At 39.3% G+C, this 520,617-nt stretch overlaps 1 protein-coding gene and 2 long non-coding RNA genes across 6 annotated transcripts; 1 reads left to right on the top strand and 2 right to left on the bottom strand.

The window, feature by feature from the left end:
- The first annotated feature begins 70,244 nt into the window (after positions 1-70,244).
- Positions 70,245-364,294, top strand: nbs (nibrin). Of its 4 annotated transcripts, none has more exons than XM_067159644.2 (10): positions 70,245-70,400; positions 137,324-137,457; positions 152,857-153,020; positions 161,945-162,104; positions 179,306-179,561; positions 195,021-195,158; positions 243,909-244,326; positions 292,725-293,172; positions 334,370-334,525; positions 362,301-364,294. In XM_067159644.2, exons 1-10 carry the CDS (start codon positions 70,376-70,378, stop codon positions 362,502-362,504), a joined length of 2,103 nt encoding a protein of 700 aa, XP_067015745.2. In that variant the 5' UTR covers positions 70,245-70,375; the 3' UTR covers positions 362,505-364,294. The 4 variants fall into 4 exon arrangements, with proteins under 4 accessions (XP_067015745.2, XP_067015753.2, XP_067015762.2 ...); XM_068231053.1 differs by lacking the exon at positions 70,245-70,400 and adding an exon at positions 89,727-90,232; XM_067159652.2 differs by lacking the exon at positions 137,324-137,457 and having other exon boundaries at positions 70,268-70,400.
- Positions 76,140-192,242, bottom strand: LOC136886829 (uncharacterized). The gene is made up of 3 exons (XR_010861827.2): positions 192,061-192,242; positions 136,198-136,295; positions 76,140-76,483 (listed from the first exon to the last, which is right to left on the bottom strand). It is a non-coding gene; the product is annotated as an uncharacterized lncRNA (long non-coding RNA).
- Positions 211,140-403,442, bottom strand: LOC136886835 (uncharacterized). The gene is made up of 4 exons (XR_010861829.2): positions 402,649-403,442; positions 213,501-213,632; positions 211,557-211,651; positions 211,140-211,468 (listed from the first exon to the last, which is right to left on the bottom strand). It is a non-coding gene; the product is annotated as an uncharacterized lncRNA (long non-coding RNA).
- Between the last annotated feature and the right edge of the window lie 117,175 nt (positions 403,443-520,617).

Here is a 520,617-nt window from a genome sequence, read left to right as displayed (position 1 = left end):
CTGCAGCGGTCAACAATAAGGTAATGGCCGATTAATAAATTCTTTCTTTTCTTGCTCAGCAGTTTAACTCTCGGGGCGGGTGCGAAGCGTTCTGCCATGTAACCTTTTCCTAAAATGTAACTACTCTTTTCTTCGATTCTCTTGTAAAGCTACATTCCGGGATAGAGAGTGCTAACCCTCTCGAGCTCCCACTCATATTGTTTTGAGGTGAACTTATTTTTCTCAACCTATTCTTCGATTATGTAAAACAAATTGTTCTTTTCTAAGTCACCTCCGTAGTATGGGATTAGCCCTTGCATCAGTGGCCTAAGAGCCAAAGTAGGTCTTAAAATCAAAGTGTATTAGGAGTGCAAGTTCGCCTCCTCCCAAATTGTTTTAGAGGTCATTTAATTAACCTGCTTTTCATTTAATAGACCTCAGTAGGTTGGGTATTTTACCCCTGTGTATATGTCCTTTGAGGACAGCTTAAAGGTGGAGTTTTGGTGTGGCCTGGGAGAGGCTTAAAATTGAGAGCGAGTGGCTCTTTTGAAAATGGTATATTGTATGCCTCGAGGAGGCTTTTCAGTGTAATTTGGAGCAAGGGCTCCTAGGTATGAATGGGGTTTTCTGCCCCTCTGTTAAAATTGTGTTTGGGGTAAAACTGAGCTGATTGCCCAAGAATTATGTTTCTGAAGCCCCAAATGGGGTACCTATGTAAATGTATTTTTCAATTGTGTTTCGGCTACTAAGTACCTGTTCTATTTGTTGTTACCTAATTTTGCAAAGAAAATATAACCTTGTTAAATTTTAAAATTAATTTCACTTTAGTAGCTTGAGACCTATTCACCACCCAGCACCTTCTTTCATGCATAACTACCACAAAAACGCGGTAACAGCTTTAAAATCTGCAGTAGTTGTTGACATCTTATGCTGCTATCAAGATCAGCAGATAAACTGTCCCAGTTAGCTTTGACAACATTCCACCGTGGAAGAGGAGAAGACCAAATAATGAAGATATGAGTGCATATTTCCAAAAGAACAGGACGGTGTAGACTGTATAATTCAGAAGCACATATATACCGTATTTACGCGAATAATCCCCGCATATATATTTTTTAAATTTGAGGCACGAAATTGGTGTGGGGGTTGTATTTGCGTCAAGGTTGGCAACACGCTCACCCGGTGTTTGATGTTGTGTGTACAGTTATCTTTGTGTAACCGCAGATGGAAGAAAACTGCCCCATTTGTCATATTTAAACGGAAAACATTTCATACTTTTAATTTAAAACTGCCTTTACATGTTAAATATAGCATTTTATAGAGTAATTTTAATTCAAAATTTCTCCGTGTCACGATACAATGCGTCTTCCGGAATGTGCAGGAGTATCTTTCCGCACTTTCACTTCGGTGTGTCGACAGTGTGTTTCATAGTTGCTAAGTTCAAGAGAAATCGTAATTATTTTATAGTCAACGTTTTAAGGAACGCTACAATATCACGTAATAGGCAGTGTCCGGAGAACTAGAATCCGTGAACACTCGCGATGCCGACAGTTGGCGAAAAAGCGTGGCTCATAAGTATAAACAATTCGTACGCACCGACAATATTGTCAATGTCAATGTAACTGCATTATTTTCCATGCCTAGCCCTAACGGACTTTTTTTTAAAGGAGATGGGGTCACTGTACTGTGTAGCAATGCAGACGGAAGAGAAAGACTTCCTCCACTCGTCATAGGAAAATTCGATAAGCCACGAAGTTTTAAGGGCGTCGGGTTCTTTCCGTGCAAATACAAGACACCTAAAAATGCACACAGTACAGTAATCCAAAAATAAGGCACTTGCACAGGGGAGCCAGTATAATTTTTCCTCGTCTTTGAATCGTGTTTTTTTCTTTCGTCGCGTGTGGTTATGTTTGTCAGTGATTTATCCAAGTTCATTATTTGAATAATATAAATCCGCATTGCTAGATACATTTCGGAAATAGTTCTTTCCATGACATTTGAAAGGTTAAAACTGTGTAACAATGTTAATTGAATTCAGTAATGGGTCTTAGAATATTTTTATCCATCATCGTTTGTGTTAATATCCGAGCAAAAAGAGACCGCGTGTGAAAAGCGTTTTAGACCTGGAGTGTTACGGATTTGTAAGTAATTTAAGAGAGTGATGCAAGAGACAATGAACCTTCCGATCTACAGGGAATCGAGCCTATTGCAAGTTCAGTTTATTGAAATACCTAGGCCTACTTGCTAATCATCTCAAATATGTCCAAGCAAAGCTGCCATATCAGTAAAGTTACACGTTCATATTTGCGTAAAGACCGAGTGGACCTCGTGGAGTGATATGAAATATTTGTTTATGCCTACTTTACTCTTTAAAGAATTGTACTTAATTTCATTTTTTCCAAAATGAGCCTTCCTAAAATTAGGTTGCGGGGATTATTCGACGGCAGGGATAATTCGAGTAAATACGGTATTTAGTAGCTATCCGTAAAACATCGCTCTACGTTGTTTGCAGTATCTCGTTCGGCAGGTAGATATACTCATTCTCTTCTCCTGTGTTAACAAAGTCTGCTGTGGTACTCCGAGTATACTATTTCTATTTAGTCTTGCAAGAGTTCATTTACGTACTCCCCTGTCGTATTTTTGTACTACCTTTCTGAGCTAGGAGTAAACCTGGATCCAGCGCCTCAACCGTTTGAGCTTGGCTGGAAGCAAAATGCCTGTAAATGTCACCAAGACAGCGGGTAAACTGCTCAATTAAACCCATGCATGTTAGTCAGTATTTCAGTTAGTCGCATATATCATCCCTCTTGACTAGTTTATCCTGACTGCCTTTTTAAAAATACAGAACGCGTGGTTAGCGTGAGGTTAAGCCTGCAAACCAGGGTGTGATCTCGCACTTTTGCGCAAGGTGTGAGCCCACACTCCTAGCTAGGGTGTAATATTAAGGCTACACTCTTAGCCAGAGTGTGATCCCCCGAACTTAGCTAGGTGTGAGACAGTGGCGTATACTGAGGGCTACCAAGGCTATCAGTGAAGCCCAAGCCTCAAATGAGAACGATGGAAATCTAAATCTTATTATAATATAAGCATCTGACACATTATTCCATTTACAAAACTAGAAAGCATTGAGAATAAACGTCGCTCGTATTTCTGAGAGCAAGGCATCGGAGACTAACATCGCAGCCCAGGCCTTCGGCGCACTCCCCTCGACCCGCCGCGCGAGGCTTGCTAGTGAATGTCTGAATGGTGCGGGGAATGAGGGGATACTAACCTTGAGCTGTGCTGGGCTTCGGTCCGTCAAACGTGAGAGATAGCGGTGGAAAGAGAAGGTCCAAAGATTCGAAGTTCTCCGGAAGTGTACGAATTGATGGGATTCACCCATGTGCTACAGTATCACGAGTTTGTTTTTGCATGTGCAGGACATCTTATGGGTTGCTTATAGTTGGAAATTATTGGTATATTTCAGTTGATCACAGAATAATTTTAGTTTATCTGAAGTTACAGTGTTTAACGTGACTATGACCTTGTGATGTTACTTTTGTGGAATGGCTGAACCGTGTGTAAGTTCTTGGATAAACCATTCTCGCAACTGAAATATGAAGATAAATTGCCGATAATTAAAAATGGTAAGCCTACCCCAACTCTTATTCAGTTACAGTGTGAACAGGAGGAGAAAAATAAAAATCCATACAAAGGGTATTTCAGCTTAAGTAAATATGAAAAGTGTTTGTGGTTATGTGGCTCATGCGAACTTCACAAAATTTATTGTTGGCCATGCTCATTGTTTGCAACTGAGAAAATAATAATAATAATAATAACACCGGGCGAGTTGGCCGTGCGGTTAGGAGCGCGCAGCTGTGACCTCGCATGCGGGAGATAGTGGGTTCGAACCCCAATGTCGGCAGCCCTGAAGATGGTTTTCCGTAGTTACCCATTTTCATACCAGGCAAATGCTGGTGTTGTACCTTAATTAAGGCCACGGCCGCTTCCTTCCCATTCCTAGCCTTTTCCTGTCCCATCGTCGCCATAAGACATATCTGTGTCGGTGCGACGTTTAGCAGCTAGCAAAATAATAATAATAATAATAATAATAATAATAATAATAATAATGATGATGATGATGTCCGCCTCTGCGGTGTAGTGGTTAGTGTGTTTACCTGCCACACCCGGAGACCCGGGTTCGAATCCCGACTCTGCAACGAAATTTGAAAAGTGGTACGAGGGCTGGAACGGCGTCCACTCAGCCTCGGGAGGTCAACTAAGTAGAGGAGGATTCGATTCCTACGTCAGCCATCCTCGAAGTGGTTTTCCGTTGTTTCCACTTCTCCTCCAGGTAAACGCCGGGTTGGTAACTAACTTAAGGCCACGGCCGCTTCCTTCCCTATTCCTTGTCTATCCCTTCCGATCTACCCACCCCCCACAAGGCCCCTGTTTAGCATAGCAGGTAAGGCCGCCTAGACGAGGTACTGGTCCTCCTGCCCAGTTGTACCCACCGACCCAAAGTTTCACATTCCAGGACACTGGCCTTGAGTATAGAGGTGGGATCTCTCGCTGAGTCCGAGGGAAAAGCTAACCCTGGAGGGCAAACGGATTAAGAAATAATAATAATAATAATAATAATAATAATAATAATGACAATAATAATGCATGGCCTCTGGAAAGGCTTGATGCTGACCTGATGAAATGAATGGTGAGGACGTCATAGGTACACAGTCCCCGAGCTAGGGGAATTAAGAGTACGAGGAGGCTGATTCGTTGGCTAGCATCTACATTGATCAGGTATTGAGTATTGGCAGTAGCAGAGGATAGGGCTTGTGAACCATCCTTAACACAGCAGGCTACTCCGATGGCTATTACCTGCAACTCAAAACCCTTCAGGCTTGACGTTCACTAAACCAACTATCGAAACTGGGTAACCTGAGTCTAGTGATAGCCCATGTCTTGATTGCAGCATACGGCACTGGTGTGAGACCCCAAACTTACCAGGATGTAAGCCCCACACTTAGGCGGCGTGCGAGCCCCCAAATTTAGCCAGGGTATGAGCCCAACCTTAGCCAGGGTGTGAGCTCACAAACTTAGCCAGGGTGTGAGTCCCACCCCAGCCTAAACAAACTGTTAGCCCCAAATTTAGGCAAAGTATGAGGCCCTAAAATCGCACACGTAGTGAATCGAGTCAGAAGCAGGTGATCCTCATAAGATCGGGTTTCCAGGCGCAGAGGGAAGAGCATGCCGGTGAAGCCTTCAAATACGCGTATAACTACTAACTTGTTTCAAAGTTTGTAACTAATCTCTACTAGGATCAGGCTTTTGCTCAGCGAGTGGTGATTAATTTCAATTCTTCGTACAAACTTATTGAAGATGAATATGAAGTTGAAATATATTTTATGAGGCATTTGGACATCCTCGCAAAACATTTTGAACTCTCAACTTCAGTACTAACTTCGTGTAGTGCACCTAGTTCCCCTTATAATCTGAAAAGAGTATCGTAATTCAGATGATACAGTTACTTTTTTTTTCAGGACATACCATATTTTTCCAACCATATTTTTGTTTCCTGTTTGATTGTTCCCTGTTGACTAACTTCTATATGGTATCGATCTAGGTAATCTGAAATTCTATGTATGTATCGATATTCACTTTTCTAGTTATCGTAAATAAGCACGTAAATGGTTTGGAAGTATTTCTTGATGATAGTTTCGGAAAGGACTGTACTTTTTCAGAAAGGGCATTGATCGTCCCGTATTTTTATTTACTCTGGAAATATTTATGCGTCTTTGATATTGGCATTTGCGATGACCTTCGATGTTAGGCCCCTTAAAACAACAAGCAAGCAGATATTGGCATTTCTTGTTTAACTACATTGTACTTATATTGCTTTGTATCGGGTAAAGCATCTTAATTTTATTATCGAAACAAAATATATTCGTACCTGAGTTATTGTTAAAATTATGAGGCTATTTCCTGATTTTTTCACACTTGTCTGGACCCCAGTTGGATAGGTATTATGCCATCAAGTTTTATTTAATTATCGGGGAAAACGAACTTGGTATTCTTAGATGGGATCCTGACTATTCTTCCTGATATTTTGCGTACGTATCCCCCTTTCTGTACCATTCAGTTTGGACCTCTACTACCCAGCAGTCCCTGCTCAAGGTTCCACTGCCTTTTTTCTTTGACCAGTTTTGGTTTTTACTTGGACGATTCGAGGTTTATACTCCCGAAATCAAACCTCATACCTTCTCACTTCGTCTCCATTACTTTCTATCGAAATAACATTTTAAATTCATGAGTATGAGAATAAGTTTCATGATAGCTTGCTGAAAAAGTTGGTACAAATACGAAGTTTTGGAAGTCGAACTCTCCGTATGACGTTCTTTATTCACCTACTACCAACGTTACAAGGGCAAACGGATTAAATAATAATAATAATAATAATAATAATAATAATAATAATAATAATAATAATAATAATATCTTTCAATGCAGATTTCCTTGTCCACAGACTCAGATTCGTCTAGCAGACATTTTTAAGCCATCACGTCATCAGCTAACTATCCGCTCTGAACTGTGATGCTAATATTGATCCTAGTACCCTGTGGGTGAAGATAGACACCATTTTACCTTGTTTAGGCTTAATTAACTGCCCTGAAGCGCAACCGATTGAAACAAAGCAAGAAACTCGCAGTGAAGTGTAGCGGTCGTTTTCGCTGAATTTGCAATTGAATAAATTTACTCATTCCGTGCTATATTTTCTTGCTGTGATGTTTATGTTATATTTTCTGTTCTACTCTTTGTATAAATCAAACAACATATTAATCTGACTAGTCATCCTCTTCCCATTTTATAATAAAAGGTGCTGAATTATATAGTCATATAGTATCATTTATAATTGTTGACTCCGTTGTGATCCGGTAGTGACTGGAATGGCATTAAAATTAACTGAAATGAAAGAAATTCACCGTCAGATAACTACGTCAAAAAACCAAGACTAGACAACCAAAGAAGGAGAAATCGCAAGAATAGCAGTGAAGGTTCCACCAGGTTGGCGTTAAAATTTTAGGTATGTCTTTTCCACAAATAGAAGCACATATTGTAACTGTGGTAAGAACACGCGAAACAAAAAAAAATTACCACGTTGTATGTTGATTATTTCCTGAAGTTGCAGAATTAATTTCCGACCTTTTAGTCCAGCCTGCCTACTCCTCACCGTTCACAGACCTAAAATTGCGATTGTTTCAGGAGTTCTAAGAGCCAGAAGGGAAAATTGTAACAAAATTTGTGCCTGAACTGGAATTCGATTATAAAATGCTGTCACGGTTATTACGGAAAATGCGTACACAAGCGGGTTCAAAGGTTAAGGATGACTTCCTTTATAAAATCCATTTAAAAACTTCCGGTGAATACACGTTCTATTTTAGCAAGTAGCAGGGATGATCCCGGAATATTGGCGGTTAAGGCCGGTAAAATTGCATAATTTTCATCTGCAGTACCTGGCATTTGAACACAAAGTGTTCAACCAAGACAGACTCCAATCCTCAGAACGTAATATGAAAAAAACATGGCTGCCGAAGTAGCCGGATTTCTGGTATTCCTAACACGAAAATATCACGTACCTATTATATAAACGGCGGTATTTAATATGATAAATATACCACCGTTGGGAAAATCATTTTTACACGTATGAAAACGCTTCGCCAACAAGTACGCACCACATATAACCAACTAGAATCACATATATTCTACTAGAAAAGAGACCAACAAGCTGATTATTTAGACATTTCAATTCGTCAAATAACGGTCTCTCTTAGATTTCACTTCGCTGGATAGATGAAAATACATGACAAAACTGTTAAAATGATATTTCTAACATCATTTTGAATGTTTCAAAATAACTAAAGGTGCGAAATTCCTCGATTTATTCGCTCTCATGAGAACTGTGAAACATCACTTGTTGCCTTAGTTTTGAAGTGGTGGATAATTTCTTAAATTTACCACCCAATGAATGGGAAATACACCCGAAATAATAATATTATTGGCTTTACGTCCCACTAACTACATTTTTACGGGTTTCGGAAACGTCGAAATGCCGAAATTTAGTCCTGCAGTAGTTCCTTTACGTGCCAGTAAATCTACCGACACGAGGCTGTCGTATTTGAGCACCTTCAAATACCACCGGACTGAGTCAGGATCGAATCTACCAACTTGGGATCAGAAGGTAAGCGTCTTAGCCGTCTAAGTCACTCAGATCAAGTACACCCGAAATGATTGTGTTAACGCAATGAACAGCCCTGGTAATATTAATACGGTACAGTATAATATTGACATATGGTATAACAGCACTTCACATAATGATAGTAACCTTAGTAATGAAACGTTCAGATACTAAAGATATAATAGGATTTTACCCATTAAAGAACATGAATGCAAAAACTCTATTGACTAAACATTGATATTTAACCACATGGACGAGGTTCAGTTCGGCGCAGTCTGCCTGATAACAGATAGCCACAGCATGAATCGGAAGGTGTTGGTAGTGTAAAACCCTAAGTTACAAACCCAGCTAATCCCTCTTAGTCACTATTTCTTTTGTGTAACAGTATACAGATTGCTCCATCTATCACACTTACAAGTTCTCTTACACTCCAAGATCCAGCCAAACATTTCCGCAGGTAAAGCACAGATTATTGCAAAATACACATGCATCTAAATCACTAGACACTTTGAAGCACATAGACACTGACGGAATAACACAATATCAATTACATTCTATTTAAGTTAATATTTTTCGAGGAACACGAATAGTTTGGAAATAGAGAGCTGGCTTCCCTAACCTCAGACTTACAGTATTCACAAAATGATGTATGCACGCTACAGTTTTGTCATGGACTTGAAAATAATCACGATGTATATTCCTAATCGATTTCTCTTCTAATGTTCTATTCCGTAGGAGAATTAAGAATAGTTGTATAAAAGGCATTGCCATAGTTAGACCAAAAACTGGTCCACCTAGTGCACTCATGTTCTTTAATGTGTAGAAACACGGTCAAAACAAGCACAGTCACACATTACTGCGTATAATTACAGATCCTATGTATCCACTGAGTCATATAAATACTCTCGCACACTTATATTCTACAAAGAAACTAACATTTATCGTCAATTTTCAAAAAATTACACCGACTACATACGATAACAACAAACCAAAACAAACCCACATTTCCAACAATTCCGGCTACTCGATTCGCCATCTTTGAACGATCGAGAGTAGCATTAAGGTCTGAGGATTGGAGTCGGTCTTGGCTCAACCTCCAATACCCGGAAAGCACAAAATCCATGAAGACCTAGTATCGATCGCCTTTCTTGATTATAAGCCCAGATTCTTCTCGTTCTTTGCGGAACGTGTCAATCACCCAAAGAGTTAAATATTGTGCAAGAATCGCTCGGCGTTTCAATTTTAACCATAGCGGATCTCTTTGCTTGTACCATATAAAACACCGTCAGTGGGAAAATAAATGTACAAGCCCATACTCACATCGGACACCTAAGCTCAAGTCCATAATTCTGTTTAAAACTAAAATATCCCACGATCTCTGCGCCACGTGATGGGAACTTTATTGCATGCCGTCCGTGTTTCTATGATAATTCCAGTGGTTACAATTTTCTAGTTGATCCAGTCGCTGACATTTTTGTAATACCATATAAAAATAAATGATATCGAAGGCCTACAGAATATAGTCGTAAACTTTATGCTGCAAATGGAACAACCATTAATGCTTACGCCGAGCAAATTCTTCAACCTAACATAGGAATACACCATAACTTTCCGCGGAATTTCATTAATGTCGAGGTGCAGACGTCCATTATTGTTGCAGATTCCATCCATCACTATAACGTACTAATAGATTTGAAGCACAAACATCCCATTGAGACTTCCAACCCTCTAACATCATCAGGTACATTAATTCAAACTAAGTAAATAGAATCAGTACACAATATATAACAGGCCAAAAGTATGCAGAGATACTGAACTAATATCATAACTTGCTGCAGGAAGGTAACACATTTTTAATTAATGACAACGACCCAATCCCATAGTCATCGCCTATGGACACCCAGTAACAGCGAAAGTAAGGAGATTAACTCCTGATAAACTGCAAGCTGCCAAACGAGAATTTCAGCAAATGATTACCATAGGACTTCGTAGACAATCTAAAAAGAGTTGGGCCAGTCCTCTCCATTTTGTCCCTAAAAAGGATGGATCCTGGCCCCCTTGTGGTGTTGCAGGGCTCTCAAATATGTTACGACACCGAACAGGTATCCGGTTCCCGTCAAACAGGACTTCAACACCCAACTGACGGGAAGATCATTTTCTCATAAATAGATCTAGTGCGATCTTATCATCATATCCCAATACATCCATCTGACATTCCCAAAACTATCGTCATCACGCCATTGGGATTATTTGTGTTTTTACGCCTCCGATTTGGTCTGCGCAATGCGGCGCAGACATTTTCAGCGGTTCACTGATAAAATAACAATAGATTTCAACTTTGCTTTCTGTTACTTCGATGATATCTTGGTGGTATCAGAGTATGAACAAAAACACTATACACATATTCGTTTACCCTTTCAACGCCTGAATGAACACAACATCAACATTAAGTAAATGCATTTTCGGTGTGATTCAAGTAAATGAGCAAGGCATAAGGCATCTCCCAGAAAGTGTCCAGACGATAACCAACTACCTTATATCCACAATGGTCAAGGATCATCGCTGTTCTGTAGGGCTCATCAATTTTTATCGTCATACACTCAGGATTCAGCTTGCAAATAAGCTGTTCTCTTGAACATGATAACTGGTACAGAGGAGAATGGCACTACAAAGCTAGATTGGACAAAAGACGCGAAAATTGCCTTCAATCTCCAAAAAATCCACTTCGCAGGAGCAACACGTCTAGCTCATCCGTTCTCACACCTACTTCTGTTGTTAATGGTTGATACCTCTGACTCAGCAGTTAACTCAGGGTTAACACCCCACAACAATAAGCATTTCTCTTCAAAAAGTTAAGTTGTCCCCAGAAAAATTACTCCACGTATGACGAAGAACTTCTCGCCGCTTACTCTGCTGTCAAGTATTTTCGTTACGTGTTGGAAGGACGACACTTTCCTATTTACACTGATCATAAATCTTTATTATTCATGTTCCAAAAAATTCATGTTAAGGCCTCACCACAACATATCTGGCACATCAAAATAATGATAGACTGCGAAACACTTATTTGGACTGTGCATTCGTTGTAGACAATGAGCTGTGTGTTAATGACAGACCATGGATATTAATTTAGGCCGTGCATTCACGGTATACATTGAACTGTGTTAAGGGTTGAAACACGTAATTGAACCGTGCACTCGTGGTAGACATTGAACTGTGCTTAGAAGTGAATTATGTATTCGAACTTTGCATTAATGGTAGACATCAGACTGTGTTTAAGGTGTACGTTTACCGTGAAATTAAACTGTTTATTCATAACTAGCAATGAACTGTGCATTTAAACTGTGGGTTTTCAATAGACTGTATTTTTTCGTGTGATCAAACCACGGACGGTGGAAGAGTGAAACCCATTTCATTTAATTTCAAATTAATGAACCAAATCGGTTTACAAATAAAACATTCTCTTTTTCAAGAGATTGAGTTAAAATTGCACGTAATCCTAAACAAATATTTCATGTGTGATAATTTCAAATTGTTTCAGGTATCACATTTTCTTCAGTCAATTTTATTGACATTTGATTCCGTTACACTACGAGTGATTCTTTGTTCAACATTCAGATCTGTTATTCAAGAAACTCTTTCCGTGTCCCAGGTGATAATGTGCACAGTCATAAGTCATTCTCCCTTGCAACCAAGTCTCAATACTCACATTACTACTTTATCCCGATCTTCTGGACATCGTATGGATATTCCAGAACTTCTAGAATTTCCATCGTGGGAGGAATCGTGGTTCCATGGTGCCGAAAGGAGACTGATGGCAGTACGAGGAGAGCAGCCGGATTTCGTGTACATCACCAGCCTGGATGAGAAAAGAACCATTTCCAGCATATCTGCTGTATGAAAGATATAATTTTGAACTGTTTTAATAAATACAGAATTTTAGAAAATAACTTAAGAATCATTTCAAGAAACCCGTCTTCCTCTGTAAGCACTTCAATCAGAAACGGTACACGCCTGCGTCTAACGCATGCTCGTCAAAGTACTGTATTCACTGTTACAGTAAAGCTAATGCAGTGAGCGCGCAGTTGCGATCAACAGTATTCTGTAAAAAGGAAATCAGCTCCCAGACGAAACTATCTTTACATCGGTCTGTTTTCAGACCAACTTTACTTTACGGGAGTGAAAGCTGGGTGGACTCAGGATATCTTATTCATAAGTTAGAAGTAACAGACATGAAGGTAGCGAGAATGAGTGTTGGTACAAACACGTGGGAACAATGGCAGGAGTGTACTCAGAATGAGGAGATAAAGGGTAATTTAGGAATGAACTCAATGGATGAAGCTGTACCCATAAACTGGCTTCAGTGGTGTGTTCATGTGAGGCGAATGGATGAGGATAGCTTACCTAGGAGAATAATGGACTCTGTTATGGAGGGTAAGAGAAGTAGAGGTAGACCAAGACGACGATGGTTAACCTCGTCAATATCTCCTTCCTTGGTGTGTTCCAATACCTTTGGTTCATCCTCCATCTTTTCTCTCACTTTATGTTTATTATTGTTTGTATTGTTAGTTGCTGTTGCTGGAATATCGTCCTTAGCATCACCATCTATTTCAAAGCTAACTGGGATATGTTTGCGGATATCAGTTCATTCTCACAGTATAGAATTGCCACTCCTTTTTCCAGGCATTCCTCTGGCGCATATGAGGTCTATTTGACTAGCTCCGTTGTGACGTATGTATGTCCAGTCTTGGCTTCGATTACGGATTTTAAAACCTTCCATTCTTAGGTAATCGATTACTTCATTACTCTTTTAATTTTTTATCCATTCTACAATTTGGATCACCAGCTCGAACAGCCTTTCTTGTCCCTTGTAAATTATTCGAAGCTGCTCCAAGACAGTATATTATGTCCATAGCGGGTTGTTCAGGATTAAAGTAAGCCACCACTATCACAGTTTTGTTTCTACAACTAATATATCCTCCTCTTCTTTATTGGGCCAGATGTGGATTGACTATACAGGCAACGCCACCGGACGGTCTTCCTCTACTTGTGTATTGTCTTGCGTATGCATGAAAATTGTAGAGAATCGGGACGTCAAATCTCGATTCCGCTCTAAACATTGTTTACGTGAGAATGCAAATATCATAGCTGATTTGGATTTCTCGTAATAGAAGGTTCAGTAGACTTCGTAACCCTTCCACATTCCATGTTAGTATCCTTGTTGCCCTGCTAGTATGGGCCTTTGTATTTCCTTGTATTTCCATGGTTGTCGAATGGGACGACAATATACGTCAGATGGCTAAAACTGCAGTTGTAAAATAATTCACATTTCTAAATGGGTATGCCTACTTTGAAGGCCCGACTTCCAATTCTTTCATTCACCATGTCGCAGTGGATCCTTCCTTCCACTCCATTTTCCTCTAAGCATTTAACTACGTCCTCTATAGTAGTGTCTTGGCTTTGTTTTCCAGCATAAAGCCATGCACTCTTTTCTGCAGGTTTCAGTCCCATTTCTCCCTGTTTGGAAGCATTCACATATTCCTTTCTAGGCGGCGTTTCTACTTGCGCTTCGTTAAGACGGCAGCTTTGCGTATTACTCCTTTGTGGAGATGTAAGTCTAGGTTGCCGTGTCATCTGAGTAGTATTATACCCTACAGGGCACATTAATACTGCAGGATGATACCTACCTGCTCTCCTGTTCTTGCATACGGGCTCCAGCTCAGCTGCAGTCGGCAGAAATGGTCGATAATTTGGGTTCTTATGACGAGAGGATCATGGGGAACTCATATACTACATTAAACTACGAAATGAGGAACACTTTCGCTGTGATCAGAATTTTGAGCATAAGTTTGTATTCACAACACAAGTTAATTACAAGGATTGCACCTGTAGTGCCAAAATAAGTGCGCCAAAGGCTCACATCTACAAATTAAAAGGAAAACAAAAAAACACAATCTGGATGATAACGTTATGCTGAGGTTTGTCGATCTGTGAACCAAAAGAAAAAAGAAAACCGGATGTGTTCTCCCACATGGAAACTGCATCCCTGTCTGCGACATAAAATGATATAATGGTAGAATTAAGGATACCCGCAGAGATTACCGCTATTATGAAAGTTTCCTTCCACACCGGGATATTTATATACACAAAAATTAGCAGCACAATAAGTAAATAAAAATAAACTCAGATAACCTACTCTAGCGCCCTCACTTACATATTTACAGGGACGTGAACCCACGTCCACCAAGCATACCTTTGTGTCAACAGATGGACACTTACAATAATTACATCGTGCAGGATAACTTAAGGGTAAATATGCAACCATAAGAAATGCAGAAACAACAACAAAATAAAGGAAAGGAGATAAACGTTCGAATGAATGAGGTAACAGTGTCCCCAGAAAACACCTCTGTTTCAAAGGAAAGATGACCTTCCCGCGGGCTACACTAAGATGGCTGTGCTACCCCCAGAGTGTGGGCCGAGCATTGACCTGCTTCGTCTAGCCATGACGGACTCGCCCTAAGCAAAAATTTTGTAAACACACCGACCGGCTGTGATCCAGTATCAATGGTTCTCGAGCTCCCAGAGCTAACTTCACAAAGAGGCTTTTATTTATCTACGCTTGACAAAGCAAAATAGCCACAAAAATAAGTGAGGAAATACATCTTACACTATGTATCCGATTTCACAGACAAACAAGCACGGGCCCCAATTATAACAACAAAGTCTACGATCGTACTACACCCCAATAAATCAAATATCGTCAAATTTACGACGAGGTCACAGTCACCTAAGGTCTGTGGTTCAAGCCCTGTCTGGCAGAGTCGCACAGAGACCAATAATGCTAATGTCTCCACCAGCGTTACAGATCACGTTCATCTTAGTAGCATAAATAGAGCCATGCCTATAATCGAAATACGATTAGCATGCACCCCTAACATCACGCAGATATGTCTGCCCTTCCCTTGGAATATAATGGGAATTACACATAGTGGTCCTAATCCTACAAGTAAAATGTATTTAACGACCGACCCAAAGGAAAATATCCGGTCTATCGTACTCAAACAAATACGTATCACTAGGCACACTACCTCTTGCCGCGATAACAAATATTACCTCATTGTCTGCTTTACATAAAGATGAAAAAAAAACAAATCTAACTACTCTTACCCTTAGATATTACAAAACAATCTTACTATGCAGCCTGATGGGCCACAATCAAATCCTATATTAATATTTACACGTTTAATTCTACTATCTCTTCGTGACACCTTAACCCTACCATATGTCTAGTAATTCTTGGTCCACTTATCTCATTTTGATCGATCTCCTCCTCTCTCCCTCCGGGTAGGCTAGCATGATTTAGCCCATCACGATAGAGGTCTCAGCCAGGTTCGATTCTTGGAGTCCGGTCTTCCTGCCCCGCTGGTTCATGGTGCTGTCTTCTTCTTGAGGGATGCCTCGTTCAAGGTGGCGTCTACGAAGCCACGTTCTGAAGTTCTTGCCGCTCACTCCCCTCGGAATATCTCGACTTCTTACTACAATGAAATATTCACTTTAAACACTACGCCACATTCTGGACATTTACTTAGGTTGAGCTAGCACACATCGCTAACACTTTGTAATACACACTCCTCGTCCTCCCTTCTCGTATCACTGCATACTCGCTAACTTGTGTACTGTGCCACAAACTATTTTCTGCTCTAGAGACTATCCACTCGGTTACTTTGTTTTTATGCCCACTTAACTTGGATTCAACAGTCTATCAGAGGATAAACATAGACCTCCTTAGCCTATTGTCCACACTTCCTCGGCACCTCGGGAGCTTCGCCCCTACCGCTATTTATTCGAGTCTGCAAGTACGGCTTTCTATTGTTACTGATAGCATTAAGCACACGCGATCTCATTGATAGGTATCTGAATATAGCGCCACTTACAAATCCACCACCTGTAACTCCGTAAGTCTCCTATCCACTGGATCAAAGTTATCGCACTGTAATAATTACACACTGTCTTTGTTCTGAACAAAGGGTTTCTGGCGCAATCTAAGCAGACGTGCGACGCGGGCCGGCAGCAATATGATAGTCAACTGGATGATCTCCCCCCATATCACTCAGCTTTTATATGAGACAACACACCAAAGGACGCCAGGGAAAGCCCCGAGAAACAACTTGAGTCTGGAATGTGGCCACTACAGAGCTTCCCACGGTGGTTCTGCTTGGTACATATTTATTGATCTAATCATATGTTAATAAACCTAGAGGTATCTACAGCTTCGTAAAATTCTAGCAATCATTTCCATCTTTTTATTTACCTGAAAAGCCTTCAATTACGGGAATTACGACTCAATTTCCGTAATGTGGTGGGCCTGTCTGCTCCCGCTAAAAATCTCTGTTAAGATGGCAGGTCTCTCCCCCAGACAAACTCCCATCTCTCTTTCTCTCTTCCTCACATATTCTTTCTTCGTCACACATGACCACGCCTTGCCTCGAGAAATCACCTTCTCGATTCCCGCGCTCTGTATAGCATCACGCCCTCACAAGCGGCGTCCTACTGCAAAATTTTTACTGCGTTAAATATCCATACTTTCGGTCAGATATAATGGTACAGTATTCTTGTCTATTCCGTTGTTGGCTGAGGTTTTGGTATGTAATAAGAAAAGCTTTAATGTATCAGAATAATATGAATTGCAATAAATGAATACGCTCTCCTGATTTCCAGGCGATCTGGAAGTAGGGGATGGGAGTATTCTATTCTATTCTATTAGCTTGTAGAAAAAACGTTTCAACGAGTCGCTCCCCTGGAAGAAGACTGCCACAAATCGAAAACAATCATTTTTCAGAAGCTCTCAATACTTGGAATTAATGGGAAAATAGTAAATAATGTTTTAGTAAAATGTTACTTGAATATGATTACACCGGTACAATGCGTTATGAACATATTATAATAGAAGTTCATATATTTAAATCATCCATGGAAGATTCTACTTACGGCAGTTTTATTTTCAATCAAGTGGTCGTGGCAATGTCAACAATTACGCCCAAATTATCTTCCAGTTGCTGCCTGTCACCACTAGTTCCTGTCCTTTGATCGCTACTCTCATCCCCTGCTTTATAGCTAGTATCCTGTATTTTCTCAGTATTTTTTCATTCCTAATCGCCTCCATTCCCACGTCTCTCTTGATCCATATTTTTTCCCTCTACACATTACCCGCATTGCCTAACACAGCATCCGTCATCAGCGTAGAAAACAGTTGAACTTTGATAGGCCTGTTGCCTCTAATTCTCCCCACTCTCTGCACATCATCTATGTCCACTTCACTAAAATTTACTTTCAATTTCCCCTGTATTAAGTCCACTACTTTGTAGGTTGTAGGTTGTAAGCACTTTATCTTCTCTCAACTCCTCCGGCACACCATATATAAATAGGCACTTCTTCCTGCGATTTAATGTGTTGGCTTCTACTTCTGCTTTCTGTTTCAACGTCTCCTCCTCTAGTCGTCCTATTTTTCCCTTAATGGTGCAACTTCTTCAGCGCTTTTCCTCACTTGTGCTGTTGTATCGTCAGCCCTTTCTCGTAACCATACCTTCATTTTTTCAAACTCCCTGTTTTGTTCTTGAATCATATTTTTAAGTTGCTCAAAGGGGCAGACTTCCTCAACCACCTCTTTTATAATTTTTCTGAATTCTTCCATATCTTCCCAGGTCTCATATCCACTAGATGTCGGACCTGGGTCGGAAATGGATTGGGGGAATCCATAACAATATTATAACCACTGCCGCTGATAGCAATAATTCTCCTTTAATCTCCATTTCAATTTTACACCCGCCTGATATCACTTCTTTCTTCTGTCTCCCCTGCCATTTTCCTGTAGTTGCTCTGTATTGTTCCACACCAATCATTGTCAATAAATTCCACACAAACTTCCAGCACTCAGCACTCTCTCTCCCTACTCCCACTCCCGGGACCCTCCACGCAATACGTCCGCGCTCAACCGTGGCTTAAGCTGAACTGACATAGGTACTTAAAAATTACATTTTAGGCGCCTTCCCCTAAACTGCAATTCCATCCAGGGTGAATAAATTATTCTATAGCTTAGACTATTGTTTCTCATTCCCAGACTCTATATAACGATTTTCATTAAATTCTGTTAACCCATTTTCTCGTGGCTCGGCGTTGATATGGACTTAGCAACAAAATTACAATTTCATGAATATCTGTTTTATCACATTCGGTACGGTAAAAATATATACGACATAAATGGTCGGAAATTTTATTCTATAAAACTTTGGTTATGTAGTATTTATCGATACGACCACTAATAATTTAAATATTTGAGAATTAAATTTTAGGGTGTAACAATTTGATGACTACCAAATAAATAATACTAATAAAATAAACTATAAATAAATAACATTACTCAAAAACTTCATAGAATACTTTAAATGAGTTCCTTTATAAAAATAGTTAACCGAACTGTCCGTAGTATGGGCGCCAGAGTTCACCAGAATGGATCCCTCGAATTTCGATAGAGCATGATAAACTTTATATGCCAGGGCGTGTACATAATGCTGCGTACTGGTACATCTGCTGCAGACCTTACCTAACCTCCTGAAAGCGACTAAATATGTAGGAACTGCACCTAGGTTCGTCAATAACTCCACTTATTCTAAAATAGCTAACTATATTCTTAACAACATCCGTGCATGAGCACCTCATCAACATACAACATTATACATATAATACACACATAAAATATTGCTGGAAGACTCCATACTTACAACACCAACAATAATGAAAACAGTGGGAAAATGAAAGCGAGAACTAAACTACCATTTGTAGATAGTCCGATGAACAATGTACATACATGTAGATAAATTCCCTTCACTGTCTCTGTATCAACACTGCTTGCCAATTCTCATAATCAGCACTTCTAACATCACACAGATACTGTACCTCGTAATACTGTGTTCACAGACTTTAACACTTGTTTCAAAGATACATACATTTAAGTAACACACGCTTATCGATCCTGAACATAAATTATGGAAAGTCTGAGATAGTTTTCACCAACATATAATGCCAGGCCGCCTCAAGTACTACAATACTTAATGCGTACGCTCTCCACAATGTGTTGATCAGCCACTTTCCACGAACAGAACAAGACTACCTTCACGTACGTTTGAAGTTCAGTCCCTTGTAGCCGTGTCTCTCAAATACCGTATATCCAGCACTACTTCCTCATCGTACAGTGTGTCAGTTGTAGTTCTCTTATACAGTATCACTGGTTGTAGTTGTCTTCCTTCTCGTTCCTTAACAATTTCCCCGGTTGCCGCCGTATGATCAACCTTTATAGACATCAACATCCCCCTCCTCTCAGATGATACGTCTGGATTGCTGCTTGCCAGCCAATCATGAGCGAACCTCTTGTCAAGACCATGCCCTGAATTTCTCCTATCTCCCAAGAGATAAACAAACTCTGGGGTTTATTTCATGAGTCAACGAACTTCCCTAATACAACCACAAGGTCACCTCATCAGGCTGGGATATATACATGACTCATGGAATTTCCTGACACAAGTACTTCACAACAAACGCTGGGGTCACCACATGACTCATCCAAATTACCAGAGTTATTAAAGCAATGTTTTCCCACTCGTGCAAAACAAATTACACATACCTACATATGTGGATATCTTCCAGCTTACAAATATAAATGGCAAAATATACAAATGCAATACTGATAATAATAATAATCATAATAATAATAATAAATCGAATACTGACAATAATATCTCTAACTTCTACATATAATTCGGGGGTGTGATGTATGTACTATCACATAACGCCCCCTTGGTGAATCGATGATATCACATATTATGATTCACCATAAAACAGAACTTCATACGTAACCTTATAAGGACATAACTGAACACTTAATTTACTGTAATAATGATATATACATTGCGTCTACTGCATTGTATTCGCACACACGAAATACAATTTGTCCAAACAATAATAATATGGCTATATACACACAACTCTGATTGTTTCATATATCATTGAACACAATCCCTTCTTGCTACTGTACAAATAACTCATAACTGATAATATATACATCCAAGGTGCAGATCCTATCTCTTATATCTGCGAAGGCTATAGATATTAAATGTCCCAAGGACCTTGTTGTCAATGGTTAGGAGCCTATAAGCACACTTGCCTATTCTACTGTCCACAGTATATGGACCCTGATACAATTGATAAAACTTATGCATAGTTTTCTGATCGCCATTCGACAAATGAGAAACTCTGAGAAGCACCTCGTCACCCACCTCAAACTCGTCCTGTACTTTCCCCTTTTGCTGGCCAATTCTCCTATTACCTGCCTTAATAAAATTATCTCTAGCCAGCTGGATGCAGATATCCCTATTTCCGAAATATTCGGGAATCTTACTACATTTACTCTTCCAAAAACCATAATTAATGCAAGCAAACATATCACATAATTTTTCATATATTCCACATCGATATCACTCAGCACGTCATTCAAATCATTCACACAACTCTCATCCTTACGCACACTTCCAATCTCAAATACGCTCACTCTATCACAGAAATTCTTACCATAATACACATCGAAATTGCTGCCATTACTACTTAATGACCCAACAATTCATCCATCTTCACCACCTTCCATATCAGCTCCTACTTTCACCACATTCATGCCTACAACACTGCTACTCTCGACTCTCTTACCAGAAGTTTCATTAGTCTAAAAGTCACCATTTGCACACATAATGGACCTATCTTTACTCTCCTCACATACACTTAAATCGACAAAAACATCCTCATGATGTATACTCCGTGAACACCCTTCACTCACAAAACAACCTTCATCAACTTCACAAAAAACTTCACTTTCAATTTCAGAAATTTCCATAAGATTATCGATCGCAACACCGCTATTACCATCACCACTAGCACAAAGTAAGACATCCGACACATCTTTCTTACTTTCATCCTGCCCCCTATTCACAAAGTCTCCCTGAACACAAAACACATGGTCATACAATAATTCCTCTTTCACGTCTACCTCGTAACTTACCTGTTTCATCGCGTGAATAGGAATTTCGATATCGGACTGCCTATCTGACCCAACTAAGAAGTCAGATTCCGGTTTAAATTACTTGACGTGGACTGTTCACTATTATCATGTCTCTGCACTTGATCTGGAGGTCTTTGATCCGTACGCCCCCTACTTTCTGATTCCCCTTGATTAGCTCTTCTGCCAAAATATTCCTGGTGATTAACTCCCTGGTTAGACTGTCTGTTTCCCCTTTCGGAATTACCACCCTGATTCCCTTGCCTAGAATGACTGAAATTCTGATTATTCCTATCTCCCCCTAGCTGATTACCTTGTCTCCCATTATCCCCGTAATTTCTACCTTCACTTTGCCTAGTCATCCCCTGCCCTCCCAAAGCATCAAACCTCTCTAAAAGCTGCTTTAACAACCTCTCTACTTCTCAGTCTTATAATACTCGACTCGCTACAACATTTCTTCATACTCCAACATACATATCACGTACATATAAAACACTTCACTCACATAGTTTGCAGAATTCCAACCACACCTGACAAGTGCACCTACGCTTATAAGCCTAACAGATGTACCAATCATTCAGCCACACGTTGGGAAGTCAATTGAAACTTTTTGATGATAATAATAAATAAAATCATGAATAAGAATATAATTAATAAAATTACTCAAAAATTTAATAAAATTACTAAGCATAATTAACCGAAATGTCCGTAGTATAGGCGCCAGAGTTCACCAGATTGGATCCCTCGAATTTAGATAAGAGCATGATAAACTGTATATCCCAGGGCGTGTACATAATGCTGCGTACTGGTACATCTGCTGCAGGCCTTACCTAACCTCCTGAAAACGACTAAATAGGTAGGAATTGCACCTAGGTTCATCAATAACTCCACTGATTCTAAAATAGCTAACTATATTCTTAACAACATCCGTGCATGAGCACCTCATCAACATACAACATTATACATATAATACACACATAAAATATTGCTGGAAGACTCCATATTTACAACACATGACTCATCCAAATTACCAGAGTTATTAATAATAATAATAATAATAATAATCGTATGGCCTCAGCTACCGTGTGCAGACATTTCAATTTGACGCCATCTGGCTGTCTGCTCGTCAATTTCGACGTCCCGTTTTACTCTAGGCCCCCACTAGATGGCAGGCCGAGTAAACCGAAACTCTCTTGGGCGTCTAAGGCTGAGATTTAATTAATTTTGTCGGGTAAACACCAAATGTGTCACCAGAGATCTTTTACATGCCGACATCGTACGACATGGAGTGTCGAATGGACTTTTTTCTGCCCTTAAAAAATCCGACTACCTCTGCCGGGTTTGAACCCGCTATCTTGGGATCCGGAGGCCGACACTCTACCGCTGATCCACAGAGGCAGCTACCAGAGTTATTAAAGCAATGTTTTCCCACTCGTGCAAAACAAATTACTCGTACCTACATATGTGGATATCTTCCAGCTTACAAATATAAATGGCAAAATATACAAATGAAATACTGATAATAATAATAATAATAATAATAATAATAATAATAATAATAATAATAATAATAATAGGTGACGTGAACGCTACTGATCCACGAAATATCACTGTAATATTTGTCACAATGTGAAAGGTTATCATTGATTTACTCAAATAAAGTCTCAAATCCCAGGTAGATTAAGAAATACCGTCGTTACTAGCAAGAAATATGAATACGTACTTACGAGCTGTAAACAGGAGTCCATCATGTTGCATATCGCTGCTCGCGCCGTCTTTTGTTTGTTTCTTGAGGTCCAGGGCTGGCACCGATGAATGGAAGTGCCATGTCTGTGAATTCTTATTATCTTTGTGCATTTGTCTAGCGCGGACAGTTCAAAAAGCAAAATGGAGGTGAACAACATTAAGAATGTTGTCGCTTTTTTTGACGACGAAAATCACCATGTAATAAGGAAATTACAAGACCTAAATCTCGTGCCGAAGCAACCGGAAAATAGCATGATCCCTGGACCAACAGATATATTACTTTATTAAAGGAACAGCACTATTAGACAATTGACAGTTGAAGTGACACGACACCAAAGCATTACCGTGAGCAAAGACATGACACACGAGTGTTGTGTTACACATAAACAAAACACGGAAGCCCTGCGACGCAGAAAAAATTGTATATAGCTGTAAGGCAGTAAAGTATGTATTCTGTAAAATTAAATATTTCCATAATTTCTTAATCCACCTGGGATTTTAGACTTTATTTGAGTAAATCAATGATTACCTTTCATATGTGACAAATATTACAGTGATATTTCGTGGATCAGTAGCGTTCACGTCACCTAATAATAATAATAATAATTCGAATACTGACAATAATGTCTCTAACTTCTACATATAATTCGGGGGTGCGATATATGTACTATCACAAGGGCTTCCCCTAAACTACCATCTCACTCAGTGTGAAAGAATGATTCATAACCTAGATTATAATGGCTCATTCTCCGACTACGCATGCCAATTTTCATTGAGATAGGACCACTCGTGACGTAAATATTCAAGAATTAATTTTTTTACCTTCCCCTAAATATTGTTTATAGTCCAGGTTGTAACAACTCATTCCTCGGCTTTGAATACCAATTTTCATTACGATAGGACCACTAATAATATAAATATTTGAAAATTAAATTTTAGTCCTTCCCCTAAACTACCATTTCTGTCAGCGTAAATAAAATTATTTATGGCCTAGATTGTAGCGACTTATTCCCCGACTTCGCATACCGATTTTCATTAAGTTCTGTTTAGCCGTTTTCTAGTTATGCGTGTACAGACAGACAGACAGACAGACAGACAGACAGACAGACAGACATTACGAAAAAGTAAAAAACACATTTCCATATTACTGTGGACATGACCGATTCAGAAATACCATTCTTTGCAAATTCTGTGCAATGTACAGACAAAACTCTTATTTTATATATATAGATGAAACGTGTAAAATAAAACTTCATTTTAAGTTATCTCTTCAGGAACAAAATAGCTCTTTCTTTAAAATCCGAGGTCTAGCATCCGTCCGTAAAATAGGTCCAAATAAGCATGTGCGACAAACCTCGTACCCGCGGCCCGAAAGATGAGGGAAAAGTGGTAGAAGATGAAGAACAAGAAGATTTTTGTTTTATGTATTTTGTTTTCATTTTCTTCATAAAATAATTACATTAACATAAACTTCTTAATATTCACAAACAATAGGACAATAATAATAATAATAACAAAACAATCTTAAAGTCATGTCAACTTCTCTGAGAAAATCTCCACGGAAACAGAAGACCTGGAGGTCTCCCGTTCCAGGGATCGGTGAATTTCAAATCGATCACATTGCCATCTCTCATCCCATGCAGAGAGAGGTACACGATGTACAGGTACGCCGAGGAGCAAACGTCGATTCCGATCACTACCTAGTGAGAATAAAAGTAAAATTCACCCCGAAGAAAATTCATCATAAGAGGTCACAAATACCGAAGTTTGATACGACACAGATTGGAAATACTAATCTGCAAGAAGTGTGGGAAAGGGAACATGCAGGCACCTGGGAGAAATTCCGCAACAAAATCATCCAGAAAGCTCGAGAGCAAATTCCCCTGAAAAAGAATACTAAACACCCTTGGTGGAATTCTGAATGTGAACGTGCCTTGAAGGAACGAAAAGAAGCATTCCAGAAATACAACAGCAAGAAATCACCAGAAAACCAAACATATTTCAATGAAACTAGAAAACGAGTAGCCAAAATCATCAGGCAGGTCAAGAGAAAACACTTGAAGCAACAACTGGACTCGATTGAAGACAACTTTCGTAACTACAATGTACGATTTTTCTACAGGGAATTCGGAGGACAAGTCCGTGGGTATGCTCCTCAAAACCTGGCTTTCAAAAGATCAGATGGAAAACTTGCATTCAGTAATCAGAATAATTGTCAGGAATTAGCACTTTACTTCGCTGATCTCCTCAACTGTCCAGAGCCCCTCACAAGATTCCCTCAAGAACCCCCAAGGTACACTTTCCCAGAATCTCCACCACCGACAGAGGAAGAAATCCGCGGCCACATCCTCAAACTTAAAAACAATAGGACCTCCGGAGAAGATGGCATCATTGCGGAACTTCTGAAAAATCTTGGACCTAACTCCCTCAAGGAGCTCACTCAAATCATCACAGATATCTGGCAATCGGAAGAATTACCTCAGGACTGGAAGTGCACCCTCATCCACCCATTACACAAAAAGGGAGATAAGACCGACGTAAACAATTACAGGGGCATTTCTCTTCTCCAAGTGACTTACAAAATTCTTTCAGCTTGCCTTTTGAAGAGAACGCAAGAACAACTTGAACAAAGTATTGGCGAATATCAAGCAGGCTTCCGCCCTGGTCGCTCGTGTGCAGAACAAATATTCAACTTGAAGGCAACACTTAAATACAAAGCATTGAGGAACAAACCGGTCATCTGCATTTTTGTTGACTTCAGGAAAGCGTACGACTCGGTTGATCGACAGTCTCTCTTCGTTATTCTTGAGGAACTCACTGACACTATCTCCAAAGTTAAATTCATGGGGGAGATCTCTGAACCATTCCCGATTAAAACTGGCGTCCGACAAGGTGACGGCTTATCTCCGCTTCTTTTCAACCTCGTCCTAGACAAAGTCATCCGTGAGTGGGAAAAGGTATTGAAAGACATGGGATACTGGCGCCCCATACGACTAGGACGACCCAAAGACGGTATTGAGATATCATGCCTCGCTTTTGCAGATGGCCTGGCCATACTTACAGATGATGTATTTACAGCCGTTAAACAAATTGAAACCCTTAGCGAATGTGAAAGGTTGGCCTACAAATTTCCTTTGAAAAGACCAAGTTCTTCTGCTCAAAACTTGACATCCAAACTTTGAACACGACACATGGGCAAATCAACCGAGTACCACACTTCAAGTACTTGGGAGAAATACTTGAACCAACGGGAAGCGAGAAGGTTGCCCAGAAAATTCGCCTACAAAAATTTCGGAAAGCCTACGGTAGGGTTCACAACATATACAATAAAAAGTGCTTGTCCCGCCATGCAAAGATCAGACACTATAATACAGTAATAAAGCCCGAAGTCTTATATGCCAGTGAGACCTTACACTAAACGGGAAAGGTGACCTAGAAAATATTTTAAAAGAAGAAAGGAGAATCCTGAGGAAAATTCTCGGCCCCCGAAAAACAGAAGATGGATATAGACTGAGGTTACGCAGAGAGACAGAAGAGCATTCCAACATTGCAGCAGACATCCGTAAAAGACGTCTGAAATTCTATGGGCACGTCCACAGATTGCCGGCAAGTAGACTGACACACAAGATTCTCACCTACATAGAACATCTAAAAAATATTCCATGGGTACTGGAAGTGAAGAAAGATCTGGAAAAAGCCCAGATAAACCCAAATGACACCGCGGACAGAAACCTTTATAGGAAAAAAATTAATGGATGGAAAGTGCAACCAGAGAACGAAGTGAAAAAGAAGACTGGAGCAAAGTGGACAGAAGAACGAAAAAGTATCCACGGAGAAAGGATGAGAGCTGTTTGGCAACTCAGAAAACAGAATCGTTAGAGCTTTGCGTGATCCATTGGGTCCATACGCACATAATAATAATAATAATAATAATAATAATAATAATAATAATAATAATAATAATAATAATAATAATAATAACCCAGTAGCTAAGAAACAATTTAACAGCCTAAAACAGAAAATCAGGGATAACAAATTAATGTTCACCAAAGGAGGTAAATGCAATACTGTTGTACAGTATTCATGGATGAAACTGAATACGTGAACAAGACAGAGCATGAAGAAGACAGAGCATGATTAGTAGAATTCTGGTGTATTTATTTCTTGAGTAGTTATTTCCTTAGTAGTACCCAATATTTCTTTCCTCAGTCATATACATTTTTCTGTGAATATTTATTCAAAGAATACATTATTTATGTGGAGAAGAGAAAAGAACGCCTGAGGGAGGCCGGTGTACGGCCTCCTTCCTATCCTGTCTCTGCGATAAAAACCCAGCTCTATAAGAAAACTTCCGCACCCATAATATCACTTTTCAGCCATGATTCAACACCTGCTACAACGCATGTACTGTATGTTCAACCCTTGTTCCGTTTCTGTTTCTCTAGGGGGTCGGATGTGAAGTAAGATGACATGATCAGATGCCCTTCCTGGCGTCAATCTCACCAGAGGAGTTAAAATGAATGACGTGATATATGATAGTGAGAAGGGAGGGTGTGAAACCCGGTGCTGGCACATTACCTACTCCTGTCCAATAACACTAAGGAATCTCCTCAAGTCTTTACGTCCCCATCCAACGGATGAATCACCATCAAAAGCGTCATATACCCTCACTCCATATGAGCACTGAGGAGAGGTTTGGAATTTAATCCCTTCTTTTGGCACGTAATCTAGTGATTAGATATTGTATGCCACCACCTCCTCTACTCTGCCGGCGACATTCTCAAGGTAAATTTTTCGACCAACGAGACTTGAAACGGTTAACCATGGCATGAGCCCACGTACTTCACGCGTTAACGATCATGGTCACCAGGTGAAATATTCAACACCTATTACAATATCTGGTAAATATATACAGAGGGTGCCAATAAAATGTGTACACACTTTGACAGGAGATATCTATTTAACATATTAAATAGCTTGACCGCAAACGGTAATGTGTAGTATATAGTACTGTAAACAGATATACTGCATTTTAAAGTAGGTACCGGTATATTATAAAATTAGGCATTTATTTAATGTCAAGTAAATGAATATGAAATTCAACTCGCGCGTGTGTGGTGGTGGTGGTTATGATTATTGTTTGAATATGATGTACACACAGGCAACCATCCTCTATATAACACTAATCAGAGGGAAAAAATGAAAGGGGTACGACACTTCGAAAAATGAACATATCGGTCAAAGGAAGACAAGGGCCACGAAGGGCGTGAAAATGAAAGACTCCCTAGGCATCCATACGTAATACCGTCGGGGTCGAAAAGAACAAGAGTCGACCAAGGGAGGTCGGATAGGACATATGAAAGAGAGCAGCATGGCACAAGTAAGTGGGAACAATGCCAGGGCTCAGCTGAAGGCCCCGTTGTCGCCAACCTACGCTCCAAAGTTCAGAGCCCCTGGGGCCCCTTTTAGTTGCCTCTTACGGCAGGCAGGGAATGCCGTGGGTGTTATTCTACCGCCCCCACCCACAGAGGGATCACGCGTGTGTACTTCCTCTGATAAAAATAAACTCGTGTCCTCATTCCGAGGTGATGCATCTCTTTTCAGGCACACCCCAATTGGAGATGAGCTGCATGTACCATTTCAATCACATACCTGCCCTCCTGCCATTCTTAAATTTCTGGCAGTACCGGGAATCGAACGCGCGCCCCCGAAGACGGCAGCTAATGACACTAACCGTTACGCTACAGAGGCGGACACTTTCTCTGATGAATGCCGTCCACCTCACCAGTTCAAGCTACTCTTTTTCATTGCAATGCTGTGTATTGCATTCAGACAGAAGATTGTGTTGTGTTGTTATGTAGGTAGTTAACAATTTACAATAGTACCCGTGAGGCGCGTCAGTGGTAGAATATTAAGCAAAAGTACGGGTACGATATGGTAGTGTTGTTCGCGACGACCGGCAACAATGAACAACTGAAGCCAAGATTATCGTATGTTGTTCTATAAAGAAATGTGCCTTACATCACCTTATGCTAGAGCTTCTACAATGAAATGGAGCGAAGAGTATGGTTTGAACCGTGGAAAGTAATTTTGAAGTGGTATTGGACATCCGAGAATATTGTTGGAGTTCAGCGGCAATGAAGACATGTGTACAGAACAGAACCGTTGACGAGAGTGACAATTGCACGTATTCGAGACAAATTTGAGACTCTTAGTACGTATGCGATGTTCACAAGGGCAGATCTGGGAGACATCGAACACCACCAACCCCCACCTCCTGGGCTATGGTTTTGGAACGCTTTGAACCAGTGACGGGACTATCGAATGAAAACTACCGAATTATTCAATAGTTGTCAACTAGCGTTATTACCGATTGTTTCCGTTTGCATTCGGTTTTTCATTCGAATCGCAGTTCCAGTTATTTCCACTAGTCAGCGCTGAAACCGGACTCCTCTTTCGTTATGGAATGAAGTCAGTCATTTGCTATAAATGAATAGATAGCCTATCGGTCTCAAAATTGTATAATGATAAAAACAATTTTATTATTGTGCACTTTAACAATAGATAATCATGTTATAATTTTTATAAATACTCTTGAACCTCTAATGATTGAATATTAACCTTAAATGAATTGTATTATTTTTAATGCATATATGCACTATTACTTGGTCCTAGGAAAATATGTTGTATTTTCTTAGTTTGCTGTACTCGCATTACTTTAATATTGTGCCCGTTCGCATCTCGTAGACCAACAACAAAATGGCGGCGTAGGAAGGTATGGCCCATGCGATCTACTAAGGCAATGAACTTCGTATCAATGCAACGTATAGGAGGCTATGTACGTCACGGAAAGGATAGGTTTCGAAGACACTGGAGAACAGTAGAGGCTCATTTGAATTGTTTTAAAAAAAATATAGCAGCGGGTGAATTGTTTAACGAGACTCTAAAAAATTACTTTCATGTAGACAAGACGCAGATGCGAGCAGATCTACATATTCCAAGAATAGATTTGCCTACTGAAGAAGAATATTAATTATATATATTCGCGACAGCATATAATTAAAGTATTCATCGCTGTATGCCAGTAGATGAGCCGAGAAAAAAAATAAATATATAAATTTTGGTGATATACGACGGATTTGGAATATCAAGTAGCAACGTAACGATCGAAAGAATCGGAATTCACCATTGTGAAATATTTAATATCTACACACGAGAAGAGTATAACTACCGTAGCAGTAAAAAATAATAATTATTTACGGAGAAAACTTTTTACAGAAAGAAAAACTTTAACGATTATTTTAAATAACAGAAAATGCAGAATATCATGACTAATTACTGCGCACAGGGAATTCTTTTCATTGTCAACAGATACATGATGATGACTGTCTGCTAATTCATCAAGATGGACCGAACTGGGGATATGTACCGTCGAATCAGATGACCAGGCGGAGATTATTGGACAGACCAACCAGTGGAGATGATGACGTTGGATGAGCATCGGCCAGCCGAAAGACCGGATGATACGAAGTGGTCTGACGAGCTATGTAACCAGCAGATGACCGTGAATGTCCAGTTCAGACAGAGATCCAGTTCCAATCTGAGGGTCTAGCAGCGAGTGAAGGACGGAGCATCCACCAGACCAGATGTAGCAACTGACGAGCTAAGTCCATACTTTTCTATAGTAGAGTAGTTTCTTGCAATCTGCACCCTCAATCTATTTTGGCATGTGCTGAGAGTTTGGTGATTTATGAAGTAATTAAGAACGCGCGTGTAATATAAGTAATGTGTGAAATACTTAAGATTTTAAAATTAGATGGAAGTGATGAATTAGAATGACAATATGACATATACTGGATACTGCACTAGCACATCGACAGTGGAAATAATATCCGATAAGAGAAAGGTATGTTACTTGAGTAGAGCTAGAATCAATGAGTCTAAGTTACTAGTAAAGGTTCGATTAATCTCGTTTTACCTGAGTATAGTTTACGTCACGAATTACCTGCGCAATACGATGATCATTGACAAATTAAGTATTCCTTTCGTCAGAGAAAGAGGGCATATGAATTCATATTACTGTTATTAAAAATAGAGGTTATTGACTGCGTATTTTGCTAAGCAATTCTTGAATATTTAGCATATGGTTTCGGAGTTATGGCTATATGCATGCGGCTAAATGGAAGCCGATAGGATGTTAAAGTATCGACGGTAGTGTATTGAAATGTGATTATATATTGATGAATGGTTTAAGTGAAGAGATTTAGTTATGTTCTACGGGAAGTGTAAGAATTGCTATTTGACGTGTTAATGATTTATTAGTAATATAAGGTGAGTTTCTATGCCATGTTTGAAAATATACGTCAAGAAGAGAATTCCGCGCAGATGACCATTTCAAGGTAAGGTAAACATGAATTATGTAGAATTGTGTATCGTGACAGTGATATTGTGTTTGACTTGGGTGAATAACAGGTACTGCGTAAGAGAGAGTGTTCTTATATATATGATGCAATAGACTCATGATTGATTATATATCTAGTATTTCATGGAGCGGTGATCTTACAGGTTGATATGAAATACCTGCATTCTATACTATCCATACACGTTCAGTAGCACGTATATAAATGAAATATTGAGACAGTGCAGATCATAAGAGTACATTGAGCCACTAATAGATGAGTGTGTAGATTAGAAACTATTCGAAGAGTTAGTTAGATTTTTTTTATTTCTACTCAGATAAATATGATTTTAACTCAGTATATAAAAATGAAGAATATTACAATGGTTAGTTAGGAGCCAGATATCGTAGGCATGAGGGTGGTATTGCTTTAGCTCGTAAGTCGTTACTTGTTCACACTAGAAAGATATTACCTAACACTCGGAGTTCAAACCTATGAAAGACTTTAACTTATGAATGGAAGGTCGGTGAACACTGCCACAATTTAATACACGCGAAAGTGTATACTTGGGAAACATGTCTCATATGTTGTGAGGATAACTTTAATAATTAACAGAGCAGTATTTACAATATGAAAATTTTATTTGATTCCTTGAATGCTCAATGATCGCAAATATTATTTTAAAAAAATGTAATACTTTCGGAACATGGCTACGAAGGTTCACATGTGTATTTATTGGAATTTGAACTTATAAATGAGAGAATGTTAGCATTTTTTTTTTAAGTTTCACTATTTTATCTTAAATGAGCCAGCGCTGACTCAAACTTATTTTCAAATGATGAGATAACACGGAATTAATACTACCCAGATTTCACTATATCTCGAACATTAATTTTTGTCAATAAATAATCTTATATATTTTCTTTAGTATGTGACTGAGTTATGATTTCTGTTCTGGTAACGTTTAGAGTTAAGTTAGTTGTTAAGTTTTCTAGATGTAAGCAATCGACAAGTTTTTACAAACGAAATGCGAGATGATTTCTAGATATCGGTCGTCATTCTCGTGGATATCGATACTCCCATCACGAGTACCCCAGCGGCCAATTTCTCTTCCGAAACCACGTTAAATAATTACATATAAAATCTCAGATTTTATGGGCGGAAAAAGGATACCCTGAGAAGAATTAATGAGCTACCGGGATAATCTTGCACTGACCGTTGCAAGAGCGGGTGCAATATGTGGTGTCATTACAATGAGGTGTAAACCTAACCTTCTTCTGAAATTACCTAACATTTGTAATTTTATGAACAGACAATCTTATATTCCTTAACTTGTGGTTAGGGACGTGTTAGGGACACAAACATGCATTTTATTTAAAATGAAACGTAAGGACCAAAATTAGTTTAATCGGGACATTAATTTTTTCTTACTTTTATAGACCAACGTATTTCAATTTCCAATCACTTCATTCGAACATTGTAAAACATTTATTACCAGACTCAATATTTCCGCTTATATCACTACCAACAAAAGTAACACGCTATAAAAATCGCTAGTACAATACAACAACCCACATTTCGGTAGTTACTAGCAAATGACTTATTACTATAGTGTAGTTACTAGTATTACCGCAGTACAAAACCTATATTGCTAGGTTACAACCGATTTCAAACCGAATGAAAACTATCGAATGTGTTCATTCGATAGTCACGCTTCACAATCAGTAGTCTACCGATAGTTTAAAACATTAGATATTCCCATCACTACTTTGAGCACTCACCGCAGAAATATACAAAGCAATGTGCTCGTGAGGCTAGAATTAGCAGAACCAGAGTGCGCTATATTATTAAAAAAGCAAAGTTGAAAATTTTCAACCCAAGATTTTTGCATGCATTATATGAAGATGACCCTGATCGGAGAATGCAATAGCCTACTGTGAGTTGTTTCGGAACATGCAAAAAAATGATGAGGACTTCCTAGGGAAAGTTGTTTGGTCCGGTCAGAGACAATTTAAGTTAAACGGGACCGTTAACAGGCATAACAGTATCTACTGGTGTGCGAACAACCCGCATGTTTTGTGGAAAAGGCTGTTTATTTACCTGGAATTAATGTTTGGTGTTGGTTGTCATCGGGCGGTCTAATTGGATACTTCTGCTTTGAAGGAACAGTGACTAGTCAAGTGTACCTGAACATGATACGAACATCCGTCTTAGCTGCCATTCGCAGACTTTATGGAAATGAGGAATTTTACTTCCAACAGGATGGTGCACCACCACATTACCACCTAGATGCCCCTGCATGCTTTAATGACAATATTCCAGGGCACTGGACTGGATGCCGAGGTCCGATTGAGTTTTCACCACGTTCTCTGGATCTAACTTCGTTGGACTTCTATCTATTGGGAACTCTTCAGGATGTTGTATACCGTAGAAAAAACAGTTACACTGGCAGCACTTCGGGATGAAATTGAATTGAAATTGCTGCAATCGCTGACGGCACTTTAGCAAACGTTGCTCGATCAGAAGTTAAACGTGCTCAGAAGTGGACCGACGCCGATGGTAGGTACTTTGTGCAATTGTTGTAACTGGGAAACTGGAAAAGTCGAAGATGATTATTTTTATTTAATTTGCTATTTATTCCGTGCGTCGACCTAGAAAGATTTTTGTCCCTACTTGCACCATATGTTAGGAACCTGCGTGTATTTGGAAATTGCGGAAATGTAAAGTGTTGAATGTTGAATGTGAGGAAAGAAACGTTAAGGACGACACAAACACCAGTATCCAGGCCACGGCTATTAATAATTTACAATTGAAAACCCCTGGCCCGGCCGGAAATCGAACCCGGGACCGCCGGATGACAGGAGGACGCGGGGCCGGAGAAGACGATTCGTTGTTCACCATTTACTGTTTGTATGAACTCAGCTTCGTTATGATAACACAGTTTTTCTTTGCTTGATATGTTATTGGCATTCCCTTTTATTACTCTCTACGTTACCGGTACTTAAGTATATTCCTTTCTTTACAATTTTTCTACTGTTTAACACTGACATGTTAATGTCATCCGTCCTTGACTTCCAGATCTGTACTGTACTATCGATATGAAGGAGATTGATGTGTGTGTTGTAAGATCAGGGAGAAGAGAATTGTTGTTTATACTTTGGATGTAATGGCGACTGTCAATAAAGAGATTGCTTTTTACGTTTAAAACGCTATTTATTCAGTACAAGATCCCTATACTTCACCGCTCTCTAGTCCACACTGTTTCTCTGAATGTACCTCTCTATTTTCCTTATAAGCAAACCTCCTAGTTTATATTTATTATTGTGGTTCAATTAAGGCCATCTGAGCGTACGTCCTTATCTCATACCCACCAATTAGTATCTACAAATCCCCTATCCACCACTGACCACTTGGTACGCCTGGAGAATTCTAACCAGGACGCGTTTCTCCGAAAACAGCATGTGGTTTTTTCTAATTTGGAAAAGGCCTATGACACCACATGGCGAGATGAGCTCCATTCAGCCATGCATTGGTGGAAATTCCGAGGTAAATTTCCGGTTTTTATTACGAATTTTTGTCGCTCCGTCTAATTCGTGCCCGAGTAGGGAGGACATATTCGCAAAATTACCTTCAGGAATATGTAGTCTCACAGGGACTTCTTTTCACGGTTACTATGTCCGCGATTGCCATAAACCGTATTATCGCATCTGCTGGTTCAGCAGCAGTACCGTTGCTGTATATAGACGATTTTGCTCTGCATTATAACTGACAACTTATGGCAGTCGCAGAGCGAAAATTACAGAATGATTTTAGGAGAATATAACGGTGGACCTTAGAACATGACTTTCGGTTTTCAGCTGATAAGGCCTCTGCTGAGCACTTCTACCGGAAGCGCACTCTTCATCTCTATTCTGAGCAGAGCTTTATTTAGGGTGGAGAGTTTCGCTCTTCCTATAGTTGTCACTTACCTATTTCTTGGGGTACTTTTCGATAGAAAATTATCGCTTGGGTCGTATGTGCGTCAATTAAAAGCCAAATATTTAGTTTCTTTGCGGCATGGCGTTTGGGGATAACACCACGCTTTTATATTATTTTATTTTTTAAATTAATTACTGTGCAGCTTAAATTAGGCATACTGTTAAGGGACCCATAGACGGTCCGTCTTAGCGTCCGTCTTACCTGCGCAGTTCTAAGACGACAGGTAAGACGGACCGTGTGTGGTAGAATTTTCATCCCTGTACCGTCTTAGGCTTGGCTCGAAGTGAATCTGGCAGCGCCTGATTTTTCTGTGCGTGTACAGGTAAGTCGGCGAGCAAGTTGGAGCGTGTGTGGGGTCTTCAGACTTAGCGTCAGTTTTAACCAATTGCTTCTACAGTGCAGTTCGCTCGTAGGACATAATGTCAGATTTAAGAATCATGCCTCGAGCGTTTCTAATGGAATTCATACAGCTATACCGTTGTAATCCGTGCTTGTGGAAAATCAAAAGTAAAGAGTACACGACACAGGGTTATTTTTACATGTTTTCCATCAACCGCACCCAGTCAATTTGGAAAATTCCATTTTCTTTCAAACTGCTGTCCAATACATATCCATTCATCTTCTTTTGTTGGAAACTGATACAAAATAAAATTATTATTGTTATTATTATTAAATCATGCAACTAAAATATAATTTTAACCCAATGTAATTAATTATATTTTTGTTTTTAGGTTGGTTGGACGGAGACTGTTAATTTTCACACTCCGTTATATAATTCTTTCTTATTGTACTATAAGCATACATTATACCTTGTCTTATATTAACATGAAATACATTTCCTTTTACCTTGTACAAGAAACTTATAAATAAATTTGATTTACTTTGAGATACTGATTCTTGCGCACCTTATATATTGCAGAGCAAGTCTCAGGAATTATTACTCCCAAAGACTGGACTGAAATTGTAGCGGAAAATTTCAGATCTTCGTAACTTCTTCCGGTTGCTAAGAAACGAAGTGTGACGTTGAGTCCTTCATGCGGTGTTATTGCCCGTCTCATGCACTGTCATTCTTTCTGATATGGGGCGCTACCAAATGAAGAAGGTATAAATAAGTTTCACTGTCCATCCTCAAATAATTGTACCAGTCACCTGGTTCAAGAGTTAAATCTTTCATTAAATTTATATGCGACAGTGTATCTCGTTTAAGTAACCAAGCTTTTGCCCGTTTTGATCAACCCCTGCGGGTGGGGGACGCACATGTGGAATACACCCGCGGTATCCCCTGCCTGTCGTAAGAGGCTACTACAAGGGGCGACCAAGGAATGATTGAATTAGAACCATGAAACTAGTTTTGATTCGTACCATCACGCGGGGAACACCATGGGTTGCCTGAACTTGCGAGTAGTACCACCATCTTAGGAACGAAATAGGTTTGTGATTAGTAGCAGCAGAGAGCGATTCCCCTGTGGGTTTTCAGTACCCGTGCGTCGTACCCATGTGAACAACACCGCGGGTCTGGGCGTTGCCTGTGAGTTGTACCACTATATGAGCGACACCGTGGGTCTGCGTTTCCTGTGATTAGTATCCACTATGTGAGGAACACCACGGGGCCCGTGGGACAGGCAGCACCCGTGCCTAGTACACCTAGGTGAGGAAACTCTCGGTTTGCGTTGGCTCTGAGTGGCGCCATTGTGTGAGTAACACCATAGGTCTGCGTTACCTGTACGAAGTACAATACTTGTGAGTAGTACCATCTTGTGTGGAACACCGTGAGTCTTCGCTACATTTGATTAGTACCCCAACATGACAAATACCATGGTTCTACTTTACTCGCGACATGTACCATTCTGTGGGGCCTTAGGCATAGATATTGCACCCCATTAGACTTCAAGCATCATTGTGCTTTATGAGTGATCCCTTGGTCAGTACTACTATTACTCCGACCTCTTTTGAGTCTGATCCACTGTATTTTGTTTGTTTGTTCGTTTTTTGTTTTTTGTTGCGTTCATGTCCATTCATTCATTCTTCATGACGTTTTTTAAAATTTGATTTTGGTCAGTGGATGAATTTGAAATTTTTGTTATTTCATTTCATACCATTAGGTGCCAATGACCTCGATGTTAGGCCCGTTTAAACCACAAGCATCATCATCATCATCATCATCATTTTGATCAAGCCCTTTTCTTTTTAGCGTTTGATCTCAAATTTAATGCTAGAGCGGTGTAAATTAGAAGTTCCTCAAGCATGTTATCCGTGTACGACTAGCGAAAACTGATCGCAAGTCTGACAGCAAAACGGAGCGTCTGTGTCCTCTTCCGTGTTCCGTCTTACCTCTCATCTTAGAACTGCGCAGGCAAGACGGACAGTAAGACGGACCGTCTATGGGGCCCTTTACAGATAAACATTATACAAAAGTCAACAAACAAACAAATCTTCAGAGATACACGTCCATTAAGATATCTCGGTTTTTTTAATAATTAACATACGTGATCCATCACTTTAAAATGAAGAACAGAAAGGCGATTCACTTTCGTCTGTGACCGATAACTACTATACAATTACATCGTTAACTTAAATTATTAAATAGAGGAACAAATAAATGCATACAGAAACAAAGTATGATTTTCACAAGCTGTATCATCACAAGGTAAATACATAAAGTTCATTGAATTTCTCCAGCCTTCCAGAACCACTATACACTCTCAGTTTTTGTGTTGTTGTCTTGAGAAACTGCCTAAAACATTCTACAGAGCATCTCTCGTTGGTCTGCGCATAATGAATAAAGCCCATTGCTAGCCAAACTAGTTCAAATTTGTTGTGTCTGTTGGGTATGTCCAAAGCTAACAAGATACGATATATATCGTTAGGGTTATTGGAAGATGTTAACTGCTGCACCAGATTTAATGTCCATCGCCAAACGTCCATCATACCATCACATCGTGTTAGTCTGTGGAGCTGTGTGTCAACAGTTGGAATATCACATTTTTTTACACAAGGGTGACTGGACCAAGTTGCGGCTAATATTTTTCTCCTCGGTTGGTGTGGCATCTTGGATGGCTATGTATGTTGAACTTTTCCAGTCAGTTGGGATCTCTTGAATTGTGAACTGCTTCCAGATATTTCTCCAATTTCTGTTGTTGAATTTTTCCATGATCTGTGGGGTAACAAGATGACGGTTTAAAAGAGTACTGCAGATGATTTTTGTGGGTGAAATTCACTGTTGATTCACATAAGGATAGAAGGATTAAATAGTATGCAGTACTCGTTTAAAGCTTGCAGTCTGAGGTGATGTCCAGAAGTGCATATCATTTATATCTCCGAGTCCGTTCTTTGCCATTTGAATTGATCTCAGAAGCAGAGCCTGACATTTAGCGGAAACGGCGTTGAGGTCTAGGCCCCCTTGGGCAACTGGACTTCTGAGCTGATTTCTTGATATGCGATAGATGTATCCTCGCCATAGATAATAACTCATTCCAAGTTCCAATCTTTACGCATGTTTCTCTGAAATGGAAAGGAGCTGAGCTGCGTGCCATATCTTAGACAGAGCGAATGAGTTAATGTGCCATACTTTCTGTCTTAGATTTAGATTCCTGCTGAGATGCGTCGTCATTGTGTTCCGGACAGTGTTGATGACTGCAGTACAATTCTTTTCGACTGTCTCCTGAAAATTGCCTGTAAATTTCAAACCGAGAAAGTTTATTTCCTCTTTGACAGTGATTCCAGCAATTGTTATGTTGTTTGGTCAGGTACCTAGAGGTAACAAGGGAGATTTCTGATAATTCACTTTCGCGTTGGCGGCTCTTTCGTGTACAGATATTATTCCAATCAGCTGATTCCCTTGGGCTCGGTTCCGTAATAAATGTGTTACGTCGTCAGCATACGCTCGGACGGTAAATATCTTGTGCGGATTTGGCACATCCTTTAGGAGGTGATGGACTGCTCGAATGAAGGGTTCTACACTTAAGGCGAAGAGGATCATAGGTAGAGGACATCCTTGCCGTACTGACCATCGTATTGGAATAGGTTTGGAGAAATGACCATTAAGGAGTATTCTGGAATGAGCATGAGTGTATATAGTTCTAATGATACTACATGTTGACTGTGGAATACAAAACTTATTGAGAATCGTGAACAAATAACCATGGTGAACTCTATCAAAAAGCCTTTTCAAAGACAAGATTAAGTATTGCTGCGTCTTTGTGGGGGTAGTGTTCACATAATAATATGGCATCTCTAATAGCTTGGAGATTAAAAATGATTTTCTTGTTCGGAATTCCACACGTCTGCCCTAGCTGAATAGTGGTTTCCAGAAACGGCCGTAACCTGTTGGTGATAACTTACATAAATAATTTGTAGTATGCATTTAGTAAGGTTACAGGACGATAGTTGATAAATTTCGGGGCGTTGGCACTTTTGGAATAAGAATGGTTATGCTTTCGTTGAATCCAGTTGATTCTTGAGAGTTGTTTAATAGAATGTTCATTAATTCTATGAGCGTATCTTTAATGACAGGCCAGTATATTTTGTAGAAGATGTAGGTGAGGCCGTCTGGGCCAGGAGCTGATCTGTTACTTGCAGTGCGCAGGGCCTTTAGAACTTTCTCGTCAGTGATCGCACGGGTCAGTTGCTGTTTACGTTCCTCAGGCAAACGTTGATCTAAGTAGGATAGTATTTCTTTTTGGTAGGGTATAGATACCACACCTTCACTACATGTTCTCTGGAAGTATTTTTCGGCTTCAGTAATGAAGTCTCTTGTAGTGGTAAGAATCCTATTGCCGTCTGTAATTAACGAGTGAATGTATTTATTTTTCGCGTTATTATTTGGGAGGCAAGGTAGTACAATTGTGCTTTCTCTTCGTGTTTGACTGATGTTGCACGGGAGCGAATGAATGTTCCTCGTAGAATAGTTTTCTGAATTGAGTTGATTCGGCGTTTTACTGCGATCAAATGATTGCATACATCATTTCCGGTTTGCTGACGGATGACAAGATCGTAAAGAATCACGTAATAATAATTCAACGTACGGCGTCTTTTGATGGCCTTTTTTACGCCCTTTTGTTTGAAAAAGCTCTGAATAGCTTGCTTAAACTTGTATAGCCAAGATTTTACAGAAAGTTGTCCACCTCTTCGCACTATAGTTTCCAGATCATTCCACACGAGTGAAAATTCATTTTGTATATCGTCGTCAGACAGTAAGGAGCTGTTTTATTTTCCAGTAACCCCTTCCCATCCGTGCCGCCGGTCTATGCCCCGCAGTATTCATCACTACTGCATGATGATCGCTGAATGGCGCAACATTAACATTTACTGCTCGGATATTATTCTCTGATTCTTTATTTACATAAAATCGGTCGATACGTGAAGCAGCCGTACCTCGGAAGAAAATATATTCGACTCTGTTACCAGGAATAACTTTCCACACATCACAAAGTCTAAGTTCTCGATATACTCTCCCTTATGCCAGGGAGGAATGGAATTCACCTGTCTGATCTTTTGCATTTAATGCACAGTTGAAATCACCTCCGTGAATAATGTTATCATAATCGTGACGCAGAAAATAAAGCAATTCCTTCGGAATGAAATCTTCCTGTTCTTGGCGTCTGTGTGTTCCTGAGTGTAGATATATATTAATCATCAGCGTGTTATCTTCGGTAAGTATGGATGAGATTCTTCCACTCGGGTGACATTCACTGAGTTTGATAATTATCTCTACTCTATAGACTATGGCAGTTCCTCTTAAATTTTCTCCTGCATAGATTGCATAACTGTACTGAGATTCAAGGAAAACTAAGTTCGTGACATTAACCTCTTGCAAGAAAACTACGTCTAAATCATAATCTTTAATAAATTCTTTTAGCAAGACCTGCTTGCTCTGACTTCGTAGGCAGTTCACATTCAGAGTACCGTAGCAGCTAACTACTGACGTCACAGCTAAGGCTACCAAGAAAAATGCATTATAAGCTTCCATACTCGTTTGGCGTTATCCGACAGCACGTAAATATACTTCAGATTAAGTTTGCGGAACTCATTTATGAATTTTATTACTTTCTTCTCCTCACCCGGTTTTTTAATCTTGGATCCATGTGACTAACTGCTTGGTGGAAGTTTGAATTGGTGGTTTCCGTTTCCATTAAACTGCCTTCGTCACCGCTTACTTTATTTGTGTACTTCGCGCAATGCGTCTGCAATGACGTGTCATTTTTTAAGCCAGTCACGTCACTGTTATGTGTCGGGAACTGTTCGCTGACAGGTTCACGAAGTTGCATTTGTTTATTTGAGGGTGGCTCTGATAGTACCGGTACATATTTTAACTGGGTATTATTATGGTAGGTCGATTAGCTTAGCGACTGTTCCACTGGGAAATTTCTATCGCAAACAGGTTCTGTTGTCTCCTCAAGGTGGTTGTGTGCTGGCTTGGCTACTTGTGTCTCTTCCTCTTCTGTGGTAATTTCTGCCTGTTGTGAGAACAGTGTGTTTAAATGTGAGTCTGTTGTATCAGCTGATCGTGTGTCCACCTCTGTAAAATTCGGGGTGAGTTGTGTTGGTGTGAGAGGTATGCGTTGCGTAGGTAACTTCCCCTAGGTTGAAGTCAAGGTTGCCCAGGTTGGCTTGTCGGGTGTAGCAGGGGTTTGTTCTGGTAAATATTGCGTTGGGCACTCACTACGGTAATGGCCTATCTTACTGCAGCTGGCACAATTTGGTGGTTAGTTATCATAATTTACTAAACCCTTATTTCCTGCTATGTCTACGTAGGAAGGGATATGTTTTTAAGCATGATACGTACTGCACGTATACCATTGTGCACCTTATATCGAAAATTTCATCACTTACTGAAAGTACAGTCCCGTATTGACGCAAAACGTCTGAAATGTGTCCATGATATGCTTCGGTGGGGAGATTAAAAATTCTCACAAGTTTAATCCATAGGCCGGCCGAATCAACAGTTATTTTGCTATGATAGCCATTGCTATGAACAAAATATTGCCCACCTGCATGGAGAAGATGAACAACTGTCTCTTGCCTCCTGCAATTAATGAAGACTTTCCGGGAAATTCCGTTGAACTGTAATGTTTCGATGTCGGCTTAACCAGTTTCAAAATTTCAAAACTCCACTCGTGTATTTCGTAGGGGGCTGGTCTTGGAATATCTCGTTCTGTGAATGTGATGGCGATTATATTTTTCCTTTCAACTATCATCGTTTCGTAATATCTTTAGTTACCTAACCGTATAATACGCAAAACACTTAAACCAAACAGGCTTTCCCCACATCACTGTATGGTTCCACACTTGTACACACTTGCTCGAGATACGTGTTGCTTGTGCGAAGGCTAAAGCGGCACATATTTTATCCAGATTAGACTACAACAGTGCAGTACATGGATCAACAGGGGAAAATGTTTTGGTAAATCTGTATGGTACCCACCACAGCGGAATTAGAATGGCAAAGGGTGCTTTCCGTACAAGCCAAATTGCTAGCCTGCTTGCTAAGTCTGGTGTTCCGCCTTTACACCTGAGGTGCCAGAAAATCGTTGGTCCTATGCTGCAAATGTGTGGCAGATACCACTTCACCCAATTTTGTACCTGGGTATTCCACATTGAAAACCGTCGTCTGAATGGTGCTTATCCACGAGCAACGCAGAAAATGAGTGTACGCTTCGATAGCAGTTACAACTTGTTTGATGGCGCTTCGGTTCGTTGTCTTGTTAGACGATCAAGTAAGGTACCTCTGACTGGGCTGAGTGGCACAGACGGTTGAGGCGCTGGCCTTCTGACCCCAACTTGGTAGGTTCGATCCTGGCTCAAATTCGTCAGACTCCTGTCGGTAGATTTCTGACACGTAAATGTACTGCGCGGCAACATTCCGGCACCTCGGTGTCTTCGAAGACAGTCAAAATGTAGCTAGTGGCACGTAAAAGAACAATAACGTTATTATTATAATAAGATACGTTGGTGGTTAATACAACGACCTGAAATCGTCCTGGAATCACACCGCCCCAAAATTGAGCACGGACCCCTCCATTTATCGGAAGCATTTTCTGTCCGTTGTTAGCCGGTATCGTGGGTCAGTACATATTTATACGGACTTTTCGAAGGCAGAAGACTTCCCTTCAAGTTTCTCGGAGAAAAGCCGTGGTATTATGTCGTCTTCGTATCGGCCATGGTATAGGAACGTACTCCTACTTACTGAAGGAAGAAAACCTCAGGTATATTATTGCGGCGATCATCTGACTGTAATACATATCCTTACGCAGTGGGCGGACTAGGCCAATCTGCACTTAGTTTAAAATTTCCGAGGAGCCTCTCCCTCATTATACGATATACGAGAAGTAGTAGTCTTATTTATATCGACTTTAAAATGTTTTTTATTTTTTATTCATTCGATTGTTTTTTATCTTCTATTTCGTGTGGCTATTTCTAGCCGAGTGCAGCCCTTGTAAGGCAGACCCTCCGATGAGGGTGGGCGGCATCTGCCGTGTGTAGGTAACTGCGTGTTATTGTGGTGGAGGATAGTGTCATGTGTGGTGTGTGAGTTGCAGGAATGTTGGGGACAGCACAAACACCCAGCCCCCAGGCCATTGGAATTAACCAATGAATGTTAAAATCCCCGACCCGGCCGGGAATCGAACCCGGGACCCTCTGAACCGAAGGCCAGTACGCTGACCATTCAGCCAACGAGTCGGACAATTCTGTTGTTAACCATACTTTTATTCTTTTGTCTATGTCTTTTATCGTTTTGTATATTTTAATACTGTTTGAACTTTTACGCTGGATAAAATAAATGATATGTCTTAATAGGCAAAGTCTTCTTAAATGTTATTACATTTTTATGTGTTTTAAAACATGTTATAGGCAAATAAGGCATTGGAAATTTCATCCACTGATTAATTTAAATGCATAATCATTTTCTTCATCATCAGTTTTTAAACCCTAGTTAATGGTCAATTTTTTATAATTTCATTTTGTTTCACCTCGTTCCATTAGGGGACGATGACCTAGATGTTAGGCCACCTTAAACAATAATCATCATCTTCACGCTGAACACTTATATCATTGTGATTAGACGAGCACGTTCTTTAGCCGACCATTCACAAGCGCCTTTGCGCCCTTCCATAGATCCACTGGCTCTCATATCATACAGCAGTTTTCCCTTGGTCGAGTACTAAAATCCTTGGACAAGCCAGGTATCAAATTTGAGGCCTCTAGGTAATGGAGAAGGCTGGCAGGCTGTGAAAGCACAAGTCGAAATATGATGTATTTTCTTAACAACTCTCTTCTGTTTTTAATGAAATGTGCGCGTACAGTAATATATTAGGTTTTGGATCATACATTATATTGGTTTCCAACCAACGAGCTACAAAGTGAAACTATTGAGTGGGTATTGCACCGTCATATTTGAATTTACATTAACGCCGCGTACGCCATATTTTAAGCTATGAAGAAAAGAGGGCATGTTGATGAAGAAGTACAGAAGCTGCGGGAATAAGGACCATTTCACAGTTTTCTGAATTAGGAAAGTAGGCTACTCAATTTTACATAATATCTTTTAATGGGGTGTACCGTTTAAATATCAGTAAACAATTACGGGAAAGATAAATAAAAACGCTTAACAAGGATAACTAATACGAATAGATGGACAATAGGGTGTATGTAAGATGCTGGACAACTCTGCTGGGATCGTAAACTGGTGACACTTAAATTCTTGAAAACATGCAAGCTTGTGCCTTTAAATGGCGTTTATTAAATATAACCAACTTTATCTTCAACACAGATTAAATAGGAGGTAGCCCAAAGAAATAAACGGACAGTTGATGCGGGAAATTATATTTACTGTTGAAATACACACATACTGTATGTCATTCACCACCAGTGGCAATAGCTCCCCGCATTAAATGTGTGCGAATCGCTCCCAGTACATTAGCTGTTTACATTTGCGCGTGACTCAATGTCCGGCTCCATCCCCTGACGAAATGACCGCCGAAATAACCACTGGAAATTCCCCAGGACTATCCCTTTCACTCCAAGGATTTCACTTGCCTGTTAGCCCCAATTTTGATTGAATCAATCCAGCGCTGCACTAGGTCTGTTTTACGTTCTTGAGTGGGAGGTACTGATCGGCAAAGTTCGGTTAAATTTGGTGGGGCTAGGTCTTGAGAGGAAATTACTCTAGGGATGAGATAAACTGCTTTTTTCTTCTTGCTTCTGCTTCGTCCGCGAAGCAGCTTAAAGAAACTATGTCGTTCCTTCGTTAGTACCAGAACAGTTTAAACTCTTTGTTTGAGGTAGTGTCTACTTCTACTTTCTATTTGTGAACTGATAGTAGCAGAGTATTGAGACTGCTTCGCAATTACGAGGTTCGTGATGCATGCATTAGGTATGTATTTAGGATATTATTTTCAATGTTTGGCGTAAAATCTTAACCGTGATGACCGCAACGACGTTCATGAAAGATGTACAAGGTGTTCTTAATAGAATTGTGCAAAGAATTAAAGCAAAGATTACCAGAAAATATAGCAACTTTAGAGACAATGACAGTGTCACATTCTTCTATAGCAGCATCTCAGAAGAACTCTGAAATACTTCAACTTGTCTCCAGTGTCAGTGCTCCTAAATTTGCTGGGAAAAGAAATGGCATTTCTTCAGAGTGGAACAGTCTCCAAAATAAACAATGGCATAAAGCATCAAGTACTACGGCTTTTTGGACTGCAGTTCTTCAGAACAAAGGTGCAGCTAGAAATTATATTTCTTGTAATATTGGTAAATTTGCTGTCAGTCTGTTAAAGTTAATAGTATCAAATGCTCAGTGGAGTGCGCGTTTTCAGTCGTTTCGATTATAAAATACAAATTAGGGAACAGGTTATCATTGGAACTAATAGATGCTTTAGCAGCAAGTAGATATTTTTTAATTATGGGAAACATATGTTGTGCTCGTTTCCAACCATGCCCCCTAATGATGAAAACGTTCAATATGTCGATGTATCATCACAAAAACTTTGAACTAAGCGAAGAAGATGTGGAGGTACTGGAGGTTCTCAGCAAATTTTAAGTCTTCTGCAGAATAATTCACCAGGATTACAGGAAATACAATCTCGTGAGTATTTTTTCTGAAACAGTAGTTGGCATGGTTCCTAAAATTTACCTTCATCTTTCCTCATCCAGTGGTGTATGCTGGGGTCAAGACGTGGGCAACTACTAGATTTGGGTTACACCTTTTCGATGGTTGGTTCAGTGAACGTCAAGCCTTAAGCGTTTTTAGCTGCAGCCAATAGCCCCCGGAGTAGCCTGCTGTGTTGTCAAGGCTGCTTCACAAGCTACTGCCCTGTCCTCTGCTACTGTCAATACGCCCAACGCCTGATCAGTGGTGATGGTATCCTAAAGTCCTTAGCAAATTAAACCCCGGCTTTTTGGCTAAATGTGTAGAAAGTTTGCCTTTGGTCCGATGGACTCACTTCGATTTTCAGAATCAACGCCTCGTACCGTTAATTCACCTGGCTGGGAGACTGGTTGTTTATGACATCTTTGCCATTCATTTTATTGTCATTACGTCACCATCAACCCTATACATATGCCATGCACAATTATTATTATTATTATTATTATTATTATTATTATTATTATTATTATTATTATTATTATTATTATTATTATTATTACTATATCAGGGTACACTTTCCCCGGCTGGTTAAACTGGGCGCCTTTTCTAAGGCAATCTCTGCAAACAAACTTGAACTTGCGAACTAATTGAATCTTTGGTCTTCAACAGTTAGATGTCTCTACCATCGGTTTATTGCTCTCTTTAGCGGGCTAAACACTAATTATTTCATAAATAAATATTTATTTTCGATATTAATAAACCTGATTCTGAGGATTGTTTATTTTAATGTTCTAAAGTTGTCAACTCGATTGTAATCAACCTATTAAAAGCTTGGAAATATTTTCTCTAAACAATTAAGACCGGGGGTGTGTATTGAGATCCAGCCTATCAGTAAGGAGTTCTGGAAGCTTCCCCTTAAAGTACTATAAAAGCAGGGTGCTATAGGGCTGTATTGTCTGAATTGCTCCAGTGATTATGGGTGCGGCGTGTCCGAAAGAAGGTAGAGGCGTGGCCTGCGTGAGAAAGCCCCAGGTACTCAAGGTAATGGCAGAATTTTCTTAGATATGTGGAAGCTCATGCGGATAGTTTGAGAAGAAGGTTTTAACCACTATTATTTAATGTAAAGCTCTAAATCTGATGGTTTATTTGTAGAATTTCGGCAAGTCTGAGGGCACTGTTCTATTCCCTGCTGAGGAAAAATTGATTTCAAAGGGCATGAGGTCGTTCTGAGGTGTGCCTAGACCTTAGGAGAGGGTACAGAGAGGGAGGATAGCAAGGTGAAATAATAGGTTAAACTGTTGAAACAAAGCCCATTTAGTCACCCTCTCATTGGTTAAATCCGACGACATGATAAAAGTCAAAGCTTTATGGTTCCTAATAAGGTTATCGGGAAACCATAAACGACTTTCTTCCAGTACTGAAGCTAGAAAACTATTGCCAGAGCCTCTAATTCTGTGATGGTGTATGACCACTCATGCGAGTGCAGCTTCCGTCTTATAAAAGAGATGAAAAGTTTATGTTCTGGCTGTTCCGGATCAATTTGATATAGCACCGCTCCAATCCCAACGGTCCTGGCATCACACTCGATGTAAAACGGCCATGAGAAGTTAGGGTAGACCAGTTTAACGTAGTTTCTTAATAGGTCTTTTGTTTGATTAAAGGCCACCTCGCATTCATCCGTCCATTTCCAACGGTTATTTTTACTTAACAGTTGTTGCAGAGGTGACACTGTCTCTGTGTATCTTGAACAATGTTGGGGGAAACACTGGAAAAAGACCCAACATTTTTGTACCTGTTTGATCCGCAATGGCCTCGGGAATTCAGTGATACACTGAATTTTAACGGGGTTGGTTGAATTCCGCTACCGCTAATTATATATCCTAAGAAAAGGACATAAGTCTTAAAAAGCTGGCTCTTGTTGGCGTTAATCTTAATTTTTTTAATTTTCTTATTCCTGCAACTCCAAATGCACATCCCTGACATGTTGTTCGAAAGTGTCGGAGGCTATTAAGATATCGTCCACATAAATGGTAGTTATAGCTTTGTCCTAGTCGGAAAGCTTGGTCTCCAATGCTCTAATGAGCACAGCTCCCGAGCTCTTAACGATTAAAGGATTAGGTGACATTATCGAGCAGGAATCCAGTAAACAATCGGCTCTCAGCATCTAAATTAATGTGGTAATAGGAAGAAGTACCGTCTAAACAACTGCAGAAGTCTTTTCCATTGAAGCGCCGTATAATATCCTTTAGAAGAGGAGGATGGTCATACTCCAATACGTTCCATTCATTAAGGACGCGACCGTCTAGGCACAACTTTATGGAATCATTGGGCTTTCGGGCTATCGCCAATGGGTTGATATACGGGGTGATACGTGGCGAAATTATGCCATCGTTCTTCATCTGGCTAATCAATGTTCTTGCCTCGTCTGGATATGCTTTCCGTTTGTAAGGAGAACTATCATTAACGTTGATGTGATACTTGAAACATTGAATTTCCCCTGGTTTCTCGTCAGAGACATTGGGATATAATTTAAAACGTATTGTCTAGCCGAATCAAGCTTTGCTTCGAGTTCTGGTTCTTCAATTGCGCTGGTTACGGATCCTAATAACGAAGCACCGACAACGGAACATTCATCAAATACGGACATTTCCTCGTCCATTTCAGGGTTTCCCATTTTCCCATTTTCAATAGCTTTACCACGGCTAGCGCATTCTCCCATTCATCGGGCTTATCCATGCCGCTATCGGGTTCTTCAGCAGGGGTTCCCTCTTCACGAATTTCCGCATCATAACGATCCACCAGCTGCAATTCTACAGTCTCAGCGTTGCTTAAACTGACAAGATTCTAATTCGTAATTTATAGTTCCCTGATACTTGATCATGAAGTCTGATTCCAATATAACATTGAAATTGAGACCTGCAATGACAAGAAAAATATGTTCGAAAAGTCTTCCACTTATATAAAATTCTATAAATGCTTAATTTCTATAAGCGCTTATAGTTTACATTTAATTTTGAGATCAGATACCACACCTCGAACCTTTAGTTGCGCTACAGGCATTAATAAGACAGTGTCTTTCCCCAAGGAATCTATGAATTTGTCCGAAATAAGCGGAGCTTGTGCACCAGAGTCAACCAAATTCATCACATTGAGGTTTCCGTCTCGTATACATATGGCAGGGACTGATTTCTTAATTATGGGCATATCCTGATGTTCATCCTCAAATAATAATTCAGAATCATCAACGTGCCAGTACTGTACTTCTGTAAAACAAATAACTGATGATCATCCCCTTCTTCGTTTTCAGGCAATCTCCAATTTAGTTGGTCTGAGTTTTTTTAATAGCGCCAGTCGATCTGAAGACTTAGTCAGTCTCTTCTTGAATTCTTACATGCTTTTGGTGTTCTAATGATGTGGCTCCTAGGTCCTCATTAGTTCTGTTCCTGTGTCTAATATATTCTCTAGTTTCTTTCCATCTATTTTCAAGATCTTCCCTTCGAGTATTACTGGCTTTTTCGGAAGTTATTCCCAGTTTTCTCCTCGGCTGTCTCGTTCTGTAGGTAGGCTGTCGCTGGTCCGGTTGTCTTTGGAATATACTAAACCTTGGAGGAGTACGTGAATTATTCACAATATTTTCCCTCGGTGTTGTTGTTTCTTGATCCGTAGTCTTCACCTCGGCTGAATTATTGGATACCCCTTTAGGTTTTGTGCTCTTTGGAGTTGACTGCGTATTAGCCGTGCCTAGTCGTCTTAATATGGCAATCCAAATATTCAAGAGTTTGGATGTTCGCTGCCACTAATGTTTCCTGTACATGGGAGTAAATTGATGTGTTATTATTTGGATAAGTTCTGGGACCTGTAATGCAGGATCCAGATATTGCATCTTCTTCAATTGCATCAAACAATAATCTGAGTATCTAGATGTATTCACTGACGTATTTTACTTCCATGAATACAATTGCATTGTCACGAGATGCTGTGTCTCTGTGCCCCAAAAGCGATTTATTAATACCTTTTTAAGATCATCATAGGTCTTGAAATTGTTCTTAAAGGCTATGGACCAAGATAATGCCCTACCTTCCAGCAATTCGGATACTGTGCGTAATTGCCTATCTTGTCCTGTGCGACTTTCTTGGAAGAAATCCTCAACATTTTGAAGAAATTCCCTAGCGGTATACTCATCTCTACCCGAGAATTTTTTATTTGGCATCTTGGATTTTAATGAGTGTCGTGGTATTGACTAAATCTATAGATGGACTGGAGATAAATAATGAGATTTCTCTTAACTTAATCGAAGAGACTTCTTCAGCAAGGGTTTCTATTTTTATCAGAAATGTGTTATCAAGTGTTTTAATTTCAGATTTTAAATCAGTTTTCAAAGCATGAACATACTTACAGAAGGCAGCGAGTTGTGTGCGTGTGTGCTATCCATTTGATTCGTGAAACGCTTGTCCATTTTAGCTTGTGTGGAATTCATAAGTCCCACCTCAGTATTAAGTCTGCTTATGTTCCGATTTGAACGAGTCCCTATGCCTCTCCTGGATTTGTGCCATTTTTATTTGAGCCTGCAAAATGTGTCCATGAGACTCTTGGAATTCGGTTCGAAGTTCTTTTAATTCCGTAGAGATGGATTGAACATTCTTGAGATCCTGGCTAAATGATTGAATAACTTTACCTTTCATTTCTTCCTTCAATGTTTCAAGATTCTCTACGAATTGAGTTTTTATTTCTCCTAACTTGAATTCGGCTTTGTCAATGGAATCCTTAAGCCTATTTTCTATATTAGCGTTAGCCTCACGAAATCTTTGTTCGAGATTAGCAGTTGATTCAGCAGATCTGTTATTAAGGGATTTATCTGCCCCGGCAAATGTTTTCTCTAAAGAAGCTTGCGCTACATCGAACCTTGAGTTAAGGTTTTCAGCTAACTCTTGCATTTTATTATGAGTCGTTTTTATTTTGTTAGCCTGATCAACCCTCGTATTTGACTGATCTATTTTTTATTCAATTGAGTATTCAATTCCTGGATTTGAGTGTCCATACTAGTGCGAAGAGCTTCAAATTTTGCTATATGTTTTCCATAGTGACAAATGTTCATAATGGACCTGAAAATTAATTATATAGTCTAAGGATCAAAAATGCAATTGACTGTGTGTAATCTGACAATGCCTGCGTCTCCTAGCGTTGTCTAAACACATTCGCATGTTATTTCGAATATAGACTTTAAAATATGCTATTATGTTTGGTATCTTGTAAAGCTTAAGTATAACTTTATTCAATATTCTGTTAGTTTTCGTGCTATAATATCCAGCACAGATCCTTTCGAAATCTCTAAGTTGGCCTTCTTTTATTATTACACATGAGGTGTCGCTACGCATTTGTTGCTAGCATGGTATATCTCCTTTCGAGGCCCCTTAAGTTGGCCGCCATTTATAACTACTCTCCTCTCTGTACCAGGAAAAATTGGTTTCAAAGAGCATGAGGTCGTTCTGAGGGGTGCCTAGTTCTGAAATGAAATGGCGTATGGCTTTTAGTGCCGGGAGTGTCCGAGGACATGTTCGGCTCGCCAGATGCAGGTCTTTTGATTTGACACCCGTAGGTGACCTGCACGTCGTGATGTGGATGAAATAATGATGAAGACGACACATACACCCAGCCCCCGTGCCAGCGAAATTAACCAATTAAGGTTAAATTTTCCGACCCTGCCGGGAATCGAACCCGGGACCCCTGTGACCAAAGGCCAGCACGCTAACCATTTAGCCATGGAGCCGGACGGTGCCTAGTTCTTAGGAGCGGGTACAGAGAGGGAGGATTGCAAGGTGAAATAATAGATATAACTTTCTCCCATTTATTGAATCTATGAAAAGTTTCCCTATAATATCGCTGAATTGTAGTGTTCATAGATATTTGTTGGAAAATATATCCCAATTCCAACAACAAAATATCGAAAAATGATGTTGATCGTGTAAAAATCCAACTGAATAATGTTCTTTTCAACCAGTTATGACCATCATGACTTGCTTGGTGCAGTGGCGGCTCGTTTGGGAGGCGCTAAGGCGCGCGCCCCCCCACGGGGTTACATTAAATTCGGGAATTTTAATCTTAAATGTTAACAAGGGAAATATTTTACTATAAGATTATTATCAAAGGCGCGAGTGGCACTGTACTGCGGCCCGATGCGCTGCTGGCCCCGCGCAGGAGGGCGCTCTCTCATAGCGGACCAAATACTCTGAATCTGGCTTGACTGGCCTTGAGGGAGCCAATCAGAGGCGTAGTAGAGATGTGCTGTTCTACGGAGATTCCGGCGCGTTTCTGCCGCGGCCTATTTTTGCAGCCAACCTACCCGAAACATTGGTGATCTGATTTCTATTTAATAGAGGTCAGTTTATGCCATTTCTCTCCTAAAACTAGGAACTATTTTACTGAGGCACTTACCTGAGTTAAATGTGCCGGTATATATTTAAAATAATCTTGTAATTTTTAGGATTATTAACTAACGAAACGAGTAACGACTGGAACTACTGTCTCCTCGCACTTGACTCATGTTGGCCATACTCACCGGAGAGCGCGATGTTTAACTTTGTGTTGATGAATGATCTCGTGAGGTGACTGTGACAAGGTGAAATTAGGAGAAAGGTTGTGATTTATATGTAGGCGTAGTGTTATGTTTGCACTTCGTACGGTATGATTACCGTCGAACATATTAAAGTACTAACGTTTTCTTCTCTTTCTATCGAGAAGAAAGTCGAACTGAAGGAGTGTTTTAGGCCGACACCAGACTTCTTGTTGAAAAAACCGGAGACCAAGAAAAATGAAAATAGGGCTTTCCAAAGACAAATTAATTCTCCTGACGTAGGCCTATATAACAAGAACTCGCGGATATGTGGAAGTGATATCTCAGAAACCTTTTACTGCTTTCCTTGCCTGCTACTCTCCCGTTCTAGGAAAGGAGATAAATGGGTCACCACAGGGGTGATATCAATAGTACCATGGACTTTGAAATGCTTGGTGAAGTCAATGTCGTGTCTTGTTTAAGTGATCACTACAGTGAAACTATTCGTAAACATAACTCGATTGTGGACAAGAACAGGCAAATATTATTATTATTATTATTATTATTATTATTATTATTATTATTATTATTATTATTAGCGTATTCTCCCAACAATGGAAGACGTTAAGCAAACAACTCAATCAAGCTTTCTTTGGGTTCTTCTTGTTCTTCCAATAGGCTTTCATTCTCTCTGAGAAGGCTTGTTTACGTTCTTCCGACCATTTCGGTCTGCACTGTTTTTGCTTTGGTTGCTCTGATGTAACTTCCCACTTGTTGACTTTGTGTCTGAAGGTGTCTCTTTCTAAAATGTCTGTTGCACATATGTTTGCGTTTTTGAGGTCCTTTCGAAGTTCGTCCAGCCAAGGTGTTGAATTCTTAAGTGAGCTAACATAATTTAATATTCTTTTTGACAGTCGATTTTCTGGTAATCTTGTGAGGTGTCCAAAGAATTTCATTCGTCTTTTCTTAATGTCAATTTCAATGTTTGAAACTTTTTCAGTTGTTTTGATTGATTGTAGCCTGTAACCATCTTGGGTATATCTTGCTCCTAGGATTTTCCTGATGATCTTCCTCTCTTGCTTTTTATTTCTTATTTTATTATTATTATTATTGTTATTATTATTATTATTCAATAATAATAATAATGTATGTGTATGTATGTTCAGTGGTGGTTGTGGTGGTGGTGGTGGTGATTATTGTTTTAAGAGGAAGTACGACTAGGCAACCATCCTCTATATAACACTAAGCAGAGGGAAAAATGGAAGGGATCCGACACTTCGAAAAATGAAGATATCGGTCAAAGAAAGACAAGGGCCACGAAGGGCGTGAAAATGAAAGACTCCCTAGCCCTCGCAAAACCTAATAGCCTCGGGGTCGGAAAAGAACAAGAGTTGACCAAGAGAGTTCAGACGGATAGATGAAAGTGAGGAGCCTGGCACAAGTGGAAGCAATGCCAGGACTGGACCCCTTGGTCACCAACCCATGCTCCAAAGTTCAGAGCACTTGGGGCCCCTTTTAGTCGCCTCTTACGACAGGCAGGGGATACCGTGGGTGTTATTCTACCGCCCCCACCCACAAGGGGATGTATGTTCAGTCTTGTAACGATCACTCACCTATTTTCGGCTACCGTCATCTGCAACTTCATCTATGTTCATATACTCGCCGATACTTCATCCATCTAACCGGCCTTGGACTTTCTCTGCTGACGCGCCGTGCATCCGGCCTGGTGAACTGCTGACTACACACTGAGTCTCCTCTGCGTTACGTCATCTGCTACGTCAGTGTCCGATATTTCTCGACGTTTTGTGTACTTTTTTCCGGAACTTTCTGCAGCGGTATAAAGGCTTCCCCCACATACTCGGTCTTCAGTCCAGCACTGATTCCGAGTGTGGTTGGAGGGTCGTCTGAGGACTTCCCAGTATTTGCTGGGAAGCTCCACTTCTTTTATTTGCTGCATTGGGTGAGCAACAGAGTATTTATTTTATAATTACCACTATTATTCTCCTCCTATGGATTTTGGAGTTATCTTCATTGCTGTGGCCGGTTTTCTTTTAAGTCTAATATGAGTGACACTTTTTTCTTAACAAATGAACATTGAGTAATATCCAATTTCAAGAGTTGGTGAGTGATTGAACTGGTGGCCTGGACGGTACAACTTATCACATAAAACTGTTCCTGCATTTGGCAATGTTTATACTCAGGCGACTCCCATTATTGTGATCCCCGTCCTTGGTCCTTCCCGTGCCTTTCTTCTCTCTTTGTTTACCCTTTTGGAAATTTGTGTCCATATTCTCCGAGGCTTATAGGTTACCACGTTCATTTGATTAGTCAAATATTATAACTTGTAAATGGTCTAGGGATTCTATCCTATGTACGTCATTCACGATGAGTGTTTTCTTTTGTGTGTGTCCGGTTACAAAAGTTTGAGTTGTAAAATTTAAAATTGATTTCCTTTGTAGAAACAATATACTGTTTTGATTAACTTTTTTTTCTTCTTCTTATTACATCCACTAACCTCCAATTGGTCCCAGCTCTTTTCTCCTTGAACGTCTTGTCAAAGAATCTTAATCAACCTATACGTTGTTGCAATAAATCGTCACAAAATGGTAGCAGAGTAACCCACCCGATTTATTTACTGTTGTCTTTTTTTTCAATTTTTCTCTTTTTTTACTCTTTGTTACTGTGCTCTCTTTTTCAACATGGCAACTTTTTCCGATAATTTTCCATTAAACTCTTCTGATAATTCTTTATATTTACCCCCGATTTCCCGGTCTCTACCTAATCCACCTTATACGGATTTAATTACTTTTGATGACACTTCGTCCTCAGAACCTTCATCCACCATTTGTTCGTCTTCGCATTCTGACACTTCAGACTTATCTGATCAAGACCTAAAACCAAAACTTCCAAGTAACACTTATCATTTACATCCTGAATCTTCTAGGCCACTCACCTCATCGCCTATTTCCCCAAATCCACTCATTTCTACATTGAATTTAGAGATTATTAAACAGTCATTAACACAAGTGCCTCATTTAACTGATACAAATCCTCGAAATTTAACTATATGGCTATTTTTTGTCCGTAAATTTCTTAAAATTAACCTTGCCCCATTTTCCCAACTCATTAGTTTATTAACGTCTAAAACTACTGGACATTTAACGAATTTTTGGCTTGAAAATATGGCACATTTTCAGGATTGGGCTCAATTTCGCACATGTCTCCATAATTACTTTCTACCTTATGAGGTACGTCATACATTGAGTTTCGAATTTGTCCGCCGTCATCAACGTTCTGACGAACCTGTACACGATTATTTAGACTCACTTCTTACTTTTAGTGATGTTCTTAATATCGCTAATAATCCATCGGAATTAATTTCAATTGTTACATTTTATGCTGTACCTTCTTTCCGACAACTTCTTCAGATACATTCCCCCCCTACCTCTTTGTTACAATTGTATACCGCAGCACAAGCTCATACGACTTACTCGTATGCAGATATTTCCTATTATGCTCGTGTCCCACCACCACCACCAGTCTTACCTTCTGCTACTACCTCTCCCCCGGTGTCATTATCATTACCAACATCTCGTTCTGTTACAGTCAGTAAACCTATTATCTGTTACCGCTGTAGAGGTACAGGACATATAGCTAAATTTTGTGCCTCCCCCATCTCGGGAAACGCCCCCAACCCTCGTCCGTAGGCAGTGGACGCGTTCACGGGGCAAATCTGCCTGATCAAATACCTGCTTTTCATCACACCTTTACCACTCGGCAACCTTTTCGATCTTCTTACACTAAACCGAGCGTCAAATATGATTCTCGCATTTTTTGCTCATTACCCAAAACTTCACAGATTGTAGTCTTGCTCCACAATATTCCTACTATTGCACTTTTAGATTCTGGTTCAACGACTTCGTTAATTAGTTTAGAACTTTTCCAATCTCTTCAGACTATTTTTTCTCGTCTTCAACTTTCTCAGTCTTCCCTTCGTTGTACTTCTGCATCAAATAATCTACTTCAGACCCTTGGTCAGGTCAAGCTCAACTTAAAAATTCAACATTTTTCGTGGACCTATTCTTTTAATGTTGTAGAAAATTTATCATATCCATTAATTCTAGGATATGATTTTTTTCGTCATACTGGTTTGGTACTTGATTCATTTTCTTCCTCTATTCATTTCACCTTTTCGGATATTAGGATTCCATTAGTGAATTGTTCTGATTTCCCTCTTTCACATCTTCCTTCGGTTCGTAAGGATTATGTGTATTGTAATCGTTCTCAATCTGCCCAACTTGATAATTTGTTAGTTGAATTTTCTGATGTTGTGACCTCTAAACTTGGAACAGTTTCCAATTTTCAAGCTCATATTGATCTCACTGATACCACACCTGTTCGATCTCCCCCGTATCATTTGAGTCCGCCCAGAATGAAAATTCTTAATCAACTTGTAGAGAAAATGCTGGTTGATAATACCATCGTACCTTCCACTTCGGACTACGCCTCTCCCGCGTTCGTTGTTGATAAACCTGATGGGTCCTTTCGTTTTGTAGTTGATTATCGTAAAATTAATTCTAAGATCCTCTACGATGCTTACCCCATGCCTAAAGTTCAAACTGCGTTTCAACATTTTTCCAATGCACAGTATTTTTCCCTTTTAGATTTCAATTCAGCCTATAATCAGATACCCTTAGATGATAGTAGCTCTAAGTATACTGCCTTTATTACTCCTACTGGGCTGTATCAATTCACGAAAGTACCTTTTGGATTAAACCTTGGCTCACAAATCATGCAAAGATTTGTTGACAATCTTTTTTCTGATATAAAATATCAGTATCTATTTCCATATGTGGATGATCTTTTGATTTATAGTCCTGATTTTGACACTCATATCAAACATCTTCGTGAAGTACTCTCTAGATTACGTTCTGTTAATCTTACCGTCAATCCTTCTAAAATTATTTTAGCACAGACTTCCATTAAATTTTTGGGCCATATTCTGTCCAATAATGGCATTTCTGTTGATCCGGATCGGGTTTCTGCAGTTGATCGTATTCCTCCACCGAAAAATTTGAAGCACTTGCGAACATTCTTAGGTATGGTTGGTTTTTATAGTAAATTTATCCCTCACTATTCTCACATATCTGAGCCACTTAATTTACTTAAACGAAAAGGCATGAAATTTCACTGGGGAGAACAGCAACAAACTGCATTTATTTCTCTCAAATCTGCCTTAACCAAAGCCCCTGTTCTTCAAATGCCTGACTTTGATTTACCCTTTGAAGTTTTTACGGACGCCTCTGACGTTGCTGTTGGAGGAGTCTTACATCAAAACCGAGACGGTAAACTTCTTCCTATTGCTTATTTTAGTCGCTTGCTCTCGCCTACTGAACGTAAGTATTCTGTTTATGAAAGTGAAGCATTAGCGTTAATCCTCACTATTGAGCATTTTTCGGAATACCTTGACCATCGGCAATTTCTTGTTCAAACTGATAATCAGGCCTTATCCTGGCTACTCAACAATGCCCCTAAAATAGGCAGGACCGGTCGATGGCTGAACCGCCTTTCTCGTTTTAAGTTTTCTGTAAAATTCGTTTCAGGTTATCAAAATTCAGTCGCTGATGCTCTTTCTCGCCTTTTTGACCAATCTCCCTCTTCAACTTTAGATCAACTTCCTTCTTATGAAATCAATGCGATTTCTTCTCTTATTGATTTTCCATTATCTTTTGACTCGTGTCATCAGCATCAATCTACCGATTCTTACTGTAAAGATATTAAGATTTCTCTTTCTGCTACTAACTATGACGGACCTTTCCGGATCCATAATGAATTGCTGGTTTTTAAACCAACTCCTAAATCAACCCCTAGAGTAGTCATTCCTTCCCCTTTACGTTCGATGCTGTTTCAGTATTATCATGGATCTCCTACAGGGGGACACTTTGGGCGCGCTAAAACTTATTCTCGGTTGGCATCTCAATTCTTTTGGCCCAATATGCGTAAGGATGTCATCACTTGGGTTAAATCTTGTACTTTATGCCAAAAACACAAACCCCGGAACGCATTGTCCTTTGGTGCTCATTCCGCCACACCTTCTACTTATCCTGCTGAGAGGTATTATATTGATGTTGTCGGACCTATCACTAAATCCTCCCACGGCAATGCATATATTTTTACTCTGCTTGATGGTTTCTCTAAATTTTTGATTTTGCGTCCGTTGCGTACGCTTTCTTCTCAAACTATTATTCGGCTTTTGAATGACCAAATTTTCCCCATTATTGGTCTACCAAAATACCTAGTTTCGGATAACGCTACCATTTTTACCTCACAATCCTTTTATAACTTTTGCTTTATGAATGGTATTAACAAGGTCTTTACCTCCCCCTACCATCCTCAAGCCAATCTCGTCGAACGATATCATAGAAATTTGAAAGTTCTATTGTCCATTTTTCATTCCGAAGATCAACGCCATTGGGATTTTGAATTGCCTGCCTTTGCCCTAGCACTTAATTCTGCCATCAATAACTCCACCTCTTTTTCCCCGGCGAAATTGTTTTTGGGTAGAGATTTGCAAACTCCTTTGGATTTAACATGGGATCTACCTTCTTTGCTCCTTTGCCCCCCTAATCAAGTCACTCAAGCGGAGTGGAAAAGGGCCTTAACTAAATTGCACCAGGCACGGGAGGTCCATCGACGGGTTCACGACCGTGGGCACCGTCCATCAAAATTTAAACTTTTAGATAAAGTACTGTTAAAGAATCATCCTCAAAGTTCCGCGAATGATCATATATCTGCTAAACTTTGCCCTCGTTGGACAGGCCCTTTTTCAATCATTCACTTCTCTACTCCGGTTTCTGTTTTATTACAGGATGCATATGATCCTTCCATTATTAAAAAGGCCCATGTTTCGCAGTTGAAACAGTATTTTCAGTAATTTCTTTTTTTTCTTTTCTCTTTTGCTCTACCCAGTGACCCTTCAACCCCACCCGGGTCAACTGGACTCTCCCATCTTGGTGAACATTAGGGAATGTTCCCCTTCTTTTGTTTTATTTTTTTATATATTATGTATGTTAAAAAAAATATACCCTAGACCATATTGTGTTCGTTTATTGTAAATTTTTAATACCCCCCCCCTTCCCTTCCTTGTGCCTTTATTATGTTTATTTAAACTTTGTTTCTTGCCGAGTCTGTTTTTGTTCCAGCTCCTCTTGTTCTTCCTTCCTCTTCGCCTGTCGCCATTCGTCGGGTCCTTCTTGACTTCCTGAATCCTTCGGATTCCTGGCCGGCGGGGGAATATGTAACGATCACTCACCTATTTTCGGCTACCGTCATCTGCAACTTCATCTATGTTCATATACTCGCCGATACTTCATCCATCTAACCGGCCTTGGACTTTCTCTGCTGACGCGCCGTGCATCCGGCCTGGTGAACTGCTGACTACACACTGAGTCTCCTCTGCGTTACGTCATCTGCTACGTCAGTGTCCGATATTTCTCGACGTTTTGTGTACTTTTTTCCGGAACTTTCTGCAGCGGTATAAAGGCTTCCCCCACATACTCGGTCTTCAGTCCAGCACTGATTCCGAGTGTGGTTGGAGGGTCGTCTGAGGACTTCCCAGTATTTGCTGGGAAGCTCCACTTCTTTTATTTGCTGCATTGGGTGAGCAACAGAGTATTTATTTTATAATTACCACTATTATTCTCCTCCTATGGATTTTGGAGTTATCTTCATTGCTGTGGCCGGTTTTCTTTTAAGTCTAATATGAGTGACACTTTTTTCTTAACAAATGAACATTGAGTAATATCCAATTTCAAGAGTTGGTGAGTGATTGAACTGGTGGCCTGGACGGTACAACTTATCACATAAAACTGTTCCTGCATTTGGCAATGTTTATACTCAGGCGACTCCCATTATTGTGATCCCCGTCCTTGGTCCTTCCCGTGCCTTTCTTCTCTCTTTGTTTACCCTTTTGGAAATTTGTGTCCATATTCTCCGAGGCTTATAGGTTACCACGTTCATTTGATTAGTCAAATATTATAACTTGTAAATGGTCTAGGGATTCTATCCTATGTACGTCATTCACGATGAGTGTTTTCTTTTGTGTGTGTCCGGTTACAAAAGTTTGAGTTGTAAAATTTAAAATTGATTTCCTTTGTAGAAACAATATACTGTTTTGATTAACTTTTTTTTCTTCTTCTTATTACATCCACTAACCTCCAATTGGTCCCAGCTCTTTTCTCCTTGAACGTCTTGTCAAAGAATCTTAATCAACCTATACGTTGTTGCAATAAATCGTCACAGTCTTCAGCCCTAAGGCTGGTTGGATCCTCAACAGCTCTGCCATCAGCTGTCATAGATGGCCTAGGCATCAATGAAGAGGCATACTAGGGAAATCAGGAGTGAGGTACTTTCCCGTTGCTTTCCTCACTGACCCAGAAGTTGCTGTTACATATCAGTCTGCTAAGCCCACTAAAATGCACGCACCAACCGACCCTATGAGCAACATTTTCACACCATTCATAGCAGGGACTGGCTGCAGAAGGAATGGCATTACTAGCATCGCTCATACCTCAGTCACTTTCATATTGTCAAAGCCAAGGATAAGACAGAGACAGATCAATGAAAGTAACAAAATTGCTGTAGCCAATACCAGAAGACATAGTGCACTGTAAACACTAGGTCCCGCCAGTAAAGGCATATAATAATAATAATAATAATAATAATAATAATAATAATAATAATAATAATAATAATAATAATAATAATGATTGCATATGCACTGCACCGTATAGTGTTCGAAGTGTGTATCTTGATAACACGGTTTGAAGAACTTGAGATATTTGTGGAATTATGAAACTAAGGTGCGTCCCCCACTGCTGATATCCACGAGTCGCCACTGGCTTGGTGTAAAATAATAAAGCTTGTTGAAAGTAAGTTAATATTCCACTTCAACGAAATCCTAAAGTCCTTTCTATTATCACTTGTGATTTCAGAGTATGTTTTCTACGTAAATTAAACAAAGTAAATTTTGTAATTCCTTCTCGTGAACATCTCATACTATTTATATTCAAATATAAAACACTTGAAATTAAATTCTATCTTTTGGTAAAAAGTTCTAAGTATTGTCCTATTTTACGTAATTTATTTTACTCTGTATAAGAATATAGCTAATTGAGAGTTTATTGTTCGCCTTCACTATAAATAAAGCACTGAATTGAAATTCTAAAGTTCCAACAAGTGAGAGCATATGATATTACGAGAGCACACTGCCAAACAAAAGTCTGTCTGCATTTTAAGTATTGTTGAACGTTAATGTTTAAAGTTTATAATCTACTAATAATTGTTCGTCAAGATATTAGGTAAGTGAGCTTTTGAATTGAATTAAAGTCCTTTGTCAGCAATGGCATTGTCTATAAGAGCTCTGTTGAAAACAGAATTATGTTTCTGAATGAAAGGACACCTATATCACTTGAATTATGTCTTCATGTTAAGTTCGAATTGTTGAATACTGCTCTGCAAGCAGCAATCTAGAACTCAGCTAACGGCAAGCACCACGATGTTCCGTAGTACCACGTGTCTGGAACCGTCCCTTGTAGTACCAAGTCCACGTTCCGCGTTGATCTGCCTCAATCTCCGTCGATCTGCGTCGTCTTGAGTCAGGATTTGTCATGTTAATAAAAGAGTGGCTTTAACACGAGAAAGTCCATCTGACTAGGCCACTGATAGGGTGTCATATGTTGAAACGAGCACAATTTGATTTGTGGTGTTAGAACTGATTATAACTGCTTCAGAAATAATCACCATTCAGTAGATGAGAAATGTGTGGAAGCACTGTTTCTTTTCGCAAGTTGAAATAATTGGAAATCGTTACACTCACTGCACACCATTCGTGTTGTCAGAAATTACTCTTATTCGAAGCTCAGTTTATCATGTCTCATTTTCACAGTAAAAAAAAATGAATAGCACTCTCTCGTAATATATCGTAATGTTCCTCCTCACTTTCACAGTTTCTGTATTATGGCGTATTTACAGTTCATTAAATAGTCTATTCACATGAATTTGTTTCAAATATTACAAGGATCTCGAAGGCTGTATGGTCCTGGGAAAGGTAGATGCTGCATACAGGAAAATCAAGGAAACCTTTGGAGAAAGGAAATCTAGGTGCATGAATATTAAGAGCTCAGATGAAAAGCCACTTTTAGGGAAAGAAGACAAAGCAGAAAGATGGCAGGAGCATATCCAACAGTTGTATCAAGGTAAAGGTGTAGATAATTTGGTTCTGGAACATAAAGAGGCTGTTGATGCTGATGAAATGGGAGACCCAATTTTGAGGTCAGAGTTTGACAGAGCTGTGAGGGACTTAAATAGGAACAAGGCACCTGCAATTGATGACATTCCCTCTGAATTACTGACCGCCTTAGGAGAAACCAGCATGGTAAGGTTATTTCATTTAGTGTGCAAGATGTACGAGACAGGAGAAGTCCCATCCGATTTTCGGGAGAATGTTGTTATACCTATTCCCAAGAAAGCCGGTGCTGACAGGTGTGAAAACTACCGCACTATTAGTTTAGTATCTCATGCCTGCAAAATTTTAACACGTATTATTTACAGAAGAATGGAAAAACAAGTTGAAGCTGAGTTGGGGGAAGATCAATTTGGCTTCAGAAGAAATGTAGGAACACGTGAAGCAATCCTGACTTTACGTCTGATCTTAGAGGATCGAATCAAGAAGGACAAGCCCACGTACATGGCATTCGTAGATCTAGAAAAGGCATTCGATAATGTTGTTTGGACCAGGCTATTTATGATTCTGAAGATGATAGGGATCAGATACCGAGAACGAAGGATTATCTACAACCTGTATAAAAATCAGTCTGCAGTGATAAGAATCGAGGGCTTTGAAAAAGAAGCAACAATCCAGAAAGGAGTGAGGCAAGGCTGCAGTTTTTCCCCTCTCCTTTTCAATGTTTACATAGAACAGGCAGTAAGGGAAATCAAAGAGAAATTTGGAAAGGGAATCACAGTCCAAGGAGAGGAAACTTAAAACCTTGAGATTTGCGGATGATATTGTTATTTTATCTGAGACTGCTGAAGATCTCGAGAAGTTGCTGAATGGTATGGATGAAGTCTTAGGTAAGGAGTACAAGATGAAAATAAATAAGTCCAAAACAAAAGTAATGGAGTGCAGTCGAACGAAGGCAGGTGATGTAGGAAATATTAGATTAGGAAACGAAGGCTTAAAGGAAGTAGATGAATATTGTTACTTGGGTAGTAAAATAACCAACGATGGCAGAAGTAAGGAGGACATAAAATGCAGACTAGCACAAGCAAGGAAGAGCTTTCTTAAGAAAAGAAATTTGCTCACTTCAAACATTGATATCGGAATTAGAAAGATGTTTTTGAAGACTTTTGTGTGGAGCGTGGCATTGTATGGAAGTGAAACATGGACGATAACTAGCTCAGAAAGAAAGAGAATAGAAGCTTTTGAAATGTGGTGTTACAGAAGAATGCTGAAGGTGAGATGGATAGATCGAATCACGAATGAAGAGATACTGAATCGAATTGGTGAGAGGAGATCGATTTGGCTAAATTTGACGAGAAGAAGAGATAGAATGATAGGACACATCTTAAGACACCCAGGACTTGTTCAGTTGGTTTTTGAAGGAAGTGTAGGTGGCAAGAACGGCAGGGGTAGACCAAGGTATGAATATGACAAACAGATTAGAGCAGATGTAGGATGCAATAGTTACGTAGAAATGAAAAGGTTAGCACAGGATAGGGTGGCATGGAGGGCTGCATCAAACCAGTCTATGGACTGATGACTCAAACAACAACATTACAGTCTATTTCGAAATTTAGTAAACTGTCTCTATACTCAAGTTAAAGTGGTTTTAGACTATGCTAATATTTAAAATAGTTAATGTGTTGCAAACCTACACTCACGATTTCCTAAGTTGAAACAGTTCTTCAAGTTTGTCAAAGTTTATTCACACGGAATCGAGATATCTTATGAGGCGAAATATTTCAAGTCTTATAGCTTCGATGTTATAAACACATTCAATTCTGAAATTCAAATGTCCCTGAAGAATTGTAAGTCCAACAGGTTGTCAAGAAAATCCACTGGTTACTCACTGGTGTTCACATAAAATAAGTGTCAACTTGCTGTCGAAAATTATTCAAGTATCAGGACGTTCCCGCAGAATGAACACTGAGTTTGACTTCACTTGTCGCGAGTAGCATGACTGTCAAGCCAGCTGTGAGCGAAGAATTTGAACTGTTTTGTTTCGGCCCGGACCGCGGCTTACATTCCGTAAGGCTAAGGTCACTCGCCACGTCACGAGGAGAAATGTGGTTTCTTTCTCGCTTGATAACTCTTGAACGCCTTGATGGAATTTGTTGAGATTGACATATGTTTGCCTTCAGAACACTACCTACACGACGAGGTATGTCTCATCTCTGTATCTTAATCGCTTTAAAAAAGATTAGTATATTTTCATTCTAGTACATTCGTGAGTAAGGCATACAACATGTCACTGACGTCACCCACAGGTTCATCGCTCGTGACGTGTCCTGCTTGCCACGAGGAACTTTGTGTCGAGCTCACATACGATGTCGGGCACATGAACACATATTACTTCCGCCCTTCTCCAAATATTCCGGCAACTTTAAAATAATATACCTGGCTAAAACGATAACTAGCTCAGAAAAGGGATGAAATATTAGGGATAAAATTAGTTTGTGATAATATGAAGGAGGTGGGAATTATAGGAACATATAGGCCTGGAAGAGAGGAAAGAGACATGGAAATATTTGAGAAAATAGTAGATTATACTCATAAAAACAATAATGATATGGTAATAATTGGGGGAGATCTAAACTTGCCTGAAGTTGAATGGAATGGAGCTGCAAGTGAAGCCCATGAACAGAAACTGGCAAATAAGTTAATTTGGGAGGGAGGATTTACACAAGTAGTACAAGAACCAACTCGTCTCAATAACTTGCTAGATGTATTCTTGGTTAAACCATGGGAAATTGTTGATAAAACTGAGGTAGTTGAAGGAATAGGTGACCATAAGGCTGTAATAATGGATGTAGGACTCGTACCAAAAATGCTTAATAAGAGGGTCACAAAAGACAAGAAATTATACAGAAAAACTAAAGTTGATGAATTTGGGACTTACCTTAAATCACAATTCAGTTGTTGGATAAGTGAAGGGAATAATGTGGATACACTTTGGGCTAAATTTAAAGGAATCATTTGGGAAAGAGAGAAGAGATTTGTACCTGTTAAGAAGGGTAAAATGACCTCATACCCTGTTTATTACACAAGGGAAATAAGAAAATTAAAATGAAAATGTAGAATAGTAAACAGGAAAATCAAAGAAGGTAGGGAGAATAGAGAAACTAGGAAACAGCTAATGAGGGAACTGAATAGAGTGAAAAAGGAAGCAAAAGAGAATTATATGAATGGCATTCTTCAAGAGGGTAATGACCACAAAGCTTCTCATTCACAAATGAAGATATTTTCAGAGAAATCCAACTGCTTCAGCAAGGAAAAGCAGCAGGAAGTGATCAAATTACTGGGGAGGTATTAAAGACAATGGGGTGGTATATAGTGCCTTATTTAAAATTTCTCTTTGACTATGTCATAAATAATAGTGTGATACCAAAGGAATGGAAGGAATCTATAATAATACCAATTTATAAAGGAAGGGGTGATAAAAGGAAACCAGAGAACTACAGACCAATCAGCCTGACCAGTATAGTTTGTAAAATACTGGAGAGTTTAATAGCAAAGTACATCAGAGGGATATGTGATGATAAAAAATGGTTCATGAGGAGCCAGTATGGATTTAGAAAGAAATTTTCTTGCGAGACACAACTGGTGGGATTTCAGCAGGTCATATCAGATCAGTTAGATTCAGGAGGCCAGTTAGATTGCATAGCCATAGATCTTTCCAAAGCCTTTGATAGAGTGGAACATGGAATATTATTAAAGAAATTGGAGGGAATAGGATTGGACGTAAGGGTTATACGTTGGATAAGAACATTTCTAAATTCAAGGGTTCAGAAAGTCAAAGTAGGAAATAATATATCACAGGAAGAGAAAGTTTGGAAGGGAATTGCACAGGGTAGTATAATCGGTCCGTTACTTTTCTTAATATACGCAAATGATTTAGGGAACAATATAACATCGAAAATAAGATTGTATGCAGATGGCATAATTGTTTATAGGGAAATAAATAACATTGAGGATTGTTCAGAATTACAAAGGGACCTTGAGAGTATCCAAGAATGGGTTGAAGAAAATAATATGAAGATTAATGGAGGCAAATCAACTGTTACAACATTTACAAACAGGAGCTTTAAAACTGAACTTGAATATACTTTGGATGAGGTAGTTATCCCAAAAGATGGCAAGTGCAAATACTTAGGCGTAAGATTTGAAAGTAATTTGCACTGGAAGGGTCATGTTGATGACATTGTTGGGAAAGCATACAGATCGTTACATGTCATAATGAGGCTACTTAAAGGATGCAACAAAGAATTAAAAGAGAAAAGTTACCTAAGTATGGTTCGTCCATTATTGGAATATGCAAACAGTGTTTGGGATCCTCACCAAGAATACCTAATAAAAGAACTAGATGGTGTGCAGAGGAAAGCAGCAAGGTTTGTAACAGGGGATTTCAGGAGAAAGAGTAGTGTATCAGAAATGTTAAAGGAACTTGGGTGGGAAACTTTAAGTAAGAGAAGGGAGAAAACTAGACTTAGAGGATTATATAGAGCCTATACAGGAGAAGAAGCATGGGGAGATATCCGTGAGAGGCTTCGGTTGGAAAATAATTATATTGGTAGAACTGACCACAAGTACAAAATTAGAAGGAATTTTAGCAGAAGCGATTGGGGTAAATTTTCTTTCATTGGGAAGGGCGTGAAGGAGTGGAACAGTTTACCAGGGGTAGTGTTTGATCCTTTTCCAAAATCTGTACAGATATTCAAGAAGAGAATAAACAACAACAGAGATAATAAATGAAATGTTAGAGGGCATTCGACCAGTGCAGGATATTGTAAATAATAAATGTGTGTGATTAAATTAATTCCATCCCCTGGTCTAAGGAGTTTGGACAGCCCAAGTAGGGGACTGCCTGTAGGGGTGAAGTACAGTGGGGACTTCGAGGGCCCTGGGACCGCTACGGTAGCTGCGAAGGCCCTTCAGGAACTCTGAAAAGTGGTGGCAAAAAGGGCTCTGGTTAAGACGCAGCAGGTCGTTATGCTACTTAGGTTCCAAAATGGGTAAAATATAAATATGTAAATAAATTCAATGTTAATTTTAATCTTATACCAGTTGTATAGTATTATTGGAAGTAATTTCACATACCGTACTGTATATGAGTTGACTATGTTTGTAAGATATTATAAGTAGAATTTTGTAAACAATATAAATTTATTAAGGATGATGTGTGTGTTTAATAGAAAAAATATTAGCGTAAATTGTATAATCTTGTATTCTAGGAAAATTTTCTTCGTCTCCTGTTAATTTAAAATTTAATGCTTGACAATAATGCATTTTAGTGTACCATTTGCCACCGAGGTAGACACCTCATTTGCAAATAAAGAGATTTTGATTTGATTTGAGAACGAAGAGTGGTGGCCCCGATGGCCCTCTGTCGGTTTCCACTCAACTTTGCATGGGGTGACTAAAGTTTTCAAAACCTCTAAATTTATTAAACCTTGTTTGGCATTAATGTTTCTCATTTAGTCACCCCGGTGTAGAATAGGGTTAGCCTCTGTATCTTTGGGCCATACGCCTACTTAGGGTTTTAACTATTTCTATAACGAGGGCAAGTTGTTCGCTTCCTAGCCTGTTGTTAATCGCCAGTCATATGCAACCTTTTCTTTTTTACACTAAGGTCACTTTGTATGGGCAATTAAGCCCCTGTATAATTATTTCTGTTCGTATTGATTTTCTGGTGTTAGTTCCCTTAGGTAATAGTGAACCCTATAATTGTTGAGCAATAGATAAGCCCACGTCGGGGCAATTTTGTGTAAATACTTTAATTGAGGGCAACCGATAGTTTGTCAGGTGGGACTTAAGTGCGCCACAAGAAATTGCTGCCTCTGCGTGTAAATTAACTATTTGTATTTCTCTCAAGTTTTTGTACCTGATATTCGGAATTCTTAAATTGTTAATGCTGATGAGCTCATTACTATTGTTGTTATTCAATCAGATGTTCTATTTCTCGAATTTTGAACTAGAAAAAAGGAAAGAAATAAAATTTCAAAATTTGTTGTGTTTGTTCTGCTACAGATTTTTCCTTGTCCAGCCATTCAACCTATACGTTTTTTTATCCCTCTGGGAGCTGCGGAAGCTAGGAAAAATTATTATTATTATTATTATTATCATTATTATTATTATTATTATTATTATTATTATTATTAAATAAAATATCGAATTTTACTGTATTACCAGCGGCCATACCCATCGTTCACTGGTTTTATTAGCTTCTTTGGGACATCATTGGTGGTGTCCGACCCTTGATCGCGGGTTTGATCACAACCAACACAAGAGAACACTAAACCTGAAAGATTGCATTTAATTTTTGCAGATCTACCTATAAAAAGGAAACTATGTGTTGGGTATTCAGCCCGAAGGCTGGTTTGATCCTCCACAGTTCCGCCAACAGCTGTCATAGATAGCCTAGGCGTCACTGAAGAGGCATGCTAGGGAAATGAGGAGTGAGGTAGTTTCCCGTTGCTTTCCTCATTGAGCCAGAAGTTGCTATTACATATCAGTCTGTCAAGCCCACTGAAATGCATGCACCAACCAACCCTAGAATTGACATTTTCACACCATTCATAACAGGGACTGCTGCATAAGGAATTTTATCACTAGCATCACACATACCTCGGTCATTTTCATCTTGTCAAAACCAAGGATGAGACTGAGACAGGTCGATGAAAGAAACTAATTTAATATAGCCCAAACCAGAAGACTGTAAACACTACATCTTTCCAGCAAAGGCTTAAGGAAGCTATGAGACCCTTATAAGAGCAGCCCTGCAGTTTCTATCATTTATTATTATTATTATTATTATTATTTAATGATGTGTTGTGTTGTCTTGGCGGGGGGATAATTTGGACTTGGGCGTTGGCGACCCTGATACGAAATAGTAAATTGAGAAGAAGAAGAAGATTACTTTGAAGCAACCGGATTTTGATTTTGCTGTTCGTGTTTTTGGGAAGTTATACGCGGTTGACAATCAGTTAACACCGAATTTAATAGTCCCGTTCAATAATTTTCCAAGGATTTGTCAAGATGTGGATTTTAAAAGGACCCAAAGGTATGATTGTTAGAATGTCATGTGCTGTTTACTTATTTCTTTAATGTTTCTCCGTAATTGATTTGGGGGGTAAAACGCTCCGTAACATTTCTAGTCTTTTTTAAAAATTGATTGAGATCGCTGATAAAGCACACTGTGTATGTAAATATTACAAATGATTCAAGATTTCTTTCATTATGCGTAGGTGGGTAAATAGTCAGTTGTAGCTTGACAAGACAATTAGTACGTTTACATGGGGATTGAGATCGATTTGAGTACACTTACCGTATTGAATACGATCCCCGTTTACATGTGGTATTTGAGTATCGTATTGAATCCGCCAGGCAACATCGACGTATACAGACGATGCAGAATTGTTGTAAAATCGATATCACCTCTTAGAATTTAAAAACGCTAAATGAAGTAGAAGCCTATTGGAGATAACTTTCAGTTTTGAAAGTATGTGTGGTATTCCAAATGTAATTGGTGCAATAGATAGAACGCACATTCCAATTTTACCCCCAACAGAAGGTTATCGTGATTTTCTTAATCGCCAGGGCTGGCCGTCTTATAATATGATTGCAGTTGCTGATCATTTATACAGGTAATATATTTACGGTACTGGCTTATATTTGTCATTTTGACAGAACTTTAATGATGATGATTTTGTCAGAACAAACATGGAGTGTGTGCGCAGTCGTTTTCAATACGATCTCAGTACGATCCGCGTTTACATGGAACTCAATTCGAACTGAGTACGATACGATCCCAGATTTTACCGTATCGACCTTGAGACTCAATCCGAACTGAGTCCCCGTTTACATGGCGTTTTCAATACGGGAAGTGTACTCAGATCGATCTGAATCCTGCATGTAAACGCAGTACATGAGTTGATGGCGGGTAAATTCCTCTTTGGATACAGAACCTATGGTGGAAATCATGACTAGCCACTCTGCTGTGTACGTGTGGGAGAGCAAAGTCTGATTGTTTCCCTTCCGTATTCATGCTTTGTTGGAAAAAAAAAAAAAAAAAAAAAAAGTGTGGTTCCACCATGAAATTTTGTTTCCTGTCCTGAATGTGTACATCATATGCTGAGATTTTTGCATACTAGCAAATCCACTAGCCTGGTTTGGGTAGTTTTGGATAACCGGAGTGCTCTGTTAATGCAGGGTAGCTTTCAGTGATTCCAGTCTTTTCAAATTTGCAGGACACCGAGCTTGATAGCTGCAGTCGCTTAAGTGCGGCCAGTATCCAATGTTCGGGAGATAGTGGGTTCGAACCCCACTGTCGGCAGCCCTGAAGATGGTTTTCCGTGGTTTCCCCATTTTCACACCAGACAAATGCTGGGGCTGTACCTTAATTAAGGCCACGGCCGCTTCCTTCCCATTCCTAGTCCTTTCCTCTCCCATCGTCACCATGAGACCTATCTGTGTTGGTGCGACGTAAAGCAACTGTCAAAAAAATGTGCAGGGGTGAGATATGCCCATATTTATCTTAGAGCATAGCAGGATATTGGAGCAGTGTATATGTGATGAGCCACAATTCTTTTCCAAGAGACAGTCTCTCCAATTTCATTTGTTATTTGCAGCGATTCTTTTAACAATTCATTAGTTAAAGTGTTTGGTCCTGGGGCTTTCAGCTGCTTAGACCTTTGAAACGTGTAACTTCCTCGGCTGTTATGGAAGCTATGGCATCCAGAGTTGTGACTAAATTCTGTTGTACATTCATCTGGATCTTTCGAAGAATGTTGGAAAAATATTTGTCTAATTTTTCCATAGGTATCTAAGATTTGACTTATAACTCTGTTATAACTTGTCATATCATAAATAAAGACATAGGAGCAAATGGGGAAACCATCAGTCAATCAATCAGACTGTCGCCAAGTTGCAGATTCACTACCACTTTCATACCTAGTCTTTTTTAAACGTTTTCAAAGAAGTTGGAAACCTATCAAATATCTCCCTTGCTAAATTATTCCAATCCCTAATTCCTCTTACTATAAACGCATATTTGCCCTTATTTGACGTCTTGATTTCCAACTTTATCATCATACTTTGATCCTTCCTACTTTTAAAAACTCCTTTGAAGGTTATTCATTAACTTGTGTTGTTCTATGCCATTTCTCCACCAACAGCTTGAAACGTACGTACTGAATAGCCGGGCTGAGTGGCTCAGACGGTTAAGGCGCTGGCCTTCTAACCCCAACTTGGCAAGTTCGATCCTGGCTCAGTCCGGTGGTATTTGTAGGTGCTCAAATACGTCAGCTTCGTATTGGTAGATTTACTGCACATAAAAGAACTACTGTGGGAAAAAATTCCAGTACCTCAGCGTCTCCGAAAACCATAAAAGTAGTTAGTGGGACATAAAGCAAATAGCATTATTATTATTATTATTATTATTATTATTATTATTATTATTATTATTATTATTATTATTATAACCTACTGTATAGTTGAGCAAGTTGTCTCCTTACTCCCAAATCTTCTTACCCCAAAGTTTACAGCATTTTTGTAACACTACTCTTTTGATGGATCTACATCAGTTCTCGAATCAAGTAACTTAATCCTGGTTAGGATCCCATACACTGGAAGCATACTATACATGGCGGTCTTACCAGGTACTTACATTCTATGCCCTCTCCTTTAAATCTACACTACAACCCATAAATACCATCATAAATATGTGAAGAGATTAGTACACTTAATTAATAACAATAATAATAATGATGTTATTTGCTTTATGTCCCAGGAAACTTTATTAACAACCTCTTTAATGTGATCATTAATGAAGATGATTTATTATATTAATACCTAGGTAGTTACTGATCTCTATGAGGTACTGATAATTACCTGCTACCTATATCTTCCTGGAATCCTGTAAGTAGAGTCTTTCTGGAATAACCTTTCCTAAGCCTGAACTGCCTTCTTATTTTATTATTATTGCTAGTGGTTTACTGTCGCACTAACACAACCAAGGTTTTCAGTGACCTGTGACACAGTAAGTAAAGCTGAGAGTATCCTTATGGTATAACTTCCAACCTGACTTTTCACAACATTTAATATAATACAATTGTTTACTGTCCATCTCTCAACATTGAGGTCTTTCTGCAGTTTCTCACAATATGTTTTTATATTAAATAGTTATTCACTTGTAAAGTGATGTGTATTTATTGGGTGGACCAAAACCTAACATTGTTTCTTAGTGTTTTCCAGTTCTGTATTCAAATCGTTTAGATATAGCCTATATATAAGAAAAAAAAAATCCAATAATACTACCTTGCCGAACCCCCTAGTAATCACTTCAGGATCAGATAATGCTTCACCTACTCCTTTTCTAGGAGTTCTTTTTCTCGTTTGTTTAGGCCATAAGTCCTCATTTTCACCTGTATTCTCATATGATCTGCCCTATCAAAAGCCTTGGGTAGCTTGATACTAAAGTGATACAGTCCATATGAACTTCTGAATCTGACTTTTGAACCTGACTTCTGAATCTACTGTAAATTATCTGCTACCTATATCTTGCTGGAATCATGTAAGTTGAGCCTCTATGGGTATAACTTTCCTAAGCCTGAATTGCTTTCTGTTGCACTAATATTGACTAAGGTTTTCAGTGACCCAAGGAAAGGGCTAGGATTCAGAAAGCAGGAGCTGTGGCATTAATTAAGGTACAGCCTCTTCATTTGCCTGGTGTGAAAATAGAAAACCATAGAAAACCACCTTCAGGGCTGCCGATGGAAAAAACCCTTCTTTCAAACCAGTTAGTAATTTTGAAAACTTGTCTGATATAATCAGAAAGAATGCTTTCCCAGAGCTTAATGGAATGTGTGTCAAGCTGCCTGACCTGTAATAATCTGGTTTATATTCTTGTATAGTGGGGCTCCTGTAGCAATTCTCCATTCATTAGGTATAGCTCCTTCTGGCTAACAGTAATCAAATAAATATTTTACATGGTATGTACTAATCCCAGCCCATTGCCTTTAGTATATTCCCTGACATTTGATCAATTCAAGCTGCTTTTGTAGCTTTCAACTTTTGTACCTGTTTTAAAAGTACCTGTTATAATTTTTAATTACAGTGTTTGAGTGGAAGTACTTCATTAGACTGATCTCGATAGCTGCAGTTGCTTAAGTGCGGCCAGTAATCGGGAGATAGTGGGTTCGAACCCCACTGTCGGCAGCCCTGAAGATGGTTTTCCGTGGTTTCCCATTTTCACACCAGGCAAATGCTGGGGCTGTACCTTAATAAAGGCCACGGCCGCTTCCTTCCCATTCCTAGGCCTTTCCTATCCCATCATCTCCATAAGACCTATCTGCATCGGTGCAACGTAAAGCAAAAAAAAAAAAAAAAAATAGTACCTCATTAGGATACATATGTTTTAATATTAGGAAAGATTTTCATTGGGGTAGTCAGATTAATGCAGTTATAATTTAAAGGTTACAGATCTCTTCATATGGTTATGAAGGTATTTACGGGTTGTAATATCGATGTGAAGGAGAGAGAGCATGTTAATCACTGGTAAGACCCCAATTAAAGTGTAGTTCCAGTGCTTAGGCCCCTGACCAGGATTACTTTATTTTAGAACTAGTGAAGATCTATATTAAAGCAGCACGATTTGTTCTTGGTGATTTCCGACAAACAAGTAGTGTTCAGCCATTCCATGCCAAAAGTGGACAAATACATTTTAAAATATATCTACCGAGCTTGATAGCTGCAGTCGCTTAAGTGCAGCCAGTATCCAGTATTTGGGAGTGGGTTCGAACCCCACTGTCGGCAGCCCTGAAGATGGTTTTCCGTGGTTTCCCATTTTCATGCCAAGCAAATGCTGGGGCTGTACCTTAATTGAGGCCATGGGCGCTTCCTTCCCACTCGTAGCCCTTTCCTGTCCCATTGTCACCATAAGGCCTATCTGTGTCAGTGCGATGTAAAGAAACTTGTGAAAAAAAAAATATATCTTCAAAATATTAGTTTTTAAATATTTTTCTTTTTAGACTATAACTTATATTGGAGTGCATACTATAATAAACATTTTACAAAATTTCTATTTCTTTCAGTTCTGTGTTTGTTTAAATCTGGGTATATGTAACTCACCAGTTAGGAGTACAAAAAATCATAAATTGGCGGTACTTATACACTGACAATTGAAGATTTTTCTTCCAGCTGGCTAATGGACGGAAAGGTACAACTCTTTTATTGTCCAACATTATAGTTTCCTTAAGGGGCCCATAGGCATGCAATATTATTGTGGAAAATGTATTGTACAATATATTGTTAGCTGCCCATAGACGTACAATATACGTGGCAATATATAGTCAGTCCATGCCGGTATTTTGTTTGGTGAATATGCTGAGTGACACTGATCTTTGCTGCGTTTTGATCACCTTGGGCATAAGTGCCAAAAAGAAGCAGAAACGGAAAAGAAGGACATGGGCCAAACAGTGGTTTCTAGACAGAGAAAAGTATACTAATGAAAATGTGAGCCAAATTATTTTTGAACTTTCTGAATTGTGAATTGTTTGGTGAACTCCTCGCTTTGGTTACTCCTCAAATCAAGAAAAAGGGAATACCTTTGAAGACTTGAAGGTTTTAATGGCTGTTTCACCACAGTCAGTAGGTCACATTGTTATAGAAATGTGCACAGCTGTGATCAACAGCCTCAAGGAATTCATAAAGGTAAGCACATTTTGAGCTTCAGCTATTTATGTCAATTATATACTGTATATGACATATATATTAACATTTGGACATGTTATTGAAAAGTAGGAAAATAGGAGCTTGTGTTTTGCAGACAGGGTTCTACTGTGGAATCATAGTGCGCGCAGGGGAAGACTGAACACTGTATGGGGTGGAAGCACGGGAGGCGTTGATTTCCACAGAAGTATGTTGTAAGGTCCCCATTTGTCCCTCGATTATAATATCGTTAATTGCCTTCTTTGCAAACAACTGCTGTTGTGGATCCATTTTTTTAAAGTTCGACTGCCCAAGTTGCAGCTATTTTTTTCGTAGTCATCTGGTTGTCTCAAGGCGTTCGCAAGTCATTTTCACCGACTCCTAATTCGAATCTGCTATCTGGTTTTTCTTCTTAGTAGGTCCATGCTTGCTTTCAGCCTGAAAAGATAAAAATAATAAATACGTAAAAATAAAACATAAAAATAAATAATAAAAAATTAAAATTTCATTTTCCCTGGAATAGTTTCATTTTTTGTTGCAGGTACAAACTTCAGAAGAATGGAAATAAATTGTTCAAGAATTCAATGATCTGTGGAATTTTCCAAACTGCTTGGGAGCAATTGATGGAAAAAAAGTGGCAATAAAGGAAACCCCTAACTCAGGATCACTCTACTTCAACTACAAAAAATTCTTCAGTATTGTGATGATGGCAGCAGCGAATGCGAATTATGATTTCATCATGGTTGATGCAGGAATCAGTGGGCGAATATCGGACGGCGGTGTATTTAGTTACATGGAGTTCGGGAGAGCACTTTCAGATAATTCACTTGGAATTCTGGAACCTTCACAATTGCCGAATAGTCAGAGGCTAGAGCCATTTGTTTTGTTGGGGGATGAGGCTTTTGCACAGATAGACAATCTCCTGAAACCCTTCCCCCAAGCAGGATTAAATTTGGCGAAAAGAATTTTCAATTATCGATTAAGTCATGCACGTCATGTTATCGACAATACCTTTGGCATTTTAGTCAGGAGATTTGGTGTACTTCAGAATCCTAGAGCATTGTCTCTGGAAAAGGCTCAAAAGGTTGTCATGGCATGTTATTATTTACATAACTTTTTATGAAAATGCCAGCCACAAGCTTATATTACTAGGAATCATGTAGATAATGAGGATTTGTAGGCCAGTATTGTCACAAGCGGAACATGGAGAGATGTGGTTAATGAGGCAACACCTTTTCAGCCATGTAGGCCTACCTCCAGAAATGCATCAACAAGTGCTAAGATGGTCAGAGATACCTATTTCTTCAAAGTACCTCAGTGAAGATTCGACATTCTTTGCACTCGCACCACTCTTTTCTGCATCACGAAGTTGCTTCATTTCCTTCTGGAAGTTTGTACGCAGAGAATTGATTTTTAAAATAACTTCTTGCTTGTCGATGTTTGGGTATTTTTTGGGATATTTCTCAATAAGCACTTCGTACTGTTCACTTTTTATAACACGATTATTGTAATCTTTGCTCTTAACGTCTCAGAGAGACGGAAGGCCGTGGTACACTTCGATAAGCTCCAATATAAGCTTTTTCTCCTATTTGTTAAGCTATGTTCTCCCCCACTTATTGATACTGGCAGGAGGACGGGATATTGCACCCCACGGCACCGTATTTTGCATTTTGCGCAATATATTTAAAACTTTCAAACACTATATTGCACAATCCTTGAATATTAAAAACACAGTATCAATTATATTGCACAAACCCCGATATTGCGCAATAATATTGCACGTCTATGGGCCCCTTTAGTGTGCATAAGTAATAATCTTTTATGTATTGAGTCTGAATTAGATCTACTTCAGATTGACCCATCCGTAACAGTGAGAAATTACAGTAAGATAAGAAAGTTTTCTACCTCGAATTATAAACAAACGACTATTATTTTAGGTATACACATAGTTGGATCAATCTTAGTATAACCTCAGAAGATGAATATAACCCAAACCCCATGGCGCAACAGCCCCAAAGGGCTATGGCGTACCAAGCAACCGCTGCTTAGCTCGAAGGCCTGCAGATTGAGGTGTCGTGAGGTCAGCACAACGAATCCTCTCGGCCGTTACTCTTGGCTTTCTAGACCGGGGAAAGATGAATATGCTTGAACCAATTAAAAACTTTTTATTTAATTTTAAAATCTTGTCCCATCTGTAACACATTTTGTACAAAAAAAAATCAACATTGATTTGCATTTAGGGCAGTCGCCCAGGTGGCAGATGCCCTATCTGTTGTTTTTCTAACCTTTTCTTAAATTATTGTAAAGAGTTTGGTAATTTATTGAACATCTCCCTTGTTAAACTATCCCTAACTCCCTTACCTATAAACAAATATTTGCACTAATTTTGTTCTCTTGAATTCCAACTTTATCTTCATATTGTGATCTTTCTTGCTTTCAAAAACACCACTCAGACTTATTTGTTAACTAAAACATGTCATTCCTCGCCATTTACTCGTTCGGGACAAATATTTCAGGTTTCCTGTGGGATTCCACATCTATAACATAACATTTAGTCAAGCAGCTCATCTTCTTTCCTCCAAGTCTTCACAGCCCAAACTTTTCAATATTTTTGTAACACTACTCTTTTGTCCGAAATCACCAGGACAAATCAAGCTGCTTTTCTTTGGATTTTTTCCAGTTCTTTAATCAAGTAATCTTGGTGAGGTTCCCATACACTGAAACAATGCTCTAGTTGGGATCTTACCATAGACTTGTTTGCCCTCTCCTTTACATCCTTACTACAACCCCATAAACACCCTCATAACCATGTGCATAGATCTGTACCCTTTATTTACAATCCCATTTATGTGATTACCCCAATGAAGAACTTTCCTTATATTAACACTTAGGTACTTACAGTGATCCCCATAAAGAACTTTCGCCCCATCAATGCAGTAATTAAAACTGAGAGGACTTTTCCTATCAGTGAAACTCCCAACCTGACTTTTAACCCCGTTTTTCATCGTAACATTACGAATAAAACTCCGTCTGATTTATTACTCTTAATTTATTTCAGGATGTCCCAATAAATGCACACACGCGCGCACACAAGTCTATTCAGCTATGAATGGCCGCACTTACTAATTAGTATCTATTTACAAATCCCTCTTCCTTACGGCACAGCAGGCAGTCCGGTCTGTTGCTATACCTGTGGATGGTTTATCGTTACTTTCACTTCCCTTCTTCTGCCAATCACAAGTACACCATTCATCAATATCGTACTTTCTGCCAACGGCGTGATTTCCATATATTTCAGCTTCGCTTACAACTTCCAGTCACCTCATACAGCAGCTGTGTGTAGACCGCTGGATCTGAACACAGAGCTATGAGCCACTCAACACATAATGACTGTTTGTTGGTTTGTCTGCAGAGACAGTCCAGTAATTCACACAGTCACATGCAGTGAACAATTAAGCACCTCAACAGTATTCAACAGCAGATATTAACACAGGTCCATTTACTCTCACACTCATGATAGCAACTTCCATCGCTGACTCACGGTGATCCTCAGTCTACAGAAATACACAAATACACAGTATTCTTAGGTAGAACACAGTCTTCCGCTCCGTATGTTGTCTCCGGCTTGCCTACTCACTGGACTCCTGGACTCCAACACAACAACCACAGCTCCTGGTTCAGACCTCGGTGGGACACTAGCAACAGCCAACACCTCTGTCACCCTCAGCCCAGCCACCGAATCCTAACACACTGAGTCTCTCATCGAGTTCACCACGGAGTCCAACACTGACTCCACCACGGAGCCCCACTCTGTTTGACTGTCCATGGCTAGCCTCCCTTTTTATAGCTTGGGTTATGGGAACCAGAAAAATTGCGAGGTGGCTAGAGGTGGAACATTCTTGTTGAATCTCCAAGAAACTCGCAGGCAAGCCAGCCAACAAGAACGATACTTGGAAAGGCCGGCCCCATCCCACAAGCCGGCTGGGAGATACCCGGTTGTTTGAGTCACTAGCCCCTTCCTGGAAGTACCGAAAGGGGCTTCCACGGGGCTGGCACGTAACATTGCCCCTCCTTCGAGAGCTAATCGTCCCGGTCAGTTACCTTCTCATCTGTTCTTGGTATGGTGCCCGTTGATCTAGATGTACCACCTTCACCTTGTACCTTGGCCTGTATCATACTCGGTAGCTTACGTCATTTATTCCTCCCAGAACGTGGTAAGGGCTTTTCCATGTCTTCTGCAGCTTGGAAGACAAGCATTTCTTCCTTACAGGATTATATAGCCATCCTAGGTCATCCTCGTGATTTCCATTGGTGTCTGCTCATTGGTCATGCCGCACCTTCACCCGGTCGCTCTCTGTGCTTGAACTCTTCTGGATAGTGGTGCACACATCCCCCAGTCTCCCTGTCTGATCCAGGCAGTAGGATGCTCCTCAGGCTGGCCGAACTATAAATCTACCCGAAGGCGCAGCTCTCTTTCGGACGGCGTCCCCCTGGAGTAGATATCATCGCCTCGTGTACTGGGGACTAGTAAGCCAGTGAGATCAGGGGAAAGTGACGATCCCCATGCCTTTGCGTTTCCATCGAGGTGCCGCAGCTGCAGATTCCTTTGAACTCCATGGTGATTACTCAGCAGGAAACTTCGTTCTCGGCCTCCCTCCTGGAACAGAACTTGCCGACTTATGGGCAAGGTCTACGGGACAGAGCATCGACTTGCAGAGCATGCTTTATCTCGTGTAGACCCTCTTAGACATTTCTCTCTCTGTCACCCATCTTCTTCTGACCGTCCTCCATCTTCTTCTGGCTGTCCTCCATCTTATTCTGGTCGTTTTCAGTCTCCTTTTGGCCGTCTTCCATTTTCTTCTGGCCATCCTTCATCTCATTTATCCACCTCTCCCGGCTTTCTATCATCTTTTTCTGGCTTTCTTCCATCTTCCTATACCCTACATCCAAATCCTCCAACATCATTTTCTGGCTTTCTTTCATTTCCTTATGGTTTTCTTCCATCTTCTGCATCATTTTCTGGTCTTCTTTCTTCTCCCTTCGATTTTCTTCAATCTTCTCCTCCATCTTTGTCATCAGCGTATTTAGCTGTGTCCATTTTCGTGTGGCCTCTGGTCTCCACGGGCATGCAGTAACTAACACAAGATGAAAACTTTAAGATTTATATGTGTGTATTTGCTATACACCAATGTTCTGGAATGTTCCAGACGGTTGTCGAAACCTGCAGTGTCTGTTCCGCTGATTCACACTGATTAAAATGATGTATCGCAGATGGGGTTTATCCTACTTCTAACACCAATTTGTTACAAATAAAACTCAGTGCGCGCGCGCGCGCACACACACACACACAAGTCTATTCAGCTATGAATGGCTGCACTGACTAAGTGCTGTCTATTTACACGTCTCTCTCTGTACATATATCAGGGAGTCCTGGCTGGTTGGAATTACCTGGGTATGGTTAAAATCCTTACATTCACATCCCCAAGTCCAGTCACCTCATACAGTAGCAGTGTGTAGACTGCTGGATCTGAACGCAGGGTTACGGGCCACTCAACACACTATGACTGTTTGCTGGTTCGATTGCAGAGGCAGTCCAGTAATTCACATGCAGTGAACAACTAAGCAGCTCAACAGTATTCAACAGCAGGATGGTACAACGGCAGATTTTAACACAGGTCCATTTACCTTCACACTCACGATAGCGACTTCCCTCGCTGACTCATGGCAATCCTCAGTCCACAGAAATACACAAACACACTGTACTCTCGGGTAGAATACAGTCTATCACTCCGTACGTCGTCTCCAGCCCGCCTACTCACTGGACTCTCTGACACAACAGCCACAGCTCCTGGTTCAGACCTTGGTGGGACACTAGTGACAGCCAACATCTCTGATATAAGTGTTGATTCCCATAGGGAACCTGAAATATTTGTCCCGAATGAGCAAGTTCATAATACCAATATAGTTGGTCTGTTATTGTACATTATAAATTTTCCAGCTAACTCATTCCTGGTTGCCAGCATTTCGTCCATTGAGCTCATCAGTTGGTAAAAAGCACACCTACCAAGACACACGGCTAGTGCATACCATAGAGGCCACTGCGTAGGATAATTGTAACCGCTGGCAGTTATGAGAGACTTAGGGCCGGTTCTACCACCTACTGGTAAAGTAGCGCGTAACTTGCCCTCCGCGTAAAATGATGTTTGCGTTCGACCACATCCAGGTAGCACTATCGGCAGCATAAATCGTCGTTACCCAGCGCGTAATTTATCGGCCACTTTGAGAAGCCGATAAGACTTCACCTGCCCGGGCAAGTTTTGAGAGCTGAACATTATTAGGTGTATTTCTGGTGGCATACAACTCAAATTAGCTTACTATACTGAAAAAAGCATTATACTGTAACAATGATCGATATTGTATTGCAGGATTTTGAACATTAATGCTTCCTTAGAGTTGCAACGGTCACACCAGCCTCTCGCATTGATAGCGTAGGGAACACATTTCATACGTCAAGCTTTCGTAGAGAAGCTCTAAAAGGATATAAAATCAAATCCTATTTGAAAATAATTTCAAATGAGATTTAATATTCTACTTTTTCAGTTTTCAAACACCAGGTATAACTTATTTCTATGTATCCCTATTACCTCAAGGTACCTCGCTAGCGTAATGGCTAACGCGCACAGTTCATAATACGAGGTCTGCAGGTTCGAGTCTTCATTATGACGAATCTTTTTTCTTTTCATTATTAGCGTTGTATTAATCTGTATGCCTCTTTTCATACGTTCTTTTGTTAATAACATATTTCATTGAAATGTTTAATCACAATATTATGTCTACTAGGAAAATGCTTTTTATGTGTGCTACTTATAGAAAGTGAACACGTATTATTTACAGAAGAATGGAAAAACAAGTTGAAGCTGAGTTGGGGGAAGATCAATTTGGCTTCAGAAGAAATGTAGGAACACGTGAAGCAATCCTGACTTTACGTCTGATCTTAGAGGATCGAATCAAGAAGGACAAGCCCACGTACATGGCATTCGTAGATCTAGAAAAGGCATTCGATAATGTTGATTGGACCAGGCTATTTATGATTCTGAAGATGATAGGGATCAGATACCGAGAACGAAGAATTATCTACAACCTGTATAAAAATCAGTCTGCAGTGATAAGAATCGAGGGCTTTGAAAAAGAAGCAACAATCCAGAAAGGAGTGAGGCAAGGCTGCAGTTTGTCCCCTCTCCTTTTCAATGTTTACATAGAACAGGCAGTAAAGGAAATCAAAGAGAAATTTGGAAAGGGAATCACAGTCCAAGGAGAGGAAATCAAAACCTTGAGATTTGCGGATGATATTGTTATTTTATCTGAGACTGCTGAAGATCTCGAGAAGTTGCTGAATGGTATGGATGAAGTCTTAGGTAAGGAGTACAAGATGAAAATAAATAAGTCCAAAACAAAAGTAATGGAGTGCAGTCGAACGAAGGCAGGTGATGTAGGAAATATTAGATTAGGAAACAAAGTCTTAAAGGAAGTAGATGAATATTGTTACTTGGGTAGTAAAATAACCAACGATGGCAGAAGTAAGGAGGACATAAAATGCAGACTAGCACAAGCAAGGAAGAGCTTTCTTAAGAAAAGAAATTTGCTCGCTTCAAACATTGATATCGGAATTAGAAAGATGTTTTTGAAGACTTTTGTGTGGAGCGTGGCATTGTATGGAAGTGAAACATGGACGATAACTAGCTCAGAAAGAAAGAGAATAGAAGCTTTTGAAATGTGGTGTTACAGAAGAATGCTGAAGGTGAGATGGATAGATCGAATCACGAATGAAGAGATACTGAATCGAATTGGTGAGAGGAGATCGATTTGGCTAAATTTGACGAGAAGAAGAGATAGAATGATAGGACACATCTTAAGACACCCAGGACTTGTTCAGTTGGTTTTTGAAGGAAGTGTAGGTGGCAAGAACGGTAGGGGTAGACCAAGGTATGAATATGACAAACGGATTAGAGCAGATGTAGGCTGCAATAGTTACGTAGAAATGAAAAGGTTAGCACAGGATAGGGTAGCATGGAGAGCTGCATCAAACCAGTCTATGGACTGATGACTCAAACAACAACACAACCGTATAGGACTGTCACCCAGGTAGCAGATTCCCTATCAGTTGTTTACATAGTCTTCTTGTAAATGATTTCGAAGAAATTGGAATCTATTCCATTCCCGAATTCCTCTTCCTATGATGGATATTAGTTCTTTAACAGTACGGTACCTTCCAACTTTATCTTCATAAACATTAGAATGAAATGCATTATAAATAAATGGAAGCATGTGGAACTAAACGAGGTCACAGAGACATAGGGCCGGTTCTACCATCTGCTGGTAAAGTGGCTGGCAGTTGCCCGGGAGGTAAACTACTTGGGGGTGTAAAGCAGCTGGTACTTTGCCTTGCGTGCAACCACCTCCGCGCAAGCGCTGGGTAGCTACCAGGAGCTAGACACCGATATACGGAGCATCGTGGAGGTACTTAATCAATTCACAGAAGCCTGCAGGTAGAATGCTGAAAGGCAGTATGTCCGTAAGGAAGATGTTGAGTGTATATACGTATATGGAAGCGTGTGAAAAAGAGTTAAGAACAATGGCAGGGAACGAAAATATTTTTTAAAATGCAAATTAGAAAGACGATGAAAACCTGTGTGCCTTCTATTACGGAGCGAGCGACTTGACCAATCTACTACGAGAATACTTTCCAAAAACTCTGCCTTACATGAGAGGTTATAACTGGCATAAGAAAATGTAATCTCGAGATTTTAATCCCAATTAGGTATTGATTTTGAAGCTCATCGATTAAAATCACGAAAGCTTGACATAAGTCGTTGTCCATAACTCTTAAGACTACCCTTATTAGGCTTTCTGAAGATAATCAACAGATGCAAGCACAGGATCTGACGATAGATAGCACCACACTCGAGAGCGAGAAGTCGCTGAAAATCAGTCTAGCCAACTCCGTATATCTCATTTTCATAAATTGATGCCTGCCTGGCCAGCAGATCATACAGATGTTGATTCGCATAGGGAACCTGAAATATTTGTCCTGAATGAGTAAATTTATAATTCAAACATAGTTGGTCCATTATTGGACATTATAAATTTCCCACCTAACTCATTCCTGGTTGCCAGCATTTTGCCCCAGTTTGTTAAGTGGGGCTCATCAGTTGGTAAATAGCTTACCTACCAAGACGCATGGCTAGTGCATACCGTGGAGGCCATTATATTATAAATTTACTAATTCGGGACCAATATTGCAAGGTGTGTACACACTTGCGAGCATATTTTGAGCCGGGACAACTAAAATGTCCGAGCGGCTCGTGAGCACTTCTCGAGCCATTTGCGCATGAGCAGGATCAGTCTGAGTCTTGTTTCCATCAAAAGATGTTTTCTGAGCAAGAATTTCTGCTTTTCCATTAGTGCGACTACTTTTCTCTTTGCTCCTTTCCCTCCGGTGTGACCCCAAGAAAGAAATATGTTTTTCTTACATTTATCTGCGGGTCGTCCAATTGTTGAACCAATATCCCCACCATGCCTCCTCTTTCACATTATTTTAAAAGTGATCCCCATTTTTCGGGTCCCATAAAACAGAATGTGTTCGATATGTGTCTATTAGCGTAAGCACATCTTCATCCGACCGCGCCGCCATGCTCGCGGGATGCTCACTGTAGCCATACACATTTGTGAGCATGTTCCTTGGCTGTCCACACTGAGCGCGAGCATCCCTTTGTGCTTGCCTAGAAAACCGATCCAGTTGGCTTGCAGTGAGCGGCTTGCAACATGCTCGCAAGTGTGTACGCATCTTCAGATTCCCTATGGGAATCAGCATCTGATGGTCAAGCAGACCAAAATTTTTGAAAATGAGACATAGTGTCTCATAGTGCATTGGCACTGGCGGCAGCTCCAAGCAGCCGACGCAGTGGCCTCCACGGTATGCACTAACCATGCATCTTGGTAGGTGTGCTATTTACCAACTGAAGAGCCCAACTTAGCACACTGGGGGTAAACGCTGGCAACCAGGAATGAGTTGGCTAGTAAAATTTATAATGTCCAATAACAGACCAACTAAAGTAAAACCCCGTTAATTCGAAGTCGCTGGGGCTCAAAAATCGGACTTCGAATTACGTGATTGCGAATTAATCGCCAATTCGCAATTTAGAAGTACCAACCCTTGTCGCGTTACAAAATATTCTATGGCCCGTTACTGCATGCAGTTAACCTTGATTCACCCTTCAAATACCATGAAAAAATAGCTATTCCCAAAATGTATCCAGGAAGGTGCATTTACAGTATTCAAGTAATGCACTCGGATATCTCACTGGCAAACATAACCTCACGCAACAAAAGAAAGAAAGAAAAAAGAAAAGCACGATTCAAAGACGAGGAGAAACCTATGCTGGCTCCCATGTGCAAGTGCTTTATTAATTGGATGACTATACTTTATGCATTTTAGATGCCTTGTATTTAAAAAGGAAGTACCCGATGCCCTTAAAATCGAACTTTTCTGTGACTATCCTTGTACGATTTCCCGCCATGGTACTTCTCTCCTACTTCAGAAATGTAAACACTTGCCGCGTCACAAAGTATTCTAAGACCCATTAATACATGTAATTACCTCGATTCACAGTTTAAACCTTTCAAATGCCATGGAAAAAACTATTTCCGAAATGTATCCAACAAGGTGCATTTACAATGTTCAAATAATGCATTTGGATAAATCACTGACAAACATAACCTCACGCAACGAAAGAAAAAAATATCACACAATTCAAAGACGAGGATAAATTATGCTGGCCCCCCTGTGCAAATGCATTATTTTTTGGATTTCCGTACTGTTTGCATTTTTATATGCTTTGTACTGGCATGGAAAGTGCCTGACGCCCTTAAAATATTGTGGTTTATCGAACTTTCCTATGGCGAGGGGATAAAGTTTCTCGCTTCCATCCCATGTGCATTGCAACGTACTAGTATGACCCATTTAAAACCGTAATACCGTTTGGGCTTGCATTAAAATAAAGCAATGCAGTTTCACCGGCAATGACAATATTGTTTGGTGCCTACGAATTTATTATCTGAGCTACGCTTTTTCGTCAACTGTCGGCATTGCCAGTGTTTGCGAATTCTGTTTTTCCGCACACTGCCTGTTGCGTGATATTACGGCGTTCCTTAAAAGGTTGAATACAAAAGAATTCCGATTTCATTCAATTTAGCAATCATGAAGCGCACTGTAGCCCCACCGAAGTGAGTGTATGTGCGGAAAGCTACCCTTCCACATTCCGGCGCGTTCTATTATGACGCGGAGCGGATAAATTTAGAGTAGAAATTACTCTGTAACATACTATTGTTTTAAAATGTAAAGGCAGTTTCGAATTAAAAGTCTGAATTTCGGTAATGGGGCCGACATTGTACATCGAATTGCGAATTATCCGTATTTCGAATTAAACAATTTAAATAACATGCAAAACTATATCTCATGTTTCCGGGAACGAGAGCTTCTTCGAATTAGGCGGGATTTTAAATTAACCGATTTCAAATTATTGAGGTTCTACTGTATATTGGTATTATAGCCAACACTTCTGTCACCCTCAGCCCAGCCACCAAACCGTAACACACCGAGTCTCTCGCAGACTTCACCTCGGAGTCCAACACTGACCCTGAGTCCAGCACCAACACTGGCTCCACCACGGAGCCCAACTCTGACTGACTGTCCGTGGCTAGCCTCCCTTTTTATAGCTCGGCTAATGGGAACCAGAAAATTAGCGAGGTGGCTAGAGGTGGAACAGTCCCATTGAATCTGCAAGAAACTCACAGGCAAGCGAGCTGACGAAAACAATACATGGAAGGGCCGGCCCCACCCCACAAGCCAGCTGGGAGATCCCTGGTCGCCTGAGTCACTAGGCCCTTCCTGGCTCCACCACGGAACCCAACTCTGACTGACTGTCAGTGTTGGACTCCGAGGTGAAGTCGGCGAGAGACTCGGTGTGTTACGGTTTGGTGGCTGGGCTGAGGGTGACAGAAGTGTTGGCTATAATACCAATACTATGGGGCTGGCATGTAACAATACCATTGCCTGCTGCCATCTCAGAATATTGTCAAGGTCTTTTTGCAGTTGCTCACAATCTTGTAACTTATTTATTACTCTATACAGAATAACATCATCCGCAAAAAGCCTTATCGCTGATTCCAGTTCTTTGCTCATATTTTTGTGTGTAAGAAAACATAAAGATGCAATAATACTGTCTTGAGGAATTCCCCTCTTAATTATTACAGGGTCAGATAGAGTTTTGCCTACTCTAATTCTCTAGTTCTATTTGCTAGAAATAGCTATGCATTGTCACTCTTTTGTCTAGTCCAATTACACTCATTTTTGCAGTAGTCTCTCATGATCTACCCTATTAAATACCTTAAATAGGGCAATCGCGGTACAGGAAATTTGGCCTCCTGAATCCAAGACATCTGCTTTATCCTGCTGGAATCCTACAAGTTGAGCTTCAGTGGAATAACGTTTCCTACACCCGAACTGCCTTCCATAGAACGAGTTATTCATTTTGCGAGCATGTCTAATATAATCAGAAACAATGCTTTCCCAAAGCTTACATACGATGCATGTCAAACTCATTTGCCTGTGATTTTCAGTTTTATGTCACCCTTTCTTTTATACACAGGGGCCACTATAGCAACTCTCCATTCATTTGGTATAGCTTCTTCATGCAAACAACAGTCACATAAGTACTTGAGATATGGTGCTACATCCCAACCCGTCTTTAGTATACGGTATCCCCAGGAATCGTATCCAGAGGTGCCAACTATTACGGATTGTCCGAATTTCACTTCGCGATTACGGCATTACGGTCAAAGGGGAAATTATTACAGAAAAATGCAATATTATCAGGATAAATATATATTTCTGCCGAAAAAAAGGAAAGAGGTAAAAAATGATCAATCCTTAGAGCATTACTGGTCAACCCTCCTCGTTTCAATGTTCGTAAGTTGGCACTTAAATGTATTTGGCGGTTATTTTGTCATCACTTCCTGTTGTTTCCCGTGAGCATTGTGAAATCACGGCCAGCTACATAGTTATGCTCTGCTCTCTTAGCTGGAATGACACATCAAGTCGGCTCTACGCTCTGCTGTTCTCCAGCGCGCGCGTTCGGCTCCCTCTCTGTTGTGTGCGTAGACGTGAGTTGTATATTTAGTACGTTCCATTTCTAATTATCCTAGTTGTCAATTTGAAAAAGTGACTGGTTTCGTAAAATGAAACAGCAATTGCCAATTTGCATCATATTCTAAGAAGACAGCAGTGTTACAGAAATATCGAGATGGTTACACAAGCGAATGGCCATGCCTACTTGCTTCACGTGTTCGGCAGTGTGTGTTCGTGTGATTTCTCTGTGGCTCACGGTGGACGAGATGATTGCAGAAGACACATAGAATCCAAGACACATCACACATACGGTTAATCAAAATTACGGAATGTCTGTTTCATCGTTCTTCGTAAAATGTAATGAAACTGTGGTGACAAATGCCGAATTGCTGTTCACATCATTTCTTTTGGAGCATAATATACCGTTATCAGTTCAGATCACGCTGGAAATTTATTTAGATCAATGTTCCCTGACTCTAAAATATCTCAGAAATATGGTTTTACAAGAACAAAAACCTCTGCTTTAGTTCAGTACACGGCATCTGAATGCCGAAGTTGTAGACATCTCTCCCAGAATGAGGGTTGCTATTCATCTCTTGAATGTTTTGTTTGAAGATTCCCAAGTTTGGTCAAGGAAAGTGAACGTGACAAACTTGAAGAGGTATTTGCAGTCTACCAGTGTGATACTTTCCCTGAATATGTTGTACATGGACCTAACATTGCAGAGCTTAAAAATGAAAACCTTAAGTCATGTTTCTATTTGCAGTATTAAGTGTACCTCACAGTAACTCTCCCACAGAAAGAGTTTTCAGTGATTTTATGAAAAATCAGCCAGAAATTAGGCCTACATTAAATACACCTACACTGGAACCACTTATGGTTCTGAAGATGAAAATGTCATTTCCGGGGGAAGTACTGAATGTTTCAAGAAAACCTACACTGAACAGCAGCTGCTGGGTGCAAAACAAGCTACAAAGAACTTTTTATCACAGAACTACCAGGTAACGAGCAAATTTTATTGTGTAATATGATATACTTCAGAATAGATTGCTGTTGGAAAACGCAAATGGGGTGCTTTGGATTTGACTAGTGAACGTTTTGAGGGAGGGCTTAAAAATGAGATTACCGAGCTTGATAGCTGCAGTCGCTTAAGTGCGGCCAGTATCCAGTATTCGGGAGATCGTGGGTTCGAGCCCCACTATCAGCCCTGAAGATGGTTTTCCGTGGTTTCCCATTTTCACACCAGGCAAATGCTGGGGCTGTACCTTAATTAAGGCCACGGCCGCTTCCTTCCCATTCCTAGTCCTTTCCTGTCCCATCGTCGCCGTAAGACCTATCTATGTCGGTGTGACGTAAAACAACTAGCAATAAAATTTAAAAATGAGATTACTGATAACCCACTTCAAAGGTTGGCACCTCTGCGTATCAAATCCAGCTGCTTTTCTAGTTTTTAACTTTTGTATCTTATTGTAAATGTCATTGTTATCATTAGGGCTCGGATGTTTAAGACCTAAAAATTAGGGTTGGGCACTATGTCCCTGTTTCGGCACAAGGTGCCGGTGCACAGTTATGTTCCGTTGTTCCAGAACACCGAGTGTCAATTGTTCCAAAACATTCTCAAGCGAGCCGGAGACACTGACTTGCTGTCCCATCAGAAGCGCCACTATGCACTGCCCTTCGCCTACTAGCTGGAACTGTGCAGCGGGCGCACGGGACGCGTGACTGTAACATCGCAGTGTAGAGAGAAGTTCGAGAGGGAACTGGGAGTGTGCCTGTACGGAACGTGCTGTGTGGTGTGTGCCTGTGTGTAGTTATGGCCATGGTCCAGCATAAAGCTGCAGGGAACGTGAACGAACAGTCGGAACACTGAAATTCGCGCCCAATAATCACGTTAAAGGCTGCTTTTAGGTTAAGATTTTTCCGGTCAATATAAAATACACATAACACGGTTACAATGGCAGTGCAGGTGTTTAAAAGTAACCAATTCAAGAATATTTTCACCAGTTGAATGTATTGGCCTGTATTGTGAGTAATTAGTGAGTAATTAATATCTCGAAAATTTCCCTCAACACTTTCTCGGGGATTGACGTTAAACATTAATTTGGACTTTAAGGAAACTTTTAAGGCCAAGAAAAATATGGGTCGTCGCTTTGGAATTAAAAATATAACTGGATGAATACATTGTTGTACTTTCCTGCTGTTAGGCCGGGCGCACATTGAGAGGCAGTTGGCCGCAGAGCAGGGAAGAGCAGAGCAGAACAGCACGAAGCTTAAAACAAAATTGCGAAGTGGACGTGAGCGCACATTGCCACGCAGGGTCTCGTCGGTTTTCAGAAATAACATGTTTTCTTTAGACTCTGTGATACTGGGGCATCCAGTATAAAGAGGCTCTTTTTTCTTTTTCTTCAAGCATTCGCGATTTTTCTCATTTTGTTAGTCATCTTCACAATTTCCCTTGTGCTGATGGCAACGCGGTTATTCAGCTTAAGACAATCGCAATAAAAACAAACACCTTCGCCAGTTTACAAGACTGAACAATATTTCTATGTTACCGATGTTCGGCGTTCATATGGACTAAGCAAAGAATTTAATTCATGATTATTTTTTATATTTTTTACGTCGCACCGACACAGATAGGTCTCATGGCAATGATGGAATAGGAAAGGGCTAGGAATGGGAAGGAAGCGACCGAGGCCTTAATTAAGGTACAGCCCCCCCCAGCATTAGCCTGGTGTGAAAATGGGAAACCACGGAAAACTATCTTCACGGTTGCCGACAGTGGGGTTCGAACCCCCTATCTCCCGAATGCAAGCTCATAGCAAGGCGATCCTAACCGCACGACCAACTTGCATGGTAAATTCATTAATGGGATTACAGTGGGGGAGAGGGAAAAATATGTATTTACAAATGTACTGCTAGATTTTCATCTAGTTGTCACAAGACACAAGATACTAAAATCAATCAACATTGACAATCTGTTGTGAACGCGTTTGCATATATATTTGACAAGACATGATAAATGATTTTCCGTATTTCTCTCTTCACATAAATGTGATGATGGATGACGGCGACGGAGTCGGCGATGATGCTCTCCATAATCAGCATTAGATCTTTGTCTTAAATTCTATATGTTGCGAGAACTTGGGTCATGGATTGTTTCATAGATATATGAGGATTACATTCTTTTGTTTGCTGTTTGTTTAACGTCGCACTAACATATCGAAGGCTTTCGGCGACGGAAGAAGGTCGGAAGATTGGGAAGGTAGCTGGCGTGGCCTTAATTAAGGTACAGCCCCAGCATTTGCCTAGTGTGAAAATAGGAAACCACGGAAAACCATCTTCAGGGCTGCTGACAGTGGGGTTCGAGCCCACTATCTCCCGAATGCAAACTCACAGATGCGCGACCCTAACCGCACGGCCACTTGCTCGGTGGATTACATCTTAGGCCTTTCTCTAAACTACCTTGTCACGCAGCGTGAATAAAATGATTTATAGCCTAGACTGTAGTGCCTTATTCCCCGAATTTACATACCGATTTTCATTAAATTCTGTTCAGCCATTTACTCACGAACATACATACATACACACGTACATACTGCATTGCAGTCCACATGATTCACATAGTACCTACAAAACATGGTGAGACTGAATGGCTGTGGTAATTTTCTCCTCCATTTCTTAACTAACTGCGTGACACGTGCGCAGGAAACTGTGTTTCGAAGACATCGCGTGGTAGGCGGAAGTACGTACAGAACCGGCCTGCCCTGTCTGTTGCCTTATGCTCTCTGCACTTCGAATTCCTTCCCTCTCAACTTCCATTTACTTTCTTCAATATCTCAAAAATTTCCCTCAACACTTTCTCGGGGATTGATGTTAAAAATTAATTTGGACTTTAAGGAAACTTTTAAGTCCAAGAAAAATACGGGTCATCGCTTTAGAATTAAAGATATAACTGGATGAAAAAATGTTGACACTCCAGCACAGGGCGGCACACAGCCGGTATCGACAGGCAGACACAGCCAAGGCCAACTAATCTATCTAGTGCGGTCTTGGCATAGCACGTTCGGTTCAGGCACATCCAGCTGAAGCGGAGCATGTCCTGTTGCCTCTCGAAGTTCTCTCTAGGACGCAGTTACAGTCCTGTGTCCCGTGTCTCGGCACTCTGTACCGAAACACTCCGCCTCAAGTTCCTAATGTTGCGGAACAAGTGAATGTCCCACTCTGCCCAACCCTACTAAAAATAGCCCAAATAAGCAAGCAAATATGACCTCAAAAATGATGAAAAGTGAAAATGATTAATCAAAATATGGTCATTTAAAAATAAATTATAAATTGAAACGGCAATTCCTCTGATACATACACTGACTGACAGTGACAATGCAACACCAAGGAGGAGTGGTTCGAAAGGGATGAAAGTTGGGGAAAAAACAGAGACGGCACGGACGAATAATTGATGTTTATTTCAAACCGATATGCAGGTTACACAATGCGCACGGCATCGACTCAGTAGGATATAGGACCACCGCGAGCGGCAATGCAGGCAGAAATACGTCGAGGTACAGAGTCAATAAGAGTGCGGATGGTGTCCTGAGGGATGGTTCTCCATTCTCTGTCAACCATTTGCCACAGTTGGTCGTCCGTACGAGGCTGGGGCAGAGTTTGCAAACGGCGTCCAATGAGATTCCACACGTGTTCGATTGGTGAGAGATCCGGAGAGTACGCTGGCCACGGAAACATCTGTACACCTCGTAGAGCCTGTTGGGAGATGCGAGCAGTGTGTGGGCGGGCATTATCCTGCTGAAACAGAGCATTGGGCAGCCCCTGAAGGTACGGGAGTGCCACCGGCCGCAGCACATGCTGCACGTAGCGGTGGGCATTTAACGTGCCTTGAATACGCACTAGAGGTGACGTGGAATCATACGCAATAGCGCCCCAAACCATGGTGCCGCGTTGTCTAGCGGTAGGGCGCTCCACAGTTACTGCCGGATTTGACCTTTCTTCACGCCGACGCCACACTCGTCTGCGGTGACTATCACTGACAGAACAGAAGCGTGACTCATCGGAGAACACGACGTTCTGCCATTCCCTCATCCAAGTCGCTCTAGCCCGGCACCATGCCAGGCGTGCACGTCTATGCTGTGGAGTCAATGGTACTCTTCTGAGCGGACGCCGGGAGTGCAGGCCTCCTTCAACCAATCGACGGGAAATTGTTCTGGTCGATATTGGAACAGCCAGGGTGTCTTGCACATGCTGAAGAATGGCGGTTGACGTGGCGTGCGGGGCTGCCACTGCTTGGCGGCGGATGCGCCGATCCTCGCGTGCTGACGTCACTCGGGCTGCGCCTGGACCCCTCGTACGTGCCACATGTCCCTGCGCCAACTATCTTCGCCACAGGCGCTGCACCGTGGACACATCCCTATGGGTATCGGCTGCGATTTGACGAAGCGACCAACCTGCCCTTCTCAGCCCGATCACCATACCCCTTGTAAAGTCGTCTGTCTGCTGGAAATGCCTCCGTTGATGGCGGCCTGGCATTCTTAGCTATACACGTGTCCTGTGGCACACGACAACACGTTCTACAATGACTGTCGGCTGAGAAATCACGGTACGAAGTGGGCCATTCGCCAACGCCGTGTCCCATTTATCGTTCGCTACGTGCGCAGCACAGCGGCGCATTTCACATCATGAACATACCTCAGTGACGTCAGTCTACCCTGCAATTGGCATAAAGTTCTGACCACTCCTTCCTGGTGTTGCATTTGCTCTGTCAGTCAGTGTATTTGTTAACGAAATTCTTTGTTCTTACTTTAATATTAGTTCTGATTATACATGTGCAGCAGTTATTCACAGTCTATTATCCTTGATTCATTTATCAAACTTTTGTGAATACATACCTATAGAGTACTAATTTCGCTAAGAGTATCAGATCACACACCATTTTAAAAGTCAAAACCTGTTTGCACCCTGCATTGGTGGTTTGAAATACGAGAAAACTAGAAATCAATCTACTTAAAAATACATATTTTGAAACGTTTAAGCCCAGATTTCATTAACATTATTCAAATGCGTTAAAGTTTAAATTGAGCACCAAGAAACGAATTAAGTAGATGTCTCTCAATGCATTATGGTAGGGCGTCAGAGCCTATAGTGCAAACTCGTATACCTTTTTCATTCTTCTCCGCGGGTGGAATTGAAGTGTATGACAAGATTCATCTTCAAAGCATCAGGCGCGAAAGAGCTCCAATTATCACTTAACACATTCTTTTAAGAAGAGAAGCTCCTTTCTACGTTACAAGATGTTATTGGTGCATATTTAAATAATGTTAAATCACTGCTGTCGAGTATGCACTTATCTTGAAGTGTACTGGTACCTTCTCCTCTAAGACCATCATTTATCTTGCACACACAATGAAAACCATCATTTCGATTAAGCACATTTTGAAGTTTCCGTCGTCTCATCAATAGATATCCAAATCTTATTGTCCGCTACACTGTATCGTATTCGATTTAGAGTATCTTCAAAGTAAAGCGATAGTTTTTTCACAGTGTTGATTCTGTAGGAACAGATTTTTTAGTGTATCTCTCCAGGAATTCTTGAAATGGGGATTGTTACCTTGTTTAGAGGAATGTTTGCAGACACAGACACTAGACTCATCAGAGTGGGATGTGTCAGACCCTATCCACTGACGCTGGGGTGTATGCAGGTGAACTTATCAGAAACCTATTTAAGAGACACAGTCTGACAACTGCATACGGGAGATAATACTCCACAATGGAATTAATGCCCGCCTAGCAATTCCGAATGGAAATTCTAAGTTCCCATGGAGGGAATTAGATACTTTTCCACCAATAGAGCATATCAAAAATTAGATGTATGGCTTTTCAGGCGTTTGCTCTATTAACCAGTGTTTCATCTTAGGTATGACACTAGACTCATCAGAGTGGGATGTGTCAGACCCTACCCACTGACGCTGGGGTGTATGCAGGTGAACTTATTAGAAACCTATTTAAGAGGCACAGTCTGACAACTGCATACGGGAGATAAAATTCCACAATGGAATTAATGCCCACCTAGCAATTCCGAATGGAAATTCTAAGTTCCCATTGAGGGAACTAAATATTTTTCCACCAGTAGAGCATATCAAAAATCAGATAAAAAATTAGATGTATGGCTTTTCAGGCGTTTGCTCTATTAACCAGCGTTTCATCTTAGGTCTGACACTAGACTCATCAGAGTGGGATGTGTCAGACCCTACTAACTGACGCTGGGGTGTATGCAGGTGAACTTATCAGAAGCCTATTTAAGAGGCACAGTCTGATAACTGCATACGGGAGATAAAATTCCACAATGGAATTAATGCCCGCCTAGCAATTCCGAATGGAGATTCTAAGTTCCCATGGAGGGAACTAGATATTTTTTCACCAATAGAGCATATCAAAAATCAGATAAAAAATTAGATGTATGGCTTTTCATGCGTTTGCTCTATTAACCAGCGTTTCATCTTAGGTCTGACACTAGACTCATCAGAGTGGGTAGGGTCTGATACATCCCACTCTGATGAGTCTAGTGTCAGACCTAAGACGAAACGCTGGTTAGTAGAGCAAATGCCTGAAAAGCCATACATCTGATTTTTTATATGCTCTATTGGTGGAAAAATATCTAATTCCCTCGATGGGAACTTAGAATTTCCATTAAGAGGCAATGCTCCGACACTCAGGGACGCAACCTCGAGTAGCGCTATTAACGCTGGCCAGTGTTATACTGGCCAGCCGCAAGACGATGGCAACGGCATGGATGGAGGGACGCGCACAAGGTGACAGTGTGCTCATAGAAACCGGAACGACGACCACCTGGTAAGGACGCTCGTTCCAGCATGAAACTGTATGCCAGTACGAATATTGAACTCGGCGTCGCGGGAACAGAGTTTGCCCAGCGGGACCAAGGTGCATTGTGCTGGTAGACGATGAAGGCGCACAGACTCTGGAAGTGGGCAGAGGATCAGGTAAGCTCTGGAAGATTATATCTGACAACTGGAGGCCAGACAATTCAGGGAGCTTATGGAACTAATCCACGAGTTCTGGGACTTCTTCACTGCTACCAGAGGCGACTACGGAAAGACGGGTAGAGTGTACCATCACATAAACACCGGTGACGCCACCCCAATCCGGCAGCCATCTTGTAGGGTACCCCTGGCGAAGAAGGTACAAATCAGCCAGATGCTAAATGACATGAAGCATTGAGGAGTCGAACAACCCGTTGTTGTTGCTGGTTGTCCTGGTGAAGAAAAAGAATGGCGAGCTCTGTTTTTGCGTAGATTACCGCAAGTTGAGCTATGTCATGAAGAAGGACTGTTTCCTGTTACCTCGGATAGATGACATTCTGGATACTATATCTGGAGCTCAGTGTTTTTCCATTTTGGGTCTGAAGTCCGGATACTGGTTAAGTGATGCTGTATCCGGAAGACAAAGAAAAGGCGGCGTTCTTAACTGGCCAAGGGCTGTACGAGTTCACCGTGATCCCCTCTGGTCTCTGCAACATGCCAACGACCTTCGAGTGGCTGATGGAGTCTGTACTGAGGGGGGCTAACTCGCGACGCCTGCCTTGTATGGCTGGACGTCGTCATTATCGTGGGATGCATGTTGAGAACCTACAGAGAGTGTTCCAGAGACTAGGTAGTGCTCACCTAAAGTTAAATCCTGGAAAATGCCAGCTATTCCAGAAAGAGGTGCGCTACCTGTGCTACATCGTGTCATCGGAAGGGGTAGCCACAAATCCGGAAAAGTTAGGAGCCATCAGAGACTGGCCTGTACGGAAGGACAAGCGAGAGCTCAGGAGTTTCCTTGGCCTGTGCACGTACTACTGCAGATTTATAGCTGGCTATATGAATCTCTCAAATCCTCTTACATTACTTGCCAAGGAGAGAAGGCATTTCCAATGGTCAAGTGAGGCAGAGGCTGCCTTCCGGACGCTGAAGGAGTCGGTGTGTACAACACCCATCCTGGGATACCCCAAGCCTGGGGAGAAGTTCATCATAGACACAGACTTAGGGACATGATAATTGGTGGGGGTGCTGTTGCAAGTGCAAGATGGCCAGGAGAAGGTGATCGCCTACTTAAACAAGACATTGTTAAAAGTAGAGCAGAATTACTACTAACGCATTGGGAACTGCTGGCCATCGTGAAGACCTTGGAGCACTTCCAGGAAGGAAGCACTGCAACGCCGACGCTTTATCCAGGAGACCATGTCTGTAGAACTGTGCACACTGCCAGAAAGTGAAGAGACAAGTGTGTATCATGGACATCTGGGCCATGAGGGCCACCGCTGCTGAAGGATGAAGGATGGGATCGAGCTGCCCTGAGTAGGGAGCAGCTGAAGGATGACGACATTGGACAGCTTCTATGGGAAGTTGAGTCGGGGCAGAGTCCCAAATGGAAGGACATCGCCGAACGCAGTCCAACCTCAAGGCATACAGGGCCTAGTGGTCATCTTCAAGGTTAGCGACCGGGTGCTTATCCACGTGTGGGAATTGACCGATCGAAAGAAAAAGATTGCCCAGCAGGTAATTCCCAGGAGCATGAGAAAGGAAGTGCTGTTTGAGTTGCATGCGAGAACTACTGCCGGCCACTTGGGAGCAAATAAGACGCTACACCTTGCCCAACAGTGTTACTACTGGGTACACCTGAGGAACGATGTTGAGAGGATGTGCCAGTTGTGTGACACCTGCGCAGCAAGCCGAGGTCCTTGAACCAGGAGTAGTTGCCAGGTGATGCAGTATAGTGTTGGAGCACCTTTCCAAAGTATCGCCATTGATGTCGCTTGACCATTCTCCGAATCCGACACTGGGAACCGTTACTTACTCCTGGCCATGGACTACTTCACAAAGTGGCTGGAGGTCTATGCCATCCCAAACTAAGAAGCATCGATAGTGGCCGATATCTTGGTCAAGGACCTTTTCTGCTGATTCGGTGTACTTAGGGAACTGCATAACGATCAAGGCAGAAACTTTGAGTCGAGGCTGATGCAAGAGGTTCTGCAGCACTTAGGAGTGCCGAAGACTCATGCGACGCCCCTCCACCCTCAGTCAGATGGCATGGTAGAGCATTTTGTAAAAAGTCATCGAGGAACATCTCAGAAAGGTGGTTTCTGCATACCAGAAGGACTGAGATGAGAGGGTTCCATTCTTCTCGACAGCATATCAAGCGTCCACCCACGAGACGACGGGTATGACACCTGGCAACAAGGTCTTTGGAAGGGACCTCCACCTGCTATGCGATCTAATGTTCGGGTTGGCACCAGATCAGCAGCAGGCAGCAATGGACTTTATGTGGGAGTTGGTGGGTCAGCTCAACGACATACACAATTATGCCAGACAACATCTGAGGGTGGCTAGCGACTGGATGAAAGCCAGCTATGATTTGTTGGCGTACGCTGCGGGTTTCCAGGAAGGCGACCGAGTGTGGCTGTACCGCCTGGTGCAGGCAAAAGGGAAGTCATTGAAGCTTCAGGCACAATGGGAAGGCCCATATACAATCGTCACCAGGATCAACGACATTTCAGATTCCCTATGGGAATCAACATCTGTATCATCGTCTACAGGTTCCAGCGGTCTCTCCGAGAGAAGATGGTCATTCGCCTGGCGCTGTAACTTGGAACAGCTCAGGACGAGCAGCTTTAAGGATGGGGCGGTATAATGGTTATAGTGTCTGCCATGCCACTTTGAGAGGGACTGGTTACGTCACCATTTGGCCCGACCGCTTACTCTTAGACTCTGTGGAAGCCTCTGTGATCCGGAAAACAAAGAGGAAAATAACCAGTAGAAAGTGACATGAGCGTGGACGGTGTAATTGCATCAAGAAGTAGATTCACAGTAAGTGTGTGCTCGGAAATCCTGACTGTGTACCGAGGTGTAAATGATTATTGGAATTAATTAGTAAATCTTCAACGTAAAAATTCTACCAGATTCTTCTAATTTACTTATCCAGCCAACACGTGACAGTAGATTAGGAATCTCTGTTACCTAACTAATGACTTTGGTGTAACTAGAAGAAAAATGAAAAACTGTCATTCGAAACACCCAGTCAAGCCATTATCTCTTGGCTTATGTCTTTACCAAGGCAGTATTGTAACTGGATGAACTGTGACATTGGAACTTCATTTACACCAAATTTGGCAAGAAAGGTGTGATAGTGAATCAGAGAGTGATATAGACTCTTGGCCACCTCTCATGGAAAAGGAGCTGTGGATTGCATTGGAGGGACCATTAAGAGAATGGTGTGGAGAAAAAGATAAGCAAGACAAGCAATTGTTACGTTAGCCGAAGACTTTTACAAGATAGGCAGTGATGTTCTCAAGGGGATTCACTTAATTTTACTAAACAGTGAAAAAGTAAAGGAATATAGAGGCTTCTTAGAAGAAAGATGGAAAACTGTCATTCAAGTCATTGCCTATGGGCTTATGTCTTTACCAAGGCAGTATTGTAACTGGAAGAACTGTAACCTCGGAACTTCATTTACACCAAATTTGACAAGAAGAGGGTGATACTGAATCGAGTGATAGAGAATCTTGGGCAGTTCAAGCAGGATCTACAGTAAATTACAGTGGTGTATATACAGACACAGACTCCACTGGAAAACATGAACTTGACCTGCCCAAGATATCAAAAGAAAGATATTATAGGAGGGTAATACTTACTTATGGAACATGTGAGTCAAAACAAAAAGCAGACAAAACATAGATTTCTGGTTGTGAGTCAAGGTGGTGTTGAAAAAGATGGCAGTTTTGAAATTTACTGCATGAGTCAAGTTTGCAGTGACATTTCCAAAGACATTCTTTTCAAAATTGACACAACAAAGAAATATGTAGTTACATTTTCAGAAGTGTTAGGATTATTACCAGAACCTGATATAAAACCAATAGATAGGTTTTTCTATAACTTCACAAAGAAATTTCCAAGACTTCAAACTGTTGTTCTCAATTTTGAACAATATATCATATAAATAAGTTGTAAAGTGTTACTTTATAGAATTGATGTTAACAAAGAACTTAATATAGGCTTGTGTATAAATGAATTCCCATGATATTGAGCCTTTTCTCCCATCTGTAAATGGTAATTAAACTTTAAAACCTTTTGTGCCATCATAAAAATATGGTTTGAAATTTTATTTGCTGTAAAAAAAAAAAAAAAAAAAAATATATATATATATATATTTAGTTTTTCCTTCAGAGTTCACAGAAAAACTTCAAAGTTACACATACCGGTATTGTGTTGTCCAAATAGCTGTACCATCCATAACAACCATTAAAAGTGATATACAGTACAACACTATACAGTGGAAATCACCAGTTCCCGAAAATTACAGTGGATTTGTCAACATCATAAAAGCTAATGCTAGGAAGTTCATTCCCTGGGGATATCGTAAGACGTATATACCAGGATGGTCAGAAGAATGTAATCAGCTCTGCACCGAATATCAAAACTCTCCTAATAAAATGACAGCTAATGAGTTGCTAAGGGCTCTAAATAAATCTAGGAGAGAGAAGTGGCACAGAACTACAGCAGATATGGACTTTACACACACTAGTCATAAAGCCTGGAACCTCATAAGAAAACTTGGTAGTGACCCTACCATGAAACGCATAAGTTGGCCAATGAACACAAACTCCATTGCCTCCAGACTGACACACATCTCTGGAGTGAAGATGTATAAGATACATTCAAGGAGTGTTAAGAAGCAACTAAGAACGAGAAGATCACAGGTGACATCCCATCTGGAGTATTCCTGTGATTTCAGTACTGAAGAACTGGACAAGGCTCTGTCCAGGTCTGGATGAAATCTATCCTGAGTTTCTGAAGGCCATAGGCCCTGGTACAAAACATTGGCTAGTCAACTTCTTCAATGAAATTCTACGAACTGGTAAATTATCTAAGTTTTTAAAACAAACCAAAGTAATTGCAGTCTTGAAACAAGGAAAGGAAGGAACTGATACTTCACATTATCGACCAATTTCACTCCTTAGCGTAATCTAAAAGATGCTCGAAAGAAGGATACTTAACTGTATCCAGGAAGCAATAGAAAGAGTCATCCCAGTTGAACAAGGGGGTTTCAGAAAGAATCATTGTTGTTGTGATCAGGTGTTAACACCAACAACACAGATTGAAGCAGGATTCCAGAAAAGACTGAAGACTGCTGGAGCTTTTGTCGACCTTTTACATCAGCCTATGACACGGTCTGGAGAGAGGGACTGTTGCTCAAGTTTGTTCAAGTCATCCCTTGTCAGAAGCTAGCATGCTTACTAAACAACATGTTATCCAACCGTCGACTTGCTGTATTTCTGAACGCTGAAAGAAGCAGGTGGAGATGTCTAAATAATGGTTTACCCCCAAGGGTCAGTATTATCTCCCATTGTATTCAATCCATGACCTGCCAAGAACAACTTCAAAGAAGATACAGTTTGCAGATGATCTAGCTTTAATTAGTCAGAGTATGGATTTGGCACACTGTGAGGATGTACTTACAGAGGACCTAGCTACCATGTGTGACTATTTTCACAAATGGAGACTCCAGCCAAATTCTAATAAAACAGAAGTAACAGCATTCCACTTGCATAACATGGAAGCTAATCAGAAGCTCCATGTGATTTTTAACGGAACAGATGTCTCCCACAACTTCTTCCCAAAATATCTAGGTGTCACACTGGATCGATCCTTGTCGTTCAAACAGCATTGCTTGAATCTGTAAAAGAAGCTGAGTACAAGAGTAAATCTGCTGCATAAACTAGCGGGCAGTAACTGGGGTGCAGATGCAAACACTCTTCTCACTGCTTCACTTTCTCTAGCATACTCGGCTGGTGAGTACTGCGCTCCTGTGTGGGAAAACAGCATACATTCGAGCAAGATTGACATACAGCTCAATGAAACCATGATGCCCGGTTTCACCAACCTTCGTCAAGGGAGATGACGATCGTCAAATATTTGATGGTCCGTCAAATCCACTTTTTACGTTTCTCCAACATCCATTTTCACTGATGATCATCAAATCCTTCCTCAACTTTGAAGAATGGTTTTTCGTTCGTCAACTCACTTGACGATCCTCAAGTTAATTAAAATGGCTACCATGCTGTAAACATATGGTAATGTTCATTGCAATTTAGACATATCTACTCCTGTCAAACTGACGAACGGTCACAGACTTGATGTAAATTCAAGGAAGTGTGATCAGGCGAAATAAATAACTAACAACATTGCTGTCGTTAAGTCGAGGTGAGCTACCACAAGTGAAGTCAAGAAAAGGCCCGCTGCATATCGCATATCTCAACAGCAAACTTTATGACTATAGCTCCAACGGAGGATGATTATTACTTCGGTATTGCGCATCGGCAATACAAGCAGTGCTAGTGTACGATGAATTGAAGTGCAGTGCAATGGCTTCGTGATAACAGGTTTGCTCTACATATGAAGTGAGAATAGTCGTCATTTGGAGTGTTGTTAAATAGTGCCTTGTAAAGTGGAGGAATACGATAGTTTTATTCTGGACATTGATATTGTACTGTATCTACTCCTTAATTATTTGTCGTTCTATGTTTTTCCTCTCTTAATTTTACTTGAGAACGTGAGTGCACTAAGTGAAAAACCGGTTTTCTTTTCAATTATTATTGTGCTCATTTATATGTTAAAACTCGTAGTGCAAAATGGGAGAGAATTTCGACGCTGAGATTATGTATATAGAACTGTTGGAGAATCTTGGACCTGAAAGAGTAATTATGGAACGAAATGACCATTTCCACACGATGGACGATTCGAAATTTGTTATGAGGTACAGGCTTTCTAAACAAGTGACTTTGAAATTATTAGAACAAATTGAAGCAAGGCTTGAATATCCCACTAATAGGAATAGACCACTCACTCCTATCCAGCAACTGCTTCTGACACTCCGTTTTTATGCTACTGGCTCTTTTCAAATAGTAATTGGAGATACAAATGGAGTTTCGAAAGCTACAATAAGTAGATATATCAAGAATGTGTCTGAAGCAATCGCCTATTTAAGACATCACTATGTTTGTTTTCCTAGCGCAGATGAAGTACGTGCTGTTATTCAGGAATTTTATGGTATATGTAATTTTCCGGGTGTAATAGGGACAATTGACTGTACACATGTACCAATACAGTCTCCTGGCGGTCATAATGCGGAAATGTTTTGCAACAGAAAACAATATTTTTCCATTAACGTTCAGACCATTTCTGACGCGAATCTACTGATTAGAAATGTAGTAGCACGATGGCCCGGCTCGGTACACGATAGCTTCATTTTTGATAACTCAGAAATCAGAATGATGTTCGAAACAGGAAGAATACCAGAAGGGCATTTATTGGGTGATAATGGTTACCGTTTAGCCCCCTATCTTCTAACTCCCTTTTTGAATCCAAGGACTGAAGGTCAAGAAAACTACAACAAAGCTCATGTGGAGACAAGAAACACTGTGGAGAGACAGTATGGGGTGTGGAAAAGGAGGTTTCCTGTTCTATCTTTAGGATTAAGAACAAAAGTAAGAACTGCATTAACTATCATAGTAGCCACTGCTGTTCTTCACAATATTGCAATACAAACTAGAGAGGAGGATCCCCCCGATGATCAAGAGCTTCGTGAGTATTTGCAAGAGAAAAGAGCTCATGACAGAAATTATCTTATATTTGATGCGGTACCTGTCCCCGCCGTAGATGTTCTTCGTGACGGTGCGCCTGCTGCTGTTCGTGAAAGGATTGTCGAAACTCATTTCCTCTAAGAAAGTAGTCAAGTTAAACAAACAAATTCACGAGCATTTTAATGAAATGTTCTTACACAATGATATGAACTTATTTTTATTACATTTTAACTAATTTGCTTTCAATTTACTGGCAATTTAAATTGTGTCTACATCAATGTAATTTTTGTTAATTCACTTTCACCGATATGTATTTTGTCACATAATGCAGAGATGCAAATTATTGTTCTCTAGCACTCCCTTGTATTGGACGAGAGAAAAATAAAAAAAAAATAGTTTAAATACTACCGATACTACATTACTAATAAATAATTACTTGTTCAAATACTTGGCAAGTTTTGCTTGCAACACAGATGTTTTAAGCTTTTCATTTTCTTGTTTCATGTGTTCAGTTTCTTTCTGCATTTCAAGAAGCCGCATTTCTGAATCATGTTTTTCTTTTAAGTTCTTCAACTCTAGGTTGCACAGTTTTCGTCTTTCTTCAGACAGTTCGGAAAGTTTCTCACGGGCTCTGGCAGCTTCTGTCTTTTTCACTTTATTTAATTTGGGCCTATTCCTTGCACTCCACGGATTCTTCGAAGTAGTTGACACTGGTGTCAGCTGCGATATCAGTACTTGCTCGGTAGAAACAGGAATCGGAGAAACAGCTGACGTCACTGATTCTTCATGAGGTGTGATCTCCGACATAGCAGAGAGGTTATGTGTCGCACTTGTTTCATCTCCACAGCATCCTTCGCGACCGGTGTTATCTATTTTATCTATATAGAAAGCGTCGCAGTCAAACTCGTTAGGAATGGGCTCCACTTGCTCACAGATAATAGATAATAGTTGAGAAGAGGTTTCAGCTGCTCCACCTCCCGTTTTATGCATGTTGATCTTATCCTGGACCTTCTGTTGTTTCGACCTGCGCTTAAAATTGTCATAAAATGACTTCAGCTGCTTCGTAGATCTTTTTTTAACAAAATCTCTAGCATTAAACATGTCTGTTAATTGTTCCCAAGCTCTTTCCTTCTCTTTTACAGTCACACCATCAGTTCGCTTATTTTCTATTACATCCTTCTTTTCAGCAACTAACCTTACCATTAATGCCTTCTCTTCTTTGGAGAAATTCTCTCCCCTTTTCTTAAAAGTTTCTTTCTTGTCCATTTCTTCTTAGTAGTTATCAAAACAATATTAAATAACTAACTTTTAGATATGAGTTAATTCAATAGAGAAACATAACATAACTCGCGGGAACTGAATTATATTGCTTCCTAACCCTCTTTTGTTTTACGAGCGAATCAGAAAGGCCAACATACATTAATTTGTCATGGAAACCGAAATATTATTCTGACGAAGCGTCATATTTGACGAAGCCTCAAATAAAGCCAATCTGCGTTGGTGAAACGCTTCTCATTTTAACGAATCGTCAAACCTTGATCGACCGTCATATTTGATGATCATCAAGACATTTTGACGAAGGTTGGTGAAACCGGGCATCAGAGTTGTTACTGGTACAGTGAGGTCCACTCCTACTCAGTGGGTGCCTGTTTTAGCAAGCATTGCTCCTCCAGATCTGAGGAGAAAAGCAGTGAAAGTACAGTTGCTAAAGAAGACCTTTGCACACAGGAACTCACTCTTGTTCAATGCCTTAAGAGATCCACCTGTGATGAGGTTAAAATCCCAGAATCCACTCTGGACTGATCTACACTCCTATGAAATATTCAGTGTAACAAGAGAATGGAGACAGCGATGGGATCAATTTCCACCCACCAACGCCTTTCTGATTAAAGACCCAACAAAGAAAGTGCCAGGTTTCGATCTTCCTTGACATGAGTGGTCAAAACTCAACCGTTTCTGAACAGGCCACGGCAGGTGCCAATATATGATGAAAAAGTGGGGATATTGAGTGCTGCATGTGAGTATGGTGCTGAGAAGCAGACATTGCTTCATGTTGTTGAGAGCTGTCTACTGTCAGCATTTAAGGACGGTTTACAGGCTCTGCATGAATTGACACCAAGTGCAGTGGACTGGTTGTCGAAACTGGACATTCTAGTTTAATTACTTCTATGTTTTAATTTATATGTTCATTGTATATTTTTACACATTATGCTCTGCGAACCATGTGACCTTGCCGCGGTGGGGAGGCTTGCGTGTCCCAATGATGCAGATAGCCGAGCCGCAGATACAACCATATCGGATGGGTATCTGTTGAGAGACCAGACTAACGAATGGTTCATCGAAAGGGGGGTAACAGCCTTTCGATAGTTGCAAGGGCGGCAGTCTAGATGATTGACTGATACGGCCTTGTAATAATACTCAACATGGCTTAGCCGTGTTGATACTGCTACACAGCTGAAAGCAACGGGAAACTACAGCCGTAACTATCTCCCGAGTACATGCAGCTCTCTCTGTGTGAATGATGTACTGATGATGGCTTCCTCTCGGGTGAAGTATTCCGGAGGTAAACTAGTCCCCCATTCGGATCTCCGGGTGGGGACTACACGAGAGGGGACGATCATCAGAAAGATGGATACTGACATTCTGCGAGTCGGAGCGTGAAATGTTAAAAGTTTGAATTGTTGTGGTAGGTTAGAGAATCTGAAAAGGGAGATGGATAGGCTAAAGTTAGATGTAGTTAATAAGTGAAGTACATTGGCAGGAAGAACAAGATTTTTGGTCAGGCGACTACCGAATTATCAACACAAAATCAAACGGGGGAAATACAGGAGTTGGTTTAATAATGAATAAGAAAATAGGGCAGCGGGTAAGCTACTATGACCAGCATAGTGAAAGAATTATTGTCGTCGAGATAGACACCAAACCAATGCCCACCACAATAGTGCAGGTCTATATGCCTACTAAATCAGCGGACGATGAAGAAATCGAAAGAATATATGAGGAGATAGAAGATTTAATACAATATGTAAAAGGTGACGAGAATCTAATTGTGATGGGAGACTGGAATGCAGTGGTAAGCCAAAGAAGAGAAGGTAGTACAGTAGGAGAATTTGGATTGGGACAAAGGAACGAAAGAGGAAGTCGGCTGGTTGACTTCTGCACTGATCATAATTTAGTCCTTGTCAATACTTGGTTCAAACATCACAAACGACGGCTGTATACGTGGACGAGACCTGGAGACACTGGAAGGTATCAAATAGACTTCATTATGATTAGGCAGAGATTCAGAAGCCAGGTCTCGGATTGCAAAACTTTCCCAGGAACAGACATGTACTCCGACCACAACTTGTTGGTCATGAAATACCATCTGAAGTTGAAGAAATTGAAGAAAGGATAGAATGCAAAAATATGGGATCTAGACAAGTTAAAAGAAAAGAGTGTGAGGGATTGTTTCAAGGAACATGTTGCACAAGGACTAAATGAAAAGGCTGAAGGAAACACTATAGAGGAAGAGTGGAGAGTCATGAAAAATGAAGTCAGTAGGGCTGCTGAAGAAATATTAGGAAGGAAGAAAAGATCAACTAAGACTCAGTGGATAACTCGGGAGATACTAGACCTGATTGATGAATGGCGAAAATACAAGAATGCTAGAAATGAAGAGGGCAGAAAAGAATGCAGGCGATTAAAGAATCAAGTGGATAGAAAGTGCAAGGTAGCTGAGGAAGAATGGCTGAAGGAGAAGTGCAAGGATGTCAAAGGCTGTATGGTCCTGGGGAAGGTAGATGCTGCATACAGGAAAATCAAGGAAACCTTTGGAGAAAGGAAATCTAGGTGTATGAATATTAAGAGCTCAGATGGAAAGCCACTTTTAGGGAAAGAAGACAAAGCAGAAAGATGGCAGGAGCATATCCAACAGTTGTATCAAGGTAAAGGTGTAGATAATTTGGTTCTGGAACATAAAGAGGCTGTTGATGCTGATGAAATGGGAGACCCAATTTTGAGGTCAGAGTTTGACAGAGCTGTGAGTGACCTAAATAGGAACAAGGCACCTGGAATTGATGACATTCCCTCTGATTTACTGACTGCCTTAGGAGAAACCAGCATGGCAAGATTATTTCATTTGTGTGCAAGATGTATGAGACAGGAGAAGTCCCATCCGATTTTCGGCAGAATGTTGTTATACCTATTCCCAAGAAAGCCCGTGTTGACAGGTGTGAAAACTACCGCACCATTAGTTTAGTTTCTCATACCTGCAAAATTTTAACACGTATTATTTACAGAAGAATGGAAAAACAAGTTTAAGCTGAGTTGGGAGAAGGTCAATTTGGCTTCAGAAGAAATGTAGGAACACGTGAAGCAATCCTGACTTTACGTCTGATCTTAGAGGATCGAATCAAGAAGGACAAGCCCATGTACATGGCATTCATAGATCTAGAAAAGGCATTCAGTAATGTTGATTGGACCAAGCTATTTATGATTCTGAAGATGATAGGGATCAGATACCGAGAACGAAGAATTATCTACAATCTGTATAAAAATCAGTCTGCAGTGATAAGAATCGAGGGCTTTGAAAAAGAAGCAACAATCCAGAAAGGAGTGAGGCAAGGCTGTAGTTTGTCCCCTCTCCTTTTCAATGTTTACATAGAACAGGCAGTAAAGGAAATCAAAGAGAAATTTGGAAAGGGAATCACAGTCCAAGAAGAGGAAATCAAAACCTTGAGATTTGCTGATGATATTGTTATTTTATCTGAGACTGCAGAAGATCTCGAGAAGTTGCTGAATGGTATGGATGAAGTCTTGGGTAAGGAATACAATATGAAAATAAATAAGTCCATAACAAAAGTAATGGAGTGCAGTCGAACGAAGGCAGGTGATGTAGGAAGTATTAGATTAGGAAATGAAGTCCTAAAGGAAGTAGATGAATATTGTTACTTGGGTAGTAAAATAACTAACGATGGCAGAATTAAGGAGGACATAAAATGCAGATTAGCACAAGCAAGGAAGAGCTTCTTAAGAAAAGAAATTTGCTCACTTCAAACATTGATATCGGAATTAGAGAGATGTTTTTGAAGACTTTCGTGTGGAGCGTGGCATTGTATGGAAGTGAATCATGGACGATAACTAGCTCAGAAAGAAAGAGAATAGAAGCTTTTGAAATGTGGTGTTACAGAAGAATGCTGAAGGTGAGATGGATAGATCGAATCACGAATGAAGAGATACTGAATCGAATTGGTGAGAGGAGATCGATTTGGCTAAATTTGACGAGAAGAAGAGATAGAATGATAGGACACATCTTAAGACACCCAGGACTTGTTCAGTTGGTTTTTGAAGGAAGTGTAGGTGGTAAGAACGGTTGGGGTAGACCAAGGTATGAATATGTCAAGCAGATTAGAGCAGATGTAGGATGCGATAGTTACGTAGAAATGAAAAGGTTAGCACAGGATAGGTGGCATGGAGAGCTGCATCAAACCAGTCTATGGACTGATGACTCAAACAACAATATGCTTGTAAATGCCGTACGATGATAATAATAATAATAATAATAATAATAATAATAATAATATGTAATAAAAAAAAAACTCGTGTCCTCATCCTGAGGTTGTGCAGCTCTTTTCAGGCACACCCCCGTTGGAGGTGAGCTGCATGTACCATTTTAACTACATACCAGCCCTCCTGCCATTCTTAAATTCCTGGCAGTACCGGGAATCGAACCCGGGCCCACGAGGACGGCAGCTAATAACACTAACCGTTACGCTACGGAGGCGGACATATGTAATAACTTTAAATTAGGAAAAAGATTTTATAGAATCATAATTGCATAAGTAATATGAACATGTAAAATCAGGCACATCCATTTCACTATTATTTCACTTATATAGACGTACTTTAAAGTTCTGAATTAATCTCTAAATATCCCGCCCATAGCGAAGGAATGACTCTGTTACAAAAGTGTTGCAAACTTTGGGAAGATAGGGCTTGAAAGAAAGGAGACCAGCTGCTCAACTGCGGTATGTTCTAAGCTGTGAGCAGAGAGATGATAGGGAGTGACAAAGCAGAAATAAGCTTGAATGTAGTTTTGAAAAGTGGGAAAGACCATACATAGTGCTGTCAAATGTCAGTGCTGCAGTCTGTGAATTTTATTTGTTGTATTGAAATTTCATTCTGCTGAATTATACACTACAAATGAGCCATTCTAGACATGAAATTATACTAGTTACAATATACTTTTTATTTAGGCCTGTCTTGTCAGGAACCCTGAATTTTATATTGGCTGTAGTGTAACTCAACTATTTCATTTGGAGAAAAACTGGCAACTTTCTTTTGCATTGAATATTTTACAATGGACTCTTCCAGGTAGTCAACGATAAGACTTGCCCACTTAATGATGTTATCAGGAACGTTGTTATGTTTAACCAGAGAACACTATAATTCAATAGAAACACTTATTGCCTTCAGAAGAAGCAGGTATTTTCTTTCACTAGTATCACCACTTTCTTTACCATTTTCACTCATGTGCCCATCTTACTTGCATCGCACTGTGAATGAGCCCTTTTCTGTTATCTCGTTTTCCACTATCACTCCACTGTCAATGTCAATAAAATCACATGTGATTAAGGTAACCAGTAAGTACAAATTGCCGTAAAACTCAACCATTCACATTTTCTCTTATATCTCCTAAAGTTTTCAAGATAATTTCTTGATATGTTCTGGAGATGTTTAAGAATCCTTAATGTAAGTTTTCTTTCACTTTTGTTATCACAAGTTGAAGAGAAAAGTGTTTATGGACACTTTTATGGGGGAAAAAAGAAAATTGAAAACTTGACATATGTTTGTACCTTTTTCTCATTACCAACTGATGGAACTAAAATGAATTTCCTGTTATAAGTTCATCAGTTGTAGCTAATTTCCTGGGAACTACAGTAAATTGTCTACCTTATTCTGGTAATAAGATATGATTTTGTACAATTTTGTAAATTTTTTAAAAGCTTTTTGCAGCGTGTAATTTCAGCCAGTTCTGAAAATAATGATGGTACTTAAAAAAAAATTGTAGTTCCCAAGCATTATATTAGAAATTAAGATTTGTGCAACTAGTCTGGCAAAAATGGTACATTTACATTCAAAAAATTTTATTGTGGCAAATGGAGAAAAATAAAAATAGTAGTGAAATGACCTAACATTAATATATTCCAGGGCAATAATCCTCTTGACCATTCTCATCTCTCTCTTTTTCTCATCTTCTGCAATCTTCTTTCTGTACTGGATTACTTTGCCATGGCCTCAGTTGCACGATTGGCGTAGAATATCCGAGCATTGTCAATGGAGCAAAGAGCCTTTTTACAGTTTTTTTCAGGTGATATTCCCATTGTTTTTAAGGCTTCAATTCTTGATACTACACTATCACTAAATGTCATCGCAGGATCATATTTATGCGCCTATCCTAAGTGCCTGAATACCCAGATACAGTTGTTCAAACTTTCATTTACATTCTGCATTTTTCCATGAACACAATTTTTCAGAAGAGAGGGTTTGGTGAGGTCTCGATAAATTTGTTTTATACTTTCCATTGTTGGCACTGGTAAGGCATGCTGATGTCTGTAGGTTCCACCAACTGCTACAGATTTGAGTCGGCCTCCTTCAGACAAAGATAGTGGATTGGATTTTCATCCTTTATACAAAAACTGACAGTCGAGTTGAAAATGGGTGTGGCACTTTCTAGCTATACATTCAAAGCTTTTTTGAATAAGAAAAAACCCGTCATTTTGCTATATGTGACATATCAAATAGTTCGTAAAGGAATACAGATATTTTTAAGCAAAAAAAAAGAAAAAAACTGATGTTTTGGTCATTTTCGCACTTCCTGGTCACCTTAAATTGGCAGAGGTAGTATTTTTCTCTAAAAGTTCTGGGTCCAATTCCTGAACGACGTCAGCAGTTTCGTTGTTTTCCTTATCCTCGATCACAGATTAAATCCAGGACTTCACCTAGCAATTTATTATCACTGTTGAAGCAAGCTTCTCCACACTGTCATGAGCATTTACATGGCTTATAGAGTGGTTATGTTTCTATTCCCTCCAACAGTGTGTCTTGTGAGAATTTGCTGAATTATTCATGGCCGATAATGCACTTTGGTTGTACAGATTATCCCCTGATCAAGAAGCTGCAGTGTAGACGTACAGTTAGGTGGTAACATCATCACTTTAACCTTTTGCACTCGTACGTCGAGTGCGGTTCGACATTAAAATATTAGACTTGCGCTCCGATGTCGAGCTCCACTCGACATGACGATATCTCGTACTTTCAGTGCTCGTATGACGACTGTGCCATGTTCTGGTATTCTAGAGCTATCTAACGGTCTCTGAGAGAACACGTTTTCCTATTTACAATAGTTCACGGGAATTGTGGTAACTTTTTTAAGCTCTGTTATTCTCGAATGTTTATGTAAGTTCACAGATGTTGTTGTTTGAATGTAAACATGGCTTCTACTTCTCGGTCTCCAATCAGAAAACTGTTTTGAAAAGTACCACGCAGTGAAAACCTACAAGGATTAATGTATTTTGTGTGCCTAATTGTAAATATATTCATGTAACATACTTATATTTTGTGTTAGATTCTTTTGGATTGTTCACATCCTACAGCTGTTCATAGTGCAGAAATTAATTAGGAGTGGAGTAGGAAGCATACACTAAGGGTAATGGAGTTCAAAAGGTTAATGAATTCTATTTGCTTTGGAATATTTTTATGGAAAGAGCAGTTGTCTACAAGAAGTAGAATTTTTCATTAATTTTTCTTTCCAGTCCAAACTGTGACTAAAATATGTCACCAGTCATCCATGCTCATTGATTATGACTATACTCACACGGTAGGAAATTAACTCCTTTATAACACCTTGTCATTTTGTAAAATAAGGCTTTTTAAGAACGTTAAATAAATCATCTGGAGCACAATCTTTCACAGCTTCCCTTAACTGTCCCTAGCAACTTTGTCCGTGCATCTTTAGCTTTTCCACTCACAGTATGGCAGACAATTCCTTCTCTCTCTAAAATGGTGTAACCGTCCTCTGCTGCCTTTGAAGTTGGTGACATTTAAAGATGGAGCAAAAGATCTAGTTTGATCACACTGCGTTGGTCCATCAGCCTGCACACTTTTTTTTTTAAACGCTTATCCACAATGATGTATAAGCAGCTTTATTGATTTCTTCTGACTTCTGTTTCATTGTGGACCAACAGCATCAGATTCAGCATTTGCCTCTATTTTACTTTGGTCATTATTGAATGTTGAAAGTGTAGTGCTAATGGAATATTTCTTTGCAACGTTGGATTTCATGTGAACTTTTTCTACCTTCTAAAATTCTTAATTCTCTGAAAACCATAAAAGTAGTTAGTGGGACATAAAGCCAACCAAAATTCTTAATTTCTCTTTTTAAAGGGAACTGTATACGGTTTTTCTTCCCTGTTAACTTACATACTTGACTTATGATACAAATTCTACTGTATGTATGGAACATACTTTCTGGGCACTGAAATTAGCAATGAAGGGCTTACAATTTAGATGATCACGGTACACGAACACTCTGACGAGTGACTGTCAACAATCCAGTTTACATTATAGGATCGGTCATTGTAGTCCCTATGAATGTAACAACAAAACAGTTTTGCTAATTTTGCAAGACATTGAGAAATACCCACACCTGGAAATACAGTACTGAACGTGTACACTTTGTTAAGGTAATACCATGTTGCAACTCTCCCTGGACTAAAAGATTGACTGTAGGCTGTGTATGGTATCAGAGATAACAGGATGTATTTCCAAACTGGTGCAAGACCCGAGACATTCTATGCTTATCTATCGCCTGTCATATCTCCATATTTCTCATAAGACTACTGTAATGGTGCTTTCAGACAGTGGCTTTTGTCCCTATGCAGCTTATGTTTTACAGTAGACAGCAAGTGGAGGCATGTGTACAAAATAAATTCTTTCAGCTGGTCGTATGTTATAGAATGGGCATTTATTTTTTTACATTATGAAATTTTCATACTACCAATGTTTGTTCAAATGAAATGTTTTTACATTGCGCCTCATGAAACCATTGATGGGGATTATGAATTTTATTGTTTAATTGGTATTCATTATTAAAATTATGAATTATGTGATAAAGTTGCCCACTCTCAAAATAAATGACCAATCACATGCAGAATTCGACCAGAGGAGCCTTCGCATCTTCTTAGATGAGGATGGAACATTCTCACACCCTCAGACACTTGCCTGAACATTACAAACTACGGTTCTTTTTGCCATCATTCTCACACTCTGATATTGACCAGCGCTATTTTTACTAAATTAAATCACCGAAGGTGCAAGACTGCCCTGTAAATTCCTATACCAGTAAGTTAAGACATGTTAAAGAAAATACAACTTACAATATCCTGAAAAATCTGCCCAAACATCCCGTGGATCGAGAGCTCGAACAGTTGGCTTCCGATCTGACAGAGACCCAAGAGAGAATCGAGACACCGACTTCGCGTCTTAGGATATTAAACCTTCCCCCCCGCTGTTTTCACGCGTCACCCTTCCAGAGCATGGGAACCAAATGACCAATCACATGCAGAATTCAACCAGAGGAGCCGTCACATCTTAGATGAGGGTGGAACGTTCTTACACCCTCTGACACTTGCCAGAACACCACAAACTAGGGTTCTTTCTGGCATCATTCCTACACTCTCTGATACTGACCAGAACACACTAAACAAGTGTCCTTTCTGGTGTCAGTGAGTCATGAGTATTAAATAGCATGGCCTGCCATAGGGTGTTAAAGCCATTCCCATTTTACTGCATAAGTAACTACTTAAAGCCACACACACCTATCTAGATATTTTTAACGCTGCGTACATCATAAACTGGCACAAGCATTATGAGATCTACAAATAATGTGTGTGTTACTCCTTGTTCATACTTCCTCACCTTTCACTTCTGAATTAATTAGATGACATAGTGCTGTTATTTCACTCCCTTCTTCTACTTCCATTTAGGAAGACACTACAGAGCTGCTGTGTTAGGAGTAATATAATTTTCTTTAAAGTGTTGTGTGTTTCTGTGTCTTGGATTGTGTGTGTGGGTTTATTTTAAACAAGTCACTTAAAAAGCTTAGTACGTGCACTGGTAACACGATTGGAAAAGAGAAAGTGATGTTACAAAGTCAGTCTTGGAACCTAATATTTTGTGTGTACAATTTCTTTAAGGAATGCTCCAGTGAAGAATTCAGAGCAAAACTTGATTTTTTCAGGAGTCAACATTTTTGACACCCAGAAAAAATTAATTTTTCATAAAGAGTCGCACACTTACAGGACTTTGAAAAGTAAATTGTTTGTAGGACTGTCTTTGAATTTGATGGTAGGGGAGAATTTACAACTGCTCATAAAGTATCTGCAGCTCTGATGAAGAAAAATCTTATAATGGTTTCTTCTCCTCCTCCACATTAACAATATTGAGAGGTATGGGATTTCAGTACAGAAAGACTAATGACAATCAACAATTTTTAATGGAGAGAGGTGACATAGTTGCAACTAGAATAAAAGAAGGGTGGTTGACTTGTTATATGTCATGTAGGTTCAGCGAGGATAGGCTTTGTCCCTGGGACCAAGTGGGTGTTTAGGTCGAAATCAGTCTTCTTCCGACTATCTTGAGCTTGAGGTAATGACAGCAAATACATACAAAGACTGTTTTTTAAACTGATTTATTAATTATTATTATTATTATGATTATTACTATTATTATTAATGGACAGTGCGAGTTATTATTCAGTTGTCATCAATAATATTCCAAACTTTCTGTAAAAAGGCAGATATTCGAGACTGGTTAACCATGAAAGGCATATATTTTTTCCTCTTTAGAAAGTAAAGTAGAGCTTGTGCAACATATGCTACCTTTCAAAAAAATTGAAAAAAAAAGTATGAATTAGAAAAACTTACTGATGAGAGGGGACGTGAAACAAGTAGATTACCTCCCTACGATTGTTAGTACAACCACATTGAACTTATGTGGGAAGAAGTAAAGAGAGAAATTGGAAAACAAAACTCCACATTTAAAGTAACTGCTGTAGAGAATCTTGTCAATGCAGTGCTTGATGAAATCACTCAAAAGCAGTGGGATGCCTATATGAAACATTCCAAAAAGTTACAAGAGAATGATTTTAGAAGTGAAGTAGATTGTGAACAGATTTTAGAACTCCTTATTATGAACCTACAAGATAGTGACGAAGAAGTCACAGACAGGTCTTTCAGTGATGGAGAATTCCATTATAGCTTGCCAGAAGATGAGGAAGATATCCTGGTAGTCCCTCTGGATTAAATTGTGAAGGTATGTTTTGTTTAATAATTAATAATGATATTGGTTTTATGTCGCACTATCTACTTGTACGGTTTTCAGAAAGCCAAGGTGCTGGAGTTCTTTTATATGCCAGCAAATCTACTGACAAGAGACGGGACATTTTTGATCACCTTCAAGTACCACCGGACTGAGCCAGGATGGAACCTCCCAAGTTGGGCTCAGAATGCCAGTGGTCTACGGTCCGAGTTACTCAGCCTGGCTGTTTAATAATTCTTTCCGTTTATTTTTATAGGCAGATCTGTTAAAATGAAATGCAGTTTTGGTGTTTTCTTTTATTGTTTTTTGTTGCAAATTGAACCCTTGATCATGGGCCAATACACTACCACGGATCTATCAAGGAAGCTAATAAACCAGTGGATGTCTGGTACAACTGATGTTAATGCTGTAAAAATTCTGTGTATTTTCATTTCATTATTAGTATTATTATTATGATGGTGCATGGCCTCTGGAAGGGCTTGGTAGTGACCTAATAAGGATAAAATGAATGACAAAGATGTCGCTAACATCCATTCCCCAGTCTAGGGGAATTAAGAGGACAAGGAGCTTAAGATCCTGAGGACTCCCTGTGGGTGGGGGATGCAGACAAAGAATACACCCACAGTATCCCCTGCCTGTTGTAAGAGGTGACTAAAAGGGGCAACCAAGGGATGATTGTATTAGAACCATGAAACTATTTGTGATTAGTACCATAACGCGGCTAACGCCATGCGTTGCCTTTACTTGTGAGTAGTACCACTATGTTAGGTACACAATAGGTTTGTGATTAGTAGCAACAAAAGGTGAGTCTGTATGGGTTTTCCAGTAGCTGTGATTAGTACCATTGTGAGAAACACCATGGGTCTGGGCATTGCCTGTGATTAGTACCACTATATCAGCAACACCGTGTCTGCATTGCCTGTGATTAGTACCCACTGTATGAGGAACACCATGGATTTGCATTGCCTATGATTGGCGCCATAATGTGAGAAACACCATAGGTCTGCATTATCTGTGCGAAGTACAATACTTGTGAGTAGTACCATAATGTGTGGAACACCCTGAGTCTACGCTGCTTTTAATTAGTACCGCAACATGACAAATACCATGGTTCTACTTTACTAGCGATAAGTACCATTATGAGGGGCCATTTACCTAGATTTTGGACCCCTTTAGACAACAGCTTCCTCGATTCAGGATTGTGCTTTAGAAGCAGTCCCTTAGGTAATACTATTGTTTATGATAGTTTTTGGGTCAGATCCAGTGATTGTTTTAAATTCATATCCACCCATTCATTCTTCATCATCACGTTATTTTATTCTGGTCAGTAGATGATTTTGAACTTTTAAATTGTAATTACATTTCGTCCTATTTCGTACCATTAGGGGCCGATGACTTAGACGTTAGGCCCTTTTAAAAAACAAGCATCATCATCAAGATCCTGAGAATTGAACTGATGTCTGTGAAGCAAAGGCCATTGTTCTATTCCTTTAGCCACAAAGCTGGAATTTATATGCTAAACCCTAGATTAACATCTCCACTGATCAGGTGTTTAGTATTGGCAGAGGCCAGGCAAGTAACTTGCGAAACAGCCTTGACAACACAGCAGGCTTTTCGGGTGACTATTGGCTATGGCTCAAAACGCTTAAGGCTTTCCGTCTACTTTAGGCTACTGTGCTACTATTAGTCACCTTCTTTACCTGGACATTATCCTTATGTCCAAATATCTTTGTGTACCATTGAATAAATATTTCTGTCTTCTGTAAATCCTCACATATACAATACCCTTAGTCATTTTTCGATTCCTGAAGTGTCCTAACTGGAACCAATTTCTGCCTTAAAGTAGGTGTACCATTTTATTTTAATTTTATAACTGTTAGGTCCTGAATCACAAATTTTCAACTGATGGAATTTGATGGAGAGCTATCACTATTAATGGGTCTTTTGGAATGAAATAAGTAGAACTGGCCGAGTTAGCAAAGAGGATGCATTTGAATATGTTAGTAGTTAATGATGTTCAGGTAAGGGGAGATGACGGGGAAGAGATAGGAGATTATGGGATATTCTTAATAGGTGTTAAAAAGAGAAGGGCAGAGTGTGGGGTAGGACTTTTCATTAGCTTTGTTGTTTTCTTTTATTGTTTGTTGTTGAAAGTACTACTCTTGATCATGGGTATTAAATACGTAAATGAGCAAAGAGGTGGGTAAACTTGGCAGTTGGAAGAATTAGGACGAGAATTGTTTCAGTCTATTCACCATGTGAAGGTGCAGATGAGGATGAAGTTGGCAAGTTTTATGAAGCACGGAGTGTCATCATAGTCAGGGTCAACAGCATGGATAAGATAGTGCTAATGGGCAATTTCAATGTGAGAGTGGGAAATAGAACTATATGAGACTAGGATGGGTGCCAGGCTGAGTGGCTCAGATGGCTTTCTGGATCCAGGTTGACAGGTTTGATCCTGGCTCGTTGTGGTATTTGAAGGTGCTCAAATATGAAAGTCCTGTGCCAATTGATTGACTTGCATGTAAAAGAAATCCTGCAGGGCAAAATTCTGGTACTTTGGCATCTATGAGGACCATGAAAGTAATTAGTGAGACATAAAAGCAATAACATTTTAAAATAATAATAATAATAATAAAGCATGGGAAATAGAACTGCTAGACATGGGAGGGTAGGAAATCTCTTGGGAATGTGCAGGTATAGTTGGTCCGTTATTGGACGTTATAAATTTTCCAGCTAACTCATTCCTGGTTGCCAGCATTTCGCCCCAGTGTGCTAATTTGGGTTTGTCGGTTGATAAATAGCATAATTTTCAAGATTGATGGGTAGTGCATACAGAGCGCAAAGTATCTCTAGGCCTAGGATAGAGAAAGTGAAATCTGTCTTCAGATTAATAAGGGTAGAAGATCTCCAGGAAAAGGAAATTAGACAGAGTTACATGTTGTAAACAATAGACAGGAAGCAGTTTTTCAATATAGAAAGAGAGTGGGTGGCATACCATAGGGCAGGACAAATCCCAGGCACCCAGTCACCATGGCGACAGAATAAGGAAGTGTAGGTGCCTAAAATTTATGAATGAATGAAAAGATTTTGTTTCCCCAGGAAACTCATGAGATTGTTGCATTTCAATAAACATCAACAACTTCAGGTGAAAAGGGATTTAATACCATGAATCTATTTGAAAATAAATTGAGATTTTCACAGATTCTACTTTGAAATGGTTCATGTCAGTCCATTGTGCTGAGAGAATCAAAATAGTCTTTCTATATTTGTATTGTGCCCTGATATAGACAGACTATGAATCATATAATGGTGATCCGTATGAATAGCCCAGGTGTAGAAAATTTTGAACCTATTAAATCAGCAGAGGGTTATTAGACATGCTAGGAGGAGTGAATAAGAAGGAAGCAGTGATGAATGCTAAGGTGAGGTAGTAGGAAGGCAGGGATGAAGATACTTCATGGAGTAGTAAGATTATCATGGAATGCTAGTAAGGTACCTTCTGACTGAACGATAGCAATAATTCCACATACCTATAAATAAGGGATCAGGAAGGATTGCAACAACTGTCGAGGTTATACTACAGAGGTAAGCAAGTCAATTTAAGTTTGATACCTGGATCCTAAGAAATTTTGCTTGCTCCTAGATTTTCTTCTAATTAGTCCAGCACTGGCATACAGAGATGCTATAGTAGAAACAGCAAGGGAATGCCTAGGAACAGCTGCATGTAAAGATGAAAAAAAAAATGAACATCTTGGCAGTATGATATACAGTATGTGAAGGCAGCTTGTAACATAAAAAGAAGGCGTTTCATAATGGTCCCAAACAAGGACTGATGTGTACAGGGAATTGTACGTACGTTGATGATAGAAACGGAGCAAAACAAATAACTTGAATCCAAGAAGTAGTCATTGGAAGATTTCAGTAATGAGGCTTGGTTAAGTGGCAGGGAAACAGGGAAACCTTTCTGGACATTCCTAGAAAGGGAGGGAAGAAAGGAAATTAATACTGCTTTGGATAAATCAGGTGAACTCATAGTTGATCCCAGGGAATCACAGGACAGGTGGAAGGATTATTTTAAAAACCTATTTCTGTTGATGTGAACAGCTGAGCTCTTGGGGAGGAGGACAATGATGTTATTGAAATTACATTTTGAGATAGTGGAAAGGATGGGAAGTAACTCCATTGTTAAAAAGCAGCAGGAGTAGATGAAGTGGTGAAATATAGTAGGAAGACAGGGATGAAAATACTTCATGGAGTAATAAAATTATCATGGAATGCTAATAAGATACCTTCTGATTGAACAAAAGCAGTAATTGCACCTTTCTATAAACAAGGGAACAGGAAGGATTGCAACAATTATTGAAGTATTTCATTGATCAGTATACCAGGAAAGGTTTTCACTGGCATGTTTTGGATAGGAGGGTGCGATCATTGGTCGAGAGTAGTGATGTGATAATCGAATAACCTCCATCCAGTTTTTTTCCATCTTTACACACAGTTGTTCCTAGGCATTCCCTTGCTGTTTCTACTACAGCATCCCTGTATGCCACCCATTCACTTCCTATATCCTAAACCTACTTACTGTCCATTGTTTGGAACTTTTCACTAATCATATCCATGTACTTCTCTCTAATTTCATCGTCCTGGAGATTTTCTACCCTTATTCGTCTACAGACAGATTTCACTTTCTCTATCCTAGGCCTAGAGATACTTAGCTCGCTACAGATCAGATAGGGGTCTGTATCATCAAAAAATCCTCGGAAAACCGTCACATTCCTAACAGATATCCTGAATTCAAAGACTGTCATGGATCTGGTGTCCTTACCCTCCCATTTGTATGGTGAACAGCCTTATGCTTGAAGAATATATTTGTAACTGCTAATCCCATACTAGCACAGAAGTCCAGCAAATGCTTCTCATTCGTATTAGCCTCCATATCTTCCCCACATTTAAAAATCACTCTTTCGTATCCTGTAGTTCTATTTCTAACTCTCCCATTGAAATCGCCCATTAGCACTATCCTATACTTGTAGTTGACCCTGTCTACAATGTCACTCAATGCTTCATAAAACTTGTCAACTTCACCCTCGTCTGCACCCTCACATGGTGATTACACTGAGACATTTCTCATCCTAACTCCTCCAACTGCCAAATCTACCCATATCATTTGCTCATTTACATGCCTAACAGAACCTATGTTGCGTGAAATAGTATTCCTGATGAACAGTCCTACCCCACACTCTGCCCTTCCCTTTTTTAACACCCATCAAGTACATTTCTTTAATCTCGTATCTCTTCTTCGTTATCTCCCCTTACCCGAATATTGTTAACTCCTAATACATCCAGATTCATCCTGTTTGCTGACTCAACCAGTTTTACTTTTTTCCATAAGCCGCATTAATATTGATAGCTCCCCATCAAATTCCATTTTGTTCACCAAGTTGTTTTCAAGGAGTCCCTTGCCTGTCGAATGGGAGTGGGACTGTGTTACTCTTATAAGTCCGAGGCTTGCTTAAACATTCTGAGCCTGCTCAGTGAAAATTCTGTGAAGCAGGATCCTACCCTTACTTACACATAGTCCAAGTAAGGATCTCTCCTTTAACGGGTTAGGGACCAGCGATCGATTGTATAGTCCTAGCTGCCTGAGTACAAGGAGGGCCATGACTCAGAATATGCCTGAGGTGCCCACTCCTATTCCATAGTAACTGGTATTCTGGCTCTCAGGACCACTTATAGGTTACTCAGCTATTGCCCATGGTTTACAAATTGGGACATGACTACAGTAACCAACACCATGAACCACAACTGAAGAACAGTTTTTTAAAATTTTAATAAACCTTGTACATTTTCAGTAATCAACTGTTACAACAGGCAGTGAGAACTTTGAGTGAATTTTAAGCCATAAACACACAAGAGTGTAAAGAAATACTGTACTATATACATACATAGAGTGTAAAGAAATACTGTACTATATCCATACATAGTATTTCATGTTACTGAAAACTACTGTGTCATCTAAAGCCTGGTCTTAGCTTAAGTTTAGAGAAGCTGAAGAACAATTAGAAATTCAACGACTGGAAATTAGTTGGTTAGAAAGGAGGAGTTAGTTATATTGAAGGCATGGTACTAATCACATAGATGAAGAAATTGGAAAAAGTGAAGAATAGTAGGTAACAGGTTTGACCAAAAATACTGCTTCCGATTGAGATAGTTGATTAAAATTCTTGGAAAGCTGCGGTATGCAACTGATGAGCCCATGTCATACTGGGGAAAAACAGAGGTAATTTTTGATGATTGAGTTTTCTGAATTTTATGTAGGTAACAGGTTTGTTCTTGCTGAAGGCCTATTTCAAGAGATGGATACCTGACCTGACTCATGTTGTGCTTTCATCTAAATAACCTTGTGGTAGATGAAAAATAAAACATCAGTCTTACCAACAGAACACTTCAACCTGTCTGGTTCCCAAAGTATGTTATAGTGCCCCAAGATTGAATATTAGCAATCTGCCAACATTGATTAATTACTGGAACAATTAGGTCCATTGCAGTTCAGTTGATCCCATCACTGGGAGATGCCACCTGATTAGGGTAAACATACTATTCTCACTGAGCAGTTTGCTCTGTGGTTCAAGTCTCATGGCTGTGAACTTTCATTCAGAAGATGGTGAGTTTGAACCCCAGTCACCCCCCTGTGGGTGGGGGATGCAGATGAAGAATACACCCACGGTATCCCCTGTCTGTCGTAAGAGGTGACTAAAAGGGGCCCCAGGGGCTCTCAATTTGGTAGCGTGGTTTGGCGAAAACGGGGCCCTTAGCTGAGTCCTGGCATTGCTTCCATGTACTTGTGTCAGGCTTCTCACTTTTATCTATCCTGTTCGACCTCCTTTGGTCAACTCTTGTTCTCTTCTGACCCCTACGCTATTAGGTTTCCGAGGGCTAGGGAGTTGTTAATTTTTACGCTCTTTGTGGCCCTTGCCTTTCTTTGTCCGTTACTTCATTTTTTGAAGCAACAGCTCCCTTCTTTTTTTCTTTTTTTCTCTGTCTATCCCCTGTGGGTGGGGGACGCAGACAAAGAATACACCCACGGTATCCCCTGCCTGTTGTAAGATGCGACCAAAAGGGGCGACCAAGGGATGATCGAATTAGAACCATGAGACTACTTGTAATTAGTACCACCACACGGGGAACACCATGGGTCGCTTTTACTTGTGCGTAGTACCACTATGTTAGGTACAAAATAGGTTTGTGATTAGTAGCCACAGAGTGCGTTGCCGGCTTTTACAGTACCTGTGATTAGTACTTACAGTACCTGTGATTAGTACCACTATATGAGCAACACCATGGGTGAACAACACCATGGTTCTGGCTTGCCTATGATTAGTCACCACTCTATGAGGAACACCACGAGATAGTACGAGTCCCTGTGGTTAGTACACTTCTGTGATGAACACCATAGGTTTGCGTTGCCTGTAAATGGTGCCGCAATGTGTGAAACACCATAGGTCTGTATTACATGTGCAAATTTCATTACCTGTGAGTAGTACCATAATGTATGGAATACCGCAAGTCTACGCTTCTTTTGATTAGTACCGCAACATAACAAATACCATGGTTCTAATTTCCTAGCGATAAGTACCATTATGAGGGGCCGATGAGTTGGATTTTGGACCCCTTTAGACTGCAAGCATCATCATTCAGTAGTATGCTTTAGAAGCAGTCCCTTGGTCAGTAATACTCTTGTTTTACGTCAGTTTCTGTGAATGTGAGGCATTGCGAATTGGATCCACTGATTGTTTTAAATTCATTTCCATCCATTCATTCTTCGTTCTCACGTTTTGAGTTCTGGTCAGTGGAGGATTTTGGACTTTTAATTTTTCATTACAGTTCGTCTCATATCATACCATTAGGGGCTGATGACCTAGATGTCAGGCCCCTTTAAACACCAAGCATCATCATCATCATTTTGTAGCATTATGAGACGATGACCTAGATGTTAGGCCCCTTTAAACGACAAGCATCATCATCATCATCATGAATCCCAGTGTTGGCAGTCCTGAAAATGGTTTCCCTGGGTTTCCCATTTTCAAACCTGTTTTCATAAGATCTGGCAGACTCGGTGGAACATAAAACAACTAGCAAAGATGAAAAGTAAAAATACTATTCTCGTTATTACAAAGAGTGGAAATCTGCAGCTACCCTTACTAACATTGGATAGTTGGTTATAAAGTCAGTAGTATCTGAGGTTAGAGATTGGTTAATTCTGTCATTGTCAGCATTACTGGCAGTAATGATTAGGTTAGCATTTGTGACTCATGGTCACAGTATTTATAATACGTATTATCTCTGCATTTCTCATTATCTTTGACACTATGAGATTTGTCCCTTGTAAGGTCTTTGGAGGAGGTGGTTGGGTATTGCTGAGATGCTTGGGCAAGTTTCCTAATTGGTTATTTTCCTTTCTGTCACGTGAATGGCTGGATTTTGATTGTTAACTCTTATAATTATGTTGCGTGGTCATTTGTTACTTTATGGGCCTGTGAAGGAAAGGTGGAATTTTGAGTGTGATTTCTGCCACTTTTTTAGTCTTATTTCAAAAGTTTCTTGTGTAGTACTTCCTTTGGAACCTGTCCATCAAGTTCACTAAATTATATTTACAATTTTAAAAAGAACAAGGATGGAAGCTATCAGTTTCAGTGGGGATATTGAGTAATTGTGGAACTCTTTGAAAACCAACATAAAGAGGGGGACAGGATGGTGTTAAATGATGATTATTTATGTGTGTTTGAGTTGTTATATATTACTGGAACTTCCTATGGATCATGCTGGGAGAATCATTGTGTGTTGGCACCCTCAATAGCGCTCAGTGTCATAGGATGCCTGGATGGATGAGCGGGGCAGTGAGTGACGTCATGTTCGTTGCTACACCAATTACCCACACTGTATTTCTTTTGAAAAATGCTGTTTCCTAAGTTCATCAAAGATTAGTTGACTTCTTCAACAGTTTCATTACTAATGTGAAGGGACAGTTATATTCTTCTAATACCTTAATGGCTGATTAATGTGCACATGAAATTGCAACGAATTTGAGTCAGAGGCCATCTTTGCTGAACACTTCTTTTAATTTCCTAATAGAATACCTTCTTTAGGTTGAAGATCTTCAACTATTGGTTGTATTAACTCAAAATTGTCAGCATAGTCATCTGCAGCTTTGAGCCATGTTGCTCAATTTATGATTAGCGAAGGTGGGAGTTGCGCTCTCGTGCAAAATGTTTTTCCTTGTGTAACTGGATATACTCTCGTGACTGTAGAAGTCATTGACTTTCACTTTATGAGAAAAAAATCGTCCTGTTTTGGTGACTCAACATCTGTGTACTACACACGTGACTTGCATCATTTTAGGATATAATATCCCAGGGTGCAACATCTGTGCAAGACATGATTTTGTGCGGTGACAGATAGCCTCAAGAGTTTGACTGCAATATTGAAAAATGCAACAAATGCTTATCAGTGGTTGGTAAAGATGATTTGTGCCTCTGTTCTTGCTCTCCTAATATTCCAAACACAAAGTTAATTACAAATCTTTGTTCTTCATCTGTCGTTTCATCAAGCGAAACCCAAATGTATTTTCCACCAACCAATTTAACTTTTTCCCTAATGTCACTTTTACAACTCAGGAATATTATTTTTCCTAATTGTTGATTTTTCTGGGATTGATTTTTTCATATACTCCTAAGTTATAATTCTTTAACTTAGCCACTGTATGTTTACTGAGACAAATACTTTTTACAGATCTTCAATGAATTTTCTTTGCACTGGACCAGATATAGATACAAGAAGTTGATGCTTTTTTGTCAGATTGATCTCTTTCAGTTCATTGTGTTTCATCATTTGAAAATGTTTTTTGAACTTGATGTCTTCTAGTTGTGGTCCCCTTCGTGATACAATATTTGCAAAATAGAACACTTCCATCTGCTGGGAATTCTTGAAACTTCAAAACTTACCTTAAGCATTGTAAGTTAAGTTGAAGCAGCACAGCACTTTACAAAGAAGTATCATAAAGTTTTAACGATCACCTTTAAGAAAAAGAAAGATAGAAATTTGCTTTGATTTGTAGTTCTTAACTCTTCTCTGCATAGTCACCATCCAGATTTACACATTTTTCCAGTGTTTCTTGAACCTCTGAATACAGTTATTGTGGAAGTTTGCAGATTGTGCTTAAAACCACTCTTCCACTTCAAGAATGACATCATTTATGTTGTCAAATCATCCACCCCACTATGGATTTTTCATTTCTGGGAATAAGAAAAAGTCACGTGGTGCAAAATTGGGAAAATAAAGTGGATGCTGCAAAATCTCAAACCACATGCCCTTGCTTTGTCAATTGTAACTTGAGATGAGTGAACTGGTACATTGCCAGCTAGAAGACGAATGCCTCTGGAGAGCATACTATGTCTTTTTAAAATTTTATATTTTGCTTGTCCAGAAAATTGCTGTAGCATGCACCAGTGATGATTTGTCCCTTTGCAGGGTAATCTGTGAGAATGACTCCTTGATTGCCCCAGAAAACTGACAGCATGACCTTCCCAGCTGACTTTTGCATCTTTGTCTTTTTGGTGGGAGGGGAATTGATATGCTTCCAATGCATGTTCATGGTTTTGGTCTCTGGATCATACTGATAGATTCAGTCTGGTTACCAGACGACCAAAAAATCCTCTTCATCCTGTTCCAACAGTGTCATCATTTGTCTTGAAAGGTCATGCTGTATTTCTGGAAAGGGGTTAGAAAACCTGACACAGATATGCAGTTTGTTATGAATAATTTTCAACACACTACCATAACTGAGACCAGTGTCATTCATGATCATTTGGATGCATCTCATCATGAATTTGCCACGCATCATTACCCTTCAAATGGAGGAACTTTGTTACGCTGTAAGCCTCAATCGCCTCCACCTTACACTTCAGTCACTTCCGGCACAATTGAGGGGTGTAGATGCAAAATTCACATTCTCGAATGCTTTGAGGTATTGAGTTATGCATATAACCATGTTCGTCCTCTAAAGGCGCATCGAACTGTGATGGTAGTTAAAACCAAAATGCACATTATAAGACTTAAAAAAATACTGAATGGAGTTTTGAAACAAGTCACATTATCAAACAGATGTTTTGCAGCAAAATTCACTCTTTCTCCATTCCAACCAGTCTGAGAGCGTGTGGTGCGCCCAGGGCATCATGGGATTGTCTTCACTCTGTTGATGTTTTGTTCACCTCACTCCTAGCATTAACCTCTCAGTTTACGCAGCAGGTTTTTAATTAATTAATCTTTTATTATTATGGCTGGGGGCCTGCAGGAGGATTGTTCTGACAAAAACTAAAGCAAAGGACGTACTTGTTAGGGGAGAGAACACATACAAGTTAGACCTTGCAGCTTCCAAATCTCTAACCAAGCCAGGGAAACTGCTTTTTAACATGAGTCCTAATGTTATTCCTGCGTCAAACACAACAAAGGAAACCAAGAAGGTTGATGTCAACAACTTGTTGACGAAACATTATGAGGACCACTGGAGAGATAACGAGGAGTTGCTATTTTACAAAAACATTATTGATGGGGCTGATGACACTGAAGAAGAGGAACCAGTTTGTGAGTCGATTGAAGAAGTCATTGTCATTAATATGTAAAACCTGTAGTCTACTATAAAGTTTCTAACATTTTAGATATTAAAATTTGTTCTTTTCTTAATGCTTTTTGTTTCTTTTTTGCTAACCCAACCTATAACAGCATACCAACCGACGATATTTTCTTTGGTCCATTTTCAAAGTTAAAACGTTTTGCTTCATAACTTACATTATCCATGAGTTTGTTGCAAAACTCACAGGACCACAGTTTTGTTCATAACTCACATTGTCTGAATTTTACTTTAAAATTACAAAAGAGCCCTCTTTAAACAAAGCTTTGCAGTGTGGGCAAACAGTTCATATTGAAACAAACTTGTTAAAAAAGAAAAAAGTATGATACCATGGCCTTCAACAATAAACAGTTTTTTACCTTTTTCCAAAAGTTTGGAAAAGTGGAGAATGTGAGTTTTGCATCTATACCCCTCAATTTGTAAAATAAAAATAAAGGACACTGTACCGGAGGTACACCCACCCCGCACATTTAAATTAAGCGCCTTGGAGAGTGCCATCTAAAATATAAAACATGCAACAACTAGTGCAAGAAGTTTGAACATTTCTCAACAGATGTCGCTACTATAAACTCATGTTTACGAGTGAAGATGGGGTGAAGATGAGCTATTAAAATTCTAGAGTAAGTTTGTATGTAGCCTAAAGGTTTCCTAAACTGGAATGTTTAGCATTTGTTTTTGTTTTTTTGATTTTCAAAAGTTTTCAACACTTCTATCTCTTCCCGCCAATTCGAGGCGTTGACGTATCAAAAATTTTGTACATTTATTTATTCACCAATGAGAAAATTTTGGTATTTGATTATCCAGTGAGAATTGGGGGTGTGTCAGGGCCTTAGCCCGGAGTTTTCTGGAACTTTCCCCTATAAAAGCTGGCACATTTTTGGACTAGGTTGTCTTAGTGATCGCGCCTCGTCCATCTTTGAGAGGTCCACCAGCTCAAGGTAATGGCAGATCCTGATAAAAATATGATAGTCTTTCAAAGCTAGCTCGAAGGGAAGGTTTCATATATTTAGTATTGTAACTTTATTTTCTAAAATGTAAATTTCAAACTCTAAATGTAATTTCAAACTAGTCGAAAGAACTTATCTGAAATCAGGGAATAGAGAGTGATGTACCCTCTCGTATTCATTTTCAACTTGATTTTGAGGTGACTATGACTTTGTAATATTTTCTTTCTTGTAATTTCTGCAACTTAAATATTTTTCTCCATCTAGTCACCTCCGTAGTACAGGCTTAACCTCTGTAAGGTCAGACTACAAGACCAAATAGGGTTTTATGAATCTAATGTAAATTTTAAGGAGTGCAAGTGTCTGCCTCCTCATCATTTTAACTTTTGGGCCAGTAACTTTAACCTTTTGTTTTTACCAAAGGCCTTGAAGAATGGGTACTTGCTAACCCTGTTAAACTCTATTTCATTCTTTTCAGGGTAAAGATATGAGACAGTTGAGCATTTAAGACGGTGAATACTGTTTGATTTTGTAAAATGTAGGTTGTACCTTTGATAGGCCTGGACATTTTTGATGATAGAGTCCTAAGTGTAAATTGATAGAGCAATAACACTCTTCCAGTTGATGTAAAAGAAATTGGGAGACCCGTCTCCTTGACTGTTTGTTAATGGGAGCAGTTATGCTCATGTAAAATTGGTAATTAGGGATCTGCAAGCTTAAGCATGATAATTTCTTATTAGTTGATTGTTCTGATTTTCTAAAAGTTGTTACCTAGCTTGTGAGCTAAATTTTGGTACCTGAATTTGTAAAGTCTAACTTTTTAAAAGAAAAGAAAAAAAAAAAAGAGAAAGAAGTATAGCTATAATTTTAAAGTTTTAAATTAATCTTCTGACTGTTTTATATCCACTCATTCATGTCCACACCTTCTTTCACCTCTGCGTTCCATACACTCCTCGGAACGGACACAGTGAGCTGACTTTTTGAATATCATGCACTCAGGGACCAGTGTTGACACTGGCAAAATATCTTCAATGTGTCATAACAACTTCCATCCAAGCTGAAACTGAGAAAATCTAATGGTGCACGGAAGGAAATTGTATTCACAAAAGAGGAAAGAGTCAACTTCGTTGTGAGCAAAATTCTATGGCTTACAGTAAAGAAGCCTTTCACCCACACACTGACCTGGTTTTTAGCCATTACAAAGACAAAATACATTTCGGATGGGAAAGCTGTCTTTTCGTTTCCAGGGCACGTGTGGCTCATGAAAACCTTGTCTGCCAAGGCAACTTCTGCCAAGCTGTAGATGTACGAGTGGCATATGGTCAGTGTGGTGACTCTTCAGCTGTATTGCTTGTCTTTCATAGACTGGGTCCAATGTCCCATGTGAAAAAGAATCCATGGTTTATCTCACAAGGCTGATTGAACCCCATTCCTGCCCTCAGACCGAGATTGGAACTTGTAGATGAGCTGGGAATAGAACCTGGGGCCTCCAAGTGAGATACAGAGACATTACCTCTACCACCATGAGGCTGCCCCTGGTATAAAAGCACAGTTAAAACTAGTAAAAAGGAACTGAATTGCTGGATAAAGGTGCCATTGGATCCAATGCCTTTAGACTCTATATTAAGTTGGATGAGCAGGGCCAGGATTTTGTTGCCCTAAAAAGGATAAAGGAATTCTCAGATGTCCTAAAAACTAACAAAAATGACCTAAAACACCAACTGTTTGTTGTTAAAAACTAAACAACAGTAAAACATGCTCAAAATGGAACCGCAAGAGACCAATTTTATTTTTCTGAATTAGACAAGATTCCGCATTACACAAAACATCAGGATTTTTGCCTCAAAATAGTAAACAGGAAATTTAAATATTACTTAGAGCTTATCTTTATTTGCCTACACATGATGCCCGGCTATCCAGATTGATGTACGTAGTACACCGATTTGTTAATTATTAATATTCATCATCATCATTGTCCCACTCCAGTCGCTCGGGTGTAGTTAACAAGCCTCCACCACTCTTTTCTGACCTTCCACTTTTCCTGCTCCATTACTTCCACCACATCCAATCCAGTTTCTCTAATGTCCTTCCAAATCTGATTCATTCACCTTCTTCGTGGTCTTCCAACTTGTCTCTTTCCCTTAACTTCTCTTTCCAATTCCTATCTTGCTACGCGTTCCTTTCCCATTATTTTTACATGTCCAAACCATCTCAGTCTTGCTTTCTGTATGTTCTGTACTAATGGTTCTATATTTAGCTCTTCTCTGATTTTAATATTTTGAATTCTATCTCTTCTTGTCTTTTTTACTGATGTGCTTAAAATTTTCATTTCTACTGCTTGGGTCTTACTATCTTGTCTTTTATTAGTTACCAGCGTTTCTAGTCCGTGTGTTACAACTGGTTTGAAATACTGTTTATGTAATGTTAATTTTGTTCTCTTGGGTTCTTTGTCATCCCATAAAAGCTCTCTGACTTGATGATAAAATGTAGTACCTTTACTTATTCTGTTATTAATTTCAGGATTGATTTCATTACTTCCATTAATAATGCTACCCAGATATGTAAACTGTTCTACATTCTCTAACCGTTCTCCATTTATGTTCACTTGGCTTCTATTTTAATCTTTTCCACAGTGCATGACTACAGTTTTCTTTTTACTAATTACCATTCCAAACTCCTTCAGATTTTCATTCCAAATGTCCAGTCTCCTTTGTACTTCCTTAATTCCCTTTCCCCAAATCACCACGTCATCTGCAAATACCAAAGCATTCACTTCATCACTACTGATACTCTGTTTGACACGTTTTATGATTTCATCCATCAATATAATAATTAATAATGGCGAGAGTGCACTTCCTTGCTTGAGAGCTTTTTTGTATAAAATGTTACAGAGTCACCACTCCCCACTTGTACACTGCTTTTACTCTCATGATACAACATTTTTATCTTGTTAATTTATGATTTTGGTACATTCTTTTTCAGTAGGCATTCCCATATAGGTTTTCTCTTAACTGTACTCTGAGCTTTTTCCAAATCCAAAAAAATGAAGATGAATTCCGTGTTCCTTTCCAGATGTTTTTCCATTATCGTTTGCACTGTAAATATAAAGTCTATCGTTGATCTATTTGATCTAAAGCCATATTGTTCTTCCTCTGACTGTGTTTCTATTATATCCCTCAGTCTTTTTTGTCTGTGACTTTCTCCATTATTTTTACCCCTCTATACCTCTATAATTTTCACGTTTCTTCCTATTTCCTTTTTTGAACAGTGGTACAATGCTTCCTTGTTGCCAATCTTCAGGTATGCTTTCATTCTTCCATATCCTTCCATTACTGCACTTTATTATTACATACAGCGTGATGCACAGTATATCATTTTGGCACTATGACAACACTGTATTATACTATTTCGGAACACTGGATGTACGCTGCTTAAACTTATTTCCATCATAAAACTCTGTACAGTACTTCACAACACTAAGCTTTCTTCCACAGATCAAACAAAGAACCCCCTGTGGGTGGGGGACGCAGACGAAGAATACACCCACTGTATCCGCTGCCTGTTGTAAGAGGTGACTAAAAGGGGTGATGACATTAGAACTACGAGATTACTTGTGATTATGTGCGGAATACCATGGGTCAACTTTACTTGTGACTAGCACCATCTTGCAAGGAAAACCATGGGTCTATATTATATAGGAGCAGTACCATTATGTGAGGAACACTATGGGTCTGTGATAGAGGTCATCGTGTGTGTTCCACTGTTCGGTTCCACTCTGTGCAGAATGGGTCGGCATTATCTATGAGTAGTGCCACTTTATGAGAAATACATAGGTCTACGTTGCCTGTGGTCAGTATTACTATGTGAGAAACACTGCGGGTTTGGCTGTTGCCCATGATTTGTCCCACCATGTGAGGAAAATCATTTGTCTGCATTGCCTGAGAATTGTATTATTATGTGAGGAACACCATGGGTTTGTATTGCCTGTGGGTATTTCTGTAATGTGTGATACACCGTGGGTCTGCATTGCCTATGATTAGTACCACTATGTGAGTGACGCCAGGAGTATATGTGGTCTGTGATTAGTTCCACCAAGTAAGGAACACCATGGGAATACCGGCACCCGTGATTAGTCCCACTGTGTGAAGAGTACCATGGGTCTGCATTTCTTGTGAGCGGTGTCCTTATGTGCAAAACACCATGGGTTTGTTTTACCTGCGAGTGGTGCCATTGTGTGTGACATACCATGGGTCTACATTACCTGTGGTTAGTACACCGTGGTTCTGCTTTACTAGTGAATAGTACACTTGTGAAGGGCCAGTGACCTGGATTTTGGACCCCTTTGAATAACAAACATCATTCCAGTAAATAAGATATTGTGAATTGGATCCACTGATTGTTTTTGTTTCATGATCATTTTCTTGTCACCATTCGTTTTAGATTCTAGTCAGTTTGAAGTTTCAATTTGCATTTCGTTACGCCTCATACCATTAGGGGCCGATGACCTATTTAAACAAAAAAACATCATCACCGTCATCATCATCATCAAACAAAGAAACTCGTTTCCTCTTCTTCCTAATCATGTCTTTCTGAATGCAGTCCTGAGCTGAATACATTCGTTCAAGAAGAGTGCAAGAGTTAGTAATGGCAAATTGTGTTACGTCACAAAAGCTCTGTTGGCCTGTTCGTGAGTTCGGATCTTGTTTTGATCTTCATATTCTTGCTCGTCTCCTTCCATCTCCTCCTCTTGCTTGGCTTGGCCTTTCTCACTGCTAGAAAGACTGTAGCTGATTTGAAAATGTGATGTGTTGCAAGTTATTCATCACTTCAAATGTTCTCTACCTCAGGGAACGTTTCTTGCTTGATACAAGTTGGACATTGCCGATGCGTTTTCAGGCACTTCATTCATCCCCGCAATCCGTACCATCACTCTCTCCAAACATGTGCATCAGTTTGTCCAAACAATGACATTGATCATAGCAGCACCAGAAATGCACAAATATTGTATGTAGGACTACATCAGTTCCTACTATTTTTTGTATTGTACAAGTAGATTTTAAAGACTACTTTCATTTTTCGTTTCTGTTTCAGCGTTGAGATTCCGCATTGTACAAAAGTAAGAACATTATAATGCCGTAAGCTTTGCTGGGACCAAGAAAATATTCCGTAGTGGACAAGTTTCCGCTTCATTCAAGTTTCGCTTTGAGCACGTTTTACTATGCATACATTTCTAGGTATGCACAATGTATGTTTGTTGAGTAGTCAGCCCAAAGGCCAGTCGGATCCTCAACAGCTCCATCTATAGATGTCATAGATGGCCCCCTGAAATGTATGCACCAAACAACCCTATGAGCAACATTTTTGCACTGTGCATAACAGGGACTGGCTGCATAAGAAATGGCATTACTAGCATTGCACATACCTCGGTCACCGGGCGAGTTGGCCGTGCGCGTAGAGGCGCGCGGCTATGAGCTTGCATCCGGGAGATAGTAGGTTCGAATCCCACTATCGGCAGCCCTGAAGATGGTTTTCCGTGGTTTTCCAGTTTCACACCAGGCAAATGCTGGGGCTGTACCTTAATTAAGGCCACGGCCGCTTCCTTCCAACTCCTAGGCCTTTCCTATCCCATCGTCGCCATAAGACCTATCTGTGTCGGTGCGACGTAAAGCCCCTAGCAAAAAAAAAAACAAACATACCTCAGTCACTCACTTTCATATTGTCAAAGCCAAGGGTCCAGACTTAGACAGGTCATTGAAAGTAACAAATTTGTTCTAGCTAGAAGACACAGTGCACAGTGAACAGTAGGTCTCACCAGTAAAGGCTTGAATGCACAATATTCATGGCTTATACTTTTTGTAATTCTTGCATTACAGTCTTTGTTTTACTTAGAAACGAAGTGTGCAAAGATCTGTAGGTCGTAATTCATTTGACATGTAGTCCTGAAAAAAAGAAATGATCTGAGAATGAAAGAACTTTCCTGTAATATTTACCTCAGCTTGCATTGCAGTAGATTACTGTGACCATGAGTACTTTCCCTCCTGTTGACATTCTGAATACTGTGTACATGTTTGTCGTGACAGATTTATTGAACAGTGAATCTTTTTTCTGCTACCACTTTCACTGAAATTCAGCACATACTTTACAAAACAGTATTTCACCATCTGTAAAAAAAATCTTCAAATTCAGAGAAAATTTGTCTCAGGTGACCTGCCTAGAATGGTTTACCTGTGGCATTTTAACACACTCGAAATGGTTACATGCAATGGACACCCATGCTGTACAACCAAACTGATGTGAAGCAACAATGAAATGAACGCACACTGGCAGAAATACCTGACTGATGATGTCGCACTGTGAATGCCTCCCAGTGTTGAAATGATAAACGCTTAGTTCTTAGTCATCCTCTGAAGGTCATCCAAGAACAGCCTAACCTGTTAACAAACAGAAGTAAGGCATGTACAGAGTTATGTACACAGCTTAAGTAAGTGAAAAAATTGCATTCATTTCGAATTCATAGGTAGAGAAACTGGTTGGATGATGACATAAAAGATGGATGCATATTTAAAAATCACCAATAAGAAAAAACAAATATCTGATTAAAAATGGCAACAAAAAAAAAAAAAGACCTAAAATATAATACAAACACAGCAACAATTACTTAATAAATATTCATTGCTGTAAACTGGGAACCATGAATAGGATTAAGTTAGCAATATAACAGTGCACCATTTAAAAAATTATGCAGTATCAAAATCTGGGTCCTGGTGATGAAACATAACTTGCTTCACTCTGGGGAATGTTACAAGCAAATATCCAGCTACTACTACTACGGATCACCGAGCGAGTTGGCTGTGCGGTTAGGGGCGCGCACCTGTGAGCTTGCATTCAGGAGATAGTGGGTTCGAACCCCACTGTCGGCAGCCCTGAAGAGTGTTTTCCGTGGTTTCCTATTTTCACACCAGGCAAATGCTGGGGCTGTACCTTAATTACGGCCACGGCCGCTTCCTTCCGATTCCTAGCCCTTTCATATCCCTTCGTCGCCGTAAGACCTATGTTGGTGCGGCGTAAAGCCGGTTGTAAAAAAAATACTACTATGGACGATCCTTTCAGGTTGGAGAAATGGTGACGAATAATAGTTGCACTCGTAGAATTCCAGGCTCTATATGATAAGAGAGACAGAAAAGTTATTTTAAAGATGGTCTTGAGTGTACTATAGTACAGCCAAAAGATTGAGATGTGTAAAGCTTGTGGTTGTCAGTTCATTGTTGGAATTTTTGATTGGTGCTCTGGACTTCGAAGTGGTTCAAAGGGAATATTTTCATAAGACTTTGTTACAAGAAATTTTGAATTTTAAAAATAATTTTCTTTGTATGACTAGCTGTGTAGTGTCAATACGTGATGTGATTGAAGGTGCAAGCTGTTGTGATGGTGCGGTGGTTGATTGTTATTGTTTTTTCAGGTGAAACACATTACTTAGTTCCTGGAAAAGAACATATTATTGGTCGAAAAGATGGTGATGTTGTTCTTGCTGATGATCAATCCATTAGTAGGAAGCATGCCATTATCTCAGTGAATCATCCTAGTGAGAACTGGGTATGTATTAATGTATTTTTTTAAGTTGGGTTATTGATTGACCTTAATAAAAAATTTGGATATTGCGAGGATGCACTTTGGAGTCATTCCATGTCAAAGCATCCACAACGTTGTGACCATCAGTAGAGTGATCATGTTATATACAATGTGTGTTGAACTATACTTGGGGAAAATATTAGTTTATAGGAAGGGGAGTTAGGGATTGGAATAACTTACCAAGGGGGATGTTCAATAAATTTCTTTGCAATCATTTAAGAAAAGGCAAGGAAAACAATGACAGAATCTGCCACCTGTGCAACTCTCCTAAATGCAGATCAGTAGTGAGTGATTGATTGATTGATTGATTGATTGATTGATTGATTGATTGATTGAACTGGCCGAATACTTACTATTAGGTATAATTAAGTTATAGACGATAAATGATAAGTCCATGTTTCCTTAAGAAACTAAAAAGAATTTTTATTAACATTTACAGTTCAAAAAGTTAAGGGAACATGTTTTTGAACATATGCCATGCTCCACAAAACAATACCTCACATCCAGGTATTTTACCAACTAAACCTTTATTCTTTACCGTTGAAGTATATAAAATAACATTGATGGATTCGCGTTCATTTTCAGAACACAAATGGAAATGTCTAAATAGGGGTGAAAACAAAGTGAGAACAGTCCTCCAGGGTGGATTTTTATCACAGTTGGAGAGCTTCAGTATGGTGTATGACCTCCTCGAGCATTATCACAGCTTGGCACCTACGTGGCATGCTCCGTATAAGTCAGTGGAGGTCACGTTGCGGTAACAGGTCCCATTCTTCAATGAAAGCCGGTTCGAGGTCTTGGAGAGTCTGTGGTGAAACAGGACGCTCACAAACACTTCTGTCAAGCCTAAGATCAGGACTCGCTACTGGCCATTCCATCTCTTGAATGTCCAGTTCTCGCAAGGCAGCTCTTGTGATGTGCGCTACATGAGCCCTGGCATTGTCATGCACGAGTACGAATTCAGGGCCAAGACCATATGCAGCAACCAACACATGCTGTTGCAGTATCTGCTCGATGTACCCCACAACGGTAAGAGTACCATGGACGATGACAAGATTCGTACGGCCATCAATATTGATGCCACCCTACACCATCACAGAACCATATCCGAATCGGTCGCCTTTCTGAACAGCATTTGCCTTGTACTGCTCACCACAGCGTCTCCATACATGTTGACGTCCATCACGCTGTGTCAAGGGAAATCTGGATTCGTCTGTGAATAACACAGGTCTCCATTGGCGAAGTTGCCAGTTGACGTGGGTACGGGCAAACAGAAGGCGAGCTGCGCGATGTTGCGTTAAACGGGGCACTCAAACAGGACGTCTGGGTTGTAATGACACTTCTCTTAACCTGTTCCTTACTGTCTGGTCAGACACCATGACTCCAGTGACCCTCAGAAAGTCTTGATGGAGTTCTCAGGCAGTTGCAGAACGACTCCGCAATGCACAGATGATCAAATATTGGTCATCCTGTGGGGTTGTCATGCGTCCACGACCTCGTTGTGAACTGGCCTGTCTCATTGTAGCGATTCCACAATCGTTGAATAACTGATGGGGAGACATTGAGATCTACAGCAGCACGACGAAAAGTCCATCCTTCCTGGATCAAAGTGACGGTCCTTGCGACTTGAACCTCGTTAAGATGTCTCATGGGATGTGCTGGTTTACGTACAATGTGCTCAAATGACCGCAGTAGTCTGTGTACCTCACAACGACACATGGACGCACCGCTATTAACTTTGTTTTTAGGGGTCACCTGACAGTTTAATGCATGGCTACGCCTACAGATGGAGTATAACTTCGATTTGACATACCCTGAGTAGCTAAGGTCTCAAGGTATGCTGTACGACCATTGGAGCCCCATCTACCAAATTAACGTTCACATACCAGATGTTATAAAACTTGTTCCCCTAATTTTTTTGAACTGTGTATATCTAACATAGTTACAAGTAATTAGGATATATTGGATAGCCACGAAGATAAATTAAGTTTTGTAACATTATACGAAATCTTGATCTGATTGAAGGATAAATAACTTACTGTTGCATATCAAATTATGTATCTGGTCATAATACACGGTCTTTTCTAGTTTTGGTCGCAGCACCAACTTAGAGCACAGCATGGCTAGTGGAATGACACTCGGTTGCTAGCCGGTATAACACGCTCCTTTCCTCCTCACTACATCGTGGCAATTAACATTTATAGAAAGCTATTTCTAGTGAAACTGTTAATCTAAAACCTACCTGGCATTACATTGGATGTTCAAAATGTTGTCCCTTAGCTGTCAAACATGTCTGATACGTAGTAAATAGGTTTGCAGACACTCGGCGAATCTCAGCCTGTGTGGTGATCAAAATAACTTGTGCAATGTTCTCTTGTAGTTCTTCTCTGCAACATCCCCCACAGGTAATAATCACAGGGATTTAAATTGGGAGATGTAGCGGGATAATTAACCATGCAGTCTTTAAAGACTTCCTTATTATCTGTATTATCTCATTAATTTAATTTTATCTAATTTATTCAGGTTAACTTCATGGGCACCGTAATGAATTGCAAATTTTATACCAGACACAATGTATCTGTGTTAACCACATCTTCATGTGCCATCCTGACGATGTCCAACAACATTTCAGCATGATTTAACAAACACCACGAGAGCATCTCATTTTATAACCTTGATTGATGATGAAACAACATCTAACAGTTCTCCGTCAGCTAATGGTTATTTACAGCAGTGTCCAATGGCTTGCATATGACACCACTCAAATAGATTTGGTGATGAACTATGGGATCAACTTTTACCAGTTCCCATTTACTACTGAATTATTAATAATTAGATGTTCTGTGTATATAAATTAATAGTTGAAATATTCTCAGTGATGAGCATACTCAAGAAGTTAGAACTTAGTTTATTTTCAAATTTAATCATAATTTCATCCCAATTTTTTAATGTCAATTTATATATATTTGTTTCATTTGTTTTATGTCAATTGTGTGCATGTACATTTGTTTAGTTATTAGATGTTTTACATTAAGGCTGGAGATGGCCAGCCCCAGCCAAAACTAGTCCCTAGTTAATTAATGTAATTTAGAATATTACAGATTATAGTATTGAAAGGTGGACCATTACTACATTAATTTTGTTCCGAGAGGTACACCGCAACGCCGCGCATTTAAATCTAGCGCCTAAAAGAACTCCTCTACTGGTGAAACAGGGAAATTGAAACTATACCTACTTAGAACTTTAATCAGAAGATGTCACCACTAAAATCTGATGTAATTTTGTTATTGTGAAGTTTTCTGAACTGACTGTATTTCTACTTGTTTAGTTTGCCATTCATCGAGAAGTTTGGACATTCTTCCACAGATGTCACTACTAAAAACTATGATCATGCACCCTTGGTACGAAGTGAAAGAACTTTTGATTTAAAGAAGTTTTGTATTCATAATTTTTTTTTACTAATTGATGTTCATTTATTTTTGGGTTGGCAATATTTACTTTTATTTCCGCCAGTTTTGAATCTAGCCAATCCCTAATTATTGTAATTAATTTTCTACCAATCACAGTCTTCTTCTTCTTCTTCTTCTTCTTCTTCTTCGATTTGAGTGTAACTTTTAAATTAACCAATAAAATTGAGAGGGTGTGGCTAGTTTAATCTTGAATGGTCTCGAACTTTCCCCGAGGGTTTATAAACTGCGGATTTTCACGTCTCTGGGCCAATTGATCATCATCTTACTGAGTGTGTGTGTCAAGCAGGAGGCGGGAGGCCTCTTCGTCAGCTGTCAGAACTTCTACAAGGTAATGGCCACATAAGATCTTTCTTTCTTTCTTGCTAGCTCTGCAGTTTAACCCGAGGGAAAGGTCCGAAATCGTTAACCATGTAACCTTTTTTCTAAAAATGTAACTTTCTGCTGGCTAATGTAATAACTTCATAAAATCTTCTACTGTAAATTGGGGATAGAGAGTGATGTACCCTCTCGAGCTCCCCTTCATCTTGGTTTGAGGTGCCACGTTTTGTTTCTGCAATGTATTCAAGTTATCTCCATGTGTGCTACCTCAGTAGTTTCGGAATAGCCCCTGTTTTGTCGGCCAAGCGCCCTATAGGTTTTTAAAGTTTCTTTTTTGAACTCGGTCTTCGTCTCCATTCAAATTGTACTCGGGCCATTTATTTAACCTGTTCTTTTTCACTAAGGTGCTGTAGGTTGGGTACTAGATACCTCTGTGTAATAAGATTTCTATTTGTAAATAGAGCCCTGTAAGGCCAGAGATTATTAGAGTTTCATGCTATGTTACCTTGAGTAGGCTTGGAAAACTGAGAGCCTGTTCGCTCCTTTTCTAGGATTTATGAATGCCTCTTGAAGGCTAGACATTGTATTTTGGGAGCAAGTGCACAATGAATTAGGGGGATTTCTGCCCTTGAGTAAATTTGTGCTCTTTGTAAATTTGAGCTTGTAGCTCAGGAAATGTAAAGCTAGGGGCTTAAAGCCCAAAGAGTTAAGGTTCTGAATCTTGGATTTTTCCCAATCTTGTTTAATGTTTGCTACTTGTACCTGTAAAAAATGTGAAGTTGGAAATTGTTAAAAATATAACCTTCAGTTTAAGTTTTAAATTCATTCTTGACATTGTAGTTTGACCCATTCATCCCAGCACCTTCTTTCACCTCTGCAATCCACAATAAACCCTGAAACAAATTTAATAATTATATTGAACTTACAATTCAATACGGATCAGAACCATGAAGTTTATAACCTATGATTATCTCCGTGGACCGATCAGCAGTGTGTGTCGTCGCATTATTTTGCATGAAGTAACCATTACTCCTTTTTTCTTCCATCGACTCTTGAAAGAATGAGCTTGGTATGAGGTATATGTCGGTAAGCATTTACTGTTTCATAGAAAAATATAGGCCCTATAATTCTGGGAGCACTTATTGCACATCAAACTCCTATCTTTACATCATGAAGTGGATGGACATGCAGCTGGTGGAGATTTTCTATACTCCATTAGTGATTATTTTTACTATTTATCTAGCCACGTAGGTGCGACCATGCTTAATCACTAAAAAATAGAAGTCCTTGACCCATCGTGAATGGACTGAAGCAATCAGTTACAATACCGAACTCTAGCAAAACTGCCAGGTCCTCTTAACTTGGGAGGAGGCGCATCGCTTTCTTTTCGACACAACAGTATTTGTTTGTTTGCCAGATGTTAAGTGATTGTTGTAAGACTCCCTCACCCTAATCATATCCTACTAGGAAGTATTGGGTAACACATACAACATTGTCGATACCTCAGTCGTGATTGTGTTAATGCGGTTTCTGAAAGTGTATACAGTTGAACCTGCTTTATACGTAACTCTATTCTGCATAATTCGTACTTGTATGTAATTTCCTTTAGGTCCCGGCAAAATGTAATTTAAAGGCGTATTATTTAAACCTTATACGTAATCCGTTTATACGTAATTCGCTGTTATACGTATTAAGTGTCAGTGAAATTTCTCTGAGTTTTGCGTAATTGTAATGAGCACGTGCTTTTTTAAAAGAAACTATTGTATTTACGAAGTGTCCACTTTGTCGGCGAAGGCGGAAGTAGAGTGGTCTCGTTTCGGTGTTGAAACAGAACACAAAGAGTTTCGCCGAGTGACATGATTGACACTTACTTATTGGCGGCTTAACAAAGGCCAACCGATCGAGTCCTCTTCGCTCTCTATCTCGCTCCTCCTCTACCTTCGTCGTTTTTGACAGTCACAATGCCGCCAAAGATTAAGTTACATTACAAGGAAAGTGAGCGGTTTCGGTGCGGAAACAAAAGAAAATACAGTAAATTTGTTTGAATATGAGAATTTCTTTTGTGGGAACAACAGAGAAGTAAAATGTCCACGGTGCCGGTACGTGGTGTTTACTGTTGAACAGTAGTTTTGTCACTCACTTGCTTTTGATTAGCCAGGGAGAACAGAAAAAGGAAAAGTTATACCCTAGATGTAAAAGTAAAATTTATACGAGAAGTGGACGCAAATCCACACAAAACAAAAAATGAAATTGCTTCAGACTTAGGGATTGCTTATCGATGGCTTTCTTTTAAAACCTCGTATGTCCAAATGTTCTTCCTACCTATTATATCCATTAAGACTGGCCACACCTCCCGTTCATATATTTATATGCAGTCCATCAGAATAATTTTCGCTGTGTTCATTTTCCTTTGCTAAAGTCTAAAGGAAAATGGACCTTAACGTACCGAATTGTAGGGATGTTGATTGCATGGCAAATTTACACATTCCTACAGTATAATGTATTTAAGGTTCATTTTCCTTTACAAATTGGCAGAGGAAAATGACCATAACGAAAATTATTCTTTTGGACAGCATATAAATATGGGACTGGGAGGCGTGACCAGTCTTACGGAATATAATGGATAGGAAGAGTATTCAGACTTACGAGGTTTTTAAAGAAAGCCGTCGTTATACAACGCTATGTACAGTCATCAGTAAAAGAAACGCTATTTTGGATAAGTTCTTAAAACTGGGTTCAAAATCAGCAAAGCGCAGCCGTCAGCAAGAAGGAAGGTACGTAGATTTGGAGAAAGCACTTTTCACATGGTTCCAGCAAAAGCGGGCTGCAGCTCTACCAATTAGTGGCGACATGGTGAAGGCAAAGGCGATAGATTTAGCTAAAAAGATGAGTATCACTACTGATTTCAAGGCTTCATCAGGATGGTTGCAAGGATTTAAAGATCGTCATGGAATCACAGGGAGAACAATTTGTGGTGACTCAAAAGCTGTGGACGATATCGCGATGCAACACTGGAAAGAAGAGGTTCTGCTGGGTATCCTAAGCGATTATCAGCTGCCAAACAACTACAATTGTGATGAGACCGGCCTATTCTACAATTTCCTTCCCAGTAAAACATTAGCGGAAAGAGGTGACTCATGCCATGGAGGGAAGAAAAGTAAAATTCGTGTAACAGTACTTCTTGCCACCAATGCAGATTGATTTGATAAACTTCCTCCACTTGTGATAGGAAAATCGAAGAATCCGAGGTGTTTTAAGGGTCCAAAAACAAAACCTACGGAATATGAATCCAACAGAAATTCTTGGATGACTATGCTTCTAGTGGAACAGTGGTTGAAAAAACTGGACATTAAAATGAAAAAGAAACAGAAGAAAATCCTTCTTGTTATGGATCAATGTGCAGCACATCCACCTCAAATCGTTCTGGAGAATGTCCGAGTGGAATTTTTCCCTCCTAACTGTACCAGTGTTCTACAACCGCTTGATTTTGGCATCATTGCAAATTTCAAAGCGCGTTATAGAAAAATGCTGGTTCAACATTTGATGAACCTCTCTCCATTAATTTGCTACAAGCTATGGACTTTATTTCGACTGCCTGGAAGCAGGTGTCATCCTCCACAATCAGCAACTGTTTCCACAAAGCTGGTGTCTTACTAGAAGAGGCTGCCTCCAATGATGATTTTGGGGACGAAGTTTTGTCTGGCAATGAGCTAACGCTACCGGAGGGTGTAGAATTCGATACTTTTGTGCATTTCGATGATAATCTGGCTGTATGTGGAGAACTACCGGATGAAGACATTATTGCTGATGCATGTCAACAACGCGGTGGTGATCGACCAGCTACAAGCGATAGTGACAGTGATGGAGATGGAGATAATGACTTAAATCTTGAAACACCTCAACTGAGTGAAGTGTTAAATGCAATCGATGTGTGTAGGCGTTACATCAGTGCTAAAAGTTGTGGTGAAAATGTTTTGAATTCCTTACTAAGTTTGCAAAAGGAGGTTTATACTCTTAATGCAAGAAAAGTGAAACAAGCCAAACTATCTGATTTCTTTAAGGCTGGACCAAGTTCAAAATGATATTTTCTGTCTTAATGTATTTATTATTTGCAAGGATTTACCCATGCAGGTCTATTCCATTGGTTTTTCAGTAAATGTATTTATTATTTGCAAGGATTTACACATGTAGGTCTATTCCATTGGTTTAACAGTAAATATGTGGTGTATTGTGTAAGTCTGATTTCTAAGTAATTCTCAGTTACAAGTAGATGTTTCTCTTCCCTTTGATATACGTATAAGTCAGGTTCAACTGTATTAGCGGTTCTTTCGACTGCGCGCCCTGTGACGTACTGAGCTTCTGACATTTATTTTACGGCTTATTCCTGTATTTTTGTTGTTTTGTCCAGTTAGCGGATTGTATCTTTGACTTCATAATGGATCACAAAGAACACGAAAGAATAAATTAACTTCTTGAGAGCGTTGAAAACGAGAAGACACGGAACGAAGCACTAGCAGGAGAACCGAGCGCATTTCACTGGAGGCTATTTGAAGATGGTACGAGACAAAATTCCGCGGATGTTTCAGAAGAGGAAGCAGATGACAAAGATGTTTTTTGAGGCCAGTGATCATAATTCGGGAACTAAAATATCAGTTGAATTTGAGTATGACGGTGAAGTGCAGTGAGTTGTCAACCCTGTTATAGGTCCTCAGTACCCTGGAAGAGACTGTCAGACTAAGTGGGATGTACATAGCACTCTCTCACGTGATCGTACAAGGAGACACAACATCACAACATTGTAACTCATTTGCCAGGACCAAAAAGTGAAGGGCTACATGTTACTTTATCTATACAGTTGTGGCAGCTGTTTTTTGTAAAGTACCATACAAAAATTTATGCATGCAAAAAAATGAGAAAACTATGTAAAAGAAATAACCCCCTCCCAAACACCATAAATTAACAAGTAAATTTATAAATTATCAAATGTACAACAATAAACTCTGATTGCTATTAGTAAATATAAGTTGTGGTCTTATCAACCGTGCACGCCCTCTCCCGGGTTAAATTTTGGGCAGTGGTGGGTTTGTACTATTTGTCTTTTAACAGTTTTGTTCGTTTATGGGCAGAACGACAGGAAGCATGACCAACAAATGGCAAATAAGTTAATATGGGAAGGACAGCTGATTCAGAAAGTGATGGAACCAACTAGAGGGAAAAATATCTTGGATGTGGTGCTGGTAAAACCAGATGAGCTCTATAGAGAAAACAAAGTAATAGATGGTATTAGTGATCATGAAGCTGTTTTTGTTGTAGTTAAAAATAAATGTGATAGAAAGGAAAGTCTTAAAAGTAGGACTATTAGGCAGTACCATATGGCTGATAAAGCAGGCATGTGGCAGTTTTTAAAAAGTAACTATGATCGGTGGAAAACGGTAAATAAAAATGTAAACAGACTCTGGGATGAGTTTAAAGCAATTGTTGAGGAATGTGAAAATAGGTATATACCTTTAAAGGTGGCAAGGAATGCCCAAGATCTACTATATTAGAGAAGTAAAGAGACTAAGGAGGTGCAGGTCGAGTTAGAAATGGCTGTGGAAGTAAGGAGAAATTGAAGGAACTTACTAGGAAATTGAATATAGCAAAGAAGTCGGCTAAGGATAACATGATGGCAAGCATAGTTGGGGGCCATACAAATTTTAGTGAAAAATGGAAGTGTAAGTATAGGTACTTTCAGGCAGAAACAGGTTCCAAGAAGGATATTCCAGGAATCAGTAATGAACAAGGGAAGTGTGTATGCGAGGATCTTCAAAAGGCAGAAGCATTCAGTCAGCAGTATATAAAGATTGTTGGTTACAAGGATAATGTCCAGATAGATGAGGTGACTAATACTAAAGAAGTATTGAAATTTACCTATGACATCAGTGACATTTACAGTAAGATACAAAAGTTGAAAACTAGAAAAGCGGTTGGAATTGATAAGGTTTCGGGGGATATACTAAAGACAATGGGTTGGGATATAGTACCATATCTGAAGTACTTATTTGATTACTGTTTGCATGAAGGAGCTATACCAAATGAATGGAGAGTTGCTATAGTAGCCCCTGTGTATAAAGGAAAGGGTGATAGACATAAAGCTGAAAATTACAGGTCAGTAAGTTTGACATGCGTTGCATGTAAGCTTTGGGGAGGCATTCTTTCTGATTATATTAGACATGTTTGCGAAATTAATAACTGGTACGATAGAAGGCAGTTTAGGTTTAGGAAAGGTTATTCCATTGAAGTTCAACTTGTAGGATTCCAGCAAGATATAGCAGATATCTTGGATTCAGGAGGTCAAATGGACTGTATCGCGATTGACCTATCTAAAGCATTTGATAGGGTGGATCATGGGAGACTACTGGCAAAAATGAGTGCAATCGGACTAGACAAAAGAGTGACTGAATGGGTTACTATATTTCTAGAAAATAGATCTCAGAGAATTAGAGTAGGCGAAGCTTTATCTGACCCTGTAATAATTAAGAGGGGAATTTCTTAAGGCTGTATTATTGGACCTTTATGTTTTCTTATATGTATAAATGATATGAGTAAAGAAGTGGAATCAGAGGTAAGGCTTTGTGCGGATGATGTTATTCTGTATAGAATAATAAATAAGTTACAGGATTGTGAGCAACTGTAATGTTGATAATGTTGTGAGATGGACAGTAGGCAATGGTATGATGATAAACAGGGTTAAAAGTCAGGTTGTGAGTTTCACACAACAGGAAAAGTCCTCTCAGTTTTAATTACTGCGGTTGATGGGGTGAAAGTTCCTTGTGGGGATCATTGTAAGTATCTGGGTGTTAATATAAGGAAAGATCTTCATTGGCGTAATCACATAAATGTAGGGTTGCCATACATCCCAGGAAACCAGGATTGTCCCGGATTAGAGTGGTATAAATAATGACCCATCCAGCTGACTAAAAGTCCTGGATTTAAAAAAAGTAATCCCTATACTCCTAAAGGAAATACAATTTAAACACCCGTCCAATCTCTTAAAACTTCGAGTAAATTGAATGGTCGAGACTCAAGAAGTATCCATTAAATTTTACCTTATTGATCTTATCCATGAAGTAGTCAAACTAAACTATAGAATTATCGCTTCTTTCTACGTACTTCCGGTGTTACAGATTGTTTTCAATTAGAATACTGGAAAGAATCTTGTTCTATTCTATGTTCGAAGAACAAGAATCTGTAGGAATCGATTATATTCAGTGTGATATTCTGACTGAGTGAATATTTAACATTTTTAAGCATGGCATCAAAACGGAAAACGAAATTTAAAGATGAATACGCCAAAGATTTTCCTTCAATAAAACGAGGTAGAAGTGAATATGAGGCGGAATGTAAACTATGCAAGTAAGTTTATTTTATTTTTTTATAGAAGAATAGAACAAATGATTGATGAAAGAATTTCGTTTACCGTTTACCTGAAGTCAGACTTGGTAATTTAAAAATAATATTTTTCTTTACATTTGCTATTTTTCGATTGCACATGGGGGGGAAAAGTGACATCAAAGGTCACGTAGGTAGAGTGAAGCACAGGAATTCCATAAGCTCTGCGTCCTCCAGTAAGCAACTGACGAATTATTTCAGTAACAATAAGTCGGAAGAAAGAAAAGTAGCTGCTGCAGAGGCAACGTTTGCTTTTCATTCAGTACCGCACCATCACTCATACAACTCCACCACGTGTACGAGCAAGTTATTCCTAACTATGTTCAACGATTCGAAAATTGCAAAAACTTTTTCCAGTGCAAAGACAAAAACTGAAGCAGTAGTAAATAATGTAATTTCGCCTTTAATACAAGCGGAAGTGAAAGGAAATATTTCCAAGTGTGATTTTGTTAGCATTAGTACAGATGCTAGCAGTCAGAAGCATCATAAGATTTTTCCTGTAATTATGCAATATTTTGACAAAGAGGAAGGTATCCAGTCGAAACTATTAGATCTTGTTGAGTGTAGCAATGAAAATTCTGACACAATTTCTGAATTAATTCGTAATGTTATAGGACATAATAACATCAGTGAGAAAATTAGTGCATATGGGGGCGATAATACAAATACAAATTTTGGGGGTCTGGCTAGGAAAGGTGTAGGGGTTGGGTGTCCAGCCCATATTTTACATAATGCCCTACAAGTTGGTGCTGACAGTCTCTCTGTAGATGTTCAGGCTTTAATAGTAAAAGTGTACAATTACTTTTCTATTATATACTGTGTGAGTTGCATCACTCATGGAGTTTTGTGAATTTCTTAATGTTACATATCAAGACCTCCAAAGACATGTAAAAACAAGATGGTCAAGTTTATTTCTGGCAATTGAAAGATTTTTACGTATGTTTCACCCATTGAAATCTTATTTCATGTCACAAGACAGATGTCCAGTTCTCCTGAAATCTTTTTTCTCAGATGAAGTTGGTGAGGCTTATTTCTGATTTCTCATGGCACAGATGAATCTGTTTCAGAAGTCCATTGCCAGGATTGAAACGAAAGAGATTTCAATAAATGAGGTTAGGGTGGTACTACAGGAAGTAATTGACACTTTAACAGAAAGACAGAATGCAGGTTTTGTTAGTTCAAAAGTGAAGGATTTTCTACCTGACTTACCATAAAAGCACAATGTCAGACGTTACAAGATGAATGTATGTCATTTTATGAAACAACTGTTGAATATCTGTTGAAATGGATCAGTTGCTTCTACAGATGACAATTACATGGGATCAGGTAGAATATTCTTTCAAATGGCTACATGAGCATAGTAACTGTAAATTGGATGAGAGCATTTTGTTTGATCAGGTCATGAAATTAAAGTCTTTTCTGGAAGAAAATAAATCAAATGAAGAATTCAGTGGTTTCTTAGCTAGCAAGAAGTGGGTACTGTTCTTTAAAAGCTGTATGTCAGAAGAGCAATGCTCCGAATTGCTGAAAATAGTCCAGTTTTACTTCTCTCTTCCTGCGCACAATGCTAATGTAGAGAGAGTGTTCTCACTAATGACTGCTCACTGGCCTGAAGAAAGAAATAGGTTACATTTGGTATCAATTAGGGCCATTCTTGACATACAATATAATATGACAAATGTAAGTTGTTCTGAATTCTATACATTAATCACCAGTGTCAGAATGTTGAAATACCTTGACTCTGTACAGTCATAACAAAAGTACAACTGCCATAATAAAACATAACTTGTAATATATTGTAAAGTGTTTAACATTAAAAGTATGCCAAATACTAGCCTACATTTGAACTTATTTGCTAATATGTATTTGTCCCGGTTTTGTGGCAGACAGTTATGGCAACCCTACATAAATGGGATTGTAAATAAAGGATACAGATCTCTGCACATGATTATGAGGGTGTTTAGGGGTTGTAGTAAGGATGTAAGGGAGAGGGCATATAAGTCTCTGGTAAGACCCCAACTAGAGTATGGTTCCAGTGTATGGGACCCTCACCAGGATTACTTGATTCAAGAACTGGAAAAAATCCAAAGAAAAGCAGCTCAATTTGTTCTGGGTGATTTCCAACAAAAGAGTAGCGTTACAAAAATATTGCAAAGTTTGGGCTGGAGAGAACTGGGAGAAAGGAGACAAGCTACTCGACTGAGTGGTATGTTCTGAGCTGTCAGCGGAGAAATGGCGTGGAATGACATTAGTAGATGGATAAGTTTGAGTGGCATCTTTAAAAGTAGGAAAGATCACAATATGAAGATAAAGTTGGAATACAAGAGGACAAATTGAGGCAAATATTCATTTGTAGGAAGGGGAGTTAGGGATTGGAATAACTTACCAAGGGAGATGTTCAATAAATTTCCAATGTCATTGAAATCATTTAGGAAAAGGTTAGGAAAACAACAAATAGTGAATCTGCCACCTGGGTGACTGCCCTAAATGCAGATCAGTATTGATTGATTGATAACCTCACAAATAATATGATCGTGATTTATACCAAATAAAGTCCGGACATAACTATGTACATAGTAATAATAATAATAATAATAATAATAATAATAATAATAATAATAATAACTATCATCAATATTTGCATTATTTACCCAAGGGTTAAAGAGTATTTTTTCCAAGTTATAGCAGCCTATTACACTTGTGTCAATATCTACCCTATAACTCAAAACAATTTCAACAGTCTGTCACACTTGTCGACTTTGCCTTGGTCGTAGATTGTACCTTCTCTCTTCCTCGATGTCACTGGATGTGCTCTCCTCCTCTTCTTGACCTACAATATTATTACTGACATGTCTGTATCTTTTGCATTTATGATATCATTTCTTAAAACTACTTTATAGAGAAGTCAGGGCCAGGGTTGTGAAACTTTTTTACTGAGAAAAGGGTTATGTTTACAGATATTGTTTTTGTTGTTGTTTGTGTTATCAGTCTGTAGACTGGTTTTATGCAGCTTTCCATGCCACCCTATCCTGTGCTAACCTTTTCATGTCTACATAACTACTATATCTAATCTGTCATATTCATATCTTGGTCTACTTCTGCTGTTTTTAGTACCTAAACTTCTCTCAAAAACTGGGTGTCTTAAGATGTGTCCTATCATTCTGCCTCCTCTTCTGGTCAAATTTTGCCAAATCATTCTCATTCGATTAATTCTATTCAGTATTTCTTTGTGATTCGATCTACCCATCTCACCTTGCAACATTTTTCTGTAAGACCACATTTCAAAAGATTCTATTCTCTTTCTTTCTGAGCTATTTATTGTCCATGTTTAACTTTCATACAATGCCATGCTCTAAACGAAAGTCTTCAAAAAGTCTTTCTAATTTCTATATCAAATTTCGAAGTGAGCAAATTTCTTTTCTTAAGAAAGGCCTTCCTTGCTTGTTGCTAGTCTGCATTTTACTTCTGCCATCATTAGTTATTCTACTATCCAAGTGATAATATTCATCTACTTCCTTTAAGACTTCATTCCCCGAACTACCATATTTCCTGCATCGCCTGACTTTGTTTGACTGCACTCCATTACTTTTGTTTTGGACTTATTTATTTTCTCCTTGTACTCCTCCAAGACTGTGTCCACACCAATTATAAATAGGAAAGGAATTCCACCTTATCAATACTTGTTTATTATAGTTATAATAGTATATAATAGTATAATATAATATAATAAGATGTGTCCATACCATTCAGCAATTTCTTTAGATCTTCTGCAGACTCAGATAGAATAACAATATCATCGACAAATCTCCGAGTTTTGATTTCTTCTCCTTGGATTGCGATTCCTTTTCCAAATTCCTCTTTGATTTCCTTTAATGCCTGTTCAGTGTAAACATTGAAAAGGAGGGGGGACAAACTGCAGCCTTACGTCACTCCTTTCTGGACTGTTGCTTATTTTTCATAGCTTTAGATACTTACCACTGCAGACTGATTTTTGTACAGATTGTAGATAATTCTTATTATTAGAATATGAAGAATATGAAAATGTTTTGCATGAATTCAGTTCCATTTCCTGTAATTGTAGGGATTTGTAGTTACTATTGGAAATTTTAATCATTAACTCTGTACTTATACATTTCAACTTTAGGATGATCCAAACAAACTTCCATCTGTCATAATCACTGAAGCTGGTTCAAAGTATGGCACAGTTATCAACCCAGACAGTGGAGCAGTTAAAATGCCAAAAGGTTCCACACAAAGACTATGTGATGGGGACTCTATCCAGTTTGGTCTTCAGTGGAATATTTGGAGGTAAGGTATGTCATTTTATGTTAATATTCTGATACGATATCAGGATCCTTAAAACAAAGATTACTACAGAGAAATGCAGCATGTTTCACTATCCACTAAATGCATTAAATTATCAAGGGGGAAAAGTTAACTATACTGAGGTATTATGGGATTAAGGATAGATTATTACAAGCAATCAAATGTATTTATGAGAACTGATGGTAGAATTTCGTGGTTCAAGGTACTTTCAGAAGTTAGACAGGTTGTAATCCTTAACCTTTCATGTTCATAGTTTATATGGATTATTTACTGAAAGGTATAAAATGGCATGGAGGGATTTAGTTAGATGAAATATAGTCAGCAGTTTAGTCTATTCCAGTGACTTGGTCTTAATGGTAAGACAGTGCTGAAAGCCTCCAGTCTATTATCTTGGAACTTCAAAATAGGTGCAGTGAGTATGATATGATAATGAGCTGTCAAGTTACACTAATCTACCCAATATAGTGTATCAACCAAACTGATTAAAACTTGGAACAACTTGAAAACAGCTTCAGTTCAAAAAGAATATTCTTGAAGACCACACTACCATTTCCTCAGTGACAACATTGAATAAACGACTCTTCACAGAGGATACAAAGCAAAAGGGCACTTTGTCCATGAGTACACAGTAGTTCTACAACCTACTTACACATGTCCATGTGTCAGAGTCTCTCACCTTTTAATTTTCATTCTAGATTAAAATCAAAACCTTACAAGTAAAACACAATGTAATTATGAACAGAATGTTAGTCACGAAGAAAACAGGGACGAAATTTAACCTTTGTTCCACTTTTTGTAATTACACTATCAGGAACTCTAGAAGATGTTTTGGAAACAGGTATCTAGTCATCCTGTACCGCGTTGTCATCACTGTTCAGTGTAGAACCTGCTTTTAGACGGCACAGTCATTGATCTGGTCTGGTCAGATCTCCTGAAGCTGTATTCATCTTTACCACACAAGCATCACAGTCTTTCGTAGGATACATAGATGCCACTTGTTCCACAGGCCAGTCGATTCTTTGCTTGTTGTCATCTCTGATGAGTACTTCTCCTCCCAGGTGAATCTGGTTCTGACCAACTGTCTTATCCCACTGTTGCAAAAGTTGACCCAAATACTCTAGCCTGAACCTCTTCCTTAGTGCCTCTGTCAGGTCTTGTAGGTACTGATACCTCCTGGAGAAGATGGTTCTCTTGGTATAGTCGAGATCTGGCACTCCCGTCTTTTGAATGTCTTGCAGAAATGCTGCTGGTGTTAATGCCACTAAATCTTCTGAATCTTTTGATAAATAGCTTAGGGGTCAAGAGTTGACAACAGCCTCAGTCTGTAAGGACGGTCAACATTTTCACATAGTTCAGAGATGCACTGCCGAAGGCACGATGTAACAATCCCTTTGAGGGCATGCTCAAAATTCAGATATTGATTTGGACAAAACAAATTCAAAATTAACTGCTCTTTAACTGGTGCAGGTGAAGATAACTATTGGAACCTTCTTCGCACAGTTTAAATGTAAAGGCCTGCCAAGTTGACTCCAACCACCTTAGACACAGCGGCCTGTCTCACTTGATTTTCGGCAAAAGGTGCTGATTCAATTTATTTTCCTCACACTGATTCTTCTACATCTAACAATGTCAAAAGAACCTTGTGAAATAGTTCTCCTTCCCTTGAGAATCCAGAACCGAACACATAGAAGGGACAGAAGAATGTCTTATGTGCTCTTCCAGAATTAACATGGCAACCGGTTCATGATTTAAAGCAATGTGATAGGGGCTTTAGATGCTTTATCATCGCACCTCTGTGTTATCCTGGTCTTCGATTCAAATAAAACCTTCATCTTCAAATACACATAAAAGGCATTGAAATCGGATTTCCTTGATTCACTTTGTACCAATTTCAACAGTTTCCGTTAAGCTCTCTTTACTTCAGGAACAGATAGGTCAGCCAAAGAATGTATTATCTTCTTTAGGTTTGATGTTGTGCAGAAACCTCAGCATCCATGACACCATTCTCACTATTTTACAATGCTTAGAGAAGTTTTTATTTTGCTATTTGTTTTATGTTGCACCGACACAGATAACGGACCATTTATATTGGTATTACAGATAGGTCTTATGGCGACGAACTTGTAGAAGTAACAGAGATACCATCCCTCTCAGTCTTCTAAATTTACTATTGTACCGACAATTCCTTTTCTTCTTTCTTTACAGACTTCATTTTCATTATGAGACAGATTATGTGGGGCCACCAGTCTTTGCTAAGTTTCAGCTATGTTGGGCACTCCCACCATCTATTTTCCAACAACTATGTTTCAGTGTATCTTCTTTAAGGAAGGTGTGCAGGATTTTCTGTTTGCAACATGATTTCAACAAGTTGAATCAGAAAGCGTTCCTTATTTCCTTCACTTGATTTGCCACAAATGCCCTGCATGTATCACTCTTCTTCATCCATCAAAGTGCAGTTCATGAATCTGTCGAATGATATGTTGTTATACACTATTGAGATTCTTCCACCGTTTTGATACTTTAATTTTGCCTTTTGGCAAATTTTTTATTTATATGTCAACAGTACATGTTTCGTTCCTTATTTAGGAACATCCTCAGCTGTTATAGTGGCTTAGGTGAATGGTTAAGATTTTAAACACATAGATTTACAAATACATTGATTCACTTAAAAACTAAATATGAATTAAGATAGATTATATTAAAAACAATGTGGGGTTAGTGTGTTACTGGTATGAGAGCAGATGATTACATGGTTGATTGACTTAAAACTATTCATTAGAATAGTTGTTCAAAAAAATTTTTCACTTTGTTAAATAAAAAGTCTGTATGCAATTAAAATTAAAAAAAAATGTTTAACTTCATAACATTGTTCGAATTGTTGAAAGTTTTTCTTCCTTTCCTTCCAGGTAAGTTGTTGTATGTTGTGTGCTTGCTTATAGTGCTTTTGATTGAGTCTAATGTGGAAACTTTGGAGCTGATTGCTGATCTTTTAATTTGGAGGGAGCCTCGTTTCAAATTTCTGAAATGAAATAAAATACGGTAGTGGGAATTTGTTCGAAAGCATGTGTCTTTGCGTAATAATAGAATGTATAAAAAAGTTCCTTTACCTTGCTATAGCTGAATTCCGATTCTACTGTGACCCTGGAGGGACGTTTGATGCTACTTTGCGTCTGGTGAAGTAATGGTGTGTGTATTCCGTTGTATGCTCCTCCCTACGGGGAGGTGGGGCTGCGGAGAGGGGAGGGGGCATGTCGGTTACAGTCACGGCATCAACTTTGGGAGGGCTGGGTAGAGGGGATGTACAAAATGGCGGAGGCTCTGTCTTGTTTATCCTTCTACTATTTGTATTGTGTTTTTTGCCTAATGCTTCGAGACTTGATAATGTCCCTTCGAATAAAGGGTTTCTATTATCAATAGTTTCATTGAGGTTATTGTCTTGATTACTTTTTTGGTCTAAATAAATATATAGATTTTCTAAAGTATTAAGGAGAGCTCCTTTGTTTATTTTATGTAATATAGTTAAGTCCTGCTCTATGGTTGTAAATTGATGTCCCGTTAAACTCATGTGCTGGCCCATCGCAGAAATTTTTTAATGTCTTTCGGCATTGACATGTTCTTGGTATCTTACAGTAAAACTGCGCCCAGTTTGTCCGACATAACTTTTTTTACATTGATGGCACTTTTATTTATAAACCCCTTATTCAGAGTGTTTGTTTTTACCTAGGGAATTGACACTGTTGTGATTAAAAAATTTTTGCTTTGTGTTGTTGCTGGTTGAAAATGCGATCTTATAATTATGTTTTCTGAATAAATTGGTTACTGTGTATAGGTTGGGGTTGTAGAATGTGAACTTAGCGTATTTGTCTTTCTTTTTTGTTTCGGGTGTTAGATTGGTTTGTAATTTTTGTTTGAATTTGCCAATTATTTTGTTTATTATCTTTGGTTTGAAACCGTTATATTGGGCTTGTTTGCGAATAAAGAGCAGTTCTTCAACGCAGTATATAAGGCTGGGAGAATTCCATCTCCCTTAGGAGGCTTGGTGAAGCCTTTCTGTAGGAAATGACACACAAATTCACCACAGTGCTGCTACCTTGCTGGTGTGGCAGGGGACTGCCAAAACCTAAGGGAGATTACCCAAACAGAAAATCCTCTACAGTGTTAGGCCTTGGAACCTTCATTATCCTCACACTTAATGGTAAGTGCAAAAGAATTGTAGACTTTGTGGACAGACGCACACTCGGGAATTTAGAGTACAGTGAGACAAAATGAAAAGGTTCAGAAAAGAAAACCTTACAAAATATATATATTATACTGGAGTGGGAACCCTAATGAAGCCAGAAATGGACTTGCTTTCATTCTCCACAAAGATGATGTGTTAGAGTACTTTGGGGCGAAGTCTGAATTCGATAACAGACAACAGGTTTAAGATCAAGAATAATAAAACACTTATTGTAGCAGGGGTACGCAGTGGAAAACAAGCCCAGAGGGATCCGGCATGTAAAGAGTGGTAGCAATGTGTGAAATTAAAAGAAAGTTTCAATAGTAACAAAACCCTTACTTCAATATATATATTAAATAACGTCCTGACTGACTGACCAACCGACCATTGCCGAGCCAAAACTACTGGATATAAAGAAATGAAATTTTGAGGATACATTTATATTTCAATGTAGGTGCTCACTAAGAGAGGATTTTTGGATATTCCTTGGCTAAGGAAGAGGATTATTGAGCAAGGTAAGCTATGTGCCAAAGTGATTCACCTGGCGGTGAGTGTATTGGTAACTATAATGTACTTGGTCAGATTTCAGCATTGGCTTGACGTTGACGAAGGCATTATAGGGCACAATACTTGATGAAGATACTTCAGAAGGAACTGGAGATACTGACTGAATTATTTGCGTATCTTGTATCAGATATCTACAGACTGTTTGCATGAACAACAGAAATGAGAGGAATTTGTTTCTAGTGTTCTTTTGATGAAGCCTAAATGTATTGAAGAGGGCACATTGTAAAATAAAAAAATAAAACCTTTTTGGGCCACTTCACTGTTTTCCTCATGAATGGATACATTGCAAGGTACTGATCAGCACTATCCACTCCATGCATGTGTGGGTTATAATCAGCAATACATTCCGGCTTCATTGCAGGTTTTCCAAATCTACCTTTTGGTGCTTCCATCATTTCTACTGAATGCATTGTTGAAATCATTGTTATGACCCTCTTGTCTATCCATGAAAGAAGAAGAACCTCGCCATCTCTAATAAAAGTCATTTCTCCCCTCTTCAGACTTTTCTGTCATTCCCTGACTTCTTTAGGGACCCCCCCTGTTTTGCCGTATTGTTCCACAAACAGTAGTGTTGCGCTCAGGCAACTCCTTAGCCAAACCTACACTGTTATAAAAATTATCCATATATACTGCGTAACCCTGGTCAAGGTAGGGATTCAGTAATTCCAACACTGTGTCTCTGAGTGAAATTCCACTTCCTTCATAAATTTTGAGAGTGCAAATATATCCTGAACTAGACTCGCACACCATCCTGACTAAAATGCCGTACTTAGTAAGTTTTCCAGGATTGTAGACTTGAAATTTCAAACGCCCTCGCCAAGCTAGCTTCCCCTCATCCAATGCAATCTTTTTGCCTGGAGTGTATACGGTTGAAAATTTATTGCTCAATATTTCCAAAATAGGTCTAATTTTATACAGCCTATCTGTACTATCGGCATAATGATTACTGCCACTGAAGTGAAGAAATGAAAGAATATAAAGGAAGCGTGTTCGGAACATTGTTTTAGAAACTATCGGAGTCTGAAAAACAGGGTCGTCGGTCCAGTACATTTTTATATCAGGCTTTTGGACTATACCTGTGATGAACATCAACCCTAAAAACTTTTTCAACTCAGAGACATCAATTGGTTTCCAGGATTGCATAATCAAATTCTTTATGAAAGGCCAGGGCGCCGCACTTATCATGTGACTCGCGTATAGATTCGTCTGCTCACACCCGTACTGATAAAATTCGTCATTCATGAAAATACTCACATAACTCATAATATCCTGCTCATTTTCTATTTGAACGTTTAGCCCTGAATTCCCTGTAAATGGTGGAACAGGTGGACAGTAACTAGGATGATATGCATCAGGCACTTCACTTTCCTCTATAGGCCTATCGTATTCGGGAATCGGAATTTCCTCGTCACTCTCACTTTCACTATCTGAGTCTATTTCAGGAATAAGTTCATCACCAGAATCATCATTGTGAACAATATCTAACAGTTCTTCTTCCGTAAGAAACTTTGTTTTATAAGCCATTATACTACACTCAGTAAGAACGACACGCACTGCATTGGAATCTCAAGTACCGACTTGACGCGCGAGGAAGTGCTGAGACTTTCCAGCTAAAACTGCCGAGATAAACATGAGCCCACTCAACGCGAGGGTTATCTCAACAAGGTCTAACTTCCTGTTACAACCAGTAACGCTGACTAAGGTGTAAGAATGCATAGATGATGAATAAAAATAGCATTGCTTCGCCTGGAAAAAAAACATCTTACTCCATCCACGGCCCGCAGCATAGGAGCAAGCTTAAATGTCTTACGCCGTCCACGGTCCGCAGTGAGTTAATATACTCTTTAAGCACCCTGGGCACATACAGCTTAAGAAATGCTGCTGCACAACATACATTTAATGGGATGGAACAGAAATGAAGGATTATGATTATTATGTTAATGGTTCCAGGATGTGAAATGTGCATGTTTTAAGGCCCGGTTTGTAGGTTCATATCTAAGAAACAAGACTACCACACTTTGCTCACCTTTTAACATCAACTACGGCAAAATACATGCATAACATCAACTATTTGTTCCCTTTAGATTATCAACAGAGGTGCAAATTTCAACAAACCACATTTTAAAAATTGAAATTTCCATGTCAACGTTACGTACAATTTTCTCAGAAGATATTACTTTAAGAATAGTCACTCTTTTGGTTCACGTTAATAACACTAGTACAGCTGAAGTTCATTATGACAAGAATTCATAATTGCAATAAACTTACTTGGTATAGCAGATTGTCATTATATCCTATTTTCTGTAAAATTCAGAAAAAATACAAAATATACAAATGTAAAAAGAAAAATTAAAGCTAGTATGAGCCAACAATCAGTTTGTTCAAAACTGATCTTTTCCATTCAGTGGCTTATGAATTAGTTGCAGTATATAATTCCAATACTTTGTGAACACACATGTTAAGTTTCATTCTTAAAACTTTCAGAGGCTTTTATGGTGAACTTTTCAATTTTTTTACTTCCAACAGCATCACCTAACTTAATTTTCTGTGCATATGTTATGAAAGCATGTTTCAAGCCCCTGTGGAGTAATGATAACCTTTTCGCTATAAATTTACGTGGGAACAGCATTTCTGAAATTCAACCAGGTGTGAGAGTATATAACCTAACCTCTGAAATCATTGATGCACCTTGCTGTATCTTGAGAAGTATCACGTACTTATTAAATTTCACCAGGCTGAGTGGCTCAGGCTGTTGAGGCGCTGACCTTCTGACCCCAACCTGCAGATTAGATCCTGGCTCAGTCCGGCGGTATTTGAAGGTGCTCAAATACGTCGGCCTCATGTCGGTAGATTTACTGGCACGTAAAAGAACTCCTTCAGGACAAAATTCTGGCACCTTGGCATCTCCAAAAGCCGAAAAAGTAGTTAGAGGGACGTAAAGCCAATAACATTATTATTGTTTAATTGTTTAATTATTGTTTATTATTGTTTAATTTCAGTACCTGGTATTAAAATTAAGGGGTCATTTACTTCAGCCTTTATTTCTGTTGCTGTTGGACATATTATTTATACACTTAATGCACAAACAAGTTCTTCCCTTTCGCCTCGAACTTCATTGTTTGTTTTTACACCTGTCGAAGTCATCAATCAACAGGTGTTGTTAATTTATTCATTTTTTATTTATTGCAGCCAATTGCCATACAACAAAGAGAAGGATAATACTGTAAATAATGGTCATATGATATTTCCGTATTATTTTTTGTCAGTTCAGAACCTTTTGAGAGATGTAGTTCACATTTTACATTTTATAGTGTGGTATCTCGAGCATGTCTTTCTACATAGCGAGCACACACAATCTCTACATGGCTTGTGAGAAGTTTTGCGCAACAACACTTGAAGTAGAATCCATGTACTGTGAATCTGATTAAAAGGTGCCTTTGTTCATAATTTGGTCCTTTTTAGTCTTGACTGAGCATGTCGTCTGTGCTGTGTAAGTCTATTTGAATTTCATTTTTCTTTTCCTGGTGTTCACAGACATTTTCATAAGTCACTGTAGATGGTAGTGGCAGTTCTATTCTCATATCTTCCAGGAGTATCATCTTCCTGGTTAGTTTGTAAACAAATCTTGATGGGGTTAATTTTAAGAATGTCACACTTACTTTTTCAGTATCTTTCATATTGCTTTTGTTTAGGTATTGCCAAATGATGTGCAGTCTGTAGGTAAGCATAGGAATGATTTTGACTTGAAAATGTTTTAGTGCTGTCTGTAAAGATATTTCGGGAAGGTGCTTATTGTCATTCATCATAATAACATGAAACATAATAAGACAAGGATAGATTTAACATTTTCATACCCTGCCACCTTCATGTAGATTGACTTTTCCCTTCAGTTCTAGTTCTAAATCGGTTTCTTCTCGGCCTCCAAGAAGGTTGGCTCTGCATTCTTTGTGTATGCTCTAATCCTGTTCCTATCTTTCCATCTTTGATTTATTCTACACAACATATATGTGAAAGATAATATAATTCACACACAGTTTTAATTGACTTCAGTACAGTAACCTGCTTATCTTTCTAACTTTCTATTCTGTATTTTTGATAATATAAATTTTATTTATCCTAGATTAGTTCATGAGCCAATGGTAGTTGTCATGTCAACTTTAACTGGGACACAGAAGAAGGAGGTACGAGACATTGTTGGAAAATTAGGAGGCCATATTGTCAGTTGCTGGAAAACCAACTGTACTCATCTGACTATGAGCACGTTCACCATGACTGTAAAGGTATGGTTTGGAAAAACAAAATTCCTAGTATTCTTTTAGAATGTTAATCATTCCTAAAAGGTAATTTGATCATTCCATAGTAAATGTCATCGAGTAGGACATGTCAGTGACATTTTACTCACATTTAAAAATAACACTTTGATAATACTTGTGTTTATGTATTTCATAAGTGAATATATGACCCTCATTAACAAGGTGTGCTTCACAGGTGGAGTTGGCATGTGTACCTCATTAATATACCATTGTATCTCATAGTGAGTATCTTACTCCCATTGAGACCTTCCTTAACAGCAATTAATCCATCACCCTCCTTTGCACTTCTTTTCGTGTTTACCTAATCTAGATCGTCCTAACTCAAAAATATTTTTCTTCCCCTATTTTTGTCAGATCTGCAGCATTGGTATTAGCATCAGGATGCCCCCCTTCAAATGTTAAACATTTCATGAGAACACTCAAGAAATTTTGATATCTTTGTTGTTGATAAAGTTTATAGAATACCTTTTTTTTTTCCTAGTCACACTATACTCCAACCTAATAATCACCTTCATGAGCAGTTTTTAACTCCATTTATAGTGTGTATTTCATATGAAGTGTCTTCCTAACTTTTGCCACTTTCTTTGTTACCAGCTCTAGCTTACTTACCTCAATTTTTGTAGTTTCTGTCTGCCAAAATGATAATAACTAAACTTATGCCATAATGGTCCACCTTATCGATACAATATTATGCAATGTTTACATTACATTTTAAATCTAGGAACTAGTTTTGGCCTTAGCTGGCCATCATCAGTCATAATACAAAAATGTACAAACACACACAAATTATGTTAAAAGGTATTAAAAGCATCTGGAATGAACTATGTACACAACACACAAAATATAAGATGAAATGAAAATAACGCTCTAAAATCCTTAGATGTGTTGCACATGTTAAAATGTTTCATTAGTGCTTCCTGTTAAAATATCTTGAAAACGTACAGGATGGGTATAATAAATTCCCTAGAAAAAGTTCAAAGAATAGTGATGCGTTTCATAACCGGGAATATCATTAATTGGGAAAGTCTTGAATCTAGAAGAACTTAGTTCGCCTGTGTGGTCTTTATAAGAGTTATACGGGAAGGGCTGCCTGGAATAGAATTAGGAATATGTTGTAACTCTCCTCATACTTATCGATAAATGATCATAAGCATAAAATTAGGGCCAGAAACCAGCATACAGACATTGGCAAGTTTTCCTTCGTTAACAGGACCATAAGGGATTGGAAAAAATTACCTGCAGCAGTCTTTGATAGATTCCCTTCCGGTATCAAGTCATTTAAGAAGGCCATTAGTGCTAGTGTAAAGTGAAAAGTAAAAGTTATCAATTATGGACACTGATTTTGTGATTTTCTGCTTGGTTTAGATTGTGAAACTAGGAGTTTTTTCTTCTGGTATTCTCTTTCCAGGGAATTGTTTGTTGTACTCATCTTGTTGTTGTTGTTGGGTAATTACCTATGTTTTTAACTTTATTATCACTTGTAATGTTAAGCTAGTAGTAAGTTCAACCTATAGTATTGTACGCTGTAGTGTTAAGCACTGGGAAATAAGTTTTGTGCGCATTTGTATATGATGATGATGGATTTAGAATTTTAAACTTAAACTAGTAGTATTTCGTGTAATATTTTTTTTTTCAGGGATTTGCTTGTTGTACTGTTCTTGTATGGTAATTATGTTTTTAACATTACCATGTTAACATAGTAATGTTAAACTAGTAGTAAGCTGAACCTATAGTATTGTAATTCGTAGTGTTAAGTACTTGAAATACTTAAGTTGTGTGTGAATTTGTATATGATGATGCTGGATTTAGAATGTCAAACTATTAGTAACTCATGTAATATTTTCTTTCCATGGATTTGCTTGTTGTACTCTTGTTGTTTGCTTGTGTGTTTGTTTGTTTGTTGTTGTTGGGTAATTATGTTCACTTTACTTTATTATTACATTAGCTGTTACCCACAGCTTCGCTCGCGAGGATTTGGTAAGTTGATAAAAATTAATTGTTAGTACTGCACTAAGATATTATCTGAAAATCCCTAAAGTAAAAATTTCACCAAAAAATTGCATTTCATTTACCCCGGAACCTCTTTGTAAACCACGTTTGTGGCATTGCCTTTTGGGACTATGATGACCAGGTTACTGGCAGAGGTAAATCTGGAACATGCGACATGGAACTCTACATGTGAGAAACAGTCCTCTTTTAAGTAAAAAAAAAAAAGAAAAAAAAGAAAAGAAAAAAAAAAGGGTTTCTTTATTCCTAAAGGGGATTCTAAATGATTTTCATGTCTGTAATATCTTAGTTTATGAGATATAAGTGTCCTCATAAAGAGAATTCAGCTCCTTCTTCACTTATTTTCGATTTCCAGCTTAAGTTGATTTTCCAAAAACAAAAAGTACGTGTTTCTTTATTTTTAAAGGGGATTACAAATACCAATTTTCACATCTGTAACATGTTAAGTTTATGAGATATACTGTAGATATACTCATTTTAAAAACTGTTCCACTCCTTGGCTGAGTGGTCAGCGTTGAGACCTTTGGTTCACAGGGTTCCGGGTTCGATTCTGAGCTGGGTCGGAGATTTTAATCGCGTATGATTAATTCATCTGGCTTGGGGACAGGTTGTTTGTGCTTGTCCCAACACTCTCCTCTTCATATTCACTCAACACACCACATTACCAACCACAACAGGAACACGCAATAGTTATTACATCCCTACACACGGGGTTCGCATCAGGAAGGGCATCCTGCCGTAAAACAGGGTCAAATCCACATGTGCAATACAGTTTGCACCAGCGACCCCACAGGTGTGGGAAAAGCGGTAGGAGAAGAAGGTACTCATTTCAAAAATTCACCCGCTTTTTTTATTTCACCCCCTTAAGTGGATTTTCAAAAAAAGTGAGTTAATTTATTTTTTGAAAGAGATTCCAAGTAGCGGTTTTAACGTCTGTAACATCTTCAGTTTCTGATATATATTTATCCTCATATAAAGAATTCAACACCTTCTACACTTCTTTTCACACCCGCCCTCACCCCTTAAGTGGATTTTCTGGAAAAAAAATTATTTTATTTTTAAAGGAGATTCCAAATACCAATTTTCATGTCTGTAACATGTTAGGTTTTTGTGATATATTGTAGGTAATCTCGCTGCTGTAAGAATACTGGAGCTGACGTTGCCGGGGTTACAGCAGTTCATTTCTTTATCAAATTCCTAGAGCAGGGGTAGTGTGGTGCTAATATCTCAATAACAGTTGGTTTTAGGGCCTTAAAACATAGTTTTTGGGTCTGTAGGGCTTATCGAGTTTTGTTCTTTGCATCAAGGGGCTTAAAATGAGCTTTGTCTCGTCCTTGTACGACAAAATCGATATTTCGCCTATATTAGCCTAGTATTTTTATATCCTCCCCTCGAATTGTTTTGAAAATAAAATATAGCCTATAGAACTCAGGGATAATGTATCTTTCTATTAGTGAAAGAATTTTTAGAATCGGTCTAGTAGTTCCTGAGATTAGCCATTACATACAAACAAACTTTATCTCTTTATATATTAGTATAGATTACTGTAAGTGACCATTGTCACCGGGATATTTCCCATGTACAATGTATTTGTTAATGATAATAATAAAACCAAAACCATCCCCAAGATACACAAGACAGGCGTCCCCATTCGCCCAATCATTAACTATAGACAGAGTCCTTTATATGAAGTGTCATAATTCAATCAAAGGTTTTTAAGAAGAAACTATCGTTTTTGTCTAATAAATTCATTGAAACACTAAAAAATTGATCACTAAATCTAAAAAGTTTAATATTCAATCCAATCATTCTCTTCATTCCTTCGATTTTGTGAACATGTATCGTAGTATACACATTTGCAAGGTATACTACCCAATCATTCAAAAATATTTAAGTAAATACATCAGCCTAAGTATATCAGAAATACACAGGATTTCATGTCTATCCTTAGATTAGTTATGAACAACAATTATTTTACTTTTGATAACGTTATTTATCAACAAGAAGGATTGGCTATGGGATCTCCGGCCTCAGGTATCTTGACTGAGATTTACTTGGAGTTTTTGGAAAATACCAAAATTGATAATAATAATAAATTGGACAACTTCCTTTTCTGGCAAAGATATGTAGATTTATTTATTTATTGTATGATGAATGTATGTACATATATATATAGTTTCAGGATAAATGTGTATAGTCACAAGTCCGTACAATACTACAACTCTAGGTCTAGTATTTTGACCCAATCAACTGCTTCATCTGACGTGCGGTGAATGTGCATTAGCGTTTCTTTCAAAACTCGAATTGGGCATTCATCGACGATGTGTTAATTTTGAATGAGAGCATAACAGATGCTGCTACCACTCTCATTAATCTAAATAACATTAATATGAATATAAAATTCACACTTGAATCCAAAATTGGATAGAAAATTTTTTTAGACTTAACTATTATCAGGCACCCAGGCTCCTTTAAGATATAAGATTTTCAGAAAACCTACCCAAACAGTCACTACAATCCATCAAGATTCTTCACACCCTCAAATTCACAAACGAGCAGTATAAAACAGCATGGTGTACCGAGCCTTCAATGTTCCAATGTCAAAAAGAGACCTCAAAAATGAGTTGGACACTATTTTTAATATTTTTAAATCTAATGGGTACAGCAGTTTCTTTATTATTTATTATTATTATTTACATATTTTACGCCCACATTGGAGCACTGAAATCAATACATTTGAGTTAATTTCTTCTTCTTCTTCTCCCAGAACTTTTTCATCCTCTCCGACCTGGAAGCCCTTTGTGTGTCCGATATAGTATATTGTTTCCGTTCAACTGCTTTTAGTTTGAGACTTATGCTTTTGTTCTTCAAAATCCTCTTCTCTTTTCTGTCTTTGATTTGTTGCCGAGTTATACCCAATTCTTCCAAATCGTCCTGAACTTCTTTGAACCAATTATTATTGATTTTATTCTTCAAAAAGTAATCGAATAGTTGTTTCAATATCCTGGTGTCTGCTAATCTTGATATGTGACAGAAAAAGGAAATTCTTCTTTTACGCATTGTAGATATTATTGATTCACATTCACGATAGACAATGTTGTTAGGCAACAATCTCCACTGTCCATCAACTTGGTGTTTTTTATTAATAATTGTTCTAAGAATTCTTCTCTCAGTTTTCTGTAATTTGTCTGTTGTAGATTTTACATTTAATTTGAATAAAGTTTCACTAGCATAGGTTGCCTCTGGTTTAACTATGGAATTATAGTGTTTCAGCTTAGCGTTTATCGAAAGAGATTTTTTTTTATAGGTTGGCCAGGTAAGTCTTTGTGCTTGTTTAAATTTAGTTGTTCTGTGTTCTATTGCTTCTTTTTCATTTGTGTTCCATGTTATTATTTCCCCAAGATATTTGAATTTCTGAACAATTTTAATCTCTTTATTACTGTTCAGCTGAATAACTGGTAAATCAACTTTAAAAGTTGGCATCATTTCTGTTTTTTCAAATGAAATTTGTAATCCCATTTTTTTAGCTATAATTTCTAGTTGTTCAATTTGAAATTTAGCCTCTTCTATTGTATTTGCAAGTAATGCTAAATCGTCCGCAAAAGCAAGGCAGTTGAGTTTAATATTTCTACCGATCTTGATAGTTGGTTGGCATTTCTTGTTCCATTCACGCATAACCTTCTCCAATGCACAATTAAATAACAATGGTGAAAGTCCGTCTCCTTGTCGAAGTCCAGTTCTTATAGTGAATGATTCTGATAATTCACCTCTAAATTTAACTTTTGCCTTCGTATTTTTAAAAGTCATATTAATGAGGTTAACAAGTTTTTGATGTAAGCCAAATTCTTTAAGGCTTTTTAATAATGAGTCACGATGAATACTGTCGTATGCTTTTTTAAAATCTACAAACGTGATGACCAGACCCTTACTTCGAACTCTTTGGTGCTTCATTATCCATTTTAAACTAATGATTTGATCTGGACAGCTTCTACCTGGTCGAAATCCTCCCTGATATTCTCCAAGTTCTTGGTCGAGTTGTTCTTGGATTCTTGTGTATATAATCTTGGATAAAATCTTGTATGTAATATCAAGTAAGGATATCCCCCGATAATTATTTGGATCGGAGCGATCACCTTTCTTGTGCAGCGGGTGGATTATCGCTGTATTCCATTCCTCAGGAAGCTTCTCCGTGTTCCAAATATCAATGATGTATTTATGTAGGTTTTGAATAGTCTGATCATTAGCATTCTTCCATATTTCTGCTACTATTTGATTCTCTCCTGCTGCTTTGTAGTTTTTAAGTGCATTAATTGCCGTTTTCACTTCATTGTAAACTGGTGGTATAATCTTTTGTAATGGAGTTTTATTTTTTGGGTTAGGATCAAATTCTAAATGTTCCACAGGATCCTCACAATTAAGTAACTCTTTAAAGTATTCTGCAAGAATGTTAGCATTATCCTGATTATTGTGTGCCATTTTACCATTTTTATTTCTTAACATAAGTGTGGGAGGGGTAAATTTAGATTGATATTGCTTGAATGTTTTGTAATAGTCTCTTGTTTTATGCTGATTGAATGTTTCTTCTATAGTGCTAAGCATTTCCTTTTGATAATTCCTTTTAATTGTCCTAATTTCTTTAGCTGTTTGTCTTCTGGCATTAATTAGTTCTTCTCGAGATTTTTCCGTTTTCCTCTGTTGATCATTTATCCATGCCTTGTGTCTTGCTTGAATTGCTTTGTCACATTCCTCGTTCCACCACGCATGTTTCTTTCTCCTTTTGATTGGGGCAATTTCTTCAGCTATGGTTTTAAGTTTGTTGATCATTGTCTCTAATTTGTCATTTAAAGGTGTTTTGGATCTCTCTAAATATATTTTATTATTTATTAAGTAACTGGGATCATAATTTCTCCTTGCTTTGAGATGATTATGTTTGTGTTTCCTTTTTGGTGTTAACTTGATTTTTATTTTTGAGATATAATGATCCGAGTCAATGTCTACCCCACGGAGGACTCTGACATTATAAATTTCTTTATGATAATCTTTATCCATGGCAACATGATCAATCTGAAACTCTCCCAATTTTACGTTAGGGCATTTCCATGTCATAAGTTTATGTGGTCGCCTCATGAATCTGGTGGTTTCCAAAACGAGTCTATGATCTGCACAAAGTTCAATTAATCTTTGGCCATTTTTGTTCGTTAATTTATGAGCAGTTTCTTTATTGAAAGGATAATCAATAAACGTAAATATTGCCCCTCACCTAGGGTTACCAGATGACAACAGCTTGAAAGCAGGACTTTTGAGTTCAAAAAGCAGGACAAAACCAGGACAGCATTAAAATGGCTTAATTTTTTTTTAAAAAACCATTTATTTAGCGTACCTTATTCATATTGCTGGGCCAGAAGTGAAGTCTAAAAAGCAGAAATGTCACTGACACCTTATTCATGTTGATTGTACTTATCAGAGCTACTTATTTTATTCAGCAACTCCTTATTTTCTTTTAAATAGTCATAAAACTGGTTACAAGTGAAGTCTTTCATGTTAAATTTCAGTGACACCAATCATTTCACAGAGTCAGCACTTAACCTATTTCTTTCTTTGGCCCACTGTCATTTATTAAAGAAAAAGATTCATTCTTTGTTGGCATTATGTGCAGGAATTGCAAAATACACTTCTGCCAATTTCAGTAGCGCGGAAGAACATGTAATATTGACACTATTTAGAAAACCAGTCCATTTTTTATGGACTGGTTCCTTCAGGAAATTTTCATTCTGCTTTTGCACTTCAACATACTTTTGAAGATTTACAAATTGGTCAAATAATCTAACATCATCAATGTGTACACCTTTAGCACTAAGATATTTAACAGTATCTTCAAGGTCAGTCCAGTTGAAATCTGAAGTTAAGGTGGTTGTAACCATTTTCCAAGATACTCCAGGCATGCATTATACAGGGTGAAGCGTAATTCGCGCACTCGGACGTCGCAGCGCGACTCCTCACATGCCAGCAATAAAAAAATGTCTCTTACAAAATTTCGTCTTGCGAGTATATCCGGCAGAAAAACGACGTTGAAGAGTAACAATCTGGCAACACTGTAACCACATGTAGGGTAACTAACTCTGTCAGCGGACGTTAGTCGTACTGTACAGTTGGTGCAGTGGATAGAGTTTTGGGTTAGCATGCAGGAGGTCGAGTGGTCGATCCTGGGTTGAGGCGTGTGTTTTTTTTTATTTCGTAAATGTAGTCCAGGTGGTATGGTATCTGGCATCTTAATCGTCAACAGCGATTGCAGCGGGTCCTCTAGAAACCATTTGCACTTACATACTACGATCCTAGAAATGGACGAACAATCGTTTTCATTGGTCAGCTTTGAAAGGCGCCCTTTCCACGTCGTGGGCGTGAATTTATTCGCACCACTTCATCTACTAGATGTGTAACCTGTTTGTTTCAGCTGTCTATTTCTTATTAGTCTAACCAGGTATTTGTTGTTTCAGCGTTACAAAATGTTGTAAATGTAGGATACATGTGACCTCAGAAACGGTGTCTTACTGTATTACAGTAGCTAATGTCAGATGGAAATTAGCAAATAAAAAATGCTCCTCAACCCAGGATCGAACCATCGACCTCCTGCATGCCAACCAAAAACTCTACCCACTGCACCAACTGTACGGCACGACGAGAACATGCTGACAGTGGTAGTTACCCTACATATGGTTACAGTGTTGCCAGATTGCTGCTCTTCAACGTCCGTTTTCTACCTGATATACTCGCAAGACGAAATTTTGTAAGAGACATTTTTTTATTGCTAGCATGTGAGGAGTCGCGCTGCGACGCCCGAGTGCGCGAATTACGCTTCACCCTGTATACATCATGGACTTCATGAATCACTGTCTTCCTGCAACCCTTCCTCCTTCAAAGTTTTCATCATGTCTTTCACTTTCATAGGAACAAAATTATTTGATATTCGAAGATAGAACGTACTTTACATATACAGGGAGCAGTACTATAGACTTAATCTTTTACAAAGGTCAAAACATTAAGCTAATAAATTACTCCGTGTGTTTCACTATAGAACAGGCGATGATAAGGAAACACTGTCCTGTCTTGACGCATTTTAATGTCTCAAGAATAGAGAAGAGAGAGAACTATGCTGATGCCAAACCCTCAAGACAGATAAATAAAAATGTACTCAAACAACAAACCAAAGAACGGAAAGAACTTGAAAAGAACATAAAGAATAATGACATAGATGCAGCCACACTATCCCTGGAGAAGACAATCAAATCAGCACTTGTGTATAACCGTAAGAGAAGATCGCGCATATGGTTCGATAAAGATTGCTATAAGGAGAGAAAGAGCACTATTAAGGCCATGCATGCAGCAAAGAACAACAAGAGCATTGAGACAATAAGGCAGTATATCGTCATCAGGAAGGAATACAAGAAACTGCTGTCGGTAAAACGAAATGAACATATAGAAAAGGAAGCGATAAAAATCGTGAAGGATGCCATCAAGGACCCATTTGTAGCATTAAAGCCTAGGAAAATGCAAAGCAGTGGAATGATAGAAATGGATACATGGGAAGATCACTTTAGGAATATACTAAATGTAGATGAGGACGTCAATACTGAGGCTGCGATAACAGGATCATACCAAGAAGTAACTGACCCGTTCACAAAGGAAGAGGTGTACGAAGCTATTGTCACTTAAAAATAAGAAGGCCATAGGACCCGATGGCATATACGTCGAACACATAAAAGACTCATCAGAAACACTATTACCGGTGATTTCAAACCTAATGAACCTCTGTCTACAAGTATGCAACATCCCAACATCTTGGAGAACCTCGACTATGAAAATGTTGTACAAGGGAAAAGGCGACCAGTCAGACCCTAACTCATATAGAGGAATAGCTATAGAAAAATGCATGCTGAAAATAATGACAAAGCTTCTCACAAAAAGAGTTGCAGACGCAGTAGAACACAAACTCCCAGAGGAACAGTTTGGATTCCGTAAAGGAAGGAGCACCCTCCATGCCATTAACAACCTCATCAATGACATTGAAGAAGTCCTCAGACATCCAAGAGGCAAATTCCATGCAGTATTTGTTGATTATGCAAAAGCTTTCGACACATTAAGCAGACCACTAATAATTGCAAAGCTGGAAGCAATAATGGGGAAAGACAAGCTCACGACTCTGATAAGTACCATTTTGACGACAAATTACATACAAATTGATGACCAAGTCGCGACTTTGAAATTGATCATGCAGACCAACGGAGTACTCCAAGGAGACCCACTAAGCCCCTTGCTGTTTAACATTGCGATGTACGATGTGGTAAAGGTTACTCAGCAAGGAATAGAGGATTTGAAAATATACTTACATGCAGACGATATGGTCATTGGATCAAGTTACCTACATGATGTGCAAAAAGCTGTAGACAATCTAGACAGGTGCGCAAAAGATAACAAGATGAAAATTAACACAGAGAAAACAGTGAAAATGACATTTTGGAAAGGTGGCCGAGAGGCCGCAAGTGACAGGATATACCTAGGATCTACAATCCTTCTGTCAATACATTTAAGTATCTAGGACTGACCATGCAAACAACAGCAACAACCTATAGAATTCACATAAAGTCTAGAGCAACGGCGGCCTCTAAAGCAATATATATATTAAAACAATTACCAAGCTTTCACTAGAAACTGCTATGAAACTATTCAATGCGAAAATTGCGCCAGTTGCCACATATGGACTGGACATTATATGGGATAAATTGGGTCTGGCTGAGCTGAAGACAATTGAAGCAGTCAAGTCGCGCTTCCTGAAAGCTACACTGGGAATATCAAAATACACAAAATCAAGGCTTGCATATGAGCTTGCAAAGGAAACCTTCTTCATCGAGGACCTCCGAATGAAGCGAGAGTTTCCATCCACAGATGCTTGGGAAAAATTAATGCAGGACAGAGTGAAGAAGAGGGAAGAAATCTGGTTCGATTTCTACTCAACGGAGGCGATGATGAATAGAACATGGACAAAGACTAATCAAGTCATGCAACATTTCGTTAACTTGATGGCGGTCCATGGGTATCACCATAAACTGTGCAACACAGAGTACTTCCATGACCCCGACGAAACCTGTGCTTGCAAGCTGTGCAATGAGCATTGCAGTTGATATCACGTAATCACATGCGAAAACCGGGGATTATCTATTGTGAACTTTTGTGATAGTGAGAAGTGACATTACGTATGACAAACTTTGTTTATACAATGCACAATTTGTGTGCTGTATCTTTATTCATTATGATGATTAATAAAGTGTTTATTATTATTAAAATTATTTGAAAAACAAGCTTGTAAAATACCAACAGTTTCTTCATGTGCCTGTTTCACTTCAATTTTGGAATTATTCTCCTTTTCAACATGAAGAATGTTCTCTTGAAAGACTGACATTAAAGACTGGCAAAATATTAAATACATTTCACTTAACTCATTGGTGAAAAACTTGTTCAAAATTGTTGGCGGGTTACCCACAGATAGAAAATAATACCGAAGTGCTGGATACAGTTCAAGCATCCCTTCAACAGCTGGATAAAGTGACAACCAATGAGTCTTTGTATACTTCAATAGGGATTTGTAGTTGAAAACTTTTAACACAATGCTTTCTACGTCAATCGACAAGAAATCAACTCCATGTTGAACACAATTATGCAACGTGTGTGCTGGGCAGCCTACTCCAATCAAGGTTTCATTAAGCTGAGATTTGAGGTTAGAAAATACATTATTATCTCCTCTTCTTTTCAGGCCACCAAAATTCGTATTGCAGTTATCTCCTCCAACAGCAATACACTTCTCCGAAATTCCATTTTGTTGCAGGACATCTAACACTACTGAAGAGATTGTTGCAGCTTTTTTCATTACTATCACTGTACAGGTCAATTAACTTTGCTTGTAGCCCTCCTATAGTCGAAATACTGCATGAGCACAGGAAACAGTTTTATATTCTCATGATTGCTGCCATCCATACAAACACCAATGTATGATACGTCTTTGACTTATTTAATGACACTTTCTACACAGTGAGGACCAAGTACATTATTGGCAATGGCCTCAGACTTTGTACGAGCACAGTGAATATTTTTCCCTATTTCAGAATCAGGAAATAATTGAGGTGAAAGCTTAGACATACAGTCCATAGTTTTGTAGCTCCCATTATGAACAGCATTGTGGTGCACAAGACCTCCCTCTGCAGCAATTGCATTTTCGTTTAGTGATGTGTTCTTCTTGAAAAATGTCAACACATTATTTGAAGTTGAAGTTGATGCACTTTGAATATTAGCTTTATGTTTGCCCGTTGTAATGTGACTTTCTAAATCCATAGCTCCACGATTAGCCACAGAAACGTACGTTCGTGGTTTACATACTAGACACATGGCTTCTTCGTCAGTGCGGCCCTTTTTGAAGCATTTATATATTTATATCTTTTCTCCAATTCAGCAGTGAACTTATACTTTCTTTTCCCCATAATTCATTTAACGTACCAACAGATCACAACAGATATTGTAGAGTAGATCACAAGGATTGTGGCACAACTAAGCAGCAATATGGACGAAAATTATTTGTCTTTAGCTTCCGTTTCCATATGCTGTGACTAACTTCGACTATCGACTTCGACCAGCGATAATATACTAGTCAAAAACTACAGGAATTTAAAAAGTTCAAGCTGCAGCTGAAGTCAAAGGTTATGGAATAAGCGAGTCTAAGTTTACGAAAATGGGTTTCCAGTTGGAAAAAGTTCATTTTAACATTATTAGACAAAAATATGGACAATCAGCAAATAATTAAAAAATAAATACGGATGCCAGAACAGACGCTAAAAATAAGGACATGTCCTGGTAAATACGGACGTCTGGTAAGCCTACCCTCAACCACTTTGAAAAATAAACAAAACAACTCCTCTTTTTCTACCTTTACGTTCAACGAAGAAATTTACAAAGTCACTGACATCTTTAAAAGGCACAGTGTAAAAGTAGTTTTCAAAGCCAATAATAGAAATGCAGAAGTCTTACATAATGCCACACCCATAAAAAAGTTAAATAATTTTTCAAAATCGAGAGTGTATAGGATTAATTGCAACAGTTGTAATTCTTCTTAGATTGCACAGACTGGAAGAAGCTTTAATATAAGATACTTAAGACACGTCATTGCCCTGAAGTACAATATGTTTTCGGCTGTGGGATAGCATATGCATGACTATAATCACAAATTCACAGACATGAAACAAGATATGGAAATTCTCAAAATCATCAACAAAGGACCCCGTCTTAACATTATAGAAAGCTGCTTTATACCATACAGATCAATATTTTAACCCAAATTATAATCTTAATGACATTTCAGAAAAGCCAAATATCCTGTTTGATCTTCTAATTCCCATTTTTAGAAATATCAAACCAAAGAGTTTTAATTCCATTTTTCATACTATTCACAGCACCCTTCCTGAGCAGCTGTCAGTTTTCACAGATTCTTCGGCCCAGCCTTAATCCCCCTTCCCCTCTCTTCCCTTTCCTTTCCCACCCCCTCCTCTCTCCTTGCTCCGCCCTCTCCCTTTCATTCCCTTTGAATCTCGTGATCCAATCTCAACTCCTCCCCATCAGTATGAGGCACACAACAGTAGGCCACGCACCACATGTCGCAATGAAAGGTAAGTCTCATATAACCTATGCCATTTGATTAGCGTTCTCTCTCCTTTTAGTCAGTAATTTTGACTATCATTTATTTAGGTTAACTTCATGGACACTGCATTGAATTGCGAATCTCTACCAGCTGCAATCTAAGAACGTGCCAGCTATTTAATCATATCTTCGTGTGCCGTCCATGACTCAACCATTGACAATTTCCAACAGAGGAACTTTTTCAGTGTTTTCAAGATATTTTAACAGGAAGTACTAATGAAACATTTTAACATGATGCAACGCTTAATATTAAAAACATTGTTGGTCCATATTGAATGGAGATTAACATACAATAAAGAAGAGTGCAATAGATCCACCTTTTTCAATACAAAGTATGTTGCTAATTCAAAATCACAACATTATTTATTTGGTACCAGTTTAGATGTCTTGGACACCATCATCAGCCAAAATAGAACAAATGAACAAAGATATAACCATGTTGAAGTACAAACTATGGACCCTTAATAATGATATAACATTGGTTAAATAAAATACAAAATGTGATGGTGCTTAAAGAGAAAATCATTTCTAAAATATTTACAAGTTAAGAACTTGTTGGTCAAGTTGTAAATCAAAGGTGAAAAATATTAACAAATATTTGAATAAGTCTTGATCACTAATTAAAGTTTTTTGAGTCTTAAGTTTGGCGTTGTTAACCACGGAAATAGTTTTGAATGTTGTCATCTAAAACCTGACGTAAAATGTTGTTTCTCTGCGGAACGTTGACAATAAGATAAAATATGTAAACTTAGTAGTGACTTGTAGCATCAGTTTTCATAAAGTGAAACACTAAGCCATGATGTAATTAAGCCAGTGGATCTTGATACTGGCATGGATATTAAAGTCGCTATAAAACCAGAAAGTTCTCGATCCAATGTGGGACCTGAAGTGTGGAAAGGAAAAGCTTTTAGATTAGATTAAGACAATAGAAAAGGGAGTAAGAAATTAAAAGCTTTAGTAGGGGACTCACCTGGAGCGGCCTGTTGTGAATACGGAGTCTAGAGAGGAACTGAGTGCTGGGCATGCTGGTAGCACGGAGCAAGGTTAAAGGAGGGTTAAGGGGTGGGTCAGGAGTGAAGGGAAGAGGGGTGGTGGATGGAGCGGAGTCAGGTGGGCGTGGTAGAGAAGGATTAATGCGACAACATGTTACGTATAGTCTGTAAGAACAAACTGATTTTGGGAAGTTTAACACTATCGAAAACTGAAATAAGGACATCAAATAAGGTTCTGGGCTTTTCGGAAATGTCATTCAAGTTCAAATTCGGATTGAAATATTGGTCTAAATGTATGCAGCAGACTTCCGTGGTATCTATCAAGGGGCCTTTACCCAACGTGTCCAATATCGTTGAGTCCTGATCTATTCCATTAAATTTGGCCTTTGATGGATCTTTAGCATTTCCACCTTCCTTAGGTAGGAGGTATGTAATTACTGACTTAAGAAATTCAGGACACTCTTGAGGATGATGCACGAGGTAAGTGAATTGTTGGGCTATTTTCTTGTGCATGCAAGTGGAATGTTTGTACTAAAAATTTTGTATTTTGTCTATACCTGGTTTCCAACTTTGACTTCTCCTGGTAGTGTTACTCACATGGCTTTCTTCTATAATATCAAAACTCAATTCTGCATAAGCATTGTTGTTTTGCTCTTCCTTAGTCCATGTTTTCTTTGTATTGTGGACTGTGTTGGTACACCAAATACGTTTCCAAAAGCCTTCCGTGTCCTGCATACTTGGAGGTCCTTCTGCCGTAGTTTGCTGGTTTTGCTTGAGCGTTCAGGGTAGAATTGGCCCTCGTTCTTAGAGAAAAGTTGTTTTGCAAATTCCTAGCTTGAGACTCTTTGTACCTCTTGACCCTTGCTGCTTTTGCACACAACTTTTGTTTTTGGATGTCAGTGTATTCTTTGACCTTTTCTCTGTGCTCAGGTTCCTTTGTATGTGTGTTAATTTTCCTGAAGACATTCTTCAAGTTTCTGTTAGTTTTCGTTTTGTTACAGAGGTACACGGAAAGTTAACCTATGGTTATTCTTAGTCTTGGATATCACTTTGTAATCGATGTTGCCATGGTGGAATGTATTCTGAATCTGCGTTCTTACAAGAGCTTCTGGGGAGCGGTATTAGATTTTTGTTGTTCAGCCTAACCACAGCTACTGCTGCGCAATAAACGAGGGCATTTGTTTCCTCTGTGCTACTGGATGTTTCTATATACTGCTTTAGGATATCATTTACAGTACTTACAAGGGTTGTGCTCATTGGTGTTTCTCGAATTTTGGGCGGTTTCGGTCTATAGTTCACTTTGAGACTCATGAACTCCGCCATTGCCTTTTTAAACATGTCTTCAGCATGACGTGTTTCATCAGCACCTGACATATCACCAGTTTCTCTTATTTCCACAGATTTATCTTCCTGTGGTTCTTTTCTTCCGGTATCGTCTTCGCCAATTTGAGACATTGAGATAGAGTCAATACTGTTCGGCTTCATAGCTAGAATTTTAGCAGCTTCTTCTTTGAGATTTTGAATTATTATGGGAGGAAGTCTGTTGGTTACTATTGTACATCTTTGGTCTGCAGCTCTTTGTTCTGTGACAAAGGAGTACTGGGGGAATTTCTCCACAAACAACCTGTGCATATCTTTCCTGTATGTTGTAAGGTCTTTCTCTAAGTTTGTAGTTATAAAGTAGGAGCGCATTATGAATTTATTCATTTCATCCATCCATTTCAAGCGCTGCCTTGGTTTACCTGCTTTGATGGTCAGTTGAACTTCTGAAACACCTTCGGCAGCAGGAGTAGGTAGCTGTTGAGTTTTCATAGCTGAATTGTCGGCTGTAGAATTTTCGGGTGAACCGACATGTGCCCGCCTGATCAGCATCATGTTACTGGTGGCTTGCCTGCTGTCACGCTCAGCACCAGCTCCAAGCATGCCCCGATGAACCTCAGGTAGCGTCCTTTTCCGAAGCTCATTTCTATTATTCATTTCCTCCATCAATGATGGGTTGCATTTTATACCTACTGCCAGGATTTTAATGAGGCCGCCCCTAACATGAGGTACAGACGCCTTTCACAGCTGCCCCTAACATGGGGTACAGACGTTGCTAGATAGTTTGTGTTCAGAAGGTTCATCTGCCCTCTCCGCCATTGGGATATATCCTCTTCTGCCGTTGAGGCCGTTGACCATATTCTCATTCCCTCAGTTGATCTATAGGTGCTTATTTGGCTAGACCTTATTCACACCTGTCCTGCATATCTGCAGGAACTTCCCTATCAGCCATTGGGATGCGCCGTGTCAGGGTTGAGGGCCCCCACCCCAGTGTCTCACGTAGAGTTATGCCTAACCCCTACTCAGTTCAAGGGTCTCATTACTGTAAGTTCTGTTGATAGTAGAGGCAAATTATTAGTGTCCATTTTTTTGTTTTTGTTTTTTTGTTTTTAGGCAATCATTGCACTTGCACATGGCAAGGCTATTGTTGTACCAGAATTTTGGAAGAAATTCATGATGGCTGTTCACAATAAGACAGAGCTTCCAAAGTACGAAGATTTTCTTCCTCCCTTGGCTGAAACTATCATTAATAAAAGTGAAGTATCCTTTATCATTAAGCCTGAGAGAAGTCAGCTCTTTCAAGGGAAGGAGTTTCTGTTCTTTACAGAACAACAACATAATGAATATGCTTGTCTGGTTACTGCAGCAGGTAAGTTTTAGTGACAATGGTTCTCTGTCAGTATATTTTGTTAATTCTGGCTAAAATTGAGGCTTCTTTTTTTGTATTTTTTCTTTTTGTAATACAGTAAAACTTTGTTTAGACGTTTCTGCAGGGGACAAGGAAAATGAATGTGTTTAAGTGGGAAAAAAGTACTACTGAATACACAAATAAAAACTATCCTACAGGGACATGGAAGCACTAGATAGGATTTTTTCCGACTCGAGGGCATTTTACGTCATGTATCCGTGGGTACAGTGAAAAACATATCTACCATTTCTAAAGATGAGAGGCTATGAAAAGGTGTGAAAAACACAAGAGAGCAAATATGAAAACCTTTTCCGCTGAGACTTATAAAATAACAACAGTGCACTGAAAAGTATGAAAAACACAAGACAACAAATATGAAAACATTTGCATGGGGGTCCTTAAAAATATCAGCATACTGGTATTATTGCAGATCACATTCTTTCTAAAACCAATGTCAGTAGAAGCCTTATATTTTGGACCAGAGGACTATTAAAAAAACATTATTTTCTGGACATACTCCTAGACAATGAATTGGAGGTCACACTCGACCATGTTCGACTGCAAGAGAAGTTATAACTCAAAGGTGCAAGTTTCAACATTTTTGCAAGATGCGAATGTCAGTCCACTTTCTGAAAGATTTTAATTTTGTCTTCATTAGTAAGGAATTCCACAACATTTTTCGTATCCATAACCAAGCTATCTTAAGACTATGCACCATGCTAGTCAGCTTCACGCGATTATGTTCCCAATCCAAATGTAGGCTTATCATGCGACAAATATGCGGTACCCTTACCGTACCCCTCAACACAAACTAAATGTCTAACTTCTGAAAGGAATGCAAAATACAAGCACAAACAGGCTCACTGTATTATTCATCAAGCTCACCGCTAACTGGCAAGCAAAACTGAACATTCCTGAGACTAATAGCTTGCTCCTTGAAGGTACAACTTATCCTGTGAAGTTGAGGAATTGAAGGTCTTTTCTCATTATCACGCAACTGTGGTGAGGGCTCTTACCCGAGTTAATCACGTTCCTTTTACGAGGGATGATGGACATTTTCAGGGCTAAAAAAATGTGTAAGCAATAATTTTAATTTTTTGCCCATATTGATGGATGTTACTCACTTTTAACCATCTTAGTTTGTAACTTGATGTTTTATTCCACCTAATCAATACATATATTTTATACGAATAGGACTAGTTTTGACCATATGACTCGGTCATCTTCAGCTATTCTTCTTCTTCTTTTATGATCACATAGGATCACTTTAGTAAGTCCGTCGTTCAGGTCTCTTTGAAGGGATTGTTCGGGCTTTGCGGTCCTCCCAGTACTTCTTCAGATGTTCCAATCTTCGTGCCCTTTCCTCAGTTGAAGATGTGCGTGGTGTTGGTTTGTTTTGTGTAAGGGTGAAGCGGAGGTTTGTATTCTTGAGTTTTGTATTCAATTTGATCTTATTTGTGGTGTCTTCTGTTGTAAGGCTATTCATTTAAACAAGTTAAACTAAAATAAGGACACAATCATTAAATAAAATAGGATTTGTAAACCCTGAGAAGTATAAATACCTTGTAAAACATTTTAGTCCATATTAAAATTCTTGAATTTTTTCTTGACACTAGTCTTCTGAAATAATGAGAATAAGCTAATTTAAAAATTTGATAGGAATGTTCCAGTTGTGTACTGGTTGTGTCATACAAATTAACAGTATTTTAAAATATTCAAAAGATTATGTACAAATTACAGGCAAAACAACCTGATAATGGTTGTTAAGATATTCAAAACAAATAGTTTAAATTGGGCCCTGAAGAAATTATTTTATCTGTCCTGATGATCCATAGTATGAATCTGATGTATTGTATCAGTAAAATAGCCCGACTTTATCAATTAATATTAAAGTTAGCACAAAGTTGGTCTCAGGGCAGTTCTGGGTTGTTTCTAGCTAGGGCTTGGTACAGGAGGCAGGGTCCTATCTACAAGAAATTTTTTAAATGGATTGAATAATAGTTGTATTCAAGAAATGCATTTCAAAGTGCACATCACCTTACTGTTGATAATCGCTGTCTTCAACATCGCCTTTTGATGACCCGTGCTCCCAGTTCACCAGGCTGAACGGGACTGGAACACGTTCTGCAAGTTGCCAATATTACATTGAGTTAAGCCTGGAACACCCAGGTCAGTTTGATATGGGTTGAGTCTCGAACTTTTGATGGTTCTGGACGATCTCCAACGTTCTCCAACGATGTTGCGGGGTAATCACTCGTCACATAACTTACACGAGTGTCCAAATTTACACAGTCCCCCGACACTTTGGTTTAACAGCACTGTTTCTTTTAATATGGTTGGGATATGCCGTCGAATTCACTCTTAATCTTGTAGATAGAATTTAAAAGTTCACTAAAGATGTAGATGCGAGTAGCATCGAGATTGGAACAAAATAAAGCACAGTTCATGAATAGAAAGAATGAAACTGAAAATTGTTCACGCACTCAGCACAGTTCGTGGTGATTTTCCACTAAATAAAGTAGCACTTCACATTGTATGAAATGTATGACTGCTCTAGAATTTATCAAAGACACTGCTGTCAATCATGAAACAACACTAAACACTTTGACGAAGAAATAAGGTTGTAATGAAAAGTACAGTTCGTTGTTAGGCGCACTTGACATTAAATAAAATAGGCGACTGTTCGAGAGTTTGTCAAAGACACTGCTGTCGGTCACACACAGGTAATTTACCCACTGTTCAGAAGAAATAATACACAGTTCTGTTTGAATTGGATTAAAAAAAACACAGTTTGAATTCACAGTGAAACACTTGCGTCGCGGTACACTATTATACTTTTATCATGGTAATCATTTGCAGTAACATCCATGGGAAAGTTCGAACACTTCCATAAATACTCGTATCTATTAAAGAAATTATGCTGACTGAGATTTGAAGAAAAAATGTCACAGTTAATAGTATAATGTAATAGTGTCACACTGAAATTAATGATATGTTTGTTCAGAGATTAAGTTCTGCTGACTGATATTTAAAAAGAAATATCACAGTTCCTAGTATATCGCAGTAGTGCCACATTTAAATTAATATTGCTTCGGAGATTAAGTTTCACACAGGCAATGTGGTAATAAACTCAGTTCCACAAAACAAAAGTAAGTTATATCGAGAAGTTTCTACATGCGCACAGAATATAAGTATACTTTACTGTTGTCACTTAAGTCCAATACATGACTTGTCATAATCAGAGTTCCAACACACGCAAAATGTGCAAGTCCAACACGCCTGTCAGAGTTTAAGTCCCACATGAAGACTAAATATTCGAAGATAGCCTCTGTCAGCACTTTGACGAACACTGCAGCGTGGAGAGTCAGGCTGGACACTCAGCTATGACTGTGTCATCGGGTCTAGTGAGCTCAGCTTATATTCAGTTCGGGGCTCCTACGTCATCATATAACGTGATCTCTTGAGGCTGATTTTCTCGCGAATCCCTTGATGGATTTACTTGAGATTCACAATTTGAGACGTTTATGTTATCTTCATCAAAATGACGTACTGCTCAAGTCGCTGCAATTATTATTACAGAAGTTTTAATTATTTTTCAATCAAATGGTCGCGAAAGCGTGACGTTCATATCCAGAACATGCCAGGCCATGCAGGCTACACGTGGCATCAGGCGGGTAGTCTAACTTGTTCCTGCATCTACGTCACACACACACAGCTGTCGGCGGCTCACCTGTTCGCTCCTCTGAACGTAAACAAACCAAGTTCGCTCTGAACGTCTTGCGTAATGATGAAGTACAATTAATATTTAAAAAATACGGCATGGACAGGTTGTAACCGGTACAGTATGTAGTTCATAAAACAACCAAGTAGCCAAAATGATCATTATTCCAAGATGGAATATTTTAAGGATATCCGGATGTTCTTAAAGTGAGTTTGCATCCATCCTTAAGGGCGTTAAATGGGGATATCCTTCAAATATTCCATCTTTGATGATCGATCATTTTAGCTACTTATTTGTATTATGAACTATGTACATGGGCAGAGGAGTTTACCCATAGGGGCTTGTTGAAGCCATTGTGTAGGAAATGACACATAAATTCAACTGGAAGCTGCTGCCTTGCAGATGTGGCAGGGGACTGCTAAGGCCTAAGGGAGATAACCCTGACAGAAAATCTTCTCTAACATTAGGCCTGGCAAGTCAGTTGGAGAGAAACTGCAATCGCTTTCAACACTTATATGAGCCTCAGATGCCAACAAAGAACTCGTAGTAGACAACAGCACCCGCAGACCCACGCCACGTATGATGGCTTACAGCCTGTTGATAGGCCAAGCCTTGCGATTGTGCAACAACCCTGGAGAAGACAACACACTCGAATAGGAACAATCAGTGTACTGAGTTTGACTGGGAAATGTGAAGAGTTAGTGGACATCATGGAGAGAAGGAAAGTATCAGTCCTAGGACTGAGTGAAACTAAAAGGAAAGGTAAAGGGAAGAAAGAGTTGAGGAAAAGCTATACCCTCTACTGGAATGGTAACAACAGGGAGATGAGAAATGGAGTAGGATTGATGTTGTCTAAAGAGTTAGATGGTATTACAGAGATCCACTACATCAATGAGAGGATTATAAAGGCAACAGTTCACCTTAAGAAAGAGAAGCTGGCACTGGTGCAAGTGTATGCCCCTCAGACGATTTGCAGTTAAGATGAAAAGAACAAGTTTCTCGAAGACCTAGAGTACACCATCAGTGAAGGGAGGGCAATCATCATCGGGGACCTCAACGCACAGCTCGGAACAGACAGGAATGGCTATGAGAAGGTGATGGGACCACACGGCTATGGGAGAAGGAATTCAGAAGGGGAACATCTCCTAGACTTCTGCATAAGAAACTGTTTGGTAGTAAAAAACAGTTGGTTCAACAAAAGAGTCGGTCACAAGATTACCCGTTACAGCTGGGATGGAAAGAGCAAGATGGTCATTGACTGGACCCTCTACCACTGTGACAACAAGAAAGTGGAACGCTTTCACCAGCAAACGCCTCAGACCATTATGAATATTACTGTAGGTCGTAGGATTATGTGTCACTTCTTTAATGAGCACAGGTGAACAGAATAGAAGCCTCCATCATCTGTCACCTATTCAAATGAATGGTTTACATCCAATGTATGAACGAGAACAGACTCCCTCGACAAGTCTTGTACAGTGGACTTAGCACAGGTAAAAGTCCTCGTGGTGCTCCCCTGAAGTGCTACAAAGATCAGCTCAAGAAAACCATGATGAGCACAGGCATAAACATGAACACCGGCCATGCTCAAGTAAAAGTCCACACACTCTAATTTGCTTGTATCTCAGCTGATATTGTACAATTTAAAGAAACATATCAAAGAGAAGAAACAGAGGCTTCTGGCTTTTATTATGTGCAACATGTGTGACTGCATGTTCTATGCAAGAATTAGCCTTGTAAGTCATCAACGGTACCATCATCTGTGAACAAAATTAACAACACGTGCAAAACATACACTCAGATATGAGTATCAGCCGATGACGATGAAAGAAAGTGTAGTTCAAATCAAAATAAAAAAATCTCTTTATTTGCAAATGAGGTGTTTACCTCGGTGGCAAATGGTACACTAAAATACATTATTGTCAAGCACTAAATTTTAAATTAACAAGGGAATAAAATTTTCCTATAATACAATATTATATAATTTACGCTAACAATTTTTTCTATTAAACACACAGCTCATCCTTAATAAATTTACCTTGTTTACAAAATTATACTTATAATATCTCCTGTACTACTTACAAATATAGTCATCTGATATACAGTATGTGAATTACTTCAAATGATACTGTACAACTGGTATAAGATTAAAATTTACATTGTATTTATTTACTTTTTCTTTTCTTTACCCATTCTGGAACCTAGGTAGCATAACGACCTGTTGCGTCTTAACCAGAGCCCCTTTACCACCACTTTTCAGAGTTCCTGAAGGGCCTTCACAGCTACCGTAGCGGTCCCAGGGCCCTCGAAGTCCCCACTGTACTTCACCCCTACAGGCAGTCCCCTACTTTGGCTGTCCAAACTCCTTAGACCAGGGGATGGAATTAATTTATTCACACACATTCTTTATTTACATTAACCTGCACTGGTCGAATGCCCTCTAACATTTCATTTATTTTCTCTGTTGCTGTTTATTCTCTTCTTGAATATCTGTACAGATTTTGTAAAAGGATCAAACACTACCCCTGGTAAACTGTTCCACTCCTTTACACCCTTCCCAATGAATGAAAATTTACCCCAATCGCTTCTGCTAAAATTCCTTCTAATTTTATATTTGTGGTCAGTCCTGCCAATATAATTATTTTCCAACGGAAGCCTCTCACGGATATCTCCCCATGCTGCTTCTCCTGTATAGGCTCTATATAAACCTATAAGTCTAGTTTTCTCCCTTCTCTTAAAGTTTCCCACCCTAGTTTCTTTAACCTTTCTGACACACTACTCTTTCTCCTGAAATCCCCTGTTACAAATCTTGTTGCTTTCCTCTGCACACTATCTGTTTCTTTTATTAGGTATTCTTGGTGAGGATCCCAAACACTGTTTGCATATTCCAATAATGGACGAACCATACTTAAGTAACTTTTCTCTTTTAATTCTTTGTTGCATCCTTTAAGTAGCCTCATTATGACATGTAACAATCTGTTTGCTTTCCCAACAATGTCATCCACATGACCCTTCCAGTGCAAATTACTTTCAAATCTTACACCTAAGTATTTGCACTTGCCATCTTTTGGGATAACTACCCCATCCAAAGTACAGTAAAATACCAGTATAACAAAATTTTGGGGACCTCTGAAATTAATTTGTTGTACTGAAATTTTGTTATACTGAAATAAGTCAATTCGTAAGAACTCACCTAGTATTATATCCGTTAGTTATTGTTGTTTTTAGGGCCAGAACTACGAGGTCATCTGCCCTGTTATATCAGCTTCAGGATCTATATAACTTCAAAATACCATTATAATAATAAGAGTTACAGTACTGACAGATGTTTTCAGAAAATCTATTTTTACATTGTACCAGCAAGTCTACACACACTGTTCCAGAACATCATTTTTTTAAAAAGTCTGTGATTTTCTTCTGAACAGATCCAGACACAAAAGCTCGTTCCAAATAGTCACCAACCACTGCACATGAATTTAAAACAGATTCTGGCACATCACTTCGTGACACGAGAAAATCTTGAAGGCTACGTGCCATGTTCGTTGCCTGCTGAAGAGTCAAGCTCTGTCGATCACAATCATTTTGGGGGTTGTCTTCCTCTTCCTCCTCATCGCACGGATCTCTATCATTCATAATGTCCTCCACAATTTCCTCATTTGTGGTTTCTTTGTGGACTATTACATCACTATCTACATTGATGTAGTCGGTAAGACTTACCGTAGATGGCACATCCAATGTTGTACACAAACGCTTCCAATTCTCCTCGGTTTCTACATCATCGAACACTTCACTTTCTGTGATGTCTTCTGTAAAAACCACTCCAGCTTTTTTAAAGCAGTTTGTGATGATGTCTGCATTCAGGGATTTCCATGCAGCATTAAACATCTGCATTGCTTCCAATATATTGATGTTAATGGCTCTATTCGTGGCAACGTTGCACAGCATTCGACGGACTACACGAGCTCGGTAATGCCGCTTTACTGCATGAATTATACCCTGATCCGGCGGCTGCAGATTTGAAGTTGTATTTGGAGGCAAAAATAAAACTTTTATATGCTCCAAATGGTGAGGCACACAATTATGAGAAGAGCAATTGTCCAATAATAGAAGAATTCTCCTCTTTTCGGCCTTCATCCGACGTTCCAAGTCCAACAACCACTCTTTGAATAGCACAGATGTCATCCATGCCTTAGAATTGTGCCTGTATTCACAGGGCAGATGTTGCGCTCCCTTGAAGCACCTTAGCTTCCCAAATTTCCCAATTATGAGAGGCTTCAGTTTGTCCGTCCCTGTGGAATTGGTGCACAAAAGAGCCGTGATACGTTCTTTTGAACGTTTGCCCCCGAAACACTTATTTCCCTTAAAATCAAGGGTTTTGTTCGGCATTAGTTTATAAAATAAAGCAGTTTCGTCTACATTAAAAATGTCTGCCGGCGAATATTCTTTCAAGGCATCCTTTAGAGTCTCCAGCCACCATGAAGACGCAACTTCCTTCGGGGCATCGTTAGCTTCACCATTTATAATTTTGTGGGATATGCCATATCTCTCCCGGAACCTATGAAGCCAACCAGCACTACCCATAAACTCAGGTGACCCAAGCGAACGTGCGAAAGATCGCGCACGCTCACATAACAGTGGGCCATTTATTGGATTGTTTTTACTCCGCATTTCCACAAACCACGTATAGACGGCTTGGTCCACCTCCTTGTAGTCGGCTGTCCTGATCTTCTTACGCTGTGGACCTAGGGCATCAGCATCAATGTTTTCCTCTATCTTGCTTTTCTGTTTTAAAAACGTAGAAAGCGTTGACGGGCTAATGCCATACTTCTTCGCTACATCTCCTTTCTTTCCGCCTTTCTCTACTTCCGCAAGTATTTTACGTTTTTCACTCAACGAAAACTGCTGTCGCTTCTGCTTATCCATTTGCGATGATATGCACGGTACCGTACTTATTTATTTTACGAAATGCACACGAATTTTGCAAGTTTAATGATATAACCTTAACAGCAAGAAGAAGTAGTTCTCCAAGAGAGAAAGAGAAAACAAGCAGAAATCAGCCTGGATTTTTATTCATCTGATTGACCGCAGCTGGACCGGTCCAAATAATGACATGAGAAGTCAAAGAGAATGTGAGAAGTGCTTTGAATAGGCTTTGCAAATTAAATACGAGGAAGAAACATGCAATGCATCCGTCGTGTTCATTGGTGGATTACAAACATCGCGATCCTACCCAGCCAATAGTGTGACGTCTTACATTGGTTGATGGGCCAAGCCTATTGGTTGCGCAAAGCGTAGCGTTCATTGGTGGATTGCAAACTTGGCGCTCCTACTCAGCTAATAGAGTGACGTCTTACATTGGATGACAGGCGAAGCATATTTATTTATTTAATAGCGTACAAATGTGCATTAAAAAAAAATACATTAATCTTTCGCATATTCTAGTGAAGATTTTGTTCTCTTGTTGCACTTGCTGAAATGATAGCGATCGCAATGTTTATCACACAATGTAGGGACAGTTCATGAAAGTCTGATCGCCGGCATAGACTATGGTGAAACTCATGTACCACCAGCCTATTCAAAGCACTTCTCACGTCATTATTTGGACCGGTCCAGCTGCGGTCAATCATAGCATCAGCTGAATAAAAATCCAGGCTGATTTCTGCTTGTTTTCTCTTTCTCTCTTGGAGAACTACTACTCGCTGCGTATGTGAAAGCTGCATTCTTATTTTCAAATCTTCCCGTAAAAAAGTTTCTTTGGATAATTCATACGCAAATCGTGATGGTGACATCCTGGAGATGCCCAGTATTCGTTTCAAAAATCTGGCCTTTACATTTTCAATAGTTCGAAGGTCGGACACCGTTAGTCTTTCCCAAATAAGTTCCATACCATATGTGAGAACTGGGTGAAGCGTATTGGTTACACAAAATACGCCTTCTCGATCGCGTACGGTGCATGTATGGAAAATGGCGATCATATCGTCTGAATAACGAAATAATGTAACAAGAAAAATGTTGGTCATAAAACAGGATGAATTTTGGTTTTAATTTGAGAAAATATGGTCAAACTGGTAAAGAAAAGAGCTCAATTTTAATTCGTTAAACTGAAACTACGAAATTCGTTAAAATGAAATATTTTAACATACAACAAATAGGGAAAAAGGAAGGGACCAAAAAAATGATTCGTTATTCTGAAAATTTCGTTATACTGGTGTTCGTTACAGCGGAATTGTACTGTATATTCAAATTCAGTTTTAAAACTCCTGTTTGTAAATGTTGTAACAGTTGATTTGCCTCCATTAACCTTCATGTTATTCTCTTCAACCCATTGTTGGATACTCTCAAGGTCCCTTTGTAATTCTGAACAATCCTAAATGGTATTTATTTCCCTATAAACAATTGTCATCTGCATACAATCTTATTTTTGATGTTATATTGTTCCCTAAATCATTTACGTATATTAAGAAAAGTAACGGACCGATTATACTACCCTGTGCAATTCCCTTCCAAACTTTCTCTTCCTGCGATACGTTAATTCCTACTTTGACTTTCTGAACCCTTGAATTTAGAAATGTTTTTACCCAATGTGTAACCCTTACGTCCAATCCTATTCCCTCCAATTTCTTTAATAATATTCCATGTTCCACTCTATCAAAGGCTTTGGAAAGATCTATGGCTATGCAATCTAACTGGCCTCCTGAATCCAATTGATCTGATATGTCCTGCTGAAATCCCACCAGTTGTGCCTCACAAGAAAATTTCTTTCTAAATCCATACTGGCTCCTCATGAACCAATTTTTATCATCACATATTCCTCTGATGTACTCTCCAGTATTTTACAAACTATACTGGTCAGGCTGATTGGTCTGTAGTTCTCCGGTTTCCTGTTATCACCCTTTCCTTTATAAATTGGTATTATTATAGATTCCTTCCATTCCTTTGGTATTACACTATTATTTATGACATAGTCAAAGAGAAATCTTAAATAAGGCACTATGTACCACCCCATTGTCTTTATCACCTCCCCAGTAATTTGATCACTTCCTGCTGCTTTTCCTTGCTGAAGCAGTTGGATTTCTCTGAAAATATCTTCATTTGTGAACGAGAAGCTTCTTGTTTCCCTCTTTGTCTGTCCCTCTGTAACTTCTGTTTCGGTTTCCAACTCCTGACAATCATCTACTGAATCTCTAAATTCCCTACTAAAGAGGTTTGCTTTCTCAGTATCTGTTAAATAGTGTTCACCCCCTTCTCCCACCATTGTAGGAATTTGGATTCCTTTTTCTTTTTGATTCTTGGTATATGAATACAGCTTTTTCCATTTCCCTTTGTGGTCATTATGCTCTTGAAGAATGCCATTCATATAATTCTCGTTTGCTTCCTTTTTCACTCCATTCAGTTCCCTCATTAGCTGTTTTCTACTTTCTCTACTCTCCCTACCTTCTTTGATTTTCCTGTTTACTATTCTACATTTTCTTTTTAATTTTCTTATTTCCCTTGTATAATAAACAGGGTCTGAGGTCATTTTACCCTTCTTAACAGGTACAAATCTCTTCTCTCCTTCCCAAACGATTCCTTTGAATTTAGCCCAAAGTGTATCCACATTACTCCCTTCACTTATCCAACAACTGAATTGTGATTTAAGGTAAGTCCCAAATTCATCAACTTTAATTTTTCTGTACAATTTCTTGTCTTGTGTGACCCTCTTATTAAGCCTTTTTGGTACCAGTCCTACATCCATTACTACAGCCTTATGGTCACCTATTCCTTCAATTACCTCAGTTTTATCAACAATTTCCCATGGTTTAACCAAGAATACATCTAGTAAGTTATTGAGACAAGTCGTTCATGGGCTTCACTTGCAGCTCCATTCCATTCAACTTCAGGCAAGTTTAGATCTCCCCCAATTATTACCACATCATTATTACTGTTTTTATGAGTATAATCTATTATTTTCTCAAAGATTTCCATGTCTCTTTCCTCTCTTCCAGGCCTGTATGTTCCTATAATTCCCACCTCCTTCATATTATCACAAATTAATTTTATCCCTAATATTTCATCCCTTTCATCGGTAAACCATTCATGTGAACAATATGTTTCCTTCACCAGAATAAACACCCCCCCCCCTCCCTTTTTATCTCCTTGGTCTCTACGATAGACTGTGTACCCTTCTGGAAATACTTCTCTATTACCCACCCCTTCTCTCAACCATGATTCCACTCCTATCACCACATCAGTCTCATAAGATTCCATCAATGTACCGAATTATAATTGTTTATTTACTACACTCTGACAGTTTACCAAGAGCAATCTCAGAACCCCTTCCTCCCTAAAAATTGACTGTTGCAATTGGGTAACTTGAAATTCCTTAATTTCCTGAGTTTCATTTTCTAGTTGGCTGAGCCAGCTTGAAGTACAGCTGGCTCTTTCTACTAGTTTTCCTGGTCAGTATTATAACTCAATTGAGTTGCCTTTTTTGCAGTACATATCTTATGATTAATAAAATCTAGAACAATATTTGCTATCTTTCGTTTACCTGAATTGTTTAGATGAAGGCCATGCTTTGTGTAACAGTGTCTCTCGAAACTGCTGCTATCAATTACCTGTGTATTACGAAAATGTTTACAAATTTTAACCATATCTGTATTAACTTTGTCCACTTCAATGTTCACACACGAGTCTCTAATCAAATCATGCCTGTGGGGCACGTTCACTACAAAGATGTTAGTGTGTGAGTCAGCTTACCTAGTGTACATTTAAGTTCAGAAATAACATTCTTTGCGTCGTTGTGAGCTACGTCGTTCATCCCGCCGATGATCACTACTGCATCACGACTTCCGAGATTTCTTGCCGCCTGCTCCGTGTTTTCCAATACCTTCTTCATTGGGGCCCCAGGATAGATGACTGCCGATGCTGCAATATCTTCATTGACCATTTTCTCCACATTTATTCCCTATTATTTTGCAAGAGAACCGGGAGCTATCTTCACTTACATCCTTCGCTGACGCCATCTTGGTGGAATCGACTCTAGGGATGAAACAAGTGATTACTCTCCAGTATCATGTTCCAATGTATCCATTACACTGTAATATTGGGTTGGGCTATTGGGATATAAAAGTAACATAATACAAGCTGTAGATCAGCTTTTAGGAGGGACAATCACTTTTTTAATTATTATTTTTTATTTATTTATTTATTTATTTATTTATTTATTTATTTATTTATTTATTTATTTATTTATTTATTTATTTATTTATTTATTCATTCATTCATTCATTCATTCATTCATTCATTCTACAGTTAACAATCGACTATATACTACTTATTAACAGGCACAAAAGAATTGACTCTATATACATCAAATATATATACAAACTCCATATTAAAAAGGTCAATGTGGGGGGGTCTTTCAGTCTCTTATAGGCGAATGTCCAGCTCTTCCAGCCAAAAGAGTGCCTCATGGGTCACTCGATGAATGTCCTCGATGGAACCAGCAAAAGCTCGCAGAGGGCAGTCCTTCAGAATGTGCAGGATGGTTTGCACTTCAGCACCACATTCACAAGCTGGAGAGTCTTTCCAACCCCAATGATGCAGAGCAGAAGCACTTCTTCCGACTTCGCAGCTTATCCTATTGAGTGTGGTCCAGGTGGAGCGAGGAAGATTGAACCCAGGCAACTTTGTAGTTGGATCCCTGATGTTGACAATGCCATGAGGGTGTGATTGAGACCATTTATGTTTCCATACTTCATCATATTGAAATGTGAATTAACTAATTCCTTTGCCGTCTTCCAGGCAGGTTTCCTTGACTTGAGTCTCATTATGGCATTTTCATCTGTATCCTGATGTATTGGGGGGTAACTTGTTCTTCGCTATTCTGGTCCACAGTCTAACAAGGGTGCTTTGCCGCCTGATGTGAGGAGGCTGAATGTTGCTCAGTACTGGTAACCATTGAATAGGAGTAGAGCGCAATGTACCAGATATAATTTTCATTGTGTGGTGCAGTTGGACATCAACCAGACTAGTGTGGGAGCTATTGAGCCATACAGAGGAGCAATATTCAGCTGGTGAATATACTATTGCTAGAACAGTTTTTCATAGTGTACATGCATCTGTGCCCCATGAAGTACCAGCTAGTCTACCCAGCAATTTGTTGCGGCTTATAAGCTTAGCAGCCAGTTTCTCAAGATGGCGTAGATAGGTTAAGGACCTGTCTCAAGTTACACCCAGATATTTTGGGTTGGTATTACACTGCAATGTGTGGTTTCCAAACCTGATCTTAGGTTGATAGTTTGCCAGCCTGTTATTTAGGTGGAACATAGCTACCTCTGTCTTCAGTGGACTAGGTTTCAGGTGTCATTTTTTGAAATAATCCCCCATCTTGTCAAGGTCTTGGGATAGAATGTCTTCTGCCTCAATGAAGTCTGTTCTTTGTATGGTAAGGTTGATATCATCTGCATAAATGAACTTGCAAGATACGGTTTCTGGGAGATCGTGTATGTATACGTTGAAGAGAATGGGAGACAAGACATCCCTTTGGCAAGCCATTATTAAGTTTATGGAATCTGCTATGGGCGTGTTCTGTATGAATTGGAAAAATCTGTTACTGAGCATATTTTTTATCAGGGTGAAAAATTTAAGACATGGTATAGCCCTGATGAGTTTCAGGAAAAGGCCTTCTTTCCAAACGGTGTCATAAGCAGCCGTGAGCTCAAGGAACTCAGATAGATTTTTCTAATATCATATGATCTGAAATATCAGCATTAATTGGTAACTGTGGGTTGGACACATTTTTAAAAATATTCTCAGATTAAGCTGTTTTGTCATCTAAGATGTGGAGGAGCAATATCATAGAGAGTTGGTAACCAGCAATATCCATGTCTTCCCTAACTACAAACTTTAACTCATAATGGATTTTGCACACTACTGTTTTATTATTGACTTCAAAATAGTCACGTTGTATATTCCTAATCCATTTTGTCTTAATATTTTGTCTTAAGGAAACTTAAAAATAGTTGCACGGGGGCATTGCCGTCATTCAAGTTTCAACCCAGTAAAAAAAGAAAGTTTCAAGACAAGTATGCTCTCACATTACTGCATGTAATTGCAGATCCTAAATGTCCACTGACATATATATTCATATATATTCATACAATTACACAGGCTGCATACGAAATCAACGAACCCACATTTCCAGCCTGTTCAACCACTAAAATCGCCCATCTTGGAACAATCAATAGTTGCATTAAGGTCTCAGTATTACCCGTCCTTCTGCAACTAACAGTTATTATTGACATAGAGTGTGGTCCCTCTGAAGTTGGTGACAATATGTCATACACTGGAAATACCAGGTTTTTGTCCAATCATTGAAAGGTTCTTGTATTTTAGAAAGTTTGTCTTTCTTTTTTTTTTTTAACAAATTCGACTAATTTAATTTTCATTGTTGTTTTGGGTAATTTTAATTTAATTAGAATTACATTTTTAAGTCTTGTCTGCAGACCCTGTCTCATTTTTGAGACCAATGTTTCGGACAGTCTGGATTATAGTACCGACAGCTCTTTGTTATGTTGAAGCATTTTTATATTGTGGAAAAAGAAGAAAAGTTTAACAATGTAAACCTGTATTTTATTTAACTTTAATCTATAATTTGTATGTTTTTTTTAAAAGTTGGGTAATGTAGTATATCACTTGTTGGTGGTTTGTTGCAGGTGGAACTGCCAGTATTCTGGACTTGGAAAGAACACCAGAGGCAAAACTAATTGAACCACACATTATTGTAATGCAACGCATAAGTAATCCTAGTTGTCAAGTTTCACAAACCCCTCAAGCATTTACAGAAGTGATAAGTAAGTTTTTAAAGTAATTTGAAATGAAATCTGTGCAAAATATCATGATTATGCAGGTTAGTGCATTTCCAGACACCTGAGGAGTAGCATACTGTGCCAGATTAGGTCAACAGAAGAGTTAAAGATGTTCATAACTGAACTTTGCCCCTGGGTCTTGCTAACAGAGCAACATTGTCACTTGCTTCCTTTCAAGATGACTGTGGATGAAAAGAGACATCCTAATAGGTCAGATTCCATGCAAAACTTGAGTCCTTTGGTTAAGTTCACTGTATCAGCAGATCTGTAAAACTTTTACAGACCGAGGTCGATAGCTGCAGTCGCTTAAGTGCGGCCAGTATCCAGTATTCGGGAGATAGTAGGTTCGAACCCCACTGTCGGCAGCCCTGAAGATGGTTTTCCGTGGTTTCCCATTTTCACACCAAGAAAATGCTGGGGCTGTACCTTAAGGCCACGGCCGCTTCCTTCCCACTCCCAGCTATTTCCTCTCCCATCGTCGCCATAAGATCTATCTGTGTCAGTGCAACGTTAAGCAACTAGAAAAAAAAAAAAAAAGAAAAAAAAAAAACTTTTACAGAATTCACAGTAGGCAACCTGGTGATAACATCACACGATGTCTAGCACAAACCATGCAGTACCACTTATGTGAGGAAAATAAAGTGGTAAGGAGTCAATAACTGCATAATAATCACCTTGGGAAGTGATACGTGTATTACAATGGTCTCTTCCAAGGAACACTGTGTTCGAAGTAAATTCAAGGAGTCCTGTGGCGATCCATCCTTTTTATGTGACCATACCATTGCAATTTCTTCCCTTCGGCGATCTGCAGCAAGTTTCTTTCCACTCCAAGCTGCTGTTGAATATCCACATTCCTTATTTTATCCATTTTTGTTTCTTGTAGACAGGAATGTTGCATTTGTTGACCCAGTAAGTGTTGCTGCTTCCAGACCATATGTCAATACAGGTACCAGATATACTTTGTACAAGCTGATCTTGGAAACTTACGGAAATATTTCATCCTAAAGTATTTGACGTACAGCGTAAGAGAATGTGGAAGCTTTCTGTATTCTGTTGCTAATCTCCTGTTGTATGGTATTGTCTGAAGACAGAACACCACCCAAGTACTGGAAGTTGTCTACAAAATCCATCTCCTCACACCAAAGATCTAGTCTAGCTTGTACTTCCGCTTCCGTCTTACCCCTTTCTTTTAACTGCATTTAAAACCTCATCCATTATGGTTATGAAGAGGAATGGTAAAAGACAACTTCCTTGCTGGACTTCACTCTTCGTTTTGAACCAATCTGACCTTCCGTCCTGGATTTGGACACAACTCTTGGGTTCATCATATAATCATTGCACTCGTGCTATGATATCATCGGACACACTCTATGTCTCAAACATTCCCCATATATGCTTGCATGATACAGGGTCATGTGCTTTCTCGATGTCCAGAAAAACGGTTATAAGCCTTTTTCCCAGTACTTCCCATAGAGCATTTGGATGGAAAAAGTGAGGTCCATAGTTGACCTATGAGGTCTAAATGCATGTTGTTCCTCCTCAAGTGTGGGTTCAACATATTTTCTAATCCTGCTCTCCAGGATGGATTCGTAGATTTTGGGGGTGGCAGTAGAGTTACACCTCTGTTTAGTTTGTACATTTCTTCCTATCACCTTTTCTCAACAATTTTATGATGACTCCCTGCTTCCAGTCTTTGGGTATTACATTCTCTTTCCAAATTCTGTTCAGTATTCTGTACATCCACTGTTGTCCAACCTCTCCTAATGGAGTTCTTTTATGTACCGGTAGATCTAGACATGAGATCGGCGAATTTGAGCACTTTCAAATACCGCCAGACTCGAACCCACCTACCTGAGCAAGTCATACATTCTGTCCTTTGCTCGCTTAAATTAATTTTAAACATTTCCTGCCTTAATTCTGATGTACGCATTATTATACTTGTATTCTTCCAAGGAGGGAGAGAGAGAGAGAGAGAGAGAGAGAATCTGGATTTTATAATTTATTGCAATTTCTATAAGTTCAAGGACTTACCGCATAGGACATATCTGTCGTTCGTTTTAATAATAATGCTAATAGCTTTACATCCCACTAAGTACTTTTACAGTTTTCGGAGGTGCCGAGGTGCTGGAATTTTGTCCTGCAGGGTTTGTTTACGTGCCAGTAAATCTATGGACACAAGGCTGATGTATTTGTCTCTCTTCAAATACCACCGGACCGAGCCAGGATTGAACCTGCCAAGTTGAGGTCAGAAGGCCAGTGCCTCAGCCGTCTGAGCCACTCAGCCCAGTGTCCTTCCTTTTGCTTGGATTTCTTCTTCTTTCTTAATAAGCAGTAGGGGATGGAGGGCATTTTAAACATATTTTCAGCTTGCAAGTTGGTGTATCTCAAGCTTACAACATTAGGGAAACCCAGGAAATGTACAGGGGCTCTAATGAGTCAAACAGAATTACCATATTAAATCACATGAAGACAGGTTGTAAGGCAAGAATGGGATAGGAAAAAGGGGTAGGACTTGAAATGAAAATAAGCGGTCGTTGCCTTAATAAAAGTACAGCCACAGTATTAGCCTGAAATGAAAAAGAGGGAACCACACAAAAAAAAAAAAAAAACTTCAGATCTACCAACTGTGGGGATTGAATCCACCATCTTCTGAAAGCAAGCTGACAGCAATGTGATCGACCTGCACAGCCAGTTCACTCAGTTTCTTATGACGCATAATAGGCCTACCACATGGGCTTGCTCTCTCCCAAATTACACAGTTTGGACTTCTACCATATGGCGACCCACTTACCTGTATATGAATCTTCAGTTCTTCAATTATACATGTATGTAAGAACATTATGTACCTTTATAAAAGATACTTCCCTAGTCAGTTGTCTGTTAGGTGCAGGTATAATAAGTATATTTGGGAAGAAATACTTTTATTTTATATTTATTTACATCATAAAGAAGTCCTGTTGTCATAGCAATAACAATATGTAATGAAATAAATGAATCCAAAGAGATAAGCATAATTTACTATATTGAATATTAGTTTATTTACATTTTAAGGGATATGTAGTAATAATAATAACAATAAAAGTATGCAATAAGGAAAAAGGAAATAAATATAATTAAATATAAAGATAGTATCCAGTATTCGGGAGATAGTAGGTTCGAACCCCACTGCCGGCAGCCCTGAAAATCTTTTTCCTTGGTTTCCCATTTTCACACCAGGCAAATGCTGGGGCTGTACCTTAATTAAGGCCACGGCCGCTTCCTTCCAACTCCTAGCCCTTTCCTGTCCCATCGTCGCCGTAAGACCTATCTGTGTCGGTGCGACGTAAAGCAACTAGCAAAAAAAATATAAAGATAATTTACAACATCAAGAGCCATTCTATGGTCACTGAATTACAAAGCAGGGATATGAATAAACAAACACAGTAAACATGAGTACTAGTATTTAAAAAGCAAAAAGCAAAGTAATCTCTGTACAAACCATGAAGGCCATTGGAAGGGTGGAAGGTAAAGGCTTGCACTATCCATAACGTTGGCACTTGGTGGGGTAGAATGGTTAGCTCTACGCACGACTGCCTTTGCCCTCAGGAGTTAACCTGGTACTCATTTATCATACGCAAAACATTCCTTCCAAATTACGTTAAACCCGTGTCACTCATGTTAAGCCTACTAGAGTGAACACATAAATAAGAATGCCAATGAAAGTATTTTCCTTCTGGACCTACATGGTCACCCAGAATGCAGGACAGATGTTTTGTTCGAGAATAAATTTTTTCACTATAATATGATTTGTCTATAGAGCGAGACCGCTATGTAGTGTGCTTCTCGTATATCGAGTTGGAATTGGGAGACGGGTTCTATCCCCACTGTCATCATTCCTGAAGATGGTTTTCTGCACTTTCCCATTTTCACACATTGATTTAAGACTTGTCTGTATCAGTGCAACTAAAAACAAATAGTAATATATATATATAACTCTTTCATTTCGTTATCGATGGCTTGTAATTTGTTTAAACTGATGCCCAAGCCTCAATTTTTTTCTCTGGCTTCTTCCCTCATTGCTCCTCTGTTGTTGTTCTCGTGAAGCTCTGTCCAGAAAACCAGATTAAAATTGCCAGCCTGCATGGGAATTGAACCCAGATCCTCCTGATAAGAGCGAGACTTCACAAGAAATGAAATTCATTTTTAGCATGTATTGCTTACCTTAAGAAGTGTTATGGCACTTTTAAGAGAATTCCAGTTTTACAATACTAATTAAATTTATTCCTTTTAGAATAATATTAAATAATGGTACACGTACATGGTACATGTTTCGTTGAACACGCAGTTCAACTCAAGGTGGTACACGGGCTGACGAGGCTGATGCGAGACCAGCGAGGATACTTCTTCATTTTTAACGTCTTTATGAAGCCAAACCCAGCATTCAGCTTGCAAAACCTTTAAGAGAAGTTCCCCCTTCAAAATAGTCCAATCCAATAGGAACCACAGCATTCATCAAAAGTGTTCAGCATATTTTTTTAAGACTTGTTTTCAGATAATTGTATAAAAACACCTTAAAATTTTAACAAACACTAACCTATATTTTGTGTGTTACTGCATACAACATTAACATTTTTCAACTATAGTCCATTAATGACAGATTTCAACTTAACACCACAATGTATTTTCATGTTTGTTATGGTCGTCATATATTTTGATAATAGTGCTTTGTTTACTAGACTCTACTGTTTTAATTTCTAGATGCACCGAGTGGCTTTCCTTGGTTTTTCATTTTCATACCAGCCCTTCATTAAGGCTATGGTCACTTCCTTTCCACTCCTAGCCCTTTCCTGTCCCATCGTACCATAAGACCTATCTGTGTCAATGTGACGTAAAGCAACTTGTGCAAAAAAAAAAAAAAAAAAGATGCATGCATAATAGTGTGATAATATTTAATGTGATAAATTTTAATCAGGGCACATAGACAGGAAGAGATACCAAGAATATCCAGTGTCTTTCAAAGTTTATATATATATTCTTGTCCTCTTTTTCTTTTTATGAACTTTGATGGCTGAAGAACTTCTTCAGTGAGGACGAAACATGTACCATGATTTAATGTTATTCTGAAAGGAATAAAGTTAATTTATATTGTAACAGTGGAAATCTCCTAAACGTACCATAACACTTAATAACACTTAATAAGAACCAGACTTACAAGGGACCATCAATTAATGTTAAGAAAACTTGAAACCGATTTATACACCATCGGAAAGAGCACATTGAAATATGTAAAACCCTCGAATATTAGATCCTGTCATGCATGCATCTATGAGTTACAGGACGGTAAAGTTGTACGGGTGGGGATCATCAGTGTCCAATCGGAGTGAAGTTATTTTGATCTGCTGGCGCGATGTAAGGAGAAGCAAGTGAGAGAGAGTGGGGAGACAGCAATGAGAGTGCAGTGAGGCATCGTGAATTGTGTACGGGTTGTTCCAAAGTAAGCTTTTACCTACAAAAATCAACCCTCTTAACGTAGTGAATGCGTTATATAATCACTTCAAAGGAAATAGTTTGTGATTCCAATGCTGGTTCTTGTCAATGTGTGGTGTAAATGGCTCTAGTTTGATCAAAAGCACAGTTTTATATGTTACAATTTTGTGTACAGTGTAGTATATTATCATTAGGTGCCTTGTGCTTGAATAGGAAGAAAACACAGTTTTAACCGCATTCTTCTTCATTCGGTAGCACACGGTTGTGCCGAATGGGCGTGGCCCCAAGGGCTTCCCCATCCTGTGAAGTGGGCGCACTTTTTCCACAGGCTAGCAGTGGTGAAGGGCCACTCCATTACTCTTCTCACCTCCCTGAGTCTGATACAGATATAATATCCAGGCTTTAGATATTAATGAATACAAACCAGTATCTGAAACAGTGTTAGTGCCCGACAAATACGAATTTCCATCAGAAGAGTCTACTTCACCTTCATCAAAACAGGAATCAACATCAGAAGGTCCACAGAGCTCTGGAAAACGTAGAGTAGAATGGTCATTGGAAGAAAAAAGAAAGGTTATAAACATGTTGCCATTGATGCTTTCACGGCCCGTGCTTACAGACATGATACTGTATAGGCTTTTGGGCTTATGCCGTATCAAGAAAATAAGGTGAAATTCTTTACGTTTTGTAGAGAACTGTGCTCTGAGTCATCAGAAGAAGTCTTGACTGTCCACGAGAAAGGCTTCTTAAAGGAGAACACAACACAAAAATCAAGTTGCCTCAGAATCAAAGAGTGTATCGGACAGTGTTCAACTATATATTTGCTTTTGCTGTGCGTCACTGCGCTGTAAGCGCTGAGCGAGCCATCCAGTTGATTATGCAGTACGCGTTCAGCCGCTCTTCCCTTTACTTGAAGTGTTGTTTATTATAATAGTGCAGTGACTGTTTGTCGAAATGCCTTCCTGTAGTGTGTACGGGTGTAACAACACAACGAGTAGAAACCGAAATTGTAGAAAGAAAGAAATACATTTCCATAGGTTTCCAAATCGAAGTAAGTCGCCTCAAAGTTTTAGCAGTTGGGTACAATTTTGCAAGAGGAAACACTTTTCTCCCGGTAAGGGAGCTACTGTGTGCTCAGTACATTTTAAAAAGCTGCAAGGTCCGAAATTAAAGCCAGGGCGTGTTCCTTCAATAAGATGTCTGGCGTCGACAGATGGAGATACTTCTCAGGCAGGAATGCTAATTCATATGGAAACCGCTTCACAAAATACACTGTGGGAGTAGTCGTCCAAAACTAAAAAGAGCGGGACGGAAAAGTATGAGGCTAAAAGACGAAGGGAGTTTGTTGACACAGTATTAAACAAAAGTGATAACGATATTGATGTACATGACGTTCAGAATGATATGAGTGAAAATATTTCACCAGACAGACACGAATGTAGTGTAGAAATACAGTGTGAGTTAAGAAGTGAAATAGCTAGAAAATACTTTGACGTGCAACTTCCGGCACAGCCTTGAACAGTGATGTAATGGGAGAACAGTTGAATGACAGTTTCTATGAACCAGATGAAAGTGACAGTGAAAGTTATATTAGTGATACTGATAACGAACACACTCAGGACGATGTACATATTACAGGTTCATATTTCTTTGTTGCGGGGACAAGTTTGCTCACACTCTTTGAAATTTGTTACATTTGTAAAAGTAAAGTGAAAAACTTTACGTGCGTAAAATCACTTTGCGATTGTGGTAATAAAGTCCGATGGTATTCTCAACCTATGGAAGGAAAGAAACCGGAAGCAAATGTCCTAATATCATCAGCATTATTGTTGTCAGGCATTCTGTTTGAACCTTTTCGGTCATTCTGCAAGTCCATTAACTTACATATGATGTCACGAACTGTATATGATAGAATTATTCATAGAGTAACTGGTCCGATAGTGGAGGATACTTGGGATTAAGAAAGGACTGATGTTATTTATTGTTTGAAAAGCAGTGCCAAACCCATTTGGTTAGCCGGAGATGGCCAGTACGATTCTCCCGGCTTTTCAGCCAAATATTTAGTGTATTCACTAATGGATAGCTCATTTGGAACTTGTTCAGAGAGTGATAGTGAAAGGTGATCTTGAAAGGGCTGCGTGTGAAATCGCGATGAGGAAGATTGTACAGGAAGAAAATTGTGACATAAAACTCTTCCTTTCCGATAGACACAAAGGAGTAAGGTATTTACTGAGAACGCAATATTCTGATATTGAACATGAATTTGATGTTTGGCAAATATCAGAAAGTCTAATGAAAAAGATGAAAGCTCTCGATAAAAATCATCCAGAAGTTCAAGCGTGGAAGGCCAGTATAAATAATCATTTATGGTGGGCAGCACAAACGTGTAATGGAAACAGTTCTGTGTTAATATATAAATTTACGTCAATTTTGCACCACCTAAAAAAATGAGCATAAGTGGTTAGAAAACAGTGAATGGAAATCCTGTGAGCACGATACATTAGCGGAGGAGGAAGAGAGAAAGGAAATGTGAATTAAAGGAAATTCAAGTTCATATGAAGCCTTGAAGAAAATAGTTTTAGACAAATCTTTTTTTAAAAGATGTGGAACATATAATACACTACGTTCACACCGGAAGCCTAGAAAGTTATCACAACCTTCGTTTGAAATACGCTCCTAAAAGAGTTCATTTCTCATACAGAGGCTTAAAGCTCAGGTCAGTGATTGCTGCATTGGACTATAATTGGAACATCAATAAATTGAAAGCTGGTATCAAAACTCAGTACTCAAAATCAACAAGAGCCTTGGTGATAAAACAGAAATATGAGGCGTCAAGCGATGGATGTAAGAAGGCAATAATGAACAAAATAAATCTCTTGCAAACTGACTATAGTAGAGCTTCACCTGAATATCAAGCAATGGATCTGTCACTGTCTAAAAACACGCTCCAATACCTCGACCTTCCAATGACGACCTGATCAAGAAGCACTTCTCACGATTTCACTCGCAGCAATAAATGAGGTACCGTACTTCATGTCAGAATAATACATTATCTGTATTTATCATACAAACAAGCTTAGGAAACTCTTACATAATTCTACTGTTTTAATTTTTTCATTTACAGCTTGAAGCCCACATAGGTGCCATCGGGTTCCGGAAATGTGTTCCTTATGGTGTTGACAACACATGATGGTATGACAACTCTGTTCTTTTTACCAATCGCAGTCCATGAATTTACCCACAAAGTGAACTGTTTGTAACAAATAAAATGCCAAGTTCTATTTGATCGATTTAAAGCTGTCAGTAAACGCTTCCTTCCCATGTTCTTTGTTTTTAAGCTCATGTTAGGCCTTGTCATTGTCAATACTTCACGGTCTAAAATAAGCCTTGTAAACGGGGGATTTCTTGTTATACACATTAATTTCTCAGATTTCACTGCTTTTACATTGTCTAATTCACAACAGCATACACTTTCTTCATCCGTATTCATGATGGTACACTCATTACATTTACACCAAATTCGCGTGCCAGCACGGCCTTAGGTGTTTAGCATATCTATGTCAAGATCGCTATGTGAATGGACATCAGCAAACATCGTTCGTTTTGGCTCATACTGATATGGACGAATTATATATACATCCATTATTTAAAAAAAAAAAAAAAGAGCCCACTAACACTGGCAACAGAAGAACACGGCAGTAGCAGATGGAGTGCGGGAAAAGACTGCGTGAGTTAACTCCCAGTGTCAAGGCTGCCAGGTAGACTCTACAGCGCAGTGACGTCACGACCAGTTACTACTTCCGCACATAACTTGAGAATGGTTGGACATAGAGGCACCGGATTAATGGCATTGTTATTACATTCCCATAATACATATTTAGCAATGAATAACGAAATATGTGTTTTTGTGTTGTGTTCTCCTTTAAACAATTGGACAGTCGAGATTTCTTCTGATTACGCAGAGCACAGTTCTCTGCGAAATGTAAAGAATTTCACCTTATTTTCTTGACACAGCATAAGCCCAAAAGCGTATACAGTATCATGTCTGTTATAAACATATGGTTGACTGAAAAGAAGTGGAAACCAAAGCAAGCATTTCCTCACTTATCATAGAACTCTATGAAAAACAGATATCCTTGATTGAAGCACGAGACGCAGTTGTACTGTTTTAAGGAAGATATTGCAAAAGCTGATTCTATTGGTAGGTTGTCTTACAGTTTTACAGTCACAAACAAATATAAGCAGTTGTACGAGTTAGTGTTTACGAAATTTATGGAAGCTGGCGCAAAAAACTTGATAGTGCATGATATGAACTTTAAAAATGGGCCCGTGAAGAAACCAAATCACTCGATTTACCTTTGTTACCAAATGCAACATGGGTATGAAATTTCAAGCAGCATTTTCACATGGGATCACCAAAAATTATGCAGTTTGTTACACGAAAGGAAGAAAATGAAACTACTATTAACATACTGCATTCCTGGAGAGAAGAGACAATATTGCTTAAAGAGCAGTATGGTGCTGATAATGTGTATAATGCAGATCAATCTTGGCATCAATAAAGAATCGCATTCCGGGAGAACACTAGATCGCTGTGGTAAGAAGGTAGTATGTGGTATTAAACAATCACAAAGCGCACACACACATTCATTCACAATGATGCCAATTGTATCATGCATGGGATGTCTCCTTCCCTATCTGTTTATCGTACTGCAGGAATCAAAGCCACCAAGTCAAGCTGTCCAGCAGGGTCTACTTAAAGCCCCTAATTTCATTGTTCAGTGGTCAAAATCTGGAAAAATGACAAAAAGACCTTTTCCATATGTTCCTGGAGTTGACATTTTTACCTTACCCTGGTCCATCGAACTGTTTACTGTTGGATTCCTGGGCGCCTCACAAAGATAATTTAAAACATGAAGTAATTCATACTTTCATTAGATAACTATGAACCTGAAAAGTTAAAAGTGAAAAATCATTGTATCAAAACATCTTTTGAATTACAACCGTTAGACAGGCATCTTTTTCAAACGTTCAAAACAATGGACTGACATATCTGTGATTTTGTTGTGTTAAATAATGTCAATGTGAACTTGCAGCAGCGTAACAATATTATTGAACGCACGTCATTGATCTACAATCAAGAATGTTCACCGCGTTTCCGTTTGTCACATACGCTAGACATGGATGGAAATTAGCGGGCCTAATTAGCACGAATGAAACTTTTGAAAATAGCACAGACTACTGTATTAGGAAAGGAACTGGTACTTCCGAATTCCTTATGGATGACAATAATATTTGTGATCAGCTTTCGTTACTCAAATGTAGCTGGTGCAAGAAGCTGTTGTGTTTTGAACATTTTTTTCTTTATTTCCATTATAATTCAGAGGACATTGAATACGTTGAAGGGGATTAAACACGACTGCCACATCATTGGGGAGTATGTAATTGTTTAATCAATACACTCAGACGTACAGTGTTTAAATGTTACATACATACATTATCATTATAGACATGCCTTTCAGCATTTAGTCTGCAAGCCTCTGTGAATTTACTAAACGTCGCCACAATCCTCGATTTGCAACTAGTGTTGTGGTCTCATTTAGTTCTATACCTCTTATCTTTAAATCGTTAGAAGCTGAGTCTAACCATCGTTGTCTTGGTCTATCTCTACTTCTCTTACCCTCCATAACAGAGACCATTATTCTCCTAGGTAACCTATCCTCCTCCATTCGCCTCACATGATCCCACCACCGAAGCCGGTTTGTGCGTACAGTTTCATCCATCGAGTTCATTCCTAAATTAGCCTTTATCTCCTCATTCCGAGTACCCTCCTGCAATTGTTCCCACCTGTTTGTACCAGCAATCATTCTTGCTACTTTCATGTCTGTTACTTGTAACTTATGAATAAGATACCCTGAGTCCACCCAGCTTTTGCTCCCGTAAAGCAAAGTTGGTCTGAAAACAGACCGATGTAAAGATAGTTTCGTCTGGGAGCTGACTTCCTTCTTACAGAATACTGCTGATCACAACTGCGAGCTCACTGCATTAGCTTTACTACAACTTGATTCAATCTCACTTACTATATTACCATCCTGGGAGAGCACACAACCTAAATACTTGAAATTATCGACCTGTTCTAGCTTTGTTTCACCAAACTGAGCATTCATTTCTGTTGAATTTCTTACCTACTGACATCAATTTAGTCTTCGAGAGGCTAATTTTCATACCATACTCATTGCACCTATTTTCAAGTTCCAAGATATTAGACTGCAGGCTTTCGGCACAATCTGCCATTAAGACCAAGTCGTCGGCATAGGCCAGACTGTTTACTACATTTCCACCTAACTGAATCCCTCCCTACCATTTTATACCCTTCAGTAGATGGTCCATGTAAACTACAAACAACAAAGGGGAAAGATTACAGCCTTGTCTAACCCCATGTTTAAATATTTACCTTGAATATTTTTATTCCTCATGCGATTACAACACAACTGCAGGTTAGTATTTAATAGTGTATTTAAAACGTACAAATTAATTCCAAGTTTTGTGATTACTGCGTTATGATTTAAAACAAATGCATACGTACTTAAACAGGCGTACAATGTTTACATGGTGCATTGCCGTCACAGTGTTGTATTCCTCTCTCTCCCTCGCCCGCTTCTCCTTACATCGCACCTCAGCAGTTCAGAATAACTTCACTCCGATTGGACACTGACGACTCCCACACGCACATCTATACCGCCCTGTAACTCGTAGATACATGCAGGATAGGATGTAATATTCGAGGGTTTTACATATGGTTCAGGGTGTGGGTTACTGTAGTCACGTCCTAGTTCGTGAACCATGGGCAACGGCTGAGTGGCCTAGTAAGTGGTCCTGAGATTCAGGATACCAGTTGCTATGGAATGGGAGTGGGCATCTCGGACATATTCTGAGTCATGGCCCTCCTTATGCTCAGGCGGCTAGGACTACACAATTCACCGGTGGTCCATAACCCGTTAGAGGAGAGATCCTCACTTGGATTATGTGCAAGTAGGGTAGCATCCTGCTTCATGAATTTACCGAGCTCAGAACATTTTAAGCAAGCCTCGGACCTATGGGAGTAACAGAGTCCCACTCCCATTTGACAGGCGAGGGACTCCTTGGAAACAACTTGGCGAACTAAATGGAATTTGATGGGGAGCTATCAATATTAATGGGGCTTATGGAAGAAAGAAGGTAGAACTGGCTTAGTCAGCAAAGAGGATGCATCTGGATGTGCTAGGAGTAAGTGATATTCGGGTAAGGGGAGATAACGAGGAAGAGATAAGGAGATTACAAAGTGTACTTGACGGGTGTTAGAAAGGGAAGGGCAGATCTGGGGTAGGGTTCTTTATCAGGAACACCATTGCACACAACATACAGTAGTTTCTGTTAGGCACGTAAATGAACGAATGATGTGGGTAGGTTGATCAGTTGGAGGAATTAGGACTAGAACTGTCTCAGTGTGTTCACCATGTGAGGGTGCAGATGAGGATGAAGTTGACAAGTTTTATGAAGCATTGAGTGACATCGTGGTCAGGGTCAACAGCAAGGATAGAATAGTGCTAATGGGCGATTTCAATGCGAGAGTTGGGAATAGAACTGTAGGATATGAAAGAGTGTTTGGTAAATGTGGGGAAGATATGGAAGCTAATGGGAATGGGAAGCGTTTGCTGGACGTCTGTGCTAGTATGGGTTTAGCTGTTACGAATACATTCTTCAAGCATAAGGCTATTGACCGCTACACATGGGAGGCTAGAGGTACCAGATCTATAATAGACTATATCTTAACCGACTTCGAATTCAGGAAATCTGTTAGGAATGTACAAGTTTTCCGGGGATTTTTCGATGATACAGACCACTATCTGATCTGTAGTGAACTAAGTATCTCTAGGCCTAGGGTAGAGAAAGTGAAATCTGTGTGCAAACGAATAAGGGTAGAAAATCTCCAGGACAAGGAAATTAGACAGAAGTACATGGATATGATCAGTGAGAAGTTTCAAACAGTATATAGTAAGCAGATTGAGGATATAGAAAGTGAATGGGTGGCATACAGGGATGCTGTAGTAGAAACAGCAAGGGAATGCCTAGAACAACTGTGTGTAAAGATGGGAAAAGGCAAACATCTTGGTGGAGTGATGAAGTGAGAGCAGCTTGTAAACATAAAAAGAAGGCTTATCAAAAATGGCTCCAAACAAGGGCCGAGGCAGGCAGCGATTTGTACGTAGATGAAAGAAACAGAGCGAAGGAAATAGATGTTGAATCCAAAAAGAAGTTTTGGGAAGATTTTGGTAATAACCTGGAAAGGCTAGGTCAAGCAGCAAGGAAACTTTTCTGGACAGTAATAAAGAATCTTAGGAAGGGAGGGAAAAAGGAAATGAACAGTGTTTTGAGTAATTCAGGTGAACTCATATTAGAGCCCAGGGAATCACTGGAGAGGTGGAGGGAATATTTTGAACATCTTCTCAGTGTAAAAGGAAATCATCCTGGTGGTGTTGTGAACAGCCAAGCTCATGGGGAGGAGGAAAATGATGTTGGTGAAATTGCACTTGAGGAAGTGGAAAGGATAGTAAATAAACTCCATTGTCATAAAGCAGCAGGAATAGATGAAATTAGATCTGAAATGGTGAAGTATAGTGGGAAGGCAGGGATGAAATGGCTTCATAGAGTAGTAAAATTAGCATGGAGTGTTGGTAAGGTACATTCAGATTGGACAAAATCAGTAATTGTATCTATCTATAAGCAAGGGAACAGGCAGGATTGCAACAACTATCGAGGTATCTCATTGATTAGTATACCAGCAAAGTATTCACAGGCATCTTGGAAGGGAGGGTGCGATCAGTTGTTGAGAGGAAGTTGGATGAAAACCAGTGTGGTTTCAGACCACAGAGTCTGTCAGGATCAGATTTTTAGTATGCGCCAGGTAGTTGAAAAATGCTACGAGAGGAATAGACAGTTGTGTTTATGTTTCGTAGATCTAGAGATAGCATACGACAGGGTACCAAGAGAAAAGATGTTAACTATACTGGGGGACTATGGAATTAAAGGTAGATTATTAAAATCAATCAAAGGTATTTATGCTGACAATTGGGCTTCAGTGAGAATTGATGGTAGAATGAGTTCTTCGTTCAGGGTACTTATAGGGGTGAGACAAGGCTGCAATCTTTCACCTTTGCTGTTTGTAGTTTACCTGGATCATCTGCTGAAAGATATAAAATGGCAGGGAGGGATTCAGTTTGGTGGAAATGTAGTAAGCAAGCCGGCCTATGCTGACGACTTGGTCTTAAATGCAGATTGTGCCGAAAGCCTGCCGTCTAATATCTTGGAACTTGAAAAAAGGTGCAATTAGTATGGTATGAAAATTAGCCTCTCGAAGACTAAATTGATGCCAGAAGGTAAGAAATTCAACCGAATTGAATGTCAGATTGATGATACAAAGCTAGAATGGGTCGATAATTTCAAGTATTTAGGTTGTGTGTTCTCCCAGGATAGTAATATAGTAAGTGAGATTGAATCAAGGAGTAGTAAAGCCAATGCAGTGAGCTCGCAGTTGCGATCAACAGTATTCTGTAAGAAGGAAGTCAGCTCCCAGACGAAACTATCTTTACATTGGTCTGTTTTCAGACCAACTTTGCTTTACGGGAGCAAAAGCTGGGTGGACTCAGGATATCTTATTCATAAGTTACAAGTAACAGACATGAAAGTAGCAAGAATGATTGCTGGTACAAACATGTGGGAATAATTGCAGGAGGGTACTCAAAATGAGGAGATAAAGGCTAATTTAGGAAAATAACTCGATGGATGAAGCTGTATGCATAAACTGGCCTCGGTGGTGGGGTCATGTGAGGCAAATGGAAGATAGGTTACCTAGGAGAATAATGGACTTTGTTATGGAGGGGAAGAGAAGTAGAGGTAGACCAAGACGACGATGGTTAGACTCAGTTTCTAACGATTTAAAGATAAGAGGTGTAGACCTAAATGAGGCCACAACACTAGTTGCAAATCGAGGATTGTGGCGACGTTTAGTAAATTCACAGAGGCTTGCAGACTGAACGCTGAAAGGCATAAGAGTCTATAATGATGATGGATGGACGGACGGACGGACGGACGGATTTCAAGTTTTCTTAACATTGATTGATGGTCCCTTGTTAGTACACCTAGACTGCAGTACCAGCATAAATTAACTATATTTAGCAAAAAGGTCTCATTTCCCCACAATTTTCAAATGTAACTTTGTTATATGCGAAAGGACAAGTCAGTTAGAAATTTATTATTTCCCAGCAAAGTTATAAAAACCTTAATCTCATGGAATGGTTCTTACAGTGGTACAGCTAACTCCTCAGCTTATCTTCTTCTTCTTCTTCGTCTTCTTCTTCTTCTTCTTCTTCTTCTTCTTCTTCTTCTTCTTCTTCTTCTTCTTCTTCATATTCACTGCTTCCATGATGAATGGATGACTAGTTCCTCCACTTCAGGAACACCTCTCACCTCATTATTGTAGAACTCAACAATCTTCTCAGTGTGTTACACTTCCTTTCTCCACATCTCTGCTGTCACCTGTGGGATATATTGAAGTATCACAACCTGAAAACTCCTCTTGCCTATATCCAATAAAAAGACATTTCCACTTGGCCTACATGATCAAGAGATTCTTTCCACACAGCTCTCTCTCGGTCCAATTCATGACCATGTCTTGAAGTCACTGCTTAGCAACAGACCATACTAATTCGATGGCATTGAAAAATGAGTGGTATGGAGGAAGTCGTAGGACATTATGGCCTTCCTTGTGCAGCATCTCATCAACAATGTACCTGGGTTTTTTTTAAAACAGAGAAATATTATTGTGCATACATGAAAGTAAACAACATTACCTAAACTTATGTTTAAATGCTTCTGTACCTCTTTAAGTGACTTCGATTCATATGACACCACCTTTGCAGCTCATCTTTTGTTGCATTTTCTGGTGGTGACACCCCATTCTGCTTCAACCATGACTATAAATTAAAGGGAAAATAAAAATTAAATTCTCTAACATCATTAAATATCATTCAGTAGAAGAAAATATTCATTGTAGTATAATTACCACTAACTGATCCTTACTCCATTTTGTTGTTGGTTGTTGCTCTACAAGCTTACAGTGATATGCTACATTATCCATCGCAATACACAGGGTCCTAAATTTCGTAATCCTACGATTGTGTTTCCACCCACATCTGAAATTTCTCACTGTTCATATCACCATGATAATCTTGATTTCTGTTCAAGTTTGTGGCAAATATCAAATCAACACCTTTAAGAATTTTAAGTTTTATAACCAAGAGATCCCTAAACGGTGGAGAAGTCAAAATCAAGAACAACATATAGAACCCAGTGAGCATTAAGTTATAATGCCACTTACAGTATCGTGCCAGTCAATTGCAATCAGTCAGTCACCACTGATCTGTACTTAGAACAGTCGCCATGGTTGCAGATGTAATTTACCTAGTCTTTTCTTCAATAATTGCAAAGAATTTGGAAATTTATTTAACATCTCCCTCGGTAAATTATTCCAATCCCGGTATTAATTCAGCCTGGTCTACATCATATTTCTAATGTTATAAGTAAGTGAAAATAAATGAAATCTTACTTGGAGAGTGTCTCAGAGGAGAGATGTGTTCATTGTGATGTCCAGGAACCCACCATGCCACCCCAAGAAGCACATTTACTTTTATAACCTAATGAGGAGTATTACATGCCATTTTCATTTCTGAAGTAGCTACTTGCATTCCTATTGACCAATGTAAAATAGCACGTGATGTCGTGCTCATCAGTAATGTTAATCATAGTCCGTTACCAAAAGCGCAAAAAATGTAACATTCATGTTTCCAGAGGAAACTAGAGGCCTAGGGTCATTTCGCGGCTTCTAACTTGGGGGTTACGCCCCCATACCCCCTTTGCTTGTCCCTATATCACAGGTCTTGTCCAGATTCTACCCTAACCGTCCGCATGCAAGAACCACTCCAGACCAATGGTCTTGTCCAGGATTCTAACCATCCGCATGGCAAGAACCAGTCCAGACCAATCGTGTTTCCACACGAAACTAGAGGCCTAGGGCCGATTCGCAGCTTCTAACCTGGGGGGCCCCCGGACCCGCTTTGCTTGTCCCTGTATCACTGGTCTTGTCCAGGTCCTATTCTGATGTCTGCACGGCAAGAACAACTCCTCACCAATCACGTAACTAATCACCACCACCGATCACCACCACCAGCTATCGAAGCACCACTCACTTAGTTCCTAAGTACAGAGGTTGGCAGCTCGGAGCACCACTTCACAACATCCTTCCTGAGAAGGCCGCGAGCGTGGAAACAAACGACAGTCGTTACGCGTGTGTGAAAGTCGTATTGACCGGGCTGAATCTTGACCGGACTGAAGTAATGATCCAATCCCTAACTCCCTCCTTAAAAAACAAATATTTGTTCCTATTTGCACCCTAAACCCTTACCAATGTCATTCCACACCACCTCTCCACTGACAGCTCAGATTATACTACTTAGTCCAGCAACTCGTCTCCTTTCTCCCATGTCTTCCCAGCCCAAACTCGACAACATTTTTGTTACGCTACTCTTTTGTCAGAAATCACCCAGAACAAATCGTGCTTCTTTCTTTTGAACTTTATCAGTTCTCGAATCAAGTAATACAAGTGAGAGTCCAATACACTGGAACTATACGCTAGTTAGGGTCTTACCAGAGACTTATGTGCTCTCACCTTTACATCCATACTACAACCTCTAAATACCCTCATAACTATGTAAAGAGAGATCAGCTCACTATAATAAAATGAAGTAAACTTAAGTAAGAACATACCAGGTACAAAGCCATCTTTCATTCCAGCATGAACAATAACCAGTCTTCCTCCCTCAGACACAGGTCCACGAATTACTCCTTGAACATCATGTCCAGATTTGTGTGGTTTATTCCAGGAGTATGTGGGTGACCCTGAAAGAAAAATGCACATTTGAAACCAAAGACACTTGATGAAGACAAATTGAATGGATGAAAGCCATAAGTAGCATTTTGGTCATTCAGAGAAAAAGGCATTTAAACATCTTAACACTCATATAAAGCATGGTATTTGTAGTTATACCACCCATCACTAGAGCGCAGAATATTACCGCTATCGTTTGTATCTCCTTGTTGGTGAAAGGATACATCCTCCCGGAGTTACATCCTGCACTTAAGTCATTTTTTTTTAAAATGTCACTTATACTGATATGGTTTTCATCCATTCAATTATTCTATGATTTTTATATAAAATATAATATATAACATATATTCACCATTCATAAAAATCCAAGTCTCATTGAAGAAATCAACAGGTTTTGGTTTCTCACTGTCCTTGTTTCACATGTATTCCCTCAGGAAACAGGATCTTTTAATACAAATGTCATCATTTTCTGTAACAGCTGCCTCTGTGGATCCGTGGTAGAGTGTCGGCCTCCGGATCCCAAGATAGCGGGTTCAAACCCGGCAGAGGTAGTCGGATTTTTGAAGGGCGGAAAAAAGTCCAATCGACACTCCATGTCGTACGATGTCGGCATGTAAAAGATCTCTGGTGATACATTTGGTATTTACCCGACAAAATTAATTAAATCTCAGCCATAGACGCCCAAGAGAGATCCGGTTTACTCTAGGTCCGCTAGATGGCAGACAGAGTAAACCGGAACGTCGAAATTGACGAGCAGACAGCCAGATGGCGTCAAATCGAAATGTCTGCAAACGGTAGCTGAGGCCATTCGATTATTATTATTATTATTATTATTATTTTCTGTAACATATGCATAGGGATCCCCTTTACTCCACAAAAATCCCATGGCCTTCAAAATTATTTTTAATGATGATTCTGAGCCGTTGTACAAATAAGTGTCATGTCGTGCTTTCATATGGTCGAAAACCTTTCTTACAGTTACAACTTCTCCTGTGGGGAGAAAAAAGTGTGTTACTAGGGGCTCAAAAGAGCTGTATGTCGATACATGCACAAAACATATCTGGGAGGTTATCTCACCTGCATGCCACTTTCTATAAATAATGTTCCAGTAGATTCCTTGTGAAGTTACCTTACCTTTATATAATTTATCATAAGTAAACCTTGCTATCGCTTCCTTAGAAAAACTGTCTATGCCGGTCACTGGATGTTCACGCTTCCGGCGTTTACCAGGGGTAGAAAATTCAACTCCCTTCTTTAAATTTCCTATTACTGAAACTCCGCTGTAAGAATACACACAAGGAAATATATTACATACACACATGCCGTAAGTCAATATGGATACACGAAGGTCAAGTCTACAAACCGTATCAAAGTCGAGACAAGACAAGACATGGTATACATGATTAGGTTAGGTTCATAATGAAATACTCCTCCATTTCGATTGATTATATCAGAGACTTATCATAGAAACAAGATTAAAATAAACACTAACTCCAGTTAATTTTGAAACTCTCTTCATTAGGTCCGTATCAGTACGACTTTTACTTTTTTCTTCATCTTCGTGTTTCAGTTGCTCGTAGCAGTGTATAAGCATTTCTTGACCTGATATTTGTAAAGGATGTAACGTTGCTTTCCTATTTGGAGGAGTTCCTGCAGATTTTTCTTGCTTCTTAGACATCCCAATCGAATTCTGTATGTACATATTGGAAGAAATAGGACCGTAATTAATAAAATGATGTGCTCATCATTTCACACAAACTATGTTATTAAATGCATTATTCGAACATGCCACAATTCTACTTACCTGGTATTAGCCAAATAGATTTACAGTCCCACAGAAAAAGAAAATATGCTTTAAATATACTTGCAAATGTATCACTAGTGACTTTAAGTGTACTGCAGTGGCAATACATAATTCAGGCAACAACCATGACTGAACTTTGCCAACATGGCAGCTTAACGGTAACTGTAAGACGTCGTATCGGCAAGTAAGGTATGGTTAGCGACACTGAAAAAAATCCAACAGTAAGAAAAGTAACTATAAATCACTACCTTTACATTGCAGGGGAGAAAGAGTAAGGTTGCACCCTTAGTGTATGGGCTTGCGTGCTCAGGAGTATAATATTGAATATTTGTTTGATTTTTGATATTTCTAGTTTGTTGAGCACCATAAGTGCTGGGGACTTACTGTATTTAATGAATATTTGACCATCATCCTCAGTTAATTAAATCTTGTTTTGGCCATCAGCCTCAGTGACTTAAAACTTGTTTGGCCATCAGTCACAGTAATTTGGATCTGTAATGTAATGTTTGATAGTTATCAGTCTATGACACAGTCGTAGGTCACTACGACTCAATTAAGGGTCCATGCTGCGTAACCAAATATCCTGCATGGCAGGATTGGACGGCCTTAAATGCAACAAGAGTCCTAAACTTGTGTTACGAGAGCTGGACTACCATGAGTCAAGATGGTGTTACATGTGATCTTACATGAAAGCTGAACTTAAAGGAATGGTTTCCAATTAGGGTGGCTCTTCAGGCAGTTAGATGAATACCTACTGAAATCATGTGACTGCCCTCATTCATTTTCAGGTTTAACAATGAACATTTTAATTCACAAAGGTGTCCAAGTTTATTTTCATTGTCATGATGTGTTTATTACATTAATGCAACCCGACAAAGATAAAAACAGGAATGATAATTAAACCCCATAAATATAACCAAATGAGCACAAGCAGCAAAATACGTACCATCGAGCAGGAGCAGTATTAACAAAACCAGCGTGGAGGGCACAGAACATAAGGGAAAGGACAGGATCGAACTAACTACCTTGGGGTTGCCAGGTCAACATTGCTAAATGAAAGCAAGATTAATGTTTAAATAACTTGAACTTTACTTAAAATTAGGAAAAATTTAAACAGAATTTAGGAATGAAAACTGTAGAACAAATAATAAATTTGTAAATAATGTCTTTAAATTATAGATAAAAATCAATTTTTAAAGCAAAATATACTATGAGTGCGCACTCGGATAACAACGTAAAATAATTTTTATGTAGTAATAAATAAGTAAATAGAAGAAAGATAAACATTGTAATAATTCAACTCGTTAAATTAGGAGAGAAATGTCTATTTTTAGGATAATTAAAATCGTGAAAACACACTCAGATTACAAGCTACAGCTTGTCTTAGAATCAATGAATGACTAATGTTAAAACGGATCCGTGTATTAAATATTAATTACATAATTGGCCAGCTTTTCTTTGTAAGTAAGTTTACTACAATTAATCACAATAAACTGGAATTTGCTTCCGGAACCAGTACACAAGGATTTCATTCACTTGGAAACACGGAAACACACTCACTATTTAAGGCAACGATAGCAGACCCGGAAAAAAAAAAAAATTAAGTTCCACACGTAAATAATTGAAAGGACACAAGAGAAAATCGCACAAACCCGAATAAAAATATGTCTCAAATAAACTACAAATTATGAAGGGAAACACTTAAAATTCTACAGACAACAAAACAATGGCACACACGAAGCATACAGCTTCCCAAAACCGAAGCCAACATCCGACTTAAAGAGACAATAGGCAAAGCCCACACAAAATTAGCGTACCGGAGATAAGATAAAAACATGGCACGCAATAACGAAAGAAGAAGGAAAGAAAAACGGACGCGAATAATCAGAGGAGGGCAAGGTATCATCAAAAAATGGGGAACAAATTCCAGCTTATTATAACCAGAATATTACAATAATTATGTATAGTCTTTTAAATTTAACATTTCTTCCAACCAAAATATTAATAAAGGTTTTAAATGCCGGTTACACAATTTTAATTTTAGGAGGCCTTGGAAAACGGTAATGCCCGTATAAGACCGGAAATAAACCGTCCCATTAAGTAATTAAACAATGAGCCATTACGAAAACAATACTAGTACATAACGTTTTTCAAAACATTGTCAACAGTTCATCGGATGCCACAAATATGAACCAAGAAAAGTAGAAAGAAATCCACCGACAAAATTAATAATAATAATAATAATAATAACCTTAAGAAACAGAAAAAGGCAGCACAACGATAATCTCAGTTAAATTAATGGAATAATAGGCCTCTCACCCACGCATATACCATGTTCCAGAATTACTCCATTATAATAATTTGGGTATAGAACATTACCAAAATCACGTTAAGTTACATTTTAATATTTAGCAGATACAATTTATATCATTAAAATGTCTGATGAAGAAGAAATTCCAGCTTAATTTAATGAATAAACAGTAGTCCCCATGTCCATAAACTGTAGGCCTAATTTCAATTACATAGTGGAGTAGAGACGAAGTAATATTAACAGCGTTGCCAAAACATTTCTTCTAATATAATAGTTGTCGCAGATAGCTTGATACACACGTTCTTCTCCAAATAATCCGGCAGCAGAACAGTTTCGAAACAGTTAAGAAGATACTTGTACTTACATTTTGTTTGTCCAATTTAATATACTGTAATCCAGTACGGTAGCTTACGTTCTAGCCCATTTTGTAATGAAGAACCCTCCTTCAGATAGTTCGGTCACACTAATATTTAAAAACTGTAAATATGAAACACACAACATTATTGCACTATAATTAAGGCAATGCCTTAATTAACGAGGCAATTAGCCTGGTTTATCAAACTCCACTCCAACAACTTTCAATCGCATTTTGTACACAACTTCTCCAAACGCGTCCATCTTGGCGATCAGCCGGGAGCAGACTGGTGTTCAGTGCAGTCAAGCCGTGCGTCGCTCAGTTGAACATCGACACTGCGCACGCTCAAGTCAAAAATTTGCTTATTGAGCCAATCAGAATTTCGAAGCAACCGACGTAACAATGGCAAGAAGATGCATTTTAAATCGCCACAGTTTCAGGCACATAATTTAACAGCAATGCAACCAATGATCAGATCAAAAATTTAGATGTATGGCTTTTCAGGCGTTTGCTCTATTAACCAGCATTTCGTCTTAGGTCTGACACTAGACTCGTCAGAGTGGGATGTGTCAGACCCTACCCACTTATGCTGGGGTGTATGCAGGTGAACTTATCAGAAGCCTCTTATGTGGCACAGTCTGATAACTGCATACGGGAGATAAAACTCCACAATGGATTTAATGCCTGCCTAGCAATTCCAAATGGTAATTCTAAATTCCCATGGAGGGAATTAGATATTTTTCACCTGCATACACCCCAGCATAAGTGGGTAGGGTCTGACACATCCCACTCTGACGAGTCTAGTGTCAGACCTAAGACGAAATGCTGGTTTATAGAGCAAACGCCTGAAAAGCCATACATCTAAATTTTTGATCTGATTTTTGATATGCTCTGTTGGTGGAAAAATATCTAATTCCCTCCATGGGAATTTAGAATTACCAAATGCAACCAATGGCCGAGAATTGCAGATAAGGTCCCCACACACAAATATATATGTTCAACAAATGAGGGTATCGTAAATTATTGTCTCAATTAATTTTCAATTGTGATCAAATATTTAACTAGCCCATCTCAGCCTTTAATTCCAAGTAGTTAGGAAATCCTGAACACCTATAGGATATGTCAGCAAGTGATGAAGAGCCTGTAAGCACCCCCCGTAGAGAGGAATCTCATTATCATGATACTCATTGATGTAAAGTAATGTATATTTTATTGGTGCATATGCCCGTCAAAAGGTTCAATAAGGAGGCTTACACGCTGATAAATGATAGAGTAGCAAAAAGTGGGGGAGGCATAGGGATATATCTGCGCAACAATATTAAATTCAAAGAAATACGTAAAACACAAGCAAATTTCAAACAGGAAAGAATTCCTGGTTATTGAGTTGAAGATTTGCAGTACTAAGTGATTACTGGGTGTTGTGTATCATGCAGCAAAGACTAGATATGTTGAAGACCAAACCCAAGTATGAGCATGTGATAAAATGTGACTCTACCCAATCTGGAAGACTGAAAAGAGTACTTACCTCAGTCATTATGATGGCCTTTTCCCATAATCCTACACACCACACAACTATTTCCCATACACTACTGTATCTAGTCATTACAAGCAATACTGATTGAATGCAGACTCATGGACAACTGCCAGCCTGGACATTCCCAACTTGACTTTATTTATACAACAGCACCGAACTAGATAGCTGCAGTAGCTTAAGTGTGAGCAGTATCCAGTATTTGGGAGATAGTGGTTGGGACCCTACTGTCGGCAGCCCTGAAGATGGTTTTATATTTTTGACCAGGCAGATGCTGGGGCTGTATCTTAATTAAGGCCATGGCTGCTTCTTCCCACTCCTAGCCCTTTTCTGTTGCCATAAGACCTATCTGTGTTAATGTGACGTAAAGCAACTCATAAAAAAAATTTTAAAAAAGGATGATTTTTGAGCATACTCACTGAAATGTCCCAAATATGAGCTAAATTAATTGCCTACTGAAACTTCGAAAATATAAATAAAGAGGTATTCATTGAGGACACCCTCAGGATATCTAGGCATCATGTACAGCTTGTACATGACATTGACAACAAAATAACCCTGTTCAACAAACTACTTTTAGAGGTGTATGACAAACATTCCCCCATACAGACAGCACGAGTTAAACTAAAACCATCATTTGAGCATAAATGCAGAAAAGAAATGCAGCTTACAAATATATAAAAAATCCAACCGCAGACAGTTTCAAAAAATACATAAAATTGTGTAACACAACTCATACTATCAGGAATGCGAAGATACTCCATACCCATGACATCTTAAAAAATAACAATTCTGCCAATGTGTGGAAAATTCTTTCAAAACATTGGTTTGACAAAAAAAAACCTGACTAAAACAACTCTGACTTGCCATTAGCCTAATTAAATAAATATTTCTGCTCACAAACTTCACATACAGACAAATGTACTAGAAAGGAAACAATCGGAAGACTACATGCAAAAATAAAACACGATGGAGACAAACTTTATTTTTCACATGTAATGTTAATGATGCCAGAAATGCAATCCATGATATAAAGTTAGAGGCTACTGGATGTGATGTAATAAATTTGACATTAATTAAAAGATTACCGGGCGAGTTGGCCGTGCGCGTAGAGGCGCGCGGCTGTGAGCTTGCATCCGGGAGATAGTAGGTTCGAATCCCACTATTGGCAGCCCTGAAGATGGTTTTCCGTGGTTTCCCATTTTCACACCAGGCAAATGCTGGGGCTGTACCTTAATTAAGGCCACGGCCGCTTCCTTCCAACTCCTAGGCCTTTCCTATCCCATCGTCGCCATAAGATCTATCTGTGTCAGTGCGACGTAAAGCCCTTAGCAAAAAAAAAAAAAAAAAATTAAAAGATTCACTGAAATTGCTCTCTCAACAATTATGCATATAATAAATACTTCACTCTTGACAAAAATCTTTCCCAATATGTGGAAAAGTGCCATAATACAACCGATAATAAAAATTGATAATCCAACAAAACCTGAAGACTTTCAACCAATTTGCATACTTCCTTGCCTTAGTAAAATGTTAGAAAAGGTAGTTCACAACCAGATAACAAATTACCTTAACAAACACAAACTACTTAACAAATAGGCCTACCAATCAGGATTTAGACCTAACCACAGCATGCAAAATGATGGATGGGTTCTGCAGATAATGTCACCGCTTCTGTCTCAAAGCTGGTCACAGGTTGTATTCCAAAAATGAACAGTAATACTGCGCATTGACGGTCTGCTGTGGAGGAACATAATGCATTAGAATAACACCATCACAGCGTACATGAGAATAACCATAACTTTCACATTCCTGGGGTTCTGATCTTCATGGTGACCCGTAATGACTCTATTTGTTCAATTGGCATTTCAGTTGTAGCTCATACGATTTGGCGCATGTTACATCCAGCGTAATGGTATGGTGTAAGAAAGCCTCTCCTTTTTGCTCATAGTGCCCCAAGTAGTTACGAGCAGCATTGTATCATAACTATTTCTGCATTTTCGTCAAATCACGCGGAACTCATCGTGATACAATTTTTCTCATGTCCAGGCATTCCTTCAGAATGTGAAGGACAGTTGTATGTACTAATCCAGTGTCTGGGGCCAGCTTACGAACACTACCTTGGACTGCTGGCTAACACAATGCTCTGTTTCTCTCACCAGTTTGCGTGCGCATGATATGGGGAAGGGAGATTCCATGTACTCTGAGGTAAGGTGGGTATGTTACTAACGTGTGCTATCAGTGACATTATTAGGTTCCATTGCATGGCATTTCTACAGCAGTGTTGCCACTATTAAAGTTCCAACCTTTGTACATACAAACCCGAAAGACATCAAACTAAAATGTATGGCAATGCTAACCTCTCAATGAACTACTACTCTCAAAATTTTTAATTCTAATTAAATTTAAAATGTGTAGGAAGAAACAGTTCAACCAAAAATAGGCCTACTAACCTCAACTTTTTAGAAACATTTCATTTCCAATTTTCAGGGCAGCTGGGCCTCTTCCTAGCTTTCCTAGGTGACACAGGAAAAATTCCCTGTCATAACTCAGGTTCCATAATAATTTAAAATTCATTAAAATGAAAACTCTATAAAAATTCATTGAAATAGACAACACAGAGCAAAACACAACACCAAACTACTGTAACAAGAACAACAAGCACTAAGCTCAGGGACGGTGGCCATCCATGACAAGTCACGTGACTGAATAGAACGCTGTGATTGGTGAATTTGGATTTTGCTGCTTTTGCTTCTCAGATCTCTCGAAATAAACCTGGAGTTTGTAGGCTTTGATTCTAGGGCTACCTTTTAACTATTAAAATAATACATTTATGTGCTGCTTTTGCAACTAAGAGTCTAATATTAAAAAACTATATACTACAGAGCATACAGTGTTACCAATATCTCAATTTCCCCCAAAAAATGGAGATTGCAGCTTTTGCTTTTAGGTTCCACAATATTAATAGTGTGGCTACTTTACATTAAATTTGATTTTTACTACAGTATGTCAAACAATAGGTTGTGTATGTTTAGTCCTCAGCCCGAAGGCTGGTTGGATCTTCAACAGCTCCGCCATCAGCTGTCATAGATGGCCTAGGCATCACTGAAGAGGCGTACTAGGGAAATGAAGACTGAGGTAGTTTCCCGTTGCTTTCCTCACTGAGCCAGATGTTGGTATTACATATCAGTCTGCCAAGCCCACTGAAATGCATGCACCAACTGACCTTATGAGCAACATTTTCATACCATTCATAGCAGGGACTGGCTGCATAAGGAATGGCATTACTAGCATCGCTCATACCCCAGTCACTTTCATTTTGTCAAAGCCAAGGATAAAGCTGAGACAGATCAATGAAAGTAACCAAATTGCTCTGGCCCATACCAGAAGACACGGTGCACTGTAAACACTAGGTCCCGCCAGCAAAAGGTTAGGATGTTATATATCACCATATTAATTTTCAATGCCCTACTTGAAATAATGTAGGAAATAGTCATATTTACATCAAGTGGTAACTAAACATGGCATGACTAGTGTATGACTCTCCTTAAAAGAGTTAACTAAAAACAGATTTGACCAGTCGTTTTGTCCGTTCTACTGGACCGATTTGCTTCATTTTTATTTTATTCTCTCTGGAATTACCTGCCAATGAATCATTCGGGCATGATAGGTTTCTAGGTTTAGTCAACTTTGAGTGATCCTAAAATCAAGTCTAAATGCTCACTCAAATAATTGCAGGCAAACGCTTACCATAGCCCACAATACATTCTGTACCTAGCAGGATGCACACAGTTAAGGAGCAATGTTTTTACATAAAGATATCAGCGAAGCTAAATGATTAGAAATGGCGGAGCTTATAGACAAATCTGCAATTTCAACCAAACTTGATACACATATCGTCCCTTAAGAATGAATACCGCATAACTGACATTTTTGTTGAAAATTAGCTTATGGCACTGTTGGCATCCTTAATGATTCCCTCATCTGTTTTAGCAGCAGGAATTTCATAGTTACACATTGTTGTCCAAAAATTGGAGGTGAAACAATACCATGAAAGTACAGTGACTTATATTATATTTTTTAAATACTGCGTAACTGCTTTGTCTCGTTTGGCAAGGTTTTGTAAATCGAGAGGATTTCCCTCACACTTTTATAACTCCCACAATTTCATGCATACTGAATTGAAAGTAGCACGACATTGTTGCTGACAGCAAACTCTGTGACTGTCAATCAGTAGCCCAGGTCTATAATAATCATACTTCAGTGGGAGAAGTTTGTCTTGAGTTCCCTACATTGCTTGTGTTAAAGTAATAATAATACTTACGTTTAAATAATTGTGGTAGTTACTATCCAGAAAATTCAGAATTAAAGCCACTGCTTTACATGGCTTCAGAAGGAAAACAGAAAAATTACTGTTCCACGCTTTGCCATGAGATGTGTTACACTGATGAGGATATGCTACTTGAGAACTCCAACAATGTTGATGATGATACAGAACGTTCTCGAAACATGAAATAATAGCACAACTTGATTCTCGTATGCAAATACTTCAATTTCCAGAAGAAATGAAAAATCAAGTTTGTTTTCAGCACATTACATACCGGTAAATTAATCTCTGTATGTGTTATTATAACAGAGAGTGGTGGTGGTGATTATTGTTTTAAGAGGAAGTACAATTGGGCACCCATCCTCTTTATAACACTAATCAGAGGGAAAAATGAAAGGGATTCAACACATTGAAAAATGAAGGCATCAACCCAAGAAAGACAAGGACCACAAAGGGCTTGAAAATGAAAGACTCCCTAGAATTCTCAAACATAATATCGTCGGGGTTGGAAAAGAACAAGATTTGACCAAGGGAGGTCAGATAGGTAAGATGAAAGTGAGGAGCCTGGCACAAGCAATGCCAAGACTTGGCTAAGGGCCGCGTGGTCGCCAACCCACTCTCCCAAGTTAAGAGTCCCTTGGGCTATTATAACAGAGACTACTGTAAATATTTTTATTAACATTCCCGATCGCACTACTCTGCAGTTAGTATTTACCCCACCAACCATGGATGCAAATTCCATACTATATGATCAACGAAAGTTAGTATATTTGTTATTTCACAGACTATAAATTAAGTTCACAATCGTATACCATAAAATGTTCTAATTTCCTTATATTTCACTCTAATTGCTTATTTTGGTGAAAATCAAGCTGAGCTGGTGGTTTCAGTATTTGCTTCTTGCATAACTGATACAATAAGCACCGAGCTTGATAGCTGCAGTCACTTAATTGCGGCCAATATCCAGTATTCGGGAGATAGTGGGTTCGAACCCCACTGTCGGCAGCCCTGAAGATGGTTTTCCATGGTTTCCCATTTTCACACCAGACTGTACCTTAATTAAGGCCATGGCCGCTTCCTTCCCAGTCCTAGCCCTTTCCTGTCCCATCGTCACCATAAGACCTATCTGTGTCGGTGCGACATTAAGCAAAAAAAAAGAGACAATAAGCAAGCAGTTGGAAAAGTCACGGGTTCCAATCATCTTGTATTCCCATGGATACATCTGTCAAAATCGGAACATAGTTATGTCCAATGCTGTGTTGAAGCTAGCCAAGAAAACTGGGTTGCGATTTTCCAGAAATTTCTATAAAAGGGTCACACCTAAATGGAATGTGACTCAGTCCATAGAGCAATTGAAAATAAGTTAAAGAACTGCAAAATCACACCTCTCAGCCAGTAGGCATCAGTTTCGAAAGTAGCATGAGGAAAACCCCGACTATACAATGTTGTTTATCTGAACTACTCATTCTTTATCACTTATGCCGTAAAAGATTCATGGATATACGACTCCATTCATCCCAGACAAAACTGTTACGGACCTTAAAGTTATCAAACACGATCCAATAGAAGTCATTTTCTACAAATTGGATTTTGAGGATGATTTTGTGGAGATGCCTACGAGACCTAGATCAGTGCTTAAAGATCAAGAATACAAAATGGGATCATCGTCAGCAACTCAAAGGCGTAATTCCTAAAGACTGTCACTCTTATTACAACAACATTCCACACTTGTAAAAAAGAATTCAAGCTATTGTGTATCATAATCATAGTTGATTCATTTCATATGGCCCAATTTGGGTACTATAAAAAATCAAGGATGTTGGATTTTTGTTTTTTAAGGATATATTTTAATTTTAACTTAAAGGTAAATCTTCAGTATCAGTAAAAAATTTGAATAAATATAATTTAAACAATTAGGTTTTATCAATTTTATTATGGAATCCAATACTGTGTAACTCAAAGTTTTTTGAAAATTCAACTAATCCAATAATGTGTAACTGACGCTACAGATTTTTAAAAATAAGAAATCACTTAATAGCATAATCTAAGAATCCAGTGATACGTTTACATCACAGTATCAAAAATAACTCAGTTATTTCATATTATTTTGAAAATAAACAGTTTTTTGTCCCTCCTGTAAACTTTGAGTTTTGTTAGTTATGTGGTATTAATTCTTAAGGGATGATATGACTGAATACTAACTGGAGAGAAATACCGTGGAAGTAAGACACACCTAGCACTCCTAGGGGTGGAGTGGGAAGGGAGTGACATGTAAAAAATAAATAAACTTATAGTGTTAAATCCACAGTTCTCTGGGTCACTGAGATGAATTGTTACACTCCAGATAACATTTTAGTCCAATTTCAGCCACCATCAGCATATTTGTGAAAATAGGTGAGAAATAAAATGTCGTGTCACTGATCAGGCACTCCCGCATTTCATAATTTGTGAGCGAGCGGTTCGAAAATAAATTCAGACCGCGACCTCGCAATACAGGAGTAAAGTAGACATAAGAAATTTCGAGTCAGAAAATGAAATACAACTTCAAGGTGTCAAGGTAAAATAATTATATGTGTAAGAAAATGAAATTGAAATATACATTGGGAATTATTAAGGAGATGCAGTTCTGAGCAGAAGAAGCCGTTCAGGCATTGGTGAAATATTTGAACAAACACAGGATATTTGTCATTTCTTATCACAGTATGTACATGGTCAAAAGGATGACAGGGCATAGCTTGAAGCACACGTAGTCTAGGGAAATTTCTGATGTTCGTCCTACTAGAACAATTGAGAAGGTTTAGAATTTCCTCAGGGAAGGGATGCTGCTAGCCAATGAGAATAAGACAAATCAGAAGTACACAGGGTTCAAAGTTCGGTAGAGCATAGCAACAGCAAAATACGAAATTAACTTGAGGGAGAGCACAGAGAGGTGGTCAGTTAGTTCATAGCTCACAGTCAGAAGAGGTAGTTGGGAAGTTAGGCTGGAAGTCTGGTGGGACAATAAGCCGGTCAGGTCGCGAACAGAACTTGAGTAAAGTTCTAAGTCAGAATTACCAGCATCGGTAATAGGAATTCTAGGCATTGTGCCAGGAAGTCTAAACACTAAATTAATAGAGTGTTAGGGTAAAAGAGAACGCATCAGCAGACTTGTAATTCAACTAGAATAAACGGGAAGTCCCTGAGAACATTACGCGACCAGGGAAACGTACAGGTATCGTGATTATCAGTTGGAACATATAATCTCTACTGCTAGCAAGGACTTAAATTACAGGGAGAGCGGTAAAAGACTTAGACTGCTCAATATTACGAGTGAAGGACTCTGGAGGAGTCCATTTAATAGTCGCTCAACTACACGGAGGAACTCAAAGGAAGTCATCATTTAAAGGCTCCGAGGATCCTACTATAAAGTTGAGCAGGGATAAGAACTGTACGAGAATTGGACCGGATAGTTGGGAAGAGGTAACCACGGAGTGGCAGTTTCCAATATATACCGAGAGGTCAACACTAAGGGAGTGTCACGGTCAGTAACACAAAGAAATATCAGAACTGCATCTCTTAGGTATTTGTGAAGGGAACCAGTGAACCAGCGTGTGTTAACCTGTGATAGTGAAATTAGGCTTCAAGAAAGAAGACGTCGTGGAAGACTTCATCCTCTCGGAAGATAAGTATTATCTAGTAATAACTGGACTAACTAGGGAACCAAGGACTCAATAGCTAGACAAGATATTGTGTAGAAATCAAGATCAAATTAAGACTCTAGAGTTGTATATAGATGTATATACTTGTACAGTGAAAGAATTTGGGCAATTCAATATAGTGATTCTTGGCATCAAGCCACCTTAACTTGGTGTTTTTATTACAGAGTTTGAGTCCATTTTAGAACCCTTTCCAGTCCCCAGTGTCACAGGTGAACAATATTGTGGAAGTGGAAAGTGTTTTTGAAGACTTTATTTGTAAAGTATAATGTAATGTTTTATTTGTAATGACCTAACCTGTACTGTGTAATATTTGTAACATACGTAATTGTAAATGGTAGATTTCTATTCTGTACTTACTGGGAGTATCTAGAAAATTGTTGAACAGGGTGTGTGCCTTTTGTGGGTTATGTTTTCTAGAAGGAATTTTCTTACTATTCTGGAAATGGAAGATTCACGAACGTGTGTCTTCGATAATGTTAGTTAAAGTTCGTGACGGGAGTAGGAATTGTGATTGGTGAACCTAGGAGGGGATGGGCGGACTCATACATTCTGATTGGCTACTCCAAGCCAGAGTTTTCCTATATATAGTAAGCGAGGCAGCGATCGTGATTATTCGGCCTTGTCTTGGCCTGATCTGCCTTTAGTCTGTGTTGGTCTGCGTCATGTGCAACACCTCGCTTCCGAAATGGCGCATCCTTGGATAAGCACTCTTACTTTCCGTTCCGGTTAAAATTTCCGTAATGTTCGTTTGCAATTTCGTATAGGAGTCTGCCCTAGCCTAACCTAGATTCACCAAATTAATTATTTAGGATGCCCTAGCTTTTCAGCTGGGCTTGCCTGTTTGTTTTCGAGGCATTCCCTTTTCTTATTTCACAAAATGTGTAGATTGTAAATTAATACATGTACCTTGGAGTTTGCCTCTGGTAGTTCAGTGTCACTTGATGTATGAGTTTAGGAGAATACGTTCAATTCACCGTGAATTGTAATTGGGTTTAACCTACCAACTTGCATTGTACTACCGGATCTGTAACTAGTTGTATAGTTTGATTTGAAGTTTGAAACTCGTAGTGAAGCCCATTATCAAAGAACTGCTAAGATATGTGTATCACGGAGGTTATAGTTTCGTAAGTTGTAATTTGGTGGATTTTGTTTGGAATGTATTTGTAAAATTTCACTTGTAAATAATATTTTTCAAATTTAAGGATCACGGCGATTCATTTCAGAATATGCAATCCAAGCCATGTCCATGCCCTCGGTAGGTCCTGCCTGTTTCCACTTTCCTGGGTTATTATCCACTAGTTGGCCCTACTGATATTTCGTATTATGTTTTTTTTGGCTGAGATCCGCGTAGGCCAGCTGATGTTTCTCTGAGTGTATAGTGTTTTCTGATAGTGTGTAAGTGCTCTTACTTCCCTCCTTTATTGTGTTTATTACTTGTTTTGTGTAACCACCGTAGTAAAGGTTACACCCAGCTTGCCATATCCTTAGGATATGACAAGTGGACTTAAAAATTCTGGTGTCAGCTTGTCGGGGTAATGCACTAATTAAATTGTATTTAACTGCAAAGTGATTGCCCATAGGTTACTAAGTATTAAGCTGAAAATTGATTCTTGTGTTAACAGTTTCAGAGGTCTTACAAATTGTTCGAGTAACAAGTCTCATAGCTGGAAAGGAGAGGAAGAACGTTGTACTCGCACTGAGAGGTAGCTGGTGTATACGCACAAAGAGAGAGAGCCCAGTTCCAGAAGTCAACAATCAACAAGTTGAAGCCACATTTTATAAAATGGAAGGGTCAGCTAGATCAGCCAGTCCGGCTCCTAACCATATTAGTGATCATGATGAAGTAGTGCATGTTGAGCAATATATGTCAGTGACTGAGGCTTTACGTATAATAAATACAAAATTTGATGGTTCACAACCCCATAGATTGAAGGAATTTTGCGAAACAGTAGAGACAGCATGAGAGGTGTTCAGGCCGGATAAATGAGATTTGTTCTATAAATTAATTCTAACGAAAATTACCAAAGAAGTCCGAAGTAAATTGTTAGTACGGCTAGACGTACGAACATGGCCAGAAATTAAGACTGCATTAGAGGAATATTATTGTGAATGTAGAACGGTAGACTTTTACACATGTCAGCTATTTGCTGCCAGGCAGCAGCCCGGGGAATCTATAGCATAATGGTCTCATAGAATAGATAAGATTGGAACCAATCTCCGTGACGCAGCGATAAAGGACGAGTCCCCAATGGTAGGAGAAAATCAAGCCAAGTTTAATAGGCGATTAATCAAAGCTAGCTTTGTTCAAGGGCTGCGGGATGAGAGAATTCAGAATGTAATAAAAAGTAGGGATGCCCAGACCATGGAACAGGCTATCGATATAGCTAAAGAAGAAGAGACCGCAATAGTCTCTTAGAAAGCTAAACAGCAGATAATGGTGTCGAAAGGCTCCACAAGCGGGTGTAAGCCACCCCCAGGAAACACAAAACCCAACTACTGCTAATGCTGAATCTTCAGGACATAGGCCTTATAAGAAGGCTAATGTGAGAATGGTATGCTTTAATTGTAATCGCGAAGGACATGTAGCCCGGGACTGTAAGGCTACCAAACCGAAGGAAAAGGGCCCGCAAGTTTTTAAACATTGTAAGAAACTGGATCATGCGTCAGAAAAATGTAGGTCAAGGCATACGGAAAGTACGAGCAGTCCGCATGAAATAAAAGTGTGCAGAATAGTTAGATGCTATAACTGTAATAAAATGGGGCACGTGCAGTCAGAATGCTGGGAAGAGTTCCGCCAGCTAGATGCACGCAAATGTTTTATATGTGGGCGAAAAGGACATAGACAGCGTACCTGTTGGTTTCGTGACAAAGGAGAAAGGTCTCCTACAAACCAATGTGCGCAGAGCCGATCGCGAGCTAAAAGGAAGCTGCCGGCTCGAGTGGGAAACGGCTCCCAGTGGAGAGAAAGGGACCAGCCCTCCAGGGTTTTAAACGGGTTCGGGACCGTGACTCAGGGCAAGATCACGGGTCCTGCACAACGTCCATCCCACGTAATATAAGTGAAGTAAGCAAGGAAAATAGACGGCCTGACCGAACACAGCACTGTCAGGGACAGAGCCGTGTAGAACATGATCGCTTGGGTTCAATCCTGGTCTATGCCAAAGAAAGGAAAAGGCCCTTTCGATTTTTAATTGATACTGGAGCAAATGTAAGCCTTCTAAAAGAGCACACCGTACCTAAAAGAGAAATTTATCATAGGAAGCCAGAGTTAGAACTGGCCGGAATCACGGGGCGAAGTTCGCGCACAAGAGGGTGTGCTACCTTGCAGATAGGGGAATATTACCCCGAATTCTACATTGTAATGAGATGATTTCAGACTATCTGTTGATGGATTAATAGGTAGAGACCTATTACAGGACAGTATTATAAATTTCAAGGAAGGGTACGTTGAAATTTTCGAACAGAAATATCCTATGGGATTAAGCGTCCAGGAAGTCTGTCAGGTTCGTATAGTAAGTGAAAATTCACAGAATGAAACGGAAGGCACTGTAGAAATCGGGCTGAGAGACTCCAAAAGTCTACTACAATGCCTATTAGATACAGGAAGTCCAATATCTCTTTTAAAGGACCAGTTCGTGCCTCCTAAGACAGAAGTGTGAAGAGTAGGCACAAGAGTAAAAGACACGAGTGCCCGAGAAATCCGAACCAAGGGCACAGTTGACCTTTTGATAGGGGAAAGCTTAAATTAATTTCACGTGGTCCGCAAGGGAGTACCACTCCAATATGATGGAATTATAGGGCGAAATGTACTCCACAACAGTATATTAAATTATAAAACGGGTTGTGCTGAAATAAATGGAGTGCAATACTGTATAACTAAGAGGACCCCTCAGGGTCAAGTTATCAGCCTCCAACCAAGGACAGAAACAATAGTATCAGTAAATACTGATAAGGCGCTGGCAGAAGGAATAATAAATAAGGAAGAGATACTGTCAGGGGTGTATCTTGCTAGTTGTGTGACACGAGCACCCAATCGCAAAGCGATAGTAAGTATCTTAAATACTCGAGATATTGAAGTGACATTTGATAGCCCACTAATAAATATACACCGAATACAGAGGAATGAATCCCCTAACCAATCAGAAGTGCGCACGGTACAACAAGTATCGCAGCAAGCACAGCAATCTGAAAATAAGTCTCGTGAACAGAGGCTCATAGAGCAATTACAGGTAGACCACTTAACTCCCAGGGATAGAGACAAGCTATATGCGATTTGTGCAGAATATAATGACATATTTCATCTCGAAGGAGATAAATTGACATACACAACTATCTTAGAGCATAGGATAGATATAAAGTAGAATCAACCCCCATAAATGTTAGGCCCTATAGAATTACCGAAGCGCTGAAAGACGAAGTACAGAAGCAGGTGGATAAAATTTTGGAGGATGGAATAATCACTCCTAGCTCCAGTCCCTGGAATGCCCCACTTGTAATATTACCAAAGAAAATGGACACCTCAGGGAAGCAGAAGTATCGAATTTGCTTAGACTACAGGGGTCTCAATAGTGTAACGATAGGATCAGCCTACCCTATTCCGTTAATAACTGAACTATTGGACGCACTAGGGAAAGCATGCTAATTTTCCACCATGGATTTGGCGTCAGGATACCATCAAGTTCTAGTACGACCGGAAGACCGTGAGAAGACGGCATTCTCAGCCTTAGGGCGCCATTATCAGTATGTCAGAATGCCCATGAGATTACGCAATGCCCCAAGCACCTTCGTCAGAATGATGAATACCGCCATGGCAGGCTTATTAGGTGTTAAAGTTCTGGTTTGTCTGGACGATATCCTTTTGTACTCGAGTTCGATGGAAGAGCACCATCAAAGACTCAGAGAGGTTTTCCAGAGACTCAGGGAACACAACTTGAAGTTACAGCCAGACAAGTGCGAATTTTTACGCACGGAAGTAACTTTCTTAGAGCATGTAGTGACGAAGGATGGTGTTAAGCCAGATGAGCGAAAAGTGGAAGCGGTGCGGAATTTTCCTAGGCCCACCACCACTAAACAACTCAAGGGATTTTTGGGATTAAGCAGCTATTGCCGCAGATTTATATCAGAATATAGTAAAATCGCAAAACCGCTGTATGAGCTCTTGAAGAGTAACGTCCCTTATGTGTGGACCGATAAACAAGAGACTGCCTTCTGTATATTAAAGCAGAAGCTAACAGAGCAGCCACTGTTACAGTACCCCAATTTCACGAAACCGTTCATCCCAACTGCGGATGCAAGCGGAGAAGCACTCTGTGCTGTGCTCTCACAAGGAGAGTTAGGCAAAGACTTGCCAGTAGCTTATGCAAGTCGAACACTAAACAAGGCAGAGAAAAATTACTCCGTAACAGAGAAGGAGCTCCTAGCCATTGTATGGGCAGTTAAATATTTCAGACCTTATCTGTTAGGCAGACAATTTACAGTGGTTACGGACCACAAACCGCTGAAGTGGGTATTCAATGTACAGGACCCATCTTCACGATTGATCAGGTTCAGACTGAAATTAGCAGAATATGATTTTACAATCGTATATAAAATGGGAAAAACTAATAAGAACACACATACGTTAAGTAGAATCCCAGTAGAGTCTGAAGGAACAGAAAAGACGGAACCTGAGACAGCAGGAAGAGTAGTAAGCGCTGAAGGCCAAGAAGCCATAATAACAGGTGATCAGGAAGGAAATTCTAGTAGGAATGACCTCGAGGACGCGCAAGCAGAGAGGTTAGACGAGAATCGAAACCTAGATCCCAGCCCCGTAAATGCTAAGTCAGAAGGAGCTGAGGACAAGGAGCAAGAAAGTTCACCTGAAGTAGAAGTTCAGAATCTCACTGAGGAAGAGAAGCTGAACATTCTACGGGAAGTGCATTATTCACTTGTTGGTTGACATCAGGGCATGACTAGAACGTTAGCCCGAATTAAAGAGTTTATTCATTGGCCAGGTATGAAGAAGGACATAGAGAAATTTATACGTTCTTGTCCTTCCTGTTAGAAGAACAAAATCGTAGGCCCAGCAGTTAAAGCGCCTATGATGGTGACTGGTACTCCTAGCACTGTGTTTGAAAAAGTAGCAATGGACGTGGATGGCCCACTCCCAGTAACAGAATTCTAATCGCTTTATTGTCACCTGCCAGGATTTGGTATCTAAATATTTAATAGCTATTCCGATCCCTAATCAAGAGGCGGAAACTATAGCTAGAGCACTAGTAATGAACATAGTCAGTATTTTTGGAATTCCTAACATTATACTATCGGACATGGGTAGGAATTTTATGAGCCAAACATTCAAGAATGTTAAAAATAGAGAAAGTGCACACAACTGCTTTTCACCCACAATCTAATGGTAGTATAGAACGAGCACATCACACACTAATGGATATTTAAGGCATTATATATGCTCAGAGCAGAATGATTGGGATAAGTACCTCCCCACTGCTACATTTGTGTACAACACTACTTCTACACACGAACACAGGGTTCACACCCTATGAGTTAATTTTTGGTCGTAAGGCAAATATTCCTGGTATACTACAACGAAAGCCAGAAGCTACTTATAACGAGTACAGAACGTAATTGAAGAGCTAACGCATAGGTTACAAGAAAACCATGAATTAGCTAGGTAAACCCTTATCAGTAGTAAACAGAGAGAAAAGGAAAATTATGATAAAAAATGACATGAGGTAACTTTTCAGATAGGAGATAAAGTACTCCTTAGGGATGAGAGACTACGCCGAGGTCGTAGTTCTAAATTTTCACAGCCATATAAAGGCCCTTACACAGTGGAAAAAGTATATGGTGTAAATTGCTTGCTAAGAATTAACAATAGGGGCAAGCTAATAAAAGTCTACAAAAATCGACTTAAATTATTCGTTAGTTAGACTACATCTTGAAGAACCTTGGCCCTTATTTCGGCCACGGTAGACCACACCCCCTTCTACCCCAATGGCTTTTTGGATCTGTCAAAAGTTGCTGGTAGAGTTATATGAAATATTCAGCCAAATCTCGTGCTAAATTTCCAGGGGAGTATAGAAATTCATCCTACATCAAAAAAGGGCCTAGAATATCGGTGCATAGGACGCAGTGCGTGAAACTGGTCGGCATCTTTCAATAGTCATGAAAGGCGAGGACATGATTCATATGTGCTCTCGTAACTTAGGGTATATTCTACCCTACAATATATTATAGGTTCCCATCCTATGAATGAACAGCTAAAATTTCACACCTATTACTATATTAAAGCAACATAGCAGTGACCACTCTTCAGTGAACACCCTATACAAGGATACGTAACAAATCTGTAACACATACTACGTAATACTAGCGAAAGTACTACACTCTAATGAATGAGTGACCTTTACAGATAAGGACACACTACAGCTATGTTAGCAAATGAGTGGAATTGAGATAAGATGGCACACGGCCATCCCAGGACATCCCCACTTGAAGGAAACAAAGTGGAGTATTCCCCTATTTGGCAGAGCTCCAAGGAAAGAAAACCCCGTCATGATAACGCTCATCTGAGCGTAAACACCACAGAACATGTTAGTACTACTCTTGAAATTCAAATTTATGTTCTCTTGCAAACATCGCAGGCAATTCCTAGGTCGAAAGTCATCACCTTATAGGGCTAGCCACCCTAAGTTCTAATAATAATAATAATAATAATAATAATAATAATAATAATAGAGAGTAGGTTAACTATAGGAGGAAGTAGAATGAATGACTGTCAGTCAAGGCTAACATAACGGTACCTAAGGGATCCTGAAGCCCTCAGCATGAATCGCTGTTAGTAAACACAGCATGCCTTACCGCTGATAAGAGAATGTGTCAAACAGACTTGACCACAGCAAGTGTATGTACGGGAGCTAAATCACATAATAATCCAACAGGGGTGAACAAGTTAGAGCACATGTATGAATTATGGTGGTGTCTGCACTTAGTAAAACCACGTGCAGGATACGAACGTCGACATGGGAATCATTTATTAGGGCAATACCACATGCGTACCACATGATATGGTGAACGTAACCCGCATTGGAAGTGAGTTACTATTATAGTGTTTGTAGTTCCCTACAACAATTGTGATTGCAAAAGCTCACATAATACAGTAGGCTATATGTGTTCAGTTGAACAATGTGAAGACGAAATGTAGACTGTCAACCTCATAGTGGAGTTTATTCCTACCGTAGGCTAGACAACAAGACAGTGTTAGGTCAGTACTGCAAGACAATAAGAGATGTTGAACTTAACTCTTCTGTTCCTTTTCTTGTTCCGATAGAACTGGCAAAGAACGCAAATTGTACAATGATATCAACAGGGGTGATAGTATGTAAAGAATAGGTGTAAATGCATATCGAGTATCCAGACGTAAGGTTGGTTGGATCCTCAACAGATCCACCATGAACCAGTGTGGATGACCTAAGTGTCACTAAAGAGGCATACCAGAGAATTAAAAAAAAGTGATAGTTTCCCGTTGCTTTCCACAATATTGGAAATGGGCAGCGTGCAGAAAGGAAAGTAACAGACATGAAAGGCAAGTGAAATAAAAGAGAATTAATACACATAGATTAATCAACGTAGTGAGTACCAGAACCGAAACACTATCAGCATGTTAATTAAGTTAAGAAAAAGAACAAATGTCAATGCTTAAGAATGCGAAGGAACAAATGCTGGTCGTCCGTTTGACACTCCAATCAATGAATAGTACACTGTATGACGTCACTAACAATGAGCTAAAACTTAGTCAAAGTTTGGAGCAAATTAAAAGTTTTATTAAGAATGAAACCGAACAATTAGAACAGGCCTACAATCAACTTAGCATAGAAGTTAACATTAATCAACACTTAATAGAAATTGAAGACTTACTAGTCCAATTACATGAACAATATAATATAATAACCTCAGCCATTACATATGCTCAACTAGGAATTATTCATGTTCAAATATTAAGTCCTGCAGAAATAGTTAAAGCTTATAAAAAAGCATTAGGACAACTCCCTCAGAAGATGACCCTACCATTTGAATTGGGCACAACTCATGAGTACCTAATTTATAAAATAGCCAAGTTGCAGGCCGTCATTAATCAAGACGTCTTAGTGTATGTGCTCACAACTCCTCTCAGTGACAAAAAGAATTTCAAGGTGTACAAAATTCTTCCTTTCCCCACACCAATAACAAATGAAAATCATCAGTTTGTAATAGTAAGACCGACATCAGAATTCATTATCATAAGTGAAGAACAACAATTGTATACTTACTTGTCCAAGGACCAAATGCTTAAATGTAAGGCAGTCTCTGAAGACAAAAATGTATGTCCATTAGAATTTCCTTTGAAAATCACTCATGGAGAAAATGATTGTATTTTAACCTTATTAACTGGTTTTAGCTCCATACCATTAAATTGTCCTAAAGATATAGTGCAAGTGCAACAGTCATTTTGAATGTCAATTAATAGAAATATATATATATATATATATATATATATATATATATATATATATATATATGTAGCTCCAGAACCAACCAAATTAACAGTGGTTTGTCAGGAAACAAGTGATGTAACAAAAAGAGTAGGTATTCTTACCTTTTATGAAACTTGCACTGCCTACGGACCAAATATAAAATTAAATCTTCAAATCAGGTGAATACCACTAATAAAAAGGACATAGTTCCTGATATCTTTTTAACAATCGCACCTTGGAAAATACACCTTAAGTCCAATTTCAGCCTCCATTGGCATGCGGGTCATAAGGGGTGAGAAATAAAATGTCCAAAATGACTGGGATCAGTACTGAATCCACAGTTTTGGGGTTCTCTAGGCTGATTGGTGACAGTCCCAATGATGGTTAGTATTTTCATATAGTTATCCCTTATTTTTATTATTTGAAAGGATCAGTTACTTCCTAGACAATCTGGGGTGTCACAAGGACAAAGTCTTTTCAAATCAAGATAATTTGTAATCCCCCACAATATATAAAAAAAGTATATACACAAGAACCTCATTTATCCAGCCCTCATTAATCCGGATCTACGGTTTATCTGGATTGAAAATAATAAAAATGTATTTTTACTTGTTCAGTATTTCTTTTACTAGGTCAATTTTTCTTGAATGTCTTTCTGCCATGGATAGTTAAGGACAGGAATTGGAAGTAAATCGGCCGCGGTCTATCAAAGGTACTGTTCCGGCATTTGCGTGGAATTGAGAATGGGAAACCATGTACTCTTCTGAGTTCCTTGAAACATTTGCACGCATTTCTGGATGCTCAGACATAGATGTGAACGTCGTAAATGGCAGGTTGAAAAATGACTGTAATTCAGGTTATGGCATAATGACAGATGAATAAATTATTGCCTCTTGTTCCTCGGCAGGTAATGAGGAGAGTGATGATGAATTGGAAGATGAAACAATAACTCATGGATATGCAACAGTGCAGCTGGACAAACTTATCGCCTATTTAGAATCCCAGCTGAAACCACACCGGCAGGACTGATGTTAGTAAAACGTCTTCGTGATCGTGCTGCGCGCACACGCTATACAAATGTAAAACAGAAAAGGCTCACACATTATTTGAGTGCATAAAACAAAGTCGTAAATGTAAGAAAAGTGTTCTTACCTCTTTTGTACAATTGAAGGAAGGTATCACTGTACAACTTATGTTAATATATTATATAACACGTGCTGCATTTGTTTCTTTAATTTTACGGATTATCCAGATTTTCGATAATCGAGATCAGTTCCGGTCCCACCTAATCTGGATAAACGAGGTTCTTGTGTACATGCATACAAGCTGAAATATAAATGAGAAATAACAATACTGTGTTCAAAATTCTCTCCTGAAAAAGAAGCCACAGGACTTCTATCTTGCTCAACATTTTCTATAGAAGCTCCAGAATGTTCAGGATACGACATACAGTACATAAATAAATGCTTTTAGTTCCTCTGAAGTTCTCTGTGCTTAGTACTTCTCGACCTTCTTCTTCTTCCTACCATTATACAAAAGAGTCAGTAATGCTGTGGTACTGAAATACTGAGAAGAAATCCACTCCTGCACTACCTATTTCTCAATCTCCTCATTATTCTCTATATCCTTCTTGTTGACTTCTTTTAGGGTATTATCTAATTTCTTAATTTTATAACTCCATTATTATACATCTGTGATACCCTTTAAATTTCAATGATTTCATTAAAATTCCAATTCAACCAGCACTGCTTAAATATAACCTGTTAATATAACTTTCTTTATACAACATACAAATTCAATGAAAATGAAATGTCCGTATGGCTTTTAGTGCCGGTAGTGTCTGAGGACATGTTCAGTTCGCCAGATGCAGGTCTTTTGATTTGTCGGCCGTAGGCAACCTGCGTGTCATGATGAGGATGAAATTATGATGAAGATGACACATACAGCCAGCCCCCGTGCCGGCAAAATTAACAAGTAGTGGTTAAAATTCCTGACCCTGTCGGGAATCGAACCTGGGACTGCTGTGACCAAAGGTCAGCACGCTAACCATTTAGCCATGGCAGTATCGGTATCCACCTTCCATTTTTTTCTGTTTCTCTGCAATATCACCATGGCAACACACTTTTCTTTTTCCATTGTCATTCATTTCATTCACCCAGCATGATAACTAAATACTTCAATGCTACAGTCGATTCTGGCAAAGGTAAAAAAAGGAGAAAACTGATGTAACCCTAGTCTTCCTCGACATCCAGAAGGCATTTGATAACATTGGCCACAACCATCTGAGAACAGCTCTAGAAAATTCTGCCGCTTTATCTAAACTTGTCGAGCTAATCCTCTCTCTTCAAGAGAGCAGTACAACCCAAACTGTAGCCAACTACTTGAGAACTAAGAGCATAAAACTGAGGAGAGGTGTTCCCAAACTGAAGCCAACTACCTGAGAACTAAGAGCATAAAACTCAGGAGAGGTGTTTTGCAAGGTCCTCCTTAGTCACCTACACTTTATATTATCGCAGCGGACCATATTCTAAATGAACTCTCAGAGAAACCAATAGCTAGGGAATATGGGTTTCCACTCGTAGATGGTTTGTAGCCTCTCACAGTACTGGAATTTGACGTCAGTATGTCTAAATCAGTGTCTATCAACATATCTAACGGTCAGCTTACCGATGGCCTAATGTCTGTCTTCAGTGGCGATATAAAAACAACATTGCAAGATGAGTCCATCAGATATCTTGGAGTGAACTTTCAAAATGGAATTACCTTTGACACACACAGAACGATGCAGGATCTACTGTACAACTCAAATTGGAGTCACTGTCATCTTCTCCTCTCCTTCACGCAGATCAAAAGTTCACCGTCATAAATTTTTCCATATGCTCAACATTGAATTGTTTTTTTCAGACAGTTGTGTCAAAATGTATTCTTCTGAAATTCCTGAAAAATAGCGACAAAATGATAAAATGCACACTGAAAAAATCCTCCAGCTTACTGCCAACACACCTGACAGTATGATACACACATACACACACACCAAAAGTTCAAAGGTCTAGGACTTTTCCGGTCACAGCAGGAAGCTGTCCTGCAACAGATAAGCGCTCTTGTTACCCTACAAATAAATGGCAACCCTTACATTTTGGGAAGTAGGCATCTCTCTGAGGAGAGTAACAAATGCCTACAAAACCTGCACATTTCACCTTGCGTCAGCTTATTAAATTCCAAAACTGGTCTTTTGGATTCCAAGAAAATAAGAGTTGTTGAGAAATCAAGAATTCCAAAAATGGTGTCAGCTTCCTCAAAAGGGAAAAGGTGTTATCTTATTTAAAGAAAACCTTTCAGCGAACAGTTGGATAACACACCATGTTGGCCTGTCTAGCAGTGACTGGCGTGATGCTCTAAAGATGACCGCTAACATCACAGCCATTCGAGCCGTGCCAGGCAGGTCCCAGGACAATAACTGTTGTCGGCATTGCCACAACGAAATAGAAACTCTTTCTCATGTCCTGGGATACTGTCCCTACGGCAAAACCCTGCGCCTTACTAGACACCATGTGATACGAAGCTCTACTCATTTATTGCAAGATGCTGGTTACACAGTGCATGGAAAGGTCCATGGATTGTCGGAGAACGGCAGTACCCATAGGATTGATATGATAGCCTTCAAAAATAACAATGGATAGATTATTGATCCTACGGTTCAGTTTGAACTGCACACTAACCATCCCAGTGAAGTACAGGAGGAAAAGAAAAGCTTATACGAACTATCCCCTTCTACCAATGTGAATATGGACTAAATAACATCGAGGTTATAGGCCTCATGATCAGTGCAAGAGGAACAATTCCTAAGTTCTTCGAAGAATTCCGTTCAAGATTCAGACTATCAGATTCGTTAATGAAAAATGTGGTCCACAAAGCCTTGAAAAGTTCACTATCCATACTGGGAAATATAGTCATAAATGTATTTAGTATACTTTGTTCTCATGGGCAACCTCCTTTTGGGGGGAGTGTTTTTTTCTCTGAATAAATGTGCATATATACACAAATTTATACTTCAAAACATCTTCATTCAAACAATTCATCAGCCATAATAAAAGACAACTTTACACAACTCTTACAATTTATAAATAAATGTACAATATATAATTGTTTTTAACACATTACAACTAGAAACCACACCCTGCATCTATGTACAGTTACAAATTAAAAACTAAAACTTTAAATTAAACGCACAATTCTATGAAGTTACAAAATAGTTCGTAAAAACTGGCCAAGTGGCTGCACAGTGTGTTTCATGTAGCTGTCTGCTTGCATTCAGGAGATAGTGGATTCCAACCCCATTGTTGGTAGCTCTGAAGGTGGTTTTCTGTAGTTTCCTATTTCCACACCCAACAAATACGGTTATTTCTTCCCACTCGTAGCCCTTTCCTATCCCTTCATTGCCATAAGACCTATTTGTGTCGGTGCGACATTAAACAATTTATTTATTTATTTATTTATTTATTTATTTATTTATTTATTTATTTATTTATTTATTTATCCAGTGATGAACATAACAGGTTTTTTGCCCAATTACAATGTTCACAATATACAGTACAATTAATAGTTACACTACTAAACATTAACTGAAAAAAACAATACAAAGAATACAATGAACTACCCAAACAATACAAAGTTGGTAATACAATAAAAATATACAGTTACTACATTAATAATTATTTTACAGTGGTGCCTAACACAAAGTAACACATTCAGTTATACAGTTAAATTATACAGTCTTTCTCTTAAAACATGACACATGACACATTATGCAAAATAATATTCTAAAAAGAGAAATAAAGTGTTTAATTTATGGGTCATTTGAAAACTGTGAATTCGAAGAGAAGAAGAGAAATAAAAGAACAACTAGAAGAATGAAATAAAACATACAGAAAACAGAGATAATATTCAACAGTATGTGCATTATAGGAAAGTATCACATGCCAGTTCAAAGTTGATTTGATTCATGAAAAAGATATCCAAATTATATGTATTTAATGTATTATAAAATTTCAGAATTTTATTAAGAGGAGAATTCTTATGGGCTTCTGTGCGGCATTTCTTAATGTAAAACAAATTCTTGAACCTGCCAGACTTCCGAGGAACATAAAATGGTATCCTTCCAAGTAACTCTTCATCATCAATTTTACTATTCAATACTTTGTACAAAAATAACATCATGGACTTTTTACGTCTTTGTTCCAAAGTTTTAACACCAAAGTGTGATAACATTGTGGAGTAGGACAGAAATGTCGGGTACTCGTGTGACTGTTTCCAGTACACATACTTTAAGAATTGCTTTTGTACTTTATCGATTAATTTGATATACTTAGTGTCTGAAGGACTCCAGATAATAGAACCATATTCTAGTTTCAATCTTATTAATGAGTTGTATAAAATAAATAACGTTGTAAGTTGAAAATTTAAGGAATTTCAAAATATGAAACCCAAATTTCTATAGGCTTTATTAACTATGTATTCAATATGACTTCCAAATTTCAAATCTATATTGAACTGAATAGCTAAATCCATCTTTTGTTTGACTTCCTTCAAGACGGAACCGTTGATGTTAATAGTATACCCGATATGCTGGCGACATCTTGTAAAAGACTTCCAAATTTCAAATCTATATTGAACTGAATAGCTAAATCCATCTTTTGTTTGACTTCCTTCAAGACGGAACCGTTGATGTTATAAGTATACCCAATATGCTGGCGACATCTTGTAAAAGACGTTTTAACACATTTATTTACATTGAATGGTAATTTATTTTCTTTACTCCACAGTGATATAGCATTTAGATCATTTTGTAAATTCTTACAGTCATCAGTGGATTTAATTGCAGAAAATACCTTCAGATCATCGGCAAAGAGTAATATTTCAGACTTAGACACGACATCTACAACATCATTAACATAAATTAGAAACAGTAAAGGTCCTAGATTTGAGCCCTGTGGTACACCTGAATTGGCTATAAAGTTGTGAGATGAATATCCTTTATAACACAAATATTGTTTTCTGTTAACTAGGTAAGATCTTATCAAGGAGTAAAAGCCCTGAGAGAAATTCAAGGAGTCAATTTTCTTTAAAAGTATATCATGCTCTACTTTGTCAAACGCTTTCTGAAAGTCAGTAAATACAACATCAACTTGGCCTCTCTCATCCAAATGCTCTGAAATATACTCTGAAAATTGGATTAAATTTGTGGTGGCAGAACGCATCGGCATGAAGCCATGCTGACGAATAGAAATATTAGGTTTTACATCATTCATTATACGTTCAAAAAGAATACTTTCAAATAGCTTTGCAGGAGTTGACAATATAGTTACTGATCTATAGTTACTGATTAAGCTAAGGTCACCAGATTTGGGAATAGGAGTAAAAAATTTGTAAATTATCAATAAACGTCACAATAAAGAAATCTACAAAAAATACTTCACACATAATTAACAGGTAATGGAAATCCTGAAAGTAAACATTCAAAAAAGTACCCAGGCATCGCATGGAAGAATTTTATATTAAGACATGTTATCTGACTTATTTATAACAAATGCTGTGGAGCAGCACATGTCCTCTAGTACAGTTTTAATGCTGTTTCTACTAATTAAATTTGAATTTGAGATATCTTGGATGAAAACTTTGGTCTCTATTTATTTTATAAAGTAATATTTGTTTGTGTTCGGGTTTTTCAAGTATGTTTATTTTCATTTCAGGTTTTCTCCAGTCCCATGGCAAGAGGGTTATTCCTGTGAGTGAGATTGGGTTGGCAATTTTACATTGTTCTATGGAAAAATACTGCAATCCAAGTTTCAGTTTTGCTTCTACAATGCTCTCCAGCTGTAGGAATACTGTCCATGACCTTACATCACAAGAAACATTAGCTTTAGAAACTCAAGAATCTGAAACAAATCGGAGAAGTAAAAGGCATAATCATAAAGGGAATTTAATTATTCCTGAAAGTGGAACTGTTTCAAAGCATAAATCACTTTCACCCAAAAAGGAAGACTCAGAGCTTAGGCCTGTATTACCTATAGAAAGAATACAGTCCACTCAAGAAAAGCATTCAGAGAAAATAGAAGTATCTTCTGAAGAAGAACTAACTTCAAACAGAAGATTTGGAAGTCAGAAAAGGTAATGAACATATCTTTCTTTGTTCCTCTTTATTCAGGAATTAGTTCTAAATTTGTTGTAAAACATGTTTGGATGTAATTAGAATGTTTCATATCTTGCGCCTTCTTAGAGGATTAGTGTTTGGTTAAGCTTTTTTAGGCTGGACTGTACTCTGAAAAGAATCATCATTCTCAGACTCCAGTTTCCCAGGTGTAGTACACAAGAGTTTGCCACTTCTTCCTATCTTCAAACATTTTTTGTTCTCTGATATTTTCCCTCTGTGAAATATTTTTCCTGGTCTTTTGATTTGAAGTTCTAATGAATCTCAATTCTGTTGCTTAACTCATTGGGCCCGAGCCACGGAACCATTCCGTGCTTCGTCTCGGTAGACCAAACGCCGGACCACGGAACTGTTCTGTTGTCTCATTTTACTATGTAATTCAACTTTTCCTCAAGAGATGGCAGAGTGAGTTACATTTGTGATTTGTGTAAGGACTCTTTCTTTTCAATGTTATATGCTCTTTGCTAATATATATCGATAGTGTGCTTGGTAATATTAGTTTGAAGCACTGCCTGCTCGATCTGCATCCGATGGCTGCTTATACTGCCTGCTCATTACCACATTTTAACATGGCACTAAATGAAACACTCCTTTTACAAATACCCACAGCAGCTGGCAGCACCAACCGGCTCCTGAACTGTAGGAATGAAATAGCGGGAAATACGGTAGTAGTAGTAGTAGTAGTAGTAGTACTGTATTTGTTTACAGTGAAAATGGTGTACTGCTGCGTGCCTTTCTGCAAATCAAAGAAAGTGAAACCAGAATGCCGTGGTATTTCATTCCATGACACGGGCTTTTTCAGGAGATCCAGTTGAAGCCATGTTTAGTTCTATAAGAATGTTTTTTTTTTTGTTAGGGGCTTTACGTCGCACCGACACAGATAGGTCTTATGGCGACGATGGGATAGGAAAGGCCTAGGAGTTGGAAGGAAGTGGCCGTGGCCTTAATTAAGGTACAGCCCCAGCATTTGCCTGGTGTGAAAATGGGAAACCACGGAAAACCATTTTCAGGGCTGCCGATAGTGGTATTCGAACCTACTATCTCACGGATGCAAGCTCACAGCCGCGCGTGCCTCTATAAGAATGGGAGAAGGGTGCAATGACATGAATGACTCCCAGGCTACTCAGAATTCCATAAAAAGAATTCTGAAATCCGGTATTTTAATGTCCACCGATGGTGCTAACGTTTTCTGCGTCAGTATCCTCTCCCGGAATTGACGAAACAGAACCAGTAAAGTAAGTAAACTCGTGTCCTCATCCCGAGGTAGTGCAGCTCTTTTCAGGTACACCCCCATTGGAGGTGAGCTGCATGTACTATTTCAAGCACAGAACAGCCCTCCTGCCATTCTTAAATTTCTGGCAGTACCGGGGATCGAACCCGAGCCCCCGAGGATGGCAGCTAATATCACTAACCGTTACGTTACGGAGCCGGACACAGAACCAGTGATGCCCGCTGAGTATGTACTTGATTTACTGGAAGATGTCCGTGAGCCCCCTAGTCAGTGTATGTCACTTTGGAAACTGCTTCCCATGCGTTAGTGTGTGGTTATTTAGTGCATGTAATCGAAGAAAAAACAATGCAGCACGTGCTAGAGTAACGTTTCCACCTCAGTTAATGCATCCCCATTGATGAACTTAATCAGACAGTCTGATAGAGGAGGCCTGCGCTATCCCCAGCAAGGATTTATTGGCCTAAGTATGGGGCTACAGAAATTTGTTGAGGCAGCTCTACCGTACTGCAAGAAATCTGCAAGTCTGCTCCAGACTATAATAAACTATGTTCAACCCTCTTTAAATAATAATGTTATTTGTTTTACGTCCCACTAACTACTTTTACGGTCTTCGGAGACGCCGAGGTGCCGGAATTTATTCCCGCAGGAGTTCTTTTACGTGCCAGTAAATCTACCGACACGAGGCTGTCGTATTTGAGCACCTTCAAATACCACCGGACTGAGCCAGGATCGAACCTGCCAAGTTGGGGTTAGAAGGCCAGCGCCTTAACCGTCAGCCACTCAGCCCGGCTCTACCCTCTTTGTGCCACTGTAAGATTTTAAAGTGTGTTAGTAACAGTAAGCACCAGGAACTTGTGTCAGAAACTGTGGTGGCCAAATTCGTGAAACCTCTACTTAGTAATGTAGGGAAGTACCATACAGACAAAGTTTACAGGTTTTCTTATTCGTCGAAATCTCTTTCTCAAAAAGTCCTGAAGCTATCACTCTCTAGAGTACCACTTTATGCATACAATTCTTTAATTTTTCTGTTACTTTAAAATTTAAAATTTTGATTGTATGCTTATCTAGCTGTATTCACGCGATAACTGGGTACGTCTGGTGCTGCGATCTAGCGGCAGATTGTTTGTAAGTCGTGTTACACATTTGAATATAGAATGAGCAGGCAGTATAAGCAGCCATCGGATGCAGATCGAGCAGGCAGTGGTTTGAAGTGAGCTATCTCTAGCTTTGAGATTCGCTTGTAAACAAGATGGCTGCCAGTATAGAACTGATATTTACTGATATATAACCCCTTTTAGGACGTAATGATGATTAGGAATGTAGTTTTTTCAGTGAAATTAGTAGTAATATTAGTACTAGTGTGAGCAACGCTCCTGAAGAACAAATAGATGTGGAAAAAGAAGAGGAAGTTCAAAGAGAAGACTATGTTACAGCTCAGCAGCTGGACTGAGTACGGTTTCGCGATGCTAATAAAATAAAATGTTTTACAGTATTCCTTGTTCCGCAGTTTGTGGTATGAAAGCCGCTTGTTTTCATGTATATTTAAATCTTTAATGGTCTTGTAAGTAAGAAATTTCTCATGATATGAAGTGACACTATATTTCCTCCAAAATAATCCCAGCGCCAATCCAGTTTCAATCCAACATATATCCAGGGCTCAATGGGTTAAATTCTGCTGTGGTCTTTGTTTAATAGAGTACATGTCTCGTAATCATTGATAAGAATTTATATAAAATAGCATTTATTTTGGCTTTCTGGAGTACTTTGCTGTCCCAAAGTAGGTTTATAATTTGATTGTAAAAAAAGTAAGAAAAATTTCATGAGGACATTTCAGCAAGGGACAAGGAACATATTATGCGAGTAAATCTACTATTGAATATATGAATAAAAACTGTCCAACAGGTGTATGTAAACACTTGGGGGGGGTGGGGGTGTGTGTGTGTGTGTGTTTTTTTTGTTTTGTTTTTAACCTGAGTAGATTTTACATCTTATATCTATGAGTACAGTGAAAGCTGCAGTATAACTACAATTTCTGAAGATGAGAGTAGAGTATTAAAGGGTGTGAAAGACACAAGAGAACAAACAGTGGGCTTAAAATATAGCAACAGTGTATTGAACAGTGTGAAAAATCCCACACTACAAATATGAAAACATTTCCAGAATAACAGTAACAATGTATTATTACAAATTACACCCTTTCTGAGACAAATGTTAGTTGAAGCCTTATATTTCAGAGCAGTGGGTTATTAAACATTGCTTTTTTGTCACACTCTTTGACCATGAACCATTCAGAGGTAACACTCGGCCATGTGCGAGAGAATGACTTTGGCCACCATTTTGAATTGCGGCAAAACTTCAAGTGAATTGAGTCTAAATTCGAAAGTGCGAGTTTCAACATTCGCACTAATTCTAATTGCTCAAAGGTGCAGATGCCAGTCTATTTCTGGAAGGATTTTAATTTTGTCTTCTTTAGTAAGCGGTTAGGGGCTGCCTGGCCAAGGCGGTAAAGGCGTGCTCGGTTCACCCGGAAGGACGTGGGTTTGAATCCCCGTCAGGAAGTCATAAAATTTAAGGAACGAGATTTCCACTTCTGGGGGTGCACATGACCCTGAGGTTCACTCAGCCTACACCAAAAATGAGTACCAGGTTATTTCCATCATCATCAATTACTACTGATCTGCATTTAGGACAGTCTCCCAGGTGGCAGATTCCCTATCTGTTGTTTTCCTAGCCTTTTATTAAATGATCGCAAAGAAATTGGAAATTTATTGAACATCTTCCTTGGTAAGTTATTCCACTCCCTAACTCCCCTTCCTATACACGAATATTTTCCTCAATTTGTTCTCTTGAATTCCAACTTTATCTTCATATTGTGATCTTTCCTACTTATAAATAACACCACTCAAACTTATACGTCTACTGATGTCCTCCCATGCCATCTCTCCACTGACAGCTCGGAATACACCACTTAATCGAGCAACTCGTCTCCTTTCTCCCAAGTCTTCCCAGCCCAAACTTTGCAACATTTTTGTAACACTACTCTTTTGTTTGAAATCACCCAGAACAAATCGAGCTGCTTTTCTTTGAATTTTTTCCAGTTCTTGAATCAAGTAATCCTGGTGAGGGTCCCATACACTGGAACCATACACTAGTTCGGGTCTTACCAGAGACTTATATGCCCTCTCCTTTACATCCTTACTACAACCCCTAAATACCCTCATAACCATGTGCAGAGACCTTTATTAACAATCATATTTATGTGATTACCCCAATGAAGGTCTTTTCTTATATTGACACCTAGGTACTTACAATGATCCCCAAAAGGAACTTTCACCCCATCAACGCAGTAATTAAAACTGAGAAGACTTTTCCTATTTGTGAAACTCACAAAGGGGTCAAAGGCGACCCCATCAAGTGCGGAGGTTACGGATAGTGGAAGCCTTTACCTTCCACCACTCCAAGGGCCCTCATGGCCGGTACGGAGATGACTTTGCTCTGCTTATAGTAAGCAGTTTCATGACGTTATCTGTATCTATAACTAGGCTATCGCAAGACAAATATGCACCATGCTAGTCAACTTCATACAATTATGTTCCTAATTCATAGGTAGGCTATTACGCGACAAATATTCGGTACCCTTCACTGTTACAAAACACTTTGTTATTTAAGGTCAACCTAATCAATATTTTTTATTCACGATGAGTTACAGTCAGTTGACTTTAAGGCCGGTCTCCACTGATTAACATTTAACAACAATGTGTTAAATGTTGAAGCTGTTAAATGTTTACTGGAGACACCACCAACATGTTAACTGTTAAATGTTAAATACTGTTTCATTTAACATTGTGTCCACACTTATAAACATGTTAAATCTGACTTGTTTGTTTATACACAGCTAGTACATCATATCAGATTGTGTTAATACATTCAGGTGGTGTCTTGCATTTTCAAACATGGACAGTGGACTCGGATGAAGATATTGACCTTTGTTATTGCCACTGTTGCTTCTTATAGAATTTTGAGAAGGATGATGATGATGATGCCTGTTGTTTGAAGGGGCCTAACATTTAGGTCATAGGCCCTTCTTGAGAAGGAAGGAAAGAAGAATGTGTGTATTACAATATCTGAATAGAAGGCACAATGTGGATGAAATTCTGAATAAGCTTAGAGTAGAAGACTGGTTTGGATTTAAAACTTTCTGAGAATGTCTGAGAATGATTTAAATGTAGTTTCCCTATACGAACTTTGCTGAAGCCACTTTGATAGCACATGAACAATGAATTGATTTAACATGTTTTCCAATTCCACTGAAAAACACGCCAACATGTTAAGTATGTTAACTTCAACATGTTAAGTTAACTATGAACCAAATGTTCGTATACATGTCAATTTCAACAAATCATTTTTAACATGGTGTTGTTAAATGTTAATAAGTGGAGACCCAGCTTTAGGTTGACCTTTAACAAAGATCATTTTTAACTGATAACTGTCAATACAGATCACAGTGAAATTTGTAACCCTTTACTGTAACTTGTAACTGTAATTTGTAACTTCTGAATAGAATGCGAAATAACAGCACCAACAGTCTCACTGGATTTCTCAGCAATCTCATTGTTAACCAGCAACTAGAATTGAATGTTCCTGCAGCTAACGGCTTGCTCCCTGAAGGTGCAACTTGTCACACGCAGCTCAGAAATTCAAGGCCTTTTCTTGTTATCACACAACTTTTCCCGACCTGCCTTTTGTGGTGAGGGCTCCTATCTGTATTGGAAATCACGTTCCTTTCACAAGATATGACAAATAACATTTTCAGGGCTAGGAAAAGTGTAATCTTACTAAGCGGTAATTTGTGACACGAAAAGCGATTTTTTTAAAAAAATGTAGATTTAGTACATGGGAATTGGGATTTCGAATTTACAGCATATTAAGTGAGGGTCATAGTAATGAGGTTTTGTTATATTATGAATGTCTTTAGTGACAATAATAAAGAAATGTGCACTAATACTACTACCATAACTTAGCACAGTGCTTTGCACTATGTGATATCTTCAGGATCAATTTCATGGATATTTTGTGCCTATGAAAGGTTTTCTTCCATTAGGTAGCTTTTCAGCAGTCTTCAGTACTGTTTTGCAATATTTGAATGATCTTCAGGCAAGACTCCTCTTTCACTCTGAAAGAATTTATTAATGTGATTGAAAGTAAGGGTTATACAACTTTAACATGTTTATAAGTATGGACACAATGTTAAATGAAACAGTAGCCTATTTAACATGTTCGCGGTGTCACATTTAACAGTTTTAATATTTAACATTTAACATTCTGAGAATGTCCGAGAATGATTTAAATGTAGTTCACCTACTTGTGTCCTCCTATTCTTAGAGGTGGTGCAGTTCCTCCCACGCACCCTCCTAATGGAGTTAAGCTGCATGTACCTTTTTAATCACATAGCAGTTTTTCTGCCTCTCTTGATCTCTGACAGTACCAAGAATCAAACCCGAGCATGACAACTAATAGTGCTAATCATTACACTACAGTGATGGACAATTAAAGGTACTGTAGTCGTATTGAAAAGATTCCTTTTCTGCTAGTTGCTTTACGTCAAACCGACACAGGTAGGTCTTAAGGCGACGATGGGATAGGAAGCGGCCATGGCCTTAATTAAGGTACAGCCCCAGCATTTGCCTGGTGTGAAAATGGGAAACCACGGAAAACCATCTTCAGGGCTGCCGACAGTGGGGTTTGAGCCCACTATCTCCCGGATGCAAGCTCACAGCTGCGCGCTCCTAACCGCATAGCCAACTCGCCCGTTTGAAAGATTCTGTAGTTCCTCAAGGCTTTCTGATGCCTTCTTCCTTACATGAAGTGTTTGTTCATGAAATCTGTTGCAAGTGTTTGCCATTGTACAAGCTGATGATACATTAGTTTCCAGGGGACTGCCAGTCCATAGCGCTACTCTCTTTACTCAATATAATTCTATTTCGATTTCACATCTAGCTGCTGTGTTAATCATGTTCTCCTGGCCCATGATACATTTCAGATATACAGAAATTATTATTATTATTATTATTATTATTATTATTATTATTATTATTATTATTATTATTATTATTATTCAAGCAATAATCACCATCACCACCACTGTCATCTTCTTCACATCCCATTTCTAAGTTTCCTTTGGGCCGGATGATGTACCAGGACTCTCCAGCTCTGCATATCTCACCACCATTCTTCTCTCTCTGAAGACCCTGTCTGCAATATCTCCATCAATCACTACTGATTTGCATTGAAGGCAGTCACCAGGTGGCAGATTTCCTATCAGTTGTTTACCTATCTTTTCTTACATAATTTCAAAGAATTCAGAAATTTATCATCATCTCCATGGTAAATTCATTCAATTCCTAACTCCTCTTCCTATAAACAAATATTTGCCTCAATTCTTCCTCTTGAATTCCAACTTGATCTTCATATCTTTCCTACTTTTAAAAATGACAGTCAAACGTATTTGTCTGCTAATGTCATTCCATGCCATTTCTTCACTCGTTATAATCCTACACTATTTTGTTGGAAATCACCCAGAACAAATTGAGCTTGAGCTGTTTTTCTTTGGATTTTTCCTAGTTCTCGAAACAAGTAATCTTGGTGGGGATCCCATACACTGAAACCGTACTCTAATTGTGGTCTTACCAGAGATTTATATGCCTTCTCCTTTACATCATTACTCATTATCATCGTAATTTCTTCACTCCAGCAAACTGGCTGTGATTGTGTACAAACCTCCTAAATACCCCTCGTAACCACGTGAAGAGATCTGTAACCTTTATTACAATCCCGTGTATACACAAATTAAGATTTTTTCTTATTACAACACCTAGGTACATACAGTGATCCCTGTGAGGAACTTTTATCCCATTAAAGCAGTAATTAAAGCTGAGAGAAATTTCCCTCTTTGTGAAACTCACAGCCTGACTTTTCACCCCGTTTCTCACTGTACAATTCTCTGCTGTAAATTGGAGAGAGCGTGGAAGATATAATGTATCGACAGAGATGTTTTCACAGATGGCGACTCTGAAACTGAAATTGATTGCATTCCTACTGGATCAGATATCGATGAAGATGTCATTGATGAAACTATCATTCCCTCTCTGCGTACATATATGGAAGCATTGTAATATGTTCAGTAATTGGAGAGATTTTCATTAGCTGCAAATAATTCAGAGCTACTAATGAGTCTTTTCATCACCAAAAGCTGTAATTGAGACAACCATAGTATTAGGAAAAGTTATAAAGCAAAAAAAAAAACAAGAACGCCGGGCTGAGTGGCTCAGACGGTTAAGGCGCTGGCCTTCTGACCCCAATGTGGCAGGTTCAATCCTGGCTCAGTCCGGTGGTATTTGAAGGTGCTCAAATACGTCAGCCTCGTGTCGGTAGATTTACTGGCACGTAAAAGAACTCCCGCGGGACTAAATTCCGGCACCTCGGCGTCTCCGAAGACCGAAAAAGTAGTTAGTGGGACGTAAAGCAATTAACATTATTATTAACAAAAAAAAACAAGAACAAAAAAAAACATTGGAAGAGTTTTAAAAAAATTAGTGAATCCCTGTAAAAGGCGTCTGGCCGGGACATCCCGCTATGGTAATCGATAAACCATACAGCCAGAGACTCAATGCCGAGTGTTGGCGGTAGTAAATAATAAATAACCTGCCTTTCTAAGGGTACCAACGGCTTCGGCCAGATTAACTTCTTTAGGTGGGACGATGGCCCATTCAGTGGAGGAAATGCCACTGGAAGCCATCTCACCATGTCTCATGAAGCTTCTTTGAAAAAATCAAAGTAGAGGTCCATGGGCCTCTACTGACTACCAGTAGGACTGGTGGCGGATGAACTCGACAGTAGAGTCAACGATAGCATCCAGGTCTGTCAGCAAGACTAATCTGGCTTGGCATCAGGCGGCAACCGTCTGTAAAGCATTTTGCCAAACCATGCTGACCATGAGCGTACGTCATATTTGTAGAAAGATAATCGATAGGTCGCCTCCCCGCAAAAGTGAGGCAAAAGCTGGGACACCTGCCCCCATGCAGAAATCAGGAAATATATTAGCAAAATTGAGAATCGGCCCATGGAATCGGGCGTGCTCACCGGAAAAATCCCCGAACTAGCAGACATTCTAGAAAGGCACCGACTGGACATCACAGCTATGCAGAAGACAAAGTGGAGAGGAGGAAAAGCCAGAAACATCGGCCATGGTTATAAGCTCTTTTACAACAATGATACCAATGTAAGAAATGGTGTAGGAATCATCCTCACCAATCATCTTTTCAGAAGGCTGATTTCAATTACACAGATGAGTGACTGTCTAATGGCAGTAAAACTAGTCATGGATGATACCGTCTGCCTGAATGTGATCTCTGCAAATGCGCCTCAGACTGGCTGTGATGGAATCACAAAACAAAAATTCTGGGAGGACTACAATCATGTAGTGCATCAGATGCCACATGAAGAGAACAAGATTGTGTTGGGTGACCTTAATGGTCATGTTCGAAGGACTGGCGAGGATTATTTCGAATGTCATGGAGGCTTTGGTTACGGAATGAGGAATTACCAGGGTGAAGAAATCCTCTAGTTTCCCTCTGCGTACAATGTAGCTGTAGTCGACACATACTTTCAGAAGAAGGAAGAGCACCTTATCACATACAGGGTGAAGACCTCATCAATGGTACAAGACCGAGAGGAAGAGAAAGTCATATGTACACAAATTGACTACATTCTCTGCAACCGTGATCTGCTGAGACAGTTTATTGACTGCAAGGTTATCCCAGGAGAGCCTCTGACATCTCAGCCATAGGTTTTCGATTGGAGAGCTATTGCTGCGGTGTCCGTTAAATAACAGAGTCAGACCAACTACAAAGATCAAGTAGTTCAAGCTGCAAGATAGAGAGACAGCACAACTACCCATTGATGATATTGGGGTGTATATCTACCGGGCGAGTTGGCCGTGCGCGTAGAGGCGCGCGGCTGTGAGCTTGCATCCGGGAGATAGTAGGTTCGAATCCCACTATCGGCAGCCCTGAAAATGGTTTTCCGTGGTTTCCCATTTTCACACCAGGCAAATGCTGGGGCTGTACCTTAATTAAGGCCACGGCCGCTTCCTTCCAACTCCCAGGCCTTTCCTACCCCATCGTCGCCATAAGACCTATCTGTGTCGGTGCGACGTAAAGCCCCTAGCAAAAAAAAAAAAAAAAAAAAAAAAAAGGGGGGGGGGTGTATATCGTCCAGGACATGCAGGAGAACGACGACAATACCCCAGATCAAATGTGGACAAGATTCCAGAAGTACTGTACCTGCAGGGCAAGGCATCACCTTGGAGTTTCTAATGGCTGACTGAAAATAGACAAGTAAATCTTGTGGTGAAAATATAACGCCCAGGAGGCACTGAAGAAGAAAAAGACTGCGTTTAAACATGGTGGAAAGAGAAAGACAACAAGGCATAAGGACGAATATATAATCATCAAAAAGCAGGCCAAGAGAGTCATAGCAGTAGCTAAAAGTGAAGCACAGCAAGGCCTCTATGACGGTTTGGAGACACCCGAGGGTGTGCAGTGATCCACAAGGTTGCTGCTCAGCGTGAAAGACAATCCAGGGATATTGTCTCCACCAAATATATCCATGATGGTCGGGCGACATTACTGACTAACGATAAAGCCATTAACAACCGCTGGAAGAAGTATTTTGAAGGGTTACTAAATGCGGAGTTTCCACAAGACAGAGCAGTTTTGCAGTGTCCGGTTGAGGAGCCTGAGCCTGAAGTCACCCCTTCTAATATTTCAGCAGCTGTGTTAAAGATTAAGAACGGCAAAGCAGTTGGCCCTGATGATATGCCAGCTGAACTATGGAAAGTCCTAGGTTATCAATTTCATGTCGTTGGTCTGTATTGAAGATTCTTCTTCTTCTTCTTCTTCTTCTTTTATGACCACATAGGATCAGTTTAGTCAGTCCGTCGTTCAGGTCTCTTTGAAGGGATTGTTCGGACTTTGCGGTCCTCCCAGTACTTCTTCAGACGCTCCGATCTTCGTGCCCTTTCCTCAGTCGAAAATATGCGTGTTGTTGGTTTGTTTTGTGTAAGGGAAAAGCGGAGGTATTCTTGAGTTTTGTATTCAATTTTATCTTATTTGTGGTGTTTTCTGTTGTATAGCCTATTTCCTTCAGATCCTCACTTACTTCTCTGATCCATTTACATCCTGTTGTGGTATTTTTGAGACAAGATTGTGTTGTACTAGTTGTTTCAGAAGTCTCGAATCCTGCATCCTCATGATATGTCCAAAGAATCCCAGTCTCCTCTTACGCATAGTATCTGTAATGGGTTCTAGCTCTTTGTACACAACTTTGTTAGATATTAACCGCCACTGTCCATCTTTCTGGTATTTTTTGTTGATGCAGGTTCTTCCAATCCTCCTTCCAATTTTCTGAAGTCTGTCAGTCTTTGATTGTTTATTCAGGTAAAAGTGTTTCTGCTGCATGTGTAGCTTCCGGTTTTATAACTGTGTTGTAGTGTTTTGTTTTCGCATTTATTGATAGACATTTCTTTTTGTAGATATCCCATATTAATTTTTGTGCTTTAGCTAATCTCATTTGTTCTTGTTTGGATTGAGATTTTTTCATTTGGGTTATGTGTTATTACTTCTGCAAGATATTTAAATTGAGTTACTATTTTGATTTTATTACCATTTAAGGTAACGTCTTTTAGTTGTGTTGTTTTTTGGGGCATAATTTCTGTTTTTTTCAAATGATATTTTGAGGCCAATTTTATTTGCAATGTTTTGAAGTTCTGATATCTGGGTTTTTGCTTCTTTTATGTCCATTGCTATTTATGCTAAATCGTCAGCGAAACCCATGAAGTTTGTTTTGATTTTTTTGCCAATCTTTATTGTGGGGGGACATTTCCTAAACCATTCCCTCATTACCATTTCTAGAGCACAATTAAATAATAGTGAGATTACATATAAATTATAAGCAGAAAAGTTTTCCACCTATTCAATACATAGTTATATTTACAATGCGTGTATTTACATTACATCGGACTAGTTTCAACCCTACTCAGGGTCATCATCAGCCATATTTAAACAGTACACAATATTTGACAAAATCCTAGAACATTATGAATATTTAATTAACACTATGATGTGTGGTTGAATTAGGCGAAGTGCTACGATGCTCAAAATGTTGCAAATGAAAGTGAAATTTTACAAGTGACGTAGGTGAGCAGTATATAATACAAGGACACCAAACACGTTAAAAAGTCTGGATATAAAATACAAATGAGATGTTCTATATTGTAGATCAACTTGAGTAAAATTTTAGACACATGGTGTTTCAGATAGAATTCAGTAGGTCCTGGTAATACAAGTATGTACAAATATTTGAGTAACAATGTGTAGATGATACTCTCTAGAAGAATCTGTGAGGAGTTGATTATACACTGTATCAGCTTAAGCAGAAAATTTGATACTTGGTGTATTAGGTAACCAAGCTATGTTGATATGGCTGCAGGGTTGATTTTTGGAACTGTGCAGACTGAATATGAAGTTTTAGAATTCTCTGGAGTTGTAAGTAGACACTGCTCATGGTGATATTAATAGGTGGAACTCTCAGTTCATAGCGGGAACAAATGGGATCTTGCACGGCAACGGCAGTGTGTGCAGCTTAGCTGGTAGTGTGTAGTGCATTGATCATTTTTCTAATATTTCATAAGTTTTCTGTACTCATTGATATGGTGTATTAGGACACAATACTTCTTTCAATTGTAAAAACCGGGCGAGTTGGCCGTGCGGTTGCCCTGAATATGGTTTTCCGTGGTTTCCCATTTTCACACCAGGCAAATGCTGGGGCTGTACCTTAATTAAGGCCACGGCCCCTTTCTTCCCATTCCTAGGCCTTTCCTGTCCCATCATCGCCATAAGACATGTCTGTGTCAGTGCGACGTAAAGCAAATAGGAAAAAAAAAATGTAAAAACAAAAGATCGTGTTATGTTGTTTTATTCTTTGATCTGACCACTGATGAAGAGAATGGTTGAATTCCTGAAAGATGTTTGGTTGAATAATTAATTTTCTTTCATTAATAAGTGTACAAGGAAATAGAACCAGTAATGAGCTCAATCAGGAAAAAACACATTTCATTTTTTGGACATCTAATCAGGACACCAGAGAACAGGATCATCAGGAGAATAATAGAAAAATTATGGAATAGTAAGTGCAACATTAAGTGGATTACAGAAATCAAGGAAGATATGGATGAACTACAAATTACAGTGGAAGACCTAAGAAACAAAACCGACAAAATCAAGAAACTCACAGACAAACAAACCAGACTGCAAATCAGAATCAACAAACAGACAATAGGAAGGGTGATTTCCGATGAAGAAAGAAGGATAAGATCAGAGAGAATGAAGAAGTACTGGGCTGACAGGAAACTAAAAAATTCTTTGTATAAAGTTGGCTAGAGTGGTCCAATGAAGGCCATAAAATGTAAATAAATAAATAAATAAATAAGTGTATTGACAAGGCTGATTCAAATATAACTATTTTAAATATTTCTGTACTACATTCAAACTAATCATTGTCACATAATGCAAAGACACAAAAGTCATTGTTCTCTAGCACTTAGAATGATTCCATGTATGGGATTAGAGAAAAATAAAACATAGTTTAATTACTATCTTTATTTACATTATGAATACTAACTTGCTGAAATACTTGGCAAGTTTTGCTTGCAACACAGGTGTTTTAATCTTTTCATTTTCTTGTTTCATGTGTATAATCTGTCTCTGAATTTCAAGAAGCCACATTTCTAAATCATGTTTTTCTTTTTTAAGTTCTTTAACTTTAGGTTGCATAGTTTTAGTCTTTCTCAGACAGTTCAGGAAGTTTTTTGCAGGCTTTGGCTGCTTAGGTCTTTTTCACTTTAAATTAGGCCTATTCCTTGCACTCCATGGATTCTTTGAAGTAGTTGACACTGGTTTCGGCTGCGACATCAGTACTTGCTTGGTAGAAAGAGTTGGAGAAATAGCTGACGTCGCTGATTCCTCACGAGGTGCAATCTCCAACATAGCACAGAGGTTATATGTCGTATATATTTTATCTCCACTGCATCTTTCATAACTGGTGTTATCTATTTGATCTGTGTAGAAAGCGTCACAGTCAAACTCATTAGGAATGGGCTCCAATTGATTACAGAAAATAGATAATAACTGGGAAGAGATTTCATCTAATGAAAGGGTTTCAGCTGCTTCTCCTCCAGTTTTATGCATGTTGATCTTATCCTGGACCTTCTCTTGTTTCGACCTGCATTTATAATTATTATAATAATTTCGTGTGGCTATTTCTAGCCGAGTGCAGCCCTTGTAAGGCAGACCTTCCGATGAGGATGGGCGGCAACTGCCATATGTAAATAACTGTGTGTTTTTGTGGTGGAGGATAGTGTTATGTGTGGTGTGTGAGTTGCAGGGATGTTGGGGACAGCACAAACACCCAGCCCCCAAGCCATTGCAATTAACCAATGAAGGTTAAAATCTCTGACCCGGCCGGGAATCGAACCCGGGACACTCTGAACCGAAGGCCAGTATGCTGACCATTCAGCCAATGAGTCAGATGCATTTATAATTACCATAAAATGACTTCAACAAAATCTGTTAATTGTTCCCAAGCTCTTTTACAGTCACACCATCGGTTCTCTTATTTTGTATTACATCTTTCTTTTCAGCAACTAAACTATTAGTGCCTTCTCTTCTTTTTTTAAATCTTTCTGTGTTGTCCATTTCTTCTTAGTAGTCAGTAAAAACAGTGTTAAATAACTAACTTTTAGATATGAGTTAATTCAATAGTGAAACAACATAATTCACGAGAACTGAATCTATTGCTTTCTAACCTCCTTTTGTTTTACAAGCGAATCAGGAAGGCCAACATATATTAATATATTAATTTGTCATGGACACCTAAATATTATTCTGATGAATCATCAGATTTGACGGAACATCAAATAAAGCCAATGCATGTTGGTGAAATGCATCTCATTTTAACAAATTGTTAAGTCTTGATTGACCGTCATATTTGATGTTCATCACGACTTTTTGGCATAGGGTGGTGAAACTGGACGTAAGTCTTACAAGGGACTGAAGATATCTCTATAGGAGATGGAACGTGTATTCCATAAAAATCTGTATACATAAAATAAGAGTTTTGTTTGTACATTGCTCGGAATTTAAAAAGAATGGTATTTCTGTACCAGTAATGTCCACAGTAACAATGAAATGCAAGTTTTACATTTCCATCATTTCTGTCTATGTATGTATGTATGTATGTATGTATGTATGTATGTATGTATGTATGTATGTATGTACACGCATCACGAGAAAACGGCTGAAGAGAATGTAATGAAAATTGGTATGTGAAGTCGGGGGATGAACCACTACATTCTAGGCCATAAATCATTTTATTCACTCTGAGTGATATGATAGTTTAGGGGAAGGCCTAAAATTTAATTCTCAAATATTTATATTATTGGTGGTCTTATCGATAAATACTACATAACTAAAGTTATATAAAATTAAATTCCCGATCATTTATGTCATACATTTTTACCGTACCGGCTATGATAACTCAGATATTCATGCATTTGAATTTTTGTTGCTAAGCCCATATCAACGCCGAGCCACGAGAAAATAGGTAAACCGAATTTAATGAAAATCAGTATATAGAGCCAGGGAATAAGGAACTACAGTCAAAGCTGTAAACAATTTTATTCACCCGCCATGAATTGGTAGTTTAGGGGAAGGCGCCTAAAATTCAATTTTTAAATACCTATGTTATTGGTTCTATCAAAAAGTACTACATAACAAAAGTTATAGAGAATACAATTTCCGATCACTTATGTTTCATTCAGTTTTACCGTACTATGATAAGTGTGGTATTTCAAAGTCAGAAGATAACTAAATGTGAAGGCCTACAATATCGAAAGCGCATAACATTGATCAACAATAACATTACATTGACCATTGTTTGTTGTGATGTGCTGCCACTCTGATAAATGGGATTACTGCTGCGTACCAAGTATAACAGCCTGACTGAATATTGACGGGATATAGCTGGGGAGTTGGATAACTTTCTGCTTTAGTAAAACCTCTGGTTCATACCTTTTCTGATACTGATGTTATGTAACATACTGGTTCATCATAGTATTCCAGCTATTCGGTCCCTACTCTGATGTGCAGATTGGAATGAGCAGTATGCACACTTAAGGCAGAGGTTCACATAGTAGTATGACCTGGTCTGGAATTACTATTTAGGCCTATTCCAAATTATAGTACCACAATTCACTAAATAACAAGAGCCGTTTATTAAATTCTACATTCATTTTATTCCAAATTAGCAGTGAAGAGAAGGTTTCTCGTCTGGCTTGGAGGGAAACTGTGCGTCCACGTAAGATAGTCCCCTTCCCCCCCCCCCCCCCTCCATCCCCGCCAAATTGAGATTTTCCTACTCATCGGGTACTCCTAGGAAACCGATTAGTAAAAGGACATAGTTTTTGCCCTGGAACTCTCCACTATTCGATCCCCCCCCCCCCAAAAGTAAGTGTTCACGGATCACGGCTGTCTGCGGCCTGGACATTCCAGCTCTGGAAGTTTGGATTGTTAGATCGGCAGTGTAGTAGGTACTGTTCCTTAAAAGGGAGAAAATGTGTGGTGTTTCATTTGATCGAGTATTTCATAATGAAAGCATTGCTTTTAATTGCACCATTCCTACTGATGTCACTGAAATGACCTATGTTGATTTCAGTTGGAAAAAAAACTAACACAGTCTTTCTGAAGATGAAAAAAGGCAGGTGGAGAGTGAGTGTCTGCGATTATGATAAAAACTCCCAACCTGTTTGTAACTGATGGTAGGCACGCGGGCCTACCATTACAATGAAAATCCCCTGACCCAGTCTTCATATGAGAAAAGACATTTGGTGACTGTGGTGATTTTTGTCAATGTGGTGTGCTAATAAATATTATGTTCATACCAATGGCTAAAAGGACGAAAATCTTAGCATAGATAATAATAGGATGGTCGACCCACAACATCAAAGATCGTCAAACGGTAATCATTAGGACACCATAACGCTATAGGCAAACAAATGTTATTTCACTGGTGGTGACTTGTCGGAGCACGGAAAGGCACGCGCTTAATACCTCGTTGGGTCAAACCTAGTATATCAGACTTATTATTCATCAATCAGCAGAGCCAGTGGACGCCACGGCGGGCTAACCGAGAGGGGTGTCCGTGGTAAGTACAATGTTCAAAAAAAAAAAAAAAAAAAAAAAAAAAAAGAAGGAAAAGGTAAAGAGTGAGAGAGAACGTACAACAAACCAAATGTAAGAAAGGAGAATTGATTTAAAATAAGTTGTATTTAAACTTCAAATGACTAGAATAGGCAGTGTATAACAAACGAAGAATGGGAATTACAAACATTTAACAAGGGCTCAGCCCGTTTGACAACCAAAATACAATCAAGAATAATAATAATTAAGAATACTTGGGAATAACGATTATGATTTTCAAGAAAAGCCCAAGACCAGAGTTTGACAGAAAAAACCAGAATCAGCACCTATAATAAGTTCACGACCTTTTTTTTTTAAGACACTTTGGTTAAGAAATAAAGGGAGGGGGGGGGGGTATATTTGAAAAATGATTTAAGGCCACCCTTACGACCTTCATTTAAAAACCCAAAGGAGGGCAAGAGAGTTATAGCACAAAAATTTTTACAACTCAATACCGGAAAAGAAGAAAGGGAAAGAAAAAGGAAGCAGAGTGAGAAGGGAAGAAGAGAGAAAGAAAAGGGGGGGGGGAGGGAAATCCTTCCAGGCTGCTTAAAAGCTATCACGTTGGCAATGTAAGCGACCACTCGGGCCTGTAAAAATGTTCAGGATGTGGCAACACTTCTATCACTTGTCCAAGCACAGTTTATTTTGGCGTATGAGATAGATAAAGGTATTAGTCTGAAGGACTCAGTTAGAATGGAGACCATGAAGCCACTAAATAATTTAACATTCAAAGTTCAAATTTTGATATAGACCACGAAAGATATAAAAGGTTGTAACATTTTGCTCACCCAGTCTGTTGGTAAACAATGCAGCTATTCACAAATAAAAGTAGGTAAAACGTCGCAACGGGCCAGCCGCTAGCGAACAGTTCCGCTCTCTCCACTCGTGTTGTTTTCCAACTCAATGTCTGACCGCAGAAACTAAGGAATAGCTTGCTTATATAGGCGGTGAACAGATTCGAGAAGTTACTCAATGAAAAATACGTAGGTGTGACGTCACAACGAGGGAAGAGCAACTGTGCTGGAGAACAGGCCAGTTAGTGGACAGCTGGGCGAGCAAGCAGATGAATGCGACAGAAGGCAGAAGGTAAGATGTAGTAGAGCGGTCGTAACATATTCCCACCACTCGGCGAATCCGAAGGATGGGGGAGATGACGATGATGATCCAGAGGCAGAGAAGAAATTCCCATGGTGACCACGGAAGATACCATCGCCGGAACTCGTAGAACGATGAAGCAGAAACGGAAAGCAAAAACCAAACAGGCATAAGCAGCGAAATGAAAAAAAAGAAAAAAGGGATGGGATGGGATAGAGAGATAAAGAGGAAAAAAAGGGGTATAAAGTAAAAAGGAAGAGAAAAGTGATATGGAGTGAAAGAGAGAATTACAAAAATATACATATATACATTAATAAAAAAGGAGTGGCCTTAATATATATAGATATGCAATAGAAATAAATGTTTTAGAACAATATATGTAATTTAAAGTAAAGTTTCCCATATTAGAAATCAAAAATGGAACATAAAATCCCCAAAATTTATATATGGGAGAGTCAGACATAGGGTGAGTGGAGAGAGCAGAACTGAGTGAGCAAAAGGAAAAGAAGAAAAATATACAAGTATAGAAAACTCAAAATGGACAAATGAAAGAAGATAAATAACCTAACCAAAAGGAACAACAAAGGCAGCCTGGAAGAAATCTCTATCCCTAACCCTCAGGAACAGAAGGAGGAAAAAATTTCTTCATCTGAGAAAAATGAGCCTTTTTAACATCAGTGGGAGTGTCAAGGGATTGGAGGAGGGCAGTGGTCAGAGAGAGAAAAGAGAGGATACGGAAAGGGCCAATCCAGCGAGGGGAGAGCTTTGCAGATAAATTTTGAGAAGTAGAACTAATGGGGTGATTCTTTAATAATACAAAATCAGAAACTTGAAAAGATGGAGAACGGACTCAGGAATTACAAGCCTTACGGTGAAGATCTATGGCGTGAAGAAGTTGTTGAAGGGCGTGATTCAGTTGAGTATCAGTAAGAAGATGAGAGGGGGTATCCAATAATGAGGATAAATTCCAAGATAAAGAAAGGGGTGTGTGTAACTCTGCCAAGAAACAACTTGGCAGGAGTAAAAGAGGTAGAAGAATTAATAGTAGCATTTAATGCCAAAACAAAATGGGGGAGTTTGGAATCCCAAGACTTATGGTCAGTAGAATGAAAAATAGAAAGAAAGGTTTTGAGATTTCGATGGTAACGTTCTACAATGTTACCCTGAGGATGATATAGGGAGGTAAAAACTTTCTTGATACCGGGAGAGAAACAAAAATTATAAAAGGCTTTAGAAGTAAAAATAGAGGCATTATCGGAAATTAATACTTTAGGAAGACCAATGATAGGAAAAATCTGAGTGGATAATAAATTAATAATTATTTGGGAAGAAATATTTCGTAACGGACGAACAATAAGAAACTTTGAAAAACCGTCGAGCAAAGTGAATATATAAGCATTTGCTTTTGAAGATTTTACTAATGGGCCAACAATATCAATATAGAATTTTTCAGCGGAATAAGTGGCAGGAGAAGTGGCATAGCTGCCATAGGGTTGGTGGTTGAGTGGCTTATGTTTTTGACAAGAATCCCATAAACGAACCCAAGAATATATGTCTTTTCTCATCTGTGGCCAAAAAAATAAAGAGGCAAGACGAGCATAAGTTTTGGCCATTCCAAAGTGGCCCCCAACAGGGGAACCATGGAAATACTGAAAAATCATAGGACGTAAATTTGAAGGAAGAACGAGGCGAGAAATAGCACGTGGAGTAGGTTTAAAAATAAGGAGATGATTCTGCAAATGGAAAGGACCAGAGTAATTTGGAAGAGAAAGGTCTTGAATCAGCTGTTGACAATACGGATCTTGTTTCTGATGGTCTACACAGGACTGAAAAGAGAGGGGAAAATTTGTAAGGGAGGAAATAGAGGTAATAGCATTAACAGGCAAAGAATCAATTTCAGGTTCATGGGATTGATTATCTTCAAAAAGGCGGGATAAAGCATCAGCAACTGAATTATGGAAACCCGATAAAAACTTGAGCGAAAATTTAAAGCAAGATAACCGAAGGAGCCAACGACCAGTACGGCCTATTTTAGGAGCATTATGAAGCAATCAGGATAAGGCTTGATTGTCGGTATGTACTACAAATTCCCGATGGTCCAAGTATTCGGCAAAATGTTCAATAGCCAGAAGAAGCCCCAGAGCTTCTCTTTCGTAGACAGAATATTTTCGTTCTGCAGGAGATAAAAGACGACTAAAATAGGCAATGGGTAAGGTTTGGCCATTACAAGTTTGTTGTAAGACAGCACCAAGAGCGACGTCAGAGGCATCAGTTGAGAGTTCAAAGGGGAGGGAAAAATCGGGGATTTGCAAGAGAGGGGCATGAGAAAGTTTTGATTTTAAGGTATCAAAAGCAATTTGTTGAGAATTAGTCCAATGAAATTTAATGCCTTTTCTTTTAAGGAGATTTAAAGGTTCCAAAATTTGAGAGAAATTAGGAATGTATTTGGCATAAAAGCCCACCATGCCTAAAAAGGAGCGCAATTGTTTCAAATTCTGAGGAGGGGAATTTTATGAATGGCGGAAACACGGTCAGGATCTACAGCGACACCCTGTGAGCTGAGGATATGACCAAGAAATTTGATAGATGTTTGAGCGACAAGAACCTTGGAAGGGTTAACAGTCAAGCCAACGGAACGAAGACATGTAAGAACTTCACGGACATGCAGTAGGTGAGATTCAAGATCAGGAGAATAAACAAAGATATCGTCAATAAAAGGAAAGAAATATTTGTACTTAAGATCGGAAAATAAAGAATCAACGAAACGCTGCATGATCTGGGATCCAAGATTTAACCCAAAAGGAACTTTTTTGAACTGATATAAACCATTAGGTGTAATGAACGCAGTGTAGCGAGAGCTAATGTCATCAAGGTGAATCTGATTGTAAGCGGAGTTGAAATCAAAAATAGTAAAATAATGAGAATTAGAAAAATGTTGAAAAGCGAATTGTAATTTAGGCATCGGATAGGCATCATACAATATACGGGAGTTCAATTTTCTATAATCGACAATAAATCGAAAGGAGCCATCAGGTTTATTAACAATGAAGGCAGGAGAAGCATTTGGAGGATGAAGGAACGATAGTGCCATCACGAAGCATCTTATCAATTAATTCATTAAGAATCTTCATCCTAGGAGGGCTGAGAAAATACGGAGAAGAACGAACCGGAGTAGTGTCAGTCAGATCGATATGGGCAGTGAAGTTCTTAACAGTCCCGAAGTTAGGGGTGATCACATCAGAAAATTCCTGGAGGAGAGACTGTACCTGATCAGAATAAAGGGAATTAATTGTGAGGGAGGAAGACTGATGGAAAAAGGAATAATCAAAGGGGTTTACCAACGGAACAGATTTAGATGAAAAATGAAAAGAAACCTGGGAATGAACTGAATGAAGAATGAGACCAGTGTGAGAAAAAAATATCAAAACCTAAAATGAGAGGAGACGATAAATGTTCAACCACAAGAAAAGTAAAAGGCCAGGAAAAATATTGCATTTTAATGTTTAAAGATATAGTGCCAAGGACATGAAGGGGTTGGTTTGATGCGGAAATACATTGCCGAGAAGATGGAGTATACTGCAAATGAGGAAAATTGGCTTTGAATGATTCAAAAAATGGTAAACTAATAAGGGATACGGCAGCACCTGAATCTAAAAGAGCAACCGATGGCAAATTATTCACAGTTATCAACACATGAGAAGTACATGGAAGAAAAGAATCATTATATATACTAGAATAAAACTGAGGAACATTTTCAGCAGGAGAAAAAGTAGATGAAGGCAGGTTTTCCCCAATAATACGACGACTGCCTAACGACGTGGGTGGAAGGCGTTTCCCGAAAGTGAGGCAGTACAATACTTAGAAATATGTCCCTGACCTTTACAACGAAAGCATGTTATAGTTGAACGATTTGTTGATGGAGAAGGGGAGACGGAAGGCGAAGGTAACGAAATAGGTAAGGGAGGGGGTACGATACCAGGTGGGGGAATAGATGAATAATATGAAAGATCTCCTAAGGAATTAATGACATGAGACTGAGCCAAATTATATAACTGAAGCATGGTAGTGGGGGGGTTAAGTGCATCAAGGAGCTGACGAAAGGAAGGAGCAGCATAAAAACGGACAATTGAAATTAATTCAGAAGTGTTATAAGCAATGTTCAATACATCACTATAGGTAGTAATAGAATCAAGATAGTCATGTGTAGATTCAGTAGGTAGTTGGTGGCGACGGTCAAACTCAGTACTTAATTTGTAACGAATCTCATATGGCAAAAAATAATTGTGTATTATAGTCCGTAAGTGAAACCATGAAGAAAAATTAGACATATTATCAAGCCAAAATTTTGAAAAGAAACCAGTAGTTTCAGCCGACAAAAGACCGATTAATTGAGGAAAGGAAGCAGGTGTAATATTTAAAAAATTTCTCACAGAGAAAAGCCAAATGGTCAAGCTGCGAGGATCAGTAGCCTGTAGCTGAGGTACAAGAAGCAATGACTGCTTAACTATCTGAATATTAAGTGCACTGTCAACAGAAGTAAGATGAGGGGAGGAAGAAAAATGGGATGGTGGAGACGGAAACATTGCATGTTGAGCAAGGACTGGAGGAGATTTTATGTCATCAGAAGAATGCATTAATGAATCAGAAGAAGGAGAGAAAGAAATCAAGTCCCCGACAGGAGGGTTGGGTAAGGACAAATTATGATATGAAGGAAGTGGTGAAGAATTAGAACTGTCACCCAGAGGAAAGTTATCCAAAAAACATGCCATAACGATAAGTAAAAGAAAAACAGAGCGTATAATTAATAGAAAAGATTGTCTGCTACCATTTGTGGTGATTTTTGTCAATGTGGGGTGCTAATAAATATTATGTTCATACCAATGGCTAAAAGGACGAAAATCTTAGCATAGATAATAATAGGATGGTCGACCCACAACATCAAAGATCGTCAAACGGTAATCATTAGGACACCATAACGCTATAGGCAAACAAATGTAATTTCACTGGTGGTGACTTGTCGGAGCACGGAAAGGCATGCGCTTAATACCTCGTTGGGTCAAACCTAGTATATCAGACTTGTTATTCATCAATCAGCAGAGCCAGTGGACGCCACGGCGGGCTAACCGAGAGGGGTGTCCATGGTAAGTACAATGTTCAAAAAAAAAAAGGGAGAAGGAAAAGGTAAAGAGTGAGAGAGAACGTACAACAAACCAAATGTAAGAAAGGAGAATTGATTTAAAATAAGTTGTATTTAAACTTCAAATGACTAGAATAGGCAGTGTATAACAAACGAAGAATGGGAATTACAAACATTTAACAAGGACTCAGCCCGTTTGACAACCAAAATACAATCAAGAATAATAATAATTAAGAATACTTGGGAATAACGATTATGATTTTCAAGAAAAGCCCAAGACCAGAGTTCGACAGAAAAAACCAGAATCAGCACCTATAATAAGTTCACGACCTTTTTTTTTTTAAGACACTTTGGTTAAGAAATAAAGGGAGGGGGGGTATATTTGAAAAATGATTTAAGGCCACCCTTACGATCTTCATTTAAAAACCCAAAGGAGGGCAAGAGAGTTATAGCACAAAAATTTTTACAACTCAATACCGGAAAAGAAGAAAGGGAAAGAAAAAGGAAGCAGAGTGAGAAGGGAAGAAGAGAAAAAGAAAAGGGGGGGGGGGGGGAAATCCTTCCAGGCTGCTTAAAAGCTATCACGTTGGCAATGTAAGCGACCACTCGGGCCTGTAAAAATGTTCAGGATGTGGCAACACTTCTATCACTTGTCCAAGCACAGTTTATTTTGGCGTATGAGATAGATAAAGGTATCAGTCTGAAGGACTCAGTTAGAATGGAGACCATGAAGTCACTAAGTAATTTAACATTCAAAGTTCAAATCTTGATATAGACCACGAAAGATATAAAAGGTTGTAACATTTTGCTCACCCAGTCTGTTGGTAAACAATGCAGCTATTCACAAATAAAAGTAGGTAAAACGTCACAATGGGCCAGCCGCTAGCGAACAGTTCCGCTCTCTCCACTCGTGTTGTTTTCCAACTCAATGTCTGACCGCAGAAACTAAAGAATAGCTTGCTTATATAGGTGGTGAACAGATTTGAAAAGTTACTCGATGAAAAATACGTAGGTGTGACGTCACAACGAGGGAAGAGCAACAGTGCCGGAGAACAGGCCAGTTAGTGAACAGCTGGGCGTGCAAGCAGATGAATGCGACAGAAGGCAGAAGGTAAGATGTAGTAGAGCGGTCGTAACATGACTTCCCCGTCGCGTTTATGGGGTAACGTTAAGAGCTATGCAGTTTAATACAATCTTACAATGTATACTTTACCTAACGTAGAATTCTGTATACAATGTAGAATTCCGTAGCGAAGCACGGGTACATCTGCTAGTAATACATAATTAAATGTGTGATATAGATAAGTGTTGAATGGATGGACCTTTTCACATGACAATTGAATATTTATCACCACTGATATTGGAATAAGATGAGATTCATTAATTATAGTGGCTGATCTCCCTCTAAGTAGATTTCAATAACTCTCTCTACCTTTTGAGTAGTCTCTTACTATGCACACCGATCAGGTTGCCCAGTTAATGAGAAATATGAGTTCTGGAATAGTGTCCCTGCTAATCTATGATAGCTCACTGTGAGTAAGCACATATTTATCAGTGGAGACCTCAGCAACCTCGTAGAGTCAACGAGGGATGTATACCTCCACTGTCAGGATGGACAGTATTGGCGTCCGAAACGATGATAGCTGCCACATCTTCAAATGTGCCGAGGCACACATTGTCATTGCTACCAAAACTTGCTTCAAGAAACAATGTATCACCTATTTTGTAGTGACAGATTCAGTACTGGTTCTTACAGCGCAGCGTCCTCAAGCTGATCATCAATGTCAAAGATGTCCCGTTGGATAATGTCGCTCGTCAACATCATCGCCTTGTCCTTGACCGCTTGCTTGATCTTGGATGGGAAACAAGGCCACATATGGCTGGGCCTGAATACATCAGGTGGGAGAAGCTATCCGAGCACGAAAATTAGTTGTCAGATGCTCTGTGAACACTTACCTTAGAGCCTAGCTAACCTGAAGTGGCTCTCTGAACAGTATTGTTAAGTTTACCCCTACAAATATAGATGTAAATTGAATTTTTAATCACTTAGGATTTAGTGTTAATCCCGTGAATAAAGGATATCATTGAATAAATCCAGCTATGATTGCGAATACTGCTCCCATGGATAGAACATAATGGAAGTGGGCAACAACATAATAGGTATCAAGTAAAATATCAATTGAAGAGTTGTAGACCATACCCATGCTGCAACAGCTACTTATGTTGGAACAACCAAGCCTGGCTTGCAAGTGAGTCTGGTGTGTGGGCTGGCACTGTTCAGCCAGTAATCAAAGAAAAGAAACTAGCTACAGAACTAGTTGCAGTTTCACTTGTGGAATACATTTATAATTCATTGTCAATGCTGACAGACTGTTAAACATTTAACCGGTTTGCTTTATTGCACTAACAAACTCCAGTCAAGAATATATTTAATGGATTTGAATCTTCAAACATATACTTACGATAGTAACCACTCACAATAATAATTCTATTTTAACTTCTGGGTGTGGTACTGCAAATGCCTTTTTTTTTTTCTTCTTCCTGTTAACATTTTCATTGTCTCTCACTAAGTTCTACTATATCGGCCTACTATGTTCATAAAGTACGAAAATATTGTACGATGTATTGGGACCATACACCATATAGCAATAACGTATGGGACCTTTTTGGTCAAGAGTCAAATGCCACCTCATCTGAGGGGAAAAAGGAATTAAAAAATTTCCAAACTAATGGGTGAACAAGTGCCCTTCGGACTGTGCGAGGTTTGACCGCGGATCCCTCCATTCCTGTAGTTACAATATCCGGCCTCACAGAGCCATGGTGCGTTTGCGGCAAAAAAATCTAATACTAACTTACAGGCATAACAGAACAGAGGAAAAATAAGGACGCATAACGATTACAGCAAATGAGAATAGCAAAAGAAGTATATTTTTAAACATATTTAATTACTCTTGTTAAAACACACACAAAATAGTAACCCTAAATAATAATAATAATATACATGTCAGCCAAAAATTAACTAAAATCAGAGGTGTGCCTCCGCTCAATTTTTAATTCCACATTCAATGAATGATCTTTCTTTTATATCTGGACCATACAATAAGCACACTGATCCCTTGAACACTAATTTGAAATATACCCTAATACATGTATTTATTTGTAAAAGTGATGATTCATCATTAACACATTTCTTCTGTATTGGAAGAAAACCTCTTGTGCTCCCGAATTCTGGAGCCAACATTGAGTGGTCATCTAACAAAATGATCAAACCTAAATGACGCTATATAAAGCAAATACATATGGATACGACACAACAGACAACACAGAAATAAACAAATGTTGGGTCCGGTTTTCAAACCCACCTCGCACAGAACAACAACCCAAACAACAGAACCTGCATTAAAAGTCTGACACACACACACACACACTCTCTCTCTCTCTCTCTCTCTCTTTTTCTCTCTCTCTCTCTCTCTCTCTCTCAACGTTATTTTGAAATTTATTATTTAATTTTTCTCTGACACTGGCACAGTTAATATTGAAGGTACTTCTCCTAAACCGTTTATAGAGATCTACCTCCTCCTTCAGCACTGTTTATAGAGAACTATCTATCTCATGTGTTAACATCGCGATACACAGCCTTCCACGGTACTACTGAAATACAATCGTTCTATGCCCGCTTAATTTAACACACAGTTTCCACATCACTGGAATTTCCACACTCTCCGTTTGAAAATAATGTGCGTACACAATATATATCGGATACAAATTGTTTCTTCTTACTACCTTGCGACACAACTTATTATCACCCCTGCATAAAGGAAATATATATTTGCAGACATGCGACATGACCGGACGTCTGCTTTCCTCGAACACTTCTCAGCAAATCTCTGCCCCTGCTGTGCGATGATTTCTTAAGTAAACTACCCCCAACCAGCTATGCCAGGGTTCGGTTGTCCGCACTCTCTAATGGTCTTCTGACATTGGTGGTGTGGTCAAAACGTGTAGCTCATAATTCCATGACAGATTATCACATGCGGAGAGTATTTCAATCGGTGATTAGATTAATTTGTTAAAATAGACGCCTCTTCTGTCCTTCTTGGAACCTGTTTCTGCCTTTAAGTACCTATACATACCCTTCCATTTTTCACTAAAATGTGTATGGCTGCCGATTATGCTTGCCATCATGTTATCCTTAGCTGCCTTCTTTGCTAGATTCAATTTCCTAGAAAGATTTTTCAATTTCTCCTTACTTCCACAGCCATTTCTAACTATTTCTTTCCAATCTGCACCTCCTTCTTAGTCTCTTTATTTCTCTATTATGATAAGGTGGGTCTTTACCATTCCTTGATTATGTGAAAGGGTGTTACATCTGCGCCTACACCAAGGCGAGCAACAGGAAGGCAGATTCCAGTCAGTGAGGAAGATGGCCACAACGCCCTTGGGAGATCTTAGCCATGGACTTGATGGGTCCTTACCCTAGAACACCTGGGGTAAAACAGGACTGCTAGTAATCACCGACCTCTTCACAAGATGGATTGAGGCCTTTTCGATACCAGAAGCCACTACGGGACGCATCACCAGTCTTCTACAAGATGAGGTATTCAGCCGCTACAGTTACCCACGGTGCATTCTGTCAGACAACGGGAGGCAGTTCACGTCTAGGAAGTGGCAGCAAATGATGACTGAATGGGGTGTGGAGAACTGTATCACCTCTATCTACAACCCAAGGGCCAATCCAACGGAACGACGGAACCAGGAGCTGAAAAGGATACTACGGGTCCACCTAATAGACAAGGAACATCGACTGTGGGACCGTCAGATAGATACTGCAGTCACTCTTTGCCCTGCGATGACACATCAACCGTTTCACTGGTTATTCCCCAGTGAAGCTGTTCCTTGGTGAATTCTATACAGCACCGGGGATTGGGAGATTAGTCCACCACCTACTTCTGGTCAAGATGATGCAGCTGTTTCCTTACAAGAGTGGCAGCATAAGCAGCAGCAGGACATCAAGGAAAAGCAAGCTTTGGCCGAGAAGAGATCACTTACCCACGCCATGGCTCAAGATGTCGAAGAGACTCAGATCTTCCTACCAGGTCAACAAGTGCTGCATCGTAACCACCCAGTAAGTAATAAAATTGGAGGGTTTCACCCAGGTCTCGCACCTAACTAGGCTGGTCGCGTCGAGGTTGATAAGCAGTTGGGCCATGGAGTCCACTTACTAAAGACCACGCAACAGAGTTGCGGCGAGTCACCCAACCCCTGCGCATACAGAGTAAGCCTGGTACTGTCACGGGTCCACCTGGAGGAGAGGCTACTGATGACGTAACTCAATCTGATCATGAGGAGGAGAACGCATTGACTACCACCAAGGAAGAGGCTGACAGCGAGGGGAAACCGACCCCCAACACAGCACGATCCCGTCAAGAGGAGGAGAACACATCCAAAAACGTTGAGGAACAGAGGAGATATAATCTACGACCAAGGCAAAGTTGACAAGTGTGATAGACTGATTAAATTGTTTCAAATTATAGGGGGGATAATGATGCAAGTGTAATGGCCTAGTATAACTTGGAAACAATTCTCTAGCCCATGGGTAAATAATGGAAATATCGAGCTCGATAATGATTATTATTATTATTATTATTATTATTATTATTATTATTATTATTATTATTATTATTATGACTTGTGAGGTGTGGCTATGAAGTTGTTTACATTTATTATTATTATTATTATTATTATTATTATTATTATTATTATTTATGTAGTTATGTCTAGAATTTATGTGGTATAAATCATGATCGTATTTTTGAGGTGAAGTTTCCACGGTGTGCAGAATTATTTAGTTTATTTTCTAGGTTGAGCCATGTTGTTGTCATCTGTATATTACGTACTGTTTGCCGGCGTTTTGAATACATTGCCCACGAGCCTACTATGGTGGCGTAGCAGGGGGAGACGTGATACTCCCACGTGGCGCATCCAAGGTGGCGGATAGTGGGGTCCTAACCGGCTTGCCGGCGGACTTGAGGGAAATAAAATACCTCTCGCGGACCTAACACACAACCCCCCTGTGGGTGGGGAGGTCGCAGAAGAATACAACCACGGTATCCCCTGCCTGTTGTAAGAGGCGACTAAAAGGGGTGACCAAGGGATGATTTATTAGAACCATGAAACTACTTGTGATTAGTACCACCACGCGGGGAACACTATTGGTTGCTTTTTCTTGCGCGTAGTACCACTATGTTGGGTACCAAATAGGTTTGTAATTAGTAGCAAACGAGAGCGCGGCAGCTTTGACAGCACCTGTGATTAGTAGCACTATATGAGCAACACCATGAGATGAGGGAACCCATGGTTCTGGATTGCCTATGATTAGTACCCACTATATGAGGAACACCACGGGATAGTAAGAGTCCCTGTGGTTAGTACACTTCGGTGGTGAACACCATAGGTTTGCATTGCCTGTCAATGGCACCGCAATGTGTGAAATACAGTAGATCTGTAATACATGTGCGAATTTCATTACGTGTGAGTAGTACCATAATGTTTGGAATACCACGAGTCTATGCTACTCTTGATTAGTACCACAACATGACAAACACCATGGTTCTACTTTTCTAGCGATAAGTGCCATTATGAGGGGCCGATGACTTGGATTTTGGACTCCTTTTGACTACAGGCATCATCAATTCAGTATCGTGCTATAGAAGCAGTCCCTTGGTCAGTAAAACTATTGTTTTACGCCTTCTTCTGTGCATGTGAGACACTGTGGGTCGGTTCCAATGATCGTTTTAAATTCATATCCACCCACCCTCCCACCCACCCCTCCACCCACCCACCCATCCATCCATCCATCCATCCATCCATCCATCCATCCATCCATCCATCCATCCCATCCAATCCAATCCATCCCATCCCATCCCATCCCATCCCATCCCATCCCATCCATCCATCCATCCATCCATCCATCCATCCATCCATCCATCCATCCATCCATCCATCCATCCATCCATCCAGTTAGTTTTGAATTGGTGGTCAGTGGAGGACTTTGGGTTTTTAATTGGTCATTTCATTTTGTTTCATTTGGTACCATTAGGGGTCAGTGACCTAGATGTTAGGCCCCTTTAAACAACAAGCATCAATCAATCAATCATCAGCGAATACATTGCAGTATTCTTTTTCAAGGCGACTGAAATACCCCTACTTGATCCAAGGTAATCAGTCTGCCAGGAAGGCAATATATATATATTATATTATTGAACAGTCTATATATTATTATTACTACTACAATAACAATTAAAATTATTTCACTGTGTACTCATTACCATGTCCCCGTATTGTACTATTGTATTTATACTTAGACCTCATCTGTTTTGAAGTTCAAGATCCAGCACTGTTCAAAATGTTTTACAACTTGTTGCTATTGCCTTGTACATACACGTAAATAAACATAATATGAAAAAAGTTTATGAACACATCCAGAGCTTTGGTAAAATTTCCTTACCATCACACTTATTCTCACGTGCTGAAGGAGTACTGTCACATCTCCTAAATACACAGTGTAGCACAAGTGTCTAAAACTTGGGGGGCATAATAACAAAGTGATATTGTCACTTCCTTCTCATGAAGGCAGGCAGAGTTCAGATCGCAGCTAATGTTTTTAGGATTTTTGAAATAGGAAGTCACATTTCCAACAATTAAAATTCTACAAAAACTGGAGGTCCCATGGTTATGACTGTGATATCAACAGCCTTATAAAACTACCACCCGGCCTTTATTTGCAGCGATCTAATGATGCATACATTTAAAAATTCCAGCTCTTTCACAATGAGTATTTTTAATCTTTTCATATAGGCTACAGAAGTAGGTACACAAGAATCAAATCACTATTAAAGAAATTATATTGGAATTTATTTAATTTTTCTCCGACACTGGCACAGTTAATGTTGAAATTATTTCCCCTACACTGCGTACTACAATCCAATTATTTCTCTGACACTAGCACAGTTAATATTGAAGTTATATCTCCTAAACCGTTTATAGAGATCTACCTCCTCCTCCAGCACTGTTTATAGAGAACTATCTATCTCGCGTGTTAACATTGCGATACACAGCCTCCACGGTACTACTGAAATAAAATTGTTCTCTGCCCACTTTATTTAACACACAAATGATTTGGCATATGGCTTTTAGTGCCGGGAGTGTCCGAGGACAAGTTCAGCTCGCCAGATGCAGGTCTTTTGATTTGACTCCTGTAGGCGACCTGCGCGTCGTGATGAGGATGAAATTATGACGACACATACACCCAGCCCCCATGCCAGCAAAATTAACCAATTATGGTTAAAATTCCCGACCCTGCCGGAATTGAACCAGGGACCCCTGTGACCAAAGGCCAGCACGCTAACCATTTAGCCATGGAGCCGGACATTCCACCAGAAAGTCATGACCTAATATGATATCAGGTATTAGGTTCTGAATCACTGTAACATCAATTACAATAGGCAGGTCCATGCATTTAGCGGTTAGCTTAGTCTGTCCTTAAATGGCGTAGGTTAGCCCGTCCGCTGCTCCCACTACCCTTTCGAGATGGTGAGACTTCATAGGCGGTGGTAATCTGGCAACAGTCCCCTTGACAAATAAATGGCTTGCTTGGCTGTTGAGTATGGCTGAAAAATTGTCTTTGCCTATCCTCAAGATGATAGCTGGGCGAGTTTGGCCTGTTCTGCTCACAATCTGAACAATCCCTATCCTACTTGATCATGGTTGCCTGTTTGCCATGTCTTTGAGGCGCATTCCTGTTCCCATCCCTCCTCAATCCAGAACGTACCTGACCTAGTTTTCCGACGTCAAGGTTGGTCACTTGTTCTTCAGGTGTACTGTTCTTCCACACTGGTAGCACTTCCTAACCGAGCTGGTCTCTTCCATAGCTTTGCTCTAGGGTTCCTCCTCCATCTGGGCGATGATTCTACGTAGATCATCAAAGGATCTCAATTTTGATATTTTTACTAGGGGTCAAATCTTATTGTGGAGTAGCTCTGTGATGTCTGGTAAGATCATGCACTGGCTCTCATGCCAGTGCGTTGTGCCTCAGTCAGTAGCTTCCTTTTTTCACAGAGCTCTTCACCCCTTTGGAATTGAACCTAGCAAGGAATTCCTTCTTGAAGTCGGCCCAGTTTAAATTTAAGCCCTTCAAGTTATTCCACCAAGTAGCAGCTTGCTCTTTAACCAGCCCCCGTGCCAGCGAAATTAACCCGTTAAAGTTAAAATTCCCGACCCTCCTGGGAATTGAACCCGGGACCCCTGTTTTAACACACAGTTTCCACATCACTGGAATTTCCACACTCTCCGTTCGAAAATAATGTGCGTGCACAATATAAATCGGATACAAATTTTTTCTTCTTACTACCTTGCGACTCAACTCATTATCACCCCTGCACAAAGGAAATGTATATTTGCAGACTCGCTGAAACAAGTAAGTGGGTCTAGGACTTTCAGCACGCTGGATCTCAACTCTGGATACTGGCATGTGGAGGTCGAGGAAAGTTCTAGATCACTGACCACCTTCATGACACTGAGAGGATTGTACCAATTTACAGTAATGCCTTTTGGACTGAAGAATGCTCCTGCAACCTTCATGCGACTGATGGATAAGGTGTTGTCAGGATAATGTTGGAGATTTCTGCCAAGTGTATCTCAAGGACATCTTAATCCACAGCAAGAATTTTCAAGAACACCTTGTACACCTGAAGAAAGTGCTGGAACGACTGAAAATACATGGACTGAACTGACAACTGGAGAAGTGTCACTTCGCCCAGTCCCGCGTAGAATATCTTGGCCATGTCCTAACATCTGAAGGCTTAGACCGGAGAAGAATCGAGCTATCGAGGAAGCTGAAAGCCCCCAGACCAAGTGACATGTACATCATTTCCTTGGCTTGTGTGGATGGTATAGCAGCTTCGTGCCACACTTTGAAGAGAAGGCAATACCACTCATCAATCTACTCCATAACAATTGCCCGTTCCGATGGACCAACAAGGAAGAGGCAGCATTGCAAGGCATTAAGGCTGCGATATGCAAAGCTCCTGGTCTAGCTCATCCTGACCCTCAACGGACATACCTCTTCATTCAGTTGCTTATAAAATCCTTTCAAAAGCACTTCAAAATAGCATTGAAATTGTTGATGCACAGATTGGTCAGTATCAAATCAGCTTCCATAAGAACTGCTCTTGGAGTAAACAGACTTTTTTTTCACTGAAAAAATGAAATGGCATATTGCATTTAGTGCCGGGAGTGTACGACGACATGTTCGGCTCGCCAGGTGCAGGTCTTTTGATTTGACACCCGTAGGTGACCTGCGTGTCATGATGAGGATGAAATGATGAAGACGACACATACACCCAGCCCCCTTGCCAGCCAAATTAACCAATGCTGGTTAAAATTCCCAGCCCTGCTGGGATTCGAACTGGGACCCCTGTGACCAATGGCCAGCACGCTAACCATTTAGCCATGGAGCCAGACTTTTTTTCTTTTCTTTCACTAAAGAGTATCATCAAAATCAGATCTCTTTGCACCAAGCTTCTTTTGTTGGTGTTAGGAAGACCTATGACTCAGTTGTGACTGATTCAATTTTCTTGATATTCTCAGGGAGATGGTTGTGGATAACAAAACTCATTCTATCATTAAACAAACTCTGACCAACACTTATTCTCAAGTGAAATTCATGGGGGGAATCTCCAGATACTTTGAGATCCTTTTTCTTTTCCAGTGTGTTCTTAAAAAGGTCATCCATTATTGGAGAAACAGACTACCAATAATGGTATTAGGCTGGGCACTAGATCCAAAGCATTCAATATCGATTGCCTTGCTTTTGCAGATGATGTAGTCCTAATGGCATATGACCTCAACAACACCTGTATCCAGGTTGGAACATTTCATAAAATAGCTGAAGCTGTAGGTTTCTGGCTTTTGATAAAACAGAAGAAATCATGTCTAACCATTATAGTATTGCTGCATTTCTCTGTACCAAATGTGGAAAAATCAAATGTATTCACTTAAGTATTTTGGAGAAATCATTTCCTTTCATTCATTTGGGAAAGAAGCTCCGAAATATTGAACTGAATTCATGGAAACAGCTTTTTACCTCTGCAAACCCACTTCTCAGTCCAGATCGATCTCGTGCCAGGTCAGATACTTCCATTATACCACAGTAGTATGTCGGGAAGTCTTATGTACTGCTGAATGTTTGGCCCTCGCTCACCATGGTGAGATAGAGAGGATCCAAATGAAGGAGGAAATTTGTAAGATATATCCTTGACCGTGTTAAAATTCTGAGGGCTAATATTACCTGAGGTCAAATGCAGAGTTGTAAACTAAATTTGAAAAGCTTTCACTAGGTCTTTCTCTCTATGATCACTCTCTAGCCTCCTCTTCTGCTTTCTTCATCCATCTTTGGTTGGTTCCGTCATTGTTTCCTTGGTCGTCCAACAGGTCTCCTTCCGCTGACTGTGTTCCATGCATACATGTGGTGTTCCAAGAGCCTGGCATTCTGTTTACATGCCTGTACCACAGAGGCTTCCGGTGGCTTTGGCATTTTTGTCCGTTCTGATTCATACAGTGAAGAGGTTCCATTAAGAACCCCGCTGGAGGCAGTAGCTGTTCGCATTCCGCTGCCTGTTATAGCAACAGTGTGTAATGTTTATTTTCCACCAGGCCAGCCTCTTAATATAAATGATGTTACTGATCTTATAGATCAGCTTCGACCTCCCTTTCTCTTATTGGGCAATTTTAACGCCCATCACCCCATATGGGGCTCTGAGATGCCTTGCCCCCGGGAAGAGAGCTGGAAACATTAGTAACAGAGCTGGATTTATGTATTTTGAACACAGGGGAACCAACTCACTTTAATGTACGTTAGGGCACATATTCTCGCATAGGCATAAGTCTATGCAGCCGAACATTTGTTCCGCTGTTCCGGTGGAATACACACGATGATCTCTGTGACAGTGACCATTTTCCCATCATCCTTACTTTGTTGAAACAAAAATCCGTCGAGGCTCCCCCTCGATGGATTCTTAAACATGCTGATTGGCCAAAGTACACATCACTAGCTGTCTTTAATGACAATATCAGGCAGAACATCAGTGAAGAAATAACTTACATCACCCGAGTTATTCTTGCTGCTGCTGAGGAATCCATCCCGTCCTTCTCGGGGACTCCTCGCCGAAAACCTGTTCCTTGGTGGAATGAAGAAATTGCAGCAGCTATCAAAGAATGCCGTCATGCCCATAAACGTTATCGTAGGCAGCCTACTGTGGCCAACTTGGTAAGATTTAAGAAACTCCGCGCTAAAGCGCGAGTTCTTATTCGCCAAAGTAAGAAAGCTTTGTAGGAGAGAATTGTGTCGTCTATGATGTCACATACTCCATTATCTCAAGTGTGGACTAAACTTCGACATATTTCGAATATCCAAGGATCATCTTCTGTACCGGGAATTTCCCTTGCAGGCAGTGTCGTCACTGAACCTCTCTCGATTGCTAACCATCTAGCTAGTCATTTTAAGGATGTATCTGGCTCCGGGAATTACCATCGTGATTTCCTCACTCTGAAGCGGGAGGCAGAACATCATCACCTTAGTTTTGCCACTCAAGCTTCAGAAGACTACAACTTGCTCTTTACAGAGTGGGAACTCCGCATCGCCTTAGCGCTATGCAAGGACACGTCTGCTGGACCAGACAACATCCATAACCAGATGTTGAAACACCTTAGTGATGATAGTCTACTATATATCCTTCGTGTGTTCAACCATATCTGGATAGTGGGTGATTTTCCATCTCATTGGCGAGAGGGCATAGTCATTCCTGTCCTCAAGCCTGACAAAGATCCTAAGTATGTAGGAAGTTACAGACTGATTTGTCTTACAAACTGCCTGTGTAAGCTATATGAGAGGATGGTAAATTGCCGACTTGTGTAGTGTCTGGAGAAACAAGGACTCTTGTCCGAGTACCAATGTGGTTTTCGAGCCGCTCGATCGACCACTGACCACTTGGTATGCCTGGAGAGCTCTATCCAGGATGCGTTTCTCCGCAAACAGCATTTGGTAGGTTCCGAGGTAACTTGCCGGTATTTATTGTGAATTTTTTGTCTCTCCGTCTATTCCGTGTTCGAGTAGGGAGGACATATTCGCAATACCACGTTCAGGAAAATGGAGTCCCACAGGGATCGGTTCTTAGTGTGACTCTGTTCGCGATTGCCATAAATGGTATTGTCACTGCTGCTGGTTCAGCAGTAATACCGTCGCTATATGTTGATGATTTTGCTCTGTACTATAGTTTGCGTAATATGGCAGTCGCAAAGCGACAATTACGGCAAGCTATTAGGAGAGTGGAGTAGTGGACCTTAGAACACGGCTTTTGGTTTTCCACCTCAAAGACCTCTGTTGTCCACTTTTGTCGTCAACTTACTCTTCACCCTCCTCCTGAACTTTATCTGGGAAATGCCGCTCTTCCCATAGTTGATACCGATTTCTTGGGCTCCTTTTCGATAGTAAATTATCGTGGGAGTCACACTTGCGGCAGTTAAAAGTGCAATGCACTAAGAAGCTGAATATCATGAAGTTTCTTAGTGGCACTAATTGGGGTGCTGACCGCACGGTGCACCTATGATATTAAAGGGCACATATTTTATCCCGGCTAGACTATGGCAGTGCAGCATATGGCTCAGCAAGACCATGCGTCCTTGCGAAGCTGAACAGCATCCACCACAGCGGGGTTAGGTTGGCGACGGAAGTTTTTCGTACAAGCCCCGTTGCTAGCCTGCTTGCTGAGTCTGGTGTGCCGCCATTACACCTGAGGCGCCAGTAAATGCGTCTTTCGTATGCTGCAAATTTGCGACAGATGCCACTTCATCCAAGCTATCCTTGCATATTCAGCAATGGCAACCGTTTGCTGTACACTGCTTGTCCTCGAGCAACGTGGCCGGTTGGAATACACTTGGATAGCAGTCACAGATTGTTTCACGTACCTTCGGTTCCTTGCCTTGTCAGACAGCGAAGTGGGGTACCTCCGTAGGTAGTACGACAACCTGAAATAATCCTGGATCTGCACACTGGCCCAAAAACAAAAACACAGACCCTTCGATTTATTGGAGGCTCTTTCTGTCCGTTGTTGGCCGGTATCCAGGCTCAGTCATCCTTTACACAAATGGCTCGAGAACACACTAAAGTGGGCTGCGCGTTCGTTGTCGACACTGATAGATTTCGTTTTGCTCTCCCGGAAACCTGTAGTGTGTACACAGCAGAGCTCTATGCTATCTGTGAAGCTCTGCGATACGCACTCTCCGATAAGCGGCAACACTTTCTTGTGTATACTAAATTCTTGAGTTCGCTGCAGTCTATTGATACATGTTTCCCTCGGCACCCTCTGGTGCAGCGAATCCAGGACCTGCTGGCCGGGTGTTCGGATGCCGGCACCAGAATCATGTTTCTATGGCTCCCAAGCCACGTGGGTGTAGAGGTAAATGAGTTAGTAGATCAGGCTGCCAAGGAGGCAGTTACAGTGTCCCCATTGCTGTACAGGGTTCCAGCAAGTGATATTCGCTCTCAGCTGAGACATCTGGTTATGTCCCATTGGGAGATGGAGTGGCAGGCCACTCCTCTTCCAAATAAGCTGAGAGTGATAAAAGGTACAACGAAGGTATGGAGGACTTCCCTTCGGGCTTCGCAGAGGGAAGCATTGGAATTATGTCGTCTTCAGATTGGCCACGGTATCCTAACTCACTCCCATCTATTGAAAGGAGAACTCCCTCCGGTCTGTACTTGCAGCGATCATCTTACCATGGTACACATCCTTACAGAGTGCGTGGACTTGGTCGATCTGCGCCGTAGTCTCAAACTCCCATGTACCATTTTCCTCATCCTGCGAGATGACGAGACATCGTCATCCGCTTTATGAGGGATAGTGATCTTTTTTATCGTGTGTAACAATGTCCTTTGTCCTACTGTATTTGTGTTAATTGCGCTTTTATCCCATTGACCTCATTTTAGTTTGCATTGCGTATTTTAATGTGTGTTTTTAACGTCTAACGTAAATTATGTATATAGTTAAACCTGATTTTTACGTAACTCTGTTCTACGTAATTCGTATTTGTACGTAATTTCCTTTAGGTCCCGCCAAAATATAATTTAAAAGCGTAGTACATAAATCTTATTTATACGTAATCCGTTTATACGTAATTCGCTGTTATACGTATTAAGTGCCAGTGAAATATAACTGAGTTTTGCGTAATTGTAATGAGAATGTGCTTTTTAAAAAGAAACTACTGTATTTACGAAGTTCCCTCTTTGTCGGCGTAGGCGGAAATAGAGCGATCGGGTTTCGGTGCTGAAACAGAACAGAGAGTTTCGCCGAGTGACATTGTTGACCCTTACTTACTGGTGGCTTAACAAAGACGAGCCCCCTTCGCTTCTCCTCTACCTTCGTCGTTTTTAACACGCCGCCAAAGATTAAGGTACATTGTAAGCAAAATGGGCGGTTTCGGTGCGTAAACAAAAGAAAATACAGTAAATTTGTTTGAATATGAGAATTTCTTTCGTGGGAACAACGGAGAATATAATGTCCACGATGCCGGTATTTGATGTTTACTGTTGAACAGTAGTTGCTTTTGATTAGCCATGGAGAACAGAAAAGGGAAAAGTTATACGAGAAGTGGACGCTAATCCATACAAAACGAAAACTGAAATCGCTTCAGACTTAGGCATTGCTTATACCACGCTATGTACAGTCATCAGTAAAAGAAACGCTATTTTGGATGAGTTCTTAAAACTGGGTTCAAAATCAGCAAAGCGCAGCCGTCAGCAAGAAGGATGGTACGTAGATTTGGAGAAAGCACTTTTCACATGGTTCCAGCAAAAGCGGGCTGCAGCTCTACCAATAAGTGCAGACATGCTGAAGGCAAAGGCGATAGATTTAGCTAAAATGATGAGTATCACTGCTGCTTTCAAGGCTTCATCGGGATGGTTGCAAGGATTTAAATATCGTCATGGATTTACAGGGAGAACAATTTGCGGTGACTCAAAATCTGCAGACGTCACGGTGCAACACTGGAAAGAAGAGGTTCTGCCGGGTATCGTAAGCGATCTACAACTGTGATGAGACCGGCCTATTCTACAATCTCCTTCCTAATAAGACATTAGCTGAAAAAGGTGACTCATGCCATGGAGGGAAGAAAAATAAAATTCGCGTAACAGTACTTCTCGCCACCAATGCAGGTGGATCTGACAAACTTCCTCCACTTGTGATAAGAAAATCGAAGAATCCGAGGTGTTTTAAGGGTGCGAAAACAAAACCTAAGGAAGTTGAATCCAATGGAACAGTGGCTGAAAAAACTGGACATTAAAATGAAAAAGAAACAGAAGAAGATCCTTCATTTTATGGATCGATGTGCAGTACATCCACCTCAAATCGTTCTGGAGAATATCCGTTTGGAATTTTTCCCTCCTAACTGTACCAGCGTTCTACAACCACTTGATTTGGGCATCATTGCAAATTTCAAAGTGCATTATAGAAAAATGCTGGTTCAACATTTAATAACACTGAGTGATGCAGGAAATGAACCTCTCTCCATTAATTTGCTACAAGCCATGAACTTTATTTTGGCTGCCTGGAAGCAGGTGTCATCCTCCACAATCAGCAACTGTTCCTGCAAAACTGGTGTCTTACGAGAAATGGCTGCCTCTAATGATGATGTGATTATGGGGACGAAGTTTTTTCTGGTAATGAGCTAATGGTGGGTGTATAAAAAATAGAATTCGATACTTTTGTGCATTTCGATGACAATCTGGCTGTATGTGGAGAACTACCGGATGAAGAGATTATTGCTGATGTATGCCAACAACGCGGCGGTGATGGACCAGCTACAAGCGATAGTGACATTGGAGATGGAGATAACGACTTGAATCTTGACACCTGAACTGAGTGAAGTGTTAAAAAGTGCAATCGAAGTGTGTAGGCGTTCCATCAGTGCGAAAAGTTGAAGTGTAAATGCTTTGAATGCATTACCAAGTTTGCTAAAGGAGGTTTATATTCTTAATGCAAGAAAAGTGAAACAAGCCAAACTATCTGATTTCTTTAAGGCCGGGCCAAGTTCAAAATAATATTTTCTGTCTTAATGTATTTATTATTTGCAAGGATTTACATTTGTAGGTCTATTCCATTGGTTTTTCAGTAAATATGTGATGTATTGCGTAAGTCTGATTTCTAAGTAATTCTGAGTTACAAGTAGTTTTTTCTCTTCCCCTTGATATACGTATAAGTCAGGTTCAACTGTATATATGTATATATATATATATATCTGTACTTCCAGGCAATGCCTTATTGCTTTGTTTCCTGTATTTTCTCTTATTTTATTGGAAAATAAGGCATTGCGAATTAGATCCACTGATTGTTTTAATCTCATACTCATTTTTCCTCATCACCTTTTTTTTTTTTTTTTAACTCTAGTCAGTGGATACATTTTAAAATTTTAACTATCATATATCATCAAATGATGATGATAATATTTATTATTTTCATTGCTTCAATCACTGTTGGGGCAGGAAGGTTTCACATTTATCCTTGCCCATTGAAATGTGGTACTGAACAGGATTTTGCTTTATGAATGAATGAACAATAACTTATATAGTGCTACCATAAATCCAGTTAACATTTCTGGTGGCTTCCATCTCTTTCTCACCGTTATCCAGTACTGTCACACAACACTTTGTTGCGTTTCCTATCCTAGCATTGAACTCAACTGATAGTGCAACATTTTTCATGTCTAGCAAAAATTACTTTGTGCTATATATTTTTCTTTATGAAAAATCCTTCTGTTCATGGTTTTCCCTCTGTATGGAACAATTTGTCATATTTTGTAGAAACAATCCAAATTGTTGTTCCTTTCTCTTGTAAGATAAGGAGGCATTTTGGCATATTCATTGAGGGAGGGGGAAAACATTTACAAATGTACTGCTAGATTTTCATCTAGTTGCCGCAAGACACAGGATATTATAATTCAGACAACAGTGACAATCTGTTGTGAATCCATTTTCATATATACAGGATAAAACATGATAAATTATTTTCTAACACATATTTCTTTACAAAAATGTAATGGTGGATGGTGGCTACAGATCGGTGATGATGCCTTCCGTAATAAACTTGACATCGTGATTTGAAATATCGAGGGCCACAGATTGACACAGTTCCTCATTTGCCGAACAGAAGACCATGGACAACGAACTGGCGGCTCTCATAGCGGTCATGATGTTTCTCAGGAAAGGAATGCACCCTTCATAAATGTTATTTTTCCCTTAATCGACTTGCACAGACTGGTTAGTATCGTTCGTTTCGGCAAGGCGGCAAGAGTAGACACGCGCAAGCTTAGTGCTGCTGCAGTTTGTGTTGTTTGTGTGGTAATAATCAGAGTTGTTGCGCTTTACGGTTCTCTGCACGGGTCTATTCGAGTTAAGGAATCGGTGTGTGCAAGTGAAAAAGTGAGTTCTCCTTTTGCATGGCTACTAGCAGAGAGAAACTACTACATTCCGGCGTTCTCTCTGACTGGATGCGCCATTTTCCAGACTTATAGGCGCCTCCCTACTAGCTCTGAGCCGAACAAGCCTAGGCCTGGTCGCTCAGCGATTAGGGGCTTGCTTTGCCTCCTACTACTGGCTGGAGATGTTCACTTAAACCCCGGTCCCACCACTTGTGAAATGAAAACAGACATAAATATCTATTGTCAGAATGTGCAAAGCCTAAACAATAAGCTGTCTGATTGTGAACTATCCCTGCCAGACTTAAGAGAAGTTGACGTGATCGGACTTACTGAAACATGGCTCTCGTGGGCTAGTGACAGTGAACTACCACTCAGTGCTAATTACAGCATATTCCGTCGTGATCGCGCTACTCTAGGTGGTGGAGTGATGTTAGCAGTGAACAGTGCGTTACCGTGTAAACGGAGGACAGATCTCGAACGGAACTGTGAGTTAGTGTGGGTGGAGCTACTCTTTCCTCGACGCCCTGTACTTGTGGCATGTTACTACAGACCACCAAACAGCCCATTCTGTGACCTTGAACAGTGCCTGGACTCAGTCATTGCAGCTCTCCCTCATGGTGAAGTAATTTTAATGGGCGACTTTAACCTGTCTATAAAGTGGTCTTCTCCAACTACAGGACTGTCAGCTAACAACTGTGACACATACTTTATAGACAGTTTTATTAATGGCCTCGGACTGAAACAGTTTAATATGTACCCAACCCGTGGACCCAACACCCTGGACTTCATACTCTCCTCATTAGAACTTAAAATAATAACCCCAGGCAGAAACCTTTTCCTGTGCGACCACCAGTCTCTCGATGCTACATTCCTTCTTCCCCACCCCTCCTCAAAGCCTCACAGCAGGACATCCTACCGCCCTACCTACATCTGGCGACGTGCCGACTGGCCTGCAATGTGTCGTGCCCTGGAATGCCTTCCCTGGAGTCTGCTCGAAATAGCTGACATCGAATCGGCTCTTGACCTGCTGTACGACTGGCTGCAAGCTGCAATTAAAGACTTCGTACCTGCACAACGGGCTACTACCAGCAAACATCAACACTGGATATCACATGAGACCAGACTGATACTGTTTAATAAAAAGAGAGCTTGGCGCCTGTGGAAAGACTTCCCTAACCCACACACTCACAATACTTTCGTTAAAATCCGCCGCCACGCGAGGTTTATGGTCAGAAGAGACTACAAAACACACGTAGACACTGTCACTGAAAACGTCCGCAGCAATCCCAAGCGCTACTGGAGTCTCATCAACACACGAAGAAGGACGGAGCGGATTCCTGTCAGCGTGAACCACAACGATGCAACAGCAGACGGCGCCGATCGCAATGAACTGTTCAACAGGTATTTCTTCTCCAACTTCTCCCCTCCCTTACAAAACCAACCGCTCCCACCCATTGGTACAGCCTCAAACAGAACCCTATCGACCATAACTACCACACCAAGTGAAGTTCATGACCTTCTTCAAACTCTTCGTATCAACAAAGCTACCGGTGCCGACACTATAGGTCCTCTTTTCCTAAAAAATACTGCCAGTACTCTTTGCGTCCCTCTATCTAAATTATTCAACAGATGTTTTGCCGCGGGCTATTTTCCTAATACCTGGAAACAGGCAAATATTGTTCCACTTCTCAAATCAGGCAACAAATTTAATGTTTCATCTTACCGACCAATTTCTATTCTCCCCACACTATCCTTTATCTTTGAAAAAATTATACACCAGCGTCTCCTCGCATTCACGTTGCCGTATATCTCAACCAAGCAGCATGGTTTTCTACCAGGTGGCTCTTGTCTAACAAACCTAGCCACTCTGCATAGCTTTGCATCACACGCCATTGCAGCTAAATCGCAGCTGGATATCTGCTACGTAGACATTTCGAAAGCTTTCGATTCTGTAGACCATACTCTGTTGCTCCATAAACTCTCCGAACGATTTAATATACATGGCAGTCTTCTGACCCTTCTTTCTGGCTTCCTACATAACCGTTGGCAGAGAGTGGTAATATCAGGCACTTCATCCTCGTGGTTACCAGTCACGTCCGGTGTCCCACAAGGCAGTACTCTTGGCCCCTTGCTGTTTTCTTTGTTTATGGACGATCTGCCGTCCGAACTCAACGAAACAGCCAATACCCTACTCTTTGCTGACGACTGCAAGATATTTAGGGAGATCAGGAATCCAGGAGATGCAGCTCTGCTACAGTCCTCACTTAATGCCCTCTCGAACTGGTGCCGTACTTGGAAACTTATCCCCAATCCACAAAAATGCAGCCACATGACCATAACACTACGTAAATCTCCTCTACCGACATCATATTACCTACTCGACAAGCCCATCACCGTAGTTACGCAACAGCGTGACCTAGGTGTAATATTTGATACAAAATTACAATTTAAGACCCACATAGAAACATATACAACCAAGGCCATGAAATTACTAGGCATTCTCTATCGCTTCACAGAAATTTCTGACCCCATTGCTCTTCGTCACTTCTTCCTCACGATCATTCAACCTCTCTTAAACTACTGCTCTCCTATTTGGACAACAGCCTCCCCCTCCAATACTAAGCAGTTAGACAGAGCAGTGTCCTTCTTTGCTGCAATTGTAAGGAACAGAAACCCCAAGCTCAGAAATCTGTCTACGCAGCAGGTATTAATGGCAATTAATATGTCACCGCTGCACATCAGGCGACAGGTAGCTGACCTGAGTTTCCTCCACGGGATCTTAAATGGGCATTACCGCTCGGAACATCTTGTCTCACTCTTCTCTCTCCGCGTTCCTTCCCGCTCCACCCGAACCAAAGACCTTCTTCACATTCCCCACACTCAGCACTCAATACTTCAACGATCTTTCCTAATCCGCCTCCCGACACTCTTTAACAATATTAACAGGAGACAAGAACTCGATATAGCATCGAATAAAAGTGTATTCGAGAGGTGTGTAAATAGCCTCTTAAAGATAAGTTGATGTGAAGGGATTATACCGCCATCTTGACCCACGACGACTTGGCTATGAATATGGACATTCTTATGGTTTTCGATTTGGACAGTTGTTATTAGTAGGCTGTGTACCTGATCTTGTTATATTTTGTTATGTTTGTTATATTTTATTATGAAAGTTTACATTGGTTAAATAGTCTGTTGGCAGTGCAAGTGAAATTTGCTCAGTGTAGCTGTATCTTGTGCTTTGTGAATAAATAAATAAATAAATAAATAAATAAATAATTGTCGGATCAAAAAATATATGCCACGAGTGAATCTTTCTTAAAAGCAACAATATCAAGAACTCTATTGGAATCCTGTTCATCCAGCACGTGGACGTCTTCAAAACAATCATAACCCTCATTCGTCAAGAATTTGGTAAGCTGATGTTTTACATTGTGGTGCCCCTGAATAATGAGCAGCAAATTGAAGGGAGAGTTCCTGAGCACATAGCTCAGAGTTTCATTCTCCTTTGCACAATGGCGACAAAGGAACAGCCCATTCTTTTCACCTTCATTACCAACTCCTGTTAGACTGGCATAGTTCACATTTAATTTGATGACAGGTGTTAATTCTGATGAAGTTAAGATAATCTTCTCAGTTGTATAGTTATTAGTTGCTGCAAATCCTTGCCATGACACTAACGACCAGATTTTAAATGAATGTAGATGTAATAGTTTGTTTATCTGTCATGGGTCTGGGAAGCTGTAGCCTTTATACCTCATTATTTAATTTGGGTCAAGCATTCCTCAATTTCACTATGATAATTTAAAATGTTAATAAAACAAGAATCATTGCATCTGGATAATTTATTTGTAATTGACAGATGCTGTAATGGAGTTATTTACAACTGATCAACGCCAGACCACGAAATTCTCTAGGTTTTTACAGCATATTGCTAGTAGCTTTGTCAGGCAATCCAATAATTTCCTTTATAGTTTCTTTGATCTTCGAATTAGAACATCAAGGATGAATAATTGGTCTTTTTTTAAGTTATGCTGTCTGTAGAGGATAAACAAGAGCAGAAAATATATACTGATTGATTATATTGAGTTTCTGATTGGACTTTACCAGAAATGATGTAGCTGATTTCTCTAGATGTGTATGAAAAGGCACGAGAGCATCTTTATTGAAGAGAAGCTCATCATTAAATGTGCAGCTAGGGTATTTAATAGTTTTACTGCTCGATATGGATGAAATAATTTCTTCTGATCCTAGGTGTAAAGTAGATTTTGACAGTGTGCCATGATTTATTACAATTGCTGAACTTTTACTAGCATTAGTGTTAAAGCCTATAGATGACACTAGATTTTGAATTATGTCAAACGAATAGCTAGACTGATCCTACATGCAGTCACAGCCTGATACTCAGCAAATCTTGTTAAGCATACAGGTTCTAGGTCCTCATTTAGGAAATAACTAAGTTGTTCAGCAAAATGCAGATTACAAACCTCACTACAGAATAAGGTGATAACAAGATTAAATAAAGTCTGGGACATTGACCTACCTTGTGGCACTCCATTTCAAATAGCTATCTTTTTGGAGTGTTGTTTTCCAATTTCTACTTGAATTGTGTTATCCTTCGGTAGCGAAATAGTTAAATGCTTGAGGTCAGATTATATTTATTGCGCAGAGAGACAGGTTTTAATTTGCATGTGGCCTATTATATCAAAAGCATAGGAAAAGTCATGAAAAGCTACGATGCAATCACTGTTTGTTGATTTAGCTTCTTTAGACAACTAGAAACTAATCTAGAATTTTTATAATATCCTGCTAATTTGGAAACAAATCCACATTGGTTATTATTTATATCTATCTGTGATATTAATCCATTATCTAAAACTCTTTCAATAATAATTCTTCACACGATTGAGTAAATAGTTATTGACACCAGGAAGACAGGTAATTAACATCTCCTTTTCCCATATAGGGTAGTATTGTTCGGCTTTCTTTAAGTTTTATTCGCACATAATGGATAAAAAAACATTATAATTATTGCTAGGATATCCGTCTCCATAACGTAACAGTGGTATTAGCTGCCGTCGTTGGGGGCCCGGGTTCGATTCCCGATACTGCCAGAAATTTAAAAATGGCAGGAGGGCTGGTATGTAGTTGAAATGGTACATGCAGCTCACCTCCATTGGGGGTGTGCATGAAATAGCTGCACCACTTCGGTACATGAGTTTGCATTGCTAGGTTTTCATAAATTTCTAGCTCTTTAACACTTCTCAATAGCACATGATCTGGCCTGGCTTGTGTATCTAAAGACATATCTTTGATGGCCGTCTTGACACTGTTGGAAAATAATTTTAAAATATTACCCTTAATATCTCATGTGGGAAGATTTTCTGTGACTTGTTCATTCGGAGATCCAAAAATATCCTGAAAACCACTTTCAGTTCATTTTTTCAGATTATCAGAATTCACAAGCATTTGAACGACTGCTTTCCTCTTGCTATAGTAATTATATTGAACGAGTTCATAGGTACTTCCAACTGACCTCTGGTTTTTTCCCTGCTAGTCCTTGATGATCTTTGAGGATATGATGAGTCCTTATGATTAATTTCCCATAATTCTTTGTTTTCTTTTCTTGTTCGTGCTCATTCGTTCTCGCCACATGCTCAGGTCCTGATAATTTAGCATTTGCTTCACACAAAAAATGAGAAATTCATCAATTTATCATTTTTGTCTACGTGGCATTTACATTTTTAACTTGTCTTGTTTGACTTTTGGTCATTCTGTTGCATTTTCTTCATAAGTAATTTCAACATATAAAATGGTTCTCAGGGTTTAGGTAGATCTCTTAGCATCAAGTCTAGTCAGTGAATGCTAAATAATTTCTGCTGTAACCTTAAATGCAGAACATTCATTTATTTCTTCTTTTGCCTGTTTTCTCTTATTACCTGCCTAGTTTTAATTCACAAATTCATTTAATATAATGTATAATCTGAATCTATTATTGTTTGTATTTTATAGGCCCCAAAGTAAGGAAGATGAAGAAGTTGATATTAATCGACCACCTAAGAAGAGGGCTACCAAGGATTCTGGTCAAGTATTCAGATCCAAAGTTTGTAACAATGATGATGATGGACTATTTGACTTTATTAGTGAGAAAACTACAATCAATAAAAGTGACCAAGAGGACTTGTTTGCTTTTAAGGAGCCAGTAACCATTAAAGTAGAAACAACACATGATGATGAAGACATGTTTTCTTTCAATACTACACAAAATCTTGAGAAAGGTGGGATGACATCTTCTGACTTGTCAGATGTCGCTCTGTCAACAAGTAAAGGGAAAAGAAAATTGTCTTTAGGTGAAAATAATTGTAAATCTGATCAATCTTATAAAAGAATGGCATTAGAAAATGGTTATGATGAATTCCAGCATGAATCACAAGACTTTCTCTCTACATCTAATGTGAAGGTATGTATTATGCATTGAATAAGAGATAAATGTTATAATAGTAGTAAATGGAATAATAGTTGTAACCTTCATATCTAATGTTACCATTGAACTTGCATAACACACGAATTCTGCTAACCCTCGTTAGGCAGCCAAATATAATTTCTTACTGCAACTGATGCATTGGCAGAATTTCCTTGATATATATGAGGATGGAGAGGCTTCACCATTGTTGATCAGACAGAGATAGACGAGAGCTGATGCCATATAAGAAGACTTTGCTCTAGTTCCTCAGAAGTGAACCATAACAGTTCTAAATGCCAGAGGTTTGAACTCACTGGACCTTCAATCTTTTGATGAAATAAGCTCTCATTCGTCACCAGATGTTTCACTGTATATATTGCAGAACAGTACTGTAGTAACTACCAAATCACTGTTTTAAGTAACTTGCCATCAGTTATCTCAAATGTGCTTCAAAATTCAGGGTTATAAAATAGACATGGGGATCTATTTCATTCACACTTATGTATCAATGGGCACCCGGGAATGTAGCTGTTTAGCTTCATTGTACACAAATAAGCATAAAATAAACAATAAGCTACAGTTACAACAGTTTGTGTTCGTATATTGTGGATAGTCATAGAATACAGAAAGAAATTCACAGAACTGAGTTGAGACATCATAGGATTTAAATAAAGTGTTATTGAAGTGAATATATATACAGTATTTTTCAAAAGACATCAGTTTACAAACCATAAATGACCTCAAGGATCCTGAATTTTTACAGTGGTTTTTCATTTAAGAGTAGTGCAGGTGATGATTTGAAATTGTCACCGAATTGTTTGAAATGTCCTTAGCTTAAGGTATGTATTCACGTTTGAAATAGCGATTTAGGTCAAAATTATCACTTTTTTTAATATATATATGTCATTTGAAAGCCTGGAGTTTCTAGTTTCCAAATATGTAAGTATCATTGACCTAAGACATATAGAACGGCCGTAAATTGCATTTAAATTGACCACTGCATTCATGATTTCTCTGCTCTGGGGGCATGGTCTGGTACTAACATTCACTAGCTTTCCATACTCAAGCAGAGTTTTCAACATAATTACATTTCAATACATTGCACTGGTGTTTCATCAAGTAGTACCCTTGTGAACCAACAAATGGCATTGGTTGTCATATGATATATCTCTGGAGAAGAAATGTTGAATCGTGCATAAATGCTGTGGAATCTAACTGTGACTGCCATGTGCTGTGTTATTTGTGTTTATATTGAGTGACTAACTTCTGCTAAGTGAATAATGGGTAGTAATAGACATAGTGGCTATAAATAAAGTGCCATTTTTATGGGAATAAGTATACAAGGCATAAACAAAATATTTTTAAGACAGTAGTCCAAACTGAGAATAATGAAAATCAACTTCCCTTTGTGAGTAGTGCTTCTGAGTCCAAACTTTCCACTTCGCATTTTGACAGTAATTGTGGTGATTCTCAAGGTAATTTTAACATATTTAGTGGAATGTGTAGAAAAACTTATCTTTGCTGGTATGTCCTGTCTGTATGAACTGTGGATCAATTTCGCTAAAGAACTTTTGTAAACAGAGGTTAGGTTGGCCTTTTGTTGTTGGTTTGGTGTGTAGTAATTGTGATTTTCAATCTGAACCTCAGTGTACATCAAGGAAAATTGGTCAGATGCCTGAAATTAATAGAAGACTTGTGAATGTGCTGCGCCTCATTGGTTGTGGGCGAAGTGAAGCAAGAAAATTTTTGTATATAATGAATTTACCTCCACCGCACGCACCTGCAGCACATACTGAACATGTCAAGATTCGGGCTGAAGTTGCCACTGAAGGTATCTCAGAGAAAGAAAATGACTCAAAGAGGGCAAAAAACTACAACAAGAGGGACCTACTTATGCATCAAACCAAACCAAACCCCATGGCACTACAGCCCTTGAAGGGCCTTGGCCTACCAAGTGACCGCTGCTCATCCCGAAGCCCTGCAGATTACGAAGAGTCGTGTGGTCAGCAAGATGAATGTTCTCGGCCGTTATTCTTGGCTTCCTAAACTGGGGCCAATATCTCACCGTCAGGTAGCTCTTCAATTCTAATCACGTAGGCTGAGTAGATCTGGAACCAGCCCTCAGGTCCAGGTAAAAATCCCTGACCTGGCCAGGAATTGAACCTGGGGCCTCCAGGAAGAGGCAGGAACACTACCCCTACACCACGGGGCCTACACTTATGCATCAGGAGGGTTTTAATTAGCCAAAGTAAGTAATTTCAATCCCGAAATAAACTTCCAAGATTCAAGTTCAATTTTCCACACAATTAATTTCTCCAGATTTTCCATAATTCAAAAAATCATAATGTCTTCAAATTTTAAGTTATAGGATACATTGATGTCAAATTGAAGCTTATTAAACTTAGAATGTTTTGAACTAAACATAACAATAAATAAGACTTTGATAAAAAAAGTTCCAAATGAAAAAAAATCTAAATATTCTAAAATTTTGAGCACTATGAAAAATATATTTTTTTAAATACAATGTTAGTGTATTCTTATATTCTGTTTAGTTCATCACATTATAAGCATTATTAGGATGAATTATGTGCAAAAATAATTAGAATTGAGCTGTTTTCCAGAAAGCTATGATTTTTTGAAATTTATGCAAAATTTTGGAGTTTTTGACAATTATTTAGGAAACTGTACCTTAAGTGTGAAATTTTTATAGTGTAAAAACACAACAGCTACAGATATCAGCTGCTATCAGGTTCCCCTACAGACGATGAGGTGTTGTCCAACTTACTCAACTAAAAAAGCAAAGAAACATCAGGCCTACTTACAGAACAATGTTATAGAAGAAGATATTCAAGAGGCAACCATTTTCCCTTCCTAGATCCAAAGCATTCAACTTTCACAGTAAATATACTTACCAGACCAGTTTAGCATAGAGATTATACATCAATGAACCTTTCCCAACCTCGTTGACCATTCCATTAGGAGACTGCCATTTTTCCTTCCTAGATCCAAAGCTCTCCACTGACAGTAGTAAATAAACTTATCAGATCATTTACAGCATAGAGGTTATACATCAGTGGACCTTTACATTAATAATGAGCTTAGTCTGTACAGAATCCATCTGAAATGCTGTTGAATCAAATGCATTGTCTTTTCTTATAATAACCATGTTGCGCAATGTCCCAATCACTTCATTGTCAGTTTTGTGGAAGAAAAGGCTTTAGCAATCACATCAGGAAATCTCATCCTGATATTCAACGACTGAGACTTGTATCTCGTCAGACGAATATTTCTGCCAATGCTTCTGAATCGTCAATGTCCTCTCCCTCAACAATTAAAGATAATCCTCCCTGTATAAGCTCAAATGTTAATCTGTTAAAAATCAGGTTTTGCAGAATGGAAAAGGAAATTCGAGGAAGATATGGATCATAATCAGTTTTCAGAAAGAGTACATGAATTCACATAATTCCTTGCCCAAACTATTGATATTCTTCCTGGACCTAAGCACCCTGCTCGCAGGTATTATGACCTGAGGAAAAATGGGAAGGACCTAAATATTCAGAGGAATTATATAGATCGGGCCAACTAGGAACACATCTGGGAGCGCATGCGCACTTTGGACTATCCCGCATAGCGTATCCCCTCCTAACAGAGCGCTCTTGCTACAAGGACAGTTCAGTGCATAAGTTTACACTCAGCTGCCGTGCTCTGCTTTCTAATTTCCCGTTGAGTAGTAACTGTGGTTAGTGGTGGTGTACGTTAGACCTATCTGTGACAGTATGGAAGGCGTTAAAAGTAATCGTAAGGTGCTAAAGAGTCAGACTCGTGCAGCAATCTTGAACGTTATAGACTTTATGGAAAGGGAGGCAATGGAAGAAAAGTTTGTGATAGATTGTAAGAAAGTGCAGGAAAGAGTAGCAGCAGCTGTTGGAGTGTCAGAAAATTCTTTGGTACGGATTAAGAGCGAGAAATGAAGGAATTAGGAAAACCTATGGATAGTCTGTTTGAAACACCAAACAAAAACAGAATGCGCACAAAGCATATTACTGGATTGGACGACTTTGACAAAGGTGCCGTACGTTGTATTGTTAGCAATTTTTATTTAGATGAAAAATGTTTACCTACAATTTCAAAAAATTGTGCAAAGTTAGGTAAAGACTTAAAATTCAAAGGATCCATTACTAGTGTCAAGCAAATCCTTTGATCATTAGGATATCAATAGAAAAAAACTAACACTAACAGGTGCATTCTAATGGAAAAACATGACATAAAATACAAAAGGTTTGTTTATTTTTAAAAAATGCCCAGTATCAGGCGCAGGATAGTTGTACATGCTGGCGGTGAAATGGGTTTCATCAAGAACTGTCTGCTAATCTGGAAGTCTGGCAGCAAGAGTGGCAACTACCACGATGACATGAATAGTGACTTTTTTTTAAGAGAATGAAAGATATGAAAGATATCTTCCACCTCACAGTGTTCTCGTGATTGACTACGCGCTGTAACTATTTTGAAGATTACTGATAAATAAAATCATGAATAAAATATGTAAATAAAATAACATTACTCAAAAGCTTCATAAAATACTTGAAATAAATTAATAAAATATTTAATCGAAATGTCCGTAGTATGGGCGCCAGAGTTCACCAGAATGGATCCCTCGAATTTTGATAGAGCATGATAAACTTTATATCCCAGGGCGTGTACATAATGCTGCGTACTGGTACATCTGCTGCAGGCCTTACCTAACCTCCTGAAAACGACTAAATAGGTAGGAACTACCCCTAGGTTCATCAATAACTCCACTGATTCTAGAATAGCTAACTATATTCTTAACAAAATCCGTGCATGAGCACCTCATCAACACACAAAATTATACATATAATACACACACAAAAGATTGCTGGAAGACTCCATATTTACAACAACAACAACAATAATGAAAACAGTGGGAAAACGAAAGCGAGAACTAAGCTACCATTTGTAGATAGTCCGATGAACAATGTACATATATGTAGATAAATACCCTTCACTGTCTCTGTAGCAATACTAATTGCCAATTCTCATAATCAGCACTTCTAACATCACACAGATACTGTACCTCGTAATTCTGTGTTCACAGACTTTAACACTTGTTGTAAAGATATATACATTTAAGTAACACACGCTTGTCGACCTGAACATAAATTATGGAAAGTCTGAGATAGCTTTCACCAACATATAATGCCAGGCCGCCACAAGTGCTACAATACTTAATACGCAAACACTCCACAATCATCCACTTTCCACGAACATAACAAGACTACGCTCCACGAACGTTTGAAGTCCAGTCCATTGCAGCCGTGTCACTCCAGTACCGTGTATCAGCACCACTTCCTTCCCGTACAGTGTGTCAGTTGTGGTCCTTCTTAATTCTCATACAGTGTGGTTCCCTTCCGTAGTGATGTCAAACTATATAAAGACCTCAGCATTCCCCTTCCTCTCACATGATACGTCTACGTGCAGCATGTGCTGCGGCCGGTGGCACTCCCGTACCTTCAGGGGCTGCCCAATGCTCTGTTTCAGCAGGATAATGCCCACCCACACACTGCTCGCATCTCCCAACAGGCTCTACGAGGTGTACAGATGCTTCCGTGGCCAGCGTACTCTCCGGATCTCTCACCAATCGAACACGTGTGGGATCTCATTGGACGCCGTTTGCAAACTCTGCCCCAGCCTCGTACGGACGACCAACTGTGGCAAATGGTTGACAGAGAATGGAGAACCATCCCTCAGGAAACCATCCGCACTCTTATTGACTCTGTACCTCGACGTGTTTCTGTGTGCATCGCCGCTCGCGGTGGTCCTACATCCTACTGAGTCGATGCCGTGCGCATTGTGTAACATGCATATCGGTTTGAAATAAACATCAATTATTCGTCCGCGCCGTCTCTGTTTTTTCCCAAACTTTCATCCCTTTCGAACCACTCCTTCTTGGTGTTGCATTTGCTCTGTCAGTCAGTGTATATACATCCAAGGTGCAGATCCTATCTCTTATATCTGCGAAGGCTATAGATATTAAATGTCCCAAGGACCTTGTTGTCAGCGGTTAGGAGCCTATAAGCACACTTGCCTATTCTACTGTCCACAATATACGGACCCTGATATAATTTAAAAAAAAAAAATATATATATATATAAACTTAACATTGGCATCGATAGACGAGGATTGCGTACCGTAATAAGATCCGAACACATCTCGAATACAATCTATCTCACACACAAACATTCATACCATCCAGTCACACAAGAATCATACAAGCTTTCATTCAGAACATTCAGAACAAAGAAATCCCTATTTCTGAAATACGTGGGAATCTCACAATGTTTACTCTTCCACAAAACCATAATTAATGCAAGCAAACAGATCACATACTTTTTCACACATTCCACATCGCTATCACTCAGCACGTCATTCAAATCATTCACACAATTCTCAGCCTTAAATAAAACATTACACACTCGCTTGTCAAACATACGCACTTCATTCTCACTCACGCTCACTCTATTACTGAAATTCTTACCATAATACACTTCAAAATTGCTGTCATTACTACATAATGCCCCAACAATTAATCCATCTTCACCACCTTCCATATCAGCTCCCACTTGCACCACTTTCCTGCCAACAACACTGCTACTTTCGACTCTCTTATCAGAAGTTCCATTAATCTCAAAGTCACCATTTTCACACATAATGGACCTAACTTTACTCTCCTCACGTACACTTAAATCAACAAAAACATCCTCATGATGTATACTCCGTAAACACTCTTCACTCACAAAACAACCTTCATCAACTTCACGAAAAACTTCACTTTCAATTTCAGAAACTTCCACAAGATTATCGATCGCAACACCGCTATTACCATCACCACTAGCACAAAGTAAGACATCCGGCACATCATTCTTACTTTCATCACGCCCCCTATTATCAAAATCTCTCTGAACACAAAACACATGGTCATACAATAATTCCTCTTTCACGTCTACCTCGTAACTTACCTGTTTCATCGCATAAATAGGAATTTCGGTATCGGACTGCCTATCTGACCCAACTAAGAAGTCCGATTCCGGTTTAAATCACTTGACGTAGCTTGTTCACTATTATCATGTCTCGGCACTTGATCTGGAGGTCTTTGATCCGTACGCCCCCTACTTTCTGATTCCCCTTGATTAAGTCTTCTGCCATGAGTGTCTGTTTCCCCTTATGGAATTACCACCCTGATTTCCTTGCCTAGAATGACTGAAATTCTGATTATTCCTATCTCCCGCTACCTGATTACCTTGTCTCCCATTATCCCCGTAATTCCTACATTCACTTTGCCTAGTCCTCTCTTGCCCTTCCAAAGCATCAAACCTCTCTAACAGCTGCTCTAATTCTTTAATCGTAACAATATTCTGCATACATGCAGCTAATCCGGCCTTCTCAGGAAAATGCCTCAACATCTGGCGGACTGTATCTCTCTCCGATGCTAGACCTTCAATATTCTGGCTGATCAGAACATGCGCCAAGAAATACTCCGTCATAGACACACCTTCCTGAGGTCTATATTTGCCAAATAGCACGCGATCCCTTTCCCTTCCCTGAATGGCTTCGCCCCAAAAATTTAGAACTAAATTTCTCCCTAAATTCCTCTAAACTCGAAATACCCTGTCTATAAACTTGAAACCAAGATCTCGCTTCTCCAACAAATGCAACATCCAATAGCTCATCAACCATACTCCACTCCATCAAACCATCGTCAAGATTCTTGGAAAACCGTTTCTCCACCGTTTTCAAGAATTCCATCGGATTAAATTGCCGACCATTAAACTTGGATAATTCAGAGTCCTTCGTACAACATTCGTACCTATTACATATGCTGCTACCTCCTTGGATTTGACTGATGTCACACGACATGTTTTAATTCCTTCTTCCACTACCATTCTGGCATTTCCTTCTACTGACTTGAGGTCATCTTTTACCGACTTGCGGTCTTTCTCCAATTTCTCATTCTTCTCATTTATTCGCTTCGCTAAAACATTCTGATTGGTTTTAATTCTATCTATTTCTTCGACTTTATCTTCCACTATTTTTATTCTCTTATCACATTCCTTGCCGTTTTCAACAAATTCCTTCCTAACTACATTAAATCGGCATTCAATTTTCTCAGTCAATTCCAAGCGTTGAGCCTCTACCTTATTGTTGACTTCCTGAATTTCCCTGCTTTGATGGTCAAACTTCTGGTTTAATTTGTCTATTGTACCATTCACAGCACTACTTAAACTATCAATTTTACTAGACAATTCAACACTAGTTAAATTTAACTCTGCACTCTGCTTCTCAATCTTACTGGACAGCTCCGTGCTAACTGAATTTAACTCACTATTAATACTGTATATTTCATTACTTAAAAAACTCAGTTCACTCTTCAACTCTTTACTCTGACTATCAATCTTACTGGACAATTCAATATTATTATTATCATCGAATTTACTGGACAGTACAACATTACTGTTATCGATTTTACTGGACAGTTTACCCTTCAACTCTTCATTATTCCTATCCATTTTACTGAATAATTCATCACTCTTAGTGGACAATTCATTAAATAGCAATTTAATCATACTAAAAGTTAAAGCCTCCCCTTGATCCCCTACATTGTGAGTTTGAGACGGGTTACTCGGTTCCTCACCTATCGTTGCCGATTGATCTTCCCTACTGTCAGCCATTTCGCTATTCTCACTTATATAAACTCAATGTGGTGGAATTCTTTTGGCCTCTCTTATCCTGATTCATAGTACCAACAACTTTAACAACCTCTCTACTTCTCAATTTTATAATACTCAACTCACTACAACATTTCTTCATACTCCAACATACATATAACGTACATATAAAACACTTCACTGACATAGTTTGTAGAATTCCATCCACACCTGACAAATGCACCTACGCTTATAAGCCTTACAGATGTACCAATCATACAGCCACACGTTGGGAAGCCAATTGTAACTTATTGATGACTACCAATAAATAAAATCATGAATAAAATATGTAAATAAAATAACATTACTCAAAAGCTTCATAAAATACTTGAAATAAATTAATAAAATATTTAATCGAAATGTCCGTAGTATGGGCGCCAGAGTTCACCAGAATGGATCCCTCGAATTTTGATAGAGCATGATAAACTTTATATCCCAGGGCGTGTACATAATGCTGCGTACTGGTACATCTGCTGCAGGCCTTACCTAACCTCCTGAAAATGACTAAATAGGTAGGAACTACCCCTAGGTTCATCAATAACTCCACTGATTCTAGAATAGCTAACTATATTCTTAACAAAATCCGTGCATGAGCACCTCATCAACACACAAAATTATACATATAATACACACACAAAAGATTGCTGGAAGACTCCATATTTACAACAACAACAATAATGAAAACAGTGGGAAAACGAAAGCGAGAACTAAACTACCATTTGTAGATAGTCCGATGAACAATGTACATATATGTAGATAAATACCCTTCACTGTCTCTGTAGCAATACTAATTGCCAATTCTCATAATCAGCACTTCTAACATCACACAGATACTGTACCTCGTAATACTGTGTTCACAGACTTTAACACTTGTTGTAAAGATATATACATTTAAGTAACACACGCTTGTCGACCCTGAACATAAATTATGGAAAGTCTGAGATAGCTTTCACCAACATATAATGCCAGGCCGCCACAAGTGCTACAATACTTAATACGCAAACACTCCACAATCAGCCACTTTCCACGAACATAACAAGACTACGCTCCACGAACGTTTGAAGTCCAGTCCATTGCAGCCATGTCACTCCAGTACCATGTATCAGCACCACTTCCTTCCTGTACAGTGTGTCAGTTGTGGTCCTTCTTAATTCTCATTCAGTGTGGTTTCCTTCCGTAGTGATGTCAAACTATATAAAGACCTCGGCATTCCCCTTCCTCTCACATGATACGTCTGGATTGGTCCTTGCCAGCCAATCACGAGTGATGCTCCAGTCAAGACCATGCCCTGAACTTCTTCTTGCTCCCAACACAATAACAAACGCTTGGGTTTATTACATGAGTCATGGAACTTCCCTAGTACAACAACAAGCTCATCTCATCAGGCTGGGATATATACATGACTCATAGAACTTCCCGAAGACAACAACAAATACATCTCATAAGAGACTGGGGTAGCCACATGACTCATCCAAATTACCAGAGTTATTAAAGCAATGTTTTCCCACTCGTGCAAAACAAATTACTCATACCTACATATGTGGATATCTTCCAGCTTACAAATATAAATGGCAAAATATACAAATGAAATACTGATAATAATGATAATGATAATAATAATAATGATGATAATAATAATAAATCGAATACTGACAATAATATCTCTTACTTCTACATATAGTGCGAGGGTGTGATATATGTACTATCACAGCGTCATATCACAACAAGGAAGTAGATCATGCTCCAACCTCCAGCTCACATAAAGTGACGATCTTCTGGCTAGTGAATAGGAACATTCCACACCGTGAGACGATGTACAAACACGAGCTTTATGAGTTTATCAAATTGCACAAGCCAGCACACAAAACCTACGTTCTAGCTGAACTCATGGAACAGTACGGCACTCGGTAATTCGACTGCCCCCATATCACCCTGAATTAAACAGTATTGAAATAATGTGGGCAAAAGTGAAGAACTGGGTAGCTTCTCACAATGTCACCTTCACTACTGACGACGTAGAGAAACTCACTACTTAGAAATTCGCGTCAATATCCGCCAAAGACTAGAACATAAGGGATGGGGAACATCTTGAAGACATTATGGAGTCCTTTGCGATCCAGCTGGGAGCCGACAACATGTCATCCGGTGAGGACGACAGAAATGATGATGGACGACTCAGTGGAATTGAAGAGATGTAGTGGACATAATAAAACAAGAATGTGCTCATTTTGTGAATAATTACAGTGTTATTATTTTTTTACTTATTATTTCTAGTGCCATTTAAGTTATCTTCGTATACATACGCTGTTACTCAGCATATGTAGACCCTTTATGGTGTTTCATTTTATTAATTATATTTTGTTTCTGTACCTGAGAACAATTATATAATTATATATGTCATATCGTTAAGTCACATTTCTTATTTTACAAGAAAGCAACAAAATATTGGCATTAAGGACCTAGGGACAAACAATCATATAGTCTAACACTGCTTTCTCGCATTAAAGCAAAATAGATTATTATTATTATTATTATTATTATTATTATTTCGTTTCACCCTCTTTGGTGTATGTTGAATCAATTCTTTCTCTGTGTGTTGTTCTTTTCTTAGTGCCCAGTATTTCTTCATTCTTTCTGATCTTCGTTTCTTCTCGTCTGCTGAGATAATAGATTTGGCTTTTAATATAGATTTGTTTTGGAACGTTATGTTTTCTTCTTTAGTTGTTACTTTAGCTGTTCGACCGAATAGTAAAATTTCTGTAATTTTTAATTCTACAATGTCTTTTTCAGTTTCTTTAAACCGCTTCGGTTTTGTTTTGGGTTACGGAAGAAGTCAAGATTTGTTCAGTTAATCTATTAGAGTTTATTCTGAGGAGAAGATGACCGTAAAAAAATTGTCATAATTCTTCGCATAGTATCTGAGAGTTTTTAAATTTTCTTGTAGCTTTACTATTATTATCGAGTTATTTTACATGACGTGGCTCAGGTTATGAAGCCTGGTGTTATAGCAAACCATATTCTACACTGTACATCTACAGCTAAATTGAAATAATAAATATGGTAGTTCAACCTATTCAATACAAGTAAATAAGAGATGTAGAGATTACATTCTTATTTAATTAAAAAATGGAAATGGTACCGGTTTCGACTCCAGTCTGGGTCATCATCAGCCGATTATAACTCGAAAAACAATGCATAAGTAAGAAAGAAGTTAAAGGTCAAGTTCACACAATATCAGTTGAAGAGGCGATATAAAAATGATGGGGGTTTGCACTGTTCAATTTAGACGGAGTGGAATGTGAGTTACTTAAAAGAAGTAATTCGTAATCTTCCGAGCGTCAGCACGGCACACGCAATGTTTGGCACTGTCTCACAATGTTCACGAAAAGAAAAGAACAGTTAAATGAGCCAGACTGCATACACCGTCAGGCACAAAGTCACAACACAAACCAAATATGAAGATCTAAAGTCATTAAGAAGCCGAAGACGAGCAGCTCAACCGAAGTAACTTGCAGGCTTCAGAAGATCGGCGTGGTGTTTACAACGTTAAGTGCTGTAGTTTCATACGCTGACGGAGATTGAAGGATAGATTATTGATCAAGTATTTGCTTAGTTCACGAAAATGTACCTATATATATGTACCTATAATACGATTCAATGTAATTGAATACGTAATTATGATCTTGAAGATTTTTAGAACAGTTGACGTGAAAAAAAAAAATTGAAATTTTGTCATATTCATTATTTTTTATGAAGTATTCCCCACCCGGGTACTCATTCCTGGCACCTAGCTGACGAAAATTTCTGGGGAGAACACTGCATACCAGCACATCATTTTGAAAGAAATTATATCAGCAAATAAGAAAATAGCAGTTGATATGTCACCCGGACCTGATCGCTTAGTAATGAGAGTTGTCAGAGAAGACATGGTTGCTGATGTAATTGCTCTTATATATAGGCTAGTCAATAAGTATCTGTAATTTTGCTCTAAATGTCTTGAGGTTGGTTCTATGGTGTTGTGTGCTCACCAGCTACTAGATGGTACTCTTCTGTACACCTATGGTAGGTTTCAGAATTATCAGATCAGTACAGCTTGCGTTGCTGCAACGTAAAGATGGCCTCACCACTCTCTGTTTGCGCCAAAGAAGAACAACGTTCGGTAATCAGTTTTTTATGATCTGAGGGTGTACCAGGAGCGGAAATTCATAGAAGACTTTCAGCACAATTTGGGGACATTGTTTTGCCACAGCGAAGTGTTTACCAGTGGATTGAACAGTTCAAAAGGAGTCGCACGAGCGTGAAGGATGAGGAAAGATCCAGGTGTCCATCTGCAGCTGTAACTGATGTCAATATTGAACAAGTGTGTGATATGATCCTGAATAACAAACAAGTGACTGATGATGTGGCAAACCATATGCACATTAGCCATGGTTCTGCATATGAAATCATGCATAACAGGCTTAACTTTCACAAAATCTTTTCTAGATGGGTTCTAAAACAACTCAGTGAAGAGCAGAAGCGCAATCGTGTTAGAATCTGTCAGCACCTACTGGACCGTCGTGCTAACGAAGGTGAAACATTTCTGAAACGGATCATCACTGAAGATGAAACATGGGTTCACCGCTTCAAACCAGAGAACAAACGTCGAGAGCATGGAATGAAAGCATACCGGATCCCCAGTCAAAAAGAAATTCAAGAGTCAATCTTCTGCAGGGAAAGTGATGCTCACTGTGTTTTGAGACTCTCAAGGGCCAATCTTGGAACATTACCAGGAAAAGGGGGAAACAGTAAACAGTGAACGTTACAGTGATATGCTGGTAAATAAGCTAAAACCTCCATTTTGCAACAAACGCAGAAGTCGATTGTTGGAAGGAGTTCTTTAGTTGCATGACAATGCGCATCCACATACCGCCGCCCACACCGCTCAAACTCTTCAGGTGCTGCATTTTGAGTTGTTGGGGCATCCTGCGTACAGTCCCAATCTTGCCCCGTTGTATTACCATCTGCTTGGTCCACTTAAAAATGCTCTAAGTGGTCGTTGATTCAGCTCCGATCAACAGGTGAAGGAAGCGGTGCATACGTGGCTTGCTGCACAACCAAAAACCTTTTTTGCAGAGGGATTCAGAAAGCTCATGAAATGGTGGACTGTGTGCATTGAAAAGCAGTGTGACTATTTTGAAAAATAATATCTATTAAAAGTGTGTACTTTTTTGTAAAAACATTATAAAAATTGATTGCACATACTTATTGACTTTCCCTCGTAGCTATCCGTATGCTAGAGATGTCACATGTACCATCTTGTTTCAACAAAGCAAGAACAGTATTAATGTTTAAGCCTGGAGATGAGATGTCAAGCTCAAACTGGTGGCCAATCACAATTGTTTCAGTCCTCAGAAGGGTGATCGAGCGATTCCTCGATCGGAGGTTAAGGTAATTCATAGTGTTTAATAAGCACCAAAGATTATTGAATTTTCACGACCGCATTGTAATCGAAACAGACTTTCAACGTATTAGGTCGTGTTACGTACATGTAGTACGTGTTGAAGAGATGTAAAGTACAGAACAAAAATGGCCAGCCGGACACCAGTGGGATCCGAACCCACAACCTCTTCAACACGTACTACATGTACGTAACACGACTTAATACGTTGAAAGTCTGTTTCGATTACAATGCGGTCGTGAAAATTCAATATTCATTGACATGCCCCACAACGGGCGACTTAAACGCACTCTACAGTGTGCTAGCAGCAGTGCCAGACCTGTACCTCAGATCCTTTCAAACAGAACAAAGATGGCCTAGGCCACCATAGCTCAATTGGTAGAGCAACCGACGCGAAATCGGGAGGTTGTGGGTTCGGATCCCACTGGTGTCTGGCTGGCCATTTTTGTTCTGTACTTAACATCTCTTCAACACGTACTACATGTACGTAACACGACCTAATACGTTGAAAGTCTGTTTCGATAGCACCAAAGATGTTTCACAAATTCACCTGGTACTATACTGAACACATCCATATAGCAGTCGATATTACAATGGGCGAAGAATAGCAGTAATGCTACCATAATTATTCTTGATATTCATACAGCCTTCAACAAGATAGGCCTCGAACATCTTAAAACACTGGAAAATTCTGCTGCTCCCTCAAAGCTGTCTGTTCTGGTTGTCTCGTCACAAGAAATAAATCAAACACTAATTGAATGTAACTACTTCAAAACCAAGCAAATACTGCTTAGAAGAGGCGTTTTGCATGGATCTCCTTTATCTCCAGCATTATACAATCTTTCAATGGATCATATTTTGGAAGAACTCAACAAGGAACCTGTGGCAACAGAATATGGATTTTCCGTAATGCCTGACCTTGAGCCGTTAACTGTCTTAGGCTTCATGGATGATACCGTCGTCATCAGCGGAGATAAACAATCTGCCCTCGAACTTGCATGAATGGCAATTCAAGGATGAAATGAGGTTGGTTTGAATGTTAATCTGTCCAAGTCATATGTATAAATATCTTTCAGGGCAAGCTCATTGGTGAAGTTGTCTAAACTTATGGAGGAGATGTCAGGAGTATCTCTCCAGAACATTCAATCAAATATTTGGGAGTGAATGTTGAGAGTATTATCACATTTAACTCTCAAGCGTCAATGATTAATCTAAAATACAAGTTAGAATCTCTGTCGTCCTCACCTCTTTTAGAAGCTAATAAAAAATTCTGTATTCTAAATACCTCAATTTGTCCAACTCTTATTTACCAGTTCCAAACAATTCCCTCTGAGCAAATTCCTGTAAAATTCCTTGAAGATTCAGATAAAATTATCAGATGTGTATTGAAAGAAATCTTGCAAGTTTCCATCAGATGTGCATTGAAAGAAATCTTGCAAGTTCCCGCTGATATGCTGGACACCATGCTATACAGTGCGAGGAAATTCATGGGGACTAGGGCTGTTCTTTTCGTGTTGGTGGGAGGTGGTTCAACTCATTAATGCTTTTAGGTTACTCTTCAATTCCAGAGATCCTTACATACTAAATACAAGGGAACCAAAAGAAGAAAGCCTCAACTATTTGAAAAGGTTTCGTCTAACACCAGATGACAGGATATTGAATAAAACAGATGTTTTTTTGGACCCCCGGAAAATAAGAATCAACTTGGTTGAATTTGGTAAGTGGTGCGATCTCCCACAGAAAGCGAAAGGAGTTATCCTTTTTCGTCAACATCCTCCAGCCAATCAGTAAGTTGTAGAGAATGGCATGACGCCTTGAAGATGACAGGCAACGTTGCGGCTGTACGAGCTATTCCAGGCACAACCATAGACACCAACCATTGTCAGCGCTGCCACAACAAGGTAGAAACTCTTGCTCAATCCTCGGTTACTGCTCGCATGGAGAAGCTCAACTAAATACTAGGTACTATAAAATATGGTCTGCCATTGCTCAAGCGTTAAGGGACTTTGACTTTACAGTCTTTGAGGAGGTTCTTAGATTCTATATTATAGGTAGCACCTGTCGAATTGGCATGATAGCTTTCAAAGACCACCAAAAGGGCTTTATAATAGATTCGAGATATCCAAAACACAACCCAGTGAGGTACATGAGGAAAAGAAAACAATATATGAACCAACCATCCCATTCTATCATCAAGAATACCAGCTGGATGATATGAAAGTCATAAGATTAATGGGTGGCGTTAGAGGAACCATTCCTCTCTTTTTCGTCCAATTCTGCAAATCATTTAACCTCAATCATGCATTAATAAAATTGCAGTCACTGCCTGAAATATTCCGTCCAAATCATGACGAACCATATCTCAGAAATTTTTTAATGCAACAACATGCGGTATGTCAAATGTACAAACCAACTCACACAATTACTTTTAATTTATTCATATTGTCTTTTTGTATACTTTGTCCTCAGGGGCAATCTCCAATTGGGAAAAATCGAAATAAATAAATTCTAAGATATTGATGTAGTCTACATAAAATAAATTCACAGTTACTAATAATTAATTTGAACAAAACCTACTTTATAAATTGTAGCTAGCCTACATTCTTCATCAAAGAGCACGCTAATAATATTCAACTGAAACACATAGCTCCCTCTGTGGATCAGTGGTAGTGTTGGCCTCCGGGTCCTAAGATAGTAGCTTCATACTCAGCAGAAGTAGTTGGATTTTTAAAGGCTAAAAAAAAAAAATATATATTCATTTGACATTCCATGCCATGAGATGTCAGCATGTAAAAAATCTCTAACACATTTGGTGTTCACCCAACAAAATTTATTAAATCTCAGCCAGACTCTCAAGAGAGATTTGGTTTACTCTGCCATCTAGTAGGCCTAGAGTAAAACGGAACGTCGAAATTGACTAGGAAGCCGCCAGATGGCATCAAATTAAAATGCTTGCACAGGTAGCTGATGCCATATTACCACCACCACCACCACCACCACCACCACCACCACCACCACCACCACCACCACTTTCCTCATTGAAAATATTACATCCTTTTTATGAGCCTGGCAGTGATCGGTGAAAAGCATGATACATTCTAGGTACTTATATTTCCATCACATAGTGACAGTAGGTCTTAATTTTTTTCAGCCAGGATGTAGGTTTTCATGTGTAGACAGGTGTAATTGGGAGTGTTCCATTTGACCTTTTACACATTTGACAGCATATAATATGAATGTAATTGAACTCTTCAGATTCAAAATCTCTCTTGTAGAAAACAGTATACTTCTGGCCCTTTTCAACTTTCAATACGCTCATTTCATTCCGTTTGACTGATTTGCCTTTATCATTCACTGTATAGTTGCTGCCCATTTCCTCAGTTAATTTCTTGAAGTCATGGAATTCATTGCAGTTCGTCTCTCTGACCTGATATAGTGTCCCTGCTTTCTTGGCAGATTGTATGATTCCAGTTCACTGCGTAGGCACGTACACCGCACCGCTCTTTAAAGCTCCTTTCTTTTGTTTTGCTATGCAGGAATGCATACAATTACATACTTGTGGGTGATGGATTGTAGGTTTGGAATGGTATTTACTGCATATGGGTACATTGTTGCCAAGAACTTATTCTTGTTCTGTGCAAGACAGTTATCACTGTAAAATATATCATCTTTACACTCAATGGATTCGAGATATTTATAGACACAGGATGAAATTTCCATTGTTCCATTCTTACAAAATGTTTCACCAAGATGCCTGTGGTGGTGAAAGTCCTTCAGACTGTGTAGAGATTTCCTACAACTGAATTCGCTGCCATGAATGAACACACACAACTTATTGATGTGCAAATTAATACTCCAGTGCTGTATTCCAAGAGTACCGACAAGGAAAATGCAGCAGCAACTGTTGTAACTTAAGTTATTACATTGAATATTTTACAGCAAAACTGTCATAATAGAGTTACAAGTTAATGAGTGTGTACCTCTACAAATTCACGAAACCTACAGAACTATTGTTTGAGTCTTTAGAATGGCATAGCATGATTTAGAGCTTTGACAGTTTTACTGTTTGATAGAGAATAAAATGTCTGTTTTTAATGTGTACGTAACCCAAAATTCAGTTTTTGGGCGTTACAACAGTATTGTTCTGAGGGTGCGATATATATAATATGAGGTTTGTCTGTATGTTGCTCAGAATTTAAAAAATAATGGTATTTTTGTATCTGCCTTGTCCACAGTAAGAAATCCAATTTTTAATTTTTGGTCATGTAAGTTATGTACAATATGTACATGCATCACGAAAAAATGGCTGAACAGAATTTAATGAAAATTGGTATGTTAAGTTAGGGAATAATGCACTACAATCTAGGCTATGGATAAGTTTATTCATGCAGTGTAAAATGGTAATAGGGGCTGCCTGGCCGAGGCGGTAAAGGCGTGCTCGGTTTGCCCGGAAGCACGTGGGTTCGAATCCCTGTCAAGAAGTCGTAAAATTTAAGAAATGAGATTTCCATTTCGGGAGGTGCATGTGGCTCTGAGGTTCACTCAGCCTACACCAAAAATGAGTACGAGGTTAATTCCTGGGGGCAAAGACGGCCGGGCGTAGAGCTAACCACTCTACCCCATCAAGTGCCGAGGTTACGGATAGTGGAAGCCTTTACCTTCCACCCCTCCAAGGGCCTTCATGGCCTGTACGGAGAAGACTTTGCTATGCTTTTGTGAAATGGTAATTTAGAGGAAGGCCCTATGTTTCATTCTCAAATATCTATGTTATTTGTGGTCCTATCAATAAATACTACCTAAGGAAAGCTATGCAATACATTTTTTTAAATTATTTATACAGCTTTACTGTGTAGGCTAAGGTAATGGAGATATTCATCAATTTAGACTTTTGTTGCTTAGTCCATACCAGTGTCCAGCCACAAGAAAGTGGCTGAGCAGAATTTAATGAAAATCGGTGTGTATAGAAAGGGAACCTGCTAACTACATTATTCAACACAGTATATAAGGCTGGGAGAATTCCATCTCCCTTAGGAGGCTTGGTGAAGCCTATCTGTAGGAAATGACACACAAATTCACCAGGGACTGCCAAAACCTAAGGGAGATTACCCAAACAGAAAATCCTCTACAGCGTTAGGCCTTGGAACCTTCATTATCCTCACACTTAATGGTAAGTGCAAAAGAATTGTGGTCTTTGTGGACAGACGCACATTCGGGAATTTAGAGTACAGTGAGACAAAATGAAAAGATTCAGAAAAGAAAACCTTACAAAATATATATATTGTACTGGAGTGGAAACCCTAATGAAGCCAGAAATGGACTTGCTTTCATTCTCCACAAAGATGATGATGTGTTAGGGTACTTTGGGGCGAAGTCTGAATTCGATAACAGACAACAGGTTTAAGATCAAGAATAATAAAACACTTATTGTAGCAGGGGTACGCAGTGGAAAACAAGCCCAGAGGGATCCGGCATGTAAAGAGTGGTAGCAATGTGTGAAATTAAAAGAAAGTTTCAATAGTAACAAAACCCTTACTTCAATATATATATTAAATAACGTCCTGACTGACTGACCAACCGACCATTGCCGAGCCAAAACTACTGGATATAAAGAAATGAAATTTTGAGGATACATTTATATTTCAGTGTAGGTGCTCACTAAGAGAGGATTTTTGGATATTCCTTGGCTAAGGGGGTGAATTTTTAAAATGAGTGTATTTGTATCTCAAAAACTTAACAATTTAAAGGCGTGAAAATTTGTATTTGGAATCTCCCTTTAAAAATAAGGAAACATTTTTTTTTTTTTTTTTTTTCGGAAAAACCAGTTCATGGGGGGGGGGGTAAAAAGAAGTGAAAAAGTGGTTGAATCCTTTTTATGAGGATACTTATATCTCAAAAACTAAAGCTGTTATATATTTTTTGTTTCTTTTGTTTTAGTTTTTGGAACAGGAGTGACAAAGGGGATGAATTTTTAAAATGAGTATATCTACATTATATCTCAAGAACGTAACATGTCACAGACGTGAAAAGTGATATCTGGAATCTCCTGTAAAAGTAAACACGCATTGTTTTCTGAAAATCCACTTAAGGGGAAGTGTTACAGGGGGTGAATTTGTAAAATGAACATATCTACAGTATATCTTAAAAACTTAACATGTTATAGATGTGAAAATTGGTATTTTTAAACTCTTTTAAAAATAAAGTAACACACATTTTTTTGTTTTGGAAAAAACACTTAAGGGGTGGGGGATTGTAAAAAGGACTGAAAAAGGAGTTGAATTCTTTTTTATGAGGATACTTATATCTCAGAAACTGAGACATGAAAATTTGTATTTGGAATCTCCTTTAAAAATAAAAAAAACATGTATTCCTTTTGTTTTAGAAAAATCCAATTTGGGTGTGGAAAATGAATTGAAAAAATGAGTTGTATTCTTTGTTTAAAGATACTATCTCAAAAACAAAGGATGTTACGGACGAGAAAATTGGTATTATTAGTAATCTCCTTTCAAAATAAAATACTTTGTGATGGGAGAGTGGGGTGGAATTAAATTAAGTGGGGGTGTAAATGGAGTTGAATTCTTTTTATGAGGATACAAATAAGAAGTGGACTTGAAACATTACACCCCTTGACTGGGAGTGAGGAATGATGACAAAAATATGCATTTATATGAAACCATTTGAGTAATGAAGGATATCCTAAGTGTTAAATAACAGATGGTTTGAAACAAATTTAACCGCTCAGAGAGTTAAATAGGAGTTAAGATCCAAAAACAAATATATTGTATTTTAAATTCTACGTGTGAAATAGGAAATATTTTTTAACATTCCACCCCTAAAGTGTTAAATGAAGTTAGCTCCTTAAACAAAATTATTCATCCCTCCAAAACCTTTTGACGTCCAAAGTTGTAATTTTACGAGAAGGATCTTCTTTTATGTCCTAGGTGTAAAATATTGTATACTTCAAAATATTTCTCCGCTAAGGGGTTTAGATGGTGGTTGAATCTCAAAAACGCAATATCCATTCTTCCAAAACCGTTACAGACACAAACTTATTTTTTTACTTTGTGGTCTTCTATATCCTAGATATTAATAAATATTTAAAAACATTCACCCCTAAAAACGTATTTATTCCTCCATTACTGTTCGATGTACAAAAGTGCATTGGCACTGCCGGTGGCTCCAGTTAGCCTACGCAGTGGCCTCCACGGTATGCACTGGCCAGCGTATTGGTAGGTGTGCTAGGTACCAACTGATGAGCCCACCCTAGCACACGAGGGCGAAACGCTGGCAACCAAGAATGAGTTAGCTGGAAAATTTATAATGTCCAATAACGGACCATTTATATTGGTATTATAAATTTACTCATTCAGGACAAATGTTTCAGATTCCCTATGGGAATGAACATCTATATCATCTGATGGCCAAGCAGGCATCAATTTTTAGTGATGAGTCAAAGTCTCTTAGTGCATTGGCACTGCCGGTGGCTCCAGTTAGCCTACGCAGTGGCCTCCACGGTATGCACTGGCCAGCGTATTGGTAGGTGTGCTAGGTACCAACTGATGAGCCCACCCTAGCACACGAGGGCGAAACGCTGGCAACCAAGAATGAGTTAGCTGGAAAATTTATAATGTCCAATAACGGACCATTTATATTGGTATTATAAATTTACTCATTCAGGACAAATGTTTCAGATTCCCTATGGGAATGAACATCTATATCATCGTACAAAATAACTACCGGTATTTCACAGGTTGGTCACTTTTTATATCATAGATGTTAAATAAGATAGGGTTTTAAACATTCAAATTCTTTCGTATGGAGGTCAAATGAGTGTTAGACCAGAAAATAAATAATCATTCCCCCAAAACCGTTTGACGTACTAACTGAGGGCCTATTTTACAGGCTCAGCTGACAGTGGACTCTCCAAAATGTAAAACTTTGAATAATAACTTTCATTACATGTTATAAATTTCATATTTGAGCCTGTATTGTCAAAGTATCAACTTGTGAAAATTTAAAATTGATAATTCCACCTTTACAATACTGTAATTGTCTTTACTGAAAAGACTACATTAGATTATATTCGTGATACATGTTTTGTCCTCCTATGGGACATCTTCGGTCATACATACAAACATTGAAAATAAGGTAAGGGCACATTGAAATAAGTAAATAAAAAGTCTTAAAAATCTTGTGATGCCGCATGTTGGCGTTTTGTCAATCTTGAATGTTAAAATGGTGCAGCATGAACATAATATGAAGCATGAAGTCCAGTTAAAAACACAGATTATGTTGTTATATGCATAGAATTGCCCAACTACAAAACAACATGAGTGGCTGTGTAAATAAAATTATATGCATGTAGTTCATAAAATAGTATGATGATAATGCCACATTAAAATAGCTTCCTTGACTAAATGAAGAAGGTGGACTTACGCTGATGAAGCAAGTTGAACTTGATTGTGTTGACAATATGGGCCTAAAAAAGAAAAAATATGAATGAACTAAAGAAAAAATTCAACTGAATTGTAAACTGAGTGCCCATCTGGTCACTCACCTCTTTGCCCATCCTACATCGACCGTTCCACCTCAAGTGTTAAAGCTAATTGAGTGACGTTCTCGAAGGTCGTTGAGGACCGACTAGGAGGGGAGGTTGAGGGGAGTTTGATGTAAGGGTAGAGGTGTAGGGTAAAGCATTACTTACGCGCCTTCACATAAAGAATTTGTTGATTATCTCCTCGAAAAGTATATTGATTTCCTCCGATATTTCATTAGGATTATAAATCGGGTTGCATTTTTCATCAATATTTATAAAAATGCTTTCCAAAATATTAAATAGATTTCCTTTCTTACTTAAATGGAGAATTTGAAGGTCTTGGTTTATGTCCGTGAATGTATGATTGGTATCGACCATATGAGAACCAAATGCCACGAATCTGCCGTATTTTGACCCTTTAACATATTAATTATACCTTATGTTAAAATTGCAGCCTGTCTGTCCAATATAACTGGCAGAACTCTACTGGCACTTTAATTTCTAAATTCCTGATTTCTGAAATTTGCTATTTCAGTTATTGGTAGTGTGCTGATTATAAAAAAGATAAGCATTATTGTTGGTTGTCTTGAAAGAAACTTTCTTACTAAGTTTCTGAAAACATTCGTGATTTCGTATATTTTACTGTGACTGTAGGTGAAAAGGACGTAACTATCTTCCTTCGTTTTAGTATCCTTAGTTAAAGTGGAAAATGATTTATTCTTGATTTTGCTAGTAATTTTGTCCACAAATTGCCTGTTGAACCCGTTGCTTTTAGCTATAAAATAAATGGTATCCAATTCATTTTTACGATCTACTTCTGATATGGGTATATAATAAGCTCTGTAAATCATACTATAAAAGGAGGCCCTCTTATGTGCTGCAGGGGGTATGGAATTTTGTCTAATCACGTTCACCATTTGAGTGGGTTTCCTGAATATTTTATACCTATGTTTATTAGAGTCATTAATAATTGTAATGTCAAGAAAATTCAACGCTTTATTATTTTCACTTTCGAGAGAAAATTTAATCTGTGAATCCACATTGTTTAATTGTTCTAATACCTCTTCATCATTAGTAATGCTGTGATCGATTGTTGTAAACGTGTCATCTACGTATCTCAACCAGCATATTATTCCTTTAATGTTGTTGATTTTATTATTATTTTCAAGAAAATCCATATAAACTTCCGCCATAATTCGAGAAGCTGGGACCCCCATGGGAAGACCTTCTTGTTTGTATATCTGGCCATTAAAGGTAAAGTAATTGTTAGAGGTGACAAACTCCAAGATATTAATAAAATCGGCTACCTCTTGCCTGCTTAAACTACTGTATTTAAGTAGATTGTTCTTTACAAGGTTGATCATTTTTGATACTGGAATATTTGGGAACATATTTTTGACGTCAAATGAATACATCTTCTGGTTCGATCGCATGTTTAAATCTTTAGTACGATCACAAATTTCTTTGGAATTCTTAATAGACTTGTTACCCTCAAATCTATAATGGTTTTTTTAATTTATTGTGTATAAATCGAGATGTCTTGTATACTGTATAGGGCTATTTCTGAAATTAATGATGGGTCTTATAGGTATGTTCTCTTTATGCACCTTCGGTAGTGCCTTAGCCATCGGAATACCCGGGTTCATATTCACAAGTTTTTGAGACTCCCTTTCATTGAGGGTGAAAGAAGATCATTTAAGAAGTTGCTTTAAGTTTCTCTGGACAATATTGGTTGGGACATTTTTTATAATTTTGAATGAATTCTCTGTGAAAAAGTTTTCGGTTTTCTGTATGTATGATTCCTTATTCATAATGACCGTTGCATTCCCCTTGTCCGCCTTAGTCACAATCAAACCATTCTCCTTACTTTTCTGTTTCAATGAAGCCATTATTTAGTTATGATGTGAAGAAACTCCATCTTTGTTGTTATTTATTAAATTAGAAAGTTTTTTCTTAATATTAAATCTAGTCACCGTTTGGTTCTCTATCGGTAACTTTTGTATTGTATTTTCAGCTTCCGCCATGATCGTGATTGCGTCTTTAACTTTGAATTGAACGGGCCAATGGAATTTGGGACCTTTCTGCATAACATTTATTTCCGACTTATCGAAACGGGTCTTTGAAAGATTGATAACAGGCTCTTGAAATACAGGAATGGTTGAATGAGTCCAATTGTTATGATCCGTAGATGAGGAAGAATCAGCATCCATTCTCGTACTATTGCGCCTAAGTGTATTAGTTTTGTTGACTAACTTCTTCTGTTTATCTAGAAGTAGGTATGCATTTTTATCATTGACATAAATTTGAAATGAATTCCATTCTAATGGGACAATGGAAGAGGAAGCAACAAGATGAGCCTCATATAACTGAGTGTTAAGTAATGTTTTTTTTCTATAAAGAAATTTATTTTGTTCCTAATCCATAGAATGTTGGATTTTTCTTGTGTCGTTCTACGCCAGTAGGACAAGACATTCTTGTTTTGAACAGATTTCAAATATTTCGGGACGAGTCCCTCTTTGAGACAGTTTTTCAAGAAAAGAATGTCCTTACCTATTTTCGCAATATTGGTCTTAAGATTTAAGTATTTGTTAGCTCTACCTGCCTGGTTGGCATCAACATTACACGTTATAAATTTCATATTTGAGCCCATATTGTCAAAGTATCAACTTGTGAAAATTTAAAATTGATAATTCCACCTTTACAATTCTGTAATTGTTTTTATTGAAAAGACTACATTTAGACTATATTCGTGATGCATGTTTTGTCCTCCTATGGCACATCTTTAGTTACACATACAAACATTGAAAATAAGGTGAGGACACACTGAAATAAGTAAATAAAAAATCTTTAAATCTTGTGATGCGGTGTGTTAGCGTCTTGTCAATCTTGAATGTTAAATAGTGCAGCATGAACATAATATGAAGCATGAAGTCCAGTTAAAAACACATATTAAAATGTTATATGTATAAAATTGTCAAGTAAATAAAGATAATGAGTGGCTGTGTGAATAAAATTATATGCATGAAGTACATAAAATAGTATGATGATAATGCCACATTAAATTAGATTCCTTGACTAGATGAAGAAGGTGGACTTATGCTGATGACGCAAGTTGAACTTGATTTTGTGTTGACAATATGGGCCTAAAAAAGAAAAAAATGAACTAAAGAGAAATTCACTGAAATGTAAACTGAGTGCCCATCTGGTCACTCACCTCCTTGCCCATCCTACGTCGACCGCTCCACTTCAAGTGTTAAAGCTGAGTGACTTCCTCGAAGGTCGTTGAGGACCGACTAGGAGGGGAGTTTGATGTAAGGGGAGAGAGGTGTAAGGTAAAGCATTACTCACTCGCCTTTGTGTAAAGAATTTATTGATTATCTCCTCGAAAAGTATATTGATTTCCTCCGATATTTCATTCAGATTATAAATCGGGTTGCTCTTTTAATCAATATTTATAAAAATGTTTTCCAAAATATGAAATAGATTTCCTTTTTTACTTAAATGGAGAATTTGAAGGTCTTGTTTTACATCCGTGAATGTATGATTGGTATCGACCATATGAGAACCGAATGCCGAGAATCTGCCGTATTTTGACGCGTTAACATGTTCATTATACCTTATGCTAAAATTGTGGCCTGTCTGTCCAATATAACTGGCGGAACACAGTCAGTGACTCGTTCCGATTTCTCACAGGCACCTGTCCGGAATTCTGAATTTGAATGGAGCCCTTAGCCTGCAATCTCCTTCTACTAAGGGGACCTGGGACACATTTTTTTTTCGGTAAATGGATGAAATTGTCTAAATTTGAATTCTGACATAAATAAATTATATTAACCTTCCTCTACATAACAAAAGTGGTTTTGTGCCGCTGTGACTATTTTTGACGTAGTTATGGCTGTTTTTAAATGGCTTTGCATGGTCATTTAATTCTCCACCACGTTCCCTTTCCTCTGTATGCTCGGCTATCCATGTCCCTTCTGTTACCATTAATTCCCTCTTTACAGTAGCATTGAGATGACACTATTTTTGAATATTGGGATATATACTGCCATCTGTTGGCTATGTTATGAACTACTTGAACCTACAATTTAGTCAACATGAAACTTTATATTTTAGAACATGCTTAGTTATTTCCATTCTAATGACATGTTTGACTTGAAAAAATTCTATGTGTTTTTAGTAGTATTTGAATATGTTTGAGAGTTGTAATCATATATTTAATAAGTTAGTGGACAGCCTGACATCAGCCTATGCACTTCCTTGTTTACTATTGGGTTTGTTTCGGTCAGTTTTGTGAATTGCAAGCAAGGTTGTAGGATATTGTTAGTGAATATTATATCAAATCATGAGGAAGTAGATCCCTCCAATGTAGGTAAACAAGTGCTTGACATTACTGTATCGTTTGATGGAACATGGCACAAGCGTGGCCATACATGTCTCTATGGCATTGGCATAGTGATTGACATTCTGAGTGGATTAGTTATAGATTACCATGTGTTATCTAAATGTTGTCACATGTGTATTGTAACTGCTCATAAATTGGGTGATGATTCTCCAGAATATAATATATGGCTGGAAGGTCATAAAGCATGTGGGGAATGCTCCAGGAATTATGAGTTATCATCTGTAGCAATGGAAGTATTTGCAGCTGATACTTTGTGGAAAAGATCAGTGGAAGAATGTGGCATGCGCTACACAACTGTGCTCTCTGATGGGGATGCCAAAACATTTCTCCGCCTTTCAAATGAAGCAGTATATGGACCAGATGAACAATTGAAGAAAGAAGAGTGCATTCACCATGTTGCAAAAAGGATGGGGACTGGTTTGAGGAATTTGGTGAAAGAGTGGAAAGTAAAAGGAACTACACTTGGTGGAAGGGGGCCTGGAAGTTTGAAAGAAGCAACTAATGTGAAGCTCACAAATTGTTATAGGCAGGCAATATGTGCAAATATTCCCTCAGAAGATAATATGAAATCTGCAATATATGCCACACTATACCATTACTTCTCCACAGATGAAGATCCTAAGCATAAGAAATGCCTCCAAGCACCTGAATCATGGTGGTTCTACAACAAGAGTATCGCAACTGGACAAACCCTGAAAACTCACCAAAAAAAAATGTCAGTTCAGTTCACAACTGCAATGCTGCTGAAAATTGTGCCTGTATACCAAAGGCTGCCATCAACAGAACTTCTGTCTAGATGTTGTAGAGGGGCTAGTCAAAATGCCAATGAAAGTCTTCATGTATGTATATGGAAACAGTGCCCAAAAGAGACCTTTGTGTCCTCAAAAAGACTTGGACTAGCTGTTTCTAATGCAGTTGCAGAATACAACATGAGATGTAGTGCAACACAAGAAATGAAAATGGCTGTAAGGAATTATAAACTTTCACCAGTATCCACCAAACTTTCCACACAAAGAGATGAAAGAAGAAAATTTGACAGTCAGTGGTCAGTCACACAACAAAAGAAAACAGCCAGGAAAGAACTGAAAATCCTCAAGGTACTTAGGGAGGAATCCAAGAAGAAACAGGAGGGTAGGAGTTATAGCGCTGGTAAATTTTAAGAGATTTGGAAAGGTCATTATGAAAATTTTTAATGGTTTTAGAACTAAAATTCATTTAACTCAAAACACCATTTTTTTATAACCTGCAGTGTTCCATGCGGGTCAAATCTAAACCTATATTTACCAAAGTTGGTGTAGCTTCTATGTGACCTACCAAAGAAATTGTAGGATGGATTTTGCATTCTTCTTCAATATACTCATTTTATGAGGCAAAATGTACAGAAAATTAGTGGAAAATTACATGAAATAAAATTTAAAAATTGAAACAGGAGTTAATTGAGCAACATAGGGTGAAACAAAAATCCCATCCTATAACTTTTTTATGTTATAAGGAAGAATCATTTCACAAGTTTTCAAACTCTCAGGTAAAAATCCATCCCGCAGGGAACTTTTGGAAAGTTGCCTGTTTCATGAGTGTCATAAACATAAAGTACATCATATCTCATAAACTAATACGGATATTAAGGTGAAATTAAGATATATTATTCCCATAATAGTCCTACATATTCCATAACAATTTCATTGTGATTGCTCAAAAATTGTGGAAAATAAGAAAATGTGTCCCAGGTTCCCTTTAACATTAGACCACCTGTCTTCTACAGTTCCCCCCTTTCCTTCCCATCCCTCTTTTACACCTACTGTATCCTGTACATTGTTTGAGGGAGGCCTAGTTTCCTTCCTGTCCTCTGAGAGAATCCTAATTATCTCCCTCAAGCTCTCCAACTCCTCCCTCATACTCCTTAATGCCTGGCCACACCCACAGTTCCTACACTTGCACTCCTTAACCATTCTTTACTAAAAAATGAAAAGAAAAGGAAAGATAAGATAACTTATTCTGTGCAAAATAAAAATGAAAGGAAAGAAATATTATCTAGGATAGTTCACAAAGATCACACGACAATTATTTAATTAATATAGGCTACTACTACACTACAATACTACTTAATTGTATGATTTTTTATTCCTACAACACCCTAACAGGATGAAAATTCCTGTTAATTACTGGAAACAGAGAATAATACACAAAAATTACACAATTCTTAACTGCAATTAGGTCTATCCTAATTACTACAACAGAATTCTAGTAAGAGAGTTACTACAGATATCACAGATACTATACTACACAAATATTTCACAGTAATAGAATAAGCACAGTTTTCTAATAAGATACTATAATACACTACAATAATTTTAAACTATGTTCAGGCATATTCTAATTACGGCTGGTTATTACCAAGCACAAACAGAAAAGAAACTCACTATTAAAGTTTGAAATTTGCAAAACTACTCAAAATAATTGAATAGGCACTCTAATTTCTAATAAGTTACCATACTACACTACAATAATTTTTAAACTACGTTCAGACATATCCTAATTACAATAGGTTATTACTAAGCACAAATAGAAATGAAAATTCCAATTAGGCCTAAAGTTAGATATTTGCAAGAACTACCAGTACTCAAAGATTACCAACAAAGTTACACGTAGACAGATTAATATTTGTACTACTTTATCCTACTATGCTGTAAAAGAAATAAAACCTGCCGTTTGCACAAAAATACACACGAATATAATAGGCAAGATACTATCTAATATACCGTATCTATACTACAATTCTCAACTGAAATGTGGTTATGTGATTATTACAGATGGTGGATTAATCTCCCAATTCCCAGTGCCGTGTAGCTGTCGACCAAGGAACAGCTCTGCTGGGGAATAGCCGGTGACACGGTTGATGCGTTGTTGCAGGGCATAGAGTCACTGCGGTATCTGACAGTCCCACAGGCAAAGTTCTTTGTCTATCAGGTGGACCCTAAGCATCCTTTTTAGCTCCTGGTTCCGTTTTTCTGTTGGATTGGCTCTTGGGTTATAGATAGGGGTGGGCCGATGACCTTCGATGTTAGGCTCCTTAAAACAACAAGCATCATCATCATCATCATCATCATAGATAGGGGTGGTCCAGTTCTCCACACGCCGTTCAGTCATCATTTGCTGCCACTTTCTTGATGTGAACTGACTCCTGTTGTCCGACAGAATGCACCGTGGATAACCATGGCGGCTTAATACCTCATCTTGTAGAAGACTGGTGATGCGTCCCCTCATGGCTTCTGGTATCGGAAAGGCCTCAATCCATCTTGTGAAGTGGTCGGCGATTACTAGGAGTCCTGTTTAACCCTTTGTTGTTCTAGGGTAAAGAATCATCATGTCCAGGGCTATGACCTCCCGAAGGGCGTTGCAGCTGTCTTCTTCGCTGACTGGAATCTGCCTTCCTGTTGCTTGCCTTGGTGCAGGCGCAGATGTAGCACCCCTTCACATAGTCCAGGATGTCTCTCCGCATGTTGACTCAGAAGAATCTTTGTTGGATAGACTGATATGTCTCTTCACCTCCTGGATGTCCGGCTTCATTGCTGTCGTGGAACTTCTCGAGAATGTCCGTCGTGTGCTGTCTAGGAATCACCACTACTACAGGCTTGTCAGAGAAGTGCGATCTGTACATAAAGAGTCCTCCGTCAACCCGGAAGTTCTTGTAGCACATCTTGAATTCCCTCGGGACGATTCGACTATTGGTGTGTGTTTCCTAATCCAGTGCGTCATGGTCCTACAGGGCTTATCTTCTTATTGCCATTGTTTAATTACTTTCAGATCGAGTTCCTTCTTGATGGTCATAAGGACAGGTTCCTTGGGCTCAATCTGGTATTTTCATCGGAACTCCCCCTCGACATTTGTGCCCCTAGCTTCAGGATCCATCATCGGGTGCCTAGATAAACTGTCTGCTCCTATGTTTATCGATACTGGGACATGACACACATAAAAAATAAAATTCTGCGATGAACAGAGCGCATCGTATCAATTTAGAGTTTGAGCCAGAGACCGAGTTCAACCATTTCACAGCAGCATTATCAGTATAGAGCTGGAACTTCCTTCCCTCCAAGTAGCCTCTGAATTTGTCCATGGCCCACACCATCGCTAAGGCTTCCTTCTCTGCAGTGCAGTAGCATTGTTCGGTGGGAGATAGCTTTCTGCTGGCATACCTTTGTGGATCAGTGGTAGAGTGTCGGCCTCCGGATCCCAAGATAGCGGGTTCAAACCCGGCAGAGGTAGTCGGATTTTTGAAGGGCGGAAAAAAGTCCATTCGACACTCCATGTCGTACGATGTCGGCATGTAAAAGATCTCTGGTGACACATTCGGTGTTTACCCGACAAAATTCATTAAATCTCAGCCACAGACGCCCAAGAGAGTTTCGGTTTACTCGGTCTGCCATCTAGTGGACCTAGAGTAAAACGGAACGTCGAAATTGACGAGCAGACAGCCAGATGGCGTCAGATTGAAATGTCTGCACACGGTAGCTGAGGCCATACGATTATTATCATTACCTGATGATGTCCCTTCCGCTATCAATCCTCTCCTGAAATAACACTGCTCCTAAGCCAGAGTCGCTGGCGTCCGTCTGCATGCATTGAGGGTCAGGATGGGCTAGACCGGGGGCATTGCATATCGTAGCCTTAATGCCTTGGAATGCTGCCTCTTCCTTGCTGGTCTATCGGAACGGCCGTTTGTTATGGAATAGATCGGTGAGTGGTATTGCATTCTCTTCAAAGTGTGGTACAAAGCTGCTATACCATCCACACAAGCCAAGAAACGGACGTGATTGTCGCTTGGTCCGCGGGCATTCAGCTTCTTCAGTAGCTCGATTCTTCGATTGAAAGAATAACAATAAGTTAATTCTTCTTGATTCTTCTCTGGTTGCCTTTCTAAGCCTTCAGATGTTAGGACATGGCCAAGATATTCTACGCGGGACTGGGCGAAGTGCACTTCTCCAGTTAGCAAGTCAGTCCATGAATCTTCAGTCGCTTCAGCACTTAGCTCAGATGTACAAGGTATTCTTGAAAATTCTTGCTGTGAATTAAAATGTTGTCAAGATACACTTGGCAGAAATCTCCAACATATCCTGACAATACCTTATCCATCATTCACATGAAGGTGGCAGGAGCATTCTTCAATCCAAAAGGCATTACTGTAAACTGGTACAATCCCCTCGGTGTCATGAAGGCGGTCAGTGGTCTAGAACTTTCCTCGACCTCCACTTGCCAGTATCCGGAGTTGAGATCCAGCGTGCTGGTAGTCCTAGACCCACTTACTTGTTTCAGTGAGTCTTTCGGGTAAGGCATGGGGTAGGCGTCACTAACGATCTTCTCGTTCAACCTGCAGAAGTCCACACGCAGTCGATACCCCCCATTATTCTTCTTCTTCTCCTTCTTCTTCTTCTTCTTCACTAGGACAATAGGTGAAGCCCAACAGGATGTAGACGTTTGGATGAGACCTTGCCCTTCCATCTGTTGAATTTTCTGGATGACGAAGTTGCGCTTATCTGGGTTGATTGGATATGGACGTTGCTTGATGGGTGAGGAAGTGCTGCATTCAGTTGTGTGTGTTACCATGGTAGTCCGACCTATTTTATTGGTGATGACTTCTGGAAAGTCCATTAAGGCACGTCTCAGCTCCTCTTCTTTACTTGGTTGAAGATGTATTAACTGGATATCTCCCAGGTCTACGTCGACCTCCGTGTCCTTCCGAGTCTGGAGATTTCCATCATGCCAGACGACCCTCAGACGTCTGTCCTTTCCCAAAAAGATTTCATGATCTGCATAGCCTAGGATCACCTTGTATTCCACCAGGAAAAAAAAATGGCATATGGCTTTTAGTGCCGGGAATGTCCGAGGACAAGTTCGGCTCGCCAGATGCAAGTCTTTTGATTTGACACCCGCAGGCGACGTGCGCGTCGTGATGAGGATGAAGACGACACATACACCCAGGCCCCGTGCCAGCGAAATTAACCAATTATGGTTAAAATTCCCGACCCTGCCGGGAATTGAACTCGGGACCCCTGTGACCAAATGCCAGCACGCTAACCATTTAGCCATGGAGCCGGACATTCCACCAGAAAGTCATGACGTAATATGATATCAGGTATTAGGTTTTGAATCACTGTAACATCAATTACAATAGGCAGGTCCATGCATTTAGCGGTTAGGTTAGTCTGTCCTTAAATGGCATAGGTTAGCCCGTCCGCTGCTCCCACTACCCTTTCGAGATGGTGAGACTTCATAGGCGGAAGTAATCTGGCAACAGTCCCCTTGACAAATAAATGGCTTTCTAGGCTGTTGAGTATGGCTGAAAAATTGTCTTTGCCTATCCTCAAGATGATAGCTGGGCGAGTTTGGCCTGTTCTGCTCACAATCTGAACAATCCCTATCCTACTTGATCAGGGTTGCCTGTCTGCCATGTCTTTGAGGCGCATTCCTGTTCCCGGTCCCATCCCCCCTCAATCCAGAACGTGCCGGACCTAGTTTTCCGACGTCAAGGTTAGTCACTTGTTCTTCACTTGTACTGTTCTTCCACACTGGTAGCACTTCCTAATCGAGCTGGTCTCTTCCATAGCTTTGCTCTAGGGTTCCTCCTCGATCTGGGCAATGATTCTACGTAGATCATCAAAGGATCTCAGTTTTGATACTTTCACTAGGGGTCAAATCTTATAGTGGAGTAGCTCTGTGATGTCTGGTAAGATCACGCACTAGCTCTCATGCCAGTGGGTTGTGCCTCAGTCAGTAGCTTCCTTTTTTCACAGAGCTCTTCACCCCTTTGGAATTGAACCTAGCAAGGAATTCTCTCTTGAAGTCGGCCCAGTTTAAGCCCTTCAAGTTATTCCGCCAAGTAGCGGCTTGCCCCTTGAACCGTGCTGTGATGAGTTGAACGAAGATGTCGCCCGGTAGATTAGTCCCTCCTAGTAGACTGACTGAACCTTCGATGAAGCTAGTTGGGTTCTCTTCCAGTCGCCCGTGGAATTCCGGAAGGCTTTCTATAATCACCTTCGGGTCTAGGTTTTCCTGTATTGCCGGTTAGGTTTGAGGGGATTATAGGTGTGGCAATAGGTCCTGTTTGAGTCAATCTATCTTCTACTGTGCGAAGGATGCTTTCTCTTATATTCTGCACATCTGCCTTGATTGACAAAAACCGGTTTTTTAACCTTCCTTCAACAGCAGAAATATGGCTCCCAAGATTTCCCTCAACGGCAGAGATAAGGCTGTCAAAATTTCCCTCGACGGTAGGAATTCTCGCCTCAGCTTGTTCTTTTATGCCGAAACCTGGATTTCCACCTGCTCCTTGAGGTTTGAGATGTCCCCTTCCAGCTTGCTTACCCTACTGTCGATGTGCTCAACCTGTCCCAGTTTTGACCTTATGTCCAATATCTGCTGTGTTAATTGATTGGTGACGTTGCTAATTTGGAATGAAATTTTGTCATCTATGGTTGAAATTTTCAATTCTAGGCATTGTTCTACATTGTAAACCTGGGTATGCATTTGTGATATTTGTCCGGTTAAAGCTGTATTAGCTTGAGAAATTTAATCTGAAATTTTGTCATTTACTTTAAAAATTTGGTCTGTTAAGTTGAAATTAACTCATGAAACAATGTCTGAGATTTTGTCATTGAGTGCCTGCATCATGGTCATTAAGTTAGGATACATGTTCAGAATATTTACCTCCTCTTCTGAAGATGACTCCAGATCTTTGTCCACCTCGATAAAAGACTTTCCGCGATCTTCTCCTATTCCAATGAGATCTTCTCGTAACCGCGTCTTCAGTGATTTCTTCTTGCCGTTCGTCCGAAGATTTCTCTTTGCGAGTTCGTCTTTGAGTTCTTTTTTGGACAATTTTCTAGTATCACTTGCATTTTATTCTACTTCGCACTTACACTCGTATTCACTCGAAAATTATTCTTACGTCCTCATCACTGTCGCCAGTTGATATATTCACAAAGACGCACACAAAATGCTGTCAGTTGCATACACTAGTTTATGTACAAATTATTACACAAATTCTATTTACATCCTCTACATACTGTTTACGCAGTAATGAACTGCCATCATGAAACAAAACACTACTACAAAAGAATAAGCAGAGACTGCAGCAAACGCTTTCAACTACCAACTCAACAAAACCAATTCACATACTTCAAACACTCACTAGCACAACTTCCACACAATTCTCATAAAAACAACTCTTCTTAAACATCAAGACTGCGTCCTTATATATGTTTCGTGGCCAGGCTTCTAGAAGGATATGATACAACATGTTTTCTCGTAAATTCTAGAGTGTCTAATAACCTAGTTATAATGTAAAGAACTTTCTACAACTATCTAGTGCCAAAGATTTGTTATTCCAGATATTACAGTGTGTTGCACAATATTGTAGTGTATTATACATCATATGTACAGGTAATAATAAATTATATACTATTAATTGTGTTTTCTTACATTAAATAAACCCATATTAATATATATACAGCACATGTTTCATGACATAAAATCATAAGTAATAATAATAATAATAATAATAATAATAATAATAATAATAATAATGATGATGATGATGATGATTTGAGCTCGATACTTGCATTATTTACCCAGGGGTTAAAGATGATTGTTTTCAAGTTATATTAGTCTGTTACACTTGCGTCAACACACACACATACATATACGTTCATGCACTTTTCAGGCGTTTGTATTTTGAATAATATATAAAAATTTTGTAAAGCGTTAATTACGTTCATTTTCTTGGATGATCAATGAACAATTTCAATACCTTTTTGCCAGTCATATCATAAAAAGTATTAATTAAGGATAATTGATGTTTTATATGATCATCAGAAGTGTGCTTTTAACCCTTTATTGGTAATGTTACTCCAGTATCATCACTTAAAATGCTTCTATATGGTAGGTAAGCGTTTGGTTCCCTATGTTCCTATGTTGGTAAAAGTGATCTCAAGGAACATGTATTTTGCTGTATAAACGTAGAGTAAGTAGGTATTGCTTTCAATTAATTATTAATTTTTAATGTCTTGTGTCTTTAGTAAATTCAGGGACATTCACTATTACATATTTCCATGTTTGGTAATGCTATAAATTGTATCCTGGATGTACTATTCTTGAACCTTTAAAAATTACTTTTGGTGATTAATAAGGAACCTTCAATTTTAGGCAACATCAAATTCTATTTATAAGGCATTTTGCCCATACTATTGCACCCTTCGGGTCGGGGTGACCACAGTTATTTTCCCAGCTAGTCAGATAAATGTCTCTGGGTATCCATGTTTCCAGAAAAATGGTTAATTTTTCTATAATTCCATTTAACGTGCGTCCAAAAAGAGATAGTGACACCCTACGTGGTTCAAATTCCGTAATTCAACACTCAATCCTGAACTCCGCATACGCATAATTCAATTAACATTTTCTAAGACATGTCCGCTTATCGAGTACCTTATTCACTAAATAGAATTTCAATCTATCACTACAAATGAGAACTCATTCAATTATGTAAAACATAATCTAGAAACATATTTATTAAATTACTGAGAATCGCGAAAGAAATGGTTAAGTCTCAAAATAAGTTCATGAACTTTCAGTCATTAACCTAATAAAACAAGCGTTTTAACTCTTGAATAAGTTATTTTGCCGGGCTGAGTGGCTCAGACGATTGAGGCGCTGGCCTTCTGACCCCAACTTGGCAGGTTCGATCCTGGCTTAGTCCGGTGGTATTTGAAGGTGCTCAAATACGTCAGGCTCGTGTTGGTAGATTTACTGGCACGTAAAAGAACTCCTGCGGGACAAAATTCCGGCACCTCGGCCTCTCCGAAAACCATAAAAGAGTAGTTAGTGGGACGTAAAACAAAATAACATTATTATTATTAATAAGTTATTTTAAGTCAGCGCTGGCTTAAAATAACATTATTATTATTAATAAGTTATTTTAAGTCAGCGCTGGCTTATTTCTAATCTAAATTTGCATATCACCACACTCTGGGTTGAGTATTCCTAAAATGAATCCAAATTCTGTTTCATCTTCCTATCAAAACTTAAGTTTGGTCATTTATGTACACAAATATATCATAATCTTCTGACCACATTCAAAATTCAGTATTTCAATAAATAATTCTATCACTTGCGGTGTTAAATATTCATCATCATCAAAAATGCTACCCTTACAGTATTCATATTATTGTAAGAATGATCTGAATTTCAATAAAAGTGTCCTGAATTCTAATATCAGTGATCTGAATTATATTAAAAATTATCTGAATTTGTTGGTGCTGAATAAAGTGAAGAAAATGAGAAATCGAATGACGTACTAAGTTTCTTGGTCCTATTGCCATTTAAAATACGGCTCCTAGCTTAATATTCACTTTTATAGTATTTCAAATTAAAAACATCGATGATATCCTATGTAAATCTCATATTATTTCCCTACTCTAGCTAGATAATTTCTTATGTAACGTATCTCAGCTCATTGTGCACACAGCCAATAATCATTTATCATATACTTGTGTGCAAGTGCCTACATTACGATATCTCAATATTATATTATCATACTGGTTACATAATAGTTTCATCTTCCATGCAATCAACATTCACTCAGAATACGACATAATCATGCATAAATCTACCCATCACCAGTTGTTACTACTGTTAAATCACTCTCAAACTTCATCTAAATATATATATAATTTTACTAACCATAGCTTGCTATAGTTCTTCCCTGGGGCATATTTCCTTTCCGTAGTTGCCTTATTCTTGCCCATATACCGCATATTATTTATATCATATATGTCTCATTTCCTATTAATCTGTGCAATATTTCACTTAAAACATCACATACACTTCCATTATTTCATCTATAACCTTCATTTCAACTTATATTTAACTTATTCAGCATCTGCAATTAACGCGTTTAACCTCCAATAATCATTAAATATAACGAGACATGACATTCTTTCAGCGCAGAATTCATTTCTTACAACACGATTTATCGTATAATTCCACACATAACCCCAAATACGGTATCTACTCTTCCAATATAATCATTCAGCAAAGAGTATGGTAACCTAAATTAAACAATTCAAAATATGCGTCCCTCTTTGACGTAATCTGGGTTCGGATGGTACTATATCATTCATAGATCTTTTTAGCTAACTGGGATTCTAAGCAAACACCTGTTACAGTATGTCACTTTAAAAAATCGTATTCTCACTCCTCTGGTTAAGATAATATAATAAATACGTAACCATTATGCCACGAGATATCATCTTAAGTTCACACTGACTTAATATATGTTAATATCATCTTAGATATTTCACACTGCACTTCCTAATATTAATTGCACACTTAATTATTTCACGCTTAGGCTATTCAGTTCTATTGCACATACTGGTAATACTGTACATAAGAAATTATACTACTTATTACTATTACTTAGCTCGACATTCAATATCTCGGGCCTTAGTTGCTCTTCTTCAACTGCTACTCGGTTTGGTCACAGGCCATGGATCGACAACTGGACGGATCCTCATCTCTGGTAGCTCAGGTTGAGTGACGTCCTCCTCTCGGGTCGGGTGGTTTTAATTGCCAGGACGACATCTCTCTCCAGATAATACAGATGTTGATTCCCAAAGGGAATTTAAAATATTTGTCCCGAATGAGTAAATTTATAATACCAATATAATGGTCCGTTATTGGACATTACAAATTTTCCAGCTAACTCATTCTTGGTTGCCTGCGTTTCGCCCTCGTGTGCTAAGTTAGGCTCATCAGTTGGGACTTAGCACACCACCCAAGACGCAAGGCTAGTGCATACCGTGGAGGCCACTGCATAGGCTACTTGAAGTCACCAGCAGTGCCAATGCACTATGAGAGCTATGTCTCATTTCCAAAATTATCTGATGGCCAGGCAGGCATCAAATTTTGGAAATGAGACATAGCTCTCATAGTGCATTGGCACTGCTGGTGACTTCAAGTAGCCTATGCAGTGGCCTCCACGGTATGCTCTAGCCTTGCATCTTGGGTGGTGTGCTAAGTCCCAACTGATGAGCCTAACTTAGCACACGAGGGCGAAACGCAGGCAACCAAGAATGAGTTTTTTATTTTATTTATTTATTTATTCAGGATCAGCAACAGCATAACGCCGAATTACAACGATCTGAGCTATGTACAACAGATATGAATCTAAAATGAAAGATATATAAATACTTACAAAGGACACGAATATACACAATAAAAACTGTACAATCATATATAATACATATTTACATAAACAACGTTATTAACAAAGAAAAATACATTTACAGTAAATACAGGAGCAGAACGGGAAAGAACAAGAAGGAAAATTAAGTTATATGATAAATATCATGACAGAAGGAAGGAAACGTTACGAAGAGATCTAGGTTGTAGGTTAGCTGGAAAATTTGTAATGTCCAATAACGGACCATTATATTGGTATTATAAATTTACTCATTCGGGACAAATATTTTAAATTCCCTTTGGGAATCAACATCTGTATTATCTGATGGCCAGGCAGGCATCAAATTTTGGAAATGAGACATAGCTCTCATAGTGCATTGGCACTGCTGGTGACTTCAAGTAGCCTATGCAGTGGCCTCCACGGTATGCACTAGCCTTGCGTCTTGGGTGGTGTGCTAAGTCCCAACTGATGAGCCTAACTTAGCACACGAGGGCGAAACGCAGGCAACCAAGAATGAGTTAGCTGGAAAATTTGTAATGTCCAATAACGGACCATTATATTGGTATTATAAATTTACTCATTCGGGACAAATATTTTAAATTCCCTTTGGGAATCAACATCTGTATTATCTGATGGCCAGGCAGGCATCAAATTTTGGAAATGAGACATAGCTCTCATAGTGCATTGGCACTGCTGGTGACTTCAAGTAGCCTATGCAGTGGCCTCCACGGTATGCACTAGCCTTGCGTCTTGGGTGGTGTGCTAAGTCCCAACTGATGAGCCTAACTTAGCACACGAGGGCGAAACGCAGGCAACCAAGAATGAGTTAGCTGGAAAATTTGTAATGTCCAATAACGGACCATTATATTGGTATTATCTCTCTCCAGGTCGGTCTATGCCGATTTAGCAAGCCATCATTTCCTCAGGAATACTGTAGATAATATACATCAATTCTGAAACATATGTATTCATCATGGTTCTCTGAAATCTTAGTATTTATCGTTGATAACTATATGTATCTTTGCTAGCCTTCCTCTGCACAAATATTTTCTTATTCCTTGAGGCCAGTAGAAGATTATTTGCCTCGTCTTAATCGTATATTCAAAGTTAGCTTATTTTCTTTTGGGAAGTATAATTTTCCAATGATCGCCTCTCTATTTACGATATCGTTGCTATTATTTTTTCCTGTTGTAGTTCAATCTTCAGCTCTCGCGTCTCGGTCAACCTTATGCTTCAAGACGATTAGCGTATAAGTATCCGGACGAAATTTTCAGAATTTCCAGGGTTTATATCCTCCTTACAGTATTTCAGGGATTAGCACGTTGTTTCCTTCAGTATTAACGTCGTCTCAACTTAATATTTTTGTTAGAAACTATCAATCTTGCTTAATTCTTCAGAGCAATGTTCAGCACGTCTTGTCGTTATGAAGTCGTTTTTTTAAGTAAGTTTTTCTAATAATCCGTTCGATCCTTCTTATTTAAAAAAAAAAATTCTGTCCATTCTACTCTGTTGCACATTACCTTCATAGTGCGGTAGGTTTAAATCAGTCATGGCCTTCTAACATACTGACATATCGATACTCTGCTACACATTCCTTTACCTTGGCTGGTCTCTACCTTCCGTAGGCGCTATTGTGGAATATGTCCAGTAAATGCATCGGGTACACTATGGTGTAATTTCTCATACCAGAACATGTAGCATGTGTGCCTGTAAATGAACATTGTCTGATGGTTCCCTAACTTTACTTTTACATCATTTGGTTCTTCATACATTGATAAAGTGTGTAACTTCTTGCTTTCAGAGAGAAAAATCGACTGATTATGCAGTTCATGATGATGCTTGCAATTCAACTGTTGTGATTGTGAAACCACTGGTCACAGCACAAACTCCAAGTCAGACTAAAACTCCAGAAGAAAGCATAAGTCATAATGCTAAAAATTTTAAGAAATTTCATAAGGTATGTGAAATAAACTCATTTTATGTAAAGGAAGCACATGGTAGTATTTTGCTGTGTCTTCTACCATATTGAATTCAAGCAGAAATCTCACTGTGACATAAAATTAGGGCAAGATCTGAAAAGAAACAAGTCTAGTAGGTATTGTATTTTATATATGAACTTACTGGACCTGAATGATTACGTCAGTTATTATTTTCCCAAGCGAGTTGGCCATGCAGTTAGGGTTGCGCATCTGCGAGCTTCCATTCGGGTGATAATGAGGTTGAATCCCACTATCGGCAGCCTTGAAGGTGGTTTTCTGTGGTTACCTGTTTTCACACCAGGATGTACCTTAAATTAAGGCCATGGCCGCCACATTTACAACCCTAGCCTTCTCCCGTCCTTCCATCACTGAAAACCTTTGATGTGTTAGTGCAACTTTAAAAGGGTAGCAAAATTATTATATTTGCTATAATGTCCCCAGGTGTAGCATTTCTGCTTACTGCTTGCATAAACAACTATATGTTGGATCCAGCTGTATAACAATGCCACAAACATGAACATTAGACTACGGTATTATTTGCTATTGAGGGATTTTGATTGTCATGATTCATATCACCCAGATCAAAAAATCTTTCAACTTCCAGAGAAACATTAAGCTATCTCCTTGCAAAATTTTACTATTATAAAAATTAGTGCTCTTAACTTCTAAATATTTTTTAATAACATCAACTGCATACTTATTAATGCCATAGGAACATCTCATACCTGTCATTAAAAGGAAGAGGCAACAAACCCTATTTTAAACAATGTTTGTAACCTTTAGGCATTTTAATTCTCAACAATAAACTGTCCAAAAGAAATTCATTGTCATGCCACATTCCTTTCAAACCCTTCACTTGACATTTCCTAATCATGGCATCTATTATCAGCTTCTACTTTTTGCTAAGGTGTTTTGCTTGAGTTTGTAGTACGGTACCCATTGTAAGGATTCTTTATTCGCTCTAGCAGGCTGGGCATTCAAATGAAGTATTTTTAACTCCATCATTAGATGTGAAAATACTCACAATCATATCATGAATAACAGTCAGACTGAAAGCTCTTTACGATTGTATTGTTTCTAAGAGGTCTATTTATCATCCTTTTATGTTGTTGAGGATATGGATTATGAGATGTAGGACTGTGTTGCATTTGGGAGATGATGGGCTCGAATCACACCATAGACTACCCTGAAGGTGGTTTTCCGTAGTTTCCCGTTTACCCACATCAGGCAAATGCTGGGGCTGTTCTTTAATTAAGGCGATGGCCACTACCTTCCCAATTCTAGCCCTTTCCAATTCTTCCATTGCCAAAAACCTTCAATGTTTAGGTGTGATGTTAAACCACTAGCAAAAAAAAATGACTGTATGGTATATATTTTAGGAATAAATAATCATTCTGTGACTGGAGGAAATTGAGGTTGAGGGAGTGGATTTGCGGTAGGCCTTGGTGACTCGTACTGATTGGGAGATTGGGCTGATGGGTACCTAATACTTGAATTTTGTGGCTGGAGAGGTTGGAGATTTTATTGTTGCTATGTTTTTTGTACCTGAATGGCTGGTGGATGTTGATACGGGTAACTGTTCCAACAGATGCCTCATCTGTTTGTACAGCAGTTGGTGGGGGTGCTGGGGTTGTTACATGATGTGCTGAGAAGAGAAGGAATTCTTTTTGGCATTGCCAGTTATATAGAGGCATATTTACTACCATCTCATACCATTGGTTATATAATAAACTGAGTGCACTTTCGTGGGATATATTATTGTGAGCCATTAGATGTTTAATTTCGGCCCACATTTTTATATTCTGGACATTCCCTGTTGGTGCAAAGATGAGGTTCTTGACATTGAATGCAGACAGGGACTGCAGTTTTAGTGCACGATCTTATAATCATGGCATCTATTATCAGCTTCTACTTTTTGCCAAGGTGTTTTGCTTGAGTTTGTAGTACGGTACCCATTGTAAGGATTCTTTATTCGCTCTAGCAGACTGGGCATTCCACTGAAGAATTTTTAACTCCATCATTAGATGTGAAAATACTCTTGTCATATCACGAATAAGCCCACTACAGGGACTGTAACGTTTATTACTACGGCATTGTGATGTACAATAGTTGAACCTGTAATACAGAGAGAACGTAAGGCTGAACGCTGCTGCACATGCTGACTGAGAATGTAAACCTATAATGGTAGGTCCTGTGCTCAGAAAGTGACTAAGCAGACTGGTATTGGACAGGGGCATCCCCCAGACAGTGGTTTCCTTGTAAAGTGTTTACTGTTCATGATAGGGACTTCACATTGTGCTTCTTGCAAAGGATATTTTTCACTGAGTGAAATGTCTACATCTTTAATGAATATCACTGCTTGAGATCAAAATGTCTGTCTCTAAACATTGGCAATTCTAGCAGGTGATTAGTTATTGTACCTGATACAGTTCCCACACATAATCTGTCACATCCTGTTTGTGAAATGTTTATGATGTTTTCTTTGGAAGAAATACGTTCTTCGAATTCTTCCATTGTCAGAAACCTTCAATGTTTTAGAGTGATGTTAAACCACTAGCAAAAAAAAAATTTAAAAATGTATATATGACTGTATGGTATATATTGAGGAATAAATGCTTAATGAGTTCAGGAATGATTTATGTTCATGTTACGATGCAGTGAATTTACATAGAATTGCAAACATTACTGTTATAGGCACACTGCTGCGTCATATGGATGCAGATTACCTACAGCTATTTTTAGTCCTTCCATAATTACAAAGAAAGGGTCTTTATCAGTAGCATAGTGGTTATTTTGCCTATGTCAGAGTCTCGACTGGTTATGCGCATGGGGTACCTCACTTGACTGAATGATATTCGCACATTCCATTTGATTCATAATACCGAGTGCTGAACTACATTGATCACAAGCATCATATTGAGGAATAGCATTACCTGGTATTACATGGATATTGTAATAGGAGTGATGTTATGGATGTAGACATTTTCTCATGGAACTGGGGATTTGTTTTTGAAATAAGATGAGAATGGTACGAAGAGGAGTATTTATAATGATGGTGGAATTTGCAAGCTAGGAAAAGTTGAGAAACTTGAAATTCTAGGAACATAAGGCTCATCTCTAAAGATAATAGGCAATTTGATGTTTTGGAGGAGTACAGATCAGAAAAGGGTGGCACTGGTGTTGACCCAGAATTATTTGAAAAGATAATCAGCTCTGTGGGGAAACACTGAAAGGAACATTATTATTGCAGGTGATGTCAATTTACAAAATGTTATCTGGGATGGGCAGCTGAATCGGAAAGTGATGGAACCAACTAGAAGGAAAAATATTCTAGATGTGGTGCTGATAAAACCAAATGAGATCTTAAGAGAAACTGAAGTTACAGATGGTATAAGAGATCATGAAGCTATTTTTTTTTTTTTTTTTCATTTACAATGCTTGCAGTACTTTGTATAGCACTGAAATTGATTGCTGATTGCATAGATCAATTAAAGAAACTGCTGGCAGCTATGTGTGAGTATATGAGTGTGTTATATTTATTGACTCAGGAATGATCTATGTTCATGTTATGATGCAGTGAATTTACATAGAATTGCAAACATTACTCTTATAGGCACACTGCTTGGTCATATGATCATGCTAGGTGCTTGCGTTAGCTATTCACCCTGTACATGTGTTCATGCGAAGGCAGTTTTTGTGGCCCCTGGCCGGGTTTTTCTAATGTGCTTAAGTTTCTGCTTGTATTTTTCATAGATATCGAAAACCTAGTTAATAAGAACTTTGTTGTAATTTACGGAGAAGGTAGATAAAACCATAAGAAACATCTCTGAATTACAACCTATGTCAGAAAAGTTTCAGGACTGAGGTTGTAAAAAATAGAACAGTTGCACTTACCAAGTAATGATTTTGGCTTCTGTCGAAGTACCCCTTGGCTATCTGTACACAATTGCCAGTGTTTCTGGAGGTCTTGGAAGCAAACAGGGAAGTTGTCAACTGAAATGCTTGTAAGCTCAAGTGTCACAGCCCAGTGGATGTCTGCAATATATTCATGAAGCTTTTCTTTCAGTCACAGTTTCACTCGCGGAAACAAGAAATAATCATAAGGCGAGAGGTCGAGCGAACATGATGGATGTGGGACGACAGTGACAGAATGTCTGGCCAGATACTCGGTAACAGATAAAGCAGTGTGAGATCTTGCATTGTCATGCAGTAAGAACCAGTCCTGCGACTGCCACAAATCAGGGCGGCAACGTCGAATTGCTTGTCGCAAGCGTTTCATGACTTCAATGTAAAGACTCGTTCACTGTTTCACCTGGTGGAACGTACTCATGATGAACTAACTCTTTAATGTCAAAAAATGTGACCAACATTGTCTTTGTTCTCGAAGGTTGATGTTTGGCTTTATTAGAGGCTGGTGATCCAGGACTGCGCCATTCTGCACTTTGACACTTTGTGTGGGGGTCATATTGGTAACACCAACTTTCATCCTCAGCTTTGTTGGAAATGTAGGATCACATCTGGCTCTATCCAGCAGTTCTGCAGAAATTCATTGTCTTTTCTCTTTCTGGTCGTCTATTAAGGTGTGCGGGACGAGTTTTGCATTCAGTTTCCGTTTCCCTAAATCGACGCATAAAATCTTATGACATGTCACGATTTAAATTAAGCTCTTCTGGTATCACACGCACAGTTACATGATAGGCTTCGTGCAATAACTGCCTTACACGCTCCACATTTGCATCAGAATGTGCTGTAGACCGGCAGCCAGTTCTGGGATCGTCTTGCACTGAATCTCTGTCTTCCCGAAACGTTTTGTGCCACTCAAACATACAACTTCATGATAGTGCATCGCCTCCATATCCTTGTGTAATCATTGTCCACGTTTCACCAGGGGTTTTACCGAGCTTAACACAAAACTTAATGTTCACTCTTTGTTCACAATCAGCTTCCATTGTGTCACCACCACTAAACCAAACAGAGTGTTGCTAAGCATAGCCCTGCCACCTAGTGCATGTGCGTGGAAACATGGCAAAGGCCATCTCAGAACATACACATACCAGGTAACGTAAAACCAACTTTTGTTCCTTTGTTCACATTGTAACCTCAGAAATACAACACTTGTCCCAGAACTTTTCTGACAAAGGGTGTATTTGTAGTTTTCTTCTTGATGTGATGTTTCTTTTACTGGACTGTAGGAAAGTTCTAAGGGCATAATTATTCCCACCTGAAAGCAGGTAAGGATTAGACTTTCTCCAATCATTTTGTGGAATTACAGCAGCAGACTTCCCCGGAGAGTGAAAGACCGGCTGCATTCAACGGGGGATTATATAGGTACGGTTATCTTGGGACATCCGCAGGAAATGGCTGGTTTACAGCCGGAAAGTGCTTTGGGAGGTTCATTGTAGTTTACTACTGTACCGTGAACGAACGTTCCTACGAATTGCGATAGTTAAAGACATTTTAATCGTTTATTTGTTAACGAAAATGTTGCTGTCTGAACATAGAAAAGTGGACAGTGAGTGCCATGTTTTTAAAGAAAAATGGACTGATGACTATTTTTGTATTGAAAATAGTGGGAAAGTACACTGACTGACAGTGACAATGCAACACCAAGGAGGAGTGGTTCGAAAGGGATGAAAGTTGGGGAAAAAACAGAGACGGCACGGACGAATAACTGATGTTTATTTCAAACCGATATGCAGGTTACACAATGCGCACGGCAACGACTCAGTAGGATGTAGGACCACCGCGAGCGGCGATGCACGCAGAAACACGTCGAGGTACAGAGTCAATAAGAGTGCGGATGGTGTCCTGAGGGATGGTTCTCCATTCTCTGTCAACCATTTGCCACAGTTGGTCGTCCGTACGAGGCTGGGGCAGAGTTTGCAAACGGCGTCCAATGAGATCCCACACGTGTTCGATTGGTGAGAGATCCGGAGAGTACGCTGGCCACGGAAGCATCTGTACACCTCGTAGAGCCTGTTGGGAGATGCGAACAGTGTGTGGGCGGGCATTATCCTGCTGGCATTATCCTGCTGAAACAGAGCATTGGGCAGCTCCTGAAGGTACGGGAGTGCCACCGGCCGCAGCACATGCTGCACGTAGCGGTGGGCATTTAACGTGCCTTGAATACGCACTAGAGGTGACGTGGAATCATACGCAATAGCGCCCCAAACCATGATGCCGCGATGTCTAGCGTTAGGGCGCTCCACAGTTACTGCCGGATTTGACCTTTCTCCACGCCGACGCCACACTCGTCTGCGGTGACTATCACTGACAGAACAGAAGCGTGACTCATCGGAGAACACGACGTTCCGCCATTATTTTATTTATTTTTTTTCAAAATGGCGCCCGGTAATGACGACGTAGTGTTTTATTCTCCGAGTAAATTAACCGTAAAATGTGACGAAAAGTGCGGAAAATGTCGAAAATTAGTGAAAAATGGTATGTTGTGTGATTCATGTGATCGATGGTGGCATTATAAGTGCGGAAATTGCCCTAGAGACGTAAAAACTAATGAAAATGTTGACTGGTTTTGTGAGCAGTGTGTTCGGAATGTTGTTGTTGGGGACGGCGTTGACGAAGCACCGAAAACAGTCGATGAGGAATATAAAAGTGCGTTAGAAATTATAAACATTCTAAAAAAGGACAATGAGACTCTTAAAGTTGAAAATCAAGAATTAAAAGAAAGACTGTGATCGCTAGAATTTGGGACTGACCATTCTTCGAGTGATATACCGGTACAAGTAACAAACTCGAGCACGTGGTGTCACGTAGTTCGTGGATGGCCGGCTAAGAAGAAATCTACAACTGAATTTCCGGAAATAAACATTAGAAATAGGTTTTCTGCCCTAAATAATTTAATCCTGGAAGAAAGTGATCGCGCGCGTGAAACCAAATCATCGCGATCCGTTGCCGTGCCGAGTTTAAAATTTAGGCCTAGAATTCAGATTCAAGACCCAGTTAGGCCTAAATCAGCGAAGGTAGCTGTGTTTGGTGATAGCCAAGGAAGGGGAATTGCGGGAGTGATTAAAGACGAGAATATAGCAGCAACCGGAGAAATATATCCAGGAGCTTCTATCAGCAGTGTTGTGGAAAATGTAGAAGCAGCAACTAGGAACTTCGGGAGCGGCGATGCAGTGCTTATCATCGGTGGGACGAACGACGTAGCTCGCGACGACGCCAAGAATGTAAGATCACAACTTAAACATACACTAGGGAAGCTGACCCACACTAACGTTTTTGTAGTGAACGTGCCCCACAGGCATGATTTGAGTAGAGACTCGTGTGTGAATATTGAAGTGGACAAGGTCAATACAGATATTGTTAAAATTTGTAAACATTTTCGGAATACTCAGGTTATTGAATGCAGCAGTTTTGAGAGATACTGTTATACAAAACATGGCCTCCATCTAAACAATTCAGGTAAACGAAAGATAGCAAATATTGTTCTAGATTTTATTAATCTTAAGATATGTACTGTAAAACAGGCAACTCCCTTGAGTTATAATACTGACCAGGAAAACTAGTAGAAAGAGCCAGCTGTACTTCAAGCTGGCTCAGTCAACTAGAAAAAGAAACTCAGGATAGTAAGGAATTTCAAGTTACCCAATTGCAACAGTCAAGTTTTAGGGAGGAAGGGGGTCTGAGACTGCTCTTGGTAAACTGTCAAAGTGTAGTAAATAAACAATTAAAATTCGGTACATTGATGGAATCTTATGAGACTGATGTGGTGATAGGAGTGGAATCGTGGTTGAAAGAAGGGGTGGGTAATAGAGAAGTATTTCCAGAAGGGTACACAGTCTATCGTAGAGACCGAGGAGATAAAAAGGGAGGGGGGGTGTTTATTCTGGTGAAGGTAACTTACTGTTCACATGAATGGTTTACCGATGAAAGGGATGAAATATTAGGGATAAAATTAGTTTGTGATAATATGAAGGAGGTGGGAATTATAGGAACATACAGGCCTGGAAGAGAGGAAAGAGACATGGAAATCTTTGAAAAAATAATAGATTATACTCATAAAAACAATAATGATATGGTAATAATTGGGGGAGATCTAAATTTGCCTGAAGTTGAATGGAAAGGAGCTGCAAGTGAAGCCCATGAACAGAAACTGACAAATAAGTTAATTTGGGAGGGAGGATTTACACAAGTAGTACAAGAACCGACTCGTCTCAATAACTTACTAGATGTATTCTTGGTTAAACCATGGGAAATTGTTGATAAAACTGAGGTAATTGAAGGAATAGGAGACCATAAGGCTGTAATAATGGATGTAGGACTCGTACCAAAAAGGCTTAATAAGAGGGTTACACAAGACAAGAAATTGTACAGAAAAACTAAAGTTGATAAATTTGGGACTTACCTTAAATCACAATTCAGTTGTTGGATAAGTGAAGGGAGTAACGTGGATACACTTTGGGCTAAATTTAAAGGAATTATTTGGGAAGGAGAGAAGAGATTTGTATCTGTTAAGAAGGGTAAAATGACCTCAGACCCTGTTTATTATACAAGGGAAATAAGAAAATTAAAAAGAAAATGTAGAATAGTAAACAGGAAAATCAAAGAGGGTAGGGAGAGTAGGGAAACTAGAAAACAGCTAATGAGGGAACTGAATAGAGTGAAAAAGGAAGCAAAAGAGAATTATATGAATGGCATACTTCAAGTGGGTAATGACCACAAAGGGAAATGGAAAAAGCTGTATTCATATATCAGGAATCAAAAAGGAAAAGGAGTCCAAATTCCTACAATGGTGGGAGAAGGGGGTGAACACTATTTAACAGATACTGAGAAAGCAAACCTATTTAGTAGGGAATTTAGAGATTCAGTAGATGATTGTCAAGAGTTGGAAACCGAAACAGAAGATAGAGAGGGAGAGAGACAGAGGGAAACAAGAAGCTTCTCATTCACAAACGAAGATATTTTCAGAGAAATCCAACTGCTTCAGCAAGGAAAAGCTGCAGGAAGTGATCAAATTACTGGGGAGGTATTAAAGACAATGGGGTGGTACATAGTGCCTTATTTAAAATTTCTCTTTGACTATGTCATAAATAATAGTGTAATACCAAAGGAATGGAAGGAATCTATAATAATACCAATTTATAAAGGAAAGGGTGATAAAAGGAAACCAGAGAACTACAGACCAATCAGCCTGACCAGTATAGTTTGTAAAATTCTGGAGAGTTTAATATCGAAGTACATCAGAGGGATATGTGATGATAAAAATTGGTTCATGAGGAGCCAGTATGGATTTAGAAAGAAATTTTCTTGTGAGGCACAACTGGTGGGATTTCAGCAGGACATATCAGATCAGTTGGATTCAGGAGGTCAGTTAGATTGCATAGCCATAGATCTTTCCAAAGCCTTTGATAGAGTGGAACATGGAATATTATTAAAGAAATTGGAGGGAATAGGATTGGACGTAAGGGTTACACGTTGGATAAAAGCATTTCTAAATTCAAGGGTTCAGAAAGTCAAAGTAGGAAATAATGTATCGCAGGAAGAGAAAATTTGGAAGGGAATTGCACAGGGTAGTATAATCGGTCCGTTACTTTTCTTAATATACGCAAATGATTTAGGGAACAATATAACATCAAAAATAAGATTGTATGCAGATGACATAATTGTTTATAGAGAAATAAACAACATTGAGGATTGTTCAGAATTACAAAGGGACCTTGAAAGTATCCAACAATGGGTTGAAGAAAATAATATGAAGGTTAATGGAGGCAAATCAACTGTTACAACTTTTACAAACAGGAGCTTTAAAACTGAATTTGAATATACTTTGGATGAGGTAGTTATCCCAAAAGAAGGCAAGTGCAAATACTTAGGTGTGAGATTTGAAAGTAATTTGCACTGGAAGGGTCATATTGATGACATTGTTGGGAAAGCATACAGATCATTACATGTCATAATGACGCTACTTAAAGGATGCAACAAAGAATTAAAAGATAAAAGTTACTTGAGTATGGTTCATCCATTATTGGAATATGCAAACAGTGTTTGGGATCCTCACCAAGAATACCTAATAAAAGAAATAGATAGTGTGCAGAGGAAAGCAGCAAGATTTGTAACAGGGGATTTCAGGAGAAAGAGTAGTGTATCAGAAATGTTAAAGGAACTTGGGTGGGAAACTTTAAGTAAGAGAAGGGAGAAAACTAGACTTACAGGATTATATAGAGCCAATACAGGAGAAGAAGCATGGGGAGATATCCGTGAGAGGCTTCAGTTGGAAAATAATTATATCGGCAGGACTGACCACAAATATAAAATTAGAAGGAATTTTAGCAGAAGCGATTGGGGTAAATTTTCATTCATTGGGAAGGGTGTGAAGGAGTGGAACAGTTTACCAGCGGTAGTGTTTGATCCTTTTCCAAAATCTGTACAGATATTCAAGAAGAGAATAAACAGCAACAGAGAAAATAAATGAAGTGTTAGAGGGCATTCGACCGGTGCAGGTTATTGTAAATAAAAAAAATGTGTGTGAATAAATTAATTCCATCCCCTGGTCTAAGGAGTTTGGACAGCCAAAGTAGGAGACTGCCTGTAGGGTTGAAGTACAGTGGGGACTTCGAGGGCCCTGGGACCGCTACGGTAGCTGTGAAGGCCCTTCAGGAACTCTGAAAAGTGGTGGCAAAAGGGGCTCTGGTTAAGACGCAGCAGGTCGTTATGCTACTTAGGATCCAGAACGGGTAAAAAAAAAAAAAAAAAAATAGTAAATAAATAAATGCAATGTAAATATTAATGTTATACCAGTTTTATAGTATCATTTGAAGCAATTCCACATACTGTATATCAGTTGACTATATTTGTAAGTAGTACAGGAGATATTATAATTAGAATTTTGTAAACAATATAAATTTATTAAGGATGAGCTGTGTGTTAATAGAAAACATTGTTAGCGTAAATTGTATAATATTGTATTATAGGAAAAAATTTTCTTCTCTTGTTAATTTAATATTTAGTGCTTGACAATAATGTATTTTAGTGTACCATTTGCCACCGAGGTAGACACCTCATTTGCAAATAAAGAGATTTTGATTTTGATTTGAAGTAGCTCTAGCCCGGCACCATGCCAGGCGTGCACGTCTATGCTGTGGAGTCAATGGTAGTCTTCTGAGCGGACGCCGGGAGTGCAGGCCTCCTTCAACCAATCGACGGGAAATTGTTCTGGTCGATATTGGAACAGCCAGGGTGTCTTGCACATGCTGAAGAATGGCGGTTGAGGTGGCGTGCGGGGCTGCCACCGCTTGGCGGCGGATGCGCCGATCCTCGCGTGCTGACGTCACTCGGGCTCCGCCTGGACCCCTCGCACGTGCCACATGTCCCTGCGCCAACCATCTTCGCCACAGGCGCTGCACCGTGGACACATCCCTATGGGTATCGGCTGCGATTTGACGAAGCGACCAACCTGCCCTTCTCAGCCCGATCACCATACCCCTCGTAAAGTCGTCTGTCTGCTGGAAATGCCTCCGTTGACGGCGGCCTGGCATTCTTAGCTATACACGTGTCCTGTGGCACACGACAACACGTTCTACAATGACTGTCGGCTGAGAAATCACGGTACGAAGTGGGCCATTCGCCAACGCCGTGTCCCATTTATCGTTCGCTACGTGCGCAGCACAGCGGCGCATTTCACATCATGAGCATACCTCAGTGACGTCAGTCTACCCTGCAATTGGCATAAAGTTCTGACCACTCCTTCTTGGTGTTGCATTTGCTCTGTCAGTCAGTGTAATATCTGTTATCCCAAGAAAAATTTCAGTTTTTAAAGAATATAACATCAGGTAGCATTATGATTCTGAGGCCCAGTTTCTTCAATGAATGTTAAGTGTTAACTCTGCTGTTAAGAAGACTTAACACATAATTTAACAAAATGGTCGTCTCGTCAAGAATTGTTAACTCTAACAAAATGTTAATACTTGTGTTAAATTAACCTGTCAGCACCCCTGTGTAAAACCTCTTAACAGCTGCTGATATTTCAAAATGGAGGCATGTAGAAGACGTAAGTTTGAAGCTTTACTGCTGTATGAAGACTATTTATAAACTGAAGAAGGCAAAGGACGACCCATACTAAGAAATGACAACGTTTTTGAGTTGTCAGAAGAAAGATTGCTAATTACCAAAGTCATAATGAACAAGGTATTTCAATATTGAAAATAGGTTAGAGTTTCCAACAGATTGAAACTTATCAGTCTCAACAGTGCACCAGTTGCTTATAGATTTTATAAGGAGGGGTCAGACCCTGTGTCCAATAGATTTCAACGAGCTTAATGTACCTGTTGGGGGACACTCAAAAGTAACTCGTGTATAAGGGTTTAGGTCAATACGCTTTCGTTTTTGAAAAAAATGAGGACAAATATCATGAGGCCAGATCCGCTTCGGACCACGTGGAGGTGATAGAACACTAAAATGCGAACGCATTTAACTTAAACTTGTCAGGTCCGCAACCTAATAATTTCCGAAAAAATTGTGAATATTCCGATTCTAATGCAACGCATATATATTTTTATAAGTTGCAGCTTAGACAAGTGGAGCAGTTGCCGAGTGGTCATCGTACCTGCCTACAAACCACTACGACGAGAGTTCGAGTCCCGCCATAGCCATACTTTTTTTTATACAAATTAAATTAATATTTCAGGGAATATGAAGGTAAAAATGCAAATAAAAATAATAAATTGCGGTGGAACTTTATTTTCTACTTCAAATTAACATATATATGCAGAGAAAGAGATCCAGCAGTAACTGTGAGAACATTTAGGCCTATATTAATTTCAGGTAGAAAATAAAGTGTACTACAATTTGCGTAATATTTTTGTTCCACTTTTTAAATAACGCTCCCTCAAGTATTAATTTATTTTGTACAACAATTATAGCTGTGACGAGACTCGAACTCGCGTATACGAGGTTCACAGACAAGTACAATGACCACTATGCCACCACTCAGCTTGATTGTGATGTAACTCCCAAGTATGCCTTGCATTGGAATCGGGCATTCATCAATTTTTCAGAAGGTATTAGGTTGAGGACCTGACATGATTAAGTAAAATTTGTTTACCTTTTAGTGTTCTATCACCTTCACTTTGTCTGAAGCAGATTCTGTGTAATGACATCTGAACTCTTTTGAAAACGAAAGCGTATTGACTTAAACCCTTATCCATGAGTTACTGTTAAGTGTCTCCCTATAGGTACATTGAAGCTCGGTGAAATCGGTTGAGGGTCTGGCCTGTACTTGTTAGATATTATGCTTGAGACACTTTTCATGTAATTGTAAGCAACTATGATCACAAGTGCAAGAAAAGAGTGTGTAGAATCCTGCAAAGAATTCCTGCTGCCATTGCAGCATTAACGGGGCATTACATTATTTTCCGTGCAATAAAAGAATACCCGAAAATCGTTCAAAACATATCAATTATCACATTTTCCCAGTGATGTAGGAGCCTTAGATTGCACTCCTACAAGAATAGGCTATATTGAATGTTGTGATATGACAGTCCATTATTTCATTTTTTAAGCACACTCGCATAATTTTAAATTAAAACTATAACAACATTTGGCTCGCATTCATCATCATAACGCTTTTGTTGCCTCTTACTTGACATGTTACGCCTTCGTAGTGTAACGGTTAGCGTTATTAGGTGCAGTCCTCGGCAACCCGGGTTCAATTCCCGGTACTGCCAGGAATTTAAAACTGGCAGGAGGGCTGGTATGTGGATGAAATGGTACATGCAGCTCACCTCCAATGGGGGTATGCCTGAAAAGAGCTGCACCACCTCAGGATGAGGACATGAGTTTACTTACGTACTTGACATGTTTACGTCTTAGCGGTCTCCACGAACCATGACCTATAATAATATCAAGCCTGTGTCTCTGTGACAAAATACTATTTCAACACACCATTTGGAGCGCTATATGTAAAGAAATAAAAGATGCTCACTGCCAAACGCGTTCAGGAATCTTACGGAAATGTGTTAATTTGTCTTTAACAATTGTTTTGTAACAAATGTTGGAAATGTGCTCGTGAAACAGGGTACTTTAAAACGAAGTGTTAAATTAATAACCTTTGTTAGTTAATATTTGTTAAATAAAATTTAACATAGAGTTGAAGAAACCGGACCTAAGCAGAGATCTGTATATAATAAACACAGTGGAGTATTACGGAAGGAAAAGATTTCAAATTTAATGGAAGGTCTCACCGCTCGAAAATACGAAACTGTCAAGGAAAATATAGCTGCAGTCCACGTTAGTTACAGAGTGACACAAGTATGATGAACGGATATAACTTGAAAACAATATTCTCTCGCCCATAGGTAAATAATGCAAGTATAGAGCTCGAATTATTATTATTATTATTATTATTATTATTATTATTGTTGTTGTTGTTGTTGCTGTTTTCGAATGGGTCTACTATGGACCACGTTAAGCATCATTCATTTACGGTTCTTCCTCTTTCGATCGGCCCAGTACTTCTACATCCTTTCGGAGTGGGCTTCTTTACGTTCTCGTGACCAGTTGTTGCCGGTCCGTTTTTTGCTACTTTGATCTTGGAATCCCTTAATGTTGTTGATGATTTCTATTATTATTATTATTATTCCTTGTGATGTACATCCACTTATTAATATCATTATTAGTTTACAATCGCATTACTTGTGAGGTTATGTCATGAAACATTTGTCATATATAGATATTTATATGAGTTTAGTTAATGTAAGAACCTATATATAATTTATTATTACCCGTATTAGTGATTTGTAATCCACTATAGAATTGTGGAACACACTGTAACATCCAGAATGGTACTGGGTAGACGCGAACTCTGTAGAATATTCTATACATTATACCTGGGTGTTAAACACTCTAGAATTTACGAGAAAATATATCTTTCTAGAAGCCTGGCCAGGCACATATATGAAGAGGTGGTCTTGGTGGTAGAAACGAGTTATTGTTTAGTAAGAGTCATGGTTTAAGCGAAGTTGTTCTGACCAGACGTGTGTCGTGCTAACGAGTGTTTGAAGTATGTGAACTGGCTTAGTAAAGTTACTAGTTGACATGCAGTGGTTGCAGTCTCCATGTTGAAGTGGTAGGCAGTTGTTAAAATGGCGGCTTTCTTGATGTTCGCGGAGTGAAGTGTTTTGTTTGTGATACATTGATTATGGATATGTGCATTCAATTTGTAAATAATTATAAATAAATCTGTGTACACAAGACAGCATTTTGTGTGCGTCATTGTGGATACAACATTGGCGACCGTGGGACAGGATGTAAGAATTTACGAGTTAATACGAGTGTAGTAGATCGAAATGCAAGTGATACTAGAGAATATGTCGCTGAAACAGCTCAAAGACGAACTTGCCAAGAGGAATCTCCTGACAAATGGAAAGAAGAAATTGCTACAAGCGCAGCTACGGGAAGATCTCGTGGAAAAAGGAAAAGTTATTCATCGAAGTTGACGAAGATTCCGAGACAGAAGAAGAGGTAAATATCCCTAAAATGTGTTTTAACTTAACGACCATGATGCAGGCACTAAATGACAAAATTTCAGACATCAATTCCGGCCTAAATGACAAAATTTCAGACTTCAATTCCAGCCTAACAGGACAGATTGCAGATCAAATTTCGAGAGTAAATGACAAAATTTCTCAAGCTAACTCAGTTTTAACCAGACAAATATCACAAGTGTACACGCAGGTTTACAAAGTTGAACAGGGCCTAGAATCAAAAATTTCAACGTTAATGACGAAATTTCATCGCAATTTAGTGACTTCACCAATCGATTAACACAGCAGATATCGGACATCAGGTCAAAACTGGGACAGGTTGACCAAATCGATAGTAGAGTAAGCCAGCTGGGAGGGGATATCTTGAACCTTAAGGAAGAGGAGGAAATCCAGATTTCCAGCATAAAGCAACAGGTTGAGGGAAGAATTTCTACCGTTGAGGGAAGTTTTAAAAGCCGTATCTCTGCCATCGAGGGAAATTTTAGGAGCCGTATTTCCGCTGTTGAAGGAAAGTTAGAAAACCTTATTTCGACCATCAAGGGAGATGTGCAGAAAATAAGGGGAAGCATCCTTCACGCAGTAGAAAATAGATTAACTCAAACTCTAATTTTATCTTCAAGATTAACAAATATACACTTCTCCAACATAAAGAAGAACCTTTACGCTGATTTTTACTTCGTCACTTGGACACTGACTTGTTGAAATTTTAACCAACATGAATGAACATTTTATTTTATCATCATAACCATCATATGCATTTTAATTTTCGTGCCATTTTGTCAAATCTTTTAGCTATTGTATCATCATAACTATCACGTGTTTTAATTGTCTTGCCATTTTGTCAAATCTTTTAGCTGAAGATGTTCCATAATCGGAACGAAACATGTCCTAGAGATTAAGCTGGTTTATATCATGTAATTAATAGAACTATTAATAGAAATTGATAAGTATTGGAAGGTGGGAACCTACTTATAACTTAACCTTAGTTGAATCTGAATGCCCGCCTACCAAGCGACAGGTACGTCAGTTCCTTGGCTTGTGTGGATGGTATAGCAGCTTCATACCACACTTTGAAGAGAGGACAATACCACTCACCGATGTACTCCATAACAACCGCCCGTTCCGATGGACCATCAAGGAAGAGGCAGCATTCAAAGGCATTAAGGCTGCGATATGCAACGCTCCCGGTCTAGCCCATCCCGACCCTCAACGGAAGATGTGCCTGCAGGCGGACGCCAGCGACTCCGGCTTAGGAGCAGTGTTATTCCAGGAGAGGAGTGACGGCGGAAGGGTCATCATCGAGTATGCCCGCAGAAAGGTATCTCCCACCGAACAACATTACTGCACTGCCAAGAAGGAAGCCTTAGCTGTGGTGTGGGCCATGGGCAAATTCAGAGGCTGCTTGGAGGGAAGGAAGATCCAGCTCTACACCAATAACGCCACTGTGAAATGGTTAAACTCTGTCTCTGGCTCATAATCTAAATTGATGCGATGGGCACTGTTAATAGCAGAATTTGATTTTGACGTGTGTCACGTCCCAGTATCGATGAACATAGGAGCAGACAGCTTATCTAGGCACCCCGCGATGGAACCTGAAGCTAGGAGCACCATTGTTGATAGGGAGTTCCCATGAAAACACCAGACTGAGCCTAAGGAACCTGTCCTTATGACCATCAAGAATGACCTTGATCTGGGAGTGATCAAACAGTGGCAGGAACAAGACAAGCCCTGTAGGACGTAGATGCAATGGATTAGGAGACAGAACACTGATAGTCATCTCGCTCCGAGGGAATTCAAGATGTGCTACAAGAACTTGCGGGTTGACAGAGGACTCTTGATGTACAGGTGACACCTCTCCGACACGCCTGGTCTAGTGGTGATCCCCAGACAGCACACGTCGGCCATCCTCGAGAAGTTCCACGACATCACTGAAGACGGACATCCAGGAGGCGAAGAGACGTATCAGTCTATCCAAGGAAGATTCTTCTGGGTCAGCATGTGGAAAGACATCCTGGACTAAGTGAAGGGGTGCTTCATTTGTGCCTGCACCAAGGCGAGCAACAGGAAGGCAGATTCCAACCAACGAGGAAGAAGGCCACAATGCCCGTGGGAGGTCATAGCCCTGGACTTGATGGGTCCTTACCCTAGAACACTCCAGGGTAAAACAGGACTCCTAGTAATCACAGACCTCTTCACAAGATGGATTGAGGCCTTTCCGTTACCTGAAGCCACGACGGTGCACTTTAGCAGCCTGCTACCAGACGAGGTATTCAGCCGCTACAGTTGTCCACGGTGCATTCTGTCAGACAACCAGTCAGTTCACATCGACGAAATGGCAGCAATGGGGTGTGGGGCTCTGGACCACCCCTATCTACAACCCAAGGACCAATCCAACAGAACGACGAAACCAGGAGCTGAAAAGGATGCTGCGGGTCCATCTGATAGACAAAGAACTTTGACTGTGGGACCGTCAGATACCACAGTCACGTTTTGCCCTGCAACGACGCATCAACTGTGTCACCGGCTATTCCCCAGCGGACCTGTTCCTTGGTCGACAGCTATACGGCACCGGGGATTGGGAGATTTGTCCACCGCCCACTTCTGGTCAAGATGATGCAGCTGTTTCCCTAGCAGAGTGGCAGGAGCAGCAACAGCAGGACATCAAGGAGATGGAAGTTTTGGCCAAGAAGAGATCCCTTACCCAGGCCAAGGCTCAAGATGTTGAAGAGAACCAGATCTTTCTATCAGGCCAACAAGAACTGTGGCGTAACCACCCAGTCAGTAATCAGATTGGAGGGTTTCACGCAGGTCTCGCACGTAAGTGGGTTGGTCCCATCGAGCTGCATAAGCAGCCGGGCCATGAGGTCTACTTACTAAAAACCTGTCAAGGTCCATGCGTCGGGAGTTGCGGCGAGTCACCCAACCACTGCGCCTACATAGTAAGCCTGGTACTACTACGGGTCCACCTGGAGGAGAGGCTACTGACGACACAGCTCAGGCTGGTCATGAGGTGAAAGCATCGACTATCATCGAGGAAGAGGCTGGCGGCAAGGCAACCCTGACCCCTGACACGGCCGAACCGGTCAAGAGGAAGAGAGCACATTCAGCGACGTTGAGGAAGAAAAAATATACAATCTATGACCAAGGCAAAATCGACTAATGTGACAGGCTGTGGAAATTGTTTCAAGTTATAGAGGGGATATTGACGCAATTGTGATGAACGGATATAACGTGGAAACAATATTCTCTCACCTATAAGTAAATAATGCAAGTATCGAGCTCGAATTAGTATTATTAAGGGGGGTAGCAGCCTTTCGGACGTTGTAAGAGCAGCAGTCTGGATGATTGACTGATATGGTCTTGTAATAATACTCAAAATGGCTTAGCTGTGTTGATACTGCTACACGGCTGAAAGCAACGGGAAACTACGGGGGCAATCATCAGGAAGGTGGATACTGACATTCTACGAGTCGGAGCGTGGAATGTTAGAAGTTTGAATCGTGGTAGATTAGAGAATCTGAAAAGGGAGATGGATAGACTAAAGTCAGATGTAGTTGGTATAAGTAAAGTACGTTGGCAGGAAGAACAGGATTTTTGGTCAGGGGACTGCAGAATTATCAACACAAAATCAAACAGGGGAAATGCAGGAGTTGGTTTAATAATGAATAAGAAAATAGGGCAGCAGGTAAGCTACTATGACCAGCATAGTGAAAGAATTATTGTCATCAAGGTAGACACCAAAGCGATGCCCACCACAATAGTGCAGGTCTATATGCCTACGAGCTCAGCGGATGATGAGGAAATCGAAAGAATATATGAAGAGATAGAAGATTTAATACAATATGTAAAAGGTGATGAGAATCTAATTGTGATGGGAGACTGGAATGCAGAGGTAGGCCAAGGAAGAGAAGGTAATACAGTAGGAGAATTCAGATTGTGACAAAGGAGCGAAAGAGGAAGTCGGCTGGTTGAATTCTGCACTGATCATAATTTAGTCCTTGCGAATACTTAGTTCAAACACCACAAACGATGGCTTTATACGTGGATGAGACCTGTAGACACTGGAAGGTATCAAATAGACTTCATTATGATTAGGCAGAGATTCAGAAACCAGGTGTCAGATTGCAAAACTTTCCCAGGAGCAGACGTGGACTCTGACCACAACTTGTTGGTCATGAAATGCCATCTGAAGTTGAAGAAATTGAAGAAAGGAAAGAATGCAAAAAGATGGGATCTAGACAAGTTGAAAGAAAAGAGTGTGAGGGATTGTTTCAAGGAACATGTTGCACAAGGACTAAATGAAAAGGCTGAAGAAAACACAATAGAGGAAGAGTGGATAGTCATGAAAAATGAAGTCAGTAGGGCTGCTGAAGAAATGTTAGGGAGGAAGGAAAGATCAACTAAGAATCAGTGGATAACTCAGGAGATACTAGACCTGATTGATGAACGACGAAAATACAAGAATGCTAGAAATGAAGAGGGCAGAAAAGAATACAGGCGATTAAAGAATGAAGTGGATAGAAAGTGCAAGGTAGCTGAGGAAGAATGGCTGAAGGAGAAGTGCAAGGAGGTTGGAGGAAAGGTAGATGCTGCATACAGGAAAATCAAGGAAACCTTTGGAGAAAGGAAACCTAGGTGTATGAATATTAAGAGCTCAGATGGAAAGCCACTTCTAGGGGAAGACAAAGCAGAAAGATGGTAGGAACATATCCAACAGTTGTATCAAGATAAGGATGTAGATGATTTGGTTCTGGAGCAAGAATCGTTGTGGTAGATTAGAGGATCTGAAAAGGGAGATGGATAGACTAAAGTCAGATGTAGTTGGTATAAGTAAAGTACGTTGGATACTGACATTCTACTAGTCGGAGCGTGGAATGTTAGAAGTTTGAATCGTTGTGGTAGATTAGAGAAGCTGAAAAGGGAGATGGATAGACTAAAGTCAGATGTAGTTGGTATAAGTAAAGTACGTTGGCAGGAAGAACAACTAAGAATCAGTGGATAACTCAGGAGATACTAGACCTGATTGATGAACGATGAAAATACAAGAATGCTAGAAATGAAGAGGGCAGAAAAGAATACAGGCGATTAAAGAATGAAGTGGATAGAAAGTGCAAGGTAGCTGAGGAAGAATGGCTGAAGGAGAAGTGTAAGGAGGTTGGAGGAAAGGTAGATGCTGCATACAGGAAAATCATGGAAACGGCCATGAAGTTCATAACTTTAGATATTCCCAAGAAAGTTGGTGCTGACAATTGTGAAAACTACCGCACCATTAGTTTAGTATCTCATGCCTGCAAAATTTTAACACACATTATTTACAGAAGAATGGAAAAACAAGTTGAAGCTAAGTTGGGAGAAGATCACTTTGGCCTCAGAAGAAATGTAGGAACACGTGAAGCAATCCCTACTTTACGTCTGATCTTGAGGATCGAATCAGGAAGGAGAAGCCCACGTACATGGCATTCGTAGATCTAGAAAAGGCATTCGATAATGTTGATTGGACGAAGCTATTTGAGATTCTGAAGGTGTTCGGGATCAGATACTGAGAAAGAATAAATTATCTACAATCTATACAAAAATCAGTCTGCAGTGATAAGAATTGAGGGCTGTGAAAAAGAAGCAGCAATCTAGAAAGGGGTGAGGCAAGGCTGCAGTTTGTCCTCTTCATTGTTTATATAGAACAGGCAGTAAAGGGAGTCAAAGAGGAATTTGGGAAGGGAATCACAATCCGAGGAGAGGAAATCAAAACTCTCAGATTTGCTGATGATTTTGTTATTTTATCTAAGACTGCAGAAGATCTGGAGAAATTGCTGAATGGTATGGATGGAGTCTTGGGTGAGGAGTACAAGATTAAAATAAATAAGTCCAAAACAAAAGGAATGCAGTGCAGTCATACGAAGTCTGTTGATGCAGGAAATATTAGATAAGGAAATTAAGTCTTAAAGGAAGTAGATGAATACTGTTACTTGGGTAGTAAAATAACTAGCAATGACAGAAGTAAGGAGGACATAAAATGCAGGCTAGCACAAGGAAGGCCTTTCTTAAGAAAAGAAATTTGCTCACTTTTAACCTTGATATAGGAATTAGAAAAATCTTTTTAAAGACTTCCGTGTGGAGCATGGCAATGTACGTAAGTGAAACATGGATGATAACATGCTCGAAAAGAAAGAGAATAGAAGCTTTTGAAAAGTGGTGTTACAGAAGAATGCTGAAGTTGAGATGGATAGATCGAATCACGAATGAAGAGATACTGAATCGAATTAGTGACAGGAGTTTGTTGTGGCTAAATTTGACGAAAAGAAGAGATAGAATGATAGGATACATCTTAAGACACCCAGGACTTGTTCAGTTGGTTTTTGAAGGAAGTGTAGGTTGTAAGAACGGTAGGGGTAGACCAAGGTATGAATACGACAAGCAGATTAGAGCAGATGTAGGATGCAGTAGTTACGTAGAAATGAAAAGGTTAGCACAGGATAGGGTGTTATGGAAGCTGCATCAAACCAGTCTATGGACTGATGACTCAAACAACAACAACAACAACATATTTTATGATTATTGTCAATATTATTGGTATTTCCATTATGATTATTATAATGTCTTGTGATGTACATCCACTTATTAGTATCATTATTAGTTTACGATCGCATTATTTGTTAGGTTATGTCATGAAACATTTGTCATACATATTTATATGAGTTTATTTAATATAAGAACCTGTATATCATTTATTACTACCTGTATTAATGATTTGTAATCCGCTACCGAATTGTGGAACACACTGTAACATCCAGAATGGTACTGGGTAGACACGAACTGTGTAGAATATTCTATACATTATATCTGGGCGTTAAATTCTCTAGAATTTACGAGAAAATGTATCTTTCTAGAAGCCTGGCCAGACACATATATAAAGAGGTGGTCTTGATGGTAGAGACGAGTTATTGTTTAGTAAGAGTCATGGTTTAAGCGAAGTTGTTCTGACCAGACGTGCGTCGTGCTAACGAGTATCTGAAGTATGTGAATTGGCTTAGTAAAGTTGATAGTTGCCATGCAATGGTTGCAGTCTCCATGTTGAAGTGATAGGCAATTGTTAAAATGGTGGCTTTGTTGATGTTCTTGGAGTGAAATGTTTTGTTTGTGATACAGTGATTAATATTATGTGCATTCAATTTGTAAATAATTATAAATTAATCTGTGTACACAAGTTGACAGCATTTTGTGTGAGTCATTGTGGATACAACATTTATTAGTCACGAATGGAAACCATTTTCTGATGGGGAGTTTGTGAAGAACTATATACTTTCTGTAATAGAAGAAATGTGTCTTGAAATGAAACAACTGATAAATCGGTCAGCTTATCATGGAACACAATGACAAGAAGAACAGAACAACTCAGGGCCATGTCATGTTCTCCAGCCAAGTGACCTGAGTATATTCAGGCTCTTGGAATTAAAATGAGACAATGAGCCCATAAAATGGCAATGAAAAAATTATGGTTATAAGTTACCAAAATCAACTTGTGCATCCATCATACCAAGAATCTGATCAGAACTAGATCCTGCTATTCTATAGATTGGATTTCAAAAGGCTGGGATATTTCCATATTGCAGTGCAGTACCGGTAATTCCAGAAGAAAGTTATGAACCACAAATGTGTAGGAGATGAAACATTCAAGCTCTTAAGTCTTTAGGCTTTTTCAATTGTGAAATTACCAGCGTTCGCCCCAGTGCAGCAGTGGGCTCATCAGTTAGGATGCTGCGCCTTTCCAAGACGCTGGTACTAGTGCGCCTTGAGACACCACTGCAAGCATCCTATGTAGGACAATGCAGTGACGGTGCGCTAGGGGAGATGGTTAGGTTTCCAACAAGGTCAAAGTTAAGTAACTCATCAATCATCAACAATGATAGTTGCAGGAGCTCTTCCATCTCTGCCATTATCAGTATCTAAGAACAATATGAAGAAGTGGGGTCTGTCTGAAGAGCCAACCCTCTGTGCCTGCGGAGAAGAACAAACCATGGCACACCTACTTAATTGCAACTCCTGCCCTCTCGTTTGCACTATGCAAGATTTGGTGAAGGCCACACCAAATGGTCGAGATCTCGCCAAATTCTGGTCCGATATGATATGTTATTTGAATGTACCTCTAGTATGTTTTCACCAGTTAAGCCTATCTAATTATTTCGCATTCTTAATTAATAATTTATATGATGTATTGCTTCTGATACGAATAAATAAATATCTGTTTCAAATGGTATTGCTTTCCCAACAGCAACATCCAGCACACAAAAGGTCTCATTTGAAGAGTTGCTTGTAGAGCAAGTAAAACAAGCAGCAAGAGATACTCGTGAAAGAAAAAGAATCTGTGGAGGTGTAGAAGTTATCACCTCAGAGGCATTTCTAAAGCTGAAAGAAAATGAAAGGACAAAATCTGAAAAGGAAGTGAAAAAACCCCCCAAAGGCCAGCTGTGAATCATGAGGAAAGTAGTGATGAAAATATAATGCTGAGAAATGCACAAATAACTTGGAATATTTTGAACTGGAAGATGAGATCAAGGAAATGGATGAATAATACAATTTCACAAATAAAATGTAGAGAGATTTATCGACAATGCAGGTGGGTGACGGATTCTTGCAAAATTTTGTCGTAAGAAGACATCAGAATGTTGTACAGCTGACAGAAAAGGAGTCGTGTCTGGAAGTGAAATTTGCTTGAATAATTTGTTCAACATCAACATTTTACTGGCACAACATTGAGGACAAGAGTATAATTCAACCTGAGTAAATTTTTCAATATATATATCATCTCCAGCATTTGAGAAGTGCGGCACACTCAAATATGATACTTGATTCCTATAATGCAGGTTAAATGTTTGAAATGTATGAAAATTAAGGAGAAATTACATTTCTATTGGTATTTTATGTCAAGTTGAATTATTTCCACTTACCCGAATGATATTTCTTTGGTATGTAATAAATGAACAGTCCTTAGGTTCCGCTTGCCCCAATCATTGGGGCAAGTGTCAACACTGACGATGATTCATGTTCTGCGTTCCAGAATGGAAACCATTAAAATATTCTGTATTATAATTCATCTGAACGTAGAGCATCTATTTTTGAACCAGAATATAAAATGTTAATAAAATTGAATTTCAATTCAGTGTACACTAGCAAATAGTGTAGAACATCAACTGTATAAATATGCAGTTCCATTTACCCCGTGTACCTTATCAAGTAGAGCAACAGTTATTGTGTGTCACCAGGATTTCCAGAGGATGATGCTGACAAGCTCCTACATAAAATAGATGAAGCTAGACAAAGCAGATGGAAGGGAACCATCGATTCACTGGACTTCAGACACTCAAGTAGAAAAGCTTGGAGCCTTCTAAAGAAGGTTTCATGTAATCATATTGTCAGTCACATTGCCAGTTTGTCCAAATCTAAGCCAGACAAATTACTCAAAATGTTTATAAAAAACGAACTGTTTCATTTGAGAAAGCAGGTACACTACGTCTTCCAACATTTCTGCTCCTTTTACTGAGCAAGAGCTTTACTTGCTCTAAATGCATTGAAAAATGGAAAATCCCTGGGTTTTGATGGTACACACCCAGAATTTTTGAAGCACTGAGGGAAAAATGCAAGGAACTGGCTAGTGCAGTTTTTCTCAAACATACTCCGAACAAGTCAACTCCCTTCAGAGTTTAAAAGAAATAAGATACTAGCTATCTTAAAACCTGGTAAACGTACAGATTCTGTCGAAAGCTATAGACCAGTTGTCTTAATGAGTGTGTGCTTTAAGTTCTTGGAACGGCTTATCTATAATAGAATAAATCCTCTAATTTTTAAAATCATTCCAATCGAACACGCTGGTTTTAGACTTCAACGTAGTTGTCAAGATCAGGTGCTTGCTCTGACAACACATATTGAGACAGGTTTTGAAAAGCAATTAAAGAGTGGAGCAGTGTTTCTTGATCTAACAGCTGCACATGATACACTGTGGAGAGAAGGTATTGTGTATAAGTTCTTTAAACTGACAAAGTGTAGTCAAATATCGCGTCTGATTAACAAATGCTCTCAAATAGAATTATCCAGGTAGTCATGCAGACAAATCACAGCAAAATAAAGGTACCCATAATGGTCTACCTCAAGGATCTGTCTCTCTCCATTACTGTTTAACTTGTATATTGCAGACATATCTGTCATGAGCCCTCGTCAATTTGCTTATGCGACGATCTGGCAATAATTACTCAGCATGTGGATGCTAATGTGATAGAGAGAACTTTAAATGCAGACTTGGATGTTCTGTGCACATACTTCAAATCGTGGTGCTTGAAACCAAACCCTAGTAAAACGGAAACCTGCTTCTTCCATTTAAATAACCGGCAAGCGAATATCACCTTAAAAGTGTTACTTAATGGAAGTCTTCTCCCTTACACTGCCAAACCCAAATATCTTGGAGTTGCTCTCAACCGAACGCTATCATACAGGAAACTTCTAACCAACCTAGCAGCCAAATTAAGGTCTCGCAACATCATCATCCACAAACTTGCTGGCTCCACACGGCGAGCTTCTGCATCTACTTTGCGTACTGCAGTTATGGCGCTGGTGCTTTCCACAGCTGAGTACTGTTCTTCAGTTTGGATCAACAGCTCTCATGCTAAAAAGGCGGACACGGTCCTGAATGAAACAATGCATGTCATAAGTGGCACAGTAAAATCTACTCCTCTTTTCTGGTTGCCAGTGCTCAGCCACATAGAACCTCCTAGAATCAGAAGATTTAATAGGTTAGAGAATACAACAAGATATTAACCAATCCTGATCTCCCCATCCATAAAGATGTTAATGCCAAATTCAGCCACCTCAAATCAAAATCTCCTATTCAAAGAGCACAGGAACTTGTTAGGAGGGATTTCAATCCAACAATTGATTGGCAACAAGAATGGAACAGCATAGCTCCGACTCAACGGCAGACATTATTCAATTATAAGAATCTTCCATCTGGCTTCTATTTGCCCCGCGAGACATGGGTAGCCGTAAACAGAGTCCGTACTAACCACGGGATATGTGGATCAGTGCTGTTTAAATGGGGTATGAGATCTTCTCCAGCCTGTGACTGTGGTGCAATTAAGCAGACTATCGACCATATTGTCACCGAATGCATTGTAAAGGCATTCACTGGATCCATTCAGGACTTTGTGGTGGCTTCTGTTGAGGCCATACAATGGCTAGAGAATTTAGATTTAACTCTTTGAACCCTTTTGCTTTGCATGATTGTTTTCATTGTTATAATGTGTATATCTTGTAATTATGTATATAATATTTTGTGCTTACTGTTCAGGTATATTTAATCTTTGTATTGTTTTGTGTACGTTACCATACGCTAATAATAATAATAATAATAATAATAATAATATTATTATTAATAATAATAATAATAATAATAATAACTCATTTCACCACCTGACAATGGAGCAAAGTGTCTGAAATGTGTAGTGGAGTAAATAATTTAATAAAACTTGTAACCATTTTCATTATTTCATAAATAATTCACAGTCACAGACAAGGCCTGCATAAAAACATGGTTATGTTTAGTCTAATCTAATCTAATCAAGACGGTAGCTCTCTAAGCATTTTCTCATCTAAGATGCTTTACTAAGAAATGCAAAAGAAAAACTGAAGAAATTTTTATACTTGTGATGAAATTACACCACATATTGATAATCCGTCTACAGCTTCTGCTCTGGTATTACAAAATCAATTAAAACTTTAAAAGGTTTTATTTCCTGTTGATGCAATAACATTAGTGCTTAGTTCCTAGGGTTGAACGGCTGCTCATGAAGCTCTTATTCTAAAATTGTTGAATACATGTTTCTTAGCTCATTAAACCTCCTTAAATGGAAGCCTCCTTTGTATGTTGATGTTTATTTGTATCTGAACCAATTTTTACAAAATGATCCACTTTTTTGGTGGCCAGTATAGATAGTATGCTGTTCTTTCAAATGCAAATTTTATTTGAACATTTTATTTTGTGCCTTTATTTTGTTCTTTTTGCCTTGGTTAAATTATTTTGTAGGGTTATGAAGTATGATTCTGTAAGGAACTTGAAGTTCATCCATGTTAAAATTACTTATGCTGCTTAAACCTAAGGGATTCTGTGTCAAGTACAATTTTAGACTGTAAACGTTGTAATCGAATGAAATTACCATTCTTGAATAGAGTTCTGATATGAATCCTTATACAATTTGACCTTGTTTTTCAGGTTCAGAATCGTAGCATTAGTGTACTTCCACGCATCATTGGTTGCAGAGATATGGTGCCATTTTCTAAGAACACTGTTACTGCTGCTATAAGTAGCTTGTTTAATAATGATGAAGATATAGATGATGAGAATGACGAGAGAGATGACTGGGCTTTTCAAACTGTCAGCCAAACTAAAATGAAAGGACGGAGCAGAAGGCTCTAAAAATAGAGACAGAATGCTGTGTAACCTTCCATGTCATATGTTGTAGATCAGTGTCAGAACATGGATTTATATTTACCTACCTTATTGTGCTCAACTGCTTCTCTTAATATTCCTCCAGTATTGGAAACCTTCATAATTATTGACTGAAGCCAGACTTTACTGATTGAGACTACTGTATTTGTGCCTCTTGTATAATAATGCATTTTAAAAGATGGGTGTAAATGTGAGGTATGTAAATAATGTAATTTGTGTAATGTTAATATACTGTTTATTCAAGAAATTGTATTGCCTTGATATGTTGGGCTGATAATCCCATTGTTTTTCCCATTAAAGCACAACTTTATAACATTGTCCCCTCTATTTCTTGCATAGTTGTATATCAACTTAACATTGCTGCAACTGAGGTTCATATCAAAGGTGAGTGAAATTTATGCTTGACAAAGTGGAGACAGAATAGATTACCTCCATGATCATGTTTTCTTGTCATCTCCATTTCTCCAACACATGGATTAGAAAGCGGATGCCTTTGGTCTAGAAGTGGATGTATAGAATATGCCAATGTGCGAGTTACCCAATGAAAATAAATGTAATATTATGAATGAGTTGGTCCAAAAATCATTTTGATACTGTTATAAACTCATGAAAAGTGTCATTCTGCTGTTCACTAGCATTAAACTCCTAGAAATAACTATCTATGCAGAGGTGCCAACTATTACAGATTGTTCGTAATTATTGTGGATTTCACCTTACGATTACGGAATTACGATCAAAGGGGAAATTATTGCAGAAAAGCTGACATTATCATCTTTATGCTGAGATATACTCACTCTTTACAGTCCCCGACATTGACAAAGCAAGCCACCATATGAACTCGACTTTAAATTCAGTTAGCTCATATGCTAAAGAGAACTGCCTATTAATTAACCCGAAGAAAATGCAAGCAATCATAATAGGATAATCTAGGCTTTTAAACATCACACAACAACCTAATTGGAGTATCAACAGCCTAATACAATTTCTGTGGTGAAGCTATATCTTTTCAGAAGTCTGTAAAAAACCTAGGCGTTGTCATGAATGACACGTTAAACTGGAATGACCATATAACAAGTGTCTGCAGAAAGGTATATGCATCTCTTCACCCACTAAAAATGAAACAATCCATTCTTCCACACAGCATGAAAATAAAACTTATTCAAACTCTCTTTTTTCCAATAATTTATTACTATGATGTTGTATTAACCGATGCAACTGCAGAACAAACTATGAAACTTCAAAGGGCAATGACCTCTTGCAACGATTTATATTTTCTTTGAACTTTAGGACACACGTTTCCCCTTATCATGAGAAGCTATCCTGGCTGAAAATCGATCAACTAAGAAATGTAATCTACACCTGAATACCTATCCTCGCATAATACCAGATCGACTTCTACCCTTATGATACTGGTTAATCACTCAACTGTATACAGCCACTCTTTCCTAGTGTCTGGGGCAAGGCTATGGAATACACTCCCTGTCAGTATACATAATAGCACTTCAGTAGTCTCATTTTAACAGTCCTGTCGAGACTTCCTCTTAAATATGTGATCAGCTTGTATGAATGTTAGTGTATGAATTACAGCTATGATTTAGAGCTATTGTTAGGTGATGCAGATAGGCTAGATAATATTAATCATTAAAAATACCAATGATAATCTGTTATAATATTACTCCATTAATTTAGGTAGTTCCTAGAAACTGTTAATGTTACTTTTCCAAGTTATGTGACTATGTACTGTATAATAAATAATAATCACAAAAAAATTATTTTCTATGGAAAAAAGAAAAGAAGGAAAAGTGTTCAATCGTTTTGAGCCTTTCTCCTAAATCATCCTCGTTTCAATGCTTGTGAGTTGGCAACGATACTTACTCGAATCGTGACTTCCTTTTGCTACCCATAAGCATTGTAAAATTAATTGTGAATTAAATTGTGAATAAATCCTTCAGTAATTTTTAGAGTTTGTGGTTTATAGCATTTAAAAATCAGAGATTTAGCGTTTTGATTTCCAAATTTAGCGTTTTGTAGCAAATTGGTTGAAAATAGGAATAATTTGATTGCAAAGTTGGTACATCAATATATCTGTATCACTTACATAAAAATGTTCGCGCTGTTTGATCGTCATTTCGCTTCTACCCATGGCTAATAGACAATAAATCACTACCGTACTTTAAAACAGAATTAGCGCTCAACACCTATGTCAAGAATACCGTAACTATGATCAAGGGTCAACACAAAGTGAATGAACGCATCTGCTTGAAATTGTTATTAAGATGTTTGATTGGTTGATCTTTGCACTTCTCTTTGACTGTTGAAAAATATTCCACACAATGAAAGATTTAAGGCCGTAATAATTATTTCTCCTGAAATAAATAACATAGCCTATATCTTATTTTTAAGAAAATGCATCTTTTTAAATATGTTAATTCGCATAAAATCGAATATTTTGCATAAATTGTATAATTTCACATTTTGAACCAATTTTGCATTTTATCACTAATTCTAAATTGCTAAAAACCAGCTGGAAAATTTATAATGTCCAATAACGGACCATTTATATTGGTATTATAAATTTACTCATATGGGACAAATATTTCAGGCTCCCTAGAATCAACATCTATATCATATTTCGCATTATCGCAAATGCTAAAAACCACAAACTCTAGTAATGTTGTATTTGCTGTGTTATGAGTACCTGACACTTGACAGAAAGATTGAGAAAGAAGTGAGGCCTACATTAAGCACATCTGCACTGGAATCGCTAATGGTTCAGAATGTAAAAGTTTCAAACAAACTTATTAAAAAACCACCATTCCAATACTTTACAATCCTTAAATTTGAGATACAAATATTACATATATGATAAAATGGGACATGTTTCGCTTAGGCTTTGTAAGCATCTTCAGCCATACTTAATCTAAAGCTAAGTCAGGGCCCCGAACTGGCTTCCTTATCAAAGTATAATACATGCTTAATACAAGATAAAACAGTCATAAAAATCTAGTCTGTGGAGAATATGATGCTTAAATGCAACTAAAATTCAATAATGAACTTGTCATAGTATTATATGTACATGGAATGATTACTAGTGTTTGTCTAAAAAAGTACAAGTTGGTTATTTGTAGAACGAGACATAGTCATAATGATCTGACATACATTTGGATTGTACAAATTATTTTATATTAATGCAGCGTGGATTAATTAAAATATCAAAAAATAAATCTTCGAATGTTGCTGGTTGAGAATCAGGTACGTAGAATTACAGTAGAGTTGTTAACTCCAAGTGGTTGTGTGATAAGGTCAAAAGGCGCTTGAAGCATCAGAATAGAAGGTTGTGTCTATTTCTAGAATAATCTTTGTAATAGATTGTAGTCGTGAGCTGTCTAGCGTAGATTCAAAAAATAGGGTGTTAAATAAAGTCTTAGATGTGGGAGAATTCGGAACTTTTTCACTTTTAACGACAAAATCTACCATCAAAAGGCCTTGCAATGGGCGACCCAGTTTTGGGTATACTTGCCAATATTTTTATGGACAACCTATACTGCTAATAATAAAAGTTGGCGTCTGACAGGTAAGGTTGGAGGGAGGAGCACTGCACGTGCCATTTCACGATGTTGCCACATACCAACATTCCTTTCCACATACTCTTACCCCTCGCTTCTGGCTCACTTGTTCCCTCCTTCATTCTGACCGCTGTGATCTGTTGTAGACTACCTGGCCAGGCGGTGTCGTCCCATTTGCGATCACTCTTATACAAACAATCAGGTTCTTATCAGTGACAGTGACAGGTTTGGCAACTCCCAGCAAGACGAGCTGCCCTGAAGTGTTATCTCCATGGCAACCGCAGTCGCCCCACCTTCGTTTCCATGGCAACCACACAGCCACTCCCTTTATCCCGCCACGGCAGGCAGTAAACGGCCCTCCCTCTAAGAAATGTCAGACACCAACTCTTATTATTAGCAGTATAGAAACGAATAAGATAATTAACAGAATCAATGGTCTTCAATTGTGGCTGAGATTTGTAGACAACACATTCATTATCATGAACAAACATCAGGATAACAGTGATAATATATTAAAAGTACCTCAATGTCCTTGACAATAATATCAAATTCACTAAAGAAGATGAATCCAATAATTCTTTGAATTTCCTGGATTTAAATTTAACAAGGGCTAAGGATAAATTTTTATTCCAAATTTACAGGAAACCTTCGTCTGCTCCGTTGACTATAAAGAATGATTCTTTGCATCCACATTCTCATAAGCAGGCCACTTTTTACAGTTTAATTCACAGGGCTCTAAAAATCCCACTTTCTAATGCTAACAGAAAGAATTTGGTTGCATTAAAGATTTAGCTGAACTCAACAGCTACAAACCAGATATGGTCAGTAAAATTGTAGGTAAAATCAAACTAAAAGTCGCTTCAAAATTAACTCCCGAAAAACCCGAAAAAACAAGTTTTGCTGCTTTTACCTTTACTAACCCGGCTATATACCGTATAACCAATCCGCTAAAGAAATATGAGTCAAAATCGCGTATAAAACTCGTAACACGAATCGTAATATATTTTTAACTCCAATACTGTAAATTCAGTACACAATAAATTTTCGAACTCCGGAATTTATGGACTCAAATGCGCCCAATGTAACTTTACGTACATAGGACAAACCGGATGCAGTTTCAAAACTAAATATTTGGAACATTACAATGCTTCAAAACGTAGAAAATATTCCGCTATGAGCAATCATATGAAGGATACTGGCCATAACTTTACCACGATTGAACAAGACCTTCATATTATAAAACACGTCAACAAGACTTAAGTGATGACCGAGTTTGAAAACGCTTACATTCTTCTAGACCAGCATTATAACATTAATAGTAATCTAAACGATATTCTTGACACAAATAGCCCCTTAATTGAACAAATCCCTAAATTACTCACAGCCTTCACCATAAATACAAATAATTTCATGAAAATATTTAATTATAAACACATCAGCAATTTTCCTAACGCAATAGTAGCCACTCCCAAGTCACCGATTCACGCCACATCCCCTCCACCTACTCCTAATGTCCTCAATGCTCCGCCTACCTCCCCTCTCCTGGCTCATTCTCTGCCCTCACAGACACACCCCTACAATACACGTAGCAGTAGAATAACAACTGCCAGATCGTCTCAAACAACAAGGCTAGTCACCTCTCTGTCAACACTAGGGGTAAGCGTTGTTAAACTTCCACTCATTAATAGAATATTCTCTATGTTTCAAAACTTACATTTATTTTCTTACACATTTCAGTTTTCAACATGCGCTACATTCCGAATTCTTCCACATCTAAGGCTTTATCGAACACCCTATTTGTTGAATCTACGCTAGACAGCTCACGACTACAATCTATTACAAAGATTACTCTAGAAAGAGACGCAACCTTCTATTCTGATGCTTCAAGCGCCTTTCGATCTTATCACACAACCACTTGGAGTTAACAACTCTATTGTAATTCTATGTACCTGATTCTCAATCAACAACGTTCGAAGATTTATTTTTCGATATTTTCATTAATCCACGCTTCATTAATGTCAAATAATTTGTACAATCCAAATGTAAGTCAGATCATGATGACTATGTCTCGTTCTGCAAATACCCAACTTGTACTTTTTTAGACAAACACTAGTATTCATTCCATGTACATATAATACTATGACAAGTTCATTATTGAATTTTAGTTGCATTTAAGCATTATTTTCTCCACAGACTAGATTTTTATGACTGTTTTATCTTGTATTAAAACATGTATTATACTTTGATAAGGAAGCCAGTTCGGGGCCCTGACTTAGCTTTAGATCAAGTATGGCTGAAGATGCTTACAAAGCCTAAGCGAAACATGTCCCACATGTAACATTTGTATCTTAAATTTAAGGACTGTAAAGTATTGGAATGGTGGTTTTTTAATAAATTTGTTTGAAAATTTTACATTCTGTACTCCAATACGGCTATCATCATGAGACTCATAACATGTAATGGCTCAGAAGACGAAAATGTCATCACAGTGGGAAGGATGCTTCAAGAAAACCTACACTGAAAAGCAGCTGCTCCGTGAGAAACAAGCTACAAGGAATGTTTTATCACAGAACTCTAATGGGTTGTGTGCAAATGTTATTGTGTAATATGATACACTTTTGAATAGATTCCAAGAAGGAAGGGCAAAAGGGCTGTCATTATCGTGAAGGAAGGAGCATGCTTTGGATTTTACTCAAAATTGTTCTTGGGGGCAGAGGGAGATTACTGATAATCCTCTTCAAAGGTTGGCACCTCTGTCTGTGAATGTACAGTGTAAAAACGGCAAGGTGAAAGGCATCGAAAATCCTTGGGTTTGTATTTAGAAATTTAAGAGACCTCAGTGCTAGAGCTATAAGGTTAGTATACCTTTGCAAGGTACGGCCTGTTCTAATGTATTGTCTTCTTTGCTTGGCATCCTATGATAACTAAGAACATGAGGATCTGCAGAGAGTGCAGCACTGTGCAGAGAAGCAAATTTACCATTGTTCCACCTCCCATTTAAAAAGCCTCCTTTCCATTACAACAATAGCCGAACAAACTAACCTGATCTTTCTTTGAAAATATCCCTCTGCTTATCAGTTGCAGACCATTCAGTTCAGAGAGGAGGAGGAGATAGGGTTTTTTTCACCCTACACTCATACCTTTGCCTTCCAGAATGGATTTTGTTGGTGTTCCGCAAAGCTATGGTACTTGCTGACAGTTGATTGCAAATCTTGCCTCATCTGAAATAGGCTATGAAGCCTGTTATTCTGCCAAACCATGTCTTATAATAAACATACAATTTAACAATGTATTACACATATTAAGGCCGGGCTGAGTGGCTCAGACGGTTAAGGCGCTGGCCTTCTAACCCCAACTTGGCAGGTTCGATCCTGGCTCAGTCCGGTGGTATTTGAAGGTGCTCAAATATGACAGCCCCGTGTCGGTAGATTTACTGGCACGTAAAAGAACTCCTGCGGGACTAAATTCCGGCACCTCGGCGTCTCCGAAGACCTTAAAAAGTAGTTAGTGGGACGGAAAGCAAATAACATTATTATTATTACACATATTAAGCACACACACACACTATAATACTAAACTGTATACATAGTTACAAAAGCACATCAAAGGAAAGGAAGAAGAAACAAAGAAAATTGTCCTAAAGCATCAATAAAAACAAATTTGGTAAAACTTAGTGACACGTGAAATGAAATAACAAACGGAAAAACAGGATTTATGCATTTACACTCAACTTGATCCGTCCAAGTATTGCTGCCAACATTATTTTAAAATACCGGTTCAGATAGGGTGTCCCTTAGATCATTGGGCGTTGTTTGTTTGTTTGTTTGTTTGTTTGTTTGTTTGTTTGTTTGTTTGACTTTAGCAGTGTCAAAGTTAGGACTCATAGTCCTCTATTTCATTTAAGAACATTACAGCACAGTAAAAATTATGAAGATAATTAAATATTTAAAAAATCAATGTTGCAATATAAATTCAATGAATTTAAATTATTTGTAAAGAAAAAACAATGTTTCATGAATGACAGATGAACGACTGACTTGATAGAGTGTAAGGAAAAATGGTTTGTGAGTACATGAGTTGTTTGTCCGACCCTTGTCCCGTTTCTCTACAGGGTCAGGTATGAGGTTGACGTCAGGAAGGGCTTCTGGTCATAAAAACCCACCACGACAGCTTCATGAGATGAAATGAATGACGTGTTGTATGATACTACGAAGGAGGAGGGTGAAACCTGGTGCTGGCACGTAGCCTACTCCTGTCGAATAGCACCAAGGGATCTGCTCAAGACTTAACGTCCCCATGCGACGGACGAATCACTATCAACAGCGTTACTGTATATGAGCACTGCGGAGAGGTTTGGAATATAATCGAGGCTTTTGGTACGCAATCTAGTGATTAGAAATTGTATACCACCACCTCTCCTACCCTACCGGCCAAAATTATGTTGACACTTTTTTTCGATCAACGGGACTCGAACCGGCTAACCTTGGTGTCAGACCGTGTAGACTTCAACACCTTAATGATCATGGCCACCAGCCGGGCTTTGTGAGTACATGAGTGAGTGAATGAAATTATTATTGAAACTGATCAATCAGTTCGTTGATTGAAAGAAATGAACCGTGAGAAATGACTTTATGTATATATACAATTTTACACACTATTTATTTGTTTTAACCCGGGCTGAGTGGCTCACACGGTTGAGGCGCTGGCTCTCTGACCCCAACTTTGCAGGTTCGATCCTGGCTCAGTTCGGTGGTATTTGAAGGTGCTCAAATACGCCAGCCTCGTGTCAGTAGATTTACTGGCACGTAAAAGAACTCCTGCGGGACAACATTCCGGCACCTTGGCATCTCCGAAAACCGAAATAGTAATTAGTGGGACATAAGCCAATAACATTATTATAATTATTTATTTGTTTGTTTTCTTGATCATTTATTTATCACTGCTATGGCAGAAACCTTTCAGTGAAGCTTTCTGACTACTTGGTTTGGGTTCATTGCCATGGATGGTTGGCTTCAATCATATAACAATAATGGTTACGTTAATGGTTTCACAGCCCAGGATAATAGACAGAAAAGATGTCTCAATTATGGTATTTGTAATTAGGTTAAATGTAAAGGCAGTTTAGAATTAGTATCTTGTACCAATTATTTAGCTTTAACGCCAGTCCTATATGTTCACTTAAACTGTTATAATTAGAATACTACACGTGCTTATCGTACTTTGTGTATCATTGCATAGTATTTGTCTAATAGGGTAAAATCTCTCTTCTGTTAGTGCATAGGTACTAAATAAATAAACCGAAAAAGTAGGGCCTATCAGGTAGTTTTAATTCCAGCTGTATTATTTCGCTTAACCTGTTACAAAGAAAATAAGTCTAAGTGATATTGAGAATTGTAGTGTACTGGTACCGGTAGTTATTTTATTAGACAGTATCTTACCCCTAATACTCGTATGTTATTCTCGTGTACGGTAACCCCTTTCGATATTTCAGCATTTAACTAACAGCAGTTTACATTTTGTATTAGAGCATAGTAGGATCAAATAGTAATAATAATAATCTGTGTGTGTATTTAGCTTTATTGTGTGATCCTTGATCAGTTCTTCCGAATTTCAACATTTAATGGAAATTTTCATTTCTGTTTCCACGTAGTAGGCCTGATAACCTTATGTAATTTCAATACGTTTGAACGCAGTTTAGTATTATTGCAGTGTTTTGTAGTAGTAGAAATTTGCGTGCTTATTTTATTGTAGCGAAATAATTGTGTAGTACAGGAAATTTCTGTAGGTTCTAGGGGAAATATATCTCTTAAGACATTGGGCTCTTGCTAAAATTCTATTGTTGAAATTAGGATAGGCTTCACTACATTTTAGAAACGTGGCATAACTATTCTTATTTGACAGTATTTTGCTTGCCTTTTCTGTTTGCAAGTAATAGTAATTTGTCCATAATTATACGTATTTAGTTTATTTGTGCATTTCTAATAGTTAGCCTGTTATTCCTAGTATTTTATAATAAGAATACGTTTGTTGTTGTTTGAGTCATCAGTCCATAGACTGGTTTGATGCAGCCTTCCATGCCACCTATCCTGTGCTACCTTTTTCATTTCTGCATCCTACATCTGCTCTAATCTACTTTATTGTAGTGAAATAATTGTGTAGTACAGGGAATTTCTGTAGTTAGTAGGGGAAATATATCTCTAGACATTTGGCCCTTGCTAAAATTCTGTTGTTGAATTTAGGTTTACCCGTACCATTCATACCCTCTACAATTCCCCCAAAAACCTCCAGCACAAGTCCTGGGTGTCTTAAGATGTGTCCTATCATTCTATCTCTTATTTTCGTCAAATTTAGCCACAACAAACTCCTCTCACTAATTCGATTCAATATCTCTTCATTCGTAATTCGATCTATTCATCTCACCTTCAGCATTTTTCTGTAACACTACTTTTAAAAGCTTCTATTCTCTTTTTGAGCGTATTATCGTCCATGTTTCACTTACATACATTGCCACGCTCCAAACGAAAGTCTTAAAAAAAGATTTTTCTAATTCCTATATCAAGGTTAAAAGTGAGCAAATTTCTTTTCTTAAGAAAGGCCTTCCTTGCTTGTGCTAGCCTGCATTTTATGTCCTCCTTACTTCTGCCATCGCTAGTTATTTTACTACCGAACTAACAGTATTCATCTACTTTCTTTAAGACTTAATTTCCTTATCTAATATTTCCTGCATCACCAGACTTTGTACGACTGCACTACATTCCTTTTGTTTTGGACTTACATTTTCATCTTGTACTCCTCACCCAAGACTCCATCCATACCATTCAGCAATTTCTCCAGATCTTCTGCAGTCTCACATAAAATGACAAACTCATCAGCAAATCTGAGTTTTGATTTCCTCTCCTTGGATTGTGATTCCCTTCCCAAATTCCTCTTTGACTTCCTTTGCTGCCTGTTCTATATAAACATTGAAAAGGAGGGGGACAAACTGAAGCCTTGCCTCATACCTTTCTATATTGCTGCTTCTTTTTCATAGCCCTCAATTCTTATCACTGCAGACTGATTTTTATATAGATTGTAGATAATTTATTCTTTCTCAGTATCTGATCCCGATCACCTTCAGAATTTCAAATAGCTTCGTCCAATCAACATTATCAAATGCCTTTTCTAGATCTACGAATGCCATGTATGTGAGCTTGCCCTTCTTAATTCGATCCTCTTAAGATCAGGCATAAAGTCAGGATTGCTTCACGTGTTCTTACATTTCTTCTGAAGCCAAATTGATCTTCTCCCAACACGGTTTCAACTTGTCTTTCCATTCTTCTGCCAATAATACGTGTTAGAATTTTGCAGGTGTGAGATACTAAACTAATGTTGCGGTAGTTTTCACACTTGTCAACGCCGGCTTTCTTGGGAATAAGTATTCAGGACAGGTGTCTGTGAGAAATTGGTACGAGTCACTGCAGGTAGAACAACCGAGGGAAGATGAGGAACAGGGAATTTTTGCTGTGATGTGTGGAAGTAGGAGGAAGGGAAAAGGTAGGAAAGGGAAATGTAGTGTAGTGGAAAGTAAAAGGAGTTGTAATCGTGCAAGCGAAGAGGAAGGTTGTTGAGTGAGTGAGTGAGTGAGTGAGTGCTGACGTGGGGATTTCAATAGAATTGTACCGGGCGACGATAGGTCGTTGGCACGGTAGAGGCAGGAATACGAGACGCAATATGAGTGGCAGAACCGGACAGCAGGTGAGTTTGATCTCAATTTTGATGGCTGCATCAGTGATGACAGTGTTGTTGGTTATTGGAGGGGTCGAGATGAACCCTGGACCTGATCATGAGAATGTGGTTGGTTGGGAAGACATGGAGAAGATAAGGAAATTTAGTAAGGTCCAAACTGAACAAATGAGAGAGTTATTACGTGAGCAATCTAGTGATCTACGAGAAGTGGTGAAAGAGGAGATAGGAAAAGTGACAGAAAGGGCGGTCCAAAATAATAAAGAAATATCAAGTTTGAGGGATAAGGTGAGGAGAATGGTGGAAGAGATAAAAGAGTTGAGATGGCAGGAGAAAAAAAGACAAGAGGAAACCCGAAAGAAAAATATTTTTATGTATGGGCTACCAGAGAACACTAAAGAAGACCTGGTATTCAAAGTACTGGAGCTAATTAACGAGAAGATGAAGATTAGCTGCAGAGAGGCCGATATAGAAGAACTACAGAGAATGGGGAAAACAAAAGGCAAGAGACCAGTGAGATTGAGATTTGTATCGAACCTACTAGTGAGAAACATTCTGCATAGTACAAGCCGGTTGAAAGGTGAGAACATATGGGTCAAACATGAGATGGATAAAGAAGCCCTCAGGAACCAGAAAATGCTACAGTTTCACCTAGGGAAAGCTAGACGTGAAGGATTAAGGGCCTACATAAGGCGCAACAAATTAGTGGTGGGGGACAGCAACTGGACGAGGACTTGGGGGGTAGAGCAGCTAAAGAATATGTACAATACAGCGAGTACATTGGCCGAGGAGGAAGGTGAACGTACGTGGCAGCTGAGACCAGCAGAATGCGTAGCAGTGAGGACAACCAGCTAGCGAAGCAACAAGGACAGAGAAAGGAAGTAACAGATGCTGAGATAACGAATAGCGAAGGCAGTCCAGGCGACCTTCAGCGGCAGCTGAGTGCGGACTCTATGAAAGAAGCAACATCGAAACGCAGACGTGTGAGTATCAAGGACTTCTTGCTCAGAAAAGGTAATGTAAATGAGGGTGGCCTCGATAGGAAGGTGTTAACACTCTAGATGAAACCTCTGAAGATCTAGGTGTAACAAGGATTACGAGGTCCAAGAAGATCAGCCAGAGCGAGAGACAGGGGAGAAAGACATAACTAGAGATAAGAGTAGGGTGTATCAATATTGAAGGCCTTAGGAGTAAGTTACAGAATGAAGCTTTTAAAGAGTTATTACATAGCTTGCATATTCTCGCATGTGTGGAAACCTGGTTTCCACCGAAAACTATTATAGAAATAGGAGAGTTCACAGTCTACTATAAGTCAAAAGAGAGACGAACCGAAAGGGGCAGATACCCGGGTGGGATAATGGTGATGGTTAGGGAGGATTTGCAAGCTAGAATAATTCAGATAGAATCAGAAATGGAGGAAATGATGTGGGTCAGAATAAAGATGTATGATGAGAATGAGTCAGACTTATGTATTGGTTTTGTCTACAACCCTCCTGAATCCTCGCCATTTGCGAAAAGGGATTTCTTTGATGAGTTGGCATTAGAAATCAATAGAGTACAAAATATTTTTTGAGGATACAGGCATTCTAAGAATGGGAGATTTCAATGCGAGTGTTGCAGACCAGAAGCCCGTGTACGACAAGGAGACAGAAGCTGTTTATGTAAAAAAGAGAGTGAGCCAGGATAAGGGTTGTAATAAAAATGGAGAAAAGTTGCTAGAGCTATGTGGTACGATAGAACTATATATTTTGAATGGATGGTGGCATGGCGACGAATTAGGGAACCTGACATACATAATGGAAACAGGGGGTAGTAGCATAGACTTGGCGTTATGCTCCAGGAATGCGTTGCCTGTGATTAAAAGTATGGAGGTTAAGGAATGGGGTGAGTCACATCATCTCCCAAATATTGTCAGAATAAAAGTTAGAGAGGGTAAGACACCAACAAGCAATATGATAAAATACAAATAAACGATAGTCGCTAAATATAGGTGGAGAGAGGAGCTAAAAACAGAGTTTATGAATTGTTATGATGGAGAAATAGGACAGATAGTGAAAGCTGGAATAGATTCAATGATCGAGATTAACCAAACGAGTACAGCAGTTAAAATAATTGAAAATTCTGTAAAGATGGCAGGGGAGAAGATGAGGATAAAGGAGGGGCAGAATATAATAGGAAAAGGCTGGTACAATGACGAATGCAGGCATAAAAAGTATGAAGTGATTAAAGCATTGAAGGAGTTTCGAAAGCATGGGGGAGAAAACCATAGGATGGGATTCTGTAACTTGAGAAGAGAATATAGGGAATTACTGTATGCAACTAAGTCCGAATGGCAGGAGCAGAGAGTTGTCGAATTAAATAGCAATGCAAAACAGAATGATAGTGGAAAAGTATGGAGTACCATTAAGGGGATTTGTGGAAAGCGGAAGCTGCCGCGGCAGACGATAATAAGTCAGGCAATCTGGGTGGAGCACTATACGAAACTATTAGAGGCTGAAGATATGTGGAGACCGAGATTAAACGATACCGGTATATCGGTAGGGCTAGGGTGTACTGTGCCGGCATTAGACAAGGAAATATCGAAAGAAGAAATAAGGGAGGTACTAGGGAAAGGCAAATCAGGAGCGATTTCGGGTATCACTAACGAATTTTGGAAGCAGCTGGCGCAGAATAAGGATATCCTAGAATGTATGGCGAAACTATTTAACAAAATATTTGAAGGAGGTGAGTTCCCAAAATCTTGGCAAGAGGGAGTGATCTGCCCAATCTATAAGAAGGGAGATAAAAATAACCCTAACAACTACAGGGGTATAACGATGCTAGATACATTAAGTAAAATATATACAGGTGTGTTAGCAAAAAGGATAATGAAGTGGGCAGAGGGGGAATTGATTCTGGAGAGGCTGCAAGCAGGTTTTAGAGAAAGGATGAGGACAACAGATAATATTTTTGTAGTGAAAACAATAATAGATAAGTATGTAAAAAAGAAAGGAGGAAAAGTATACATTACTACTATTGATTTGGAGAAAGCATTTGATTCTGTGAGCAGAGGGGCGGTCGTGGCCAAGATGAGAGGGATAGGGGTGTCCCAGAAGATGATAACAGCGGTTGAAAATATACACTGACTGACAGAGCAAATGCAACACCAAGAAGGAGTGGTCAGAACTTTATGCCAATTGCAGGGTAGACTGACGTCACTGAGGTATGCTCATGATGTGAAATGCGCCGCTGTGCTGCGCACGTAGCGAACGATAAATGGGACACGGCGTTGGCGAATGGCCCACTTCGTACCGTGATTTCTCAGCCGACAGTCATTGTAGAACGTGTTGTCGTGTGCCACAGGACACGTGTATAGCTAAGAATGCCAGGCCGCCGTCAACGGAGGCATTTCCAGCAGACAGACGACTTTACGAGGGGTATGGTGATCGGGCTGAGAAGGGCAGGTTGGTCGCTTCGTCAAATCGCAGCCGATACCCATAGGGATGTGTCCACGGTGCAGCGCCTGTGGCGAAGATGGTTGGCGCAGGGACATGTGGCACGTGCGAGGGGTCCAGGCGGAGCCCGAGTGACGTCAGCACGCGAGGATCGGCGCATCCGCCGCCAAGCGGTGGCAGCCCCGCACGCCACGTCAACCGCCATTCTTCAGCATGTGCAAGACACCCTGGCTGTTCCAATATCGACCAGAACAATTTCCCGTCGATTGGTTGAAGGAGGCCTGCACTCCCGGCGTCCGCTCAGAAGACTACCATTGACTCCACAGCATAGACGTGCACGCCTGGCATGGTGCCGGGCTAGAGCGACTTGGATGAGGGAATGGCGGAACGTCGTGTTCTCTGATGAGTCACGCTTCTGTTCTGTCAGTGATAGTCACCGCAGACGAGTGTGGCGTCGGCGTGGAGAAAGGTCAAATCCGGCAGTAACTGTGGAGCGCCCTACCGCTAGACAACGCGGCATCATGGTTTGGGGCGCTATTGCGTATGATTCCACGTCACCTCTAGTGCGTATTCAAGGCACGTTAAATGCCCACCGCTACGTGCAGCATGTGCTGCGGCCGGTGGCACTCCCGTACCTTCAGGGGCTGCCCAATGCTCTGTTTCAGCAGGATAATGCCCGCCCACACACTGCTCGCATCTCCCAACAGGCTCTACGAGGTGTACAGATGCTTCCGTGGCCAGCGTACTCTCCGGATCTCTCACCAATCGAACACGTGTGGGATCTCATTGGACGCCGTTTGCAAACTCTGCCCCAGCCTCGTACGGACGACCAACTGTGGCAAATGGTTGACAGAGAATGGAGGACCATCCCTCAGGACACCATCCGCACTCTTATTGACTCTGTACCTCAACGTGTTTCTGCGTGCATCGCCGCTCGCGGTGGTCCTACATCCTACTGAGTCGATGCCGTGCGCATTGTGTAACCTGCATATCGGTTTGAAATAAACATCAATTATTCGTCCGTGCCGTCTCTGTTTTTCCCCAACTTTCATCCCTTTCAAACCACTCCTTCTTGGTGTTGCATTTGCTCTGTCAGTCAGTGTATATTCAGAAGTAAGGTGCGCAATAAAAACTAAGGAGGGCGTAGTATTTGTAGAAATATTCTCTAATGTAGGATTAAAACAGGGTTGTTTGTCACCAGTACTGTTTCTACTCTTTATAAATGATATCTTTCAATCGAAAGGCTTCGAGCAGGGTAGTATAAATGTGGTGGTAGAATGGAATTTAAAAATCATTGTACAGAAAACCAAGGTAATGGTGTGCAAAAAAGGACATAAATTGTCAAAGAATGAAAAATGGTGGATGGGCGAGACGAGGTTAGAAGTTGTCAAGAAAGTAGAATACTTGGGTATGATTTTAAGTGGGAATGGAAAATGGTCAGAGCAAATAAAAAGATCAAAGCTAAAAGGCATGAGTGCACTGTCAGCCATTAGCATACTGGAGAAGAAGATGCCCAACACAGACTACAGAGTGTATAAAAATGTTTTAATGCAGTAGTTAAATCTAGAGTGTTGTACGGAGCGGAAATTTGGGGAGTTGAAGAAAGGGTTGATTCACTTGATACAATTACGAGTAGATTTGGGAAAATAATTATGGGTCTACCCAGTTGTACAGCTAATTGTGGAGTGAGAATGATGTGCAAAGATATAAGTCTGCGAGTGGACATTATTAAAAGGATAATAAAGTATTGGTTGAGAATGAAGTTGCGAGAAGGGGGCGAAATTTTACAGATAGCATATCAACACCAAATGAAACATCAGAACCAAGGATACTGGGTGGATAGGGTACGGAATATTTTAGAAACGATTGGAATAGGATGTTACTGGGAAAAAGAATGTATAGAGAAGTGGAAAATATGTAAAAAAAATAGTTCTAAGAATTAAGGATATTGAAAAACAAGACATTGATGCACAATGTAGAAGTAAGAGGTCATTAGAAGAATTTTGTAATATAAATGGGAGAATGAGAATAAATGTAGAGTTTATAACAAAAAAGAGAACGAGGGGTATAATATGGTGGTTAATGGGGATACATAAAAATAAAGCATATAGAAGGAACAGGGATGAAAATAAATGTTTAATATGCTCTAAAGAGATGGGATGGGCACACTTTATAAAAGATTGCCCTATGACAAAGGAAATCCGAGAAAAATTCATAGACGATGAGGATGTAAAGAAAATTGAGAAAGAAAATCAGTTGTGTACAATTGTAAAGTTATTGAACAGAGAATGGATGCATCCGGATAGAATTGCAAAACTATTTAACATTATTAGGGGAAGGTAGAGCAGGAAACTGAAGGTAGGAAAGGATGTGATACATGTCAGCCAGGAACCGAATTGTGCCTAAGATAACCTAGACAATATAACTCCGTTGTTAAAGTCTAGAGCCATTAGGTACATAGGCTTAAGGGATATCATGGAACTACCTCGTTACAGTAGTTCTACTAGTTTCATGTATTGTCGAGTAATAATTTCCGTTTTCTCTCTTTTCTTAACAGCCTGCAAAGGCAATATTATCTTTGATAATCTGAAAAGATATCACTATAAATAGATGTTTTGTTTTTTTCTGCCATAATGCTATGTATGAATGGAACTCCAACATTCAGTTTATATTATTCTTTCTCTGTTCAATCTCTAAGCACCTGCTTTGTATGAACATTCATCGCATGTACCAATTATTAACACAATTCACGATAGTTATTTAAGTTACTCCTTCTAATTTTGTATACGGCATGTATCACAAATTATGAAATTATGAAACGATTACAATAAATAATACCCTCTCCCTAATCTATGATTTTCGAGATTAAGGGAGACGGGTATCTTGAATCTTGGAAAGTAAAAGACATGTGGAACAGGGTCATGGGAGGGAGAAAAGGGAGGAGGAAGTAGCTTCTGCAGCAGTGAGAGAAGATAGGGCTGACCAGGAGGGGAGGGGATCAAATGAGGTGGGCAGGGTTGAGACTCTGGTCATGAGGGATTCCATCGTTAGACTGAGCCATGCTAAAATGGCATGTTCAAAAAATGATGTTTCCCGTATTGCAAAGAGCTTGTATCGGCCTCACCTCAATTGAGTCAAGTGTTTCCATGATTGTACCAGAGAGGGCAGCTCTCTCGGTCATGAGCATGGAAGATCATTCTTTCGGCGTGACTGTTTGTTTTATCTCTTTGGAGCGAATCTTGGCATTGTAATGTGTGTGGAATATAAACATGGACCCCACGCAGATTGGAGTGGCGTTTTTATGCCATAAATGGGTTTTTAATAATTTAAACTTGACTCATACTACCATCCTTCTTGTTATTTTGATTATTGATATTACAGGTCTGGTAATCCTTGTATTAATACAATTTCTATGGTTCTGTTTTGCCATTCTCCTCTTTTAATGATGACCGATTGATATGCATCCTTCTGGTCTACAGCGAGAATGGGCTGTGTGTCTGTTGTTGATGTGATTGTGATGAGTTCATAGCTGGGTTATTGAATGAATGTACGCCTTGCGTGTCGCCGTGGAGATCAATTTTTGTCGTACGAAGTGCGTAAACTGATGGGTTTATGCGTGACCACTGGGTCCCTATTATTCTACTGCTAATTGACTGCGCCGTGCACGCTATCCCTGACATATGTGAGACCTTTGTTTGTGACCATAAAAGTCATACTGTAGGAGTTGGTGTTCAACTCATTTACTGGAGCAACTGCTCGTATTGTTTGCCGATACCGGCAATGACTGAATGTTTGAGCGTGTGTGGGTGAGTGGAAGGAGAGAAAGGATGACGTATTTGTCAGCTCGATTTATATTTTGACTACGTTTGTGGGCCTCATGCTTGTTGCCGGTACGGTGACATTTATTTTGCCTTGGTCTCCGACCTGACCGTTTGGTTGACCACGAGGCCGCAATGTTGTTTTCTTATATTCAGGCTATGAAGGCTATTTTCATGCCTGTGTTTCTCTCTGGGTTTGAATTTCGATTCTTTGGTCCAGAGATGTTCCTCTCTGTGCTATGTTTGTGATCTTTCACATTTATTTTAGCTTCCCTGGATTTGATTTTCTTCTCATTTCTGCTCCTTGCTGTGTTGGAATTTTGATCTTGGGTAATTGTTGAGACGATGTGGAAGTAAAATAGACGCGTATGTTAAGAATTTTATCATTCTCGCGGAAAGAATACCGAGTTGATCCATGTGGATTGTATTCACATTATCACGTTATGTAGCGAAATTGCAATTGAGACGGTGAGCCCATCGTATGAATAATTTAAGCTTGGTGTTTGAAAGGTTGTGCTCAGACATAAATGTTAGGACTCCAATTGGATGAACTCTGCACATGTACGTATCCTTTCTTTTAATCGCTGGCTTCATTTCTTTTGAATTTTATTATCTTAATAAACCCTCATTTAAATTTAGTTTGAATTTTATTGTTAGTAGCCTTAGTCTCTATCCTGTTCTGCATTGAAATGAGGGTCGTTTCCAGTTCAGGGCTATGTTATTGGCCTTTCCTAGTCGCGGTCCACGCCTTGAATCTCCCGACGTGTGTGTTTTATGGTGACGTATGTTATTTAAAGTTAAGAACTTCATATTTGGGTTCCGTATTGAAGCAGAATTCTTTGATGTGACGTATGTTGTCGGTAAGGGAGGGGGTGCGGCTCAAGACGTGGGGAGAGTGTGTGGAGGAATTGGGAACCAGGTTAGAGTGTTATCCAGGAATTAAATTGAGGCAGATGTGGAGGAAAGTGGAAGAGGGAAAGGAGAAGGTGGTAGTGTTTTTAATGTTGGTACTACAACGTAAGGCAAGCAGGTATAAGTACAGTACCAACATAGTTGGGAATGTTTGCGATCTGGTAAACGCAGCACGGATGAAGTTTAAGGAAGCGGAGATTATCAGTGGAATACTGACTGGAAGGTGATTGGGGATTTAAATGAGACTATATTGAGCCGTATCATGCCGGCCCAAAAGAGATATTCAGATTATTATTTGACATAATATATAAATTCTATTCATACGAATATCAGTCATATATGGTAGAGTAATGAATCCCAAGATAGCTGAGACCGGAAATCTATGGAGCCATCAAGTCGCTGGATATTGCCCAACATTTCCTCGGGACCGTGAGAATAGCTTAGCGTCACCAAGGGTTGGCACAGATCGGCACGTGTACAAGGTGCTGACCAAGCTAAATATTCAGCCAATGAGAACGTGAGGATATGGCAAACATGGAGTCTACATCGCGGGAAGTTATAATCCCAGGTTGACCAACGTGTACAGTTGCTTGAGTTAAATTCTGTCATTTGTCGGATTTCCACAGGTCTATAAGTGAAATATAATCAGGAATACGATATAAAAATTATAGGAAGGGATTTGATATGATTTGAACAGTGTTTTATTAATGTGTTATAATTAATATTGTGTCATTATCATCTGCAAGCATTCTGATTGGTGGTTTGTCTAGACAAGCGGGAATCCCATAGTTGAAACGGCATTACCGAAGCGTACTGAGCACCCCAAGCTCTGGAGAGCATCATTCTGATCGCGGTAGCCGAGGTGATGTGAAGTTGTTCGGTGTGCTCTGAAAATTATACTTAAAAGTTGCCACGAGTATATATCAGTAACAGTATATGGTTTTAAACAGTGTTTCAGTCGTGCAGTTGGATAAAGTAACTGATGCAGAGTTAATTGCAGATCATATTATCGCAAAGTTCACTACCAATATATAGACGGTGAAAATTAGCCGCAGTGTAGAAAGTACAAGAGGGACGTGCCATTGCCTCATATTTTCGTGTCGGTCGCGTTTCGCGAGGAACTCTCGATCCGTACCGCGTGCCGCTCTCAATAACTGTGTACATAAACCCTTAAGTGTAAAATCTGTAGTGCATTTATTTTATGTCAGTGTGTTGGCTGAGTGTGTAGCCAAGCAAGGGTTGTTCGGCACGTGCAGAATTGAGTGGTGAAGAGATATTCATCCAAAGCCTTCTGTGTTGCAGTGTTAAATAACTTTCAGCAAGAAGATGGCTTCGCCTATGGAAGAAGGAAGTGTATTTCTACGTGTTGAAGCAGTGATCGACATGGAGTAGAAACCCAATAAGACAGAGATGTAAGCTGCTGCCATGTATCCAGAGAGTCGTCCCAGTTCAGATAAGACCCATGTGTTAATTATGGAATGTTATATGGGTTATGTTAAAATACTAGTGCAGTTTAGAATAGGGATTTTATTTAACGTAAAGTAAGCATGACGGCATGTGTTTATTTCACTTTGATCTTGTTGTATGTACGGATAAGAGAAATGCATGTTCTCTATATTTTTATTGTGATTTATGTCTAGATAATTGGGATAATGAGGGATTTGTTAGGATTATTTGTTGTTTATGTATGCATGATAATTTAGTGTAGAATATTCCGATTTTTCCTTGTATATTAGTGCTAGGAGGATTAGATTGACAAGTTCATCCAAGTTCAAAGTTAAATACTTGCTACGTTATTTTATTTTGGTCATTTAGAGAGACAGTAATAGTTAATTGCATGAGGCATGGTATTTCAGAAGCTGTACGTAAGGAGCTGCATAACGACGTTGAAAGAATAGGATCTTCGAATTTAGGTTGGAATCTGTTTTTGCCCAATGATGTGCACAGGAAACGAACTGGGTCTCATAATGTAAAAGGCTGTTGTGATTTGTGAGAGATATGAGAAGTTATGATGCATGCGGAATTAAAAAGTGATTATGCAGGCCGTATGCAAGCCTGATATGTGAAAGAATAATGTGCAGTGGATTTGTACATGCTATTGTCTTCTGGGAGTATATTATTATCAGAATTGACGGAATTGATTCTAGACCAATGAGTCTGATGTGTGTTAAATTGTCAAAGCATGCTAGGAAGAAATACGATTATACGTGAGTTTTCGTATAGCCGACGAATGAAGTTATCTCATTGCAAGCTGATATATTGGCCGTGTGTTCTCTTAGACGGCGTGAATGAGATGGTATTTCCGTGTTACAACCTTGGCGGACAGAATCCAAGCCTTAGTACAGTGTTGAGTTCAACATTTCCTTTCAGCTCACAGCCCACCAGGAGATACTTGACGGATGACCGCGCTGTTGAGCGCTCAAATGCAGCAGAAGAAGGCAATGTTGCCCATTGCTTTCTACATGATATTGATGGAGAAGTATATGTTTTTCCCTTACAGGATGATGTTTTATGATATTTCTTGTTGTTTGAATATCTTGTCTCGTTGTTAATGGGGAACAGCCCGAGTGCTGAGTTATATTGATGGTCAGTCTAGTTCTCACGAGATCCTTTGTGGTGAACCGCGATTCACGTAGAATCTGTGTAGTATGTAAGACACTTTCTCTTTATCCGATGTAAATAGATGTGTTATTTTGCTCATTTTGTTCATTGTAAATATAGCGTAGGGGAATGCCACTAGTATTTTTCATAATTCATATCATGTCCCATTGCGTCTTAGTTTTTCTTTTCATCGTAACTTTTCTTTATATTGTAATTCTTCCTTTTAACGTTTAATTTTGTGACCGCTCTCACTCTAAATTAAATTCGTATCCCGTATCGTTGTGATGATTTCAAGGGTGACTCCATTCGAAATAACTACGTATCAGTTTATGCGTACATATGTTACCATATATCATGAACAATGGACAAACAAAAGAAGATTACTTCTGAAAGTATGCAAGTATTCAATGTTGTGCATGATACTTCATTTCAATTTTGTTTCTTTGAATAATTAACGTTGTTAATGTCCAGTTATTTCTTTAATTTTGAGATTTTTGTAATGACATTTTATTATTTGACTTATTTGATTTTCGAGCAGTATGATTCGGGTATATTTATGAATAAACTCATCCTACCCCATATTATTGTTTCTCATTCGAGTTATACCTCCATTTTCCTGTCATTTACTTATATTTAAGTGTAGGACTTCGACGTTTAGCCTGACCCAATTGACGACCAACCCACTCTCTGCCCAACCCTGAGTTAGTCGGATGTTCATACAGGAATGGAGGCACCGTCCTAGAGGGTATTTACCCCAGGGTACGGTACAATAGAGTGGGTATGTGGGAAACTGGCAGTGAGATTTTTGGATCCTAATGGGTGGGTAGGAGACAGGGATCTGTGCTCAGATGGTTTTCACTTAAACCGCAGTAGTACATGTAAGTTAGGAAACTTGTTTAGAAGTGTTATATGCAGGTACATCCAGAGAAACGGGGTGGCCTAGGGAGCGGTGTTAAGCAAACAGGGAACTGGAAGTCAAGTAGGGATGACATAAAACTGTTAGTGCTCAACTGTAGAAGCATTGTAAACAAAAGAATCGAATTCAGTATTTAATAGATATATACTTACCTGATATTGCAATAGGTGTTGAATCATGGCTGAAAAATGATATAATGGACGCAGACTAATTCTCACGGAACTGGAGTGTGTATCGTAGAGATAGGATAGGAATAGTAGGAGGGGGAGTATTCATTCTGGTTGAAAGAAGAATTTGTAAGCCACGAAAAAGTTAAGGATGAAAAACATGAAATTCTGGGTGTAAGGCTCATCTCTAAAGATAATAGGCAACTTGATGTCTTTGGAGAGTACAGGCCGGGAAAGGTTAGCGCTGGCGCTGATTCAGAATTATTTGATAAGATAATCAGCTATGTTGGAAATGAAATGGAAAGGAATGTGATAGTAGCAGGTGATCTCAATTTACCAAATGTCAATTGGGAAGGTAATGAGAACGACAGGAAGCACGAACAACAAATGGCAAATAAGTTAATATGAGAAGGGCAGCTGAATCAGAGAGTGATGGAACCAACTAGAGGGAAGAATATTTTGGATGTGGTGCTGATAAAACCAGATGAGCTCTATAGAGAAACCATAGTAATAGATGGTATTAGTTATCACGAAGCTGTCGTAGTTAAAAATAAATGTGAAGTAAAGGAAGGTATTAAAATTAGGACTGTTAGGCAGTACCACATGGCTGATAAAACAGGCATGAGGGAGTTTTTAAAAAGTAACTATGATCGCTGGAAAATGGTAAATAAAAATGTAAACAGACTGGGATGGGGTAAAACAATTGTTGAGGAATGTGAAAATAGGTTTTTACTTTAAAGGTAGTAAGGAATGGTAAAGATCCACTATATTATAACAGAGAAGTAAAGTGACTAAGAACGAGGTGCAGACTGGAAAAAAATAGAGATAGAAATGGTTATGGAAGTAAGGAGAAATTGAAGGAACTTACTAGGAAATTGAAACTAGCAAAGAAGTCAGCTAAAACATGATGGCAAGCATAATTGGTGGTCATACAAATTTTAGTGAAAAATGGAAGGGTATGTACAGGTTCTTTAAGGCAGAAACAGGTTCAAAGAGGGACATTCTAGGAATCATTAATGAAGAAGGGGAGTTTGTATGCGAGGATCTTCAAAAGGCAGAAGTATTCAGTCAGCCGTATGTAAAGAATGTTGGTAACACGGATAATGTCCATATAGGGGAGGTGAGTAATACTAAAGAAGTATTAAAATTTACCTATGATAACAATGACATTTACAGTAAGATACAAAAGATGAAAATTAGAAAAACAGCTGGAATTGATAAGATTTCTGGAGATATACTAAAGGCAATGGGTTGGGATATAGTACCATATCTGACATACTTGTTTGATTATTGTTTGGTTGAAGGAGCTATGCCAAATGAATGGAGAGTTGCTATAGTAGCCCCTTTGTATAAAGGAAGGGCTGATAGACATAAAGCAGAAAATTACAGGCCAGTCTGACATGCACTGCATGTAAGCTTTGGGAAAGCATTATTTCTGATTATATAAGACATGTTTGCGAAATTAATAACTGGTTTGACAGAAGGCAGTTTGGGTTTAGGAAAGGTTATTCCACTGAAGCTCAGCTTGTAGGATTCCAGCAAGATATAGCAGATATCCTGGATACAGGAGGCCAAATGGACTGCATTGCGATTGACCTATCTAAGGCATTCGATTGGGTGATCATGGAAGACTACTGGCCAAAATGAGTGCTATTGGACTAGAAAAAAGACTGACTGAATGGGTGGCTATATTTCTAGAAAATAGAACTCAGAGAATTAGAGTAAGCGAAGCTTTATCTAACCCTGTAATCATTAAGAGGGAATTTTCTCAAGGCAGTATTATTGGACCTTTATGTTTTCTTATATATATAAATGATATGTGTAAAGAAGTGGAATCAGAGATAAGGCTGTTTGCAGATGATGTTATTCTGTACAGAGTAATAAGTAAGTTACAAGATTGTGAGCGGCTGCAGGGTGACCTCGATAGTGTTGTGAGATGGACGGTTGGCAATGATATGATGATAAACGGGGTTAAAAGTCAGGTTGTAAGTTTCACAAATATGGAAAGTCCTCTCAGTTTTAATTACTGCGTTGATGGGGGTGAAAGTTCCTTTTGGGGATCATTGTAAGTACCTAGGTGTTATATAAGAAAAGACCTTCATTGGGGTAATCACATAAATATGATTGTTAATAAACGGTACAGATCTCTGCACGTGGTTACGAGGGTATTTAGGGGTTGTAGTAAGGATGTAAAGGAGAGGTCATATAAGTCTCTGGTAAGACCCCAACTAGACTATGGTTCCAGTGTATGGGACCCTCACCAGGATTACTTGATTCAAGAACTGGAAAAAATCCAAAGAGAAGCAGTTCGATTTATTCTGGGTGATTTCCGACAAAAGAGTAGCGTTACAAAAATGCTGCAACGTTTCGGCTGGGAAGACTTGAGAGAAAGGAGACGAGCTGCTCGATTAAGTGGTATGTTCCGAGCTGTCAGAGGAGAGATGGCGTGGGAGGACATCAGTACACAAAAAGTTTGAGTGGTGTCTTTAAAAGTAGGAAAGATCACAATATGACGATAAAGTTGGAATTCAAATGGACAAATTGGGGCAAGTATTCATTTATAGGAAGGGGAGTTAGGGATTGGAATAACTTACCAACGGAGATGTTCAATAATTTTCCAATTTCTTTTCTTGATATACACAAATGATTCAGGGAACAACATAACATCAAAAATAAGATTGTATGCAGATGATATAATTGTTTATAGGGAAATAAATAACATTGAGCATTGTTCAGAATTACAAAGGGACCTTGAAAGTATCCAACAGTGGGTTGAAGAAAATAATATGAAGGTTAATGGAGGCAAATCGACTGCTACAACATTTACAAACAGGAGCTTTAAAACTGAATTTGAATATACTTTGGATGAGGTAGTTATCCCAAAAGATGGCAAGTGCAAATACTTAGGTGTGAGATTTGAAAGTAATTTGCACTGGAAGGGTCATGTTGATGACATTGTTGGGAAAGCATACAGATCGTTACATGTCATAATGAGGCTACTTAAGGAATGCAACAAAGTATTAAAAGAAAAAAGTTACTTGAGTATAGTTCGTCCATTATTGGAATATACAAACAGTGTTTGGGATCCTCACCAAGAATACCTAACAAAAGAAATAGATAGTGTGCAGAGGAAAGCAGCAAGATTTGTAACAGGGGATTTCAGGAGAAACAGTAGTGTATCAGAAATGTTAGAGGAACTTGGGTGGGAAAATTTAAGTAAGAGAAGGGAGAAAACTAGACTTATAGGATTATATAGAGCCTATACGGGAGAAGAAGCATGGGGAGAAATCCGTGAGAGGCTTCAGTTGGAAAACAATTATATTGGCAGAACTGACCACAAGTATAAAATTAGAAGGAATTTTAGCAGAAGCGACTGGGGTAAATTTTCATTCATTGGGAAGGGCGTGAAGAAGTGGAACAGTTTACCAGGGGTAGTGTTTGATCCTTTTCCAAAATCTGTACAGGTATTCAAGAAGAGAATAAACAGCAACAGGGAAAATAAATGAAATGTTAGAGGGCATTCGACCAGTGCAGGCTATTGTAAATAAAAAATGTGTGATAAAAAATTAATTCCATCCCCTGGTCCATGGAATTTGGACAGCCAAAGTAGGGGGCTGCCTCTAGGGGTGAAGTACAGTGGGGACTTCGAGGGCCCTGGGACCCCTACGGTAGCTGTGAAGGCCCTTCAGGAACTCTGAAAAGTGGTGGCAATAGGGGGCTCTGGTTAAGACGCAGCAGGTCGTTATGCTACTTAGGTTCCAAAATGGGTAAAAAAGAATAGTAAATAAATGTAATGTAAATTTTAATCTTATACCAGTTGCATAGTATTATTTGAAGTAATTCCACATACTGTCTATGAGCTGACTATGTTTGTAAGTATAGGAGATATTATAAGTAGAATTTTGTAAACAGTATAAATTTATTAAGGATGATCTGTTTGTTTAATAGAAAAAAAATGTTAGCATAAATTGTATATTATTGTATTGTAGAAACATTTTTTTTCTTCTCTTGTTAATTTAAAATTTAGTGCTTGGCAATAATGTATTTTAGTGTACCATTTGCCACCGAGGTAGACACCTCATTTGCAAATAAAGAGATTTTGATTTGATTGATTGAAAAGGCTAGGAAAACAACAGATAGGGTATCTGCCACCTGGGCGACTGCCCTAAATGCAGATCAGTAGTGATTGATTGATTGATTGATTGATTGATTGATTGACAACGTTCTACCGAAAATCGGATGACACTTATCCTGTCTCATACATCTTGCACACTAAAGAGAATAACCTTGCCGTGCTGGTTTCTCCTAAAGCAGTCAGTAATTTGGAGGGAATGCCATCAATTCCAGGTGCTTTGCTCCTATTTAGGTCTCTCAAAGTTCTGTTGAATTCTGACCTCAAAATTGGGTCACCTATTTCATCAGCATCAACAGTCTCTTCTTGTTCCTGAACCATAACATCTACGTCCTTACCTTGATACAACTGTTGGATATGTTCCTACCATCTTTTTTCTGCCTTGTCTTCTTTCCCTAGAAGTGGTTTTCCTTCTGAGCTCTTAATATTCATACACCTATGTTTCCTTGATTTTCCTGTATGCAGCATCTACCTTTCCTAGGACCATACAACCTTCAACCACCTTGCACTTGTCATTCTTCCATTCTTCCATAGCTGTCCTACACTTTCTATCCACTTCATTCTTTAATCGCCTGCATTCCTTTCTGCCCTCTTCAGTGTTTGCATTCTTGTACTTCTGTCGTTCGTCAATCAGGTCTAGTATCTCCTGAGTTATCCACTGATTCTTAGTCTTTCCTTTCTTCCTATTATTTCTTCAGCACCCCTACTGACATCATTCTTCACGACTGACCATTCTTCGTCTATGGTGTTTCCTTCAGCCTTTTCATTTAGTCTTCGTGTAACATGTTCCTTGAAATAGTCACTCACACTCTTTTCTTTCAACTTGTCTAGATCCCATCTCACTGGATTCCTTCCCTTCTTCAATTTATTCAACTTCAGATGGCATTTCATGACCAACAAGTTGTGATCAGAGTCCACGTCTGCTCTTGGGAAAGTTTTGCAATCCAACACCTGGTTTCTGAATCTCTGCCTAATAATAATGCAGTCTATTTGATACCTTCCAGTGTCTCCAGGTCTCGTCCATGTGTACAGCTGTCGTTTGTGGTGTTTGAACTAAGTATAAGCAAGGACTAAATTGTGATTGGTTCAGAATTCAACCAGACGACTTCCTCTTTCATTCCATTGTCCCAATCCTAGTGCTTTACCTTCTCTTCCTTGGACTACCACTGCATTCCAGTCTCCCATCACAATTAGATTCTCACCACCTTTTACATGTTGTATTAAATCTTCCGTCTCTTCGTATATTCTTTCAATTTCCTCATCATCCACTGAACTAGTAGGCAGGAAGTGCAGGATTTTTGGTCAGGTGACTACAGAATTATCAACACAAAATCAAACAGGGGAAATGCAGGAGTTGTTTTAATAATAAGAAAATAGGGCAGTGGGTTAGCTACTATGCCCAGTATAGTGAAAGGATTATTGCTGTCAAGATAGACACCAAACATACTTCACTTATACCAACTACATCTAACTTTAGTCTATCCATCTCCCTTTTCAGATTCTCTAACCTACCACAACGATTCAAACTTGTAACATTCCATGCTCCGACTCACAACATGTCAGTATGTCTTGTGTAGTCCCCACCCAGAGATCCGAATGGGGAACTATTTTACCTCCGGAATATTTTACTCAGGAGGAAGCCATCATCAGTACATCATTCATACGGAGAGGGCTGTGTGTCCTCGGGAGTTAGTTATGGCTGTAGTTTCCCGTTGCTTTCAGCCATGCAGCAGTATCAACAGAGCTAAGCCATGTTGAGTATTATTACAGGGCCACGTCAGTCAATCATCTAGACTGCCATCCTTGTAACTTCCAAAAGGCTGCTTTCGATGAACTCTTTGTTAGTCTGGTGTCTCGACAGATACCCATCCGATATGGTTGCTCTTGCGGCTCGGCTATCTGCTTCATTGGGACGCGCAAACCTCCCCACCGTGCCAAGGTCACATGGTTCACAGGGGAGGAGGATACGTTTAACTAGTATAATTGTAGTGTAGGTATTCTAACAGTTTTTTTTCCTGGTTGTACTATCGCCCTGAAATCTTTGTATAGTTTATATTAAATTTCCTTCGTCTGGCATATATACCTACTTTTATTCATGGAATACGTTATTTTACTTCTGTTGATATTTCCATATTACTTCACATTCCTTTGAGGAGATAAAAGAATAGCTGAGAGATGTAAGTGTAAGGTCTGTGGGTGTGAGTGGGAACTAAGGAAGATGAGGAGAAACAGCAAGCTAGAGGGGGATAATTAGACTTGTAACGGAGGACAGGAATGAAAATAAGTCTCTCTCAATCAATGAACTGTATAGAGTAGGTAGGGGAGAGGGAAGGGATGGAAGAGGAGAGGATGTGGAAGATAATAAAGGACCGAATGGAAAAGCTAAAGGAAACACAGTATGAGAAAAATAGACACTGATGAAGAATGAGATCAGTAGGGCTGCTGAAGATCTATTAGGAAGAAAGGAAAGAGCAACTAAGAATCAATGGATAACTCAAGAGATACTAGATAATAAAGAAAAATTTCATTTTAACTTAACAGATAAAAAATAACATTTACACAAACAATATTTTCATATTAAACAAATCTCTACTGAAAGCTCCACAAGTCAAATGATCGAGAGGGTTGCCAGGTCCAGTCCTTGCTACGTAAAATTAAGTTGTGGTCGTGATTCTTGTTTTAGGAGGAAGAACAACGTGGTAACCATCCTCCACTTACACTAATCAGAAGGAAAATGGAAGAGGTCCAATACTTAAAAAATTAAGCTATCTGCAAAAGAAAGACAAGTGCCACTAAGGGCGTGAAAATGAAAGACTCCCGAGGCCTTGCAAATCTATTACAGTTGGGGTCAGTAAGAAAATAAGAGTTGACTGAGGGAGGTCAGACAGGAAAGATAAGAGCATGGAACTTACCACAAGTGAGTGAAAAACAATGTCAGACTCAGCTAAGAGAGCCGTGGTCGCCAACCCACACTCCCAAGTTGAGAGGCCCTGATCCCCCTTTTAGTCGCCTCTTCTTACGACAAACAGGGGATACCGTTGACATCATTCTATCATCACCACCCGCGGGGATGTAAGATTAAGTACTAAAACGTGATGCCGATGTGTGTTATATAGCTTACATTAAAGCATCTTTGTTATTTTAGTGCCCATTTTGTCATTATAAATGCATATTTTAATTGCTTTACTGCCTAGGTCCTAAATGTTGAGGAATGCGAAAACAGGTTTGTACCTTTAAGGGTGGTAAGGAATGGTAAAGACCCACCTTATTATAATAGAGAAATAAAGAGACTAAGAAGGAGGTGCAGACTGGAAAGAAATAGAGTTAGAAATGGCTGTGGAAGTAAGGAGAAATTGAAGGAACTTACTAGAAAATTGAATCTAGCAAAGACGGCAGCTAAGGATAACATGATGGCAAGCATAATTGGCAGTCATACGAATTTTAGTGAAAAATGGAAGGGTATGTATAGGTATTTTAAGGCAGAAACAGGTTCCATAGAGGACATTCCAGAAATAACTAATGAACAAGGGGAGTGTGTATGTGAGGATCTTCAAAAAGCAGAAGTATTCAGTTAGCAGTATGTAAAGATAGTTGGTTACAAGGATAATGTCGAGATAGAGGAGGAGACTAAGGCCAAAGAAGTAATAAAATTTACATATGATAACAATGACATTTACAATAAGATACAAAAGTTGAAAACTAGAATAGCGGCTGGAATTGATCAGATTTCCGGGGATATACTAAAGACAATGGGTTGGGATATAGTACCATATCTGAAGTACTTATTTGATTATTGTTTGGTCGGAGGAGCTATACCAGATGAATGGAGAGTTGCTATAGTAGCCCCTGTGTATAAAGGAAAGGGTGATAGACATAAAGAAAATTACAGGCCAGTAAGTTTGACATGCATTGTATGTAAGCTTTGGGAAGGCATTCTTTCTGATTATATTAGACATGTTTGTGAAATTAATAACTGGTTCGATAGTAGGCAATTCGGTTTTAGGAACGGTTATTCCACTGAAGCTCAACTTGTAGGATTCCAGCAAGATATAGCAGATATCTTGGATTCTGGAGGTAAAATGGATTGTATCGCGATTGACCTGTCTAAAGCATTTGATAGGGTGGATCATGGGAGACTACTGGCAAAAATGAGTGCAATTAGACTTGACAAAAGAGTGACTGAATGGGTTGCTATATTTCTAGAAAATAGATCTCAGAGAATCAGAGTAGGTGAAGCTTTATCTGACCCTGTAAAAATTAAGAGGGGAATTCCTCAAGGCAGTATTATCGGACCTTTATGTTTTCTTATATATATTAATGATATGAGTAAAGGAGTGGAATCGGAGGTAAGGCTTTTTGCGGATGATGTTATTCTCTATAGAGTGATAAATAAATTACAAGATTGTGAGCAACTGCAACGTGACCTCGAAAATGTTGTGAGATGGACAGCAGGCAATGGTATGTTGATAAACGGGGTTAAAAGTCAGGTTGTGAGTTTCACAAATAGGAAAAGTCCTCTCAGTTTTAATTACTGTGTTGATGGGGTGAAAGTTCCTTTTGGGGATCATTGTAAGTATCTGGGTGTTAATATACGGAAAGATCTTCATTGGGGTAATCACATAAAAGGGATTGTAAATAAAGGGTACAGATCTCTGCACATGGCTATGAGGGTGTTTAGGGGTTGTAGTAAGGATGTAAAGGAGAGTGCATATAAGTCTCTGGTAAGACCCCAACTATAGTATGGTTCCAGTGTATGGGACCCTCACCAGGATTACCTGATTCAAGAACTGGAAAAAATCCAAAGAAAGGCAGCTCGATTTGTTCTGGGGGATTTCCGACAAAAGAGTAGCGTTACAAAAATGTTGCAATGTTTGGGTTGGGAAGAATTGAGAGAAAGAAGAAGAGCTGCTCGACTAAGTGGTATGTTCCGAGCTGTCAGCGGAGAAATGGCGTGGAATGACATTAGTAGACGAATAAGTTTGAATGGCGTTTATAAAAGTAGGAAAGATCACAATATGAAGATAAAGTTGGAATTCAAGAGGACAAACTGGGGCAAATATTCATTTATAGGAAGGGGAGTTAGGGATTGGAATAACTTACCAAGGGAGATGTTCAATAAATTTCCAATTTCTTTGAAATCATTTAGGAAAAGGCTAGGAAAGCAACAGATAGGGAATCTGCCACCTGGGCGACTGCCCTAAATGCAGATCAGTATTGATTGATTGATTGATTGATTGATTGATTGATTGATTGATTGATTGATAAATGTTAAGTGCTTATTTGCCTGCCTATTTTAGCAAAAATCAACGCCTGAACGTCCGGGCTCTACTAATGACAGACAGACCGTTACAGTGCAGCAAATGACAATGTCTAGCGTATTTATTTCTCTCCTACCTTCCTTCTGAGTAAAAATGGAAAAGAGATAATTTAGAACAGTACAGTATCTACTCCACTATTTAAAAATCACTTTGCATTAAAATATAAACAACTCATTCTAAATACAACTGATACTTGAGGAGCTACTATGGGTTAATATGTTCCTCCCATCAAAATCTCCCCAGTGAGAGATGTCAACTAGAACATTTGCTGTTTTAACATGGACTTCTATGGCACAATACTTCATAACTTGACCACTTCTTCATTGAGGGACTCTAGGCTGTGAAATACAATCAAAATGTACAGAAAAGAATTTGCTTCTTTTATTATAAATTACCAGTTCCTCTAATAGTCCGCATTTTGGACGGGTAATTAATGTAAAATTAACAATGTGTATCCCTACTATATACGTATCTACAAGTTCTCCCTACCCTCTTCCAGAAATTATCTCCACGTGTCAAGGCCAGACACACAAAACCACCAAAATGGCGCCCTCCCGAGACCTATACATTAAAGTAAATAAATATTTAATTTCTCCTTTCCCGAGACATCTAAATGATGGGTTCAGTTCCTAGGTGTTAATATAAGGAATGATCTTCATTAGGGTAATCATATTAACCCTTTCATTCCAACGTAGCAAGTATGGTGGCGTGAACTTCTGGGCGCGAGCAGCAGGTAGTTCACTGAGCCCGCTGTACAGGATACTTGTCTCGCTCCGCTCTCCAGTCCTCAATCGACTTGTGACGTGAGGAGAGGACAGGCGAAGTTTAAAAGTATTTCATTTTGTAATGCATATTCGCCAAAATGCTTATGACTATATTTTTTAGCACTTTTCATCCTCCTCGCACAGGAGAGTTACGATACTCATGTTAAAAACTGAAAAAACTTAACATGCTACCATTGTCCACTAAACTTTTCAATCCAGAATTAGCTGCGTCAAACTTGTTTCCTCGGATTCAATTTCAACTTTTCTCAATTTAGTAGTCTGCTTGGTGGTTCAGGCACCTGATCTTCATCTTCACTATCATCATCTTCAGGCAAATCATCGAAGTAGGCCGACCTTTTAGACGACTGAAGCGGTGACTGAAGTAGTAAACGTGCCTGAAGTAGGTGTGATTGAAATCGTTCCGTCACCAGAATCGGATGACAGTGTTCCTCCACAGTATATCTCTCCTCCGTCATCAGGCCTTTCACAATTTTAAAGCGATTGAAATCTAAGTCAAGGAGCACAAGCACGTCAGCACAGGGGAGCAACTAGGCTCAAAGTGAGTAGCATATCAGACACATTGCTTTTGTCTTCAAACTGGTTGCTCCTGTCATCTGGTGATCATAGCCGTAGCTACAGACTCCCAAGACTGCCACAAGAGACCTCCAAGGGCAAACTTCCACAGCAGTCTATCGTAGCAAGACCATCTACAATAATATCAGACCTTAATACAAAAACAACATGGCCGACGCATCGGTTCCATGAAAACACGCATGTGATACATAAACATAACCTTTGGATTATCGCACTGAATTGCTAAGCTGTCAATAATAACGAACAGAAAATTTACTTTGGGTAATAGACCAGCACTAACTAGAAATAGCCTATATTTAGGTAAGCAATATGTGGATAATTAAAAAAAATATATATTTTCTACGAGCTACTAGGGTAAAGAAAATAGGTAATACAGGATTGCATTCTAAAATAACAGTCCTGGGGGAATATTTGACGCGTTTCAATTCAGTCAATTAATTAATTAATTAATCACTCACCGATGATCTGAATTTAGAGCTGTCATCCAAGTGGCAGATTACGTATCAATTGTCTACTTAGTACCGTATTTTCTTAAGTGATTTCAAAGAAATTGGAAATTTTTCGAACTGGTGTAGATATAGTAGGGAGTACCCTTGGTAAATTCTTCCTATAAATCAATACTTGTTTTAGAAATACATTTATTTGAATGACCTTTCTGTTACCATATACTTTTAAGTATAATAGCCTACCTCGTTCAAGAAATTTATTAGAAACATAACCTTTGGCGAATTTCAATTATCTCATAACAATGATTCTGACAATGATCCACGAAACTGTTATATCAATTTCACTTCAGATAATCAATAGGAGAATCTATTTGAAGTTCTCTGGTAGCATGTGCATTTTCGTATAAAGCACTTTAACACCCAAATCGTTGGCAACGTAATAACGTACTGTAAGTGACAGTATATCAGTTGATACCTTGTCCTCTAATTTAACAAGGTGAATATAATCTTCTTCATTCACAGATAAAATAAACAGCTTTAATCACTTTTAATAACCTCACTTTTAAAATGGATTGGCACCAACACAGAGTTTTGGACTTATCCGGAAAAACAGCTCATCAAGCACGCGGAACGCATCCACTCTATTGACAAATTTATCCTCGAATGTTTTAATGCACTAATAAAATACTTGTAACTACGAAATCGTCACGATGCATTAAGAACACTTGTTCTGAATGTGAGTGCATCTGCTGTAATATGAATTACATCCAGGCATGCAATACGATCGACACGTCCTAATATATCAAAATAGTTTTAAAACCAAATTTCAATAAAAACATCTCTAAACTAACGTTTTCTAATCAAACCAAACCAACAGAAAGAACTAAACAGATGCTTCGCACATGCTCATGTTTACATTTGAACAAACCGATCGGGCCGCCATTTTTGCTATTATCGATAGCTGCTAGAGGTGAGTCGGTACTGCTGTACCGGTACGCGTCACCTATTCTCCGAATGGAGCAGTGACAACCTGCTCCAGGAGCCTCTTCTCTACCGGTCCACTGCTACTGTGACAGTCTTGCGCTGCGACTCACAGTTGGCTGCTACCGGTCCACTGCTACTGTGACAGTCTTGCGCTGCGACTCGCAGTTGGCTGCTACCGGTCCACTGCTACTGTGACAGTCTTGCGCTGCGACTCGCAGTTTGCTGCTACCGGTCCACTGCTGTCTGCTACTGTGACCAAACTGTGACGGTCTTGCGCTGCGACTCACAGCGTCCTGTACCGGTCCACTGCTGTGACAGTGTTGCTACTGCTATCCGCAAACGGTCCAGCGACACAGCCGTCGTCGTCCCGTACCGTTAGGGAGGATGTGACAAGAACAGGACGGAGACATACCGGTACGGTGTTCATTATTTAATGTGAACGAAAGAAATCCACAGTAATCTACTTCATCACTAAAACATTTCTACAAATAATAATAATAATAATAATAATAATAATAATAATAATAATAATAATAATAATAATAATAAACCAAACTCCATGGCACTACAGCCCTCGAAGGGCCTTGGCCTACCAAGTGACCGCTGCTCAGCCCGAAGGCATGCAGATTACGAGGTGTCGTGTGGTCAGCACGACGATTCCCCTCGGCCGTTATTCTTGGCTTTCTAGACCGGGGCCGCTATCTCACCGTCATATAGCTCCTCAATTCTAATCACGTAGGCTGAGTGGACCTCGAATCAGCCCTCAGGTTCAGGTAAAAATCCTGACCTGGCCGGGAATCGAACCCGGGGCCTCCGGGTAAGAGGCAGGCACGCTAACCCTACATCACGGGGCCAGCAATAATAATAATAATAATAATAATAATAATAATAATAATAATAATAATAATAATAATAATAATAATAATATCATTCTGGTGGATTTTAATTTATCATTTGGTAAATTATGTGAGTCAAGTAAATACTAGCACAGCGCTTCGCGTAATCGTGTGGGTGCGTGATGCCATGTATACATTTCCTAAGTAATAGCATTTGAGTGCATGACTCATTCACACGTGCGGAGCATGAATTCATATTTTTGGAAGGGTTATCGGAGACGCACACGCGTCCTGTAAACCTGTCAGGGAATAGAGATTGGTAATTTTAATTTAATTTCCCTGTGATGTTATCGATGGACAACATTTGGATGTTCCCACCAGGATGGCATCAACTTAAAGAACCTTTAAATATTTTGTTCGAAATCTTACAGTAATGAATAATTCATTTGCTTACATAAATTGACAATGTATTGCATTACATCTTCCTGTTGTGATTTCATTTGCAAGTTGCTTTACGTCGCACCGACACAGATAGGTCTTACGGCGACGATGGGACAGGAAAGGGCTAGGAGTGGGAAGGAAGCGGCCGTGGTCTTAATTAATTAAATTTGCCTGGTGTGAAAATGGGAAACCACGGAAGACCATCTTCAGGGCTGCCGACAGTGGGGTTCGAACCCACTATCTCCCGAATACTGGATACTGGCCGCACTTAAGCAACTGCAGCTATCAAGCTCGGTGATTTAATTTGCAGTAGTTATTCATAGGTTTGCTTTCGCTTGGTAGGTCATGACCCTTCGGCGCTGTTGCGCAATGGAGTTTGGTTTTATTCATACATTTTACATTTTATTTGACAGGGTCCGAGTTGTAATTTTTTCAGGCGGGCCCGTATAACACAATGAGAGCAGCTCTGGCCCACAACCTTAGCCAGAATTGGTTGCAATCGTTACTGTGCTCTTGATGAGAGGAGACGGGTAGTGTCGTGTTTGATATCGTGTTTCTTTTGACGTCAGGTTATGTTTGGTATGTCAATATGTCAAAAGAAAAGGTTAAATGTACAGTCAGATATTTCGTAAAAAGTGGTTAAAGAATTAAACTTTAAAAGACTAGTTGGTTAAGCATCCTAGTAATCCCAAACACGGACGGTGCACCTATTGGTAGTGCAATATAAATGCGAAAGTGTTAGACATTATTTTTTTCCGTACTTATCAAAACCAATGAAAACAGTAATGAAAGTGAAAGTAACTTTCGAAACAGATTTGAGAATTTCCGGATGTGCTTTGCACTTTGAACTGCCAGCATATATTTTGAAAGAGAGTAGTACCATGTGGCTTCATATGCAACCACAGGACGTCAGATCTGCAGATCTGTTTCAGAGCATATAGTGCGGTGAGTGTTGAGTTAATCCCCTCTATTAACACAGTTGATATATGCTCTTTTACTTCAGTTCGAAATTTAGCAGATTTTGAACTAAAAATTGGTGGAGAAAATATTTATGGGCTGGCAACAGTGTTCCTCAGCTCCATTTGTGCTTGTACCGGTTGTCACTGGACCGGTAGCGTGTCACCGCGGAGCCATGATCCTCAGCTCCATCTGTTGCTGGACCGGTTTGTCACTGGACCGGCAGCGTGTCACCGCGCTCTGCATGCTATCCCATGCTCCTCAGCTCCATCTGTGGTTGGACCGGTTTGTCACTGGACCGGCAACGTGTCACTGCTCCAGTCGTGTCACTGGAGCAGTTGGAGCAGTGACACATTTTCTCTGGACCGTCACACCTCTAATAGCTGCATTAAGGTCTGATATATTGTAGCAAATACAGTAGAGACAATACACGACACTGAGCGAGATATCGAGGGACAACTATTGGAGCACACTCTAGCGGATAGACCTGAACGGTACTGATTCTGTCATAAGAGCACGTGTATTTTTGTGTGAAGTTTTTGGTGTTATTTATGCGTTTTCAGTGAGTTGACATAATTAAATAGTAGCGTGTGTCATTCCTTGATATCTCCTCTCAACATGAGGGGAAAGGTATGTGCTGTGTTTGGCTGCAGTAATTATGAAGTAGTGAAAAATGCGCGGTCGTTCTTCAGGTTCCCTCGTGACAAGAACATGTAAGTAATATTGTGTTTGCATATATATTCTTCCAGTGACAGAGATTTTTATAGTACTTCATAATCTTCTGACCTGCTCGACCCATATTTTAACTGGCATAAAATGTAATACGCATATTTTATTCTATAGTGCAGCAGTTAGCCTTCAATACCGATGTGTTGTAGGTGTGATCTGTGGGTTTTGAAATGTCACAGAAGCGATTTGGATAATAAGGTGTACAAGAAAGAAGGGACGTTACGCTTATATAAGTATTATAAGATCTGTTCTGATCATTTCCAGGCCAGCAACTTTAGAAATCCTCGACAATACAGCCAAGGGTATGTTACATTTTTGCTCTAATTGTACGTAAATATTCCTTAAAACATCACTATCGACAACATTTTCATACTTTTCTTTCTTTATTCCTCTTCTCAGTTCGAAAAATGAAGGTATCGGCCAAGGAAAGACAAGGGCTCAAATACGTCAGCCTCGTGTCGGTAGATTTACTGGCACGTAAAAGAACTCCTGCGGGACTGAATTCCGGCACTTCGGCGTCTCTGAAAACCGTAAAAGAGTAGTTAGTGGGACGTAAAACAAAAAACATTATTATTATTATTATTATTATTATTATTATTATTATTAAATGTTAATTCATTGCATCATATGTGTAAGGAATGTGCTGATATTTTTATTGGCAAGTGTCTTAATGTGATGATACAATGTTTTCAAATGAGAAAAAAGACAAATCCAACCGTAAGAGTTCAGGCAGGAATGCTAAAGCTAAAAAAGTAATGCATAAATGAAAGATCAAGCCATTTGACAGCAGCCCATTTCATATCTTGTTCATGGGTCTAATTTCAGTCTTTGAATAATAACCTTTTAAATAATTCTTCATTCATTTATCCAGAATTGCTTTAGCAACTTCGAAGTTAATATCTCAATACCACTTTCTTTCTAGACGTAATTTATTTATCCATTTCCGTATATACATTTCCATTGATATTTGAATTTAGCGCGATTTGTTCAGGTCAAGTCACTAGGAGCGCCACCGTCGAATTGTCTCCCATTTTAGCAAGGCGAAATCCGTAAGTGTCGTGTATTGTCTCTACTGTATTTGATTGTAGTTGGTCTTGATCGTAGTGAAACGGAAAACAGCTGAAAAACATGCGACTTCTACAGCAGTCGACCAGCTATGAGGCACAGCTCCAGCGCGACTGCTATAGCAGTCCACCGGATGTGTGGGACAGCTTCCTCCCGACTGATACAGCAGTCAACCGGAGTGAAATAATTAACGAAGTAGTTAAGAAAGGTTACAGGTCTCTTCATATGGTTATAAGAGTATTTAGGGATTGTAGTAAGGATATAAAGGATAGGGCGTATTAGTCTCTGGTAAGACCACAGTTAGAGCATGATGAATAGAATACCAAGTGAGATCACTCACCGATTTCAAGCCCTCTCCCGCAGAACGGCGCTAGTGGAGCCTAACACCAATGCTACACGATCAGCTGATTTAATGGAAATTACAATGATACGCAAATAATGAAATACAACACGTTAATAATACTGTCAGAGAGTTATAAATAATATTATCAGTCTGCATGAAGAAATATCTTTGAACTTTATAATATTATCAGTCCGCAACTTTAATAAGAGAACACACTAAATAAAATGAAACATTACGAAAAGCGAAAGCATATTGTGCTTTACATACTTTAAGAATCATTTTTAAACAGAGCAAATTAAACATACGCCAGGCTGTAAATAACACTGACACTTTTCTCAAATAAATTAAATGAAGTAAATTACTCACCAAAACTAGTTTGAGGCCACTTTCGGTAGTTTACGAGTAGACTTAGCAGATTGTCGAGCTTGCATTTCTCTGCAGATTTCTCCTGCTCTGAAGAAGAATCAGCATTATAGTGGGAGACCAGTTTTGGAATAATGTCCAAAGTGTGTTCAATACAACAGCCAGCTCCTGATGGCACAACTGAAATCGCCTCAATCTAGTCAAGACACTCGTAAAAAATATCGCCCCACATTAAATTGAATCTCTTCCCTTAGTTTAACCTCATCGAATATAACTATCCCGTGCCGTTTATTCTAGTTCTTTCATCCTAAAAATAATCTGAAACAGCACTTAAGCAATGATGATTTACACCATAGGGACATTTAAGTCCTGTTGTCATCACTGCTTCACTCACTTCGTGATTCTCGTTCCTTATCCTCTTGATACTGTCCTCACTCGTTTTGTTACTGGGTACCTTTCGCGATTTTACCTCACTGGATAGGTATTTCGGTAAATTTGAAAATATATGAAGCACCGCTCCTGGTTTTATTTTCCACCTCACAGAGGAAGTTCAACGTTCTCACCATTCACAAAGAAACAGTCCACCGTTATAATTAAATTGCCGAAAAATGCAGGTCACATATTCTGCTTTTGGCCGACAATTGCTTATCTTTCTGCGGAATAACTCTAGCCCACTTCGCAAACAAATTATTTCCCTTTGGTGGTGTAAAATATCGTCTACCATCACGCTTCCTTCTGTAACCCGATTTACAACCACGAACGAAACAGTACAACATTTTCTTGAAATAATAGAGAACTAGTTGATTGCACACACAAAGCACTGCACAGATACTAATACAGACTTTCAGAAAATATTAAAACAAACTAATAGGCGTTAAAAATATCACCAACTTCACGCACGCTCACTATACCTTTTCCGGCAATTGGGCGCACGTGTTGTTGCAGTTGGATCGTTGAGACTGCTGCACCACACTCCAGCAGGACCACCAACTGCAATGTTAAGAGATTGGAGTGATCACACTTGATATTCTATTCGTCATGGTTAGAGTATAGCTCCAGTGTATGGGACCCTCACCAGGACTACTTGATACTTCAAAGGAAAGCAGCACGATTTGTCCTGGGTGTCTGACAAAGGAGTAGTGTTACTAAAATGTTGCGAGCATTGGGCTCGGAAGATTTGTGAGTAAGGAGGCGAGATGCTTGACTATGCGGTAGGTTATAAGTAATAAATTTCACCTTGATCCGTGGTGGGATTATTATATATAACAAATTCCAACTAGTACGTTTTGGGAAGTTCCACCTTTCCACCACTTTAAAAGGTGGAATTTGTTATATACAGTATGTTGTATGTTTTGAGCTGTCATCCATAATGACGGAGGGCAGCAGCTTCGCCATTAGTGCACGTTGGCGTCAGCCAAGGTATCGGCTGATACGGTGATGTGACACACATTTCGGAGCGTAACCATAGTGGTGTAAGCGGTCTCAAAACTGCGCGAGGAAGGCAACGGGAAACCACCTCGTATTTAATCCCCAGGAAAATCTTTAGCATGACTGGAAAACATGAAACCAAGGCCCCCAGTCACCGGCAGCCCTTCAGTGGGCAGGGGATGCTAAGAATTTCCGGGCCAGTCATGAGAAGGATAGCAACGTGGAATGTTCGCAGCTTGTTTCAAAGTGGAAAGACTCGTAACGCCATCAGAGAGATGGAGAGACTCAAGATCGACGTCCTTGGCATTAGCGAAATGCGTTGGCCCCATTCAGGAAAGAGTGTGGTCAGTGGTTATCAAGTATACTATTCTGGTAATGACGATCCTCGCCATCTTAATGGCGTGGGTTTCATTGTACATCGAGATATCAGTAAGTCTGTGAAAAGTTTTATACCAGTATCAGATAGGGTATGTTTATTACAGCTTAATGCACGACCAATTTTAGTGAATATCATCCAAGTGTATGCTCCAACATGTGATGCGTCAGACGTTGATGTCGAAGATTTTTACACGAAAATCGAAGCAGCCCTGTCATATACCAAACCATCTGAGATAAACATTGTGATGGGCGATTTCAATGCTAAAGTCGGCCATGGTCGACGGGCTGATGTAGTCGGTGACTACGGATTAGGAACAAGCAATACTCGAGGTGATCGACTGGTCCAGATGTGCCAAGAGCAGGGCCTTATTATAGCAAACACGTATTTCCAGCTACCTCCTCGTCGCCTCTATACGTGGACCTCTAATGCTGACAACAGTATTAGGAACCAGATTGATTACATCACAATTAACAAGCGGTTCAGAAATTCCATCAAATGTGTGAAAACATACCCAGGTGCTGATATCAACTCAGACCATAGCCTACTGTTTGCTTCCATGAACCTCAGGCTGAAGAAATGTCATTTAAAGGGGGTTTTTATTCGGATTGAGATTCAGAAGCTTCAAGATCAAGCACTGAAGGATGAAGTTCAGTCAGCTCTACGTGTAAAACTTGCGGAAGTTCAAAACAGCATTAATATAAATGATGTTGAAGGGACTTAGAATCACATCAAATGTGCAATTAACGACGTAAGTCAAGTAAAATTAATGAATGCTGGAAGAAGGAAAAACAAGCCGTGGATGACAGAAGAAATCCTGAAGCTGATGGATCAAAGAAGGTCTTTTAAAAATATAGATCCTGTAAAGTACAAAAGTTTGCAGAATTTAATACGACAAAGAATAAGGAATGCAAAAGTACAACAACTCTCTGAGGAATGCAACGAAATAGAATATTAATGAATTCCAAACATGATTTTTTCAACATGTACAAGAAAGTAAAACAAGTAACTGGTGCATATAACAGGAAGGGTAGTGAGGTCCTCCTTAATAAAAATGGACATCTTAGCGAGCACAGAAGAGAAACTGAAGGAATGGATGGAATATGTACAAAATCACTTCTTGGATCGCAGAAATGTGGATCATGGTGCTTGGGCAGACGATGGTGTGGATATCACACGTGCAGAAGTAGAATATGCCATAAGAACAGCGAAGAATGGGAAGGCTCCAGGCCCTGATGAGATGTATGCTGAGATACTGAAACTCCTTGAGAAAGAAAAATCCCTTTCATTATTAGTTGACCTATTCAACAGTATTCACCGCAGTGGAACCATTCCTCGAGACTGGCTCAAATCGACTTTCGTAATATTGCCTAAGAGAGCCAATGCAAAATTCTGCAATGAATATAGAACAATTAGTTTGATGAGCCACGTTCTGAAAGTATTCCTAAAAGTCTTGCATGCGAGAATTTATCATAAATGTGAGGAGAATATCGGAACCTCGCAATTTGGCTTCAGACATGATTTTAGTACTAGAGAGGCATTATTTAGTCTGCAGGTATTAGTCCAACGGTGCCGAGATGTCAATGTCGATGTTTTTGCTTGTTTCATCTATTACGAAAAGGCTTTCGATACAGTCCGCCATGATGAACTTATGAACATTCTTCGGGAATTAGGACTTGATGGACGGGACATTCGTATTATTGGTAATCTCTACTGGAACCAGTGTGCTGGCATAAGAGTTGATGGTCGTGTCTCGAAAGATGTCTCAATTATGAAAGGAGTTCGCCAAGGCTGTATTCTTTTGCCCATGCTTTTCAACATCTATTCAGAAAAGATTTTTCGAGATGCTCTTTACTGAAAGACTCAAGGAATTGTGGTTAATGGTTTCATCATAAATAACATCAGGTACGCCGATGACACTGTGCTACTTGCAACCAATCTCCAAGATCTACAGGAACTACTTAATGCTGTCACTGAAGCCAGCAGCGCAATGGGCTTGAAGCTTAATGTAAAGAAGACCAAGTGGATGGTTATAAGTAGGAAAAAAGATGGCATTCGAGGTAATCTCACAACAAGAAAGAACAGATCGCGAGAGTGGCAACATTTAAATACCTGGAATGTCACATCAATGATGACTGGGACCTTACTCACGAGATCCGATGCAGAATTGAGCAGGCCAGAACTTCTTTTCAGAGACTTAGGAAACTTTTGACAAGCCGTGACCTTTCCATTTCACTACGGACACGACTACTCCGGTGCTACGTTTTCAGCATTTTATTATACGGCGTTGAGGCATGGACACTAACTGAGACCATGTGCAAGAGATTGCAAGCATTTGAAATGTGGACGTACCGAAGGATGCTGAAGATACCTTGGACAGCTAAAATGACCAATATAGACGTTTTGCACCGTATGAACAAAGAACCAGAAATTCTCACTACCATCAAGAGAAGGAAACTAGAATACTTTGGTCATATGATGCGGAACTGTAAATACCACCTTCTACAAGTAATATTCCAGGTGAAAATTAATGGAAACCGTGGTCCGGGGAGAAGTAGGACATCATGGATCGGCAACTTGAGCCAGTGGTTTGGGGTGACGAAGCTTACTCTGTTCAGAACAGCTATGAACAAACCACAGATCGCCAAGGTTCTGCGAGGACATGACACATGAAGAAGAAGAAGATTAGTGAGTTGGAGTGACATAAATAGAAGAATAAGCTTGAGTGGAGCTTTTAAAAGTAGGGGAGATCATAATATGAAGATAAAGTTAGAATCCAAGAGGACAGATTGGAACATAATGAAATGAAATGGCGTGTGGCTTCTAGTACCGGGAGTGTCCGAGGACACATTCAGCTCGCCCAGGTGCAGGTTTTTATTTGACGGACGTAGGTGACCTGCGCGTTGTGATGAGGATGAAATGATGATGAAGACAACACAGACACCCAGGCCCCATGCCAGCGAAATTAACCAGTGCTGGTTAAAATTCCCTATCTTGCAGGGAATCGAACCCGGAACCCCTGTGACCGAAGGCCAGCGCGCTAAACATTTAGCCATGGAGCTGGCAGATTGGGACAAACATTCATTTATAGGACGAGGAGTAAGGTATTGGAATAAATTATCAAGGGAAATGTTTGATAAATATCCAAGTTTGTTAGATTTAAGAAAAGGCTAGGTGAAGAACTATAAATAAATGTAAATATGAGATTAACAAATGATAGGGACCTGCCACCTGGTCAACCGCCCTAAATACAGATCATTGATGATTGATGTGATTCCTTGTAGTTCGTCTCATTTCACATGACATAAACCCTAATGAATATCACATTTTAAAATTAATATTATTATTATTATTATTATTCCTGGCCAACACTTGTATCAAGGGAAAGAAATAGATGATAAGATTCTGGAACGAGAATAGGGTGTTGATACTGATAAAATGGGTGACCCAATTATGAGGTCAGAATTCAACAGACCTTGAGAGATATAAATAGGTACAAGGCACCTTAGAATTACTGACTGCCTTAGTAGAAACCAGCAAAAGGAGGTTATTCCACTTAGTGTGATAGATGTATGATACAGCAGAAGTACCATCCAATTTTAGACAGAATGGTATCATATCTATTCAAAGAAAACAGGTGCTGACAAGTGTGAAAACTACCACACCATTAGTTCAGCATCATGGTTGCAAACTTTTTACACATATTACTTATGGACAGCTGGCTCAGATATTTGAGGCGCTGGTCTTCTGACCCCAACTTGGCAGGTTCGATCCTGGCTCAGTCCGGTGGTATTTGAAGGTGCTCAAACACGTCAGCTTCGTGTCGGTAGATTTGCTGGCACGTACAGTAAAATAACTCCCGCGGGAACTAAATTCCGGTGCCTGGGCGTCTTCGAACACCATAAAAATGTAGTTAGTGGGACGTAAAGCAAATGACATTATTATTATTTATTGATGGACAAAAATGGAGGGGTCTTGTACACTACACCCGGGCAACTGGAAATGATCAACGATGATGATGGTGATTATTATTTACAGAAGAATGGAAAGATAAGTTGAAAGTGATTTAGATGAAGATTACTTTGGCTTTAGAAGAAATGTAAGAACATGTGACTGGGTGAGTTGGTCATGCGGATAGGGGCGCATAGCTATGAGCTTGCATCCGGGAGATAGTGGGTTCGAGCCCCACTGTCGGCAGCCCTGTAGGTGGTTTTCTGCGGTTTTCACACCAGGTAAATGCTGGGGCTATACGTTAATTAAGGCCATGGTCGCTTCCTTCCCACTACTATCCCATTGTCAAACATGTGACCTATCTCTATTGGTGCGACGCAAAGCAAATTTGTAAACAAAAAATGTAGCAATCCTAATTTTACCTCTAATCTTAGAGGGTCATGCATGCATGCCATTCATGGATATAGAAAAGGCATTCGATTCTGAAGAAGATCAGGATTGTATACAGATAAATTATCTACAGTCTGTACAAAAATCAGTCTTCAGTGATAAGAATCGAGGGCTGTGAAAAAGAAGCAGCAATGCAGAAAGGAGTGAGACAGGGCTGCAGTCTGCCCCCTCTCCTTATTGCTGTTTATGTAGAACAGGCGGTAAAAGTAATCAAAGAGTAATTCGGGAGGAAATCAAAACTGAGATTTGCCAATGATACTGTTATTTTATCTGAGTCTGCAGATGATCTAGAAAAATTGCTGAATAGAATGGCCACAATCTTGGAGGCAAGATGAAAATAAATAAATCCCAAACGAAAGTAATGGAGTGCATCGGAGGAAATCAGGTGATGCAGGATATATTAGAATACGAAATTAAATCTTAAAGGAAGTACCAGGTGTATGCATGAGTCTTTTCTGGTTTCAATAAGAGATGGCGCCAGCGAACAGTACGCAGCACATAAATTTCACACGTACGTCAGTTTGTTCGTCTGACATTAACCTACTAACACACAAAAGTTGAGTCCGCCAAACTCTAGCATCTGTGTTGTATTGTTCAGAGATCATGTCAATGTCTGTACCTGAAAAAGAACACTTGCGGCACTCATTGCTTTTCATATTTAATAAAAAGGAAAAGGCTGTGGAAGGTCATCGTTTGCTGGTAGAAACATATGGTGAACACGCTCCATCGATTAGAACATGCGAGACATGGTTTCGACAATTTAAACGTGGTGATTTCAATGTGAAAGGTAATGCGCGCTCTGGTAGACCACAAAGGTGCGAAGACAAGCAATTGCAAGTGTTACTGGATGATGACCTAATTGGCACAAGCATTAAATGTGTCACAAGAAACAATCAGCAGATGTTTAGGAGCAATGGGGAAGATCTGTAAACTTGGTAAATGGGTCCCACAGGATTTAAATGAATGTCAAATGGTATATCGCAAAGTCGCTTGTGAAATACTGCTTCAACGCCACGAAAGAAAATCATTTCTGTACCGAATTGTGACAGGTGACGAAAAGTGGATTTATTTTGAAAACCAGAAGCGGAGAAAATCGTGGCTGTCACCTGGCAAAGCCGGTCCTTAACACCAAGGCCAAATCAATTCGGCAAGAAAATCATGCTGTGTGTCTGGTGGTAACAGAGCGGTATTGTGTGTTATGAAATCTTCAATCCTGCAAAACCGTCAATGCACAACGCTATTGCCAACAAATGATTCATTTAAATCATGCATTGATCGAAAGATGACTGGAATGAGTCAGAAGACATGGCAAAGTGATAATTTTACATGACAATATGCCGTCTCACACAGCAAAACCAGTGAAAGACACCTTTAAATCGCTTGGATGGGACATCCTTTCGCACCCTCCGTACTTTCCCAGTCTGGCGCCATCTGACAATCACGTCTTCGCATCAATGAGACACATGCTTGCAGAGCAAAACTTCATCAATTTCGAGGAAGTTGGAAAATGGCTCGACGAATGGTTTACCGCAAAAGACAAGCAGTTTTTCTGACATGGTATTTGTCCCAGTGGGGACTCGTTTTTAAGCCTCCCTCCACCACTTATTTGGCCTGGGTGACTCGCCATTGAAATTTGTATCACTTTGGAATTTTATTCTAACTCGCTTTTAATTTTATTTCCTGTGTAACTTATGTCACCTATTGTAATTGCATCTTCTCCGTCAGCGGAGTAACTTTCCATCGTTTAAATACGATGTGTTTCACTATTATTTCCTGTTATCTACTGGTCTGCCGTCGGGCCAGCCTGAGAGCGAGTCTCATGTTTGACCCACTCGCCGTCCTACATTATTCTGGTGAATATCGCTTTTGTAGCGTGATGTTGGTTAAATGTCGAGCACCATGATGGTTGGAAGCTTTATGTGGTGGCTCCTTGTAAGAGCATCTACCTACCTCAGCATGCCTGGATAACATGTAGATCAGGGCTAAAGTCCAGACCTGTTTGCTTATTATTTTCTTACCTGGAGTAAACGTCCGCTGCTTATTCTACCTAATTTTATCTCTACGTAATTGTAAGTATTTGGTGTTCCCAGCCGACGCCAAACTTTAACTCCTGCCCATGGATTATGGAACACGTAAGTTGCTTTCAAGATTATTGTTATTTTTCTTAGCTCCTGGAGCTGGATGAATTCGTCTGGGACAATTTAGCGGTTGCTTGCAGTGAAAAATACCAAATTGATGGTTCTTCTGTTCTGATAAACTTTAAAATTTTGTAACATGTGTTGGAATTCGGATTATTGACTGCACGGTTTCAACCTATTATGAGTGGAAGAAAACATTTCGGCACGATGTCTCTTGGTGCTAAAGGATATTTCTGTTTTGGATTATGTTAAAGAAGTTAGGAGTGAAATATTTAATAATATAAAGTCATCCATAAAAAGTATCGAGATCGCGAGATTGATGATGCTTGTTGTTTAAAGGGGCCTAACATCGAAGGTCATCGGCCCCTGGGATCGCGAGATTATCTCCGTGGATCGGAATTTATTTATTTCTTAAAATTTTTATCTTTTCTGACTTCCTTTTCTTAATGTAAATTTTTCTTTTATGCTTCGGTAACGCTCACTCTTGTTGTTGTCTCCGTGGCAACCGTCGCCCATGAGAACTGTTGTTTTGGATGAATAAATAGAATTGACGGTGTTTTGAGAATTAATAAATTTTGTGCTGAGCGTGTCTTCAAGTTGGGAGCTGTTGGCTCTTAATTCTTCACCTTAATTGTGTTACCTCTACTACAGTGGTAACACAAAACAAGGCACAAATACAGTTAAAAGGGGAAGGTAAGAACAAACTACACAATATCAGAAATCACTACAAACTCGGAAGAACAGTAGCTGGCATTACGCGGATCTCCAGCAAAAACATGTACGTAACTATCAGCAGGGCCAACTAGTGGACAACAAACCGGGAAGATGAAAAGGGCTGGGATCCTACCAAAGGCATGGACATGGCTTAGATTGCGGATTCTGAAATAAATCGCCGTGATCCTTAGAATTGAAAAATATTATTTACAAAATAATTTTACAAATACATTTCGAATACAATTCCAAGTTACGAGCTATAAGTTCAGTGATATACATAGCTTAGAGGTTCTTTGATAATACTTTCGTAGCAGTGTAAATTCAATTTTCAAATCAACTATACATCTAGTTACCAATGCAGTTGTACAATGCAATTTACAGTGAAGCGAAACAGATTCTCTACAATCTAGCGTACCTCAAGTGTTACAGAACTATATAACTATATAACAAGACTGAACAAGCCCTTCTTAGGGAACGTATTCATTTTACTCGTAAAGAACTGGCCCTCAATGATGAACGGCTTTTATCACTACATTTGACGACAGGCAACTCGATGCACTGGAGTGACTGGGACCGAATTGACAGGATTACTTACAACACCATGGAACATCAGGAGAAGAAGGATACGCTACGGCAGAAGAAAAAGTACGAACGCGTAAGTGGCAATATGAGGACGAGGGATCCGATCGACAGAGTGGACACTGCTCGGACAGTCGTTAATTTATCTAACCGTTCTTTAACAGAAGATGAAACTCCTGTTCTTGCAAAAGGACGCAATTTTGCTGTTACACCGGCGACCATCCCAATAGAAGATATTATTTCCAACATAGAATCAGGAATACGTCAGTTGCCGCCAGAGGTTTCCGAGGAAATACGTCACGACTGTTCCAAGATACTCTGCAAGGCCAAGTTACCAAAACGTAATCTTAGCAAGAAGGAGGGGCTTGCTCTAAAGGATTTAAAAGCCGACGAAAGTATTATCATATTAGCAGCTGACAAAGGTAATGCTACTGTTATCTTGAACACCATGGATTATGAACATAAGATCAAAGAACTTCTTGATCCATCGATCTACAAAAAACTTCCCCGTGACCCGACTATGAGTATCCTGCGCAAGACCAATACTCTGATTAAGAAATCTTCTATTTCAGCAGAAGAACAGAAGAAGCTGAAGAAATCAGAAGCCTTGTGTCCAAGACTATATGGTCTTCCTAAGGTCCATAAGCCAGACGTCCCTCTTCGTCCCATCGTTAGTACCATTGGCTCTCCAACTTATGAAGTCGCAAAATATTTAAGCAATTTACTGAAACCTTACGTAGGAACTAAGGACTCACACATCAAAGACTCGGCCCATTTCATAAACAGATTGCGACACTTGCGAGTACAACCGGGGGATATACTTGTTAGTTTTGACGTCGTCTCGCTGTTCACTATGGTACCAATCAAGGATACTCTTGAACATATTCAACATCTCTTTGCAGAGGAGACAATTGTTTTATTTGAACATGTACTTACGACGACATTTTTCCAATGGAAACATGAATTTTATGAACAGACAGACGGTGTTGCCATGGGAAGCCCACTTAGCCCTGTTATTGCTAATTTTTATATGGAGTTCTTTGAAGAGGAAGCCCTGCAGACTGCTGTAAATAAACCCAGCTGTTGGTTCCGCTTTGTTGATGACACTTTTGTAATATGGGGACATGGAGAGGAGGCACTTGACGGTTTTCTTACACATCTGAACAGTATTCATCCTCGTATACAATTCACTGTGGAGAAGGAAAAGGATGGAGAATTAGCTTTCCTGGACGTGCTGGTGAAGAGGAAGAATGATGGATCCTTAGGGCATCAAGTATACCGAAAACCAACACACACAGACCGATATTTAAACAAAAATTCGAATCACCATCCTGGGCAGAAGCGCGCCATGATGAAGACTTTGGTGGATCGCGCCCTTCGTGTCTGTGAACCAGAGTACATCGAGAAGGAACTACGGCATTTTGATCTAGCCTTACAAACCAATGGCTACACGGTACAAGAGGTCAGGAGTGCACTCCATCCCAGAAGACAGCCAGCGAATAGTAAGCGAGAAGAACCCAGGAAGAAAGGTATCGCTTATTTGCCGTATATACGGGACGTCACGGATCGTATTGGAAGGCTCCTTGAACGTCACGAAGTTAAAACCATTTTTCAGCCGACCCAACAGCTACGGAACATGTTACGTTCTGCCAAAGATCCACGTGACCCTTTAACATCTACTGGGGTCTATAGGATACCTTGCAGCTGTGGAGCTGTTTATATTGGCACGACTGGCAGAAGTGTCAATACTCGCCTGACGGAGCACAAAAGGAATTGTCGCTTGGGACAATACGACAAATCAGCAGTAGCGGAGCATGCACTGCTTGACGGAAATCATGAGATCCGTTACGAGGATACTGACATACTGGCCACAACATCCCACTTTCACGCCCGTCTATACAGGGAAGCAATCGAAATACATAAACATCCAGATAACTTTAATAGAAAGGAGGAAGGACTGAAACTCAGCAAGGCCTGGTACACCCCTTTATATAACGTAGGCCGAAGTTTACTAAGATCAGGGACATTACAGTCAACCAACCAGAGGATCCATTGCTCGGCACGACGCAATCGGAGGTCGTGCACTCCGAGATCCAATCAGACGACAGACTTCTCGGAGCGACCCAGTCAGAATCCATGCCCGGCGCGAACCGATCAGAGGTCGTGTGTTCAAATAGCCAACCAAACGTCAAGCTGCTCGGGGCGACCCAATCGGAGGTCGTGCTTTCAGATAGTCAATCAGATGTCGGTTTGCACAGCGCGAACCAATTGGAGGCCACACACTTACATATAAATACAGCTGCTTCCCAAACAACTTTTGCAGTCGCCAGCGGGATTCAGGAGAGCGTATCTACACGACGCCACAGAAGATGACTACCGCAGCAGTAGTCGAAACGTCTGGGAGAAGCGAGAGGAGTGGACCACGGCATAACAGCCCGGAAGAATTTTATTATATTGACACCGGCCGTGAAAGCCTTCATACTTTAATGTTACAGAACTACCAGAGGCAAACCCCAAGGGAAATAATATTAAACTACAACCTACATATCTAGGTGAAACAAGAAATGGGAATGCCTTGGAAACGAACAGGTAAGCCCAGCTGAAAAACTAAGGTGTCATAAGTAACTAACTTGGCGAATATAGGCGAGGTTAGGGCAAAATCCTGTATGAAAAGCAAATCGGAACATTACGGAAATTTTAGCAGGAACGGAATTCGAGTGTGCTTACCCGAGGAGAGTGCCATTCCGGAAACCGGGCGACGTCAGCCACATAGGCTGCTCACAGACAGATAGATAGACCAAGACCGACAGAATCCAGAGTACCGAATGAATTCGAACACTACCTCGCTCTCTATGTATAGGAAATTCCGGCCTTGGAGCAGCCAATCAGCGTGCACGAGTTCCCTATAGCCACCTAGACTCACCAATCACAACCTAACTTTCGGTCGCGAACTTTGACAAACATTCTAGAATACGCCTGATCGCGAATGTGGTATTTCCAGAACAGTCAGAAATATTTTCTAGAATACATTACCCACAAAACAACACACCCTGTTCCATAATTCATGTAACTTTCTGGATTCTTCCAGGAAATATAGAACAGAATTCTACTATTTACAAATGCACATGTGACCAATCTTACACAGTACAGTTTAGGTCATTACGTTATATCATGCTTTACAAATAACAGTACAGGTTAGGTCATAATAAATAAAACATCATATTGTACTTCACAAATAAAGTCTTAAAAAACGCTTTCCACTTGCACTACATAGTTCACTTGTGACATCTTCCTCCCCCGGAAATTCGAGCCATGCTCGACCATTAATATAACCTCACTGGGGAGCAAGCGATAAAACGTTCTCACACAGTACAGATAGTAAAGATACCTCACTCTAAAACACACGATTTCTTGAAGTAGACTTTCTGATAACAACAACACAAACAGTCACATAATTTTCAAAAATAATATAGATCCACCTCTGCAACAAATATCAAAAAATCGACACGGATAGTCAGATGATTATCCAATTTGTGCTCTGTCCACCAAATCACGTACACCATTCTTTCTGCCAAATGTTAGAAATACAGAGCTTCTCACTTCTTGCTAAACAGCGTTCAAAGCCTCCTATTAGGCGAGTCATGGACTAAGTATTTTGCACTACTTTCCCACACCAGTCACAGCACAGCTAGGCCACAGGTTCTTGCTGATGATGCGGCTGCCGACACGGCCGTTTGCTGCCAGCCTCCATTCAATGTCAGTCCAAACCCGACACCTAGGTGAGATGCAGTTCAGTGGTCTCTTGCACCAAATAAGCAGGAGTGAGACACCGTCCAGTCCGCCTGCCACCAATAGGATGTTCGCCGCAGGATAGTGGTGCCGGATGATAACGCGCAAGGCACACACTGTGCCTCCCAATTTGGCACTTCAGGTTGCTGTCCGAAGAAGCTGGTCACTGCAGCCGCTGTAACATACACAAACCGCAGCAGACAGGGGAATACTTTGGGGTAAAAATATGCTGCTGGGCTCAAGATCTCGCGTAGAGTCACCCGATGGGTGGCTTAATAAATATGCAGTAGGGACTCCCCCTCGCACACCAGGGATATTAGGGCACTAGCCCAGGGGTAAGCACTGCTATCTACAATTCACGTGACAAGATTATGGTGGGCGTAAAAAGAAACTACAGGCGGGTGCCCTAAACCTGACAGTAAGGGGAAAATCCCAAGGAGTGACCCTAAACTAAAACGTACCTAACTTATAATACTAAATCAATTACACTAGAGGATACCTAAAGTATTCACTTACACAATAACTTACAACTAATTTACAATAAAACTTATTATTATCTTATAACTAAAACCTTATAAATAGTTTACAACTAAATCTACAAGGTTACCAACAATGGTATTTACCCTTTCCCTACCAGACTTAAAGTACCTTGATCTGGGAGAGATGTACCCTGCTGATCCCTTTCCTTGCGGGATTGCTCACCAATAACTAGCCAATATGATTTTGCGGTAAAATAGAAAATATGTAATTCATATGGAAATCGCTGCCCTGATTCCGAAAATTATGCTATTTCTTTCCTATCACGTCTAGTTTTGACGCAATTCGGTGTTTTAGTATCTGCATGAATTCGTAAGATGTAATGTTGAGAGATGTTCTCGCGCAACCTTTTTTTAGAATACAATTATGTGATTTGATTTGTTATTGTTTGCATTTTATTATAGGTTTTTTGCTGTCTAAATTTTCATTTTGTAGTTGGGGATTTCCTGGTAAATTCATAACAAACTCCTCCAGATACGCAATATACCGCGAGTTATGTAGGATTGAAGATAAGACAGTTGAGAGTTTGCCTTTCATCTTACACCACTTGAATAATCAGACGTGTTAAAAGCCTAAGCCCTTGTGCAATGTTTATGATGGACTGATAAAGCAGTTTCTTTTCAAAGATAACAGTCCGAAAGTATTATACTCAAGAAGATGAACTTGTATTTTGTACGGATGTTTCAAATCTTCTACGTCGATTGGGAGAGAAAGAGTATGTCCTAGTAACTGGCGTGTTTTTATTCCAAAATGAGTTTAAAGGCTGTTCTGCTTCATAATACAAATGTTCTGGCATCCGTCCACTTGCATACTCCACAAAAATGTCTGAAACATACGAGACCACAAAGTTGGTGCTTGAAAAAATTAAATATCATGAGCATGGGTGGCAAATTTGCGCTGATTTGAAGATCATTATATTGTTGCTGGGACAACAAAAAGGCTATACAAAATGTCCCTTGTTTCCTATGCGAATGGGATAGCAGGGCACGGGATAAACATTGGGATACAGTGAATTGGACAGAAAGGAAACAACTACAACCATAATCCAAAAATGTCTTGAATGTAAGTCTTATTGACCGTGAAAAAAATTCTACTTTCACCCTTGCACATCAAATTTCGATTGATGAAACTGTATGTCGAGGCATTAGATAAAAGTAGCCTATGCTTCCAATATTTATCCACTAAATTTCCCTCATTATTAGATGCAAAAATCAAAGAAGGCGTATTTGATGGACCACATTTCGTAAACAGATGAAGGATAAAATTTTCACAGACACGATGACCAAAACTGAAAAAAGAGGCATGGAACGCATTCAAAGATGTAGTAACTAAATTCCTTGGCCACATTAAGGACCCTCAATACAAAGAAATTGTAAGGAAAATGTTGGTAAAGTTTAAGGAACTCGGTTGTAATATGAGCCTTAAGCTTCATTCCTTAGCTTCGCATCTGGATTATTTCCCTCTAAATTTAGGAGCTGTCAGTGAAGAACAAGGTGAAAGGTTTCACCAGGTTCTCAAAGATGCAGAACGACGCTATCAGGGACGTTTGAATGTGAATATAATGGCCGATTACTGTTGGTCGACTGCACGAGACGACCTTTCTAGAGATCATTCAAGAACTTCAAAAACCCGGAAATTCCATGGAAAACGGGAAAAGACGGAAGTGTGAATCTAAACAGCACATAATGTAACAAAACTATGTATGTTTAACCATGTACTTTTTATCCAAGGTACGGTTATATTAATTTAAAAGCAACTGTACAGTCGAAACTAAATCGGCGCTTTATGCTTCAGTTTCACGAATTTCAATATACATTAAAAATATAATACATACTATCTACTTGCTTACAAAGCAGCATTTATGTGTATTCAATGCATGAAAAATATGATTACGTTTTGCAAGCTGAAATTTACACTAATACATCAAATTTAATCAATACTAAGTATCAACAATTTTACGTAAGAACAAAATAATATTTTGTAAAATTGCCACGAAACCAGACGTGATTCACCAAAACTAATATTTTTTCTCGAATTCTGCGTTAAGAAATTCATAAAACCCACCTAGTTTCGTTTTTTCCGCACAAAAAAGTTTTATTTTGCAGGCTAGTGTAATGTCACCGGGGTAAGGAACTTTAAGATGGTGCAGGGACCTCGAAATCTGGGGGCCAACTTACTGATAACATGGTCCGCAGCACTACTGACCGGATGTGTTTTAATAAACACCTGGTCACCCACAGAGAGCTCGTGCGGCCTTCGCCCGTGGTTGTAATTACGCTGGACCTTAGCGTAATAAACCTTCAAGTTCTTTCGTGCACGGTGCCAATTAGCTCGGATCTTTTCTGGGCTGGCATCGTCGGGCAGAAGATCATTAATTGACCATAGGTTAGATAGAGGAGAATTTCGGGTAAAAGCCAACATCAACGAAGCAGGGGTTTGCTTGTGGCTTTCATGGACAGCAGTATTAAATGCAAATGACAACCTGTTCAGTGAGGAATCCCACTTGGAGTGGTCTGAGGAGTGATAAGCGATGAGGGCAGATCGCAGGTTACGATTCACTCTCTCAACATAATTTGGCTTCGGGTAATAAGGGGTAGTGTTTACATTAGCAATGGATAGATCAAAACAGAAATTCCGGAACTAGGCAGAAGTAAAGGCTCTCGCGTTATCACTTACCAAGAATTGACAGGGTCCAAACGAGGCGAATATCTGTTTCAAGCACGAGATGGTGGTGTTGGCGTTAGCCATCCGAGTGGGGAAGCCACGTAAAATGCGAAAAGGCGTCAACACACACGAGTATGAAACGATGACCATTCCGAGATCTCGGGAAAGGCCCAATATAGTCTATGAACAGTTTTTCCATGGGGCGAGAAGCTTGCTCAGAAGACAAGAGACCTAGACGAGTATTCGGGGCAGGTTTACTGATGTTGCAAATCTTACAGGACTTGACAAGGGCACGGATCTCATTATCCATGGATTTCCAAATGAAATGGTTACGGATTTTTTCTCTTGTTTTGAAAACGCCCAGATAACCGCCCACTGGGGATTCATGAAAGTATTTGAAGAGAGCCGGGACCAGGTTAGTTGAGACTTCGATTTTGGAGTGTCTGCGACCACGAGCAGTACAACATAAGGCACCATTCTTCAGAATATAGGGCAGAAACATGCTCACCGGAATTTAATCCTGTCGACAATGGCTTTTAACTCAGCATCGTCCTCTTGATGTTTGGCAATATCCTTGAAGAGGAAGGGAGGGTCAGTGAGAACTACATTGACAAATGCTGATACTTGTTCGGGAGATGAGTCTACTGGCTCGGATTGAGGGTCAGAGCTGTCTGGATGGAACATCCTACTGAGGCCATCAGCCACAAAGTTTTCCGTGCCACGAATGTGGCGGGCTTCAAATTGGAAGGTAGAGATGCGCACTGCCCAACGTGCTAGACGACCGGTCTTTCGCGGCTTGGCCAGTACCCAACTCAACGCCTGATTGTCAGGTTCCAGATCGAAGGGAAGATGTTCCAGGTACATTCTGAAGCGTTCTAAGGAGAAGACAACAGCCAGGGCTTCCAACTCATAAATGGAATAATTGCCCTCAGCAGGATTCAGGGCACGGGAAGCATAAGAAATAGGACGACGCCCTTCTTGAAATTCCTGTAGAAGAACTCCGGATATGCCTGAGGAAGAGGCGTCAGTCTGAAGGATGAAGCGTTTAGAAAAGTCTGGCATAGCCAGTACAGGAGCGTTACATAAGGCAGCTTTCAAGTCCATGAAGGCTTCACGTTGGGCTTCACCCCACACAAATTTGGCATCCTTTCTTCTCAACTCATTTAATGGAGCTGCACGTTCAGCAAAATTAGGAATGAATTTGCGAAAGAAATTCACCATTCCAATGAATCTGGCTACAGCCTTGACGTCCTTTGGAGGGGAAAAATTCTGGATGGCGGCAGTACGAGACTGATCGATTGAGACACCCCTCCCCGACACAATATGTCCTAAAAAGGACATCTGGGGTTGTGCGAAGGAAACCTTGGATGCCTTCAGGGTTAGACCTGCTTTACGCAGTCTTTCCAGCACTTCGTTGAGATGGAGTAGGTGTTCCTCGAAGGTTTCGCTAAAAATTACCAGATCATCAAGGTAATTATAATCGAACTTGAACTTAATGTCCGATAAGACATAATCTAGTAACCGTGTAAGGACGGCCGCTCCAGTTGCCAGCCCAAAAGGGGCGCGTTCGAATTCATATAGGTTCCAATCGGTTGCAAATGCAGTGAGATGCTTGGATCCTTCGGCAAGGGGTATCTGGTGATAAGCCTAATTTAGGTCGAAAGTGGTGAAAATTTTTGTATTAGCGAACAAGGGAAAACAAGAGTACAAATCAGGAAGTGGGACAGATTGGAGGACTACCTTACGGTTCAACATCCGACAGTCGTCTACAGGCCGATAATCACCTTGCGGTTTGGGAACCAGAAACAATGGAGAAGAATAGGCTGACTTGGAAGGCCGTATCACTCCATCAGCGAGCATTTGATCAATGATAGCCTTCAGGGCTTACATTTTGGGAGGTGACAACCGGTACGGAGGAGAGCGAAGAGGTATGTTGTCTGTAACCTCAGTTTTGTATTCTAATACATTGGTGACGCCTAACCTATCGGTGAAGACATCAGGGAACTTATCACAGGGTTTCCTAAGTTGATTGGCCTACTCTTCGGGTAAGTGATTAAAATCAAAAGCCTTGGGTCCATCAGAATCTTCAGGAACAGCGTTAACGTGACTAGGCAGAATAGGGGAGCGATCACACAGCTCAAAGGTTCTTGCACAAAATTTAAAATGGAATCTGTTGAACTGGAGGTCCAAAATCATGCCTGTTTTAGCAACAAAATTTGCACACAATATGAATTGGCAGGATAAATATTTTGCCACTAGTACTGGCATTTTCCAGGTGAAATCATGGACTCTAAACTTGACCTCTAGTGATCTTACAATATTCAATGAATTGGAATTAGCAGTATGGCAGGTTAAGGGCACTGGTTGTAATGTAGGTAACTTGCAAACAGTTTTCATAGAGTCGTACCAGGTCTCACTCATCAAGCTGACACTACTCCCAGAGACTAGTAACGCACAGACAGGTTCATTATTTACCTCTATACATAAATATGGTGGTTTACAAGAAGGTATGGAAGAAATCCTACAAGATTGCAAGAAATGCACACCAAAGTCAGACTGGGAATATTCATTAGCCTCAGAATTAAATAAATCAACCAAGGTGCAGTCATGATCGACAAGACAAGAAGCCATGTTTTGGGATTTAACATCAGAACTGGCGGTTAGTCATCTAGCACTACTATGGCATGGGGGCCCAGAGCCAGAAATGTTACGTGGGCACTGCCTAGAGAAATGCCTAGTTGATCCACAGTTACGGCAAGAAGAATAGGTGGAAAAGCCTCTACCCATTGCAGGTTTCGCATTGCCTAATGTCCCAGCCTTAGAACAATCCCGCTTGAGATGAGCCGTGGAGCCACAATTGAAGCACGAACGAGGATTACACGAGTTGGAAGCAGGTGACGGAGTGGTCTTAGAATCCTGAGGAGGGGGTATGGTTATAGGAGGTGGGGCTAATGCAAGGCGTAGCTGGTCTGCATATCGAATGCCTTCGGCGGACACTGTAATTCCTCCCAACTGGGCGAACGTTGCTGGTCGGGGTGAAAGGGCCAGATATGATCTATAGTTCGGGGCGAGACCTTCAATTATGTTGGCAACCATCTGAGCCTCAGAATAGTGGAGCCGGAAAATCTTAGCTTGGAGCTTAATGTCTTGAACATATTCAGATAATAAGATGTTGTACTCTAAAATAGTGCTTCTGCACTAATGCCGACAAGGCACGAGCAGGAATGAAATATTCAAGTACATGGGCATGAAATTGATCTACTGACCATCTTTCAGCAATGGCCCTGACAATGTGCGCAGAAAGAGCTCCAGAGACATGCGGGTATAGAATTTGGAATACGTTGTCGTTACTGAGACTATACACTATTGACTGATTCTTGTACTCGGTTAGAAAACGAAGGAAGGAAATAACTTCATCAACGGAGTTAGCTGAAAATTTAGAGACACCCTTAAACACAGTGGTCAACGGGTGAGGCAGATTGGAGAAAATCTGGGGAAAGACAGGTGTAGGGGGTGCTTGGGAAGGCTTAGAATAGTCCAGAGGTTTTAGTGAGGCCTCGTGCCTTTGATTCGGGTGCCCTTGTGAAAAGGACGGAGTACAGGATAGGTTAGGACTAACGTTAGCCTGCAACGTTACGGGCTCAGACAACCTCATTTGAGGAAGATTCTCACTAAGCTGAGAGACCATTTGGGCATTAACCGGTTGTGTAGAGGTTATGGAACTTGATACCGGTGGCCCTAAGGCAGGGGGGTGGTTTTGCACCATTGAATCAGAACCGGGTTGATTAGGAACAGAGGGCAAACCCTGAGCTACAACAGAATTAGCAGGAACCACAGGAAAACTTGTAAGGGTGCCAACATGCGAAAGAGATGTATCATTAGAATGACGTACAGGTGTCCTAGTTCCAGACAATGAAACAGAAGATCCCAGGGCATCATTAGTCACCTCAGACTCCTGAATAGGCCTAACACCAGCACTAGGTGTCAGATCGCACACTTCAGCAGCAACAGATGCCTCACCACAATTAACACTCTCACTCATTCCAGATGGGATCGACACTTGAATCTGATAATCGGTGTTATTTAACTTATTGCCTTCAAGCAAACCACTGATTCTGTTGAAAAGTGTGGAAAACTGTTCTAGTAAGGCTTGACATTTCTGCCGCTCAACTTCCGGCAATTCGAGAGACAAAAAATCCTTATTCTGTCTAAATAATGTAATAACTTCCCCTTAACCCGGGCTAATTGGCCATGCGAGGGCTTAGAAGCACCAAATGACACAAGAATGGCGTTAAATTCAAGTAACTTATCTTTAATCACGGTCAAAGACTCACGCAACTCGTCTGTAGTTTAGTCAGTTATGGTTATAGGTAGGTTAAGCGACTTTTTCTACAGGTTAGTATCATCTCTGACATTGCCTGTTGAACTAATTTTGCGAATTTTTAGCTCGTAAATCAGTTCTTCCTTTCTCAAATGGAAAGGAATAGCACGAGCCATCCTGACAGGTTGAAACGAGATTTCAAACGGTATACGAACCACAACTCTTACGAGGTTATAGGTTAGGTATGATCACGGTTCACTTTTCTTCCTCCGCAATCTAGCGCTTGCCTCTGCTACCATATGTTACCTCTACTACAGTGGTAACACAAAACAAGGCACAAACACAGTTAAAAGGGGAAGGTAAGAGCAAACTACACAATATCAGAAATCACTACACACTCGGAAGAACAGTAGCTGGCATTACGCGGATCTCCAACGAAAACATGTACGTAACTATCAGTAGGGCCAACTAGTGGACAACAAACCGGGAAGATGAAAAGGGCTGGGAACCTACCAAAGGCGTGGACATGGCTTAGATAAGCCCAGCTGAAAAACTAAGGCGTCATAAGTAACTAATTTGGCGAATCTAGGCGAGGTTAGGGCAAACTCCTGTATGAAAAGCAAATCGGAACATTACGGAAATTTTAGCAGGAACGGAATTCAAGAGTGCTTACCCGAGGAGAGTGCTATCCCGGAAACCGGGCGACGTCGACCAGATAGGCTGCTCACAGACAGACAGATAGACCAAGACCGACAGAATCCAGAGTACCGAATGAATTCGAACACTACCTCGCTCTCTATGTATAGGAAATTCCGGCCTTGGAGCAGCCAATCAGCGTGCACGAGTTCCCTATCGCCACCTAGACTCACCAATCACAGACTTACTTTCGGTCGCGAACTTTGACTAACATTCTAGAATACGCCTGATCGCGAATGTGGTATTTCCAGAACAGTCAGAAATATTTTCTAGAATACATTACCCACAAAACAACACACCCTGTTCCATAATTCATGTAACTTTCTGGATCCTTCCAGGAAATATAGAACAGAATTCTACTATTTACAAATGCACATGTGACCAATCTTACACAGTACAGGTTAGGTCATTACGTTATATCATGCTTTACAAATAACAACACAGGTTAGGTCATAATAAATAAAACATTATATTGTACTTCACAAATAAAGACTTAAAAAGCGCTTTCCACTTGCACTACATAGTTCACTTGTGGTGCCCATGGGAACTATTGTTTTGGATGAATAAATAGAATTGACGGTGTTTTGAGAATTAATAAATTTTGTGCTGTGCGTGTCTTCAAGTTGGGAGCTGTTGGCTCTTGATTCTTCACCTTAATTGATTTATGATTTGAATGTGGGAGTTCTCTCTGATGGTTTGAGCTGCATTGTTCTTCATGCTGATTTGATTTCATGTGTGCACGCTCTGTAATAATTAGTGCTGCTTGTTATGATAATTAATGATCGAATTCTAATTTTTGGTGGGCGTATTACCACCCTTGGTGCTATTTTGTTCTTGCATTTCGATGCGTGGTGAATTTTTGGGGTCATTTAGTGACGTGTTTTGTGTCTATCTATTTTGTGAGCGCCTTCGGTTTTGGATGAGCTTTCTGTGTACGTTAATTAGTTTTCCTGTCGTGCCTGTTGTTTTCTGGTTCATGGGAGAATCTCGCGGCCTCACTTAGCATATTTTCACCTAATGTACAAATAATTCCTGGTGATAGGATGTTTTTTTTAATTTATTAGTATACAAACAAATCTTTGAATGTTTAAGGTACTTGCTTTTAGCCCATCAGGCAGGCAGCAAAATTAGTCCATGGACATTTTTGACAACCAATTACCTTGTAAATTAATCTTGATTTAAGTCTGCCTTTAATTAATTGTTTCAGATTAGAGGGCGTCCCTCGACTCGACTCTAGGTATACATTTGTTTTCAATTCAGATTTATTTAATTAACCAATTTATTAATTCGTTATCTTAATTCAGAATTTATTTAATTAATCAATATACCATTTTAAGTAGTTAATCTGATAATCTTTATAAAGGTGCACCTGTTAAATTCAAGGGAGGTTTTGCTTTACTATCATATGTAATTTTCTCTTATGACAGTAATCAATTTATTTAGTTCTTTTTGAAAAAGTCACAGTGTTTTTCTTTCATGGTTTGTGATGTTTTCTACTGTGCAAATCTTTTGGTTCGATCTGATTTGCGTCTGGTTTATGGCCTGTTACTTGACTATTCGGTGAGTATTTGCTGTTTTCCTTTTTAAAAAGGATATTTGCTCTCTGTTGACCTTTGTTTAATTGTACCAGTAATTGCTGGTACTACTGGTACAGTATTCATAACTTACCTGAAAGATGGACAGAGTGTGTAGAAGCTGATGGTCAATATTTTGAATGAACAAAAATGAATTTGCCTTGAAAATTACATGTTTTCTTTACCACAAAAAGCGGCACTAACTTATGCATACACCTGGTAGATGATTATTGCTACTTGGATAGTAGAATAACTAATTATGGCAGAGTACGGAGGACATAAAATGCTGACTAGCACAAGCAAGGAAGGCCTTTCTTAAGAAAAGAAATTTGCTCACTCCAAATATTGATATAGGCATTAGAAAGCTGCTTTTGAAGACTTTCATCTGGAGTGTGGCATTGTACGGAAGTGAAACTTGGACAATAACTAACTCAGGAAGAAAAAGAATAGAACCTTTCATCATTCAATCACTACTGATCTGCATTTAGGGCAGTCGCCCAGGTGGCAGATTCCCTATCTGTTGTTTTCCTAGCCTTTTCTTAAATGATTGCAAAGAAATTGGAAATTTATTGAACATTTCCCTTAACAAGTTATTCCAATCCCTAACTCCCCTTCCTATAAACGAATATTTGCTCTAATTTGTCCTCTTGAATTCCAACTTTATCTTCATATTGTGATCTTTCCTACTTTTAAAGATACCATCCAAACTTATTCGTCTACTTATGTCCTCCCACGCCATCTCTCCACTAACTGCTCGGATTATACCCCTTAGTCGAGCAGCTCGTCTCCTTTCTCCCAAGTCTTCCCAGCCCAAACTTTGCAACATTTTTGTAACGCTACTCTTTTGTCGGAAATCGCCCAGAACAAATCGAGTTGCTTTTCTTTGGATTTTTCCAGTTTCTGAATCAAGTAATCCTCAAGTTGAGGTCCCACCAGAGACAAATATGATCTCCCCTTTACATCCTTACTACAACCCCTAAATACTCTCGTAACAATGTGCGGAGATCTGTACCCTTTATTTACAATCATATTTATGTGATTACCCCCAGTGAAGATCTTTCTTTATATTTATACCTAGGTATTTACAATGATCCCCAAAGGGAACGTTCACCCCATCAACGCAGTAATTAAAACTGAGAGGACTTTTCCTATTTGTGAAACTCACAACCTGACTTTTAACCCCGTTTATCATCATACCATTGCCTACTGTCCATCTCACAACATTATCGAGGTCATTTTGCAGTTACTCACAATCTTGTAACTTATTTATTACTCTGTACTCTGAAATTTGGTGAGAAGATCAAATCATGAATGGTAAGATACTGAATCAAATTGGTGAGAGGAGAACGATTTGGCAAAATTTGACCAGAAGAAGGTATAGAATGATAGTACACGTCGTAAGACTTCCAGGACTTGTTCAGTTTTGAGAGAACTGTTAGCGGTAAGAAGGGCAAGTGTAGGCCGAGGTGTGAATATGATAAATGGATTAGAGTAGATGCAGTTACGTGAAAATGAAAAGTTAGCAGAGGATAGGGTGGCATGGAAAGCTACATCAAACTGATGACCCAAACAACAACATGTCTGTCCCCTTTCCCAATTTATTGGAGTTGGCCCTTGATGAGAATTTATCTGGGTTTTACAGCGGGATGCCTTTCCTGCTACCAACCCTATGTGGAGGGATGTATTGTGCCATTTCCTGTCCTTTGCGCCGACTAGACTCAGGGTTCGGTAAAGCTGTGGTCCTGTTCGTTAAATATGGGCGAATCAAAAACTAATCTACACGTATAACAATGCGTATATTGACAGGAAGAATGGACATATACCTTGAAATGAGAAACATGTATAGGGTAAAATGGATTTATTAATCCTGAAAACATAGAAATGGGCCATGCTAAATGCAGTTTATATTTAAAAAATATCAGAAATCGACCTCAAATTAGTCGTTAAAATACAATAAACTGCCGAAATCGCTTACAAGGAAATATTACAATTACAAACAAACAAAACCAACTCGGGTAACGGCCCGTTAAATTACAGTCAATTCATCGTATTTATACAGAGGATTAGTCGTCAGCATTATTACGCTGAGTAATTAAAATTTGAACATTTACAAGTTGATTAATTTTACGCTGACGATTCAGCGTCTGACATATTAACGGTTGTCAACTTAAAAAGATGACGACTAAAATTGACGACTGAAAGAAAATTTTATCCGTAGTATTTGAATGATTGATTACTCCAGATGCGTACAACAAATCCAATATTATTGCCCGCACGCATCGTCGTAAACAATGTCTCTGTGATGAACCGGTAGGACTAATACATTCGTAAAATAGCTAACACAAAATATTTACAATCCGTCCAACTTCGGATGCAAACAGTAAAACAAACACTATTGCATAAGGTAGTTCCCTAATTATCACTTATATACTAACACAGACTCGACTATGAGCTCGCGGGCTCACACAAAAACAGTCCAGGCAGAACTGAGTGACAACACAGTCAAATGACGAGCTGACATACCCAAATTAGCACATGACACAACAATAGACATACGTAACATACAAAATAGATCACACCTGTGGAAAGAAACACACATAAATATATATATATATATATATATATATCACAAATGATGATATATAGGTAATTGAACTCGTTGTCTGTCGGCTGCGTCAGATTGCGACTTTACAGACACAAAGTTGTAAGTATATCTTTAAGATATCAGCTGTAAGGAAATACACAAATACTTGGCTGGCGAGGGAAGACGGTCTCGGGGTAGCATTCACTTTCACTGAGAGGGGGAGACATGTTCTCTGCCAGTCGGTCCATTGACTAACGGGTCCTCAAATAGCCAGGTCTTCAGCCTGTTACAAAAAACCTTCCTCGAGGTAAACAAATGAACAACTCACATTCTCTGTTCAGCGGATTCATGCTTCGCATCTACCAGCTGACTAATTAGCAGTTAAATACATAATGCTCCCTCAATTAATAATGGCATATCATACCTTAACACAAACACTAGGCCTCATTTCATCTCTCTGGCCTATTAAGCCTCTCATTTCAAACATCGTGGGTTCATTCCCAAGCTATATCCCTGACTCACCTTCTCACTAAATAAAAAAAAGACTAAACTTTCTCAATGAAGGACAGGTTGCCACAGCTACTCCCGTAACAGCTGAAATAATATTAATATTGCATGCATAGATATATCTAACTAACATTATGCTGCTAATTACGTGAAATTAACCAACACTGATGGCGTATGACCTGTGTTCATAACAATGACTCTCATCCCCAAACGACTACAAGAAAAACATGGAATAGCATATAATACATACAAGCAAAATAAAACAAACAGACTATGTAATCCTATGGTGTGACCCTCTATTCCCTTTAAGTAAAATATATGTAAAAATGGCCTGGGCTCAAACATGCACACCACACATCTGCCAAACATTTATCGTAACGTGAAAAACAAAAACTGCAGCCATAATAGCTGACATTTAATTTTACAAGATAGAGACTAATTTCCCTTACCTAAATGTATTAGCCTACTCTAAATTCATGCCATTTAATTTGGATTTTAGTACTCATCTTTTCCAATCAGTAGTCACTCATCCCGGGGTCCACAGCCACATGTCTTAGGCTGCTTAGCTGCTCATAACTCCAAAAATAACGTTGGTTGGCAGGTCCTGGCGTTGATACCACGTCCATCCATTGGGTCTCCTTTATTCCTGGGATTCTGTAGAAAGGTAGTATAATAGCACCAGCTTCTTCGCCGCTTAATGTATAGGATTACACAATGTCGACCCTGACGTTAGGCTGTAATTTAATTGGCTCAATCTACACACATGTATTAGTTCGAAATGCGTGTCATCAGGTCAAAGGTTCAGACCCAATCGACATTAGTTCTTACAGCGACTAATATACGTACGAGACGCGCACGATTCACAAATAACTCGCGTACACGAGCCGTTGTGAGATACCGGTCTCAGTTCGAATGTACACCAATCTCACGCGCGGCTCTCGAGCTATAATCAATTGAAATTAACAGTCAAAATTCGCGTGATCAGATCGTGGTTATCAATAACTGCGAATAAAATTTAGGACATGATAATTATCCTGCAATTGTCTTGCTCGGGGTAAGTAAAGAAATAATCATAAACGCGCACAGGCGTATTGGTTTTTGTTAACACAAATAAAGTTTCACATCCGCGCACTACGTGCTACTCGCACCAACAACTTCAGAAGAATTGAAAGTTTTCTCCCTCCAGGGGTCCTTAAATAAACTGTCTGTCTCTTTGTAGCACGAGGTACTTCCTAGCCTAACACTGGCTGCGTGACGGTTGACTGGCTTTCGCCTTCTCAACGAATTTTCATGCAAATAAAATTGTTAAATAAGGACTCAACTAAACATTATTGTGATCCAGGAGTGAAAACTAATTAGTGGCGAAATGATCGTTGTAAATCTCGAGATGCGTTACTGTGAATTCGAATTTAGTCATCCTGAAATCTTGTGGAGTTCCCTTCAATCAAATCTAACCACTCTCACACACAAATCACTTGAATTTGAAAGTTGGAGTGAGGGTGGCGTGCCTAGTAACCAAGGCAACGACTCGCTTTGAATTCAAACTGGCAGCTACCCTCTGGAAAATTCCATGCCTCGCTGTACCTAGCTCGGCTATAACGGACCTTCAGAGTTCGTACCCTGCTTCTTGCATACGATTAATCGATGCGTTGATATGATAACCATATTATATATATTGAGGCTTCTAGGGGATGGCTCAGTATTTACTATTGCATCCTGATGTGGTGGTTTGTAGTGTGGTGTGGTGTGTTGTATGCAGATCAAGAAAAGTTCTTTTTAAAGACTGACACAAATACCCAGTCCTCATGCCATAGGAATGAACTATTTGCAACTAAAATCCTCGGACTGGCCAGAAATCGAACCTGGTACTCCCCAAAGTGAAGCTAGTACGCTGAGATGGAGATGTTTGATAGATTTCTAACTTCTTCTTTGAAATCGTTTACGGGTGGTGGACCGGCTAAAGAAATTAGGTAAAGAACATCAACATCAGCAGAAGCTGACCCCGACGGCAGAGGGATAATTGGCGAAGGAGATGTAGCAATGACGTAGAGGACAGTGAAATTACGGAATTGAGCGAAGTCCACAACACACCAAGATCGGGGAGTGGAGAACTGCTGAATAGTAATGTCAGCAAACAGATGGTGAGGAATGCAGAGATCTTGGCGAGCGAGGGCAGCGCAGAGGTGAGTGAAGAAACAAGTATGTCACGAGTGGTGCAGAGTGAAGTGAAAGGGGTGAGGGAAGACAACAGTAGACAGGGTAATGATTCAACTCACCGAGTAAAGGGAATACAGAAAGTAAAATGGAGAGGAGACAGGCACTAAATAAGGGAAGATCAGTAAGACTGATATATTTATGGGGGGAAATGCTCAGGCATGGAGGAAGGAAAGGAGGAGGAGAAGAGGAAAGAAAAGGAAGAGGAGAGAGATGGGAAAGGCTTGCAAGGAAGAGTGACAAGAAGTAGGGGTGGAAGTGGAGAAACACAAAAGCAGAGAGGGGAGGAGAGAGAATAAATAACTAGGTATGACGTTAGGGCTGTGGAATATTGAGGGATTCGTAGGGAAGAAATTATGGAATTAATAAAGGATTTTGAGATAATTGCCTTAATGGAGACGTGGTTAGGGAAAGAAAAAATGGGGAGGATGGAGGAAACCCAGGGGGATAGCAGTTTTAATTAAAAAAATGAGATAGCGGGGAGGGTAGAGAGGATACAGTATGAGTTAGAGGGGGTAGTGTGGTTTAGAATTAAAATGGGAAGAGACGCAATGGAGGCAATTTGTCTGGCTCTATTATATAATCATCCTAAGGATTCAGTTTATGCGAATAAATTATTTTTGAGGAACTGCTTGAAGAAATAAACACAATTAAGTGGCTGTATGTGGAAGATCGAATGATTTTAATGGGTGTTGGAATGCAAGAGTGAGCAATAGAATACCAGATTATTGGAGAGAGGATACCGAAGTGAGAGGGTACAGAAGGAGTGAAGACAAATGTAAAACTAGTTATGGAATAGGTTATTAGAGTTATGTACTGTAGAAAATTTATATATTAAAACGGGTGGATGAAGGGAGATAGTAAGGGGGAACTGACGTACATCACATCGAATGGAGGGAGTGTAGTAGATATAGGAGTAAGCACGGAGACAGCGTTAAGGAGAATGATAAGTTTTGAGGTGGAAGAATGTGGGGCAACAGAGCACATGCTCATTAAGATCAAACTAAGAGGTGAGGATGATGAAGAGATGAGAAGGGTAAGAAAAATGGAGAGGTATAAGAAGGAGGGATGGAAGTATATCTGGAACGATACTACGGAAATGAGATTAGAGCTAAAAGGGAGGGGGATATTTTAAGGGTAGACATTTAAAAGGCGTTGGAAGGAAATGGCATGGATAAGGTTCTAAAATTAATAGAACTCCCAGTATGGAGGGTGGGAAAGAAAGTGAAAATAAGAGAAGGGAGAAATAGTAACAGAATCACGGGGTGGTTTATGAAGACTGTAGGAGGAAACGAGAGGTTGTAATGACAGCTCTAGCGGAGTTTAAGAAGGGAGGGAAACAAGAAAAGAGGGAGGTATATTGTAAATTAAGAAGGGATTACAAGAAGTTACTGAATGAGAAAAAGGCTGAAAAGAGGCGGAAGCAGAAATAGTAAACGGATATTACAAAGAGAAGATGTTTACGAGGATTTGGGAATATATAAATAAGATAAATAGAACGAGACCAATGGGGAAGGAAACACATATAGGGGAAAATGAATGGGTAGGATATAGGTCTTTTGGGAGGAGGAGAAAACTGGCATGGGGAAATGGGCAAAAGATATATCGTAAGAGAACTAGAAGTAGGAATCTAGATATTAGATGAAGAGATAACAAGCCAGGAAGTGATTAGGGTGTTAAGTAAGGCAAGAACAAATGCAGCAGGTGATGTGAACAGTATTAGAAACAGGATATGGAAGGAAGTGGGGGAAATGAACCGATGTTAAAGGTGATGGTTAAATTTTTTAACGGGATGTTGGAAACGGCGAAATTTCCTAGTGAGTGGAGAAAAGGGGTTTTATGTTCAATTTATAAGAATGAAGGGGTGAGAAGTGATCCTAATAATTATAGAGGAATAACACTCCTTGACTCGTTGTCGAAGGAGTATACAGGGATCTTTGCCAATAGGATTTAAAATAGGCAGAGCAGTATGAGAGGATTTCGGAATATCAGAATGGGTTAATGAAAGGGAGGAACACGGTAGACAATGTGTGGATTTTGGATACTTTGATTACGAAGTATGTGAGGATAGCAGGGATGAGATTATATTTAGCAGCGATTGATTTAGAAAAAGCCTTTGATGCAGTGCGTCGGTATGCGCTATTTACTAGATTAAGGGAGATAGGGCTGTCGAAGAAAATGACGGCGGCAATAGAAGGAATTTATGGGAAAATACTGGTGATGATTAAATTACAGGGGGGAGGGTTGAGTAAATGTATTAAGTCGAAGAGTGAAGTGAGACAAGATTGTAAGATTTCTCCGATATCATTTTTATTGTTTATAAATAACATTTTAGAGAGACATGGAGGAGGTGGCAATGTCCTTGGATATGGAAGCGGGAGGTACCGGGCCTGCTATTTGCAGATGATCTATTGATCTTGGCACTAACAGCAAGTGGGTTGCAAAGAGGTCGTAGAATATACTAGAAGATGGTCACTTTGAGTAAATGTAAGGAAGACTCAGATAATGGTATATAGGGACAGGAGAGCCAGAAAAGGAAAGAAATTCTGGATGTAGAGGAGGAAGAAATCAGACCTGGAAAAATTGAGTATTTATGTGTAATAATTAGTAATAACGGATCATGGAAAGATCAATGTAGGTGGGCCAAATTAAAGGGAAGGGAGCACTTGCAGCAGCGGGGTATTAGAAAAATTCCCGGGTATAAAGTACAAAATTCAGAAAATGGTATTCCGAAAATGGTAAAAGTCAAAATGTTATTTGGGGTAGAAGTATACGGATTGGAGGAGTGTAGGAAAGAACTAAACCAAGTGATGGCGAAATTTAGCAAGAGTATGATGGGCATTCCAGACTGTACTGCAAATGTGGGAGCTAGATTAGTGTGTAAAGATTCGATGGAAATTACAATAGCTAAGAGGGTGATTATTGGATAAGATTAGAAGAAGGGAAGGGAGGGGAATTACTACGAACAGCGTATAGGTTCCAGAAAAGTATGGAGAACGAAGAATACTAGGTGAATAAGTGTAAAAAAAGATTACAAAATTTTCGGTTAAGGGAGTTATGGTGTGCGGGATGGGGAGAGAGGAAAGAATGGGCTTGGAAAAGGGTAAAGGGGAGATTATCAGATATAGAAAGACAGAGTTTAATAATGGAATGTAGGGAGAGATACTCGCTATCAGTATTAAACAAATTGGTGGAAACAACGAACCCGAAAACCAAATTTGAGGGCAGAAGGGATAAAAGAGGTTTATGTTGGTGGGTAATAGGAGTTCCGAAAAACATGGGGTGGGTAGGACGAGAAAATAAGGATAGATGTATTTTGTGTGGGGAGGGTTGGTCGGACCTGCATATATTTAAACAATGCAGTACCTTAGAGGGGATTAAAGTGCTGAATAAAATAGATAGAAAAAGTAGAAAGGAGCCATAAGATGACAGCATGGTTGTGTAGAGAGTGGGAGAGAGGAATAAATATAGCACAATATTTAAATGCGGTTAGATCCAGATTTTTAAAGAAATTGAGGGAATAACATGTATAATGGTGAGAACGAAAAGGGGAAAATAAAAGGAGGAGAGAGACAAGATAGGGATAAGAGGAAAGAAAGAAAGAAAGAAGGAGAAGGTAGGGCTGGAGCTATGTTTAGAAAAAGGGATAGCAGGTGAGAGAAGCAGGGAGAGATGCGAGGAAGATAGAAGGAGATAGGCGAAATGACGAGTTGAATATGAAAATGAAGTCTTCAGAGAAATAGGTATTAAGATTTAGACGAATGTGTTATATATAATGTAGATAAAATACGAAGAGATTTACATATATTGGCAAAAGAATGTATTAAGAGACGAGTAGGTAATATCTAGACAGGGGTGAGGATGGAAAGTCCTATTATAAAGAGGAATTAGGTAGGAGAAAGAAGGCCGGGGGAGTAACTGTAAAGAGGTTGTATAAATGTTAGATTTAAGGAAATATGCAATTAGTGAGTGGATTGTAGAGTATAAGATGTAAACAAGGTGTAATAACTGTATGAAGACGGTGTAAATTATTAGAGAAATAAGGAGACTCTTGGTATGTTTGTAAGGTCGGTGTTGTGAATGAAAATTAAGTCTTCCGAGAAGAGGTAGTACGATTTAGACGAATGTGTCATATTATATATAATGTACTGTAGATACAATAAGAAAAGATTTGTATATATTGGTAAAAGAATGTATTATGGGACGAGTAGGTAATATCTAGGTAGGGGTGAGGATGGAAAATCTTCTTATAAAGAGGAATTAGGGAGGAGAAAGAAGGCTGAGAGAGTAACTGTAAAGAGGTTGTATAAATATTAAGTTTAAGGAAATGTGGAATTAGTGAGTGGATTGTAGAGTATATAAGATGTAAACAAGGTGGAAGAACTGTATGAAGACGGTTTAAATGAGTAGAGAATAAGGAAACTATCGGTATGTTTGTAAGGTCGGTGTTGTGAATGAAAATGGAGTCTTCAGAGAAGAGGTAATAAGATTTAGACGAATGTGTTATATTAAATGTAATGTAGATACAATAAGAAGAGATTTGTATATATTGGTAAAATAATGTATTAAGATACGAGTAGGTAATATCTAGATAGGGGTGGGAATGGAAGAAACCTTGTTGTAAAGAGGAATTAGGTAGGAGAAAGAAGGTTGATAGAGTAACTGTAAAGAGGTTGTATAAATAATAACTTTATGGCGCTGTTTAAGGAAAAGTGCAATTAGTGAGTGGATTGTAGAGTATGAGATGTAAATAAGGTGGAAGAACTGTATGAAGATGGTGTAAATTAGTAGAGAAGTAAGGAAACTATTCGTATGTTTGTAAAGTCGGTGTTGTGAACTGTAGAGGGAGGACGAGAAATGTTGGATGTGTATCTAGAGTAGTCGACTAGGAAGATTGATTGAGCAAGACTTTGATAAAGGAGGTAGGGTATCTGTCCCAGAGGAATTGTGATACGCTCTGAGCAAGATGATAGTCAGCAGAATGAGTGTTATATTTATACAAGGTAAATATTATAAGAAAACATTTGTAATATTGGTAATGGAATTGATTAAGTGTCTAACGGTAATATTTTGTGCGGGAGGATGTGAAAGACTTTGTAAAAGTAGAAAGTGGAAAGGACAAGGGATGCTGAGAGAACAAATGTAGAAAGGTGGGTAAATATTAAATTTATGGCATAGTTGAAGAAAATGAACAATTAGTGTGTGGATTGTAGAGGACAAGATCTAAATAATGTAGAAGAATTGTATGATGTAAGAGAGAAAGAGCAGATTGGAAGACACGGGATGGGGAGCGGGAGGTATAAAAGGTGAAAGGGTGGGGTGGTATTGACCCATCCCAAGGCTAAAAAGATTTACATGTCCGCACGTGGGGAAACAGGAGAAGCAAGGATGGGTGCTGGCAATGTGAAAGAAAGGTGACTCGTATACCACAGGCTGGACAGTAGATAAGAACGTGACGGGTCACATGATGGATTGGCTTCCACCTCATGTGATCTGCCACGCAAAGAATGGGAAGAAAACACATTGTCAGCTAGTTGTCGGTGGGGTTGATATTTGACCCACGAGGCGGGACTGGGAGTGGTGTCACTGGCTGGACGGGCAGTTTTCCTTACAAGGGGAGATACCACGACCAGCCAGTGTTTTAATTAGTTTTAGGCAGTAGAATACCTAGTTAGGACGTTAGTGTAGATTGTAGTTCAGGTAGCATTTTACATGTGGTGATGGAGATCCGCGCATGTGTGGGATGCTACAGAGTAGATTAATAGATTGTAATTTAGACATAGAAGATTTAGATTAAATTAGTTATAGATTTAGTTGTAGTTAAGCAGTTAGCAAGCCATGTACTATTTTCTTTATTTCATTGTACCGATGGTTTGTATCTATGGTGGAGTAATAAAGATGTAATGTAATGTATAAATTTCGGTTGTTGGTTGGTTCATTTCGCAAGGATCATTAATACGACTTGCCAGAAGTACACTCACCTTACATCGACGTCAAAGAGAAAGCAAAAACCTTGTTTCTAACAAGAAACCTACATCTGTTTCACAAAGCAGGGGATCGGAAATCGAAGAATTTACTCACGAAATGGTGCAGTATTCAACAATGCATTAACACACCAGCTTATTATGACCTTCATCATCATGCACCTCGCGCAAGACATCTGAGAGTCGAGTTAAGTTATATGCCAAAGGACGTCGTCACATCTCCATATGTCTCAACGAAAAAAGTTTATAACTGTATACTGTCTCAGCATTTTTAGCCCTAACATAACGAAAGCAGCTATGATAATCAACTGGAATCGAGTATAGAGGAATATCTCCAATCACATACTTCCAGACGTAGTAAAAGAAAGTTTGTGTCAATTAATCCATGGCATTATACCGATAAACAGCAGATTTCATCATATTCATATGATGGAGACGGATTTGTGCAATTTCTGTCAACATGAAGATAAAATCCAACATCGATTTTCAACTTGTGCGAAGACTCGACCGACATGGAATAAATTTAAACAGATGCTGAAGTGTATCATCGGACGTCCGAAAACATTTATCACACCTGAGTGGATGATTCGCCCTGCATTTAGTTTACAACCACCGCAACTGAACAGTGTTTTCGCTGTTACTGTTAGATTGTTCTGCCTACTATGTACTGAAATCTTCTGAGCTTTACAATTAACTCGAAAGATTGTCCGAGATAAGTGATTATGTTTCAATGTGCATTCAGTGTCCGAAAAGGAAAAGATGGTTGAGAGAATATGTAGAGTAGCTAAGTAGTGTTCTGTAAGTGTGAAGTGCTGGAAGTGCCAAGGGTAAATTAAAAAATATCAAGATACACTGTATAAAATTGTGATATACATTTGTATGATTCATTCATTTTTATTTGTTAATTCTCGTCATCTACAGATAGGCATTATTGTGATATTTTGAGACTTCAAATAATTCATGAACATTAGTCAATAAGAAGTTGTAAAGACGGTTTCTGCTTGTGTTCTTCCCTATCTAATTGTGTGTTCATTTGTAAACAGTTGAAATAATTTTATGTATTAACTATTATATGTAAATATATCAGATGTAAAAAACTGGTATGCTCCAGGACTTAATGCTTGTACTAGATGAGACTGGAAATTATCACAGGCAGACACACAGGTTCAATTATTTGATGACTTGCGTCATTCATTGAACACAAACAGCAAGCACTGGAGAACTGCCCTACCTTACAGTACGCTGGATCATCGCACAGGCAACAAGCTGATAGGAATAAGCCTAAACCTGAAGGGGATACTCAAGCCCTGCTGCCCTCCCTCTATTGAATGGCCCTGGCAACTTATTTTGGAGTTTGATTTTCTTAACTCATTGAGTGCAATTTTAAACGTTAATCAATGTGCTGAAAACCCTATTGCATTATTTTATTTTGTTCAGGAGATATAAGCGGAAAACAATCACAGTAGTTGAGTGAGTGACATTTCTCTTGACAAGCCGCCTTCTGCCCACCAACAGTACGCGTAGCAGAACCAGATAATGCAATTGTTGGTTCGGCATATTTAACTACTGTAAATGATACCTAAGTGTTGATGTTTGCACTAGATGATACTGGAAATCATCACAGGCAGACACTCAGTTCAATCACTTGATGACTTGCGTCATCTGTTGACCACAAACAGCAAGCACTGGAGAACAGCTTACTGAGTTGTGTATGTGTGCAAATACACAAGCACTTCAAAGGAAGAAGGTGTAGGTTTTCGCGGATTTCCCAATAAAGAGAAATCTCCAGAGATACCCAGCTTGGCTATCAAAAATTAGTCATGCTAATTTCTCACTAACTCGACATCACTCCCTTAGAAGAAGATCCCTACTATGACCCGGAGCTAACACCAAACATTGCCTCCGATCCTAGGCTCCTGGATGGAGCATTCCCACATTTCATCTGCTTTCATTAGCTATAAGCTGTGTAATACTGTCCCCTGTTAAAAATAGATATGTAAAATATGCAACTTAATGCAGGTATTTATTTTATATCTACCGGTATGCAGTTCCTACAGGAAGTTTTGTGCCATTTCCATTTGGAACGAGGGCGACAGCGCGAGTGAAGATGAAGAACACGAGGCCCGGAAACATGGCGCCAGAACAATCTGGACATGCATCCATCTATATACGTTGAGAACGCAAGAGAGTGAACGTGAAGATAGAGGCTTTATACTCAATATTAAGCGCGGAGATGTGTGATACTCTTTATGATACTTTATTATTTTTCTCTAGATCTACAGTAGCAAATACGCATTTGATCCGTTAAATGAGAAAAATAACTATGTCCAGCCTATGCCAAAATTCACTCTTTCAAACTCCACATACTGTACAGAAAAAACAAAAGAAAAATAATACACGCAATAAACAGAAATGAACAAACTAAATAATATTAATAACAAGAAGAAGAATCAAACGCACTCCTTGGACATGCCATGAAATTTCTGGGAAACTCCGGAAACGTAACCCCCAAAGTGAGGGTCACCACGGCAGTCATCCTCGGCCCTTTCATGCCACGTTCAACGTTTTCCCTGAACATTTCTATTGTCTTTCCAGAATGTGCAGTTTAAATAAAATATAATTAAAAGACATAATAAGGTTCAAATAAAATAAGCGGTACTAGGAATGTCAAAGACCTTCGTGCCCGTCTTAACTAGACACGCAAACCCTTGCACATTCCATTCCTCTTACGTTACATCACCAGCCGGGTATGTGTACCTCATCATAATGTCTTCGCTACACTTACATTCTGCCATTACGTATTCTGCTCACGTTGCAACTTTATCCTTGTACTACTTATCTGTTCCTGCTCCCATATTCAACCGTGATTAATAAGTTGAAATACCAAGCCATACTCCACATTAAATTTTCCATCACGTCCACCAAACCAAAATTTACAAACAAACACCACTTCTCAATTCTCATCCCTCTCAACATTTAAATTCTGCCATTACATATACCACCACTTCTCCATCTGCCGGGCTGAGTGGCTCAGACGGTTAAGGCGCTGGCCTTCTAACCCCAACTTGGCAGGTTCTATCCTGGCTCTGTCTGGTGGTATTTGAAGGTGCTCAAATACGACAGCTTCGTGTCGGTAGATTTACTGGCACGTAAAAGAACTCCTGCGGGTTTAAATTCCGGCACCTCGGCGTCTCCGAAGACCGTAAAATTAGTTATTGGGACGTAAAGCAAGTAATATTATTATTATTACTTCTCCATCTCCACATTTCAGCAATAAATGCACACACTTCATTACCTACCGAAAACTCCATCCAACTCCGCATTCATTCACTTACACTTCACATTTCCAATCAACTCTAAATTATCTTACTGTATACCATTTACAACTTACTCCATTATTTCACTATACCTATTATACCAACACATACCACCATCACCATCAAGTTCACTATACAGACACCTACCTCCAACTCCACATACCTCCAAACACATTTCACCATTAACTTCCCTATACAAACACATACATCATTACTTACCAAAAACTCCATCCCACTCCACAATCATTCATTTACACTCCAAATTCACTATACAGACACCAATACTACATCAACTTGCCAATCTCCTACCGCCAATTCACACTTAACACTCCAAATCTATTCCAAATTACCTTACTACACACCAATTACAACTTACTCCATTAATTGACTATACCTATTATATCAACATTCAACTCCACAACCTTTCACTTAGACTTAACACTCCAGATCAATTCCAAATTACATTACTACATACCAATTACAACTTCAACTCCACCTCATAACACACCTCAGGACAATTATTCAAACAAACACCACTTCTCAATTCTCATCCCTCTCAACATTTAAATTCTGCCATAACATATACCAAAACTTCTCCATCTCCACATTTCTACAATAAATAAACACACTTCATTACCTACCAAAAACTCCATCCCACAGCGCAATCATTCACTTACACTTAACATTCCCAATCAACTCTAAATTATCTTACTATATACCACTTACAACTTACAACTTACTCCAATATTTCACTATACGTATTATACCAACACATACTGAACCCGCATGATCGGGGTCATAATTTAATCATGATTTGATATATGAAAGAATATAGGGTACATTTATTGAAGTACAGAATTTTAGTTGACGATATTTAATCTGTGTAGTGTTGAAACATGAGCTAAGGACGGGACAGACTGGAGCCTGGGAGATTAGCTTGTCACAATGTGTAGAGAGCTGCCTCACAGCAGGGGGCCTATTAATTTAGCGACCAGAAGATACGGATGTCCACAAATATAAATTTCACGGTATCATGTGCGTGTAGATTATGTATAGAAAAGAGTCGACTTCGGCGTTGTTTACATTATGTTGTATCATAATTACTGCGAGGTTTATAGGCTTATGCGAGCATATGTGACACGTGTTAAGTTATAATCTAGCCATATCTGAGGTGTGATGTAAACGCTGGTAACACATGGGTAATGGATATGTGATTCGTTGCGTATATTGTGATAGTGAACTTCGGGAATTTCAAGGGCGAGTTGTTCTTCGAGTAGTTGATCACAGCATGTTATTATGATGATGATAAGCAAGAAACTACGGCATATCGTGGTATTAGAGAAGATGTCGCGCAGGTTAGTAATACAATAAATGTGAAGCTACGAGTGATAAAAATAATGCGAAATGATGTGATATGAATATATAAATAATGGTGTGTGACAAGTTAATATTAAGTGCCTGCAATGTTGATAGTTATGACGATAATTAATAATTCAGTGTGGTATGATATCGTGATATGCTAACGGGACTTGTGATGAGCTCATGCGTACTTAAATGATTGTTGTAGTGAAATGTGCTGTGTAATGAAAGTCATGAAGTGAGTCTGAGATGTGATAGTGAAAGTTCACCAGATAATTCGTCACGAAGAGCGTGCCATTCAGGTGTGTAGTGTTTACTATAGAATCAATAATGTAAATGGATATGTATGTTACATATGTAAGTGTATATGGAAATTGTAATGCTGATGATTATTAATTGCGAGGCTATGTCGTCCATTATGAATACCGTATTCGAGATTCACGTTTCGTTATTGTGCTTTTCGACCAATACGGCAACGATACGCTTGCGACACGTAGGGAACTGACCACACACATGGTACGAGGATACGTTCCATGATATCTGTTAGGTTAAGAGCAGCACTTCATGGACATAGTAATTAATTATATGCAGTGTAGATATCATGTGATGCTTTGATTTGATATATGAGTGTAAATATTTATTGATGATACAGGTGTTGTCTCCTCATCATTCATATCATCCACTAGTGCTAGGTTAAAATGGTCCTCGAAGGTATGTGTGAGGATAGATGTGCAGTTATTGTTACGTTAAGGCGAGCACCCTCAGGACAACATAATTTGAGGAGGATGTAGTAGTGATCATTTGAGTTCAGATTAGGTTAGGTGACCCATGAAAAGGCATTATTGGCTGATCCCATTCGCCGTAAATAAATGTAAAACTTTTGAAAAATGTACGACATGAAGAGTATAAAATATGACACAGAGTTATTTAAGACAACGTAATTAAGCATAGAATATTACCAATGAGGTTATTCCATTCAGATAGAACATTTACAATGAGATCTCAAAAATGGTTATCAATTTCAAGGTTAATGTAAATTAAATTGTTATTGTGAACTTGTGTTTGTATTCACAACTAGCTCTTTGGGAACTGGGAATTTAACAAAATTGATATCACTGAATTATGTTGAGGTAGAGTAAGATCAGTGAATTCGATTGCAATGATTACATATGTCGGAAAGTTAAACGCACGCTTTGGTTTCGTCTTAGCTTAGATAGGGATATTTCATTGAATAAACGGAATCCAATCCAGAATATCTCCATTCTTTCATTGGTAATTAGCTGTAAACAACCTTACCTGTAAATTAAATTCCAACCTCATGGTCACAATGAATTATAAAATAGTTCTATCCTTAGTACAAGGTCAGTCTTGTTACATGCATCGCATGAGTTACGATAATAGGGAGTATAGGCCAGACATCGATGAATTGGAAATCACATTACACAGGCACGACGGGAAACCGGAGAGATACGCCACAAATTAGATTCGAGAAACCTGATCGCCTGATAGGATTCCCAACTCGACATCCCGCAAACGACGCAAATCACCTCTATCAGAGTTCTGGAACTCGCACCATCAAAGTTATGTACCAATCCGGACACCCTAACTAATCGAAGTATTGCGGCTCTCTGAAATAGTCCTCACAACGAGAAGAACCCGTCAAGACCCTGAATGTATGGGACTCATCATCCATCCGATGGGGCGCGCAACAGACGTAGATGTTGCAGTTTGTTTCATCACATCTTCAAAAGGTCTGCCATAAAACGCTCTAAATATATTTTTAATTTGTTATTAATCAAATTATTCCTTGCCCCTCAGCAGCCTGGAATCCAACGTATGAACCTCCCCATTGGGGATATTGTTCTCGGATTGCTTTCATTGCACAAGATGGTATAACTCTTCCCTTCTCTCTTTCTGAAGGAATCCCTGAGTCAGGGGTCGAAATATTTCGGGCGCCCTGTCACCATGGAAAGTAGCGGCGAATGGGAGTTGGAAGTGAGGGGCACAAAAATGTATAGATAGCAAAATGTACCCGGGTTTAGGGGCTAGAGCAGAGCAGAGAAGGGAAGGGAAGCGGGGTGTACGGCATACAAATTGAAAAAACCACAGCCTTTTTAATGTTCCCTGGGTGAATTTCGATAGATGGTATAACACTTTCCTTCTCTCTTCCTGAAGGAATCCCTGAGCCACGGGTCGAAAATTTCGGGACGTCCAGTCACCATAGCCAGTAGCGGCGAATGGGAGTTAGAAGTGGGGGGCACAAAAATGTATAGATTACAAAATGTACCCGGGTTTAGAGGCTAGAGCAGAGCAGAGAAGGGAAGGGAAGGGGGTGCACGGCATGCAAATTGAAAAAACCACAGCCTTTTTAATGTTACCTGGGTGAATTTCGATAGAGACGTAAAGGTTGAGTCTACCAAATTTAGTGCGGTAATAATAGTACTATACAATGAAACTTTCACCAAAGGGACAACAATTACAGATGTATTACAATTAAATAGAAGTTCGGCGTAATTATACTATTAAAATATAATTTAGTATTTGACTACACACTGTCCCCGTTTCTACCATCAAGGTAATTTGCCCCATACTAGTCACCCGCTCCCGGGGGTGCTCAGTTCGAACTATGATAAAATTGCCCTAAAATTACATACACCGTGGATTTGATGGGAACATATAACTAAATATGCACACGGTGAGGTCAACAAAAAAACTACAGTACAAATAAAGCAAGGGGAAGTATGACGTCAGTTTTTGGAGGAAATCTGTTTATTAAAATAAACAAGAATGTGTAAAAGACAACGGTAACAAATGATCTAAATTTTTACATGACTTAATTTTACTTTCAGGTTGATAAAGTCCATCTTGAGAATAAAAAAATTACAAATGTACAATGTATGCCGACACACATACTTAACATATCAAATCAAATTTTGAAGTTTCATTAATTTGTGTGGATCGCACCACGTTCCTGACTTTACATTTGTTAACACTTTGAACTGTAGATGAGTACGTTCCCGTTTCCTGCACACTTGACACTGCCGTGGGGTCCCTAACCTTAAGAAAATACGAGATTTAATGCACAAAAATGAGAGACAAAAAGTAATCTAAATGTACAAAATGTAACACGCTGAGAGGTAATACATCCTACCACAAATATATACATCCCGAATCATGAGCAATCTCATGAGCACAACAAACTCTGTGGATCGGAACCACAGAAAAAACACATCAATGACAAATATACACATTCAAGGAAACAAAAACATTATGTCATATTTTCCAGGGCTCACCAAGAAAAGCATGCTGCATTCACGCAATTCTCATTCACTCAAATCCTCGATGGAAAATATTAGGAAACAAATTACACTTTAAGCAACACTTCTTATTCAACGCAGGTTCCGGAAATAAATTACATGGCACAAATTCAAAAAAGAACAGAGTAGCCTTTAACTTTTAACACATAATTCAGCATTGTATCTGAAATAAATGATATGACGCAAATTAAAAAATAACAGAGTAGGCTTTAACTTTCAATAAATAATTCAACGCAGTATCCTGAAAAAGATTATATGACAAAAATATTCCTCAGCGCAGTTATATCTTCAACAAGTAGCGACATGGACAAAAATCAATAAAATCTTACGAAGTGTAGGCCGCTCAAATAAAACTCTCCTCGGTAGACAAACATATCTCCCTCGCCAACACACGGCGGAGTGATTCAAAAGCGGAGATTCATGTCTCCCAAATTAATGCAGCAAACATCAAAACACACGGGGTCCAACCCTTTACACATTCTGCTCAACAGTCTACCCGAGGCAAGTCACACAATCAAGAAAAATGCAGGCCTTTCAGATGAGGAACGCGTCCTCTTACTCAAAATCACACTAAATAGAATCTCATGTCCTAAAGTTGCAGATCTGGAAAAGTATATAAAATGACGTCGTCTAACATATGCTCGCATGAAAAGAAACAAGACCGCGCTGGACACAAATAAAAGCACTCGCGCTCAAAGTTAAACATGAACAATAAAGTGGCCAACTCTGTAATAAATATGATAAACTGAAACTAAGAAATTGCCATATTGACAATCGATCATGTCCGAACATCGGAAAGCTACTGAAATATCTCAATCCTACAAATCGAGAAAATCGCATTGTTAATAATAATAATAATAATAATAATAATAATAATAATAATAATAATAATAATAATAATAATAATAATAATAAATTTTACAGAAAATGTATTCTAATATTCCGAACTCGAAAAACGAAGCTGCGTTCGCGGTACCCGTGAATCAATTACTAATTTACAGTATTGATATACAAAATAATCGTGAAGATGACACTATCCAAATTTGTGGATCCAAACTCCAACGTCTCACACACTCTCATTCATACATCTTGCAATAAATCCCAGAAAACGTGATGGCATGTTTCCGTACGGTTTGAGCTCTCATTAATAATACTTTAATCTAGTCCTTCTTGACTTTAATTTGAATCCTTACTTACATTTAGATATAAGCCCCGAGACGTCCTCTGTGTCTCAAACATCAAAGCAAAATAAATCAAATGTGAGGCTAAAATAAGAAACTAACTCGTAAAAAATGACGCTAACCACTCAGCTAAATAAATCAGAATAAAATGTAAGAAAGAAGGCTGCGACTTCATGCAAACGGTCCACATTTACGTTACAATTATATTTACATTAACAAGCTTCCTTCATTTACTTTAAACAGGACGTAGTCGTTCCGGAAAAAGCAAAATTTACTGTAATTATATATTAAAACTAACCTATCCCCTTTTGCAATATTAAAACACTCTCACACTCTATATTTACATTGAAAATTCTGTACTTATCTATTTCGTTGACTTATCGCCGCCAGCCTTTCAGGAAACAGCCAGCCCCATAGGGTTTTAGCCAGCCATATCGATGATGATACCTTCAGAAAAGGCTTGGGGATAAGTGTTTTGGTCTCCATTCTGGCGTCCAAAAGTGATGTTGTATTTTCCGTCGCTGCTTTTGCTTTTGGATATCGTCTAAAACATCCCCCCGTTCACCATGTAGAAACTAATTCAAGATTAATCCAGCCAGTTACTAGAATACTACAGCCGGAGTAATTTCAACTGGCCATGAAACCATTTCCCATTCGGTCGCGGAACAACTTTTCTTACATAATCCCGTAACTAGGTCAAATATTTCCCATTTACAAGCTGGACTAGAAATAGTAAAGTTGGAAACTATTTACACATGCAGGCTACTATGCATTCGAAATGATTAAATGAAATTGTTCTCTCCCTCTGGAAATCGAAAGTTAAATGCCATTCTCCCATTTTAGAAAACTTCAATAGTTTAAATGTTAGACTGAGCGTCTTATAACCAAATTTACAAGTCCCCGCACGATCACTCGCGTAATAGAAAACTTCTTCTCACGATGTTACCTGCACAGTTGCTCGCCAAATAACAGCGTAGCTAGCCCATACGGTCATCGTTTTTATTAATTCGTCCTCTAAGACGCCGTTGTATCCTCGACCGGGGCCATCACTTCCATAGACCAATGCCTAGCCAAGATGACCGTGACGCTATCAAATGATTGGACCAGCATAACGCGCTCGTGATGCTTACTTCAAACGTATATAGCAGGCTTCTCTAGCCTCTCGCCGGGCTTCCGAAATGTTGTCCGTTGGAGTTCTATTGTTTCCCTGTTCTGCTTTGTGTACGTCATGTCGAAATTCCACCCTCTAAACTCAGGTGGCGAGCAAACAAACCCGAGCTTTAAGCTCCCTGCAGAAATTGCGACATGTGCTGCTGAATGTAGACGTTACCTGCCAGTTACTAGTATTCAATAAAAATGAAATATACTCTGTGCATTCGAACAAATGAATGATTAATCAAATGAGCACTTCAATAAGGACTCAACACTAACAAAGTTACAGACACTAGATAGAACTACACACACACATTTACTGAGCGAGATGCCAGAATGACGAATGCGAGCGGCAAGCGGGTGAATCATACCTGTGCCCATGACCTTGGCAAGAATATACCCCTGCTACCCTTCGTCACAGCATGTGCTATTTAATACACGCTGCTGCGCTGTATGAATCGGTTAGCCGCAACGAACGCATTTTGCATTTCCGCTAAGCATTTGTCTTAATAATTAAAGACATTAAAGGAAGAAATTAGCAGGAATTATACAAATTGCTTTTTTTACTGTTTAGTTTCAGGCAAATTTTAAATAACTGTTAGGTTCTTCAGTCTGTCGAAAGTTAAAAAATAATCAGGTGGCTAAAATGGAATTTAAAAAATATTCTCCACAAAGTGGAGCTACTGGCTGTGGCACCTGAAAATTTGTACCTGGCGACTGAATTTTCAAATTCGATGTTGAAAATTTATTTTTCGAAATTCGGTGTTCACTTACATGTACGTCCCCACCACAAAAGCAACAAGTGGTATGGTGTTTCGCGTGTTTTCTGTAGCTCATATATTCTGATATGTGCAACAAGCATTTTCACTGCTTTTGGCAAAGTCTTGAAGTCTGTAATTGGCGCTTCGTACTTAAGAAATTGACGTTTCCGTTCTGCACGAGAGCTGCCTAGCGGTCATGAGAGACAAAGTTGTAACCCGTCAAACAAGTAGTCTTTCATGTGGACATATCATACCAAATCGAGTTCCATTACAGATGATCAGTTATCGGTAGCCGAGTACAAGGATCGGACCAGAGTTGTGGAGAAATGCAGAGAAATACTACCGTACGTTAAATAATTCCACAAACACCACGTTACCGCCTTCCTTTCCGTGACTAGCCGTTCCTAAACTAATGCTGCCAAAGCAATGCTGATAAATTCCCGTGGAATTCATTCTTTGCATTTAAAACATTCGGAATGACATGTTTATTCTTGTACTTACACTGGATATAATTTATACTTTTAATTTAATTAAAGCATCTTGTTATTGAACGGTCTGCACTTTAGAAATTTGGTTGTTCTCATTCCTGTGCGTTAATGGAAAATTGGCAACGTTGCATCAGACATCGAAACCCGCGAACTCGGAAGCCATTTATCTCTGGTGATTTATTGTAGTATATTACGTGTTTTACGTTTTGTGTTATACTTGAGAAAATGGGCAAAATGAAACGAACAAAGCCGCACAAATTGACTGATGGGAGTAAAAAATGTGTACTCTTAAAGATTTCTTCGTATGAAATACATGTAACACAAAGTGATAAAGAAGCGAGTGAATGTGAGAAAAGACTTGATTGTAGTGCCGATTGTAGTGTTCAGGATGACAATGACCAGGGTGAAATTTATGGTGTTCAAGACAATGATAAGTCAAACATTAAAAATACGTGGAAATGTCAATTTTCAGGCAAGCGGAAATTTCAGCAATCGTGGCTTTAATTACTACCGTGGCTGCACCATTAAGAAGGAATTGCGAAGTGTGAATGATGCACTAACCTTTCTAGTATTGCTGACGAAAATTATGGAGTTGTATTCGGATTTTCAGGACGATTTAACTGGAAACATTTAAAAAACACGAAAAATCCTATCCTCACTCGAAGTGTCAGGAGGCTGAGAGATTCAAAAATAATCCCGAAAGTGCACCTTTAGCTAAGTGCGTAAAGAAAGTGGATGCTAATATATTACAGCATATGAATGCATTGTTCATGGCATATTTTAATATTGCAAAAATAACAGACACTACACTTATCTTGAAGGTTTGGTTGCATTGTTAAGCAAGTTGAATGTTGCTGATTGAATGGTAAACAATGCAGAGAATGTATTTCACACATTGCCTCAGATCTTCGTGAAGATATGATATGTGAAATTAAGGAAAGTAAATAATATGTCAGTATGATGAGGAGCTGATACTTAACATTCGATTTTAAAAGAAAATTAGGTGAAGGAGGCATTTCTTTCTATTGTGTCATTGGAGTATGCAAAACGTGATGGCTATATGGAATCTCTAGAAACACAATTGCTTCAGTTAGGTCTTGGAGAATTCTTTACGGGTACAGAACTAATAGGTATAGGGACTGATGGAGCACCATGTGTGATTGGTGTCCGTAATGGTTTGGTACCGGTAACAAAAATATATGAAAAACCTGAGAACTTAGTAAACGTTCATTGTGTTGCACATCAAATCCAATTATCTAACTTCACTCACTGAAAAATGTGAAACTTAAAATCATTGATGAAATTGACTCGACAGCAGGAAACTATATAAGTTGTATCGACATTAGCCAAAACGACTTCGCGAACTGAAGAAAATTTTGGAGATGCTGGAATGTGAAATATCTAAGCTGCAGTACTTACACCAAGTTAGGTGGGTAGCAAGCAAATGAAATGCTTTGCACGCAGTTGTCAAAGACTTCGAATACCTAGTGATGCATTCAGAGATGATTTCTGAAAGGAAATGTGAAGAAGGAATTGTGGCTAAATGTCTTCTAAAGATGATGAAGGACTTTAAATTCGTCATCACAATTTACTTCTTGTATGGCTACCTGAGTATATTCAAAGGAATTTAACTTGTATGTCAGAGGCATGATCTGATTTTAAGTGATGTAGGAGTGCATGTAAATAATGCAATAAATGCATTGCAGCAACTTCAGAACACCAAGGGCCCAATGGCAGAAACATTTGTTTCTGCTAAGACATTTTCAGTAGTTTTCTGTGGAATATAGTTATCAGGCCTGTCGGATAAGGATTTCACGAGTGACAAGGTACATATGTTGGCAAATGGGATAAATTTTCTGAAAGACATTTCTTCAAAATGAGGATATTCAAAGTGCCACTGGTGTTTTTGACACATATTCCTGGCCAACACGAAAACAATTGGAAAATTATGGCAACAGTAAAATACAGCGTCATGGCACTCATTTTTCAAAACACCTTCAAATTGCGAACAACATAGAAGACATATTGAGCGAGTGGTACGAGTTCAAAGTAGTCGGGAAATGTCTTCCACTGAATGATCTACTTGAAAAATTTCGGACTGTGAAAGGACGATTTCCGATTTTAGGAAAGCTCCTCGGTATAGTGGCAATAATTCCTGCATCGACCTCACCATGTGAGCGAGGGTTAAGCACAATGAGTATTATTAAACCGTAACAATGAACCAAGCTTGCCGTGAAGAACATAAGTGATCTCATGAAGATATCTTTGAATGGAACAACTATAAAGTATTTTGATGCAACAAAATGTATTGATCGTTGGTATTTTGGTGGGAAGTCAATCAGGCATATGTAGTGCAATTTCAAAAGACGCTGACCTTGATGACGACTGGTGACTATTTAGATTAGTGTCCCTTAAAATGAACTCCAAAGGCATGTGTCCAGTTAGTAAGATGTCTGTGAAAAATGTTGCCAGCAATTTCTTCGCATTTTGTCCCAGATTGATCAAGAACTCGGGATGAATTCCAGCGAAGCCAGAAGCTTTAAATGTTTTTACATCTTTCAGTGCTGTATCAATCTCGGATACTGTGAAGGGATATGCATATACTGAAGACTGATGTGCTGTTGACTTCAAGACTTGAAGTTGTTGTCTAAAATGTTTGGTATGTTTCTTGTCACCTGGAACTCATGACGTTGCAATGATGTGAGAGGCAAGTTGATCTGGTGTAACTTCAGCCTGTTCTCTGCATACTGGTGGACTTCCTCCTAATTTTCTGAGAAGACTGCAAGCTTCTAAAAGCGAATAAAATCTATCCTCTCAACTGCTTCTATCCACTTATGCCTTCGACATGAATCCAGACTGGACAGAAGCTCGGTTGCTATGTTAGGATCTCGATATCGTTGAAAGTCTTGATATAGTGCTTCACTTTCTTCATTCAATCCAGGGATATATTCTTTGCGGTAATCTCTTGGAATGAACTTCTTAGCTGTTTCTATAACTACAACAGCAAAACGCCTATAGTTGTTATATGTAGGAGGAATCCATCGGATGCACTTATCAAGTTCTGCTGTGAAATTGGTCCAGTCAGCTTTACGAAAACTCCAGCGAGAATGTGGTGTTGATCTAATTAGAGGGATTGTGATACTAATTTCAATTAGGATGGGCTTATGTTGGCTATGTGGAAATTCACCAGTCACTTTTCTCGCGATGTTTTCAGGAAAACCACTTTCATTGCAGCTTACAAAACAGAGGTCTGGATTTGTATCTTTGATCCATGCAGCTGATCTAAATGTGCCCTTGTCTTTAGCATCAAAAATTAAATGGAGGTCATTTTCCTCTGCCCATTTTACGAGCATTCTACCATTTTAATCATTTTCGGAGCACTTCCAGAGTCCATGGTGCCTGTTAAAATCCCCAACTTGCTTTGCAGTATGTAAGACATGTTTAGGCCAAAGAATGTTAGGTGGTTTATAGACATTTGTTATAGCAATGCCATGCAACTGTGTGACAATTTTATGTATATTTCCATCCGTATTTTCAGAATTATGCGAGGCTTCATTTATGTTGTTACGGATGTAGGTGGCTATTCCATACACATCGTAGTATGTCACTCCAAGAACAGTATAACCAGGGATACGACCTCTGCTTCGAAACTGATCTGCATTAGAAACATGCGTTTCCTGAATGGCGACAATATCGATACTGTTGTCCAATAAAGTTTAGATAGATAGTCACACTTTGCTTTGCTGATAATTTCGACATTTAGTTGGAGGAGTCGAATCGTTGGTCCAATGTTTCTTGTTAGGGAGCTCTTAAAAGAACTGTTGAGACGTGTTTGATATGCCGGAAAATTATCGCCCCATATCCCTCTTTAGCTTTTGCTACAAACTGTTTGAAAGACTCATATTAAACAGAATAAGCAGCACCATTTTACAGCACATTCCTATGGATCAGGCAGGCTTCAGACAATGTCTCAGCTGTTGTGATCAAGTTTTAGCACTTACAGCATTCATAGAAATGGGGTTCCAAAGAAAATTGAAAACATCTGTTGCTTCTGTTGATCTCACTGCTGCATTTGGTACCGTGTGGTGGGGAGGTATGGTCTATAAACTTCTCTGGGTCATACCATGCATAAAGATATCAAGACTTATATTAACAATATATTGAGTGATAGGAGACTTCAGGTTATCATCGGGAACAATGTGAGCAAGGAGAGGAAGCTTAAAATGGTTTGCCTTAAGGTTCAGTCCTATCGCCACTCCTGTTCAGCTTATATATATATCTGATCTTCCTGAAGTTGCATCACGGAAATTCTGCTACGCTGATGATATAGCATTAGCTGTGCAACGCAAAGAACTGGAGAGAACTGAAGAAATGTTAACAAGGGATTTGCCCATTTTGGAAACTTACTTCAGAAACTGGAGACTTAAGCCCAACAACAATAAAACGGAGATGTCTTGTTTCCATTTAAACAATCACTTAGCAAATACTAAATTGAATGTAAGTTTCTGTGACAGGATACTTCACAACAACTGGAACCAAACATATCTTGGAGTAACCTTGGATCTAACGCTACCCTACAAGCAACATCTGCTGAACACCGCACAGAAACTGGAAACACGTAACAACATCATTCAGAAGCTTTGTGGAACTACCTGTGGTTCTTCGGCAAGCATTTTACGGTCTTCAGTTTTAGGCTTGGTGTATTCAAGTGCTGAGTACTGTGCTCCAGTATGAATGAACAGTCATCACACAAGACTCATTGATACTGAATTGAATTCCACTATGCGCATAATAACTGGCACAATTCGATCTACACCAACTCATTGGCTCCCGCTTCTATCTGCAATAATGCCATCTGATTTACGCAGATCCACCGCTCTCATCAAGGAATTCAATAAAATCTTAAGGAACCCCGATCTACCTGTACATGAAGATCTACGAACTATCAACCAAAACAGATTACGTTCGCGCCGTCCGACTTTACGTAACGCCTTAGACATGATTGCTAGCGGCTACAACCCAACTACAGAGTGGAAAAGACGGTGGGAAGCAGCAACGGAGATGCACCTGCACAGTACGTTCTGGAATGACATACTTCCAAGTGGATTCCCACTACCACGTAAAACATGGTCTGCTCTGAACAGAATAAGAACAGGCCATGGCAGATGCAGAGACATGTTATTTAAATGGAACAAGTTGCCGACACCCGCGTGTGACTGTGGAGCTGCACGACAAACCATACATCATTTTGTCAGAGAGTGTGAAACGCGGGCATACAGAGGCAGCAAAGTGGATTTTCTGATGGCAACTCCAGAAGCAATAGAGTGGATTAATATTCTTGACATTCAGTTGTAAGGAGCCTTTTCTTGTTGATCTTTTCTTGTTATGTAAATATGTATATAATTTACTAGCAAATGTACCCGTTCTTCGCTACGGTTTTCTACATTGTATACGGATATCAAAGTAAATTACTGTACATGAAGTGAATAAGATATTTCACATTGCATGTCTCTTGACGTTATCCAAGAAACAGCATAGGGAGGTCCGCAGACGTTGTTTCCAATGTAGTTGTGATGATAGCGACAGGTCCACTTGTACACCGCAATTCACTATGCGTAACGTCAGTCACATATTGATGGGTAAATTTTTTAATAATCGGGGTCACCCTCGCAAGGGTGCACCTATTCCAAATGATAAAGAGAATCAGCTAAAAGAGTTTTGAAAAAATGTACGCTCCCTTGTCGTCTGCTAGTCAAATAGAGAAGGGAATTATTCATTACAATGGCACATAGGCGTAGGAGGAGGACCCCATTCCTACTGCCATTTAAAATTAAATGTGGGGAGTACTGATTACAACAGCAGACGCTCTCCAGCTGACAGTCACTATTGATTTGTAAAGTATTAATTACAATGTCAGACACACTGCCTTCTAGATCGTTACAAATCGACTTCAGTGAATAAACGTAGATCGACATACGGAAGTGTATTGTGACCGTTCACAACGTCACCTATGGTGTGTCATGATATCCAGGAGATGGAATATGCCGTTTTCCGCGTCATTCTACGATAAAAACTGCCCAAGTTAGAATTTTTCCATCCGCTCCAAGACTCGATTTGCAGTATCCAGAGTCGCGCGACCGAGCTCTAGTTGCCGGTAATTAGCAGCAAGGCGGTGCAAGAGCGCTTTGTACTCGATGTTTTCACACTCCAACCACGAGCGAGATGAAAGAGACGCGTTATCACGTGACAAAGAATCGAGGCCACTAGCTGAGCCCAGAGAGTATATCCAACGTGAAAACTAACATTATACCCTGTTTTCCTCGCTCATCCACCACTGCCAACTTATCGCGTTCAGCTGTTTTATTTCTGTTAATATTTATAAATCGCAAAATACCCAATGGATAATTAAGCGCATACATTCATTTGAATCAGGGAATTTTACGCATAATTATGAGACCCAAAAGTGCTCTACTTAACTGACAGAGCGGTAACTACGCTGTAAACAAGGGCGCGTCTTAATGACTAACAGATGTTGGACCCCAACCGTGACAGCGAACACAAGGAATCCCCTGTGCTCGTCATCATTCACCGCCAGAGACAAAAGGACGCTTTTGAGATTGCTTGAGAATCTACGAAGCTATTTCAAAAACAGTCACTCAGTGGAGATGGGAATACAGGAGCTACATTTTGATACCCTGTTCGTTACTCTAGGTTGCATATTAACGGACCAATGTGTGAGAAAGGATTGCATTTTTTCCCCACCCTCAGCATTCGGGTCTCTAGCGTAGCGCGCCTATATATTCAAGAGCTGAGAAGGAGACACTACCCAGTGCATTTTCAGTGTAGCGCCAGTAGGGTAGTATTTCGTCGTGGTTTGTGTGTGAGTCGTTTGTGAAGAAATAATCTTGTAAATTGAGCAGTGTAATGCAGTGATTCATTAAAGCCTGTGAACATCTGCGAAAATACCCACAATCTAAGTAAGCTTTTTGCAAGTACAGCGTGTCGCTAATTAATATAGTAGGAGCAGCACGAAACCGTAATGACCGCTGTCCGTGTGTCGAAGAGGTCGTGCGTCGAGCCTCATATGTGCCTATACTAGTACGGCTCAATTAACCTCAATAGCCAGGTATCTCAGTGCGTGGAGTTGTGTGTGTATTCTCGACATAAATGAGAGATACAAAGAAAGTGCGTGAACGGCTCATTGTCGGCATAATTAAGGGTAGTGTCACGTCTATAAATCCATAATGCAGTTGAGAGCCTGACTTACGCATGACTAGGCGAAATAGAATATGCTTGAAGTGTGGTCGTGTGAGACGAGAAATTTTAACCCAGTAGTGGCCTAACCAGTGACATTCTTTATTCAGGACCTAGAATAGCTGTATGCTGTTTATAAAAGAATAGGTACATGAGAAGGGAGCAGTGTCGGGCTACAGATACAATACAGGCATTGGGTTGGAATGCTCGTGCTATTGAGCAGATCCAACCATATATTCAAATTGTGATGTGTAATAAACTAACGCATTCACTTGAGATATTTTCCCCTCATTTACATGTCTACGAGAACGCCGGAGTGAACGCCGACGTCCAACTGAATGCCAGAATTTTGCCTGTATATTAGAGAGAGCCAGACGCATAGCTGTCTTCGCCTGGTGTAGCAGAGAACGTCGAGAACGTCATACCAGATCAAGCCGTCATGTTCGTGATTTGCCGGGAGGTCATCAAAGGTCTTCACATCGCCGATGACGTAATGCAAGCAGCTTAAGCCCATGGTGTGCCCTCCTGTAAAGCTGTGAACGTGGTATCCAGAAGGCTGAGTACATTTCCAAGTATTTATATCTTTGAAGGTCGTGTCCCATTGTAAATATGTAGATTTTCCACTTAGATGTAACGTAGACTGCAAGCACGCCATTTCAGAGGGATAATAATTATAATTTCATTTTTATTTCAGTCTTTTATAGAATACTTTCATCATGGTTTTGGGACGACCATATTTTACTTCCATCCTTGTATAAGGGTTCGATAATGCATGACGTAATTATAAGGACCTTGGCTTAATTAAGTGTGAAGCGCTGTCAAGTAGAGAAGGCTAAAATATTCTGTAAAAATGACTCCAATTATCGTCTTTCCATAGTATGTACGAGTCATCAAGATTTATCAGTAATTCATTTTTTTTGTGTGCGCTTCACCTGGTAGAGATCCATCCTAATTAGTAACTAAGGCACCTGGAACAAGGCATCGAGACAGTGGGTATCTTACATCGCTAATTAGTTCGCGAATGCGCAAGTTAATTTGGACCCTGGTGGCAGGAGATCATCAATAAATCTGCATCGTAGTCAATGTACCGAGAGGAGAAATGAAATGGGTGAACAGGCTGTAGCCATAATATATAGTGTGAAATGAAAGTGTGAAGTTCCCTTGGAACTCTTTAGTAATGTACACGAAGTGGATCTCGTGTTGTGAATATGTTAATTACGGCCGGACATAGCCGATATTGAATGTGAGGCCATTGTGGCTCAAGAAAAAGAAAGCAAGGTCGTTTACCGCGAAGTCATTGTATGAAGGCGGCCCAGCGCCCGACCTTTAGAAATGGGTCTTGGAAGGCTATCAGCTGAATAGATTTACGAGCCTGGCTGTAGGGACGAAGAAAAGTGTTTTCTACACTGAAAGTAAACAGATACAAGTAGCTATTTCGTGCCTCTCGGTGCTACGATTACGTGCATTGATTTAAGTATTATCAACGTCGCGGTGATTCCAGATGAGCATTAAATGAAGGATCCCTCCAATTTATTTCTTTAATTATTCACAGCGTGTAGGGAATTCCAGGTCAGATATACCCTGTCTCAGAAGGTCCTGAGTTCATTGCAGGAGACAGTAAAGCTTACTGTCACAAGCGGCAGGTGACTAAGGCCACCTGCGGTCCATTGTGTGTATGTGAAATGTATATATTCTTGTCCTTTTCTTGCAGGAAGTGTTATAATGATATGTTTATAATGTTTTGGTATTGAAGTCGCTAAATGCTTGTCCATAGGTAACATCGTTGAGTAAATAATGTCCTGATATATGTGTTGATAAAATCCTAATGAAATGAGCGTGTTTATTATACTGCATATTTGGCAACGTTTAACTTAAGGAAGGGTTGTAACGCGACTTTCAAAGGATTGGGAGTGTAAATTGCCTATTTCAGTTCATACGATACTAGCAAACTTATATCATAATTTGATGCAAATTGAATATATTAATTCTTGGCAGGTAAACAGATTTACAGCGGGGTGTGTCCATAATGATTAAATATGTGTGTGATTTAATATTAGTGTAGAGTGAAATAATTAGAGAGAAAACGCCTCTCTAAGTCTGAGGTAGTGTAATAGTTCGAGAGGGAACGCCTTCTTAAGTTTGAGTATTTAAACGTATAATGAAGTGTAGAAAAAGACTACCGAACATTTAAACGTCAAGATCACCCAAGTTACTGTATGTAAGGTGTTTGTATGGCATACCCATGTAAATAATGTGTTTCACTAGTATAAGTAAAAATTTGTTATACAAGATATTGTCTCTCTTCTCAATAGTAATGAAATGGTATTCCTCTCATAATTAACTTTTTCCCCTACTATAGAGACTATTACTAAAGAACTTACCGCCCCATCGGACAGTCCACAGACCCGAAAATGCGATACCGGCTCGGCTAGCGAATTATTCTAGTAGGGGAGGGTGAGGCTTCGACAAACCGGGCTGAGTTCGAGGCTCACCGACGGTGCTCCATTCCAATGTCATATTTATGAACAATGGTAACTGATTCATGTACTGATGCCTTGGAAAGGTACAGTATGCATGTTCACCTTCATTTACAGAATAACTGCTGCAAATCGGCGCACGATATCGAAAAGCGGATTGTACGGTAAAACGCCTCTGGCCTCATTTAGCGATCTAAATGGCTGGCCCTATGATATTTCCTTGTATCACATCTATTTAAAGGTAAGATTGTTGTATACAAGTTGAATAGGGTGAAATTTGTGTAAGATTTTCACACAATGAATTACTTTCCACGTACTTATGCGACAGCTTCAAACATAGAATTTGGCTCACATACGGCTACTGGGTGGGCCAATATTCGTGTGGAATTTGATGATCCCATCTTTCCTATAATTGAATCAAACCATCAATTATACGTGTACAAAGTGGAAAAATTAAGTAAATTCAGAAATACAGCCAAATTTAACATACAAAAAGCTATAATTTTTGCCAAATTTCAATTTTCTAACTCGTCTGGGAGATTGTGCCGCCATCTTCATATGGAGAGTGGGTTAAAATTAGGATTTTGAGGAAACGTTTAAGCCCATGAAACCTATAAGTTATCCTTTAGGATAAATATCACCGACTGTGTTCTTTTGCAGATTTGAAACTCCCAGCGTGTCCCCCTCCTGAAGTCATCAGCTTGTCTGGTACCAAGTTTTTTCTAAGATTTCTAGAATGGTCTCATTAATTCACGCCTGTTTTCATTTTTATGTCTTAATTTATATATTTTTATATCTCACTCCCCCTTCCCCACTCTAAAGGGGGCCAAACTTCGATTCTTAAAAAATCGGGAGTGTTAGTATTCATCTCAGCGACAGCAATAACTATGGATTCGACACTATTTTCGATTTTTATGACGCAATACCCCTCGCCCCCCACCACAAAGGGGGATGAACTTGGACTTATAAAATATCTGGAGTGTCACTATTCATCTCAGCTACCCCAAAACGTATGGATTTGACGCTACTTTCGATCATTTTTATATCTCAGCCCCTCGGTTCCCGCCCCTATGGGTTCCTGGGGTGTCTTATCCCCACGTGGTTTGTCTCCTGATACTAAAAATTCTAAGTGTACAATTCACCCCGGCGACCCTGAAAACTATGTATTCGACACTATTTTCGATTAATTTTTATATATCGCACCCCCTCGCCCCCCCATCACAAAGGCGGATAAACTTGGGCTTACAAAATATCTGGAGTCACACTATTCATCTCAGCGACCCCGACAACTATGGATTCGACACTATTTTCGATTATTTGTGTACAGTATATCACTCTCCCATCGTCCCCACCACGAAGGGGGCTGAACTCGGACTTTAAAAAATTCCGGAGTGTCGCTATTCGTCTCAGTGATCCCGAAAGTATGGATTCGCAACTACTTTCGATTATTTTTGTATCTCAGCCCCTCGCCCCTCCCCCGCCCCTAAGGGTTCCCGGGGGTGAATTACCCCCACGTGGTTTGCCACCTGATACTAAAAATCCGGAGTGTCACTATTCATCTCAGCGACCCCAAAAACTATGTTTTCCATACTATTTTCTATTATTTCTATATTACACTCTCCCACAGCCCCCACCAAGAATGGGCTGAACTAGGACTTAAAAAAATTCCGGAGTGTCACTTTCCATCTCAGCGACCCCGAAAAGTATGGATTCGACAGTACTTTCGGTGATTTTGATATCTCAGCCCCCTCGCCCCCCCTAAGGGTTCCTGGGTGTATTACCCCCACGTGGTTTGTCTCCTGATACTAAAATTTCGGAGTGTCACTATTCATCTCAGAGACCCCGAAAACTATGTTTTTTTTGTTATTTGCTTTACGTCACACCGTCACAGATAGGTCTTACGGCGACGGTGGGGCAGGAAGGGGCTAGGAGTTGGAAGGAAGCGGCCGTGGCCTTAATTAAGGTACAGCCCCAGCATTTGCCTGGTGTGAAAATGGGAAACCACGGAAAACCATTTTCAGGGCTGCCGACAGTGGGGTTCGAACCCACGGTCACCCGAATACCGGATACTGGCCGCACTTAAGCGACTGCAGCTATCGAGCTCGGACCGAAAACTATGGATTCGACACTATTTTCTATTATTTTTATATATTAACCCCATCGCCCCCAACCCGAAGGGGGCTGAACTTGAACATTAAAAAATTCCGGAGTGTCACTATTCATTTTAGCGAACCCGAAAAGTATGGATTCGACACTACTTTCGATGATTTTAATATCTCACCCCTCGTCCGCCCGCTCCTAAGGGTTCCTGGGCTGTCTTACCCCTACATGGTTTGTCTCCTGATATTAAAAATCCGGAGTGTACAATTCACCTCGGCGACTCCGAAAAATATGTATTCGACACTTTTCTTTTTATATATATCAATCCCCCCTAGCCCCCACCACAATGGGGGCTGAACTTGGACTTTAAAATAATCCGGAGTATCTCTATCCATCTCAGCGACCCCGAAAAATATGGATTCGGCACTATTTTCGTTAATTTGTAAATCTGACCCCCCTCGCCCCCGCTAATGGTTCCTGTTCTGTCTTACCCCCACGTGATATGTCTCCTGATACTAAAAATCCGGAATGTACAATTCACCTCGGCGACCCCAAAAACTATGTACTCGACACTATTTTCGATTATTTTTATATATCACACTCCCATCGCCCCCCACCACGAAGGGGACTGAACTTGGACTTTAAAAAATACCGGAGTGTCACTATTCATCTCAGCGACCACGAAAAGTATGAATTCAACACTAGGCCTACTTTCGATGAATTTTATATCTCAGTCCCCTCGCCCCCTCCTGCCCCAAAGGGTTCCTGGGGTGTATTACCCCACGTGGTTTGTCTCCTGATACTAGAAATCCGGAGTGTCACTATTTATCTCAACGACCCCGAAAACTATGGATTCGACACTGTTTTCTATTATTTTTATATATTACTCCCCCATCGACCCCCACCCCAAAGGGGGCTGAACTTGGACATTAAAAAATTCCGGAGTATCACTATTCATTTCAGCGAGCCAGAAAAGTATAGATTCGGCACTACTTTCGATGATTTTAATATCTCACCACCTCGCCCCCCCCCCCCCGCTCTAAGGGTTCCTGGGCTGTCTTACCCCCACGTGGTTTGTTTCCTGATACTAAAAATCCGGAGTGTACAATTCACCTCGGCGACCCTGAAAACTATGTATTCGACACTATTTTCGTTAAATTTTATATTTCACTCCCCGTTCGTCCCCCACCCAAAGGGGAGCTGACCTTTGACTTTTAAAAAATTGGGAGTGTCATTATTCATCTCAGCGACCCTGAAAACTAAGGATTCGATACATTTTTCGGTTATTTTTATATACTGACCCCCCTGACCCTCCACCCCTAAGGGAGCTACAGATGGCTTACCCCTACAGTGCTCGTCTCCAGATACTAATTCATAAGTGTACCAAGTTTGGTTGAAATTGCTTCAGTGGTTTAGGAGGAGATGTGTCATTTACATACATACAAACATACAAACATTCATTTATATATATATAGATTTAAACATCAAATATACTTTTGTGCCTTAGAATTCAGCTTCTTTGAGAAATAACAAAATTGCTGAGGAAATGTGAAGGAATTGTGGCGTTGTGCATCATGTAGTTCAACCCACCCTGTTTCACACAAGGTTTGTTGATGACCTATTTGACTGACTTTGTTTTTCTTTCCTCACGATTGACCTCTTGCTAGACCCTCTAACAGCTGTTTCATCTACTGTGTCTAGACTCTGTCTAACACAGGGAACAGAACACAATTTTGGAAGTGACAGATCAAACCATGTGAGGCACAGTATATATATAGCGCAAGTGGTTGCTCTTTTGAAATTCAGCCTTGGACACCACAAAAATGTTTCCTGATATATTAACACCACCATCACAGCCCTATTTGTGAAGGTGGGAAATGTTTGACCCTAAGTCCTGGAGTTTATGCAAAATAATGCTTGATAATAATAACTTAAGTGTATACCACCAAAAACTCAAACATTCTCATGTACATGAAGTGAATACGATTTTTTGTTTATAATCGGGGCACCTATATCTAATGTTATAGAGAATCAGGTAAAAGAGTTTTTTTTTAATTTCACGCTCCCTTGCCTTCTGCTAGTCAAATCAAGAAGGGAATTATACATTACAACGGTACGCAGGCGCTGGAGAAGGACCCCATTCCTATTCCTAGTTAAAGTCGATGTGAGGAGTACTGATTACAACAGCAAACGCCCTCCTGCTGAGAGTCACTATTGATTTGTAAAGTATTAATTTCAATGTAAGACACACCCCCTTCTAGATCGCTACAAATCGACTTAAATTAATAAACGTAGATCGACATACGGAAGTATATGCATGTTAACCTTCATTTACAGAATAACTGCTGCTAAACGGTGCTTTCATATTGAAAAATGGATTGTATGAAAAGACGCCTCAGGCCTCATTTAGCGATCTAAATGGCTGGCCCTATGATATTTCCTCGTATCTCATCTTCTTAAAGGTTAGATTATTTTAGAAACGTTGAATAGGGTGAAATTTGTGTAAGGTTTTCACACAGTGAATTACTTTTCAGAGACTTATGCGACAGCTTCAAACATAGCATTTGTCTGGGTGGGCCAATATTCGTGTAGAATCTGATGATCCCATCTTTCCTATAAGTGAATCAAACCATCAATTATACGTGTACCCGTTTTGTGATACGACTTACCGTTTAGCCACCAAATACCTCGAAAGGAAGGTCTGCACCGTCATTAAAATTGCCTCCATATTTCGATATTTTCCGGGGTTAAAATGTAAAATGTTTAAACATCTCATAAAATTTCTATCGGTTACAGACAAAAAGCTATAATTTTGCCAAATTTCTGTTTTCTAACTCGTCTGGGAGATAGTGCTGCCATCTTGATATAGGGGAGGGGGTAAAAAAATTAGGACTTTCAGGAAACTTTTAAGCCCATGAAACCTATAGGTTATCGTTCAGGATAAATATCACCGACTGTGTTCTTATGCAGATTTGAAACTCCCAACGTGTCCTTCTCAGAGAATTTTGAGAATTTTAGATTTTTCTAGGGATCCCGAAGTCATCAGGTTGTCTGGTACCAAGTTTTAAGTTTCTAGGATGCCTAGAATGGTCTCATTAATTCACGTCTGTTTTCATTTTTATGCCTTAATTTATATATGTATAGTACAGTATATATAGATCGCGCCAAACTGACTTCTATTTATTAATATGGATTATATATTTCACCCGCTTCCGAAGTGGCTCTAGGGGCGTCTTACTCCCACAGCATGCTTTCCGGGTAGTAAGTCATACTTGAAAGTCATACTGGAACATACACACGTCTATTACCTTGGGCATTCTTGACCATTTCTTTTTTCACCCCTTCTTACCCTCTATGCCAAAGGGGGGCATTTTTGAAGCTGGACTTTAAAAATCCGGAATGTTACTATTCATTTCAGCGACTCGGAAAACTATGGGTTAGGCAGTATATTCGATTATTATTATATCTCACTCCCCCTCCCCCTAAAGGGGGTTAAACTTTGAGTTTTAAAAATCGGGAGTGATACTATTCATCTCAGCGACCCCGAAAACTATGGCTTCGACACTATTTTCGATTATTTTAAAATCTGAATCCCCCTCACCAGAAAGGGGGATTAACTTGGACTTGTAAATTATCCGGGGTCTCACCATTCATCTCAGCGACCCCGACAACTATGGATTCAACATTATTTTCGTTTATTTTATACATCACTCTCCAATTGCCACCCACCACGAATGGGGCTGAACTTTAAAAATTCCGGAGTGCCATTATTCATCTCAGCGACCCCAAAAAGTATGGATTCGACACTACTTTCGATGATTTTTATATCACAGCCCCTTCGCCCCCCCCCACGCCCCTAAGGGTTCCTGGGGTGTATTACCCCCACGTGGTTTGTCTCCTGATACTAAAATTTCGGAGTGTCACTGTTCATCTCAGCGACCCCGAATACTACGTATTCGACAGTATTTTCTATTATTTCTATATATCACTCCCCCATCACCCCCAACGAAGAGGGCTGAACTTGGACATTAAAAAATTCTGGAGTGTTGCTATTCATTTCAGCGAGCCTGAAAAGTATTGATTCGACACTACTTTCGATGATATATAAGTCTCACCCCCTCGCCCCCTGCCCCTAAGCGTTCCTGTGGTGTCCTACCTCCACGTGGTTTGTCATCTGATACTAAAAATCCGAAGCGTACAATTAACCTCGGCGACCACGAAAACTATATATTCGACACTATTTTCTATTAATTTTATATATCACTCCCCTCTCGCCCCCCCAAAGGGGGATGAACTTATAAAATATCCGGAGTCTCACTATTCATCTCAGCGACCCCGACAACTATGGATTCGACACTCTTTCCGATTATTTTCATATATCACTCTCCTATCGCCCCCTACTACGAAGGGGGCTGAACTTGGACTTAAAAAAATTCCGGAGTGTGGCTATTCATCTCAGCGACCACGAAAAGTACGGATTCAACACTACTTTTGATGATTTTTGTATCTGAGCCCCTTGCCCCCCTGATTCTAACTTTTCTTGGGGTGTATTACCCCCACGTGGTTTGTCTCCTGATACTAAAAATCCGGAGTGTCACTATTCATCCCAGCGACCCCGAAAAGTATGGATTCCACACTATTTTCGTTAATTTGTATATCTGACCCCCCTTACCCCCCGCCCCTAAGGGTTCCTGTGCTGTCTTACCCCCACGTGGTTTATCTCCTGATACTAAAAATCCGAAGTGTACAATTCACCTCGGCGACCCCGAAAACTATGTATTCGACACTATTTTCTTTATTTTTATAAATCAATCCCCCACACCACACCCCCAAAGGGGGCTGAAATTGGACTTTAAAAAACCCGGAGTGTCACTGTTCATCTCAGCGACCCCAAAAGTATGGATTCGACACTATTTTCGTCAATTTGTATATCTGACCCCCTTACCCCCCGTCCCTAAGGTTTCCTGGGCTGTCTTACCCCCACCTGGTTTGTCTCCTGATACTAAAAATTCGGAGTGTACAATTCACCTCGATGCCCCCGAAAACTATGTATTCGACACTATTTCCCCTTAATTTTATATATCAGTCACCCCTCGCCCCCGCCCAAATGGGAGCAGAAATTTGACTTTTAAAAATCGGGAGTGTCACTATTCATCTCAGCGACCCCAGAAACTATGGATTCGACACTGTTTTCGATTTTTTTACCTGAACCCCTAACCCCCACCCCTAAGGGGGCTAGAGGTGGCTCATCCCCACAGAGCTCGTCTCCAGATAGCAAACAATAAGTTTCAAAATTTAATTGAAATTGCTCCAGTGGTTTTAGGAGGAGTTGTGTCATTTACACGCATACATCCATTATCAGTCCCCCTCGTCCCCCACCCAGATGGGAGCAGAAATTTGACTTTGGCTAGTGGTGGCTTACCCCCACAGAGCTCGTCTCCAGATAGCAAACAATAAGTTTCAAAATTTAATTGAAATTGCTCCAGTGGTTTTAGGAGGAGGTGTGTCATTTACACACATCCATCCATCATCAGTCCCCCCTGGCCCCCCACCCAAATGGGAGAAAAAATTTGACTTTTAAAAAGTCGGGAGTGTCACTATTCACCTCAGCGACCCCAAAACTACGGATTCGACACTATTCTCGATTCTTTTTTTACCTGACCCCCTAACCACCAACTCCTAAGGGGGCTAGAGGTGGCTTACCCCCACAGTGCTCGTCTCCGGATAGCAAATAATAAATGTTCAAAATTTGATTGAAATTGCTCCAGTGGTTTAGGAGGAGAAGTGTCATTTACACACATACATTCATCCATTTTCGCTTATTTTTATATATCACTCCCCCCTAACCCTCAAAGGGAGCTGACCTTGGACTTTTAAAAACCCGGAGTGTCACTATTCATCTCAGCGACCCCAAAAAGTATGGATTCGACGCTATTTTCTTCAATTTGTATATCTGACCCCCTTACCCCCCCGCCACCCCTAAGGTTTCCTGGGCTGTCTTACCACCACGTGGTTTGTCTCCTGATACTAAAAATCCGGAGTGTACAATTCACCTCGACGACCCCGAAAACTATGTATTCGACACTTTTTTCCTTTAATTTTATATGTCAGTCCCCCCTCGCCCCCCACCAAAATGGGAGATGAAATTTGACTCTTAAAAAATCGGGAGTGTCACTATTCATCTCAGCGACCCCAAAAACAACGGATTCGACACAATTTCCGATTATTTTTTACCTGACCCCCTAATCCTCCACTCCTAAGGGGGATAGAGGTGGCTTACCCCCACAGTGCTCGTCTCCAGATAGCAAGTAATAAGTGTTCAAATTCCGATTGTAATTGCTGCAGTGGTTTAGGAGGAGGTGTGTCATTTACACACATACACCCATCATCAGTCCCCCCTCGCCCCCACCCAAATGGGAGAAGAAATTTGACTTTTAAAAAATCGGGATTGTCACTATTCACCTCAACGACCCCAAAAACTACGTATTCGACACTACTTTCTATTATTTTTTACCTGACCCCCTAAACCCCCACTCCTGAGGGGGGTAGAGGTGGCTTACCCCCACAGTGCTCGTCTCCAGATAGAAAATAATAAGTGTTCAAATTTTGATTGTAATTGCTGCAGTGGTTTAGGAGAGATGTGACATTTACACACATACATCCATCATCAGTCCCCCCTCGCCCCGCACCCAAATGGGAGGAGAAATTTGACTTTTGGAAAATCGGGAGTGTCACTATTCACCTCAACGACCCCCAAAAACTACGTATTCGACACTATTTTCTATTATTTTTTACCTGAACCCCTAAACCCCCACTCCTAAGGGGGATAGAGGTGGCTTACCCCCACAGTGCTCGTCTCCAGATAGCAAATAATAAGTGTTCAAATTTTGATTAAAATTGCTGTAGTGGTTTAGGAAAGATGTGTCATTTACACACATACATCCACCATCAGGCCCCCCTCGCCCCCCACCCAAATGGGTGCAGAAATTTGACTTTTAAAATATCGGGAGTGCCACTATTTACCTCAGCGACCCCAAAAACTGCGTATTCGCCACTATTTTCGATTATGTTGTTACCTGGACCCCCTAACCCCCACCCCTAAGGGGGCTAGTGGTGGCTTACCCCCACAGTGCTCGTCTTCAGATAGCAAATAATAAGCATTCAAAATTTGATTGAAATTGCTCCATTGGTTTAGGAGGAGATGGATCATTTACACACATCCATCCATCATCAGTCCCCCCTCATCCCCCACCCAAAATGGGAGCATAAATTTGACTTTTAAAAAGTCGGGAGTGTCACTATTCACCTCAGCGACCCCAAAACTACGGATTCGACACTATTCTCGATTCTTTTTTTACCTGATCCCCTAACCACCAACTCCTAAGGGGTCTAGAGGTGGCTTACCCCCACAGTGCTCGTCTCCGGATAGCAAATAATAAGTGTTCAAAATTTGATTGAAATTGCTCCAGTGGTTTAGGAGGAGAAGTGTCATTTACACACATACATTCATCCATTTTCGCTTATTTTTATATATCACTCCCCCTAACCCTCAAAGGGAGCTGACCTTGGACTTCAAAAAAAACCGGAGTGTCACTATTCATCTCAACGACCCCAAAAAGTATGGATTCGACACTATTTTCTTCAATTTGTATATCTGGCCCCCTTACTCCCCCCCGCCCCTAAGTTTTCCTGGGCTGTCTTACCCCCACGTGGTTTGTCTCCTGATACTAAAAATCCGGAGTGTACAATTCACCTCGACGCCCCGAAAACTATGTATTCGACACTATTTTCCTTTAATTTGATATGTCAGTCCCCCCTCGCCCCCCACCGAAATGGGAGCTGAAATTTGATTCTTAAAAAATCGGGAGTGTCACTACTCACCTCAGCGACCCCAAAACCTACGGATTCGGCACTATTTTCGATTATTTTTACATAACCCCCCTAATCCCCCACTACTAAGGGGGATAGAGGTGGCTTACCCCCTCAGTGCTCGTCTCCAGATAGCAAAAAATAAGTGTTCAAATTTTGATTGTAATTGCTGCAGTGGTTTAGGAGGGATGTGTCATTTACACACATACATCCATCATCAGTCCCCCCTCGCCCCCACCCAAATGGGAGAAGAAATTTGACTTTTAAAAAATTGGGAGTGTCACTATTCACCTCAGCGACCCCAGAAACTACGGATTCGACACTATTTAGATTATTCTTTTACCTGACCCCCCTATCCCTCCACTCCTAAGGGGGCTCGAGGTGGCTTACCCCCACAGTGCTCGTCTCCGGATAGCAAATAATAAGTGTTCAAAATTTGATTGTAATTGCTGCAGTGGTTTAGGAGGAGATGTGTCATTTACACACACACACATACATCCATTTATATATATATAGATAGATTTCTGAACTCAACTTGATTGTATGGGCCATACGCTAAATGAAATAAAAATAAATCCCTTAAAATAATTTTTCTTTCCTTTCTTATATGAATTGATAGACTAGACTACTGAAGGACACATTTCAAAAACAATACGTAGCTTTATTCCAGTATAACCTGTGGTTCTCATAATGCTTATTTGAAAAAATGTGCTGGCTCTTGATTAAAAGGGACTGGCTACTGACATATCTATTTTTTCTACCCCTGCCTGAGTACCCGGACGTAGAGCTAACCACTCTACCCCATCAAGTGCCGAGGTTACGGGTAGTGGAACCCTTTACCTTCCACCCCTCCAAGGGCTTTCATGACCTGTACGGAGACTACTTTGATTTGGTTTGCTGCCTGTGTTAAAAAACGGTCAATACAAAAATGTTATAGTTCATTTACAACATATATTTACACTTGGAACTAGTTTCGACGCTGTTTGGCGTCATCTTCAGCCAAAATGTGGGAAATAGGCTAGCATGTAGACATTTATATTACACAAGGCGTTACATTAAACAATACACATCTTACGACGAGATAAAAACAGGGACGAATATAGAAACATGTGAATCGTTGAGAAAGCAAAAGTTATATATATTAAAAATAACCTTAACCACACATCTTGCAGTGCAAAAATATTCGCCTTGAATGATTCCTGAATACAAAACGCACGCGCACACATTTCTGATGAGCCAGCAGGCAGGAAAAAGTAAAGTGAAACCTTAAGAGTTCTTCTGAGAAGAGTTCATCATTTTTTCTATGTTCCGACTAACTAATGAAGTCTCCCTTGAGTTCCTGATAAACATACACAACAGGAAATTCTCCTTCACTCTCAACAATAGCTATAAAGACCAACGGTAAATTGCATTTTAAATATTGTGCAGAGACGTGAAAGCATGATCTTGAACATGATATAACTTCTTCATTTAACCCAATTTTTTACACAAGGAGTTACATTAAACAGTACACATCTTACGAGGAGATAAAAACAGGGACGAATATAGAAACAAATGAATCGTTGAGAAAGCAAAAGTTATACATATTAAAAATAACCTTAACCACACATCTTGCAGTGCGAAAATATTCGCCTTGAATGATTCCTGAATACAAAACGCACGCGCACACATTTCTGATGAGCCAGCAGGCAGGAAAAAGTAAAGTGAAACCTTAAGAGTTCTTCTGAGAAGAGTTCATCATTTTTTTCTATGTTCCGACTAACTAATGAAGTCTCCCTTGAGTTCCTGATAAACATACACAACAGGAAATTCTCCTTCACTCTCAACAATAGCTATAAAGACCAACGGTAAATTGCATTTTAAATATTGTGCAGAGACGTGAAAGCATGATCTTGAACATGGTATAACTTCTTCATTTAACCCAATTTTTTACACAAGGTGTTACATTAAACAATACACATCTTACGAGGAGATAAAAACAGGGACGAATATAGAAACAAATGAATCGTTGAGAAAGCAAAAGTTATACATATTAAAAATAACCATAACCACACATCTTGCAGTGCGAAAATATTCGCCTTGAAAGATTCCTGAATACTAAACGCACGCGCAAACATTTCTGATGAGCCAGCAGGCAGGACAAAGTAAAGTGAAACCTTAAGAGTTCTTCTGAGAAGAGTTCATCATTTTTTTCTATGTTCCGACTAACTAATGAAGTCTCCCTTGAGTTCCTGATAAACATACACAACAGGAAATTCTCCTTCACTCTCAACAATAGCTATAAAGACCAACGGTAAATTGCATTTTAAATATTGTGCAGAGACGTGAAAGCATGATCTTGAACATTATATAACTTCTTCATTTAACCCAATTTTTTACACAAAGTGTTACATTAAACAATACACATCTTACGAGGAGATAAAAACAGGGACGAATATAGAAACAAATGAATCGTTGAGAAAGCAAAAGTTATACATATTAAAAATAACCTTAACCACACACATCTTGCAGTTCGAACATATTTGCCTTGAATGATTCCTGAATATAAAACGCACGCGCACACAATTCTGAAGAGCCAGCAGGCAGGAAGAAGTAAGGTGAAAACTTTAAGAGTTCTTCTGAGAAGAGTTCATCATTTTTTCTATGTTACGACTAACTAATGAAGTCTCCCTTGAGTTCCTGATAAACATACACAACAAGAAATTCTCCTTCACTCTCAACAATAGCTATAAAGACCAACGGTAAATTGTATTTTAAATACTGTGCAGAGACGTGAAAGCATGATCTTGAACATGATATAACTTCTTCATTTAACCACCTTTGAAAGTCTCTCTCTATATTACATAGCTTCATTAACACCACCATTCTGCAGACGCACAAAATAATCTTGTAATTTTCACAGGTCCGGTATTCAGCTCGACAAGAATATAAAATTGGTATTAAGGAATACGTTTTCTGAGAGTATGGAGGTTGACTGTGCCAGTATTTGTGGTGTATTGTTGCAGCGTTACGTGTAGGGTGGGGGCAGGTTTCTATGATGTTTATTGCGGGACATAAGGCGGTAAAGCTATGGCGCGAGATGAAGAGGAACAGAGCGTGTTGGAGAGTTTAGGTCTGGGGAGCGGCCATTGTTGGATTAGGAGGGGAGAGGGAAGGAGCGGTAGGGGAGGAGAAGTGGAAGGAGGGGAAATATGGAGGGTGATGTGGTGAAAGTGTGTGGCGTGACAAAGTATTATGCATAATGTGAAAGACAGATCTGTTTTTCGGGATATTCATGTTTTTGAAAAATTCAATGAGAAAGTCGAATAGGATCTTTGGTTTCTCTGAGATATCATTTAAGTTTAGGTTGGGATTGAAATATGGGTCTAAATGAATATAGATGTTTTCAGTGACGTCTAGGAAAGAACCTTTGTTTAGAATATCTAGTACCTCAAGATCTTGATTTATTTCAGTAATGTTGTGCTTAAATTCTTTTATATGTAGGCCGACCGCGGAGAAAACGGTTGTGTTTTATGGCATTGACATGTTCTGCATATCTGATTTTAAAGCTGCGTCCTGTTTGCCCTAGGTAAGAACTTTTGCAGTCTTGGCAAGAAAACCTATATACACCTGATTTAGAAAAAGGACTACTTTTATTTATTGATGAAGAGTTGTGTAGGATCTCTGTGCTTATATTGTTAGTACGAAGGCTATTTTAACGTTGTGTTTTTTAAGAACGTTAGTGACGTTGTAAATTTCTTTATTGAAGGTAAATGTGGAAAACGTGGCAGTGTTAGTATTGTCTTTTATTAGGGTGGTTTTTGGGCGGTGTCTAAATTTATTGATTATTCTTTCAATAAAGGCTTCATTATATCCATTAAATTTTGCTATAGAGCGAATGGTGTTCAATTCTTTATTTAAGTTTTTTCTTGAAATCGGAATTTTGAATGCTCGGTCTACTAAGCTATTATATGTAGCCGCTTTGTGTGTTTGGGGGTGTAGTGAGTCATTTCTTATAGTAGTGGCCGTTTGAGTGGGTTTTCTATAGATACTATATGTGAACGAAGAGGGGTGCCTATTGATTGTTAGGACTAGGAAGTTGATGGAGTTGTTTATCTCTGATTCTAAGGTAAATTTAATGTCATGATCAATGTTATTAAGGTTTTTGAGGGTGGATGGCGCGTCTATGAAGCGTTCATCTAGGATTATAAATGTGTCATCTACGTACCTAGCCCAGAATTGGATATTAGCAAATTTGATGTTATTGTCGATGGCGGTGTGCTGCAGGAAATCAAGGTAGCTCTCTGCTAAAATTCCTGAGGCTGGTGAACCCATAGACAAACCATCTTGTTTGTAAATGATCTTATCGAATGTGAAATAGTTATTGTTAATTAGTAGTCTTAATATGGTCATAAAGTCTTGAACTTCTAGTTTACTTAGTTGATTGTTAGCAAGTAAGTTCTTTTCGATGATCGGGAATAATGAGTTGGTTTTTATACTGGGATACATGTTGACTATATCAAAGGAGTGCATTGAATGATATGGTTGAAGCTTGAAACTGTTTAGTTTGTTCACTAATTCTACAGTGTTCCTGATGGATTTATTTGATGAGAATTTATAATGTTTATTAAGAAATTGTTGGATAAATTGAGATAATTTATATATGGGGCTTGGTCTGTAGATTATTATGGGTCGAATAGGGACACCGGGTTTGTGGATTTTGGGTAGTGCTTTAGCTGTTGGTAGGCCTGGGTTCATAGTAATTAACTTTTGTTTTTCTTGCTCAGTGAGGAGAAAAGATGTGCTCTTTAGAATTTGTTTCAATGGTCTTTGAATTGATTGTGTTGGGTCCTTCTTAACTATCGAAATGGAGTCATTATCTAAGAAATGTTTGGTTTTTTGAATGTAATCTTTTTTATCCATAATGACTGTTGTGTTGCCTGGGTCGGCCTTTGTAATGATGAGTTGGTTGTCTTTGACTTTCTTTTTAAGATTGAGAATTTGTTTTCTTTCAGTAAGGGAATCTTTGTATTTTGGTGATAGGGGTCGCAGTGCGATTTTTTGAGAAAAACTTTTGTTTAATTGTTTCTTTACGTCCATTCTGAGTTCGTCTTGTAGTTCATATGGCATTTTGCTGATAGCAACTTCTGATTCAACTACGAGTTTGGAGGCTGTAAATCAAAGACAACCAACTCATCATTACAAAGGCCGACAAAGGCAACACAACAGTCATTATGGATAAAACAGATTACATTCAAAAAACCAAAAATTTCTTAGATAATGACTCCTTTTCGATAGTTAAGAAGGACCCAACACAATCAATTCAAAGACAATTGAAACAAATTCTAAAGAGCACATCTTTTCCCCTCACTGAGTAAGAAAAACAAAAGTTAATTACTATGAACCCAGGCCTACCAATAGCTAAAGCACTACCCAAAATCCACAAAACCGGTGTCCCTATTCGACCCATAATAAACTACAGACCAAAACCCTTATATAAATTATCTCAATTTATCCAACAATTTCTTATTAAACATTATAAATTCTCATCAAATAAATCCATCAGGAACACTGTAGAATTAGTGAACAAACTAAACAGTTTCAAGCTTCAACCATATCATTCAATGCACTCCTTTGATATAATCAACATGTATCCCAGTATAAAAACAACTCATTATTCCCGATTATCGAAAAGAACTTACTTGCTAACAATCAACTAAGTAAACTAGAAGTTCAAGACTTTATGACCATATTAAGATTACTAATTAACAATAACTACTTCACATTCGATAAGATCATTTACAAACAAGATGGTTTGTCTATGGGTTCACCAGCCTCAGGAATTTTAGCAGAGAGCTACCTTGATTTCCTACAGCACACCGCCATCGACAATAACATCAAATTTGCTAATATCCAGTTCTGGGCTAGGTACGTAGATGACACATTTATAATCCTAGATGAACGCTCCATAGGTGCGCCGTACACCCTCAAAAACCTTAATAACATTGATCATGACATTAAATTTACCTTAGAATCAGAGATAAACAACTCCATCAACTTCCTAGACCTAACAATCAATAGGCACCCCTCTTCGTTCACATATAGTATCTATAGAAAGCCCACTCAAACGGCCACTACTATAAGAAATGACTCACTACACCCCCAAACACACAAAGCGGCTACATATAATAGCTTAGTAGACCGAGCATTCAAAATTCCGATGTCAAGAAAAAACTTAAATAAAGTATTGAACTCCATCCGCTCTATAGCAAAATTTAATGGATATAATGAAGCCTTTGTTGTAAGAATAATCAATAAATTCAGACACCGCACAAAAACCACCCTAATAAAAGACAATACTAACAATGCCACGTTTTCCACATTTACCTTCAATAAAGAAATTTACGTCACAAACGTTCTTAAAAACACAACGTTAAAATTGCCTTTCGTACTAACAATAGAAGCACAGAGATCCTACACAACTCTTCATCAATAAATAAAAGTAGTCCTTTTTCTAAATCAGGTGTATATAGGTTTTCTTGCCAAGACTGCAAACGTTCTTACCTAGGGCAAACAGGACGCAGCTTTAAAATCAGATATGCAGAACATGTCAATGCCATAAAACACAACCGTTTTTCCGCGGTCGGCCTACATATAAAAGAATTTAAGCACAATTGTACTGAAATAAATCAAGATCTTGAGGTATTAGATATTCCAAAAAAGGTTCTTTAATAGACGTCACTGAAAACCTCTATATTCATTTAGACCAATATTTCAATCCCAACCTAAACTTAAATGATATCTCAGAGAAACCAAAGATCCTATTCGACTTTCTCATTGAATTTTTCAAAAACATGAATATCCCGAAAAACAGATCTGTCTTTCACATTATGCATAATACTTTGTCACGCCACACACTTTCACCACATCACCCTCCATATTTCCCCTCCTTCCACTCCTCCTCCCCTGCCGCTCCTTCCCTCTCCCCTCCTAATCCAACAATGGCCGCTCCCCAGACCTAAACTATCCAACACGCTCTGTTCTTCTTCATCTCGAGTCATAGCTTTACCGCCTTAAGTCCCGCAATAAACATCATAGAAACCTGCCCCCACCCTACAAGTAACGCTGCAACAATACACCACAAATACTGGCACAGTCAACCTCCATACACTCAGAAAACGTATTCCTTAATACCAATTCTATATTCTTGTCGAGCTGAATACCGGACCTGTGAAAATTACAAGATTATTTTGTGCATCTACAGAATGGTGGTGTTAATGAAGCTATGTAATATAGAGAGAGACTTTCAAAGGTGGTTAAGTGAAGACGTTATATCATGTTCAAGATCATGCTTTCACGCCTCTGCACAGTATTTGAAATACAATTTACCGTTGGTCTTTATAGCTATTGTTGAGAGTGAAGGAGAATTTCCTGTTGTGTATGTTTATCAGAAACTCAAGGGAGACTTCATTAGTTAGTCGTAACATAGAAAAAATGATGAACTCTTCTCAGAAGAACTCTTAAAGTTTTCACCGTACTTTTTCCTGCCTGCTGGCTCTTCAGAAGTGTGTGCGCGTGCGTTTTATATTCAGGAATCATTCAAGGCAAATATTTTCGCACTGCAAGATGTGTTTTTAAGGTTATTTTAATATGTATAACTTTTGCTTTCTCAACGATTCATTTGTTTCTATATTCGTCCCTGTTTTTATCTCCTCGTAAGATGTGTATTGTTTAATGTAACACCTTGTGTAAAAAAATTGGGTTAAGTAAAGAAGTTATATCATGTTCAAGATCATGCTTTCACGTCTTTGCACAATATTTAAAATGCAATTTACCGTTTGTCTTTATAGCTATTGTTGAGAGTGAAGGAGAATTTCCTGTTGTGTATGTTTATCAGGAACTCAAGGGAGACTTCATTAGTTAGTCGGAACATAGAAAAAATGATGAACTCTTCTCAGAAGAACTCTTAAGGTTTCACTTTACTTTTTCCTGCCTGCTGGCTCATCAGAAATGTTTGCGCGTGCGTTTAGTATTCAGGAATCTTTCAAGGCGAATATTTTCACACTGCAAGATGTGTGGTTAAGGTTATTTTTAATATGTATAACTTTTGCTTTCTCAACGATTCATTTGTTTCTATATTCGTCCCTGTTTTTATCTCCTCGTAAGATGTGTATTGTTTAATGTAACGCCTTGTGTAATATAAATGTCTACATGCTAGCCTCTTTCCCACATTTTGGCTGAAGATGACACCAAACAGCGTCGAAACTAGTTCCAAGTGTAAATAAATGTTGTAAATAAACTATAACATTTTTGTATTGAGAAGGTGGACCCTTTTAAGATTCCTATCTTCCATTCTCAGTTCAATACGGACAAAAATTAAATTCTTAGATTTAAATGAAGCAGCCAACCAGGCAAAGTCGGTAGCCTATCATTACTTGGGCTTTAAAATCAAAATTGGGAAAATAGGCAAGGATATAGCATTTTTCAAACAGTGCATTACACTGAATTTAACCCCTAATTTTTTGACAAGCGTCACGAAACAACGTTTTGTTCCTCCCCATCAACACGATGTTCAGGTTAGGACAAACAAACTTTGGTTAGAAAATGAACTAAAATTTCTCTATAAGAAAAAGTCGTTTTTAAATCATCGCTTATATGAAACTCACTTAGAGGCAGCCACCTTACTCTCAAGTACTCAGTGGAATCTTTTTCAAGACTAAGTCCAAATCAAGTTGTTCAGTATTTTGTCCAAAAAACAGATAACACTAGAGAAAAAACTTGAAGCACTTAAAAATAAGGTAAAACACAGCAACTCCCCTCCAAAACCTAACAGCAAGCCTAAACTCGCTAATGACACTCTACAACAATTCCACCCACCAGTAATTAATCTTTCCACCACCAACTTAGATGGGGACGATATAAGAATTCTTCCCAAAAGTCCAAAGCACAACTGGCCCTGTTTCAACTCGGCCCTTACAGCCTCCAAACTCGTAGTTGAATCAGAAGTTGCTATCAGCAAAATGCCATATGAACTACAAGACGAACTCAGAATGGACGTAAAAAAACAATTAAACAAAAGTTTTTTCTCAAAAAATCGCACTGCGACCCCTATCACCAAAATACAAAGATTCCCTTACTGAAAGAAAACAAATTCTCAATCTTAAAAAGAAAGTCAAAGACAACCAACTCATCATTACAAAGGCCGACAAAGGCAACACAATAGTCATTATGGATAAAACAGATTACATTCAAAAAACCAAAAATTTCTTAGATAATGACTCCATTTCGATAGTTAAGAAGGACACAACACAATCAATTCAAAGACAATTGAAACAAATTCTAAAGAGCACATCTTTTCTCCTCACTGAGCAAGAAAAACAAAAGTTAATTACTATGAACCCAGGCCTACCAACAGCTAAAGCACTACCCAAAATCCACAAAACCGGTGTCCCTATTCGAACCATAATAAACTACAGACCAAGCCCCTTATATAAATTATCTCAATTTATCCAACAATTTCTTAATAAACATTATAAATTCTCATCAAATAAATCCATCAGGAACACTGTAGAATTAGTGAACAAACTAAACAGTTTCAAGCTTCAACCATATCATTCAATGCACTCCTTTGATATAGTCAACATGTATCCCAGTATAAAAACCAACTCATTATTCCCGATCATCGAAAAGAACTTACTTGCTAACAATCAACTAAGTAAACTAGAAGTTCAAGACTTCATGACCATATTAAGATTACTAATTAACAATAACTATTTCACATTCGATAAGATCATTTACAAACAAGATGGTTTGTCTATGGGTTCACCAGCCTCAGGAATTTTAGCAGAGATCTACCTTGATTTCCTACAGCACACCGCCATCGACAATAACATCAAATTTGCTAATATCCAATTCTGGGCTAGGTACGTAGATGACACATTTATAATCCTAGATGAACGCTCCATAGACGCGCCATCCATCCTCAAAAACCTTAATAACATTGATCATGACATTAAATTTAGCTTAGAATCAGAGATAAACAACTCCATCAACTTCCTAGACCTAACAATCAATAGGCACCCCTCTTCGTTCACATATAGTATCTATAGAAAACCCACTCAAACGGCCACTACTATAAGAAATGACTCACTACACCCCCAAACACACAAAGCGGCTACATATAATAGCTTAGTAGACCGAGCATTCAAAATTCCGATGTCAAGAAAAAACTTAAATAAAGAATTGAATACCATTCGCTCTATAGCAAAATTTAATGGATATAATGAAGCCTTTATTGAAAGAATAATCAATAAATTCAGACACCGCCCAAAAACCACCCTAATAAAAGACAATACTAACACTGCCACGTTTTCCACATTTACCTTCAATAAAGAAATTTACAACGTCACTAACGTTCTTAAAAAAACACAACGTTAAAATAGCCTTTCGTACTAACAATAGAAGCACAGAGATCCTACACAACTCTTCATCAATAAATAAAAGTAGTCCTTTTTTCTAAATCAGGTGTATATAGGTTTTCTTGCCAAGACTGCAAAAGTTCTTACCTAGGGCAAACAGGACGCAGCTTTAAAATCAGATATGCAGAACATGTCAATGCCATAAAACACAGCCGTTTTTCCGCGGTCGGCCTACATATAAAAGAATTTAAGCACAACTTTACTGAAATAAATCAAGCTCTTGAGGTATTAGATATTCTAAACAAAGGTTCTTTCCTAGACGTCACTGTTCCGTCCTCTCAGAAAATTTATACAGAGCGCGCTCTTGTCCGCGTCTCTATTGAGTGTCCAGAATGCATCTGGTTTCCGGCAAGAAAACGAGACAGACTAGTACAAGACAACATGTTGGCGAGAGAAGCATTCACGGCCACATGGCCTCTAACTTAATCAATAGCCATCCAGGCATTTCAGTTATTGTTAATGTGTAAATAATTTCTACGCAAGCTGCCTCTGTGGATCAGCGGTAGAGTGTCGGCCTCCGGATCCCAAGATAGCGGGTTCAAACCCGGCAGAGGTAGTCGGATTTTTGAAGGGCGGAAAAAAGTCCATTCGACACTCCATGTCGTACGATGTCGGCATGTAAAAGATCTCTGGTGACACATTTGGTGTTTACCCGACAAAATTCATTAAATCTCAGCCATAGACGCCCAAGAGAGTTTCGGTTTACTCGGTCTGCCATCTAGTGGGGGCCTAGAGTAAAAACGGAACGTCGAAATTGACGAGCAGACAGCCAGATGGCGTCAAATTGAAATGTCTGCACAAGGTAGCTGAGGCCATACGATTATTATTATTATTATTTCTACGCAGTTTGTTAATCATGTTTAATTGTAATAAATGTTTTATTTACGTGTAATATTGATACATGACTCGGCCCTATGGTCTTATCACGTGCTTAACCAAACTACAGTCCACTACCAGAGTAATCATCGCTGTTTAGTCATACAACATGTGTGCTACAGCATTCAATTCGTCATCCAACATTTTGGTCCATTTCCGGGCCCGATATTACACGGTAAAAGTATGCGTGTGAAATATCCGCAAGATTGGAAACATACAATGCAACGTGGGACTCTTCAGTTTACAAGGTCAGATTCCCTTTAATTACCTTTTCCTTGCATTATTTACATTTGTGTGAGCCAGTGCTTTACGATGGACGAGAACGAAATCGCAAAGCTGATCAAGCAACGGGGTTATCTGAAAGGTAGAATCACAAAAATCAAAACTTTCGTCGAAAAGTACGACACTACTCAAAACCTAGCAGACATTAGGGTTAGATATGATGCACTTATTGATTTAGAAAGCAAATACGATTTAGTTCAATCGCAGCTTGAGGTGGAGGATAGTAAACGAGATCATGGGGTAGATAGAGATGAAGTAGATGACATTGTGTACAGTTTGAAGGCAAAAATGCAGGTATTATTGTCGCCAGACCAACACGAAAATGCTGGTAGTACCAGAAGTAACACTTCCAATTCGTCGCATGAAAATATCAACATCAAATTACCCGCGATTAAACTACCCATGTTTAGTGGTAACTATGAAGATTGGATGTCGTTTGAAGATAATTTCAAACTATTGGTGCATGAAAATTCCAGTCTAGTAACCATTCAGAAATTTCACTACTTACTAGGAGCAGTTCAAGGTTCAGCTAAAGCATTAATTCAGAACCTTCCAACTACTGAAACAAACTATACGGTAGCTTGGAACCTATTATGTGATCGGTTTCAAAACAAGAGATTAATAGCAGCAAAGCATGTTAGAGAAATCTTAAACATTGCAACAGTGGAGAATGAAACCGCTGAAGACCTCAGGCAGTTCATCGGCACATTCTCAAGCAACTTACAAGCACTTAAAGCATTGAAATTAGATACTCCTCTCGAAGAAGTAATATTATCACAACATATTGTTGATCATCTTGATTATGAAACCAGGAGGGGCTGGGAACTAGAAACAAACGCCAACAAACATTCCTCCCTCAAACAATTAACATCTTACATTGAACATCGCTGCCAAGTCCTTGAAAGCATGCAAACATCTGTCAGTCAAGTCAAGGTGCGCGGTAGTAAAGAAAGCTCACACAAGAAAAAACCGTCGTCCTATACACATGTTGCATGCATTAACAATCAGTGCTCTTATTGTAAACAAGGTCATACACCAGGACTTTTTGCATGTGAAGCATTTCTCAAGTTAACTGTGTCAAATCGCATTCAGTATGCTCGTGACAACAAACTCTGTTTAAATTGTCTTCGAGCATCACATAAAACATCAGAGTGTACATCCAGTCACTGTCGCAAATGCAACAAGGCCCACAACACATTACTACATCTTGAAAATCACAAGTCTAGTACAACTAACGAAACTACTTCTAACAACAAGGTGGTATTTGCCAGCGTTCACACAACCACCAAGAATGAACATCCATGTACTCGAAACAAACCATATGTGTTGTTATCCACAGTTATTGTCAAAATCAAGGATCACAGTGGTAAATTTCGCAAGGTTCGAGGACTCTTGGACAGCGGCAGTCAGACTCATCTCATTACTACAGACACTGTCAGCAGACTAAATTTAAAATGTAAAGAAGACACCACTTCTATTGTAGGCATTAACAATTCTTCGTCAACTCTGAAACACAGTGTGGATATTCACCTCCAGTCCACAACATCAGATTTTAACACTAACATAAATTGTTTAGTGGTTCCTGCCATCACAGGAGAAATGCCTTCCATGGAGTTAGACTACAAATCGTGGAACCTACCTAATGACATCACACTAGCAGATCCTAAATTCTACAGTCCAGGCAAGGTAGATTTAATCATTGGTGCAGAGATGTTCTTTAACATTTTAAAGACAGATGGGAAAAACGTGCAGGTGATTACCCGGTATTGCAGGACACTCATCTGGGTTGGATAATTTCTGGTAAATGCCCTCAGTCAAACAGCCATCCTGCATGCAACACAGTCACTTCTCTCTTTGTCAAAAAGGAAGATCAACTCGACACGCAACTTCGTAAATTTTGGGAAATAGAAGAATTGCACACTAAACCTAAAACTCAGGATGAACAACAGTGTTTACAGCACTTCAAGGAAAACACCACACGCACTCCTGAAGGAAGATTCGTTGTCAGGTTACCTCGTAAAGAAACTCGATCACCCTTGGGCAATTCTCGTGATATGGCAACCCAACGATTTCAACAACTGGAAGCAAAATTCAAGAAAAATCCAGTATTGCATGAACAGTATGCGAACTTCATGTCAGAGTATGAACAGTTATCTCACATGAGGGAGGTAGGCCTACATGCAACAAATGATTCTGAACATTATTACTTGCCACACCACGCAGTATTTAAACAAAGCACAACTACATCAGTCAGAGTAGTTTTTGACGCATCAGCCAAAACTACTACTGGAGTGTCGCTTAATGATACATTGTTAGTAGGGCCTACTATACAACAAGACCTTTATTCCATTGTGTTGAGATTCAGGACACACAACATTGCATTTACGGGAGACATCACGAAAATGTACAGACAAGTTCGGGTTCATGAAAATGACACGCAGTTGCAAAGAATTATTTGGAGGGAATCGCCACAAACAGCTATCAAGACTTACGAACTATTGACTGTCACGTATGGTACAGCTTCAGCTCCATATTTGGCAACACAGTGCCTCAAACAATTGGCAGAAGATGAAGCAACTTCATTTCCACTGGCATCAACGGTTTTACAAAGGGATTTTTATGTTGATGATGCCCTGTGTGGTGCGTCCAACATCGCTGAAGCATTAAAATTGCAAAGTGAACTCATAGCCTTACTCAATAAAGGTGGTTTTCCCATCAGGAAATGGTGCTCAAATCATCAAGCTATACTTGCCGCTGTTCCACCTGAAGACAGAGAAATTAACTTACCTTTCCAGTTTGATAATGATGACACAGTAGTATAATTGGATGGTTCGGCCGCCTCCTCCGCCTCCTCCTCCGCCGCCGCCTCCGCCGCCGCCCGCGGGAAATTTGAATTTTGGCGGGAAATTTTAATTTTGGCGCTAGATTTGAATTTGTAAACAAAGCCACGTGCTTTTTGACAGCTGCCATCGCCAACAACGCAACGCTAACCTCACTGCTGCCATCTTGACGGGACTAAACCTCACTAGTGCCAACTTAACCTAACTAGCGCGAGGTAAACAAAGCCACGTGTTTTTTGACAGCCACGTGCTTTTTGACAGACAACAACGCATCGCTAACCTCAGTACTGCCATCTTGACGGGCCTAAACCTCAGTAGTGCCAACTTAACCTCACTAGCATAAGGTAAACAAAGCCACGTGCTTTTTGACAACCACGTGCTTTTTGACAGATTTGTAAACAAAGCCACGTGCTTTTTGACAGCTGTCATCGACAACAACGCATCGCAAACCTCAGTACTACCATCTTGACGGGCCTAAACCCCAGTAGTGCCAACTTAACCTAACTAGCATGAGGTAAACAAAGCCACGTGTTTTTTGACAGCCACGTGCTTTTTGACAGATTTGTAAACAAAGCCACGTGCTTTTTGACAGACAACAACGCATCGCTAACCTCAGTACTGCCATCTTGACGGGAATAAACCTCGGTGGTACCAACTTAACCTAACTAGCTCGAGATAAACAAAGCCACGTGCTTTTTGACAGCCACGTGCTTTTTTGACAGCTGTCATCCGCCATCTTTAAACTACAGAGCGCTGTGCTGCCCTCTTTCGTCACCTGTCATCGGCAGTGCTGCTATCTTGGCGGGCCTAAACCTTAGTGCTACCAACTTAACCTCACTAGCTCGAGATAAACAAATCCACGTGCTTTTTGACAGCCACGTGCTTTTTTGACAGCTGTCATCCGCCATCTTTAATCCATAGAGCACAGTGCTGCCCTCTTTAGCTTCTTACCTTTGAAATGTGGTGGCGGATAATTTGAAAAAATGCTTTTTTGACAGCAGCCATCTTTGAGCACCGTGCTACACACTTTAGCTAGTTACCTGTGGTGGCAGACAATTCCACGTGACAGCAGCCATCTTTAATCAAGAGAGCACCGTGCTGCCCTCTATGTGGTGGCGGCAAATAGAAAAATTCTACATGCTCTTGTTTGGAAACAAACTCACGCGCTTTTTTGACAGCCGTCATCCACCATCTTTAATCAACAGAGCACAGTGCTGTAATCTTTAGCTAGATACCTTTGAAATGTGGTGGCGGCAATTTGAAAAATTCTATGTGCTCTTGTTGGGAAACAAAGCCACGTGCTTTTTTGACAGCTGTCATCCGCCATCTTTAATCAATAGAGCACTGTGCTGCGGGCAATTTCGTCAGCTGTCATCCGCCATCTTTAATCCAGAGAGAACAGTGCTGCACTCTATGTGGTGGCGGTAAATTCCATGTGCTTTACAAACCTATGTGCTTTTCTGACAGCTGTCATCCGCCATCTTTAATCCAGAGAGAACAGTGCTGCACTCTATGTGGTGGTGGTAAATTCCACGTGCTTTACAAACCCATGTGCTTTTCTGACAGCTGTCATCCGCCATCTTTAATCCAGAGAGAACAGTGCTGCACTCTATGTAGTAGCGGCAAATTCTACGTGCTTTACAAACCTATGCGCTTTTCTGTCATCCGCCATCTTTAATCTAGAGAGAACAGTGCTGCACTCTATGTGGTGGCGGCAAATTCTACGTGCTCTTATTTGGAAACAAATTCTACTCGCTCTTCAGCTGTCATCCACCATCTTTAATCAAAAGAGCACCGTGCTGCCCTCTTTGTGGTGGCGGATAATTTGAAAAAATTATTTTCGACAAGCAGCCATCTTTAATCCAGAGAGAACAGTGCTGCCCTCTTTAGCTACTTACCTTTGAGGCGGTTAATTTGAAAAATTCTTTTCGACAAGCAGCCATCTTTAATCCAGAGAGAACAGTGCTGCCCTCTTTAGCTACTTACCTTTGAGGCGGTTAATTTGAAAAATTCTATTTAACAAGCTGCCATCTTTAATCCAGAGAGAACAGTGCTGCCCTCTTTAGCTACTTACCTTTGAGGCGGTTAATTTGAAAAATTCTAGCTGCCATCTTTAATGAAAAGGGCATCGTGGTGCTATCTTGCGGGTAATATTTTACGTCACAGCTGTCATCCACCATCTTGCATTGCTAACCTTAGTGCTGCCCTCTTTAGCTACTTACCTTTGAAACAAAAAATCTATTTGACAAGCTGTCACCCGCCATCTTGCATCGCAAACCTCAGTGCTGCACTCTATGTGGTGGCGGATAATTTGAAAAAATCTTTTTGACAAGCAGCCATCTTTAATCCAGAGAGAACAGTGCTGCTATCTTTAGCTACCGCCATCTTACATCGCTTACCTCGCTGCTGGTGGCGGTTAATTCGAACACGCATCGGGCAAGCTAGAGTAAGCACGTGCTGTTGTGATGACGTCATTGTGCATGTTTAGACTTGTCCGTTTTCTTAAGAGTAAGTCGATGTAAAGGAATGTGGTAGCGGTAAATTCGAACAAGTTTAAACATGCATCGGGAAAGCTAGAGTAAGCACGTGCTGTTGTGATGACGTCATTGTGCATGTTTAGACCTGATCGTTTTTCTTAAGAGTAAGTCGGAGTAAAGCAATGCAATAAGTACAACATTTTTTGAATGCGATCAAATATTTATTTACAAATGTACTACAACAGTGTTCGTTTTTGCTGCTGACAAGGTTGGTCTGCTTCTTAACAACGTATGCTTCTGAAATGCCTCCTGCAACATTCAAATTAAACAAAGCATTTAGAAATATATTATACTAAGTATGTTATGCTTTACAGAGAAGATCATATACTTCTTACCTTGCTGTTATTCCTTTTCGGAATCATCATCATCATCATCATGAGGTACTAGAGAAAGTTCATTCATACACTGTGTACAGTGTTCAATCCTCGGATTTGGTCCATCCCAATCATCATCACCATTTTCTCCTCGATGCTTGTAATGTCGTTCACAAGTTCTGCATAAAGCTACTTCGATTGACATCTTACTGTGTAGAGGAAGGATGTCCCAAAAATTATGTACGTAAGAGGCAGCGTACGTATATAAAAATCCTGGTGGTAAGTATTGAATAAGATGTTTCGGCATCGACGATCTACGTTTATAGAACATCTTAATAGCCTCACTCACTCGTGAAACATAAATAAGATGTTGCGTATGAGCATGCAAACAGCATGCACATTTACAGTTTTGTTCCATAGCGTACGATGTAGAAGCACACACTAATAAAAATGATAAAGATCTATTCTTATTTATAGTCTCGTAACAATATTCGTTAGCGGATGGTAAGTAACATCACTCATATGAATAATAAGACAATAGGCTGCTGTGTTAGCAGGAATGTTTTCAGATGTTTCAAATTCTAAACGAATATCAACTGGAGATTCTTTTATAGATTCTTCGTGATAAGAGCAGTCTATAACTACAATCGGTGCTTTATTTTTAAATTCTTGAGGTGTAAATAGCGGACGATCTTCTTTCTGATAATACGATGATTGAAATTTACAAAACATGTCATAGAGCATCCCAAACTTATTTTTCTCAAAGTTAATGTCGATGTTTTCGTAGGGATACGTAATTCCATTGAGATATAGTCTAACGTGTCTTAATTTGCAGTGATCAAACAGCGAGCTATCTTTTTCGTGATTGAATTTACGATTAGTTTGAAATCCAAAAATAATGTACAAGGGCTTCTCAGTAAAACGTGATGTTTTAACAGCCCAGCTATGCTTGTTTGTAGGTGGTAACACAGGATATTCATGCAGCTCCCAACTTCTAAAACGTATAGGTAATGGTGTATCATTTTCTACAATCTTGAGCAATCGAAGTTTTTCACGATCAGATAAGGTTACATGTGGGATCCGCCACAGTATACGATGCAGTGTTATTTTCGATTCTACAGGTGTTTCTACTGCTTTAAGAGAATTGTAATCACTTCGATCACGGATTAGAATAAGCTCTTGTTTTACGTTGATTATAATACGTGTAAAGTCTTCTGCGAATCCAAAAATATGTTTCAGTGATAACATACCCGTAAAAGTTCCATCCTCATTAATCATCCAGTTGTTAGTAGCTTTTGGACACCATCCAGCCATCCGCAAAAGATTACTTTCTTCATCACAGAAAGAAGGGTAGAGTTTCATTGCGCTTGTAATACCAACATTCTTCGTTCGATCTATTTCAACATTATTTACTTCATATCGCGCTTCAGAAAAGAGAAAAGCTAGAGCATGGTTGTTTAGTTGTGAAGTGCTTGGTCCACTTCCATCAGACTTTTCTAATCGTCCTTCAATATAGAGGTAGCTTTCGTGTGGTAAGGTGTAAACATCTTGTTGATTAATAATAAAATGAATTTCATCATTGTTATTTAATCCAAACGTAAAAGGTTGATAGGAATGAAGCTCACTTCGTACTACACCTTCACGACTTTCTACTGTATTCGTAATGTCTAGCATTTCTTCCATTCTGTTGTAGTAGTGTATATCCTAAATCTTGGAGTATCTGCTTATGGGTATCTGTTAACTCGATGAGTCTCTGCACACATGTAGTATGTCTTCGGAATGTACACCGTGTTTTATAGATGGTTTTCATACTGGTTTAAGATGTAGTTTGTAAGCTACGTACGCGTGCTGATCTAAATGAATAAGCTGATTATGTTTATTTACAAGTCTAAGAGTAATGTTGCTAATGTGTTTTACAGACACAGGATGATAAAGAACTACTGCTGGTTTCTCACAAATAGTATATCCACGTTCCTCTGTAACAATAAAGTCGTGCAGGACGTGCGAAGGTTGTAGATTACTATTCAAGTCTGTAATAATATTACAAGTAATGTTCACATTATAATCATCGAAGAGTTTTATAGGTTGATCAGACTCGTAACGTACGTTCGGTAGGAGCTCCCTCGATGAAAATCCAAGCAGTGATCCAATCGAATCAGGTTGTGATTTGAAGTCAATCTTAAATGATGATTCAATAACACATTTATGTGTAATGTTGCTTATAGTGATTGAGAACTTGTAATTATGATTACTAAAACTATCTTCCCCAAACTGATCAATTAACGTACTTTCAATATAGTCGTGAATATCATCTACTGTATAACTACCTGAGGGTAGTGTTAGCACATACTCATCGTAATAGAACTTGTTTAAACCATCACGCACATTATAGATTTTATTGTAGCTTTCAAACGATACTAGTCCAAGACTATGCGGCTGATAACCAAGTTCGATTGGTGGATTAAAATAGATGGTTGTTTCAGGTCCTTCTCCACGTACAGCAAACGTTCTTTCACTGTTCGTCATCACGTAGATACTAATACACTTTCTCTACTGTCTGGGTTTGATATAAGAACATAAGACACAATCGTCCGCACATGCGTGTATTAAAGTTTTGCACACGGTTTTTATTGTAAACAATGTCTGCACTGCTTCCGAAATAACGTATGAGCTCAAAAGGAGGAGGTAAATCTCCATAGCTATCAAAATACCATACTTTAGATTTACGTTTTACATAAGCAACGTAATGAGTTCCAGGTCCACGACTGTCGTCCAAGTTAATTACGGCACTTTCACGTTCACGTGGACGTGCTGGTAGTTGATCGCGCATATACACTCCTCGAAAATAATGAATTCCTAGTTGTTTAGCAAACGTAAAAACTTCATCATGCGTTAGAGCTCGATATGGCAGTGCATTCAGTAGACGTTTTTTGGAGAAATGTAGATACCAAGCCCTTTCTTGTATGGCGCTAGCTTCATGTTCACACCTTTGCCTCGTAACGCAATTGCCTCCATCGTCTTGTTATGACGTTCACTCTCTTTCAACTGTTGTTTCGCTTCTTCTACAGCTTTGACAGTTCTCGCTACAGCACTAGCACCACCTAGCAATGACCCTAAAGCTGCTAAGCCAGCAAACAGCGCAGGAAGAAATCCTCCTCGTTTTGGTACAGGAATAATTCGCGCACGTTTACTAAATATTGCTCTGCACTTTGGAGAAATTCTCGCTCTTGCTGCGCGTAACGCCGTAGTAATAGCTACACGAGGATTGTATTCCCCTCGAATAGCTTTTTGCGCAGCCTTTATAACATCTTTCCATCCAACAGTTTTTACTTTCTTCTTCTTCTTCATGTCGTTTGGATATCGTTGTTTCACCATGCTGGACACGACTTTACTAGTCAAGAGCAAATCATAAACTAACCGTTGCCTCTTGTTTCGTTTAATATATATATTACTATTACGTACTTTATGATTCAGTTATCATGAAGATTATAAAGCAGCAAGACACGCTACCTGTTACCGACATTGTACCACATCTCTTACCTAGTTCTAGTACAACTACAAGAAAACGTCATGGAACGTTGTTTCCTTTTACTGTTCGATGTATTATATCAGGTCCGTCGGGATGCGGTAAAACAAATCTTTTACTCACACTTATTACTTCTGTAAATGGTGTACGCTTCGAGAATATTTACGTTTTCGCAAAGTCACTCTATCAGCCGCTATATACTATTCTACAAACTGTAATGCACGATCTAGTTAAAGATGGAATAAGATATTTTAAATTTAATTCACATGAGCAAGTACCATCACCAGACGATGTGCTTCCTAATTCTCTAATGATCTTTGATGATGTCGCAACAGAACAGCAAAACGTTATTCGTGCATTCTTTAGTATGGGTCGACATAAATATGTTGATTGCATCTATTTGTGCCAAACCTATTCTCGTGTGCCCAAGCAGTTGATACGCGACAACGCAAATGTTATTGTGCTTTTCCGGCAAGATGAGCGCAACATGCGACATGTGTATAACGATCATGTTAACACTGATATGACATTCGATGACTTCAAACGTATGTGTGCTAAATGTTGGTCATTACACCGTTACAGCTTTTTAGTTATTGATAAAGAAAGTGATGTACAGCATGGACGATATCGCATGGGTTTCGATCATTTTATATGCATTAACACAGAATTACAGTAACTACTTGATTAAAAACCACCATCATGTTAACATCTAGCAAGGAGATCACAAAACATATCATCCAAGCTCGAAACAATATTCGACGGAAATTTAAAGAGCTTAAACGTATTCAAGCAGACACGGATTTATTTTTAAAAACACAACTAAGTACACCACTCAAAGAAATTTTTAATTCTACTTCATTACCGCAGTCTACTTCAAGTTTTGCTTCTATGCAAACATCATATCATAAAGAGAAGCATGAAGAAGAAAAGCATGAAGAAGATACGGAAGAGAAGAAGCAGGATGTAGATCAAGAAGAGGAAGATAAGGAAGAAGAAGAAGAAGAACTTAATGATGCATCACCATCTAAGCGTGTTGAGTTTTTAACTACAGATGTTATTGCAGAAACACCTACTACATCGACGCAAAATCTACCATCTTTGTCTGAGGTTATGATTACACCAGAGTATCGCAATCAGTTTAGAACTTTTATTCAAGATACCTATGGATCTCTCTTTGCACCTTATATAGAAAAACTTTTTACAGGACAAACTGACACTACCTATGGTATTCGCTACGAAGATGACTGTTTCCGGATAGGAAATTCAAATGTTAAGATTAATAGCAACAAACTCATTGTAAAAGGTGTTACCTATAAACCTACGAAAGCACTCTTAGAACTTCTTTTCTCACGAATACCTGACAAGGATATAATTTTACAAGATGATCTTAAAAAGTATAAAGCAATACTTTTTGCTACCGATGCAACACGACGTAATTACAAGAGAACAGAAGCTGTAAATGCGAATAAGAGTTACAAGTATCGTGAGTTTATTTCTAAGCTGTTTCCGACTGCACGTAGTCTAGACGTTATCTACAAGCCTTTGTTGCCGTATGTGGATGTAAGATACTGGAATGACCCAAACTTACTCGTTGAACGATTACAACTTTTAAGAGCATCGCAAGAGGCTGGTCACACTGGTCACGGATCAGAAATTCTAGAAATAGAAAGAGAACTACGTTATGCCGGTATTATTTTGTAAAGGCTCGTCAAGAGAAGATCTCACCTGTAAAGGTAAACATCGCACATGAGTTACATAAACCAGCACGTCGCACCTACTGTCGCAGACGCGTTATTACACGAGGAAAAGATGATCTCTGGCAAGCAGACTTAGTAGAAATGATTCCATATGCTTCTAGTAATAAGGGCTATAAGTATCTACTTACTGTTATCGATGTGTACTCAAAGTTTGCTTTTGCACAACCCGTGCGTTCTAAAACAGCAGCTCAAGTTAAAGAAGCATTTAAACATATTGTTGAAGAATCGAAACGCTGCCCAAGGCTTCTTCAAACTGATCAAGGTAAAGAGTTTTACAACAAGGATTTTTCTTCTTACCTCAAGTTACTTGGCATTCAACACTACTCTACGTTCAGTAATCTCAAGGCAAGTGTTGTAGAACGCTTTAATCGTACACTCAAAACAATGATGTGGCGAGAATTTACAGCGCAAGGTTCATATCGTTGGATTGGTCTGCTACCTAGACTTTTATCTACCTACAACGATACACCTCATCGCACTATCGGAACAAAGCCACGTCTTGTTACAAAGAATACACCTCGTCTAGATGCTATTCATCTTGTAATCAAAACAGCTGATCCACGTCGCTATCGCTTTAAAGAAGGTGATTTCGTTCGCATCAGCAAACACAAGTCTATCTTTGCAAAAGGATACACACCTAACTGGAGCACTGAAATTTTTCAAATCAGAAGTGTTAAGCTTACTAATCCAGTTACGTATTTACTTCGCGATCTCAGAGGACAGCCTATTGAAGGAGGATTCTACATCGAAGAACTGCAGAAAACAAAATATCCTGATCACTATTTAGTTGAACGTGTTATTCGACGTCGTGGTAATAAACTGTATGTTAAATGGCTTGGTTTTAATAACAGCTTTAATTCATGGATTAATAAAGAGGATGTACTTTAAATCTTATGTGTGTTTTCTTTTAATCCTCTACGTTTCCTTTCTTCTAATTCACTAGGACATGCTGTAGGATTAAACAACACCTGTAATATGTTTTGACAATTCATATTTATTTTAGACTATATACATACATTTTTATCCTTTGTTCATGTTACGGTCTTTGACACTCAGTTTTCGTTTTATTACACCAACAACGACAAGTGCTGCTATATTCTTCTGAGCAGCTAAAGCACTAGGTAATAACACACAGCATAACTTTACGAAGCAGATTTTAACAGCTACACGACATACTCTATGCAGGCAGCATGTAACTACATGTCAGGCGAACGTGTTCTAGGGCCGCAGGGGAGATGAAGCAAGAAGAAAAGAAGATCAATCACTCTATTGATGAGTCCACGCCCAACATGCTTCCTCATCTTTCTCCCAGCACGTTTCTTCACCTTTTCCTTGTTTACTCTCTCCACAGCCATGATAAGTGTTTATAAGCGAAGACAACTCGTTAGTTTTAGGTCCGTGATACAGTTTAATTAGTTGACATGTATGGCACTGTCTCACAGAAGGTCTTCTAGCTAAACTCACGTGTTCATGATGTAAACTACACGTTTGAAGCTCTGACAAAACAGGATCTTGAGTCCACTCACGAGGCACCTTATCCCAAATCTTCTTTACAGCATTCGCAGCTACATTGACCAAAAATGCCTTTGGTAATGCATTTAACTCTTCTTCAGTAAAAGTGTTTAGTTTCTTTTTGCATGCATAAAACTTTACGATCGCCTTTTCAACTGCGTTACACTTAGTATCTGTTAGAAATGACATGATGTCTTTACTCTACAAATGTTTCTTTTACACTAAGGTTATTTCGACACTGCAGTTTACATATGTTGTTCACTTCCCGGCATGCACTGCGACACAACCAATCAAAGAGCATGCATACATGTTGTAAAGACTGTTTAGTTGTTTCTCTACTATGCTCTTTCGGAAGAGTTTTAAATGATGGGCACCCCAATTCATGCATGTCGATAACTTCACATGATGATGGTAGAAAATCACGCAACCATTCTTTCTTTTCACAACCCTTTAAAAGAACAAGATCTGCTCTTGACAAATGTGCATTCATCATTAAAGGTAGAAAACGATAAGGTATTCCTTTTTCTTCCCACTTCAAACCTAAATTGTTTTCAATCCACTGAGTCTGCTTTTTATCTTCATCTGTTTGCAAACAGTAAGGGAACGGTGGACTAAATACTAAACTAACAAGTTTTGGTGCCCACAACACACAGCAATCTAACACAGCCACCTCTTTAAACACAAACTTGTTTCCGTTTACTTTAAAGCCTTGCACATCAACTATTAATGTTTTCGTCATGTTTGCACTCCACACTCTATCACTGTTTCCCGAAGACTAAAGCTTTTAGTCAACGAACGGGTTTAAACATGCATGATGACGTCATCACTGCAGCACGTGCTTACTCTAGCTTTCCCGATGCGTGATTAAACTTGTTCGAATTTACCGCCACCACATAGAGTGCAGCAGCGAGGTAAGCGATGTAAGATGGCGGTAGCTAAAGATGTCAGCACGGTGCTCTGTTGATTAAAGATGGCTGCTTGTCAAAAAGATTTTTTCAAGTTATCCGCCACCACATAGAGTGCAGCACTGTTCTCTCTGGATTAAAGATGGCGGATGACCGCTTGTCAAATAGATTTTTTGTTTCAAAGGTAAGTAGCTAAAGAGGGCAGCACTAAGGTTAGCAATGCAAGATAGTGGATGACAGCTGTGACGTAAAATATTACCCGCAAGATAGCACCACGATGCTCTTTTCATTAAAGATGGCAGCTTGTTAAATAGAATATTTCAAATTAACCGCCTCAAAGGTAAGTAGCTAAAGAGGGCAGCACTGTTCTCTCTGGATTAAAGATGGCAGCTTGTCGAAAAGAATTTTTCAAATTAACCGCCTCAAAGGTAAGTAGCTAAAGAGGGCAGCACTGTTCTCTCTGGATTAAAGATGGCTGCTTGTCGAAAAGAATTTTTTCAAATTATCCGCCACCACAAAGAGGGCAGCACGGTGCTCTCTTGATTAAAGATGGTGGATGACAGCTGAAGAGCGAGTAGAATTTGTTTCCAAATAAGAGCACGTAGAATTTGCCGCCACCACATAGAGTGCAGCACTGTTCTCTCTAGATTAAAGATGGTGGATGACAGAAAAGCGCATAGGTTTGTAAAGCACGTGGAATTTGCCGCCACCGCATAGAGTGCAGCACTGTTCTCTCTAGATTAAAGATGGTGGATGACAGAAAAGCGCATAGGTATGTAAAGCACGTGGAATTTGCCGCCACCACATAGAGTGCAGCACTGTTCTCTCTAGATTAAAGATGGCGGATGACAGCTGTCAGAAAAGCACATGGGTTTGTAAAGCACGTGGAATTTACCGCCACCACATAGAGTGCAGCACTGTTCTCTCTGGATTAAAGATGGCGGATGACAGCTGACGAAATTGCCCGCATGATAGCAGCACAGTGCTCTATTGATTAAAGATGGCGGATGACAGCTGTCAAAAAAGCACGTGGCTTTGTTTCCCAACAAGAGCACATAGAATTTTTCAAATTGCCACCACCACATTTCAAAGGTATCTAGCTAAAGAGTACAGCACTGTGCTCTGTTGATTAAAGATGGCAGATGACAGCTGTCAAAAAAGCACGTGAGTTTGTTTCCAAACAAGAGCACGTGGAATTTTTCAATTTGCCGCCACCACATAGAGGGCAGCACGGTGCTCTCTTGATTAAAGATGGCTGCTGTCACGTGGAATTGTCTGCCACCACAGGTAACTAGCTAAAGAGTGTAGCACGGTGCTCAAAGATGGCTGCTGTCAAAAAAGCATTTTTTCAAATTATCCGCCACCACATTTCAAAGGTAAGTAGCTAAAGAGGGCAGCACTGTGCTCTATGGATTAAAGATGGCGGATGACAGCTGTCAAAAAAGCACGTGGCTGTCAAAAAGCACGTGGATTTGTTTATCTCGAGCTAGTGAGGTTAAGTTGGTAGCACTAAGGTTTAGGCCCGCCAAGATGGCAGCACTGCCGATGACAGGTGACGAAAGAGGGCAGCACAGCGCTCTGTAGTTTAAAGATGGCGGATGACAGCTGTCAAAAAAGCACGTGGCTGTCAAAAAGCACGTGGCTTTGTTTATCTCGAGCTAGTTAGGTTAAGTTGGTACCACTAAGGTTTATTCCCGTCAAGATGGCAGTACTGAGGTTAGCGATGCGTTGTTGTCTGTCAAAAAGCACGTGGCTTTGTTTACAAATCTGTCAAAAAGCACGTGGCTGTCAAAAAGCACGTGGCTTTGTTTACCTCGCGCTAGTGAGGTTAAGTTGGTACCACTAAGGTTTAGGCCCGTCAAGATGGCAGTACTGAGGTTAGCGATGCGTTGTTGTCTGTCAAAAAGCACGTGGCTTTGTTTACAAATCTGTCAAAAAGCACGTGGCTGTCAAAAAGCACGTGGATTTGTTTACCTCGCGCTAGTGAGGTTAAGTTGGCACTACTGAGGTTTAGGTCCGTCAAGATGGCAGTACTGAGGTTAGCGATGCGTTGTTGTCTGTCAAAAAGCACGTGGTTGTCAAAAAACACGTGGCTTTGTTTACCTCACGCTAGTTAGGTTAAGTTGGCACTAGTGAGGTTTAGGCCCGTCAAGATGGCAGCAGTGAGGTTAGCGATGCGTTGTTGTCGATGACAGTTGTCAAAAAGCACGTGGCTTTGTTTACAAATTCAAATCTCCCGCCAAAATTCAAATTTCCCGCCAAAATTCAAATTTCCCGCGGGCGGCGGCGGAGGCGGAGGAGGCGGCGGGAGGAGGAGGAGGCGGCCGAACCATCCAATTATACTACTTGACACCATACAAGCTTTAAGATTATCATGGCATCCTACGTCAGACAAATTCTTAGTGGCAAACAGAATCAAACCCATTCCAGGGAACAGTAACATTACTAAACGCACCACTACGTCAGTTGTAGCATCTATATTTGACCCATTAGGATTGATCAGCCCATTAGTGATACTATACAAGATATTTTTGCAGGACTTATGGTTACATCAACTTCACTGGGACGACCCACTGCCAGATCCATTAGCATCAGACTGGGCAAAATTACAAATGCAGCTAGCACACATTGACAATATACAAGTAGAACGCCACGTATTAATTGAGGGTGACTTGGCAAATATTCAAGTTCATGGATTTTCAGACGCTTCCGAGCGAGCTTATGGCGCATGCATCTACCTTCGGTCAGTGAATCAGGAGGGTGAAGTATCAGTCAAACTGCTATGCTCTAAATCGCGCGTAGCTCCGGTTAAACGAGTCACTCTTCCTCGTCTAGAACTTCTCGGTGCAGCATTATTAGCTCAGTTGGTACACAAAACCATGCCAGTCTTAAACTTGGCCATTAATGAAACACATTTATGGACAGACACCACTATCGTACTGTCATGGTTAGCATCACCAGCATCACGTTGGAAGACCTTTGTAGCAAATAGGGTAGCTCACATTCAACAATCAACGAACACTAGTGACTGGCATCATATACCATCACAAGATAATCCAGCGGACTTGATTTCTCGAGGCGTCAGACCAGCAGATCTGCAAAACTCAACCATTTGGTGGTCAGGACCCGCCTGGTTGTCCACTTCTGAGTTAAATTGGCTGCAGAACAACAATGTTGAGGATTCGCTCGCCATAGCAGAGCAGCGACAATCATCCACACTATTAGTAGTGACACAAGCTGAAACTATTATTGAGAAATTCTCATCATTAATAAGACTGCAACGAGTAATAGCTTATTGTTACAGATTTTTGCATAACACTAAGCATGCCAGGGACAAGAAAATTGGACCTTTAAATGTTGAAGAATTGGAACATTCATTAGAAGTCTGCATTCGTATTGCACAAAATGCAGCCTTCTCAGAAGAGATTGCAGACCTGAAAAACGGAGGCGTAGTCTCTAAGAAGAGCCAGACAAGGAACCTATGTCCCTTCTTACACAATAATATTCTAAGGGTCGGAGGCAGGTTGAAGAATGCATCGATTCCGTTTTCATCCAAACATCCAATACTGTTACCATCAAAACATCACCTGACGACTCTAATTGTCAAACATGAACACTTACAACAAGCTCATGCAGAACCAGGATTGTTGTTAGCAACCCTTCGTCAACGTTATTGGATTCTGAATGGCAGAAATGTAGCCAGACAGCAAGTGCACAAATGCGTAACATGTTACAAATTGAAAGGCGTAACTAGTCATCAACTCATGGCTGACTATCCTGAGCATAGAGTTCAACCAGCACGTCCATTCAGTGTTTGTGGCATTGATTATGGAGGTCCTATTCTACTTCGCCCAATTAACAAGAGGAGCAATGTCCGTATCAAGGCATACATCGCACTATTTGTTTGCTTCACGACAAAGGCTGTACATTTGGAAGTAGTCAGCAGTCTTACTACAGATGCCTTCTTAGCCGCACTTCGCCGTTTCATAGCCAGAAGAGGAAAGCCCGCAGATATCTACAGTGACAATGCTACTACGTTTATTGGAGCCGATAGAGAATTAAAGGATCTTCACCAATTCATGGCATCACCGCAGCATCAAGAGGAAGTTGTAAGCAATCTGGCAAACAAGGGTATCAACTGGCATTACATTCCACCTCGTTCACCCCATTTTGGAGGATTATGGGAAGCTGGCATCAAGTCAGTTAAATATCATTTGCATCGAGTTGTTGGAAACTCATCATTAACATTTGAAGAGCTTAATACTGTGCTCACACAAATTGAAGCCTGTTTAAATTCTCGTCCACTTACAGTCCTATCCTCAGATCCGACTGACCCTCAACCCTTGACTCCAGGTCATTTTCTTACTGGTAACAGTTTGAATTCCATCCCTGAATCCAATCTGACACTTGTACCCAGCAATAAACTTTCAGCATGGAAACGGTTGCAGCAAATGGTACAACACTTTTGGACAAGATGGCATAAGGAATACTTAACCCAACTACAAAACAGGCCAAAGTGGGCCTCCCAGCAACCTTGTATACAACTTGGAGCAGTGGTGGTTATCAAGGAGGACAATTTACCCCCGCTTCAGTGGAGACTAGGTGTGGTTGAGGAACTTCACCCAGGTCTCGATGGACTTGTGCGAGCAGTCACCATAAAAACTGCTCATGGAAATTTCAAGAGACCAGTAGTGAAGTTGTGTCCCCTTCACATCGAGTAGTGTTTTCTTTTTAATGACAATATGATTCCTTACAGTGTCAGTGAGTTGATTGGTGTATAAAGTTGTATTTGTAGTTATATTGTACAGTCATTTAACAAATGAACAATTCAAAAACTCTCATTGTGCAGCTGTAAACAAAACAATGCATCAGCCTGCACACCAGTGTACAGTTCTGTTTCATTTTATCTATGTTAATTAGTGATTGACGTTCATTTAATTGCAACATTTATTATTATGTATTTGTATTCTGATGACATTTTGTTTTATGTTAGTGTTATTTTCATTGAAAGTGTATTTTGTCTTGATTGAATGCAATCAACAGAGGGGAGAATGTTCCGTCCTCTCAGAAAATTTATACAGAGCGCGCTCTTGTCCGCGTCTCTATTGAGTGTCCAGAATGCATCTGGTTTCCGGCAAGAAAACGAGACAGACTAGTACAAGACAACATGTTGGCGAGAGAAGCATTCACGGCCACATGGCCTCTAACTTAATCAATAGCCATCCAGGCATTTCAGTTATTGTTAATGTGTAAATAATTTCTACGCAGTTTGTTAATCATGTTTAATTGTAATAAATGTTTTATTTACGTGTAATATTGATACATGACTCGGCCCTATGGTCTTATCACGTGCTTAACCAAACTACAGTCCACTACCAGAGTAATCATCGCTGTTTAGTAATACAACATGTGTGCTACAGCATTCAATTCGTCATCCAACAGTCACTGAAAACATCTATATTCATTTAGACCAATATTTCAATCCCAACCTAAACTTAAATGATATCTCAGAGAAACCAAAGATCCTATTCGACTTTCTCATTGAGTTTTTCAAAAACATGAATATCCCGAAAAACAGATCTGTCTTTCACATTATGCATAATACTTTGTCACGCCACACACTTTCACCACATCACCCTCCATATTTCCCCTCCTTCCACTCCTCCTCCCCTGCCGCTCCTTCCCTCTCCCCTCCTAATCCAACAATGGCCGCTCCCCAGACCTAAACTATCCAACACGCTCTGTTCCTCTTCATCTCGGGTCATAGCTTTACCGCCTTAAGTCCCGCAATAAACATCATAGAAACCTGCCCCCACTCTACACGTAACGCTGCAACAATACACCACAAATACTGGCACAGTCAACCTCCATACACTCAGAAAACGTATTCCTTAATACCAATTTTATATTCTTGTCGAGCTGAATACCGGACCTGTGAAGATTACAAGATTATTTTGTGCATCTACAGAATGGTGGTGTTAATGAAGCTATGTAATATAGAGAGAGACTTTCAAAGGTGGTTAAATGAAGAATTTATATCGTGTTCAAGATCATGCTTTCACGCCTCTGCACAGTATTTGAAAGACAATTTACCGTTGGTCTTTATAGCTATTGTTGAGAGTGAAGGAGAATTTCCTGTTGTGTATGTTTATCAGAAACTCAAGGGAGACTTCATTAGTTAGTCGTAACATAGAAAAAATGAGGAACTCTTCTCAGAAGAACTCTTAAAGTTTTCACCTTACTTTTTCCTGCCTGCTGGCTCTTCAGAAGTGTGTGCGCGTGCGTTTTATATTAAGGAATCATTCAAGGCAAATATTTTCGCACTGCAAGATGTGTTTTTAAGGTTATTTTTAATATGTATAACTTTTGCTTTCTCAACGATTCATTTGTTTCTATATTCGTCCCTGTTTTTATCTCCTCGTAAGATGTGTATTGTTTAATGTAACACCTTGTGTAAAAAAATTGGGTTAAATAAAGAAGTTATATCATGTTCAAGATCATGCTTTCACGTCTTTGCACAATATTTAAAATGCAATTTACCGTTTGTCTTTATAGCTATTGTTGAGAGTGAAGGAGAATTTCCTGTTGTGTATGTTTATCAGGAACTCAAGGGAGACTTCATTAGTTAGTCGGAACATAGAAAAAATGATGAACTCTTCTCAGAAGAACTCTTAAGGTTTCACTTTACTTTTTCCTGCCTGCTGGCTCATCAGAAATGTTTGCGCGTGCGTTTAGTATTCAGGAATCTTTCAAGGCGAATATTTTCGCACTGCAAGATGTGTGGTTAAGGTTATTTTTAATATGTATAACATTTGCTTTCTCAACGATTCATTTGTTTCTAGATTCGTCCCTGTTTTTATCTCCTCGTAAGATGTGTATTGTTTAATGTAACGCCTTGTGTAATATAAATGTCTACATGCTAGCCTATTTCCCACATTTTGGATGAAGATGACGCCAAACAGCGTCGAAACTAGTTCCAAGTGTAAATATATGTTGTAAATAAACTATAACATTTTTGTATTGAAAATGTGGACCCTTTTAAGATTCCTATCTTCCATTCTCAGTTCAATACGGACAAAAATTAAATTCTTAGATTTAAATGAAGCAGCCAACCAGGCAAAGTCGGTAGCCTATCATTACTTGGGCTTAAAAATCAAAATTGGGAAAATAGGCAAGGATATAGCATTTTTCAAACAGTGCATTACACTGAATTTAACCCCTAATTTTTTGAAAAGCGTCACGAAACAACGTTTTGTTCCTCCCCATCAACACGATGTTCAGGTTAGGACAAAGAAACTTTGGTTAGAGAATGAACTAAAATTTCTTTATAAGAAAAAGTCGTTTTTAAATCATCGCTTATATGAAACTCACTTAGAGGCAGCCACCTTACTCTCAAGTGCTCAGTGGAATCTTTTTCAAGACGAAGTCCAAATCAAGTTGTTCAGTATTTTGTCCAAAAAACAGATAACACTAGAGAAAAAACTTGAAGCACTTAAAAATGAGGTAAAACACAGCAACTCCCCTCCAAAACCTAACAGCAAGCCTAAACTCGCTAATGACACTCTACAACAATTCCACCCACCAGTAATTAATCTTTCCACCACCAACTTAGATGAGGACGATATAAGAATTCTTCCCAAAGGTCCAAAGCACAACTGGCCCTGTTTCAACTCGGCCCTTACAGCCTCCAAACTCGTAGTTGAATCAGAAGTTGCTATCAGCAAAATGCCATATGAACTACAAGACGAACTCAGAATGGACGTAAAAAACAATTAAACAAAAGTTTTTTCTCAAAAAATCGCACTGCGACCCCCATCACCAAAATCAACAAAGATTCCCTTACTGAAAGAAAACAAATTCTCAATCTTAAAAAGAAAGTCAAAGACAACCAACTCATCATTACAATGGCCGACAAAGGCAACACAATAGTCATTATGGATAAAAAAGATTACATTCAAAAAACCAAAAATTTCTTAGATAATGACTCCATTTCGATAGTTAAGAAGGACACAACACAATCAATTCAAAGACAATTGAAACAAATTCTAAAGAGCACATCTTTTCTCCTCACTGAGCAAGAAAAACAAAAGTTAATTACTATGAACCCAGGCCTACCAACAGCTAAAGCACTACCCAAAATCCACAAAACCGGTGTCCCTATTCGACTCATAATAAACTACAGACCAAGCCCCTTATATAAATTATCTCAATTTATCCAACAATTTCTTAATAAACATTATAAATTCTCATCAAATAAATCCACCAGGAACACTGTAGAATTAGTGAACAAACTAAACAGTTTCAAGCTTCAACCATATCATTCAATGCACTCCTTTGATATAGTCAACATGTATCCCAATATAAAAACCAACTCATTATTCCCGATCATCGAAAAGAACTTACTTGCTAACAATCAACTAAGTAAACTAGAAGTTCAAGACTTTATGACCATATTAAGATTACTAATTAACAATAACTATTTCACATTCGATAAGATCATTTACAAACAAGATGGTTTGTCTATGGGTTCACCAGCCTCAGGAATTTTAGCAGAGATCTACCTTGATTTCCTACAGCACACCGCCATCGACAATAACATCAAATTTGCTAATATCCAATTCTGGGCTAGGTACGTAGATGACACATTTATAATCCTAGATGAACGCTCCATAGACGCGCCATCCACCCTCAAAAACCTTAATAACATTGATCATGACATTAAATTTACCTTAGAATCAGAGATAAACAACTCCATCAACTTCCTAGACCTAACAATCAATAGGCACCCCTCTTCGTTCACATATAGTATCTATAGAAAACCCACTCAAACGGCCACTACTATAAGAAATGACTCACTACACCCCCAAACACACAAAGCGGCTACATATAATAGCTTAGTAGACCGAGCATTCAAAATTCCGATGTCAAGAAGAAACTTAAATAAAGAATTGAATACCATTCGCTCTATAGCAAAATTTAATGGATATAATGAAGCCTTTATTGAAAGAATAATCAATAAATTCAGACACCGCCCAAAAACCACCCTAATAAAAGGCAATACTAACACTGCCACGTTTTCCACATGTACCTTCAATAAAGAAATTTACAACGTCACTAACGTTCTTAAAAACACAACGTTAAAATAGCCTTTCGTACTAACAATAGAAGCACAGAGATCCTACACAACTCTTCATCAATAAATAAAAGTAGTCCTTTTTTCTAAATCAGGTGTATATAGGTTTTCTTGCCAAGACTGCAAAAGTTCTTACCTAGGGCAAACAGGACGCAGCTTTAAAATCAGATATGCAGAACATGTCAATGCCATAAAACACAACCGTTTTTCCGCGGTCGGCCTACATATAAAAGAATTTAAGCACAACTTTACTGAAATAAATCAAGATCTTGAGGTATTAGATATTCTAAACAAAGGTTCTTTCCTAGACGTCACTGAAAACCTCTATATTCATTTAGACCAATATTTCAATCCCAACCTAAACTTAAATGATATCTCAGAGAAACCAAAGATCCTATTCGACTTTCTCATTGAATTTTTCAAAAACATGAATATCCCGAAAAACAGATCTGTCTTTCACATTATGCATAATACTTTGTCACGCCACACACTTTCACCACATCACCCTCCATATATCCCCTCCTTCCACTCCTCCTCCCCTACCGCTCCTTCCCTCTCCCATCCTAATCCAACAATGGCCGCTCCCCAGACCTAAACTATCCAACACGCTCTGTTCCTCTTCATCTCGCGCCATAGCTTTACCGCCTTATGTCCCGCAATAAACATCATAGAACCTGCCCCCACCCTACACGTAACGCTGCAACAATACACCACAAATACTGGCACAGTCAACCTCCATACTCTCAGAAAACGTATTCCTTAATACCAATTTTATATTCTTGTCGAGCTGAATACCGGACCTGTGAAGATTACAAGATTATTTTGTGCATCTACAGAATGGTGGTGTTAATGAAGCTATGTAATATAGAGAGAGACTTTCAAAGGTGGTTAAATGAAGAAGTTATATCATGTACAAGATCATGCTTTCACGTCTCTGCACAGTATTTAAAATACAATTTACCGTTGGTCTTTATAGCTATTGTTGAGAGTGAAGGAGAATTTCCTGTTGTGTATGTTTATCAGGAACTCAAGGGAGACTTCATTAGTTAGTCGTAACATAGAAAAAATGATGAACTCTTCTCAGAAGAACTCTTAAAGTTTTCACCTTACTTTTTCCTGCCTGCTGGCTCTTCAGAAGTGTGTGCGCGTGCGTTTTATATTCAGGAATCATTCAAGGCAAATATTTTCGCACTGCAAGATGTGTTTTTAAGGTTATTTTTAATATGTATAACTTTTGCTTTCTCAACGATTCATTTGTTTCTATATTCGTCCCTGTTTTTATCTCCTCGTAAGATGTGTATTGTTTAATGTAACACCTCGTGTAAAAAAATGGGTTAAATGAAGAAGTTATATCATGCTCAAGATCATGCTTTCACGTCTCTGCACAATATTTAAAATGCAATTTACCGTTGGTCTTTATAGCTATTGTTGAGAGTGAAGGAGAATTTCCTGTTGTGTATGTTTATCAGGAACTCAGGGGAGACTTCATTACTTAGTCGGAACATAGAAAAAATGATGAACTCTTCTCAGAAGAACTCTTAAGGTTTCACTTTACTTTTTCCTGCCTGCTGGCTCATCAGAAATGTGTGCGCGTGCGTTTTGTATTCAGGGATCTTTCAAGGCGAATATTTTCGCACTGCAAGATGTGTGGTTAAGGTTATTTTTAATATGTATAACTTTTGCTTTCTCAACGATTCATTTGTTTCTATATTCGTCCCTGTTTTTATCTCCTCGTAAGATGTGTATTGTTTAATGTAACGCCTTGTGTAATATAAATGTCTACATGCTAGCCTATTTCCCACATTTTGGCTGAAGATGACACCAAACAGCGTCGAAACTAGTTCCAAGTGTAAATATATGTTGTAAATAAACTATAACATTTTTGTATTGAAAAGGTGGACCCTTTTAAGTTTCCCATCTTCCATTCTCAGTTCAATACGGACAAAAATGAAATTCTTAGATTTAAATTAACAAACGGTCGATAGGCTACGGACCGCCAGGTACCATTAGTTTCTATGGCGACCTTTTCCTCACGCAGGGAAGATAAATTTTGCTATTGAACAAATAAAAGGCCTCGTGCCAAATAATATACGTCTCATTTCCGCACATTTTATTTATTGTTTCAATGTCTTAACAGCAGAAACTTACAGCAGCAGTGGACATTGCTTCACAATGTTCGTACTTACATCAGTCGGTGTTTCTCAGTTTTTCCGAAATAACAGATGCCGGCAGTTCATTTTCTACTCCGCACTACTCTATTTTGGTTCAAACTGATAAGACTTCAGTTTTCTAGACATGACTATTCATTCAAAACAACATGCTGACACTGATTAACACTCGTATGTAGACTGAAGTGGTGCATTATATCGTGTCATCAAGCAACAGTCAGGTCACGCTGTCGCCTACCTAAAACTTAGGATGGTTATACCTCGCAAGCTAAGGGAGATTTTAAAGTTCTGATTACTGCATCCCACTCTTCTCCTGGAAAACTAACGGAATATTCTTGAGTTTACTGGTCCTTTAAATGTGAAGGGTTTGATGCTCTCATTGTGGAAGAGAGACTGAAGAAGGTTGAAGAAATTAACTTGTGCTTCGACTGTTTGCGTACAAGAACATTATATCAAACAATGCAAATCACGCGGCTGTAAATTATGTAGTAGGAAGCATCGCTATAACAGTGATAGGCAGTTTGAGCAAGACCGACTCCAATCCTTAGACCTTCATGCTACTCTCGATTGTTCAAAGATGGCGAATCGAGTAGCCGGGTATGTTTAGAAATGTGGGTTTATTTTGGTTTGTTGTTATCTTATGTACTGTAGTTTGTGTACTTTCATTAACGCTATCGATAAATGTTAGTTTGTTTGTAGAATATAAGTGTGCAAGTGTATTTGTATAAATCAGTGGACACTTGGGCTCTTTAATCATGCACAGTAATGTGAAAATATGTTTGTTTTGATCGTGCTGTGAACCAGGTTTAAAGGCCGGTCTCCACTGATTTACATTTAACACCAACATGTTAAATTTAACATGTTACCATTGACATGTATATTGTGATTGTGTCTTCCAATTGACTTTGCATGTTAACTCAGAATTTTGAGGTTAACACTTTTAAAATGTTGGCGTGTTTTCCGCTCCAGGTGGCACAGCTTCGGCAACTTCCGTGCTGTTTCCATTCCAACCGATAGCCTAAACGACACAAACGACGTACTTCTCGTGAAGTAGGATTATAGTTACAACACTCCGCAATATTCATTCTCTTTGTTATAAGCTACAAATACTGTACAGTACGCGCACGTATGTCGTTCCCTCTGCACTATACCGGTACCGATATTAAAATTTATAGTCAGAAATGGAGTGGAGCAAGGAGATTACTCTAGACTTAATTAATGATATAATAGAAAGGCCTTGTTTGTGGAATGCCTCATCAAAGGAATACAGAGCTAAAGCGAAGAAAGCCGACAGTTTCCAGGAACTCGAAATTATCTAAAATTGTTTCCGCGAGTGCGTCGAAAAAACTAGCGTCCCTCCGCTCCCAGTACGGTATAGTCGAGAATTGTAAAAAGTACAGACAAGTCGGGGGAGGGGGCAGCGGACGAAGTTTATACTTCAAGGTGGTTTGCTTTTGAAAGAATGAGCAGGATGAGGGGAGGAAATGTGCCTAATAAGACTGCATTTCTAAATCTTAACAAGAAACAACAGTGGCAATATCAAAGACCAAATACTCTTCATCTTTTTCTTTTTGCTAGTGGCTCTACGTCGCACCGACAAAGATAAGTTTTATAACGACGATGGGATAGGAACGGCCTAGGATTTGGAAGGGAGCGACCGTGGCCTTAATTAAGGTACAGCTCGAGCATTTGCCTGGTGTGAAAATGAGAAACAATGGAAAACCTTCTTCAGGGCTGCCGATAGTGGGATTCGAACGCACTATCTTTCAGATACAAGCTCACAGCCGCATGCCCCTAACCGCACGGCTAACTCGCCCGGTAATCCTCTTCATCTGAGTACATTGCCCTTGTTTGAAAATACTAGACACCGCCTAAATATATTACCACAAATTGATATAATGAACTACCTGTAGATAGAAAAAGGAAGTCAACTTTAACATGTGTATTAAGTCTAGACACAGTGTTAAATGAAATACTATCCAACATTTAACGTTTAACAGGTTGGTGGTGTCACCAGTTAACATTTAACATGTTGCTGTTAAATGTTAATCAGTGGAGACGGCCTTAAGTCTAACTATGGCATTGCCTCTCATACAACAGTTCTTAAGTTTTCTACGAAAAAAACATGAAGAGAGAAATGGATTAGGAATACACATCATAATTATTTTGAAGTCGATGACAAAATTAAGACTTTTCTTTAATTCTAAACGGTGAACCTATTCATGTTCCTCAAAAATTAATTTAGGTAGAATATAATTGATATTGTGATATTCCGTCAGTGTCTACGTGCTTTAAAGTGTTGAGTGATTTAGATGCAAGTGTATTTTGCAATAATCTGTCCTTGACTGCGGATGTGTTTGGCTGGATCTTGGAGTATAACAAAACTTATCTGAGTGACAGATGGATCAATCTGTATACTGTTACACAGAAGAAATAGTGACTTAGAGGACTTAGCTGGGTTTAACACTATCAACACGTTCCGATTCATGCTGTGGTTATCTGTTATCCAGCAGACTACACCGAACTGAAACACGTTCATGAGACTAATCGATGTTTAGAGTCAATACAGATTTTACACTCATATTCTTTATATCTTATACATTTAGTGTCTGAATGTTTCATTCCTGAGGTGACCATCATTGTTAGAAGTGTTGCTATGCCATATGCCAACGTTAAGTTAGCATTGCCAGGGCCATTCTTTGGCTTAATGTAATCATTTCGGGTGTACTTGTGATGAGTGGCTCAGACGGTTAAGGCGCTGGCCTTCTGACCCCAGGTTGGCAGCTTCAAACCTGGCTCAGACCGGTGGTATTTGAAGGTGCTCAGATACATCAGCCTCATGTCGGTAGATTTACTGGCACGTAAAATAACTACTGCAGGACTATATTTCGGGACTTCGGCGTTCCGTAAGCCGTATAAAAGTAGTTAGTGCAATGTAAAGCCAATTACATTATTATTTCGGGTGTACTTCCCTCTTATTGGGTGCTGAATACGAGAAATTGTCCACGACTTCAAATCTAAGGCAACAAATTATGTTTCATAGTTCTCAGGAGAGCGAATAAATTGAGGAACCTCGCACCTTAATTTATTCTAAGACAATCAAAATGATGTTATACATATAATTTTATCAGTTTTATGATTTATTTTCATGTATCCAGCAAATTGAAATTAAGAGAAAACAATATTTGGCTAAATGAAATTTCTAAATAATCAGCTTATTGTTCTCTTTTTAGTAGAATATATGTGATTGCATTTGAGTTTGTGTGGTGCGTACTTGTTGGCGAAGCGTTTTCATACGTAAAAAAGTGATTTTTCCCTGTGATGTTATATTAATCATGTTAAATTACCGCCATTGTACGTGGTATTTTCGCGTTAGCCAATCCCAGCAATCCGGCTACTTCGGCCGCCATGTTTTTCTTATATTGCGGTCTGAGAATTGGAGTAGGTCTTGGTCTAAGACGGGGTCTCGAGATCTCTCGCGAGAAACAGGTGCTTGCGCTAGTCTCGAGAAATCTCGAAAGCGTTGTTCCTGCATTGTGTGGCGAGCAGCGTGTCATAGATCTACAGGTAGATGGAGCAGAATGATGTTTGTGCCGAGTATGCGAATACCCAGCCATGGGCCTTCTCCATTCTATAAATACGTGTCAACAAGTGCCTTGGCCGTTGATTTCTACCGAGGTATATTATTGATGAATTAATAATTATAAAGTATACGTACTGTATGCAGCCATAAGTACATGAACGAATAGGTTAAGTATAGAAACTGGCGGCTTTTTATGTGTACACCGTTATCACTCATAATGTTGGATCCCACATACAATATCCATTTGATCAATGCTTGTCTTTAGCGACATTATGGTGAAGGAAACGATATCCGTACAATGTTGCAGTAACTTCATACACAGAAATAAGAGTTATAGATCCACCTAATCAATACATCAAAATTCAGATATTTAAAATTAACTCGTGTATTTCTTATTGTCTTAGTGCTAGTTTCGATCTAGAATCTGATCATCTAAATCGAAAAGGATTAAATAATTGGATAAAACACACCTAAGAATTGAGTACATGAAATTATCTAAATCATGAAAGTGAATGGTGTAGTTAAAACAAGTCTAAATGGCACTGTGAAAGTCCAATCAGAAAAGAACACAAAGAAAATGCATATAGTATTGCAGTCAATGGGGTTAAATGATTATAAAAGTTTGAGTATAGAGTCCATAGTGTTAATGGCAATACGTTAGCTTGATATCTTGATGTCTAAGGTTAAAATTAAGTGGTATCAACTCTTCAGTCAGTAAGAAAACACTGAGCGTCTAAGGTAATATTCACAATAGGATCGAATAAAAGTATAAAACGTGGCAATGAGCAATGGTATTGCTGTCCTGAGTAATGTTCATTGAAGATCACTAGATTAAACATGTGGATAAAAACATATAGATAATAGATGGGAGTACAAAAACAATGTTGTAATTTGCTAACAAAGAAATACATGAGGATCGTGTGTCTAATTTGACTCTAGTTGATTACGGAAACTTCTATGTTGGCAATAAGGTGGTCTTCCGTTTAATCTACAGTTGTCCTGAAGTCCGTGAAGTCCTTTGAATGCGGAAGAGGAGAAGTTAAGTATCAAAGGCTTGTCCTAGTTGTTATGTTGAAACATAGTCATTTCGATCAGTGCGTTGAACGAGGCTTGTGAAAGGATATCTAGAAAGAGACGAAATGGACGGGGCTTATAAAACAGTAAGATCAGAAGGCGAGATGTTAGTGAAAACAGAGTGTAAGTAGCTTACCTCTTGATGTTCCGGTGGAAGCTAACGTCTGGTAGTGTTGCGAGAGCTTGGTGGAGGTTTAGGCCCTACGCGACTGCAAGAAGTGGTAAGGGAGAGCGAGTGGTGGGGGAAGTTACGAGATGCGTGTGGGTGATTGCTAATATGATGTTCGTCGAATTTCTTATTGTAGTGGTTGAGAATTATGGTCTCAAAAAGAATATTATTTTTCTCAGATAATTGTTTGATATTAAAGGTAGGATTGGTGAACTGGTCAAGGGGTGTGAAGCACTCATCAGTAATTCTGAGGAGTAATCCGTTCTGACTGAGGTTAATTATGTATAAATCTTGTTGAATATTGGTGAAATATTGATTAAAATCCTTGACGTGTTGGCCCATTGCAGAACGTAACAACTTTAAGACGATGTCTGAAATGCAACGTAAGTCGTGGACGTGGGATTATTTTGAACAGATACCACATAGCAAAAGAAGTCAAATACATCAACAGAAAAACTTCTGGGATGATACGTGTCTTTTTAATATCCGTGAAGGATAATTGTCACAGAAAACACCTCCGGTCCGGTCTGCATCACAAGAAGCTAACATGTCGACAACAGCTGTGAAGTATCCAGGTAGGTGTATATACTGTCTATAGTCATTAGAAAACTTTACAGGGTTATTCAACTAAGATATCCACCTTAAATAACTTTCGAACGGTGTAAGATACCGGTACTGATATTCTATTTTCCTTTTGTTAATGGAATTACGGGGCTCATAGTTGAACATGCAGTACTTTTCCAGACTTTTGACAAGACTTATCGGCACATACATTTCCATATGAGAACTTTATCATGCAATAACTGCTGATGATATAATGTCAACCTTACACACATATTTACTGGAACATCCTACAGATCGCAACATAGGAGAATCGATCTCGAGATCTGTGACGTCAGTCTCAAGCAAGAGCACTGCTATTCACTGTGGGGGATAACCCAAAGAATTTGTTAAAAAGAATAAGTGAGAACAATGAAATAATGGTAAAAGTTCTCCCGCTGTGGCCAGCGGATCCGAAAAGGGTTTTGAATTCGGCGTGGAGGGTGTGAACTCCGATATCACGTAGTGCACCCGTGTGGGTTACGTTCAACCTGGGGTGCGTATCTTAATTTACGATACTACGTAACATCACCATATAGGTCACACCAGCACATGGGATGCGCCGTTTGGTTGAAATGGCAGTCGGCGCTGACGCTGCGGAGGCCACTTTACAAACGCTGGACACCTCCCCCCTAGTACCCTGAGATACACGCTCCCCCGATACGGTGAGAGGTGTAGGTTCCCTGCCCACGAAATGCTGCGAGCCTCTGCACACCTATAGGGATTCTACTGTCCACTTTCTTGGTCAAGATGTTAGATTCTGGAGGACAAACGGACGTCTGACGAGCACTTCTTGACAGTGACAGCCAGGTTAATATCTGCACTGAAAGTCTAGCCCAGAGATTAGGTCTTTATAAAATGAGGAACCCCATACAGGCTTAGGAGTTGGGGGTTTGTCTCTCAGTCCCTTTCTTTTCAGAATAAGTATTTTCTCCCTAGTTTTCCAGCAAGTGAAAAAGTTAATATGGAGTTGGAGTAGAAGAATTGCGTCAGGTATTATTCCCAAAATATAAGATAATAATGTGGTTTGTCTTATTATATTTAAGGTCGAACAATATCTAACGTCCTTCCGAAATTCCGTATTATAATCAACACAGAAATTGTTCTGGCGTCCTTTGTAATACTCGGAAGAAATTAAACTTGAAATACTTTTTTTCAGCAGAACGGTTTAAAATAGAGCTTTTCTGGAAATTTCGTTTTGTCATTTTCTATTGTTTTTCCTTTCAGGAGTTATATTGAAATAGTTGGCTGCTGATGTGTGAACAGAAGTGTTAATAATGGCAACGTGCAATTTTAGAACAGTTTGGCTACATAAAAACGTTCTCAATCGTCATTTATTGTCAACATTTGCATCAAAACACAGTGAAACTGAACTATTTTGCAGACATTGTGTATGTAAAAAGATTTTTCGAAACAAGGGGCGTGTGGGAAAAACTACCTTTATTCTCGCTACTAAATACTATTTAATACTCACAATATCAATATGTATTTATGTTGATTTAGCAGCGTATAACGATTCGTAGTTTTTCTTTGTAAAACAACAAAAAAATCCCAATCTACTCTCTTGAAGTGCGTTTCTTTGCTTATTTCAAAGCCTTCGAAAACAAATCTAAGGAGTAACAAGAATCAAAGAGGTTACACTAACTGATCTCACACAACAGGGCGTCATGCTCCTCTTCAACACTCAAAGCCCGCTCCCATCTAATGGAATGGAATCGAACGGAACAGAATTTGTTTTTAACGCGCTTGTAAACGGGAGATAGAAGTGGCGATCGCCACGAGTCGAATCGAATCGAACCGAACGGAACAGGATTCTCTGCCAAGACCGACTCCAATCCTCAGACCTTAATGCTACTCTCGATCGTTCGAAGATGGCGAATCGAATAGACGGAATTGTTGGAAATGTGGGTTTGTTTTGATTTGTTGTTATCGTATGTAGTCGGTGTAATTTTATGAAAGTCGACGATAAATGTAAGTTTCTTTGTAGAATATAAGTATGTGAGTGTATTTATATGAGTCAGTGGACACATAGGATCTGTAATTATACGCAGTAATGTGAAGATATGCTTGTTTTGATCGTGTTTTTACCCATCAAAAACGTGAGTGCACTAGTTGGACCAGGTTTTAGTATAACTATGGCAATGCCTCTCATTCAACTATTCTTAAGTTTCCTACGGAATAGAACATTAAGAGAGAAATGGATTAGGAATGTACATCGTGATTATTTTGAAGTCCATGACAAAACTGTAGCCTGCATACTTCATTTTGAGGACACGTCTGAGGTTAGAGAAGCCATTTCTCTACTTCTAATCTTTTCGTGTTCCTCGAAAAATATTAATTCAGATAGAATATAAATGATATTGTGTTATTCCGTCAGTGTCTATGTGCTTCAAAGTGTCGAGTGATTTAGATGCAAGTTTAATTTACAATAATCTGTGCTTTGCGTGCAGAAATGTTTAGGTGGATCTTGAAGTATAACAAAACTTATAAGTGTGAAAGTTGGAGCAATCTGCATACTGTTACACAGAAGAAATAGTGACCTAGAGGGATTAGCTGGGTTTGTAACGTAGGGGTTTACACTACAAACACCTTCCGATTCATGCTGTGGTTATCTGTTATCAAGCAGACTGCGCTGAACTGAAGCTCATGCATGTGGTTAAATATCAATGTTTAGTAAATAGACTTTTTGCATTCATGCTCTTTAATGGGTAAAAACCTATATCTTTAGTGTGACTGAACGTTTCATTACTAAGGTTACTGTCGTTGTGTGAAGTGCTGCCATGCCATACGTCAACATTATGCTAGCATTACCATTGGGTTAACATAATAATTTCGGGTGTACTTGGGCTGAGTGACTCAGACGGTTAACGAGCTGTCGATTCTGGCTCAGTCCGGTGGTATTTGAAGGTGCTCAAATACGTCAGCCTCGTGTCGGTAGGCTTACAGACATGTAAAAGAACTACTGCAGGACAAAGTTTCGGCACTTCGACGTCTCCGAAGACCGTAACAAATGTAGTTAGTGGGACGTAAAGCCAATAATATTATTATTTCGGATGTACCTCCTATACGTTGGTTGCTAAATTTAAGAAATTGCCCACCACTTCAAAACTAGGGCAACAAATTGTGTTTCACAGTTCTCATGAGAGCGAATAAATCGAGGAATTTCGAACCTTAATTTATTTTGAAACATTCAAAATGACATTAGAAGATCATTTTAATAGTTTTATCATGTATTTTCATCTATCCAGCGAAGTGAAATCTAAAAAGCGTTATTTGGCGAATTGAAATGTCTAAATAATCAGCTTTTTGGTCTCTTTTCTAGTAGAATATATGTGATTCTTGTTGGGGAAGCTTTTCCATACGTGTAAAATTGATTTTCCCTATGATGTTACATTTATCATGTTAATTTACCGCCGTTTATATAATATGTGCGTGATATTTTCGTGTTAGCCAATACCAGCAATCCGGCTGCTTCGGCCGCCATGCTTTTTTAAATTACGCTCTGAGGTTTGGAGTCGGTCTTGTCTCTGCCAAGAATATTTTTCGACTAGCGGAGCGGAATCGAATAGAATTATAAGTATTTTTGCAACTTCGTAGAGGGTGGATCGAGATCCTTCGGCGACCATTTGGCGGCAAATGTGTATCAGCTTCAGCTGGAAAGTCAGCTGTTTCTAGGATACGGTCGGGAACGTTTTCGTGAATAGGGACGGTGCGTAACAACACATTTTCGACCGCAGCGCCCCTAGCGAAAGAGACTATTATTCATAGGCAGGAGAAACACCAGAATAACATCAGCTGTCGTTGTTTACTTATTGAAATGTGTTGTGAATACTTATAATTTGAATTAATCACCTATGTCGAATGCTGTTGTTCTTGTGGGTTTTCAGAAAATCATGTGGAGTTCTCAGGATTTTAGGAATTCTACTCTGAGGAAAGGAAGAGAGCTTAATGATAGCCATCACATATATCAGGTGGAAGAAAAACTTTCGAAAGAAGTACCTGGTTTATGTTTGAGAGAGACAAATGTTAGTCAAACCCCATATAATATTAACATCAAGGTAAGAATAAAGAGTTTTCTTAATTTAGATACTTTTAATATTTTATAAATTTGTAAAAATCTTAGTTTTAACATTATTAATAACTATATAACATGAATGTTCAGTTTAACTTTTCCTGTTCGATAGCTTCCTTATTTATTTATTTATTTATTTATTTATTTATTTATTTATTTATTTATTTATTTATTTATTTATTTATTTATTTATTTATTTATTTATTTATTTATTTATTTATTTAATTTAAACACATAGATATATTATGTGCTTATATTAACAGTGAAAGACAGCAGTCTCAAACTTCAGTTCTTCAGCAGTAGCATGCGTCCAAAACCAGCATACAAAGGAATTATATTCAAAGGGGAGTGCTCTGCAGAAATATTCCATACAGCTCAGGATCTTACCCATTCTGATCAAAATGCAAGTAGGCCTAATAGTGAAAGAAATGAAAGTGTATTTTATTATAAAATTAAAAATGTTGACTGTGCCTTCTCACCTATATTAAGAAAATATTGCAATATGCGAGTCAGTGGTAAATATTATTGTAAATAATGCAGTTTATTTAAGTGAAAATGAAGGATTAAATGTTATTATTAATGAATTAGATACCCAGAATTATCAAAATATACACAATTGTTATTTTATTCAAAGACTATAAGATCTAAAAGCAAAACTATTTCCAGTTAATTATGTGCATAATTTATCAAAGGGAGTGCAAAAGTTCTATGAGATGAACATTAAACTAAACAAAACACAGAAAATTCAAATTGCAATGTTTACAAAATCTCAATCGCAAAGTAAACTTTGGCACGAGCAGAGAAACCTGGTAATATCTGCCAGTATAAAGCCACACAAAATGAAGACACTAGAAACCTTAATGTATGAAGAGCTTGCAAAATCATTTATGATTAAAGACATAAACACGCCAGCAATTAAGTATGGGAGAATTAAGGAAGAAACTGCTATTGCAGAGTATTGTGATGTGTATAAGTGCAGTATAAAACATGTTGGTCTGTTTATTCATGGAAAACAACCATGGCCCGGCTGTAGTACTGATGGCATTGTGGAAGAACCTGATGGACTAAAATTGCTGGAAGTTAAGTGCCCATTTTCAGGCACAGAAAAAGCAATTATTATTAGAAATATGTGCAATTTGCCCTACCTTTTGTTAACTCCATTGGGAGATGTCACCTTGAAGAAGTCACACAAATATTACACACAGATCCAAGTGTCATTATATATTTTCAACCTCAGATTATGTGACTTATTTGTGTATATTCTCTTGGGAAGTGTAAATGTGAATGTCCGGAGAAATGAACTTTTTTTGCACAAGCCATTCCAACATTGGAAAGGATTTATTTTGAACACTGTATAACACTAGTGTATAGGCTGCATGTACAGAATTGGCTACCAATAATGTAACATAATGTTTTGTATAGTTTTCTTTGTGTCTGTGTTTGTAATTTTATTGTGGGAGAGCTTAAATTTATGAATATTCCAGCAACATGAACAATTTTGTCCACATGGGGCAATAAATCTATAGTAAATTTATTACAAAGTATTTTGTATATTTTCAGTCTCTGAATTGCTCGCTCCACATGAATACGCACTGATGCTATGTTATAAGTTGTGTCTATTTCTTCAGGAGAGAACTGAGGGTTAAATTGAAATGGTGGCATCAACATTATTGCATTTTTGCTTTCTATACATGTCTTTATCTGAGGGAAAACTTTCTCAGATATTATAATATCACCAGGCTCTATATGACCAAGCAGATCAGAATTAACTGTAATATAGCTATCAGTGGCTCTACCTCCATAGCATCTAAAAAGAAAACAAAACCAGAAAGTATAACTGCCACAAGAAATTTCACAGTGAAAACATTTCTGTAGTGTGAAAACATTAGAATTTGCCGAATACTCATTAGCCTCTCACAATGTACAGTATTTCAGTGCAATCAATAATGCATGTACAATTTTCATAATGGGTCTCGAAAGAATTAGGTATAGTCTTTCTGATACTGAACCTTTGTGTCCAGAAGATCCAACCAATTTTTTTAATAGATGTGGTGCAGAACAAACTTAAAATTAGCTGAAGCTGTGGTTCTGTAACACCTAAAAATAACTGCAATATCAGAGAAAGTCAAACGAAGTTTCATTTTAATTAGAAAAAGTAGTACCGGGCGAGTTGGCCGTGCGGTTGGGGGCGCGCAGCTGTGAGCTTGCATCCGGGAGATGGTAGGTTCGAATCCCACCGTCGGCAGCCCTGAAGATGGTTTCCCGTGGTTTCCCATTTTTCACACCAGGCAAATGCTGGGGATGTACCTTCCAACTCCTAGGCGTTTCCTATCCCATCGTCGACATAAGACCTATCTGTGTCGGTGCGACGTAAAGCCACTAGCAAAAGAAGTAGTAACATGTTTTGTTTGGTAAGAGTGTATTTGTGACTTATTGAAGGGTAACAGGGACAACAAAAGCTGGAAGACTGTTATGTTTACACCAGCTATGTCAAGGAAACTATTTTCATTGCCCTCTACAGACTTGTACTCGCAAAATGAGTTTTTTACTTGTATGAGGTCAACTCCAAAACCACAGTCTCTCTTGAAACAAGTACCAGTCATTACATTATTATTAATGTTAGATACTGTTAAAATTATCAGAGTTTCTGAATCACGTTTTGAATTATCACTGGGTAAATATAAATTACAAAATAGTACATTTACATTTTCCTGGTCATATGAAAATGGTAAATTATCAGTCTGAATATCTATACTACAAACCGTCTGGGGAGATTGTAATACAGGAACAGAATTCATGTTTTCTTGCATTTCACTTTGTCTCCCTTTCCCCCTTTTGTACCTACCTGACTGTCAGATTCTTCTGTATTTTGTCCTCATTAGATCTTCCAGGTAACATATGCAAAGTAGGTTTATATCCAGGGCTATCAGGGTCTCTGGTAGGTGTTCTATCAATGAAGTGTTGGCTGCAGATTTCCACTAAGATAAGACCCACGAGCATTACTGCAACAACGACGTAAAAATAATACCAGGGAGGAAATGAGCAAAGCAGATTTCCATCAACTGTTGAACGTTTTAAAGATGTTATTCCATGCGTCCCTTCTGATCTTATGGGCAGCTGCGGCTGGGAAACGGAAAAAATTCTTCCTGGTGGGATGTTTTCTTAGGTGTAATTACAACCGTACACGGAACAGTTCGCGTGACATTTACTGCGTTTACTGGTACTATTAGTTTCGTTCATGCTTAGAGAATATGCTGAAAAGAACCAAATCAAAACGTAGGCTACCTCAGTAAACAATATGGACAGTCAAAACTTACAGCTAGTAAAAACACTCTTTACTAAATCGAAGGTGTAAAAGATCCTACCGCTCCTACCAGTTACTTCAGATTAAGCCACCAGATGGCAGCACTCGCTATACGCACGGTCCCTATAACCTTTCAACTTATTAATGCTAGACACGGAGAAACTGGTCAGTTCAGTTCAAAAATATAATTTCCACTAAAATAAGACCCACGAGCATTGCTGCAACAACAACGTAAAAAATAATGCCTGTGAGGAAATGGGCAAAGCTATGAAAATTCAAACTTATTAGAATATTCAATTTCGTGGTAGGTCTCCGTATTCTATATCCAGTTTATTTCACCATTTTTATTGACTTTATCACAAAATCATATTATGTTTGAGTCCACACGCAGTAAATCAGTACGATAATTGACGTCACATCTCACATGGCATGTATCTTTAAATGTATAAAGTGTTATATTTAAAGTGAACAATTTCGTAACTGGCATTCCCTAGGTTTCAAACTGTAGTACACGTGTTCCTAACAATTAGTACTGCCTACGTATCTGCTCTGCTTGTGGACAGTAAATACACTTCAGAGTCTTTAATTCAAGGGCTCCCCGCAAAACCGTTCTATAATCCATTCTTCCGAAAATTGAGTTAAGAGTGAAAGATCGTTGTTTATCCGAAGCTGCACACGTCACAGAATGTAGGAATCGATATCGGCAGCGTAGTCGCTGTACTCGAAGCTTGAAAGTCGAGCTCTGTGTGATAACGTTGTTTATCCATCCAAAATGGCTGATGAGGGAGTAAGTAGTGTGCCAGATGGCCAAACGAATCGTTTAAATATAGGTAGAGGAGGTATATTTATGTTACCTCTTGGAAGGGCAATGTGCAAAAAGCACTGCGGAACCGTGAAAATCATACACAACCACAAAAGGTGTGCTCAAACTTGAGAAATATCATTCCATTCAGGTGAGAACAAGAACGTTGTATAACCAAATGAGGTCTTTTTGAATGCTGTAACATGTCTCCTTCGCATGTGTCTCTATGCCCTGATAATAGCAAATAGAGTTTCATGATGAAGAGCAAGATGATGTTTTCAGGCATTTTTAGGTTAGTATGTGAGAGAGGTTTCTTTTTGTCCTTTTAGAGCCGAGTTTGCCCGTGTGTGCGTATTGATTGAAAACACCTCACTATTGAAATAAAGGAGGAAAGTTTCCATAACGTCTACTGCAAGAATTATCATGGACAGTCAATGTTTCTAGCAGAAAGTATGGATATAATCGAACCTCAGCGCCGGAAAATCGATGAAGCTATCTCACATTGGTCATGTACTTTCAAGTATTACATTGTAGTTGAAGAAAAAATTCATGTCTGCCAGAAAACATTTTGTGATGTATTACAGATAACAACCAGGAGAATTCAGATGATTCAAGAGAAAATAAAAAAATGGAGACACGGAATTTAAATATCGTCGTGGCACCCACAAAAACAGAAGGAACTGTACCCCAGAGGAAGACACTCAAGTAGTAAATGACCATATAAAAAGCCTTGCATTCCAAGAGAGTCACTGCAGCAGAAAAGAAAACAATAAGAAATGTCTAAGTGCAGTTTTAAGTATTGATTCTCTGTTCAGATTGTTTCGAAAAAACCAACCTCAAAAGAGTCTTTGCATTTTATCCTGATATCTTCTATAATATAATATAATATAATATAATATAATATAATATAATATAATATAATATAATATAATATAATATAATATAATATAATATAATATAATATAATATAATATAATATAATATAATATAATACCCGTGTGGGGATTTACCGGTTACCTCCATCGGGCGCGTCCCATTGGAATTGGGGAAGGTCGCTGGCTCTGCCGCCAGCAGAGTCAGAGGGTAGTAGGGAAATAAAATATCACCGTGAAAAAAAATGGTCCCTTGCCAGGGTTACGGCGAAGATCGGTAAATGACCAGAAGCCAGAAAACATCTTGAGGCAACCTCTAGGGCTAACAACCCTAGTTGTAAAAGGATGAGTACCCGCCCAAAGCAAAGTCAAGTCAAAAAGCATGATGGCACAACATTTCAAGAAACATACCACAGTGGGTAAATCTTCGGATAAATCCCTCGTCGTGAACGCCACGGCGCACGAGTCTCGTTCGGATTCTGGGGGAGACTCGACATCATTCAAGAGACGAGTCGGAGCGTCTCGGTGTACCCCGAAGAGTCAAAAACTTAGGCCAAAATCTAAAACCTTTCTAGCAACTTTCAACATAAATTCACTTACACAAACTGGCAAGCTGAAAACCCTCACCAAAGCTCTTCACGCAAATCAGATATCCATAATGGCCCTCCAGGAAACAAGGAACCCAGATGAAGAGATTTTTGAATCCGAAGGCTACCGATTTTTCAAGAGCAAAGCGCAAAGAGGAATCCTCAATGGAGCTGTGATGCTTGGAACCGCGTTTGCTGTTAGAACCAAGATCCTTAAATCGGTTGCAAATTTCGAACCTGTGAATGACAGATTGTCTATATACACAATTAAATGCGCGAACAAAACCTACGCCCTAGTTAACGCACATGCTCCTACAAACGATAAGAACAAGTCTGATCCAGACGAAGTTGATAATTTCTGGGACCTACTGGATGAAAAATTAAACAAAATCCCCAAACACCATGTCAAGCTTCTTTTGGGTGACTTCAATGCCCAACTAGGTCGTGAGTAGAAGGACAAGAAAGTTATAGGAAATTACCCTGCTCACAAAAGAACCAATCCTAACGGTAAAAGACTGGTGTCCATTTGCGAAAATCACAACCTGCAGGTTATGTCGACCCACTTTCGCCATCTACCCAGAAAGTAAATGACTTAGCGTTCTCCCGTCCAAGCTCTCGGAGAGTTCCAAATTGATCATGTTGCAATCTCCAGGAGAAACAGCCCTGAGATTATGAATGTCAAGGTAAAAAAAGGCATCAATGTGGCCTCAGATCATTATATGTCTCTTATCAAATTCAAACCAATTCCCACAAACACAAGGAAGACAACCAAACAGATCACACACTTCGACAATGATAAACTTCGGCAAAGGGTCGAGGAG

The sequence above is a fragment of the Anabrus simplex genome, chromosome 1 (assembly GCF_040414725.1).
Source record: "Anabrus simplex isolate iqAnaSimp1 chromosome 1, ASM4041472v1, whole genome shotgun sequence".
Classification (NCBI taxonomy): domain Eukaryota; kingdom Metazoa; phylum Arthropoda; class Insecta; order Orthoptera; family Tettigoniidae; genus Anabrus; species Anabrus simplex.
This window is presented reverse-complemented; position numbering and strand designations above follow the sequence as displayed.

Bases quoted from the DNA above. Each gene is read 5' to 3' on its own strand.
- nbs (XM_067159644.2), top strand. From the start codon at position 70,376: ATGTGGATTTTAAAAGGACCCAAAG. The intron at 137,458-152,856 runs GTATGTATTAAT...TTTCAACTTTAG, and splicing joins ATCATCCTAGTGAGAACTGG to GATGATCCAAACAAACTTCC. The intron at 162,105-179,305 runs GTATGGTTTGGA...TTTTGTTTTTAG, and splicing joins CGTTCACCATGACTGTAAAG to GCAATCATTGCACTTGCACA.